Here is a 576,716-nt window from a genome sequence, read left to right as displayed (position 1 = left end):
AGGAAAAAAAGGAAATTTTGACATTTTCCCAAAGGTTGAAGGAATGGTTATGTGCATAGAAATAAAGGAAAGAGGCAGTAACTTAGATTGCAGATCTAATGTCTTCAAAACAAAGGGAACAGCTGACAAGGTACCTGGTTGATGTAATGGAAAAACCAATAATTCAGGTTTCAAAGGAGATTTTTGTTTTTATGCTTGAACTGTCTAGTTTGTCTTATTTAACTACATAATCACCAGCTTTTACCTTTTATGTTAAAAAGTAACCAGGTAAATGTGTCTTCTCAGGTAAGGGGAAAAAAAAGCAAAAAGTTTAAAATTGGATTGATTACATCAAACTTTTGCACAGCGAAGGAAACGATCAAGAAAATTTTTAAAAATCAGTCTGTGGGCAGAGAGAAGATATTTGCAAATGATAAGGAATTAATAATCAAAATATATAGAACTCACAATTTAATAGCAAAAAAACCCAAACAATCTGACTAAAAAAAGAGCAGAGGATCCAAATTGACATTTTTCCAAAGAAGACATACAGATGGCTAACAGGTACATGGAAAAAGTATACATCACTAATTATCAGGGAAATGCAAATCAAAACAGCCATGGGATATCACCTCACACCTGTCAGAATGGCTATTATCAAAAAGGCAAGGAATAATAAATGTTGGTGAGGATATGGAAAAGAGGGAACCCTTATGCACTGTTGGTAGGAATATAAATTGGTGCAGCCACAATGAAAACAGCATAAAGTTTCCTCAAAAAAATCAAAATAGAACTGCCATGAAGTGGCAGTTACTTGCTCAGTCGTGTCTAACTATGTGACCCCAGTAGACTGGAGCCCTCCAGGCTCCTCTGTCCCTGGGGTTTTCCAGGCAAGAATACTGGAGTATTTAGCCATTTCCTTCTCCAGGGGATCTTCCTGACTCAGAGATGGAACCCAGCTCTTCCACACTGCAGGCAGATTCTTTACTGCCTAAGCCAGCAGGAAAGCCCAGAACTACCATCAGTCCAGTTCAGTCGTTCAGTTGCGACCCCGTGGACTGCAGCATGCCAGGCTTCTCTATCCATCACCAACTCCCAGAGCTTGCTCAAATTCATATCCGTTGTGTAGGTGATGTCATATGATCCAGCAATCCCACTTATCAGTATTCTTCTGAAGAAAACAAAAGCAATGTTTTTTTCAAAATATTAATTTGAAAAAATATATGCACTCCTATGTTCATAGCAGCATTAATCATAATAGCCAAAATATGGATGCAAAGTCAATGTCCATCAAAAGATTAATAGACAAAGAAATTGTGGTGTATACACAATGGAATATTTGGGTTTAGTCACTAAGTCATGTCTGACTCTTATGACCCTGGACTGTAGCCTGCAAGACTCCTCTGTCTATGGGATTCTCCAGGCAAGAATACTGGAGTGGGTTGCCATTTCCTTCTCCAGGGGATCTTCCCCACCCAGGGATCGAACCTGGGTCTCCTGCATTGAAAGTGAAAGTGAAGTCGCTCAGTCGTGTCCAACTCTTTGTGACCCCATGGACTGTAACCTACCAGGCTCCTCCGTCCATGGGTTTTTCAACGCAAGAGTACTGGAGTGGGTTGTCATCTCTTCTCCTGCATTGCAGGCATATTATTCCATTACATATGGACTATTGCTCAACCATAAAATATGAATAAAATCTTGCCACTTGCCACAACATGGATGGACCTAAGGGGTATTATGCTAAGTTAAATAATTCAGACAAAGACAAATATCATATAATTTCATTCATATATGGAATTGTTTTTAATTAGCAAACATAATAAACAGAAACAGATTTGTAGATATAGGGAACAAACAGATGGTTGCCAGAAGTGAGGAGGGTTGAGGTGGGCAAATAAGTGAAAGAGATTAAGAGATATAGACTTCCAATTACAAAATAAATAAGCCTCAGAGATATAATGTATAGCACAGTGAATATAGTCAATAATGTAATAACTTTGTGTGGTGATACATGGTAGCTAGACATGTCGTGGTGATCATTTTGTGACATATTAAATTCACTAGGTTGTACACCTGAAACTAATATAACATTGTAAGTTATTTCATTTATACTTCAACTTTTAAAATGATCAGGTATGATAGTATGGTAGGGAAGGCACCACGTACCCCAGAATATGTCCAGTTGGGCTACACTATTGTGACCCTCTGCAAAAAAAACTGTCATGTGCTTCACCTTACCTTCAAACCATGGTAGTACATGGAGGGGGAAAATGGCCATGAATTCATGATGGCAGCAATGTCCATCAGGATATAGAGTCTATTTCCCCACATCCTGAACCTGGCATGGGACATAAACAAATGAGGTGCAAGCAGAAGTTTGAAAAGCAATTATGCACTGAGGCTGATCCACTATTGTAGCTTTTGGAAGTAAGCTGCTAAATAGAGCTAAGATTTCCCCTCCATTTTAATAACCACTGAGTTCAACCTTTCTGATAAAACTATTGATTTAATCAAAATGCTATTTTTTTTTGATAGGAAGTATTTATATATATAACCTGACAAGCAATTATGCAAGGAGATTTATGAAACCCATGAAAATGAATATATTCTTGTCTATGTCCTTAGGAAAATTAATAAGACAATAGCCTTAAAAATACACAGTAGGGTCCTAGCTTAACAAAAATTAGGTTGTATTGTAACAGTTATTTATAACTGTTGTCAGTTGTCTGGATCTTAGAAAATGTATCCATGTATCTATCACAGTGTTTGGAACATAGCTGGTGCTCAAGAAATAGTTCTTCAAATATACAATGGAGAAAAGACAATCTCTTTAACAAGTGGTGCTGGGAAAACTGGTCAACCACTTGTAAAAGAATGAAACTAGAACAATTTCTAACACCATACACAAAAATAAACTCAAAATGGATTAAAGATCTAAACATAAGACCAGAAACTATAAAACTCCTAGAGGAGAACATAGGCAAAACAGTCTCCAACATAAATCACAGCAGGATCCTCTATGACCCACCTCCCAGAATATTGGAAATAAAAGCAAAAATAAAAATATGGAACCTAATTAAAATTAAAAGCTTCTGCACAACAAAGGAAACTATAAGCAAGGTGAAAAGACAGCCTTCAGAATGTGAGAAAATAATAGCAAATGAAGTAACTGACAAAGAACTAATCTCAAAAATATACAAGCAACTCCTGCAGCTCAATTCCAGGAAAATAAATGACCCAATCAAAAAATGGGGCAAAGAACTAAACAGACATTTCTCCAAAGAAGACATACATATGACTAACAAACACATGAAAAGATGCGCAACATCACTCATTATCAGAGAAATGCAAATCAAATGAGGTACCACAATGGTACCACATATAAAATGGTACCAAAATGAGGTACCATTTCATGCCAGTCAGAATGGCTGCGATCCAAAAGTCTACAAGCAATAAATGCTGGAGAGGGTGTGGAGTAAAGGGAACCCTCTTACACTGTTTGTAGGAATGCAAACTAGTACAGCCACTATGGAGAACAGTATGGAGATTCCTTAAAAAACTGGAAATAGAACTGCCATACGACCCAGCAATCCCACTGCTGGGCATACACACTGAGGAAACCAGAATTGAAAGAGACACGTGCACCCCAATGTTCATTGCAGCACTGTTTATAATAGCCAGGACATGGAAGCAACCTAGATGTCCATCAGCAGATGAATGGATAAGAAAGCTGTGGTACATATACACAATGGAGTATTACTCAGCCATTAAAAAGAATACATCTGAATCAGTTCTAATGAGGTGGATGAAACTGGAGCCGATTATACAGCGTGAGGTAAGCCAGAAAGTAAAATACCAATACAGTATACTAATGCATGTATATGGAATTTAGAAAGATGGTAACAATAACCCTGTATGAAAGACAGCAAAAGAGACACAGATGTATAGAACTGTCTTTTGGACTCTGTGGGAGAGGGCGAGGATGGGATGATTTGGGAGAATGTCATTGAAACGTATATTATCATATGTGAAATGAACCGCCAGTCCAGGTTTGATGCATGATACTGGATGCTTGGGGCTGGTGCACTGGGATGACCCAGAGGGATGGTATGGGGAGGGAGGTGGGAGGGGGGTTCAGGATGGGGAACACATGTATCCCTGTGGTGGATTCATGTCAATGTATGGCAAAACCAATACCATATTGTAAAGTAATTAGCCTCCAACTAAAATAAATAAATTTATATTAAAAAAATAGTTCTTAAATAAATGAATGAATGAAGAGACGAATGTACAAATGGTGAGTGTAAATGGCTATTATATCCTCTGACTTGGAACAAGAAAAAAACTTGATGTGCTTTCTGATGATCCATTTTATGTGCAAATCGGTTAAGCCATTGTACCCATTTATTCAATTAAACACTGATCTAAGTGAAAGTATTTTTTAGATAAGTAACATTTAGAATTAGCTGACTTTAAGAGATTATCCTTGATAATCTGGGTGGGCCTCATCCAATCAATAGAAAGGCCTTATGAGCAACACTGAGAGGGGAAGAGACAGACATCCACAACTGGTGAACCTATAAGAATATATGTGTTTGTGTACATAGAAGTTTATTATATTATTACTGCAACTTTTTGAAGGTGTAAAAATTTTTTCAAAAAAAGATTGTTTAAAGGCTGAAGGAAGGTAAATGGAGTACAAATGGTCAAAGTTCTTATATTGTCTGGGAAGTAGCAAAAGTATTTATTTATATTAAGAGTTTGATTGATCAAGGATTCATGTTTAATCTCTTGCTGCTAGTGCTGCTGCTGCCAAGTTGCTTCAGTCGTGTCCGACTCTGTGCAACCCCAGAGACGGCAGCCTACCAGGCTCCCCCGTCCCTGGGATTCTCCAGGCAAGAACACTGCAGTGCGTTGTCATTTCCTTCTCCACTGCATGAAAGTGAAAAGTGAAAGTGAAGTCACTCAGTCGTGTCCGACTCCTAATGACCCCATGGACTGTGGCCCACCAGGCTCCTCCATCCATGGGATTTTCCAGGCAAGCGTACTGGAGTGGGGTGCCATTGCCTTCTCCAGTTCAGTTCAGTTCGGTTCATTTCGGTCGCTCAGTCGTGTCCAGCATGAATTGCAGCACGCCAGGCCTCCCTGTCCATCACCAACTCCCGGAGTTCACTCAGACTCACGTCCATCGAGTCAGTGATGCCATCCAGCCATCTCATCCTCTGTCGTCCCCTTCTCCTCCTGCCCCCAATCCCTCCCAGCATCAGAGTCTTTTCCAATGAGTCAACTCTTCGCATAAGGTGACCAAAGTACTGGAGTTTCAGCTTTAGCATCATTCCTTCCAAAGAAATCCCAGGGCTGATCTTCAGAATGGACTGGCTGGATCTCCTTGCAGTCCAAGGGACTCTCAAGAGTCTTCTCCAACACCACAGTTCAAAAGCATCAATTCTTCGGCGCTCAGCCTTCTTCATAGTCCAACTCTCACATCCATACATGACCACTGGAAAAACCATAGGCTTTGGCATAATCAATAAAGCAGAAATAGATGTTTTTCAGGAACTCTCTTGCTTTTTCCATGATCCAGTGCATGTTGGCAATTTGATCTCTGGTTCCTCTGCCTTTTCTAAAACCAGTTGAACATCAGGAAGTTCACGGTTCACTTATTGCTGAAGCCTGGCTTGGAGAATTTTGAGCATTACTTTACTAGCGTGTGAGATGAGTGCAATTGTGTGGTAGTTTGAGCATTCTTTGGCATTGCCTTTCTTTGGGATTGGAAGAAAACTGACCTTTTCCAGTTCTGTGGCCACTGCTGAGTTTTCCAAATTTGCTGGCATATTGAATGTAGCACTTTCACAGCATCATCTTTCAGGATTTGAAATAGCTCCACTGGAATTCCATCACCTCCACTAGCTTTGTTTGTAGTGATGCTTTCTAAGGCCTACTTGACTTCACATTCCAGGATGTCTGGCTCTAGATGAGTGATCACACCATCGTGATTATCCGGGTCGTGAAGATCTTTTTGGTACAGTTCTTCTGTGTATTCTTGCCACCTCTTCTTAATATCTTCTGCTTCTGTTAGGTCCATACCATTTCTGTCCTTTATAAAGCCTATCTTTGCATGAGATGTTCCCTTGGTATCTCCAGGAACCACTAAAAGAGTTGTTGTTGTTCAGTCACTTAGTCATGTCTCATTCTTTTGTGACCACACAGACTGTAGCCTGCCATGTTCCTCTGTCCATGTGATTTTTCCAGGCAAGAATACTGGAGTGGGTTGCTATTTGCATCTCCAAGGAGCCTTTCCAATCCAGGGATCTTGGCAGGTGGATTCTTTAACAAAAAGAATAGTAAAAGAATAACTAACAAGCTAATGCAATCAAGTAACAACCTAATAGGGCAAGTAGGGACAGTAATGGAATAGTAAAAAAATAATTACTCCAAAAGAAAGCATAGAAAGTGAAGGAATAAGGAGGATAGCATACATGGAATAAAATAAGAAAGTAAAGGGTAAAATGATAGATCTAAATCCAAATATATAGTACTTATAATAAATGTGCTGGCTTCCCTGTGGCTCAGAGGTTAAAGCGTCTGCCTCCAATGCGGGAGACCTGGGTTCAATCCCTGGGTTGGGAAATTTCCCTGGAGAAGGAAATGGTAACCCACTCCAGTATTCTTGCCTGGAGAATCCCATGGACAGAGGAGCCTGGTAGGCTACAGTATGGGGTCTCAAAGAGTCGGACACAATTGAGCGACTTCACTTCATCATAAATGTAAAGAGACTAAAAGAGAAGGGGTGTCAGACTGGATTTTAAAATGATTCTGTGTTCATAATGAAAGTATGACATTTACCAGAAAATGTGTCTGTTGACATTTGCACTATGATGGAAAAAGCAGTGGTGGGGAACTCAGCTGGAACTGTAGCCCAAGTCAAGGCAGTGACACTAAACTGTACTAATAACTATTGTTCTCTTCACTGACAGGTACTCACACACGCAAAAAAAGTTCCAATTAAGAATGTCCTTGATGAAGCATTAAACATTGCTAATTTTGTAAATCTAATTCTCCAGTATTTGGCCACCTCATGCGAAGAGTTGACTCATTGGAAAAGACTCTGATGCTGGGAGGGATTGAAGGCAGGAGGAGATGGGGACGACAGAGAATGAGATGGCTGGATGGCATCACCAACTCGATGGATGTGAGTTTGAGTGAATTCCGGGAGTTGGTGATGGACAGGGAGGCCTGGCGTGCTGCGATTCATGGGGTCGCAAAGAGTCGGACACGACTGAGCGATGGAACTGAACTGAACTGAAATGAATTCTCAAAGACGGGTTTTTTTTATTTTCATGCAGAAAAAATCTTAGCAGTCTTCTCTTCCTGTCCAACTCTCATATACAAATCACCTCTTCAGGATTCTAAGAAGAGGTCAATTAATTTTGGCTTGAATGTTGCAAGGGATGGGGAATGCATTCCTTATAACAGAGTTTATTGAGAGGCCATCAGTTCCTATTGTCCTGTCCTTGACCAGCCTCTCTAGTTCCCCCAGAGAATAGAGGCTCATCTCTCTGCAAACTGTGCATCTTTGATTGTGCTAGTGGCAACATCTCGGCAACATTCTAAATGACTTTGATTAACACAGCTGAAGATTTCCTGAGAGTTATAAACCAGATAATATTGAAAGAGCCAGGAGTGTAGTGTGTTTAAAATAATCAAATTCATGTTCTGTGCATGTGTATATTTCAGTTACCCTTATAATGACCACATAAAAATCTGTAAACTACTATGGCTCACTCCACAATTTACACATGCACATATATTTTAACACACTCCCTAAATTTATTTTCATAAACTATAACATGCATATCAATAAGGGTAAGAATTGTAGACAATACAATTAGATATACCACAATAACTGTCCTTAAGAAGCTTAGAGTGCTATGCCTTTTCTGTAGACTCATGATAACTTTTACTCTCCCATTGCCCTTTGACTAAGAAATAAACTGACTTTACTTTTCTGATCAGTAACAAGCATGGCAAGGAAGAACTGACATCTTACAGAAAAGCATTCAAACAAAAAAGGGGCAAGAAGAAAACAGATGACACTGTTTAAACTGACATGATGGGAAAATGCCAGCAATGTTTGATATTAGTCACAAGACTCAAGAAGCCAAAACTGTACCTGATAGTCTCTAAGGTTATATTTTTGGAAAGATTTTTTTGACAAAATTTCATCCAACTAAGTACCAAAGATGTTCAGGGCAAAAACCTGCCTAACCATGTTCTCTGATTGATCTTACTCATAAAGTGTGATCCACCATAAAAAGGAACAGACTTTAATGCCTACATTCATGGCGATCAAACAGTGGACTTTGCCTTGCTCATTTTCTGTTAGATTTACCTAAAAGCACAAAAGGTTTCTAAAATATCTGATAGCCAACTGCATACATCAGTATTCAGCAGGTGCTTCCAATCTGGATAATGTTGGGAATCATGACACAGAAAATAGTTTTTAAATGACTACAAATATATTGCCCTGTAATTTTCTTTCTTTTCTTTTTTTTCTTTTTGGTTACTGTCTTTTTCTGGCTTTGGTATCATGGTGATGGTGGCTTCATAGAATGAATTTGTAAGTGTTCTCTCCTCTTCAATATTTTGGTATGGTTTGAGAAGGATAAGTTTTTTGTATGTTTGGTAGAATTCCCCAGTGAAGCCGTCTGGTCCTAGACTTTAGTTTGCAGAGATTTTTTTAAATTATGGATTCTATTTCACTTCTACTGATTGGTTTGTTCAAATTATCTCTTTCTTCTTGATTGAATTTTGGCAGGATGTATATATCTAGAAATATCCATTTCTTATAGTTTGTCCAATTTGTTGGCATATAACTGATTAAGAAGAGGTAGCGAGAATACACAGAAGAACTGTACAAAAAAGGTCTTGATGACCCAGATAACCACGATGGTGTGGTCACTCACCTAAAGCCAGACATCCTGGAGTGTGAAGTCAAGTGAGCCTTAGGAAGCATTATCACATTAGTAGAAGTGATGGAATTCCAGCTGAGCTGTTTCAAATCCTAAAATATGATGCTATTAAAGTGCTGCACTCAATATGGCAGCAAATCTGGAAAATTCAGCAGTGGCCACAGGACTGGAAAAGATCAGTTTTCACCCCAATTCCAAAGAAGGGCAGTGCTAAACAATGTTCAGATTATCAGACAATTGTGCTCACACCCCATGCTAATAAAGTTATGCTTAATATCCTTTAAGCTAGGCTTCAGGAGTACTTGAATTGAGATCTCCCAGATGTACAAGCATGATTTAGAAAAGGCAGAGGAAGCAGAGATCAACAACATTCATTGGATCATAGAGAAAGCAAGGGAATTTGAGAAAAACATCTACTTCTGTTTCATTGACTATGCGAAAGCCTTTGACTGTGTGAATCACGACAAACTGTGGAAAATTCTTCAAGAGATGGGAATACCAGACCATCTTACCTGTCTCCTAAGAAACCTGTATGCGGGTCAAGAAGCAACAGTTAGAACTGGACATGGAACAATGGACTGGTTCCAAATTGGAAATGGAGTATGGCAAGGCTGTATACTGTCACCTTGTTTATTGAGCTTACATGCAGAGTACTGCGCTATGCTTAGTCGCTCAGTCATGTCCAACTCTTTGTAACCCCACGGACTGTAGCACACCAGGATCCTCTGTCCACAGGAATTCTCCAGGCAGAGTACATCATGAAAAATGCTGGATGAGTTATAAGCTGGAATCAAGACTGCTGGGAGAAATACCACCAACCTCAGATATGCAGATGATACCACTCTAATAGCAGGAAGTGAAGAGGAACTAAAGAGCCTCTTGCTGAGGGTGAAGGAGGAGAGTGAAAAAGCTGGCTTAAAACTCAATATTAAGAAAACTAAGATCAGGACATCTGATCCCATCACTTCATGGCAAATAGAAGCAGGAAAAGTGGCAGCAGTGACAGATTTTATTTTCTTGGGCTCCAAAATCACTGTGGATGATGACTGCTGCCATGAAATTAGAATGCTCTTGCTTCTTGGAAGGAAGACTATGACAAACCTAGACAGTGTATTGAAAAGCAAAGACATCACTTTGCCAACAAAGTTCCATAAAGTCAGAGCTATGGTTTTTCCTGTAGTCAGGTACAGACATGAGAGCTGGACCATAAAGAAGGCTGAGCGCTGAAGAATTGATGTTTTTGAATTGTGGTGCTGGAGAAGACTGTTGAGAATCCCCTAGACTGCAAGGAGATCAAACCGGTCAATCCTAAGAGAAATCAACCCTGAATACACATTGGAAGGACTGATGCCGAAGCTGAAGCACCAACACTTTGGCCACCTGATGCAAAGAGCAGACTCACTGGAAAAGACCCTGATGCTGGGAAAGACTGAAGACAAAAGGAGAAGAGGGCAGCAGAGGATGAGATGGTTAATTGGCATCACTGATTCAATGGACATGAACTTGGGCAAACTCTGGGAGGTGGTGAAGGACAGGGAGACCTGAGGTGCTGCAGTCCATGGGGGTCACAAAGAGTCAGACACAACTGAGCAACTGAACAACAATAACAACTGTTCGTAGTATTCTCCTTTTTTTTTTGTATTTATGTTGTATAAGTTGTAATTCTCCTCTTTCATTTCTTATTTTGTTCATTTGAGTTCTCTCTCTCTTCTTGGTGAGTCTAGCTAGAGGTTTCTCAATTTTGTTTTTCCTTTCAAAAACCAGCTGTTGGTTTTCTTGATCTTTTCTATTGTTTTTTCATCTCTATCTTATTTATTTCCTCTCTGATCTTTATGATATCCTCCCTTCTGCTGACTTTGGGCTTGTTTTTTCTTCTTTTTTTTAATCATTTCAGGTGGTAGATTAGATTATTTTCTGAGTTTTTCTTTTTTTCTTGAGGAAGACCTGTATCACTGTTAACTTCTTTCTTAGAACTGCTTTTGCTACATCCCAAGATTTTGTAAGGCTGTGTTTTCATTGTGTGGTTTGTCTTGAGGTATTTTCTTTATGTTTTTTAATCTATTTTTTCAAAGCATTTTCTTATTTCTTCTTTGATTTCGTCATTGACCCACTGTTCTTCTGGTAGCATGTTGTTTAGTCTCCATCTGTTTGTTAGTTTACTATTTTTGTTCCTATGGTTAATTTCTAGTTTTATACCATTGTGGTCAGAAAATATGCTTGAAATAATTCCTATCTTCTTATATTTGTTGAGGCTTATTTGTGACTTAGAATGTGGTTTAACCTAGAGAATGGTCCGCATGCACTTCAAAAGGATGCGTCAGTTCAGTCACTCAGCCGTGTCTGACTCTCTGCGACCCCATGAATCGCAGCACGCCAGCCCTCCCTGTCCATCACCAACTCCCGGAGTTCACACAAACTCATGTCCATGGAGTCGGTGATGCCATCCAGCCATCTCATCCTTTGTCATCCCCTTCTCCTCCTGCCCCCAATCCCTCCCAACATCAGAGTCTTTTCCAATGAGTCAACTCTTCGCATGTGGTGGTCAAAGTACTGGAGTTTCAGCTTTAGCATCATTCCTTCCAAAGAATACCCAGGATTGATCTCCTTCAGAATGGACTGGTTGGATCTCCTTGCAGTCCAAGGGACTCTCAAGAGTCTTCTCCAACACCACAGTTCAAAAGCATCAATTCTTCAGTGCTCAGCTTTCTTCACATTCCAACTTTCACATCCATACATGACCACAGGAAAAACCATAGCCTTGACTAGACGGACCTTAGTCGGCAAAGTAATGTCTCTGCTTTTGAATATGTTATCTAGGTTGGTCATAACTTTTCTTCCAAGGAGCAAGGGTCTTTTAATTTCATGGCTGCACTCACCATCTGCAGTGATTTTGGAGCCCCAAAAAATAAAGTCTGACACTGTTTCCACTGTTTCCCCATCTATTTCCTATGAAGTGATGGGACCAGATGCCATGATCTTTGTTTTCTGAATGTTGAGCTTTAAGCCAACTTTTCCACTCTCCTCTTTCACTTTCATCAAGAGGCTTTTTAGTTCCTCTTCACTTTCTGCCACAAGAGTGGTGTCATCTGCATATCTGAGGTGACTGATATTTCTCCCAGCAATCTTGATTCCAGATTGTGTTTCTTCCAGCCCAGTGTTTCTCATGATGTACTCTGCATACAAGTTAAATAAGCAGGGTGATAATATACAGCCTTGACGTACGCCTTTTCCTATTTGGAACCAGTCTGTTGTTCCATGTCCAGTTCTAACTGTTGCTTCCTGATCTGCATATAGGTTTCTCAAGAGGCAGGTCAGGTGGTCTGGTATGCCCATCTCTTTCAGAATTTTCCACAGTTTATTGTGATCCACACAGTCCAAGGCTTTGGCATAGGCAATAAAGCAGAAATAGATGTTTTTCTGGAACTCTCTTGCTTTTTTGATGATCCAGCAGATGTTGGCAATTTGATCTCTGGTTCTTCTGCCTTTTCTAAAATCTGCTGGAACATCCGGAATTTCGTGGTTCACGTATTGCTGAAGCCTGGCTTGGAGAATTTTGAGCATTACTTTACTAGCATGTGAGATGAGTGCAACTGTGCAGTAGTCTGAGCATTCTTTGGCATTGCCTTTCTTTGGGATTGGAATGAAAACTGACATTTTCCAGTCCTATGACCACTGCTGAGTTTTCCAAATTGGCTGGCATATTGAGTGCAGAACTTTCATAGCATCATCTTTCAGCGTTTGAAATAGCTCAACTGGAAAGCAGAGACATTACTTTGCCAAAAAAGGTCCCTCTAGTCAAGGCTATGGTTTTTCCAGTAGTCATGTATGGATGTCAGAGTTGGAGTGTGAAGAAAGCTGAGTGCCGAAGAACTGATGCTTTTGAACTGTGGTGTTGGAGAAGCCTCATGAGAGTCCCTTGGACTGCAAGGAGATCCAACCAGTCCATTCTAAAGGAGATCAGCCCTGAGATTTCTTTGGAAGGAATGATGCTAAAGCTGAAACTCCAGTACTTTGGCCACCTGGTGTGAAGAGTTGACTCATTGGAAAAGACTCTGAGGCTGGGAGGGATTGGGGGCAGGAGGAAAAGGGGACAACAGAAGATGAGATGGCTGGATGGCATCACCGACTCAATGGATGTGAATTTGAGTGAACTCCGGGAGATGGTGATGGACAGGGAGGCCTGGTGTGCTGCAATTCATGGGGTCGCAAAGAGTTGGACACGACTGAGCTACTGAACTGAACTGAACTGGAATTCCATCACTTCCACTAGCTTTGTTCATAGTGATGCTTCCTAAGGCCCACTTGACTTCACATTCCAGGATGTCTGGCTCTAGGTGAGTGATCACACCATCGTGATTATCTTGGTCATGAAGATCTTTTTGGTACAGTTCTTCTGTGTATTCTTGCCACTTCTTGTTAATATCTTCTGCTTCTGTTAGGTCCATACCATTTCTGTCCTTTATTGAGCTCATCTTTGCATGAAATGTTCCCTTGGTATCTCTAATTTTCTTGAAGAGATCTCTAGTCTTTCCCTTTCTGCTGTTTTCCTCTATTTCTTTGATCGCTGAGGAAGGCTTTCTTATCTCTCCTTGCTATTCTTTGGAACTCTGCATTCAGATGCTTATATCTTTCCTTTTCTCCTTTGCTTTTCACTTCTCTTCTTTTCACAGCTATTTGTAAGGCCTCCTCAGACAGCCATTTTGCTTTTCTGCATTTCTTTTCCATGGGGATGGTCTTGATCCCTGTCTCCTGAACAATGTCACAAACCTCCATCCATAGTTCATCAGGCACTCTATCTATCAGATCTAGTCCCTTAAATCTATTTCTCACTTCCACTGTATAATCATAAGGGATTTGATTTAGGTCATACCTGAATGGTCTAGCGGTTTTCCCTACTTTCTTCAATTTAAGTCTGAATTTGGCAATAAGGAGTTCATGATCTGAGCCACAGTCAGCTCCCGGTCTTGTTTTTGCTGACTGTATAGGGCTTCTCCATCTTTGGCTGCAAAGAATATAATCAATCTAATTTCGGTATTTACCATCTGGTGATGTCCATGTGTAGAGTCTTCTCTTGTGTTGTTGGAAGAGGGTGTTTGCTATAACCAGTGCGTTCTCTTCGCAAAACTCTATTAGCCTTTGCCCTGCTTCATTCTCTACTCCAAGGCCAAATTTGCCTGTTACCCCAGGTGTTTCTTGAATTCCTACTTTAGCATTCCAGTCCCCTATAATGAAAAGAACATCTTTGGGGGGCATTAGTTCTAAAAGGTCTTGTAGGTCTTCATAGAACCATTCCACTTCAGCTTCTTCAGCATTACTGGTTGGGGCATAGACTTGGATTACTGTGATATTGAATGGCTTGCCTTGGAAACGAACAGAGATCATTCTGTCGTGTATTCTGGGTTTATTTAGGTGTAGCATCCTACAGATATCAATTAATCCAACAGGTCTATTGTGTCATTTAGAATCTCTGTTGCCTTATTGATTTTCTGTCTGAAAGATTTGTCCATTGCTGTTAGTGGGGTGTCAGAGTCTTCTACTATTATTATATTCCTGTCAACTTTTCTCTTTATATCTGTTAGTAATTGTGTTATATGCTTAGGTACTCCTATATTGGTGAATATATGTTAATGAATGTAAATGTAATATCCCCTTGTATTGGTCCTCATTATTATATAGTGCCCTTCTCTGTCTTTCTTTATGAACTTTGTTTAGAGTCTCTTTTGTGTGGGTCACAAAGAGGCAGACACACCTAATGAACTAAGTACAGATGCAAAGAAATGGAAAGATATACCATGCTCCTTCAACTGGAAGAATTAGGACCATTAAAATGACCATACTACCAAAAGCAATCTAAACATTTAATCTAAGTTTTAAGATTTAATTTAATAGATCCTTGTCAAAGTACCTGTGACATTTTTCACAAAATTCCCTCGTAGCTCAGTTGGTAAAGAATCTGCCTGCAATGCAGGAGACTCAGGCTCGATCCCTGGGTCAGGAAGATCCCTTGGAGAAGGAAATGGCAACCCACCCCACTATTCTTGCCTGGAGAATCCCATGGACAGAGGAGCCTGGCAGGCTACAGTCCACGGGGTTGCAAGAGTCAGACACAACTGAGCGACTAAACCACCACCAGAACAATTTATCCTCAAATTTATATAAAACGATAAAAAAAAAAACAGAATTTTCCAAACAATCATGAGGTAAAAGAATAAAGCTGGAGGTAGAACCCTTCCTGACTTTTAACTATGCTCCAAAGCTAAAATAATCAAAATAGCATGATATTGGCACAAAAAGAGACATATAGATCAATGGAACAGAATAGAGAGCCCAGAAATAAACCCACACACCTACAGACAATTTACAACAAAGGAGGCAAGAATATACAATGGAGATAACACAGTCTAGCAAGTGGCATTGGAAAAACTGGACAGCTACATGTAAATCAATGATATATGAACACTCTCACACCATATACAGCAATAAACTCATAATGGCTGAAAGATCTAAATATAAGACATGACACCATAAAACTCCTAGAAGATAGATAATATAACCAAAACATTCTCGGACATAAACTGTAGCAATATTTTCTTAGATCAGTCTCCCAAGGCAAAAGAAAATAAATAAAGTAAATAAATGGAACCTAATTAAATTTAAAAGCTTCCACAAGCAAAAGGAACCATCATCAAAACAAAAAGACAACCCAAAGTTTGGGAGAAAATATTTGCAAACAATGTGACCAACATGGGATTAATTTCCAAAATATACAAACAGTTTATACAACTCAGTATCAAAAAACAAAAACAAAAGGCAGACGACTTAGGCAGAAAATCTAAGTAGGCATTTCTCCAAAGAAGACACAGTGATAGCCAGTAGACACAAGCAAAGATGCTCAACATCACTAATTATTAGAGAAATGCAATCAAAGCTACAATGAAGTATCACCTCACACTGGTCAAAATGGCTATCACCAAAAGGTCTATAAACAGTAAATGCTGGAGAGGATGTGGAGAAAAGGGCACCCTCCTATACTGTTCATAGGAATATAAATTGATACACTATGAAAAACCAGTGGCAACAAAAATAAAAAACCAGAACTAGAACAACCGTATGATCTAGCAATCCTAGTCCTGGCATATATCTGAGGAAAAACAGGGTCCAAAAAAATACATGCACCCCAATGTTCATTCAAGTGCTGTTTACAATAGCCAAGACATGGAAGCAGCTTAAATGTCCATCGCCAGATGAATGGATAAAGAAGATATAGTACATACATAGAAAGGAATATTACTCAGCCATTAAAAAGAATGAAACAATGCTTTTTGCAGCATCATGAATGAACCAGGGAGATTATCATTCTAAGTAAGTCAGACAGAGAAAGATAAATATCATATGATATTACTATATGCAGAATCTAAAAAAAAATGATACAAATGAAGTTACAAAACAGAAACAGACTCACAGACTTAGTGAATGAACTTATAGTTACTATGGGAGAAGGGGAGTTGGGAGGGATAGATTGGGAATTTGGGATTGACAGGTACATACTACTATATTTAAAACATGTAAACAACAAAGACCTACTTTATAGCACAGGGAACTTTTCTCAATACTCTGTAATAACCGAAACTGGGAAAGAACTTGAAAAAGAATAGATACATGTATATATGTAACAGAATCACTTTGCTGTACACTTGAAACTAACAAAACATTGTTCATCAACTATGCTGCTGCTGCTGAGTCGCTCCAGTCGTGTCCGACTCTGTGCAACCCCATAGACGGCAGCCCACCAGGCTCCCCCGTCCCTGGGATTCTCCAGGCAAGAACACTGGAGTGGGTTGCCATTTCCTTCTCCAATGCATGAAAGTGAAAAGTGAAAGTGAAGTCGCTCAGTCATGTCCAACCCTTAGAGACCCCATGAACTGCAGCCTACCAGGCTCCTCTGTCCACGGGATTTTCCAGGCAAGAGTACTGGAGTGGGGTGCCATTGCCTTCTCTGTCATCAACTATAATCCAATATAAATTTTTAAAAAACAATTTTCTTAAAAACAGAACTTTTAAATGCTAACAAAGAATTCTTATGAGGCAGGGGTGGTGCAGGTGAGTGGTTAAAGAATATGACATGTAACATTGTTTAAATATTAAATAAAAATATGTCCTCAAAATCTGTTATCTTCACTTCATGCACATCTTATTTTCTTCTCTTTAATTTCTTTAAGTTTTTTGCCCAATACTAGTCAATATTTGTTTCAATTTTTCTCCTCACAGAACATCAAACGATAAAGCTTTTATTTTAAAAAAATCAGTACATAGGCAATCTTGTATCTATATGCCAATAGAGAAGGCTGGTGGAAACTGAATCAAGAATAAATGAGAAAATAGTGGTGATCAAAAATACAAACTAATTTTAAAATCAATTACATAATGCTAGTAATGTCAAACATTTATTGAGGGCTTACTGTGTGCCAGGCATCAATCGACTAGGATTTATCACGTACTATCACACTTAAGTCTTACAACAAATTCAAACGTGTCAGCTGGGTTTTCTAAGAAGCAGACAGAATTAGGAAAGATATTGATAAAAGGAAGGAAAAGCAAGATTGGCAAGGAGTCTTCAGACCACACTGCAGATCTGACGTGTTAAAGTGTAAGCAGCCTGGGCCAGGCCAGCCTCTGACCACACGGCAGTCTGACAAAGTCTTGGTCATCAGGAACTCTGGAGCAATGTTTCCCTTTAGAGAAGTCTCATCTTGGGCTGAAGTGATTTCACTGTATCCCACTGAGCTCAGCCACTGGCTAGGGGCTACTCTAAAACATTGTGATCTCACCCCAGAATCTGAGGTTGGTCCTGAAGGTGCTAACAATCCTTAGAACTCAAGAGCAAGTCCTTTCCTGAAGCGTGATCTGAGTGCTATACATCATGGCTCTCACAAAGAGGTGGATTTTATAGCCATCCCCATTTTTCAGAAAGAAAAACAAAGCTCAGAGGAGGTTATGTAAATTTCCCAAAGTTGCACAGCTAGTAAACAACTGGTAAGTGTTCCTCTATTTTCCTTGTGGTCGATAAGTAAACTTTATTTTGTAATTTATTGGAGTTTTTAGAAATGTTCAACTTTCATCAATGCATCTTAAAATGCTGTTTTAAATATTAAGATGTTCATATTGTTTTTAAACCTCCTAAGTATACAAAAAGACTGTCATAGAAAAGTTTTCATTTTAAAAAATAAAATGATGTGGGAGAATACCTTCCAAGTTCCAGAAATATTTAGCTTATTTTTCTTTTCTCTCCAGTTAAAAGGCATTGTTGATTCTAACAATTAAATCTCTGGGCAGCTAGTAGTCAAATGTGCTAAGTTTCAATGTGGATAAAGAATTTACAACATAGTTTTAAATATCTGAAAGCTGAAATTGCAGGAAAGTGCTCAGAGCCCCATAATTACGGTAGCACTCCTCAGTGCTGCCGTAACGATTTTATTGCCAACACACTGGTCTTTTTACCTCCTTCACTAGGAGAGTGTGAAGGGTAAAAGGAAAGTGTCAAGCAGCAGGCAGTCTAACAGTTACAGGTATCATTTGCCTAATGCCATTTTCTAAAACTCTTTCTTTATTACCTAGGGACCTTATTTCTTCCCCTTCAGTTGTCATGTTTTTCTGACTGTGAGCAAAGCACAGCTTTGGGCAAGTCAGAGAATCAAGGAGGCCCAGGTTTCAGAATTCCTAAACTCCTCCATCTTAGCCAATTATTTCACCATAATCTGTTATGGGAGTGAAGGGATTTGTGGAAAAATCCAAGAACACTAGGAGGCAAAAAGAGGGAAAAAAAACTTTGTGTGTACCCTTCCAGTCTCTCATTCCCTAGTGTATTTTGGCTTTGTTTTCATTATTTTTCCAAAATATAGAATCATTCCTTAAATATTATTCTGTAACTTTTTTCTTTACTCAACATCATGAACACCTTTTCACATTAATAAATTTCTACGAGTTTGTACATATGGCTCTGGTCCAGTTCATTCAAAGAACACCCCATAGTTGAATATTTAATGTCACTCTTTTATTTTTCCCTTCCTTTTATTTTTATGTGAAAGATCACAATTTAGTGAACGCCCCTGTAGTCAAAGCTTTTTGTAATTTTTTGAGATAAAATTCACAAAACTTGTGTACAATTTTAAAGTGTACAGTTCAGAAGTTTTTAGTATAGTCACAAGGTTGTACGAGTATCTAATTCTAAACACTTTTATCACCCCAAAACGAAACCCCATACCATTAGCAATCACTCCTAACTGCCACCCCAAACGCCATGACAATTACCAGTCCATTTTCTGTCTCTATGTATTTACCTATCCTGGCCATTTTATATAAATGGAATTACACTGTATGCAACCTTTTCTGTCTGATTTCTTTCATAGCAAAATGTTTTCAAGATTCATCCATGTTATAGCAGATATCAATACTTCATTCCTTTTTATGACTGAATAATATTCAATCACATGAATACACCACATTTTATTTATCCATTCATCAGATAATGGACATTTAGGTTGTTTCTACATTTTGACATGTTATGAATAGTGATACTATGAATATTACTGTACAAGGTTTGTGTGGGCATATGTTTTCAGTTCTCTTGGGATTATACCTAGAAGTGGAATTGCTGGATTAGCTTTTATTTCACTTTTTTGAGATACCACCACCATCTATTGGATCATAGAAAAAGCAAGAGAATTTTAAAAAAAAAAACATCTATTTTCTGCTTCATTCAGTTCAGTTCAGTTCAGTTCAGTCACACATTCACGTCTGACTCTTTGCAACCACATGGACTGCAGCACACCAGGCCTCCCTGTCCATCACCAGCTCCCGGAATTTACCCAAACTCATGTTCATTGAGTAGGTGATGCCATCCAACCATCTCATCCTCTGTCGTCTCCTATTCCTCCCACCTTCCATCTTTCCCAGAATCAGGGTCTTTTCCAATGAGTCAATGCTTCGCATCAGGTGGCCAAAGTATTGGAGTTTCAGCTTCAACATCAGTCCTTCCAATGAACACTCAGGACTGATCTCCTTTAGGATGGACTGGCTGGATCTCCTTGCAGTCCAAGGGACTCTTACAAGTCTTCCCCAATACCACAGTTCAAAAGCATCAATTCTTTGGCGCTCAGCTTTCTTTATAGTCCAACTCTCACATTCATACATGACTACTGGAAAAAACTATGGCCTTGACTAGATGGTCCTTGGTTGGCAAAGTAATATCTCTGTTTTTTAATATGCTGTCTAGGTTGGTCATAACTTTCCTTCCAAGGAACAAGTGTCCTTTAATTTCATGGCTGCAGTCACCATCTGCAGTGATTTTGGAGGCCCAAAAAATAAAGTTAGCCTTTGTTTCCACGGTTTCTGCATCTATTTCCCATGAAGTGATGGGACCAGATGCCATGATCTATGTTTTCTGAATGTTGAGCTTTAAGCCAACTTTTTTACTCTCTTCTTTCACTTTCATCAAGAGGCTCTTCTGTTCTTCTTCGCTCTCTGCCATAAGGGTGGTGTCATCTGCATATCTGAGGTTATTGATATTTCTCCTGGCAATCTTGATTCCAGCTTGTGCTTCATCCAGCCCAGTGTTTCTCATGATGTATTCTGCATATAAGTTAAATAAGTAGGGTGACAATATACAGCCTTGACATACTCCTTTTCCTATTTGGAACCAGTCTGTTGTTCCATGTCAAGTTGTAACTGTTGCTTCCTGACCTGCATACAGATTTCTCAAGAGGCAGGTCAGGCGGTCTGGTATTTTCCACAGTTTATTGTGATCTACACAGTTAAAGGCTTTGGCATAGTCAATAAAGCAGAAATAGATGTTTTTCTGGAGCTCTCTTGCCTTTTCAATTATCCAGCGGATGTTGGCAATTTCATCTCTGGTTCCTCTGCCTTTTCTAAAACCAGCTTGAACGTCTGGAAGTTCAAGGTTCACATACTGTTGAAGCCTGGCTTGGAGAATTTTGAACATTACTTTACTAGAGTGTGAGATGAGTGCAACTGTGCAGTAGTTTGAGCATTCTTTGGCATTGCCTTTCTTTGGGACTGGAATGAAAACTGACCTTTTCCAGTCCTGTGGCCACTGCTGAGTTTTCCAAATTTGCTGATATATTAAGTGCAGCACTTTCACAGCATCATCTTTTAGGGTTTGAAATAGCTCCACTGGAATTCCATCACCTCCACTAGCTTTGTTCATAGTGATGCTTCCTCATGACCACTTGACTTCACACTCCATGCTGTCTGGCTCTAGGTGAATGATCACACCATCATGATCATCTGGGTTGTGAAGATCTTTTTTGCATAGTTCTGTGTATTCCTGCCACCTCTTAATATCTTCTGCTTCTGTTAGGTCCATACCATTTCTGTCCTTTATTGAGCTCATCTTTGCATGAAATGTTCCCGTGGTATCTCTAATTTTCTTGAAGAGATCTCCAGTCTTTCCCATTCTATTGTTTTCCTCTATTTCTTTGCATTGATCATTGAGGAAGGCTTTCTTATCTCCTTGCTATTCTTTGGAACTCTGCATTCAAATGGGTATATCTTTCCTTTTCTCCTTTGCTTTTCACTTCTCTTCTTTTCACAGTTATTTGTAAGGCCTCCTCAGACAGCCATTTTGCTTTTTTGCATTTGTTTTTCTTGGGGATGGTCTTGATCGCTGTCTCCTGTACAATGCAACAAGCCTCCACCCATAGTTCATCAGGCACTCTATCAGATCTAGTCCCTTAAATCTATTTCCCACTTCCACGGTACAATCGTAAGTGATTTTATTTAGGTCATACCTGAATGGTCTAGTGGTTTTCCCTACTTTCTTCAATTTAAGTCTGAATTTGGCAATTAGGAGTTCATGATCTGAGCCACAGTCAGCTCCTGGTCTTGTTTTTGCTGACTGTATAGAGCTTCTCCTCTGATGCCCTCTCGCAACACTTACCATCTTAGTTGGGTTTCTCTTACATTGGAGGAGGGATATCTCTTCACTGCTGCTCCAGCAAAGCGCAGCCGCTGCCCCTTACCTTGACGCCTACTACTTGGAAGGAAAGTTATGACCAACCTAGATAGCATATTCAAAAGCAGGGACATTACTTTGCCAACAAAGGTCCATCTAGTCAAGGCTATGGTTTTTCCAGTAGTCATGTATGGATGTGAGAGTTAGACTGTGAAGAAAGCTGAGCACCAAAGAATTGATGCTTTTGAACTGTGGTGTTGGAGAAGACTCTTGAGAGTCCTTTGGACTGCAAGGATATCCAGCCAGTCCATTCTAAAGGAGATCAGTCCTGGGTGTTCTTTGGAAGGACTGATGCTAAAGCTGAAACTCCAGTACTTTGGCCACCTCATGCAAAGAGTTGACTCATTGGAAAAGACTCTGATGCTGGGAGGGATTGAGGGCAGGAGGAGAAGGGGATGACAGAGAATGAGCGGATGGATAGCATCACTGACTTGATGGACATGAGTTTGAATGAACTCTGGGAGTTGGTAATGGACAGGGAGGCCTGGTGTGCTGCAATTCATGGGGTCACAAAGGGTCAGACACGACTGAGCGACTAAACTGAACTGATAGAGCTTCTCCATCTTAGGCTGTGAAGAATATAATCAATCTGATTTTGGTGTTGACCATTGGTGATGTCCATGTGTAGAGTCTTCTCTTGTGTTGTTGGAAGTGAAGTGAAGTGAAGTAGCTCAGTCGTGTCCGACTCTTTGTGACGCCATGGACTGTAGCCTACCAGGCTCCTCTGTCCATGGGATTTTCCAGGCAATAGTCCTGGAGTGGATTGCCATTTCCTTCTCCTGGGGATCTTCCCAACCCAGGGATCGAACCCAGGTCTCCTGCATTGTAGACAAACGCTTTACCATCTGAGCCACCAGTGTTTACTATGACCATTGCATTCTCTTGGCAAAACTCTATGAGCCTTTGCCCTGCTTCATTCTGTACTCCAAGGCCAAATTTGCCTGTTACTCCAGGTGTTTCTTGACTTCCTACTTTTGCTTTCCAGTCCCCTATAATGAAAAGGTTATCTTTTTTGGGGTGTTAGTTCTAAAAGGTCTTGTAGGTCTTCACAGAACCGTTCCACTTCAGCTTCTTCATCATTACTGATTGGGGCATACGCTTGAATTACTGTGATACTGAATGGTTTGCCTTGGAAATGAACCGAGATCATTCTGTTGTTTTTGAGATAGCATCCAAGTACTGCATTTCAGACTCTCTCGTTGACTATGATGGCTACTCCATTTCTTTAAGGGATTCTTGCCCACAGTAGTAGATATGATGGTCACCTGAATTAAATTCACCCGTTCCAGTCCATTTTAGCCGCTGATTCCTAGAATGTCGACATTTACTCTTGCCATCTCCTGTTTTACCTCTTCCAATTTGCCTTGATTCATGGACCTAACATTCCAGGTTTCTGTGCAATATTGCTCTTTATAGCATCGGACCTTGCTTCCATCACCAGTCACATCCACAACTGGGTGTTGTTTTTGCTTTGGCTCCATCACTTCATTCTTTCTGGAGTTATTTCTCCACTGATCTCCAGTCTGTTTCATAGACTACACTAAAGCCTTCGACTGTGTGGATCACAACAAACTATGGAAAATTCTTTAAGAGATGGGAATACCAGACCACCTTACCTGTCTCCTGAGTAACTTGTATGCAGGTCAAAAAGCAGTAGAACCAGACATGAAAAAACACACTCCTTCAAAACTGGGCAAGGAGTATGTCAAGACTGTATATTGTCACCCTGCTTATTTGACTTCTATGCAGAGTACATCATGTGAAATGCCAGGCTGGATGAATCACAAGCTGGAATCAAGATTGCCAGGAGAAATATCAACAATCTCAGATATGCCGATGATACCACTCTAATGGCAGAAAGCAAAAAGGAACTAAAGAACCTCTTGATTAGGGTGAAAGACAAGAGTGAAAATCTGGCTTAAAACTCAACATTCAAGTAATGAGGATCGTGGCATCCGGTCCCAACACTTCGTTGCAAATAGATGGGGGAGAGTGGAAACAGTGGTAAATTTTATTTTCTTGGGCTCCAAAATCACTGCAGTCAGTGACTGCAGCCATGAAATTAAAAGACGCTTGCTCCTTTGGAAGGAAAGCTATGACAAACCTAGACAGAATATATAAAAGCAGAGATATCACTTTGCTGACAAAGGTCCATCTAGTCAAAGCTATGGTTTTTCCAGTAGTCATGTATGGATGTGAGAGTTGGACCGTAAAGAAAGCAAAGCACCAAAAAATTGATGTTTTCAAATTGCGGTGCTGGAGAAGACTCTTGAGAGCCCCTTGGACAGCAAGGAGATAAAACCAGTCAATCCTATAGAAAATCAACCCTAAATATTCATTGGAAGGACTGATGCTGAAGGTAAAACTCCAGTACTTTGGCCACCTGATGAGAAGAGCTGGTCATTGGAAAAGACCCTGGGAAAGATTGATGGCAGAGAAGGGGGCAACAGAGGATGAGATGGTTAGATGGCATCACCTACTCAACGGACATGAGTTTGAGCAAACTCCAGAAGATAGTGAAGGACAGTGAATGCTTTCTAACGCTTCAGTTCATGGGGTCACAAAGAGTTGGACACAACTTAGAGACTTAACAATAACAAACTATTTTCCACAGTGGCTATGCCATTTTACACTCCTCCAGCAGTGTGTATAGATTCTAATTCCTCCATATCCTCACCAATTTTTGTTATTTTCCTTTTAAAATATTATTAGTATCATTATCTCAGTATGTATGCATGGTATTTCATTGTGGTTTTGATTTACTTTTCCCTAATGACTATTGAATTGGAACATTTTTCACATGTTTACTGGTTGTTTGTATACCATCTTTTAAGAAGGTCTGTTAAAATCTTTTGCCCACTTTTTAACTGGGTTGTTTGTCTTTTTATTATTGGTTTTAAGGGTTCTTTATATATTCTGGATACTATGCCATTACCTGATGTTACTTGTGAATATTTTTTCCCATTCCATTTTGTCTTTTCACTTTCTTGATAGTGTCTTTAATGCATGAAAGTTTTTAATTTTGATAAAGTCCAATTTATCTATTGGACTTCGAAAGCAATTGGACTATCAAAAGCAATTCTTTTGTTGCTTGTGCTTTTGGTATCATATTTAAGAAACTGTTGCCAAACCCAGGGTCATAGGATTTATACCTTTATTTCCTTCTAAGAGTTTTACAGTCTTAGCTCTTACATTTAGGCCTCTGATCTATTGTGAGTTAATTTTTGTAAGTGTTATGAAGTAAGGGTTGAAATTTATTCATTCGTGTAGCTAAATCTTATACATAATTTTCATTACTTACCTTGGATAGATTCCTAAACACACAATGCTTTTGTTTTAAACACAGAAGTTGGATTTCTAATTCCAGTCACAGTTCCATCACCAGTAACAATGAAAGAGACAAGAACGCAGTCTCTAACACACCTTTCATTTTCTTTATAAGTAAAGGACTAAAATCAACAGCAAGAAATTACTGTATCACTGCCTATCTCATTTGCCATGGCTATTTCTGTCTGCTACCTCTACTATCTTAATTGCTTTTGTTTGATGCTTGTCAGAACCATCACTGTTGAGAATTCATTTGGGAACTTCTGAATCACTGTGGGCGAGTTTCATCTCTTTTTAAAGACTCTACATGAAGAGATGGCATGGAGGCTCTTCACAAACATGAGAACCTGCAGAAACCATTTATGACTAGCAACCCTTGTTCATCTAAGAATATAGACTTTCCTTTATCCTCTAATTGTCTAAACGTGAATTACCTCCTCTTTCCCTATACTTTCTTTCCTTGGAGCTACAAAATTGGAACAGCTGAGGTTTCCATCTCTTCTCCCTGTCAGTATTTCATTAGTGCTGTTAAAGCTGTAGGGAAAAAACCTCCCTGAGTCTTCCGCCATCTGCTGCTGCTGCCGCTGCTAAGTCGCTTCAGTCGTGTCCGTCTCTGTGCAACCCCAGAGACGGCAGCCCACCTGGCTCCCCCGTCCCTGGGATTCTCCAGGCAAGAACACTGGAGTGGGTTGCCATTTCCTTCTCCAATGCTTGAAAGTGAAAAGTGAAAGTGAAGTCGCTCACTCGTGTCCGACTTCTAGCGACCCCGTGGACTGCAGCCTACCAGGCTCCTCCACCCATGGGATTTCCCAGGCAAGAGTACTGGAGTGGGGTGCCATTGCCTTCTCCAATGCTTGAAAGTGAAAAGTGAAAGTGAAGTCACTCAGCCGTGTCCGACTCCTAGCGATCCCTTGGACTGCAGCCCATCAGGCTCCTCTGTCCATGGGATTTGCCAGGCAAGTCTTCCGCCATCTAGTGACTTGGAAAACTGTGTATAGCAGTGGGCTATAAACCACAATTGGGAAAGAGCAAGAGGACCTAGATACTAAGATCTGGAGTGGAAAACAAAAGACAAAGGCTATTATTGTACTAGAGGCTGGGGATGTAGAGATGGATTTATAAGTGATTTTTTAGTTCATTTTTTAAAAAGTCCATTACCTTCACAACAAGAAAAATATACATATGTGTGTATATATGTATTTAATTTGGCTTAGTTGCAGCACATGGAATCTTCATTGCAGCATGCAGGATCTTCAGCTGCGGCCTATAAGCTCTTGGTTGCAGCATGCAGGACCTAGTTCTCTGATCAGGTATCGAACCTAGGCTCCCTGCATTGGAAGCATGGAGTTTTATCCACTGACCATCAGGAAAGTCCCAAGAATACATGTTTTCAGAGCATTAAAGATTAGTGTTCTAGCTATGGTTTTTCGTTCTGGTGTAAAGAGGGTCATGTTTAATGTGCCTATTGCATCCTGCATAACATGAGGATAATAGCCACTGTCAAGGAAAATCATGTGAACTTATTCATCTAGTATGTATATGTTTTTAATCAATAAAAGAAGAAGCCTGTATCTAACCAAGTAGTAACTGAGTTCTCTCACAATGTGAAAATAAATAAAATGTGGTCTTTGAACATATTTGAGGTCTAAAAGCTCTCTCCCTTAGCTGAGTCAAAAATTAAGCAGCTTGGTTCTACAAGCTGCCTGGCATAGTCAACACTGGGAGTCTGCACTACAATAAGAATCAAGTGGTCAGTACCTTCTGTAGAGAGCATACTTTGCAGGTTCACTTTATATTCTATAAATATCAAGTAATGATGATTTTCTGAGCTCCTCTGATTGAATAAAGAGCATTCCACATGATACTATTTTTCTGCTACTTCCTATCAATGATAAGCCTCCTTTTCCATTACATTTAAAATCCATTTAAAAGGATATCTTGTAGCAAAGATTTCTTCAAGAGGACCAAAAAAAACACATTAACCAAAAAAGGAAAAAGGTGATGTTAGTCTGTATTAAAATTAGGAACATCTGTGCTAATTCACTCAACTGGGGAATCCTTTCACAATACATATACATATATATATCAAATCATCATGTTCTACACTTTAAATATTTTACAATTATACCTCAATAAAGCTGGGAAAAACCATTCCCTCCCCAGCCATGTATATGAAAGTGTTCAAAACTACTATGAGATTCAACAATTCTCAGGCCTCAGTGCCTTAAAAGTTGAGTCAGTCAGACACTTTTCCCTATATACCATCCAAAATAAAAATCAAGAACATGTGTTCAAAAGATACTACTAAGAGATCTAAAAAGCAACTTAGAGTGAGAGGAGATAGTCACAGACACACATATCCCTCCAAGGACTCATATCCCAAATATATATAAAACTCTTACAGATCAGTAAGAAAAAAATACAACCCAATAGAAAAAGACAAAAGACGCTGCACACATTTCATAAGAGTATATGAAATTGTACATCTGATAAACATGTGGAAAAATGCACTCAACTGATTGATTCATTATCAGGGATATGTGGATTAAAACTAAAATGTGACCAGATGGCTGAAGTGAAAAGATGCAAAACACCAAGTGTTAGAAAGGCTATGAACAACTGGAGTTCTCACACAAATCTAGTCAAGTACAAACTGGTACGAACACTTGGGAAAATCACTTGCCAACATCTCCTAAAACTGAACATATGCATCTCCTATGAGACAGTAATATCACTCCTAGTATACACCCAACAGAAATACATCCATAGGTTTACCAGAAGACACATACTAAAATGTTCACTGAAGCTACCCAAATATCTGTGAAAATTTATGGTACATTCACATGATGAAATATTATATAGTAAGGAGAATCTGCCTGTGATGAAGGAGACTCGGGTTTGATCCCTGGGTTAGGAAGATGCCCTGGAGAAGGGAATGACTACCCACTCCAGTATTCCACTCTGAATTCCATGGACAGAGGAGCCTCATAGGCTATATAATCCATGGGGGTCGCAAAAAGTCGGACACAACTGAGCAATTAACACACATACACACCATCCACTAATAATTTCTCCTGAAAAGTTTCAACTTGATTATCTTCCAAAAGAAACTCTTTCTTCTATTTCCTCATAATGAATACATTACCTGTCCTGTTGGGTAGCTGTGGAGCTTCATTTTACAACTAAAAATCTAAGTAACTGATTTTCTACCCTCCACTCTCAACCTCCCTTGAAAAGGCTTGCACATAATTTTATCTTTCCTGATCCATTTCAGTGCCTTCAATAATTTGGCAAATGTAGAGACTTATCCTTGACTAATAAGCCAGTTTGGTCATTTTTTACCATTTTCTATGGAGTTTCAATACGATTACAAAAAAATAATTGGGGGTTAGAAATTGTAGGGATCCAGTTGAATGGGAGGTAAAAGTAAAAAACTAGAAAACCCCAGGTAAAGCTAGGTTTTTCTTTTTTCGATTCCCACCAATGACAAGGCACACTTAATAACTTTACTCCCAAGGGAGGATATCCCATTCTGAAAAACACTCCACTCTAGGTGATAAAGGCAGGAAGGAGGAAACATTACACCATGGAAGAGGAAACAACCGTTTAAAAAGCATGTAATATAAACCAGCTCTGGCAACTGCCATTCCTTCTTCCCCATCCAATTTAGGAAAGGTCCATAAACCACTTTCTCTAATATTTCATACTAAAGAATCTCTTAGACTTAAAAATAAACAGCTCCTACTCCTAACCCTCCATCACTGTATGGTATCTAGAGCAATGAACTTCAAATATAGTAAAAGTAAACTTCTTATTGATATGTAATACACGTGCAGAGAAGTACACAATTCTCTCCAAACCTTTCTGATCCCTCTCCAACTAGTAAGAAAAAAACTGAGTATATACTCCATATATGTTTTTTCCATATGTATGTAGCACTGTGCTAATATTATGTACATTAAAAAAAATTTTTTTTAATCAGAAGAAAAATAGATCTTCAAAGTTCTCATCACAAGAAAAAAACTCTAACTCTATGTCAGTGATGGATGTTAACAAGACTTACTGTGATGATCATTTCACAAAACATACCTATATTAAATCATGATGTTGAATACCTGAAACTAATATAATGCTATATGTCAACTATACTTCAACAACAAATAGGAGACAAAAAGAATAAGAAAAAATAAACAAGTTACTTTGCATACCTCAAAAGGACCAGCCTTGCACACTACTTGGAAACTACACCTGTAGAGACAGCGAGAGTATGCTGTCGGTGGGCTTGATAACTTCTAGTCTCTGTCATATGGCACCAGATTAATCTCCAAATGTACACTGGGCAGACACCCCAGCCGTCCTAAACCTTTAGGACTATGGCCACAGTATCTGTGATATTCAAGAACTGACTCCCCCAATAGCATATGTTTATCCACAACAGCAGTCTTCTGGGACTGGAAATTAGAAGAAGGAAAACACAAGCATGTTTTATTTCTCCTTTGTGATAATTTAACTGCAGAAAACACTAAGGCTTGGCTTTCAGTTCTTCAAAAGGATTTAAGTTATCTTGTCAAAGGAAATACAAATAGATTCTCCAGACATTTTAAATATGTTTCTAGACTTATATTTAAACTAAAACAACTGTTTAGCTGACTGTGGATTCAACAATGGATTAGCTCCAGTTTTAGGTCTTCAACTAATGAGCTAGGTGATCGTTTGGTAAATTTCTTCCTCTGTAAATGCAAGCGCTAAACTGAATGGCCCTAAAATTATTGTGTGACTAGCACCACCTTGTGGATATTCATGTAATAACATGATAAGGGAAGCTTGGTGGCCCAATGTCAGCCTCCCCCTCAAAAATGGTTTCAGTAATTCCAAAGAAAATGAAAATTAGAATTTTTAATTATGTCAGATTTCTTTAACAATTGACAGACTTTTACCCCCAGGATGGTCTAGAAACAGCCAAAGATACCCCTCATCACTGGTTTATTTGGGAAAGAAAGAAAACATTACAAAGAGAACCGAACTCTGTCCCACGGAGTTTAGGAAGAATTTCAAGCTGCTAGAGCCACAAGCATTCAGGAACTCATGCACTGCACTGACATTACCTTCAGTGCTAACATAACAGGGGGAGGGGGGCGAGGAGGAGGGACAGCGTTTCTGTAGGATATGAACGGTTCACCCTTGGAGTTGCTCCAGGAGGTTAGGCTGGCCGAAGCAGGCAACTGGTCTGGCTTAAACCAACTGAAGACTCAGGCCTTGAGGCTAAGAGGTATGTTCTACTATTTCATCATGTTTATGAATTGGTTCCACAGTACAGCTACAGCACAGCCAAATTTAACCGTTCAAAAACCATCCTGTAAGCCTATCTTGGCCACTCTCTGGATCTCAGCACACTTTTGGATAGTGTAATTATATTTGGCATCACTTCGTGTCCTCTATACAATTTCCCAATCCTGGAATTCATGTGCTGCCAAAGGGTAATTATCCTGCACTGAATACATTTTCTCCTTGAAGCACTGAAACCTAAGAAAGCTTTAGGGTTGTAGTTTTTTTAGAAGGGGTGGTTTGGAGGAGGTAGGTGTCTTGATGTGAACTCTTGATGACCTTTCCTGTGTTCACCATAACTACAGATAACAAAAAAAAGTTTTCATTTCTCCATATCCAAATAGACCTCGATGCTAAGAAAAAGTGATGGCACAAAGCTTCACCGTGCACTACTCATCCCGTATTACTCACTCCGCATTACTACAACTCGGTTGCTGTTATTTACTTCACTTTACAGAGAAGGAAATGATCTCAGAGAAAATTTACCAGAGATAACGCAAGCACCAAAATCAAGATCTGAATTTGAACCCAGGTCTTCTAACTTTAACTTCATTGTTTATTCATGTATGCCCCAGTGATATTAATAAGGTCACATGCCAAACATAACCCCTACTCCCATCCATCACCCCTTTATTTCTGAATGGGACCCACAGGGAAATCAAGTAAATAGAAGTCAAATGGCAAGAATACATAAAGGAACCTTAGCAAGCAAGGATTCTCAAAGGAATTAACGATTACATGATTTCTCAAGCATCAAAGGACTGTTTAGGACACTTAGTAGGGTCTTGGACATGTGTGCTCAATGAACACTTGAATGAAAAGGTGTTTAAAAAGGTTTACAGTATCATCCCACTGATTATTCATTTACAAAAGGCAAAAATGTACTTTGAAAAGATCTGGCTCTCACTACCTTAAACAAGTGATCATGTTAGCATCACCAGCACCTCTACTGAGGTGCTAAGAGATGAACCACACAGAATGAGCAATCTAAATCTACGAAGAAAACAATTAGAAAAAATTCAAGATTTAGGATATTATACACTGATTTGGATATGTGAAGAAGTTCAGTGTCGTGAAGGAGAAAAAAAAAGCAGAAAGGACTATTCTTGATTAAATGAAAAGAGGAGAGACATAACCAAATAAATAAACTTTGACTAGATTCTGGATGAGGAAAAAAGTTTTAAAAGACACACTGGCATGATTGGGGCAATTATTCCATACAGACCTATCATGTTAGATGTTGCTGAGCTATTTGTCTCAAGTATGGCAATGGCACATCCAAGGATGCAGAGTTCCTAGGAGATGAATGCTTACGTATTCGGGGATGAAGTGTCAGTTGTCATAACTTAATTTCAAATGATTCAGCAAAGCAGATAAAGTACTTGTAAAATTTAAAAGTTGGTGGGTCAACTTTTTGGATATTTAAAAATTTTTCAAAGTCAAAATATTTTTTTAAACGCTTGAAATTCATCATGACCATTAGCATAAATCCAACTCTTTTATGATCATGACTTATGAAAACACGAAGTTGTAACCAATGAGTCAGTTAATAAATATTTATTGTGCTCCTACTCAATAACAACCATACTAGATTCTGGGAACTAGTGTGGTTAAAAAAATAAACTTGGTTTCTGCTTTCATGGAACCCACTTAGCATACAATTCTATGTGTGTGTGTGTGTGTGTGTGTGTGTGTGTGTGTGTGTGTTGTGAAGGGTATTGGTTGTTCTGGAAGCCTTCCTCAGGTGGTGCCTAAGCTGAAACCTGGTGAATAAGTAGGTTTTACATAGCTATGGCGGAGAAGGCAATGGCACCGCACTCCAGTACTCTTGCCTGGAAAATCCCATGGGCAGAGGAACCTGGTGGGCTGCAGTCCATGGGGTCGCAAAGAGTCGGACACGACTGAGCAACTCCACTTTGACTTTTCACTTTCCTGCACTGGAGAAGGAAATGGCAACCCACTCCAGTGTTCTTGCCTGGAGAATGCCAGGGACGGGGGAGCCTGGTGGGCTGATATCTGTGGGGTCGCACAGAGTCGGACACGACTGAAGCGACTTAGCAGCAGCAGCACATAGCTACGGTATGGTGGGGAAGCGGGTCAGAGAGAACTAACAGTATGTGCCAACCAATGATGGTGCAGTTTAATACGGAGTGACAAAAATACTTATTCCTACGGCTTCACCATGCCCCCCACCCTTTTTTACATCGATAATGCCCTACTCCCAACCCTTCAGACCCAGGGGTAGTTAACAGCAACCTTAGGTTACTAGCGACAATGTTACCAGTCCTGAGAACTGCACCCTCCTTTGAGTGTCCCTATACTGTGTGCACAGCTTTGTAAAGTCCCTTTATTAAACTTTCCTCAAATTATCCAATTTTAAAAAACCATGTGTTTCCCACTGGTACCCTGATAAGATAGACTTGGGAGATGCCTGCATGTTGTAGATGTTATTTGGAACCGTGGCAATGAAGACAGTCTGAGAAGGGGGCTGAAGGTGCACCCTGGGCCAGTAAACATCTGCAGTAGGAAATCTGTAAACAGCAGCCTTATCAGCCAAGAATGTTTCCAAAGAGAAACAATTGTATTAAGTGCTGTTGAGAGGCTGGATGAGTAAAATGAGGGCCTTGGAATTCCCCATGAGAAAGCCATCCTTGGGGCGGTGGGGGCAAAATTAACTTCAGTGGACTGTAATGGTGGTTGGAGGCAAAGAACACACTTGTTACCGACAGAAAGAGACACAACTGTTCAGTTTCCTATTTTAACTTTTTAACTCTTCCAGGGACTTTCTAAAGAATCTCGAGATTTTTGTCTTAATTTTTGAGGTGTAAGTATAAACATAAAACAGCCACTCTTCCTTGCAGTTACAAAGGAAAACACAATACCTGGACAATACTAAAGCTAATGTAAGCTACAGAAGTGTAGAGAATCAAAGCTCTAAAACAGAGTAAATTACTTCCCCCTCTCTCAGTCACTGAGACAAAAGGCAAGCTTTGCCAAAGTCTTTTCAACCCACTCCAGCATTCTTGCCTGGGAAATCCCATGGACAGAGGAGCCTGGCGTGCTGCAGTCCATAGGGTTGCAAACAGTCGGACACGACTGAGCGACAAAACAACAACAAACAAACTGAGAGATTAAGCTCTTTTACACTGAAGCCTGTAACTAAGCATGTCCAAGACCCCCCTACTCGACATAAAATAACAAGCAGTTTCTAACCAGGGGCAAGATATTTGAAACCTGAAGCATTCTCATGATCACAATGAGTAACCAAACTCCATAGCTTGAGAAATTGTTAGAACCCTCAGATCTCTTTCTTTGAGAACATGAGCCTGTGAAAATACCTAACTTTGATCCAGTTTGGCTTTCTCCTCCTTCCCAGTTCACTGAACATCACACAACAGCGATTGCCAGGGCAGCACAATGCTAAATCTGGGTGATTGAGAAACTGCTCTAGGGACAGCACATCAAGAGGCTCCCTCGGGATCTTCCATTCTTTAGTACAGAGCAAGCAGTTAGTTCTGGCTCCTTTATTTAGATGATTCCGTGTTTTACTGAACCTCCTGGAGACTATCTTCTCCATGAAAAGATTATACTATGCATTTTCAACATCAAAAGTATCAGAATTCGAGTAACTGATTTAGACAAAAGTCAGCCTCTTTGCAAGGGTGAAACTTGCCCCATCTGCAGCATTCAGAAGAGACTCAAGTTAGAGCAGGGACAGGGGCCAGTCTGAAGAGCAGAGGCTTTGCAATCAGGAATTATATGGCCCCCTTGCACCCTTTCACTGACTACCTGTAAACACGTTTTTTTTTTTCACCTGTGAGGTTGTTTGAACAAAGTTTAAAGGTGCCAGGCCCACCAGTGTTTCCTAATAGGAGGGGCTTCTTTTCCTTTTTTCTTGCTACACCAAATGCTTGTATTATAGGACTTTCAAGTGGTTCATTTATGAAAGAGGTGCTGTGGCAGACCAAACGCTATGGTTCCCACACTCTACCACTTGTGCTGAGAGCTAAACGTGGACCAGACTCTTGCCCCGCCAACTGGCTCTGGAGGCCTACCGGCTGTGTGCAGTGAGTGCCATGTTGGGAGACCTCAACAGATCCTAATTTGGGGCAAGATTGAGGGCAGAAGAGGGGGCAACAGAGGATGAGATGGTTGGATAGCATTACCGACTCAGTGGACATGAGCTTGGGCAAACTCTGGAAGATAGTGAAGGACAGGGAAGCCAGGCATGCTGCAGTCTACGGGGTTGCAAAGTGTTGGGCACAACTGAGCGACTGAACAAACTGGTAAGGATCTAGGGGGCCCACCATCCCACCCACAGCCACAGGGAAAGAATTCTGTCAACAATGCAAGCGAGTTTGGAGTGACTTACTCTCAGGTCATCTGATGAGAATGCAACCAAGTTGACACCTGTTGCAGCCTTATCAGATCCTGAGCTGAAGACCCAGCCACATTGCACCTAGATGGAAACTGAAATCAATTTATTGTAAGCCATTAAATCTGTGGTAATTTCATTAAACAGCAATATATAATAATGAAGGTGCTATCATCTTTCACTACCTACTTTAGTAGCTTCCCAGTAACTAGGTTAATTGCTGGCAAAATCACCCGGACTATCCCAAAGCAAATTTAACTGTAGTATAAAAGGTTTGACCCACAGAATATACCTTGCCCAAGTAACAATTTGTCTTTAAAACTTTGATATATGGGAGTTCCCTGGTGGCCTAGTGGCTAACATTCTGGGCTTTCACTGCTATGGCCCTGGTTCAATCCCTAGGTCGGGGAACTGAAATCCCGCAAGCAGAGTGGTACAAAAGAAAACAAAAACAAAAAAAAACCATTGGTATGAATTATACCTCTTGGTTTCCTCATAAGTATATAAACAATTCTGTGAAATAAAGTAACGTTAAGTTTATGTGTTAGTCACTCACTCATGTCCATCTCTTTGCAACCCCATGGACTGTAGCCTGCCAGGCTCCTCGGTCCATAGTATTCTCCAGGTAAGAATACTGGAGTGGGTTACCATTCCCTTCTCCAAGGGATCTTCCTGACCCAGGGACTGAATCCAGGTCTCCTGCATTGCAGGCAGATTCTTTACCATCTGAACTACCAGGGAAGTCCTTAACAGAAAGTTTGGAGACTCACAGTCAAGTGACTCACATAGCTAACATAGGACCAGAAATTAGAGAACCCAGGTCTGATCCCAATGCCAAAATCTATCTCCGAACAATTTTTAGTTTCTCTAAAGTCTCAGTGGTGCTTCCCATATGTACATAGACAACAGTAATAACAACACTGTAGTCATTGAATCATTGGAGAACTTTTGTCCTTTATTGTTAAAATCACCTCATCGCACGTATCAGTTAAAATGTCTTTTATAGTCAGTCTCTGGATTAATGATGGTTCAACTTAATTTTTTGACTTTATGATCGTGCAAGAGACATGCTTTCAGTAGAAATCAGGCTTGGAATTTTGATCTCTTCCCAGGCTAGCAATACACAGTAGGATACTCTTGTGAGGCACTGGCAGCAGGGAGCCTTAGCAAACCACAGCTCCCAATCAGCCACATGATCCTGAGGCAAACTACCAGTATGTTTCGCCATTCTGGCTTCCACTTTCAGTGCAACATTCAATAAATCACATGAGACATTCAATATGTAATTAAAAATAGGCCTCGTGTTAGATCATTTTGCTAACTGTAAGCTAATATAAATGTTCTGAGTATGTTTAAGGTAGGCTAGGCTAAGCTATAATGTATGAAATGCATTTTAAAAATATTTATCTCACGTAGCATGCAGGATCTTTCCTTGCAGCTGACTCTGGCTGCTTGCTGCACAGGGGCTCAGCGGCTCTGCAGCATGTGGGATCTTAGTTCCCAACCTGTGTGCTCCTCACTCCCTCCCTTTCTCTCCCCCTGCCGCAAGGGGAATTCCTAACCACTGGACCACAGGAAGGAAAGTCACTTAAATGCATTTTTCACTTACAGTGGTTTCAACTTGTGTTTATTGAGGTGTAACCCTAAGGTAAGTAGAGAAGATCTGTATTTTAAAGTCTGTATTTCTTGGTAAAGAGGACTTTTTTCCTTCATGGCTTCTTACAATACTAAAGGCTTATACTGAGTAACACCTGTGCGGGCCAAAAGTATTAGTTATTCTTACTTAAGAACACCTTTCAAACAAAGCCACAAAACAGCCTCTTTTATTTTCTAATAAGACTAAATTTATTCAATACCCTAGTAAAAGTTTTGATTATAAGTATCCAACAGTATAAAAAGTACAAAACAGATTTGTAGATTTCTAATATATTAATACAAAGTGCATGACTACATACAGTACATCCTACAGGCAAAGAGAGGTGGAAGGGGGAAAGAAGACTGTGGTTGAGGTCTAGCAATAAATAAATAAATACAGAAGTAGAGATGATCCATATTATAGTATATTCTACCACCAATACTGCAGCCAAAATGTACAAAAAAAAATTTCAAAATAACTCAGGAGGAAGATGATAATGGCTGGGGTTCTTGTAATACACCTCAAAGTCTGCGGGAGCACTGACCCAACTCACTGTGTAGTCTGTGCATATGGTGGCTTGTAGTTTTTCCCAAAGGAAGAAATATAAAACTTTAAGTTTCAATTAAGAACTATAAAACTATAGGGTGCCCATAAAAAGTGGCTCACTCTCTTGTTATGTATACTATCCAATCTTTAAAATCCAGTTTTAAAAATAAGGACTGAGTCATGTTTTACCAGAGAGGCAAACGATGCTTCCTCATTATGAAAACAGGTGATATATTTTTCCTGTACTTTTAGAAAAGAGGCAATAGATAGTACTTTGGTTTGGGTTCAAGTAAAAGGCTTTTAATGAAGGTTTTAGAATGGAAGAGCTCCACATTTAGGATGTATCATCTAACACCTCAATGTTCAGAAAGCCTGACTAAAAGAAGCCAAACCAAAACCAACCCACTCAGCATTAACACACACCTCTTTTCTTTTAGTAGAATTTTACTTTAATATAGAATGAAAAAAAAAAAATCCCAAAACCCTAACAGGTTAAAACAAGTCAAACAACCATTCTACACAGATAAAACCTTCACAAAGGTCAACTGAAGAAATCCAGAGCTAAAACTGAATTGTGCAGATTTTCAGTGAAGTCACCAGTCACGTAACACAAACAAATTATTTACACACTTGCAAGCCCTCTAAGAAACGTGCCCCAAGAAGCATTAACCTTTGTTTTTCTCGTGTGCCATCCTCAAGACTTGCATTGTTATTTTTCAGATAATCTAACATTTTTAATAGAGAATGTTCTCTACCAAGTGGTAATGCTTTGGTACTATTCATATAGGATTGCTGATCCCAAAGACTTGACATTTCCCCAAGAGGAACTTTAATTCTGCTTTAAGTTTTGATTCTGCTTTTTAAGTTTCATATAAATTAAAATCTGTATCAAATATCAATATGGAGGGAGGTGACACAGGATGCAACATATACAGTCAAGTTACCTCTGCATATTTAGAAATTACTCCTTCAAGATATTCGCACCAGAGAGCTGCCTGTCCTGCTTAATATTCAGTAGTACAGGTTTGAATCACCAGAACCTCGGCAAGACCTTAATATTTCAGTTATTAACAACTACCTCTAGGGGCAAGTCCATGTTTACTGAGTTATGACAAATTTATTATAATGAAGGAAAACAAGTGTAGCCAGCCATCTTAAAAAATGCCCCAACCACTGCTTCTCAAAATAGAAAGACTAAAACTACATAAGTTTATCATACAACAAATCCCATCTCTGTCCCCTGAAAATTCCCCTAATTTCATTCATTAGAAGGGGATTTTTAAAAAAGACTTAAAGAGCACTTTACAGCAGCATTCAGCTTTCCTATGAAATACTCAGCATCTTAAATATTATGTACACTTCTTTTTTATCTCTTAGTAAGCTTCACTGGCTTCAGAGTTTGTGGAACTGGAGGAAAAATAACCCATTCAAAACTATTCTACAAATCCATCTTTTGGCAGAATAGCAGGTATCCAAATTAAAAACAGGAGGGTCATTTTGTTGCTTTGTTTTCCAAAATTTAAATCGTTTTTGCTCCCCTTCTACATAAAGCTTAGTCACCACTCCTGAGTGGAGATAGGCAGAGGCTCTGGCCCCTGCTCCTCCGGCTTCTCAGCAGCTGCTTTCTTATTGCTGCAGCAAGGCTTGAATAGATGTGTGTCGATGAGGACTTCCCCAAAACGGCCCTTATAGATAATGCCACAGCATATTTTCTGTCTAAAAGAAAAAACGGAGAGAGAACAAAATATATCAATAAGGCAGAATAAGAATACAAAAAAAAAAAGAACAACCCACCAATCATTATACTGGTTTAATGGTGGCTCAGATGGTTAAGAACCTGCCTGCACTGTGGGAGACTTGGGTTCAATCCATGAGTTGGGAAGATCCTCTGGAGAAGGAACTGGCAACCCACTCCAGTATTCTTGCCCGGAGAATCCCATGGACAGAGGAGCCTGGCGGGCTACAGTCCATGGAGTAGCCAAGAGGTGGACAGGAATGAGCAACTAACGTACACGCATACACACCAATCATTATAACTAGTAGAACATTATAACTAGTTAGAACATTATAACTAGTTATTCTACTATAACTAGTAGAATGAGCCACTAACATACACACATACACACCAAACATTATAACTAGGAGAATATGATCAAAGAAAGGTTCTACAGCCACAATCTTATCAAATTTCTAACGAATGGTCTCCTACAGTGACCTCAATTTGCCAGGTAACGGGAATTACCCAAGCCCCCTTAAATCCCACACTGAGTGAGTGAGTGAAGGTCACTCAGTCATATGTGACTCTTGTGATCCCATGGACTGTGTAGTCCATGGAATTCTCCAGGCCAGAATACTGGAGTGGGTAGCCTTTCCCTTCTCTAGCGGATCTTCCCAACTCAGGGATCAAACCCAGGTCTCCCACATTGCAGGCGGATTCTTTACCAGCTGAGCCACGAGGAAAGCCCAAATCCCACACTGAATCTTAATAAATATTAAGGGGGAGAAGGTATTCCTCAGTTTCAGAGGCTGTTCCTAAAGTTATTAACTGTTTCCTCCAAAAGTCACCACATCTTAAAGAAAAATAGCCACCATGAACAGGCTGATACAGCTGGCGGTTTTAATATTGATCAGACAAAAAATATATACACATAGTATCAAATACACATAAAGGCATACAAAAATGACAACACAGCAAATCACTCATGGATCATACACTCTTAAGGAAAAAAATGATTACTTCCTATGAAATCCCCCTGTATGCTCTTCTCAATCCCACTCCACTCAATCTCATCCTCTCTTTAAAATTTTAGGTTTATCACTCCCCTTTTTCTTTGTATACATGTTTGCATCTCTAAACATATTGCTTGTTATCTCATATATGTAACATATAAAATAAAAATAGATACAGAAATGCACATATATGGAATCATACTGTATGCTGCAATTTTTTTCCTCAACAATAACTGAGGTTCAAATATACTGTACTATTAGAGCTTTTTTTCATTTTAACATATGTACGGTATTCCACCATGTGAATATACCACAGTTTGCAGACTCCTTTTTAAAACTTTTTATTCCACATTAAGGTACAACCGATTAACACTGTTGTGATAGTTTAGGTGAACACTGTTCTTCTGATGGGACCATTTTTGCTATTGCAAACACGCTGCACATATCAGTGCACATGTCTGAAGGTAATGTTGCTGAAATATAGGAACGGGACCATGTTCGATTTTACCTGAAAATACAAAGTATTTATCAGTGTGGTTGACTTCTATTCCTATTTTGCTAAAGGTTTTATTTTAAACCTTGAAGTTCAAATTTATCAAATATCTTCAATACACCACTAATACGACAGGCATTTTCCCCTCTCCTTTAGGAACTGTCAAATTATGTTAGTTGGCTTTCTAATGCTTAAAACAATCTCACATCCCTAGAATAAATCTAATATGCTTATGATAAACTGTTTATAACATATCAAAGGTATATTAGCCTCACAGAATGCTTGGCGCCTAGGCCTTATTTGATCCATAATCTGGAAAGCCAGTGCAAGATCAGATTCGTTTCTGGAACATTCAGTAGGACTTGTCTATCTCAGCCTGGGGTTTTTTGTGGGAAGGCTTCTGACCTCTGAATCCATTTTCTTTATTATGTGACTCTTCAAGTCTTGGCACAGTTTCGGTAAACTGTCTTTTTCTACTAATGTATCCACTTCACCTGTATGTTCAAATTTACTGGCATAAAGTTGTTTATAATATCCTTTGTCTCCTAAACCTGTTTGTCTAGAGTTGAATATCACTTTCTTATCCAAGAAATAACAAGGGACTATCTCTTTTTCTTGATCTGTAGAGACTTCTTTGGTCATCTTTTTCAAGAACCAACTCTTGGCTTTACTGATACTACTCCTTCATATTGGTTTTCTATTCCATTTATTCCTACTTCTATCTTTAGGATTTCCTTGCTTTTATTTTTCTTTATTAATCTGTAAACTGGATATATATCACTTCGTTTATTTTAAATCTTTGTGTTAAAAGAAAGTACTAAAAGCAACTTTTCTTCTATTTACCTCTTTAACTTCATATCACACATTTTGATTTGTGGTATTTTTCAGTTATTTTTTAGTTATAAGGATGTTCTATGTACCCCAATGTTCATCGCAGCACTGTTTATAATAGCCAGGACATGGAAACAACCTAGATGTCCATCAGCAGATGAATGGATAAGAAAGCTGTGGTACATATACACAATGGAGTATTACTCAGCCGTTAAAAAGAATTCATTTGAATCAGTTCTGTTGAGATGGATGAAACTGGAGCCGATTATACAGAGTGAAGTAAGCCAGAAAGAAAAACACCAATACAGTATACTAACACATATATATGGAATTTAGGAAGATGGCAATGACGACCCTGTATGCAAGACAGGGAAAGAGACACAGATGTGTATAACGGACTTTTGGACTCAGAGGGAGAGGGAGAGGGTGGGATGATTTGGGAGAATGACATTCTAACATGTATACTATCATGTGAATTGAATCGCCAGTCTATGTCTGACGCAGGATGCAGCATGCTTGGGGCTGGTGCATGGGGATGACCCAGAAAGAGGTGATGGGGAGGGAGGTGGGAGGGGGGTTCATGTTTGAGAATGCATGTAAGAATTAAAGATTTTAAAATTTAAAAAAAAATAAAAATAAATAAAATTGACTAAAAAAAAAAAAAAAAAGGATGTTCTAACTTACACTTTCTTCTTGACCCAAGGTTTCTCAATTTACAAATATATAGAAGTTTTCTTCATTTTATCTTGCTAGGTATATGTGTAAATTCTTGGTCTTTCTCTTCTTCTCTGGAGGTTTTACATTCTTATTTTTATTCCTCTAGTGGTTATACAGTTCATTCATCAAACTTTAAAGTTATTCAATATTTTTTCTCAACAATACAAAGATATTATGACATTTTAACTCCCATTACTCCTACTACTTTGATCTGCATGCTATTGTTGTCATGTACGGGCTTCCCAGGTGTGCTAGTGGTGAAGAACCCGGCTGCCAACACAGGATACCTAAGTGACATAAGTTCAACCCCTGGAGAAGGGCACGGCAACCCACTCCAGTATTCTTGCCTGGGAGAATTATCCCCCAGCTATTATCTCTGGGGCCACTGAAGGTGTTAAATCTATGGTTTTATGGCATCCTTTGTTCATGCTGAGAACTCAGCTTGTGTGTCTGGTGTTCCTCTGAAAATAAAGTCTTTATTTTCTTCACTAACTGTTTTGCCTCCCATGTTCCATAGTTTGCTTATAATGTGTCATATGGGTGAATTTTCCTCACCCATATGATAACTGCTTATTACCTTGCTTTTAACTTGTTAGTCTTCCCAAATCTGTGAACTAGAAAATCCTTAACCACTTTCTCTTTCAATATTCTCTCTTTCCTAGTCTATTATCTCTTTTTTGACTTTGGGGTTTCTCATTCACATGACATCTGGCCTCTGGTTATTCCTTATTAGGGGCTTCCCAGGCCGCTACGGGGTAAAGAATCCACCTGCCAATGCAGGGGCCGCAGGAGTCACAAGTTTGATACCTGTGGTCGAGAAGATCCCCTAGAGGAGGAAATGACAACCCACTCCAGTATTTTTGCCAAGGTAATCCCATGGACAGAGAAGCCTGGCAGGCTACAGTCCATGGCGGTCACAAAGAGTCAGACATGACTGAGTGACTGAGCATGCATATATATTCCTCATCAACTTGTCTACTTGTTAACGCCATTTTTAAAGACATAAAAATATATATATACTTCTAGTCTTTTTACTTTTTTTCAGTGGGAGAGTTGGTCACATTGAATACCTAAGTATACTCCATTATAGCAAGTTTAGATTCCTTAACATGGTTTTTATTTTAAACCAATTTTAATAGGAAAAACACACAAAATCCAAACTCTCAGCTCCATTCTTGCCTAATCCACCTCCAACCACACATGCTGCCAGCGGTTTGCCAAATGCCATATAATTGCTAAGGAAGTGGGAAACGGTGGCCTGTAATTAAGAAGGTTTGCTGGTTAGAGAGATATTTTCTGTTGCTTTTACCTTTTCCAGTATGTGAGATCTAAAAAGGAAAACACTGGCGTTCTGTTGGAGCCAGAAGCCATCTCTGTATCTGAGCCATCATCTGACTGGTTACTGTAACAGGGAGACTGAGCTGGAGAGGCACTTGAAGTTGTACTGTGAGCATCAGAATCTGAAGTAAAGAGAAAACAAAAATGATAATTTCGTTATATGCCCTCGCAACTAAGCCTCAGCATAAAACACAGTGAATGAGATAGTCAAAAATGGAAAAAAATTATTTTCTATTCTACTGTATTTGTACTGAAGTGTATCTAAAAGAAAATGAGCTTCTGGTAAGACTAAGAGTAGACATGCTTTCCTCTCTTCCATATAAAACAAAACTAACGACTCCAAAAGTTGGCAACAGCTAGAGGCCTTAACACTTAAGGAAGGATGTGGAGGTTAGCACCCTAGCTTTTATGGGTTTTATTTTTGCCTTATAAACCCCAGTCTTGAAGCTGAAGAAGCCAGTAATTCAGAAAAGCCAGTGGGTACACACAGAGACACACACGCACACATACCCCCAACAAAAGTCGGCCCTCTCTAGCCAGAGAGGGGCAGTCTAGCAAGACAGGAAATCTTTACAACACAATAATCACTTTACTGCAGCCAAACAGAAAAAACAGGTCCCTACTCCCACCGACCCTAGCAAAGGCCACCTGGAAAGCCTAGATTTCCATCCTATCAAGAATGTTATGAGGCCTCCCCAACACCTTCACCAGGGTGATGGCAGTGACAGCCTACTAAAGAGTCTGGGCTTTCACCATGGCCCACCAAGAACAGGAGGACCCCAGCCACGTGGAGCCTTAATTCCCATCCCAGCCCCACCCAGCTGCAGTCAGGAGCCACTCCCACTTCAGATATCTATAGAGGTTGGGTGGGGAATCTGACTTTAACGCCACCTGGCAGTAACAAGGCTGTGCCCCTCTCCCATTTCCCCCTCTGACCAAAAAAAAAAAAAAAGCCAGTTAAAACAGAAGGTTTAAATAAAACTCAGAGTCTCATCACACAATTTTTGAATGTCTAGGTTTCAATTTTTAAAAAAAATCACATCATATCCAGAACCAGGGAGATCTCAAATTGAATGAAAAGTCAAGTATATATTAATGCCAAGATGACAGAGATGTTATAATTATCTGACAGATTTTAAAGCAGCCATGACAAAAATGCTTCAGTGAGCCTTTACAAACAAGCTTAAAATAAATGGAAACATAAACTCAATAAGCAGGTCTCAGTTTAAAAAAAAAAAAAAAAGCTATAAAGAATCAAGGAACTAAAATCCAAACTGAAAAAAACACAATAAATGACAGGAGAGTGGACAGGCTCTACAGCAGAATGGAGGGGACAGAGTTAACAATCAGTGAATTGGAAGAAAGAACAGAAATCAGCCAACCCGTACAACACTAAGAAAACAAATGAAGAGCCTTAAGAGACCTGCGTAACTACGATAAAAAATCTTCATCCATGTGACTGCAGTCCTGAAGGAAGAGGACAAAGAAGGTGCAGGTAAAAAAGTACTCAAATACAGTGGCAGAAAATGTGCTAAACTTGGCAAGAGACAAACCTACAGATTTAAGATGAGCAAACGTCACACAGGATATACCCAAAGAAACCAATGCCAAAGTGCAAGTGTTAGTCACCCAGTCGTGTCTGACTGTTTGTGACCCCGTGGACTGCAGCCCACAGGCTCCTCTGTCCATGGGATTCTCCAGGCAAGAATACTGGAATGGGTAACCATTCCCTTCTCCAGGGATCTTCCCAAACCAGGGATCAAACCTGGGTCTCCTGCACTGCAGGGCAGGTTCTTTACCGTCTTTGCCATAAAACACACTATAATTATTAAACTCCCGAAAACTGAAGAAAGAGAGAAAAATCTTGAAAGCATCCAAAGAAAAATGAAACCCTACCTATAAAGCAAAAACAATAGATTCTAACTTAGTAAGGAATAAAGGCAGTTAATCAGATACAAGCTACACATGATTTAGTATTTTTGCCCTCAGAAGCTATCACATACATTTACAAACCAGAATATAAATATTTTGATTAATAGTCACTGAGCTATAAAGCCATCCTACTGCTATTCCCAGAACAGAAATATCAGACAGGGGCTGAGTCTACTACACACCTCACCTTTATCTGCAGACTCCCCCCCTCCCAGGACAGGTGGATAGAACAATCCTCCAATTTAGAGGACCAATCAAATATTCATGAAGTATCCACTAGACAACAAACCCTGTGTCACATCCTGCATGGGGAGAAACAAGACTGAAGAAAGCTGTTTTGGACAGTGCTCACAAGTGTTTTCTATTAACAAAATTTTACATAAAATTACATTTAATATTAAGTATCTAAAACAAAGAAAGCACCATTGGTGTTTTTAATATGTTCATTTACTTCCAATCTATGAATAGCTTAAACTCCATGGAAAAAAACAACCAAGCAAAATTCTTAAGAACAGCAAGCTTCACATAAAAAAGAACAAAATAATACCATTTGCAACAACATGGATACAACTAGAGACTATCATACTAAGTGAAATAAGTCAGATAGAGAAAGACAAATACCACATGATAACACTTATACACGGAATCTAAAACATGACACAAATGAGCCTATGAAACAGAAGGAGAATCACGGACATAGAGAAGAGACTTGTGGTTGCCAAGGCGGGGAGGCTGGGGTGGGATGAAGTGGAGGGTGAGCTTAGCAGATGGAAGCTTTTACACATAGAATGGATAAACAACAAGGTCCTGCTGTATAGCACAGAGAAATATATTCAATATCTTATGATAAACCATAATGGTAAAATATATTTTTTTAATGTAAAAAAAAAAAATAGCAGGCTTTAAAGGAGTAAGGCTATGGGAATACTTAAAAGACTTCCCTAACAATTAACAGCAATAGCAGTGCTATGCTTCTGAAGAAAATGTACTATCCTAGTAAGTGCTTAATATCTATGAACCATTTGAAATTGCAGTTATATTTGTCCATTTCTAACTATAAAAGTGGCAAATTTTTTATATGGCTTAATCTAATAATACCTGGGACAACAGGATACAATTAACTACACACAGAAATGCAGTTGTCTTCTAGAATGTAAATCTGGAAATTCTTCAAAGAACTGAAACTTTTAAAATCTTAAACATTAGGTAGGATTTGGAAATGCCATCCCCCACATGGGATAGACGGGGATGACGAGCAAAGTGATGGACACAGAATACACCATGCACAGTAAGGGAACTGGCCTTACCCTAAAGGAGACACCCCAAGACCTGCTAGGCAGTTTCAATTTTATTCTACAGCAACCAGAATCATGGCAGATTTTAGGAAAAATGACACACACACAAAAAAAGGCTAACATTTCTAGAGGAATTTATTTTTGTTTTGTTTTACAAAAGCCCTTTTTACTTGCTTATCCTCACTTCTCTTGATTAGGAAACTGTGGTTTAATGTTAAGCAACACCAGGGTCATATATTTGTTCAAGAACTCAAATCCCAATCTTCAAGCCTTAGATCCAATGCCTTTCCAATATATCACAAAGGAAAGAACATCCTAAGAAGAGGAATACATGTCAGGTACACACAAGATGCACAGAAGTAAATATGTAACAAGGGGCAGAGAAACCATTTAGTGGGTGATGTATAAAAATTCAAATATCTCAAAACTCTTACACTGCACACAGCTGCTAGCAATTCACAATGCACCTAGAAAATCTTGTTTCACTGAGTCTCCAAACCCATTAATTTTCAATCTCCAACCCCTCCACAACATAGCTTTATCACAAAAATCTAAAATTACACTGGACATATTCCCTTAGGTAAGGCAAAAGTTAGGTGTCACCTTCCCTATAATTAAAGATGCTAAGAATATACATACAAACTTTCCATTTCTCTACTCCTCAAATGATAAGAAAATTACTGTTTTCCAAACGTTCACTAAAACATTTTCTGAGAATAAAGGGTAGAGTCAGTTTTTATTTGCCCCTTGGTGATAGCTGGTTAAGAAAGAAACATCTATGATTAAAATACACATGTATTTGATGTTGCCTAAATATTTTACTACCAATGTATTATAAAAGTTTACCCAAAGATTAAATATATATTAATTAAATATATAATTAATTAAATTAAATATATTTTCAAAATAACTATGGACTAGTAGCACCAACAACTTACTAGTAACACCAGCTTAGAGCATGGAGTTAGTAGCAGATCTGGAAAGACTTTGGGGTCCTGGGGCATAAGCTATGCTATCCAAAAGAGCACGATGATTGCGTAGAAAGGGCACAGGGTTTTGAGATTAGATAAACCCCAGGTCAAGTTCATCTCTACTACTTATTAAGTGACCCCAGATCAAGGTGAAACCACTACCTTGTACTTCCTATCCTAATCTCTAAAACTGATATCACTGGGATAATTGTAAAGTGCTTGGTATATATAGCAAAATGCTCAAGAGATGATAGTTTTCCTTCCTTCCTTTCCTTCTGTCTGATCAGTAAATTTAACTGTCTTTCTCCATTACTCTAAAACAAACATTGATTGATAATATTTTGTCTAACAATGCCCTACGGATCTTTTTTTTAGCGACACCTCATGCCCCATATAACGGTGTTCTAACCATTAGACCTCCAGGGAAGTCCCCATATCTTTTTTAATCCTGAAAACTCCAATATAGGTCCACCCACAATTCTGAAAAGGTTCTCAAAACAAACGTTTATCTCTAACCCATTTGGCCACAAAATCTGGCCTGATCTGGGCCATAATCAGGTGGGCAAACATGACTAGTTTATTTACAGTTAGTTTATTCCACCGATATAAATATGTCTACATTTCTCCTGCAGAAACACTATTGTGCTTGACTCAATAGTACTGCCTCAAATCCCCTGGGGGTAATAACATTATATTCAGTGGATTTCCTTTTCAAAATTTAAATTACTAAATACAGAAGTACTACAACAGGTCCCGTGCCCCCAGTGACTTCCCATAAAAGTAGATGAACTTATTATTAATTTATCATTTCTTTCCCATCCTCTGACCCAACACACCAAGCCCCTTTAAACCTAAAAATCTTGAGGCTGCAATATGTGAGTTATGATTTCCAAAATTACTCTCCAGAAAACCTGGGTTTTAGTCTTAAGTTGCCCACTAATTATTTACATACCTTTCTGCATGTCTTCAGGCCTCAATCTCCTTAAGGGTAAAAATCAAGTAAACAAACTTGAAACATTAATGTTCTAGAAAAGATGTCAATACAGAGATGAGAATGGTCCAAGTGTTCTGAGTACAGTTTGAAGAAGTGGCTAATGAAAGTACTTTTAAGACATCAAAATCAAAGATAAAGTTCCAAGATTTCCTAGAAATAAAATATCTCTACCAGTCAACATTGCCTCCCACTCTTTTTTAAAAAAGCAACAAAAGAAAAAATGGTCTACATATGCCATGTGCCACCCGCAGACAAAAACAAAACATCCATTCTTAAATCCTCATGTCTCAATATCCAACTTACTGTGGCGTTTAAATTCCTTCTGCAGTTTACTGATCTGGTTACTTTTTATCCTGTTTCCAGATAGAGTTTTCACTTTCTTTGGTTTCAGTGTAGTCTTTAGACTGGGTCCTGCCCTTGCATCTACCACCTGGAAGAAAATACTGAATATTTAATACCATTTTAAAAATGACACCTCTGTACTCTCTTAGTTCAGATGAGTGCTTATTTGAAGGAGCCCAATTTGAGAACCATAGTTTTCTACTCAGTGTTTAAGAGCTCATGTGCACTTTGAATCATCACATGGTGTTAAAAACAGTTTATCTAGGGGTTTTTTTTTACTTTGAAGTAGTAACAGCAAGAGTAGCTGGACAAAAAATTTATATAGGTTTTATATACGGTGAAAATGAGCCAAGTAGGTTAAGAAAAACCAGACCTTACAACAATTAACATTCCCACTGGATGATGTCTGCAGTTTACAAAACGTTTTCATATACTTTTGATTCTAACTTCACCACAAGGCAGTAAGCAGTAATTTGTTATTCCAATTTTAGGGTACAGAAAACCAAGAGACATTAAACTATGTATTTTGCCTTATTTCACTAAACTAGTAAATAGGCAAAGGTAGGTAGGGAAGGCGCCCAGATTCATGCTTTATGCTCTTTTTACTACACACCCTTAAGCCTGAGGTCAGCCACATGCAGGCAATGGCATGTTCTCCCACAGCCCGGTAAGCCACTGGTCTAGCCCCATATGGTCTCATTTCTCATGTCTTCATTCACATTTACTATTTGCAGATTTCTGTCCTTATGTAATGGACAGAGGAGCCTGGTGGGTTATAGTCCGTGGGGTTGCAAAGAGTCAGACACAACTGAAGCGACTTAGCATGCATGTATCCTGATGTTGACATCACCTTCAAAATCACAATTTGGATCTTCCCCACATAAGCTATTCATTAAAGAAAAACTCACAATTTTAGAAGTTAACAGACACACAGAAACCTATTATAATAATGTAACATTGTCACCAAAGAATAGCTTACAAGGCTAGCATAAGAAAAAATGTAAAGAATAAATGCCTGCCTGCTTAAAAACAAGTATCTCTTATATAAATGTCATAAATCTTCTGAAAGCTAGCATATAGAAAAACAAATAACACTTATCAGTGTTGTTCTGGTCACTGAAAATATTTTCTGAAGAATTCTAGTGACATTATTAAGTGAAATGCAAATCTCAATTTAACATAGAGAATAAAAACAGCTTCTATTTTACTGAGTGATTACTAATTATTCTTAATATATATCATCTCATTCAGTTCTTACAACAGTTTTGTCACATGGCTATTAGCCTCTTTTGCACTTAATAAATAAATGTCACTGTCCAAAGTTCACAAGTAGTAAGTGGTAAAAAAGGAGGGTTTAAATCCAGTTCTGAATGTAAACTCATGTGCTCATTAGTACCAACATGAGTTAGGAAATCGGTGGTCCTAAGAGATGAAAAAAGGATTCATGTCTAATTAACTGGAGGAATTTCTGGGTTGAACCTAAAAATATGTTAAATGTACACTGTGAATCTCCAAAATGGGTAAATTCAATACAATACATGCCAAAATGTTAAATGATTATATCTAAGCAGCAACTAGTATTTTTCTTTATTTTTTTTTCAGACTTTTCTACCCCAGGAACATATTATTTCCTAAATTAAGGGAAAAACTAGTGTTACTTTAAATATAACAGAGGTACAACTGAAAAAGGGGAAAAGATAAACTCACATGATTCCAGTTTTTTTTTGATCCTGCTGGCAATTTCTTCCATCTTTTCACAAGCAGGACACAGGCATTACAGATATCTCCTGAACGAGTCTCATGTAACCTGATAAGAAAATGATCAAACCTTTACTCATCTCCTTTACATAAAAGAATTCATAGTACATTTCTTTTAGAAAAAACACTATTTATAGTTTACAGATGTTATTTCCAATTGTCTGGGGTGATCCAGTTCTACTGTTTCTGTAGAATATTTCAGAAGTCTAATTAACTTATATTTGCTGCAATTTGGTCATTTTAAAATAAAGAATGTTTTTTTAATTAAACAATGGTAACATTTAAGACCTAGAGAAGATCCTGGCCACCATGGTTTTAAACAATGATGTCCAATTAATCTTTCTTGAAATGTATAGATATGTAAGCAATAAAACGCTACCCTTTAAGTAAAATAATGTGCCATGATATTCTAGTTTCACAACAAACAAAACCAGAGAGGCACTGTAGTATTATTTTAATGAATGTATCTGCATAAGGGGAAATAAATGTATAGTTTCCAAGTTATTTTTTAATTGTTTCTCTGAGGAATTTTTCATTTACTATACATATTTCTATATTAAAAACATATACAGAAAAATACTAATAGCATTTATTATATATACAATCGGAAATAAAGCATTAAGAGAAAAATGTGACTTCAAATGGCAAGGTTGGTTGGTGGAGACTCTTTGACAACCTTCAAAATAAATACAGTCTAGGATTAATAATAACTAATCAACAGAATGTTTTGATAAGAAATACAGGGGTAAAATTAATTTCTAACATCAAAAATGGCTCAACATTAAGTATCTTGTTTCATCAAAGTATTTTTTGAAACGTAAATTCCATTTTATTAAGCAGAGGTTTACTGTCAAAAGAAAAAATAAAGAACAAAATTATAAAATAAAATTAATGTACCCTAACAGGTTTCAGGGCAGAACATTAAACCCTGTTAGGATCCTCAGTTAGAAAAACAATACAAAGTACTAGTGGAGGACAATTACTCTGAGAATAGGGGTTATTTTTTTAATCTCTTTATACATCTTGAAGTTAACAATGAAAGGTTCTATTATAACTTTTTTAAAATACATTTTTAATCGGTAGATAATTGCTTTACAATGTTGTTTTGGTTTCTACTGTACAACATGAATCAGCTATCAGTACACATGTATCTCCTCCCTTTTGAGCTTCCCTCTCAACTCCCCCATGATTTAGGGTTTCACAATAAACTTAGTAGTTCCTCATAATCTAGAAAAAAAAAAAGAAGGGTATGCTTTCAGTATTGTTTGGATTTAAGAGCAAGTGCCTTGAAACAACCTAGATTAGAATGAGTGATTTTAATTTTTATTGCACTGTTCCAATCCCTTTGCTTAGAAGTATTTCCTTATACTGTGATCTTTTTCACTCTAAAAATGGTACAAACATCACATGATCTTACCCAAAACAGCTCTGGAAATCCTTTTCATAGCGTTTACTGTCAGTGAATCGAGAACTGGAGGATTTAGCTCTGCAAATACAGCAGCCCTCTATACTTCGGTACATCTTTGGCTTGTGAAAACCAAACATCTTTTCTTCTGGGCAATAGCCTGTAAAGCCAAGGGAATTGACACAGCTTTGTTGAGGGCTATAACAAGAAACCATTAAAAGCAAGCTCTCTGCTCCACCCCTCCCCCTGCAACATGGTATTACATGACCAAGCCAGACAGGAGGGCTCTGGTGAAGACCTCTTGGATCTACCTCAATTCTTGGCACACGAGCATGCCAAGTGTCTAAAACAAACAGGACAGTTCAGATATATAACAAGGCTTCTCCCACCTCCTTCTACTATCCTGGCAAAAACTCACTCTAATACTACAGGAAGCAGGCATTTTCTAAAATTCAAGATGCTAAGAAGAGGACAGAGAAGCCTAGTGTGCTACAGTCCATGGGGTTGCAAAGAGTCAAATACAACTGAGTGACTGCCCAACAACAAAGTAGACAATACAACAAATTCTTTCTCTCCACTGTCCTGTGAAACACCAGGATCATACACAGTGGAGGACACATCCTAAAATTAAAGGTACCCCTTTTTACTCTGCATGTTTGCATTACTGTGATTCCCCTCTTGGAAAGTTCTGAGCATTTACCACAGGACTACAATTTGATACTAAGCACAGAAGTAACTCAATATGCATCAACCCACACTACTTTGCCCTATGGGAAATCAGAGGGGCTTTCTTCTGTGATAAACGGGAAGTTCTAAGCAGGCAAGTTATCCTTGAATTGAAACTACGGAAAGGAGGATGTAAAACATACAAAAAACTAGGGTTATAGTTTAAGAATGCTAATTTCATAAATCATTAAGGCAGATTAAGAGTGAGCTCATGTTGCCTGACCAGCGGTCTGCCCCTCAGCCGTTACAGAGGTTTTTGAAGTTCTTCAATGAGGTGCTGTGCCTGAGCTCTAATAGTGGGAGGCAGATGTTCAAAAATGTAGAGTGAGATAAACTGTGATTTCCATGATCAAAAAAACCCTCAACATCCATCAAGGAAGGAGGAAAGAACTCCAGGGCTGGTTGCAACAAAAGGCAGCTGATAGTAAACATACACCTTATAAATAATTTAGAATATCCAAACCAAGGACCAACTTCACAAAACATCTGGACTAAGAGGTGATGAAAATGTAATGAACAGAAACTAAACCCCAAAGGACAAATCCAGAGCAGGGCCTCTGTTGTGTGTGCCTGTGTGTGCGGGCATAAAGCATAAGAGAAAATTATTAAAATTAACTAGATTTGTACCCACAGTTTTAGGAGTTATAACCACATTTTAAACGGAATGCCATCCTTTTAAAAGTTCTTTTAGAAATACACTCAAATATATGAGTAAAACAAAAGCCTTGTGTTTGTCTTTGAATGACCTCTTCCCTAACCTCATTCCTCTCCAATTCTGGTTAGCCATACCAGAGTAAGTATTTATGAAAGTGATTTATAAAAATAACCAAATAATCAGACTCTGTGTGTGCCTGTGTGTGTTTGAGATGAAGCAATTCTGAAATACAAAGGATTTAAAATTTGCTTTTAAGAAAATAATTTATCAGCAAATAATTAGCCAAACACTTGTTTTCCTTTTAAACAGGGACTAGTGTTCTTTGATGTTTTTGAGAGGCAAGTAAAAGAAAGATGTGATGGATCAGAAGGCCACTGATGTATTTCAATAATTCTAAACTAAAAGTTAGTTTAAGAATTGTTAAAACAAACAAGAACATAATGTTTCTAGTTGATTAAGGTAATTGTTTTCATTAAGTGAGACTTTTTTGAAAGGAAAAAAAATGAGAAAGGTGCTCAATATAGTAGGAAAAGGTATAGACCTGTGAAATGAAGTAGATTTTCAGTCTAACAAAAATTCACATGATAAATGAAAAGAAAATTGCCTCCTGAAGAAAATGGCCATGCACTGCTTTGGAAAAAACAATGTCAAACGACACAGGTTTATACAAACTTTAAAAGAAGTACTAAGAAAGTAGAAGCTACTGCTTTAATTTCTATATTCCTGTTTTGAGGCAAAAATGTAACACAACTCTTTCTAGTCCTTACACTAACCTGCGGCCTCTCCAAATTCCCCTAATACCTTCCGTTATCATCAAGGTCAAAAGTCCACAGATCCTCCTGCAGTCGCCAGCTTCATCAATAGCTCTAGGAAACTTCAACCTCCCTTCTCCGTTCTCAGCAAGGACAGAGGAAGTACAGCAAGAAAGGCCAGTTCATTCCATTAATACACAGGCCAAATCCCATTAAAGGACAGACTATTCTACCCTCACAATCGCCTTCCTTCCACAAATAATAAACATACTATCAAAACTATAAAAAATTCAGGTCATCTCCAGCATATGAACTACTACCTTCACTGAGGCTGGATTTGATTGACCAAGAAGTCATAGTTGTGTCAGTTATCATGCCGGCAAGCTGCTAGGGAACATTAAGACTATAGCTAAATATTACTTTCCTTTTCATTAGCAGCGATTGTGAATCAATTTTTGTTGGTGGTAGGAATCGCCACAAAACTTACCCAATAGTAAGCAAAACAATCCACTCTTCAGCCTGAGAAATGTTCTTAGACATCAGAGAAAATCTAATAGCCTGATGTCTTCTGACTGATATCTTTTATGTAGCTCTGCAACCTTGTTTTTCCTGACAAAATTCTTCTGCCTAAACAGCTGAGTGAGGAGTCTAAATTCTAGGGTTCACCCTCTTTCAGTGCCAAGTGCAGTAAAGAAGGGAGGCACCTGTCCTGATACAACACACAAGTAGCACATGAGCCTTTTAATGGATGACGACTTAGTAAACCTAGTAAACCTTTCCTTGAGCTTATTCCTGCACTTGAGAGGCACCTGGGAATCTGCAGTAAATACACAGGGGTTTCATTCTGGGCTTTGCTTACGAGCAACCCACTCAAGCAGTGATTGGTGTTTAACCATTTTGAGCTCTGGGGAGGCCAGAGAGTAACTGAAAGTATTTTCACAAAACCTACAGACCCACTAATGTTTTAAAAAAGTAAAAAACCTTTTCTAATCTCTGGGAAAAAACTAAGACACAACATGGCTCTGAAACCAAGTTACTTTATATATTTGAGAAAGTGGTGAGTGAGCACGGCACAATTTGATTTTAAACTTGGGATTTCTATTATCTCAACAAACTAAGTGGTCTTTAGAATACATCTTCCCTATAAGACAGTGAATCACTATGTTGTTTTGTACACCTGAAATTAACATAATAAAAATAAGTAACACAATAAAACTGAATCAACTTCAGTTTTTAAAAAAGAGTATTTCTTTCCTAAGCTCACATTTGTGCAGTATTGATTCCCCCAGAACAACCTATTTGTTCAAACTGTTAGTGATTTTTGCATGTATCCTTACAGATGCCACATCGCTCAGCAGTGTTTTAATAGAAGAAGCCAATGCCATCTGCTTCCTAATTGATGAACAGTTACAGATGAGAGTAGACTCCATATAGCATCACCCTTAAGCGTGTATCTGCAGAACCAGAAGAAAATTTACCTTTGAAATAAAGGCAAAAATAAGACTTAAAATGCTGATTTTAAAACTGTCATATGCCTTCTAAAAATAGACGGTAGCGGTGGTTGCAAAACCCTAAATATACTAAGAGCTACCGAATTGTATACTTTGAGAGTGAATTTTCTGATATATAAATTGTTACAATACGCTTGTTTCTAAAAATAAAAAGATTGGGTTTGGAATTCTCTTGACTTTATTCATCTTTGTAACCTCAGCACCTAGAATATTGTCAATCACGTAATATGTACTCAATAAATCTGTGGATTAAACTTTTTTTAAAAAACTGTCATTTGTACAGTACTTTATGTTTGCTAAAGCACTTTCACTGGCATTTCTTTACCTACTGTCAGCCAAAAAGCCATAATTTTTAAAAAATATTGTAACAGTTAAAGACAAACCAACCATGCTGAAATTACTGTTCTGTCCAATTTAATTCAATCTCAAAGATTAAAGTTAATAGCTAAGTCAGCAAAAGCCATAAGAGAAATAACTGTAATTACATGAACAAATAGCATACAAAGACAGCAATGTGAGTTTTTAAAATACAACAATTCTGAACATTTGTTTTGATTGATTTATTGGGGTTTCATCTAGTTTAAAACTGTAAATTTCATAAAAATTCAATGATCAACTTAATGAAAGGATGGGGAAATGCATCCTTAGTGTTGAAGCAAGGAAAGTGTGAAGTAACCACTATTTATCAAGATGCAAAAGAGCCAAGTCTAATCTCATTTAATGAGACTATGAAGGCAAAGAGCAGGATGGTGTCCTAGTACACTTAATATAGCACACATAATGTAAGTTTACTGAGCACAGTATAACATGATGGTGAAGTAATCTTCACAACCAATAGTAAAGGCTGTATAAGAAGTTTTCTGATAGTTCCAAGCTTAAAGATGATCTCTTTTAATTTTTAGTGATACCAAAAAGAACAGTCTGATTTGGTATAAACTAAGAAACAGTATGAAGAATCGTGGAAAATGCAAATTTTAGAGCTTTTAGTACCCTTTCTAACATGGAATTAGGAGGCAGTGGGGTGAAGATCTTAATTCTGCAGAGTATTTTCTTATCTTTCAAATCTTGTAAGGGTGTGATTTCCATTAACACTTAGGAAAATGGAGAAGGTTCTTATTATGATGTATGTAACGTCTATTAGGACTTCCCTGGTGGCTCAGGGAAGCCAACAGTAACCTTAGTTGGCATGCTTTGAAGGACACCAATAGTTCCTCCAGTGTCATAACTTCCCCAATTCCATTTTCTAGATTCCTTCTGGGCAGTTGTTTTTCTTATATTCAAAAATACCTTTCAGGGGCTTCCCTGGTGGTCCAGTGGTTAAAATTGCACCTGCCAATGCAGAGGACATGGGTTCCATCCCTTGTCCAGGAAGATTCCACATGCCCTACCTAGAGTCCGTGCTCCACAGCAAGAGAGGCCACTGCAATGAGAAGCCCGCGCACAGCTAGAGAGCAGCCCCAGCTTGCTGCAACTAGGGAAAGTTCCAGTGCAGCAAAGACGACTCAACACATCCAAGAAACAAAATAAACAAATGTTCAGAAAAACTTTTTTCAAAACTCAAAACGCACTGGATGGACTAGGTAGAAGAAAACAGAAGTAAATATGCCAAAGATGATGATAAATCAGCTTTTACACTTAACGTTGTCATTTGTCCTTACCATCTTGAGAAGTGAAATTCTGATGCAAATCAGGGGTGCGACCTCCCAAATTAAAACATTTCTAAATTGTTCTTCATTTTCAAGAGACCAAATCCTATAGCTTCTAATCATTTTTTCTAAAAAATCAAATGACCTAGACTTCTTTTCTAAAAAAGCACACGTAAGATAGTGTGTGTGCATACACGCTCAGGCATTGTGTCTGACCCTTTGTGACTCCTTGGACTATAGCCCACCAGTCTTCTCTGTCCGTGGAATTTTCTGGGAAAAAATACTAGAGTGAGTTGCCATTTCCTCCTCCAGGGAATATTCCTGACCCAGGGATCAACCCTACCCCTCCTAGTATCTCCTGCACTGTCAGGCAGATTCTTTACCACTGTGCCACAGTGTAAATGTCCATGGATTCTCAGACTGGTTAAAGTATGGTGTCTTCACACTACAGGATACCCTTTCAGCCCTTGAAAGAAGGCAGTAGATCTACAACATGTGCAGAGAGGGAACTTTTTAAAGATATCTTGTTATATAGTATGTTTTTAATGAGATCTTGAATACACAACCTGGCTTTTTAAATTAGACTTTTAAGAACCAATAACTAGCAATTGTCTCTGAGGGGTGCAAGAATGAAGGAGGTTTACTTTCACTTTACTCCTTTCTATACTTTTTTTTTTTCAGTCAAGAGCACCACACCCCAAAACTTTAGTCATCATCACATATCTTGACTTAACTAAAGAGGAATCTGAAAAAGCCCAAAGAACTTAAATAAACCTCCTCAAAGACATACAGATGAAGAGATACACATTAGGAAATATATTCCACAAGACAGCATACAGAATAGACTAGTAAAATCAGAACAGACAGAACAGAATGGGAAGGAAACTGCAGAGACGAGACAAGCAAAAGATTTGTAAAGTGGGAAAGGAAGCAGCAGTGAACAAAGAGGAAAGGAACCAAGCAACCAAAGACAACTCTGAAGGGAAGGAGATGCATTTTTTAGAGCTGAACTTTAAAAGGCATGATTATGGGAAAGGAAGAGAAATAAATACGAAAAAGCACTTATGATCCAAAGTTAAGTGCCATCTCGAGTGCCTGAAACTGGTAATGCCACCTTCGACACCATTTTAGTCAACAGTATGCTATCTTTAATCACATGTAAGTACAGGAACTAGTAAACACTAACAGTGTAACTGTTGCAACACTCTTCACAAAGAGTCAAATAGGATTGTTTTGTGTTCTCCCACTGCTAGGCCACTTGGTTGCAGTATTCCCCTACAAAAAGATGCGTTTCAGTAGTACTTAAGGAAAAGCATGGGGCAATCAAACACTACTATTTCCTTTTACCTGCTTCTAGTAGATACCTACCCACATCCCAATACCAAAGTTTCTGAATTAATTAATTCACTTTTTCAAGTGAAATTTAAAAATTTAAACTTGCCTGGAGAAAAACAGAAAGAGGTGGTAGATGCCCACTTGTCTGCCAAAAACAGACATGTTCTCCAAACATGTATCCAGACTGAGAAATTATATAATAAAATCAGTGCTGCCTATGGAATCCATGCTCAGTAGAAGACCCTAGAACTCCTCCTACAGGAAAGGGGTCAAACTCAGAAATTAAGTCTTCAGCTGACATAGCACAAGTTAAAAATAAAAATCACAAATCCAGGTCTCTGCGTTTTAGACAGTGTAAGAAGAAATACTAGGTCTTCCCATTTTGATACTGTAAAAACAAAACTAGGTATTCCAATACCAGATTAAGAGCAATTCCAGTGAATGAGAAAGTTAAAGGTTGGGCGGGTAGTATTCATTTGCTTTTAAAGGATGATTATTCGTTAAGAAATGTGACTACTGTGAGTGTGATGAAGAAGTCAAGCTGGAATCTGTATTTCTGCTTGTGTCTTTACAAGTGAATAGACAGTCACCTCAAATTTTATTTGTCCTCTGTAATATTAGGGCAAAAGCTTACCTCTACCTTCCAGGAATGCTGTGGAGCAAGAATATGAAAATATCAGTGTATGTATACGATTTATTTCCTTAAATTTATGACTTGCACATTATAGAAATATAAACTCTTATCTGTCCCAAGACACACCCAACTAAAATGAGGGTAGAATCCTGATTTTCTGAAGGTTTTAAGAACAAGTTTGTGGGGAAGGAGGAACTTAAAATTTCCAGAGATTTTAAGTTTATGAAACAACCCTATTCCTTTCCACGAAGGTTGTTCTCCATTTTCAAACTTGACAAAAATGTTAAGGAAGCACATACCTGGTCTAACCCGAATCTCAGGAAAGTTCCTAAAGCTCTCTGAAGCACAAGGACTGGCAGTCCTAACCTTTAATGTCCTCCTGATTATATAGTCTTCTCTTCCAAACACATTCTTTTTATGTTCACCTAACCTGGCTTTAATCCATACAATCACATAAAGAAATCTGAAGGTCAACCAGGTGCTCCCTTTTCATCTTCTGCAAGATCTCTACCATCTCCATGATGAAGCCCTTAGAGAATCTGCTTCTTTCACTTCTCTGGTTCATGTTCCTTCCATTCCCATTGTCTGTCTGTCCCTCATTATGGTGTTTGAACTTCTGTCAGAGCCTCATAACTGACTTATAAGGCTGCACCCCTCAAATAGGTGGTATCGTCCTAAAAGGTTTAAATATTAATATTCCTTCCAAGGTACCAACACTTGGCTATCAGGATAATATCCAAACTCCTTGGCAAGAAATTCAAAGCTTCTCAGGATCTAGTCCTGTCTACCAGCTACTCCCAACATAGAATTCTGATATTCCAGGAGTGTCAAATCAACCTTAATAACTAGCCACATCAATGCTTAAGGCTGCTATTTCTGTCCAAATGGTTTCTCCTTCATCCTCTTAACCTAAGAAATTACTTGAGAATTTCATCTTTTTATAAAACCTTTCCATTCCTAACAAACACACTGGATTTCACATACTTGTTTAAGCTATTGTTCCCTCTGTGCTTGTCACTCAGTGGTGTCTGACTCTGCAACCCCATGGACTATTATAGCCCACCAGGCTCCTCTGTCCATGGAGATTCTCCAGGCAAGAATACTGGAGTGGACTGCCATGCCTTCCTCCAGGGGATTGCTCCCTCTACTCAATGATAAACTGTTACAGGACAGAAACTATTAATAAGTCTTATATTACAACAAGGTGCTAACTGTACATCGTATACAGAACTGGGTGGAACTTGCTAAGAAGTGTGGGGTAGACAGAATGGAGTTGAACAGTGTTTTTAAGGGCATGAAGTAGGAATGGTATCCACAATAAAGACGTGCATTTAAAAAAAAAACTGATGTTTTGAACAATGTCATTTTTCTTTAACATTTAGCTTCTAGACTTTTGCACCCCCCCACACAAAAAAAGTGGGCTTTAAAGATTTCCAAGAAATGTAAACCAAATGAATGACTTTAATTAGAAAAGACTAATAGCAAACAAGTCAACATTTTCGTAACAATTGGTAGAAAAAATATTTCCCGATTTCAAGCAGGCATGTGTAGAGGAAAGGAGGATTAAGAGAACAATGTGTGTAGAAATGGATCTCAAAAAGAGAGCTATTTAAACTCAGCATACATTAACATCAACCAAATTAAAATAACATTAAGCCAAATCAAACTTATAGTAGGTGGTAACAACTAAATATGAAGCTAAAAAAATTATTTTAGTTAAACTGCAACTTTTGTACTTGAATATGTAATAGCAAATGTGTCTGTGACTTCTATATTTCTAGTACAAAAAGAAAACTCTCCCTTGAAAATAAACTCCCTTCTTTCGGATTAGCTGCATTTCCATAATACAGAAAACCACTCAGTTGCAAATTCAATTAAAAGGGAAACTGAAAAAGAGAAACTGGAGAACCAAAAGATAACAAAATATTTTCAGTTTATAACAGGACACTCTTGTAGACAAATCAGAAAGAAGATGGTATTTTCTAGATTTCCACTGGACTTTCTGATGTTACCTGGTTGAATCAGAATTAGATCGGCAACCAGGAGTTTAAGGCAGTGTCTTCCCAGAAACAGTTTCTGAAGGTGGGGAATGGGGCCAAAAACAATTATTCTTTCCACTTCTCATTTACTAAATTATGTATTCCAGCAAGGAAACTGATCCAAATCTGCTTTGTCTTCTGCAAAATATCTACTTTACAAAGTTGTGAGGACAACAGGTATTACCAAGCACATGATTTACTTATTTACACCCCCGAGAACCAGGTATGATTATTGCTATTTTGCAAATGACAAAATTTGACTACAAAGTGATTTGCTTAAGATGATCACGTCTTTGGAAACCAAGCGTCTTTGGATCACATCTTTTCAACCCCATAGACTTTTGAACACTAACCTAGTGTCTCAACAAATATTCTTCCCTCCTTCCTAGCCAATTATATGCCTAGCACTGCTTAGGGAAAAAAAAAGAAAATGTAATACTTTTAAAGCAACCAGTAAGTGCCTAGCACGGTAAATTAATTTGTCCTTGCAACAGCTTATGACGTTGGTCTACATTTCAAATTAGCTTTAAGTTTTTCCCAGTGAGAAACTTATTTTACATGGAAAATCATTCTCAAAGTGCTTTTGTGACATAAATCTGCCTGACTGTGAGCTTATGAGCCAGGTTTTCCCAAGGTCTGCCTGCCAACTCTGGAGAAAAAACTGATCATTCAGGTTCCAGATATACAGAATAGTACTGTGCAATAGCAGTCTTGAGGCCCACCCAAGATTCTAGAATATACTATGTATTGAACTTTTTATCTCCAATCTCTTGCAAAAGTAATGCAAAACGAGAAGGCAGCAGAGACCTTGTCTGTGTCTTTCCCACTCTCAACTCATTTACCTTGATAAACCAAATCTCTGCTGCACATATCATCTGATATTTAAAACAAAAGCCTTAAACTCTAGATACATTTGAAATTTCTCAGAACATTGAAATCTAGCTGTAACTCGGCTATGAAATACTAATTAAGAAAACAAAGAATCTCAGTGTATTGGCAAAGCTCCTCATATGCGTTTTATTAATAAATACCTGACCCAGAGAAATAACTCCCCAAAGGAAAGCCATAAGGTTATCAAATCTGAAGTTTCTCATTCTCTTGACAAGATCTTTCTATCCATTTCAGAAATGTACTAATATTGGCAGCATGTAGGTATTTGTCATTCGGTCAACCAAAACTTGGGGGAAGAGTGTATTGAATAGCAAAACAATGAAAGCACAAAACTGGTTTCAATTTGTATGGATATTCTGGTATGTGTGGGCGTGGCCCTCAAAGGATATTTTTATTTTTCAGTAAAGGCCACTTTTGGATTCTAACCCTTAAACATGATCAAAATACAGGAGAAATAAGGAAAGAAACAACAGACACGGTGCTGCTTATCGGATGTCTAGACTGCAAGCAAACCCCAAATACCAAAGAAGCATCCATGTGTCAAACCAGCATAATTTCTGAGCTATGCCTGGGGCCACATACCAAAAAAAAAAAAAAAAAGTTAGCTTGAAAAGAAAATCTAAGAGGGGTAACCAGCAGGTCAATCCCAGTCAGAGGAACTAGGAAGAGCTAGCAGAGACAGCTAGCCGTTACCTTGTATCATCCCCCTGGGCAGCTTCCTCCCCAGCCCCCACAGAAAATCTAGAAAGGCCTAACTCCTACGTGCTAGCTTCTTCAAGGTCGTACAAAGATAACGCAGAAACACTGAGCTGAACACACCTTTAGGCCAAAAGATTCCCCCTTGCCCAAACCATTACGTAAATACTTTAAATGCCATAGCCCACCAGAAACAGTCCCAGAAGTTTATTTAAATTGAGCAACTAATAAACGTGTTCGGCTTTGTAACATAAATTATGAAAACGCTCAAGAGTGACAAACTCCAGTTTAAAAACAGGTGCTTTGAGTACTTTTAATGACAAGGTCAAATTCATTTTTTAAAAAAATTATTAGGAGAAAAGCGGGGGGGGAGGGGGACCTTTTCTTAACCTTCCTTAGGATAATATGAGTGAGGAGTGTGGGGAAGGACGGATGGGGAGAACTGTCTAGCATTTCATGTCTGGCTGTGACACAGTAATTCCTGGTCTTCCGGGTGCCTGGAGTAATCGAAGATTAGGGCGAGAAAATAAAAACAAAGAAATCTAGTAGGGGTCAGAGTTACCAGAACAAACTCTGCACCGCGCGACCACCTCAAATAGCACCACCCCAACCAAAACAGCCCTGGCCACAGCCGGCCCCCCTCCCGCACGTAAACACACAAAGACCGGAGCTGCACGCACGGTTCGCCCACAGTCCTCGCTTCCCTTTGTAGGACAACGGGAGCCCCGAAGTTCCCTGCGGTTGCTTTTTGGGTGTCGTCGGGGCTGGGTCCCCTGAACGTGGGGGCCGCGGCTCGGCTGGGGGGAAGGGGTGCTCGCCAGTTTCCCCGAAAGCAGCAAAATGCCTCCCCGTCCCACCCCAGTCCTCCGCGGTGGCCCCAGGCTGCGCTTCCCCCCGGGCACGCGGCGACGGCCGAGAGAGAAACACCCAGGCAGCAAACAGAACAGCTCCCCGGCGGACCCGTGGGTAAACACAGCAGCTGGGGTCGGGAGGAAAGTTCCAGTGGAGAGCTGCCCGCAGGGGAGGGGGTGGCGGCGGGAGGGAAGCGCCTCCCTCTCCGCCGCCTCCCTCACCTGCGCCGGAACAACGGGCCCCGCGCCCGCCCACCCGGCCGGCCCGGCGCCTCCCGCAGGCCGCGCCTCCCGCACGCCGTGCTGCCGGGGCTTGTTCCTCCTCATGGCTTTGCCCTGACGTAATTCAAACATGGCAACAGTTCGACTTCAAAGGCGGATCCACAGACCTCCCAGACGCAGGCTCCGGCCCCGGCGAGCGGGCCGAGCCCTCGCGGCCGCTCTCTCCCGGGCCCTCGGCCGTCGCGGCACCCAGCGCCCCGGCTCCAGCGCCAAGCCCCGACTGCTGCCCCTCGGCCGCCCGCCGCGAGGAAGCACGCCGCCTCCCCGCCGCGCTCCGGCACCGCACCACGCACAAGTAGCGTCGCCAAAGTTTCCCCGCGAGGGGCCGAGGGACAAAAGCCCCTCCCGAAACTCGCCCGAACTTAGGAGGGCCCGGCCTGCAAGGCGGCCGCCTCCAGGGTCGGCCGGGCCCGCACCGGCACATGCAGCTCTTTGTTTTCTGTCCAGCCGGGCGCTGCCTACGTGCAGCATCAGGGGCGTGGGATTGTTTCCCAGGGGGAGACACTTGACGATCGCCCAGGGGAAGGGTCCGGACCCTGCGCCCCGGGAGTCCGGGGACGGTCCCGCCGTCCTCCCCAAGAAGTAGGCCCATTTAATCAAAGTTTTGCAATGTCCTTGATGAGAAACGCCCGGATCCCCCGCCCCGCACCGGCCGAGAGTTGGCGACTTTCACTCTGCTTTTTAAACTGGCAAGACGCCATCATCAAGCAAGTCACATTGTCCGGCCGGCCGGCCAGCCCCGACAGCGCTCGCATCTCCCCGCTAACCGCGAGCCAGACACTCAGTCGGACCCCGGACCAAACCCGGGTCGCAGCCCCAGCACGTGGTCTGTCACGCTCCCCACAAAAAGCAGTGCCCTCCGGAGTTCCCGCACTCCTCAGGCGCAGACAACGCCGCTGCCTCCATCCCGGAGTCAACTCGGCTCCGACTGGCCATCTTAAGCCGCGCGCACCGTCGCCCTAGAGAGCTCCGCGGCGCCCACTTTATACGCTACAGGTGAATAAATTTGCGAACCAAACTTGAGGCTCCACCGACACCCCGGACGCCCGCGCTGTCTGGGCGCGGCCCGGGGAGAGGCGTTTGAGAGCCGGGGCCGCTTCCGAGCGGCCGCGTGTTGCTCATTGTCGCATCCGCATCCCTCCGGAGTTGGGCGGACAACGCCACCCGCGTGCACTATGGCCACGCCGGCACCGACCCGAAAGGCCGATTTAAACCCCCTCCGCCCTCCAGCTCGCAAGTAGGCGGCAACTTAGTTTCCGAGCGACGGGCGTTCATTGTCCACCCTCATGACAACACGCGCGAGGGGCCGCAAGAAACTAAACCACGAGGGCCAACAACGGCGCCCGGCCACTCCCGGGCGCGCGCCCACGCGGCTGCACAGACCCGGGGCCCCTCTGCAATCACCAGCAAGTCCTTTTCTCTGGGGCCTTTAAGCCACCGGGCTCCCTTTCGCCAGCGAACACTGCGGCTGCGAAAAGTCATTGTCACCTTCAACGTGGATCCCTCAACTCCGGCGACTCCTCACCCCTTTCCTGACTCTGTTCACTTCCCCCACCCCAAGACTTTCGCTTTTCCTCAAATAACCTCCCTAATTAAAAAGGGCACACTAAACATGCAGATACAAAAGAATCTGGGGTCTGAAGATCACGAAAACAGCGCTCCCCGAAATGCCATCTCCAAGACAAAACTTCCTGTGTGTATAAATGTGTGCGTGTGTCTGTAGAAGGACTGGGGGAGGTAGTGAGGTGAGGTGAAAAGAGAAAAGAAACCACTCTGAAATCAAAGCCTCGTGAGACAGTTTTGCACCACAGTACTGGTTCGAGTTACTCACCTTCCAAAAGCAGCCGTTCCACGCGCAATAACGTTCCCGAGGGGCGAAGTGCACGCCAAGTCAACCCCCCCTCCAAATCGCTCCCTCCTCCTCAACTGCCTTGTCTAGAAAGATTGTCTCCTGCAGTTCTGCAGTTGCTACCGCTGGCGGGGAAGGTGTAGATTCCGCTTTCTCTCTGCGCACGCGCGACTCCCGGTACAAAATTCTCCTGAATCGAACTTATTTGCATACGGGCGCGCGCGCGTCGAGGGCTGGGAGGGGAAAAGGCCCGGCGGCCGAGCGCGCTCCCGAGGCCTCTATTGTCCTTTTAAGGGGAGAAGTGCCGTGGCGCGGGAAACGCGGCGGCCAGAGGGAAACGGGGGCGGGGGCTGCTTACTATGGCTGACGTCACGTAAACAAACGCCCTCTGCCTTGAGGCAGCGGCCAAGTGGGAGTGGCGGGATGGGAAAGGCGGAGAGGTTAGCAACCCAGGGAGAATACTGGACTGCGTGAAGTGGTTTCCACTCCGAAGCTCTTCAGGCACACCGTTTCGCTTTGGAAAATAGTTTTGAAAGCTGTTTTTGCAAAATTCTCATACCTGTGCCCGGTTTCTGGCCTGAGCGATAGGGGAGGTGGTCTTGCAAGCATCCAGACTGAATTTATATGTTTCCCACATTTGCTAAATTTTGTTTGAAAACAGGTTTTTGAATCTTTTTCCTGTTTTAATCTTCTGGAGCCAGTAGAGGTTCGTCTTTCTTGCAGTTTTAATGAGTCATTTAGTAAAGTCCGATTTTGACACTATCCATTCACTAACTCCTGTCTGCCCTCCTCAAACAGTAACACAACCCATGACAATCCAATTTTTTCTCCACTTCAGCCTTAAGATTTCAAGCCTGAATTGAATGGTTGTTAATTTCCGTGGGAACAGTGTCGCTTTCCTAATAGACTAGTTAATGGGAAGTCAGTAATCTAGCTAGAAATGTACATACCACCTCCAGCTGCTAGTAAAGGTTGTTCCACTCACCCAGAAATAATATTGATTCTACTAACTGATGGTCTTGGGAATTGAAAAAGTAGCCAGTTAAATGCAGACTTTCCCTTGTGGAATATATAATAAACAATCTAAATGCTTCTTGCCTCAAGAGAGGAAAAAACCTGGAAAAGCTGAAGTAAATCTTCTCAGATTGATAAGTGAAAAATGCAGAAAGAATGATTGAGATACATCTCTATTCCCAGAACACATTTAACACCAACAACAAGCTGAGACCCTGACTTAATAATAATAGAGGGACATGGGGAGAGAGCAAGGATGTTTTTCCCAGAAACTTGATATTGGTCCCAGGATACAAAAGTGTGGACATCAACCATAAAACTTAATCATCTGCTGACTAGTTTCACTGCTTTCACTGTAGTGTCAACAATATGGATTTAAATAGCTACTTCTGAAATGCTAATTTAATATGACAGTCAATTCCTAGTACAAACAAGACAAACCCACTTCTGAAGTCTTCAACTAATGTTTCTTCATTTTCTTTAGGTTCTGCAGCATACTATTTCTGTAACTGTTTGTAAAAACTATATGCTAAATACCTACAAAGGAGAAAAAAGCTGACACCTGTCACTAAAATGTCAGCTCCCTAAGGGCAAGAATTTTATGTTACATTCTTTTTTGTACCCTAGTGCCTGAAACAGTGCACGGTATGACAGACTGCTTGTAAATAATAAATCAAAGGATGTTTTCAAATTTATTACAGATTTATTTCATATAAAAACAGTTTTAGTTTAAAATTTTTTTATTTTATCTAAAATGATCTTGGAAGTTATGGTGATCACCTCGATTGATATGATGGCTATCCTTAAATCATAATAAGTAAAGCAGAATAAGATTCATAACCATTTCTGGACTTTAATGGAAAATTGGACTCTTAAGCATACACTTCTATTTTCTTCTTTTTAAAGATTTTTAAAATGTGGCCCAGGTTGTCTCGAGTACTTATTTGGTTTATGACAGATAGTCCAAAAGTTATTTTACATTAGTGTATGCTTCTGAAAGTATGGAACTTACAAGTATAGTAATATTTTTCAAACTTCAATTATTGTTTGTAGGATATATCTATATATTTTAATATATATGTTTAATATATATAATGTATATTCATGTAAAAAATATGTACTTCCAATGCCTTTTCTCTTAAAAATTTATGTAAAGAATATATATTGTAAGCCACTGGTTCGTAATAACTTGAAGCAGAGTATGATCTACAAAAATATTGAATTGCTATGTTGTACGCCTGACATTAATATATTGTAAATCAACTATAGCTCAATACAAAAAAAAAGGATATACATTTTAATATAGGGATGAAATAGGTCCAAATGTGCAAGGAATGCAGGAACTACAGTATTTTGGATATTTCGTGCTATGGAACTAATACTATACAGCCAGACTTCCTCTACTCTCAAAGTAGAGGTCAAGAAGCAATCTAGGTAATTTCTGTAGGAAAGGTAGCAACAAAATTGTTAAAGAGAAATTTCAGTTCCTTAGGGTCTTGAAAAAAAACAACTACTATTTTTGAATAAGCTGGTGCATTCCAAAGGTTCTTTTGTTCCTTTCATTAGCTTGAACACGTTGTTATAGCTGGCTCTATCCAGGGCCAACTAATAGCTTCATTTATGAGCTACTTTTAAAATAACTATTTCTTAAATAGCCTAAATAAATTTTTCATAAGGAAAGAAGGTAGGACGGAAGAAACTTATATAAGTTTAGATTATATTTGGATTATAGGAGATTGACTTATACCATGTTCGGGAAATATTTGAGTATTTTTAATGACTATAGTGCTATTTTGAACTCATTCTGAGTTATCAAAAATATGGAAATTGAAAATGTAGTAAAAATTGAAATTGAAAATAAGTTACCAGATAAGCCAAATACCTTACTTATGTGTTGTCCCCGTTGTAGGATTATGCCTATTGCCTAAATGTTTTCAATCATTTAGCAAACACTGAATGATCATAACTATGTGCCAGACAGTAAAACCATTTAAGTAGAGAGATTTCTTGCCTCTTCTAATTTATTCCATTTTACTTGCTACTTTCTCTTCTGTAGCATTTGTTGTCTTGTTTTGAGGATTAAAAACAGTTATTATTATTATCAGCAACTTTGCAATTTATTATGATCTTGGAATGGAGGATAAATTCTATACAAATGACTGAAAAAGACAATTCATGCTTGGCAATGAAGGATATCATCAGCAATTTAGTAAGGTTTGTAATGACCACTGAAACTAATGATGATTTTTTAAATGAAAGCTGATACCCTCATCAGAGGCTGGTATGAACCACATCAAAACATTTTTGTTGAGCCCAGGAAAGAGATGATTATTATTAACCGTTGGGTTTGGATCCTTAACAGGTAATAGCTATAAAACTAAACCTTTTCCTCACACCTAAACAAGCACAGTATTTTGTTACTCATTTGTTTAAGTCCATTTGAAGTTCAACTAGCCAGTGGACAGAGCAAGTCAGATAATTTTAAACAGTAAGTATAGAATTGGTTGTGTAATCTAACCAGTCCACCAGCAACTAACTGTTCACAGCTGCCAGAAAATGTATCTATTACTTAATCAAAATTAACTTTTCAAATTTCTGAACTTAGACTTAAAGAACTGTCATAAATTTATTCTTAGAAAGAGCAACCTCTGAATTTATAGAAATTTTAAATATTATGATATTAGCATACTTAAAATTTTTTTTAATAATAATAATAATAATAATTAGGCTTCCCTGAGAGCTCAGTTGGTAAAGAATCTGCCTGCAATGCAGGAGACCCTCCTTCAATTCCTGGGTTGGGAAGATCTGCTGGAAAAGGGATAGGCTACCCACTCCAATATTCATGGGTTTCCCTTGTGGCTCAGCTGGTAAAGAATCTGCCTGCAATGCGGAAGACCTGGGTTCAATCCCTGGGTTAGGAAGATCCCCTGGATAAGGGAACGGGTAACCACTCCAGTGTTCTGGCCTGGAGAATCCCATTAGTTGGACAGGACTGAGTGACTTTAACTTTCAAAAAATAAGAATTTTTAAATTTAAAATAAAATTACTGGTAACAAAAGTAATTTTATTTCAAGAAGGACATTGACAAACTGGAATGAGTTCACGGAGAGGAAATCAGGATGATGAAAGAGTCCAAAAACCACAGCATAAAAGCAATAATTGAAGGAGGGGCTATGTTTTGATTGAGCAAGAGAGCAATCTTTGACTACCTGAAAGGACCATCATTAGAAGAGCAAATGGGCTTAGTCTTTTATGCTTAGGAGCCAAATTCATCTTGAAAAGCCCAAGAATGTCTTGCTAAATATAAGAAATATTTCTAAACATTTGAATAGTCCAAGGATGGTTCATGATACTTCAGAAGTCAAGTCCCCATCATTAATGATGGTGTTCACAAAAACTAAACCAAGACTTTTATTTCAGGGACTTGCAATATTTATAGTAGAAAGCTTTCTATCTACTTCTACTGAATCTGTGAATCTGTGCTTCCTTAGGATAAATGAATGGCATCAACAAGATGAGTCTTAAGTTCAAGAAAGGGACTTGTCCATCACTGTGGCTGGAAAGGTGAGGAATGCCATTTTGGAGAATATGAGATTTGAGTTTGGACATGAATTCATTGATTCATTCAACAATGTAGTGGGTATCTACTAATTGCCAGGCTCTGACAGTAAAATGGTGAGCAATGCAGAAACAGTCTCTCATGGAATGTGGCAGGCATTCCAAATAACAGCACAAATATGATGACAGAGCATGAGAAATAAAAGGAAAAAAGTACTATGAACCTAATCATGTATAGCAAGGAGATCTGATATAATCTGGAGGTAAAAGCATCTTTGAAGAGGGAAAGTTGAATTATCAGCAGGATTAGATGGTGGATTGGAGGGTGGAAAGAGTTGTTGAACCAATGGCAATTTTAGGAACAAGTTCTTAAAGATAGTCAGGCACTTGGGGTGGTGAGAAAAGACATGACCAGAAGAATCATAAGTTTGATTGAATAATGCCGGGGGCCAGCGTGAGGAATTCCGCCCATGGCAAAGGTCATGAGGAAGGAGGCTTGGCATACGCAAAGGCGTGATCAAGCCTCAGGAAACCCCCTGTTCCCGAGCATCTAACCCCAAAACCAGAGTCTGTTTTATGCTCTCACCTACACCTCTGACTTTACGGGGGGCTCTCCCCCATAACCGTTTCTCTCTGAGAAGGAGTAAACGTGCAGCTCCAAGGCAATAAAAATTCTTGGGCGTGACAAGAGTGTTTCAGCTTACGGACTCCTCTGAAGGTTATCTAGCCCACCTGTATAGGTTTGTCCGGCCACATGTGATTGTTTACAGCCTCCCAATCTGAGAGGCACGAGATGTTTTAGACTTACTAAAGGCAAATTATTTTGGGGAGTTAAAATTATTAGTATAGTGTGTTGGTTAGGAATTATTTGGTGAAGGGTTCTTCATTTGTTGTGTCAATAATTGCTGCTAATTCCCTGCTCTGGGTGGGACAAGGATGTCTCAGGTCAAACCTCTCTGCTGACAGACTAGCTTGTGTGACAGGATTATCCTTACTGCCGCCACTAGGCACATGATTGTTTACTACCTCTCAACCATAAACAGCACAGAGAGTTTTGGAGTATTTTGAGAGTCTTAATTAGCCTAGGACTTTTTCTTCTTGTTGAGTCAATGATTGCCGCCAGGCCTCTATATCCTTAGGCACCTGGGAATGTATTAATCAATGTATCTGGAATATAGCAAAGGAAATATGGTAGTTTTTGATGTTAGCAATACTAGACTTTTTGAGTTAATGGATTTTCTCTTTTGTAATAGATCACTGTACTTTGTTATATATCACTGTGTCCTTGCTGTGTAAGAATGTAACTTTATCATATCTTAAGACTAAATAGATCTTAAGGGGAGCATTGGTGAAAGGATTTTCATTTGTTGGGTTGATGTTTGCTGCTAAATCTCCATGTTCCCTACCCTTATAATGAATATAACTAGCATATAGGAAGAAATAAGTATTAACCTTTAAGCATTAGGAGAAATAAGTATTAACCTTTAAGACTAATCATGTTAACCTTGGGTTGAATAAATTCCTTTCTTGATTGTAACTCACTACACCCTCACCCTATAGGAATGTAACTTTATTTGGAGGGTGGTGCCTGGTTTAAGAAAAAACACCCTTGGAAGAAATAAGTTTTTTTGGTTATCAGAAAGAAAGGATCATAAAATGTAAGCAGGTCTCACTCATGGCCAGAAGATGATGTAATATCCCTAAGACCTTTTTTTTTATACATTTATGTGAAGCACCTGATTTTGACAAAGGTCAGGACTGCTGACCCCCACGTGACTCTGTATTCATCCCTATGTGTAACAAAAGGTATATAAGCAAACCCCAAAATAAAGAAATCGGATCAGTTTCCGGAAAGACTGATTCCCCCATGTCGCTTCTTTCTTGCTCCCGTTTTTCTGGCTGAATTCCCATCTGGAGCATGGATGCTATTCCACGTAATCCAAGTTATTCAGCCTCCTTTTCTCCACTGATCTTCCTACTACACTATCCATTTCTAATCTCTCTATATCTGTGATTAAATATGTATTTTTCCAAAGACGCCGACTCCGTCCCCACCTTCAAATCACCCTGGATCCACCGGGGCTGGACCCCGGCAGAATAAAAATCACTCATGAATCTTGTCTGAGGGAAAAGATCATGTCAAGTGTTGGAGTCTGGTAGAAATCAGAATGTAAGCCCTATGGATTTGGAAGTACCTACACTGAGTTGGGGTCGCAAAGAGTCGGACACGACTGAGCAACTGAACTGAACTGACACTGAGCTGGAAGTAGTTGCACTATGCAAGTGCAGAGACTCCAGAAACAAACCCCTGTGATTAGATTACAATTGGTATAATCGATATATATTTCTTCTGCAAATATTTTTTCTCTAAACGTCAATAGGAAATTGATCCCCCAAGCATAGAATCCACTTCCTGAAAGAATCCTTGTTCTAATTATTCAGATCACTGCTAAAGGCAAATATGCTACGTCAGATGAACAACAGATGCTACAACAGATGAGTAGGTGAACAAGCAGTTACATAATACAAAAAAGTAAAAGATACATGCTGGGATGCCATTTCTAAAAACTTTGAATGTAGAAATTAGGAAACTAGAAAATTTTAATATTTTGCTGACAGTTAATTTTTAAAAACATTTAAATATGTATTTTAAAAATTTGAATTTTTGTGCATGAATAATAAAAAAAAAGAATGCATCTTCCTAGTTTAGCTCAGCAAATAAGAGATACTGGTTTCAAGGTTTCAGATGATGCAAGCATTAGTAGTTTATCCAGATATATTGCTAATTTGGCAGTGCTTTAGTGTTCCAGAAATGGAAATACAAAGCAGTGCAGATGAAACAGAGGTAATCAATGTACCATATTGCATCTGTGGCAATGGTTAGAGATGATGGTATCGGCAGAGAATAAAACATTACATACTGTTTTGCTAGCAGGCAAGGTTTAGACTTATGAACATAATTTAAATTTCTTTACAGTAATAAAATTAAAACATACCCTCAAGCTTGTTGAAAATAGGGGGTATGTTAGTACTCAACTGTTGACAACTAAAACAATACTATAATGCCAGCAATGTGATCTATACTTAGACTAATAATTTACAAAATAATACTTTGTGGAGGAGAGTACAGGACTCCCATATCTTTAAAACTATTTCTGAAAAAATGCATTCTTTAAAATTTTACCTGTCATTTCTTCAAATCAGAACAGTTGCCAGTGGGGCTAAAATAAATTTCATGTTTTGAATAATTAACTAATTTTGTCCAAAATCTTGATTTGAAAAACTGAACATAAATAAATCACATTCATTAACTTTTACCATAACTGATATAGTATAATCAGAAGATAAAATTTATAAACTTTTCCCTCTTTTTGTCATATTATGAATATTATTTTAATAGAATGTTGCAATTTAAGACTGGAATTTAAAGTGAAAGTGTTAGTTATTCAGTCATGTCCTACTCTTTGTGACCCCATACGGTGTAGCCTGCCAGGCTTCTCTGTCCATGGAATTCTCCAGGCAAGAATACTGGAGTGCGTTGTCATTTCCTTCTCCAGGGGATCTTCCCAACGCAGGGATCAAACCTGGGTCTTCCACATTGCAGGCAGATTCTTTACCAACTAGCCACCAGGGAAGCCCTAGAATTTAAAATGTATATCATTTTTTTAAATCCTGGAATGAAGGAATTCAAAATACTTGAAAGATTAATAAATTTAACTACATAAAATTTAAAAATTTGTACATGGGGAAAGATATGACAGTGCCAATGAAAAAAAGTCAAACTGAAAAAATCTTGCAAAATTAAAATAATTTCTTAATATGAGTAAGAATATAAAAAGATAATTCACCCAAAAATATATAAATAGAAATAAATACATGGAAAGATGTTGAACTTTAGTCATACTTTATAATAAGATTATTTAAAAATTTTATAGTACCTTTATTAATAATTTTACTATAAGGAAATCAACCACTTTTTATCTAAATTTGATTATAAATAAATTTGTTCGATAATATCCAGGGTTGATGAACATGTAGGGAAACAGCAACTGTCATATTCTTTTATTGGGAGTATACATTAGTCATTCCATTAAGATACTAATTTAATATTATCTATTGAAATGTGGAAATTTTGTTTGGTTCCATTTCTGGGGATTTGCCCTTAAGATGTATTTATACAAAGAACATAGATATGTCTAAGGGTATTTATTCCAGCATTATTCATAATGGAAATAGCCAAAATGCTTATCAAAAGGTAACTAATTGAAGAAATGATGAAATGTACATAAAATGGAATTCTATACTGTTATTTCAAAGAATGAGGTTGCTTTATATATATTGACTTAGTAAGATACTGGCACTCTATTTAAAGTGGATAAAAAGCAGTTTCCAGAACAGCAGGTAAGGTATGATTTCAAGAGGCAAAAAGAAATATATGCATACTGTATTTGTATGTGCACAAAAAGTGATTTTAAGTAGACATACCACATGTTACGTCTGATGAAGACAGAATTGAGAAAGTGGGGGTAGTAAATTTTATATGATTTTTCCTCTTTGAACCTTTATGAACATCTATTATAGATACTTGTAAAATATTTTAAGGTAGAAAACACCTATTAAAACATATGTAGCACATTAGAAATACAAGCAACATTACAAAAGAAAAAGTGTCTATCAGTTTAATGAATGAATTACTAAGGTGACTGTTAGCTTTTTGAACTAAAGATCTGTATCTGATTTGGCTCCAAAGCTTCCAAGTGTTTTGTATGGTGCATACACATAAATAGCCATAAAATCATGCAGTACATAAAAACTCTTCTTTTTTTTACTGGAAACATTTTCCCTCTCAGATCTGAATGTTTAAATCTTATCCATCCTTCAAGGCCTGACTCAAATACCAGCTCCGGTTCAGACATAATTATCATTTATTGATTGCCAGCTCTAGATCTGGCATTACTCTATGTGCTTCCACATGTTTTATCTCTCTTCATTGTTTAAAATCTTCATAAAAATTCTGTGACAGATGTGAGTCTTTGACACATTTTTATTTGCATATAAAAACTAGGCTTAGCAGTTATGAGGCTTACTAAGTGTCTCACATGTCATAGTAAGAAGCAGCGGCAAAAGAGGAAACCAGGTCTCTGAGATCGAAATTCTGGATTCATTCTACTGTACTTCGCGGGCTTCACCCTGATTCCTCAAACAGCAAGTGATATTTTCCAATATTTCAACCCTTGCAGTGTGTAAAAATCACCAAAGAATATTTTTTCAGTTTTTTTATTGTGCTAAAATATATATAACATAAAAATTATCTTAACCATTTTAAATATACAGTTCAATGGTACTAAATGCATTCATAATGTGCAACCATCGCTAGCATCCATCTCCATAACTATTTTCATCTGAAACTGAAACTCTATACTCAAATAGTAACTGTCCATTCTTCCTTCCCTATAGCTCCTGGCAACCACCATTCTACTTCCTGTCTATGATTTTGACTAGTGTAAGTATTTCATATAAGTGGAGTCATTCCATATTTATCTTTTCATGACTGGTTTGTTTCCCTTAGGATAATGTCCCCAGGTTCACTCACATTGCAGCATATGTCAGAATATTCTTCCTTTTTAAGAATAAGTAATATTCCATTATATGTATATTACCACATTTTGCTTACCCATTCATCTATCAAGGGACACTTGGGTTGCTTCCCTGTTTTAGCAGCTGTGAATGATGCTGCCGTGAACATGGACATACAAATATCTCTTCAAGTACCTCTTTTCAGTTATTTTGGATATATATCCAGAAGTTGAATTGTTGAATCATCAGTTCAGTTCAGTTCAGTTCAGTCACTCAGTCACGTCTAACTCTTTGCAACCCCATGGACTGCAGCACGCCAGGCTTCCCTGTCCTTCACCAACTCCCAGAGCTTGCTCAAAATAATATCCCTCAAGTCGGGATGCCATCTAACCATCTCATCCTCTGTTGCCCCCTTCTCCTCCTGCTTTCAGTCTTTCCCAGCATCAGGGTCTTTTCCAATAAGTCAGTTCTTCATCAGGTGGCCAAAGTATTGGAGCTTCAATTTCAACATCAGTCCTTCGATGAATATTCAGGATTGATTTCTTTTACAATTGACTGGTTTGATCTCCTTGCAGTACAGGGAACTCTCAAGAGTCTTCTCCAACACCACTGTTTAAAAGGATCAATTCTTAAGTGCTCAGATTTCTTTGTACTCTAACTCTCACAACCATACATGACTACTGGAAAAACCATAGCTTTGACTAGACGGACCTTTGTCGGCAAAGTAATGTCTCTGCTGTTGAATATGCTGTCTAGGTTGGTCATAGCTTTTCTTCCAAGGAGCAAGTGTCTTTTAATTTCACGGGTGAAGTCACCATCTGCAGTCATTTTGGAGTCCAAGAAAATAAAGTCTGTCACTCTTTCCATTGTTTCCCCATCTATTTGCCATGAAGTGATGGGACTGGATGCCATGATCTTAGGTTTTGAATGTTGAGTTTTAAGCCAGCTTTTTCACTCTCCTCTTTCACTTTCATCAAGAAGCTCTTCAGGTCTTCTTAACATTCTGCCATAAGGGTGGTGTCATCTGCATATCTGAGGTTATTGATATTCCTCCCAGCAATCTTGATAACAACTTGTACTTCATCCAGCCAGGCATTTTGCATGATATACACTGAGTAGAAGTTAAATAAACAGGGTGACAATATACAGCCTTGACATATTCCTTACCCAACTTTGAACCAGTCCATTGTTCTATGTCTGGGTTCTAAATGTTGCTTCCAGCCTACATACAGGTTTCTCAGGAGGCAAGTAAGATGGTCTGATACTCCCATCTCATGAAGAATTTTCCACAGTTTGTTGTGATCCACACAGTCAAAGGCTTTGGCACAGTCAATAAAGCAGAAGTAGCTGTTTTTCTGAAACTCTCTTGCTTTTTCAATGATCCAGTGAATGATGGCAATTTGATCTCTGATTCCTCTTCCTTTTTAAAATCCAGCTTGAACATCTGGATTCTCGGTTCACATACTATTGAAGACTCACCTGGAGAATTTTGAGCATTACTTTGCTAGTGTGTGAGACGAGTGCAATTGTGTGGTAGTTCGAACATTCTTTGGCATGACCTTTCTTTGGGACTGGAATGAAAACTGACCTTTTCCAGTCCTCTGGCCACTGTTTTCCAAATAGGCTGGCATATTGAGTGCAGCACTTTCACAGGATCATCTTTTAGGATTTCAAATAGCTCTGCTGGAATTTTATCACCTTCACTAGCTTTGTTCATAGTGATGCTTCCTAAGGCCCACTTGACTTTGCATTCCAGGATGTCTGGCTCTAGGTGACTGATCACACCATCATAGTTATCTGGGTCATTAAGATTTTTTTGTATAGTTCTTCTGTGTATTCTTGCCACCTCTTCTTAATATTTTCTCCTTCTGTTAGATCCATACCATTTCTGTCCTTTATTGTGCCTATCGTTGCATGAAATGTTCCCTTGGTATCTCTAGTTTTCTTGAAGAAATCTCTAGTCTTTCCCATTCTATTTTTTCCCTATTTCTTTGCATTGATCACTGAGGAAAGAAAAAAGTGAAAGTGAAAGTCTCTCTGCAGCATCTGCTGCTAAGTCGCTTCAGTTGTGTCCGACTCTCTGAGACCCCATAGATGGCAGCCCACCAGACTCCCCCATCCCTGGGATTCTCCAGACAAGAACACTGGAGTCGGTTGCCATTTCTTTCTCCAATGCATGAAAGTGAAAAGTGAAAGTGAAGTCACTCAGTTGTGTCCAACTCTTTGTGACCCTGTGGACTATACAGTCCATGGAATTCTCCAGGCCAGAATACTGGAATGGGTAGCTATTCCCTTCTCCAGAGAATCTTCCCAACCCAGGGATCAAACCCAGGTCTCCCACATTGCAGGCGGATTCTTTACCAGCTGAGCCACAAGGGAAGCCCAAGAATACTGGAGTGGGTAGCCTATCCCTTCTCCAGCGTCTCTTCCTGACCCAGGAATTGAACCGTGTCTCCTGCATTGCAGGTGGATTCTTTACCAGCTGAGCCACAAGGGAAGCCCAGAACACTGAGGAAGGCTTTTTTATCTCTCCTTGCTATTCTTTGGAACTCTGCATTCAGATGGGTATATCTTTCCTTTTCTCCTTTGCCTTTAGAGTCTCTGCTCAGCTATTTGTAAGGCCTCCTCAGACAACCATTTTACACTTTTGCATTTCTTTTTCTTGGGGATGATCTTGATCACTCTCTCCTGTACAATGTCATGAACCTCCATCCATATTTTCAGGTACTCTATCAGATCTAATCCCTTGAATCTGCCTGTCACGTCCACTGTATAATCATAAGGGATTTGATTTAGGTCATAACTGAATGGTCTAGTGGTTTTTCCCACTTTCTTATATTTAAGTCTGAATTTGGCAATAAGGATTTCATGATCTGAGTCAGAGTTAGCTCCTGGTCTTATTTTTGTATACAGTATAGAGCTTCTCCATCTTTGGCTGTAAAGAATATAATCAATCTGATTTCAGTGTTGACCATCTGGTGCTGTCCATGTGTAAAGTCCTCTCTTGTGTTGTTAGAAGAATCATACGGTAATTCTATTTTTAATTTTTTGGGGAAAACACTGTACTGTTTCCCACAGTATACACCGTTTTGCATCCCCACCAGTAGCACGCAAGGGTTTCAATTTCTTCACATCCTCACCAACAATTGTTATATTCTGCCTTTTAGACAATAACTATTCCAACATATATAAGGTGATATCTCATCTCACTGTAGTTTTGATTTGCATTTCCTTAAAGATTGGTGCTATTGAGCATATTTTCAAGTGCTTATTGGCCATTTATACATTTTCTTTGGGGAAATATCTATTTAAAGTTTTTGCCCATTTGGGGGGGACTTCCCTGGTGGTCCAGTGGTTAGGACTCTGCTTCTATTGCAGGGGGCATGGGTTCATCCCCTGGTTGGGGATTTAAGGTCCCACATGCCACTTGATATGGCCAAAAAGTAAAAAAAAAATTAAAACATAAAGTTTTTGCCCATTTTTGAATCAGATTGCTTTGTTGTTTAGTTTTAGTAGTTCTCTTTATGTACTGGATAGTAATCCCCCATATATGATATGCAAATATTTTCCCCCATTCTTTGAGTTGACCTTTTACTTTGTTGATAACTGTCTTTTGACGCAGAAAATGTTTTCATTTTTGTGAAGTGCAATTTGGCTATTTTTTCTTTTGTTTCCTGTGGTTTGATGTCCTATCCAAGAATTCACCTCTAAATCCAGTGTTATGAAGCTTTTGCCCTATATTTCATCTAAGAGTTTTTTAATGGCCATTTTTTATTGGGGGGGAGGCTCCACATGGCTTGTGGGTTCTTAGTTCCCTGTCCAGGGATTGAACATGGGCCACAGCAGTGAAAGTGCTGAGTCCTAACCACTGGACTGCCAGGGAATTCCTTTGTCTAAGAGTTTTTATAGTTTCAGGAATTATTTTAAGTATTATAGTCTTTAATGCCTTTTGAGTTAGTTTTTATGTATAGTATTGTATAAGTTCCAACTTCATTCTTTTGAATATGGATATCCAGTTTTCCCAGCACCATTTATTGCAAAGATTATCCTTTCCCCATTGAATGGTCTTGGCATTCTTGTCAAAAATAATTTAGCCATGGGTTAAATGCATCGGTTTGTTTCTGGGCTGTCAATGCTATTTCACTGGTCTATATGTGTCTGTCTTTATGCCTACAGCAAACTGTTTTGACTGCTATAGTTTTCTGATGAGTTCTGAAGTCAGGAAGTATGATTTCATACTCCAGCTTTGTTCTTTTTAAATATTATTTGGCTATTCAGAGTCCTTTATGTTTTCACATAAATTTGGGTATGGATTTTTCTACTTCTGAAAAAAAACTCATTGGGATTTTTATAGGGATTGCATTGAATTTGTAGATCACTTTGAGTAGAATTGACATCTCTTAACAATATTAAGTCTTCCAGTCTATAAACATGGGTTCATTCAGTTCAGTCGCTCAGCCGTGTCCAACTCTTTGCAACCCCAATGAAGTGCAGCACGCCAGGCCTCCCTGTCTATCACCAACTCTCAGAGTCCACCCAAACCCATGTCCATTGAGTCAGTGATGCCATCCAACCATCTCATCCTCTGTCATCTGCTTCTTCTCCTGCCCTCAATCTTTCCCAGCATCAGGGTCTTTTCAAATGAGTCAGTGTTTCGCATCAGGTGGCCAAAGTATTGGAGTTTTAGCTTCAACATCAGTCCTTCCAATGAACACCCAGGACTTATCTCCTTTAGGATGGACTGGCTGGATCTTCTTGCAGTCCAAGGGACTCTCAAGAGTCTTCTCCAACACCACAGTTCAAAAGCATTAATTCTTCAGCGCTCAGCTTTCTTCACAGTCCAACTCTTACATGCATACATGACCGCTGGAAAAACCATAGCCTTGACTAGATGGACCTTTGCTGACAAAGTGATGTCTCTTCTTTTTAATATGCTGTCTAGGTTGGTCATAACTTTCCTTCCAAGGAGTGCATTTCCATTTATTTATATCTTCTTTAATTTGTTTCAACAATGTCTTGCAGTTTTCACTGTACAGGTTTTCTGTCACTGGTTAATTCCTAAGAATTTTTTTCTTTCTGATGCTATTGTAAATGGAATTATTTTCATAAGTTTCTTTTCAGATTGTTTATTGTTTGTGTACAGAAATACAATGGATTTTTGCAGGTTAATTTTGTATCCTGCTACTTTGCTGATAACCTCAGATAAGCAGATGACACCACCCTTATGGCAGAAAGTGAAGAGGAACTAAAAAGCCTCTTGATGAAAGTGAAAGAGGAGAGTGGAAAAGTTGGCTTAAAGCTCAACATTCAGAAAACTAAGATCATGGCATCTGGTCCCATCACTTAATGGCAAGTAGATGGGGAAACAGTGGACACAGTGGTTGACTTTATTTTCTTGGGCTCCAAAATCACAGCAGATGGTGATTGTAGCCATGAAATTAAAAGACACTTACTCCTTGGAAAGAACATTGTGACCAACCTAGACAGCATATTCTAAAGCAGAGACATTACTTTGCCAACAAAGGTCCGTCTAGTCAAGGCTGTGGTTTTTCCAGTAGTCATGTATGGATGTGAGAGTTGGACTATAAAGAAAGCTGAGCGCCGAAGAATTGATCCTTTTGAACTGTGGTGTTGGAGAAGACTCTTGAGAGTCCCTTGGACTGCAAGGAGATCCAGCCAGTCCATCCTAAAGGAGATCAGTTCTGAGTGTTCATTGGAAGGACTGATGTTGAGGCTGAAACTCCAATACTTTGGCCACCTGATGCGAAGAGCTGACTCATTTGAAAAGATCCTGATGCTGGGAAAGATTAAGGGCAGGAGGAGAAGCAGATGACAGAGGATGAGATGGTTGGATGCCATCACCAACTCAATGAACATGAGTTTGGGTAAACTCCAGGAGTTGGTGATGGACAGGGAAGTCTGGTGTGCTGCGGTCCCTGGGGTTGCAAAGAGTTGGACACTACCGGGCGACTGAACTGAACTTTGCTGAATTCATTAGTATTAACAGTTCTTTTTGTGGACTTTTTAGGGTTTTCTACATATAAGATATAAATCTATGATGAGATTTAAGACATACTACCCCATAATAAATGACTTCCCTGGTAGCTCAGTCGGTAAAGAATCTGTTTGCAGTGCAAGAGACCTGGGTTTGATCCCTGGGTGGGGAAGATCCCCTGGAGAGGGAAATGGCAAACCACTCCAGAATCCTTGCCTGGAAAATTCCATAGGCAAAGGAGCCTGATGGGCTGCAGTCCATGGGGTCGCAAAGAGTTGGGCATGACTGAGTGACTAACACTTTCACCCCATAATATGGCACCTTGGTATGTTGGATATTTTTGGCTAAGGGAGTTTGAGAAAATGGTATGAACAGGAAAGTCATTTTCACCTTCCCCCACAAACTTTCTCCCCTGAAGCAAGTCACCTTGTTTCATGAGCAAGTTTCATATCATGTGAGAAGATGCCCTCTGTTTACCAAGAGGAAATGAGCATGCTTATCTCCAAATAAAGGGTCACAAAGGGCTTCCCTGGTGGCTCAGCTGGTAAAGAATCCACTTGCAATGAGGTAGACTTCAGTTCTCTTCCTAGGTTGGGGTAACGGCTACCGGCTCAGGTATTCTGGCCTGGAGAATTCCATGGACTGTATAGTCCATGAGGTCACAAAGAGTTGGACATGACTGAATGAGTTTCACTAAGGAAAATCTAATCAAACTGGCCTTGCTAAGTTTCATTCAGTTTACTATACTTCATACTCTTTGAACTATGATTTTTCTTAATAACTCTCTATACTTTATCACAGAGAAGGCGATGACACCCCACTCCAAAACTCTTGCCTGGAAATCCCATAGATGGAGGAGCCTGGTGGGCTGCAGTTCATGGGGTCGCAAAGAGTCTGGACACGACTAAGTGACTTCACTATCACTTTTCACTTTCATGCATTGGAGAAGGAAATGGCAACCCACTCCAGTGTTCTTGCCTGGAGAATCCCAGGGACGGGGGAGCCTGGTGGGCTGCCGTCTATGGGGTCGCACAGAGTCGGACACGACTGAAGTGACTTAGCAGCAGCAGCAGCATACTTTATCAAACTTGGCATAAAAATATTTACGTTTAACTGTTTCTTTGGGTCTCTGTTTCTTTATGAAAGTTCTCATACCACATAAAACAACTAAGTTTTTATGGTTTTCTCCTGTTACTCTGTCTTTGCCCCTTTAATTTTCAGGTGCAACCAGGGATAAGAAGATTGAGGGAAATCTTTCAGTTCTTTGCATCAGCAAGCAGAGATAATTTTATTTCTTCCTTTCCAATTTGGATATTTTGTATTCATTTTTCTTGCCTAATTGCTCTGGGTAGAACTTCTAGTGCTATGTTGAATGGAAGTGGCAAAAGTGAGCATCTTTGCCTTGTTCCTCATCTTAGAAAGAATACTTTCAATTTTTCATCACTGAGTATGATTTTCACTCTGTGATTTTCACAACATGGATTTTATTATATTGAGGGAATTTATTTATATTCCTTGGTTGTTGAAGGTTTTTATCATACTAGAGTGTTCAATTTACCAAATGCTTTTTCTGCCTCAATTGAGATAATCATATAAGTGAGGTTTTGGGGTTTTTTTTGTATGTTGAACCATCCTTTTACTCCAGAAATGAGTCTCACTTGGTCATGGTGTATAATACTTTTAATATACTGATATATTTGTTTTGCTAGTATTTTATTAAGAATTTTTGTATCAACATTCATAAGGGATGTTGATCTGTAGTCTCTTCTTGTAGTGTCTTTGTCTGGCTTTGATATTAATAGATGTGTTAATTTTTAAAAGATGTTTAGATCACAGACCAACGGAATTAGAATTTCTGCAGTTGATACTTGCATATTAAAAAAAACCAAAACACCAACTACATAAGCCATTCTGATGCATACCAAGGGTTGAGGACTGCTCGGCTTATCCACACCTCATTCATCTTTGAATTTCCCTAGTACTTTGTGAAAAGCAGTTGCCTAGTAATATTCGTTGTTATTCATAATCATTAATGATTTTGTAAATTCAAATGTAAAATTAGAGATACATCTCTAGAAAGAAAAGTCCAAGTAATTTGGTGATATGAACACCGTGAAGATAAAATAGTATATGCTCTAGGGAGGTAGTGGACAATGAAGTTGAGAGTGAAACAATTGGGGCACAAAGGTGTGCTCAAACACATCTTAGATGTTAACAGCCATAAAGAATAAGGAAAACAGGCTTATTAGGTCACTCCCTCAGACTACATTGGAGAAGGAAATGGCAACCCACTCCAGTATTCTTGCTTGGAAAATCCCATGGACAGAGGAGCCTGACGGGCTTGGAGGGCTACAGTCTATGGGGTCACAGAGTCAAACGTGACTGAACGACTAACACTTTCACTCAGGCTACATACTGCCCTTTTATGATGGCTTTGCTCTTCGTTTTCCTTTGAAAGGCACCCTTATATTATCCAGATCACACGTGCATAAAAATGTTTTGCTATCTTGGGAGAATGAGTTTGCCTTCATTCCTCTCCTGGTCCACAGTTGTGTCTCTTGTTTCAACAGTATTTGGTCAGAACAGACCCAGGGACACCCTTTCTTCCAGCCTCCTGTCATCCTCCAACCTTTTTTCCAGTCACAGTCTTCAGAATCAACCATTCAGCCATCCTCAACCTCCAGGACCAGCCAACGGTATGGAGCTCAGCTCCTTATTGCTGATCAACCATAAACTTCCAGATTCATAAGAATTATTCTGCCAAGGTGCAGGCCATTGCCATCCTACCTTTCTCTGGGCTTCTATTTCGAAGGCAGTGATGTGGCTCTGGAGGGTATGAGCTGCTTTTTTCGTGAATGGGCCAAGGAGAAATGTATCTCTTGAAAATGCAAAACCAATGCAGTAGCTGACCTCCCTTCTAAGACAAGGAGAAGTGTTCTCAAGATGAATGGGGTATACCTAGGATGCTAGGTTTACATCTCATGAACCAAGCTTTTTGGATTTGCATGCCCTGGGTTCTACCCTTATAAACCCCCATCTCTGTGACTTCCTGGAGAGCCACTTTCTAGATGAAAAGGTGAAACTCATCAAGAAGTCGGCCACTATCTAACTAAATTCAACAGGCTGGAGGCCCCCAGACTGCACTAAGCGGGTATCTCTTCAAAAGAACTCACCCTCAGGCATGCCAAGGAGCCTCTAGAATGGAGCCCAGTGTCATTTAAGGAGCCCTGGCATCCCCCTGTTTTTAGGGCATTGGCCTGAAGACTCCCTGCAGCCACTAAACAGCTTTTAAAAAAATTTATTTTGTTGAAGGATAATTGATTTACAATGTTGTGTTAATTTCTGCTGTTCGGAAAAGTGATTCAGTTATACATATATATATACATTCTTTTTCATATTCTTTTCCATTATGTTTATCACAGGATATTGAATATTGTTCCATGTGCTACGCAGCAGGTCCTTGTTGTTCATCCATTCTACATATAATAGTTTGCATCTGCTGATCCCAAATTTCCAGTCCACTCCTCTGCCACCTTCCCTCCCCATGGGCAATGGTAAGTCTGTTTTCCATGTCTATGAGTCTGTTTCTGTTTTATGGGTAAGCTCACCTGTGTCAGATTTTAGATTCCATATGTAAGTGACATCATATGGTATCTATCTTTCTCTTTCTGGCTCACTTCACTTAGTATGATAATCTCTAAGTCCATCCATGGTGCTGCAAATGGCATTATTTTATTCTTTTTACGGCTGAATAATATTCTGCTGTACATATTCCACATCTTCTTTACACCAGTCACCTGTTGATGGACATTTAGGTTGTTTCCATGTCTTGACTATTATAAATAGTGCTGCTATGAATATGGGGGTGCATTATCTTTCAAATTATAGTTTTGTCTGGCTATATGCCCAGAAGTGGGATTGCTGAATCTTACTGCAACTCTATTTTTACTATTTTTGAGCAACTTCCATACCATTTTCCATAGTGTCTGCAGCAATTTACATTCCCACCAACAGTGTAGGAAGGTTCCCTTTTCTCCATACCCTTCTAGCATTTGTTATTTGTAGAAATTTTTTTTTCTCAAAATTGTCCTGAACCAGGATGGAATCCATGTCTTCTTCATTAGCAGGCAGATTCTTTACCTTTGAACTACTAAGGAAGCCCCCATTTTGTAGGATTTTTAATGATGGCTATTCTGACCCATTGTAGTTTTAATTTTCATTTCTCTAATAATTAGCAATGTTTAGTATCTTTTTATGTGTACTAGATAGCTTTCTAACCAGCATGGAGCCACTCACAAGCAGTGGACCAAGTGGTCCACTTATTGGACCATAATATTTCTACGGAAAAAAAAAAAGCTTGCCTTGACTCTCCAAATTCCCTTAAACTTGTAAGAAAGCAAAATAAGACTAGAACATGCTGGCAGTGCTTTGAAAATGGATGAATTTGTCTAGGAGGAGAAGGGGACTTAAGGGGACCACAGCAAGAATGTGGTTGAACAGGACTGACTGCAAATGCCGCATAAAATATGGTGTTCCTTACCTGAGGAGTTATCTATTAAAGCAGCCCAATTTTGTTGATATCTCTGCCTGTCAGTTGGATACTTTTATAATAACACAAAAGTTTTTGTGTGTATGTATAATACATACTAACTGATGCTTCACTTTTCTCAGTCAACCTTTCATATTAACAATCAGTATAAGTTTAGAGGTCTTGTTAGAATCTGCTGTAATTAGATTTTCCCTGAAACGGGTTACTTTCTTTACATGATAGAGTTAAGATTGCCAGGCGAAATATCAACAGCCTCAGATAGTCAGATGATACCACTCTAATGGCAGAAAGTGAAGAGGAACTAAAGAACTTCTTGATGAGGGTGAAAGAGGAGTGAAAAAACTGGCTTAAAATTCAACGTAAAACAAACCTAAGATCATGGCATTTGGTCCCATTATTTCATTTTAAACAGAAGGGGGAAAAGTGGAAACAATGACAGATTTGGGCTCCAAAACACTGTGAGTGGTGACTGCAGCCATGAAATGAAAAGACGCTTGCTCCTTGGAAGGAAAGCTATAACCAACCTAGACAGTGTATTTAAAAGCAAAGGCATCACTTTGCCAACAAAGGTCCAGGTAGTCAAAGCTAAGGTGTTCCCAGTAGTCATGTATGGATGTGAGAGTTGGATCATAAGAAAACTGGATGCCAAAGAACGATGCTTTTGAACTGTGGTGCTGGAGAAGACTCTTGAGAGCTCCTGTGACAGTAATGAGATCAAACCAGTCAATCCTAAAGGAAATCAACCCTGAATATTCATTGGAAGGACTGATGCTGAAACTAAAGCTCTAATACTTTGGCCACCTAATGCGAAGAGCAGACTCACTGGAAAAGACCCTCATGCTAGGAAAGATGGAAGGCAAAAGGAAAGCAGGTGACAGAGGATGATATGGTTAGATTGTATCACCAACTCAGTGGACTTGAAATTGAGCAAACTCCAGGAGATAGTGAAGGACAGGGAAGCCTGGCATGCCACAGTCCATGGGATCGCAAAGAGCTGGACACAACTTGGCAACTGAACAAATAGTAGAGTATATCCTTGAGGTGTTTTTCATAATCTTCACAATAATAATCATTAATGAATATCTTTAGAACATTAGCTATTTGATAAAGATACACAATATTATAAAATATAATTCCTACCCTTAATGGGCTTCCAGCCTCACAAGGGAGACATAACAGTTATATAAAAAGTAATTACCCAAATACACAAAGTAATATAAGTTCTGTATTAAATGAAATATACTCACCATATTACATTATGAGTTCACATGGTCTGTGTCCTTAAGGAGCTTGTAAAGATCCTGGATAGGTAACATAATTTCAACATAACATGATAAAGTATGAACAAGGTACTAGGGAAACACAAGGCTGGAATGTTTAGCACAGCTTGTTGTTCAAAGATTTGGAGAAAATGCTGCTTGAGCAGATCTGGAAGGATGAATGTGAGACTCACAGATGAGCAAACATGGGCAGGCCTTTCAAAGTTACAGTAACTGCATAAACAAAAGCTCTTAAGTGGGAAAAAGCACGCCATGTTGAAGGAACATGCAGAATTATTACAGTGTCAAGTGCATGATTAGGATTTATGGGGGATAAGTTTGGTCAGGTCATGAAGGGCCTGTGAGCCATGCTAATGAAGAGCTCGAACTTAGGCTGTAAGCAGTGGGAGCCATTAAAAGCATTTAAGCAGGGGGATGACATAATTAGATTCATGTTTTTAAATATCTAAGTGCAGCATGGAGGACAGATTAAAGGAAATAAGGCCGCAGGCAGGCTGATTACTTAAGATTATAGTGCTGTAGTTTAGGCGAAATATCATTAAGGGCCATAATTGGATATAAATGAACTATCCAAAGAGGACAGATTGGGAGATTTCAAGGAGGAAAAATAAGAAGTACTTGGTTATTTATTGGATGTATATGAAGGAGAGCATAGAGTCTGGAATAAGTGGGTTGCTGTTTTTTTTAATTTAGATAATAGTCACATGAACTGAGATTGAGAAAAGTGGGAAATCAACAGGTTTAGAAGAACAGATGAACAGATCTAATTTGAGGAAGGGAAGGAGAAAGTAGAAGCTAGAAAGGAATAAAAGCTCAAAGACAGTTTTTTGTTTATACATTTTGTTGTGTTTTAGTGTGAATAACTTGATCATGCTCGTAGGCTATGAGTCCCAGCATTGCATTTTATGCTGCATAGCACTCAATAAATTATTTGTTGAAAGAATGAAAAGAATGAGTTAGGCGGAAGATGTTGAAGATAGCGAGCATGACTGATAAAGCAAGGTCCTGGGAAAACAAGACATAGAAAACCCAAGGGCAGAGGTAGATGAGTTGGCCTGGAGCAACAGAAGGATGTCTCATCTTTTGAGATCCATGGGAAGGATGTGGCCGTGGTGGGAAATGAAGCCACATTTCTAGAGTGGGAGAAGTTTAGATATCTGTTGCTTGATGACCTTGATTTTGTTAATGAAATGGAAGCAAGTTAGCCAGCTTAAGAGAAAAAGTCAAGTGCTTGAGTGGACTGAGAAGAATTGTGAGGGGACCATTGCTGACTTGAGTGGGAGAGAGTGCTTTCATCACAAGTAACCTTAGAAGTTGGCAAAGGGAGATTTTACTATGAGAGAGAAAGCCATTTGACAATGGCAGATGCAGGGACTAAGGTGATGTGCTTTAAAGATGGATGAAGGGGCCACAAGCCAAAGAATATAGGTGACTGCTAGAAACTGAAAAAAGCAAGTTAATATATTCCCACCTTCAGAAGAAACCAAATTTCCTGACATCTTGACCTTAGCCTAATGAAACTGATTTTTGACCCCTGACTTCCAGAACTGTAACAGAATAAATTTGTGTTGTTGTTTTAAGCTACGAAATTTGTAATAATTTGTCACAGTAGAAATAGAAATAGAGAAGGAAATGGCAATCCACTCCAGTACTCTTGCCTGGAAAATCCCATGGACGGAGGAGCCTGGTGGGCTACTGTCTATGGGTTCGCAAAGAGTCGGACACAACTGAGTGAGAAACTAATATAAGTGGTAAAAGAAGGCTTGTCAGAAAAGGTAGACATTGGAGGGATGGTAGGACATCTATAAACAAAGACAAGGGAATGGGGAAATGGGTGATAAGAAATGTAGATAGTAACAAGCTGACAGTGCCCACAGCGTACTCAGGAACTAGGAGACAAGAAGAGAAAGTGTGCTGGAAAAGGAGGCTGAATTGGTGGGGTCCATCAAATGCTGAGGACCTAGATTGCCTCCTTAATGAGTTGTGCTGTGCTCTGCAGGCTTAGGAGAGCAACCGAAGAAAGAAAAGTTGATGTATAAGACTTTAGAGCAGAGAAATACTTCGAATAGGAAGACTACATAAGTTTCCATTAATATAAATATTAGATGATAAGATCCTTCATTAGTGGTAGTGGCACTATGTACCTCTCAGAGTTCTCCAGGGAAACAGAACCGATGTATGTATGTATATACAAAGAGACTGATTTTAAGGAATTGGCTTAATCATTTGTGGAGGCTGATAAGTCTGAAATGCTTAGGGCAGGCCCGCAGGCTGAAGACTTAGAATTTAGGCAGAAGTTGAGGAGACAAAATCACTTCCTCTCTGGGAAACCTCAGTTTTTGTCCGCTCAGAACCAAACATTGGTATAAAGATTATCTTAAGCTGAAGATATTTGAAATTCAACAGATGAAGAAAAATCATTCTGAGAGCTCATCTTATCTGACTAAAAGCAGCAACTTCTGGGAAATTAGGCTATCATAAATTCTTCTTCAAGGTAGATCTATTCCCAGAAGGGAGACTATGAAAAAGAGCTACCCCTTCTACAAAGGAGGTTTCCTTATGGTCCTGAAGGAGCAGGAAAGACTACTCATACCTGTATGGACAAACATCATCACAACCTTTCTTATCTCCTGTTTGTTCTCTTAAAAATCCATTATCTTCCTTTTCCATAAATGCCTTCCTCCATCTTCCCTTCACCTAATATTAAGATGGTATGTAAATCCCAAATTCTAACCACTCCTGTGAGTTCTTACAGAGTTCTCCCGCTATATGCACATTGCATAAATAAACTCCATTTTCTCTTCCTGTTAATTGGTCTTGATCAGTTCAATTTGCAGCTCCCATTCACTTAACCTAAGAGGGCAGATAAAAAGTTTTCCTTCCCCTACAATTTCAGTTGATTGTATGAGGCCCACCCACATTAACAAGATAATCTCCCTTACTTAAAGTTAATTGATCGAAGATGTTAACACATCTATAAAATACCTTCAGTGTAACCCAAACTTAGGTTAGCGTATGATTAAATAATTGGGTAGTATAGCTCAGCCAAGTTGACATATAAAACAAACCATCACACAAGGGAAAGAAAGGATGGATAATGTTAAAAAAAAAAATTTGAGAAAACATTAGGAGGATTTGGTGATTGGCTAGAATGTGGGGGTTGGGGGCTAAAGACATAGGAGGTCCAAGGTTTTAGGCTTGGATGCAATGGTTTGCAACTATCCTCACTTTTGGCCTACCCTTAAGAACAAGTACTCTCTTTCTACCCTTAACTTCCATCTCTTTTCCTACCCTGAACAATGGCACACACATTTCTCACAAGGATCGGGGTTAAGGACAGAGTGTGTGGCAGTGTAACAGAGTTCTGCACAGGGAAGGTCAGTGACTGCGGCCCTATAGGAGTAATGCTTCAGGTAAAAGCAATCATGATGGGGACTTCCCTGGTGGTCTGGTAGCTAAGACTCCACACTCCCAATGCAGGGGGCCTGGGGTTCAATCCCTGGTGAACTAGATCCCATATGTTGCAACTAAAGATCCTACATGCTGCAACTAAGGTCTGGTGCAGCCAAATGAATATTATAAATAAAAAGTAATCACAATGGAAGTATTATCATGGCTGTTACAGAAAGAGCAGTCTGTTACCTAAGAACTGAATAATTGGACAGGAAGAAAAAAGAGCAAATGATTGTGAGAAAATTTTCTGAGGTAATTCTCTTGAATTGTCACTTTCCTCTGGGCAGTGACATACTGACTTGTTAATGCACTTGCTTTAATCAATTGAAATTTAACAATTAGTATAACCTTGAGCACAGTTTAGAAGCTTTCTGCACTTAATATGAGATTCATTTATCTGGGTTGGTGTTTTCCTGAGTTTCATTTCTATTTTTAGGTTTGGGTTTCTTTCTAAGTGACACACGGGTAATACTTGTAAATTATAAGCTTGGCGTTTTGGCAACGGTAATAACGAAAACCTGAAGCATGGAGATTAAAAGCCCTGCCTGGCCAGGTTTTAAATTGAGTCTGGATGCACTTCACTTACTCTGTTAGACTGGTAACTTGTTGCCAACAGAAACCTAAAGAAGCGCTTTCTGCAATTAATATGTTAACTGACATTAATGGCTTTCTTTTCTCCAGACAAGCCTACAGCATAGGCATTAGTCTTTAGTCTTGACAAACTGGTTCTCAGAAATGAAAGCACCTGTGTTGGAAAACAAGCACACAAGCAACAGTGAAGCTAGCAGCAAAATGCTTTTTACCCTCCAAGGTGAGCTGTAAAACCTTGAACTTAGAAGCCAGTATGAAGGACTTGATTTAATGTGTCAGGAACGACACAAGCTTCATAGCCTCCAGTCCAAATCTGACTAAGCCAGCAGACCACTTGCTACAGCCCTCAGAGCACCAAGCCTCTGGCACACCACCACCCACTTCTCCAGACCAGCACTTCTTCACTCTGTAGCAGCTGTTCTCAGAACCTCACTTGAGTCCTTATACTTTCCTCAAGATGTCTACAAACCCACTTTCTTACATTTCAGCTACAGTGTGAAAGTCGCTCAATCATGTCCGACTCTGTGACCCCATAGACTGTAGCCTGTCAGCTATGGACCAATGGCTGTAACACAAAACACCAAGCACTTTGCCTGCTTTATCTGGTCTGTCACTTTATCTCTTCACTTTACACTGTTGCTGTGAACTAAGCATTATTATTGTTATCATATTCCTTGTATCACTGAGCAAAGTGAGTTTGAGAGAAATAAAGTAAGACCTCACATCTTATAAGTGATAGAAATGAGACTGTACCCCAGTCCTTTTTTTTTCTAATTTATTTTTAATTGGAGGATAATTGCTTTACAATCTGTGCTGGTTTCTGCCATACATGAATCAGCCATAGGTATATGTATGTCTCCTCTGTCTTGAACCTCCCTCCCACCTCCCATCCCATCCCACCCCTGGTCCTTTTGAATCCAAATATTGCACCTATCATTTTACCTTCTTAGTTTATATAGGATCATTTTCTGAAAAAGGGATGGCTTTTCTCAGTTTGCCTATCACTAAGTGTGTGTGGAGGGGTCCTACAGCTTAACTACATGGTGGACATTTTCCAAAATCCTTCTTAACTTTGCATAAACAAAGAGTTGATTTAGGCTTCTGAACTGTCCTCAAAGCTTTTAAAGGACACTGTCCATCTTCCATTTTGAATCTCTTGTGATGGAGGGGATTCCCTCGTAGCTCGGTTGGTAAAGAATCCGCCGGCAATGCGGGAGACCGTGGTTCAATTCCTGGGGGAAGATCTGCTGGAGAAGGGATAGACTTCCCACTGCAGTGTTCGTGGGCTTCCCATGTGCTGGAAGAGCTAAGGGCCCATCAGTAAATGGAGCACCACAGTTGGGGGATTCAGGGAGGCTCCGTAGGCTCCGCACTCCCTGGGAGGAGGAAAGGTCATTGGCTCACAGACCCTGAACTCTAGGGTAATGCCATGAGCTGCCAGTTACTTTCCCCCACCACTATCACACAGCAATGTGAATGCACTGTTTTCAAGAGGATTTCATTTCCATTGTCTCATCCCAACTGCAAACACTATTCTCAGAAAATTAAGCTGTGAGAAACCTCTATCCTGCCCTCCACTTTGTGTGCTGCTACAAGAAAGGTAACAATATAAGCCTCCTCCTGGTTAATTGCAGTTAATTCATGCCTGGTTCCAGGCTGATTGTCCACAGGAACCAGATCATTTCTCCATCTCACTTTTGCATGTGAGGACATGAGCTGAATTCTGTGGAATGATGATTATCTGTGAAAGATTCCCAGGTGATGGGGTTCAGGGCACTCTCAAGGGGCTTTCAGAGCTGAACTTCAAATGTGGGCTTTTTGTTTCTACCCCCGCTCCCTGTCCCTGTTCTTAGAGGCTGACAATTGAGGGCTGTTGTCAGAATATCTGTGATTGTTTCATCATCTACATCTATCTCAAGGACAATGAAACTACATCTATAAAGATACAGTTAGAGCTTTTCTTGGAATTTTGGGTTTAAACTACCAAGGATCTGCCATTTATTGGCTTTAAAAAGTTATGAATTACTTAACTTCTCCTGGTCTCAGTTTCTTATTTTCCTAGTGGAGATAATAATAATAAAAACTACATCAGAGTTTCTTATAAAATAGGTAAGTAATAAAGACCTGCTATCTTATTAGAGCACAGGGAACTCTACTCAATACTCTGTAATGACTTATATGGGAAAAGAATCTTAAAAAAAGCATGAATATATGTATCTGTATAACTGATTTACTTTGGTGTCCACCTGAAACTAACACAACATTGTAAATCAACTATATGCCAATAAAAAATTTTTTTTAAGTGTAAAAAAAAAAAAAGATGAAAGCAGGGACCACTGGTGGTCCAGTGGTTAGGGCTCTGCACTTTCACTGCCAAGGGCCAGAACTCCATCCCCTGGTTGGGAAACTAAGATCCCACAAGCTGTGATGCATGGCTGGGGGAAAAAAAAAAAAGATGAAAGGAGGTAATATCTGTGAAATTAAGATGCTCATTAAAGGTAACTCCAGTACTTGAGTTAATTATTATTAGTTCTTACTAAATGATACTTTGGGGCAAGGATAAATTTTACTAGGTATTTCAATCACACCACCCAGGCTACTTTGGGACAGAATATTTCTCATTAGTACAGTATCTAAGGAAAATGTAAATTCTTCCCAAAGAACAAAACTATAAAACCAAATCACAACACAAAGACAGACGTAGACTCTGACTCATAGTTAAATGATTCACGAAAATGAAGCATTCTTCTGTCAACCAGGAGTAGGATAAGGAGGAAAAGGTCATCAACAAAAGCAGCACACAGCTGGAGTCAGGTGTTACCCTGCCCAGAGGAGAGTGCCTTCTCTCAGGCTACTTCCTGGATCCTGCCTCGTACCTCCCCTGTGCTTTATCTCCTGCTCAGTGGGAATAATTCTCATTTGCCTTCAAATATGCTTTATTATGGAGGAAGAAATGGCAACTCACTCCAGTATTCTTGCCTGGAAAATCCCATGGACAGAGGAGCCTGGTGGGCTACAGTCCATGGGGTCCCATAGGGTTGGACATGACTAAGCGACTAACACACATGCTCTATTATCTTTCATATTTAAATCCTGCCCCTGTTGACCCTGTATTCTCTCTTTGGTCACAGTACCATTTCTCTGCCTCCCATGGTGAAAGTGAAGTGAAAGTGTCAGTCGTTAGCCATTCCCTTCTCCAGGGGATCTTCCTGACCCAGGGATTAAACCTGGGTCTCCGTCATTGCGGGCAGATTCTTTACCATCCTACCATCCGAGCCACCAGGGAAGCCCTAGAGGGTTTTGTTGTTACTGTTGTTTGGCTATGCCATGCAGTTTGCGGGATCTTAGTTCCCTGATGAGAGATTGAACCCAGGCCTCCTGGCAGTAGAAACACAAGAGTCCTAACCACTGGACTGTCAGGGAAATCCCTGAAAGCACTGTCTACACTTCTTCCTAACTCCATTGCCCACCTCCCATTGACCCTTCTACCCTTTCCAGTCTAGCTTACCCTCCCACTGCTCATTGAGGAGGCTCTTGATGAGGCCACGAAATTCAATAAATACCTTTCCCTCCTCATCCTACTGGACTTCATGAGGAATGTCTCCGCGTAACACTCTCCTTGTGGAATCTGACACTAACTGCTCTTGGTTCTTCTGCCGCCTGTCTGGTTGTGCCTTTTCAGTTCCCTTTGTTAACATGGTGGCTTATACCCAACAACTCATTGCAAAGAGTTCCTTCAGTCCTTAGGTTCTCCTCTTGCTCTATACTCTGTTCTTAGGCAGTCTCAACTATCCTATCCCAAGTGCTTTTTTCCAGTAATTCACAGATTTCTGCCAGCAGTCCAGATCTTCCCTATATCACGAGACTGACTATCCAACTAGTATTTCCTATCTCCACCTGAAAGTCCTTCAAGAATCTTTGACTGAACATGTTAAACCTGAAATCACTCTTTGATTCTGCTTGCCTATCTCTTTGCAACATCCTTCTTTATTATTTCTCACTTCAGTTAGGCACTACCAACCATCAAAAGTTCAAGCCAGTAACCTGAAAGTCATTCTCAATGCCTCCCTCATGTCACCTATACCAGGCCCAGAGCCGTAAGTTCTGCCTTCAACAAGTGTCTCAAATGCAGACGTCTCTGCCGTCACCCATAGTCTTCTTTCATCTGAACTACAGCAAACAACCTCCTAATTGGTCTCTCTTTGCTCTATGTCCTTCAATCACTTCTCTTTCTTAAGAGGTGCCTTGGAACATTAATTACTTGGGAGAGACTCTAGGATCTTTATATCAGGCCTTTGCCCATCTCTCTAGGCTCTTCTTAGGCCACGCTATGCCCACCCTAGTTATTCTTCAGCCATGCGTCTCTCTCATTTCTTGTCAAGCTCCTTCTGGACCTGTTTCCTGCATGTGGATTCTCCTGTTGTCTCCTGCCTTACCACCCTTCCCCATACCTGGCTAACTTCTATTCAAGTCTCAGTAGTCCCAGAGAGGACTTTCTTGACCTTCTGATCTAAAATTCTCAATTCCCATAACTTTTCCATCACATTTACTACAATTTGTACATTTAGTAGTATATTTATTTGTTAAATATCTTTTTACCTCCATAGACTAAAAACTCCATGGGAGGGGAGTTCACATCTTTTGCATATCAGTATATAGTTATTCTTACAGCACTGCTTGGGACATCAAAGGCTCTTAATAAATATTTGTTGAATAATGAATAGATTAATATTCTTCTGACAGGTATGTTCTGTTATGGAAACAGATATCAGAGCCTGGTGCCAGTAAACAGTTAAGTCATTCAACTCATGTCAATATCCCTTGCTAGGATTCTAGGCTTATCAACCAGCCTTTTGATAACTTGGATTCTCATTTCTAATTCAAGTATCTTCAGGTCACACAGGGTCATAACTGAGTCCACCTGAGTTTTAACACCAAGTTTTCTGATTCAGTGGCTCTCCTGTAGCAAGCCACCTGCCTCAGCCCACAAAGTGTCCCCAAGTATGTCTCAGGGTTCCCTTCTCTTCTGAAGAGAAGGGTTCCAGCCCCTCTGCTTCTCGGGGGTGTTATCCTTCCCAAGAGGCTCTCTCCAGGGTTTTCCCCAATGACACAGCCCTCAAGGATCCACTTAATGCTCTTTATCTTTTGTCTTCTCCTGGGACTCTTTTCCTTCCAAATCATAGGTCCCAACTCAAACTTGTTTGAACACAAAGAAGGCCTGATTTGTTCTCATGACCCTGGAAGAGCTGAGGCTGAGCCTGGGGAAACTCCAAGCTCTGGCTCTCTGCCCCTCATCTCAGCTTCTTCCCTCTGGTGGCTTCATTGGCTCGTCCTGTAAACAAGTTCTTTCCACTTATTTGGGGACATAGCACAGCAGGTCTAAAGGTTTCATACCCAAGTACCACATACCAGTGGGGGAGGGCTTCTCCCACGCCAACTCTACTTAGAGAAATCTGAGGGAAGGGTGTTAGCTGACCAGCCAGTGGAAGGCCTTGCTTGAGTCCTGTGTGGCCAGAGGTGTGGAATCTCAGGTTTGGAATGAGGGGACTGAAGGAGGATGGTGCACTACCGGAAGAAAGAATAAGAGTGTGGGAGGCAACATCAGAATGCCCACCATGCATTCTGGAGAAGTTGCCTGTTATGGGCTGAATTGTGTCCCAAAAGACACGCTGAAGTCCTAAACCCCAGGACCTCAGCTGTGACCTTATTTGGAAATAAGGTCATTGCTATTGTGTTACAGTTGATCTTTGAACAAAGGAGTTGGGATGGGGGTGGAGGGGTAGGGACAATGACTCAGTTGAAAATCTGCGTGTAACTTTACAGTTTGCCCTCCATATCCTTGGTTCCACATCTGTGGACTCAGTCGACTGTAGATCATGTAGTACTGTGGACCCATGCAGTTTGAACCCGTGTTGTTTAAAAGTTCAGTTGTAGTTAAGATGGTGTCACACTGTGAGTCATTACCTCATATAACTTGTGTCCTTATAAGAATTATTCTCAACCTCATTAAAAAATGATGAGGGAGATTTTATTCAGGTACCATCACAGTAGGGGGTTTTTGCAAGTATGGAAGAGAGCTTGGGCTCGATTTTGAACACATCAAGGAAAAGTAGAAATTTATAGCAAGAAATCAGGGTGGGAGATGGTCAGTGGATGGAAAATTAATAAGAGGAAAAGGCAACCTCTCTTACTGGCCAGAAGAGAGATTTTTGATTAGGTTGACTCAGTAACTGTTAAGTTGGGCCATTCTATTTCTCATTGGAAATGAATAATTTGGCATTCTCTTTTATACATTTCTGTTTTTGAGCTTTGTTAGTGAGTTAGTATCTGAGTTCTTTTAACTTGGGGCTACTGATTAAAGATTCCTGATCAGCAAAAGTGGAAGCCGAACTTCTTGGGCCTATATGGAGGGGAAATCAGAAAACCAGGTGATATCTGTCTCCATGACATTACCTTATTCCTTTCCATTTGAATGTCTTTATGGATAAAATGGACTCTGCTCATAACACTCTTACTGCCCATGGACCCTGCCTCTCAGTCCTAATTGAGGATTAGAATTAAATGTGACAGTTTTTCCACTTATCCCTAAAAGCTGCTCTGATTTCATCTCTATTTTTATCCTATAAAAAGTAAAATGCTCCCAATAGATTAACTCTACTGTAATTTGGTGGTTGCATCAAATTCCCAAGGATATTTGTCCTTGGGCATAATTTTTTATACAACTAAGTAGTTATGAGCGTCTATAAGCGGGCATGGATACTTGACTTCCAATGAGATGCTTTACAACATGATAACCTTATGCCATATGTTAGGCAAATATCTTGGCTGTAATTCACAGGCAACTGACACATTAATAGATCCTCTGCCGTTCTCATTGTGGAGACTCTGTGCTAGTGGCCTTTGTCTACTGTGAATCTGACAGAGGGGCAGGATTAGCTCACTGATGCTTGGAACACAGTTGACAAGGGATTTCATGAAAACAAAGCCAAACAAACGAGGCAGCTTCCGCAGGCACCTGGCTGAATAAATTAAAGTTGATTGAATCCTCTGTTACAACGATGACAGAAAAGGAGGTAAAATATGCCTCTCTTAATGAGTTTCTTTACAATCATTAACTATTTAAGACTTGCTCTTCCAGGAAAGCAGCAACTTTGCACGACACTTTCTACTGATTCTGGGCCCCAGAGATATTGAGCACGCTTTCGGCAAGCAGAGTCACTAGAAAACATTGCTTCTAAGCTAGGGCTGGCAAAGAACCCAACACTCTCTTCCCCTTGGCCTGCCCTGCCCTACTGAGTGGCCACAAGGGTAGGGGCTCAATGAGGGAGAAACTAAATATGCCAGAAGGAAAAAGACTGAATCAAAGTAACAGTCTATAAAGAACCATGAAAATAATGAAAAAATAAGTACATCTTCTACATGAAGAAGAAAAAATAATAGAATCAAAGTTTACTAATACACTTCGCATCAATAAACACTCTGCCACTGGATTTAACAGTATTTATGGATCTTTCATTTGCTATGAGTTGGCATTACCAGCAAGCATGAGGTACTCAACTGCAAAAGTACAAAGGAAAAGCCATTTTCACTTTGTAAAAATGAGCGCATGCAAGATTACACAAGTGCCCTGTGGAATGGTGAAAGTCTGCATAGTGTGGTTTTTAATGGAGTCACACCTATCCAGACAGAAATCCCCATCAACCTGCCATTGTGCTTGCCTCCACTGAGAATATCCACCAACAGTGTCCCTCAATAAGACAGCAAGGTCAGTTTCGGAAGAACTGGGTTCAAATACACTGAGATTTAAATGTTACCTGGGGCTGAAAGGAGGTTAGTTTTTGCCCATTAGTAAACTGTGGTTGGCCAGAGGATTAGCTACTACTCTTAGTGGACTCGTTTGATTTTTATGTGGGATTGGGGTGCCAACCCCAAATATGAAGTGATCAACGGTTGTAGAGAATAAACAAAGCATGTGAAACAGCAAGAGAGGTGCAGAGAGACAGCATGTGTAGTAGGAATACTCACTAAACCAGCTCCAGAAAACTGGTATTACTGCCATTGGCTAAACTATATACTTTTTCAGCAAACTACCTTCATTTTGTGAGCCTCAGTTTCCTCATCTGTAAAACTGGTGTCATTGGACTATTGTCAAAATTAAATAGGATATATATGTAAACACAAACATATCAGACACAGTTTGCACATGAAAATACAAACTTCCCAACTACCTTGCTACAGGATAAGCAGTAATTGTGCAGGGGAGCAGGGTAGGGCGACCAGTGGAGCATGCAAGGAGCTTCTGAAGTGCGGCCAAAGTCAGAGACCACTGCTTTAACTGATTAATACTAGGCTTCATGTAACTATTATAATCCGTGCTAGACCTCACCTGGGGCTTTTGGCAAACTTTCTCTGTAAAGGGTCAGATAGTAAATATCTTAAGCTTTGCGGTTCAGGCTCTGTCTCAACTACTCATCCCAGCAGAGCAGAAAAGCATCCACAGACAAATAAGAATAAACTTGATAGTGTTCCCGTAGAAGTTTATTTTTGGACACTTAAATTTGAACTTCATGTAATTTTCACATGTCATGAAATACTATTCTCTTTCTGATTTGACTTTTCCCAACTATTTAAAACTGTGAAAACAATTCTTAGCTCATGGCTCATACAAAATACAAAACCAGGTGACAGGGCTGGATTTGGACAGTGGCTGAAGTTTGCTGATGCCCGTTATGGACGCTGGATTCTCTTCTTTATATTTGTTATCTTCTTGAATTCAAATATCAATCTGATGAGTTAATGTCAGGAAGGGAACTCATTTTATGGAAGAGAAGATTGACCTTGGGATCAGCTGGGTGACGCTGGCAAGATTCTTCATGTTTCTCGGCCTCAGCTTTCTCACCTACCTTGCAAGCTTGGTACAGAATTAAGTGAGCTCAGACACATAAAGCACATGTACCTAACACATGGTAAGTGCCTCACAAATATTAACTGCTATTAATACTTCCTCAAGCATTAAAAACTCTTCTCCAACATGATATTTAATGACAGCATAGCTTTCCATGTAGATTTTCATGATTTACTTAACAAAGACTTTAAAGTTGAACTTTTAACTTATCCTTTATTTTCTCTCTTCAAAAGGAACTCATAATTACTTTGTGGAAAAAATTTAAAGTGGAGATAAGAAAAATTAAAATTGCTCATAATGCCATTACAGAGAGATTATAACTGCTATTAAGACATCATGATGTATGTTTTTCCAGGTTTGTTTGTATTTTTAAACAAAGGTGGGGGAATTCCCTGGTGGTCCGGTGGTAAGTATGCCATGCTTTCACTCTCGAAGGCCTGGGTTCGATTTCTGATTGGGGAACTATGATCCCACAAGCCACACAGCACACCCAAAAAAGAAAAATAAACAAATAATCAAAGTGGGGGCTACACTGGACATACTGTTTTATAACACGGGCATTCATTTATCACGATAGTGAAGGGCTTCTTGACCTCTCAGATCCTGATTGTGAGCTCCTGGTCTCTGTCTTCTATTATCCTAGACTAACACGTGGCTGCCCACTGCTTATGTCTATTCCCATAAGGGAGACTGGGCTGACCATTTGGATCTCTTGGTATTACAGTTTCTTACTATGAACCTATAAATTGGCAGCTGGTTTTGCACGTAAGTTTCTTAGGAGTTTAGTTACTGTTAGCTCCCACTGTGAGCCCTAGTGATTTACCTCCAATACAGCAAAATAGGGAGTTTGGGGATCTTCAAAGCTGAGGATCTGGGCATTATGACTTAAATAAAGTCAGGCAGTCCTGTCTGAGCAACCAGTCAAATCCTGTCAGCCTCCTTCCCTGACATCTTTATTTTGCTTTCTTTAAGTGTCTTACCAATGATTATACGTGATGACTGGTATTTATCATTTTAAACGGCAAACGACTCTAAGTGGCTGTGGTGAAGAGCAAGTTCAGACACAGTTGCTAGGGACTAGGTGAGAGTAGATGCCCCTTTAGAGTATTATTTGAAGTGTGGACTTTATACAAAAATGTCAGATTCCCTCTCCACTGTTAAAATATCTTGTTATACTTCCCCTTCCTCTTTATGGTATCAAGGAAGTAAGTATGTTGACTTCAGGACTCAAATTTTGATCTGGTTTTGATTAAACCTAGGTTTACCACACTATGGTAACTTTTCACATTGTTGAGAAAAAGATGAACAATTACAATGAATTTTCTGTGGGTGTAGATGCTTCTATAGTCGATGTAAATATCTAAAAATCTCACCACAGTGTGTCTGACACTTCTTCTCATCACGCAGGCACTGGCATGCTCTAGACTTAAACTGGACTGATTTGAAAAGACTACTGACTTGTTATTCGACCCCGTGTATACTCTGGGCAGTGAAAAGAAAGTCGAATGCACTTAATTTTTGAAGTCAAGCTGTTTATTGATCTGGAAATTGAGTCTGTATACCTGCCTCTAATGGCTGAGTGTGTTTGCATGCTCTTAGTGATATGAGCAATTCCCTTTCATCTGTGACAGGGCCAAAGCAGAGGCACAGGGGCCTGAATACAAACACGAAAAACACCTTACCACCTGGGAGTCAGAGGCAGGTTCAGGCACATCCATTCCTTGTGCATTTGAGCAGCTGTTTCTACTGTATTGCCCAGAACAGCAGATGGGAGAGTCAGATTAGAAACCAGTAAAACAGTGGTCCCCTAACCCTTCAATCTTTTCCTACTCCACCTCCTGCCAAAAAAACAAACAAAAAACCTAAAGTGACACTTTGTCAACTAGACATCAACAATCTTCTTTAGCTTAATTTCCAAGGAAAAATTACAAGGATGGTTAAAGTCCTTTTAAAACACACAAGAAGCAATTATTGAACACTTACTACTACAGATGCCTTGCATAGTCATATTCATGGTTTATTTCATCTAATCACAGTACTGGGGCAAACAGCTTTTTAGCTGACCTCATCCAGAGTATGAGGCCTAGCTGGATAGTAACACAATCAGGGTCAGATATCCTAAAGGACAGAATCCAGCTTTGAAAGCAGACCTGCGCCCTCAAACTTGTGTGCTTCCCATGACCACACTACCACATTCTAGAGCAGAACCTTTTTAGCCACAGACAGCAGCTAGCAGAAAGCCACTGCAGGAGGAAGGGCCCAGAGGAAAACTGCTGGGAGTGGGGCAGGGCAGAAGCCCACACCATGCGTGCGTGCAGTGTTATTTAGAATCTTTTCTTTTGAAATACAGAAGTGTTCATACCCAGGCATGTCTCTCAAACATTGATTCATCCAGCTTGGGCACAATAGAGATGTCGGCTGGTTGGCAGCAGGGGTGGGGGGCGGGGCCTCGGGAGATGCCACCTTCCTCGTACAGCAGGCATAGGGCCGGAAGTGCTGATACCTGCCCTGAGGAGGGTGCTGGGAACCAGGAACTGTATTCAGAGCTCAGGGATAGGTCTGAGATAGCGAGTGACCTGTGCTTTGAGTCACAGGAAAGTGAAAGCAGCAGGAAGCACCCTGGGCTAGTGGGGTTTTTGTTTTGTTTCGCTTTTGGCAGGGCCTCCCCGCCACACCTGGAACAGTGTGACAGTTAAGTTGGCTGGAGGAACTGGGCGGCCCTCCTTCCCCACCTGCCATTTAGCTCCCCCTACTCAGATCCCTGGCAAAAGCATGGCCTGAGGCTGTGTGCGAAAGAGCAAAGAGAGACTCCATTCTCTACCCTCCTCCTCAGAGAGGGCAGTGTGCCCACAAAGGCCTGTGGGCCCAGTGTGTACTGGCCGGGAGGTGGGGACTGCAGGCGTGGCTCTGCTACCTGAGCCTCTTCCTTGGGGCATGTGCTCTTTGTGATGCTGTGGTGTGCCAGGGTGTGGTAGGAGCAGGGTGGGATTCAGGGTCTCTGGAAGGAAATGGGACCTTCTTCCCTCCTATCCTACTTTTCCCCATAGTCTGCAGTTTGGAGGCAGAGATCAGGACAAATCTTAATTCTATTACTAAGGCTAAGTTCTGATCATGATAGGTGGAAACTGGAACTCAGAAGGACCCTGAAGTTGGTGTGAAGGAAGGGCAGGGGTCCAGAGGAGGTACTGGTTATCTATTTCTCTGTAATAAATTAACAAAAGCAGAGTTGCTTCACCAACAAACGTTTATTATGTTTATTATCTCAGTTTCTTGGGGTCAGGAATCCAGGTGTGGCTTAGCCAGGTGCCCCCAGGCCTAAGGCCTATCATTTATTATCTCAGTTTCTTGGGGTCAGGAATCCAGGTGTGGCTTAGCCAGGTGCCCCCAGGCTGAAGGCCTTTTATGGGGAGGTGGGGCACTACTGCCATTGGCCAAGGCCGTCCTCTCAGCTGAAGGCTCAACTGGTGGAGAATCCAGTTCTGAGCTCACTCTTGCAGTTACTGACAGGAGTCAGTTCCAGTCCAGTTGGCTGGAGCCCTCCCCTGCGTCACAGGGCATTTCAACAGGGCAACTAGCTTCCTACAGAGCAGGTAAGGTGGGGGAGGGTGCCTGAAAGGAGCAGCCTGTTACTTTGGCCATCTTCTCTTCTCCAGAATCACATCAGGAAGTCCAGCTCACACTCAAAGGCGTGAATAGCAGGAGGCCATCTCAAAGGCTGTCAGTGTCTAGGCTGGGACCTGAACAGTGAAGAGAAATTGACTAGAAGGGGGGGTGGGGGGTGGGGGGAAGTGGCCAGGAGGGGTGCTGCAGCTGTAACTCAGTGTGGCTGTGGGGAAAGTGCCTTCCATGGGAGGAGAGGTGTGGTGGAGAGACCAGCAGGGCCCAGAGGGTGTGTAACCTTTTAACCCAGGTTTGTGAAGGTGAACTTTATCCTGGGAGGATGGAAAACTTAAAGCTGGGGACTAAAACTGATTACACTGTGGGGAGAATGAGGCAGGCCATTGGGGAATTTTGATCTAAGGAGTGACTGAAGGGACAAAATGGAGTCTAGAGATTCGAAGGAGCTGGAATTTGTGAGGCTGAGAGACTGACTGTCGCCACCTGGTAGGATGCAAGTTCAGCAGAGTCTCTGGTATCCCCAGGTTTCTCCTTGAAAAACTTGGGAGAGCCTTTCTCTGAGATATGAAACCATGGGACAAACATGGTGAGGAGCTCAATATTTGAAAAACAGGGAGTGTGAGGTGCTTTGTGAGAGTAGGTGCTCTCTAGGCAGCTGACGTGGGCATCTGGAGGGCTTCCCACAGAAAGAGTGAGAGATGCAGATTAGAGAACAGTAAGCACCCAAATGCTGATCAATGATCCATCGTGGGAGTGGATCCAGGATACCTTAAGCAGCAACAGTGCTTTAAAAGACAGTACAAGAAGAGAGGCCAGTGAACAACAGAAAGTCCCAAATATGCTGCCAGGAAGGAAAACCAGGAGTCATAGGAACCAGAGAGAACACAGGGCAGTTTAAGTGTCAAGCAAGGACTGCAGAGCCTGGAGAGCTGAAGCCTGGGCCAAGTGGGGAGAGAGGTGAAAAGGAATGTTCTCCAAAAATGCAAATTGATTTAATATTTTAGAAGTTAAAGCTGCCATTTCAAAATCCTATTTTAAAAGACAAACAGAATAGATAAACATTTAGGCATCAGTTCCCTAAAAGATCACCAAGGAGGCTTAAAAAAAAAAAAAAAACCAGTTCCAGGGGATGTCCCAACCCTATAAAATTAGTCTCTCAAAAACGAGGCAGGGGCAACTGTAATTTTTTTTCTAAAAGTAGCGAAGTGATTTTGAAGTGTGACAAGATTTTGAAATCACTCATTTAAACCTCTGAGAACTGCTGGTTCATATTTGGCCTAAGCTCTTTCAGAATTAAAGTGACAGAAAAATTCGTAGATTGCTGAACTGTGAGAAGCTGATTGTTAAATTTAAGACTTTAATAGGAAATTTAAAGCAATCAAGAAAATAAACTCCCCCACAAAGCTAATTAAAAAAAAAACAACCCCATCAACTATAAAACACATCTTGTATGTTTATTATCAAGAAAAATGCTAATGATGGCAATTAAGACTACAAATTTAGTTGCGAGTAAATGAGAGCTAGTTTAGTAAATAAAACTGCCTGTAAACATTTGTAAAATAGTTCTCCTCCTCCGTATGGTTTGAAAAAGAACCTGATGGACCTCTAAAGAGCTGGGGCTGGTTCCTGGCTCTAGCAGGGTGGGAAGTCCTCACTGTTTAATAAACCAAGAAAAGCTCCCCGGCTCCTGGTTGCCTCTTCTCTGGGAAAACCACAAGCTCCCTTCTCAGCACTCTGAGAGCAGCCTGGGCTGCATGGCTCCCTCCACTTCCTTACCGCTTTCCTTTGTCCCTGGAGATTTAACTGTGAGCCTCCAAAGTGCTTTAAAAGCCCCTTCCAGGTCCTTCGGGGACCACTGTCCTCATAAGTTCCACAACCAAAGAGCAGCCTTTCACATACAAAGTCTCTAGACCCCACCTTGGGCCCCTCCAGACTGGCAACAGACCCCCAAGGACTTACCTCTCATCTTCTGGAAACGTTTCACAGTTCACCACTCACCCCTCCCCTTTCTCCAGGACTTTAACTTAAAATAGTTTCCCCACTTCTACCTTCTCTTGCTGTCCTTAAAGACACATATATTGGTTTTTCATTAGTTTTAAAATATTAACTCATCAGGAAATGAAAGTAGCAGAGGGAAAGGCATAAATCAGAGCTCCCCTCCCTGGCCCAGGGGGAGCCTCTCTAGGAAGGCTCAGATGTTTACATCTTCAGGTCAAATTGCTCCAAACAATGGTTGCCCTTAGGTTTCCCCTCTCGGGGCAGAAGGTGCCTAATTTCACTGGTCGTCTACCGCACACCAGCTCGCTGGGAAGCTGACTCATTCTTGCACGGCTGGAGGGATTCTGAATCTAGAGCCTTAAATGTGTGCATACCCTTCACAGTAATCCCACATCGAGGAAAATATCCTAAGGAAATAATCAAGAGATGCAGCCAAGGATTTATGAACAAAGAATATTCAGGGCAAAGCCATAACTGAGAAAAATTGGAAAAGACAGACGTACGTGCCTCCCAGGTGGGGCTTGGCTCCACAAACCCTCCAGCACCTCGATGGTGGATGGGGCGCGCCCAGCCACGTGGTCATTCAGATGGCAAACGTTTACTAGGTACTCTGCATTAGGCACTTGGCTGGGTAAATAAAACAGGTTAGGTTCCCCCCCTCCCCGCCCGAAGATGCACTCGACTAAAATTCATGAGCTAAAACAATTCTAAAATTATTTACACTGTGTTTTTTGGGGGGAAGCCGATTACATACTGTATCACCCCCGACTCTTTCAACCCCTGCCATAAGCAGTTACCAAATCCGAGTATTTTTTCCTTCAGTGGCTTTCCCTAACCGACCTCTTCATTCCTTTTCAAAAGCAGATCCTAAGGCTCTGAGGTAACCTGATAACAGCGGAAAGAACACCCACATGGAAGTCTTCCGATTGGTTTCTAATTTCAGGAAGTTGCCGACTTTGGGCAAATCACGTCACCTCTGGGACTGTTTCTTTCTTTTTAAACTTGTATTTTGTATTGGGGTATAACCTAGTTAACAAAGTGTTGTGATAGTTTCAGGTGAACAGCGAAGGAATTCAGCCTGACATATACATGTATCCATTCTCCCCTCCGGGATTGTTTCTAATCAAAATAAAAGGCTGGCCTTCATCTTTCTCGGAGTCCAGTAATTTTTTACTCTGACAGAACCATCCGTAGATGAGGAAGTCTCAGCCCTTGGCTAAAAGGAGGGGGAGGCAGGGAACCCCTCGAAGATCTGCGCACTTCTGTCTAGGGAGTTCCAGAACACCGACGAGGTAAGGGGCCGCCTCCGTGGAAGGGGGGCGAAAGTCTAGAAGTGGGCGGGCCTGTGTCGGGGGAGGCCGGGAGGTTGCGCAGGCCCCGCCCAGGCCCCGCCCAGGCCAGCGCTGTGCGCGCCGCTCTCCTGCCTCAGAGCCGACTCCAGGCCCACGAGGTGGGTAAGCAGGCAACGTCCTTCCTTCCAGTTGTTATTTAATATTAATAAAGAACAGCTCATAACTATTGGGTGCTTCCAGGTGCAAAACAGTGTGTCGGTGGTTTAGTTACCTCACAACCAAAGTACGAGGTTCATTCTGCTAATTCCCATTCTTAGGGCAAAACGGAGGCTTAGGAAGTTTACAAGATTGATAGAAGTTACGCGGGTAGTCATAGGGTCCAGGGCTCTTCACTTGCATACTGCCCAGTCTGCCTCTTTTCCCGAGAGGGCAGTAAGACAGTCTTCGTTTTACCCCTCTTTACTGCTTGAGAAGACTGGAACTCGGGTCATTACGTTGGTGAGAATTTGTTGACTACCAACCGGGAGACTGGGTGGCCGAAGTTTAGGAAGTTTACGGCTCATCTTGGAATCTGTTGAAGCCCCCTGCTTTCACTAAGAACCCCCTTCCTCCCGGCCCTCGTCCCCCACAGCCTTTCCCTGTCCGGTTAGGGTGAAGGGTCAGCTCTGAAAGGACAGTCAGGAAGGAATAATCCTCATCTCTTCCAAAGGAGAAAGAAATTTGCAACCCAGAGGAGCTCTGCTCTCGCTCAGTTTGTGCTCTGACCCTTAAGATCTGCTCTGAGAAATTTCCTGTGACGTGTTACGGTTTGTTGCTACTAAGCAGTATGGAGTTTTGACATTAAGGTCTACATAATTCAGGAATCTAGATTCTATGAGCTCCTTGAAATTGTACTGAAAAGTAGCTTATGCATAGGTGTTTTTTTTCTAGGGGGAGTATTTATAGCTCTCCTTGGATTCTCAGAGGGGCTTACAGCTGCCCAAAGGTTAAGAACTCCAAGTGACATGTGGGTGCTGCTAAAGGGGAACAGTGATGCAAATCCTGCAGGAGTGGACAGAGAGAAGGGAGGATGGAGGAGAGGGGTATTCAGGTAAGACTTCCCAGAGGCAGGATTCTGGTATTGGGGATGGGGGAGCTGACATTTCTTGCACTCTTACTGTGTGCCAGGCATTGTTCTAGACCAAAATTTACAAGGATTAGTTCATTCATATAACAACCTTATGAGGTAAATAAGATTATTGTTCTGGCTTTGTAGATTCATTCATTTAATAAATATTTATTGAGCGCTGTGTGTCAGGCACTGTTCCCAGAGCTACGGCAATTAACAAAACAGTCAAAAATGCTTCCTTTGTGGAGCTTGCATTCCTGTGGGGAGACAGATGAGGAAACCAGTTTCCCAGAGAGTTAAGTGATAAACAAGGGTCTTCAGCTAGTAAGCAGCAGAGATTTGAACTGAGGCAGTATGGCACCAGAAGCTGTACCACTTTATTTATTTTAAAGGAATGGTTAATAATTTCAAACAATTGAAAGCTTAAAATTTCTGTGCAACAGAAAATCCCCAAACCTAAAAGGAAAGTGAGAAAATTCTGACATCATATAGAGCAAAGAATAGCTCCAAAATGTTTTTAAACTATAAGTCAAAGCCGCACATTAAAAATGAACGGGAAAAGGTTACTAAAATAACTCAGAAGAGGAAATACACAATCAATAATGTTGAACACTGGCTTCCTGAATTATCATCAAAACTTTCTGTTTATTGCTTGCACAGTAAGGAAGAGCTTTACCTTGGCAGAGTCTTAGTAACCTGTCAGAGGGCAAAGGGTTGAGACTGGATATTTACTGAAGTTTTGGAGATTGGTCTAAGGCAGAACTTTCCATGGGGAAAGGGGCTTGGTTAAGTTTGGGTAGGATCATGATACAGTAATTTGGGATTAATGGACAGTCCTGCAAGGGTTTTAAGGAAAGAAGATTAAAGAGTCACTACAGCATGCAAAGAGTCGGACACGACTGAGCGACTGAACTGACTGACACATGCCAGAGACATTGCTTTGTCAACAAAGATCTCTCTAGTCAAGGCTATGGTTTTTCCAGTAGTCATGTATGGATGTGAGAGTTGGACTACAAAGAAAGCTGAGCGCCGAAGAATTGATGCTTTTGAACTGTGGTGTTGGAGAAGACTCTTGAGAGTCCCTTGGATTGCAAGGAGACCAACCAGTCCATCCTAAAGGAGATCAGTCCTGGATGTTGATTGGAAGAACTAATGTTGAAGCTGAAACTCCAAAAGTTTGGGCACATGATGTGAAGAGCTGACTCATTTGAAAAGACCCTGATGCTGGGAAAGATTGAGGGCACGAGGAGAAGCAGACGACAGAGGATGAGATGATTGGATGGCATCACTGACTCAATGGACATGGGTTTGGGTGGACTCTGGGAGCTGGTAACGGACAGGGAGGCCTGGCGTGCTGTGGTTCATGGGTTTGCAAAGAGTCAGACACGACTGAGCAACTGAACTGAAATGACAACATGCCAAGTAGAAACTTAGAAGCAAAAATGCAGGTTGTCTTTTTTGAAAGAATGTATAACTGTGACTGCAATTGTATGCCTGCAATTCTTTATGCTAGTGCTTGTTGGGTTTGTCTAGATTTACCTGACCTCTTCTAGCCTTTGGCATCAATGCCTTCAGTGCTTGTGGATAAACAAGTGATGAAACTAAGAAGCTTATAGAATGAGGTAGAAGGGAATGATTGATAAATCAAGTTATTGGGTTTTTCCTTTGCTTAAAATCACATTTTAATTATATGTGTATTCTCAACTTTTCAGTTATATATTTTTAAGAAAACCTTGAGGTGTCATTGACATTCAACAAGTTTCATATACTTAAAGTATGCAATTTTGACATGAGGATGTATTCATGAAACTTATCACTGCAATTAAGATTATGAATATATCTGTTACCTCCAAAGTCTCCTTGGGCTTCTGTCAACCCCTCCCTCCAGGCCCCTCTCCAAGCAGCAACTGATTGTCTTTTGTCCTACAGGTTATTTGCATGGCTCTTTTTTTTAAAATTGTTTGCATGTGTGTTGTTGCATGTATTAATAGTTTACTGCTTTTTATTTCTGAGTAGTATTTCATTGTATGGATATACCACAAATTATTTATCCACTCATTTGTTGATTATATGGTTGATTCCAGTTTAGGGCTATTACAAATGAAACTGTGATTAACATTCATGTGCAAGTGTTTTTGTAGACATATGATTTTATTTCTTCAGTAATTAATTACTTCTTAATAGAATGGCTGGATCATACTATTGGTATATGTCAAAGTTTTTAAGAAACTGTCAAACTGTTTTCCAATGTAGTTGCACTATTTTACATTGCTGTCAGCAGTCTATGAAAATTCCAGTTATTTTACTTCCTTTTCCATTATTTGGTCTGGCCAGTCCTTTTGATTTTAGCCATCCTCAGAGGCATGCAATGGTATCTTATTTTAATTTGCATTTCTGAGATAATTAATGATGCTGAGCATCTTTTTGTGTGCTTTTTGCCATCAATATGTCAGGAGGGCTTCCTGGTGGGTCAGATGGTAAAGAATCTGTCTGCAATTCTGGAGACTGGGGTTCAATCCCTGGGTTGGGAAGATCCCCTGGAGAAGGGAGTGGCAACCCACTCCAGTATTCTTGCCTGGAGAATTCTATGGACAGAGGAGCCTGGTGGGCTGTAGTCCATGGGGTTGCAAAGAGTTGGACACGACTGAACAATTAACACAAACAAAAAATATCTTCTTTGGTGAAGTATTCTTTCAAATCAGTTGTCACTTTTTGTTGTTGTTGGACTCTATTGCATTTTGGGAGTTCTTATGTATGTTGGATACAAGTCCTTTATCATATATGTGATTTGCTAATGTTCTCCTAACCTGTGGGTTATTTTTGCATTCTTCTAAAAGTATCTTCCAAAAAGTGTACATTTGGGCAGAGACTACTTAGTCTGGGGCCTGGCAGATTTGTTCTCTTCTCCTTTCAGATCAAAGGCCTTTGCCACAAATATGCTCCTTGGTTAGCCCAAGAAACATACAGGGTTTCTTTCCTTGTATTTATTGGAGCTGGAGGTACTGTAGCAGCACTGTATGCCTTGTATCTGGCATTGTTCAATCAGTTGGAACAGAAAGAAAAAGCCAGAAGAAACTGAATCCTAGTGATCAATGTAAGTTCTATTCGGTGAATGTGGATTACAGTAAGCTGAAGAAAGAAGGTCCAGACTTCTAAATGAAATGTTTGACTATAAAGCTGCTTAGAATGAAGGTCTCCCAGAAGCCATTTGTAAAATTTTCTATTTAACCAGGAAATATTTCCCCTTTAAATGTATGAAATCATGATTGTGTATTGTGTTGAGGGTTTACCTTGATTAATACATGTCTGAAACTTGAACAAAAAGCATACAGACATTCTTAATTTTTGTTTAGTCAAATTTATCAGTTTTAAGGACTGTATTTATTTGTCATATCAGAAATCTTTGCCTAACCCAAGGTCATTTACTCTATATTCTATCAATTTTTTAATTTTAAAATTTACATTTATATATGTGATCCATTTTGAGTTGATTTAAAATATATGCTATGAGGTGTGGATCAAACTTCCATTTCTTTTGCATGTAGTTATTCAATTGTTCCAGGACCATTCACTGAAAAGACTACCCTTTCGACATTTAACAACCCTTATAACTTTGTTGAGCAATTGAGCATGTATGTGTGACTGTGTTACCAGACTTTTTGTTCAGTTGACCTGAATTTGTCTAGCTTTACCTTAATTTCCCCCACACTGTATTAATCACTGTAGCTTTAAGTATAAGCACTAAAGGGGTTCCCAGGTGGTGCTAGTGGTAAAGAATCCACCCACCAATGCAGGAGATGAATCCCTGGGTCTGGAAGATCCCCCAGAGTAGGAAATGGCACCCCACTCCAGTATTCTTGCCTGGAAAATTCCGTGGGCAGAGGAGCCTGGCAGCTTACAGTCCACTGGGCCGCAAAGAGTTGGACATGACTGAGTGACAGGGCACACACACAAGCCCCTACATATGAACCTTCAAGTTACAGACTTTCAAAGAAAGAGCGTTCTGTCAGCATTAGGCATGAGTGAAATTGCCCTTTCTCTCCTATTGCTGATGATCCTTCAGCTTTACCATCTCCCACCTTCTCTCCCTCCTATAATCACTAACTCTTCTTGCTTATTCACTTAAAGCCAGCCTCTGTATGCCAGCTATTGTACTATACTACTGCACTTTTCAAAGTACTGTACTGTAAGATTGTTTTATTTTTGTTTTTATGTATTATTTATGTTAAAAGTATTATAAACCTATTACAGTATAATACTATATAGCCAATTGTGTTAGCTGGGCACCTAGGCTAACTTTGTTGAACTTACAAACAAATTGGACTTACGAATGTGCTTTTAATATGGAACTCGTTCATATGTAGGGGATTCACTGTATTGAAATCAGGTAGTGTAAGTCTTCCAAGTTTTTTTTTTTTAATCAATTTCCATATTATTTAGGCTCTTCTAGGGCTTTCAAATTCCATACATTTTAGGATCAGTTTAAGTTCTGTGAAAACGATTGCTGGGAGTTTGAATAGGTTGTGTTGACTCTATAGATCAATTTAGGGAGAATTGACATCTTAATGTATATTGAATCTTCTGATCTAGGACCACACTATAGTTTTACATGTATTTAGGACTTAAGCTTTCCTCAGTAGTTTTCAGTAAGTGAGTCTTGCCCATTTTTTGTAAAATTTACCCCCAAGTATCTCAATTTGTAATGCTGTTGCATATAGAAATGCAATTGATTTTTGTACCTTGACTATATATCTTCTGACCTTGCTAATCTCACTCACTAGCATCAGTAAGTTTTTAGTAAATCCCATAGGATTGTCTGTTGATAAATGGACAGTCATTAATCATCTGTGAATAAAGACAGTTTTACTTCTTTCTTTCCAATCTTTATGCCTTTTCTTTTTATTTTATTGCACTGATTAGAAACTACAGTACAATGTTGAATAGAAGTGTTAAGAGTGGATGTCTTTGCCTGTTCTTGATCTTACGGGGGAAGCACTCAGTATTTACATAAAGGATGATGTTAGCTGTAGATTTTTGCAGATGACTTTCAGCATTTTCTAACCTATGAACCCAGTATGTCTGATGTGAGGAAGTCTGCTGAGTTTTTTTCCCTAAACCTTGAATTAACAGTAGAATTTGTCGATTTTTTTGCCTCTATTGGGATGAGCCTATAACTTGCTTTTATTTTTTTAGTCTGTAAGTATGGTGAATTATATTGTTGATTGAATGTTAACCCAACCTTGCTTTCCCTAATAGACCCCAATTAGTCATGACATATTATTTGTATCATAGAATTTGAATTAATATTTTGTTAAGAATTTAAACATCTACCTTCATAAGAGTTCTTGGTCTGTATTTTTCTTTTCTTGTAATTTGTTTGGTATTGGTATCAGGGCAGTGCTGACTCATGGGATGTGTTGGGAAGTATTACCTTGTCGTGGGCTGAATTGTATCCTCTCAGAATTCATGTGTTGAAATCCTAACCCCCAGTACCTCAGATTCTGACAGTATTTGGAGATAAGGTCTTTAAAGAGGTAGGTTGAAATGAAGTCATTAGGGTTGGCCCTAATCCAATATGACTGGTGACCTTAGAGGAAGAGGAAATTAGGACCCAGACATCTACTGAGAGAAGACCATATGAGGAGAGAGAGGACAGCCATCTGTAAATCAAAGAGAAAGGCCGCAGAAGAAACCAGTCCTGTTGACACCATGCTCTCAGAATTCTAGCCTTCAGAATATTGACAAAATAAATTTCTGTTGCTTAAGCCAACTAGTCTTTGTTATGGCAGCCCTAACAAACTAACACATACTTCTGTATCCATTTTCTGGAAGACTTTGTGTGGCATTTTCATTATTTATTTCTTAAATTTTGGATAGAATTCACTAGTAAAGTTATCTGGACATGGAGTTTTTCTTTGGGAGAAGGTTAATTTGTTGTTGTTCACGTGCTAAGTTGTATCTGACTATTTGTGACCCCATGAACTGCAGCACACCAGGCTTCCCCGTCCTTCACTATCTCCTGGAACTTGCTCAAACTCATGTTAGTGATGCCATCCAACCATCTCATCCTGTGTCACCCTCTTCTCTTGCTCACGATCTTTCCTAGAATCAAGGCTTTTTCTAATGAGTCAACTCTTTGCATCAGGTGGCCAAAGTACTGGAGTTTTAGCTTCAGCATCAGTCCTTTCAGTGAATATTCAGGGTTGATTTCTTTTAGGACTGGTTTGATCTCATTGTCCAAGGGACTCTCAAGAGTCTTCTCCAGGACCACAGTTTGAAAGCATCAATTCTTTTTTTTTTTTTTTAAGTATTTATCTTAATTGGAGGCTAATCACTTTACAATATTGTAGTGGTTTTTGCCATACATTAACATGAATCAGCCATAGGTGTACATGTGTTCCCCATCCTGAACCCCCCTCCCACCTCCCTCCCCATCACATCCCTCAGGGTCATCCCAGTGCAGCAGCCCTGAGCACCCTGTCCCATGCATCGAACCTGGACTGGTGATCTATTTCACATATGATAATATACATGTTATTATATTCTCTTAAATCATCCCACCCTTGCTTTCTCCCACAGAGTCCAAAAGTCTGTTCTTTATATCTGTGTCTCCTTTGCTGTCTCACATAGAGGGTCCTTGTTATTATTTTTCTAAATTCCATATATATATATATATATATATATATGTGTTAATATACTGTATTGGTATTTTTCTTTCTGGCTTACTTCACTCTGTATAATAGGCTCCAGTTTCATCCACCTCATCAGAACTGATTAAAATGCACTCTTTAATAGCCAAGTAATATTCCATTGTGTATATGTACCACAGCTTTCTTATCCATTCATCTGCCGATGGACATCTAGATTGCTTCCGTGTCCTGGCTATTGTAAACAGTGCTGCAATGAACACTGGGGTACACGTGTCTGTTGAAAGCATCAATTCTTCCGCACTTAACCTTCTTCATAGTCCAACTCTCACATCCATATACAACTACCAGAAAAGCTACCAAACTTAGCTTTGACTATATGTACCTTTGTCAGTAAAGTGATGTCTCCTTTTTAATACACTGTCTAGGTTTGTCATAGCTGTTCTTCCAAGAAGCAAGTGTCTTTTAATTTCAAGGCTGTAGTCACCGTCTGCAGTGATTTTAGAGCCCAAGGAAATGAAATCCGACACTCTTTCCACATTTTCCCCATCTATTTGCCTTTAAGTGATAGGACCAGATGGCATGATCTTAATTTTTTGAATATTGAGTTTTAAGCCAGCTTTTTCACTCTCCCATTTCACCTTCAAGAGGCTCTTTAGATCGTCTTCACTTTCTGCCATTAAAATGGTATCACCTACATATCTGAGGTTGTTGATATTTCTCCCAACAATCTTGATTCCAGCCTGTACTTCATCCAGCCTAGCATTTCGCATGATATACTCTGCATAGCAGTTAAATAAGCAGGGTGACAATATACAGCCTTGATGTACTTCTTTCCCAGTTTTGAACCAGCCCATTGTTTCATGTCCAGTTCTAACTGTTCTCGTCTGCATGCACATTTCTCAGGAGGCAGGTAATGTGTTGTGGTATTCCCATCTCATTAAGAATCTTCCACAGTTTGTTGTGATCCACACAATCAAAGACTTTAGCATAGTCAGTGAAGCAGAAGTGGATTTTTTTTTTTTTTAAATTCCCTTGCTTTTTCGATGATCTGGCATATGTTGGCAATTTGATCTCTGGTTCTTCTCCCTTTTCTAAATCTAACGTGTACATCTGGAAGTTCTCGATTCACATATTGCTGAAGCCTAGCTTGAAGGATTTTGAGCATAATCTTGCTGGCATGTGAAAAGAATGCAATTATATAGTAATTTGAACATTCTTTGGCATTGCCCTTCTTTGGGATTGGAATGAAAATGACTTTTCCAGTCCTGTGGCTGCTGCTGAGTTTTCCAATTTTGCTGGCATACTGAGTGCAGCGCTTTCACAGCATCATCTCATTGTTTTCCTCTATCTCTTTGCCGTGATCACTGAGGAAGGCTTTCTTATCTCTCCGTGCTATTCTTTGGAAATCTGCATTCATTTGGGCATATCTTTCCCTTTCTCCTTTCCTTTCATTTCTCTTCTTTTCTCAACTATTTATAAGGCCTCCTCAGACAACCACCTTGCCTTCTTGCATTTCTTTTTCTTGGGGATGGTTTTGGTCACCACCCTCTGTACAATGTTACGAACCTTTGTCCCTATTTCTTCAGGCACTCTGTCTAACAGATCTAGTCCCTTAAATCTATTTGTCACCTCTACTGTATAATCATAAGGGATTTGATTTAGGTCATACTTTAATGGCCTAGTGGTTTTCCCTACTTTCTTCAATGTAAGTCTGAGTTTTGCAATAAGGAGCTCATGATCTGAGCCACTGTCAGCTACTGGTCTTCTTTTGTCGACTGGATAGAGCTTCTCCATCTTTGGCTGCAAAGCATATAGTAAATCTGATTCGGTATTGACCATCTGGTGATGTCCAGGCATACAGTCGTCTCTTGTGCTGTTGGAAGAGGGTATTTGCTAAGACTAGTGTGTTCTCTTGGCAAAACTCTGTTAGCCTTTGCCTTCATTTTGTACTCCAAGGCCAAACTTGCCTCTTATTCCAGCTTTCTTTTATCTTCTTACTTTTGCATTCCAGTCGCCTATAATGAAAAGGACATCTTTTTTTTGGTGTTAGTTCTAGGAGGTCTTATAGGTCTTCATAGAATTGTTCAACTTCAGCTTTTTTGGCATTAGTGGTTGGGGCATCAACTTGGATTACTGTGAGGTTGAATGTTTTGCCTTGGAAACAAACTCAGATGACAAAGATAAAAAAAGTTGAATAACAAATTCAATTTCTTTAATACATATAGGCTACTCATTTTATCTGTTTCTCAAGTGATCTTTGGTAGTTAATGTCTTTAAGAAATTTATCTACCATCTAAGATATAGAATTTCTTGCCAAAAAGATATTCATATTCTCTTATTATCCTTTTAATGTATGTAATGTCTGTATTTGCATCACCTCTCATTCTTATATGGCAATTTGTGTCTTTTTTTTTCTGTAATCAGTCTGGCTAAAGGTTTATCAATTTTATTGGTTTCTCAAAGAACCACCTTCTGTTTTCACTGATTTTCTTTATCTGTTTTCTGTTTAATTGATTTCTGCTCTGATATTTATTTTTATTACTATTATTGTTTTTAGGTTTTTAAAGGTTGAAGTATATGTCATTGATTTGAGATCTTTTTTTTTTCCTCACAGAGGTGTTCAATGCAATTAATTTCTTTTTAAGAGCTGCTTTCGATGTATCCCACAAATATTGATATGCTTTATTTTCATTCAGTTCAAAATACTTTCTGCTTTCAGTTTTGATTCATTTTTTGATCCTTGGGGCCAAAGAACATACTTTGCATTACTTAAATCTTTTTAAATTTGACATGTTTTATTGACCTGAAAATGGGCAATCTTGCTAAGTGTTCTTTGTGTACTTGAAAAGAATTTGTATTCTGGTGGTGTTGGACATTCTAATAATATCAACTAGGGCAGGTTGGTTGGTACTGTTGTGCAAGTCCTCTGTGTTTCTACTCATTTCCCATTTCTTTATCAATTATTGAGAAAGGAGAGCTTTATCTTACTGTAACTGAGACTTTGTCTATTTCTTATTGAGTCCATTGTTTTTGTGTCCAGGCATTTTGAAGTTCTGCTGGTTTTGAACAGGATGTAAGTGGGAAATCAAGGAAGAGTTTTGAGGCACTTAACACAAGTAGATAGGTGGTATGAGTAGTAGGTAGGTAGTATGGGTAGGTAAAAGGCCTCCAGGTTATGTTGAGTATAAGGAACATCTGGCCCACATGTTGGCTCTGACTAGACTGATTTATTTTTAGATTACTCTGCTCAGAGAGTAATTGCTCCATCTAGGTAACACTATCTATTTTAATCAAAGTAAAGCACATATCAGGATAAAAGAACCACAGGAATCATCAAAAATATTAGGTTGAATCATATGGAGTTGACATTTGTCTTTGACCTACAAAAATGGTAATTTCTCACAAAGCAAGGATGTTTGTTCATTATAGTATTGTTCAGAATAGTGAAACACTGAGAGTAATGTAAATGTCAAGCAGTAAATCATGTCACAATACTGGAAAATTAAAGTTTTGAGAGATTATTTAATAATTTACTCCTTTTGTGTCCTCATCCAATTTTATAATATTAAATTCTGTCTATACATGCCAGCAACTCCAAAATGCATATCATAAGTCCAACAGCTCAGAAGATCCAGACTCAGACATTCAGTTTCCTGTTCACCATTTTCACTCCGATGTCTAGTCAATATCTGAAATTTAACATGTCAAAACTGAACTCCTGATCTGTCTTTAAATCCTGTTCTCCCCACATCCTTACTCATCTCAGTTAGTAGAAATTCTAGCCTCCTTTCCTATTTGTTCAGGTCAAAATCCTTGAAGTCATTTTTGTTTTTGGTTTTCATGTTTTTATTGGGGGCCACCAGGGAGGGGCCCTGTCCCTGTCAACAGAGGAGCTCACAGTCCTTCAGCCATTTCAAGGCTCTGAAGGTCTGGGGGTGGCAAGGCATGTTGGGCATGTTCCCATCGTCTTGAAAGATCACTGGGTAAATAGGTGTAGGTTGTGGCCTAGTTGATCATGTTGGTGTACTTAGTGCATGAGCTGAGTGTGGTCAGAATTAGAGTGAGGCCTCTGGTGGTGAAAGATGCCACCAGCCTGACATTCTTGAGGAAGGTGATGATTCTAGTGGCTCTCCTGGTTTCCCCTGGAGTCATTTTTGACTCTTCCTCATCCCCGATATTCAATCCATCAGGAAACTTTCTGACTTTAGCTTCAAAATATACCCATACCCAATGCTTTTCACCATTGCGACCACTGAGGTCTTCTTTCCCTTACACTGCAAAAGCCTCCTGACCTTATTATAATAACTGCAGTTAGTCAATATTTTAAAGAGCACTGATGAAAACTGTATACATCTGGACTAAGTTCAAATGAACATGGCAGACAGTGTCCGCTCCAAATCATTACGTCATTAAGTTTGGAGACATTTGCTTACTATCTTCTTATCTTCTCCTGCGTTTTCCTACTCCCCTCCTTCGTTTACTCCTTAACTGAATATAAGGAACTAAACTGTTTGGAGCAGTTATCAATTTATTGCCCCATAGCAATAAAAATGTTGCTCTGCAACAATGGAGCTAGACCTTTTTGTAAACATTTCTCCTTTGACAAGGTGGCACAGTATTAATCTTCTTTAATAGAATGCACTGGAGAGGCACTGGAGGAGGGAGCTTCTCTTCCAGGTTCTGCTGTGCTCTCCTCTGTGAGCTCCTCCAGTGTGCAGCTCTTGGCTCTTGTGGAAAGTGAAAGTGAAAATCGCTCAGTCGTCTCTGACTCTGTAACCCCATGGACTATATGGTCCACGGAATTCTCCAGGCCAGAATACTGGAGTGGGAAGCCTTTCCCTTCTCCAGGGGATCTTCCCAACCCAGGGATCGAACCCAGGTCTCCTGCACTGCAGGCAGATTCTTTACCAGCTGAGCCACAAGGGAAGCCCTTGTGGTCTCAGAGGCTAACCTCTTGTGGTAGGGAGGCTTGGGGGGCCCCATAGTGAGCTTTACTGGTATCACACCTCTCCATGCAGGGCCTCCCTGGAACCTCCTTCTACCATGGCTTCCCAGCAAGTTCTGGGCTATGCCAACTCTCCAAGGATGCTTCCCTGGCATCTGACAGCAGATTCCAAACAAGTGGCACTGGTGCAGCATCTCAATAAACTTCTCTGCCATCCAGTGGGCCATGGGTGTGGCCTCTCTAATATCAAAGTCTGAGCTCAGCCAAAGTGGGAGGGGGCTCTTTGAGGTTTACCTTACCTCAGCCCTAGAGTTAGTAGCTGCTCCCTATATGTGCTATTTTTGTATTCTTTAGAGTTCTTTTTATTGCTTAGTAGCAAATCCTTCATTATTTCAGTTTATTATAGTAGTCTGTGATGGTTAATTTTATGCATCACCTTAGCTGGGCCATGTTGCCCAGAAATTTAATCAGACATTATTCTGGAAGTTTCTGTGACGGTGTTCTTCAGATGAGACAAACATTTACATTGGTGGAGTTTGAGTAAAGCAGATTATCCTCCATAATGTATCCAATCTGTTGAAGGCCTTAATTCAGCATAGACTGACCTCGTTTGAGCAAGAAGAAATTCTGCCAGTCAGTGATCTTTGAACTTTAACTACAATTCTTCCCTTGGGTCTCCAGTCCACCAGCCTAATCTGCAGATTTTGGATTTACCATGGCTCCACAACTGTGTCAGTTGATTCCTTAAAATAAATCTCTCTCTATACATATACATACACACACACAGACATCTGTATACACCCTTAGCTCTGTTTCTCTGGATAATTCTAACTGTTCTTAACATTAAACTACCTCTCTTCAGATTGCTATGTAGTTTCTGTCTCTTGATTTGGATCCTGAAAAATACACCATTATTTTCTCCTGAACTCCAAATCCATAGTGCCAACTATCCAACATCTTTACTTAGATGTCTAACAGGCATGCCAAACTTACAGCCAAAAGTAAGCTCTTGATGTTCCTCCTGCAAACTTGTTTCTCTTATGCTTTTTCCAATCTCAGCTGAAGACAACTCCATTTTCAGTGAGGCTTTCCCTGGCTAACCCAATTTAGTTACAGTCCATCTTTAAGCAGCCCCAACCATACTTCCCATCCTTCTTCTTTGCTTGTTATTACTGTTATCTAATTACTGTATGTATTGGGCTTCCCAGGTGGCTCAGTTGGTAAAGAATCTGCCTGCCAATGCAGGAGATGTGGGTTTGGTCCCCGGGTCAGGAAGATTCCCCTGGAGAAAGAAATGGGAACCCACTCCAGTATTCTTGCCTGGGAAATTCCATGGACAGAGGAGCCTGGTGGGCCACAGACCATGGGGTCACAAAAGTGTTGGATATGACTCAGCAACTAAACATCAACTATATGTATTGTTATGTTTATTAGGTAATTTGCTCCATTAGAATATAAATTCCATAAAAGCAGGAATTTGATGTGTGTGTTTAAACTGCTGCATGGTCATAACCTAAAGTAATGCTTAACATGTGGTGAATAATCAATGCATCTCTGCCTTTCATTTTTAGTAAAGACTACAGTGCTAGTTATTTTTGAATGTCGTTTATCCCAAATTCATAAATACATTCTACATTTTCTTTCAAAAACTGTTTTTGCTGTTTATGTTTAGATTGTTAAGCGAAGAATTGATTTTTTTGTATGGTGTGAGATAGGGTTCACATTTTTTTCTTTTCTTTTTACTGCTTCTGGAATAACCAATTGCCCAGCAGATTATATTTCGCGCGTGTGTGTGTGTGTGTGTGTGTGTGTGTGTCTGTGTCTGTGTCTGCATGCATGTGTGTACATTCTCTGTGGAATTCTTCAGGCAAGAATCCTCGAGCAGGTTGCCATTTCCTACTTCAGGAGATCTTCCCGACCCAGGGATTGAACTCGAATCTACACTTGTGCCTCTTGCACTGGCAGATGGATTCTTTACCACTGTGCCATCTGGGAAGCTTATATTTCTACTACATAATGGTTTCATGTAGCTTTCTCTCATGATGGTTTTATTGCTCTATTTTCTGGAGTCACTGGCCCTGTGCACTACTCAGTATTAAGGTTCTACAATAATGAAGCAAAACAAAGTATCAACCCCACAGTTTTATTTGTAAAGAATAAAGCATGAAAAGTCATATTTAAATGTACTCCAAAACCTGAAAAACCCACATCAGTTTCTCTGATACATATGTTAAAGTGCTTGATATCACAATACTTTTTAAATTTTAATTATGTTCAGATGAGAAAAAAAATCCAGTTCTGATGCATTTTGTTAACAATACAAAGAAAAAATATATAATTTAAATGCAGAAATGCTTATTTTAAAAAAAAGATACACAGGATACATTTATACATGGTTCAAGTGTAACACAGAGAATTCTTTCTATATGTTTAACACCCTCATTTGATTGACAACAGGAACTCTCACCATACCTCTCTACTGTTAACAAGATCTGTCTGGTGTTTGGAATAGAGACTGGGCCACACACAAATATATTTAGGTAAATGTGTCAAGCATAATTCCCTCCCACATAACCCAACGATACCCTGGATTCATTCCAATGAGGAGAATGTTTTTGATGATTTTTTTTCACTCTGATATTAACTGCTCAGTGTGATACCTTTCTGGATCCAATCTTTATTTTGTCCGTGAGAGGACAATCAGGTCTGCTAAGATCTGAAAGGATGAGGTTCTCCTTGGATTATTCTGATCACACTCCATTGATACCCTCTTCAAAAAGCTTGGGAATCAGTTTGATTCAAGAGTTTTATAAATGGATTTTAATAGGAATAAGAGACCTAGTAGTTTATTATGTTTCTCCTTTTACACTAAAAGGTAATATAACAAATACTTATATAGAAACACTGACTTCAAATGACATGGATGATGTGGAAATAGAATTCACTTTATAAAAGTAGAGAAGATCTCAAGACTCCATTCTCAATCAATGAAGGTGTATTAATACTGAAATATAAATAGCTACGGTTCAGATTGTCCTTCCAAATGGTGAAAAAGATAGACTAGTTTCTATAAACCTCACAGAGAAAATACTCAACAGTTCTCAAAATGAAAATCTACTGAAAAATCATAATTCTTACCAGAAAGAAGCTATTTTATAATTAACAGCTACACTCCCAATGCTGTCAAATAAATATTTCCCTGGGCAATCCGAGGTCCTTGTCTGTTGCCTCATATTTCAAAGTATCTCAGAGGGGTCAGCATTTACTATACACAAACTGTAATGTATAGTCTCCATCCCTCTTTTACTTCCATTTACATATAACAGTGCTTTATTGCCAAAAAAGGAAATATGAGCAATTCAGTATTTCCCCTGTATATTCATACAGTGTGACAGAAGTTCATTAAAATGATTTCTTAAAAAGCCATGTTAAAGTAAATACCACAGGGTTACAAAAGGTACAAAATGTATGAAATATTTAAAATAAAATTTAGAGGGAAATCATAAATTTTGCAAGCTTTCAGTTTCTTCCCACAGTGGGAAAGAGGAAGGGAAGGTTGGGAAGCCTTCCTTCTGTTCTCAGTAGCCCCATTTTCTCCACTGACAACCCTACCTTATACTGCTCCACACTAAGCCTCGGTCATTTTAAGGTGCAGATGAGCCCCCAAACAGAACACAGCTTCAGGGTCTCACACATAATACCAACACTGGTGTAATGCCACTATATCAAAAAGGTTATTATTAGGAGTTTCAGAACGTTTGAAAAACACTTGGAAGATAAGTATTTCAGGAGGTAACATTTTTGGCAATTTAATTTTAAAATAATTTCTTCTTAAGCTATTTTGTGAAAATACTAATCATGACTCCAGATACAACTTTTATTTTGAAGAAAAAGTCAATTTTGATTTTGTATACTTTAACTTTGAAGTATGATGATATAGCAATATACTAATTTATTAACAGCAAAAAGTACACCTCTGAGTGACTTTCCAAAGTCAGGTCGGAAGGCTATGAACACTTATGTACATTTATTCTAAGAATTTTGCTGCTTTCCTGCACAAAATACTTTGATACTCAATGACAGTTATACGCCATATAAAAACTGTCTTACTTCTTTAGAACTCTATTTCTTACACGACCCCAAACTCTGCTTAAGTATCCTTTCCATTCAGCAACTTGGGTTCTAAGAACTTTTTGTTGTTTCTGAAAAGCCAGCATTACCCATCACTAGAAATATTCAAAAGAATGGGCCATAGGGCATTCGGGCAGTTCATAAGGAGGTCCCCATGGATCTGGAGCACAGGCTGTATTACTGGACTATGTATGGACTCCCAAGGTGATAACTCTATAAAGGGCACAGCATTCTAGAGGATGTGTTTTCTGGTGTGATTTCTTCTGAAATTCGTCATTTCACTACTGTAGTCAGATAATAGAAAATGGGATGAAACTTAAGGTCAAACTCTTGGGGGTGGGTATTACTTTCTAAAGTAATGGTTTTACTCATAGGTCTGAAAGCCAACTTTGCTCCTAGTTTTGTTTTTGGCTGTGCCATACGGCTTGTGAGATTTTAGTTCCCTGACCAGGGATCAAACCTAGGTCCTTAGCAGTAAAAGTGTGGAAACCTAACCACTGGACTGCCAGGGAATTTCTGCTCCTACTTTTTGTAACAGGTGTAATTTTCTATTACTTAAGGACAATTTGTTAAAATGAATATTAATCCCTATAAATTATTACTATAAATGAATATTAATCATTATCTGCTACTTGTAAAGGTGGATGAATTAAGATCCAAGGGTAGAAAAACTTATTATTAATATGAATGCCCTGAAGGGCAGTCTCATGTAGCCTGGTATAATTAAAAAATCATGAATTCTACACCCTGTGCTGCCACTGACCAGGTGTGCAGGTAAGTATTTAATCTCTCTGATCCTTAAGTCTTCCCGTCTGTAAAATGAGAAGGCTAGATGAGATGAGTCAGTTCTAGCATGCTAACCTAAGTCACCTCTCTGTTTGCCCAGAATGTGTCAGCAGCTAGGCCTTTGGAAAAGGTAACGAGACCGCCACCCTAGATTGGATCATTCTATGGGTTCTCATCACTGAAACAGTAAGCACCTGTGTGAAACAGGTTCTGGATATATCCCATAATAGACTCTCCATGTCCCAGGGGTAGCCACACCACTGTGGACAAACATTAGCTGCAGGCAAACAAATTTCTGGTCTACCCAGGTCACCCAGAACCATCTTAAACCCTTTCCGTGGGTTTCTAAATGCTGCCTTCAGTTCTCTCTTACCTCCTCAAGGACTCAGTCATGTATTAAAAGGGAGTGTGCCTTGGCTGAGTACAGTGTTTGATAATGGGAGTGGGACACTTATTTCATTAGTTTCTTCCTCAAGAGAAAAAGGGAAGCAATACTACTGGCTAAAGCCCAGGACCCTCAGATGACACAAGGGTCCTGAGAGGCCATGACTTTGCTTCTCAGTCACAACTGGGAATAAAACCTGGAGCTCTGCTAAGGCAATTTCACTGCTAACAACGTGCAAATGTCTAAATTACTTACAAGACCAACCGTAACATGAAGACTTAAGGTAACGTGCTAACACTGTATTTAACTTCCTTAAAAAACACCAAATTGGAAAGTTACTCACAACGTTTGGTCTTCCAAATTGTTGCCTCTTGTTTTGCTTCCATTTTGCCAGTCTGCGCAGTACTGGCTTTTACCTTCCTGGGCCAGCAGTATTACATTTTCACCACTGCTTACAAAGGAACAGACAGCTGGCCCTGAAACACCCAGAAAGGGTTCATTCTTTCTCTTTTCTTCTGGTATTTGCATTATCATGGTCAACAAATACTTTCACAAAAACATTCCAAGCCACACAGAGTCCTCCTCCTTCTTAGACATTCTTTCCATTTCCTGAGGGGGGATGGGCACTGGAAGAGGGGAGGCGGGTGATTGGAACCAAACAAAGACAGTGTTTGTGGTTATTCTTGAGAGGTAAGGGACCACTGCAGGGTTGAGATGGCCAAATTAAAAGTATAGAATCAAACTGCTGTTTGCAGTTTTTAAGACTATGAGGCCAACACTCTGAAATTCACATCTCCCCAAAGTACCTCAAATAACAAGAATAAAAATGTCAAGGATGAAGTTAGTCTAGGCTAATCTTTCTAAAGTGTAAAGAAGTTAATATAATCCCACAATTTCACACACTTCTCAGGGCTTTGTGTGTTCTCTTTTCAGTTCAGCCAAGCTCCTGGGGTCCAGTATTTAAAATATTTGAATTATATCTTTATCTTGTGCTGATGAAAAAAACTTTCCAAAAGACTGGAAGAGTGGCTCAATTCAAATTATGAAACCATCTGAAACTTAAAAGATGTAAATGAGGGCTATTCCCCTACAGTAGGTAAACTGTTTACATTCACAATATAAAGGGTAAGACACCAGGATGGCTGGCTAGTACATAACAATGCTTTCTGGATTCCTTTGTGGTACCTGGAGGAAAATAAAAAGCCCCAATGGGTTGTACTATATTTACATGTTTACTGGCTTCTTCCTGACTAGCACCACTCTCCCCACTACCCAACTCCCAATACTTTTAAGCTACTGATTTTAAGTTACAGGAGTATTCAATCTAAGAAAAGTATCTTATTAGAGTAATAGAATTTCTTGAAGAAGAGAGAATATTTACACACATCTAACACATGAAAATACTCTATTTTATACTAAATTCCAGGTTCAAATGAACTACAATACAGCATTTTGCCTTGTCTGCAGTGTGAGGACTGTTCACATTGGGGGACACACCGTGCCGCCCCTGCAGTGACTCACTGCCTTGTCAGACAAGTCCAAATCCGTCCCCATTGTCGGGGAAGGTTCAGGAACAGGGTTCTGGACTGAGTTTCTAGCTAATTGGGTTACACATCCACTCCTTTGATGAGTGAGCCTTCTAAGACTATGGTGAAGTCCTGGATGGTCTGCAGAATGCGGATGAGGGAGTTGACAGTCATGTGATCTCGCAGGAGGGCGTTCTCCTCATACATTCGGGTGATGGCAGGACACTCGGCTAACAGAGGAATCCACTGTGGGAGCAGGCGATCTCTGCAGACCCAAACAGAAACAAGTCCTGAGCACTGCTGCCCTGCTGCAGAACTACACACACACTGGAGCTTTGGACAGGAAGGTGCGAGGCTGAATGAGGCAAAATCTAGCCAAGCTCTGAGGTCACCAGAGAGAAAATCAAAGTAGTTGGATAATTACTGGTTAAAAAGATATGCTAAGGGGGAAAGGAAACCTATCAGATTCTAAGAGTGAGTCTGCACAAGTTGGCCATAAAGACTTAGATGTGGTAAAGATATTCTCTATTCTGATTCTACCTCTTTTAAAAAGAAGAATGTCATTTTCTTTGTTTAACAGAGATGTTATCCAGACATCTGTGACAAGCCATGCCACAGTAGACCTTTTGGGAAGAAAGACTCCATTAAATTGTAGGGACTAGCACTTAAAAAATTTACACAATATAAAAAGGTAAGGAACAAAATCAAAGCAGAAAAACATTAGATCTTATAAAAAAGTGTTGCATTGATCTAATATATCACAACAGTAAAGAGAAAAGGAGATAAGGATCATGCTCAAAAGGAACTTAAAAAGCACAGCTGAAGTTGGACAGCTTTTATTAAGAAAAAAATATACAATTTAGCTTAATAAACCAGCTGTTTCAGGAGGACAGGATCTCAATCTTTAATGTTTCCTGATTAAACTGACATTAGTATCTGCCACTAAGTTGCTTAGAGACCCTTGCTGAGCGGCTGTCAGTACACCTTCATGACAAGGCAGCTGGGCTATCCTACAAGAGGTGTTGGGGCACAGAAGAACAAACACTGCAAAGATAAAAAATCTTCTAAGGGTCTGTATGGTTCATTTCTTACAATTCTGAGAGCTGTTTTAAAATTAATGGATTGTATAGCTCCTGTGTGTCATTTTACAAAAATAAAGGGGTAGGAAACTGTCTTAAAGAGATTTTCCATAGTAAGAATTCTACAATGTCATCAAATTTAAGGCAGTATGGTACTGTATACATACCATACAAGCTCTGTACAGAAAATATGTATGTGTGAATGTGCTGGTGTGTCTATTACCTCCACCTGTCTATGGCGCAGTACTGTGTCACGGTTCAGAGCTTGGGGCGCTGGGGTGACGCTGGGTATAAATCTTGGCTCTGCCTCTTTCTAGCTGTGTGACCTTGGGAAAGTCTGTTAATTTATCTGTGCCTCTTCTGCTTTCTATTTCCCCACCTATACAGTGGGGATATTGCTTGCTCCTTCATGCAGGGGTGGTAGTGAAGTGACAGGAGGGTTAAATGAGATAATACATGTGAAGTACTAAGCATAGTGCCCAACACACAGCAAACACCCAATAAACAGGAGTCTCATAAAACCTGGAATGGAAGAAACCAACTGGAGAGCTTTGGAAGGGGCATGGTCTGGTATAAACCTTTCTAAATTCTTGTTCAACACATGACAAAGACAGGGAAAATCAAGAACTAGCTTAATACCGTGTTCCAAGGCAAACTAAGATCTGGAATTTGCCATCCTTCCCAATATTCCGGGGTGCAGTATTAATAGCATTTACATAGTGGCAGAAGGTTTTGCAGGATGATTTCTGAATGAGGACATCATCTTCATTATCTAGAATCTGGTCAGTGGTTTCAAAATAAGCAACTGCTCTTTCTGGGGAAGGAAATCAGAATCATATCACAATGCACATTAATACTTCATCTACAAAAAGATGAAACAATTTATTCTGGAAATACTATCAATGCTTTGCATTATAGCCAATCCTAAAACCCAAACCATTATTTTAACATTGGTTTCACAATAAATCCTAAAGGCCCATGCTTCCTGTAGAACAATATGCTCCCAGGAATTTATTATCTGATCTAGACTACATTGTAGATGGTTGGAAAGCTTACTCTCTTTAGAATACCTTCAAAAATGGCAATTGATAGCAAAGAAAAAATAAACATGGTCTTGTCTGTTAAGACTGGATCCTTCTAGGAGTAAGCAGCAAAGACATGGTAGCCATTGAGATGGTGCCCTTTGATCTAGTTATAGAATGGCTGGCTAACACTCTGCAGCAAAATCTTGAAACAGAACTGTTTCAGTAAATCTGAGGAAGAGTTATTAATACATTTATCAGAAGCAGGACTAGTAAGATTCAGTGCATTCCAAAAGGAAAAAAATACCCCACTCTAGGGGCCTAGCTCTGTCCACTTTCCTTTCTTTGTCTAAAAGTTCAAATCTGGATAAAACCAACTATTTCATCCAGGTCTTATTTACAAAACATGAAACAATCACCCTGTTAAAGAGACTGTGAACTGTAGAAGAGGTGCATAGCAAAATAAAGAATACAAAGTTTAGGGAGCTAGAGAACCACAATCTAATCAAACTTTCCTAAAGATGGAAACATTCTATATCTGCAAGGTCCAATTCTATAGCCCCTTGTAGGGCCAGTATGACTAATGGAGTCAATTTAAAATTTGACTTAAATTAAGTCAATTTTAAATAGCCACATTTGACTAGTGGTTACCATACTGGATAGCACAGAACTAGAGTAATCTTTTTAAAACATAAATTATATATTCCTCAGCTCCCTGGTAGCTCAGACGGTAAAGAGTCCGCCTGTAATGCGGGAGACCTGGGTTTGATCCCTGGGTTGGGAAGATCCCCTAGAGAAGGGCATGGCAACCAACTCGAGTATTCTTGCCCGGAGAATCCAATCCCCATGGACAGAGAAGCCTGGCGGGCAACAGTCCATGGGGTTGCAAAGGAGTTGAACACGACTGAGGAACTAAGCACACCTTAGCTCCAAGTCTTCCAATGACTTCCCATTCCATTCAGGATAAAGACCAACTGCTTCCAAAGACATAGAAAGCCCTCCACAACCCGGCTCTAGCAATAAAAATCTTCTCTCCAAATACCCACCCTCTCTCCCTCTGTTCCAGTCACACTCACCTCCTTGCTGCTCTACAGAAAGCCAAGCACAGCCCCAACCTGCTCTGCCAGGGCACTTGTCTCAGCCTGGGGTACTCACCTCCTGGTATTCACAAGGCTCACTCCCTCACGTCCTTAAAGTCTTTGCTCAGCAGTACCTTATCAACAAGGTCTACAACCTTCCTAATTAAAAGAGTACTCCCACTCCGTTTCCTTTTGCCTTGCTCCATTTTTGTCTGCATCAATGATGACCTTCCAACATATCATATAAATTACATATCTGTTATGATTTTGTATATTGTTTGCCCTCCTGACCCCACAAGATTGTAAGTTTGTCAACCATAGGAATTACTGTGTCTTGTTTACTTTTAACTTGAAGTGTATATCTTGAGCATCTAAAATAGTTTAGAATATTGTGAACACACACACACACACACACAGATATATTTGCTGACTGAATGAAAAGCACAGACACTGCTTATTTGATATTTTGAAAAACATATACCCTTATCACTAACCCTTATTTGCTCAAATTCTTGGGTTTTTGAGTTTTCTAAGACACATTTCAATGACCTCACAACAATGTACACCAGCTTTAATTTACCTATGAAGTCCCAGATGAAGACATTCTTGTGAAAGATGCGAGCTGATTTGAAGCCATGGTGGAAAACTTGCTCAAGTGCTGCAACTAAGCCACTCTCTCCACACAGCAACACAGTGAGGCTTCCTCTCTGTGGAGAGCAACACACAGTGCCAGAGAATAAGCTCCTGCATTGATGTTTAAGAAAAACAGTAGAGGAACAAGTGCTGAGGGTAGCTATGAAACATGTTTTTGCAGCTATTAGAAAGCTTACAAATGAAAATTAATGCACCTTTTTATTGCCTTATGTGTCATGTATAAAGGCCACTTTAAAATCCTACCATAGGAAGTTTTATAGCCCATCATACCTCTTTTTCAGGTTTGTGAAAATGTTTCACAATGTTGTTCACAGCTTCTCCAATTCCTTCTTGGATCTGTCCTGCATTGGGTTCTAAAAAATAATGAATAATGGTGGAAATTTCAGGCAAGGAAAATATACCAAGTACTACAGGGCATCAGCTGTGCCTGCCTGTGCAGGAAACACTTCACCAGGGCAGGCTGCCTTGTCAGGGATCCATGAAGCCTGCCTTGCCAGTTTGGTCAAGTGAGGCATATTGGCACAACGGAAAAGAACCTAAGAGACCCCCAAGACTCAAATCCCAGCCTTATCACTCAAAATCTGTAACTATAGTCACCAGTTTTAAGTATGTAGTTTGATGAATTTTGACGGATGTTTAGACATTAACTACCACTATAATCAAAATACAGAAAATTTCCATCAACCGCAAAAGTTCCGCTGTTCCCCTTTTCAGTCAATTCCTTTCCCCAGCTTGTAACTTTGTAACCCCTGTCAACTACTGATCTGCTTTCCATCATTATTATATTGCCTTTTCTAGAATTTAATAAATAGAATTGTATAATGTCTGCTTTTTCTTACCTGGCACAATACTTTTGATTCATCTATGTATGATGTTAGCTATATGAACAGTATTGCTGAATACTATCCCACTGACTAGATATATCACTATCTGCTTATCCACTTCCCAGCTGGTGGATATTGCGGGTGTTTCCATTCTGGCTATTATGAATAAAGCTGCTTGCAAAATTTGAGTACGAGTCTTGGTATAGATATATGCATTCATTTCTCTAGGATATATACATCTAGATTGAGAGTTCTGGGTGAAGTGTATGGTTAGTACATGTATACATCTTTATAAGAAATTGCCAAATGGTTTTTCCTTTTGCATTCCCATTGTAATATATGCGTATTCACTGTTGTCTATCCTCTTTTTAGCTATTCTAGTGTATGTGTGGTATTAAGTTTACTTCTGGAGGCAGAAAAGAATTATGGATAAAGGGAATCATTTATTAAAGAATAAGGGAGATTGTTAAAGACCATATCATTCTAATAGTTAATATATCACTATATGCTAACAAATGGATATAGAATAATAATGTCTAAGGAAATTGCTTTGTTAACTAAGGACCTCTTAGGTACCTCTTATTAATAAGGTACCTCCAATAACTCACGGTTATTGTCTATGAATTGGAATAAAACCACTTCTTCACTGTCTCTTTAGTTTTCTGTGGCTCCTGTAATAGATGACCACAATTTAGTAACTTAAAAAAAGGAGAAATTTCTTCTCTCACAATTCCAGAAGAAGAAGTCAGAAATTAGTATCAATGGGTAGAAATCAAGTTGTGGACAGGGCTGTGCTTCCTCAGGAGGCTCAATGGAAGAAGCTGCTCCTTGCCTCTTCCAGCCCAGGCGGCATTCCTTGGCTTGCGTCCACATCACTCCAGTCTCTGCCTCCATCTATTTACTGTCTTCTCCTCTGTGTGTCTAATTTCCTTTTGCCTCTTATAACAATACATGTAATTGCATTTAGGGTCCACCTGGATAACCCAGATAATTTCCCTATCTCAAGATCCTTAACTTACTCATATTTGCATGCAAATAAAGTAACATTTACATATCCCAGGGATTAAAATTTGATATCCTTGGGAGACTAAAGACCACATTAGTATAAACTAGAAGTTTATTGTGCTATTAAAAATGGCATGTGAACACAGTACCCTATCTGTAGAAGTCACTTTTTTATATATTTTGTCACTTCTACAGGAAGTTTGGGGGTGGGGTGGGGAGTGGAAGTTTTAGAATTCCTCTTAGAAAAAGGGGCTTTGGATAACTAGATATGAGAGTACTATAACTGTCCTTATTCTTCCTTGAAGTTTCAGGCAAAATATTACTTATTCATACTTTCAGAGCATAACTAAAACAGAGCAGGTGGTTTTTTATTGGATTTTAACATCTAAATTCTTCAGGCTTTTAATTATTTGTAATTATCCTGCCTTATTTCCCCCCTTTTCTCTCTCCACTCTAAAGTCTTTCTCACAAATTAATTTTCCTCAGCTTTCTTTTTAATCTCCTTACCATAATTCATTTAATACAACAGTTTTTTATGAAATGGCCACATGATGCCGACACATTGGAAAATAAACAAACAACTAATTACTGGTAGTTTTTCCTGTCAGTGATGTGATGCTCAGCCTCCTGGCCACAGTGGGTGATTTCTGCTGGGGTGGAGTCCGACACTGCTTTACTAGATCCTCCTCTGCTGCTGATGTCATCAATTCTCCAATGAGAATTCTCTCCAGACTTCCATCATCAATGCCTTTCCCCAGCCACCGCCCGCATGGGAACCTAGCAGGCCAGAAATAAACTTCAGAATCTCCAATGTTTTACTAGCTTGAATCAGAATTTTAAAATGGTACCAAGGGTGAAACCCATCATTTTAGTGGGTGATCAGCCTGTGGCTGATTTTTTTCATTATGAAAAATTGCAAACACTTAGAAGACAAAAAAATAGACACCCATGTTCTTATGACTTAGTTATAACATTCTCCCATATACTTCATTTTTGTTTTTTGTTAAAAGTATTTTAAAGTAAATTACACACATCAGGACATTTTACTAATTACTTCAGTGAATCTCTAAAAAATAAAGAAATTCTCTCTGTATAGCCAAAAATTATTTTCAAATTAAAGTAACTTTTAAATATTTTCTCATACCTCATCTATATCAAAATTCTGTAGTTTCAACAAGAGTATCTTCAAACTAGATGTTAATGTGGGAATTAAGTTCCAGGAAAAAAGAGAATGTTCTCAAAGAGGAGTGCTGGCTGCAATCAGGAATGTCCAAAAGAGTCTTTTGTCTTACTGACATTATTTTAAACTTCTTTTTTTCCTTTTCTTATCAGAGTCCCAATCTTTTTCAATATTTGTGGACTAAGTGTTAGCAGTAAACACAATCAGTCTTTTCGAGAACTATTTTGGGGGCAATTTTGTATTTGGAACAAAATAACAGAACTTTGTTATTACATAAACAAGACAACGCAAAAAACTAAAGTAAAATTCAAAAGGTAGTGGGAAAGCTTTAGAATGAAAATAATTCTCAAACTTTTTCTTGTCTAAAAGGTATTAAAAGAAATTTGAACTCCCAAGGACATTTACTTACCTATATGTATGTCCTGTGATTTCATTTCTGACCATGACACAATCCACTAGCCATTTGGCTAACAGTCCTGAGTTATCGTGACCAATCTGGACAGTTGTCAGCTTCCCCAGGTTCTGGCACTGTAGGGACAGGACCATAGGGTACTCAGTTCCTGATCTTTTCCTGCCACCTCTCAGCTTTAGCAGTGGTTCCAAACAATTTACAAGTGCAGAGGACTCTGCATAATGTGTTCTGTTGTGCACTAGAGAAAAATATCCAAATAGATCCCTTCTAATGAGACAGGAGACATAGGAACATTATTAAATGAGAGGGACTACACAATGTCTGAGAGTAGCTATGTAAACAGGTGCTTGAAGAACACTTGGGAAAGAACAATGATTTCCAACTGGAGAATCCAGAAACATCACCGAGTCAGTAGATCTTTTTCCTTTGAAGGATGAGAAGAATTCCAAAAAATGGGAAAGGATGCTATTTAGATTTAGTTATAGGGAGGTCAGAAAAATAATTATAGACATAAAAAAAATCACCAACTTTTTCTGCTTTAATAAATACTAAGGCAGAACTGACCTCAAACATCATCTAGAAGTCTCTGAAGCTACTGTTAAAAAAAAAAAAAAAGGCATAGTTATCAGCATCCTTCCTGACCCTTTGTGCGTAAGTACAAGAGAAAGTGATGATAACAGAAATGGTAAAAATAAATGTCAACAAAATTCTGACTTAGAAATTCTGATCAAAGATCACAGACCCCAACTGACTATGTATAGCTGGGAACCTCAAAGGTATGAGTTCTCAAAGCACTTGACATCTTTGAATCACAACGATCTAGGTGATGGAGGAAACGATCTAGGTGATGGAGGAGGGCATCTTGAATTAGCTGTGGCAGCAGAGACAGAAAGAAGCAGGCAAATGTGAGAGTCTAGAAACAGTAATTATGGGACTTATAATGCAGTTTATGCTTGGTAGTCAAAGAAAAGCCAAGGATTTTCATCTTTTATATACAGAGAAGTGTGAGCCCACTGGTTAGATGGTGTCAAAATAAGCTCTTGGGCAGTGTCATGATTCTGAGTGGAAACTGCCATTCTTAGACCCCAGGAACAGAATGTTCAGTTAGTACCACTTCCCTTCTGGAAGAACAGGTGTTTGCCTCCTTTCTGCATGCCAGCATCAACCAGCATGTGGGCTCAAAAGTATGGGGCCACTTCAGCAGGTAAGACTGGAAAACTGACTATCATAGTGAGGTATTTTCACAAGATCACTTTATAAATATCACCATGTGGTCTAAAGGCCAAAGCATGAACAGCAGCTCCCACTCCCTTTGTCCAGGTTCAGGCAGGGTGAATTTACAGTTTGGAAGAGAACCACTGTGGGGAAAGCATTCACCTGAATGTTCTCTACGTGCCAGGTTCTACAACACGGGTTGGGAATTATGGAAAAGGACCTGGCAAAGCCCCAGAGTGCACCACTACAAGTAGAAATACACAGCTTAACAATTAAAACAATAAAAATGCAAAACAAATCCATGTGTTCAAGACAACTTTGGGTGTATATTCCCCTAAATGATCCTGCATGCTTAGTTACCCTTTATATTATCTGACTCAGGGAAAAATGAAAAACTGAAGCTGGCATTGTTGTGTAGAACTATGTATGACACTTTGTGCTAAGAAAGCAATTAGCTGAACCTACTTCAAAAGTCATTTCAAGGAGGTTTTTGGGAATTTGCATTACTCCCGTGTCTCCTAGTTCTCCTGATACACAGATCCAAGGGTTCGACGTGATGATTGCGTTGCTCAGCTTTTTGATGGGAATGATCACTGACCTATATGGAATCACTGAAAGAAAAATGCTGAAATTAATACAAAATTACAGTGAAGTTCTCTTGAAGAAAACAAATACATATTCAGAATTCTGTTGGCTTTCACAGATAATTTGCTTTTCAACGATCTATCAAGATATACTTAAGCAACAGGATGAGATCATAACCTCCTCTAGTCTAGAAAGATGAGGTGTGGTTTATAAGCCACAAGTCCCAATACTTGTACTAGTTTCCATACTTATACATCATTATGTATACACGGCATTGTTGTTCAGTTGCTAAATTCTGTCCGACTCTTTGCAACCCCATGGACTGCAGCACACCAGGCTCCTCTGTCCTTCACTATTACCTGGAGTTTGCTCAAATTCTTATACATCGAGTCGGTGATAACTATCTAACCATCTCAACCTCTGTCACCCTCTTATCCTTTTGCCCTCAATCTTTCTCAGTACCAGGGTTGTTTTCAATGAGTTGGCTATTCGCATCAGGTGGCCAAAGTATTGGAGCTTCAGCTGCAGCAACAGTCCTTTCAAGAAATATTCAGGGTTGATTCCCTTCAGGATTGACCGATTTGATCTCCATGCAGCCCAAGGGACTCTCAAGAGTCCTTCCCAGCACCACAATTAGAAAGCACCAATTCTTCGGCACTCAGCCTTCTCATGGTCCAACTCTCACACCCATAACATGGCATGCTTATCATCAGCACCACATTTTATAAACAATGTCAGGCATAAGCACCAGAATACCTGAGGACATAAACAGTGACTGTGTAGTATTTTCATTGCTGTGATGTTTTTATTCATTTTGTTCCAAGATGGAGTACAAATGAGCATGGTTACTGGCATGGTTTCATATAAAGAAGGTGGTTGGTGACTACTTGCATAGTATCTGTTTGTTGCTGATTTTCTTGGGCAATGCTTCACAACACTGCACTTCAGAACTTTCTCATCCCAGTGTTACAGTCCTATATGCAAAGCCAGTAATAAACAACAGCACCTCCATTCCAGTTGTAATATGAAGTCTATTAGCTACAACTTGGAAAGGGGGCTCTAGGGCAAGAGGTGCCTCAGGGAGAGACTCAGGATGCGGAAAGGAAATCTGTAAAATCGTTCCCTTTGAAGGCTCTTCAAAGGCAAGCCACTAGATGTCACTGGCCAAACACCATCGTTTGCTCAAATGTGGAGCCCACAGTTAGGCATTCCACATACCTCCCTTTCCTTTAAAAAATGAGGATGGCTCAAACACATTAGCATATTTTTATCCCTCAGAGCCATACTTTTTTTTTTAAAAAAAGGCAGGGTAGAATCAATATTTTGGTTGGTATTCTCTTCATCCAGTCACAAGAGAACTATTAAAAAGTCCTCTTTGAAAGAACTACACGTAGGATTAAAACCAGTCACTGGACAAGGGGCTCAGATACTGCCTCACAGTAGGGGTTCATGTTTCAGTGTGCTCTTAGATGAGCAAAATGAATGGGATAAATGGCTCATTTCTCTAATTTTACATAGAGGACTTTCTTTCTGTTGGCTGAATAACCCCCCTTTCTGTCCTTTTATTTTGGCTGAAGGAAAGGAAAATGTCAGAGAAAAAGGCCATATTTTCACGGTTTAGTAATCATGAGAATCAAACGATTTTTGAAACTGAAAGCAGAAGAGGTTAGTGCAAGACGTTATTTTAGGTGCCAGAGGCTACTCATTTCTTTCACTGACAGGATTAGAAAAGATGTAGAAAAAGGCTTGTTTAGGGTCGGCAGTTCTGTTGGCTGCAAAGGGCTCACAGATACACAACAATGATTTCATAAAGCAGAAAAAGAGTAGTAGTATTAAACTCAGAATATTTATTTCATGAAGCATTTCAATTCCCTAGTTGTAAGAGTTACACGAATAAAGAGAAATCTGCAGATATGGGGCGGAGCTTAGGAGTCCTAACTCCCTCTGCAATTTCTTCTCTTTCAAAATTGTATATAACACCTTAACTTCTAATTAACTAACAGTATCTTGACAGATATTACAGGTTAGCCTAACTCCATTTTCTTTGTCTGCCTCTACCAGAGACTTCGAAGACCAAAACCTATACAACTCTGCCCAGTGAAATACTGGTTGTATTTATTGAAATTTCTTAGAAAACTGTGTTCTTCTGGCACAGATTCTGACCCCTCTTCCTTGGCACTGCTTCCTTCTTCACGCTGGAGGGTAAACTGAGAATAGCCATCTGACCATGAGGTGACGAGCACACACTGACAGCTGTCACAGAGCTTGGGTCTGGGATAGCACTGCAGACTGCCTACCTCAAGACTTCTCACTGTGTAAGAGAAACAAAAGTACCCATTTGTTTAAACCATTGTTTTCTGATATTTGCAACTGAAAATAACTCCTAACTGATACAAGTAAAAATTCTCCAAAGTAGGAAAGGGGACCAATGCAACAGAATAAATGCTATAATTATCAAAAACACATCTTTAATCAGTATTTCCTCCCTCTTACTGTTGCTCAGTGGCTAAGCTGTGTCTGACTTTTTTTGATCCCCATGGACTGTAGCATGTCAGGTTTCCCTGTCCTTCACTATCTCCCAGAGTTTGCTCAAATTCATGTCCATTAGCATTCAGAATCAGTGAAGCTATTTAACCACCACATCCTCATTTTGCTCGATTGCAATCTTTCCCAGCATCAGGGTCTTTTTCAATGAGTTGACTCTCCATCAAGTGGCCAAAGTATTGGAGCTTCAACTTCAGCATTAGTCCTTGCAGTGAATATTCAAGGCTGATTTCCTTTATATTGACTGGTATGATCTCCCTGCAGCCCAAGGAACTCTCAAGAGTCTTCTTAACACCACAGTTTGAAAGCACCAGTTCCTTGGTGCTCAGCCTTCTTTATGGTCCAACTCTCACATCTATACATGACTACTGGAAAAACCATAGCTTTGAGTATATGGACCTTTGTCAGCAAAGTGATGTCTCTGCTTTTGAATACGCTGTCTAGGTTTGTCCCAGCTCTCCTTCCATGGAGCAAGCACTTTAATTTCATGGCTGTATTCACTGTCCTCAGTGAGGTGACTTTGGAACTCAAGAAAATAAAATCTGTCACTGCTTCCACTTTTCCCCCTTCTATTTGCCATGAAGTGATGGGACTAGATGCCATAATTTTAGTTTTTTGAATGTTGAGTTTTACGCCAGCTTCTTCACTCTCCTCTTTCATCTTCACCAAGAGGCTCTTTAGATTAACTTTACTTTCTGCCATTAGAGTGGTAGCATCTGCATATCTGAGTTTGTTGATATTTCTCCTGGCAATCTTGATTCCAACTTATAATTCATCCAGTCAGGCATTAACTTCTATATAAGAAGTTATAGAAGTTAAATAAACAGGGTGACAATTTACAACCTTGTCTTACTTCTTTCCCAATTTTAAACCAGTCAGTTGTTCCATGTAAGTTTCTAATTGCTTCTTAAGCCACATACAAGTTTCTCAGGAGACAAGTAAGGTGGTATGGTATTCCCATCTCTTGAAGAATTTTCCACAGTTTGCTGTGATCCACACAAAGGCTTTAGTATAGTCAATGAAGAAGATTTTTTTTTTTTTTAAATTCCCTTGCTTTCTCTATGATCCAGCGGATATTGGTAATTTGATCTCTGGTTCCTCTGCCTTTTCTAAACCCAGCTTGCACATCTAGAAATTCACAGTTCATGTACTGCTGAAGTCTGTCTAGCTTGAAGGATTTTGAGCATAGTCTTACTAGTATTCAAAATGAGTGCAATTGTATGGTAGTTTGAACATTCTTTGGCACTGCTATTCTTCGGGGTTGGAATGAAAATGGACCTTTTCCAGTCCTGTGGCTGCTACAGAATTTTTCGAATTTGCTGGCATACTGAATGCAGCACTTTCAAAGCATCATCCTTTAGGATCTGAAATAGCTCAGCTGGAATTCCGTCACCTCCACTACCTTTGTTTGTAGTCACATTTCTTAAGGCCCACTTTATACTCCAGGATATTGGGCTCTAGGTAAGCGACCACACCATCATGGTTATCTGGGTCATTGAGATCTACAACATTCAGCAAGATTCTTAAGTCTTTCTGAATCATCAAAGTTTAATGATGTTCAGTTCAGTCACTCAGTTGTGTCCAACTCTGCAACCCCATGGACTGCAGCACACCAGGCTTCCCTGGCCATCACCAACTCCGGGAGCTTGCTCAAACTCATGTCCAACGGGTTGGTGATGCCATCCAACCACTTCATCCTCTGTCGTCCCCTTCTCCTCCTGCCTTCAATCTTTCCCAGCTCCAGGGACTTTTTCAGTGAGTTAGTTCTTCACAACAGGTGGCCAAAGTATTGAGTTTCAGCTTTAGCATCAGTCCTTTCAATGAGTATTCAGGACTGATTTCCTTTAGGGTTGACTGGTTTGATCCCCTTGCAGTCCCAGGAACTCTCAAGAGTCTTCACCACAGTTCTAAAGCATCAGTTCTTCGACACTCAGTTTTCTTTATAGTCCAACTTTCACATCCACACATGACTACTGGAAAAACCATAGCTTTGACTAGACAGATCTTTGTTGGCAAAGTAATATCTCTGCTTTTTAATATGCTGTCTAGGTTGGTCACAGCTTTTCTTCCAAGGAGCAAGCATCTTTTAATTTCATGGCTGTTAAGTTACATGTTTATTATTATCATATACTGATTCTTTGAATTTATGTGTTTCAGATAAGACACTGCAATGTTTGTTTAATAAAACATTCCTCTTCACATCCACCCCATTTCCTACTGCAGGATGGGTTTTTTGGTAAGCAGACTCTGAGTCAGAAATTAGCATGAAGAATGCTGCTTCTGGGTTCAACATGTGAGGAAGAAAGGGTGGGCTGAGGCAGAAACTGAGCTCTGATGCTGTGAGTCCTCAGCTGATACTACAGTGAGTTCTGGGGCAGCCCAGGGATCAGGCAAGGATCCTGGCTGGCTTTAGTAGGACGGACAGCCTCAGGGAAGGTAGTTTTTTTCTTTGGTGAGACATTCCCCAAATAGTCAGGGCTGTCTTCAGGAGGTGGGGCTGCTGGGGCATAACCTTTATTGCTAAATGGAGATGGGGTAGGGCAGGGAAGGTGGGGGGAGGGGTGGATGTTACAGTGTCTGTCTCACTGAACTGTGGTATGTCTCACTTTCAAAAATATAAACTCTTATTCCATTAGTCATCTGAGCAGCACTTCACTTAACATTCACTTCTTCAGACTTACTGATAGTGGTGAAGACACTGGTGAAGCAGAAATAGTCCACAGCATTGAGGGAAAGAAGATGGTAAAGAAACTGCTCTCTTTCTTCTTCACAACGGAGAAAAGCATAACGTTTATAAAGCTTCCTAGGAAAGGATAAGACAAACACAAAGTAATAGTACAGTGTATTTTTCCTTATGTCTTCCGCTAAAAAATACTTCCTCTTAGACAAACTATGAGTAGAAACGTCAATCTAGAAAGAGCAGACAATTCATAAAAATGAATGTATATATGTTAATATTTTAACCTACTTAGTAATTAAAGAAACAACCTCCTGTGATTTCATTTTGTCTATCAAAGTAATAAAGATTTAAAATTATGATCAGTGCTGTTGGGGGTATATGTGGGGGGTGGCAGTGAATAACAGAAAGTGTAATCTTCCGAAAATTTCAGAAAAGCAATTTGTTGGTAATATTTAAGTAATTAAAAAATAATTATTCTTTGACTTATTAATTTTATTTTAAGGACTCAGTCCTAAGGATATAATATGAAATGGCAAAGATTTACTCACAAATGTCCACTTGAATATTATTTGTAAAAAATAAAAATACTGAGTTGGCCAAACTTGAATATTATTTGTAAAAAATAAAAATACTGAGTTGGCCAAAAAAGTTCATTCAGGTTTTTCCAGAGGATGGTACAGAAAAACCAAACAAAGTTTTTGGCTAACCCAATATATCATAATTTAAAATAAAGTTTAGGACTTTCCTAGTGATACAATGGATAAGAATCCACCTGCCAATGCAGGGAACACAGCTTCAATCCCTGGGTCTCAGAAGATTTCACGTGTCACGGCGCAACTAAGCCCAGGCACCACAAGTACTGAGCCTGAGCTCTAGAGCTTGCAAGCTCCAACGAGAGAAGCAACAGCAGTGAGAAGCCCAGGCACCACAACTAGAGAGTAGCCCCCTGCTCATGGCAACTAGAGAAAGCCAGCATGCAGAATGAAGGCTCAGTGCAGCTAAAAACACATTTTAAAAAATTTGTTGAAAAAATAAAGTTTAAGAAGAGTTTTAACAATAACAAAACTACTACTCCCCACATCTGCTATTAATAGCCTATGGTGGATTTTTTTTCTCATCCTATGGCTGAAGGACATTACATTCACAAAAGATAAATTTTTAAAAATATTGACTAGTTGTAATATAATCATCTATATTATAGTGTTTGGGAGATATCTTTCTGGAAAATTTAAACCACTCTGTGTTTCAGATGTTTCATTTCAAATAAGGATTTAATTTTAACTGAGTAAGAAAAAAACTACTGCTCCCTAAAACAGTAACTTTTTATTAAGCACTTACATTTAAGCATTTCTCAAGTATTTCATAGTTATTAATATATCTAATCCTCGTGATCACATGAGAGGTAAGTCTATTAGCATTCTCCTTTTACAGATGAGGAAAAGTGATAAAATGAAGTTAAGGATCTTGCCTAAGGCCATTCAAATAGTGAATAGTAAAGGCAGTATTTGAACTCAGGCATTCAGATTTCAGAGACTTTTTGACATATAAAATGTTATGGTATAATATTAACCTGAAAAAAGGATGAACTGAATTGCAAATACAGTATAATCTTAACTAAGAGAACATGCATAGAAGAAAGTACAGTAGAAAACATGTAAGATACTTAGTAGTTACCTTTATGTAGTAAGATTTTTAAACAATTATCATTTTCTCCTTTGTACTTTGGCCACAAAGGGCAGAAGACTTATCAGCAGGGATAAGGGGTGGGGAGTGTAGTCAGTTTTAAGAGGAGAAGGTCAGGTTCACAGGCTGTACTTCACATCATATACTCTTTATCTAATCCATTCTTTGGATATTAAGACTCATCCTAAAATGCTCCAAAGGATAATGAACTCGACAGTGATACATACAAATTTAAAAATCACAAAAAGGATTGGGTTATGGTAGGATTCCAACACTCTCGTGTTTGAGGTCTCTGCTGAATCCTTTGCATGCCTTTGCTCTACAGAACCCCAAAGCCCTTAATTTTCAAATTAATTCTACTATACGTATTATCTGGATGATGCATTTCATCCAGGTTTCTGATGGAATAAAGGGAATCAATCAAAACAGTTAATAATTAACTAATATGCACTTGACTGGTTTACTGGCTCTACACTACTAAATGTAAGTATTGGTAAGACTCTCAGAGAAGCTGTTTACTATGGACCTTTTTTTTTTGCTACTTCTGGTTTTGTTGTGATGTTCACAATAGGATACAAGGTTTACATAAATTCAACCCATCTTTTGGATATTTCCCTTGTGGCTCAGCTGATAAAGCTTCCCTTGTGACTCAGCTGGTAAAGAATCTGCCTGCAATATGGGAAACCTGGGTTCAGTCCTTGCATTGGGAAGATCCCCTGGAGAAGGGAAAGGTTACCCATTCCAGTATTCTGGCCTGGAGAGTTCCATGGACTATACAGTCCATGGGGTCGCAAAGAATTGGACACAACTGAGCCATTTTCACTTTTTGGATGTTACCATCAACCTGTGGGACTACTTCGCTTTTTTTCTGAAAAAGGTAGCACCATCTGCCTCTGGCTATGAAATCTGTACCCTCTCATATACAATCAAATAGGAAGTCATGACATCTGAAACATGTGCCTGTTAGAAAGGAAGACTACATGTGCACAGGAGTGAACAACTCATGCTGAAGAAGGCAGCCTGTCAGTCTATGCAATTTATTTTGTAAGCACACATAGAAACAGAAATGCCTCGAGGCCACCTCTTACTTTGTGAGCAGCTGGTTAGAGAGCAACTGCTTGAGATGCTGGGACAAGAGCTTCTTTTCTAGAGACAATCTTATCCATGCTCGAGCTCGTCCGACATCAGTCTTGATCTCACTCATGTTTTGAATATGCCTAATGAACAGTAAAACAGCAAAGATGTAAATCCTAAGGCTAACGTTGAACTGGGAAAGAACTGAAGAATTACAGCACTTCGCACAGAAAAGTTATTTTCTACTTAGAGGAAACAATAGGCCACGCACCATTTATGCTGATTAAACTTTAAGTGTCCCATCTGAATCATGAAATTACTCCCACATCAGAATTACCATTACAACATGACCATACAGACAATATCCTGAGATAAAGCATTTAACACTCATTTACTCTTTCAGGTTTTATTTTGTTCTTGTTTCATGCTTGCAGATACATATAAACTGGCAATTGGTTATCCCTGACCCTCAGAAAAATAAAAGTAATAAAACAGGCTGAATATTCATGCTCTTACTCAAAATAATTGTTCTACAGTTTAGTTAAGTCTCTGCTACAACTTTAATTCACTGAATCATTTTTCAAATTGCCCTGACAACATCTGGAAAATATGAAATTCCATTTTCTATGGCATTAAAAGAAAAGCTGTATTATACTAATAAATTCAAAATTCTTAAAAATTTTAAAGACTTAGCATACTGTGTGCCCACAAATTGTGTGATCAACCTCCAAATGAATGTTACATATATGTATAAATTGGTATTCTGTGTTGAAGTTGATGCTATGCCCAGCAGGACTGAATTAATCTTCCTAAATGATTCCCCTCCTAGGGGGAAAGAAGGATTGAGCAGGAAGGACAAACCTAAGGGACAAGGTAATTATAGAAACAGTACAATGAGTCACTGGAAAGTCTTTGTGATTGTGACCCACCATCCTTTCGATTTTTTTTTTTTAAGTATAGAATGACTTATCTCAGCTGTAATAAATATTGCAGACTCTTTGATGATTCCAGCATTCGGAATAAGGAATAGCCTCCTTGCAAAACACATCTCTCCCCCTGCCCAGTTTTACTGAGATATAACTGACACACAACATATAAGGTACACAACATAATGATTTGACTTATATAGATTATGAAATAATGATCAAAATAGGTTTAGTGAACATCTACCATTTCTTATAGATACATTAAAGACAGTTTTTTTCCTTGTAATTAGAATTTTTATGATTTACTCTTAACAACTTTCATTTACATTGTACAGCAGTGTTGTCTTGTCATGTTGCACGACAGATTACATCCCTCAGTTCAGTTGCTCAGTCGTGTCCGACTCTTTGCGACCCCATGAATCGCAGAATGCCAGGCCTCCCGGTCCATCACCAACTCCCGGAGTTCACTCAGACTCACGTCCATCGAGTCAGTGATGCCATCCAGCCATCTCATCCTCTGTCGTCCCCTTCTCCTCCTGCCCCCAATCCCTCCCAGCATCAGAGTCTTTTCCAATGAGTCAACTCTTCGCATGAGGTGGCCAAAGTACTGGAGTTTCAGCTTTAGCATCACTCCTTCCAAAGAAATCCCAGGGCTGATCTCCTTCAGAATAGACTGGCTGGATCTCCTTGCAGTCCAAGGGACTCTCAAGAGTCTTCTCCAACACATTACATCCCTACTAAGTACTTAAAACTCAGAGTTTACACTTTTTGACTGCCTTCAGACAATCTCCCTCCACCCCACGTTGGCCTCTGGTGATCACAAACCTGATCTCTTTTTCTATGAACTTGTTTGTTTTTGCAGTATAACTGACCCACAACACTATGTTAGCTTCTGCTACACAACAGTGATTTGATTTCTATACATTTCAAAAAAGATCACTATAAGTCTAGCTGTCATCTGTCACCATACAACAGTATTACATAGTTATTGTTTATATTCCCCACACTACATTTCATACCTGTGACTATTTTGTTAACTGAAAGTTAGTACCTCAATCTTCCTCATTTATTTCTTTCCTCTCCCCAGACCCCTTTCCTCTTAGCAGCCACCTGTTTTCTGTATCTATGACTATGTTTATTCATTCATTTTCTTTTTTAGATTCCACATATAAGTGACATCATGCAGGATTTCTCTTCACTTAGCGTAATGTGCTCTAGGTCCACCCATGTTATAATACACACATTCTTACTTCTCTCCTTCCCTCCTTCTCTCTCAATCCTTGGGTGTAAAGATTTAGCCTCTCAATCCAGGGCACTGACATATGGTCAAACACTCTTTTTTTATTCCTATTTGCTGGTTTAATGACAGAGGACTGAGGTGGGGCATCCTATCTGCTGCTTGGTTTCCAGTGGGGAGGACATTCAAGGGGGACATTTGAGGAAGCCAAGACATGGGGGGCAGGTGCTGGGCAGCCTGGAAGTTCCTTCCAGGGGTGACCAGGAATATCAAATGGCACTGAGGCTGGTGCAGAAGCACTGGGCCTTCCTCCTGAGTTCTGAGGAGCCTGCTGACAGCCATGGCCCACTGAGGCCTACCACTGCCCCTCCCTATGGTCCTCTAACTCCAGTCATCTGGAAAGAGCCAGGACAGATGAAGAGCCACTCTTCTTTCTTCCACTGGGGCTCAGTTTTGAGGACAGAAGCTGGCTCACTGGTTGCTGGGGATGGTCACAGTGTGATTCTCCAGCGCTCGTGGCTGAAGAAGTAACTGGGCCCAAGGCAGCCATGGCACAGCGTGGCCAGAGCCTGGAGCCGGTATTGTGATGCTGATGGTTATGGTCCCAAGGTCCTCCTGAAATGGGGTCAGACAGTGGGAAGGTCACAGAGACAGGCCAAGGTGGGTTGGGGTGGGGACCAGGTGCTCAGGGCTCAGAGCGTGTGGCGTTCACCCACTTGTCGGTCCCTTTGTACTGGAAGCCTACTCTTCATCAGCTCATCAACCTCTGCGGGGCCTGGGCTACCATAGATGTAGGGGATGGGCTGGGGATTCTCGTAATCGATCTGGTGCAGCAGTGGGGTAAAGATGCGCCCGGCCTGCTGGAGCTCGCCACTGCGTACAAAGTGCATCTGGCTTCCACTGAAGATGTCCAGGATGAGGTGTGCTCATATGCATCAGGGAGCTTCATGTTCTTGTATCTGTTACTGTAAGTCAGGTCCTGCCGGGGGCCAGCGTGAGGAATTCCGCCCATGGCAAAGGTCATGAGGAAGGAGGCTTGGCATACGCAAAGGCGTGACCAAGCCTCAGGAAACCCCCTGTTCCCGAGCATCTAACCCCAAAGCCAGAGTCTGTTTTATGCTCTCACCTACACCTCTGACTTTACGGGGGGCTCTCCCCCATAACCGTTTCTCTCAGAGAAGGAGTAAACGCGCAGCTCCAAGGCAATAAAAATTCCTGGGTGTGACAAGAGTGTTTCAGCTTACGGACTCCTCTGAAGGTTATCTAGCCCGCCTGTATAGGTTTGTCCGGCCACAGGTGATTGTTTACAGCCTCCCAATCTGAGAGGCACGAGATGTTTTAGACTTATTAAAGGCGAATTCTTTTGGGGAGTTAGAAATTATTAGTATAGTGGGTTGGTTAGGAATTATATTGGTGAAGGGTTTTTCATTTGTTGTGTCAATAATTGCTACTAATTCCCTGCTCTGGGTGGGACAAGGATGTCTCAGGTCAAACCTCTCTGCTGACAGACTAGCTTGTGTGACAGGATTATCCATACTCCTGCCACATGATTGTTTACTACCTCTCAACCATAAACAGCACAGAGTTTTGGAGTATTTTGAGAGTCTTAATTAGCATAGGACTTTTTCTTCTTGTTGAGTCAATGATTGCCGCCAGGCCTCCATATCCTTAGGCACCTGGGAATATATTAATCAATGTATTTGGAATATAGCAAAGGAAATATAGTAGTTTTTGATGTTAGCAATACTAGACTTTTTGAGTTAATGGATTTTCTCTTTTGTAATAGATCACTGTACTTTGTTATAAATCACTGTGTCCTTGCTATGTAAGAATGTAACTTTATCATATCTTAAGACTAAATAGATCTTAAGGGGAGCATTGGTGAAAGGATTTTCATTTGTTGGGCTGATGTTTGCTGCTAAATCTCCATGTTCCCTACTCTTATAATGAATATAACTAGCATATAGGAAGAAATAAGTATTAACCTTTAAGCATATAGGAGAAATAAGTGTTAACCTTTAAGACTAATCATGTTAACCTTGGGTTAAATAAATTCCTCTCTTGATTGTAACTCACTACACCCTCACCCTATAGGAATGCAACTTTATTTGGAGGGTGGTGCCTGGTTTAAGAAAAAACACCCTTGGAAGAAATAAGTTTTTTTGGTTATCAGAAAGAAAGGATCATAAAATGTAAGCAGGTCTCACTCATGGCCAGAAGATGATGTAATATCCCTAAGACCTTTTTTTTTATACATTTATGTGAAGCACCTGATTTTGATAAAGGTCAGGACTGCTGACCCCCACGTGACTCTGTATTCAACCCTATGTGTAACAAAAGGTATATAAGCAAACCCCAAAATAAAGAAATCGGATCAGTTTCCGGAAAGACTGATTCCCCCATGTCGCTTCTTTCTTGCTCCCGTTTTTCTGGCTGAATTCCCATCTGGAGCATGGATGCTATTCCACGTAATCCAAATTATTCAGCCTCCTTTTCTCCACTAATCTTCCTACAACACTATCCATTTCTAATCTCTCTATATCTGTGATTAAATATGTATTTTTCCAAAGACGCCGACTCCGTCCCCCCACCTTCGAATCACCCTGGATCCACCGGGGCTGGACCCCGGCAAGGTCCAGCTCTGACTCCTCAGGGCTGAAGAACATGCCAGGCTTCTTGGTCATCACCTTGGCATACATGGCATCCTTGGGCTGCACACGGATTACCAGTTCATTGCGTTTGCATTGCTGCTAGAAGACATCACCAGCCATGTTTAGGAACTGCAGACACACCTTGGTTTTATGCTAATTCAGGGCTCTGCCGCAGCACAGTATGAAGGGCAGCCCGTCCCACCTCTCATTTCCCACAGAGAACATAAAAGCCACAAAGGTGTCAGTGGTGGATCCACGGGGCACACTGGGGTCCTCTGGGTACTCTCTGATGGCCTCACCTTCTTCAGTGGAGTTCTCCATATACTGGCTCAGGACCACATTGCTCACCTGCACCTTTGATATACATTTCAACATCTTGACCTTATCATCATGGATGTCATCTGAGTTGGTGTAGGCGGGCTTCTCCATGGCCACCAGATACAGGATCTGGAGGAGGGGATTTTGCATCACCTCCCAGATGATCCTAAATTCACTGAAGAAGCTCCACCGGCCCTCAGTGCCAAATGGCTCCTTGAAGGCTCTGTGCAGGCAATGTTGTCATGTTGTCATGGTTCCAGATGGGGCCTGAAGATCCTGTTGACAAAACCTCAGCACCATGAGGTTCTGGACCACCTCCTTGCCCAGGTAGTGGTCGATGCAGTAGATCTGGTTTTCACAAAACAGGGAGGCTGTGTAGTCGGACAGCTGGTTGGAAATATGCAGGTCCCTCCCAAAGATCTTCTCCATGATGATACGGTTCTGTCTGGCTCACACAGGTGTCATGGATCTTCTTGGTGACGGTCCTGTAGCCGCTGGGGGGCAAGGCCAGGTAGAAGAGGCATTGGCTTGTGGACCCTGGTAGAGAGCGTTCATGCCACTGTTGAGGTGCTCCTAGGAAGCCAAGTCATCATACTGGCTGGCCATGTAGGAGTTTGGGCAAAGAACTCCTCCAGCTTGGGCTCCTTCTCTGGAGTGGGCTCACTCTGCTTGCAGATGTTGGCCACTGTGAAGTGGGAGTGGGTGTAGCCCACAATGAAGGTATCTTTTGGCAGAAGCCATCCTGGAACAGCCACCAGATGGTGGGATAGATCTTCCTCTTGAAGAGGATATGTACATATTAAGATATATTATCCCTGATTGATGGAAAGAATCGCTTTGGTACAGCTCTTCCCACAGTATCCCACACGCCTGAGTCCGGCTCAGAGCCACCTGCTCTGCCATGATGCTCTCTGTGCTGGGTGCCCGGCTATGGGTCACCTGTGGTCCCCAGTATTGCCCTTCCATGTCGGGGATGCCTTGTGAGTCCTCATGTGTTTGCACGTGTCCCTCCCCCCGCCACTTCCTCCTGAGGTTTGGTTTTCTCATGTGTCCTGGGCAGAGGGTTCCATTTCTGCAGTGTGGTCATGCCCCTCGATCCCAGTTGTGGGCCAGCCTTCTTCAGTGTACCCCCTACCCCTTGCTAAGGTCACCTGCTCAGGTCAAACCAGCCCTATTAGGCAGTCTCATGGTGGCTATTCCCCCAGCAGGGGCAGGGCAAGGGAGGCTCGCAGCTGCAGCTTCCTGTATGGGGCAGACTCCCTGGCGTCTGATCAAACACTTTTGATAAACAAAATGTAAAATAAAGCATTATCACATCACACGAGAGGCTTATAGAAGTGGCTGAAAAACACATCAGAATGAGGAGATAAAAGAAAATTCTGTTGACATTTTCGTGTTAACCAACTTCACCTCATCTCTAAGAATTTTTTTCAGAAATTATGACAGACTTAATTTATCTTTAAAGGGCTAAGACCATTACATGTGGTCACAAATGAGGAAAACTGGGGTCAGGCAAGCTCCATTTACACCCTGATTATGGTGGTGGCAGCAGGGGTGGGCACTGGACAACCCACGTGGGCACAGCCAATATGAGCCTAGGAAACAGCATTGGTTGTTCCTCAACCCTGACATTGCCCAGATGAAACAGCTGACTAAAAGCAACACTGGGAAATGCTCAGGTATGTACTACTTAAAGTTCCACAGTACTTATAAGGTCCCTCTATGAGCTCAGTGCCGGATAAGAGTTCACAGGATCCAGGAATACCACGCTGTCAAAGTGTATCCACCCAAAATGAATCTACATGAAGTTTGGTAAGTACTTATGTTGTATAATCTTTCCCTAAGTATTCTTACTGCTCTAACATGGTAAAATCTACTGAAATTAGTTTTATGATGGTCTTAAACTGCAGACATAATAGCTCAAGAATGTCAAAATGGGATATAATAATTTGAAAAACAATGTATGGTTAAGGAAAATGGGCAGGACTGGAATACATAAAGTAAAACGTATTTTCTTTACGTGGCTATTAGCATTCCCCTCATAAAAATGTTTGCACTATTTTTTTTGGCAGGAGGCACGGGCATCAAGAGATGAGGCCACCAGACTCTTCTCAAACCCTTTGTTTACTGGCACTAGGGAAATTTCTTTGCCTAAAAGACTGCTTCCTAATGTAATTAATTGCTTTGTTGCAGAATCTTCAAAAGCTCACAGGATATCACCTGAATTGCTCAAGCCTGCATTCAAGGCCCATGAAGCCTTGGCCTCAACATATTTTCCTATTAAAAAATTCTACTCCAAGCAGTTAACTCATAGACTCTGTGTTTTATTACCTGAAGTACTTACTTTTTTTGAGCTTCCTTATTTGATTCTATTCATGTTTGAAATCCCAGCTTCTTCTAGAAAGCTTTCCTTGACCTTGACAGCCTTCAATGATCTAATTTATGAAGTTCTATAGTCTAATTTGCATTTATCATGCACTGTCTGCTATTTTCTCATTTTCTCCTGGTATACATATTTCTCATTTTGACAAAAGCTTCCTGAGAATGACGAGCCCAATACTTACTAGCCTTGCATCCCTGTTTGTTCCCTATAAGGCCTAATGTATATTAGAAGCTCAGAAAACTGTTGCTTTGTAAAAGTCTGTCTAATTTTATGCTTTAAAACAATTTATGCTGTTATTAAACTTTAAATCTTTTAAAATTTTTCTGTATAGTTATACCATTCGAATCTGTTTTTAGTTGGAATAATTTTTATTATAGGTAACTACAATGACATTCATCATAATATTCTAGAAGTTATTACTTCTAAAATAGATCCTGTTAATTCACAGTAAAGTATACATAGTGTGTGGTTTAAATACCTTATTTACTTTGTGTGTTTCCAGCCCTGGTACAAAGCTTTCTAATTTTCATGTATTCTGTCTTACTTGATTGTCACAATATCTAGTGAGAGGGAGACCATCATTATTTCACTTCAAAGATGAGGAAACTGAGATTCGTCGAGACTAAGTGACCCACCCAAGATCTCAGAGGTAATACATATTATTCTATAGATGCCACTCATTTTCTACCAAGCATTTCTTCATGGTACTCACATTCTTGGAGAAGTTCTCCCTCTTCAGACCCAGAAGAAACAACTCCAGGTACCACCATGACTGGTGCTCCTTATCTGTCAGCTAGAACTGAATGGATAAGCAGCATCTACCTGATCTAAGCTGAGTCAATCAGATTTTCTCGCATAAACTGGAAAAACCAAGTCAGTCTTTGCTGAATGCTTCAAATAAGACAGGTGTCAAGGCCAGGGCTTGGGAGAGCATGCTCACAGTAAAGCAGAAAAGGAGGGAAAGGAGCAGAGGAGAGGAGAAGCACACACAAGTGGAGGTAATAGCAGGGACAATTTACTTCCAGTGAGATGGACAAAGCTGTTTCCAATCCAGCAATAGTTCTTGGGCTTGGATTCTGGGAAATCCCTTGCATATCTCCCATAAAGTGAAATGAAGTTGCTCAGTCGTGTCCGACTCTTTGTGACCCCGTGGACTGTAGCCTACCAGGCTTCTCCGTCCATGGGATTCTCCAGGCAAGAATACTGGAGTGGGTTGCCATTTCCTTCTCCAGGGGATCTTCCCGACCCAGGGATCGAACCTGGGTCTCCCGCACTGGAGGCATACGCTTTAACCTCTGAGCCACCAAATCCTCCCATAAATCCTCCTTTTTCCTGAAGCTAGTTTGAACAGGCTTCTGTTGCCTAAAACTGAATGATTCTTGAGAGTAGAAGCAACTAAGTTTGAATCCACATTTCCTGAATCCAAAACTGGTCTTTATTTCACTGTTATCACCAGTGAAAGCCAGTAATATTTATTAGAGAAATTAAGGAATTAGCCAATTTTAGTTTAAGCCCACACTCTGTAGTCATAAAAATTCCTCAAATATTCTTTCCTAGGGTAACAAAATTAATCATGCTTATTTTAACCTTAGTGGAGAATACAGCTGATGTTCATAAGCACATATGCAAACATTATTTATAATAAGATAAAAGTGACCAGTTTACTGTCAAGTAATTTATTCCCATCTTTATAGGAAAATCAAATACTTCTAAGATATACTTAAGACATCCTGCTCATTTGTTGACATATTCAGAGTATCTATACTTAGATAACAGTACTAACAATCTCCTCAATCATGTAATATTCTACTATACCCCTCATTATTAATTACATTTTGTCATTAACAATAAAAATTGGTTTGAATGTCTAGATGATATATGCATAGCTACTCTGGAAAGAAATTAGTAATAATGATAATGGCATAGTAATACTCCTCTTTTATATGTAGATAATCTGTATAATTATTTATTATCCCAAGCCTTTCTCTTTGGAAGAAAAGAAATCATTCTATTATTGACAGTACAGTGATACCTAGGATCTATGAAAGTCCTGGGGAATTGTCAGAGATACTAAGATAAAGGGGATAGCCTGTAGACACATCTGTCCTGGACTCATGCCAGCTGCTGAGCAATCTGGTACCAAGACTCTTGACAACCACAGAGACTCAAAAGTCTCTAAACTGCCCATGTCTTTGCCTCAAGACAGAAATTTGGGAGACAGGAGGTACTGGCAGGGCATGAGGCCAACAACGTGTGAACTCTGATATCTATGTAATCTAATCTTTAGAACACAATTTTTTTTTTTTTGTTTATCTGTCAAAGTTTAGCATATTACTTAGGTACTTCTCTTTAAGGAAGAAGGTCCACATGAACTATCTAGATTGCAACTAGGGATTACAATGAAGATCTTGCCTAAGAACTTAGAAACAGAAATAAGCACATCCACTGAGATGTAAGTAAATATATTATGAATAAGGGGCTTCCCTGGTGGCTCAGTGGTGAAGAATCTGCCTGCTAATGCAGGAGACTAGGGTTTGATTCTTGGGTCTGGAAGATCCCCTGGAGAAGAAAATGGCAAACCACTCCAGTATTCTTGCCTGAGAAATCCACTGTAGACTTAATACTTTTTCCTCTGTAATTAATAAATTCTTGGGGAAAATACTTTTGAGACTATGCAAATATTCTTGTTTCAGCTTAGATGCTTCAAGCACTGATTTTTCTAATTCATTCTTCTACATTTATTAATTGGAGTGCTTCTGTAAAAAAGCTGTTCCACTTATTCACTTATTTAACTATTTATACAGGAAAAGGCTCTTGGATATTCATTTTATTACTACTGTAAATTACTTTTTTTGCTCAAACTGTTTCAGCTTTGGCCATTTGGAGCTCTTTCAGGCTGGCTCCTCTATGTCTTTATTATGTGATCCCATACTTTCTGATGGAGAAGGCAATGACAATCCACTCCAGTACTCTTGCCTGGAAAATCCCATGGACGGAGGAGCCTGGTAGGCTGCAGTCCATGGGGCCGCTAAAGAGTCGGACGCGACTGAGTGACTTCACTTTCACGAATTGGAGAAGGAAATGGCAACCCGCTCCAGTGTTCTTGCCTAGAGAATCCCAGGAATGGGGGAGCCTGGTGGGCTTCCGTCTATGGGGTCGCACAGAGTCGGACCCGACTGAAGTGACTTAACAGCATACTTTCTGAGCACTTCCTTACTTTTTGGCCTTACCAAAGATGCACTTGGTTCATTCTATATTTTCCCTTCCTCAGTTCCTGGAATCAATCACTTCTCTAGATAGCCATGGTTCCTTTCATTGGAAAATGGTATCCAGAATCCAATCTGTGGGCACTAGCTGTGCTCACTATTGCTGGGGTATTACTACTTCTAGGCTCTCTCAGTGGAAAGAGCCTGGAAATGTATCAGTGATTGCCCAGAGTAGGAAGCTAGGAGAGGGGCTGATGCAAAAGCAGTAGCACAAGGGGGTGATGGAACTGTTCTGCATCACAATTGTGTTTTTATGAAAACATATAGGACTACACACCAAGAATGAATTTCACTGTATATACATTTAAGCAAAACCCCAAACAAAAATCACTAGGATGTGAAGGAAACCCCAAATGGAATACAAGGTAACAAATAAACCTAACACTGTTACAAATGAATAATAAGGCCACACTGAAGGGAGTGGAGAAAAAAAGAAGAAACCTAAGTTTTGGAAAACAGTATTTTGACTGGATACTGAAAGGTTAATGACAAAACTGAGCTGTGCAAACACTGTGCTTAGTTAGTACCTCTGCTTCTTACAGGGGTGTGAGGCAGCAATTTCAAAACTACCTTACAGGTTGCACAAATAAGTGAATATATTGCGGATAATGAGACCCAGGTTTCTCACAGTTTGAGAAGAAAATTACAAATAAGGGAGAAGGCTAGAATGATCCCTGTGGTACAGAACTGGAATCAGGGATATCATTATGAATTTATGGTCATAAAAATACACACACACACACAAGTAAATATAGAAACAGAAATAAATATAGATGTATATGTATGCATGAGTGCACAAACATACATTTATTTCCAGGACAATTTTGAGTGCTTTACATTTATTAACTCATTGAATATTTATACCAAAAATTTTAAGAGAAACACTATTATTTAATAGGTGAGGAAACTGGGAATATGAGCAATTGCCTTTGGCCACAGAGCCTAGTATGTGGCAGAGTTAAAACAACAACCCCTGTGGGCTGGTTCCACAGTCTGAGCTCTCAATCAGCACGCTAGACCGCCTTTTATCAAATGAAGGGAGTTTATCAAGGCTGGACACCCCTCCCCAAACAAAACCAACAACATAAAGGAGATAAAAGTAAATATGCAGGAAACTGGAAGGAGTAGGGTAGCCTTATGTAATGTGATCATCTCCTAATTAGGTTTTAGAAGTTTGGTCCTTGAGGTCACTGCTGCAAAGCTCTCAACAATCATCACCTTAAACTGATGGCTACTGTGAAATCAAGGCATAACACATGTGGTTTTATGTTTCCATTAAGAGAGGGGGAGTGCATTCCCCTCATAGTTAGAACTATTCATCTCTTGCTGACCTCAAAAGGAATCATAAGCCACATGAGGACAACTACATTTCATCTATCAAGCAATAAGAGCACTTAAGATATAAATATGAAAATGGATTCAGAAAACAAAATCCAACATTTACTGAACTCTTAGGATAAGCCAAGAACTTCTTGAAACTTTTATAATGGACTAACTTGTTTAAGTCTCATGAGCTAGACAACTGTTTTTATCTTTATTTGAGAGAAAGAATATGGGCAAACTCTGGGAGATGGTGAGGGACAGGGGGAAGCCTGACGTGCTGCAATCTATGGGGTCACAAAGAGTTGGACACAACTTGGCAACTGAACAGCAACAAGAGAAAGAAAAACTGAGATAAAGGGAAGTTACAAAAAGTGCCTGGGATCACACAGCTTGTGTGAAGTCAGGATGTGCCACTACAGGATTATGATGCTACTCATAAAAGTTATGCTTTTCAGTTGTAAGCTTTTGACAAATCAAATAAACATCAATAATTAAATGTTGTAACATTAAACCCATATATTTTAAAAGTTAACTAAAAAGGACCCAAAATATTCAAAAGAAAAAACTTCTGTCTTCCTCATTCAATAAATCTATTTTAGGTATGTTGATACCTCTTAAAACTAGTAATTGCATGTGATAATTTTCAGATTTGCATTTGCTTCAAAGGAAATCTACGTGACAGATATTTTTCTGCTGAGTAACTTGCTATTATTTGCAGATTTTTTGGTTTATATCTGGGGATAATAAGAATTTAAGGATACTAAAAAAGAAAAAAATAGAACAAAAGAAACTGTAAAATAATTTAGGGATATTTAAAAAACTCTTCTCCATTGCATTTTGCCTTTGGATTTAATGTCAGGAAAATCATAACAGTACAAAATTAAAATAAATGAGATTATAAAAAATGTTTTCTTCAGAATACATAGGCAAAACCATAGTCACAGTTATTTGAGCAATTTATATGAAAACCATGAATATATCAAGTTATCACCATATGCTAGCACATATAACAAATACCTCATGTCTTGGATAAGAGAGACCCTGAGGGTTGGCAACATAACTCCTGAGTCAGATTTTCTTCTTTCTGGTCCAAGGGCAACTATGTAGAAAAATAACAGCAAAGTATTAGAAAAACAACAGTAAAGACTTAAAACAAAATCTACATGGTTCACATTCCACAAATAAGTACTTTGAAGCTATTTTGATATGAACAAATGTTAAAGATAATAGAAAAGCTCAAATTTGTTTACCCAAATATTCCTACTTTATGATTACAGTAAACTAGCTATTTTCTTCCTAGTTAATATGGGGCTTTATCTGAAAATTTTAAATGAATCATAAGAACCCACATAGCAAATAAGACAATGTGTGTACATTTTGGCCAGAGGGCCAGTCATTTTCTAAAGTTATCATTCTAATAGTTCTGAATAACTACAGGAAAGCAGTGTCTGTAAATTAACCTAAGTACGTGAATCATCTCTGGTCTCGTTAGCTACAATCATAGAATTTTCCTTTCGAAAAAATGTTTACAAAGAAAAACCTGAGTTTGGATTCTTTAGTCTGAGAAGTTTCTACTTCAAGTTCAGAATCCAAGTAACAATATGTTTATCATACAAAGTGAGTAACCTAAATGGACAGTTAGAAGTATAATGTCTATGAGTCATTCTCTTATGAAGCCTGAAGAGCTAACATTTATGTAAGAAGGAAAGATTATTCTTTTATGTAACAATGGCTAAACAATCAATTAGTGGCTAATATATTGTAGTTGGGCTTCCCTGGTAGCTCAGTGGTCCCAATGTGGGAGACTCAGAATCTTCCCTGGGTCAGGAAGATCCCCTGGAAAAGGAAATGGCAGCCCACTCCAGTATTCTTGCCTGGGGAATCCCATGGACAGAGGAGCCTGGTGGGCTGCAGTCCATGGGGTTGCAAAGAGTCAGATACGACTTAGGGACTAAACAGTAACAACAATATTGTTGGAGTGCTCAATCTCACTGTAAGTGAGGTTCTGTGGAGTTCAGTGCCCTTTATTTCTATTTCCTTATCTGTAAAAGAAAACTAAATTGCAACATAACACTTGGCAAATACATCATAAAATGAGAATTAAGGATGAGGGTTTTCACTGTACATTAAACTTACATTTTCTCAGTTTTTAGACACATTCTACTTTCGGGGGCTAGGGTACAATATCGGAACACGTAAGTTTATATGAAGCTGGCACTGAAGGAAGACAGGGAACATTTTGGTGGATAAGGATCTGCAAGATTTTGGCACTTGATGCAAGAAGCTCAACTGATACTTGGCAGGTATAACATAAGTGAACATTGATGGAGTTGCCACGACAAAAAGAATGTAGCCGACCAACCTAAAGGCAGTTCTTTTGAGGGCCTGCCGTATCAAATAGGTAATAAATAGGGCATCTGTCTTGGCAGTCTGTGGAGGGAGTTTTCGATGGGTCACTGAAAACACTGGTTGATCTCAATACCCAACAGGTGACAGACACAAAAGACACTATTTCAGAGATTTGCAGGCAATATGCTGTTTGTCTTCCTGTTTGAGACTATTACCACTTAAGTGTGTTAATTAATGAAAGAACATCCCTCTTATTGGAGAGAAAGTGAAATGCCTCAGAGAATGCCTCTACATCCTAGATGATTAGACAGCATGTAAGATGGCCGCACATGTGGTAAGAAATGGGTTGAGAAGAGAAAAAGAAAAAGACTATGAGGCAGGAAAAAGGGGCTGAGTTACCATTATCTGGCAACTTGACCAGAGGAAGACAGGACTATAGAAGGAATCATGCCTCAGGGGGGCAGAGAACAAGTGAGGTACTAAATAACAGAGGAGCTTGACATTTAAAAAAGCAGCAGCATCCACAAAAAGAACATTCACAGGTCTAAGCATGTTCTAGGAATCCTATTTTGGAATCCTCTTTCCAAGCCACCCTTCACTGATCAGTATTCCTTTTAAAAAAAAATATATATATATTTTTAATTAGAAGGTAACTGCTTTACAATGTTGTGTTGGTTTCTGCTGTACAAGGATGTGAATCAGCCATAAGTACACATATACCCTCTCCCTCTTCAGCCTGCCTCCCATTCCCGCCATCCCACCCCTCTAGGTCACCACAGAGCACCAGGCTGAGCTCCTAGTGCTATACAGCAACTTCCCACTAGCTATCTGCTTTACACATGGTAGTGTAGATATGTCAGTACCACTTTCCCCTTCCCCCACTGTGTCCACGAGTCCATTTTCTATGTCTGCATCTCTGTTCCTGCTTTGCAAAAATGTTCCTCAGTTCCATATTCCTTAAACACACAATATACTTTTTCATGTCTTCATGCAATTTGTTAAAGGCTTTTGCTTTTACAGTGTTTCTGCATTTTTCTCCTTGTTTATGGCCTGCTTATCACCTCAGATTGAGAGCAGTAGAGCATAATGGTTAAGAAGATGGTCTTCTCAAACCCTACAGAGGAATTAATAGCTCACTGACCTTGGGTAGGTCATTTAACCCCTCTATGGTCTGTTTCATCACCTGCAAATTGGGGACAGTCACAATACCTACCTTATTCAAACAGATGTAAAACACTTATAACGGTGCCTGGCACAAAGTAAACTCTCAAAAGAAAAAAAAAAAAGAAATTTAGCTTTAATTTTGCCTCTGTGTGAAATCTTTCCTGAATATACTTTCTCCCCTAGGCACACTGTTAGGTAAGTTATTCCCTTTCTCCTGTGGGACTTTTAATACTGAACCTCTATCACAAACCAATCACAATTTAACACTTCTGTTACTCTTATTATTAAATTACATGCCTCTTGAGGCTTGGTCATATCCTATTCTTAGAATATCCAGCTGCTACTGCTGCTAAGATGCTTCAGTTGTGTCCGACTCTTTGCGACCCCATAGGCATCAGCCCACTAGGCTCCTCTGTCCCTAGGATTCTCCAGGCAAGAATACTGGAGTGGGTTGCCATTTCCTTCTCCAATGCATGAAAAGTTAAAAGTGAAAGGAAAGTTGCTCAGTCGTGTCCGACTCTTAGTGACCCCATGGACTGCAGCGTACCAGGCTCCTCTGGAGGCCCCCTCAAAATGCTGAGCAAATACTCATTGAGGAAGATAAGATTATTTAGGGCCAGATGGCAGAAGCTTAAATAATGAGTTAGAAACATCTAGAAATCCTAGGGAGGGGAAAGAGATTTTGAAAAGAAATGATATGCTTCTCAGTGCTTTTTTTTTGGCCACATGCTACGGCATGTGGGATCTTATTTCCTGACCAAGGACTGAACCCGCATCCCTGCAGTAGAAGTGCAGAGTCTCAATTACTGAACCTCCAGGGAAGTTCCCTACTGCTTTTTAGTCAGTTAAGCAGAGTGACAGCGTGACGGGGTATGTGTGCACTTAGTCCCTCAGTCACCTCTGACTCTTTGCGACCCCATAGACTGGAGCCCGCCAGGCTCCTCTCTGCCCATGAGATTCTCCAGGCAAGAATACTAGAGTGGGTAGCCATTTCCTTCTGCAGGGGATCTTCCCAACTGAGGAATCAAACCTGGGTCTCCTGTACTGCAGGCAGATTCTTTACCATCTGAGCCAGGGAAGCCCAGTGTAATGGTACAAATGCTACAAGGCAGATGAGCTAGAAGTTGTTTCAGAGGCCAGCTTGTAGATGAACTAAGACAGTGGCAGCCAGTGAAAACAAAGAGGAGAAATATGCAGTGGAATTAAATAACTAGATTAAGGGTAAGCAAGACTCAAGAGTCAAAACAATATTAAGTATGAATATAAACTGTTTTACTATATAGTATTCCATAATCATAACTTTCCTTTATTTAATCTTGATTTTGCAAATAAAAAAAAATGAGGCTCAAAGAGGTTAAGATATCTGCCCCCCAAATTCCATTAATTAAAAGGGGTAGAGTATTCTGATGTCATGTCCAGTGGACTGTTACATTAAGGATGACTTTCTGGCTTGCCTGACTGAGAAGAGGGTTATGATGTCATTAAGTGGAACTGAGAAGAAGGAAGAAAGTACGATTGGGACAGGAGGGAGAGGTGCTAAGATAATGAGTTTGTTTCAGGATGAGTTGAGTTTGAGGTCCCACTGGGCTATGGATGTCTAGGAACTAGGGCTGGAGATAGAGATTTATGAAAAATCTGCTAATGGGATAGACTGATGATAACAGTACATTAGCTGTCAACAAAAAGATGCTGATGTCCTAACCCCCAGTACTTCTACAATGAATGTCTGTTGTTCAAGCCATCCCGTTTGTGGTCCTATATAATGGCAACTGAGGGAAATTAATTAATACAGTATTTTATTACTAAACTTTGGAGGAAAGTTTAGAAGCCTGTGAACAAAAATGCAGATTAGGAATTAAGGAATGAGGCCATAGTTTTAATCTAGAGATCTAAAATCTAAGAAAGTTTCCATGAAGTCTCTTCTAGACAGAATAAAAATTTATAAACTATTCAAATGTATATTTCTATTAGTATTTCTTTTTTTTTTTTCTGGCTACACCACACAGCTTGCAGGATCTCAGTTCCCACCAGGGATTGAACCTGGGTCACATCAGTGAAACTCTGGAATCCTAAACACTAGTTCAACAGGGAACTTCTTAGTATTTCTTAATTCACTATACTCAAATGCAAAAGGCTACTTTCTCCTTCAATACAAATACTGGTTTAATACTCAGCCACAGAAATGTCCTTTGTATTCTGCCTGCAAGAATGCTACCGCATAGACAGCAAGTACACAGAGCATAGAGACTGCATGTATTGTTTTATAGAGTCATAATATACCCATGGGCAGGTAAGTAATTAAAGAAACTTTTGATGTAAGACCTTTAAAGAGTGACTCCAAATTCTTGGCTAGATCTAGAATAAACCATTTAAACCATAAAAACCATTTAAATAGAAACAGTCATTTCTATTCCCTTCTGCATTCTACCTCCCTCCTTGCCAACTGTTTTAAAAGTGCATTTAAAGTTTAGTTGAAACTTATCTGAGGATGCAAGGTTTGGAGACAACACCCATGTCTAAGCTGGTCCACATTTTAAAGGTAGAAACTTTGGGGTGATATATCAAGAATGGTCCTCTTTCTAGAATCAACTACATTCTGAGATCCTCTCTCTAAAACAGGATTTCTAACTACTAGGTACAGTGACTTGGTCAAAATTTGATGAAGTCAAAATTAAGACAGTTTTAAAAGATATGGAGGGAACTTAAGTGCACATTACTAAGTGAAAGAAGCCAATCTGTAAAGGCCTCATACCACATGATGTCAACTATATGACACTCTAGGTAAGGCAAGACTATGGAGACAACTAATTAAAAAGATCAGTGGTTGCCAGGGGTTAGAGGAGAGGGATGGATGAATAGGTGGAACACACGATTATTAGGACAGTGAAGTTACTCTATATTACACTATAATGGTGGATCCATGTCATTAACACGTATCTGTCTAAACCCATAGTACGTATGACACATCAAGAGTGAATCCTAATGTAGATAAACTATGGGCTTAGGGTGCTGATGTGTCGACGAAGGTTCAACAACTGTAAGAAAGGTACTACTCTGATGGAGAAGCAGGATAATGAGGGAGGTTATGCATGTGTTGGGGCGGAGAGTTCAGGGGAAATCTCTGAACCATCTGTTCAATATTGCCATGAACCTAAAACCGCTCGAAAAATAAAATCTATCAAAAAATTTAAGGCAGTCTACCCTGCTATGGTCCTCTTGCTAACACAGACTTTTTCCATTCTTCTACAATCCTTAAAATGTCTGATTCTTGTTTAGGGCTGCTTCCTGGCTCAATGCTAGTAAGAGCTGTGTTTAAATCCACTGTGAATCTCCAAGGACCTGGAGGATCTTTGCATAATATGAAGACACATACTGTTTACTGCCATTAGTTAGGAAGCTAAGTAGTTGGCAAACAAACTATTTTTTTTGGAAAAAAACAAAACACCAGATTTAAAATCATTAAAGTCAGGGAACTGCTAATTTTTGTATAATTAGAACATAGTTTCTCAATAATGACTTTTATTTTTAAACTGATGTTTTTATATACATTTCACACTGTCATATTTTTAAGTCCTACACTGTCATATTTTTAAGTCCTAACTTCATGGGCTGAATCATCACAAGTGTTAGAGCAATATTTATCAAATCCACCCCTCCAAACAAACAGTAAATTTGATTTCAAAAGCTACACAGCTTACATTAATCCTACTTAGGATCAGTATAATATTTAGCTTATGTTTATTCTTAGATCACCGGCCCTTCACTGACACTTGGCAGTGCAGCACAATGACCGCATGAGGCTTTGACACATTCTGTATTTCTGAGCCCTGACTTGAGTTTTACTAGTGTCATTACTGACTGCCTGAAGCGCCCTGCAAATGGCTGAGTCTCTGGTCTCTAGCTCAACCACCCATGATTTGGTTATTCAAAGCCATGAACTTCCTGGTGTTGCCTGGTAGCTGCTCACTCTAACAGATGGACATTCTCACACGCCTGTTTAGTAGAAGTCAAATGCCTCCCTGCCTAACAAAGCTTGGTTTTTGCAACATTTCACACTACAAATGGTCCTAAGAATTTATTCTAATTAGGGTAAACTACCTTAAATATGGTCTTATGTCTGAATTGCTAAATTTTCCATGAACTTGGGTAAATATTAGAGATAATTTCAGATACACTAATGCATTTTTACTTTTTCAATAGGAAAAGGGACAAACGGACACTAGAGAATGCTTTTAAGCTTGATCTCAATCATTATAAACACAGTTACATTATGGGACATTAGAACTTTGACATTCTATTTAGAGGAGGTCCAGGGCAATGGCACCCCACTCCAGTACTCTTGCCTGGAAAATCCCATGGATGGAGGAGCCTGGTGGGCTACAGTCCATGGTGTCGCTAAGAGCCGGACACAACTGAGCAACTTCACTTTCACTTTTCACTTTCATGCACTGGAGAAGGAAATGGCAACCCAATCCCATGTTCTTGCCTGGAGAATCCCAGGGACGGGGGAGCCTCGTGGGCTGCCATCTATGGGGTCGCACAGAGTCGGACACGACTGAAGCGACTTAGCAGCAGCAGCAGCAGCAGCAGCAGCAGGGCAATGTAGTATCCAGTTCCTATTCCTAGCTGTCTCATTGGATACATTGAAAAAGCAGGTTTCCAATAATAAGTACCACTTTTAGAGTAGTATTGCCCTCTAGAGGCAGTGAGGGGAATGGAAATAGTGTGCTTCAATCATACTTGCAATGCTTTCTTTTCCTTCTTTTTCAAAAAATATGTATTTTTTTGGCTGTGCTGGGCCTTTGGCGTGGCACATGAGATCGTCAATCCTTGTTGCTGCACGTGGGATCTGTAGTTGTGGCATGTGGGATATAGTTCCCTGAGCAGGGACTGAACCCAGGCCCTTGCATTACGGGCATGGAGTCCCAGCCACTGGACCACAGCGAAGTCTCTGCAGTGCTGTATTTCTAAAGTTAGTGGTTGGCTTATGAATTTTTTTTTTTAAATAAGCCTTTAAAAATATTTTTTCAATGCCTAATTCATAATTTTAGAAAATGTTCCCAAATAGCTGATTCAATATAAAATATTTTATCTCTAACTCTACTATCTACTAACTCTCTACTATTACTTCTTTTTATGAAATAGATGGTTATTTTGCTTAAAGAAAAACAAGCTCATTTTTATGAAAAATATACAACAGGTAGAGCATCTATGAATCCTATATAATTAAAGAGCTAATGAATCATGACAGTGTAACATAAGATGTCTCATAAATTGAAGAATATGATTTCTGAAGATTTTTGAAATATATATACACACACACACACACACACACACACACACACGTTTTCTCCCCTGAAAGATTATTAACAATGTGATAAAACTTTTATTCAAGAAAAAATCAGTATACACCATACCCTAATACTGCTTAGAGTAGGGATACTACTTATATGATTCTTTACACTTTATTAACTCCGGAGGTTGGTGATGGACAGGGAGGCCTGGCATGCTGCAATTCATGGGGTCGCAAAGAGTCGGACACGACTGAGCAACTGAACTGAACACCTTATTAGAGGTTTTCAAATGTTATCTGATTTGATCAACATTATAGCCTTGACATGGCTAATATTATTTTCCCAATCTGTGGATGAGGAAGCTGAAGATCAAAAGGTCAAGGGACTTTCCCCAGGTCTCAGAGTTAGTAATATTCCTCCTCCTACTCCACCCACTAGTGGCAAGATGGGGTGAGTGGCAGTTTGAGAGAGAAAGAGGTGAAGACAAAGCCATAGGGACTGATTTTTTCACATGGTCCACTGCTGCCAGTGCTGTAGAAACAATCAAGCCAATGAATTCTCACCTGGCGACTCTGCAAGGTGCTCTTGTTTCTCTTCTCTGTCCTGAAACTGAATTAAATGTGACCACAAAGCTGACTTCCCCTGAAAGTACAAAGTATATATAATTTTTCATTTTATAACAAAGAATTCATTAAAAAATAACTTCTCATCAAAACCATTCACATTGAAATGCCAATTATGAAGCTGGGAAACTGAAGTTCATCCATTCCTAGCTATGTGACATCCTGAGCATCCCGCTCCACGTGTGGTGAGGGCCATCCTTTGCCTCACTGACAAGGCTGACAGCAGCCTGGGGAAGGTCAGCAAAGCAAAGGCCAGAAGTGCAGGCATGGAAATTCCCAACTTCAGCTGGGCTATTACTTCACTGTATATAACTAGGGCTGTCTACACTGGCCACATTAGTAACCGTGGAATTAAAGGCTCTAGCAACCCAGAATGTATTTGTGTCTGCAAAACATGTTTGAATGTATGCAGGAGCAATGAGGGAAGAAAAGTGGGGCAGGAGGAGAAACAGAAAAGATGAGGAAGAAAGAAAGATGCACACAGCAGGGGGAAAAAAAAAAGCAGAAAGGGAGATAAGAGGGACAAAAGCAAAGTAAGCATCTAGTTTTTCCACCCTGAATTACCAGACAACTTAAAATGGCAAAGAACTAATATTTCGATTTTTTTCTTAAATAGTGATGAAAGTAGATACTTAATGGAACTTCAGTGAATACAGTCCCTGCAGTGAATGTGTTTTGTGTTATCTTTTCCTGTACTAGGAAAGGAGCCCCAAACTACTTGCTAATCATGGGTTGTATTTTCTTTTTCTGGAATTAAAATGTCTGTGGTATATTTCTCATTATCCTGTGACAAAGGGACTTATCCTTTCATTTTCATGTTTTTTTCCCTTTTTGTTACTTTTCTTAACGGGACTTCTAACTGGTCCTGTCAGCAGGGCCTCTTGAACCTGTTACCTGCTTGACTTGCAAGCCATGGCTCCATATCCTTTCCAACAGGTCACAGAGGCTGGCAATCAGGGTGTTCTCCTCCAAGCCAGTTATGTTTGCTTCCCCATGGCCCAGTTCCACTGCTTCATGTCCCATCTTCTCCACCAACATGCGTTTCGTCTGAAAATATAACATGTGGTCTCAAGTGTTATACCAGCAATGAGGCCAAAAGCCATCAAGTCAATTCCTGAATGAGGAGACCTGGGATCCCTTCACTATATTTCTAACTGCAGATTTTGAATCACCTTGAGGAAAGTGTCTTAATCTCTGTGGTCAACAATAAATAATATCATGTATAACTTTCAGAGAAATAGAGAGCAACTAAAGAGAGATTCTGATGCTATTTTAAAGTATCCTCATGAAAATGCTTATGTACAACAATTTTCAGATTACTAATTTGAATAACATTGGGCAATTACACCAGATCTACTATATATCATAGAATCTGAAACTCCATCCTGCCACCACCACTCATGCTCCATCTTAGCACACTAAAGATATTCACACTTAAGTTTTGATTGCACTTAGGCAAAAACCACAATACAAACAGGCAGTTCTAAATTTTTTCAGAATTCTCTAATTTGTAAGTGAAGCAGACCTCTTTTTTTCCTTCTTCATTTTCCCTTTCATCTCTTCTCTGGAATAAGTATGTACCAGAAAATGGAAAGGAAATGGAAATCAGTTTCAAGTACGGTAACTTACAGTAGACTTAACTGTCCTCATAAAATGTAAGTGAGTGAGAATCTAGTTACTTTAGGCAAGGACCATGTCTGTGTGATTCAGCATTGCAAGCTGATGCGGACACAGTGCATTTACTCAACACAGAGAAGGTACTCAAGAAATGACTGTCAAATGAATGAATGAAATTATTGGCTAAAATGATGTGCTGAGTTTTGTCAACTTGTAGTGCTACCTCTGATAAACACAGATATCTGAGAGGAGACTCATGTACAGAACACACAAATCTACAACACAGCTAAGATCTTCCTTATGGGTATATGCACACACATATGGCACAGATGAGGTTCTACACAGGTTCACACAGAGATACATACAAACACATATAAAACATGTGCTGCCTTTCACGTAAGTTGACAACATCCCTGACAGAGAACTTCTGATTGGCTTAATATCTGTCCATGTTGGAGAGGAAGACAGCAACAGCTGAAAGGTGAGAAAAACTGTGCAGGGCTCCCATGTCATTGATTCTGTGGTGACAGACAGAACCCACAGAGGTTCATGACTTTAGTAAAGAGCTCACGAGGTTTATGCCACAGTATTAAGTGTCTTTCTAATGAAGCTAAAGACTCAAGTGGGGGTTGGCTCAGTTCATTTTAGCTTCGCACATGGAGTGAACATGAATGCGCACTGTCCTGCACCAGTGAGTAATACGTACCTTCATTCTACATTCTTTTAATAAGCCTTCTACAAATTTCCAGTTGGTTTGTGCAATCACCGCAGGAGAGAGGTCTGACAATTTGGGTTGCCTCAGGTTTTTTCCTAAACTTCGTGCCTCTTGCATGTATTTCTAAAAATTAAAGAGTATTTTTAATGCATAAACATCAGATATTCTTCTAACCTACTTAACCTTAAAAATAAGTGCAGGAACAAAATGCAAAAAAAGGCCGTACATCTATATATGTGCAACAGCAGTTCAAGGTTTAGTACACTGAAAGGCAGAGGGTAGTCACACTCCCTCTACTGTTAGTCCCGTGAAAATGAGTGACAGAAGCCACAGCAAATAAAAACTCATTCAGTCTTTTACTGGGAATACCCAGTGTATGATTAGTTGGGATCATGGCTGGCATGGAAAAACTGGGGTGTCTGAATGAATATTAAACCTATGGTTTTCCAGGAACCCAGTGATTCTCAAATTACTGGTTTCCTCCACCCATTTCCCCACAGATCAAGAGCCCCGAGGCGCTTCCAGCCTCTTGGGGAGTGCTGTCCTTTGTTCTAATCAAGTCACAACAGTAAATTAAGCCAGCTCTGGAAAATGGCTGCAATGAATTTTATGACCTCAGGCATACGTGCTTATTCATAAAATGGGCATAAAACAAGCCCACCTGCCTCATAACAAAGGCTAGGCGACCGCTCTGAAAAGTATCATGTACTCCCAATGTAGGAGGTGACCTCTTATTTCCAAGATACTTCGCGACATCCGTACTTTGCCTTGTTCCATGGTCAAAATAAATCAGAAATATCATATCATTTTAGAAGACATCAACGACTCAGAGAGGACCACAGAAACTCAGACCACTGCTCTTGAACTTTGGTTAGTGAATTTCCAGTAAGAGAAGCACTACATGTAATTAGTTCAGCACAGCTGTTAACTTTCTTCTTTCTGTGGCACCTGCGAAAGCTCATCCGGATACCTTATGTTGGTGTCAGGACTGCAGGGCAGAATCTCCAAGAAGTCTAAGTGTCTTAGGTCTGTATTTAGAGAATAATTGCTCTAATTATATAGTAAAACCAGCAGTTTATTGGAGTGAGAGAGACTGCAAGTCAGCACATCCTCCCACAGACACATATGTGAAATCTATCTTTACTATCTTAAGGGAAGATTTGATAGTATAAGAAAAATATGTGTAAAATCTTTTGCATTCTTTAAATAAAAGAGAGTTTTTGCATATTTAACACATTTCCCCTTTAGAAGAAAAATAACCCGCTAAATTTAGTACAATTGTTAAAAATCTCACCAATTAGGGATTCAACAAAGCCATTTACCTTCTACTTCCCAACCCTCCTGACAAAAGGCAGCATTTACAAAATAATCTCTTTTCTAGTGTAGTTATTTTAAGGATGGACTTAAAAATTAAATGGACTCTGCACACGGTTAGTTGTGTATATTTCTTCCTGCTTCAAATCCTTTTTAGAGGGTAAAAGGAAGAGGGAAAATTGACAATGAGAGGCAACAATCTCCACCAGGGAAATTAAGTGTAACAGAGTTGTGTGAAACATCCTGAAGGTTAGTATACATAAAAGCAGGAAATGAAGAATTTCAGAAAAATAAACCTGAGATATAAGACAGGGATCATATATGAGACTATAATTACCTCCATTTCCTATCATTTCAGGTTGTACTAATGTTATTTGGAACATTACAACTTAGAGATAAATGGTTGGTAAAAGCAAACGTTAACTGCTAATGTTAAAAGGGTTCTGTTTCTCCCCAGGCCTCAATTCCTCCATCTTTAGGACAAATACAGAGAGAACCACTACAAGACCCAATTCTCAAGAAGAGTGAAGTATCACACGTGGCTTAGGAAGAAATACACTAGCTACAATGAAAGAAGTGAGGTACATGACAAAGCAAGAGGATAGGAAGAAGCCTCAGGCATTTTCCTTTTCTCTGAAATACATGACCAGATTTTAAAAAGTCAATAATTGGATTAAAAATTAACCACTGTTTAAAGTTTAGGTTCTATTTTATAATATAAATGACAGCAAGCTAGAATGGGACTGTCCTTTGAGTGGCCATATTCACTGATCAGCCAGCACATACGAGGCAGATAAAGTATTAGCCAACAGTGAATTCCATGGAGCCACATGCAAACTCTCCTTCTGAGCACTTTGTTGAAGCTACAAAACAAGTCACATTCCATGGACATGTGCAGAATGAATACAGGGGTGGCTAAAGACCCCTTCTCATAGCAAGAAGTGAGGCTGCTTCTGCATACTGAAAAAACAAAGCAGTGCCCTTACAATAAACAAGTGACAATACAGATTGTGCTTTCTTTGGGGTAACTGGAGGAAAAGGTGTATTTTAAGATAAAAAACTGAGAAGGAAGAAATCTTTCATAGGGAGTGGTTTCATAATAAAGTCCATTTTCCTACAGAGGGAAGTCACCCCAGGTTTCTTCTAAGACTTCTACTATGCTCTTCTTCATTTCTAAACCAAAAATAGTAGAAAAGTGAGTGAATAAAGTGAAAGTTGCTCAGTCGTGTCCAACTCTTTGTGACCCTTGACTCTTACATGACTTAATAGTCCATGGAATTCTCCAGGCCAGAATACTGGAGTGGGTAGCCTATCCCTTCTCCAGCGGATCTTCCCGACCCAGGAATCAAACTGGGGTCTCTTCCATTATAGGCAGATTCCTTACCAACTGAGCTATCAGGGAAGCCCAAAATAGTAGGACCTATCTATAAAAACATATCCTGTTATTCAATAAACACTGAAATAACTGCTCTTCAGCACAGGATTTCATCTAATAAATACCCTGTCCCTCTAACCAACGTGGAGCATGTGAAGAGCAGACCAATGTAAAGTTAAGTAAATTTATCTTACTATGTCATAATGGGATAAAATACAACCAAAAGTCCTAAGTAACTCTGGCCCTCAGGTGAGTAATGTTCAGTGCAACCTAGCTGTGCAGGGTTCCTGGCAAGAGTATTGGCTTGGAGTCAGGAGGCCTGGCATGTGGGCCTAGCCCTGCCTCTGTGTGTCCATTTGACTTTAGACAAAGCCTTTTGGACTTTCTTCCCTGCTGGCTCAGACGGTAAAGACTGCCTGCAATGCAGGAGACCCAGATTCGAACCCTGAGTCAGGAAGATCCCCTGGAGAAAGGAATGGCTACCCAATCCAGTATTCTTGCCTGAAAAGTTCCACAAACAGAGGAGCCTGGCAGGCTACAGTACATGGAGCCACAAAGAGTCAGACATGACTGATCGACTAACACTTGGATTCGGTTAAATCATGTCTAGCTGGACAAAGATACCTCAACTGTTTCTTTTAGCACTAAGATTCTATATTGGTGATCTGATTTTCTGACCATATAAAATACAGACCAGGAACAGATAAACTCAGCAAAAGAAAAGTTGTTTGAAAATGAATCACTTATGCACTTTTGCAAAGTGCTTAAGTAAAAGAAAATTTGAATACTTAAATATTTCCCCTTTTTGGAAGAAAAACAATGTGCTAAATCTAGTCCCCTTCTTTTCCCTCAAAAATACCACTGATTTGGGATTCAAATAATCAGTTTTCTCTGCCAAATGTAGAGAATACTCTCGTTAGCGCACACACCATCACGAAGAGGTACAAGTCACAAAAGGAAGTGGAGAGCTAAGATTTCACGTCACAAGGTGATGTGAGGCATCTAGAGCTACGTGCACTCACACACGTGGATGATTCAAGGAACATCACAGACAAGATTCAGGAACATCTGCAAAGGACTTTCAGGCAAAGAACATACCAGGCAGCACTCAGAGAAGGATTTTTTAGGAAGTCGTGCAGGAGGAGGTGGACCCTGATCCCACTCCCAGAATGCCATGGAGTTCTGACAGACCACAAGTTCCCCGGAAGGCTATGAGGATGGAGAAGTGCAAATGACAGAAAAGCAAAAGAGAAAAGGATGGGAGAAAGAGACAAGCAAAACAAGCATGCATATGATAAAGTCACAGCAGAAGGGAAGGGAGAGAAATACAGTAGCACAAAGAAAAGCAGTAGACAGGCTATGCTTGGTTCTTAAGAAGATGTTTAAAACCATGTACGTATGAACAAATCAACAAAAAGCAATATATATATATTCAGAATGATGTTTTCTGTTTTTTTAAACTCATTTGAGTTTAGAAAAGAGTTAACAGATAATTGACTGCATTTTTTTGATCACAAAAAATTAAAAATTACTTATCATTATTCAAATGTATAATTACTGTTTTATTTTCAAATAGTACAAATAAAGCATAAGGATATTAATTTAAAGTAATTTTAAAACACTCCTAAAAATGGTGTCAACAAGCCAAGGACAAATCACAGGCAAATATATATTTACTAAGTTTAAATTATGTTTGAAACTTAGAAAGTCTATGCTTCTTATACCTTTTTCCCCCTGCAGGAGATATACTGACCAAAACTTTATCCTAAGCTCAGCCTTTACTTGATGTGGTCCACAGGGAGACTTGTTTTACAGCCTTATTTTAGATGTATTAAAATCACAAAATGGAAAAAAAAAGGTGTTTCAGCTATGTCAGTCAGCATAAGAGAATTACTATTTTAAAACATAAATTGAACAATTATTTTTTTTAGAAGAATGCAAGAGAAGCTACACAATGATACCTGCTGGACTAAGTAAGCCTAGCTTACAGTTCCGCATCAAGGCATCCCAGGAAGGCAACACACATACCTCCCGCAAATCGTTGTCCAGCCCAACGTGCTCAGAATGCTGGCGAAGGCGGTCTTTCCTGCGCTGTGCAGTGGCACTCCGACTCACCCAGCGACTGAAAGAATAGAAGGGGGTAGGTTAAAACAAACAATCAAATGAAAAAATAAAATGTGATCTCACCTGTCTTTAAAATAGAAAGGATATACAGTTGAAAACTAAAGACCAGCAATACTTATTTTTCAATAGATTCTTTTTAAACAAGTATATATCAGCTTTATTGAGATGTAATTTAGATACCAGATACTGGCTCAGTTACTCAGTCATGGCCAGCTCTTTGCAACCCCTTGGACTATAGCCTGCCAGGCTCCCCTGACAATGGAAATTTTTGAAAGCAAGAATACAGAAGTATTGCCATTTCCTTCTCTAGGAGATACCATATAATTCATCCATTTAAAGTATCCAATTCAGTGGTTTTTAGCATATTCATAGAGATGTGCAACCTTCACCACAATCAATGCTTCTTTCAAACTGAGGTTAACAAGTGTACAGTGTCTGTAATGATTTTCTCCTTTCCACCTACCTGCCCAACAGAGCCCCAAGCCTGGATAGAGACCACTGCAGCACTTTCCTTTATCATATCCATGTATTAATAGATTAGTTCTTGATTTCCCTCATGACTACCAAGAATCACTGAACCTGCTGCCCTTTTTCAAGTTCCCCCATTTCTCTTCAAGACTGTTACCAAACCTTTCCCTTTATCCTCAAGTGCCTCTACTCAACTTGATGACCCAGCCTTGCCTCCCTCCTGCTGCTCTCTACTTCACTGATACACACATACAGACCCAACCCCTACTCATCTTTCTTCTAATCCCAAAATGTAATATATATTGGCCACAGCTCGAAACTTTCTTCCACCAGGATCCTTGACTAATCCTCTCTTGCCTATTCGAATCTTCTCCATTAGAAATCTCGTGTGCCATATCTCCAATTTTTTTTTTTCTCTCAAATGAGTATTGCCCTTCAGCTTACAAGTATGCTGGTCTCTCTGACACTACATTTCAATCTGTTTCTTTGCTCTTTCATGTAAACATTCTTCAGAAAAGTTTACATGTAAGGCCTCTGCTTAATTATCTCTGGATCTTTTGTTCATCTCAAATCAGCTTCTTTCCCTGAAAATGATCTTGATGAAGCCATTTATAGCCCTAACTGCCAATCCAATGGCTGTAATTCAATTTTTAGCTTACTTACACTTTCTGCTGATCCTTCTCTCTACCTTAAACCTCCAGCTGTCTTCAAATACCTGAGTGATCCCAGTGGGGTAAGATCTCTCCACATTTGAGTCTTGGAAGATGAAGTTTTCTTCCAACTTCTATTCATCTCTCAGACAGCCTTAGGTGCTACATAGAAAGTGTTCTATAATTCCTCCAAATTTAAATTAGCTATCCCTCTCATACTCTCCAATTATAGTATTTACCACAGTGTTTTTTTGATAACTTGTCTATTTTCTATATAATCATCTCTGCTATAAATGCTTGAAGGGTTGATGTCATGTCTGTAAGCCATTTATCTGCAGAGTCAACTACATCACCTACTCCTTCTAAAAATACACCCTAAATAAATGTAATCAGAGACACAGTCTAATATTTAGGGTTACAGATGTTCATCACAGCATACATGCAATAATGAATTCTAAGTTTCCTTTATTCGAAGATTCACATTTTGAATGAGTTAGCCACTCACACTTGGGGATTCCCCAGTGGCTCAATGGATAAAGAATCTGCCTGTAATGCAGGAAACACAGGAGATGAGGGTTTAATTCTGGGTTGGGAAGATACCCTGCAGAAAGGAATGGCAACCGACTCCAATATTCTTGCCTGGAGAATCCCATGGACAAAGGAGCCTGGCAGGCTATGGTCCAAAAGGCAGCAAAGAGTTGGACATGACTGAGTGACTACACACACAAGACTCACATTTTGGTTTTTACATGTTTCTGAAACTAGGATGAATCTTCTGTGTCATATACAAGTTTAAAGTATAATTTTTCCAAAAAGCTTTTGAATTAATAGCAGATCTTACAATCAACAGTTACTCAGAATCAAGTAAACATGCTCAGTTCAGTTCAGTTGTTCAGTTGTGTACGACACTTTGTGACCCCATGAACTGCAGCACGCCAGGATTCCCTGTCCATCAACTCCTGGAGCTTGCTCAAACTCATGTCCATCGAGTCAGTGATGCTATCCAACTATCTCATCCTCTGTCGTCCCCTTCTCCTCCCGCCTTCAATCTTTCCCAGGTTCAGGGTCTTTTCCAATGAGTCAGTTATTTGTTTGCATCAGGTGGCCAAAGTATTGGAGTTTCAGCTTCAGTATCAGCCCTTCCAATGAATATTCAGGCCTGATTTCCTTTAGGATTGACTGGTTGGATCTCCTTGCAACCCAAAACACTCTCAAGAGTCTTCTCTAACACCACAGTTCAAAAGCATCAATTCTTTGGTGCTCAGCTTTCTTTATAGTCCAACTCTCACATCTATACATGACTACTGAAAAAACGACAGCATTGACTAGACTGGGTCTTTGTTGGCAAAGTCTCTGCTTTTTAATATACTGTCTAGCTTGGTCAAAGCTTTTCTTCCAAGGAGCAAGCGTCTTTTAATTTCATGGTTCAATGCAACCTAAATGTTCAACAGTAGGGGGTGATATAATGAAAGACCACATAGTCATTTAAAAAATTAAGTTACCAGGAATATCAATGGGGCTTCCAGGGTGGCTCAGATAGTGAAGAATCTGCCTCCAATGCAGGAGACCTGGGTTTGATTCCTGGGTAGGGAAGATCCCCTGGAGAAGGGAATGGCTACCCACTCCAGTATTCTTGCCCAGAAAATGCCACTGACAGAGGAGCCTGGTGGGCTACTGTCCATGGGGTTGCAAAGAGTTGGACACGACTGAGTGACTAAGACTTTCACTTTCAGGAATATCAATAATATGGGACAGTGGTCATGATACAATAATGAATGAAAAAGCTGGATACAATGCTGTGTAAGAAATTTTCTAATTAACAAAATAAGTATGGACATGCACACATATCAGGATCCATGCAATGGAAAGACATAATACCAAAAGTTAACATTTCATGGTGATGGCATTATAGGTGGTTTTTTTTTTTATTTTCAATTAATTTTTAATTGAAGTACAGCTGATATACAATGTAAGTTTCAGTATACAACAAAGTATTCAGTTTTTTAAAGTTATATCTCATTTATAGTTATTATAAAGTAATGGCTGCATTTCTTGTGCTGTACAATATATCCTTGTTGTTTTTGTTGTTCAGTTGCTCAGTAGTGTTAGACTCTTTGCAACTCCATGGACTGTAGCCCGCCAGGCTTCCCTGTCCTTCTCTATCTTCTGGAGTTTGCTCAAACTCATGTCATTGAGTCGGTGGTGCCATCTAACCATCTTATCCTCTGTTGTCCCCTTCTCCTCCTACCTTCAATCTTTCCCAGCATCAGGGTCTTCTTCAATGAGTCAGCTCTTTGCATGAGGTAGCCAGAGTACTGGACCTTCAGCTTCGGCATCAGTCCTTCCAATGAATATTCAGTGTTGATTTCCTTTAGGGTTGATTTCCTTTAGGATTGACTGGTTTGATCTCCCTGCTGTTCAAGGGTTTTTTCCACAATTTGAAGGCATCAATTCTTCAGTACTCAACCTTTTATATTGTCCAACTCTTACATCCATACATGACTATTGGAAAAACCATAGCATTGACTATACAGACCTTTGTAGGCAAAGTAATGTCTCTGCTTTTTAAAATACTGTTTAGGTTTGTCACTGCTTTTCTTCCAAGGAGCAAGTGTCCTTTAATTTCATGGCTGCAGTTACTATCTGCAGTGATTTTGGAGTCCAAGAAAATAAAATCTGTCACTGTTTCCATTGTTTCCCCATCTATTTGCCATGAAGTGATGGACCTGGATGCCATGATCTTTTTGTTTTTTTGAATGCTGAGTTTTAAGCCAGCTTTTAAACTCTCTTTCACCTTCATTAAGAGGCTCTTTAGTTCCTCTTTGCTTTCTGCCATAAGAGTGGTGTCATCTGCATGTATGAGGTTATTGATATTTCTCCTGGAAGTCTTGATTCCAGCTTGTGCTTCATCCAGTCCGGCATTTCACATGATGTACTCTGCACAGAAGTTAAATAAGCAGAGTGACAATATATAGCCTTGATGTACTCCTTTCCCAATTTGGACCAGTCCATTGAAGGTAGTCTGGTATTCTCATTTCTTGAAGAATTTTCCACACTTTGTTCTGATCTACATAGTCAAAGGCTTTAGTATAGACAATGAAGCAAATATTTTTCTGAAATTCTCTAGCTTTTTCTATGATCCAATGGATGTTGGCAATATGATCTCCGGTTCCTCTGCCTTTTGTAAACCCAGCTTGTACATCTGGAAGTTCAGATACTATTGAAGCCTATCTTGAAGGACGTTTAGCATTATTTTGCTAGCATGTAAAACTGTGCGGTACAATTTTGAATTCAATTGTGTGGTACAATTTTGAGTACAATTGTGCAGTAATTTGAATGTTCTTTGGCATTGCCCCTCTTTGGGACTGAAATGAAATCTGACCTTTTCCAGTCCTGTGGCCACTGCTGTTTTCCAATTTGCAGGCATATTGAGTGTAGCACTTTCACGGGATCATCTTTTAGGATTTGAAATAGTTCAGCTGAAATTCCATTACCTTCACTAGCTTTGTTCATAGTGATACTTCCTAAGGCCCACTTGACTTGACATTCCAGGATGTCTGACTCTGTATCACTGATCACACCATCGTGGTTATCTGGGTCAAGATCTTTTTTGTACAGTTCTGTGTATTCTTGACATCTCTTCTTAATATCTTCTCCTTCTGTTAGGTCCATACCATTTCTGTCCTTTATTGTGCCTATCTTTGCATGAAACGTTCTCTTGGTATCTCTAATTTTCTTGAAGAGATCTCTAGTCTTTCCTACTATTATTTCCCTCTATTTCTTTGCATTGTTCACTTACAAAGGCTTTCCTACCTCTCCTTGCTATTCTCTGGAACTCTGCATTCAGATGGGTATATCTTTCCTTTTCTCATTTGCCTTTTGCTTCTCTTTTCTCAGCTATTCGTAAAGCCTCCTCAGACAACCACTTTGCCTTTTTACATTTTTTTTTTCTTGGGGGTATTTTTGATCACTGCCTCCTATACAATGTTACAAATTTCTATCCATAGGTCTTCAGGCACTCTATCAGATCTATCCCTTCAATCTATTTGTCATTTCTACTGTATAATTATACAGGATTTGACTTAGGTCATACCTGAATGGCTGAGTGGTTTTCCCTACATTCTTCTATATCCTTGTAGTATATTTATTTCATATAGTTTGTACTTCTTAATCTCCTACCCCTTTCTTATCTCTTCTTCTCCTTCCCTCTCCCCACTGATAATCACTAGTTCGTTCTCTGTATCTGTGAATCTGTTTCTGTTTTATGTTCACTAATTTGTCTTACTTTTTAGATTCTACATATAAGTGATATCATACAGTATTTGTCTTTCTCTGACTTATTTCTTGTGCTGATTTCAAGCCCATCCGTGTTGTTGCAGATGGCAAAATTTCATTCTTTTTTTATGGCTGAGTATTACTCCATTGTGTATATGTACAAATATTGCATCTTCTCTATCCATTCATCTATTGAAGGACACTGAGGGTGCTTCCATATCTTGGCAATTATAAATAATGCTTCTATGAACATTAGGGTGTATGTATCTTTTTGAATTAGCCTTTTTTTCAGATAAATACCCAGAAATAGAACTACAATAAAATATGTCAATAGAATGATACAATAGCTTTTAGTTTTTAGAGAAACACCCGTACTGTTTTCCATAGTGACCTCCCTGATTTACATCCCCATCAACAGTGTACAAGGGTTCTATTTTCTCCATTTACTCACCAACATTTGTTATTTGTGGTCTTTTTGATGACAGCCATTTTGACAAGTGTGAGGTGATATTTGGGGCTTCCCTGGTAGCTCAGCTCATGAAGACCACCTGCAATGCAGGAGACCCCGGCAGGAGACCCTGGTTTGATTCCTGCATCAGGAAGATACCTTGGAGAAGGGATAGGCTACCTACTCCAGTTTTCTTGGGCTTCCCTGCTGGCTCAGATGGTAAAGAATCCACCTGCAGTTCAGGAGACCTGGGTTGGGAGGAATCCCTGGAGGGAGGCATGGCAACCCACTCCAGTATTCTTGCCTGGAGAATCCCCATGGACAGAGGGGCCTGGTGGGCTGCAGTCCATAGGGTCACAAGAGTTGGACATGACCGAGTGACATACGCATGAGGTGTTATTTCACTGTGGTTTTAACTTAGACTTCTCTGATGATTAACGATGTTGAGCATCTTTTCCTGTGCCTGTTGGCCATTTGTGTATGTCTTCTTTGCAAAAATTTCTATCCCGACTTTCTGCTCATTTTTAATTGTTTTTTTTTTTTTTGATGTTGAGTTGGATGAGCCATTTATTTATGCTGGATATTAATCCCTTATCAGTCATATCATTTGCAAATATTTTCTCCCATTCAGTAGGCTGTCTTCTGGTTTTCCTGATGGCTCCCTTTGCTATGCAAAAATTTTAAGTCTAATTAGGTCTCATTTATTTATTTTTGGTTTTATTTTCTTTAGGAGACAGATCCAAAAAAATTCTGTTACAATTTATGTCAAATAGTGTTCTATGTTTTCTTCATATATCAAATTATTTTAAAAGATTTATCAGCTCTTAATTTATCATGCCCATGACTGCATTCATTGCACTATTCTAGAACTATTTACTCTTGATATATCCCTGAGAGCACAGAGCTATACACAAGAAGTGAATTTATACTTTTGCCATCTAGCAAGTCACACTGAATGACTGACAATCGATGATTTAAAATGTATTATTAATATAGCATCCAATTTACAAAAAAGCTTAAAATCAGAGTGCTGCTTCTTTTGTTGCTCTTTAAATAATTTACGCATGCCTTTGGTTTCAAACTGATGAATCATCTAATTTCAGTCTGCTATTTAGAGGAACACTGAATAATTATGATAAAAATGGTAGCAAAGTAAAGTAGCCCCTCTTAAAATAGTTTTTTTTAAAAAAAATAATAGGTTTATATTGAGAAAAAAATGCAAAGAGCTAGTGACAGATCTTTGAAGTAGAATCCGTGGAAATGTCCCTAAAGCAAAAGATCAATGTAAGACTGTATAAGACTGTAAAAAAGGATATTGAAAAGGAAGATTCAGGAAAAAAGCACATCAAGACACTGAAAAAGATTCTCTGCTTCATCAAAATTTAGTTAGACCCCTGGAACTTCTCCTAAGCCTATCTATGGATTTCTTTGTAAAATTCAGTTTTAGTAAGAAACTTATTAAGTCAGCTTAGCAGAAACCATTTCCCCTCTCATTATATGATCATTCTGGACATCCGATCAAGTTCTGAATTCTCCACCATCCCCCAGGTGATGTCAAATCACTCAGGTCTGTCTTCAGCAAGAATCCTATTAGGTCAGCTCACTCAGAATCCCCCTTTACCCCTGATGTTCCCTCTTGGTAATTTCCTACTCACTGATCTCCACTCTGCTCCTTGGTGATAAATTCCATGTCCATGCAATATTCAGAGAAGCCTCTAATCTCCCTCTCCACTGCAAGACTCCACTGCAGTGGTCTCTATACCTTAAATAAAGGAACTCTCTTCAACAAGTGTCATGAAATTTGTTTTTTTTAAGAACTCGGAAGCAAAATATAAATACTAGCTGATTAATCTATGTAGTAAATAAAGAGGAAGAGTAAAATATAAGTAACATAATCTATAAAGACCTGGAGGCCTTGGAAACAGCCCCGTAGCCAGAGGGGGGGAAAAAAAAACAACCCCAAACCAAACCCTGTCATGTATGATAGTAGAATTTGCTCAGATTAAAAAATTAGGGTTACTAAACAAATAGTGAAAATATGAGGTGGATTATAAACACCAGCTAATGAACTTATATAATGAATAAAGGAAGGAGCAAAATACACATGGCTGAACATTTCTCCTGGTAGGCAAACTGGAAAAGCACAAAAGATAAGGATAAATATTCACTTTCAGGATATAACTAGCATTTCATTCTTTGAGACAAAAAGCCCAGTTTAATTTTATTTTCAAAACAGGGAAATGGGCATCTGCTTAAAAAATTACTATGAAGTCTATACATTCCTCAACTTGTTAAATCATTTATTCTTTATATTATTAAACCTCACTTATTAAGTATAGTTTTACCAAAGAAGAATATATTTGCTCAAATGCTAAAGACTGCTTATTTGTTTTAGTTTTGTAAGTAGTATACGAGATTCTAACAGTTGATCAATCATTTGCATAGTCATGGTTATAAATCCCTTTACCCTGTAACTAATTCTGAGACCTATTCTCTTTCAGTCAGACTACAATCTAGGTGAAAATGTAATGTTTTCAGACTACAACTCAGCTAAAAATGTAATTCTTGATGCTCTGTGTGGAAATGGGAAAATTTGAGATTATATATAAGATTAAATGCAATAAAATATCGCAGGAAGATTTTAAACCTGAAATCTTTCCTCCTAAGCACTCCTTGCTTCCTTTCCCTACTTTATTTTTCTTCACAAACTTTATCACTTTCTGACAGATTATTTATTTTATATATTAATAAGTTCCTTGTTTGCTTTCTCATGCTGAAAGAAGGGATTTTTGTTATTTTGTTCATTGTTAAACTCCCAATGAACAGGACAGTGTCATATATAGTATGGGTTCCATAAATATTTTTCAAATGAATGAATGAGCACTTTAATGCTATCAAAAGGAAATAAAAACCATTTAAATTAAGTGTCTGCCCATGTCACACTGATTCAAAAAATTAGGATAATTTATAAACATGAAAGAAAATGAATGAACTGATGACTTAGTCATCCATTTGTGAAAAATAAAACACTGTATCTAGTACAATCATCTGGAAAGTCTGAATCCCCATAACGGTCAACATCTCTTAGTGCATTTCAAGTTCACTGTTTATAAAAGCAAGGATAGCTCTTCACTGGAGGCTGAAACTCTACAAATTAACTAAGGTAAGTAAGTGAGTAAAAATTACAGTCATTAGCTATTTACTTCCATCTCATAAGCAGCATATTAATTCTCTCTGCAACCTTCCTCCCCAAGACTTTAGTATAAACACTTGCATTTCTATAGGAAAGGAAGATTTCATCCTGAACATATAACTTTTCCACCTTTCTAGTGAATCATCCTCTTTCACGGTCTTCATTAGAGTTGAAGCAACCTACTTAAATAAGAGAGTTCAATCAAATAAAGCTTTTTAAAAATCCACAGTTCACTTTACTGCATAGTATTCTTTTTCCAAATATGTAAAAGAATGCTGGTACTGAAGATTTTCCACATCTTTTCACAGTCCTTATGAATTAGACATCATGAACATGGTGCCAGAAATAAGGAAACCCAGGTTCTAATCCTAACTCTGCTACTAATCCAAGCTTGTACACTTACCAACAGGTAATGATGACACTCTTTCAGGGTTAGGCTCTTTGATCTCAATCTTTGCTTCATGCAACTCTTTATGAGGCAAAATGGCACCTGAGAATGTACCCTGCTTCCCAGGGTATTATCCTATCTTCTTTTGGGTCCACCCCTCTTCACAGAGTCCAGAGTAAGGCAGGGACGAGGCATCTGAGAGTTCTTTCATTCTGAAAGACCTCATCAGATTGGTATGACAGGCTGTTGCTGAACTCTCTTATATTCAGTATTTTAGGTTATTCAAAATTTCTTAGGGGGCTACCAAAGTAAAACATCCAGCTCAATAGCAACAAAAGGCATACATCACCTTTGTATTAGAGTGACAGAGCCAGGTATATATAGTACAATGGTTAAGTGCTTGGGCTCTGAATTAGTAGACCTAAGTTTGAATCCTAGTTTCACCACTTCCTAGCTGTGTGATCCTGAAGCAAGCTCTTGATCATCTCTGAGCCTCCATCATAAAATGCGTAAAACAATATAGGTTTATATGTAGGGATATGCTTATAATAAGGATCAAAGGACTAATATACTTAATGCAGTCAGCAAAGAAGCTAGTGCACACCAGCTTAATAATACTAGCTATTATCAGCAGTATCTCCACAACTAACACTCTCTTGGCATGGAGAAGGCTCCACTGGCAGGAAAGGCACTGCTTTTGAAAGCAGGGGAAAAAAAGGGGGCTACAAGGAAGGATAATTAAGTAAAGCAATGATGAAAATTAACAATTTTTTTGACTGAGATCTGAAAGGAGATGGATATTTATAATAATAAATACAAGCATACATTTCATTGCACTTCAAAGATACTGCATTTTATACAAATTGAAAGTTAGTAGCAACCTGTGCTGTCAGAGGGTCGTTAGCATTTTTTAGCAATAAAGTATCTGAAATTAAGGTAACTGTATTGTTTTTTTAGATATGCTTTTGCACACTTAATAGATAACAGCACAGTGTAAACATATGCACTGGCAAACCAAACTTGCTTTATTGTGATATTCTCTTTACTGTGGTGATCTGGAACCAAAATCGGAGATCTCTGAGGTATGCCTGTACTACACTCTGAAAGCAAAGGAAATGGCGATATATACAGTATTGTGACTGTTTTCCTTAATTCATTGTTATTGTTGCTTAGTCGCTAAGTTGTGTCTGATTCTTTGCATTGGAAGACAAAGAGTCTTAACTACTGGACCACTGGTGAAGTTCCTGTGTCTGACTCTGCAATCCCATGGATTTAGCCTGCCAGGCTCCTCTGTCCATGGGATTTCCTAGGCAAGAATACTGGAGAGGGTTGCCATTTCCTACTCCCGAGGATATTCCCGACCCAGGGATGGAACTTTTGTCTCCTATATCAGCAGGTGGATTCTTTACTGACGGGGCTTCCCTGGTAGCTCAGTTGGTAAAGAATCCACCTGCAATGCAGGAGACTCTGGTTTGATTCCTGGGTTGGGAAGATCCGCTGGAGAAGGGATAGGCTACCCACTCCAGAATTCTTGGGCTTCCCTGTGGCTCAGCTGGTAAAGAATCTGCCTACAATGTGGGAGAACTGGGTTCGATCTATGGGTTGGGAAGATCCCCTGGAGAGGAGAAAGGCTACCCACTCCAGTATTCTGGCCTGGAGAATTGCATGGACTGAATAGTCCATGGGGTCGCAAAGACTTGGACATGACTGAGCAACTTTCTCTTTCACCAGAGAAGCCTTTCTTAATTCATACACACCCTCTTTTGTCCTATCACCATAGTTTTCCCACATGTAAACCTAAATGAATCAATAATTTGACACATTTCAGAAACATATTTAATGGGACACTTTTAGGTAAGAAAACGGTAAGGATTTTATTCCCTTCAGGTTATTAAAAATAGGACAGTAACTACACAAATACAAGGATCTACAAATATTATCACATATATGCACCCCAAGAAACTCCAACAGCACAATACTTAGCTTAAATAGTATTCAGTAAATTAAACCAAGCATTATTGTCACATATGGTAATTTACCAAGTTTTTTTTTTTTTTTTCCTGACAATAAAATCATGACAAGCATCGTGAGAAATAAAAAGGTAAGTACCAAAACTTCTCCAACAAATAGCTCAGCAGCTCATCTGGAAGATAGAAACATCACATTTTTTAGCCATTTTTCAAGAACCTGCATAATATTATCAATATTTAGTTTAGGTCACTAAGGTTAAAAGGCGTAATTCCGTATGTTTTACTCTCCTCAGTTTACCCAAACACAACTGATTCTCCACCTGCCTTCTGACAATTCTGGTGGCTCAATGGCACTCCATTTTGTACACCCAACCTCCATCACAGTCTTTTACCATTTCTTTGCCACTGCTTGGCTTTTCCTTTTTCTTCTCTGAGCATCTTTAAGAAAATCACAGATGTTATAGAATGTTAGCGTGTTTACAGATCACAAAAGAGGCAAATGATTCCAAATGTTCAAGCATTCTAAGTGGCCAGGAATGAACTAAATTTCAAAATTGCCAATTTCCAATTCAAAATCTTCTTTCCAACTTAACATATTCCCCATTACCAGTCTTTGAGTTCTCTTCTTACAAAATATTCCTTTATTACACACCTGTATTCACCTCCTGCCAAAGCAGAAGACTCAGATTTGCTCCCTGGTCCAGGAAGATCCCTTGGAAAAGGAAATGGCAACCCACCAGCATTCTTGCCTAGGAAATCCCATGGACAGAGGAGCCTGGTGGGCTACAGTTCAGTTCAGTTTGATCACTCAATCGTGTCTGACTCTTTGAGACCCCATGAACTGCAGCACACCAGGCCTCCCTGTCCATCACCAACTCCCAAAGTTTACTCAAACTCATGTCCACTGAGTCAGTGACATCATCCAAACATCTCATCCTCGTCGTCCCCTTCTCTTTCTTCCCGCCTTTAATCTTTCCCAGCATCGGAGTCTTTTCAAATGAGTGAGTTCGTCCCATCAGATGGCCAAAGAATTGGAGTTTCAGCATCAGTCCTTCCAAGGAATATTCAGGACTGATTTCCTTTAGGATGGACTGGTTGGACCTCCTTGCAGTTCAAGGGACTCTCAAAAGTCTTCTTCAATACCACAGTTCAAAGCATCAATTCTTTGAAGCTCAGCTTTCTTTATAATCCAACTCTCATGTCCATACATGACTACTAGAAAAACCATAGCATTGACTAGATGGACCTTTGATGGCAAAGTAATGTCTCTGCTTTTCAATATGCTGTCTAGGTTGGCCATAACTTTATTTCCAAGGAACAAGCATCTTTTAATTTCATGGCTGCAGTCACCATCTGCAGTGATTTTGGAGCCCCCCAAAATAAAGTCTCTCACTCTTTCCATTGTTTCCCCATCTTTTTGCCATGAAGTGATAGGCCAAGATGCCATGATCTTAGCTTTCTGTATGTTGAGTTTTAAGCCAACCTTTTCACTTTCATCAAAGAGGCTCTTTAGTTCTTCACTTCCTGCCATATGGCTGGTGTCATCTGCATATCTGAGGTTATTGATATTTCTCCCGGCAATCTTCGGCAATCTTAATTCCAGTTTGTGCTTCATCCAGCCCAGTGTTTCTCATGATGTATTCTGTATATAAGTTAAATAAGCAGGGTGACAATATACAGCCTTGATGTACTCCTTTTCCTATTTGGAACCAGTCTGCTCTTCCACGTGCAGTTCTAACTGTTGCTTCCTGACCTGCATACAGATCTCTCAAGAGGCAGGTCAGGTGGTCTGGTATTCCCATCTCTTTCAGAATTTTCCACAGTTTGTTTTGATCCACACAGTCAAAAGCTTGGCAAAACTCTATTAGCCTTTGCCCTACTTCATTCTGTACTCCAAGGTCAAATCTGCCCGCTACTCCAGGTGTTTCTTGACTTCCTACTTTTGCATTCCAGTCCCCTATAATGAAAAGGACATCTTTTTTGGGTGTTAGTTCTAAAAGGTCTTGTAGGTCTTCACAGAACCGTTTAACTTCAGCTTCTTCAGCATTATTGGTTGGGGGAAAGACTTGGATTACTGTGATATTGAATGGTTTGCCTGGGAAACTAACAGAGATCATTCTGTCGTTTTTGAGATTACATCCAAGTACTGCATTTTGGACTCTTTTGTTGACTATGATGGCTACTCCATTTCTTATAAGGGATTATTGTCCATAGTAGTAGATATAATGGTCATCTGAGTTAAATTCACTCATTCCAGTCCATTTTAGTTTGTTGTTTCCTAAAATGTCGACGTTTACTCTTGCCATCTCCTGTTTGACCACTTCCAATTTGCCTTGATTTGTGGACCTAACATTCCAGGTTCCTAGGCAATACTGCTCTTTACAGCATCGGACTTTCCTTCTAACACCAATCACATCTGCAGCTGGCTGTTGTTTTTGCTTTGGTGTGGCGCTGGAATGGCTGTGAGGAGGTACCCCACGTCCAAGGTCAGAGAAGCCCCAGCCAAGATAGTAGGTGCTGGAGTGGTGGTTGTGCGGCGCTAGAGTGGCTGAGAGGAGATACCCCACGTCCAAGGGCAAAGGTGAAGCCCTAGCAAGATGGCAGGAGGGGCGAATTTGCGTTTAGAATCAAACCCCATTCCCGCCAGACATGCTCAGAGGGCTCAAACAAACTGTGTGCACACCAGGACCTAGAGACCCCACAGAGACCGAGACACAACTGTTTGAGTGTTCCTGTGGAGGTATGGGTCTGCAGTGGACTGCCGCAGGGGCAGGGCCTCTGGGTGCAGCATACTTGGGTATGGCATAAGCCCTCTTGGAGGAAGTCGCCTAACCCTAACAGAGCTGCCAGAACTTACACAAGACTGGGAAACAGACTCTTGGATGGCACAAACAGACCTTGTGTGCACCAGGACCCAGGAGAAAGGAGCAGTGACCCCACAAGAGACTGACTCAGACTTGCCTGGGAGTGTCCAGGAGTCTCCGGCAGAAGGGTGGGTCAGTGGTAGCCTGCTGCAGGGTTGGGGGTATTGAGTGTAGCAGTACATGCATGGGATATTTTGACGGAGGCCACCATTATCTTCATTATCTCCACCACAGTTTGGCCCCAGATAAATAGCAGGGAGGGAACACAGCTCCACCCATCAACAGAAAATTGGATTAAAGATTGAGAGGAACAACCCCACGTCCAAGGAGCAGCGGCTGCACGGGGGAGGGCCAGGAAGAGCTACTCCACGTTCAAGGTCAGGAGGGGCAGCTGTGAGGAGATACCCTTTGTCCAAGGTAAGAGAAACCCAAGTAAGATGGCAGGTGTTGCGAGAGGGCACAAGAGGGTAGACCCACTAAAACCATAATCACAGAAAACTAGCCAATCTGATCACATGTACCACGGCCTTGTCTAATTCAATGAAATTAAGCCATGCTGTGTGGGGCCACCCAAGACGTACAGGTCATGGTGGAGAGGTCTGACAGAATGTGGTCCACTGGAGAAGGGAATGGCAAACCACCTCATTATTCCTGCCATGAGAACCCCATGAACAGTATGAAAAGGCAAAATGATAGGATACTGAAAGAGGAACTCCCCAGGTCAGTAGGTGCCCAGTATACTACTGGAGATCAGTGGAGAAATAACTCCAGAAAGAATGAAGGGATGAAGCCAAAGCAAAAGCGATACCCAGTTGTGGATGTGACTGATGATAGAAGCAAGGTCTGATGCTGTAAAGAGCAATATTGCAGAGGAACCTGGAATGTTAGGTCCATGAATCAAGGCAAATTGGAAGTGGTCAAACAGGAGATGGCAAGAGTGAACGTCGACATTCTAGGAATCAGCAAACTAAAATGGACTGGAATGGCTGAATTTAACTCAGATGACCACTATATCTACTACTGTGGGCAGGAATCCCTCAGAAGAAATGGAGTAGCCATCATGGTCAACAAAAGAGTCCAAAATGCAGTACTTGGATGCAATCTCAAAAACAACAGAATGATCTCTGTTCGTTTCCATGGCAAAGCATCCAATATCACCATAATCCAAGCCTATGCCCCAACCAGTAACGGTGAAGAAGGTGAAGTTGAACAATTCTATGAAGATCTAAAAGACCTTTTAGAACTAACACACAAAAAAGATGTTTTTTTTTTTATTATAGGGGACTGGAATGCACAAGTAGGAAGTCAAGAAATACCTGGAGTAAAGGGAAATTTGGCCTTGGAGTACAGAATGCAGCAGGACAAAGGCTTATACAGTTTTGCCAAGAGAACGCATTGGTCATAGCAAACACCCTCTTCCAACAACACAAGAGACGACTCTACACATGGACATCACCAGATGGTCAACACTGAAATCAGACTGATTATATTCTTTGCAGCCAAAGATGGAGAAGCTCTATACAGTCAGCAAAAACAAGACTGGGAGCTGACTGTGGCTCAGATCATGAACTCCTTATTGTCAAATTCAGACTTAAATTGAAGAAAGTAGGGAAAACCACTAGACCATTCAGGTATGACCTAAATCGAATCCCTTATGATTATACAGTGGAAGTGAGAAATAGATTAAAAGGACTAGATCTGATAGACAAGAGTGCCTGAAGAACTATGGACTGAGGTTCGTGACATTTTACAGGAGACAGAAATCAGGACCATCCCCATGGAAAAGAAATGCAAAAAAGCAAAATGGCTGTCTGGGGAGGCCTTACAAATAGCTGTGAAAAGAAGAGAAGTGAAAAGCAAAGGAGAAAAGGAAAGATATTCCCATTTGAATGCAGAGTTCCAAAGAATAGCAAGAAGAGATAAGAAAGCCTTCCTCAGTGATCAATGCAAAGAAATAGAGGAAAACAATAGAATGGGAAAGACTAGAGATCTCTCCAAGAAAATTAGAGATACCAAGGGAACATTTCATGCAAAGATGGGCTTGATAAAGGACAGAAATTGTATGGACCTAACAGAAGCAGAAGATATTAAGAAGAGGTGGCAAGAATACACAGAACTGTACAAAAAAAGCTTCATGACCCAAATAATCACGATGGTGCGATCACTCACCTAGATCCAGACATCCTGGAATGTGAAATCAAGTGGGCCTTAGAAAGTAAACTAGTGGAGGTGGTGGAATTTCAGTTGAGCTATTTCAGATCCTGAAACATGATGCTGTGAAAGTGCTGCACTCAATATGCCATCAAATTTGGAAAACTCAGCAGTGGCCACAAGACTGGAAAAGGTCAGTTTTCATTCCAATCCCAAAGAAAGGCAATGCCAAAGAATCCTCAAACTACTGCACAATTGCACTCATCTCACATGCTAGTAAAGTAATGCTCAAAATTCTCCAAGCCAGACTTCAGCAATACGTGAACTGTGAACTTCTTGATGTTCAAGCTGGTTTTAGAAAAGGCAGAGGAACCAGAGATCAAATTGCCAACATCCGCTGCATCATCAAAAAAGCAAGAGAGTTCCAGAAAAACATCTATTTCTGCTTGGTTGACTATGCCAAAGCCTTTGACTGTGTGGATCACAATAAACTGTGGAAAATTCTGAAAGAGATGGGAGTACCAGACCACCCGACCTGCCTCTTGAGAAACCTATATGCAGGTCAGGAAGCAACAGTTAGAACTGGACATGGAACAACACACTGGTTCCAAATAGGAAAAGGAGTATGTCAAGGCTGTATATTGTCACCCTGCTTATTTAACTTACATGCAGAGTACATCATGAGAAATGCTGAGCTGGAAGAAGCACAAGCTGGAATCAAGACTGCCGGGAGAAATATCAATAACCTCAGATATGCAGATGACACCACCTTTATGGCAGAAAGTGAATTAAAAAGCCTCTTGATGAAAGTGAAAGTGGAGAGTGAAAAAGTTGGCTTAAAGCTCAACATTCAGGAAACTAAGATCATGGCATCTGGTCCCATCACTTCATGGGAAACAGTTGGGGCAACAGTGGTTAACTTTATATTCTTGGGCTCCAAAATCACTGCAGTTGGTGACTGCAGCCATGAAATTAAGACACTTACTCCTTGGAAGGAAAGTTATGACCAACCTAGATAGTATATTGAAAAGCAGAGACATTACTTTGCCAACAAAGGTCCGTCTAGTCAAGGCTATGGTTTTTCCAGTAGTCATGTATGGATGTGAGAGTTGGACTGTGAAGAAAACTGAGTGCTGAAGAACTGATGCTTCTGAACTGTGGTGTTGGAGAAGACTCTTGAGAGTCCCTGGACTGCAAGGAGGTCCAACCCATCCATCCTATAGGAGATCAGTCCTGGGTGTTCACTGGAAGGAATGATGTTAAAGCTGAAACTCCAATACTTTGGCCACCTCATACGAAGAGTTGACTCACTGGAAAAGAACCTGATGCTAGGAGGGATTGGGGGCAGGAGAAGAAGGGGATGGCAGAGGATGAGATGGCTGGATGGCATCACTGACTTGATGGGTATGAGTTTGAATGAACTCCAGGAGTTGGTGATGGACAGGGAGGCCTGGCGTGCTGCAATTCATGGGTTCCCAAAGAGCTGGACACTACTGAGTGACTGAACTGAACTGAACATGGCTCCGCCCATCAGAACAAGACCCAGTTTCCCTCTCAGTCAGTCTCTCCCATCAGGAAGCTTCCATAAGCCTCTTATTCTTCTACATCAGAGGGCAGACAGGGTGAATATCACAATCACAGAAAACTAACTAATCTGATCACACAGACCACAGCCTTGTCTAACTCAATGAAACTATGAGCCATGCTGTATAGGGCCACCTAAGATGGATGGCTCATGGTGGAGAGTTCTGAGAAAATGCAGTCCACTGGAGAAGGGAATGGCAAACCACTTCAGTATTCTTGCCTTGAGAACCCCATGAACTGTATGAAAATGGGCTATAGTCTGTGCGGTTGCAAAGAGTCGGACAGGACTGAGTATACATACAGGTATTCATCTAAAATCAAGAATTCCTTTAAACCCAAGTAAGTGTTTTCAATTCTAACCATATTCAAATATTTTCTGAATGGGATCATCTACCATAAAGAATGATAGGGTTTATCTTTATTTTTGGTTGTTTTGTAATTTCTGCACCTGATATTTAAAAGTACTAAATGGTGGCATGGGTCGAATTGTGTCTCCCTAAAATAAATGCTGAAATCTTAATCCCAACACCTGTGAATTTGATCTTATTTGGAAATAGGTCTTTGCAGATGTTAAGATAAGGCCATTAGGATGGGCCCTGATCCAACATGACTGGTGTCCTCATAAGAAGAGAAATACTTGAACATAGACAAGCGATAGTAGCCATGTGAAGTAGAGGCAGAGACCGAGTTATGTTACTATAAGCCAAATATTGCCTGGGGCCACCAGAAGTTGGAAAACACAAGAAAGGATCCTCTCCTACAGGCTTTGGAAGGAGCATAGCACTACCAACATTTTGATTTTGGACTTACAGCTTCCAGAACTATGAAAGAATAAATTTGTCATTTTAAGCCACCAAGTTTGCAGTACTTTGTTACAGCAGTCCTAGGAAACTAATATGGACAGTGAAGGCATAACTTTTCTAATTCCATTAGACAGTATTAGCATTATATTTAAACAGTCATTTAAAACTATTCCTAAGCGCACATTACTTCAACAAGAAAAAAATCTCTACTTTTGCATTTTCTTACATGATGAAATTAAAAGTCAAATACTCGTTATCAATTCATATTTCAAGCAGATTAATTTGGTTTTCAAAAAAGTAATGACTGATAAAATCTTTAATAGTTAAGCAGTCCCCATAAGAGGTGCAGAGCACTGTGCCCTTCATTCACTCTTTCAACCAACGACTCAAAAGAAGAACATGCTTACTTGTTATTAGTCGGTCCTGTTGCCAAGACATCAGACTGTAACTTTGGAAAAAATCCTTGCTCATATTTGCCTTGACCAATTTTCATATCAAGCAGATGTGGGTGGATAGCAGTGTGATCCATTTTCATCAGTCGCTGTTCAATTGACTGGGCTATAAATTAAATTTATAACATGTTAGAAACATTTCATTGGCTAAACCTTAAAAGATAATGCTTCCTCTACTCATGCAGTGACAAGAAACTCAATCTTTGTGATAGTCTGAAATAGATTTTTACAAAAGCTCTTCAGAAATCAGTATAATGTAAGTATAAAAAGGTTAGTTTTAAGTAAATACTAGATAATGAATTTTCATACTATTTTCTGCATGTGGCAAAAGCAGGGCAGTGGGGTTAAAAAATAATCTATAATTTAGTACTGAAACAGTTTCCCGTGAGTGGGAAATTCATATTCTTAATGAAAATATGGTTCTAAGTACAACATTAAAGAAAATGATGGCAAATAAAATATCTTCCTTGAGCTGAAAGACAAATTAGAGAAGGTAAAAGCAAGCACTATAGCCCTATGTTACTTTATTTCTTTGTGCAAAGATCCATTAAATATTCATGCTTTTCCACTTGTAAAAAACAAGGAACTGTGTAAAGTCTATTACCTTTACTTTTAGCAACAGTCTCATTCTCATTAGGAGTTATTTAAAAGTGTTCATTAGATCAAAATGGGTAATGCAGAGAAAAATAAAATAAGCAGGCATTTAGAAAATGTCCAGAGAATAAAAAACTGTCATTTCAAGAATAATATAGGCCAGAGTTAAAAAATAGAAATTACTCAATATTTCTATTTTAAAACCACTGAAAGTTGAGAGATGTTTCAAAGGCTCAGGAAAGAAACTGTGAACTATTTCTCTGGTTAAAAAAAATCTGATCTTAAATGTCTTTATCAATTGAATTTATAAGAGAAAACATTAATACTCGTAACCTTGCCTAGAGATTACTGCTGGGAAGGACAAACAGTAACTGTGTGTGTGATGAACAGAACACACTGTGGGCACTGCCAATCTTGGGATCTGAGAGAAGTAAAAAGGTATTTTCTTATAAATATTTCACAGAATCAGTTTACTTTGCCCTATTCAATACCAGCAGATTGAGTATTGCTGGTTCTTCTCCATATATATTCTAAAGAAAATCTTTGGGGTGGGAAGAGGTCTGTGAATCATACATTTCACTCTAGTCAAAAGAATCTACTTAAGATCATCTTATGTGAGATCAATGCTTCCCAGCCAGTGTTTGTGTCTGCAGAATTAAGAGATGTGTACAGAAGGCGTTATTACACTAAACTTCAAAGTGTGAGACATCTACTTTAAGCTTTCCTAATTTTTCTTTATAACTCATATGAATTTATCCAAAACTTTTTAAAATTTCATTTTAATGTGTAACTTGTAACTTCTCTCAAAATACAGTCCATATATTCTGGACTGGGCAAAAGGGTGTCATGCTTTAATGCAGTGATATTTAATTTTCAATGATGCCCTCTGACTTTCCACAACAGTATATATATATTCTTAATGCTTCCTAATTTTATAAAACACAATTAGATTTAGGCAAATAATGCTTAGATTCATGGTGTGGAATTCTCTGAAGTCCCCGCCAATTTTATGTTCCATGAACTACTACAAAATTTCACCTCTGCCAAAAAGTGCTTCTACCCTCACAAAAGGAAAAAAAGAAAAGTAGCATCAGTTTTTCTGTTGGATTTAAAGTGATAGAAAAACCCATCTGATATTGAGTTATTTTCCTTTAGTTAGGAAGCTCTGTAGAAACAAAAATAGTGATTCACAATTAATTATCTGGGTTTATAAGATTGCCACAGGGAGCACAATGCAATGTTACATTTCAGTGATTATACCATCAGTGAATACTGAACATTCAGAAATTATTAAATGCCTGCTTCAAGAGGTCATAGGCCTGTTGTTAGACTTTCAAGGGTTTGTGCCAAAACTAATTTTCTGTGATCGGTAAGGAATAAGAAAACTCTGCGTTACTAGCAATTTGTTGTCTTTCTGCAAAGAAATCATGAGGTTCTGGTGCCACAATATCAGCAGCAGATAGCCTCTGCCTAAAGCGTTCACCTGCAAATCAAAATTCTTTTTAGTTGAGGCAAAATAGAAACAAAAGCAAAACAACAAAGGACCAAAAAAAACAAAAGATACACAATAAAATTCAATGTCAACAACAAAATCCCAATCTCTATAGCTTCTGTTGGGGCTGGGATGGGGGTGAGGGTGAGGTAAGTCTTTTAAAAGATAAAAGTCTATTACCTTTTACCTGATAAAAGAAATAACTGCACCATTCATGAGAGACAGATATAGTCACAGTCAACTGTCTCCCTTTAAAGAAAGTCTTTGATAAATTAAGTTCCTGGGAGACTATTCCTAAACTTAGTTTAATCTCTTTCAAATATGGTAAATCTATAATGGTACAGTTTTAAGAGTATTATATAATTTTTGTGATGACAGTACGAGTACCAAACTCTTGAGAGGCCAAGAATCTATTTTAATTGAAGAAACTTTCTAGAAGCATACAAATAAAGCAATCAGTACTTAGCTTCATTTAAAAAATTCTGTCAGGAAGGGAAGAATAAAATTTGCTCAAGAAGGCATTATACTATTTACATGGCTACTAAAGCACTGAAAGCCACACTACTCTCTGAACAGGCATAGACAATTTTGATCACTCTACTCCCCCAACTTTCAGAAACAGAGAGGCAACTGTCACTTTCTAAAGGGTTCCAAGGATCTACCCTCATAAGTGGGATATAACAGAATGATATTTCCTCAAGTTATCAGAAACCTCTGAAGGCTACACAAGAGACATCATTTATATACTTCTTTCCTTAAAACATGCTAGTTACAGCATCACCACACTCTTGTAACTCTGCTCTACCTCAAATGAAGCAAGAAAGGCAAGCAACAGAGGCAGAGCAAAGAAAATCTATATTTGCTGCTTTTTGCTCAAAAAAAAAAAAAAAAAGAAGGCTGCTCTCAAACAGCTTTTACACTTGAAGGGGAAGAAATAAAAGGAAGGGGCACTCAAGTGATAAAAGTCAGTTTATTGGCAGAGAAATAAACTAAGAAAGAGTTAGGAATCGGGTACAAAACTATAAAACTATGTGGACTGGTACATTTTACATGTTTATTTATTGTTTATTTATTGAAAGAACAGCTTAATGTGTTAAGACTCCAGGTGCTAGAATCAGTCAAATTCTGGTTCAAATCAGGGCTTCATCAACAACTAGCTATGCAATCACAAGCAAGTGACTTCACCTCTCAGTTTTCTCAACTGTAAGATGAAGGCAGCAATAAAACAGGCAATAAAATGTGTCTATACCTCCTCATTATGATGATCAAATGCAAAACTGTACATGAAATAGTATGTACTCAGTAAACACTTTTAATATGATTATTTATTTAACTGACTATAGTATTACACTGCCAGACAAGATCAGCCAAGACTATTAATTCTCTGAGAGAAAAACTAACATCAGGGTTGGGAAGCTCTCATTTGAATACGAGAATCTAGAGGTTTAATTTCAATAGATGAAGCTATTTTAATTAATGGTGCCACTAAAATAAATAGTTTTAATCATGTAAATTAGGTAGCAACTCAAATTTACTATGGTAAATTAATACTTATTTTCCTTAGATGAAGAGAAGAAAAGGTAAAAAGCAAAAAAAAGCAAAATAAGCAGCAAAACAAAAATTAATATTTTTTTCATTAAGGTAATAAAGAGAATAAGACAGAAATTACAGGAACCTAATAGTTCTAATCCACTCAGCTTGTTCCTGTTTTTCGTCTTCTCAGGGAAGAGGAATGTCAAGTGGGAATAGGACAGACATTAGCTCACAAAACAGAACGAAACAAAACTGCAGAAAGCATCTCTTGATATAGCACAAGGATTAACCAGGAAGTCTAAAACTGAAAATTAATTTTGTGGTTTATAAGGTCAACAATGTGTAAAAAGAAATGATCGTGGATTTTAAGCTCGTTTTTAAAGGCATGACAAATGTACCTGCTTCTTTTAAAGTGCTGCATTTCTGATAAATAGATGTCCTCAAGGTAGGTGCCCTTACATTATACAGTCTTATCTTTTCAATCCGAGAGTCAAAGACTCGAAGCAAAGGGTCTTTCTCTTCCCATTGAGACATAATTTTGTTATCAATAAAGGTGGCAAACATCTGTGTTTCAATGAAGCGTGAAAGAAATGGCAGGTATGGCTCTGGCTGGTCAGACAGGAAGGAAGCCTGTAGTGAGACAATCAGGCAATTATTAGTGCAAAGAGATCATCTTAATACTACATGATAAACCCCAAAATTATCTGTCGCTAAGGTCATTCCTTTTCAATCTTATAACATGCAAAACTAATGTATGAAATTCAAAAATCCTTAAAACTTCACTCCCCGCATCCCCCATCTTTTAAATTCATAGAATTCAGGTCACTTAAGTCATTAGTGCTGCTCCTACCTTTCAAAACTGATTTACATTCTGGTCCTCATGACCATCATGCAGGAAAAAGAGAGCACTGTTAATGAAACATGGTGGATCAGTCGCTACACGAACATCAATTATTCTCTTCACCTGCCATTAAATTTGACACCTTTTCCCCAGTGAGCTGTAATTTTTTCCACTCTCTATTCCTAGACTATGCCAAATACCTCCAAGTCATAAGGCAGCCAGGTGATTAATGGATACAATAATAGCATTAATATATGCATAAGCAATACTCTTCAAAAAAAAACCCCAACAATATGGAATTTGTGTTTATAAGTAAAATCATCTGTTCTTCAAGTAGAAGTTTTCCTAGGTGCCCAAAGTGAGAAACTGATGGATGAGTACTAATTCAAGATCAAACTCCATCCAGACCTGTGCTAACAGAATAGTCTGGGCCTTAACCACTAAAAAAATCACTGCCTGGAAAACCATCCAAAGCAAGCCAAGCCTGTTGAAAACATGTACAGCCAGCCACATGTCCCTGTTACCAGCTTGTCTGCTTGCATGGAATGGCTCGGGAAATTGTGATCAGCTTCTAATTCAAAGGGTTCATTTCTTTCCTTTGGCTCTTCAGGTCCATGCATGTAGAGGAATTCTAGTCACAACTTGGCACTAGCTAAAATTTGGAACTGGACTAATATTTCACCTACTGAGATGCCTCTGCTTTTCATTCTTTTGACTGAATGCAATGTGGCAAAAGCCAGAAGGGGAAAGGTGGAAGTATATGTTCTGACCTATTGTTGCTCTCCTTAATACTTATAGCTTTCTCCCAGCATATTTATTTAGGAAACAAGTTCTGATATTTAGGATGTCTTTGAAAAACTTCCTTACAGAAATCCACTTATTCAATTTAAGTGCCTTCATAGCTTAGATGTAGTCACACAAATCCAAATGGCCCAAGAATGGTTCATAGCAGTCTCCAGAAGTCAGCTCACCTCTTAAAAAGGTATTTTAGAGATAAATATCAACCCTACTTTTCATAGAGCAAACAGCCTTTTTTCCTAAATGGACCAAATGTCTGGCTTTTTGATATTCAGATGCTTGTGGGCTGTATCACTTTAAGTCAGCAAAGACTTGGCTTACAGGACTAGTATGTGATAGTTCTGTAAATTTTCCTAGTGAAAAATGAGATGATTACAAGCCTTCTGGAATCCAACATGAAACTTTCATTTCTCTAGGGGTTATATAAAAAGAATTCCATTTATAGTTTAAAGCTACATAAAGATTAAGAGGAAGAATGTACCAGGGCTTGATTTAGATAATAATTTGAATTGCTTCAAGGATAAATCATGAGTATACAAAGATTAGTTCCAAGCTGGCTAGGAAAAAATGTGCAGAAATGGTTAAGCTTAATGAGAAAGGAACCTAACAGCAGGAATACATTTGGATAGGTGAAGGCCTCTTAATTTATTAAAGAAGTTTTCTCTAACATAAAGTGCATCAGAATTTAACTGTTAAATGTGGTTTATATAACTATCTGAAAAATACCTGATGAAATCAGAAAAAAATCTTTTCTACTACCCACCTTTACAGAAATTTTTTGTTAACACTTATTTGGCAGATGCTCCAAGACTGTAGATTAGCTTCTTGGAACATATTAGCTTCTTTGAGAGGTCTTCCATGACACAAAGATACCATTTAGCAAAAGGCCATAATTTATTCTAATTGCAACATCATGCCTTGGCAACCATAAAGGCAAGGGACTGAACTACATCCTAGTGACCCGAAAGAGTTAATGTACACCCCTAAGTGCTCTCGTCTTGGGCAGGGGTGGTGGTGGTGGTGGTGGTGGTGGGGAAAGGAATCTGGTGAATGTGTCCAGAAAAACTGGCAGAAGAACATAGTAGACCTTAGAAAGAAGCCTCAACTTCAGCAGGACAATTAAAAGCTAGTATCATTTTCTGTCTTCCTTTTCTGATACTTCAGAACACAGTCTAACAGTCGTAAAACCTCATTTTTCTCATAAAACCTCATTTTTTTCTCTTTTGATGCTGAGATAAAAATTTACCTTCTGAAAGTAAACTGTTTGTTACCTTTATATGGGCAAGTTGTGACTTCACCGTGGGATGAAGACAAAAATCTAAGGCTTTATTAGAAAGGAATAGGCTTCATTTAACTAGATTTGATCCTAAAATATGAGTAAATAAAACTCTTACAAGGTGAGGTAGTGTTAACAGATTTGAAAAATGAATGAAATTTAAGAGTTTCTATTTCAAGTATCTTCAAAGTATAGAAAATTCAAAAATGAGGTTAAAGGCAATTTAATACATGATTCAGTGAGCAGCTTAATGAGCTAGTTCATTTACTTTCCTGTGAAATTATTTTATCTATTATAAAATAGTGGTTAAGAAAAGTTCTTAAGGGGGTGGGGGGGAATATCTGTTTTAAAAAAGTTAGCAAAATCATTAACATATAGACTATTAAGAACCATAAAAAGGGAAACTCTGGTCTTTTTACTTTATCAAAGTTTTGCATCTGTTCCCGGTTGGTCAGCCATGATTCCAGGTCCTGGGCAGTCTGAATCACAAATGCTTCATAATCTGCAAACATCTGTGTAAAGCGGTTGGCAAAGATCTCTCGGAGTTGAACATTGAGCTGGTAGTCCCTTAGTTCTGCCTCTTCACACTGCAGTTTTAAGTCTTTTTCTTTTTCACTCAGAGAGGCAGAGAGGTCCATTTTTTCCACAGTCACACCAGTCCGCTTGGCCAGAGCCTGGAGACGAGCTATGGTTTCATTGCCCTTCAGTAACTCATACATGCTGATGCTATTTGCAGAGACGTTGCCATTCTTCTTGTCATTGACCAAGTCTTTCAGAACCAGATTCTTGAGCTTGGTGGCACTCTCACTGCAATGTAGACTGCCCTCAGGAGGGATCCCAAACTGAAGAAGAACTTCAGAGAGTTCCTGGATAAAATCCACTTTATTGGGGAACTGTGGAAATTCTTCAGGCAACTCAATAAAATGGTTGTCAATATCTACAAAACACAAGTTAGCCTGAAAGAGAAAAAAGAAATACAAAGGTTTTAAAGTAAAGGAATATTATGTTCTAAAATATTCTTGCCAGCTATTATTAACAAAACTACAGGTTTCCACAGCCTTTTATGTTAACCTCCTCAGAGTTAAGAATTTTTTGTTCTTTAAAAATAAATCTCTGTTGTCAGCATTTTCCCCTATGTAAAAGAATATATATCTTTAACATATATATAAATCATTTCCTCCAGGTCTCATCAGTCTATTATAACTGATGAGGATGTGACTCTGCAATATATGGCATCCAGTAAGTATTCCTTAAACAGGTAAAAGTGCAGAGATTCATAGCACCTTACAAACAGGAGGCACAGGGTAAAATGCTCACTGAGCTTGAACTTTCTATGCCATTCCACTGCTCTAACACCATTTATAATTTAGAATTAATAATTGCTAAAACTTAGCAGCTATAGTATTCCAAAATTGAAAGAAATTGTCAAAGAGCATTACAGTTCACAGAAAATCCACAAATTTTCACTTTATCCAAAATTAGCTTCAACCTCATATATGGCAAGACCATTTCAGAAGCCAGGACAAAGAGCAGGAGACAGAGAGGGGTGGGGTTAGTGCCTCGAGAAAAGGTAAGTGACCCTTGAGTAATTCAGACTTGACTTGAATATTCTGAGTCAAGCAAAAGAAGAGGCTGAAGTAAGAGAAAATGGCTTTTTTTTTTTGAGTTTGCTTACACTCAAGATTTTGAATTAAAAGACTTTTAAATATCTTTCAAGTAGATAAAGAAAATTCAAGGGGCTAAGTACTTGCATAAAATTTGGATTATCCCTCAGGTACCTGATGACAATATATGCAAAAACAGCATTTTACCTTTATTGTTCACACCCTCTTAGTCAGAACAAGGTTGTCAGAGTAAAGGAAAACTGGGCTCCTAAATTGGGGTGGAGGAGGAGGGCAAGGTAGCCCATCACATAAAATTGATCCTGACTGTATTAGTATGCATAAGGTGAAGTCAGTAAACAGAACAGGAAGTCTCAGCTCATACTTCCCTCTACCTGGCCCCCAACAATGCCCCCAAGGTCAACAAAGACAGAATTCACACTGTCCTCTGATCTTGAATGCTAACATCCTTCGTAGCTAAGTCTGTAAAGAATCTGCCTGCAATGCAGGAGACCCAGGTTCAATCCCTGAGTTAGGAAGATCCTCTGGAGAAGGAAATGGCAATCCACTCCAGTATTCTTGCCTGGAGAATTCCATGGACAGAGAAGCCTGGCAGGCTACAGTCCATGGGGTCACAAGAGTCGGACACAACTTAGCTACTAAACCACCACCACCAAGATGAAAAAAGGAGAGCAAACACCTGGGTCTCTGTTATTCTCTTTTGATCTCTGTTCTTCTTGTTAGATATTGATAACCAAGAGTATAGCAGAGTTCCACATTAAGATCAATAAAAGCTCAAGATTTTCTGCTATCCAAAACCAGAGAATCAACAGTGACTATTTAAGCCTAAGACAACCTTTGAATCCAACCTTTTAATTCTGTAGATGAAGAAACTGAGGCCCAAGAACGGACATGATTTCCTGACACCTGTTCCAGATATGCATCTTCAAACAGCATGGTGGCTTAAGGGATTCTTTTCTTTTCCATTATGCTTCATTTCCAATGTTAATAGTTTTCTCAAAATAAAGTAAGAGCTGAAGTCATATCTTACCGAAGACAGTAGTGCTACTTACAGCTTTATTTAAATCCACATCTTTATATATGTTTCTACAGTCTCTAGAAAGTCGGATGTATTGTAAGGCTTAAAGGGAGAAACTAGGTCACCATAATTCAAATGGATGATTCAATATCTTTAAAAATGGAAGAAAAAAAATTCACTAACTTGCTAATCTAAATGTTAACCTGCAACCTCTCACCACTTAGATTTTGTACTGTCTCCATCATTAATGCCTTCCTGTTATCCTTTTCTATCCCTCTCCTTCCCCCATTAAAAGAGAAAAATGATACGTTTGGGGAAATTTTAAAGCTTGTCATGCTCATGTAATCACTGCTGTTGGCTGCTGCTAAGTTGCTTCAGTCGTGCCTGACTCTGTGCGACCCCATAGACAGCAGCCGACCAGGCTCCCCCATCCCTGGGATTCTCCAGGCAAGAACACTGGAGTGGGTTGCCATTTCCTTCTCCACACGTAATCACTACTGAGCCAAAATGTACGGCAAGGTGGGTGTTCCTGCACTGCAGTTATTGGCTTCTCTCTCCATATTCCTTCGATTCTCTCTCACTTTCCTATGCAGGCTTGCAAGGGTCCAAATTGGGGTTTTATTGCAAAGAAGAGATAGGGAGTGTAAACTTGTGTTGTATAAATTTATTGAAGACAAATCAAAGAGCCCTTTTTCTACAACAGAAAAGAACTGCATACAATAGGGTATTCTTGTAAGTCAGTTTCTCATTTTTAATACCATTAAATCTAAAAAAAATTTTTTAAACTCAAGAATGAAAAATATACTCAACATCTCAATCCAATGTTGTTTTAGGACTAAATACTTCTATAACTTTGCTAATCAACCTGCCAGAAGCCTTCATGATATGTAATTACTACCAATTAAAAACAACCCACATTCCCTCAAAAGTAATGGGACAAAGGATTGAAGCTTAATGATCTCTTTTCCCAGGAAGCCTGTTCCAATCCTAAAGGCATTCTGATTTCCTTTGTATACATTCTTCGATCTTTCATTCCTCTTATTTTTTTTAGCCTCTGCTATTGATATTTGTAAATGTCTTATTCTGGAAAACAGAACACCTCTTAAAAGGTGACTTTTTTCCTCTAGATGTCTCCCAGGATATCACACACTAGTAGTGTATGAGACAACTGTTTGCTGCATGAATGAATAAGGCTCAAGGAGATGGTCATTTTATGGAACCTTAAAAATGAAGGCGACAGAATAAAGTATCCAAAAACGTGAGGCCAGGGCAGCTCTCTCCACGTTTGGTAAGAGTTCGGCTTTCTCAATGGCTGAAGCTGGCATAAGTGTATGTCAGAGAAGAAAATTTAACAGTTTCATAGAATTTTAAGGCAAGATATGACAATAAGAAAGTAGCAAAAGCAAGATATTAACAAAAAGAAAATAGCAAAAGCAATGCTATTTCAGCTTTTCTCTTGCTTTTTGTCCACCATTCATTATAAAGATGTTAGAAAGTGAGGTACCAGTCTATAAAACTAATTCTCAGTGTTACATCCTTGCACCATCACGTTCCCATACCCCACCAAAAACAATGTAAGAAACAGCTACCTGTGCCTATCATTTTGGAATCATGGGGCTAGTGAGTGCGTAGTTAATTATAAGCCTATGTAGTTACATTAGTTAGTTAACAACTAAAGTCATATCTTCTTAAAATAATCATTTTGTAAACTTATTTTCACAACTATTCTAAGAGACTCTCTCACTATTTTTAGCTATTATTTTATTTTGCAGTTTTTAGGGAAAGGGGAATATTACTAGCCACTCTTAAAAATGATTATTTTTATAACCATTTCCTCTTCCAAATTATGTGTGTGGATTATTTCATCTCATTGTAAAACAACAGCAGAGCAAAGTGATATGCCATTAGCCTTTTCTTCTAAGTCAGTAATGCACACATGTATACTTTCTACACAGAAGCACTACTATTTTCACAGCTGATTCAGGTTATTTCATATTATTCTACTCTATGAATAGATACATATGTATACTTATTAAAGTACTGATTTAGTAAATGATTTAGAAAATCACAGGTATTACTATAAGAGCTTTCAGAGTATTTAATGTTCAGTTTTAGAGTCAGAGGATACATATAGACACATACACACAGAGGATACACATAGACACATAGAACAGAAAGATTTCCTAATAACAAATACTTCAAGCTGGCATTAAAATTCTCTAAAAGTAAATAAACAAAAATTTCTCAACAATTATTACTCATGCAAAAATGGAAACGTAACATTTGTGTCTAAACAAATATAATTTAATTAACATGTAAATAGACCAGATACTCAACAAGAAACTAAAACACATCACAGTTTAAATCTTTAAATCAAACTGTTTTTGGCTAGTCTACTTCTTTTTCCTTGAAAATTTAAAGGGCTTACTTCTTTGGACCAACAAAACACTTACATTAATTTAATAAAAGAGAAAATGAGAGTTCAGTTATAAGAAAAAAGAGGCATCCGAGAAAGATGCAGAGAGCATGCACAAGCTCAAAAGGAACAAGAAGAGTTTGCATGTGTATTCTACATGACCTGAACTGGCTACTTTCCCCTGAACAAAAATGTTCATTTTGGTAAGAAAACATTCATTAGAATAAAGCAAGAAATGGATGATTACAGGAATCATTTCTGGGTATAACATCTGTGGCTTAGTGTGTTATTTTAAATTCACTTATTAAAATGAGAATCTCTATGGGAAATAATAGCAAATAAAGTGAAGCACAGCATGAAAAACTTTACTGAGAAAGGTGCTAATTAAATGGCTAATAATATAATGTAATTAACCATTTTATGTTTTTTAATACGCCATGGCTCTCTCATCAATATTTCAATTCAAAGTCTTTACATTTCAATTCTGAGTACTACTAAAACAGCTAAAAATTAGATTCAAAATGCTTTCAATAATTCCTGTTTATTTTCTTTTGAAACAACATTGGGAAATATAACACACAGAAAGTACAGTAATCTTAAGGTGGCCTAAAAGCTAAGGGTTAGAATTTTTATCTCACGCAGCTAGCTAAGCTGACATTCAGAAAAAGTTGATAACTGGTCTTATGTCTGAAAACAAAGACTAAGTATTTAATATTTCCATGATCCTTAGTTTGCAGAAAGATTTTACTTTTCATTTGACAGAGGTTAAAAATCAAATTCACTTCAATTAATACAATAATTTTGAAGGATTTTAAAACTGCGCTGTACCACTTAAAAACAAAATTTAAAATATGAGTAAAAAAATAAAATACTATTAGAATAATAAAGCAACTAGATAATACTACTATCACTCCATCTTCACAAATTTTCAGCTGTGAAAATCTGCCAGTGTTCTGTTTTGAACCATGTTTCATTATTGACTATGTCACATAATAACCATTAGAAGTCAGGATCTGAATGCCAAGTGTCTGCCCTAGACCTACTTGGAAGATTCAGAATAGCCAGAGACGCAGTTTGGACAAAGACAATGTTATCTAACAAAAGTGGCCCTGACCTAAATAACAAAGAGCAAATGCTGCATCATTCATTTAAAGTTTTACCTCTTGAGGAAGTTCTAGCTTAGAACGGTCAGTTCCTTCTTTTGACTGAAGGCCCATCAGATAAGGGACAGGAGCATCAAGAAAATGTAGCAGAGAAGCAGGGAGGATGGGCACATAAACATGCTGCCACTGAAATGGGAACAGAAGTGTGGTGATGCCTTCAGCCACGGTCATCAGGCGTTGATAATCTGCATAGAACAACAATAACAGAAACGGAGGGGAAGATTCCAAGTCAAAACATAATCACTGCATTAAGCTTAAAAACATCAATTTCCAGAAAAATTCTTGTGCTAAAATCCTAAAGTGCTAAAATTCTTGTGCTACATTCTTGAGCTAAAATGCTTCTTCATGACCACACAGAACAGAAGTCAGTTCTACCCCATCATAATTTAAAGAGCTGAAAGGTTTCACTTGAATGATTTTCAGGGGGGTATGAGCAGGTGGGAAACATCATCAAACTTTTTGTTTATGAAAACACTGGTATGTGAACTGACATTCCTTTAAAATGCAAAGCAAACAAGAACTAATAAAATTGTTCTTGGCATTTCCCCCATTGAAAATGTGTAAGAATACTGCTATTGATCCCTTTTCATATACATGTATTATCTATGTAATCCTCAATTCAGAGGCTCTTTTTTTTTTGTATAAATGATCATGGCTATAACCTATAGTTGTCCTGATTATATTTATTTTAGCCTTCATTTCAAGGATACAAGATATTTACAGTCACACTTCCTATGTTAACCTCCAACTGAAATTCAGAGACAAAATGGAAAGTTACTGGAAAATTAAAGGTTGCTTTTCTTATTGTTTTGTTTACATGAGCTAATTTATCAAAACTAAAAACTGTCCACAATATTAAAGTGCCTCTTTCCTCCTCACAGTTTTACTGAAATATAATTAACATAAATATTATATTAGTATTAGGTATATAACATTATAATTTGATATACCCATAAACAGGAAAATATATTACCACAATAAGTTCAGCTAATATTCATTAACTCACATAGTTACAAATGAAGTGCCCTCTAAAACCACTCTGCCATGGATGCTATACATACATATGTCTACTGTTTGTTGTTTAGGTGCTAAGTCTTGTTGGATACTTCTGCAACCCCATGGACTGTAGCCCATCAGGCTGATCTATCCATGGGATTTCCCAGGCAAGAATACTGGAGTGGGTTGCCATTTCCTTCTCCAGGGGATCTTCACAACCCAGGGATAGAACCCGCATTTCCAGCAATTGGCAGGAGCCACCAGTGGTACAGACATATGTCTATAATCCCTATTTAAACCTTTGGAGGCAGACATGTCATAACTTAATTTACAAAGGTAATATTGTGCATACAACACATACATGAACTACCTAGGGCAGCACCCTATAATCAGTTAATGTTTCTGCATCAAACTATATGAGTGTCCGAGTACACCCAAAGAATGTAAATAGGGTCATGCTGGTTCGGATCTAATTTTACTAATAAACATGTTACCAAAAAATGTTTGGTCTTCAGAATGGATATTGTAGAATTGTAATAATTCTCTCACAGAATTCACTGTGCACAAATACAGTAAAATCTGAGGGAGTAGGCTTTGGGGGAGACTTTTTTAAAAAGTTAAGGGAAATGAGCCGATGTTACTTGGTTCATATCAAACTCAAAGAACACCCAACCACACACAAGCAAGATGTTTTCCATTAAAATTTTTCTTGTGTTGTTTTATAATCTGTAAATGACTACTTTTAATAGTCTATAACAGGATTTTGGTCATGAATTATCATCTACCCACAGCCTATATGTATTTAAAAATTTCCTTATCTGATTCATTATTAAGTGTTAGGTGAAAACCTGCTTAGAGGAGCACTTCTAAAAAATATATACCAGGCAGCTTGAAGGAAGAGGGTGCTTCGTATTTTGTGGGTTGCACAGTGACCTTGCTTGTAGCAGATGGTCCCATAGGGCTGCTTATGCTCAACAGAACTGCATGGTTCAGCTGTGAGCATCCCATCACTCTGTGGTAACAGGGAGGCTGAGCTCTGAGAGCTACATCAGTTCCTGGGTTTCAGGGTTTTTAAAATTTTTTTCACAATTATAAGCCAGACACAGGTGAAATGTTCGGGGTTTTAAGCAGTCAGATTGTGTGCCAGTTATCTACTGATCTATTTACTGAGCTCCAAATTCACTCCGCAGGTGGTCTATGAAAATGGACTGGCCAGTTAGCATGTCCTCTTTTACAGTGAGCACACCGTGAAGCTTTGCCAGTAGAGATAACTAGAGAGACACTGCGGAGGAAGGGCTTCTCTCAGTGGCTTTGGAGGACAGTGGATAAGGTGCAGTGTTTTGTGTGCTTTTGTTCCTACTGCACGGCTGATCAGTGGTGTGGATCTGTGAGGACTTTGACGGTCCACTTTCCTGGCCACACACCTAGAGTGGGCAGTCTCAGTGACTAGGCCCTCCTAATAAGGATAGGGCATACTCATAGCTCACAGCGACTGCTCACTTGGACCTGGGAGGTTTGTTTTCTGCTTGTCTGACTGAGGATCAGTTCCAGGCAACCCATTGGCCTCCACCATCCAATAAGCTGTAACCACACCTTCTTCAATGAAGTATGAACCTTAGCCTTGGGAAGTAGGCCTCCTTCCAAGTTGGACCTTCCGAGGATACCCTTTAGAGTGTTCTTCATGTCTTTATGGTTACTTTCCTATTATAGCTTAATAATTCTTCATATCACATTCCTCTATTTAAATTACTGTGTGGTTTAACCTGTTTCCTGATTGGACCAATGCTGAAAGGCAGAGGGTTTTAAGCACTCAAATCAAATCCCTAGCAGCTTGGCTACTTTATTTACTGTTAATGGGAAAATGTTTAATCTCAAAGGAAAAATAACTTCTTTAAGGAATGGCAACTGGCCATCTTAGGCTATTTTCTTGCTTTAATTATGGGAAACTTTCACATGGGGAAGTGAAAACAAATTATATATTTCCCACCTTTCTAGCAGACATGAAAGACTGATATACGTAGTTTATTTTTCCTTCGCCACAATTCTACCCACTTGTTACGTGTGTTTCATGTCTATTCTTCTTTCTAGTTCTGCTTTCTCAAGGACAGTATAAATGCCACATGCTTTTTAATAATGCAGTTACTTAGCAGAAACAAGGCAATTCTTTTTAACTGAATCAAGAAATAAAAGTTAGTTTTCTCTAAACATTTTTTTAAAAAATTAAATAACTTAGGAAAATTATTTTTTCTTTGATACTCAACATGATGAATGTGTAGTAAGTTTCCATATTTAAGATATGTCTCAGCTTCATAATTTGGTCCTTTCTTGCCTCATTTCTTACCACCACATATGTAGCCAAATCATATGTTAGCAATTCAGTTCTGAACATGACAGGTCCCTGCGCCTCTGTAATCCTTTCCCTCTGCCCAGGATGTCTCTTTCCCTTGCAGTACCTGGCGAAGTTCCACTTTTTCTTTAGGCAGTGGTTCCTTTGTAAAGCATTCCCTAAATACTTTTTATTGGCACTACAGTCCCTTTCACATGCTTCCACAGTATCCCACCTCTATTTTCATCACAGTAATTATTCCTCCCAGTAAAACTATCAAAATTCTATTATAATTATCTATTTATGTGTCTCTCCTCTCTTCCCGGCTAAACATTGTTAGAGCACCAATGACTATATTTTTAATCTCAGAGTTTCCAGCACTTGGTACATGGCCTACTACATAGTGAATGGTCAACAAATGTACACTGAGAAATTATTATGTGAACATCTAAGGCATGTAAAATGAAATAAAACTACCGGACATTATGCTTGACCATCAGTTCAGTTTAGTTCAGTCGCTCAGTTGTGTCTGACTCTTTGCAACCCCGTGAATCGCAGCACGCCAGGCCTCCCTGTCCATCACCAACTCCCGGAGTTCACTCAGACTCACGTCCATCGAGTCAGTGATGCCATCCAGCCATCTCATCCTCTGTCGTCCCCTTCTCCTCCTGCCCCCAATCCCTCCCAGCATCAGACTCTTTTCCAATGAGTCAACTCTGCATGAGGTGGCCAAAGTACTGGAGTTTCAGCTTTAGCATCATTCCTTCCAAAGAAATCCCAGGGCTGATCTCCTTCAGAATGGACTGGTTGGATCTCCTTGAGTCCAAGGGACTCCCAAGAGTCTTTTCCAGCACCACAGCTCAAAAGCATCAATTCTTCTGTGCTCAGCTTTCTTCACAGTCCAACTCTCACATCCATGCAAGACCACAGGAAAAACCATAGCCTTGACTAGACAGACCTTAGTCGGCAAAGTAATGCCTCTGCTTTTGAATATGCTATCTAGGTTGGTCATAACTTTTCTTCCAAGGAGTGTCCTTTAATTTCATGGCTCCAATCACCATCTGCAGTGATTTTCTGACACTATTTCCACTGTTTCCCCATCTATTTCCCATGAAGTGATGGGACTGGATGCCATGATCTTCGTTTTCTGAATGTTGAGCTTTAAGCCAACTTTTTCACTCTCCACTTTCACTTTCATCAAGAGGCTTTTTAGTTCCTCTTCACTTTCTGCCATAAAGGTGGTGTCATCTGCATATCTGAGGTTACTGATATTTCTCCTGGCAATCTTGATTCCATGTTTTACAACAAAACACACTGTCAAAAATTTGCCTAGCAGTGGCAAAAGCACAGACCCTGAGATGGCCTGGCCTCTGGTATCTCATCCCTGGGACTTGGCCCCTGTCTACCAGCATCACTGTGAAGAATAAGGTCAGCCCTATGGGGACAGTCAAGCAGCCTGAGGCTGGAACTGAGATTGGGAGCACAGGACCCAGGCTACAGCCTCAGGAGATGGCTGAGTGACACAGGACAGGTCTAGTGCTGGCTGATGGTGCAACAGCCCATGGAAAGGCCGCACTTACTGGGGTTTACATATTACGAAGCACTGACAATGGAGGTGTGAAGATAGTCGTGTCCAGCATACCTTTGGTGAACATCCTGATGAAAGCTGGAAGATTACACATGTACTAACCCAGGGCAGTGACTGGCTACTGATTGAGCCAGACTGGCTTTGAGGCCTTGGACCTGACTAGTTCACAAAGGTATCTCAAAAGGCAGATTACAAATTCAAAGAGCATTTAAAAAATTAGCCTCAATGATGGCTGAAGAGTGAGCTATATTTTGCTTATCAGATTGACAAAGATTAAAAAAGAAAATCCCAGCAAAAATGTGGAGGAAAGAGTATTCTCATATATTGTCTTATAAAGGCAGCATAAATTGCTAGACCTTTGTACTCAGCAATATTTTTCAAAAGCTTAAAAATAAAACAGATCATCTGACCCAGAAATTCTAGTTAATTTATCATATAAACAAACGTATATGTACATGGATGCTTAAAGTGTATAAAATGTTATTTATACAGTAAACTATTTGCAATATTCTAAGTAATTAACAAAAGGGTTAGATTTATGGCCACTTATATAATGAAATATACTAAAGCTATTAAGAGCATATCTATATTATTACCATGGAAAACCAAAATGTGTTTGGCAGCAGTAGGAAGCAGGTAGGTACTAAAAATTTGCTAAAACTCCCCTTTGGGAATTTGGGTACTTTGGGTACATATTCCCAAAGAACCAGTTAGAACTGGAAATAGAACAACAGATTGGTTCCAAATAGGAAAAGGAGTACATCAAGGCTGTGTATTGTCACCTTGCTTAATTAACTTATATGCAGAGTACATCATGAGAAACGCTGGACTGGAAGAAACACAAGCTGGAATCAAGACTGCCAGAAGAAATATCAATAACCTCAGATATGCAGATGACACCACCCTTATGGCAGAAAGTGAAGAGGAACTAAAAAGTCTCTTGATGAAAGTAAAAGAGGAGAGTGAAAAAGTTGGCTTAAAGCCCAACATTCAGAAAACGAAGATCATGGCATCCAGTCCCATCACTTCATGGGAAATAGATGGGGAAACAGTGGAACCAGTGTCAGACTTTTTTTTTTGGTCTCCAAAATCACTGCAGATGGTGATTGGAGCCATGAAATTAAAAGATGTTTACTCCTTGGAAGGAAAGTTATGACCAACCTAGATAGCATATTCAAAAGCAGAGATATTACTTTGCTAACAAAGGTCCGTCTAGTCAAGGCTATGGTTTTTCCAGTGGTCATGTATGGATGTGAGAATTGAACTGTGAAGAAAGCTGAGTGCCAAAGAATTGATGCTTTTGAGCTGTGGTGTTGGAGAAGATTCTTGAGAGTCCCTTGGACTACAAGGAGATCCAACCAGTCCATCCTAAAGGAGATCATTCCTGGGTGTTCATTGGAAGGACTGGTGCTGAGGCTGAAACTCCAATACTCTGGCCACCTCATGTGAAGAGTTGACTGGAAAAGACCCTGATGCTGGGAGGGATTGGGGGCAGGAGGAGAAGGGGAGGACAGAGGATGAGATGACTAGATGGCATCACTGACTCGATGCACTTGAGTTTGGGTGAACTCCAGGAGTTGGTGATGGACAGGGATGCCTGGCGTGCTGCGATTCATGGGGTCGCCAAGAGTCAGAGTCAGACATGACTGAGTGACTGAACTGAACTGAACCCAAAGAACTGAAGGCAGAGTGCTGAAGAAGATATAGTCAAATGTCTATGTTTATAGTACCATTATTCACAGTAGCCAAGGTGGAAACAAAATGGGTAAATGGATAAACAAAATGTGGTATATACATATAATGGAATGCTTTTTTGCTTTTCTTTTTAAAAAATTTTATACAATGGAATGTTATTCAGCCTTAAGAAGGAAGGAAATCCTGGCATATGCTACAATGTGGATGAACGTTAACGACATTATGCTAAGTGAAATAAGCGAGTCATAGAAAGACAAATACTGTATAATTCCACTTAGATGAGGTACTTAAAGTAGTCAGTTCATAGAAACAAATGAAGAATGGCGGTTGTCAGGAAGGGACTAAGAGGACTAGGAAACAGGGAGTTACTGTTGAATGGGTATAGAGCTTCAGTTTTGCAAGAGGAAAAACCTCTGGAGATTGGTTGCAAAACAATCTGAATATACTTAGTGCAATGTGAATATACTGAATTTTTCACTAAGCAGTAGTTACGATGGTAAATTCATACATCTTTTTTTTTACTACAATTTTAAAAACTTACTGAATCTAATCTATATGGAAATAATCTGTGGGAAGTGGAATCCCCTCCAAAATGGATCTATAAGAATAAATAATTTGAATCTGACTTGAAAATGATTTTTTATTTGATATGAGATGACTTTTTAAGAAAGTATATATAGGTTTCAAAGACAAATAGGCTTGCAAAATAGGTAATGAAATATATATTCATTGAAAATTGTTTTCTATATTAAAGATCTTGTTTAATTCATAATTTTAAATATAACTTCCTATAAATATCTATATTCATAAAAATATAATTTTCTAACACTCATGAGGATCTGTGCAAAGTAGTATCTCTTATTGCTTCAACAATGGTTACAACAAAAACAAAATATTTACATACATACTGGGTACTTAAATTATTTAATGTAGGTTAAACATAATTGGTAATTGCTGGTAAAAGAGAAAAAAGATCTGCATTATTTCCCTTTTTATATTACTAACAGTTATATTATACCTAACATTTGTTATAGTCTATAATAACTGTCACAATCTGTTCATTTTTAGTTCAATGATCTGTTTTAAACATTTCTATTTATGACAATGTTATAGACTAGGGCTCCAAAACTAACCTAAAAATGGTAAATAAAATAACTATTTAACACCCAGTATGTGACCATATGAATTTGCAAAAAAATATAAAGGAAGTCATTGGAGGCCGGGAACAAAATGGGAGTGAGATTTCAGTGTGGTAAAGATGAAATGTCTGGCTGTCTTTGGAGTGTTTACTGAACTAAGGTGGCCAAAGCTTCAGTATTATTTTTGTGCATGCTGAGGGACAAAGTTCAAGAAGGGCTAGAATTAAAATGGTAGATCCTCTTGCAAAAAAGTCAGATCTAAAAAGGGCAAAAAACTCAGGGAAAGGAGACCAAGAAAGGAAAAAATAAAACCAAAATGATTACAACAAAAAGTCTGTGTTGCCAACGAAAATTGTCTGCTCTGGCCCTGGCCCTGGCCCAGGGAGGAAGGTGGAAAAAAGCCTTCCTGAAAATTCCTATCTACTGGCTAGTTTTCAAAGGTGTTTAGGGCTCTCATGCTATTTGTAAGGCCCAAAGAAAGACTCACAGTGAAAACTAGAGCTTAAAGTAAACTAATCTGTGCTGCCAGTGAATTCAGGTACTTGGTGAAAGAAAATACAAACCCTCCCTGGAGGAATAAATCCTCAATCCTCAATTCATGAAATACTGAATTTATGTGAAAAAGAATGTAAGATGTGTATGTTTAATGTATTTAAGGAAATTAAGAGAAAAATTAGGAGTAAGACTATTTATAGGACCACTGAAATTAAAATGTCAAAGGAAGGGTTAACTAAGGATTGATTAAACATGGGCAAAAGGAGAATAAGGTGAGAGATAAATCAATCAGAATACAGCAAAGAGACAGACAGACAGAAAAAGAGGTCGAAAGATATGGAAGACTGAGCAAGACAGAGTAACACATTTAATTAAAGTTTCAAGAGGATAAAAAAAGAAAAAAGACAGATGGAAGTAAAATTCAGAAAGAAAACTGAGAATTTTCCAAAACTGGTGAGAAATATTAATCCTAGATTTCAGGAAACACAATGAATCACACTAGGACAAATAAAGAAATCCTCATCTAGATAAATCACAGTAAAAATATGGGACACCAAGGACAAACAAAATCATATATAGAGCCAGAATGAAAAAAGATTTCTGGCCAAGGAATGACAATGAGAGTGACTATAATAAATGACTTCTCATTTAAATGAGAATGGAATGGTTTCAAGAAGATACTGGAATATAATGTGCTAAGAGGGAGAGGAAAACAAACCTTTCAGTACAGAATTTAATATCTAATGAAACCATCTTTCAAAAACAAGGACAAATTTAAAACACTGTTAGATGAACAAAATCTAATAGAGAATGCCACCTCACTTAAGGAACTTGTAAGGATAAACTTTAGGAATAAGGAGACTAATCCCAGAAGAAATATTTAAGATATAAGATGGAATGTGAATTTTCAACAAATGGCAATTATGAGTAAGTTCAAGCAAAATCAAGTAAATAAATATATCTAACTTGAGGGATTATTAAAATTTTGAACAACTATAAAAAGTAAGCCATGATGGGGGTGACTGAAGTCAAAGCATTTTTAGAGTATCTGTATTTTAAAGATTCTTATTAACATAATACTGAGTGTTCATGTTAAAACCTCAAAGCTTACCATTAATAAAGGGAAACAGAGCATATCACATCTACAATAATTAAATTAAAAAAACAAATGAGAAAAATCTTTCAATTATTTCAAAAGAAGGCAAAAAAGAAAAAAAAGGAGAAAGGCAAATGGTTAAAATAAATGAAAAATTTAAAATCATTAGAATATTGAATAATGAAAATACCAGATACTAAGACTTCATGGCAAATAGATGGGGAAACATGGAAACAGTGACAGACTTTATTTCTTTGGGCTCCAAAATAACTGCAGATAGTGACTGCAGCCATGATATTAAAAGACGCTTGCTCCTTGGAAGAAAAGCTATGACCAAGCTAGACAGCATATTATAAAGCAGAGATATTACTTTGCCAACAAAGGTCTGTCTAGTCAAAGTTACGGTTTTTCCAATAGTCATGTATGGATGTGAGAGTTGGACTATAAAGAAAGCTGAGCACCGAAGAATTGATGTTTTTGAACTGTGGTGCTAGAGAAGACTCTTGAGAGTCCCTTGGACTGCAAAGAAGATCCAACCAGTCCATCCTAAAGGAAATCAGTCCTGAATATTCAATGCAAGGACTGATGCTGAAGCTGAAACTCCAATACTTTGACCACCTGATGCGAAGAACTGACTCATTTGAAAAGACCCTGATGCTAGGAGAGATTGAAGGCGGGAGGAGAAGGGGATGACAAGAGGATGAGATGGTTGGATGGCATCACTGACTCAATGAACATGAGTCTGAGTAAACTTTGGGAGCTGGTGATGGACAGGGAGGCCTGGGGTGCTGCAGTCCATGGGGCTGCAAGGAGTCAGACATGATTGAATGACTGAACTGAAGACTTGTAGGGTACAACGATCACAGCACTCAAACACTCTAGATGCTAATATTTGGTGGTGGGGTGAGCCCAATGCAAATAAAAAACAAAACCATAAATTAATAAAGTAGAAAATAAAGATACAACAGAAAATACAGACAAAGGTAAAAGTTCTTTATAAAGAGCAGTAAAACTGACACACTTTACGGGAAAATAATCAAGAGAAAAAAGAGAGCAGGCACAAATAAACAGCATGAGGGATGAAAAGGGGAACAAAACTACAGACAGCAGAGATTAAGATGATAAGGAAATATAATTAAGACTTTATGTCAAGCTGAACGGCAAGAGAATTTTTCCTAGATAAATAAGAAATGAACAAAAATTGATTCAAGAAGGAATAGAGGAGCTTCTAGGTTGGTGAACACACTGAGGTGGGGTGGGGGGAGGCCCGCCCTCCAGGCACGGAAGCTATGCGTTCCTCCTCGCATACGTTCTCCTATACATCTCCATTTGGCTGTTTCTGAGTTGTAGCCTTTGTGATAAATGGTGACAGTAAGTAAAGTGCTTCCTTGAGTTTTATGAGCTGCTCTAGTGAATCCTGAATTCACAGTTGGCTGGACAGAAATGTGGGTAACCTGATCACCCTATTTGTGGCTGGTGTCTGAAGTGAGGGCAGTTCTGCAGGACCAAAACTTTAAACCTGATGTTAAATTCACGTGACTAGTGTCAAAGTGAACTGAATTGCCAGTATCATGTCTGACAGATGTCAGGAAAGAAAAAAAACTCTCATTCATTGTCAGAAAATGTGGGAGCTAACAGAATGATTTAGGTTTGTAGAAACATGTGGTCTGGGGAGAGAAAGGATGAGGAGCAGGGCAGGGTATGAGGAACTGGAGAAACAATGAGGAGCAGGGCAGGGTATGAGGAACTGTTGACCCATGGGAGGCCACATGGTTAATCACGGTATAGAGCAAAAGTTGTGCTGAGATAAATCACTGAAGGTAAAAGTTATTAATGGAATTTATTGATGGATCTAACTCCTGGGGAGTTGTTTCAATGGATGTATAAAGAAACCAGTAAGAAAAAAAGTGACAGGTGCAATTCTTTGACTGATTGAGCTATAACAGCTAAAACAAAATTAAAAGAGACGGCAAGGTCAGATTTTGTTGCTGGGCAATCTAGCTTCAAAGCTTCCCTCAAAGGGAACAATTATCTGGGGACAAAGGTCACCAAGGTTCACTGTGGGGGTTGGGAAGGGCAAAACCAAGAAACTAGTGAGAACAGGGGCTTACTGTGAAGGAACTATCATTTCCTTTGTAGACTGGCACCACCAGCTTCCTGAAGAAGCTTTACTAAAGGACTAAGAAAGAAATTTAGGAGGAGTATATTCATTTTTAAATGCTGTAGAGTGGAAGGGTTGATGCAGGACCACAGCTAACTATGGGACAATCACAGATGGCTATCCATGACACAGACATCACAGTGGGTTATTCCTGAGAGAACAGCCAGCCTAGTGAACTGGATAAAAGCTACTATGTTTACACAAAGAACAGGGACTGCCTGACTCCCTCTAAAAATGTACAGTAGAATAACCCAGATGAATTCACCCCATGAGCGGCTAAGCTTTCACTTTTCACTATCTTGCACTGGAGAAGGAAATGGCAATCCACTCCAGTGTTCTTGCCTGGAGAATCCCAGGGGCAGGGGAGCCTGGTGGGCTGCTGTCTATGGGGTCGCACAGAGTCAGACCTGACTGAAGCGACTTAGCAGCAGCAGCAGAGGAGTGGAAAAGAGGAAAAAGAAAGAAAGGCGTCACAGGACTCATTCCCGAAGGATGGAAATCTGTGGATGGTTATTAAGAAATGGGATGAATAAAATGGGCATTGATGGGGTTGAAACAAAGGTCTTTTAAAAAATGTATATTTTTATTTATTTATTTATTTGGCTGCCTTAGGTCTTTGTTGCAGCACTCAGGCTTACTAAACCCATGGGGGATCTGAGCTCTTCCATCAGGGATCAAAATCATGTCCCCTGCATTGCAAAGTAGATCCCTAACCACTGGACCACCAGAGAAGTCCCTGAAACAAAGGATTTAACACAGTACTATTTGAGACTGGCTGGATCAAAGGGATCCTCCTGCTGCTGCTAAGTCGCTTCAGTCGTGTCCGACTCTGTGCGACCCCACAGACGGCAGCCCATCAGGCTCCCCCGTCCCTGGGATTTTCCAGGCAAGAACATTGGAGTGGGTTGCCATTTCCTTCTCCAGTGCAGGAAAGTGAAAAGTCAAAGTGAAGTCGCTCAGTTGTGTCCGACTCCTAGCGAGCCGAAGGACTGCAGCCCACCAGGCTCCTCCGTCCATGGGATTTTCCAGGCAAGAGTACTAGAGTGGGGAGCCATTGCCTTCTCCAGGGACCCTGCTAGTATCCCTGTATAAAATGGCGTTAAACTAGTTGAGTCTATCTACCCCAGTTTGGACAAATTTAAGACACAGGGAAAGCAAAGATTATAATGAGAAACCGTACAGGGTAACAGGCAGATTATCTGAGATGAAGACTGACAAGAAGGACCAAAGTCTCTTGGCTCAAACCCCCTGCTGGCTAAAATGATCAGGGAAGAGAAGTTTCTGGGACTCCTTTACTTGGATGGGACCGCATGCGCTATGATACCAAAACCCTCTGGTGAAGTCTTAACACAGGCTACAAATAGATTGAGAGAATATGAAAAAAGTTAAGGTTGACTGGATTAAGGTTAAAGTCTGGGTGAAAACTGGAATCTTTCAACAGGCTTTGTTGTTGTTGTTCAGTCTCTAAGCTGTGTTCAACTCTCTGACACCCCATGGAATGCAACACGCCAGGCTTCCCTGTCCTTCACTGTCTCCCAGAGTTAGTTCAAACTCATGTCCATTGAGTCAGTGATGCCATTCAACCATCTCATTCTCTGTTGCCATCTTCTCCGCTTGCCCTCAATCTTTTCCAGAATCAGGGCCTTTTCCAATGAGTCAGCTCTTCATATCAGGTGGCCAAAGTATTGGAGCTTCAGCTTTAGCACTGGTCCTTCCAAGGAATTTTCAGGGTTGATTTCCTTAAGATTAACTGGTTTGATCTGCCTGCAGTCCAAGGGACTCTCAAGAGTCTTCAGCAGCAGAATCCAAAAGCATCAATTCTTCTGTGCTCAGCTTTCTTTATGGTCCACCTCTCTCATCTATACATGACTACTGGAAAAACTATATGGACCTTTGTTGGCAAAGTGATGTTTCTCCATTTTATATGCTGTCTAGGTTGGTCATAGCTTTTCTTCCAAGGAGCAAGAGTCTTTGAATTTCATGGCTGTAGTCACCACCCACAGTGATTTTGGAGCCCAAGGAAATAAAGTCTGTTACTGTTTCCACTTTTCATCCATCTTATTTGTCATAAAGTGATGGGACTAGATACTATGATCTTTGCTTTCTGAATGTTGAGTTTGAAGCCAGCTTTTTCACTCTCCTTTTTCACCTTCATCAAGAGGCTCGTTAGTTCCTCTTCACTTTCTGCCATTAGAGTGGTATCATCTGCGTATCTAAGGTTGTTGATATTTTCCCCATCAATCTTGATTCCAGCTTGTGAGTCATCCAGCCCAGAATTTAGCATGATTTACTCTGCATGGAAATTAAATAAGCAGGGTGGCCTTGATGTACTCCTTTCCCAATTTTGAACCAGTCTGTTGTTCCATGTCTGGTTCTAACTACTGCTTCTTAATCAGCATACACATTTCTCAGGAGGCAGTAAGGCGGTATTTCCATCTCTAGAAGAATTTTCCATAGTTTATTGTGATCCACACAGTGAAAGGCTTTAGCATAGTTAATGAAGCAGAAGTAGATGTTTTTCATGAATTCTCTTGCCTTTTCTATGATCCAGCAGTTGTCAGCAATTTGATCTCTGGTTCCTCTGCCTTTTCTAAATCTAGCTTGTACATCTGGAAGTTTTCCATTCATGGACTGCTGAAAGAAAGCTTGAAGGATTTTGAGCATAATCTTGGTAGTATACGAAATGAGTACAGCTATACAGTAATTTGAACATTCTTTGGCATTGCTTTTCTTTGGTATTGGAATGAAAACTGACCTTTTCCAGTGCTGTGGCCACTGCTGAGTTTTCCAAATTTGCTGGCATATTGAGTGCAACACTTTAAAGGCATCATCCTTTAGGATTTGAAATAGCTCAACTGGAATTCCATCCCCTTCACTAGCTTTGCTCATAGTGATACTTTCCAAGGCCCACTTGACTTCACACTCCAGGATGTCTGGCTCTATGTGAGTGACTGTACCATTTTGGTTATCTGGGTCATTAAGACATTTTTTGTACAGTTCTTCTGTGTATTCTTGCTACCTCTTCTTAATATCTTCTTCTTCTGTTAGGTCCTTGCCATTTCTACCCTTTTTTTGGTGCCCATCTTTCCATGAAATGTTCCCTTGGTATCTCTAATTTTCTTGAAAATATCTCTATTTTTTGCCATTGTATTGTTTTCCTTTATTTCTCTGCATTGTTCACTTAAGAAGGCTTTCTTATCTTTCTTTGCTAGTCTCTGGAATTCTGCATTCAGTTGGGTATATATTTCCCTTTCTATTTGCCTTCTGTTTCTCTTCTTTTCTCAGCTATTTGTAAGGCCTCCTCAACAACCACTTTGACTTTTTGCATTTCTTTTTCTTGGGGATGGTTTCGGTCACTACCTCTTGCACAATGTTATGAAGCTCTGTCCACAGTTCTTCAGGCACTCTGTTTACCAGGTCTAATTCCTTGAATCTACTCAAACTCCACTGTATAATGATAAGGGATTTGACTTAGGTCGTATCTGAATGGCCTAGGCTTTCCTGGTGGATCAGACAGTAAAGAATCTGCCTACAATGCAGGAGATCCAGGTTTGATCCCTGGGTTGGGAAGACCCCTGGAGAAAGGAATGGCAACCCACTCCAGTATTCTTTTTTTTTAAATCCCATATGTTTTGGGGGTTTCCCTGCTATCTCAGATGGTAAAGAATCTGCCTGCAATGCAGCAGATCTAGGTTTGATTCCCAGATCGGGAAGATCCCCTAAAAAAGCCAACGGCAACCCACTCCAGTATTCTTGCTTGGAGAATCCCATGAACAGGAGAGCCTGGCAGGCTACAGTCCATGGGGTCTTCTGCTCATGAGGTCACAAAGAGTTGGACATGACTAAACAACTCACACTTTCACATTCACTGAATGGTCTACTGGTTTTCACTACTTTCTTCAATTTGAGCCTGAAGTTTGCAATAAGGAGCTGGTGATGTGAGCCACAGTCAGCTCCAGATCTTGTTTTTGTTCACTGTGTAGAGCATCTCCATCTTCAGCTACAAAGAATATAATCAATCTGATTTCAGTACTGACCATCTGGCAAAGCCCATGTGTAGAGTTGTCCACAGGCTTACTTCAATGGTTTATAGGAATAGATACTATGTCTAAACAGGACAGATACTATCTATAGATACTATACTAAAGATAGATACTATACTAAACATACTATGTCTTCCCCCAACATGAAACAGATGGCATGTCGACTGCCCTCCAAACAATATTAACTGGACATCATGCTAAATGAGAACAAGACTGCCTAAGCCCGTACAGTGTTGCAGACAAGAAGCTGGAGTCTGGAGACAAACTCTGTACAGCAGCTCTACAGAGAACACAGACTGGCACTTAGGGCAAAAGCCTGTGACTGACTCCCAGTGACAAAAAACAACTGGGATTCTGGACTGGAGAACTTCCATTTGAGAGGCAATCACTAGCCTGCTACTGCACGTTAGTCTAAATTGCCCCTATAAACTTAAAACAAAATGATACTGAAACCCTATATAATCACGGTGTCTTGGGTGATCAGAAAAACACTCTAATGAGGAAGACAATGCACATAAGAGTTTATACAGAATCTTGTTAGGAGGAAAATACAAGGAGATACAACCAAGAGCTTTTTTTCCCAGAGAACTGAGTGAGGAGGTACCAGATTATATTGTCACTTGGACAGCATAAATATTTCTCAACTGACCAACACAGAGCTTCTTGGTTATGGGTGACAGATTCAAGGTGAATGGCCATTACTTTGATTGAAGCAGGTAAACACAAATGGGCTCAGTGGACTGACTTGCATGCTGTTTTCTTAGCAGTGATGGACAAACTAAACAATGGTAAAAGTCCATGCGTGCGTGTGTGCTAAGTCGCTTCAGTTGTGTTCAACTCTCTGTGGCCCCATGGACTATAGCCCGCCAGGCTTCTCTGTCCATGGATTCTCCAGGCAAGAATACTGGAGTGGGTTGCTATGCCCTCCTCCAGGGGATCTCCTGACCCAAGGATCAAACCTGCAGCTCCTGTGCCTCCTGCATTGCAGGCAGATTCTTTACTGCTGAGCCACCTGGGAAATCCAAAAGTATATATGCTTAGGTTTTTACTGACTCATGCACAGTGGAAAACTGGACTACTAAAAGGATGTCTGTGTAAGCTGCAGCCATATGGAAATCCCTCTGGGAATCCATGGACCACATTAAATAGGACATGCTAACGCTCATCAGAAGAACCCGCTTTCAGGTTTGGGAGGTAACTGTGACCCCGAAGTGGACCTTTTGGTATACTCCCTTGAAATGCCCACCTAGAGACTTCAGCAATGCAGAGATGGGCTGAATCTATATATAATCTTCTTATAACCTCTGAGGCACAAATTGCCAACAACAACTATTTTTGTCTGCTAACAAGAGAGACAGAGGCTGCAGATGGCTGTGGGGAAGATTCCCCAGAGGGGAAGGCCCTGCTACACATAGCCAGCAAGTAGATTACACTGGATTAATGCCAGCGGCCCTGGTAGGAGGGCTGTAAATGGGTCCTACCAGGAATAGATGCTTCAGACTGGGCTTTGCAGTCTGAACTAGATGCAAATGCTTAAAATACTAGGAGAGGAGTGGAACAGAAGATACTCTACCAATGTGGGCTGACAAGTTACACATTTTCAGAGTATGGGACACAACATGCTTCACAGCACACAGAGTCCAACAGTGGGTAAAGAGATACCACATCAAACAGACATACGATGCTGTTTATCACCCTCACAGTAATGGCTTAACTGAGAGTTAGAACAGGCAGGTGAAACATCTGCTGTCTAAAAGGGCAAGACAGACAAAAGCATAAAGGGCTGACTTACATGCCTTTGCAAGTGTGTGATCACACTCAACTACTATACAGATACCTCTGTGTTTCCCAGGGCAATGCCCTGGGAGACATTTTCATACAACAGGATGACAGACTGAACTAAACAGTAATAACAATGGGACCAGTAATATGCCAACATTGTCTTAACTGTTAGGATCCTTGTGCTATAAGGGATCACAGTCAAAGGCCAGGGAATGGTCTGTGGTATAACAAAAATATTTTACTTTTGTCCGCAGTTGATGATAGTGACGATGATGATGATAATGATGACAGAGGAGGAGTGGGAGGGGGATGGGAGAGGAGAAATCACTTCAATTCAGTTCAGTCAGTCGTGTCCAACTCTTTGCAACTTCATGAACTGCAGCACGCCAGGCCTCCCTGTCCATTACCAACTCCCGGAGTTTACTCAAACTCATGTCCACTGAGTCAGTGATGCCACCAACCATCTGAGTCAGTTCTTTGCATCAGGTGGCCAAAGTATTGGAGTTTCAGCTTCAGTATCAGTCCTTCCAGTGAATAGTCAGGGAATACTGATTCCCTGAATTCAAAGGAAATATTCAAAGGGAATACTGATTTCCTTTAGGATTGACTGGTTGGATCTCCTGGCTGTCCAAGGGACTCTTAAGAGTCTTCTCCAACACCACAGTTCTAAAGCATCCATTCTTCGGTGCTCAGCTTTCTTTATAGTCCAACTCTCACATCCTACATGACTACTGGAAAAACCATAGCTTTGACTAGATGGATCTTTGTTGGTAATGTCTCTGCTTTTTAATATGCTGTCTAGGTTGGTCATACCTTTTCTTCCAAGGAGCAAGCGTCTTTTAATTTCATGGCTACAGTCACCATCCGCAGTAATTTTGGAGCCCAAGAAAATAAAGTCTCTCACTGTTTCCATTGTTTCCTCATCTATTTGCCATGAAGTGATGGGACCAGATGCCAAGATCTTAGTTTTCTGAATGTTGAGTTTTAAGCCAGCTTTTTCACTCTCTTCTTTCATTTTCATCAAGAAGCTCTTTAGTTCTTTGCTTTCTGCCAAGAGGTGGTGTCATCTGCATATCTGAGGTTACTGATATAGAAAACCCTAAATAAACCATTAAAGATACTGCTCTGGTACTTAACATCTTTCCAACAAGACCAAACAGACTGACAGGTTCCCTCAAATAGTCATGGATCAAACAATGACAATCTTAAATGAATTCTTCTCCATTTTATCTTCCAGAGCAAAATGGAATACTTTTCAACTCATTCTATGAAGCTGCTGCTGCTGCTAAGTCACTTCAGTCGTGTCCGACTCTGTGTGACTCCATAGATGGCAGCCCACCAGGCTCCCCCATCCCTGGGATTTTCCAGGCAAGAACACTGGAGTGGGTTACCATTTCTTCCTCCAATGCATGAAAGTGAAAAGTGAAAGGGAAGTCGCTCACTCGTGTCCAACTCTTCACAACCCCATGAACCACAGCCTACCAGGCTCCTCTGTCCATGGGATTTTCCAGGCAAGCGTTCTGGAGCTAGAATAATCTTAATACCAAAAACCAGGTAAGATAGTACAAGAAATAAAAATAAGCCAAATCAATCAAATACATAGATGCAAAACTTCTAATCAAAATATCAGCAAGCCATAAGTGAAAACCATGACCAAGGCAGGTTTGTCACAGGAATATAAGGGCGGAATGTACATTTTTCATCTTACTAAATGATTAAAGTGAGAAAAACAAGATCACCTTACTTGATGCAGAAAGAATATTCAATAATATACAACATGCATTCATGATTTTTAAAAACTTTGAACATTCTAGGGATAAATGAAAAGTCTTTAGTCTGGTACAAGATATTTACCAGAAACACCATAGCAAATGTTAAGAGTGAAGCATTAAAAGGATTCTTTTTAACATCAGGAAAAAGACAGGGATGTCTGTTACTATCAATTCCATTCTGCACAGTACTGAAAAGCCTAGTTAGGACTATAAGACAAGAAAAAAAAGGTGACAAAGATAGAAAATTAAGAAATAAAACCATCATTATTTGTACCTTGTCATTTACTTTGTTGTTATAAATCTTTACCTAGAGACACTAGAGAAAGCCCTTATAAATGGAGAGACATACCATTTTCATGAAGGGGAGGATAATACTCTAAATATGTTAATTGTCTCAAAACTAGATTCAATGAAACTTCAATAAAAAAGAGGTGGTGAAGAGAACTATCCTACAAGATTCTGAGACTTACTGTAAGGCCGTAGTAATTACAACAGTGTGATTTAGTACAGGGATCGAAAAACTGGCAGAATAAACTGACTGTCCAGAAATACATACAGGAACTTCATATACAGAAACTTATACAAGACAGAAGTGGCACTGCAGATCAGAGTGAAGAAGAATGGTTTATCTAATAACTAGCAGAGAATATCTAGTTACAGATATTTCTAAAATATTAAGTTTGATCTCTTATTCACAACATAAACAAAAATCGATTTCTTACAGACTAAGGCCTTACATGCTAAACGTAACTTTAAAACATTTAGAAAAAATGTAGACCATTTTTATGAACTCAGAATAGAGAAGGATTTCTTAAATAGAACACAAAGTTAATTCACAAGGAAGATCAATAAATTGGAATTTATGATTAAGAACACCTTAATCACTTACAATTAAGAGTATCTTAATTCATCAAAAGATCCCTAAAAGAAAATTAAGAACACAAACTGGAAGGAGATACATACTAGTCATATAACTGACCAAGTTTCTTGAATATGTAATAAAAATTTATTTAGAAAAATTTCTTAATATTAAGTTTTCATTTACTACAAGGTAAAACTAATAGTATAAAGATATTGGCCTAAGCTGTTAAAATTCTAATGCTTTTTGGATACTGGGCAGGGGAATCCATTTTTTGCCATCAAAATATCAGGTCTGCTTTATATTTATCAGCTCCATAATAAATAAGCTATAAAGTTTAGTTGAGCATAACTAGCAATCTGTGTTTAGAAGGCTCCCAACTTTTTCAAGAAAATTTCAAGCAGCTTCTACTTTCTGATAACGTTAATTCATGCACAGTTTGCAAAGGGAGGAGAGGGAGAGGAGCACTGTGAAGGCTCACAGGCAGCCAGTGCAGCGTGGGCTGTGAGTAACTGCTTATTTCCATTGTGAAGAATCAAAGGATGTAAGCAAGGTCCAAAAATGTCCTGAGACTTTAATTACTGGTATCAAAAGTTAGACCCTGCTGTTTAAATTCTTTTCATTCTTCCACTGTTTCTTTGAAAAGATGATCAGACTCCAATCTTCCCACTGTCTTGCTCCAAGTATTTGTAGGCCTCAAAGAAAAGTACTCTTTTCTGATTCGGGGTTCTAAAAAAGAGTCTTTACCTCTTGGATTCCTTCTCCTCTTAAAATGTCTAGCCAGTTACCACTGCAAAGTGACTGTGATTAACACACTTTCGAAACAACAGACTGGATAGATTTATATGGGCTGTGGACAAGAATTTCAAATCAGTCTAGAAAGACATCTTCATCACTGAAATCCATCTATACTTTTATTCACTTTGGGTTTTCATAGTAATTGTTCAACATTTGCAATGTTTTAAAATTGTATGACATCAGTGAACAAGAAATGATCAGATATCATTAAAAACCCTAAAATACAGTCAGGAGAAATGAAAAATGGCACCAGAGTACAGATCAACCCAACAACTCTTAGTTCATTCCTTTCTTTCTCTAATGGGAGAAGTGAACTAAAGTGAAGTAAACGTTGCTCAGTTATGTCAGACTCTTTGCAACCCCATGAACTATACAGTCCATAAAATTCTCCAGGCCAGAATACTGGGGTGGGTAGCCTTTCCCTTATCCAGGGGATCTTCCCAACCCAACAATCAAACCCAGGTCTCCCACATTACAGGCAGATTCTTTACAGCTGAGCCACCAGGGAAGCCCAAGAATACTGGAAAGGGTAGCCTGTTCCTTCCCCAGTGGATCTTTCCAACCCATGAATCGAACTGGGGTCTCCTACTGTTAAAATCTGCATTTACACAGATAATCTACAATTATCTAATATGGAACCTTTACAAAAGACCCTCAGAGGTGAGTTTATGATTTAAAAATAAATACTGAGACACAGGGACTTCTCCGGTGGTCCGTAGTTAAGACTCCCAAGTTTCCACTGTAGGAGGCATGGGTTCAAACCTTGGTCAGGGAACTAAGGGCCCATATGCTGGGCAGTGTGGCCAAAAAAATTTAAAAAAATAAATAAAATAAAATAAAAACAAATAATGAGATAGATAAGGAGAGGTTAAGTGCAATGTCCAATATAGCTAACATATGGGTAAGAATTCTGGAGAAAGACAGATCCAAGCCCATTCTCAGCTCTACCACATTACCCAACAGCTATGTGATCTTGGGTAGGTTACTAAGCTTCCCTGAGCATTAATTTCCCCCTTCATTAAAAGCATGGGCAGTAATATCTCATTGTTGAGAGGATTAAGTGTTGGGGGAAAAATAAAAATGTACAAGGCATTTTAACATTTAATTCCTAATACAAAGTGATTTCTGTGAATGATTAGAAAATTATAAGGTATGACACTTTAAAAATATATATATATTTGTAGAATTGATGCTTTTGAACTGTGGTGTTGGAGAAGACTCTTCAGAGTCCCTTGGACTGCAAGGAGATCCAACTAGTCCATCCTAAAGGAAATCAGTCCTGAATATTCGAAGGACTGATGCTCAAGCTGAAACTCCAATACTTTGGCCACCTGTTGTGAAGAACTGACTCATTGGAAAAGACCCTGATGCTGGGAAAGATTGAAGGCAGGAGGAGAAGGGGACGACAGAGGATGAGATAGCTGGATGGTATCACTGACTCAATGGACATGAGTTTGAGAAAGCTCTGGGAGTTGGTGATGGACAGGGAGGCCTGACATGCTGCAATCCATGGGGTTGCAAAGAGTCGGACATGACTGAGCACCTGAAATGAACTGAACTGAACATATCAGAATTTCACAACTTAAGATGTGCATAATTTATAAAGGATTATGTAGGACTGATAAAACTGATAATAATTACAACAACACTGGTTATTGTTTAGTCAGCACAGATTTCTCACTTTGTCAGAATGAATCAGTGAGAGAGGAAGGAAAAAACCTGTTATCTCCATAAAGATGAACTGACTGACACATAGGAAGATTATGTATCTTGTCCAAGGTTCAGTTAGCAAGTTACAGAACAGAGATTTGAACTCATGATTGTTTTCACTTCAAAAATCAATATTCTTCCAATACCAAATTGCTTCCCTAGGTAGAACAGGACATGGAATTACATGATTGGGAAGATCTCTTGAAAATCTAGGATCTAAAGTTCTTTTTACTAATAAGCTAATAAACCTGAAAGTATTAAGCTCCAAGCCCTTGCCTCTCCAAGCAACTCTCTAATCCCAATCCTTTCAGGGAAAAAAGGAAGACATTGAAAAGAAGAGAGAATTACTTAAAATTAAATATTTTGGATACCAAAGGGTGATCTGCAGGTAATGACCAGCACTAAGAAAGTGAGGGCACGAGGACAGGAAAGAATTTAAATTAGTCATTAGAGAAGAACTTCCCGACAACAAAAACTGAGACACTGCAACACATTATCAGAGAACATGATGAGAATAAACTGAAGAAAATGCAACCTTGTGAAGGGCTGTCAACACACAAACAGTGTCAACATACACACAAGATGGGGAAGTACAAATACAGCCTACTTGGCTCAGCCTCATTTATAATTTAAAATAGAAAAGAAAAAAAAGGAAACTGGTAAAATAAGTTTGACAGCCACAGTCAGAAGACTGCACTACAGTTCTGCCAGCCTAAATACAAGTTAGCAAAATGCTAAACTAAATATTTGTGCCACATTTTTCGAAAAACTCATCAATGCCCAGGTACTATTTTACATTTTCTGTCAATTCACTATCCAAAAAACACAGCATCTCTATCTCCTCTGCAAATTCAGGTTCAGACTGGAACCAGTGCTTTAGTGTAGGCTCAACATTAGTCATCGCAAATGCACTGGTAAAATAAAACCCAAATTGTTTGTTTCTAAAGTATGTTTTGGGAGAATTTTGAATGAAAAGCATCACGACGATAGCTTCCTTTGGGATTAAAAACAAAACACAAAACCTCCATATACCTTTGGTGGAACTTTTACACCTAGGAGAACTGTGTCTGTTTCACATGCCTGTACCCCTTCTCTCACTCCATGAAATCACCCATAGGCAAAGATCCAAAGGTAATCACCTTAGAAAGCTTCAGAGTTAACAATTCTGTCTGTCCCTTTCCAGTGTCAGCTGAGTTTTGATGTGAACCTTTACTAATCCGTAAAAAAAAAAAAAAAAGAGCAAGCGAGCAAAGTCTGCACGGTAGTAAGAGGTATAATAAAAGTAAGAGGATTCTCTCACTTTTATTATAAAGAGAAATATGCTTCTTTTACAAAGAATATGTATAATCAGGAAAAAAAGGTTACTTCCATTAAAAAAATAAACATATGCAAATCAGCCAAGCTAATGCTTTTATATCTCCCCCCCCTTTTTTTTTCTCTACAGCCACTGTCACCTAAAAGAGAAGTAACCTCTTGGCATCTGGTCCTACCTAAAACCCTCTCCTTTTACACAAGACAGAAAAGACTTCTGACCATCAATTATTTGGCTCTATTAATATACCCCAGTAGCTAAGAGCATAAGCAGTTGGTTTTGGGAGACCTAAACTTTAGGGCAGACCTACCTTGTGAATAGAGAAGGATCTGCATCTCTAGAAGAACACAGGTAAACACCTGCACCAGGTTCTCCAGGCCTAGGAGCTCAAAGACCTCTCGGAGAGGGTAATCGGAGAGAGGGAGTTCACTGAGCCCCGGCCTCTGGCAGATGACAGGTTCATAAACACCGTAAAACTTCAGTGATCTCCCTGGAGGTGGAAGGGGCACCTCATAGAGAATATTATGGATGTAGCTCTCAAGAGGCAAAGGTGGTGGCTGCTGTGAGGTAACTGCCTTGTAAAGTTGGATGAGGAATTTCTTGCAGGCTTGCATGAAAGGCAGTGGTGTGATCAAACATATACTTTTTGAAACATACAGAGTGTCTCTGCTGATGTCATAGGAGTTGTATCGCTGGAGTTTCAAAAGGGAAGTTGTATCTCCTTCGTCAATACTGCTCGCCAGTGAATCCATGCTGCAGGAGGATGAAGCGTACACACTGCTGTAATGCTCTGCATTGTGCATCTGGTAGAGTGTCTGCATTGCTGTGCAGATTTGCTTACTTGTAACTTCTTCATAAAAAGTGAGAACAAAACCGTAGGTACGAGAACCATCTTCCCGGGTAATTATAAATGAGTGGAACTGAGGGTCTTTGTTGTCAGTTTGTGTTCTGAAAGACAGCCCTTTAGGCATGCACAACTGTGGAAGAAGGAGAAGAAGAGCATCAGAAGGCAATATATGAAAAAATTCAAACCAGAGGAAAACGGTTGTGAAGTTCTCTCTGAGCTTATGACCTTCATTAAGTCACGTAACTTCTCTGAGCCTTAGTTTCTTTATCTATGACATCTGTGGCATCAGTGACTTTAAGACAAAATACGCAAGGACACTTTACAAATATTTAATATTTAAGGACTATTTTTAGAGTAAAGTTGATAATGTTTCAGAGGAATACAGAAACAGGTGAAGGTTCATTTGATAAATGGAAAAAAGTTAAAACACAGAATAATAAAAACAAAAGTATAATTTTTGCTCTTTTGAACAATATGATACTTTATCCTTAGAAAAAATAAATGTTGAAAACGAATTGATTTTTCTTTACTGAAGCAAAAGGGTAGAACCAAGACACTTCAGATTATTTACAGCAGAGATTATGCCCCAGGTCTTGGGAACCACCCAGGATTGAGTCAAATTTGAGAATAAAATTACCTGAAGACTTAAAGATGCTATATTTAAGATACTTTATAAAGCATAAAAAATTAGAATTGAGTCTAAAGCACTTTAAACAGGAAAAATTATAGAAAATTTGAAATATACTAAGAAAACAGAATTGTAATTCAACTATCCTAAAATCATGATCATTATTAATTTTTCTATTATTCCTTTCTACTTTTGTATTACAATATGCTTTCTGCATAGAAATAATTTTACCATACATTATGACTTTTCTTTTATTTCAGATTTAATAATCGATCTTCTAAAATTTAGAAGTTCTCCCAAATCCCCACATTACCAAAAAATTTAATTCCCTTAAGAGTTATGACTTTAATTCAAACTGTGAACAAACACTTATTAACCACCTTTCTGAGCTAGGCCCTATGATAGTGATACAATGGTGAGAAATACAGTTTCTGCTCCCCTGAGTTTCCAGTGCAATAAGGACAATAGACTATTAAATATATATATATATAAACTATAAACTATGGGAAGTGCTGTGATAGGGTAAACATAGGCTGCTAGGAAAAACACAATAGGAGGACATAATTGAGAAAAGAGGGAGCTGCTGTTGCTGCTGCTGCTAAGTCGCTTCTGTCACGGTTGACTCTGTGCGACCCCACAGACAGCAGCCCACCAGGCTCCCCCATCCCTGGGATTCTCCAGGCAAAACACTGGAGTGGGTTGCCATTTCCTTCTCCAATACATGAAAGTGAAAGTGAAAGTGAAGTCGCTCAGTCGTGTCCGACTCTTAGCGACCCCATGGACTGCAGACTACCAGGCTCCTCCGTCCATGGATTTTCCAGGCAAGAGTACTGGAGTGGGGTGTCATTGTCTTCTCCAAAAGAGACAGCTACCATGGTTTAAAAGGCACTTCCCTGGCAGATCAGTGATAAAAAAATCTGCCTGTCAGAGCAGGAGACACAGGTCTTATCCCTGGATTAGGAAGATCCCCTGGAGAAGGAAATGGTAACCCACTCCAGTATTCTTGCCTGGGAAATGTCATGGACAGAGGAGCATTGGTGGGCTACCATGGGGTTGTAGAAGAGTCGGACATGATTTCAGTTTAGTTCAGTTCAGTCACTTATCGTGTCTAACTCCCCATGGACAGAGCACACCAGGCCTCTCTGTCTATCACCAACTCCCGGAGCTTGCACAAACTCATGTTCATCAAAACAGTAATGCCATCCAATCATCTCATCCTCTGTCATCCCCTTCTCCTCCCACCTTCAATCCTTGCCAGCATCAGGGTCTTTTGCAATGAGTCAGTTCTTCGCATCAGGTGGCCAAAGCTTGAGCATCAGTCCTTCCAATGAACATTCAGGACTGATTTCCTTTAGGATGGACTGGTTGGATCTCCTTGCAGTCCAAGGGACTCTTAAGAGTCTTCTCCAACACCACAGTTCTAAAGCATCAATTCTTTGGCACTCAGCTTTCTTTACAGTCCAACTCTTACATCCATACATGACTACTAGAAAAACCATAGCTTTGACTAGATGGACCTTTGTTGGTAATGTCTCTGCTTTTTAATATGCTGTCTAGGTTGGTCATAGCTTTTCTTCCAAGGAACAAGTATCTTTTAATTTCATGGCTGCAGTCACCATCCACAGTGATTTTGGAGCCCAAAAAGATAAAGTCTCTCTCTGTTTCCATTGTTTCCCCATCTATTTGCCATGAAGTGATGGGACCAGATGCCATGATCTTAGTTTTCTGAATGTTGAGTTTTAAGCCAGCTTTTTCACTCTCCTCTTTCACTTTCATCAAGAGGCTCTTTAGTTCCTCTTTGCTTTCTGTCATAAGGGTGGTGTCATCTGCATATCTGAGATTATTGATATTTCTCCCGGCAATCTTGACTCCAGCTTGTGCTCCATCCAGCCCAGCATTTTGCATGATGTACTGTGCATATGAGTTAAATAAGTAGGGTGACAATATACAGCCTTGACGTATTCCTTTCCCGATTTGGAACCAGTCTGTTGTTCCATGTCCAGTTCTAACTATTGCTTCTTGACCTGCATGCAAATTTCTCAGGAGGTAGGTAGGGTGGTCTCAGGAGGCAGGTAAGGTGGACATGACTTAGCGACTAAAAATAACAAATGACCAGGCCAAAAAAATGAAGGAAGCCTAAGTGGAGACCTGAGGATAAGTACAGGTGTTAATGAGATGAAATGAAGACAGAGAGGGCATGGGCAAAAGCCCAGAAGACAGAAGGTGAGGTTCACTGTGGGTGGGGAGCAGAATGAAAGGTGTGGGGAGGGGAGAGTGACTGCAGGAGATACTGAACCCCAAAGGGCCTTGGAGAGTCACAGCAGAAGTCTGAGGAGGGGGATGAGAAACCTCTGGAGGGTTTTCAGCAGGACAGGGACAGAAACAGAGTGCTGCTTAGCACATCAACCTTCCGGCATGTGAGGGCGGTGGCTTCCCCAGAGGTTCTAGGGAGGCAGCAGGAATGCTCAGAGCCTCAGAGTCACGCTTGACTCCTTTCTTTCTCGCTCACTCCATTACCCAATCTACCAAAAAAGACCAGTTCTACCTTCAAAGATATATTCAGGAACAAATTACTTCCATCATTACTCTTACTACTCTAAGCCATACTCTTCTCTCATCTGGATGACTATTTAATATAATAGCCTGTTAACCCATCTCCTTGCTTTTGTCCTTGTCCTCAATAACCTGCTCCCCATAGAGCAGCCAAAGTGATTCTTAAAAAAAATATGTTCGATCTTGCCACTATTCAAAACCCTCCAATGGTCTCTCATATTGTTAGAAGGTGAAATCTTCACACTACAAGGCCCCTGTGAGGCCCTACATCACTCGGCCCCAGCAGCTCTTTCTCCACCCTCCACTGCTCTTCAGCTCACCTACTCTGCTGTGGGCCTTCAGACAATCCTAGTCCTCAGCCTTCAATCCACCCTAACTGACACCTGCTAGAACAGAGGAGGGCTACTCTGCCAAACCCTAACCAAACTGCAGATCTGTAAGCAGAATGATGGCTTTGTTGTTTTAAATGAAGAGACTACAGCCTTCAGGTGAAATCTAATCTGCCACATGCCTTGAAAATAAAATCTTATTGGTACACAATCGCACTCCCTTTAAGCACTGTCTAGCTGCTTCTGCACTACAAGAAGAGCTGAATCACTGTGACAGAGACTGCGCAGCCCACAACACTCAGCTATTTACTATCTAGCCCTTTGTGTGGGGGAAAAAAACCAGCAAGTCTATGTTTTAAGTCACTTAAGTAACACTGAGAAGGTTTGTTATGCAGCTTACCCAAAACACTTCCTTACTTCCTGTAAGTCTCCATATAACTACCTTAAAGAGGCCTTAATTTATCTTTCCGTAAAAAAAGTGTTTTCATCCCATAAATGCCATTAAAATGTCACTTCTCCTCTAAAAAGCTTTTACTGAATGAAGCAGTTAAAGCCTTGCACCACAGTATATGTACACTGCATATGTATGACACACATGAGTAGTTTCTCTAATTTTGTTTCATCTCTAGACTGAAAAACTACTCATGGACTGGTAATAGCTTTAACCATTCAAGAGTACCACACATGGAACAATATAGTATTTGGGCCATAATAAATGGTGACTGATAAAGGTAAAAAGCAAAAACTGTGACCCTCAGCATAAATATCTCAGTGAAAATGTCTTTACATTTCATATCACTGAACATGAGAATTGGAAACAGCTATAGTAGCTTTAATCACTATTATTATATGTATGTTGACATAAATTAAATTACTGTGTATATTTGGGCAGAATAAGATACAGATTTAGATTAAACACATGAATATCTGGATTTGTTGGGGGGAAATTTTGCTTATTCCTACTCTTGGAAAAAAAGGCCATGGCAAGATATTTTCATAATTTGGCCTTTAGATTAAGGTTGCTTTCATTATAACAAGTCAATGAGATCCTCTACTGATTATGAATGAAAATTCATCTGACACATTTACCAGAGTCAATATAGGTTATAGGAAGGATGATCTGAATCAGTCTTGCCTCAGGCTAAGCTCAAACCTGCACAGCACAGTGCATGGCATATATAAGTGTCTTTTAAATGAATGAATAAATTAACGAACAAGAAAACAATCAGAAACAACAGCTCAGGGTACAGGATCAGATTTAGTTCATCTCTTCATTCAGTCCATAGTTCTCTTTATACATCAAGTAGGCAATACAGAAACATAGTGACCTCCAAAGTCAACAGAAAGGCTTAATTTAATTGACAGGCTTTCCCAACATCATAAACCATTAAATTCAAGTTCAAACTGTTTTTGAAGAGCTGCCAAATATTCCCTTAATGGTCTGTAGCTTTCTTTAGCATGCATTCAAACATTTACAGGAAAAGCTTGCCAAAAGTTGTGCCCAAAGTGAAGAATGACTTTCTATGCTACAGATAACAGATGTAAGAATTTTTAAACTCTCTTACAAATAAAAAAAAAGTAAGAATTATATTTCTAATCTGGGAACCATAGTTTGAAAATGCTATTGTTTTTTCATTTTTAAAAGTGAGAATCATATGACTTGTTTATTTTTCATAATTCTAAGCTATAAATCAAGATTTGCTCACCATGACAATCAATACTTTTTGTCCTCTAATACTGATGTTTACTAACAATATTGTCTCCCCACCCCACTCTCACAGCAACTAAAAAACTTAAGAGCTGTCACTGCTAACCAGATTGTCACTGGCTAGATTACTCAAGCCACAGTAGGCTCACAATGCTGTCTGTGTACCTTTCTTGGTTTGAGTGACCAAATATCCTTATTATCTCTCTGGACTCTTTTAGTCAGTGTGGCTAGAACTGTAACAATTTTTCCCCCATTTTCGATGGCTCTATTGATCCCATTCCTTTTCTCTTATGCTACAAATATAAGCTATTTAGAAAACTCTTAATGAGTCAATTAGTTTTCTGTTCCTTTCTTCTTTCCTTCTCTTTCCGTTCTTCATTTAATAAACATTTACTTTATGTCATATATTGCATTAAATCTTGATAACTCAGAAGACAAATAAGATAATTTTTTTACTTCTGGGAGCTTACAGTCTAATAGCAGAGAGAGACATATAAACCAACATTTACAAAATAATGTGATCCCTATTGCTACAGAGTGTGTTCAACATGTTTCAGGAACAGAGAAGACAGAGCACCTAACTATTCCTGCTTAAGAGATAGTTTTGCAGTGGAGGTGATACCTGATCAAAGATGGGGAAGCGAAGTTCTGTAAGCAAGCATATTCTCCTTCATTTATTTAATGGTCTGAACCTAAACTATGTGCAAAGCTAAGCATATGGTGGTTTAGTCGCTAAGTGGTGTCTAACTCTGCAACCTCATGGAATGTAGACCGCCAGGCTCCTCTGCCCGTTGGATTTTCCAGGCAAGAATGCTGGCTGCTGCTGCTATTGCTGCTAAGTCACTTCAGTCATGTCCGACTCTGTGTGACCCCATAGACGGCAGCCCACCAGGCTCCGCCATCCCTGGGATTCGCCAGGCAAGAACACTGGAGTGGGTTGCCATTTCCTTCTCCAATGCATGAAAGTGAAGAGTGAAAGGGAAGTCGTTCAGTCGTGTCCGACTCTTTGCGACCCCATGGACCTCAGCCTACCAGGATCCTCTGTCTACGGGATTTTCCAGGCAATAGCACTGGAGTGGGGTGCCATCGCCTTCTCCTAAGAATGCTAGAGGGGAGGGGACTGCATTTCCTTCTCCAAGGGATCTTCCCAATCCAGGGATCAAACCTGCATTTCCTGCTTAAGCAAGCGAATTCTTTAACTCTGAGCCACCTATCGCAATGAATAACAGTGTGTTCCTGTCCTAATGGTTCTTACTTTACAGCAGGAGATAAGGATTAGGACAACCAGCTATATAATTAATTAATTATAATTGTAATGGTGCTACAAAAAGGTATAAGGGGCCAAGGATGTTTTATTTAGGACATAAACACAAAATGGAGTCTTTATATTTCACAGAACATGCTTAAAAAGGTATTAACCACATTTTTTTCCTAAGCATTCCTAGGTTCACTACATTTTAAGTATAAGCTCTATCTACTAGAACATTACATAGACAGTCAGTCACAGACACTAATACACAGATTTCACAGGAGATCTGAAATGGGGGGGGGGGTGGTGGGGAACTTCAGCTCCATTTGCATTGCTTTATTTCATTTAAGAGGAAAGGTATTGATCTGAAGCAAATTTGTCAAATGTTGAATTCTGTTATTTCTCGGTGGTGGGTTTATGATTGTTTTGTTCTCTCTGTTTTATGATACTTCTATTTTTTTCCCACAAAAATCTGTGAATCCACAACCAAAAGAGATATAAAAGCAATTAATTCAGAAAATTTCAAATGTCACATACCTATTTGCTGTTACATATGCATTGCACTCATATACATGGATTTTGTTTTTTGTTTAACAAGTTTCATTGCTTTGGGGGACTTAATTTGTATGAAATTAATGTCACACACTAGTAAAGTGATGTTTAAAATTCTCCAAGCCAGGCTTCAGCAATACATGAACCGTGAACTTCCTGATGTTCAAGCTGGTTTTAGAAAAGGCAGAGGAACCAGAGATCAAATTGCCAACATCCATTTAGATCATGGAAAAAGCAAGAGAGGTCCAGAGAAACATCTATTTCTGCTTGATTGACTATGCCAAAGCCTTTGACTGTGTGGATCACAATAAACTGTGGAAAATTCTGAAAGAGATGGGAATACCAGACCACCTGACCTGTCTCCTGAGAAACCTATATGCAGGTCAGGAAGCAACAGTTAGAACTGAACATGGAACAACAGGCTGGTTCCAAATAGGAAAAGGAGTACGTCAAGGCTGTATATTGTCACCCTGCTTATTTAACTTCTATGCAGAGTACATCATGAGAAACGCTGGGTTGGAGGAAACACAAGCTGGAATCAAGATTGCCGGGAGAAATATCAATAACCTCAGATATGCAGATGACACCACCCTTATGGCAGAAAGTGAAGAAGAACTGAAGAGCCTCTTGATGAAAATGAAAGAGGAGAGTGAAAAAGTTGGCTTAAAGCTCAACATTCAGAAAATAAGGATCATGGCATCCGGTCCCATCACTTCATGGGAAATAGATGGGGAAACAGTGAAAATGGTGGCTGACTTTATTTTTTGGGCTCCAAAATCACTGCAGATGGTGACTATAGCCATGAAATTAAAAGACACTTACTCCTTGGAAGGCAAGTTATGACCAACTTAGACAGCACATTAAAAAGCAGAGACATTACTTTGTCAACAAAGGTCCGTCTAGTCAAGGCTATGGTTTTTTCCAGTGGTCATGTATGGATGTGAGAGTTGGACTATAAGGAAAGCTGAGTGCAGTAAGAACTGATGCTTTTGAACTGTAGTGTTAGAGAAGACTCTTGAGAGTCCCTTGGACTGCAAGGAGATCCAACCAGTCCATCCTAAAGGAGATCAGTCCTGGGTGTTCACTGGAAGGACTGATGTTGAAGCTGAAACTCCAATACTTTGGCGACCTGATGCGAAGAGCTGACCATTTGAAAAGACCCCCCTGATGCTGGGAAAGATTGAGGGCAGAAGGAGAAGGGGACGACAGAGGAATTAGATGGCTGGACGGCATCACCGACTCAATGAACATGCGTTTGGGTGAAGTGAAGTCACTCAGTCGTGTCCGACTCTTTGCGACCCCATAGACTGCAATCTGCCAGGCTCCTCTGTCCATGGGATTTTCTAGGCAATAGTACTGGAGTGGATTGCCATTTCCTTCTCCAGGGGATCTTCCCAACCCAGGGCTCGAACCCGGGCCTCCCGCATTGTAGACAGAGGCTTTACCATCTGAGCCACCAGGGAAGTCCAGACTCTGGGAATTAGTGATGGACATGGAGGCCTGGCATGCTGCGGTTCATGGGGTCGCAAAGAATCGGACACGACTGAGCGACTGAACTGAACTGAATGATCCTTTTCAAAGCTCCACTTTGCTAGCAGAATGAGTGATATTATAGACGGCAGTAACTTATTGGAGTGGAGTTTTGCTAAAGCTAAGAACAAAGCTTTCTAACTTTAGGTGGGAATAAATTACAGCTTCATACAAATGCACTTACTAATAAATCAAAGAGGAAATTAAGGGCAGTAAATCTATGACCCAAATGCAGACTAGTTTAATGGAATGCTTTACAGAGATTTTCAAGGAGTACTAGCAAATCCTTTTAGATCTGCAGCAAAAGCAAAATGCTGTATTGTGTTTAAGCATCAAAACACAAGCCTACAAGTCTATTCTTCAGAGGGAAATGTTTCCTGTTTACATAAAATAACTCAGAGACAACAGGTAAAGGAAATATTAAAGACCGTCAAGGAAGCAGACAATTGCTTTAAAGATAAATGCTGCTGCTGCTGCTAAGTCGCTTCAGTCTTTTTTTTTTTTTTAGTTTTTTATTTTTTTAATTTTAAAATCTTTAATTCTTACATGTGTTCCCAAATATGAACCCCCCTCCCACTTCCCTCCCCATAACATCTCTGTGGGTCAGCCCCATGCACCAGCCCCAAGCATGCTGTATCCTGCGTCAGACAGAGACTGGCGATTCAATTCTTACATGATAGTATACATGTTAGAATGCCATTCTCCCAAATCATCCCACCCTCTCCCTCTCCCTCTGAGTCAGCTGTGTATAAGGGACTTTTGGACTCGCTTCAGTCTTATCTGACTCTGTGCAACCCCACAGTCGGCAGCCCACCAGGCTCCCCTGTCCCTGGGATTCTCCAGGCAAGGACACTGGAGTGGGCTGCCATTTCCTTCTCCAACACATGAAAGTAAAAAGTGAAAGTGAAGTCGCTCAGTTGTGTCCGACTCTTTGTGACCCCATGGACTGTAACCTACCAGGCTCCTCTGACCATGGGATTTTCCAGGCAAGAATACAGGAGTGGGTTGCCATTTCCTTCTCCAAAAGATAAGCGCTAGTCAGAGGCAAAGGTTAACACAGATATCTTTACTATTAAGACATCCAAATGATTAAAAGTAATAAAACACATCAAGTGTGGCATTTTGTTCAAATGACTGTGGATTCATATGAAAATAAGAATCTAGTTTTGGACACCGTTTTGACTTCTCACAGAATAATTTATAAATACTTTTAAACATATTACTAATTTAAGAAAATTAGTGTTATAATCTATTTACATTCTTACCCATTCTTCCAAATGTTTCATTTAGGTACTCTTTTATATCATTGATATCTTTCCATTAATTTTCTGACATAAGCAGCTGATAATTTATTTTTTGTCACTGCTTTTTGCTGACTACTTTAGTACGAAGCTTGTCTGCACTTCCCCAAGTCTCATAAATATGACTAACAGTTGTATTCTGCTTAATATCTACAGCACTGTCTTCGCCAAAGATGAGGCTAGGCCCCACAGTATTAACTTCTAGCAAAGTGACATTTCCTGTTACTCTAGTATAGGGCAACAGTTTAGAGAATAACTATACCATGCTCTGTAAAGAATCAAAGTCGAAGTACCATGTGCCTTAGTCATCTGTCCTTAGAAAACGTACCATGATATTCCCTTCTTGGAGTAACATCAGACTGGAATGGGTTTACTGTCATATAGAAATACCATATCACTGAGAGCAGGTGAAAACCAAGTCATTAAAAATATACAGTTTTTCTTTGGGGGAAGTAGCATGTAGGTGGGAAAAAAGTGAACTAGAGAGTAAAAATAATCTGGATTTAATCTCTGAGACTCCCTGTACAACTTTGGGCAACTAATTTAATCTCTGTAAAATATGAATAATAATCCTCACTGGGTACATGTAAGCAAGTATGTGAAAGTAACATATATAAGGGATCTAACAGATATCTACTAAATTTTTCTTCCCTTACAGTATCACATCATAATGGGATTTTTTGGTTCCATCTTTAAAATACTCAAAAAGAACCACATCTATGTGTCTTAGTCCACCTTTAATCATTTTTGTGCCTATGGTGCCTGATCTCCAATTTGCTCACTTTGGGGCCCCTGATCTTTATAACTGCAGAGTTCACGGAGGTACAAAATATTTTCCAGACTTCTAAGAACTGTTCCTAACTGACCTGAAAATTATGACCGACTATTTTTAAGAACCTCTAATGGGACAATTATGACTGACTGTATTTTTAAGAACCTCTAATGGGACTTACAATCACCACTGGTAACTCATTACATCATTTTAAATTCCTTATAAACAAATTCCTGCTGCTGCTGCTGCTAAGTCGCTTCAGCCATGCCCGACTCTGTGCGACCCCATCAACTGCAGCCTACCAGGCTCCTCTGCCCATGGGAAATTCCTACTAATGTCTAAATGAGGCACTTAAGTTCCTTTCCTACCTTACTTTGTGAACATGATAAATTAAAGACCCATCATATAACATTCCTTGAAATATGAAAACTGTAATCATGCACCTTCCATCAGGCTCCTCTCCAGGAAACAAACTATTATCACTGTTATCAAAGCATCTATGTCTTAATTAATGCAAATTCACCACACAGCTTAATGGCAGGAAAAGAAAAGGGGCTGCTGAGGGTGTGTTGTATGTACTAATTAGCTATGGGGATCTTAGGCAAGTTACTTAACTTCTCTGAGCTTCATTTTCCACATCTGTAAAGTGAGGATGCTGCTGCTGCGGCTGCTAAGTCGCTTCAGTCATGTCCGACTCTGTGAGACCCCATAGACGGCAGCCCACCAGGCTCCCCCATCTCTGGGATTCTCCAGGCAAGAACACTGGAGTGGGTTGCCATTTCCTTCTCCAATGCATGAAAGTGAAAAGTGAAAGTGAAGTCGCTCAGTCGTGTCCGACTCTTAGCGACCCCATGGACTGCAGCCCACCAGGCTCCTCCATCCATGGGATTTTCCAGGCAAGAGTACTGGAGTGGGGTGCCATTGCCTTCTCCAAAGTGAGGATAATACTTTTTAAAAAACTTTTTATTTAAAGGGTTAAATGAAATAATGTATAAATTCAAAACATAGTCACAACTGTCATATTAATAAAATAAAAAGAAGCCTTGAAGAGGAGAAAAAACCACATACCATGTTTACTGCATCTTGATCGAAAGGGTTCCATTCTATATTCTGAGGATAGTGGGCCAGAACTTTGGATTTGAATGTTCTTCTCAAAGGACTCTGGTCAAAATTTTCACCTACAACAGATAATTAATAATTAGTTAATATCTAGAATTTTTTCAAAAGCATGTCATAATTTTGTTTTTATTTTGTAGATACACTGAATGAAAATGTTGAAATCTGATAACCAAAGATATGCTAAAATAATCCTTACTGTGACCTAATTACTGTCCTCATTTCAACACATGATGACAAAAAAAAAAAAAAATCCTATTTGGAAACATTTAACTCACTAAAGAAACATCCCCAAATAAACTAACTGTAACTAAGATTCTGAAATTTTTTAGAGATAAACATAATGGTGCAGTGCCCAAAGGAGGCAAGTTTGCTTGAGTTTTCACAAAATCCTCTGATAAATGTGACTGCATCTCCATGCTTTTACAAGAATTAATAGAATCAGAAATATCATTACTGAGTTGTCTGGTTTAGTAAACAGGGCACATTAAAGAACACTAACCTCTAAAAAGAAGCTATCCTAAGCCAAATTAATCACCTGTTAAAATCCTGAAAAGGTAAAAGGATACGCTTTGATCATTACATATAACAAAATTCAATAAAGCTGTCAGCTCAGTTCTTTAAAGTCCTTAACCAAATTAACTTCCGTGAGACCTGCTACCTCCAAATACCTTAGTTTCATAAAATATTTTAATATGGACGGAGCTTAAATCATCAGTGTCAAAAAGTTGAGATTAAGGAATTAGAAAGACCTTGGGAGCAATACCATCTGTCTCTTGTGTTTTTTTCTACTTTTTAAGTTCTAATTACAAAACACAAGCTGATATATTCAAAGATAAATGCTATTTACCAGTATTTGTACAAGCAAAAATATCATAAAGCAATTCATGAGTCACATGTGGACACCTAGTTAGATTCAGTTTCCATCTCTGGTAAAAATCTAAAATATGTATACTAAAACACCTTTCAGTGAGAAACTTAACAGATCTCAGATGGAGGGAAAAGTCACACTCTGAAATTTTGTTGGAGAATGCAATATAAAACACACAGGAGTGTTTTTTAATAAAGGCACATAATTTAAACAGATCTGTTGCAACAATTAACCTATTACTTCTAATTTAGGCCCTTGGCTAACAATCTTTTTCCTTTGGATTCCTCTTCATTCATTCCTCCTCTGCATCTCTCTATCTTTCTACTTCATATTTTCATCTTCTAAGTGACAGAGTAAAGAGCTTTCACTTCTAGAAGAGAAACTGTCAAAGGTGTCTCCAGTGAAAGTTTATCAATTTCTGCACCATGCTTCTAGGGTATGTGAACATGGGAAAAGTCAGTGGAAAATACGAAACCGTTCAAGAGTCACTATGTCCGAAGAAATGAGTCAGGGTTCACGGTTGATTTCACAAAAGTAAATGGTATCTTTAAGCTGGTACTAGATTCTTATGCAAACACTAAGAATTTTTAGATTATTTACTTCTTCATTAACAACAACAACAACAAAAAAGGGTCATATTTCACTTCAGTTTAAGTCAGAGAAAAAGCAAAACTAGAATTCCCTCCTGGTTCTAAGGTTTATGCTGCTGACTGTGCCAGTGACACAGCAAAAGGACACTCTCACCTTAGATAATACCCAGCCATCAAGAAACCCTCTCCTTACCTGCCCTCAAATACCAAAAAGGCTTATTTTAGCATTCACAAATGGAAATGAAATAGGAAATACTGCAGGGGCAGAAGAAACAGCATACAATGAGGATATAAATCCTTGCAACACTTACCTTTTAATGAATTCCTGCCTGAGTTTGGTTAAAATAGAACTTTATCTTCATTCATATATCAAGTTATTAATGTGACAGGAAATAAATCAGAAAAAGTCATGACACTGCTATTTTCAATATAATTGTCCTGTTAACTAAGGAATACCACACCCTTGAGGAACAATGAATCAACCAGAAGAGACAGAAAGAAAACCACCTTGAGAGGAAAAGAATTTCACAAAAACAAAACCCCATGAAACAGAAATAGAAATCTAACGAAAGAAAAACAGAACCATCACCAGCACCGCCGCCACCACCAGCACCACTTCTCATTAGCCTGCTCTAAAAAGGGGAAGATCACTGCTATATATACAGCTGTCTTGGCAAATATTATTTTGAAGAAAATTTGGAGATAAGCTGACTGGAAATTCTGATAACACTGTTAAGGATTTAGAAGTGAGTAAGTGCAGCTATTCCTACTAGTATCAGTCAAAGAAAAGAATTGTGGAGATGACTTTTGGAGATGTCAGACAGGGGAACAACCTAACCTTTGCATTTTGAACCCATAAACCTCTAACTGAGAATTTACTGTTAGGACTTAGCAGGAAAAATGAACCAGTCTAAGAATCTGGATTCCAAGGAAATGGAAATTACATAAGGATGCTTTAATTAACCTAAAATCCACCTTTCAAACATTATCCTGAAATAAACAAGGATTATAAATTTGTGCAATTATTAATATCCCCCACAACAACTACAAGTAGACTTAATTTCAAGTAATATTGCCAAATAACCTCCTACTAAACTTAAACTACAATTAAGCCTTTCCTCCTTAGAAAATAGAACATATCTGCCAAGAGAGCTTAAAGACTAATGAATTAATTTCTTCAAGGCTTGAAGCAAATGAGATCTTTACAAAAATTAAGATGCAAATAAGAGAACAGAAATACAAAATAACACATTTTTTTGCCTAAGCAAAACTGAATAATGAAACAATTATGATGGACTTGGGGTGAGTTAAAATAATAACTTCCAACACCTCAACTTTTTATTTTTACCTGAAGTCGTATTTGCAGCATCTTGGCTCTTGCCATGACGATCTGCTTCTAGCCATTGGTATAAAACTACATAATGTAATAGAAACAAAAAAGCTTTTATGAACAAAGAAACACAAACAAAAAGCAATAATGACTTTGAAGAATGGAAAATAAGAATTTAAAAAATTAAACAAAAGCAATTAAACATGAGACATTAACATCAACAGAACACAACACCAATAGTATGTAGCTTATAGGCTATTAGTGATAAGAAAGCAAAGAGAATAAGTAATTGCATTTTAATGTAATAAGTGAAATACCATTTAAACATCTGTAGCAATTATTCATATGGGAAAAGGTGCATGTTCTTTTCTTAATGCTAATTTAAAAAGAAGTATCAGGAGAAAGCTAATGTTTCTATAGCCAGATATAATAAAATATGATAGTAAGACTAAATGACGAACTATGGAAACTGCATCCCAACTTCTGTAAACCTATCAGATTGGCTGAAGTTTAAGAAACTGACTATACAATCTGACAAGTATGCAGAGAGACAGAACTCTCATAAATTGCTGGAGGTAATGCAAAAAGGTATAACCCCTTAGGAAAGACAGTTTGGCAGTTTTTATAAGGCTAAACATAGTCCATATGATCCTACAACCCTTGTCTAACCAGTAGAAAAAAGTCAGACAAATTCCAAGAGGAGCAACCTACAATACACCTGGATGAATACTTGTCAAAACTGTCAAGATCATCAAAAACAAGTAAGGTCTCAGAAACTATCATAGCTGAGAGGAGCCTAAGGAGAGAAGAAAGGTGTAATGTGGTATATTGGATGGGCTCCTCCAACAGAAAAAGGACATTAAGTAAACACCAGGAAATTTGAATAAAGTATAGATTTTAGTTAACAATAATATTGATTCATTAATTGCAACACATGTATGGCACCGCCCTAGGTTGTAAATGATAGGGAAAACTATGTGCATGGATGGAGGGGTGTGTGTGAGAACTCTGTATTATCTTCTCAATTTTTCTGTAAATCTAAAACTGTTTCTAAAAATCAAGTCTGTTTAAAAAATTTTTTAAACAAGTCTTTAGAACTTTAAAAAACTGCAAAGTTTAAATTTTAAAAAATGATTTAATGTAAGGACAAAAACATATATTACATCTGATCTTTTAATTATTCTCTCTTTTGTAAATTACTAAGCAAACACAAGCTGAAGTTTGCTCAGTAGAGATTCCATTAGTCAACTATCCTCTTAGGTACTTTAACGAAGAAATATCAACTCTTGGGGAAAAGTTTTACTACAATGAGGACACAGGCTATTAAAATATTCACACTTGGGGGTGAAGGGGGAAATTTACGGTAGAGCTCTGTGACTAAATATATACTATGGCGTTTCCTCTTTCTGGGTCAAAAGAATAACAACTACAAACTAGAGAGGGTAGTAGCAGAGTAGAATAGTACTGGACTACTCCAAGCAGCACAAAAATCTCCCTGTTTGGAAAAGCGAGCACGAACTTTACTACTGATACTGAATATCCTTCTTATAAAAACGAGACACAAAGCAGGGAAACTAATCTATTCAATGGTCTGACAATTCTGCCCAGCTCTCATCTAAAGCCTAAATCTGCCCTGATACTCTTGGTTGTGTTCAGAGTATCACTGCCATTATATTTACAAACAGTCCCAATTATTTCATATAGCCATTGTTTCTGGTTTCATTGGCCAAAAATAAAAAAATACGAAAGTTATTTCAGATCATTTTATTCTGACCAGTTATACAGAAAATGGTACATAAGCAAAAATAATGTTAATAGATGTGAGGTTCAATTATTTTATCACTACCTCCAGATCACCAAAATCCAATTAACAGTAGTCTAAATAATTGAGAGAACTTCCAGTGAAATAAGTGCATCTGCTTCCTGCAAAGCATAATGAGAGTCACCATTAGACCAAATCTGGACTTCAGTCTACTTTATAGCATAGATATTTAAAAAGATAATGTATAACTACAAAAGAAATGTTACTAATATTTCACTTAACATACAAAAATGTATACAGGCAGGTCCAGAAGGACTGAGCTCTAACATTTCTTAAACTCTCACAGTTTCTGAAATATGGCATATTATAAAGTGTCTGAGCCTCCTTTCACTTTGTAGATGACGTCAGAATATCAATAATATACCTCTTTCCCCTGTGGTTAGGAGCACAAGATCTGACCTTCTGGAAGCTCCATGTTTCCTTTCAACTGGCAATGGGAGCAGGGACACTGCCCCCATTCCAGCCACTGGTAAGGATTTCTCTAGTCTGTGCATGACATTGTAAGCAGAGAGAGATCTGTGAATCTCAGAGCTATTTCTCAGGCTGAATGTCCCTGTTATATATTTCTTCACTCATTTCCTCTCTGAACCTTCTCACTCCGAGGGCCCCAGTGAATTCCCTCGCTCATTATCCATTTCCATCACAGCCTATTTCTGAGCAGGGTATTTCTCCACAAAACAAGGCCAAGGCTCCCAATACTTCCCTATGCGCCTATCCCTGAAGGATGTCACTGAAGTCTAGATGCTTTAAAGAAAGTTTGTTGATGGGAACAATGAAAACAGAAGGGAAGCTGAAACAGGTAATCTCTTCCACCCTGTCTTTTTTTTTCATTTTATTCTTTTTCTCTCTAAAGGAAAGTTAAAACATAGACACACACACACACGTGGACACAATATTCACCATCAGTAAATCTTCCTCAGCATGATAACAAAGGTGACAGAAGTAAGTGGAGACACTATGGATGCTACCTGTGATGAAGCCCATGCCGAGGCAAAGAAGGAGGGATGATGTGGTGGTCACTCCTCCTTCTCATGTCTGCCCCCAAAGGTCTCCAGATGTGTCTCCAAAGAGCCAACCTGAGCTGGCGTAAGCGGAAGCTGGGGAGGGGAACACCAGGGCAGCAGTGGGACTTCCCTGGTGGCTCAGACAGTAAAGCGTCTGCCTACAATGCAGGAGACCCGGGTTCCATCCCTGGGTCGGGAAGATCGCCTGGAGAAGGAAATGGCAACCCACTCCAGTACTCTTGCCCAGAAAAGCCCATGGATGGAGGAGCCTGGTAGGCTACAGCCCATGGGGTCGTAAAACGTCAGACACAACTGACTTCACTTTCACTTTCACAGGGAAAGAGAAGCAGGCGTGGGTGAGGAGGAGAGGGCACCATCAGGGTGATAAATAAAATAAGGGGGCACTTCTGTGACATTCATAGAAAGACATTTGCTACACATGTGCTGTCTCTACACCACAGTAAGCTGTCCTCTTCAAAGCAGGTCCCCCAGGAGGCTGCATATTCAATATTCATTCTGATGATCCTACAACTAAACACCTCTGAACAGGCAATGTATAAGTAGAGACCTTATGAAGTAGTGACCATCACACAGCTAACACTCAGAGCTTACTACAGGCAGGTGTTATTCTAAGTGCTCTACATATATTAACCCATTTTACCATCATAATTACTATATGAAGTGGATCCTATTATCATTCTCATTTTACTCATGTAGAAACTGGGGCACAAAAAGGTTAAATAACTTGCTCAGGTCAGATAATAAGGAAATTCAAACCTAAGCAGTCTGACTCCAGAGTCTGTGCTCTTAATTCTATGTACGAGGTCATCTCAGGAAAGAGTATTTCTGGCAAGGGAAATAGCAAGTGGACAATCCTGGTGGTACAAGTGAGCTTGTCCCAGGTGAGCTGCAGTAAGACCAGGACATAGATGCATCTACTGAGGTGGTAGAAGATGAAGTCAGAGGCACCCAGGAGCCAGATAAAACAGGTGAGAATTGTAAGCAATGGTGAAGATTTCTGATTTTATATTACGTATCACAGGAAGCCCCTGGAGAAGGAAATGGCAACCCACTCCAGTATTTTTGCCTGAAGAATGCTACAGACAGAGAATTTGGTAGGCTATATAGCCACAGGGTCACAGAGTTGGACACGACTGAAGCAACTTAGCATGCATCCTGGGAAATAACTGGAGTGTCTTCCACAGAGAAGTGACTTTGTTTTAAAAAGATCACCCTGGCAGCTGAGAGAACATATTACAGTGGGCAAGAGTAGAAGGAAAATGATCAGTTAGGATCTTCTGCAACAGTCCAGGTAAGAGATGATGGCAGTACAGACTAGAGAGACGGTAAGTGCTAGGGTGGTGAGCAGTGATAAGATTTTAAATATATCCTGAAGGCATAAAATAGATGATCTTCTGATGAATGAGACGTGAGAGAAAGAAGTAGTCAAGAAGGATATTGTGATACCATGAATTTTGGTCTAAGCACCTGGATTAACAGTGTACCTATTTACTCAAAGAAGGAAGACGGAGCTTTTGCTGGGGGGAGGATAGAGGTCAGGGAGCTGGAATGAAGAATTCAGTTTTGGATATGGTAAGTCTGAGAACCTACTAGATATCCTAGAGAGACATTTTTGAGTAAGCATTTAGATATATGAATTTAAATTCAAGGGAAAAGTTTAGAAACTCAGGGGTCTACATAAAAAAGACAGTATTTAACATCACAGGGCTGGATAAGGTCACCTAGGAAATGACTGCAGATGGAGACAGAGGCTGAGGTCAGAGCCCCAGGGGACTCAAGCAACATTAAGAGCCTGGGAAGAGGAAAAAGAACTGACTGGCAGAAAGGTAAAAGAGAAAAAGCAGTCAGTAAATAAGAGAAAACCAGAAGCATCATGGAAGCCAAGTTAAAGAAGGCTGTCAACAACAAGGATGTCACTGTGACCAGGACAAAGAGATTTCTGCAGGGTGTGGGGGTGAAAACCTACCTGGTACGGTTCCAAGAAAGACTGCAAAAGAGAGGAAGTCAAGGCAGAGAGTATAATTAACCCTTGAGGAGTTTTGTTGGAAAGATGATAAGTGATAATACTGGAGGAGAATGTGGGGTTCAGGGAAGGGTTTCAGATTTTGTTTTCTTAAAGACAGGAGAATGTTAACACATTCAGCAACATTTCCACTGTGCCTACACTGTGGTTCCTCCACACGGAACATACATAACGAAACACCTTTGAGTTCCTCTGCATGCACTGGAGAAGGAAATGCAACCCACTCCAGTGTTCTTGCCTGGAGAATTCCAAGGGCAGGGGATGCTGGTGGGCTGATGTCTATGGGGTCATGCAGAGTCGAACATGACTGCAGCAGCAGCAGCAGCAGGAACTAAAGCCCCCACTTAGATGCAGAATGGTAACTTCAGGCTGAGCTCCAGAGTCCTGGAACACTGTCCTGTTACCTCACCGCCAATCAATCAGAAGAAAGTCCGCATACAGTGGAAGACAACAAAGACACTGAACCCCTTCCCGACTAATTCTCCCTTTAAAAAATTTCATGGTAGAGTAAAATCCCTGGAGCTGGCTTGCTTGTGCCCAAAGTTGCTGGCCTCCTGAATGCAGCAACACTTCCATTCCTACCAGCACCTGTACTGGCTTTCAAGCATTGAGCAGCCAAACCTGAGTTTGATAACATTTATACAGGATACTGAATCCATAAGGGATTGCATCTTTTCTCCCTCTAGCACTCCTTGAAACAATCCCAAATCATTCTCACTGGATAAGCCATGCCAATTATCTTAGCACCAGGGAATAGCTATCACTGATCCTGAGTTTATGACAGACAGCAGGTGCTCACCAACATCCCTATTCTCCTCTCCTTCCCAACATCCTTGCATCTGGGTGGGGGCCAAAAGACTAGCTCTTGCCAATGAAATGTGAGCAGAAGTGATGTGTATCACTTCCAGCCTGAGGCACACAATCTGTCTTTCTTCTGTGACTCACCAGCTAAATGCAAATGGAAATGAGGCTGTGAAGATGGAAGGTCACACATGGAAGAAACCTGGGTCATTGAACGTCTCTGCAAAATAGAGCCCCTCTCCACCTTGGCCTAATAGACTAAACAACGAATGAGAAGTAAGTTTCTATTGTTTTGAGCCACTGATAGTCTATGGTTGTTATTACAGTAGTTAGCTATTTTTATGTTTCTGGATTAGCCTGAGTTTTAACTTGCATTAGTCTTGACCTTCTGACTCTAATGTCAATCCCTGACTATATACCACCTTTGCTTCCTTGGTAATGTTCTACACTGCCTGCTGCTGCTGCTGCTAAGTCGCTTCAGTCCTGTCCGACTCTGTGCAACCCCATAGACGGCAGCCCACCAGGCTCCCCCGTCCCTGGGATTCGCCAGACAAGAACAATGGAGTGGGTTGCCATTTCTTTCTCCAATGCATCAAAGTGAAAAGCTGCTGTGTTCAAATACCTGATGAGTATAGTTCTTCAAATACGGGATAGAATTAGCCCATTTTCTGTGAATGCTCTTTATCTTTCATATACCAATCACTAAGCTACTAATCAAGACCAGAGGTATTAATTCACGATGGGCCTATTAGCCATTTTAAATCTATAAACTCTAAATCCAATCTGCAATCTTGCAGGTACAGGCTGCTGGCCACAAAGAAAATCAAGCAAAACAAGGTAGAGGAGTCTGAAAATTCATAGGCCCTACTGAAGAATGTTCATTGATAAAGAAATCTGAATTCTGGTAATCCTAAAAGTTTATCTTGATTAAGAGCTTAATAAAGTACATTAACAGCAATCCAGTAAGTTGTTAATTTCTAATAACAGACTCATAATACTGAAGTTTATTCACTGGGAATCAAAAGAGTACACAATACAGCAATTTTGCGTCAAACTCAACCAGAGGTATCCTAATTTAATCCTGGAGTTACTGCAGGTATTAACTCTCCAAGGGCACAGTTCCCAATAAGACTGCCCTGATTTCAGAAGTTCCCCAGGCCACCCGCACTGCTCACAGACTGGATATACATCTTGAAGTTCCCACAAATCCCTCAGATTTGGCAATTAATAACCAAAATCACTGCAGATGGTAACTCCAACCACAAAATTAAAAGATGTTTGCTCTTTGGAAGGAAAGCTATGACAAATCTAGGCAGCATATTAAAAAGTGGAGACATCATTTTGCCAACAAAGGTCTGTATAGTCAAAGCTATGGTTTATCCAGCAGTCATGCACAAATGTGAGAGCTGGACTATAAAGAAGGCTGAGCATCAAAGAACTGATGCTTTCAAAGTGTGATACTAGAGAAGACTCTTAAAGAGTCCCTTGGACAGCAAGGAGATCAAACCAGTCAATCCTAAAGGAAATCCACCCTGAATATTCATGGAAGGACTTATGCTGAAGCTGAAGCTCCAATACTTTGGCCACCTGATGCAAAGAGCCAACTCATTGGAAAAGCCTGATGTTGGGAAAGATTAAAGGCAAAAGGAGAAGAGGGTGGCAGAGGATCAGATAGTTAAGACAGTATCATTGACTCAATGGACATGAATTTGAGCAAACTCCAGAAGACAGTGAAGGACAGAGGAGCCTGGCATGCTGCCATCCACGGGGTCACAAAGGGTCAGATACAACTTAGCGACTGAACAGCAACAACTCACAGAAATCATGAAAGCACTACACTTATGACTACAGTTTTATTTTAAGGCATAGAAATCAGAGGGACTAGACAAATGAACATATACACAGGTTGAGATCAGAGAAGAACTTTCATGCTCTCTCCTTGTGGAATCAGAGTGTGTCACACTCCTACTCCCAACAATGTGTTCATCAACCAGGAAGCCCCACTAAGCTTTGGTGTCTAAAGTTTTTATTAGGGCACCATTACATAGGCATGACTTGTTAAATCACAGCCATGTTACTGACACTCAATCTCCAACCTCCTCCCCTCTGCTAGGTTGGTTCTGTGACCAAGCCCTACCTGAAGTTATCTAGGAGCCCATTAGTAGTTGCTTCATTAGGATAACACTCCTGTTACCAGGAAATCCTCAGGGTTCTGGAAGTTTTGCTCCAGGAACTCGGGACAAAGACCAGATAAATTCTTATTAGGCACTGTGCCTCCTACCACCAAGCATAGAATATAACAGTATATTATTTACCTGTAAAAAATATTAACAATGAAACCAGGTTCTATGGTCCTCTGCTAAAGATGAAATAACAAACCGTTCTGATCCTAACCCATGCTTGTCATAATATCCCTTTTGCAATAAAATTGTGAAACAAGAAAAAAAACTTTAAAAAGCCATTGAAATAGTACAACTGATATCATGAAACTCTCTAAGAGGAAAAGGTCCGTAATTATTAGGTTAATAATCAAATAAGTGTCATGTGTTCACTGCTGCTGCTGCTGCTAAGCCACTTCAGTCGTGTCCGATTCTGTGCAACCCCATAGACGGCAGCCCACCAGGCTCCCCTGTCCCTGGGATTCTCCAGGCAAGATACTGGAGTGGGTCGCCATTTCCTTCTCCAATGCATGAAAATGCAAAGGGAAAGTGAAGTCACTCAGTCGTGTCTGACTCTTCGCGACCCCATGGACTGCAGCCCACCAGGCTCCTCCGTCCAGCGGATTTTCCAGGCAAGAGTACTGGAGTGGGTTGCCACTGCCTTCTCCTATGTGTTCACTTGTGTTTAGTACATGATTTTTATTATTTTTATATACAAGTGATTTTCAAATAATAATTATACCCAAGAAAACAAGGTTTTAGTTCTAGTAGTCTAGGGCAAATCACAATTTCTTTGAGCAAAAAATATCCTCATACATAAAATACAGATTATTTTATTACTGTCAACACATTACTAGCATGTAGTGTTATTAGATATCTATCTGCTGTAAGAATCATTTATCCAAAAAAAGCATTTTAATGTTACTATTCATACTGCTTTTTATTATACAAAATAAAATGAATCTTCCCCTACTGCTAAAGAACTTGTTCTTTGCTAAAGAGGCTACAAGAGCCACCCTTTGCCTTTAAGAACAAAAGAAAGTCACCCAACGTTAAAATATTTATAGCTGACAAGTAATACTGCAGAGCTAGAGGTCTTAGACATTCAAACTGAACGTTTCCACTGCATGACTCAAAGAAGCACTATCTGCACAGAGCTAAAGCAGACCTTTCCCTCCGTTTTCATTCATTACTATACTCACCTACACACACACATTTAGTTTACACAGGAGTAGCAATTAACTGTCACAGGAATACCACTTTATTCCCCCTACACTTTTTAAAAATAAAAAAAATTCCTGCATAAGAAATCAACAATGTTCTCTGAAGGAGGTATATAAATTATAAGACAGGGAAGGATACATTTGTTTTACTAACGCTACTGCCCCATGGTATATGCAATTGTTCTAAAATCAGGCAAAATAAGTATCAGTAACAGGATTCACTAGGAAAGAGAATATTCCTACAAGAATCAGAGAAGAAGTATTATTCCAACAGTTACCTGAAGCTGCTGGTAGCTAGAATGTTCCGCTGATGTGACCACCTCTGAGTCTCTCTGCATCGGCGTACACACTCACCGAAGGCCTTCCAGGCCTCCACTAATATGCTGAGTGTGAGCTAGAACACTTAGGCTTTAAAATGAACTAACTAAACTCCATGTTTTAAAATGGTACTAAGGTTGAGCACAGACCCAGGGTTCACATACACTAGGGGTGGGGTGGGGCTGGGGGTCAGAGGGAATGTGACCTATATGATGACTAAGACTTTCCCATTTCTACAAGGGACTGTGATTCCTAAAGCTACTATCTAGTATATTACAAAAGAAGAAAATCAACTTTGGTGGGGAAAAATGTCCTTTCAATCACTTTCTGAAGTTTTTAAAATTAACATGAAACAAAACCCACCAAGAAGGATAAAAATGGGAGAGAGGAGTAGAATTTTCCTCTTCTCTTTAGGAAAAACGGTCTCTTCCTTCCTCTCTCCACCAGAAAAACACAGGAAGAAAACCCTCAAGATGATCTCTAGCCCTGCATTTCAATTCACAAGTCTTACTTCTCATCAAGACTTTCCACTCATCTGTCTCAGTATCGGCAGCCTGAACTTCATTTTCAAAGCTAAACTCTTCTCCCCTAAAGGTTTTCTGCTGTTAACAGTGCCATAATCCATGTAGTTTTCCAATATTACTATCTACTATTCATCTCTGAAGAGGGATGAATTTAACACTAAAAATAATTCTATCAAAAAGGTATCACATTCACTACTTTTACTCTAGTACCTGGCACATAGCTTGGATAGCTGACTGACTAGGAGTCATTCTTAATTTAGATTCTAGATTTCTCCCCCCTCCCTCATCTGGACCCCACCCCTTTCCTTCCAGATTCAAACAGTCATTAAAATTTATAATCTATGCTTCCTTACTATCCCTCCCAATCAGCCTTTCCTTTCTATTTTCACTGCCACTTTGTTAATTCTGAATCTCAAGCCAGGCTCAGAATACTTACAGTTTCCAAAATTCTAGTCTCCCTGGCACACACTGTACACAATTCCCTTGTAATTCCTCCTCCTCCTCCTCCTCCTCTCTCTCTTTCTCTCACTTACTCATTTACTCAACAAACATTTATAGAGCTCTACCAGCCAAGGCACTGTTCTAGCTTTGGCGATACAACAGCACACAGACTGTATTTTCCAAAGATGGCCACAACAATATCTCCTATCCACATGCTCTTCTGAAACTCCATCAGGAGGTGGAGTCCACGTTCCCTGCTCTTAAAGCTGGAAGGACCTTAAGACTGCCTCAAACATAAGCATACCAGAGAAATGAGGTTATGGCTTCTAAGGCTAAGCCATAAAAAATGCCAGGCATTTCTACCGTATTCTCTTGGGACACATGCCCTTACAGCACAGTCACATGCTGTGGGAAGGAGAGAAACTGAGGGCCCAGCTGACAGTGAGCAACAGCCTGCCAGTCCTGGAAGTGAGCCACCTGCAAGTGTGTCCTCTGGCCCTGTCAGGCCACTCAGCTGATGCAGCATGGAGCACAGACAAGGTGGCATCACCATGGGCTGCCCAAATTGCAGATCTGTGAGTAAAGTAAATGACTGTCATTTAAGCAGAGAGTTTTCTATCTGGTTTGTTATGCAACAATAAATAACTGGAACAAACAATGAACAAAAAGGCAAAAAAAAATCCTTTTCCTCACAGAGTTTATATTCTAGGAGGAGATAAACAAAAATAATAAATTTAAATTATACAGTATGTTGAAAGACAAAAAGTGCAACGGAAAGTTAAAGAAAAGAATAGAGTAAGAAGGGCAGTACAGAGCACCAATTGCAATATTAAATAGGGAGGTCAGGCGGTCTCATTAAGATGATGATGTCTGGGCAGAGACTCAAGTGGAGATAAGTGAATTAATTTTCTCTCTCAGGAAAATCAAAGCGAACTAAGACAACAGTCTCCTGAGTTCAGACCCCTGTCACCCAGAGCCCAGATTCCTGAGATGGCACTTGAGGACCATTGTGATCTAGCCCTAGCCTACATGTTCAGCTCCAGGTTCTGAATCTCCCCACTACACACCTGCACTTAAGTTCAATGACTGGCAGTTCCCTTTAAGTACTGTAGTCTTGTGTCTGGAATGTCTTCTTCCATCTTTTCTATTACGCCCTTAATCAATTATGACAAATTTGGCAACTTAAAACAATATCCACACTTCTTATCAGTTTCTGTGGGTCAGAAGTCTGGGTACAGTGTGGCCCAACAGTTCCTTTGCTCCAGGTCTCACATGGTCTTTAAGCAAAGAAAAAGTTTTTTCAATATAAACCTTAATTAGAACAGATAAGTTTTATGGTCCAACATCTTTTAAATTCCATGAGCTTAATTTTTGAGTAAATCACTATTGTACAAACATTGTACTAAATATGTATTAGTTGATGTGTTAAAATAAAAACTTTCCTTGATATTAAGGTTCAGGACACTGCATTTTTCTTCTTGGTTGACACATAATATGTAAATATAATTTTTTTTTAAAGAAATAGAACTGTTTAGGTTTTGGAACTCTGTTCTCATAATTGCTCTGCATATTGCTATTCACTTAACATACTGCGTTAAAACTGTTCAATCCTATCTCCTCCTTTAGACTTTAATCTATACAACATATTATTCATTCTTACATCCTCAGCACCTACTTAATACTGTGCCTGGTACATTTGTTCATTAATGTTTGCTGCATAAATGGATAAATGAAAATGAAAATTGTACTTGGATCTGAATCATATACTCCAGAATTTGGAAAACTTAAATAACTGATAGCTGTGAAAATGATTCACTTCCAAACTTTGACTACATAAACTGAAAAGTAATATAAGTAAAGGAATAAAATTAGTCCATTTTCTTTAGGACATTTTATTTCTTTTCTAATTTGTACCAGCTTATACATTAAAATTCGATACCTACCTTATGTCAAACATAAGACATAGGATATTATTATCATATCATATCATATCATATTATTTGCCCATGGTGGTATCACACCACCAGAACTTTATTATTCTTTGTTTTGAACCCAGTACTTCACGGCTAACTTTTTTTTTCAAAGTAAACTTTAGTTTTTGGAATAGTTTTAGATGTACAGAACTGGGAAGACAAGTACAGAGTTCCAATATACCCTCCAACCAGTTTTCCCTATCAGTAAGCATTATGTTATAATTAGTGAAGCAATACTGGCACATTATTATTAACTAAATTATTCATTTTTCCGTCTAGTCAAGGCTATGGTTTTTCCAGTGGTTATGTATGGATGTGAGAGTTGGTCTGTGAAGAAAGCCGAGTGCTGAAGAATTGATGCTTTTCAACTGTGGTGTTGCAGAAGACTCTTGGGAGTCCCCTGGACTCCCAAGGAGATCCAACCAGTCCATTCTGAAGGAGATCAGCCCTTGGATTTCTTTAGAGGGAATGACGCTGAAGCTGAAACTCCAGTACTTTGGCCACCTCATGTGAATACTTGACTCACTGGAAAAGACTCTGATGCTGGGAGGGACTGGGGGCAAGGGGAGAAGGGGACGACAGAGGATGAGATGGCTGAATGGCATCATCGACTCAATGGACATGAGTCTGAGTGAACTCGGAGTTGGTGATGGACAGGGAGGCCTGGTGTGCTGCGATTCACGGGGTCGCAAAGAATTGGACAAGACTGAGCGAACTGAACTGAACTGATTCATTTTTCAGGGATTCCCTGAAAAATGAAAACAGACAGTAAAGAATCCACCTGCAATGCAGGAGGCCTCAGTTCAATCCCTAGGTCAGGAAGATTCTCTGGAGAAGGGAATGGCTACCCACTCCAGTATTCCTGCCTGGAAAATTCCATGGACAGAGGAGCCCGGTGGGTTACAGTCCATGAGATTGCAAACAGTCAGACATGACTGAGTTACTAAACACTTTCACACATTATTCAGGTTTTCAGATTTTTTATCTAAGGTCCTTTCTTTGTTCCAGAATCCCATACAGGATACCACATTGCATCATGTCTCTCTAAGCTCTTCTTGGCTGTGACAGCTTCTCATTCTTTCCTTGTTTTAGGTATCAACTGACAGTTTTGAAGAGCAGTTGTCAGGTATTTTGCAGAAAGTCTCTCAAACGGGATTTGCCTGATGTTTCTCTAATGATGAAACTGAGGTTATGGGTTTGGGGAAGAAGACCATGGAGGTAAAGTGCCATTTTCACCACATCATATTAGGAATACACATCACCATGACTCATCACTGATGATGATCACTTTGATTATCTGAAACAACATTTCTCCATTGTAAAGGTCCTCTATTTTCTTCCTTTCCAACTATAATCTTCAGAAGGAAATCACTGTAAATAGCGCACACTGGAGAAGAGAGTTGTGCTCCATGTCCTTCAAGGAAGAGTATCTACATAAATTATTTGGAATTCTTTTGCAAGGGAGATGTGTCTCTCCTCTTCTATTTATTAACTTATTGGATCGTTTATTTATATCAGTAAAAACTTGTGGACCTTTTATATTTGGGGTCATAACCAACGGGACTTCTATTTTGTTGCTCACATGGCCAATGGGAACTCTTTCATTTGGCTCTTGTGGCCTTTTGACATACTCCTATTTATGTGTTTCATTTATTTTGGTTTTAGCCATTTCCTTAATTTTCAACTCTATGAGATGCTCTAAGCTCATTTTTGTTTCTTGCTCCACTTCAAGAGTTAGCCCTTTCTTCAAGGGTCTCTCTTAATCCATTATCTGGGGAATCATATTAGAAATCAAGACTGGGCACTCATTTTTCTACTGGGGTACCACTGCATCTAAGCCCTTTAGAAGTTAACTTGTTTTTATCTACCACTTAAATATTCAGAAATAGGAGATGGTTGGCAATGCATTTTAAATAGGTAAAATTTAAACTTCTTCACAACAATATCTTATGCAGGATTTGTTCTTTGTAATATTTTCAGCAGTTGCCTCATGTTATGATTGCACCGTTCCCCTCTTCTCTAATAACCTATCTCTACATATTCCTCAATTCTTAACCTAGAGGATCAATGGGACTTACAGTTTTTAACATCTCTGTTGAGATCCTCAGAGAAAAGATACCAAGAATATTTTTATAGACTTAATAACTGATTTTACACAAATTTACAAGTAGTTTTATACAAATGTAGTTGCAAAACAGGTGAAACTCTTAATGCAAATAATACCCTATGCTGCCCACATATGAAAAGATTTTATGAATCTCATCCATCCCAGATGGAGACAAAAATTGAGCATATTCAAGACAAGAAATGAGTATATCCGTATTTCTGTGGAATTCTTGTATTTCTCAGAATTTTTTATTTTGGATGGTCTTAAACCTTTCAAATAACAAAAAATGTATTTATTATTATATAGTAGGGCATTTTTTTGAATTTTTTTTAATGTTTTTACTTTACAATACTGTATTGGTTTTGCCATACATCAACATGAATCTGCCACGGGTGTACATAAGTTCCCACTCCTGAAACCCCTCTCACCTCCCTTCCCATACCATCCCTCTGGGTTATCCCAGTGCACCAGCTCCAAGCATTGTGTATCCTGCATTGAACCTAGACTGGTGATTCGTTTCTTATATGATATTATACATGTTTCAATGCCATTCTCCCAAATCATCCCGCCTTCTCCCTCTCCCACAGAGTCAAAAAGTCTGCTCTGTACATCTGCATCTCTTTTGCTGTCTCGCGTATAGGGTTATCGTTACCATCTTTCTAAATTCCAAATATATGTGTTTGTATACTGTATTGGTGTTTTTCTTTCTGGCTTACTTCACTCTGTATAATCGGCTCCAGTTTTATCCACCTCATTAGAACTGATTCAAATGTATTCTTTTTGATGGCTGAGTAATACTCCATTGTGTATATGTACCACAGCTTTCTTATCCATTCATCTGCTGATGGACATCTGGGTTGCTTCCATGTCCTGGCTATTATAAACAGTGCTGCGATGAACATTGGGGTACACGTGTCTCTTTCAATTCTGGTTTCCTTGGTGTTTATGCCCAGCAGTGGGATTGCTGGGTCATAAGGCAGGTCTATTTGCAGTTTTTTAAGGAATCTCCACACTGTTCTCCATAGTGGCTGTACTAGTTTGCATTCCCACCAACAGTGTAATAGGGTTCCCTTTTCTCCACAACCTCTCCAGCATTTATTGCTTGTAGACTTTTGGATCACAGCCATTCTGACTGGTGTGAAATGGTACTTCATTGTGGTTTTGATTTGCATTTCTCTGATAATGAGTGATGCTGAGCATCTTTTCATGTGTTTGTTAGCCATCTTTATGTCTTCTTTGGAGAAATGTCTATTTAGTTCTTTGGCCCATTTTTTGATTGGGTCGTTTATTTTTCTGGAATTGAGCTTCTTGAGTTGCTTGTATATTTTTGAGATTAGTTGTTTGTCAGTTGCTTCATTTGCTATTATTTTCTATAGGAGGGCATTTTAAAGAAAAAAAAATTTCTATTTCCTAGCAATCTCTTCACTACGCTCTTTCAGCAACACTCAAGGTAAATTACTATTAAAACATATTCATCTTATCCCATTACCTTGTCTATACTGTACAATCATTATTTAACTTCTCATGAACTCTATGATTCAAGTTGTCCAAACCAAAGAGTTTTATAGAGGCCTTCGAGTAGTTTCCACTCTAATATCTTATTTATTTTCTAAAAAGCTTTCCCAGACTTTCCTGGTGATCCAGTGGATAGGAATCCACCTGCCAGTGCAGTGGACATGGGTTCAATCCCCGCTTTGAGAAGACTCCACATGCTCTGAGGCAACCAAACCCATGTACTACAAGTACTGAAGCCCGCATGCCCTATAGCCCATGCTCGACAACAACAGAAGCCACTGCAATGAGAAGCCGATGTGTCACAGCTAGAGAGTATCTCCCGCTTGTTGCAACTAGAGAAAGCCTGCGCAGAGCAACAAAGACCCAGCACTAAATAATAAATTTAAAAGAAAAATTTCTAAAAAAGCTTTCCCATTACATTTCAAGTATCTTTACAATGAGACTTATCAACTTGACAAATGCAATGCTACCTTACGTTATTTTTGGCTTATTTCATTAACTGTCACAAAGGTCTACACAATCCTTTTCATAATTAGTACTTCATGCAACATTTGTTTTACATTGCCACTTCGTTAACATAAAATGGATCATGTAACTTGGTTTATTTACGGAATTGTCATGTTTGGTCATTTAAATATAAACTATAAATTTTTGAAGCAAGTGGGAATTTGAATATAAAATAATGATATTTTTAAAATAATATTATTTAAAAATTCTAGGTTTGGTAATTGTATTGAAGAAATGGAAAACCAAAGAGGCCTTGTTATCTGAAAACTGGGTTTGCCTCTCAGTGGGTGTCAAGCCAAGATTGAGAAAAGGACCCACTATTTACAGCAAGTGGCGCTAATGGTAAAGAACCTGTCTGCCAATGCAACAGGCTAAGAGACAGTTCAATCCATGGGTGGGGAAGATCCCCTGAGGAAGCTCACAGCGAACCACTCCAGTAGTCTTGCCTGGAGAATAACATGGATAGAGGAGCCTTGCAGGCTACAGTCCATGGGGTTGCAAAGAGTTGGACATGGCTGACGGGACTTAGCACACATACACACAAGGAGAACACTAAGGAGCTTTCCCAACACAGTGTCTCCTGAACTTCCTGTCTCCGGAAGTTTTAAGCTAAAGATACATGCAAATTGATGAAAAGGCTTGGACACTTGATAGGTCTACAGAATCCAAGCTTCCTGTTTGAAGTCAGGAAGGTCAGAAAAGCTCAACATATTTATCCTTTGAGTTAGAGTTGATCTAGTGGTTGAGCACTTCAGACTAATTTATACCACTTTAACGGAATTAGCAATGTTTACAACTGATATCTTTCCAACAACAGCATTTTTTTCGCCTGATAAATAAAATCATAAAACGTCTAGGATTTGCTTATAAAACATAATATGGGGATATGAAGAGGAAACAATGTTGGTCATGAATTGATAATTCTTAAATATGGATAATCACTGTAGTAATCTATCCACCTGCATGTGTTCAAAATTCTCCATGTAAGAAGTTGTTTTTTTTTAAATCAATGCTAAAAGAAAATAGGTCATTGATGAAAAATGCAGTAAATATAAACCTAATTTCATATGGCAGGAAGTAAATCTTTCAACATCTTTCTAAAAGATAATGACTCACTCTCCTCCTTTTGTTAGACAACTACAATATATCATGATGCTTAAAAAAATACAATAATTCCCTAATACCAAAAATCTAACTGTTATTCAATTATTTCATAAATGTAATAAATATTTTTAACAGTTTCACAAAAGGCAGAGGACAACATCCGCTGGATCATTGAAAAAGCAAGAGAGTTCCAGAAAAACGTCTATTTCTGCTTTATTGACTATGCCAAAGCCTTTGACTGTGTGGATCACAATAAACTGTGGAAAATTCTAAAAGAGATGGGAATACCAGACCACCTGACCTGCCTCTTGAGAAATCTGCATGCAGGTCAGGAAGCAACAGTTAGAACTGGACATGGAACAACAGACTGGTTCCAAATAGGAAAAGGAATACATCAAGGCTGTATATTGTCACCTTGCTTAATTAACTTCTATGCAGAGTACATCATGAGAAACGCTGGACTGGAAGAAACACCAGCTGGATATCAATCACCTCAGACATGCAGATGACACCACCCTTATGGCAGAAAGTGAAGAAGAACTAAAATGCCTCTTGATGAAAGTGAAAGAGGAGAGTGAAAAAGTTGGCTTAAAGCTCAACATTCAGAAAACAAAGATCATGGCATCCAGTCCCATCATCTTGGGAAATAGATGGGAAACAGTGGAAACAGGGTCAGACTTTATTTTTTGGGCTCCAGAATCACTGCAGATGGTGACTGCAGCCATGAAATTAAAAGACACTTACTCCTTGGAAGGAAAGTTATGACCAACCTAGATAGAATATTGTAAAGCAGAGACATTACTTTGCCAACAAAGGTCCATCTAGTCAAGGTTATGGTTTTTCCAGTGGTCACGTATGGATGTGAGAGTTGGACTGTGAAGAAAGCTGAGTGCCGAAGAATTGATGCTTTTGAACTGTGGTGTTGGAGAAGACTCTTGAGAGTCCCTTGGACTACAAGGAGATCCAACCAGTCCATTCTGAAGGAGATCAACCCTGGGATTTCTTTGGAGGGAATGACGCTGAACCTGAAACTCCAGTACTTTGGCCACCTCATGCAAAGAGTTGACTCATTGGAAAAGACTGTGATGCTGGGAGGGATTGGGGGCAGGAGGAGAAGGGGACGACCGAGGGTGAGATGGCTGGATGGCATCACTGACTCGATGGACGTGAGTCTGAGTGAAATCAGGGAGTTGGTGATGGACAGGGAGGCCTGGCGTGCTGCAATTCATGGGGTTGCAAAGAGTTGGGCACGACTGAGCGACTGAACTGACCAGGACTCAAATAAAGTCCATACATTGTGATTTGCTGATATGCCCTTTAAGTCTCTTTTAATCTTAGGATTTCCCCTCCACATCTTTTTCCCCGCTTGGAGTTTCTCTGTTGAAGAACCTGACAGAGTTTCCCACAGTCTGAATTGTGCTGACTGCCTCCCCCTACTAGAGTTTAACATGGTCCTGTCTTCTAACTGGTAATCTAGAGCTGCACTGTTCAATAAAGTAGCCACTATTAACACATGGATATCTACATTTTAATTAAATAAAATTTAAAATTCCATTCCTTAGCTGCATAAGATACATTTCTAATAGCTATCATATTGGATATACCAAGAATCATCCAAGTCAAGACCTGAGATTGACTCTATTCTCTTGAAAAAGGTTGAAAAAAATAGAATGACTATAAATAGAATTCATCTAGCATACAAAGTATTTTCTGAAATGGAGAGAGTTCAACATTCCCACAATGCGGGGAATGAATCTTAGCTTTCTGTTTCTGGAACATAAACATATATACAACGAACAAGCCACATGTGACCTTGGGTACACTACTTAAGTTTTTCTGTATTTTCCAGAAAGGACAATGCAATGATGAGTGAAGTTATATCATTAAAATTATAAATATTATAAAGGTTATTTTCAAAATCCTCCTCCAAACGCCAGGAAAAGAGAACACAATAGCAAGCATGTCTAAAAAGCATTCTTGACGTACAAAGCTAGCTCTCCCAGGGTCTTTTCTGAAGACTCAGTTTTTTGAAGCAGGTGCCAAAGTATTGGAGTTTCAGCTTTAGCACCAGTCCTTTCAATGAATATTCAGGACTGATTTCCTTTAGGATGGACTGGTTGGATCTCCTTGCAGTCCAAGGGACTCTCAACAGTCTTCTCTAACACCACAGTTTAAAAGCGTCAATTCTACTGCGCTCAGCTTTCCTTATAGTCCAACTCTCACATCCATACATGACTACTGGAAAAACCATAGCTTTGACTAGATGGATCTTTGTTGGCAAAGCTGTCTCTGCTTTTTAATGTGCTGTCTAGGTTGGTCATAGCTTTTCTCCCAAGAAGCAAGCATCTTTCAATTTCATGGCTGCAGTCACCATCTGCACTGATTTTGGAGCCCCAAAAGATAAGGTCTCTCACTATTTCCACTGTTTCCCCATCTATTTGCCATGAAGTGATGGCACCATACACCACGATCTTAGTTTTCTGAATGTTGAGTTTTAAGCCAACTTCTTCACTCTCCTCTTTCACTTTCATCAAGAGGTTCTTTAGTTCTTCGTTTTCTACCATAAGGGTGGTGTCATCTGTATATCTGAGGTGATTGATATTTCTCCCAGCAATCCTGATTCCAGCTGTGCTTCATCCAGTCCAGCATTCCTTATGAAGCGATCTCCAGTCTTTCCCATTCTATTGTTTTCCTCTATTTCTTTGCACTGATCACTGAAGAAGGCTTTATCTATCCTTGCTATTCTTTGGAACGCTGCATTCAGATGGGTATATCTTTCCTTTTATCCTTTGCCTTTTGCTTCTCTTCTTTTCTCAGATATTTTTAAGGCCTCCTCAGACAACCATTTGCCTAATTTGTGTGTGTGTGTGTGTGTGTGTGTGTGTGTGTATGTGTTTGAATAAAAGGTAACCCTGAATAAGAGAGGATTCACACATCAGTATCATCCAAAGTCCATAGTTTACAACTGAGTTCACTCTTGGTTATGTACATTCTAGGGGTCTTTATAAATTTGTAATGCCATGTATCCACTGTTGTAGTATGGTATAGAACAATCCACTGCACTAAAAGTCCTCTGTGCTCTGCCTATTCATTCCCATCTCCTCTTTAATCTCTGATAACCAACTTTTTACCATCTTTATTGTTTAGTCTTTTCAAGAAAAGTCACACAATTGAAATGTTCTGAGGCTGGCTTCTTTCACTTAGTAATATGCATTTAGGTTTCCTCCATGTCTCTGCAAGGCTTGTTAGCCTTTCAATTTTGCACTGAATAATATCCCATTGTATGAACATACCACAACTTATTTATCCATTTACCTACTTAAGGATATCGTGAACGCTTCCAAATTTGAGCAATTAAGAATAAAACTGCTAGAAACATTCATGTGTAAGGGTTTTTGTGTAGATGTAAGCCTTCAATTCCTTTGGATAGATGACAGGGAGTGTGACTGATGAAACATGGTAAAGTATGTTAAGTTTTATAAGAAACTGTCACAGTGATGTCTAAAATGGCTATACCATTTTGCATTTCCACTGGCAATGAATGAGAATTGTCAAATGTTTACTTTTAACATTAACTTATTCAGATATATTTATGTTGTCATCCTTGTCAACAGTGGCTTTGTTATCATTACAGTTAGTTTTGGAGTCATTTGATACATGGCTATGTTGCCTACAAAGGGTTATACCTAACAGTTATGTATGCAACTTGACAAAATTATACACTGTCTGCTGCTGCAGCTAAATCGCTTCAGTCGCTTCAGTCGCTTCAGTTGTGTCCGACTCTGTGCGACCCCAGAGACGGCAGCCCACCAGGCTCCCCCGTTCCTGGGATCCTCCAGGCAAGAACACTGGAGTATACACTGCCTACAGAAAACAATATTCTCTTTAACAAAAAAGCCAATGAGCTCTAACAATGAATTCCAAGAGTAATTAAGGATATGGACATCTCAGGAATGATGTTTGTGTACATGGCAATAAAAATGATCTAAAAAAAATAAATAAATAAAAAATAAAAAGATCTAATCTGTAGGATATATAATGAGCTTCCTTAGAAGAGTTAAGAATCACAAATTCTTAGATTTGTGAGAACTGTTCCTCACAATAGGACAATTCTTAGAGATCAAACAGGGAATCACTTCCAAAGCCCTGAGCTGTAACTTCTCCATCCCAATTAGTACAACCGTTTTAACCAGAGGCTCAAGATGGATAGCTGCAGTCATCTTTGACTCCTTTTCCCCTCTGATTGCCCACATCTAATCAGTTGCTTCATCCTATTGATTTTACTTCCTATTTTCTTAACTTTGTCTAGCTCTCTCCATCCCCTCTGCCACTGCTCTAATCCAATCCAATGCCATCTCTCACCTGAATTATTAAAAATGTGTTCTGCCTCCAGGCTTACTCCCTACCAACCCTACTCTGCAATGCAGCCAAGAAATCTTTCTAAATGCAAATCCAATACTTTCCTTCAATACTGCTTCATTACCCTGATGTTAAATCTCAAATTGCCTAGTATCACTTCAAAATTTTTCACAACCTGACTGCTTATGTCTTAACCCTTTCTGCAGAATTTTTCATATGCTTTGCATTCTGTACTCCAGTCATGCTGTTCACCATATTTACTACGCACTCTCACATTAGCTGACTTTTACACATGCTGCCTGTCTGCTGCAAACACTGCTTTTAGTATTGCCCCCACTCCATAGCCCACCGTGAATTCTTGACCACACTTCAGATCAAAGCTTATAGTCATTTCTTCTGGAAAAGGCTGCAGCTCTGTGAAAGTAAAAGTTGCTCACTACTCAATCCCCAGGGCCTACACAGGGCCAAGGATACGTGAACTCAAGGATCACTCATTAAGTAAGCAAACAAGTATGAACACAGGCTAGCAGAAAGAGCAGGAGTCACTACCAACAATGTGTAAAGATTTTTATCATGTTTGTACCAATTTTAGGTAAACAGTTTTGTAGTAGTATTAAAAATTATCACTACTATTATTGTAAAAGTATTTGTTTCTTTCACAATATTATGTAGAAATCTTTTTTGGGTGTTAGTTCTAGAAGGTCTTGTAGGTTTTCAACTTTAGCTTCTTCAGCATTACTGGTCAGGGCATAGACTTGGATTACTGTGATACTGAATGGTTAGCCTTGCATCCAAGTACTGCATTTCAGACTCTTTTGATGACTACGATGGCTACTCCGTTTCTTCTAAGGGATTCCGGCCCACAGTGGTAGATATAATGGTCATCTGAGTTAAATTCACACATTCCAGTCCATTTTGGTTCGCTGTTCCTAAAATGTTGATGTTCACTCTTGCCATCTGCTGTTTGGCTACTTCCAATTTACCTTGATTCATGGACCTAACTTTCCAGGTTCCTATGCAATATTGCTCTTTACAGCATCAGCCTTAACTTGCATCACCAGTCAAATCGACAACTGGGCACAGTTTTAGCTTTGGCTCAGCCTCTTGATTCTTTCTGGAGTTATTTCTCCACTCTTCTCCAGTAGTATATTGGGCACCTACCAACCTGGGGAGTTCATCTATCATGTGTCCTATCTTTTTGCTTTTTCATACTGTTCATGGGGTTCTGAAGGCAAGAATACTGAAGTGGTTTGCCATTCCCATCTCCAGTGGATCACGTTTTGTCAGAACTTTCCACCATGACCCATCCATCTTGGGTGGCCCTACCTGGCATGGCTCATAGCTTCACTGAGCCAGACAAGGCTGTGGTCCATGTGATCAGATTGGTTAGTTTTCTGTAATTGTGGTTTTCAATCTGTCAAAATGACCAGATGGTCAATAATGAAATCAGACTGATTATATGTTTTGCAGCCAAAGATGGAGAAGCTCTATACAGCCAGCAAAAACAAGACTGGGAGCTGTGGCTCAGATAATGAACTCCTTACTGCAAAATTAAGACTTAAATTGAAGAAAGTAGGGAAAACCACTAGACCATTGGGTATGACCTAAATCAAATCCCTTACAATTATACAGTAGAAGTGACAAATAGATACAAAGGTACAGATCTGAGAGACAGAGTGCCTGAAGAACTATGGATGAAGTTTGCGATATTGTATAAGAGGCAGTGATCAAGACCATCCCCAGGAAAAAAAAATGCCAAGAGGCAAAATGGTTGTCTCAAGAGGCCTTACAAATAGCTATGAAAAGAAGAGAAGTGAAAGGCAAAGGAGAAAAGGAAAGATAAATCATTTTGAATGCAGAGTTTCAAAGAATACTAAGGAGAGATAAGAATGCCTTTCTCAGTGATCAACAAAAAGAAATAGAGGAAAACAACAGAATGGGAAAGACTGGAGATCGCTTCAAGAAAATCAGAGATACCAAGGGAATGTTTCATACAAAGATGAGCACAATAAAGGACAGAAATGGTAAGGATCTAATAGAAGTATAAGATATTAAGAAGAGGTGGCAAGAATACAAAGAAGGACCATACAAAAGAGATCTTCATGACCCAGATAATCACGATGGTGTGATCACTCACCTAGAGTCGACATCCTGGAATGTGAAGTCAAGTGGGCCTTAGGAAGCATTACTACGAACAAAGCTAGTGGAGGTGATGGAATTCCAGTTGAGCTATTTCAAATCCTAAAAGATGATGCTGTGAAAGTGCTGCACTCAATATGCCAGCAAATTTGGAAAACTCAGCAGTGGCCACAGGACTGGAAAAGGTCAGTTTTCATTAAAATCCCAAAGAAAGGCAATGACAAAGAACGTTCAAACTACCACATGACTGCACTCGTCTCACACACTAGCAAAATAATGCTCAAAATTCTCCAAGCCAGGCTTCAACAGTACCTAAACTGTGAACTTCCATATGTTCAAGCTGAATTTAGAAAAAGTAGAGGAACCAGAGATCAAATTGCCAACATCTGCTGGATCATCAAAAAAGCAGGAAGAGTTCATGAAAAACATCGATTTCTGCTTTATTGAACATGCCAAAGACTTTCACTGCGTGGATCAAAACAAACTGTGGAAAATTCCTCAAGAGATGGCAATACCAGACCACCTTACCTGCCTCCTGAGAAATCTGTATGCAGGTCAAGGAGCAACAGTTAGAACTGAACATGGAACAACAGACTGGTTCCAAATCAGGAAAGGAGTATGTCAAGGTTGTACACTGTCACCCTGCTTATTTAACTTATATGCAGAGTACATCATGAGGAATGCTGGACTGGATGAAGCATAAGCTGGAATCAAGATTGCTGGGAAAAATGTCTATAACCTCAGATATGCAGATGACACCATTCTTATGGCAGAAAGCAAAGAACTAAACAGCCTCTTGATGAAAGTGAAAGAGGAGAGTGAAAAAGTTGGCTTCAAGCTCAACATTCAGAAAACGAAGATCATGGCATCTGGTCCCATCACTTCATGGCAAATAGATGGGGAAGCAGTAGAAACAGTGAGAGACTTTATCTTCTTGGGCTCCAAAATCACTGCAGATGGTGACTGCAGCCATGAAATTAAAAGATGCTTACTTCTTGGAAGAAAAGTTCTGATCAACCTAGACAGCATATTAAAAATCAGAGACATTACTTTGCCAACAAAGATCCATCTAGTCAAAGCTATGGGTTTTCCAGTAGTCATGTATGGATGTGAGAGTTGGACTATAAAGAAAGCCAAGGGCCAAAGAACTGATGTTTTTGAAGTGTGGTGTTGGAGAAGACTCTTGAGAGTCCCTTGGACTGCAAGGAGATCCAGCCAGTCCATCCTAAAGGAGATCACTCCTGAATATTCATTGAAAGGACTGATGCTGAAGCTGAATCTCCAATACTTTGGCCACTTGATGCGAAGAACTGACTCATTTGAAAAGACTCTGATGCTGGGAAGGATAGAAGCCGGGAGGAGAAGGGGACGACTGAGGATGAGATGGTTGGATGGCATCACAGCCTCAATGGACATGAGTTTGAGTAAACTCTGGGAGTTGGTGATGGACAAGGAGGCCTGGCATGCTGCCGTCCTTGGGGTCGCAAAGAGTCAGACATGACTGAGCAACTGAACTGAACTAATTATGCAGAAATAGGTGAGAAATAACCAGGGAAGCACATTATGGATTTTGTGCTCCTGCCATGACCATTACAGATACATACAGTTTTGCAGATATACTTGTATTGTGGTTAAATTTTACTGCCATAAATGTTTGTATTTCTGTGATAGAATACAAGTCAAATTCATTTTAGGGTTAATTTTTTCCTTCAATTTTTTTATTATAGCAAAATACACATAATGTAAAAAATACCATTTAAACTATTCTTAAGTATACAATTCAGTGGCATTACACATTTATAATGTGCAACCATCACTCCAATCCATCTATATGATTCCTAGAGGAGCTATCCCACGTTGAAGGTCAGGAACGGCGGCGGTAAGGAGATACGCCTCATCCAAAGTAAGGAGCAGCGGCTGTGCTTTGCTTGAGCAGCCGTGAAGAGATACCCCATGCCCAAGGTAAGAGAAACCCAAGTAAGATGGTAGGTGTTGCAAGAGGGCATCAGAGGGCAGACACACTGAAACCATACTCACAGAAAACTAGTCAATCTAATCCCACTAGGACCACAGCCTTGTCTAACTTAATGAAACCAAGCCATGCCTGTGGGGTAACCCAAGATGGGCGGGTCATGGTGGAGAGATCTGACAGAATGTGGTCCACTGGAGAAGAGAATGGCAAACCACTTCAGTATTCTTGCCTTGAGAACCCCATGAACAGTATGAAAAGGCAAAATGATACGATACTGACAGAGGAACTCCCCAGGTCAGTAGGTGCCCAATATGCTACTGGAGATCAGTGGAGAAATAACTCCAGAAAGAATGAAGGGATGGAGCCAAAGCAAAAACAATACCCAGTTGTGGATGTGACTGGTGATAGAAGAAAGATACGATGCTGTAAAGAGCAATATTGCATAGGAACCTGGAATGTCAGGTCCATGAATCAAGGCAAATTGGAAGTGGTCAAACAAGAGATGGCAAGGATGAACGTTGACATCCTAGGAATCAGTGAACTAAAATGGACTGGAATGGGTGAATTTAACTCAGATGACCATTATATCTACTACTGTGGGCAGGAATCCCTCAGAAGAAATGGAGTAGCCATCATGGTCAAAAAAAGAGTCTGAAATGCAGTACTTGGATGCATCCTCAAAAATGACAGAATGATCTCTGTTCATCTCCAAGGCAAACCATTCAATATCACAGTTATCCAAGTCTATGCCCCAACCAGGAATGCTGAAGAAGCTGAAGTTGAACGGTTTTATGAAGACCTACAAGACCTTTTAGAACTAACACACAAAAAAGATGTCCTTTTCATTATAGGGGACTGGAATGCAAAAGTAAGAAGTCAAAAAACATCTGGAGTAACAGGCAAATTGGTCTTGGAATGCGGAATGAAGCAGGGCAAAGACTAATAGAGTTTTGCCAAGAAAATGCACTGGTCATAGCAAACACCCTCTTCCAGTAACACAATGGAAGATATCACCAGATGGTCAACACCGAAATCAGACTGATTATATTCTTTGCAGTCAAAGATGGAGAAGCTCTATACAGTCAACAAAAACAAGACCAGCAGCTGACTGTGGCTCAGATCATGAACTCCTTATTACCAAATTCAGACTCAAATTGAAGAAAGTAGGGAAAACTGCTAGACCATTCAGGTATGACCTAAATTGAATCCCTTATGATTATACAGTGGAAGTGAGAAATAGATTTAAGGGCCTAGATCTGATAGATAGAGTGCCTGATGAACTATGGAATGAGGTTCGTGACATTGTACAGGAGACAGGGATCAAGACCATCCCCATGGAAAAGAAATGCAAGAAAGCAAAATGGCTGTCTGGGGAGGTCTTATAAATAGCTGTGACAAGAAGAGAAGCGAAAAGCAAAGGAGAAAAGGAAAGATATAAGCATCTGAATGCAGAGTTCCAAAGAATAGCAAGAAGAGATAAGAAAGCCTTCTTCAGGAATCAATGCAAAGAAATAGAGGAAAACAACAGAATGGGAAAGACTAGAGATCTCTTCAAGAAAATTAGAGATACCAAGGGAACATATCATGCAAAGATGGGCTTGATAAAGGACAGAAATGTTCTGGACCTAACAGAAGCAGAAGATACTAAAAAGAGGTGGCAAGAATACACAGAAGAACTGTACAAAAAAGATATTCACGACCCGGATAATCATGATGATGTGATCACTAATCTAGAGCCAGACATCCTGGAATGTGAAGTCAAGTGGGCCTTAGAAAGCATCACTACAAACAAAGCTAGTGGAGGTGATAGAATTCCAGTTAAGCTGTTTCAAATCCTGAAAGATGATGCTGTGAAAGTGCTGCACTCAATATGCCAGCAAATTTGGAAAACTCAGCAGTGGCCATGGAACTGGAAAAGGTCAGTTTTCATTCCAATCCCAAAGAAAGGCAATGCCAAAGAATGCTCAAACTACCTCACAATTGCACTCATCTCACATGCTAGTAAAGTAATGCTCAAAATTCTCCAAGCCAGGCTTCAGCAATATGTGAACCGTGAACTTCCTGATGTTCAAGCTGGTTTTAGAAAAGGCAGAGGAACCAGAGATCAAATTGCCAATATCCGCTGCATCATGAAAAAAGCAAGAGAGTTCCAGAAAAACATCTATTTCTGCTTTATTGACTATGCTAAAGCCTTGGATTGTGTGGATCACAATAAACTGTGGAAAATTCTGAAAGAGTTGGGAATACCAGACCACCTGACCTGCCTCTTGAGAAATCTGTATGCAGGTCAGGAAGCAACAGTTAGAACTGGACATGGAACAACAGACTGGGAAAAGGAGTATGTCAAGGCTGTATATTGTCACCCTGCTTATTTAACTTTTATGCAGAGTACATCATGAGAAACGCTGAGCTGGAAGAAGCACAAGCTGGAATCAACATTCCTGGGAGAAATATCAATAACCTCAGATATGCAGATGACACCACCCTTATGGCAGAAAGTGAAGAGGAACTCAAAAGCCTCTTGATGAAAGTGAAAGTGGAGAGTGAAAAAGTTGGCTTAAAGCTCAACATTCAGAAAATGAAGATCATGGCATCTGGTCCCATCACATCATGGGCAATAGATGGGGAAACAGTGGAAACAGTGTCAGACTTTATTTTTTTGGGCTCCAAAATCACTGCAGATGGTGACTGCAGCCATGAAATTAAAAGACGCTTACTACTTGGAAGAAAAGTTATGACCAACCTAGAAAGTATATTCAAAAGCAGAGATATTACTTGCCGACTAAGGTCTGTCTAGTCAAGGCTATGGTTTTTCCTGTGGTCATGTATGGATGTGAGAGGTGGACTATGAAGAAGGCTGAACGCCGAAGAATTGATGCTTTTGAAGTGTGGTGTTGGAGAAGACTCCTGAGAGTCCCCTGGACTGCAAGGAGATCCAACCAGTCTATTCTGAAGGAGATCAACCCTGGGATTTCTTTGGAAGGAATGATGCTAAAGCTGAAACTCCAGTACTTTGGCCACCTCATGCGAAGCGAGTCTGATTGGAAAAGAGACTCATTGGAAAAGAGTCTGATGCTGGGAGGGATTGGGGGCAGGAGGAGAAGGGGACAACTGAGGATGAGATGGCATCACAGGCTCGATGGACATGAGTCTGAGTGAACTCTGGGAGATGGTGATGGACAGGGAGGCCTGGCATGCTGCGATTCATGGGGTCGCAAAGAGTCGGACACGACTGAGTGACTGAACTGAACTGAACTGAGTAAACTGAAACCCTATCCCCTTTTAAAAAAAAATTACGCATTTGCTCCTATCCCTCAGTCCCTGGCAATCATCATTCTACTATCTCTATGGTTTTGATTACTATTGCTGTTGCTGTTCAGTCACTAATTAGCTTTTGAGTACTTTCGACCCCATGGACTGTAGCACGCCAGGCTTCCCTGTCCTTAACTATCTCCCAGAGTTTGCTCAAACTCACCACTCTTTCAGTGATGCCATCCAACCATCTCATCCTCTGTCACCCTCTTCTTCTGCCTTCAGTCTTCCTCATCAGACAACCACTTTGCCTTCTTGTATTTCTTTTTTTCTAGGATGGTTTTGGTCACCACCTCTTGTACAATGTTATGAACCTCTACCCATAGTTCTTCAGGCACTCTATCAGATCTAATCCCTTGAATCTATTCATTACCTTCACTGTGTAATCATATGGATTTTATTTAGGTCGTATCTGAAAGGCCTAGTAGTTTTCCCTACTTTCTTCAATTTAGGCCTGAATTTTGCAATAAGGAGTTCATGATCTGAGCCACAGTCAGCTCCCAGTCTTGTTTTGGCTGACTGTATAGGGCTTCTCCATCTTCGGTTACAAAGAATATAATCAATCTGATTTTGGTATTGACCATCTGGTGATGTCCACAGTCATCTCTTGGGTTGTTGGAAGAGGGTGTTTGTTATGACCAATGTGTTCTCTTGACAAAATTCTGTTAGCCTTTGCCCTGCTTCATTTTGTACTTAAGGCCAAACTTGCCTGTTACTCTTGGTATCTCTTGACTTCCTGCTTTTGCATTCCAGTCCCCTATGACAAAAAGGACATTTTTTTTTTTTTTGGTGTTAGTTCCAGAAGGTCTTGTATGTCTTCATGAAATGAAGTGAGGTGAACTGAAAGTCTGTCAGTCATGTCTGACTCTCTGTGACCCCATGGACTGTAGCCCACCAGGCTCCTCTGTCCATGGGCTTTTCCAGGCAAGAATATCGGAGTGGGCTGCCATTTCCTTTTCCAGGGGATCTTCTCAACACAGGAATCGAACCCACTTCTACTGCATTGCAGGCAGACTCTTTACCATTTGAACCACCAGGGAAGACTGTAGGTCTCCATAGAAATGTTCAACTTCAGCTTCTTCGGCATTAGTGGTTTGGGCACAGGCTTGGATTATTATGACGTTGAATGGTCTATCTTAGAAACAAACCAAGATCATCCTGTCATTTTTGAGGCTGCACACAATTACTGCATTTCAGATTCTTTCACTGACTATGAGGGCTACTCCTAAGTACCTCATATGAATGGAATCACAGAGTATTTTCATGCCTGGCTTACTTCACTTAAACATAATGTTCTCAAAGGTTATTTAGGTTGCAGTGTACTGAAGAATCTTCTTCCTTTTGAAAGCTGAATAATTCCCGTGTATAGCATAAACCACAATGTGTTTACCCTTTCATCCACTGATGGACACCTGGGCTGCCTCCTTGTCAGAGCCATTGTGAATAATGCTGTTATGAACCTGACACAAATATCTCTTTGAGACTCTGGCTTTCGATCCATTCAGGTAGGTATATGCCCTCTGTGAAATCCTATGGTGATTCTATTTTTAATATTTTGAAGAACTGTCACATTGTTTTCCACAGCAAGTATACCAGTCTACATTCTAATAAACTCAATTATTCAGTTTCTCCATATCCTCACCAACATTCCTTGTTTCTGGTTTTTTGAAAGAAGACATCCTAATAGGAGGGAGGTACTTTTAGGATGGGTTTTAAAGGCCTTTCCATTTTGCATGAATGAATGAACAAAAATCCATTAAATTCAAACTTCATTCAGTTACATATAATCAGTAGTGTGTCAATTTGGAAAACTACATTACATGGACATAGTTTTCACACTAAGATTAAACTGTTTTATTCACTAGGAACACAGCATGAAAGTGAAAAGTGAAAGTGAAGTAACTCAGTCGCATCCAACTCTTTGAGACCTCATGGACTGTAACCTACCAGGCTCCTCCGTCCATGGAATTTTCCAGGCAAGAATAACTGGAGTGGGTTGCCATTTCCTTCTCTGGGGATGTTCCTGACCTGGGGATTGAACCTGGGTCTCCCACACTGCAGGCAGAAGCTTTACCATCTGAGCTACCGGGAAGCCCAGAACACAGCATAACTGGTAGTTAATATACTGCTCACAATTCTATATTGCCAACCAACAAATATATCCAGCTCTTTCTATAAAATTAATCAAGCATATTAGGAATACAGAAAGATTATTAGTAATGGTTTTCCCCTCAATGCTTATAGAAGAAATTCCTGGGAAGGCAATAGTTCAAGCTGGTAAACAGAAACAATTATATCAGAAAAAGAGAGGCAATACAGTATATTTTTACAGGATTTAAATATATGGTCTTTGAGGTGGGGCTGTATCATATCAGATCTTAGTTCCCCAACCAGGGATCGAACCCTTGCCTTCTACAATGAGAGAGTAGAGTCCTAACCAATGGACTACCAGGGAATCCCTATATATATATATATATATATATATATGTATCAAAGTCAACCTCTCAAAAAAATAATTCTTATGCTTATGGTTACTCTTCATGATAAACATTCATGTGAAAACCAAATGGTTATGCTTTCTTCCTTTGCTCCTGAACTTGCTCCTTTTGATTACAGTGACTAAAATATATAATTTAATGGAGAAAGGGACGACAGAGGACAAGATGGTTGGATGGCATCACCAATTCAAAGGACATGAGTTTGAACAAGCGCTGGAAGATGGTGAAGGTCAGGGAGACTGGCATGCTGTAGTTAATGAGGTCACAAATAGTCAGACACAACTGAGCGACTGAACAGTTCACTTCCTCCAATGATACACAATGTATTTCTGTGTTAGCATACCTCCAGACCTAAAGGTGGTTAAGCCCAAGCCATGAAGATGCTTTGATTTGTTATTTACTTTTTCATTAATTTGATCTTTTATTATGGATGATTTTGATCATTTATCAGTTCTTTGCTTGGAGAAAAATATACTATTTGTATGTTTCTTCAAGACCCTTGATAAAATGACTACCATTACCACCTCCCTACTCAAGAGTTGGTTACTGACTTGTATGTTATTTAAGTTCTTCCATTTGTCTCTTGTTGCTGTTGTTTAGTCACTAAGTCATATCCGACTCTGCAACCACACGACTGTAGCCCTCCAGGCTCCTCCGGCCATGGGATTTCCCAGACAAGAATACTGTAGTAGGCTGCCATTTCCTCCTCTAGGGCATTTTCCTGACCCAGGGATTGAACCTGCATCCTGCACTGGCAGGCAGATTCTTTACCACTGAGTCATCTGGGAAGCCCATTTTTCTCTTGTACTGCCCAGCTCTAAGGCTATTTATTTTCCTTTTTGTAATTAAAAAACATTTCAAACACAGAGAAAAGTAAAAGAAAAATAATCAACATTTGTGTGGGTATCTTCCACCTAAATTTAACAAATGTTAACATGTTGCTATAGCATCTTCACAATGTTTTAAAAACAGAAACAAAATCTTAGAGATAAAAGTCCCCTTTATGTCCCTCCCTGACCCCTATAGGTCTGGAACTTAGAACACTAGTCCGCCCTCGCTCAGTCATTCCTCTCTCAGGACACAGTCTAAATTACAAACTACCCTACTACAATCCACAATGCTTCCTCTTTTCTCTAAATCCAACCCACTTTATTTCCAATACAGGCAGATCTTATTTTTTCTGTGAGTTCCCTCCAGCCTGAACTGATAATGGCCTGTGAGTAGGTAACATGCTGATTATGCTGCTGTGTCTTAATACTCCTGTTGCTTCCTTGTCTTGAGACATTAGGCACATTATCTCAGTGGAGGTGACGGATAGCGAAATGTACAGTACGGTGCTAGTGAGAAGTGCACAGTTGGTAAAAAGATCTCTCTCTACCACACAACCTGCAGTTTAATAGCCTTAATTTAATTAATGGTTATACGCAGGGACTGGTCTATAAGAGAATTCATTTCCCTTAGAAACAATGTTATAGGCGGTTAAGTGTCTCTCTCTCTCCAGCCCTAAACTAGCAGGAGTAAAACACCTAACAACCTAAGACAAGAACCTGGGAAGGTCAGAGTGAAGAGAAGATCTGGAGCTCTCAAACCCACAGATAATGAAGGACGAGGGAGTGAAGCTTAGTGGCTCGGGAGTCAGATGAGACACTGTACCTTTTGTCTCACTCTTCTCTGCATGTGCCTTTTCTTCCTTGTCCACTCCTATACTTCTTCCAATCCTCAGCTAATTACTCCACCTCTTCCCCTCAACTTGCCCTGAATGTAAGGGATGGAAGTTTTGGGTTCCCAAGAGATGATCTGTGCGCAGGTTTCACACAAAAGAGGAAGGGAGTCTCAAATACTTAAGCTCTGGAAGTCAGAGACCTCTTGGGTTTGGGGTTCTCTTATTACATAGTTCACCTTGCTTTCTCATCTAGTCTGGAAGTCTGTCTGCCAGAGATCGCTCTATAAACACATAAAACCTGATTCAAATATTTCAGAAAATAACTTCATAAATGAGCAATTCATACCTCGCTAGACCTGAAAGTGACTTTTAATCAGCTTTTAGTGCTGTATACTACCTTACCTTTTCAAACTAACTTAAAATCACCTGAATTCCACACTCACTGCATCCTACTCAACTAGCATAGTTAGTTTTAATTTTTTTTAATCTGTTTTGCTTCATGCCGTGCTAAGTTAACCTCATCTTGGTAAACAAGAAAGTGGTCCGTATTTGACAGGCTCAAGTTGCAGCAACTGCAGCTGGCCTGTGTGCAAACCAATTTTGTTCATTCTTTATCCTGGCAGGGAGCGCCGCCCTAGAATCATTTGAGAACTAATCAGCATTAAACCTGTGTCAGAGAGGTTGCTGAAAGCAGCTCTAGAGCAAGGCCGCAGTAACAAGGCTGCAAGGAAAAGGATTACAACAAATGCAGCAGCTGTGTAAAGATCTATTTGAAGAGCTCTGCTTTTGACAGAAAAACTGGCACCCAGCTTCTCTTCTGTACCATGGCAGTTCTGTGGAAACAACTCGGAAAGAGGTTGTAGAGAGAAAAAAAGATGCACCAAATCCACCCTGCTTCTTCCTTTCTGAGATGATAGGTGTGTGGTGATGAGCCAGAAAATCCTCCTTCAGATGGTAGCAAATGGAAAAGAAATAGTAAGGCATCCTCTGCCAGTTTCTGAGTTGAAAACACTCCACGGCTGTTCTCTGGATATCTAGTGAGTCAGATGGCATGGTATTCTACAGGATGAACCAAGATATAAGAAACAGGAGACGGGCCTAACAAAATCCAGAGTACATATAAACCAACTCTTAGAACTCTGTCTAAAAACTAAGAAATTCCTCAACATCAAATGATCAAATATCAGAGTATTATTTTTTCTACTCACATCCACTGTGTACTAGAACATGAATAAGAACCAAGTGTACTTAATCTTTCACTCTCTTAAGCTAAACAATGCTTAATAGCTTCACAAGTACTCACCAAAGGAGGCTACTAGGCTTCCCCATATACCACCAGATCTGTGAGGCTAGTAGAGAAGCCAAAACAGGATAGACCGTTTTTGTCTGATCACAGTAATTTGTGAACATATGGTTGCTTTTTGTGTGTCTGCTCACATAATTCTCATTAAATGACTAGGAAATCAGTAACCGTAATAGATGTGCATGTAAAGATTGAGCTTTTTAAATAACAACTTTATTGAGATACGTTTCATACACACTAACATTCATCCTTTTTAAGTAAAAAACTCAGAGGTTTGGGGGATAATCACAGAGTTGTATAACCACTATCTAATTTTAGAACGTTTCATCATTTCAAAAAAAAAAAAACCAAAAAAACAAAAAAACACATCTGTACCTATGAGTAGACAGAGTTTTTGACATAATAGCCATCCCTGTTAGCTATGAAAGTTTGTTACCTGTGAGGGCATTTCTTGGCCTTATCAACTGGAACATGGGAGGAAAAATTATAAAGTGTTTAGACAACACCTAAGAAGTCTCAAAAAATGTTTTTCAGATAAACTTTTTCTCTAGTCTAGTCTTATCCATGCATGAGCTTTGGAACATTTGTTGTAAAAATTATTTGTAGAAGAGTGAATAAACATTATCTAACAATGGATTTGAAAATACACTGTGACCTCATCTGCAAAAGCCAGGTTCCTGCAGATACTCAAGTGCTGAGGTTCATATTAATAAAATAAATAAATTAATAAAAATATAGTCTTACAGAGCTTTTCAACCTTGTTTCCCAAATATATGAAACTCATTTTGCATTACTGCAGTTTTCAGACCTATTACAAATTAAAATGAAACACCTTCTAGTCAAACAGCTAGCATAAATTAGGCAAGCAACTAAACTGAAATAAATTCAGTCAGCAATGAAAAAGGTAAAAATACAATGTGAGCCATATATGTAGCTTAAAATTTTCTAGTAGCCACATTCTTGAAATAGTAAAAAGTAACAAGAAAAATTAATTGTACTGATATATTTTACTTAACACAATGTATTCAACATATTGCTTTAACTTGTCATCAATACACAAGAACATTCTGCTGAGACACCAAGAGTCTGAAATCTGGTGAGTGAGTGCATCTATAGCATATCTCACTTTGCAATAGTCAAGTTTCAAGTGCTCAATAGCCATGTTTGGCTAAGTGCCCCATACTCAGCAGCACAGCATTAGATACCTGAAGTTAGCTTCTCTTTTAATTCAGCCTAAGTAGTGCTGGACAGGGAGGCCTGGCGTGCTGCAGTTCATGGGGTTGCAAAGAGTCGGACACAACTGAGTGACTGAACTGAACTGAAGGAGTGCCTTAGTTAAGGTATTTGTCATCTCTTGCCCAGAGTATTCCAGTAGACTCCGAACTGGCCTCCTTGTTAATCTGGCCTCTATACTGCTGTTATTATTCTAGTCTGATTGTTACAATCCTGGGCATGAAATCCTTCAGTGGCCCTTTAATGCTGAATAAAAACCCAAATGCCTTGTGTGTGTGCTAAGCTGCTTCAGTCATGTTGGACTCTTTGCAATGCTATGGACTGTAGCCTGCCAGGCTCCTCTGTCCATGGGATTCTCCAGACAAGAATCCTGGAATGGGGTGCCATGTCCTCCTCCAAGGGATCTTCTGGACCCAGGGATTGAACCTGAGTCTCTTGTGTCTCCTACAGGTGGGTTCTTTACCACTAGCGCCACCTGGGAAGCCCCAGATTCCTTAACTTGTACAACTCATCTTCTTCCCTCCCACATTAGCTAGAGTGAATTGCTTCTGTCACATTCTTACCTCTTTCTGCCTTTACAAATATTTTCACTCAGTTTAAGACATTCTCCCCTCAATCCCTGCCAAGTTAGCAAACATCTGCTCCTAGTTCAGTGATACAATCTCAGGGAAATGCTGCCAGGGAATGTTAGATGCACTTCGCTCAACCTCCTTTTTCCACACCTATCACGGTGTGCAATGGAGTCAAATTTTACAAGGCTTTGTCTATAATGTGATCACGGAAGGCTAAAATCAAGGTTAAAATACCTCTGGAAATTTCTCAGAATACCACGGCCTTATTGAGAACTAAAACTTGCTGTACTCTGCAGTTCTAAATGCAACTTTCTCTAGGAGTAAGGTAGATCTCCATTTCATAGATGAGGGAAATATCAAATAAGTTATGACTGGTATTACATTTTAATTAGTAAGGTTGCTAATATTATTCTTGGTGTGCCCCATAATCATCAGCACTGCTTTTCCAACATCTCATTGAAAAAAAAATTACTGGATTACTACTATCCAAGGTGGCACTAGTGGTAAAAAAAAAACCCACTTGCCAATGTAGGAGACTTAAGAAGCACGGTTCAATTCCTAAATTGGGAAGATCCCCTGGAGGAGGGCAGGGCAACCCACTCTGGTATTTCTCCCTGGAGGATCCCATGGACAGAAGAGCCTGGAGGGCTACAGTCCATGGGGTCACAAAGAGTCAGACATGACTGCATGACTGAAGTGACTTAGCAGCAGCAGCAAGGAGGTTATATTCTCTTTAATCTTCTTGCTTCCAGTTCATCTTATTCTAAGTATTAAGATGGATATTGGAATGACTGATTCTTCTCGGCAAAGTATCTCTTTTTCCTCACAGATGTCTCCTCGCTCTCCCCATTTCTCCACCCCTTTTTAGGTCAAGGGAGGTGGTAGCTAAGTCCTGAGACTATTTTAAGTGTGTAAGGGCAAGTATAGCTAAATTTTTAAGACATCTTTATATCTCGAATGACTTACTGTATCTGTTCAGGTCTTACCAGATCCCAGTAAAGCACCAATGACAAAAACCATCTAAATATCTTTACATTTTTAGGGGAAAAGGTAGGAGGGCCTTTTCAAGTAAACTTTAAGTTTACTGCAGTTGGCCTTGGCCCTCAGAACAACTGTGTGTCAGTCATTCTGTGGCAGAGAAAAGGATCAGGAGAGGCTAACGATGCCCACAATCCCTGCTCCCAAGAAAACCACTTCTCTCAGATCTGGAATAAAGATCTGTGAAATTCCCAAGCCTTGTGATACAGAGGACCAATGTGGTGAATTCCCTGAGACTGCGTACCGTCCCTAGAATAAGGAAGGTAAAATAAAGTTGAACTAATCTTGCAATTTTGGAGGATTTAGGAGGCTGGCAGGAGATGAGGAGGAGATTGCTTAGGCCATGCTGTTGCTGACCAGACACTGGCACTTCAGTGGGAAGGCAGTGGTCCCAGCATATCTCTTAAAGCATTCCACCAAAGAAGAGTTCTTTTTGAGTTAATGTTTAGACATCTTATCAGTCTGTTTTGCCCTAGTTTTCATGAGAGTGTGCTCAATTGTGTCTGACTCTTTGGGACCCCATGTGCTGTAGCCTGTCAGGCTCCTCTGTCCTTGGGATTTCCCAGGCAAGAATACTGGAGTGTGTTGCCATTTTCTACTCCAGGGGATCCTCCCAATCCAGGGATCAAACCCAAATCTGCATTGGTAGGTGGATTAGCATCACCTGGGAGGCCTGAATTCTATTGTTCATTTCCCTGAAATAAAGGCTTCCTTTATAAAGTAAGAGGAGAGGAGACATACAATACTGTGAATATATTAAATGCAGCTAAACTGTGTACTTTTAAATGGTAAATGGTTACCTTTATGTTAGGGGAATTTTATCCCAATTTTTGAAAGTGAAAACAAGTACATGAGGAGACAAACCCTGCAGGACTCCCAAGGACATCCCCTTTTCCTTCATTGTTTGTACATGACACACTTGGCCCTATAATGTCACCCAGCATCTTATCCTGAATCCTAAGACTGCTCTGATGGGCCCTGAGAGAAAAGATTATAATGTCAGAATATTTAGCACCCAGGATGTGATTAAGCTCATTTTGTTCATCAGTAAAGTGGCGTCATAACTTCTCTCTAGCATATTAAAGGAAATGAACCCTAATTAACATCTGGAATAGCTCAGTAAGCCTCCTTGTTGTTTTTTAAGTGAAAGCTACTGAGTTTTTTAAAATCATCTCCAATTTTGAATCATGTCTGAGAAACACTGGTAGCAGAGTATATGCAGTAGGAATAAATAAATGCATGAAATAAAAACCAATTAGAAAGATACTTAGAAATAAATACGGGGATAATTTACAGATTATATTTTTAATGAAATCATCTTTTACTAGGGAATTATAAACATCTCCTCCACTGTAATAAAATATCACAAAAAATGACCACCAAAAATTCTCCCCTTTCCTGAATGTGTACATGCTGCCTCTTCCATCAAAACAAGGGCTGTATTTTCCTCCCCTTGAATCTGGGCTGGCCCTGTGGTTTGCTTTAACCAGCAAAATGCGACAGAAGTGTCACTATGTCAGTTCTACACCTAGCCCTTAACAGTCCTGACAGCTCCTATTTGTTCTCTCTTAGAATCAAGCTACCACATACAGAGACTTGGGCTAACCTACTAAATAATAATGAGAGATGACATGGAGAAGCAGAAACAGACCTAGTCTATAGCCATTACAGCCACCCAAATCAAGTGAGAGAAGCCACCCTGGGACATCAAGCCAAACAAGCAACCCCTGTAGGCACTGTGTAAAACAGAGAACCTGCCTAACTGACCCAGAAAATTGTGAGAAACAGCAAATCACTGGTGATTTAAGCCACTATGGGATAGCTTGTTACACAGCAATAGATAATCAGAAAATCCACATATCCCAACCAATTTTTTTCTGGAACCCTAGATTTAGAACTGGAATGGAATTTCTGCCAATATTAAATTGACTTTTACTCTGATGCCCAAAGAATCTTGAAACATCTAATTGAATATTTTATTAATTTTTAAAACCAAAGTCCTTATATTTAACAAAGGACTTGTTTAGCAGAATATTAAAAGAATTCCTATAATAATAATTTTAAAAAGACAACCCATTTTAAAAAATGGACAAAAGAGCTGAACAAGAGAATAAATTTTATATATACAAAAAGCCAATAGGCAAATTAAAAGGAGCTCAGCATCATTAGTCATTAGGGCTTCCCAGCTGGCTCAATGGTAAAGAACTAGCCTGCCAAGCAGGAGACAGGGGTTCAATCCCTGGGTTGAAAAGATTCCCAGGAGAAGGAAATGGCAATCCACTCCAGTATTCTTGCCTGGAAAATCCCATGGACAGAGGAGCCTGGTGGGCTACAGTCCATGGTGTAGCAAAGAGTCAGACAAGACTGAGCATGCAGACACACACAACGCACACAAGATACAAATTAAAACCACAATGAATCTCTATACTGTTCTCCATAGTGGTTATACCAGTCTGCATTCTCACCAACAGTATAAGAGGGTTCTCTTTTCTCCACACCCTCTCCAGCACTTATTATTTGTAGACTTTCTGATGATGGCTATTCTGATGGGTGTGAGATGATACTTCACTGTGGTTTTGATTTGCATTTCTCTAGTAATTACCACCACTACCCCTACCCATCAACAGAAAACAGGGAACACAGCCCCATCCATTAACAGAAAATTGGTTTCAATACTTACTGAGCCCGGCCCCGCCCATCAGAGGCAAGATCCAGATTCCCCCACAGCTAGTCCCTCCCATCAGGAAGCTTCCATAAGCCTTTTATCCTTATCCATCAGAGGGCATACAGAATGAAAACCACAAAAACAGGAAACTAAACAAACTGATCACATGGATCACAGCTTTCTCACGCAATGAAACTATGAGAGATACCGTGTAGGGTCCAAGATGGAGGGGTCATGGTGGAGAGTTCTGACAAAATGTGGTCCACTGGAGAAGGGAATGGCAAACCACTTCAGCATTCTCGCCTTGAGAACCCCATGAACAGTATGAAAAGGCAAAAAGATATGACACTGAAAGATGAACTTTCCAGGTCAGTAGGTGCCCAATATGCTACTAGAGAAGAGTGGAGAATAACTCCAGAAAGAATGAAGAAGCTGAGCCAAAGCAAAAACAGCACCCAGCTGTGGATGTGACTGGTGATGGAAGTAAAGTCCCATGCTGTAAAGAACAATATTGCATAGGAACCTGGAATGTTAGGTCCACTCAGCAAGATAAATTGAAAGTGGTCCAAAAAGAGTTGGCAAGAGTGAACATCATTTTATGAATCAGCAACTAAAATGGACTAGAATGGGCAAACTTAATTCAGATGACCATTGTATCTACTCCTGTGGGCAAGAATCCCTTAGAAGAGATGGAGTACCCTCACAGTCAACAAGAGTCTGAAATGCAGTTCTTGGGTGCAATCTCAAAATGACAGAATGATCTCTGTTTGTTTCCAGGGCAAACCATTCAATATCACAATAATCCAAGTCTATGCCCCAACCACTGGTGTCAAAGTTTACTTGACCAGTTCTCTGAAGACCTAAAAGACCTTCTAGAACTAACATCCAAAAAAAAGATGTCCTTTTCATCATAGGGGACTGGAATGCAAAAGTAGTAAGTCAAGAAAGTCAAGATATATCTGGAGTATCACGCAAGTTCGGCCTTGGAATACAAAAGAAGCACAGCAAAGGCTAACAGAGTTTTGCCAAGATAATACGCTGGTCATAGCAAACACCCTCTTGAAACAACACAAGAGAAGACTCTACACATGGACATCACCAGATGGTCAACACCAGAATCACACTGATTATATTCTTTGCAGCTGAAGATGGAGAAGCTCTATACAGTCAGCAAGAACAGACAGGGAGTTGACTGTGGCTCAGCTCATGAACCCCTTATTGCCAAATTCAGACTTAAACTGAAGAAAGTACGGAAAACCACTAGCCCATTCAGGTATGACCTAAATCAAATCCCTTACAATTATACAGTGGAAATGACAAATAGAATCAAGGGATCAGATCTGATAGACAGAGTGCATGAAGAGCTATGGATAGAAGTTTGTAACATACTATATGGGAATCTGTGATCAAAACCATCCATAAGAAAAAGAAATGCAAAAAGGCAAAATGGTTATCTGAGGAGGCTTTAAAAATAGCTGAGAAAAGTGAAGTAAAACGCAAAGGAGAAAAGGAAAGGTATATCCATCTGAAAGCAGAGTTCCAAAGAATACAAGGAAAGATAAGAAAGCCTTTCTAAGATGGTAACGATGACCTTATATGCGAGACAGCAAGAGACATAGATGTGAAGTAGTCTTTTGGACTCTGTGGGAGAAGGCGAGGGTGGGATGATTTGAGAGAACAGCATTGAAACATGTATATTATCATATGTGAAACAGATCGCCAGTCCAGGTTCGATGCATGAGACAGGGTGCTCAGGGCTGGTGCACTGGGATGACCCTGAGGGATGAGATGAGGAGGGTAGTGGGAGGGGGGTTCAGGATGGGGAACACATGTACAGCCACGGCTAATTCATGTCAATGTATGGCAAAAACCACTACAATATTATAAAGTAATTAGCCTCCAATTAAAATAAATAAATAAATTTTTTTTTAAAAAAGAAAGCCTTTCTAAGTGATCAATGCAAAGAAATTGAAGAAAACCATATGATGCGAAAGGCTAGAGATCTCTTCAAGAAAATCAGAGATACCAAGGGAACATTTCATAGAAAGATGGGCACGAAAAAGGACAGAAACAGTATGGACCTAACAGAAACAGAAGATATTAAGAAAAGGTGGCAAGAATACACAGAACTATACAAAAAAGTTCTTAATGGCCCAGATAATCATGATGCTGTGATCACTCACCTAGAGCCAGACATCCTGGAGTGTGAAGTCAAGTGGGCCTTAGGAAGCATCACCACAAACAAAGCTAGAAGAGATGATGGAATTCCAGTTGAGCTATTTCAAATCCTAAAAGATGATGCGTGAAAGTGCTGCACTCAATATGCCAGCACATTTGGAAAACTCAGCAGTGACGGCATGACTGGGAAAGGTCAGTTTTCATTCCAATAAAGGCAATGCCAAAGAATGCTCAAATTACCACACAACTGCACTCATCTCACATGCTAGCAAAGTAATGCTCAAAATTCTCCAAGCTAGGCTTCAACAGTACCTGAACCGAGAACTTTCAGATGTTCAAGCTGGGTTTAGAAAAGGCAGAGGATCTAATTGCCAATATCTGCTGGATCACAGAAAAAGCGAGAGTTCCAGAAAAACATCTACTTCTGCTTTATTGACTATGCCAAAGCCTTTGACTGTGTGGATCACAACAAACTGTGGGAAATTCCTCAACAGGTGGGAATACCAGACCACCTTACTTGCCTCCTGAGATATCTGTATGCAGGCCAAGAAGCAACCGTTAGAATTCTACATGGAATAAAGCACTGGTTCAAAATTGGGAAAGGAGTATGTCAAGGCTGTATATTGTCACCCTGCTTATTTAACTTATATGCAGAGTACATCATGAGAAACACTGGGCTGGAAGAAGCACAAGCTGGAATCAAGATTGCTGGGAGAAATATCAATAACCTCAGATACGCAGATGACATCACCCTAACCACAGAAAGCAGAGGAACTAAAAAGCCTCTTGATGAAAGTGAAAGTGGAGAGTGAAAAAGTTGGCTTAAAACTCAACATTCAAGAAACTAAGATCATGGCATCCGGTCCCATCACTTCATGGCAAACAGATTGGGGAAACAATGGAAACAGTGAGAGACTTATTTTGGGGGGCTCCAAAATCACTGTGGATGGTGACTACAGCCATGAAATTAAAAGTTGCTTGCTCCTTGGAAGAAAAGCTATGACCAACTTAGACAGCATATTCAAAAGCAGAGACATTATTTTGCTGACAAAGGTCTGCCTAGTCAGAGCTATGGTTTTTCCAAGAGTCATGTATGGATGTGAGAGTTGGACCATAAAGAAAGTTGAGAACTGAAAAATTGATGCTTTTGAAATGTGGTGTGGGAGAAGACTCTTGAGAGTCCCTTGGGTTGCAAGGAGATCAAACCAGTCAATCCTAAAGGAAATCAACCCTGAATATTCATTGGAAGGACTGATGTTGAAGCTATAGCTTCAACACTTTGGCCATTTGATGCAAAGTGCTTACTCATTGCAAAAGACACTGATTATGGGAAAGACTGAAGGCAGGAGGGGACCGGCACAAGAGAGGATGAGATGGTTGGATGGCATCATGGACATGATAGACGTGAGTCTGAGCAAGCCCCAGGAGTTGGTGATTGACAGGGAATCCTGGTGTGTTGCAGTCCATGGGGTGGCAAAGACTTGGACATGACTGGGCGACTGAACTGAACTGAATTGACGATATAGTATCTGCTTGCCATCAAAGTTAAAAATTAAATGGGGAGATAAAAAGTCACTTTTTCTCCTTAATGTCCAAAGACCTATAACAGCTTATAAGATAAATGACTGATGAAGAATATTAATTCAATGGAAGACTGAAACAGGAGATTACAGGGCCTAGATTAGGATGAATTTGGCTTGTCTAGATAAACCAGTCTCACACTTCATACAAAAATTTATTTTTTTTACATCCTTGAAATAAGTTATTAAACTTCTGTTCCAGTGACCTCATGAAACAATTGATTCTATTTTTCTATTTTTAAAGTCCTAATAATTAGAAAAAACTTAAGATACAATCTGCTTTTCTTCCATTTATATTCTCTAGTTTCAGTTCAGTCCTAGAGCTAATGAGATCCACATTCTCTTCTGTATCACTAGGCCTCAAATTTGGTTGATATATTCACTGATTTCCTCCTGTAAGGAAGCACACCCTATTCATTTTACCATTCCTCAAGAAATACTAAAGAAATGTCACTATCCTATTTTCCATTGTTTGGATTCAGTAATTTAAAATTTAAAAAACTGTGCACCTTTGGTCTACCAGGCATTAATACTCTATCTTATAATGTACTGGAGATACAGCAGTACATAAAACACAGTCTCACTGAATTAACTTTTTAAGGGATGTGCTTACGTTAGTCAATATGTATCTTAAAATCTATCACCCTAGTTCAACACAACATGAATACAGTGGAACTATTCTGAATACTATAAACAACTAAGTGCAACTGGTCATATAATTGAATTATATTGCGCTTACAGTCAATTATTTTTAAAAGTGAATGAATAATTATATGCCAAGAATATACTAGAAACTATGAATATAACAACAAGAGAGAATACCGTTCCCTCAAAGACTATGAAATCCCGTAAGGAAGACAAACAAGTAGACAACTAGAGAGCAGCATACGTGTTATAAAAGAGGTCTCCACAGAGTACTAGGAGAAACAGTGGAAGAGGACTGAGCTTGGAATACATGAAAGCAACAATCCTAACCAATTTCTCCTTAGCCAATAGCCTGGATTGAACTAATACTGCTTCTCCTATAAAACGTTATGGCTGATGGTCACAGTGGGCCAAAATGATCATAGTCAGTAGCACTTCTGCTTCCTGTCCTTAAATTCGCTTGCCACAGCCTTTCCCAACATGTTTATGCAGTCTTATATGATGCTTAATTCATAATTTAATCAGCAAATAAATGATCAAATATGACTGTGAAAGGATCCAGAATTTCTATAAAAATGAAGCTAAATCATAGGCAAGTTGCTACAAAAATAATAAGCTATCTAATTAGATAAGGGTGGAAAAATCATAAAAATCTAAATAGATTTTGCACTCAGATTTCTTTGAAATGGCTTTAAATTCTCACTCTACTGTAAGAAATGGAAATCAAAAACCACAGTTGATTCATTTTTTATGTGAGGTTTACATAAGAAACATTATACAACTCGCTTGCAACAATTAGAAAAGCCTGTGCGCGGCAATGAAGAGCCTGTGTTCCACAACTAAGACTTGATGTTGCCAAATAAACGATTAAATATTGTAAAAAGTACATATCACAGAAAATTACTCTCAGCAGATCCTTATTCAAATAAAAAGCCTCGGTCCTAAAACAAAACACCTATGAAATACACATAGTATGTTCTAAGAGAAAATGTTAAAAATATTTATGTAACTTTTCTTTATACTTCATCAGACTTTTTGAGTAATTCCTACAAACAGTGGGAAAAAATTTCAAGTATAACACTACCAAAAAGAGGAACAAGGATGCCAGGAAGGATTTCAGGCTGCTGCTGTATAAGAGATTATTAAAAATTAAAACGTAGGTCTGAAAAAAGTGAAAGCTGAAAGGTGCTATGATCCAAGCCAACAAAATCAGCAACAGCATGAGCAAAATAGACCTGGATTCGCTTATCAAGCCTAGAAATGCTGGATAAAGGCAGCCTCTAAAGGGCAGGTTTTCACTGGTACAAAAATCGCCCCACTAGAAAATAAGGTACATGAAAAGCAAGGACCTTCCCTGCTTTTGCTCTGACGTATCTCCTCACTAACTGAGGCCTGGAACTCCTGGAATGAAGTAAGCCCTCAATGATTTTTTACTTAAGGTTGGATGAATCAATCAAGTGAGCTAGCCACAACACTCTGACATTTACAAAAGAAGGAATAACCTTGAAATTCAACCAATATAAGTTTAAGATAAGCAGAGGACAGAGTGACTTGACTCATCAAAAAATAAAAAGACTCAGGGAGTGAAAGTCACTCAGTCACGTTCGACTCTTTACAATCCCATGGACTGTAGCCCATCAGGCTCCTCTGTCCATGAAAGTCTCCAGGCCAGAATACTGGAATGGGTAGTCATTCCCTTCTCCAGGGGATCTTTCCAACCCAGGGATAAAACCCAGGTCTCCCACAATTCAGGCAGATTCTTTACCATCTGAGAAGCCCAAGAAAACAGACTCAATCGTATCTAAATTTTCCAGTATTCTCTCTCACTCCCTTCATCTGGAGACCCTACTATTTACTTTTACTGACTTCTCACCATTTCTCCGGAAAAGGCAATGGCACCCCACTCCAGTACTCCTGCTTGGAAAATCTCATGGACAGAGGAGCCTGGTAGGCTGCAGTCCTTAAGGTCGTTAAGAGTGGGACACGACTGAGCGACTTCACTTTCACTTTTCACTTTCATGCATTGGAGAAGGAAATGGCAACCCACTCCAGTGTACCTGCCTGGAGAATCCCAGGGATTGGGGAGCCTGGTGGGCTGCAGAGTCGGACACGACTGAAGCGACTTAGCAGCAGCAGCAGCACCATTTCTCAGGTCTTTGACCCTGTTATCTTAGGCTTAAGTGTTCCCTTCCTTTCTCCTTTCTTCATCTATTAAAATTCTATGCTTCAAAAGAAGACCTACAAATGACCAACAAGCACATGAAAAGATGCTCAGCATCATTAGTCATTAAGGAAATGCAAATCAAAACCACTTCACATTCACTGTTACTATTCAGTTGCTGAGTACTGTCTGACTCTTCATTCGAAACCCTATGAACTTTAGGTCTTCATGTCCTTCACCATCTCAAGGAGTTTGTTCAAACTCACATCCATTGAGTCAGTGATACCATCCGACCATCTCATCCTCTGTCACCCCCTTCTCCTCTTGCTCTCAATCCCTGCCAGTATCAGGGTCTTTTCCAATCAGTCAGCTCTTTGCATCAAGTGGGGCCAAAGTATTGGAGTTTCAGCTTCAGCATCAGTCCTTCCAAGGAATATTCAGGGTTGACTTCCTTTAGGATTGACTGGTTAGAACTTGCCATCCAAGGGACTCTCCAGAGCATTCTCCAGCACCACAGCTCGAAAGCATCACTTCTTTGGCTCTCAGCCTTCTTTATGGTCCAACTGTCACATCCCTACATGACTACTGGAAAAACCATCACTTTGACTATACACACCTTTGTCAACAAAGTGATGTCTCTGCTTTCTTAATATGCTGTCTCAGATGGTAAAGAATATGTCTTAAATGCAGGAGATCAGGTTCGATTCCTGGGGAAGACCTCCTGTAGAAGGGAATGGCAACCCACACCAGTATTCTTGCCTGGAGAACTGTCTGGACAGAGGAGCCTGATGGGCTACATTTCAAGAGGTCACAAAGAGTTGGACACAACTGAGCGACTAAGACACACACATTAGGTTTATCATAGCTTTTCTTCCAAGGAGCAAGCATCTTTTAATTTCATGGCTGCAGTTACCATGAAGATCTTCCCTGGAGAAGGGAAAGGCTACCCACTCCAGTATTCTGGCCTAGAGAATTCCATGGACTGCATAGTCCATGGGGTTGCAAAGAGTTGGACACGACTGAGCAACTTTCACTTTCACTGCAGTTACTATCATAGTGATTTTGGAGCCCAAGAAAATAAATTTTGTCACTATTTTCATTGTTTCCCCATCTATTTGCCATGAAGTGATGGGACTGGAAACCATGATCTTAGTTTTTGAATGTTAAGTTTTAAGCCAGTTTTTTCACTCTCTTCTTTCACCTTCATCAAGAGGCTCTTTAGTTCTTCTTCACTTTCTGCCATTAGAGTGGTGTCATCTGCGTATCTGTGGTTGTTGATATTTCTCCCAGCAATCTTGATTCCAGCTTGTGCTTCATTCAGGCTGCCATTTCAAATGATGTATTCCGCATATATGTTAAATAAGCAGGATGACAATATACAGCCTTGATGTACTCCTTTCCCAATTTTGAACCAGTCTGATGTTCCATGTCCAGTTCTAACTGTTGCTTCTTGACCATGTATACACGCTTCTCAGGAGGTGGTCTGGTATTCTTATTTTTAAGGTGGTCTGATATTCTCATCTCTTTAAGAATTTCCCAGTTTGTTGTGATCTACACAGTCAAAAGCTTTCATGTAGTCAATGAAGCAGATGTTTTTCTGGAATTGTCTTGTTTTTTCTATGATCTCATTTACTAGGATTAGTAAATTTAAAACAAAACAAAAACAAAAAGGGAATTAATTCCTGGAGATACTAGGACCCTGCACTCTCACTGTCAAGGCCTGGGTTCAATCCCTGGTCAGGGCACTAAAATCCTACAAGCTGCATGGATCAGCTAAAATAAAAAGCAACACATGTTGGCTAGGATGTGGAGAAACTGGAATCCTCGTGCACTGCTGGCAGGAATGTAAACGGTACCTTAGAAGACAATCTGACAGTTCCTCAACCCAGCAATTCCACTCCCAGTTTCAATACCCCAAATTACTGAAAATATATGTCCCCCCAAATTCTTGTACATGAATATTCATAGCAGTATTATTCATAATAGTCAAAAAGTAGAAACACTCAAATATCCATCAACTAATTAATGGAAAAATAAAATACAGTATTTCTAATACAATGGAATAATGTTTGGCAATTCAAAGGAAAGAAATGTTAAATTATACCATAAAACAGATGATCTTTGAAAATGTTATGCTAAGTGAGAGAAGTGACATTGCTCAGTCATGTACAGCTATTAGGCTACATTGACTGTAGCCTAATAGTCATGCTTCTGTCCATGGCATTTTCCAGGCAAGAGTACTGGAAAGGGTGGCCATTTCCTTCTCCAGGGGATATTCCCAATCTGGGGATCGAACCAAGGTCTCCTGCATTGCAGCCAGACACTTTACCCTCTGAGCTATCAGGGAAGCCCAAGTGAGAGAAGTGAGACACATATTGTATGATTTCACCTACATGGATTGTCCAGAGTAGGCAAATCATAGCTTTGTAGTCACCAGGAGTTGAGAGGAGGGGAGAACAGGGAGCCAACACAGCTATGGGGTTTCTCTTCAGCATAATGAAAATGTTATAAAATTGATTTGTGCTTATGGTTTCATAACCCTGTGAATATACTAAATGCCACTGAATTATTTGCTTTAAATGGTATGTGTGGTGTGCATAGGGTATATCAATTACATCTCAAACTGTGTTAAAAGCTCTATGCAGGAACTTCCCTGGCAGTCCAGTGGTTAAGACTCTGCTTACATTGCAGGGGGAATAGGTTTCATCCCTGGTCAGGGAACTAAGATCCTGAATGCCCTGCTGTGTGTGAAAAAGATAAATTTTAAAAAACATGTGATATTAAAAAATAAAAAAATTTAAAAAGCTCTATGTGTACTTTGAAGAAAGCTGAGTGCCGAAGAATTGATGCATCTGAACTGTGGTGTTGGAGAAGACTCTTGAGAGTCCCTTGGACTGCAAGGAGATCCAACCAGTCCATCCTAAAGGAGATCAGCCCTGGGATTTCTTTGGAAGGAATGATGCTAAAGCTGAAACACCAGTACTCTGGCCACCTCATGTGAAGAGTTGACTCACTGGAAAAGACTCTGATGCTGGGAGGGATTGGGGGCAGGAGGAGAAGGGGACGACAGAGGATGAGATGGCTGGATGGCATCACTGACTCGATGGATGTGAGTCTGAGTGAACTCCGGGAGATGGTGACAGACAGGGAGGCCTGGCGTGCTGCGATTCACGGGGTCGCAGAGTCGGACACGACTGAGCGACTGAACTGAACTGATGTGTACTTTAAGGGCAAGTTCAAATATAATCCTCCCCCATTTCTTACCTTACCTAGGAAAAATTAATAATTTCCTCTACACTGTCAAACCAGTTGTTATTACACTCCATTAGTTCTTTATTACTCATATTAGAATGAAAGCTTCTGAACAGTAAAAACCTTGTTACTCTTCTTTGAATCTTCTGCACCCACTCTCCCAAGGCCTAACACAATGCATTACAGAGTAGGTACTCAACGCATCTCTACTTTAGTGCACTACAGAATTAATTACCCTCAAAGAGAGACACAGGCAAATAATATGAAGCAAGTTAAACATATTGAGTCAAATTTACCTGTTAAAAAGTCACAAATGGTTTGGATTCATCTAGGATTCATCTCTTCATAGTGATAATATGGATGGGGTGGGAAGTTCTGATGGCAGAAGAAAATGGACCAGACAGGTATATTCTGCATCAAAAGCAGAAAGTACTGTCAAATCCTGTGATCTGAAGTTTAACAATGCCCGTGGCTACACAGTCTGGTGCTCCTGGGTTTTACCATCTTTCTTTCTCTTGACATAGCCATTTGCTCAAACAATGAACAAGCTGCAGTGTTTTACAATAATTTACACAAGGTAATATTCTTAGGAAAGATTTATCTTTTTGAATCAGCCTCTCCACAGAGTAGAGCACACCAAAGAGACACAACCAAATGCAATGTGTGGTATCCTAGATTGGCCTGAGGAACAGAAAGAGGAGGGTGGCAGAAAAATTAGTGAAATTCAAATAGAGTCTGTAGTTTAGTAAGCAGTATTATACCAATTTTAATTTCTTAGTTTTGATAAATGTACCATGGTCATGTGGAGTGTTAACATCTGGAGAGATGGGTGAAGCGTACAAGAACTCTGTATTGTCTTAGAAACTCTTCTGCAAATCTACAGTTATTTCAAAATAAAGGGTTTTGGTTACTTTTTTAAAAAAGCAGGCTCCATACCTATGGAGTAAGGTAAAGTTAGATACATTCATCTAAAGTTCTTTTATGTTACTGTGTACTTGCTACGAACATTAAGATCATGGGATGACTCTGTGAATGAAAAATAAAGATTTCCGCCTTATGGCTCTTGCTTTCCAAGTAGGAGAAGTAAACAATAAATAATAAATTTCAAAAGTAAGTTATATGATGTGTGAGAAGGTAATAGTGCTATGACAAAACACAACAGTAAAGCAGTTTCAGGAGACCGGAAGTAGAGAAGGGGAGGAAAAGTTGGCATTTTCAAAACAGTCGTGTGGAAAGGCCCCTCTGAGAAGATGACATAAGAACAAGGTTGGCGAGGGTGAGGGAGGGGCGGGCAGGGCAAGGCTATTCTCTGGAAGAGCTTTCCGGGCCAAGGAGCAGATCAAACAAAGGTTCCAAGACTGGAGCAGCCCATCTTGTTCAGAGAGCAGCACAACAGTCAGTGAGAAGGAAGAACAGGGAGGGAGGCGGGGGTGGGAGGGGAGAGGGTCCCAGGAGCCAGACCACAGGAGGGCTTTGGCTTCTCCTCTGAACAAGATGGGGGCCGCTGGAGACCGCACTGAGTACAATGCTCAAACTCACTGTTTTAAAACAAGGATGGCTCTGGCAGTTGTACTAAGAATAGTTTTTACACATGACCTAGGTGACAGTCTTGTCAAAAAATGTTTAGCCTGAACCTGGCCATGAGAAAACAATCAGGTAATTCTAGGGTATGGGAAATTCTACAAAACAACAGGCCCAGACTTTTTAAAACAGTCATCGTCATGAAAAACAAACAAACAAAAAAAGGTGAGGGACTATTTTAGATTAAAGGAGCCAGAACAAAGAAGCAAAACGAACAACCTTGACTCAAATCCTCAAGGGGGCATGTATTTGTTTCCTATGGCTGCTGTAACAAATCACGACAAACTGTGTGGCATAACACAGCAGAAATTGAATACCTCACAGTTCTAAAGGCAGAAATCAGCATCACTGGGTGGAAAGCAAGGTCCTGACAGGACCGTCATCCCTCCACAGGCAAATCTGTTCCTTACTACTGGTGGCTCTCACATACCTTAGCTTGTTGGCTGTATTACTGCAATATTTACCTCTGTCTTTACATCACTTCCTCATATGTGTGTGTGTGAAGTAGCTCTCTGCCTCCCTCTTATTTTGTGTGTGTGTGTGTGTGTGTGTGTGTGTATGTGTGAAGTTGCTCTCTGCCTCCCTCTTATTGTGTGTGTGTGTGTGTGTGAAGTTGCTCTCTGTCTCCCTCTTATTGTGTGTGTGTGTGTGAAGTTGCTCTCTGCGTCCCTCTTATTTAGAGTCCACTGGGATAATCCAGGATAATATCTCTATCCCAAAATCCTAAATATAATCACAACTGCAAAAATGCTTTTTCTAAATAATGAAACATTTAGGTTCCAGGATCTGATGTTTTAAAAGACTATCATTCAGCCTACTACTGAAGGGAAAGGCATAGAAAGACATTTCTTAGACATTAGATGATACTGAAAATGAAGGTGAAAGTCATTCAGTCGTGTCCAACTCTTCGCGATCCCATGGACAATATAGTCCATGGAATTCTCCACGCCAGAATACTGGAGTGGGTAGCCGTTCCCTTCTCCAGAGGATATATCTTCCCAACCCAGGGATCGAACCCAGGTCTCCCGCAGTGCAGGTGATTCTTTACCAGTTGAGCCACTAGGGAAGACCAGATGATACTGAATTAACATTAATTTTCTTAGGTGTGATAATAGGACTGCAGTTACAGGGCAATACCCTGTTGTTAGGGGTTAAATGCTGAAAGAATAAAGCGTGTAACTTGCTTTTAAACTGTACAGCAAAAACAAACACAGAGAGAGAGAAAAAGAGAGCACATACTAGATAACATGAAAATATAGCAAATTGTTATCAATGGGTGAATCTAGCAAGAAGGGTTTATGGGTTTTTATTAAACTATTCTTTAACACTTCTATAGATGTGATATTTTTCGGAATAAGAATCTGCAGCAAAAAAAAATTTAAGTATAGAGAGGGCAAACGAAGAAGTAGAAGCTGTAGACACTACAGAAGCTGTAATCTAGGCAAAAGATGGTAGTAACTCTAACCAGGGTGATAGCAGCGGAGTTAGTGAGAGGCAGTTGGATTCTGGGTATATTCTGAAGGTTGAGGTAATAAGTACTGATAGGCAAAACAGAGGGAAGTGTGAGAGAAAGAGAGGAATCAGGAATGACTCCAATGCTTTGAGACTGATATCATCAACTAAGAAGGGGAAGACAAATTTTAGAGAAAAATAACAGAATTTCAGTTTTGGAAATACTGATTTTGAGATAGTAATTCAAAATGGAGATGTTAGGAAGGCAATTAGATACAAGTTCAGATTTCAGGAGAAAACTCTTGAGTTAGAGATATAAATTTAACATTTAATCAGTAGAGTGCTAATATTAGATCATATTAAAGTCATGATATTGGACTAAATCACCAAGAGAGAAGACAGTTACAGCATGCCTGTAAAATCACAAAGTGGTACATATGTATCAGGGCAGAAAAGAACTAAAGAAAATTTGATAACCTCAGTCATCCTAAGATTAAATGGAGCTATTAGCATTTCTTTAAGGAAATTGGATCTAATGAAGAAAAGCCTAGCTTACTTAATATCTTGGAAGATCTTCTGGTTTATCCCCAAATTTTACAATACATACTGCTACATAGCCTTCTAATTGCTACAGAAATATCCATCATTCAAGAGAATACCTTTAAAAATATCCTACATAAAATTATGTCAATAATTTTTTTTTAGAATCTCTAATACTACATTTTAAAAAGTAAGCCAAAGTATATACAAATATATAAAGTATACAAAACAAGTGAAAGTCACTCAGTCGTGTCCGACTCTTTGTGACCCCATGGACTATACAGTTCATGGAATTCTCCAGGCCAGAAAATTGGAGTGGGTAGCCTTTTCCTTCTCCAGGGGATCTTCCCAACCCACGGATCAAACCCAGGTCTCCTGCATTGCAGGCAGATTCTTTACCAGCTGAACTACCAGGGAAATCATATAAAATAAGGATAGCTTTATTTGCCTTAGTAGTCACTGCTTTGAATTCTGCCCCCTCCAAAAACAATCCACTGAGCACAACTAGCCTTCCTCTATTTTATTACTACTTACAAAGAGACAATCTAGAACTTGTGTGTTATCCAAATTAAATACTATAGCATTGTAGTTCAATTTTTTGTAGTTCAATTTTAAAATTTAATAAGACATTAATGAAATGGAAATAGACTAGTAATGTATCTAAGGAAGAGCAACAGTTTTTTCATTTTTTTTTTTAATCCTGGTAGAAGGAATCTTTATTTTCTTTTTTTTTTTTAACTTAGGAGGAGCAACAGTTTTTAAAAACAATATATGGATAAGTTTCAGGATATTTGTGAAAAGTCTTACACTATATACAACATTTTGAATGTACATACATCTTTCCAGAAAGAAGGTTCACATATTTTATTATATTTTCAATGGGATCCATGATCTTAACATAGTTTAAACTTTCAGGTTTGAAAGTTAACATCACTAAAGATCTGAAAATCAAAATAAACCACAAGCTGAATGTGTCAGGACTGAAGAAATTATTGAATTTTAGAAAAAGAATATACTTTCACACCTTTAAAAGCAATTACATTGATAATAAAGGAAATTTGTCAAGTTCAAGTCAGGTTTAGATGCCAGGAAAATGTTCTAATGAAAACATGCTCCAAAGAATTTCCTTAACAGAGCAAGTACATTAACTTCTGGAAACTTTAAACCTTAAAGGAACAGAAGCCTAGGACCTTAAATTTAACTTACTGCTCTCAGCTACCAGTGAGGTTATTAGCTAATTCCCCCTGCTTCTAATAATAAGATTCACCTCCTACTCTACTCTAGGAATCTAAAAAAAGACTTAAAATAGAGAAATAGGTAACACCGAGAAAGGTCCTCAGTAACAGGGATAAAGCATGAAAGAAAAGGAGAGGCAAACGGGCTTAATCATTGCTTTCAACTTGGTTCAACATATTCAGTGTTCAAAGAAATTGAACTTTTACTTACACTACTTTTAACATTAAACATAAAGCTGCCTTAAACTCTCTTCAGTTCTTTACACAGTACCTAACATTTATATTACTACTATGTGGTAAGAATTATTCTAAGCACTTTACTGATATCAGTTCACTTAATCCATGTTTGTAAATACAGACTTTTTGTTTTGTCCTCTGCTGAGACTTGAACTCCCTGGACTGACAAGAATCACCAGTATCGTATCTTATTTATCCCCAAAGGTTCACTTTGGGGTTTGATTCAGAAGTGTGACTTCCCTATGAAGAGCCTTCCAAGTGCTGAATCCTGGCATCAGAGCTGTCACTTGTCTGGACTTCATAAAAGTTCAGTGTGGCTCCGTTCAACCCGGGATTACATTCTTTCTCGGATGAAGATAAAAATTTTTTTCAGTTCAAAACTCAAAATATTGAATAGACCTTGCAACTGCCTTGATTTTTCCAACAGAAAATTACTTTCTATCTCCATTTCACTCATCATAATAGATAACCTAGACCTAATCAAAGTGGATCCTTCTCAACTATCCATTTGAGAGCCATGAAGGTCTTTATCCTGACCTGACAGAGAATTACTTTACTCAGGTTATATTTACAAAAGACTGTATAATAACAAAAGTGCATACTTTACAATGTTGAATGGAAAAAAAAAACCAGGATAAAAGGATTTATCAAAGAGAAAAACTATATAAAATCACATTAAAAACAAAAAATCACATTAAACACAGACATACAAAGAAATATTAACAATGGTTGTACCTGGGGTTTACACTTCTAAATTTTTTTTCTAGTTTTTGTTTGTGTTTTTAAAATTTGTGTTTTAAAAGTATTTATTTTCAAAGTATAAACTATATTATGACCTATATAATAACTAATCTACATAGTTTTTTTATCTCATATGAACATGTTATTTCCTAAATAGGGTACCATTCTCTAACTATTTTCTGATCATTTCCTTGAAATCCTACCAAAACAAAGCTCTCATGTTCTTTCTCCATTTTGTTTTCAACTCCTCCCTGAAAAATACATGTTTAGTGGGAATCAAGTTTTTTAAAAATCACTCTAGCTTTAAAAGCAACATTATAACCCCATATCTAAAAGCCCCTGGATTTGTGGGAAACATTTGTTGAATGTGTACTTCCTGTACACTAATTTAAGTATCTTTGTTCTATTAAAAAAATACAATATTTGACTGATGTATCCAACTACAGCGACCAAAATTTATTCTGAGTTTACAGTTTGCAAAATCAATTTCCAAAAATATCATTTTAACACACTGAAGTTTAGTTGGCAGAAGCATATTTGCAATGTTTAAAAGAAACAAACAGCCTAAGACTTGCACATGGAGAATGGCAGCTCTGAGTCCTTTCTTTCCGGCAAATGTGCTTCATTAGCTACTGTGCTTTTTTTCCTTCAAAGAGCTTCTCTCAGGTCACTGCCACTGTTGTTTCATATTAGACAAGTTAGTACTGAGAAATGGTGCCTAAAGCTATACATATATGTATGTATTTATATCATCAGCCTGCGACCCTGGCAAATTCAAATTTATTATTGCTTGTGTTTTCTTTCTTTTTTAAAAATAAATTTTCATACATTCACATAAGGACAGAGAGTAAGGGAAAAGTATAATTAACCCCTATGTACCGGTCATCCAGCTTCAACAATTACCAACATCTGTTATTCTGGTTTTATCTATTACCCATGCCCTACCCTTGCAACTTTTTAAGGGAGGGAGTGAATACTGGACTGCTTGAAAACAAATCTTGGACATGATCAGAAGAAAGTCTCTCATTAGCAAACTTAAAATTTGTAAAGACACATGTCTTCTTTCACTTAAAGCTAACAATATTAAAAACACTTACATTGGGGACTTCCTGGTGGTCTTGTGGTTAAGATCCCTGCTTTCATTTTCACTGCAGGGGGCTTGGGTTTGATCCCTGGTAAGGGAACTAAAATTCTGCATGCTGTGTGGCATGGCCAAAAAAAATATTAAAATGTTAAGATATTAAACCATCTCTATTATAGCTTCCCAGGTGGTGCTGGTGGTAAAGAATCTACCTACTAATGCAGGCAATGAAACAGATGTGTGTTTCACCCCTGGATTGGGAAAATCCCCAGGAATAGGAAATGGCAACCCACTCCAGTATTCTTGCCTGGAAAATTCCATGGTCTGAGGAGCCTGGCGGGCTATGGTCCAGGGGGTCACAAGAGAGTCGGACACGACTGAGTATGCACACTACTACAGCCTCAGTTTGACTTTTGGAGCTAGAAGAAACACATATTTATTATATATTCCTTGCTACTGAAATAGACTTGGGCCAGAAGCAGTGGCGTTACCTAGGAGCTTGTTCAAAAGGCAGAACTTCAGACCCAGCCCAGAACTACTGAACTGACTCTGTCCCCAAGACAGGCATGCTCACTGAAGTCCCAGAAACTGAACCAACACTGCTCAGTTGAGAAAACTGGGGCCGAGAGAGACCAAGTAAGTCTCCCCACAGGAGTAATACCCAGAATATCTGATTCTGAGATCAGGTTTCTTTTTTCTTACATGGCATACTGCCTCTCAACAAACCTGATTCCCATCACAAGACCTTCTGAGGCTTTCACATTCTTCTGGAAATTAATTCAATTAACACGTAAGTGAATTTCCCATAGTATAGGTTTTTTAAATTCATGAAAGCCTGACATTTCCCCAAATACTATATAATATGCTATAGTAAAATCTGTAAATTAATCAAACTTCCTCCTTCTTTGTGTAAAAGAATGGACCTTTTCAGCAAGAGTGCCCTCAAGGGAACCAATTTAATTAATTTACAGTTATGTATTTTTGAAAGGTCAGTACTACAGTTTCCTTATGCAGAGAATATATTATTGGGTCCAACTGAAAACTTAAGCCTTTCATCATAGGATCAATAAGCACAGTACTGAAAGCTAAACTCATTTTCTAATGTGGCTTCAGTAAGAAAATTCAGAAATGAGTTAAAATGTATCATCGTTTCGCATCAGCAATGATAACCAAGTCTCCTCATTACACTAAAAAGGCACCAACTTCTTTTTCTTCATTATAAGAAAAGGAATTATAATTTTGACAGTTGTGCACAAAACCTAAGATTATTAAAATTATTCTAGAAGACAAATACTAATTAATGTTATCTACGTATTTCTTTAAAAAATTTTTTTTGGCCAAATGAGTTTCTTTAAGAGGCTGCTCTTAATTTTCAGAGAGAGCTTGACAGCACCTGGAAATTCCAGAGGTTTTGCAGGACACTATTAAGAAATCCATCTTCTACAGAATAAAGAGATTCTGAAATCTTCAGTGGAATGTGTTTTCTTAACAAAATAAATAGTGGAGGATTAAAAAAGTGTCAAAACCATTAATATTCCTTCAAGAATACAGGTAAAAAATAATACTGGCAAACAAGTATAGCCTTTATAAAGGGCAGTTTGGCAAAATACATTAAAAAATAAAATATATATACCACTGGACCCAGTAACTTCCCCCTTTGGAAAATGACCTAAAGAAATAATTTAAAACTGTGCAAAGATTTTCCTACTAGGCAGTTTCATGCAATACTGTTTTTCTTTTACCTGGAGGATAATTGCTTTACAATGCTGTAAGCAATTGTGCTGGCTTCTCCCTTACAACAACATGAATTAGCCATAAGTATACATGTATCACCTCCCTCTTGAGTTTCTCCCCCACTCCACCCCACAATACTGTTTATAAATAAAAAATTCAAAACAACCTAAGAAGCTATTGGAAGATAATATGTAAATAAATAAGTGCATCATAAAATATATTTTGTTTTTCAGTCACTCAGTCATGTCCAACTCTGTGACCCCATGGACTGCAGCACGCCAGGCTTCCCTGTCCTTCACCATCTCCTGGAGTTTGCTCAATACTCACTTCCATTGAGCTGGTGATGCCATCCAACCATCTCAGTGGATAGATAAAACACATGGTATTCTACTGTTAGAAGAACAGTGTTAGTTGCTCACTTGTGTCTGACTCGTGCCAACCCCATGACTGTAGCCTATCAGGTTCCTCTGTCCATGAAATTTCCCAGGCAAGAATACTGGAGTGGGTTGTTATTTCTCGATCTTTCTGACCCAGGGATTGAACTTGCATCTTTTGCATCTCCTGCACTGACAGGCATATTCTTTACCACTAGTGCCACCTGGGAAGCCCTCCCATTGTTTTTATATAATGAAAAAAACATTATGGAAATATATTAAATGACACATTTAAATCATATATATTAAAGTTACTATTAATATTAAATAAATAATTTATTATATGTTGTATCTTCATGTATAGAGAGTAGAGATATGATGTCCAATAAAATGTATCAGTGGTTATCTCCTCAACTGTTGGGCTGCTTTTCACTTTTATCTCCTTTATATGTCCCTGTACTGCTTGAATTTCCTACAAATCATATGTAATATATTTATAATCAGTTTAAAAATACTATTCTCTTTTTTTGGCCACACCACGAGGCATGTAGAACTTTCCAGACCAAGACTGAAACCAGACCCCCTGCAGTGGAAGCACAGAGCCTTAAACACTGGACCACCAGTAAAGTCCAATATATTCATTTTTAAAGGCAAAAAGTAGAAGTGCAAATTCAAGGCTTAGAATGAATAAGGAAGCTTAACAATGGAAAAAAATAATAAAAGCACAAAGCCCTCCCCACCTCTCTACTACATTTCAGGTCTCTTGGGGGGTAGGGAAAAGGAGAAATGAGAAAAACAACTGAAAGAGTGGGAACAATGAGCAACCTGTTTCACCAGAGAGATGCTCACCACTTTCACCACAGCAGAAGCAGCACAAGGGAAGTTGCTTTTAAGCCCACCACCCCATCCAAAACAAAACCAACCACAGAGGCCAGTCTCAGGAGCTCACCATCACGATAATCTAGCTTTGGTTATCCTCAGACACTGAACCTGTTCTAAAGTTATATGGAAACATATCACAAAGCTTTACTGTGATATTTACAGCAAAATTACTGAAAATGTATTTTTCAGTAATTCCTCATAAAGGACAGTTCTAAATTTCCTCACATACAACATATCAATGGGGCTGCCCTAGTGGCTCAGCGGCAAAGAATTTGCCTGCAGTGCAGGAGATGCAGGTTCAATCCCTGGGTTGGAAAGATCCCCTGTAAGAGAACATGGCAACCCACCCCAGTATTTTTGCTGAGAAAATCCCATGGACAGAGGAGTCAGGCAGGCTATGGTCCATGGGGTTACAGAGAGTTGGACACACATAAGCGAGCTTCTCTCTCCCTCTTCTTTTTCTTTTTCTTGGGCTTGGAACAAAAAACAATTGCAATGATACCATTTCACAAAGATTACTGCAGTGAAAGTGAAGGAATAGCAAAAGAAGAAAACTGAACCCCAGCTCTTTGATCTATGGAGACTTACAGATGTCCAAAATCAGACAGAAAGTTTTCCTTAGAACTTCTAAATTTTAGATGCCAGATCCAAATTACTCCCTTCCCTGGACTTTCAGTTTGTACCCAAGTGTTACAAACTTATTTTCAAAGTTTATTCTGACTTTGGAAATAAAACTGGGCATTTTACTAAAACTTCTTTGAACTCATGACTTCATGAATAAAAGCAGAAAAATACTTCCAATGATTTTGTACAGTACTCTAAATCACTGCCCCTCTGCTTCCCTCCTCCTAAAGGACTGGCTTAATTATAGAAGTAAAGCCCCAAAACCAATCAGCCTAATGACTAAGAATTGACTACACATTCATTTAGTAATTGAAAGTTTTAGTATTCGAAAATCTGTGATTCTTCAAACTAGAAACCTCATGAATATGGTCTGTTACTGATTTTTATTAACAAATGCAACTAATACAATTTCATTCCTCATTAGGAGTGATTAAAGACTCTTAACTGCCAACTTAATCAGCATTGTTGAAGCATTATCTGTGAGGAGAGGAAAAACAGTCTTCCCAAATATCACATGTTCAATCACTAAATATACCTTCATTCAATGGTAAGTATGTCATTTAGAACAGAAGTTTTAACAACAGGTGAAAAACGAAAAGCAAACTTTATATTATTTTAGTACTGATAATCCTTATTACTGAGTGAAGGAAAAATAATCAGTCTCCAGCCTATTTTAGCTGAACAATTAGTAGAGGAAATGAACTGATGGCAAGTCAAGCTACTTTCTGTACTCAACAAATTCAAAGACAAGCTCAAGAACTGGACACAGAATGGAAGAAGAGAGAAGAAAGAAGGACATGGTCTTCTAAGCCACATTATAGTTCAGAATCAGCTCCACCCAACTCACTAAAATTATTAGTAAGAATTTTCCAGCTGCTAGGTCAGCTACTTTCTATCATTCATTATGAATACCACTTAAGTGCATAAAATTATTGAAACACAAATATTTTAGCACTCATTTCACATGCCATCAAGGTAATGCTCAAAATCCTCCAAGCTAAGCTTCAACAGTACATGAATCGAGAACTTACAGATGTTCAAGCTGGATTTAGAAAAGGCAGAGGAACCAGAGATCAAATTGCCAACATCAACTGGATCATCAAAAAAGCAAGGGAGTTACAGAAAAACATCTACTTCTGCTGTATTGACTATGCCAAAGCCTTTGACTGTGGATCGCAACAAACTGTGGAAAATTCTTCGAGATGAGAATACCAGACCACCTTACCTGCCTCCAGAGATATCTGCATGCAGGCCAAGAAGCAACTGTTAGATAACTGGACATGGAACAAAGGACTGGTTCAAAATTAGGAAAGGAGTATGTCAAGGCTGTATATTGTCACCCTGCTTAATTAACTTATATGGAAAGTACATCAAGCGAAATGCTGGGCTGGAAGCACAAGCTGAAATCAAGACTGCCAACAACCTTAGATATGCAGATGACACCATCCTTATGGCAGAAAGAGAAGAGGAACTAAAGAGTCTCTTGATGAAAGTGAAAGAAGAGAGTGAAAAAGTTGGCTTAAAACTCAACATTCAAAAAACGAAGATCGTGGCATCCAGTCCCATCACTTTATGGCAAATAGATGGGGAAACAATGGAAACAGTGACAGACTTTATTTTCTTGGGCTCCAAAATCACTGTAAATGGTGGCTGCAGCCATGAAATTAAAAGACGCTTGCTCTTTGGAAGAAAAGCTATGACAAACCTAGACAGCATATTCAAAAGCAGAGATACTACTTTGCCCACAAAGGTCCATCTAGTAAAAGCTATGGTTTTTTCAGTAGTCATGTATGGATGTGAGAGTTGGACCATAAAGAAAGCTGAGCGCCAAAGAATTGATGTTTTTGAAATGTGGTGTTCAAGAAGACTCTTGAGAATCCCTTGGTCTGCAAGGAGATCAAACCAGTCAATCCTAAAGGAAATCAGGCTGGAATATTCATTGGAAGTACTGATGCTGAAGCTGAAGTTCCAATACTTCGGCCACCTGACGCAAAGAACTGAATCACTGGAAAAGACCCTGATGCTGGGAAAGATTGAAGGCAGGAGAAGGGGAAGACAAAGGGTGAAGTGGTTGGATGGCATCACTGACTCGATGCACATGAGTTTGAGCAAGCTCCAGGAGTTGGTGATGGACAGGGAAGCCTGGCATACTGCAGTCCATGGGGCTGCAGAGTCAGACATGACTGAGCGACTGAACTGAACTGAGTAGGTTCACTCTGACCTTCAGCTTACTACCAAAGGAAAATTTTTTAAGAATTTTGTAAATGAAGGAAGAGTAGGAAGAAAAAAGAACTCCTACAGTTCAGTCTCTGAGTACAGCCACACTCCTTTATTATCCTATTATTTAAAAAATATTCATAATTTTTCCCTAAAATGTTTTACATGTGCTTATTGATACAGTATTAATGTTAGAGTGTCCATGAGCTATCTTTGGCTCTTTTCCTCTTCTCTATCTATAATTCTCTCTAGGATTTAAATACATGCATAATTACATTTTAATTTCAGCTCAGTCTTTTCTAACTTCAAACTCATACCCTTAACATACTTGACCAAGATATCTAATAAGCATTTCAAACTCAGCATGTCCATGTCCTGATCTGCACTGCCACTCCTCCAACCTTTGTAACCCACAGTCTTCCCCCATTTAAGCTGACAGCAATTCCATTTTTCAAGTTGCTGAAGTTCAAACCTTTGAAGTTGTTCTTGATTCCTATCCTTCTATCACATCCCACAATTTGGTAATGAAATCCTATTGCTTCAATCTTCCAAATATATCTCAAAATTAATCGTATCTCACCATGTATTCTGAGCTACCACCATCTCTTACCTAGATTACTACAGGCTTCCTAACAGATCTTCTTGCTTCTACTCTTATACCCTTGCAGTTCAGTCTTGAAACAGCTGCCAGAATGATCTTTTTAAAACTAAGTCAGAGGTCTCCCCTCTGTTCAAACCCTGCCATGGCTCTTCATCTCTGAGAGTTAAAAGCCAAAGCCCTTTCAATCATACAAGGCCTTTCAGGATCTGACCTCATCCGCGACCCTTCTGGGGCTTCCCCTGTGGCTCAGCTGGTGAAGAGTCCACCTGCAATGGGAGAGACCTGGGTTCGATGCCTGGGCTGGGAAGATTCCCTGGAGAAGGGAAAGGTTACCCATTCCAGTATTCTGGCCTGGAGAATTCCATGGGCTGTACAGTGACCCTTCTGCCCTCCTCTCCGTTATCCTTCTTCCTGTTCATTCCTCCAGGCTCGTTAAGGTTCCTTGGAGTCACAGACCACCACCAGAATCACACCGAGAATCTGTGCTTTTCTTGTTCTCTCTCTCTTTTCATCTTGAAACCAATTTATTTGTTTTTCTTACTCCCAATTTCCAGTTTTGTTACTCCCAATCTCCAGTTTTGTTAAGAATTATCCTCCTCCTTTGGAAAGGCCCTCAAACATCATCAGATTTTCTATCCATCCTTAAAAACTCTTTTGATTCCTACTATGAAACACTCTGTGAAGAGACGCTCTGTGGAATGTTCATCTCAGACTTCAATGTTTGTTTTTTTTCCTTCTTTTTCTTTTCTTTCTATTTTCTGTAAATACAGAAATTACCTGTCAAAATTTTGGTTGACAAAGCTTATGTTTTGTTGTATAAGAATGTTCATAGTAGTTTTTTGGTAACTGCCAAAATCCAGAAATAAGCAAAATGTTCTTAAATGGGTGAATGGATAAACAACCTATGTTGCATTCACACAATGGAATACTACTCTGCAATAAAAGGGAATAAACTGATGCATGCAGCCATACATTACATGATATTCTAGAAGAGTCAAAACTATAGTGACAGAAAACAGATCAGTGATTGCCAAGTGCTAAGGGGTTGGGGGCAGTGTTGGAACTGTTCTGTGTCTTGATTACAGCGGTGTTTATGCAACTGTATGAGCTTGTTAAAATGCACAACACTATGAGCTAAAATGGTTTAATTTTACCTTGTGGAAATATACCTCAATAAATCTAACTTTAACATAAGTAAAATGGAATAAAAATTCTTACCTGGAAGGCACTTATCCCAAACGTTCACTTGGTTAACTTCCTTACTTCCTTAAGGTCTCTGCTCAAAGATCACTTCTCAGTGAGGCCTACCCTGGCCAGTATGCTTAATATAGTGGGAAGGAAGGAAAGAAAGGAGAAAGGGAGGAAGAAATTCACCCTCAGTGAACTCACTTCACCTTGCAAAGACTGTGGAAGACAGTCCTAGAACTAGGAGTATATTCCCATGAGAAAATGGAATAAGACATTATCTGAAACCTTTTGTCAAGACTCCAGTCATGTTTAGAGACTTGAAGAACTCTGTGCAAAGGACAAAGAAAGGAGGAGTTCTGTTACCAAGAAAGATCTACACTCAGATGCCCTGAGTCACATATATATACCTGGTACACACTAATGTAAGAGTTTCATGGGGGGAAAAAAAGCAAATCAAATATAACTTAAAGCTTAGAAAGCATTTCCTTATCCAAACATGGCAAAAGAGAAACAGCAAGGAAATAAATCTCAATGCCAGGTAAATGCAAATAAATTAAACAATAATTTCTGCTAGAGGTATATATCTAAAACAGTTTGTTTTACCTGAAAACCTAAAGCTGAGATGATCAGCTTTAGAAACAAAAACCAAAACAAAACCAGAACTCATCACCATTCTGAATCTTAGACAGCATCTAACATTCTGAATTTATAGTTTCAGTCTTCAAAAAGGACACCAAAAGCTCTAATCTGTTTATCATAACATAAAGTGACAAACAAAAACTTGCCATTTCAAGGACAGGTGAAAAATCAACAATTTATTCAAACACATCTTGGGTACCTAATATTTGTTAGGTCTGTGATAGGAGCTGATATGACCTTGAGTGTAGTGACTACAGTCAAAATAAGATATAAATATCAAATCATAAGCATTTGCTTTTCTTTTAAGCATCAGTTCAGTTCAGTCGCTCAGTCGTGTCCGACTCTGCGACCCCATGAATCGAAGCATCCCAGGCCTCCCTGTCCATCACCAACTCCTGGAGTTCACTCAGACTCACGTCCATCGAGTCAGTGATGCCATCCTCCTCCTGCCCACAATCCCTCCCATCATCAGAGTCTTTTCCAATGAGTCAACTCTTTGCATGAGGTGGCCAAAGTATTGGAGTTTCAGCTTTAGCATCAGTCCTTCCAATGAACACCCAGGACTGATCTTTCAAGTACACTTATCAATTATATTGACAATGATTATGCATTCTGGCACTGTACTAGATGCTGAGGGGTTACAAAAGTAAATAATAGATTATATTTACTGTTTCCTATGTATCCCAGACAGTGCATATTATCTCATTTATTAATGTAACAACCTTATGAGTTAAACTTCTTTGTTTTAGAGATGATAGCTTAGAAAATTTAAGAAGCAAAACTAGCAAGTGTCAGAGTTAGGGTTTAATCCCAGGCACTTCAAACTCCAGAATGCATATACTCAACTGCTATGGTAAACTGTTTCCCTCAACTAGATTCAAATCTGGAGGACAGAAAAATGAGCTTAGAAATGATGTTAATACATGTGGCCAGCTCCACCTCATTAGCGCCCAAAAGTCTATCTGGAAAATAAAAATGGCAAATTAAGTACACACAGGTAAAGAATGCACACATCTTACAGTACAGAATTACTCCCTAAAGGACAAACTTAAATAAATAAATGGCTTGCATATAATGATTTCACATGAGTAACAAAATGAACAAAAATAACACATAAAAGCAACTAAGTCCTTTCTACTCTAAAAAGACTGCTCTGCAATAATTTAATTCCTTCAGTGACAAGACCTTCACTTCTTCTGTTCAACTTATCTATTCATACCACATGAAAACAAAATCAGGTGACTTAGAATATAGAACAAAGCTGAAAGTCACTTTATGTATTTACCTTTCATAAATTCTAAATACTTATGTAGAAAAGACTTCCTTCTGCCTCTAAGTAAAACTTCTTTCTAGACGTTAGCTATACAAAGCTTCCTAGGACAGATGGGCAGCCTGCAAGGCCTTCAAATCCTTTGTTTAAAAGGTGGCAAATGGGTCCTATTGACCAATAAAGCCAGCCAGGTTTCTGGGAAGCACTGACCCCAAAAAAGTCATTATGTTTCTTCATCTTGCAAGACCAGAGCAGACAAAGGAGCCAAAGCTAAAAGAGAAACCAAAGGAAGATCATACACACGTTAAAATCCATCTCACACAAATTTGTGACACAAACAGCCCCTGTTTTTTAATTAACACCACTGTCATAATGCTAACCTACAAAAATGAAAAGACTGACCTCACTGTTTTAAACATTTTAATCTATTGTGCAGGTAGGTAAAATCTTAGCAGTTGGTATGCATAAAAACTGCCAATCTCCTTTAAAATATATATAAGAGTTTTCTTCCCATGTAAAACTGGGAGCTAATAGAAGAATGTCATGTATGACCACTGACAATATCCCTAAATAGTGGCAAGGTTTCTTCTTGAAAAAGAAGTAGGTATGTATAGAACACCCTGATGAAGCCATCAAAATTCTATTAGAACTAATAAATAAATCCAGTAAGGTTGTAGGACATGAAATCAATATGCAAAAAACTGTTGCAATTCAATCCCCTTTACAATTGCATCAAAAACAATAAATACCTAGAATAAATTTAACCAAGGAAGAAAAAGACCTATATCTCAAAATTTTCTGTATATATCAAAGACAGTAATAAAAAAAATGATGACACAAATAAATGGATCTGTATATTGAAAACATCTGTATATCAAAGATCTGTGTATTGAAGTTTTTTTTAAAAAATTGAAAATGACACAAATAAATGGAAGGATATTCCATGCTCATGGATTGGAAGAATCAAGACTGTTAAAATATGATAACCATCTAACACAATCTACAAATTCACTGCAATCTCTATCAAAACTCAAATGACATTTTCCAAAGAAACAGAATAAATAATCCCAAAATTTATAAGGAACCACACACATAAAAGATCTGAATAGCAAAAGCAATCCTGAGAAAGAACAACAAAGCTGGAGGCATCATACTCTCTGATTTCAAACTATATTACAAAGCTATAGCAATTAAAAGAGCATGTGACTGGCATAAAAACAGACACACAGATCAATGGAATAGAAGAGAACATGGAGAAACAAACTCATATATAAATGGTCAATTAATTTACAACAAAGGACCCAAGAATATACAATAGGGAAAGGACAGTCTCTTCAGCTAACCATGTTGGGAAAACTGAACAGCCACATGCAAACAAGTGAAATTCAACCACTATCTTATGCCATGCATGGATTAAATATACCAATCATGGATTTAATCAAGTGGATTAAAGATCTGAGCATTAGATCTAAAACCACTAAAATCCCAAAGGAAAACATAGCCAGTAAGCTCCTTGACATAGGTCTTGGCAATGATTTTTAAAAATCTAACACCAAAAGCAATAGCAACAAAAAATAAATTAGTGGGACTATATCATACAAAAAGCTTCTGCACAAGAAAGAAAACCATCAACAAAATGAAAAGCCAAGTTACTGAATGGAAAGAAAATATCTGCAAATCATGTATCTGATAACGGGTAAATATCTAAAATATACAAAGAACTCTTACAATAGCAAAAAAAAAAAATCCAATTTAAAAATGGGGGGAAGATCTGAACTGACATTTTTCCAAAGACATACAGATAGCTAACATGTGCATGAGAAGATGCTCAACATCACTAATCATCAGGGAAATACAAATCAAAACCAAAATAAGACATTACTTCACACCTGTCAGAATGGCTAACATCAAAAAGAACAACAACAACAAGCATCGGCAAGAATGTAAAGAAAAGAGACCCCTCAGCTTCTCTTTTGCTAAAGGCAAAGGTTAAAAGGAAAGATATACCATTTTGAATGTAGAGTTCCAAAGAATAGCAAGGAGAGAAGAGAAAGTCTTCCTCAGTGATCAATGCAAAGAAATAGAGGAAAACAATAGAATGGGAAAGACTAGAGATCTCTCCAAGAAAATTAGAGATACCAAGGGAACATTTCATGCAAAGATGGGCTCAATAAAGTACAGAAATGGTATGGACCTAACAGAAGCAGAAGATATTAAGAAGAGGTGGCAAGAATACACAGAAGAACTATACAAAAGAGATCTTCACAACCCAGATAATCACAATGGTGTGATCACTCACCTTGAGTCAGACATCCTGGAATGCAAAGTCAAGTGGGCCTTAGGAAGCAATTCTACGAACAAAGCTAGTGGACGTGATGGAATTCCAGTTGAGCCATTTCAAATCCTGGAAGATGATGCTGTGAACCTGCTGCACTCAATATGCCAGCAAATTTAGAAAACTCACCAGTCGCCACAGGACTGGAAAAGGTCAGTTTTCATTAAAATCCCAAAGAAAGGCAATGCCAAAGAATGCTCAAACTACCGCACAATTGCACTCATCTCACATGCTGACAAAGTAATGCTCAAAATTCTCCAAGCCAGACTTCAATAGTATGTGAACTGAGAACTTCCACTAAGCCAGACTTCAAAAGTACGCAAACCGAGAACTTCCAGATGTTCAAGCTGGATTTAAAAAAGGCAGAGGAACCAGAGATCAAATTGCCAACATCTGCTGGATCATAGAAAAAGCAAGAGAATTCCAGAAAAACATCTACTTCTGCTTTATTGACTATATCAAAGCCTTTGACTGTGTAGATCACAACAAACTATGGAAAATTCTTCAAGAGATGGGAATACCAGACCACCTTACCTGCCTCCTGAGATATCTGTATGCAGGTCAAGTAGCAACAGTTAGAACTAGACATCGAACAACAGACTGGTACCAAATTGGGAAAGGAGTATGTCAAGGCTGTATATTATTACCCTGCTTATTTTACTTATATCATGAGCAATGACAGGCTGGATGAAGCACAAACTGGAATCAAGACTGTTGGGAGAAATATCAATAACCTCATATACGCAGATGATACCACCCTTATGGCAGAAAGTCAGGAGGAGCTGAAGAGCTTCTTGGTGGAAGTGAAAGAGGAGAGTGAAAAAGTTGGCTTAAAACTCAACATTCAAATAACTAAGATCATGGCATCCAGTCCCATCACTTCATGGCAAATAAATGGGGAAACAGTGACAGACTTTATTTTCTTGGGTTCCAAAATCACTGCAGATGGTGACTGCAACTATGAAATTAAAAGACGCCTGATCCTTGGAAGAAAAGCTATGACCAACCTAGACAGCATTTTAAAAAGCAGAGATATTACTTTGCCAACATAGGTCCATCTAGTCAAGGCTACATAGTCATGTATGGATGTGAGAGTTGGAGAAGACTTGACAATCCCTTGGACTGCAAGGAGATCAAATGAGTTAATCCTAAAGGAAATCAGTCCTGAATATTCATTGGAAGGACTGATGCTGAGGCTGAAACTCCAATACTTTGGCCACTTGATGCAAAGAACTGACTCATTGGAAAAGACCCTGATACTGGTAAAGGTCGAAGGCAGGAGGAGAAGGGGACGACAGAGGATGAGATGGTTGGATGGCATCACTGACTTGATGGACATGAGTTTGAGCAAGCTCCGGGAGTTGGTGATGGACAGGGAAGCCTGGTGTACTGCAGCCCAGGGGGTTGCAAAGAGTCGGACACTACTGAGGGACGGAACTGAACTGACAGGAATTCCCTGGGTGGTCCTCTAAGCCATGCAGCAGAGCCAAAAGAAAGGAAGTTAAACTGGTGTAGGTACTATGGAAAAGAGTATAGAGGTTCCTCAAAAAAGTAAAAACAAAACTACAATATGACCTAGTAATTCCACTTCTGGGTATTTATCTGAAGAAAATGAAAACACTAACTTGAAAAGATATTTGCACCCCAATATTAATTGCAGCATTGTTTGCAAGAGCCAACATTTGAAAACAAGTGTCCACCATCGGATAAATGAATAAAGAAACTGTGAGACAGACATACACACAAAGACACATATACATATAATGGAATATTATTCAGGCATAAAAAGAATAGAATCTTGCCATTGTGACAACATGGATGGATCTCAAGGGCACTATAGTAAGAGAAGAAAGTCAGACAGAGAAAGACAAATACTGTACGATGTCTTTTACACACAGAATCTAAAAACTACTCAAACACATATATGTGTATATACATGTATGTGTGCTCAGTCCTGTTTGACTCTCTGCAATTCCACAGACTGTACAGCCTGCCAGGCTCCTTTGTCCATGGGATTTCCCAGGCAAGAAAACTTACACAGTGAAAATCACTCAGTTGTGTCCGGCTCTTTGTGACCCCATGGACTACACAGTCCATGGCATTCTCCAGGCCAGAATACTGGCCTTCTCCAGGGATCTTCCCAACCTAGGGATTGAACCCAGGTCTTCCACATTGCAGGCAGATTCTTTACCAACTGAGCTATCAGGGAAGCCCATATAGTATATATAAAAATTATATATAATATATATTATATACATATGTGTATACATACACATGCACACACACGTATATATAAACCCAAGTTCACAGAACAAACTGGTGGTGCCAAAGGTGGCAAGGGTGGGGGGAAGTTAGAGAAATTGCTGAAAGGAGTCAAAAGGTAAAAGAAAAAATAAGATTAAAACCAAAAAATTCTTTTAAAAAAAGCAGCACGGAATAAGGGGGCTCTTTAAGCTTCTCATAAGACAGCCCTTTTAAGACACCAACATCCCCGCCAAAGTTCCAGATATCCCTCTACTAAAGCCCACATTAAGGAATTTGAGATAAAGCAGTAACAGCAAGCCCAAAAAAAGAGGGAGAGAGAGAGAGAAGTAGGAATAACTATAATAGATGTGTAGGAAGAGCACTTTTGTGAACCTGGAGAGAAATTTATAAGACCAGTTTCAGAACCTTTTTTTGAATATTAAAAACAATTCCAACATCAATGATCTGGGGTAAAAGAATTAAACAACCTACTGAAAGGGACAAGATATCTGCAAATGATATGACTGATAAGGGGTTAATATCCAATATATATAAACAGCTCATATAACCCAATATAGAAAACAACCACCACCCTGAACTAATCCGATTTTGAAAATGGGCAGAAACTGTAAATTGACATTTTTTCCAAAAACATATTGATGGCTAATAAGCACATGAAAAGATGCTTAACATCAGAAATGAAAATCAAAACCACAGTGAAATATCACCTCACACCCGTCAGAAAGGCCATCATTAGAAAGACAAGAAGTAAGGATGTAGAGAAAAAGGAACACTTGTGCACTGATGGTAAGGATGTAAACTAGCACAGACACTGTGGAAAACAGTATGGAGATCTCTCAAAAATTAAAAATAGGACTACCACATAATCAAGCAATTCTACTCCTGAGTATATATCCAAAAAATGAAAACACTAGTTCAAAAAGATACATGCGCTCTAATGTTCAAGTTAGACAGGGAAAGACAAATGCTCTTATCTCTTATACCTGGAATCTAAAAATAAAGCAAACAAATATATATAACAAAAAAGAAACAAGACTTACAGACACAGAGGACTAACTAGTGGTTACCAGTGAGGAGAGGAAAGAGGAGGGGGACAAGTTAGGAGTCTGGGACTAAGAGATACCAACTACTTGTATAAAATAGATAAGCAACAGAATACAGTGTACAGCACAAGGAAATACAGCCATTATTTAAATGGGAGTATAATCTGTAAAAATACTGAATCACTATATTATACCTGAAATTAATATTATAAACCAACTATACTTCAATAAAGAAGCTAATTTTAAAACATAAAAGGATTGCTTATGCTCCCATGATCTACATTCTAAATGACTTCAAGAGATCTCTGAGAAATAAGAAACATGCAAATACCTTGTACAAACATTTTTGTTTTTAAGTTGGGGCTTCCCTGGTGGCTCAGATGGTAAAGCATCTGCCTGCAATGCGGGAGACCTGGGTTCGATTCCTGGGTCGGGAAGATCCCCTGGAGAAGGAAATGGCAATCCACTCTAGCACTCTTGCCTGGCAAATCCATGGACAGAGGAGCCTGATAGGCTACAGTGAGGCGACTTCACTCACTTTTTTAAGTTTACTAATCCTATGCTCTCTAAATAAAAAATAAAATTTCTTTAATGAAAATGAATGGTACTGCTGATGATCAAGTGAGAGGCATAATTCAGAAATGCCTAAAGTATCATAGATACTTCTAAGCATAATGAACTGTAGTGATTACTTTGTTCATATCCTACATTATTTAATTTGGCTCACAGTTTATTTTTGAAGAGAATTTGAGTATACACAAAGTTTTCCTTGAGTGTCTATTCTTTATTGATTACATCCACAGCAAGAAGGAAACAAAAAAGGGCAACTCACTGCAACTCCAGACTGGCTCCCAAGCATGAGACTGCTTGAGGAACTGACGGAAACAAGGCAGGGCTGGTGGAGCCCATGAATATTTCAGAAGAATAATGAAAAAGTGCCAGATGGGTTTGCTTGCAGCTGGCTAACAACTAAATTTCCGACCAAAGCTAAATGCTTCCTTACATAATTTATCAAGCACTTTTCAGTTCCCTTCTACTACCACCCTTTTTGTTCTTTCTTTTTTCATTTTCCTTTTTTAAAGAGCAATACCACCACTGCTTCTCTTTCAAATGGGACTGTTTTTTGGTTTGGTTTTTTGTTTTTAAAGAAAAGAATATCTGTATCCTCCGTACTGCTGAGGCCAAAGTATGAGTCTAGGTGTTATTACTGAGGCAAAACAAAGGAAGTGCTACAAAAGCCTAACCACTCTTTTCTAAACAAAGTAGTTTTAAATAAACACTAATTGCCAAGTGTTATCAGGCATAAACACAAATCAGCTCTGCTTAGCTAGCAGAGGTGAAGCTTCATCCTTCCCAGAGCACACAGGTCCCTGCCTACCTCTCCAGACTCATCTTCCAACACTCTAACATATGTTCCAGAGACAAAAGCAACCAAGTTCACTCAAGCTTTTAACAATAGAAATTAAAATTGCAAATAAGATTTAAGCGCCTACTGTGTGCCCGGCATAGCTCACTTGGTAAAGAATCCACCTGCAATGCGGGAGACCTGGGTTTGATCCCTGGGTTGGGAAGATCCCCTGGAGAAGGGAAAGGCTACCCATTCCAGTATTCTGGTCAGGAGAGCTCCAAGGACTGTACAGTCCAAGCAGTCGCAAAGAGTTGGACACAAATGAGTGACTTTCACTTTCATTTTCATGTGCCACGCTGTTCTAAGCATTTGACCAGCAAATCCCAAGAGGAGTTAGAGTTCTATTATTATTAGGTAAAGGAAATTTAAGTACCTTGCCCAAAGCAGTCTGCTTCAGAGCCTGCACTCAAATTCTGCTTGCTCTGCCTCTCTGAAACAGCATATCAGTATTATCTCTTTCAAATATAGATTGCTCAAAATCCTGCACACTACTACCACAGCTTTGATACATTCTATTTAAAATCACTGCTGAAAGTTTCAAGTCCTAAATCAGAAATTTAAAGGCTTTAATATTGCCAAAATCATTGTGGTAGCCAACCTTCAAGATAGCTCAATCCCCATCATCTGACATTCATAGCCCTGAGGATACCCTCTCACAGTGAACTAGGGCAGGACTGTGGGTCCTACACATAACACAGGAACCATGGTATGCCACTTCTGAGATAAGGTATAAAAAACCCCATGGATTCCATCATGAGCCCTCTCTCCATCTGTCTATCTGTGACTGTCTGTCTGTCTCTCTCATAACCTGCTCTGAGGGAAGTCTGCAGTCATGTAATTAGGATGAACAGGCAGCCTACAAAGAGGCCCAAGTGGTAAGAAACAGGCTGCTAACACTTACACAACTGCGTTTAGAAGCAGACTCTTCAGCCACAGTTGGGCAGGGCCCTGGGGTGACTGCACTCCCTGCCAGCAGCTTGACTGCAATCTTGTAATAGACAGATTCTGAGCCAGAACCATCCAGTTAAGCTGCCCCTGGATTTCTGACCCTCAGAAAGTATGCAAGATAATAAACACTTCTGTTCAGTGCTAAATTTTAGGATAATTTGTTCCATGGCGATAGTTAAATAATACAAGCAAGTAGCCCTACTGACAGCTTACTTATAACAAGATGTTAATAGAAAGAGCCTTTTATTTTACAATACAGAGAATACAGTCAATATTTCATAATAACTATAAGTGAAGCATACTCTTTCAGGTCAGTTCAGTCGTTCAGTCATGTCTGGCTCTTTGTGACCCTGTGGACTGCAGCACACTGCCGCTTCCCTGTCCATCACCAATTCCCGGAGCTTGCTCAAACTCATGTCCATTGAGTCGGTGATGCCATCCAACCATCTCATCCTCTGTTGCCCCCTTCTCCTGCCTTCAATCTTTCCCAGAATCAGGGTCTTTTCCTATGAGTCAGTTCTTCGCATCAGGTGGCCAAAGTATTGGAATTTCAGCTTCAGCATCAATCTCAATGAATATTTAGGACTGATTTCCTTTAGGATTGACTGGTTTGATCTCCTTGCAGTCCAAGGGAATCTCAAGAGTCTTCTCCAACACCACAGTTCTAAAGCATCAATTCTTCGGTGCTCAGCTTTCTTTATGCTCCAACTCTCACATCCATACATGACTACTGGAAAAACCACAGCTTTTACTAGACAGACCTATGTTGGCAAAGTATTACCTCTGTTTTTTAAAATGCCATCCAGGTTGGTCATAACTTTTCTTCCAAGGAGCAAGCGTCTTTTAATTTCATGGCTACAGCCACCATCTGCAGTGATTTTGGAGCCCAAGAAAATAAAGTCTGTCACTGTTTCCACTGTTTCCCCATCTACCTGCCATGAAATGATGACAGTGGATGCCATGATCTTAGTTTTTTGAATGCTGAGTTTTAAGCCAGCTTTTCAGCCTTCTCTCTCACTTTCAAAAAGAGGCTCTTTAGTTCCTCTTCTCTTTCTTCCATAAAGGTGGTGTCATCTGCATAGCGGAGGTTATTGATATTTCTCCCGGCAATCTTGATTCCAGCTTGTGCTTCATCCAGCCCAGCATTGCGCATGATGTACTCTGTATATAAGTTAAAAAAGCAGGGTGACAATATATAGCCTTGACATACTCCTTTCCTGATTTGGAACCAGTCTGTTGTTCCAAGTCTGATTCTAACTGTTGCTACTTGACCTGCATACAGATATCTCAGGAGGCAGGTAAGGCGGTCTGGTATTCCCATCTCTTGAAGAATTTTCCATAGTTTGTTGTGATCTACAGAGTAAAAGGCTTTGGTGTAGTCAATAAAGAAGAAGTAGATGTTTTTCTGGAACTCTTCTTGCATTTTTGATGATCCAATGGATGCTGGCAATTTGATCTCTGGTTCCTCTGCTTTTTCTAAAACCAGCTTGAACATGTGGAAGTTCTCGGTTCATGTACTGTCGAAGCCTGGCTTGGAGAATTTTGAGCATTACTTTGCTAGTGTGTGAGATGTGTACAATTGTGCGGTAGTTTGAACATTCTCTGGCACTGCCTTTCTTTGGGATTTTAATGAAAACTGACCTTTTCCAGTCCTGTGGCCACTAATGAATTTTCCAAATTTGCTGGCATGTTGAGTGCAGCACTTTCACAGCATCACCTTTTAGGACTTGAAATAGCTCAACTGGAATTCCATCACCTCCCTTAGCTTTGTTCATAGTTCCTAAGGCCCACTTGACTTCACAATGCAGGATGTCTGACTCTAGGTGACTGATCACAGCATTGTGATTATCTGGGTCATGGAGATCTTTTTTGTATAGTTCTTCTGTGTATTCTGGCAACCTTTTCTTAATATCTTCTGCTTCCATTAGGTCCATACCATTTCTGTCCTTTACTGTACCCATCTTTGCATGAAATGTTCCCTTGGTGTCTCTAATTTTCTTGAAAATTACCTGAAATTCATGATACTGTAAATCAACTAAATCTCAATTTTAAAAAGAGAAGTAGAAAGAGACCAGCAAAAAAAATGTCTAAATTTCTAAGCCAGAATAACACTGGTGCTTTTAATAATCAGTTACATCTTGGGAATTCCCTGGCAGTTCAGTGGTTAGGACCCCACACTTTCACCACAGGGGGAAAAGGTTTGCGTCCTAGTCTGGGCACTAAGATCCCACACGCCACATGGTGTGGCCCCCCAAAATTTGTCACATCTTTAGAATCTATGTCAATTTAACTTTCAAAATGTTAAAAGATTTACTTCTAGATTTAGTTACTGCATTTGGTTAACGAGACATTTCATATTGCCTACCCGTCACATAAACTGTTTGCAACTGGCATTTGAAGATTAAACACAAAACCAAAATTCATTTTATTAAAAGTGTACATAAAGAGTACTAATCTTTAGAGTAACATTCTAAAACATTGTGGTTGAAATGACAATATATGGCATTTATTTCAAGTAATTCTATACTGATAGGTAGGAGGAAGGAGAGGGAAGCTAAAATAATATACTAGTAAGCTGATCGGCACATATGTTTGTGCATTTTTAATCACTCAGTCATGTCCAACTCTTTGCGACCCCATGGACTACAGCCCACCAGGCTCCTCTGTCCATGGAGGCACATGAGGGTTCATTAAACTCCTCTTTCTTAAGTATGTTTCAAACTCTCCATACTAATGAGGGATTTATTTTTTGTTTGTTTGTTTTTGGTGTGGTTTTTTTTTCCCCTAAGGAGACAAAACAAAATATACTCTACACTGCCTAATTTCCTATTTAACTACCAAAATCCACCAAAACCTCCACTCAGGATACCAACACTCCACGAAATCAAGGTCAGTTCAGTTCAGTTCAGTTGCTCAGTCGTGTCTGACTCTTTGCGACCCCATGAATCACAGCACGCCAGGCCTCCCTGTCCATCACCATCTCCCGGAGTTCACTCAGACTCACGTCCATTGAGTCAGTGATGCCATCCAGCCATCTCATCCTCTGTCGTCCCCTTCTCCTCCTGCCCTCAATCCCTCCCAGCATCAGACTCTTTTCCAATGAGTCAACTCTTCGCATGAGGTGGCCAAAGTACTGGAGTTTCAGCTTCAGCATCATTCCTTCCAAAGAAATCCCAGGGTTGATCTCCTTCAGAATGGATTGGTTGGATCTCCTTGCAGTCCAAGGGACTCTCAAGAGTCTTCTCCAACACCACAGTTCAAAAGCATCAATTCTTCAGCACTCAGCCTTCTTCACAGTCCAACCCTCACATCCATACATGACCACAGGAAAAACCATAGCCTTGACTAGTGTCACATAATCTATAGAAATGCATCTTACCAAAGAAAAAGGTTAATCAAATGTGTGTGTTGTACTTCTTTAGATAATAAAGATTGTCTGTTTGCTTTGGCTGCAAGGTGTGGCTCCTAGGATCTTGGTCCCAACCAGGGATTGAACCCAGGCCCTCAGCAATGAAACCACTGGACAGCCACAAAATTCCTGATAATAAAGATTTTTTAAAGTAAAATTTTCATTAATGCAGCATGTGCAGTTCTACTTCTGAATTATTTTCAAGTATCTATTAAAAGAAGGAATTATCTTATTTTCCAGTCCTTTGTTTTTTGCCATACTTGGCCAGCCAGTCTCATAGACTCTGAGGCCCACTCAGGGGATTGGTGTCAGCAAGGAAGGATGCAACTGCAGTTAGCCTAAGCATGAAAATTTGTGTTAAATGTGTTAAAGCACAGTTAATGAGATTCCAGGCATTTCTCTGTAATTTGAAATGGAATCTGACACAATATACTTGTTTAAAACTATGCTACTGCAACTACTGAGCTTTCACTATAAACAATAAATAAATAAATATGAAGACGCTTAAAACAAAGGAAAAAAAGAAAGATTATCTATTGAGTCCTTTTACATTTATGTCATTAATCCCTTTTGACCGACATATAGCCCTTTTGACTGAGCCTGTAGCCTGCTAGGTTCCTCTGTCCATGGAATTCTCCAGGCAAGAATACTGGAGTGGGTAGCTGTTCTCTTCTCCTGGGGATCTTCCTGACCAGGAATTGAACTGGGGTTTCCTGCACCCCTGGCGGATTCTTTATCAGCTGAGCTACTGGGGAAGCCGTGAAGATACTTAATATGAAGGGAAAAAAAAAGAAAGGATTATATCTATTGAGTCCTTTTACATTTATGTTTTGAGCCCTTTTGACCTACATACATATGTCTTATGTATGTGGGTGTCTTTGATCAGTCAGAGGCATACCTCAGAGATACTGTAGGTTTGGTTCCAGACAATCAGCATTGAAGCTAATATTGCAATAAAGTGAGTCACACGAATTTTTTGGTTCTCCAGCATATATAAAAGTTACAGCTACACTATCCTGTAGTCTAAGTGTGCAACAGCACTATGCCTAAAAGAAAAAAATGTACATACCATAATTTTAAAATTCTTTATTGCTGAAAGTGCTATCCATCATCTGAGTCTTCAGTGAGTTGCAATGTTTTTTTCTGTGGAGGTTCTCGTCCCAAGGTTGATAGCTGCTGACTGATCAGGTGGTGGATGGTTAAAGGCTGGGGTGGCTGTGGCAATTTGTTTTAGTTTTTGGCTGCACTGCGTGACTTGTGGGATCTTAGTTCCCCTACCAGGGATCAAACCCACACCTTCAGCGGTGAAAGCTTGGAATCTTAACTACTGGACCACCATAGATTTTCTGTGGCAACTCCTTAAAATAATACAACAGCAAAGTTTGCCCCATCCTTTCATGAATGATTTCTCTGTAGTATGCAATGCTGTTTGATAGCATTTAACCCACAGTGAGAATACTTTAAAATTGGAGTTAATTCTCATGAAAAGACAGCCTTCTGAATGGGAGAAAATAATAGCAAATGAAGCAACTGACAAACAACTAATCTCAAAAATATACAAGCAACTTCTGCAGCTCAATTCCAGAAAAATAAACGACCCAATCAAAAAATGGGCCAAAGAACTAAATAGACATTTCTCCAAAGAAGACATATGGATGGCTAACAAACACATGAAAAGATGCTCAACATCACTCATTATTAGAGAAATGCAAATCAAAACCACAATGAGGTACCACTTCACACCAGTCAGAATGGCTGCGATCCAAAAATCTGCAAGCAATAAATGCTGGAGAGGGTGTGGAGAAAAGGGAACCCTCCTACATTGTTGGTGGGAATGCAAACTAGTACAGCCACTATGGAGAACAGTGTGGAGATTCCTTAAAAAATTGCAAATAGAACTACCTTATGACCCAGCAATCCCACTGCTGGGCATACACACCGAGGAAACCAGAATTGAAAGAGACACATGTACCCCAATGTTCATCGCAGCACTGTTTATAATAGCCAGGACATGGAAACAACCTAGATGTCCATCAGCAGATGAATGGATAAGAAAGCTGTGGTACATATACACAATGGAGTATTACTCAGCCGTAAAAAAGAATTCATTTGAATCAGTTCTGATGAGATGGATGAAACTGGAGCCGATTATACAGAGTGAAGTAAGCCAGAAAGAAAAACACCAATACAGCATACTAACACATATATATGGAATTTAGGAAGATGGCAATGACGACCCTGTATGCAAGACAGGGAAAGAGACACAGATGTGTATAACGGACTTTTGGACTCAGAGGGAGAGGGAGAGGGTGGGATGATTTGGGAGAATGACATTCTAACATGTATACTATCATGTAAGAATTGAATCGCCAGTCTATGTCTGACGCAGGATGCAGCATGCTTGGGGCTGGGGCATGGGGTTGACCCAGAGAGATGTTATGGGGAGGGAGGTGGGAGGGGGGTTCATGTTTGGGAACGCATGTAAGAATTAAACATATTAAAATTTAAAAAATAAAAAACTAAAAAAAAATAAAATTTAAAAAAAAACAATAAAATTGGAGTTAATTCTCTCAAACCCTAATGCTGCTTTATCAACTCAGTTTATGTAATATGTCATTTCAACAATCTTCACAGCATCTTCACCAAGAGTAGATTCCATTTCCAGAAACCACTTTGTTTATTCATAAGAAACAATTGCTCATCCGTCCAAGTTTTATCATGAAATGGCAGAAACCCTATTATATCTTCAGGCTCCACTTCTAATTCTAGTTCTCTTGCTATTTCCACATCAAATCATCCATGAGAGCTAGAATTTACTTCTTTCAAACTCCTATAAATGTTGGTATTTTTTACTTCTTTCCATAAATCAAAAACGTCCTTAATGGCATCTAGAATTGTGAATCCCTTCCAGAAGGTTTTTAATTGACTTTACCCAGTTCCATCAGAAGAAACACTGTTTTTGGCAGCTATAGTCTTATGAAATGTACGATCCATAAGTTGTAGAATGAATGTTGTGTTAGCAGATATGGAAACAACATGAGTCTCATTGTCCATCTTCATCACAGTTCTTGGGTGACCAGGTGCATTGTCAAGTGAGGAGCAATATTTTGAAAGGAGTCTTTTTTTCTCATCAGGTCTCAACAGTGGACTAAAGATAATCAGTAAACCATGTTGTAAACAGATGTTGTCTTTGTTGTTCCATTTACAGAGCACAGGCAGAGTAGATTTAGCAGAATTCTTAAGGGTCCTAGGATTTTCAGAATGGTAAATGAATAGCGCCTTCAACTTCAAGTCAACAGCTACATCAGCCCCTAACGAAAGAGTCAGCCCATTCTTTGAAGCTTTGAAGCCAGGCACTGACTTCTCTCTAGCTATGAAAGTCCTACATGGTATCTTCTTCAAATAGAAAGCTGCTTTATTTACACTGAAAATCTGTTGTTTAGTGTAACCACTTTCATTAATTATCTGAGCAATATCTTCTGGATAAATAGCTTCAGTTTCTACATTACCCTTGCTTCCTCGCCTCGCACTTTTATGTTAGGGAGATGGCTTCTTTCCTTAAACCTTATGAACCAACCTTTGCTAGTTTCTAACTTTTCTTCAGCAGCTTCCTCACCTCTCTCAGCCTTCAGAGAATTTAAGAGAGTTAAGTCCTTGCTCCAAATTAGGCTTTGGCTTAAGGGAATGTTGCAGCCTGTTTTCCTATCCAGATCACTACTTCTTTCTACACATCAGCAATAAAGGTGATTCACTCTCATGCATTCACTAGAGGAGAACTTTAATTTCCTTCAGGAAGTTTTCCTTTGCATTCACAACTTGGCTAACTGTTAGGCACAAGGACCTGGCTTTCTGTTTGCTCGGCTCTTGCCTTTCTCACGAAGCTTAATCATTTCTAGGTTTGATTTAAAGCAAGAGACATGCAACTCATCACTTGAACATTAACGTTCAAGTGGCCTCACTTGAACATTAGAGGCCACTGTAGGGTTATTAACTGGCCTAATTTCCATATTGCTGTGTCTCAGGAAACAGGGAGGCCTGAGGAGAGGGAGAGACACAGGGGAAGAGTGGATTTATACAGCAGTCAGAATACACACACATACTGATTAAGTTCTATCTTATATGGGCTTGGTTAGTGGTGCAATTACAATAGTAATATCAAAGACACTTATCACAGATTACCATAACAAATGTTACAGTAATAATGAAAAAGTCTGAAATATTTCAATTACCAAATGTGACAAAGGGACAGAAAGTGAGCAGCTGCTATTGGAAAGATGACATCAACAGATTTGCTGGACACAGGATTAAAAAAAAAGTCCATAAGGTGAAAAGTAATAAAGCAAAGCACACACACACACAAAATGTATGTCTGTATGTGTAGATAATCTATCCCTAAAACAGACAGTCAACCAATAAAATCTGTAATTCCATGTGTACAACAGCCCAAGGTTGGTCCTGTGTTCATTTAAAATGTGATTTAAGTTTAATAAGTTTATTATGATTCTCTTTAAGTATAATGTAAGTGCCCTGCTTTCCATCAGATTAAAGGGGTGGGCTCTTTTACTCATGAAAACTGTTAAGTTCTTCTGTAGGAAAAGGGGCCTGAATTTGGACCCAGAAGACCCTTTCTGGTTCTTTTTCTACCAGAAGCAATGCAAATTTAGGCACATTACTTAAAATCTCTGAACATGACTACAAACAGCAAGCCAGGGTTAGTACCTGACCTGCTATAAGCAATAAAAAATATAACTTGGGCAATATCTTTATCATTAATGTTAATAATTAAAGTGGGATAAAAGAGCAATTAACATGGGTAAGAGAAATATATCAAAGTTCAGAGGTTAAGAGTACACTCTGAAATTGATAAGAAACATGTCATGGAACATAGCATGTCTCTAGAAGGATACACAAGAAAGTGATAACTAAGGTTGCATCTGAGGAAAGGAACTAGACAGCTGGGAAAAGGGGACACATTGTTTAACGTAATCTTTTTGTATCTTCTAAAAATGATACCAAATGAGTATATTATCTATTTCAAAAATAATGAATATGGACTTCCCTGGCGGTCCAGTGGTGAAGAATCCACCTTTCAATGCAGAGGATAAGGGTTTGATCCCTTATCAGGGGACTAAGATCCCACAGGCCATCGAGCAACCAAGCCCTGTGTGCCACAACTAGGGAGCCCACACGCCACTACTACTGAACACACACACAGCAACTAGAGAGTCTGCAGAGCACACTGAAAGATCCTACATACACGACAGGGACCCGAGGCAGCCAAATCAATCAATGAATAAACATTTTAAAACAAAAATAATGGATAAAATTAGCTGTCATTTAAAAAAAAAAAAAAAAAGGACACAGCTCTAGGGACTATCTTTTAATGTCTAAAGGAGAGTTCCAGAAACACCTTAAACCTCACCAGTGTCTGGGGTTTAATCCAATCTATATGTTAACAAGGGTAGCAGTTAATGTTTATTGAGCAATTGTATCTTACCAGCGTCTACAGTATGCACTATATATGCAGTTTCAGCCAACTGGTAGGCAGAGTTCTACACCAGTAACAGAGGGCCTGAATGTTCTAGGTGGGAATGCCTAGAACCCTGTACAAGTACTTACAAACTGGTGAGGGAGTTGTTTGCTGTACAAACTCCAGAGAGTTTATGCAGCATATGGCTCACTGCCTCACAGCTGAAGAATACAGATGCATTCTAAATGCTCTACTAAAGCCTGCCACAAACACTATGCATTTAACTACAAACTGAAGCACTGGGGAGAAAGGTAAATTATTTACTAATTAATGCCCAATGAATTACCCTAACTCAAAAAATACGTCTCTCTACTTGTGTCCTGGGCAGTTTCCATATTGTCCTTAATAATAGTTTCACTTTGTTTTGGCTGCACCGCACAGCATGTGGGATCTTAGTTTCCTGACCAAGGATCCAGTCCCCACCCCCTGCAATGAAAGCTCGGAGTCTTAACCACTGGAGCACCTGGGAAGTCCCTATGGTATTTTTATACTTCATGTTTAAAAACAGAGATTTAAATGAACACACATATATTCTTGGCTCCAAGGAAGAAAAGAAAGGAGGGAGGAGGGAGAGAAAAGGAGGAGAAAGAATGCATGAGTTATGTCTATAAACAGTGTAAGTGTGACATAATATAAAGACTATGGAATTCTGGGTCTGAAGCCCTGAATTCAAGTTCTAGTTCCAATACTTGCACACACACACACACACACACACACACACACCCTTTAACAGTTAATCACTACTATTTTTTTTTTTAATTTTTAGTTTTTTATTTTTTAAATTTTAAAATCTTTAATTCTTACATGCATTCCCAAACATGAACCCCCCTCCCACCTCCCTCCCCAGAACATCTTTCTGGGTCATCCCCATGCACCAGCCCCAAGCATGCTGCATCCTGCGTCAGACATAGACTGGCGATTCAATTCACATGATAGTATACATGTTAGAATGTCATTCTCCCAAATCATCCCACCCTCTCCCTCTCCCTCTGAGTCCAAAAGTCCATTATACACATCTGTGTCTCTTTCCCTGTCTTGCATACAGGGTCATCATTGCCATCTTCCTAAATTCCATATATATGTGTTAGTATACTGTATTGGTGTTTTTCTTTCTGGCTTACTTCACTCTGTATAATCGGCTCCAGTTTCATCCATCTCATCAGAACTGATTCAAATGAATTCTTTTTAACGGCTGAGTAATACTCCATTGTGTATATGTACCACAGCTTTCAACCCACAGCAAACATTATCCTCAATGGTGAAAAATTGAAAGCATTTCCCCTAAAGTCAGGAACAAGACAAGGGTGTCCACTTTCACCGCTACTATTCAACATAGTTCTGGAAGTTTTGGCCACAGCAATCAGAGCAGAAAAAGAAATAAAAGGAATCCAAATTGGAAAAGAAGAAGTAAAACTCTCACTGTTTGCAGATGACATGATCCTCTACATGGAAAACCCTAAAGACTCCACCAGAAAATTACTAGAGCTCATCAATGAATATAGTAAAGTTGCAGGATATAAAATCAACACACAGAAATCCCTTGCATTCCTATACACGAATAATGAGAAAGTAGAAAAAGAAATTAAGGAAACAATTCCATTCACCATTGCAACGAAAAGAATAAAATACTTAGGAATATATCTACCTAAAGAAACTAAAGACCTATATATAGAAAACTATAAAACACTGATGAAAGAAATCAAAGAGGACACTAATAGATGGAGAAATATACCATGTTCATGGATTGGAAGAATCAATATAGTGAAAATGAGTATACTACCCAAAGCAATTTACAAATTCAATGCAATCCCTATCAAGCTACCAGCCACATTTTTCACAGAACTAGAACAAATAATTTCAAGCTTTGTATGGAAATACAAAAAACCTCGAATAGCCAAAGCAATCTTGAGAAAGAAGAATGGAGCTGGAGGAATCAACTTGCCTGACTTCAGGCTCTACTACAAAGCCACAGTCATCAAGACAGTATGGTACTGGCACAAAGACAGACATATAGATCAATGGAACAAAATAGAAAGCCCAGAGATAAATCCACACACATATGGACACCTTATCTTTGACAAAGGAGGCAAGAATATACAATGGAGTAAAGACAATCTCTTTAACAAGTGGTGCTGGGAAAACTGGTCAACCACTTGTAAAAGAATGAAACTAGATCACTTTCTAACACCGCACACAAAAATAAACTCAAAATGGATTAAAGATCTAAATGTAAGATCAGAAACTATAAAACTCCTAGAGGAGAACATAGGCAAAACACTCTCAGACATAAATCACAGCAGGATCCTCTATGATCCACCTCCCAGAATTCTGGAAATAAAAGCAAAAATAAACAAATGGGATCTAATTAAAATTAAAAGCTTCTGCACAACAAAGGAAAATATAAGCAAGGTGAAAAGACAGCCATCTGAATGGGAGAAAATAATAGCAAATGAAGCAACTGACAAACAACTAATCTCAAAAATATACAAGCAACTTCTGCAGCTCAACTCCAGAAAAATAAACGACCCAATCAAAAAATGGGCCAAAGAACTAAATAGACATTTCTCCAAAGAAGACATACGGATGGCTAACAAATACTACCTAATCACTACTATTATAATAAGATGTGGAGAATGTGGTTTTGGTCCACCCCAATGTAAAGAAAAATAACATCATACCAGCACCATCACTACCACAAATTCAAAACTAAACTCACCTCCGTCCTCTCAAACTTATTTCCTCCTGTGTTCCTGCTATGAATGACACTCTTATAGCCCTGTTGCCTGGGTGCAAAGTCTAGTCATGTGCATCTCACCTCCCCTTTAACCTTACATACACTAAAGCTCAATTCTTTAAGTGTATATAAGTCAAGTTCAATTCTTCCTATATCTATTCTATTTCCTACATCCATCCTTGCTTCTTTATTCCCATCGCCACTACCCTAATTCAGGCCCTTCCTCTCTAGTTTGTTTTGTAAAACAATCGAATTGGTTCCCCTTTTCTAGTTTCTCCCCAGTTTAATTCTATTCTAACCCCTCATCCAGAGTGATATTCCTAGAACTCAGCCCAGAAGCACGTTCTGCCTTCAAAGTCTAGCATTCAAAGAGGCTGCACTCCAGCAGCCAATCTTCCGCTCTTCCATTGTGAAGAAGTCCTGTACTTTGATCCCAAACTGGTCTCTAAACAGTCAGCTTAACCCCATTTTCCTTGGCCACACTAATGGTTCAAGGATGCCCTCTGGGCAGTGTGACCTAAAGTGGACCAGTCATAGCAAAGACCCAGATTCTTATTTCAGACATGAGTGGGGAATGGAGGAGGAAAAGTTAAATCTCCTCTAGGGAAGACGTAAAGTGCAAATGTAAAGCCATTTTAATACCATGAAGGAAGCCAAATTGAAGAGGAAGTCAACACTGGGGACAGAAGGGGCATACAGAACTGCAGTGAACTGGGGCAAGCGCTTTGTTTGAACTATACCTGATCACCTCCACCCGAAGAAAACTGCTGTGTGAACCAGCCAAATCCCTTCATTCCTTAGGTCCTCTTTGACCTATAGTCACAAGTATTCTAACTGACAGAAAAAAACTTCTAAAAGCTAGACTCATCTCCATCGCATGTAATGCTTAAAGGCAGCTAGTCTATATTATCTCTAAGTGTGTAAGGTACATATCCAGTTATAGAAACAAGAAGTGGGGGCAGAGATCTGGGCATAAATAAACCCTCTCTTCCCAATGGTTTGCCTCTCTACTTTCTTTTGTGAATGTGTTAATATTCTCAGAAAAAATTTTCAAGAATCACTGCTAGACATAGATCTTAGAACAACTAAAATTCACCTCAATTCAGCCCATCCTAAAAAAATTAAAATAACTAAACCAAAACAAAAATGCAAATAATACCTCTCCAGGTAAGAACTAAAGTCCTCTCTCCCTCTCCCCATACCGCCCTCCTTATCTGTCTCTCTCTCCCCTGAAAAAAATTTCTTTTGGAGGAAGAGTTTTACCTCATTTACTCATACAATTTTTAGAATGCATAGTCATTATTGACAAAACTCACCTTCATGGCAGGAAACAGACAGGTTTAAAGAAAATGAGAGAAGCACATCTGTTCTTGTAAAGTTTTTTTCAGTTAGGATGACAAACATCCCCTCTTTGGTATGTTACGGTCTCTAGTTGGTTAGTTAAACATATGACTTTAAACATTTGACTAAGTATCTTTTAGGAGGAAAGTAATTAACAGAAAGGATCTAAAAGAACTAACAGCCAAAACATTGCAAGACAATCAAAAGACTGTCCCTGCTCTCCTTGTTCTGCTACATGAAAAAGGAAACAGCAAGCCCTCTCTGCATCCTCTGCAGCCACTGCCAGCGCTGCTCCTGAAATGTTTACAAAGTCCCTACGTGGGAGGCAGGCCGGGAGCTGTGAGGGGCAAGTGTTGGCTCAGCAACCTGAGGGGAGACAAGCAGCTTTTCCACCAGAGGTTTCTTATGCCATCTAAACATATTTCCATTCCGCTATGTGACTATAAACAAACTGGATTCCCAGTAAGATGGAGATCAAGAGTTTATCTCATCTGTCACTGAGCCGCCTCTTTTGCTTACCAGTTTCTCCTTCCTCTTCCTATTTTGTCACCAACGCTTTTCTCTTTTTCCATAATGAAAACATATATATTAATGTCAAACTCTTAACATTCAAAGCCACTATTTCTTTTCCTATTTCATTGTAATTACTGACCTTATAGAGGATTTTGGTTTTTTAAAAATTCTGTTGTAAGTACTAAGCATTTAATTTTTATCCTTCAAAGTAAACACCTGAGGTAGACAACTCCATATTATTTATTCATTCACTCCTTCAACTAACGGTTCACCAAGGTCATCACAACTGTCTTACTAAATCAATGGCAATGACTTGGACAAAAGAAAATCCTACTGTGTTTCTCAGTTCATTTAACCACAACACCTTAGTAAAACGATCACTGTGGCTTCTACCTAGTGATCCGAAATCAGAACTTCTATTCTTATTTTAAATTCCACCCCTCTGGGATAATAAATGCTTGTTCTCTTTAATACAATTCTCTACCTACTTCAGTTTTTAAATTGAACACACATTATTTTTATAATTTAAAAGCCACATTTTTTTTTTTAAAAAAGCACTTTTCTCTTTCATTATCTCAAGTCAATTGTTTTGCTTATCCTCACTTCTGGTAGGATATTCAGTAGCAGGAAAGTGCCATGTAAACAAAAATTCAAAAGCTTCAGTATTATAAATCTTTCGAACAGCGTGTAAACAGACATTCTTCAGAAAGCCTTACAACAATGTTTGAAACAGAGCAAATGCACTGGATAATCTTGAAGACAGTATATAAAATAATAATAAAATATACAATCAACAAACCTTTATTTTTGATACTAAATTTACCCTCTTTCCAAAAACAAAAGGAAAACTATCACATTAACTACAAACAAGTAGCAAAACTAAATGAGTTCATCTCTTTTTGTCTGTTCCTGATTTTCTTCCTTCTCTATTTTGGGCATCTGGCAAGGTGTCTAAAAAGTATTTACTGTAAGATAAGCAGGTGAAAAAGCATTGATTCTCTCTGGAAATATTTGATTTGTTGCTCTTGTATAACACTCTCTGAATACAGATTTTTAACTTCTCGTGCCTAAAAAGACAACAATGGAGAGCAAACAGTTGGGTCTCCCTTGGTTCCCTTAAGCTAGAAAACTTGAATTTTAAGTCTCTCCCTAAATACACACTGTTACTTTGTGACACTTTACTCCTAAGGGGAAAAGAAAACCATATTTAGTCATATACATATCCACAAAACTTTAAAGTTCCTATTAGAAAACATGTAATACTTTGGACAGAAAAAAACAAACATTTCAAGGAAAAAATATTTACAAAAGCTCATGCCCACAATTAAATCTGAATGTTCGCCTCAATTCTAAAAACACCTTTTAAGGAAGCTTTAAAGTTTTATGTTTCTGTATAACGAAACATAAGTCTGGGTGGACTGGTGAAAAGCTCAAAGGCCCATAATCTCGTCACAAAGCAGCAGGGTCAAAGGGCAGATGTCAGCAAACGGGAACAGGGTGCAAAACAGTTCCCACACTTGAGAGGAGCCTATATCTCATTATTCCAGAAGACATTAAAAAACTATTCAGTCACACACACTAAAATAATACAACCATTTCCTGTAAGTCCCGGAGCAAATCTGAATTTTATGAAAGTATTCCTTATTTCTAAGAGCAAGGAATTTAAGAAGTTACATCTTTCCCCGACATTGAAAAAAACACCAATCCCTCACACTCACACACCCACGCACGCTTCGGCTGCCCCTCAAAGACTGACTTTCAGATAAAAGCTGTCACCTGATCTATTCAACAAGGTTGGTTCACAAGGACACAGAAATAAATACTAAATATGCATACATGTCAACAGACATTTCACAGCAAGGCTTCTACTCCCTAATGGTTCAACAAAATATGTCTACTTCTTGACCTTATGGCCACATTTTTATTTCTGTTACAGGAGATTTCATTCCAGGAAGAGTGAATACGATTCTGTTAGACTTTCAGCAGGTGTGACATTTGTACAGGAGACTCTGTAATGACTTCTCTCACACAATCACTGTGGGGACTCCAGGATCTAGGGCATCTCTGGATATCTCTGTATCGTTCATCACACTCTAACCACAAAACTGTGTTCCACACAGAAGACAGGGTAACAGTACCAGGTCAGCAAGATCAGGAAAAGAAGATTTTGGAATAATAAGTACGGTTTTAACTTTTTGTTTTCCATCACCTTCCACCCTCTATACACACATACTTTACCTCTCTCCCCAGTGGCTCCTTCCACCAGGGACAAGACGGCTTACTAGTGCTTCACAGTAAATGAGGCCTCTCAACCCTTCACTGTGAGGAATATGCAAGATTTCATATTCGAGCCCACACAGCTTTCAGGTGTTTATTTAAAATAGAACTACAACAGGGCTGCCAATGGAAAAATAAGCGCTGCCAGACAGGAGTGAGAACAACTAAACAAAATAACCAATTTTGGCATAATCAAATCACCTCAGTGGTACCAATGCTTTTGTTTTAATAAACTGTGAAATCACAGTCATTGTTCTAATGAACAATGGCACAAAGCGAACAGTCAAGTACCAAAGCTCATTTCCGTGGAGCTGAGCCAGAATATTTTAAAATCTGGACAAAAGTTTATTTCTTAAGAAAAAGAACATACTTGACATAGATGGGGAAATATTTTTCAACAATTTATTATCTTGTTACCCCAGCCATTTAAATTTCCTTAAAAGTTAGGGTTAAACTTAAAGTGAAGAAAATTAACCAAGAAAGTAAAACAAAACGTGGTGCTAGAAGTGCATCACCCAGAAACTTCAAACACGTGTTGTTGTTTTCAGTCACTCAGTCGACACGACTCTTTTGCAACCTCATGGACTATCACCCGCTGCCCTGTCCACGGGGTTTCCCAGGCAAGACTCCTGGAGTGAGTTGCCGTTTCCTTCTCCAGGGGATCCTTCCGACCCAGGGATCAAACTCAACTACAGTCCTAAATTCCTACTGCCCAAACTACTCTTTATTAAAGTCAATACCTTATTCTCATGGAATTCCAGTTGATATGTTGGTGTTGAGTCTTATGACAGGGAGGACTTCCATGTCTGGAAATTATATGAGATTATGGGATGATTATGAAACAATCATGTTTCATCTGCCTATAGGGAAACAATCTCTGTTATTTTAGTCCTGGGAGAAAAAATATATAAAATTTTAATATATAGAAAAAATATTGTTGGTCTAGCAGACTGTCCCTGTTTTCCCAAAGGACTATGAGGGAAGAAAAAGGAGGGAAATGGAAAGGATACTAGAAACAGAAAGTATGAAACTGAATAGCTGTGGGAAATAAGAATTCCTCCTGGGAATTCCCTGGCAGTCTAGTGGTTAGGACCTGGTGCTCTCACTGCTGGGCTGGAGTTCCATCCCTGGTCAGGGAATAAAGATCCCACAAGCCACAAAGTGCAGCCAAAAAGAAAATAATAATAATAAAAACTCCTCCTTGTTCTGCTAAGGATGAAGGTAACTGGAGGATTCAATAAGACCTTAGAATTTCTTCACTATGAGATTTTAATGACAATAAAAAATTTTGCCAAAAAAAAAAATCTTCTCCCCATTATTACAGAAAAAACAACCAAAAGAGCAGGTTCATGAGAACTAAAGTGAAAATAAGGGTGATCTCTGAAGAAGGGACTGGGGGAAAAAAATACAAAAACCTAGCCTGTGAGCAAACTTGTGCCATGATGACTATCTGAAACTTAATTTAGACACCAGTTCTACACGATATTGCTTCAAACTATAGAACACTTTCCTATGCTAAATAAATGACAGAAGGAGTACCTTGTACTAGAAAAGAGGGAGACAAAGAGGACAAGAAAACAAGAGCTTCATAGCAGAAACCTGGATTCTTTCGGCCAGAGCACCAGAAAATTACGCAAGACAGATGGATTTACATCACAAGGCCTCCGGGATATAGGAAAAAAAAAACCCAAAAACTTAAAATATCTCTAAACTGGGTTTCATACTTAAAACCTAGAGGTCTACAAGCTGTATCTAAGGGTTCAGCCTACTAGTCCACGGCAGGGTTGAACTTAAAAAATTCTACAACTCTAAAATTATAATTATACCTCATATTTTTATCCTATAGTTTAGAAAGCTCTTTGGCAAAACACTGTCACATTTCATAATTGAGAAAAGTATCAAGAAACAACCTAGATCAGCATGAAGAATTCAAAAACATACTCCCTTACGTGTCCTTGAACTATGAATAATTTTTAAAAAAATCTACGGGGAAGGGAAGCAAGCAGACTACTTTTGCAACGGTATTCCTAATAGAATAGAAATATGTGGAAACTATTCACAGCTCATGAATAACCTGGTGGTAGCATTAACAAGATAGATTTCCCATCCTGTGTAGGGCTATTCACAATTGCTGGTATAGTGCACATAACGCCAACTTTCTCTTCCACCACTTAATAAAAGCACATAGGAATGGAAGTGAGAATGACATCATTAAAGGGCAGATATTGAATTAATTCCACTTATTTAAAAATACCACTTAAAACCTCAGTATTTCACCTACTTTTTATTAATTAATTTTTGGCTACGCTGGGTCTTCATTGCTGTCCGTAGGCTTTCTCTAGTTGCAGCAAGCAGGGGTTACTCTGTTGCATGCGAGAGCATCTCCCTACAGTGGCTTCTCTTGTTGCGAAGCTCTAGCTCTAGACTACGTGCTCAGTAGTTGCGGCCCACGGGCTTAGTTGATCCATGGCACATGAAATCTTCCTGGACTAGGGATCGAATCTGTATTCCCTGCATTGGCAGGCAGATTCTTAATCAATGGACCACCAGAAAGTCCTCAACTATTATTAATAACTAATTGTGACCCAATCCACAGCCACCAGGCCTGGAAATATGTCACCACCCAGCAGCTGAGGACAGCTGGTCTGGAGGACTTTGAGGGGCAGCAGGGCACAGCGGAAAAGGGCCACCAGGATGCAACTCCAGCTTTGGGCTTTATTGTCTCTGTGACTCTGGGCAGCAACTCACCAAACCTCAGCCTTCTCGCCTATAAAGTGATGACAGTAATACATTCAAGTTATTGTGGGGATTCAAGATAATATTTATAAATCATCAAAGTTCATTGCCCAATAAACATTAACTATTTTCACAGCTTCATTATATAAAGGGGATTTCCTGGAGATACTTCTGACTTAATAGTGCTAGCATGTATCTTTGAAAGTTATTTTAAAAAAGCATTATTTCAAACTTAACTTTCTACACCAGTGATGTATAAAAATTTATGAAAGGAAAATAAAAGGCACTAACTTAAGAAATCCATTAATTAAAATAGTTACAATATTTTATTCAGAATAAAGTTGGTAAAAATCATGGATTCTTGGTGCAGGAATGAAGGGGAAAGCAACTGTTTCGTATTTTTCTAGCTTCATGATGTGCTATCTCAGCAGTACATAAAACATTTCATTTTTATTCCTAGAACTCTCAGTTCTTATCTCCTCACAATAAAACAGCTATTGTTGCATTCTGTTTGAAAAGTAGTGTAGAAAAGTAGCTATTTGAAAAGTAGCCTCATACTGAAAATTTCTGGAATCTTTGGCTAAGAGGTTATTAAATCTTAAAAAGTCAAGTCTCAGGCAGAAGAGAACATTATACAAGGTACAATAAAAACAAAATATAAATGGGGAAAAATTACAAAGGATTAAACTTTATAGAAAAAGAGAACTGTCCTGGCTGACCAGGCCCAAAACCGATGTGGATGTCCACAAAGAAGGAAATGGAACGCAATTTCCTGAAGTATCCCTCTAAAGACACAACTGAAGTTATCAGTGTTCTTTCATACAGCCACTTTCTGAAACTTCAGGAACACTACTCACCATTTATGTGCTCATTACTTGGCACTAGTTTAGAAATAAATAAGACATGTTGTCTGCTTAGAGGAAAAAATCAAAGATTTGTTGGTATCTGCATGCTTGCTTAAAATTGGTGTTTTAAAAAAAGTTTATTAATTTTATTTACCTATCATAGCTTATTTCAAGAGGAAAGGAATAGACTAAAGATATTATTAACATAAGAAATTTTAATAGCCTTCCACAAAACTGACATAGACCTTTTAAAAAATTAACCATTCTTCTACTCTCTTGCTTTTTTTATCAATTTCAAGTTTCCTATTTAAAAAAAAAACAACAACAAAAAACGCTAGTTCACTTTAGAGGTTAAAAAACCCACAAATAAACCAAATATACTAACTTTTATTGTTGGTAACAAAAAGAAAAGTTCTATATTTATCCATCTCAAGTGATTTCATTTATTTATTCAAACAATCTACCCACTGGGTGAAAGTTAAAGCAAAAGTTGCTCAGTCATGTCTGACTCTTTGCGACCCCATGGACTAAACCGTCAATGGAATTCTCTAGGCCACAACACTGGAGTGGGTAGCCTTTCCCTTCTCCAGGGGATCTTCTCAACCCAGGGACTGAACCCAGGTCTCCTGTATTACAGGTGGATTCTTTACCAGCTGAGCCACAAGGGAAGCCCAAGAACACCGGAGTGGGTAGCCTATCCCTTCTCCAGGGGATCTTCCTGACCCAGGAATCAAACCAGGGTCTCCTGCATTGCAGGTGGATTCTTTATCAACTAAGCTATCAGGAAAGCCCATCTCAAGGGATTTCATTCATTTATTCAAACAATCTAGTCACTGGGTATACAAAACTAAACAAGAGAGACACGGTCCTGCCCTCCAGGAGCCGACAATTGAATGGGAAATATTGACATGTCAAGTACAATATACCTGGAAATAAATAATGTGGAAATAAAGCAGGGAGACTTCAAGGGTTGGGCAGGGAGAGAGAGGAAGGACACAACTTTCTATAGGATGGTCTGGGAAGGCTACTCTGAGAAGGCAACACTTGTGCAAAAATCTGAACAGGAAGAAGCCAATCTTGCAAAGATGCAGGGCTACACTGTGCAAAGGTGGCTACCTGACCCACGTGGTTACTGAACACTTGAAACATGGCTACCAAACACTTGAAATGTGGCTAGTCCAAATGAGATATGCTGTAAGCATAAAATACACACCGGATTTTGAAGATTTTGTAAGAATAAAAGAATGTGAAATATCCCACGAATAATTTTTATGTTGATTATATGCTGAAATAAACTCCTAGATATATAAATAAAATATATTGCTAAAATTAATATCACCTGTTTCTTTTTACTTTTCTAAATGTGGCTTGAGATTTTAAAACTATAAACATGTCTTACATTATATTAATAATTATAACGGACCATGGTGGTCTAGGGGAAGAGGTTCTAGGGAGAGAACAAAAGATAAACAGGTCATGAGATGAGAAGCTTGCCATGTTTAAGGACCTTTAAGAAAACCAATGCAACAGGAAAGACTGTTCCAATCAGAAAAGGTTGGAAAGACAGGCAGAGAGCAGATTAGGAAGAGCTCTGCCAATCAGGTGAACAGACTGAATATCTGTGTCCCACACAGAAGAACTGTACAAAAGAGATCTTCACGACCTGGATAATCATGATGATGTGATCACTAATCTAGAGCCAGATATCTTGGAATGTGAAGTCAAGTGGGCCTTAGAAAGCATCGCTACGAACAAAGCTAGTGGAGGTAATGGAATTCCAGTTGAGCTGTTTCAAATTCTGAAAGATGATGCTGTGAAAGTGCTGCACTCAATATGCCAGCAAATTTGGAAAACTCAGCAGTGGCCATAGGACTGGAAAAGGTCAGTTCTCATTCCAATTCCAAAGAAGGGCAATGCCAAAGAATGCTGAAACTACCACAAAATTGCACTCATCTCACATGCTAGTAAAGTAATGCTCAAAATTCTCCAAGCTAGGCTTCAGCAATACATGAACCATGAACTTCCTGATGTTCAAGCTGGTTTTAGAAAAGGCAGAAGAACCAGAGATCAAATTGCTAACATCCGCTGGATCGTGGAAAAAGCAAGAGAATTCCAGAAAAACATCTATTTCTGCTTTATTGACTATGCCAAAGCCTTTGACTGTATGGATCACATTAAACTGTGGAAAATCCTGAAAGAGATGGGAATACCAGACCACCTGACCTGCCTCTTGAGAAATCTGTATGCAGGTCAGGAAGCAACAGTTAGAACTGGACATGGAACAACAGACTGGTTCCAGATGGGAAAAGGAGTATGTCAAGGCTGTATATTGTCACCCTGCTTATTTAACTTCTATGCAGAGTACATCATGAGAAACGCTGGACTGGAATTCCAGAAACACAAGCTGGAATCAAGATTGCCGAGAGAAATATCAATAGCCCCAGATATGCAGATGACACCACCCTTATGGCAGAAGTGAAGAGGAACTCAAAAGCCTCTTGATGAAAGTGAAAGAGGAGAGTAAAAAAGTTGGCCTAAAGCTCAACATTCAGAAAACAAAGATCATGGCATCTGGTCCCATCACTTCATGGGAAATAGATAGGGAAACAGTGGAAACAGTGTCAGACTTTATTTTGGGGGGCTCCAAAATCACAGCAGATGGTGATTGCAGCCATGAAATTAAAAGACGCTTACTCCTTGGAAGAAAAGTTATGACCAACCTAGACAGCATATTCAAAAGCACAGACATTACTTTGCCAACTAAGGTCTGTCTAGTCAAGGCTATGGTTTTTCCAGTGGTCATGTATGGATGTGAGAGTTGGACTGTGAAGAAGGCAGAGTGCTGAAGAATTGATGCTTTTGAACTGTGGTGTTGGAGAAGACTCTTGAGAGTTCCTTGGAATGCAAGGAGATCCAACTAGTCCATTCTGAAGGAGATCAGCCCTGGGATTTCTTTGGAAGGAATGATGCTAAAGCTGAAACTCCAGTACTTTGGCCACCTCATGCGAAGAGTTGACTCATTGGAAAAGACTCTGATGCTGGGAGGGACTGGGGGCAGGAGGAGAAGAGGACGACAGAGGATGAGATGGTTGGATAGCATCACTGACTCGATGGACGTGAGTCTGAGTGAACTCCGGGAGTTGGTGATGGACAGGGAGGCCTGGCGTGCTGCGATTCATGGGGTTGCAAAGAGTCGGACATGACTGAGCAACTGAACTGAACTGAACTGAACCCCCCTAATTCCTATGTTGAAATTTAATCCCTCATGTGATGGTATTTGGAGCTTGGGCCTTTACAAAGACAGTTACTGAAGAATTTTAAAAGGAAAAAATTATTCTAAGATACCACTGGCTATTTTGTGGAGAACTGGCAGTATCATTCACACTGCTAGAGTACAGACTTCTAGAGATTCCTTAACATGGTCATTTCAAACAGAGATCTCTGGATTTCTAAGAGTCCATGCAGATAACAACTGAGTGCGCATGAGCTAACATTTCAAAATGCTTACTAAAAAACTGCACAGCACAGACTAACTTATTTTTTTCCATTCCTTGTGGCTGAGATTATAATTACTCAATCCTCATGTGAAATATGGGGTATATTTAGTCTTCACGTTCTATGTCATTTAGGATTACTCTTTTAAAAAACTGATACAGTTAGTTTTTCATTCAAAAACAATTTCCAACCCATAAAGAGAGGAGTGGTAAATTCATAAACCAAGTACCTCATTCAACCCTTCAACACATATAAAAACACTTGAGACCCAGAGCTGTCCTAAATAACAGACCCAGGACCGGATTCTGAGCTTCTGACTGTGCATACAGCTTTAACAATTGTACTGACAGCCACACCAGCCAAGGTTTCACAAGCAAGCAACATTCCTTTTAAAAAGTATAAACTTATCTAAGGACAGGTAATTTATGCCAAGAAAAGATAGGTATAAAACCCAATAAGAACAAAAGGCTTAACATTTTTTGGAAGTAGTGTTTTTATTTGTGCAGTAAATACCTTATACGTCCATTGTATCTTATATTCATTAATAAGAACAGGTGTAGTATCAAATATATACTCTTCTTTTTTTGTTTTGATAAATGAATAAAAGAATGCATGCAGTGCTGCCTGCAAGGAGACAAGCCAGGTCGGGTCTTTTTTTTTTTTTTTTCAGGTCGGGTCTTAAAGGTAATAAAGACTAGTTTTCTCCCTCTTAACACCTTTTTTCTACAGAGGTGTTAAACAACAATCATACTTGATTATAAGGTTATCCATGTAGGGTACTGGCAGAATTTATAACCTGTGTGATACAGTGTGTATTATGAAGGAGGCATTGAATGTAGAGGTTCCAAGCATGGATGGATCATGTCAGACTTTTAATTCAGGCTTCTCACTTCTTATATGAACCTAGGCAAAGTACTTAAATTCTCTAGCCTCAGCTTCCTCATCTGTAAAATAGAGAAAATAGTGCCATTTCCTAAGGCTGTTGTCAGGATGAAATGAGGTAATAGTTATGAAGCATTTAGCCAGTGCTTGGCATGCAGAAAGTTATTTTATTATTGCTATTTTATTGTAGATCTTTCAAAACAGTGACTGTCACCTATATACTCCTCAACCTGGCACACTGTAAGCATTTAACACTGAATAATTAATCCAAAGCCTAATCAAAACTGTTAAGGATTTGGACACACGGCACTTGTTTCCTAAAGTACCTATTTTTTAAAAGTGAAGTACAGTTGACTGAAGTACCTTATGTAGGAATTGCCTCTACCCTCTAACAAATTATAGAAGAAAATGTTCTCTTCCATATGGAGTTCAACAAAAATTATGACTAACAATGCATTGTATTGTAGACATTTACTTCTATTACTCCCAGAGTGTCTGTGACCAGAAGTGGAAATGCAAATCAAAGAATATACTCAGGAATGTCAGGACAGTCTGTCTCAACTCCTCAGCACTGGATACTATGTACCTGCCCTCCTCCAGCCTCCTTTTTATCTTCTCATCCCCTTTCTTTCCCTTTCTGTTACTATTTCTCCTCCAAAAACACTTACGTTCCTCGCTCCTGCCCTCTTTCCTAACCATCTCATCTTCTCTGCTCTTCTGAGCTCCCTATGCTGGTATGCCCTGCATGAACCAGTGCAGTAGATGCCTGAGCCCTAGGACTCAGTTCCCCTCACTGTTGGGACAATTTCACTACAAAGAATTTTATCCCAAGTGGATTTTAAAATCAAGTATCACTATACCACAGCAATTAGACCTTCAATCTTCTTTGGCCCCATTCGAACGTAAGTTGATCCTTGTATTATTCCTTCCCCAGCCCCCCAGTTACCAGGGCAGACCTTGCAAACTCCCAAACATAATCAACTGTGGACCAAGGATGTCAGTAAAGTTAACAATTGAGGCACTACCAATTGTGGTCAGATCAGGGAAGTTCCTATCCCATCCATCCCTGTACACCTGGCCATGGTTTTTAAAAGACTTTAGCACAGCCTTGACTATGACATTCAGTCTGGATTGAGAGTAATCCTGAAATGCTTGCAGAACTCATGTTAAGCTCATCTTTTTTTGAGTTTAAATAACTATGCAGCTCTGTGCATTACAACAACCAAACTTGGAATTCCCTGGTTAAGGACTTGCTGCTCTCACTGCTGGAGCCCTGGTTTCAGTTCCTGGTTGAGGAAGTAAGATCCCACAAGCTGAATGGCACGGGTGAAAAAAAAAGAACCACCAGGCTTTAGTCTGGTGCCTGCTCTGATCAAATGGGATCTCTGAGATCTTAAACTCTTCAGTCTTCGTTTCTCCACTCTAAATGATGTCTACGGTCCCTTCCAGTACTACTGCAGCATGATACTGTCAGTTTTAACAAAATTTTATATCTGAATTCAGAACATGGTCTGCACTGCCTCTAAGCTCTAAACCACAGCCAAGATACCAAGGCTAAAAATAAACAGCTGGAGGCACCAAGGAAGATCTCGAAACAAGGCAAGGATCTCACCCATCAGACTTCCATATCTATCAGCATTCCTGAATCCAAGCTACCACGGAAAAGCTTTAAGAATATTCTGGTCCCACACAATCTGCAGACTCATTTGTAAACTTTATATTCACTTATTAAACACTCTGTACAAGGTACTATGAAAGAGAGCAGCAAAGACGCTTATTTCCCTCTTGGGGGAAAGAATATTTGGGGCCTTGCATATTTACGTTACTTGAATAAAGGTCTAATTATATCCTTCATTTTCCCACTGCCTAAAAGATCTGTTGCTGTATATCAAGCCACATAAATTCCTACAGCTTGGTCTTAGAGGAAATGAGAGACATAAAGGAAAATTTCAAAATGATACCTACTTCCCTTCACATCAACTAATTCCAGTGACTTCTATTTACACCTTTCTTCTTTATGCAATAGTCAGTCTGAAACATCTTATCTTTAACATTAAAGGAAATTTAAATATTTCTGCTTTAACATTTTAGGGACATTTTTGTTTATGGATCAAATAGATCTTGAAAATACACCGTGAGTAGGAGAAAAACAATAGCTAAGACATGGCAGAGAAGAACAACAGGCAATACTGCTGTGCGTGCATGCAGCATGCTAAGTCACTTAGTTGTGTTCGATTTTTTGCGACCCTATGGACTGTAGCCCGCCAGGGTCCTCTGTCCATGGGATTCTCCGGGAAAGGATACTAGAGTCTGTTGCCATGCCCTCCTCCAGAGGATCTTCCTGACCCAGGGATCGAACCCACATCTCTTATGTCTCCTGCATTGGCATGTGGGTTCTTTACCACTAGCAACACCTGGGAAGCCCAATACTGCTGTATCAGTATACATATAGAGAGAGACACTTCCATAAAATCTCTAGGACTTCCATATTTTAAATTTATATATATTTAAATTACTTTCAGTTGTTAAAAGACCTATATGAGATGAAAGAAGTCTTTTCCATTGTTGGTAAAGCAAAGCTTTACTGGAGGAGTGTCTAAAAAGCAAGGTAAAGCCCAGATCACTTTATTACAAGATCTCATTTCTCATTAGATCTCAGTCTATGTAACTGTTACTTCATCATATGGTTCGTGTCCTTCATTTGATAATAATGACCCACCACCTGCAAAGTATAAGTTCTAGGAATATGTATATGTTAAGAAAAAGTCTATAAAGCAACTGGTTTATGTTTAATAGAAGTCAATTAAGATCTTCTACAGGTGGGGTGACAACTTGCCAAGAAACAGTAGGATAAAAATAGATTAGTTCCAGAAAAGTAAAACAGAAACCTAACTATCATTAACTCTGAAATTAATGCAGCAAAACAGAAACCACCTTGTGACTAATTTGCTTAACTCACCAGCCTTGTTTCCTGATCCCTAAATGTAGCTCTGTGGAAAAAGTTAAGAAGTTGGTAGTTGGGTTCATGATACTACATTCTCTTGTTTTCCTCTTGTCACACTAGCCATATTTCTTTAACTCCTTGGTCGTTTCCACCTCATCTTTCTTCCCTCAGAATGTTGCAATATCCCCAGGACTCAATCCTCAAGCCTCTTCTCTTTTCTATCTACATCCACTCCCTGGGTGACAACACTCAACTTCAAGGCTTTCAACTTACACCCAAAAATAAAGTTAGGGGCCCTGACAGACGTCTTGCCTACTTGGTATTTCTACCTGAATATCTAATATGAACCTCAAACTTAGTATGCCCAAAGCTAAACTAACCTTCTCCAGCCAGCTTCTCCATCAGACTTCCAATTTCAGTAAACAGGTGCCTGTAATTGTTTAGAGAAAAAATCTTGGAGTCTTTTTTTTTTAATCATTTTCTTTTATTATGAATACCATACTCAATTCATCACCAAGTCCTGCTGGCTCTACCTTAAAAATATACTCAGCTTCTAACCACATAACTTGATTCAACCCCCAACAACTTTTGCCTCAAAGAGTGAAAAAGAGCCTCCTAACTGGTCTGCCTCTATCTTGCCCTTGATATAGTCCAGTCAACATGGCAGCCATAGCCATCTGTTTAGAAAGTAGATCATATCTCATTACACTGCTCAAAGCCTAGTGATATGGTTTCCCATCTATAAGTCTAACAGTCTATGAAGCCCTAACTTCTTCTCAGTGATGACAGCTACTACTCTCCTTCTTACTCAGTATTGGCCTCCTTGCTGTTACCACAAAACTAGGAAGTCTTCCACCTCAGGTCTTTGCACATGCTGTTTCCTCTGCCTACAATGCTGTTCCCTGAGACAATCCCCATGGCCAGCTTCTTCACCTCCTTTAGGGTTCTTTTCAAACATTATCTTATCAGCGAGGCCTTCCCTAACCATCTTATTTAAAATCATTACAACCCTACAAATTCCATCATTCTGTTGGCACTGCTCTACTCTCATCTCCCAGATGTATTTTTCCTCACAGCACTTAATAACCTCTGACAAAACTACATATGTTTATTATTTCTTTACACTACAATGTAAGCTCTATGATGGCAGTGATTTTTTTGACTGCTTTGATTACAGCTGAGCCCAGTGCCTAGAACACAATCTATACCTAAAGGCTTTCAAAACTACTTACTGAATGAATGCATTAAAATTTTTTTTTTACTGTTTTGTTAAAGCCATTCTCACTATGCCCAAAGAGACTCAGGTCACACTTACAGGTGCTGTTTTAGCTTTACTAGGCATACAGACTTGATGAAGAAAAAAATACAGGCTTTTTCCAGTCATCAGTAACCACTGACAGAAGGTCTCCAAGTGACTCAGTGTCATAAATGTTTAGGGAAATGTTTAGGGGGAAAGGGATTCTAGAAATCTAAAATAACCCCTTCACCAATCCTGAAAGAGGAATCTCTCCAAACATTTCTTTTTTCTAACTCCATAACCCTTAACAAAGCCATTCTTAATACGTACATGAAGAAACGACAGGAATATATAATTTTACATAGCCTGGTACTCATCTCTCTTTTCAAATAAAATTTTTAAGTAAAATTAGACATAGCTTTTGTTGAAAATGTTTTGCTGTGAAACTGACTTAAGATATTCATTTAGCCAAGAGGTGAGCTGGTGGGTATTGTTCTAAAGGCTGAATAGTTCTGTTTACTACTGTTTATTATTTAATACATTCTTCACAGTCACCCCCTCCCCGCCAAAAAGGAAAACACACACACACACACACATACACTGGTGCAATCAAGAATGCTATGTCCAAAAAAGCTGTTCTGAAAGGCTATGACCTAAGTGTTTAACACTGACACAGATAAAGTTCAAGCGGTAGATGTCACTTGTCTCACACGTCAAAAAAAAAAAAAAAAAAAATCGAGATTCAGAACCCAAGAAGGCAAGCAGAAAGAAACAGGCGTGAAAAATGAAATCAGTCGTTTCTCCCCAGGCTCCTCCTGACACTGCGCACACACCCCTGCCCCCTCCACCACCAGCCTTTAACAGCCCCCTTTCCAGCGGCTGCTCCCCAGCTCAGCCCCGCACTGCGCCATCAAATAATGAGTCAAGAGGACGCACGATGCCCCTCCGGGAAAACCCAGGCAACAACACTCGGTGCACCCAACTGAGTGGAAATGTCTAACTCCTTAAACTCGGAACCCTATAGGCGGTATCAACAATGCATCGTCCTAAGTCCCGAGGTTCAAAGATCTTCTCCAGCCCCCGCGATACTGCCAAATCGACAGGATTCCAAAAGGTGACTCCACCGTCAGCGCAGAACCCGAGGCCGGAGGCGGCGCAGACCGCGAACACTCAAGGATGAAGTCCAATCAGCCGCCCGCCCCGCGCCCGCCCCGCGGGCCGCCGCCGCCTGGGTGGACTCTCGCCCCGCGGCCCCCGACGCCCCCTCCCCGAAGGGTCGGGGCGCCGCGTCACGTGCAGAGGCTGAAACTTCGAGGTCCGGGCTGAGGGTTGGGGGCGGGAGCACAGCGAGGCCGGGAGTTAACGCGCCCGGTGACTCACCGGCCGCCTCCGCCGGCAGCTGCGGGCGAGGGGGCCGGCTTGCGGGCGCCCGCGGGCTCAGCAGAGCACCCTGCACGCGGAATAAATAACAATGTCATTAAACCGCTGCCCGAGAGCCTGGCCAGCCAGCCAGAGAGCGCCGCCGGGAGCTGACTTTGTCTGGAGCCGGCACCCCGCCTCCCGCGCGTCCCCGCAGCGTCCCCCGCGTCCCTGAGGGGACCCCGCGCTGCCGCAGCCCGGCCTTACCCGCCAGCTCGTCCGGCTCCAGCCCGCTGTCCGCGTCGATCCCGCACAGCACGAAGTAGTGCGCGAAGCGGCAGGCGGCCGGGGAGGAACCCGAGGCCGGGCCGGGCGCCGCGCCGCTCCCGCTCATCCCGGCCGCGCTGCTCCAGTCGCCGCCGTCGCCTGAGAGGACTCGCTGCTGAGGCTGCCGCTCGGGCTTCGGTCTCCGCGCGCCCGCCCTAGGGCGATCCGGGCGAGCCCATGGCCGCACAGCCGCCGCTCGTTAGCGCAGCCTCGCTCCTCGCTCGGCGCCGGGGAAGCGGCCTCGAGCTCGTGCCCGGTCGGTCCCGCTCCCGGTGCCCGGCGGGGGAGGGGCGAGCGGGGGGAGTGTCGCCGTGAGAGGCCCGCGTCGCCGCAGCTGCGCTCGCGAGCTGGGAGCCTCGCCGTCTGGCGCCCGCCGGTCAGCTGAGCGGCGCTCTGGCGGTGGGAGCGCGGGGAGGGCGGGGGCGCGGAGGGGAGGGCGCGCTCGCGAGGGGCGGGAGCGCGCGTTTCGGCGGTGCGTGCGCGCGCGTCCAGCGGGCTCGGAAGGGAGCACCGGATGCTGGCGGGATTCGTGCCAGCCCGGCGGCCGGGGCTGCGGCACAAGGGCGACCCCACACACGCGCCTCCGGCTGCCAACAAGAGGCAAAGCCGCAGAGGAAATGCTTCCTATCCTGAATTTTTTAAAAAGACATGCAGCTTGGGGAAAGGTTAACGGCTGCTCCGAAATCATTTCCCACAACGATCTGGACCATCAACATATTTTAAACTGACAAGTGCGGATGTCCATCTTATTTTAAGATCGTAGTCCTTGAATTCTTCCACCAGCGCCCAACCCTGCTCATAAGCCATCCTTCCTCACCGAATTGGTGCCTACTCAATGGCACAAAGAAAACAAAAAACCCACTCAATATCCACAAAGCTTTAAGACTTCTACTGCTACTGCTAAGTCGCTTCAGTCGTGTCCGACTCTGTGCGACCCCATAGACGGCAGCCCACCAAGAACACTGGAGTGGGTTGCCATTTCCTTTTCCAAGACTTCTAAAATGACCACAATTACCAACTTCCCCTAGCCGACCCATTCCGTAATTTATCCTGACATTTTCCAGGTCAGTGTAATGTAGTCAAGGCGCTCCAGTTCCCCAGCTCTGTACTCATTTGAACTTATCTGCTCTTCCAGCAGGTACAATCGGCGGCTAATAAGGCAAAAGAAATTAAACCTTGAACTCTTCTCTTCACAAGGCTAAGGCTTTCTTACCCTGCTCTTTCCTCTGACTCTCCACTCTTCACAACGACATCACAGATTTACTCTTACTCCCTTGAAAAGTGAAAAACTAAATCCATACTATCTCCACATGGTCATTCCTTCCATACCACTTTGGTACTCTTTTTTAGGGATTTGGGTATAATGTATGGGGTGGGGTGGGGGGAGCGTGTGGGTATGCATCGTGACATTTCTGGTAGACATTCTAGCAAATATTCCAGGGAGATGGACTGAGAGACCAAACCTCAATTATTTGACTGGAAAATGTCCTCCCTGGAAGATATGTATGGAAGTTCAGTGGGCTTCCCAGGTGCCGCTAGTCGTAAAGAGCCCACCAGCCAGTGTAGGAGACTAAGGGACAGGGGTTTGATCCTTGAGTCTGAAGATCCCTTGGGGAGGGGCACAGCAACCCACTCTGCAGTCTTGCCTGGAGAATCCCATGAACAGAGGAGCCTGGCAGGCTACAGTTCATCAAGTTGCAAAGAGTTGGAGTCGACTGAGCGACTGAACACTCACTCACTCAGGTGGCTCAGTGATAGAGAACCTGCCTGCCACTGCAGGAGACCCCAGAGACAAAAGCTCCATCCCTGGGTTGGGAAGATCCCTTAGAGAACGAAATAGCAACCGATTCCAGTATTCTTGCCTGGAAAATCTCATGGAAGAGCCTGATGTGCTGCAGTCCATGGAGCACATACACGCATACCATCAGGTACTGTAGCTTGTACCCTCACTTTCTCCTCAGGTTTGAAGTGTAAGAAGAATAAAAAAATCAGAATGAGCCACAGCCTGGGTAATGCACCTTTAGCTCCTACTCCACCCTGCACTTTTCCTTCAAAACACTTACAATGACCTTTCCTATGTCTGTCTGCTCAACTGGATTGTAAGCTCCACAGAGCAGGAGTCAGGATCCTGCTAGGTTCAGCCTGTTTCTATTTTAGTGTCTAGCAGAACCCTGGTCCACCTAGCCCCTCAATTCATGTTTATTAAATGAATGAAAGAAGGGTGGTTATATCGGTAGTAACAAGTTGTTAATGCTACTAGGAAAATACAGAAATTCTATCTGTGACATATTTATGAACATATGCTAATTTGCTATTATGAAATGATTGCTTTTTCTCATATAGACAGAACTGAAATATGTAAAACAATTTCACTAATGAGGGGAGAGAATGACAGGATGTGTATGTGTTTCTCCTATCTTTGCTGGTAGATCCTTACAGAATGTTTGTTTGATTCTAGATTAACAAAGGACAATAGAAAACTAATTCACTGTTTGAACTAGCCAAGGGATATGGTACTTTTGTTGATTTGAAAAGTAACTGACTTAAAAAAATGTTTTATTTGGTTGTGCTGGATCTTAGCTGTGTTATGTGGGATCTTTTAGTTGTGGCTAAAATCTTGCCTAAAGCTTTCAATAGAATTATCACACGTTACAAGGTTAAAACTCTAATTTGAAAATACCTGGGTATGTTCCTAATCATCACTTTAGAACAACACTGTGGTATATTCTGCATTAAGCTGCAATAAAACAAAGTTGAAAGAATAACCAAGAGAGACTTCCCTAGTGGTACAGTATTTAAGAGTTCACTGTGCAATGCGGAGGAAGCGGGTTCAAGTCCTGGTCAGGGAAGTAAGATCCCACATGCCTTGGAGCACCTAAGCCTGTGTGCCACAGCTAGAGAGTCTAAGACAACAGAAGATCCTGCATGATGAAGATCTCAGCAAAAAAAAAGAAAAAGAATTAACTATACATCAATGCACATATGTTTTCCTCTAAAATGATGACACAGAAATAAATTAGCTAAGTGAATAAAATGACTTAAATCTTTTTTTAAAGGACATTTTTATTTATTTATTTAAATTTATTATTATTTTTTTTTTACTTTACAATATGGTATTGGTTTTGCCATACATTGACATGAATCCTCCATGGGGGTACATGTGTTCCCCATCCTGAACCCCGCTCCCTCTTCCCTCCCCATCCCATCCCTCTGGGTCATCCCAGTACACCAGCCCCGAGCACCCTGTATCATGCATCAAACCTGGACTGGCGATTCATTTCACATGTGATAATATACATGTTTCAATACCATTCTCCCATATCATCCTGCCCTCACCCTCTCCCACAGAGTCCAAAAGACTGTTCTATACATCTGTGTCTCTTTCGCTGTCTCGAATACAGGGTTATCATTACCATCTTTCTAAATTCCATATATATGCGTTAGTATACATTAGTATACTAGCGTTAGTATTAGTGTTTTTCTTTCTGGCTTACTTCACTCTGTATAATAGGCTCCAGTTTCATCCACCTCATTAGAACTGATTCAAATGTATTCTTTTTAATGGCTGAGTAATACTCCATTGTGTATATGTACCACAGCTTTCTTATCCATTTATCTGCTGATGGACATCTAGGTTGCTTCCATGTCCTGGCTATTATAAACAGTGCTGTGATGAACATTGGAGTACACGTGTCTCTTTCAATTCTGGTTTCCTCAGTGTGTATGCCCAGCAGTGGGATTGCTGGGTTGTACGGCAGTTCTATCTTCAGTTTTTAAAGGAATCTCCACACTGTTCTCCATAGTGGCTGTACTACTTTGCCTTCCCACCAACAGTGTAAAAGCGTTCCCTTTTTTCCACACCCTCGCCAGCATTTATTGCTTGTAGACTTTTGGATCGCAGCCATTCTGACTGGTGTGAAATGATACCTCATTGTGGTTTTGATTTGCATTTCTCTGATAATGAGTGATGTTGAACATCTTTTCATGTGTTTGTTAGCCATCTGTATGTCTTCTTTGGAGAAATGTCTGTTTAGTTCACTGGCCCATTTTTTGATTGGGTCATTTATTTTTCTGGAATTGAGCTGCAGAAGTTGCTTGTAAAATGACTTAAATCTTACAAGGTATTTCAACTGTGTTGAGAAGGGGAGAGATCATATCTCTATTCCCATGCTAAGATAACTGTTGTTGGCACCATTCTTCCTTTCCACCATGTCATCTACACATATTCATAACCAAGAGAGACAGGATTGCTAAAGAAACTACTCAGAGCCCTACACATTCCTTAGACCACGTTTTACTAGTAGTCAGAGTCACCATATGTTATGCCAGGTTAGCAGTAATCAGTTAATTCCTCATTCCTGTGCCTCCTGCAGGGAGCAAACCCTGGCATGGCTGAACCTCTCCACACATAAGTCATCCCCTCCATTAGAGGTTTTACCAGAGAGTCCTTTAGAGATCATTGCTCAAATACTTAACAGCATTGCCTTCCATTCTGCTGCTGTTCCTGGTACATATGCTGCCCACCTGGAAACCTACAGTGGAGGCAACAATCCCATAGCACAAAACATGCCAAATAATCGCAATTCCAACAAAAGATTCTCTTTTGTGGCAGAATTTTTTTGAGCAATGTTTTCTTCTGCCAACTAAAAAGGTTTCTGGGAAAATCTTACCACTATTAAAAATTATTTAGAAAATCAATAATCATATTCCCTCATCATTAGTTTCAGAAAAAGCATTAGTTTATGCCAATAAGAGTTTGGTGGCAGAACTTCCCTGGTGATCCAAAGGTTGAGAATCCACATTCCAGTGAAGGGACACGGGTTCGATCCCTGGTTGGGGAACTAAGATACCCCATGCCTCAGGGCAAATTAGCCTGTATTCTGCAATTATTGAGCCCATGCAAGCTGGAGCCTGTGTTCCACAACACGAGAAGTCCAACCACTGTAACCAGAAGTCCCAAGCGAGGTACAACTAGAGAATGCCCCCGTACTGCAACAAAGATCCAATGCAACCAAAAAAAAAAAAAAAATAGAGTTTGGAAGCTAAACAGCCAACTCACAGTTTTACATAAATCTGTTTCCACCTTAAACAATGGGTCTAAAATTATTTTTAAAAAAAACTTTTGTCTAAGTCATTATGCTAATGATCTGAGAATATGAAACTAAATAAGACACAATCCCTTTTCCTCATGAGTTTATAGTCTAGCAGGAAAGAAAATAGATGGGTAAACTTCATGGCAAATAGATAGGGAAACAATGGAAACAGTGACAGACTTTATTTTCTTGGGCTCCAAAATCACTGCAGATGGTGACTGCAGCCATGAAATTAAAAGATGCTTGCTCCTTGGAAGAAAAGCTATGACCAACCTAGACAGCGTATTGAAAAGCGGAGACATTACTTTGCTGCCAAAGGTCCGTCTAGTCAAAGCTATGGTTTTTCCAGTAGTCATGTATGCATCTGAGAGTTGGACCATAAAGAGGGCTGAGTGCTGAAGAATTGATGCTTTTGAACTGTGGTGTTGGAGAAGATTCTTGAGAGTCCCTTGGACTGCAAGGAGATCAAACCAGTCAATCCTAAAGGAAATCAATCCTGAATATTCATTGGAAGGACTGATGCTAAAGTTGAAACTCCAATATTTGGCCACCTCATGCGAAGAGCTGACTCATTAGAAAAGACCTTGATGCTGAGAGAGGTTGAAGGCAGGAGGAGAAGGGAATGACAGAGGATGAGATGGTTGGATGGCATCACGGACTCGAGGGACATAAGTTTTGAGCAAGCTCCAGGAGATGTTGCAGGACAGAGAAGCCTGGCATGCTGCAGTCCATGGGGTTGCAAAGAGACACGACTGAGCAATGGAACAACAAGGAAGGAAAATATTTTTCAAAACTAATTAAAATACCATTAGAAATAGTAAAAAGTAAAATATTGTGTATTCCACATGACACGTTCTATAAATATGTGGGATATAGTGAACAGAAGTCAGATCTTATTAAGGAATCCAATATGACACCATGAACGTGGTCATATTTGAGATGATCTCATAAAAGAAATAGGAGGTAGAACTGGGAGGGAACATCCGGGCACAGAAGAAATGACTGGGGTATAAAAGTGTATAGAGGACAGAAATTCAGTTGGAGCCAGAGCATGAAGGGCCTTGAATGCCAGGCAGTAGGGGTAACTCACTTTCTTGGTTTTGCTGATACCTGAGAGCTCGGCTTAGCTAGCTTTGAATGAGTTTAACACAGAATATTTGAAATCAGCAAAGCTAGCTCCCTCATTTTACAAATAAAAATGTCTTAAGTTCCACTGGATTTTCGTGACTTACCCAAACACACACTGTCAGTGGTGGAACTGGGAACAAAACCAAAGACTGGATTGTAGACTATCTAAGGCCTTCTCAGCTCTGATGTCTGTGTGTATGTGTGCACATACACTCAGTCATGTCTGACTCTTTGCAACCCCATGGACTGTAGACCCCCAGGCTCCTCTGTCCATGGAACTGTCCAAGCAAGAAAACTGGAGTGGGTTGCCATTCCCTTCTCCAGGGGATCTTCCAGACCCAGGGGTTGAACCTGTGTCTCCTGAGTCTCTTGCATTGGTAGGCCAATTCTTTACCACTGAGCCACCTGGAAAGCCCTCTGATGTCTGTAAGTCTATGAAATCTCTCTACCTGAGTTGACTAATCTTTTCCCTCTGTGCTGCTTATGACTTCTCATCTTAGGTTCACTTCAGAATTTGATTATTTTTTTCTTTTGTGATGAACATTTTTCAAGCATACAGAAAGACTAGAATAATGGACACCTGTCGGACACGACTGGAGCGACTTAGCAGCAGCAGCAGCAGCAGCAGTATACCCATCACTTAGTCTTTAAAAATTTTTTGTTATGGTAAAGTCACATTATATAAAATATACTGTTTTAACCATATTTAACAGTATAGTTCAGGGGCACTAAATACATTCACATTGTTGTACCATCATCCTCCTGAATTTTTCATCTTCCTAAATTGAAACTCTGTCCCCATTGAACACCAACTACCCATTCTCCCTCGCCTATCCCAACCTCCTCCCCTACCATCTACCAGGGTACTTTACGATTCCATGAATTTGACTATTCTCCCATCACCTGGTTTGAATATTAACATTTTGCCATTTAATTGTTTTTTTTACTGAAGTGCGTGGGTGCTTAGTCGATCAGTTGTATCCAACTCTTTGTGACCCTGTGGACTATAGCCCACCAAGCTTCCCTGTCCATGGGATTCTCCAGGCAAGAAAATTGGAGAGGGTTGCCATTTCCTCCTCCATTTTACTGAAGTATTTGAAAGTAAATAAAGCACAAGATTAGTCAGCATTTTGAGTATGTCTGTCCTATCTAAAGTTTCGCATAAACGTTTCCTTACTTTCTCAATGAAATATCTAGACCTTCTTTTCTCCCTTTACCTCACATAAAATACCCAACATTAGTTCCTTTTCATCATCTAGTCCTGTTCTTTCTCTTTTTTCCAATAATACTTTAGTAGATTTACGTGTAATTGTTTTCTCAGGACTGCCTCCTTCTGAGAACCTCCTTCCTTTCATTCCAACCAAATTGCTCTCTCAGAAGCTACAATGATATTATACAACATCACACACGTGCACACGTGTGTGTGTGTACACACACACACGCACACACACACTCCTCTCAGACGAATTGATTGGTCTAGAAGACGGCTTATGGCTCAAGCTGGGCCAATAAGCGATTCCCATTGGTCGTGGACTTCGGGCCCAGAGAGTTGAGGTGGTCTCTCCGCAGATGGCCAGTGTTGTAAGCGGAAATCCTCAGGAGATACCAGTGGGCATGTTTCTGTTGTGTGAAGAAAAATAGTCTGCAGCGAGAGAGAAGAATGAGACTGACGTTCAGGACAGAGAAGACAAATGGAGCAAACACCCTTTATCGTTATTGTGAATTTGACTTTTTTTTTTTGCCTAAGGTAATTTAAGTTGGGCTTCTGCCACTTGCAGCCGAAAGAGCACATATTTAAGTGCAATTTGGCCTGGAGAATGTTGACAGGAAGAATTGGGCAAACCTTCAGGCTACCCTGGGCTAAAAAGTATAAAGACTTGTCTATACATCCACTCAGCCCCTGATTCAAAGGATATGAAGAGAACCTGTATTTCTGTATGTTTTAAAGATCTCTGCGTGCATGCATGCTAAGTCACTTCAGTCGTGTCCAACTGTGTACAGTCCTGTGGACTGCAGGCTGCAAGGCTCCTCTATCCATGGGATTCTCTAGGCAAGAATACTGCAATGGGTTGCCATGCCGTCCTCCAGGGGATCTTCCCAACCCAGGGATCAAACCCGAGTCTCTTAACATCTCCCCACATTGGGAAGCAGATTCTTTACTGCTAGCACCACCTAGGAAGCCCTCAAGATCTCTATACAATTATAAAGACACAAACCTGTAGAAACTAAGTGTACCTTATCTGTCTACTTCTCGAAACAATAGCAAACTATATTTGAAGTATCATACATTTATTTCCTCAATTGTTGATAGGTTGCATTTTGTGTTCAGAAATCTTCCCCCAGGCCATACCCTGACACAGCACACAGAAGGGAACATTTGAGATTGCAGAGCAACTGCATTTAACCTAGTATTGCCATCCCATGTAAGTTCCAGGAGGAAAGAAAACAGCCGAATCTTCAGTGCTTGCAACATTTAATTAGATTAGCTTCTTCCATCAGAGAAATGAGGACCATGAACAGCCTTTGCTATCCATCACCCACGAGAACAGTAAGCATCGGGTAAAGGAGGGGCCACGAGTGTTACAGTAGTAGAAGTCCCTCCTTATGGAAACAGGAGGCAAGAGGAAAGGAAGTTCCTCCCTAAGGAGTGTTTGTTTAATCAGAAGCCATTCCCCTCCCTTCATTGTGTAGCCTGGATGTTGTTTGGGTGGGACTGGCCTTACCACTAACTCTAGGGGGAGGCTTTGTGAACCTATGACCTTTTCAAGGGTTAATAATTTGGAGATGTACAATTGTCTATTGTGTAAGCTGGTCTATTTAGTGTGAGGTTCGGAACCTTTGTTTGACAGAGGAAGGAGCACCATCTTCCCATCTTGGATGTCAGTAAGGAAGAATACAGAATTGCTGGTAGCCCTATGGGGGAAAGCCAGACCAAGGATGAAGCCATCATACAGGTCAGTGCAGAGAGTAGAGAAACTCTGAAAAGCAGATTGTATCGTGAACTCTGGGTCAAATCACACAAGAAGCCAGCTCAGTATCTGAAGTTTGTCAGTTAATGTAAGCCAATACATTCCTTTTAGTGTTTCAGCCAGCTTGAATTATTTTTCTTTTACTTGCAACTAAAAGTATGCCCCCCAAATAAGGGGATTGGTCTGTAAGATCCTTCCCAGTTTAAAAAAAAAATACATATTTTAAACCTAAAAGGAAAGAATATGTAAGTCCATATTCTGGAGGAAAAAACAACCCAGGCTTATCTCTTTTCAAGGAGGTAACAGTAAGCCACTAGAATCTCAGGCAGCTAGGGCAGGCTCCCCACTGAGAATCAGGGTCCATAGCGTGAGGAAGAAATTGATAGTTTCTTTGGTTGGATGGATTCCTTGTCACAAAGCCAAGATTGAGAATATGAGTAGTGATTAAAATACAGATCTTCCATCAAAGTTTAGAACACTCCTACCTTTTGGTTCAACAGTTCTGCTTCTCAGAACCTCTCCTACAAAAACACACAAGTAAAGCATACTGTGTGCAATGATATTACCTGAAACATTGTTTATGATATAAAAAAATGGAGACAATCTTATTTCTACCAAGAGGAAATGCTTATATAAATTATAGTATATTTATGTGGTGTAATGCAAAGAAAGAAGTTGCATTGGTGGAAAAAAAAATTCACTATATGGTTGAATGGAAAATCAAGAAAGAAAATATGTAGTATGATTCTGTGTTAAAAATAAACTATACATATGTTTGTGCTTAAAAAATATGAAAAGCATCCACTTTTTATTTTTCATATCTCTGAATATTAAATTTATTAATTATTAAAAATTGTACAACAGGCATCTATTGCTTTTTGTAATTCAAAATCTTTCTTTGAAAGTGTGTATGTGTATTTTTCTGTGAGATTATCAACATTGTGAATCATAGTCATTCTCATAAACATAACTCACACTTGTAGCTATTTTACTGACTTATCCTTAAGGGTAATTCGAATGACTATAGATAAAGTAATATTGAATATATGCATATATACACATGCATGCATAATGGAGAATGAATTGACAATTTTAAAAATAGTTTTATTTATTTTTGGTTGCTCTGGGTCTTCATTGCTGCATTGCTGCATGGGGGTTTTCTCTAGTTGAATGCACAGGCTTCTCACTGCGATAGCTTCTCTTGTTTCAGAGCCCGGGCTCCAGGGCATGTGGGTTCAGTAGCTGTGGCACACAGGCTCAGTTATCCCAAGGCATGTGAAATCTTCCCGGAGCAGGGAGCAAACCCATGTCCCTTGCATTAGCAGGCAGATTCCCAATCCCTAGACTACCAGGGAAGTCCTCAAGAATTCTTGCCGTGTGCCTACTGTATGCCAGGCAGTGTTCTAGTGATATGTCAAAGAGTCCTACAGATTTACAGTGTTGCACATAAGGAGATCCAAAATAGTCTTAAGAATACAAGTAACTATAAATGTTGAAATCTAGCAGGGTATAATGTTTATGTATGCATAATTTTCAATCAAAACTATTTAATTTGGCTATTCATTAATGAACTTGATTTCATGTTATAAATGTGCAGTCTTCCTCAGTTTCAACTACAAATTTCATGGTTGAAACCACCAAATTGAAAAGCCAACTAAATAAAACTACCAATCTTGATTTGGGTGTATTTTGGATCCACCATTTTTAGACTCTAACCACATGCTGGAATTTAAACCTGAGTTCTTAGTTTCAGACTTCGTATACAATTTTGAATACCTTCTCTAAATCACAAAACTCTCACTCATCTACTTTCTCCCACTCTGAATTCAGAGGCATTTGTAATTAGTCCTACATAATTTATTCTTGCACTATGAATTAATTCATATATAAAAATATTTTTCTTCCAACTTGTGTAGCTGAAAGCTTATGGAGGTTAGGAACTGTTTTCTCTCTCCTCACATCCACACATCACAGTTTACTCTTTCAGAAAGTTGACTAAATGCATCCCTCGGCTTCTTCAACAAAGAGCATATGTTTAAACTAAAAATAGAACACAGATCCTCTGTGTTTTTCAGTCATAATCAATAAGACTATTCATGAGGCAATTATTTTAAGCTTAGCAATTTAGACATAACCACATCATTGAATTAGCCTTGAAATCTTAGAAAGAAATTGTAGGATGTTTATTAACCTTAGTTGCTTCTAAGCAACTGTTATCCTCCAAGCTTAGAACTCTCTCCGTCATTTCCAGGGAGCAATTTTAATTACATAACAGTTTTTAGAATACATTGTGAAAAGTACCGCTTCTGTTTTAGGAAAACTATGGACTCTTCCTCTCACAATCTCTCTCCCTTTCCCCCTCTTTTTGTAAAAGAATTCTTCTCCTATGACTATTTCCTTGAACTTCAGACTCCAACGATAATTAAAGGTAACAAGAAAGATGCTGGGAGAAAAGCCAATTTAATTGTACTATCCTGAATAATTGTCTCTGACTTCCAGCTTGCTCATTGTGATTTTTTGGCAGGAAAGAAATTAATATCAGACTCCAACAATCTTCAAACAAGTAAAAATTATAATCTGGTGGGTGCCTATTTAAAGTAACAGAATCCAAGGCAACACAAGAGGCTTAATTTTAGATATGCATGTTATTAACTAAGAGTAGGAAAGAACACTGTCTAGTACTAAAGAACCAAGAGCAGGAAATAATCATTTTAAAATTTACACTCCATTTCTTCAAGGTTTGAGCTAGATAATATAGTTTCAACTCTCTGTATTTAGCTGTTCTGTCCTTAAATTTAATCATTTGCCTAACTTTTATTACTTTACAAAATTGCTATCTAGGCTTATAAAACACCAAACTCCATGTCTTAGTTAAGGCTGCAAGTAACAGATTATCATAGACTGGGAGGTTTAAGCATAGAAATTTATTTCTCACACTTTTGAAGGCTGAGAAATCCAAGAGCAAAGGGTCAGCTTAGTTGTTTGGGAAGAATGCTCTTTCCGGTGTGCAGATAGCCATCTTCAAGTTATCTCTTCACATGGTGGTAAGGGGTGTTGGTGGTAAGGGTGGCAAGAGTGCCTTATTTAGGGATATAAAAAATAATTGATAGCTAGAAATGTTAAAGTATTGTGGAACCATCTTTCGAACATTGTTGGGTAAAAGTTCTGGAGATTCCTCTAAGATGAAATGTGCCCAGATTATAATAAAGAACTAAGCCAATAACAGAATTAACATTTTTTCACCTTAAAAAGTAAATTAATGAGAAATGAAAAACTTGCTAAGTTAATATCCAAATTTAGATTCTAAAATATCTGTCTTGTCTAGTAATGTATTGCTAGGCAGCAGCTACACAAAAGTAGCAATTAATGTGACAGCAGTTGAGCGTTAAGACCAAATTAGGGGGAATTATTTACTCTCATTGCTATAGTTGGAAGTATATAGGAGACGCCCAGAAACTACTAAAAGGAAATTATGGGTAAATACATACTACTTTTTATATTCATCTTGAAATGTACAGTTTCACAGAACCCTTTCAAGGAAGAAAAAAAAGAGAACCTAAAGCAAGTGAAATACAGAAAATAATTTACTGTCTGGTATCCTGTGTCCTTTTTTTTTGAACAGCAGCACTCTCCAAAAATTGCATAAATATTGAACTTTTTTCTTAAATTTTTTGTTTTGGAAATTTCCAAACATAGACAAAGTAGAAAGAATGGAATAATGAGTCCCTGTGTACTGATTCCCTCAGAGCTATGTACTGGCCTTCCATCGTAGCTCAGTTGGAAAAGAATCGGCCTGCAGTGCAGGAGACCCGGGTTCAGTTCGTGGGTTGGGAAGATTCCCTGCAGAAGGAAATGGCAATCCACTCCAGTATTCTTGCCTGGAGAATCCCATGGACAGAGGAGCCTGGCAAGCTATATAGTCCATGGGGTCACAAGAGTTGGACACGACTTAGTGACTAAACTGCTACTATGTACTGATTACCTGGATTCAACATTTATCGCTATATGGGCAGTCTTGTTCATTTATAACCCCACACTCCACTACACTAGATTATTGGAAATTAACTGTCAGATATAAAATATCTCATCAGAAATACTGTAGTATGTACATCTAAGATATTGAATCTTTTTTAAAAAGCACAATCATAATGCCATTTACAAATGTGAAAGAATGAAAACTTTAATACCAAATAATATACAGTAAGCAATATTAAGGTCTTACTGATAGTACCTAGCTTAGATAACAATAGTAATACAAACATTTTTTCAGATTGAACTTGCAGGAATTTGAACTTTGAGTTTGTCTCCATGTATTGTTTTGTTATGCTGAAATTATGTTAAAATGAATATATCTTATAAATCACATTCCCATATTTGATAGATTGGTTGCGTAGGTGGTTAATTTTATCCAAGAATTAGAAATAGAGTAAGTTGATTATTTGCAAGACAACAAAAAGGGCAAAACTAAAACCCAATCTCTGATTTTGAAAACAATTTCTCTGAATCCAGAATGAAAGGGGAAATATTTTAACACCAACCTTACTAACATCACAGCTAACTTTCAGCTGGCTTTACACTGCAGTTGTTGCATTCTGTTGAAATATTAAAATTCTTCCTAAAAGGTGAAAACTCACCCTATCACTTCCTCCTCCTCCTCCCCCTGACCCAGCCCCTGGCTTTTCTGGCCCTCTGTGGGGCAGGATTGGTCTCTGATGGGCCCACACCTAGTGGACATGCTTGATGCCCACTTGGTCCCTCATCTTGTACCATCTCACAGGAAACCTGCCGTGGCTGCTTGTGGGAACTGAAGCCTTCATAGGGTACCAAAATGGTGGCTACACACTTTAAATATCATTTTTACCTAAATCCCTTTATTGTTTCCTCCTATTTGGGAGTTTGTGTGTGTGTGTGTGTGCTCTCAGTCATGTCTGACTCTGCGACGCCATGGACTGTAGCCCTCCAACCTTCTCTGTCCATGGAATTTTCCAGGGAAGAATACTGGAATGAGTTGCCATTTCCTACTCCAGGGGATCCTCCGACCCAGGAATCAAACGCATTTCTCTTGCACCTCCTGCATTAGCGGGCAGATTCTTACCACTGTGCCACCGGGGAAGCTCATTTGGGAGTTTAGGTGAATTTAGTTAAGGGAAACTGAGATAAGCATGGATTTCAGTCAGACCTGGTGCAGAGCAGGATTCATCTCCTGCTTTCTAGGCAAATTCTGAGTTATAACATCTTCATATGTAAAATGAAGATAAAATATCTAATTCATCAGATTGGAGAAAGCAGTAAATAAGGTCGTCCTTCAATGTCTAAGTATCTAAATTTCTGATGTAGAAGTTAATTTTTCTCTGCCCAACTTCTTCCTCACACGTTGCTGTTGTTCAGTTGCTAAGTCATGTCCAATACTTTGTGATCTCATGGATTACAGCACACCAGGCTTCACTGTCCCTTACAATTTCCTGGAATTTCCTCAAACTCATGTCCACTGATGAGATGCTAACCAAACATCTGATCCTCTGTCAAGTTCTTCTCCTGCCCTCAATGTTTCCCAGCCTCAAGGTCTTTTCCAATGAGGTGGCACTTCCCATCAGGTGGCCAAAGTATTGAAGTTTCAGCTTCAGCATTGACCCTTCCAATGGGTATTTAGTTGATTTCCTTTAGAATTGACTGTTTGATCTCCTTGCAGTCCAAAGAACTAAGAGTCTTCTTCAGCACCACAGTTTGAAAGCATCAGTTCTTTGGGCTCAGCCTTCTTTATAGTCCAACTCTCGCATCCATACATGACTACAGGAAAAACCACACATTTGACTATACAGACCTTTGTTGGCAAAGTAATGTCTCTGCTTTTTAATATACTGTTTAGGTTCATCATAGCTTTGTTTCCAAGGAACAAAGGTCTTTTAACTTCATGGATGCAGCTACTGTTCACAGTGACTTCGGAGCCCAAGAAAATAAAATGTCACTACTTCCACTTTCCCCTCTTCTATTTGCCATGAAGTGAGGTACCAGTGACCCCCAAAGTCAGTCTGTCCCATCAGGAAGCTTCCATAAACCTCTTATCCTTATCCATCAGAGGGCAGACAGAATGAAAGCCATGATCACAGAAAACTAACCAAACTGATCAAATGGACCACAGCATTGTGTAACTCAATGAAACAATGAGCCATGCCATGTAGGGCCACCCAAGATAGACAGGTCATAGTGGAGAGTTCTGACAAAACGGGGTCCCCTGGAGAAGGGAATGGCAAACCACTTCAGTATTCTTGCCTTCAGAACCCCATGAACAGTGTGAAAACACAAAGATATGATACTGAAAGATGAACTCCCCAAGTCAGTAGGTACCCAATATGCTGCTGGAGAAGAGTGGAGAAGTAACTCTAGAAAGAATGAAGAGACAGAGCCAAAGAAAAAACCATGCCCAGGTGTGGATGTGACTGGTAATGGAAGTAAAGTCCGATTCTGTAAGCACAATATTGCATAGGAAAGGTTAGGTCCATGAATCAAAGTAAATTGGAAGTGGCCAAACAGGAGATGGCAAGAGTCAAGAGTGAACATCGGCATTTTAGGAATCAGTGAACTTGAATGGACTGGAATGGGTGAATTTAATTCAGATGACCATTGTATCTACTTCTGTGAGCAAGAATCCCTTAGAAGAAATGGAGGAGCCATCATAGTCAACTAGAGTCTGAAATGCAGTACTCGGGTGCAATTTCAAAAATAACAGAATGATCTCTCTTGGTTTTCAAGGCAAACCATTCAATATCACAGTAATCCAAGTCTATGCACCAACCACTAGTGCTGAAGAAGCTGAAGCTGAATGATTCTATGAAAACCTGCAAGACCATCTAGAACTAACACCAGAAAGAGATGTCCTTTTCATCATAGGGAACTGGAGTGCAAAAGTAGGAAGTCAAGAGATAACTGGAGTAACAGGCGAGTTTGGCTTTGGAGTACAAAATGAAACAGGATAAAGGCTAACAGAATTTTGTCAAGAGACTACACTGGTCATAGTAAACACCCTCTTCCAACAATACAAGAAAAGACTCTACACATGGACATCACCAGATGGTCAATACTGGAATCAGATAGATTATATTCTTTGCAGCTAAAGATTGAAAAGCTCTATACAGTCAGCAAAAACAAGATCAGGAGGTGACTGTGGCTCAGATAACGAGCTGCTGCTAAGTCACTTTAGTTGTGTCCGACTCTGTGCAACCCCATAGATGGCAGCCCACCAGGCTCCCCCGTCCCTAGGATTCTCAAGGCAAGAACACTGGATTGGGTTGCTATTTCCTTCTCCAAAGCATGAAAGTGAAAAGTGAAAGTGAAATCGCTCAGTCGTGTCTGACTCCTAGCAACCCACCAGGCTCCTCCATCCATGGGATTTTCCATGCAAGAGTACTGGAGTGGGGTGCCATTGCCTTCTTTGCAGATAATGAGCACCTTATTGCAAAATTCAGGCTTAAATTGAAGGAAGTAGAGAAAACCACTAGACCATTCAGATATGACCTAAATCAAATCCCTTATTTTTCAGTGGAAGTGACAAATAGAATCAAGGGATTAGATTTGATAGACTGCCCGAAGAACTATGGACCGAAGTTTATGACATTATACAGGAGGCAGTGATCAAGACTATCCCCAAGAAAAAGAAATGCAAAAAGCCTGTCTGAGGTTGTCTGAGGAGGCCTTACAAATAGCTGAGAGAAAAAAAGAACCGAAAGGCAAAGGAGAAAAGGAAAGAGATATCCATCTGAATGCAGAGTTCCAAAGAACAGCAAGGAGAGATAAGAAAGCCTTCCTAAGTGATCAATGCAAAGAAATAGAGGAAAACAATAGAATGGGAAAGACTAGAGATCTCTTCAAGAAAATTAGAGATACCAAGGGAACATTTCATCCAAAGATGGGCAAACATCTTGCGAAATGCCAGGCTGGATGAGCACAAGCTGGAATCAAGATGGTCAGGAGAAAATCAATAACCTCAAGTATGCAGAAGACACCATCCTTAACACAGAAAGCGAAGAGGAACTAAAGAACTTCTTGATGAAAGTGAAACAAAGTGAAAAAAGCTGGGTTAAAACTCAACATTCAAAAAATGAGGATCATGGCATCTGGTTCTATCATTTCATGGGAAATAAATGGGGGAAAAGGGGAAACAGTGTCAGATTTAATTTTCTTGGGCTCCAAAATCACTGTGGTGGACACTTGCTCCTTGGAAGAAAAGCTATGACCACCCTAGACAGCATATTGAAAAGCAGAGACATTACTTTGCCAACAAATGCTCCATCTAGTCAAAGCTATGGTTTTTCCAGTAGTCATGTATATGTGTGAGAGTTGAACTATAAACGAAGCTGAGGGCTGAAGAAATGATGCTTTTGAACTATGGTGTTGTGGAAGACTCTTGAGAGTCCCTTGGACTGCAAGGAGATCAACCAGTCAATCCTAAAGGAAATCAGACCTGAATATTCACTGGAAAAGCTGATGTTAAAGCTGACATGCCAATACTTTGGCCACCTGATGTAAGGAACTGTCTAATTGGAAAAGACCCTGATTCTGGGCAAGATTGAAGGCAGGAGGAGAAGGGGGCGACAGAAGATGAGATGGTTGGATGACATCAGCGACTCGATGGATATAAGTTTGAGCAAGCTCCAGGAGTTGGTGATAGCCTGGCATGTGGCAGTCCATGGAGTCGGACATGACTGAGTAATTGAACTAAACTGAACTGATGGCACCAGAGGGTTTCCCAGGTGGCACTAGAGGCAAAGAACTCGCCTGCCAATATAGGAAACATAAGAGATGAAGGTTCAGCCCCTGGGTTGGGAAGATCCCCTGCAGGAGGGCATGGCAACCCACTACAGTATTGTTGGCTGGAGAATCCCATGGACAAAGGAGCCTGGTGGGCTACAGTCCATGGGGCCGCACAGAGTCGAACACAACTGAAGCAACTTAGCACACACACATGATGACACTGGATGCCATGATCTTGGTTTTCTTTAAATGTTGAGTTTCAAGCCACCTTTTTACTCTCCTCTTTCACCCTCACCAGGAGACTCTTTAGTTCCTCTTCACTTTCTGCCTTTAGAGTGGTATCGATTATCTGAGTTTGTGGGTATTTTCCCCAGGAATCTTGACTTCAGCTTGTGATTCATCCAGCCCGGCATTTCGCATGATATACTCTGCACATAAGTTATAAAGAAGCAGGGTGACAATATACAGCCTTGACGTATTCCTTTCCCCATTTTTTTTTGTTTGTTTTGCCTTTCCCAATTTTGAACCAGTCTGTTATTCCATGTCCAGTTCTAACGGTTGCTTCTTGACCAGCATACAGGTTTTTCAAGAGACAGGTAAGTGGTCTGGTATTCCTCTCTAAGAATTTTCCAGAGTTTCTTGTGATCCACACAGTCAAAGGCTTTAGCGTAGTCAATGAAGCAGAAGTAGGCATTTTTTCTGGAATTCCCTTGCTTTCTCGATGATCCCACGAATGTTGGCAATTTAATCTCTGGTTCCTCTGCCTTCTCTAAACCCAACTTGTACATCTAGAAGTTTTCATGCACTGCTGAAGCCTAACTTGAAGAATTTTGAGCATACCCTTGCTAGCATGTGAGATGAGTACAACTGTATGGTAGTTTGAACTTTCTTTGGCATTGTCCTTCTTTGTGACTGGAGTGAAAAATGACCTTTTCCAATCCTGTGCCCACTGCTGAGTTTTCCAGATTTGCTGACATATTGAAGTTCTCCTGATTTCAGCTCATGGCCCCACCATGCATACTTGCTTAGGCCCCCAACAAGAACCCATCCTTGATTCTTTCTTCCTCTTACTACTAACATCTAAATCCCCAGCAATAGAGCTTATTTCAAACCACTTTTTAATATTTCCATTGCTATCATTCTATTTCAGCAATCCTCAGATGTTTTGGTCTCAGGGTTCCTTCACACTCTTGGAAATTCCTGTTATGGACTCTAAAGACCTGTTATGTTTATATGAGTTGTATTAATATATATCATTAGCATCAGAAATCAGAGCTGAAACAATTTAAAATATTTATTTACCCTTTAAAAAATAAGTCTGTATCATGTTAATATAAATAGTACACTTTAAATAGACATATCCCCCCAAATTTAGTGATAATGGTAGCATTGCTTTACTTTTTTGCCAATCTCTTTAATGTCTGACTTTTTTTAAAAAGGCTGGATTTTCTTTCATAGCTACTTCTGCATTCAATTTGCTGCAATATCACATGTCACATAGCCTCTGGAAAATTCTGCTGTATACTCATGAAAGAATGAGAGTAAGAAAGGCAAGTAACGTCTTACTGCTATTATGAAAGTACTTTTGACCTTACAAACCCACAAGAATGTCTCAGAGGGATCTTCAGGGCTCCCCAGAAAGCACTTTTTAACATTAAAAAAAATGGAGCTATACTTTGTATACCATAAACTTCACCCTTTTAAGATCAACAGGGGATTCCCTGGTGGTCCAGTGGTTAGGACTCAAGGTTCCAATGCTGGGCGTCTGGGTTCAATCCCTGGTGGAAGGACTAAGAGCACATGAGATGTATGATGAAGCTAAAAAAAAAAAAAAGGAAAGAAAAGACCGATGGTTCAATAGTTTTCAGCATGTTTACAAAGTTGTGCAATTATCTCTGCATTAGCAATCTTTACCCATTGCCTCTCATACCAACCCCTGATAACCACTGATCTACTTTCTTTTTCTAAGGATTTGCCAATTCTGGGTGCTTTGTAAAAACTGAATTGAACTTTCAATTCAGTGGTCTTCTTTTACTTAGCATAGTATTTTCAGAGTTCATGTGTAGCATCTATCAGTACTTCATTTACTCATATAGCTTAATAATATTCCATTACATGGATATATACTGCTAAGTCACTGCAGTCATGTCCAACTCTGTGTGACTCCATAGTCAGCAGCCCACCAGGCTCCCCCGTCCCTGGGATTCTCCAGGCAAGAACACTGGAGTGGGTTACCATTTCCTTCTCCAATGCAGGAAAGTGAAAAGTGAAAGTGAAGTTGCTCAGTCGTGCCCGACTCGGCGACCCCATGGACTGCAGCCTACCAGGCTCCTCCATCCATGGGATTTTCCAGGCAAGAGTACTGGAGTGGGGTGCCATTGCCTTCTCCGGGATATATACTACATTTTATTTATTCATTAGTTGATAGACATTTGAGTTCTTTCCACTTTTTAGCTATTATCAATAATGTTGCTATGAACATCAGTGTGCAAGCTTTTCCGTTTTCTTGGATATACACCAAGAAGTAGAACTGCTAGGTCATATAGCAAATCAATGTTTAGTTTTTTAAGGAAACACTAAGCTACCAAGACCATACTTTGAGATCTACTTCTCTAGTCTGAACCATCCTTATGTACTACCTGGACTATGGCAAGAGTTGGCTAATTTCTCTGGTGACCCTACAGTTTTTATTCTACATGGCTGCCAGAATCATCTTTTTAAGAGACCACATTAGACAATATTATTCTATTTTGTTAAACTCTCCAGTAAACTCCCCATTACATATAGAATAAAATCCATACTCCTTCAGGGCCAAAACATGATCTAGTCCCTACCTACCTGTTTGACTGCATCTCTTCACCATCTCTGCAACATGCTTCCTTCTAATCTTTGTATAGTTGGCTCCATCTAATCATTTAGATCTCTACTCAAGACCAACTTCCTTAGGAAGTGTTTATCTATTTGTTTAATTGTTAATTTTCACCACTGTATCCAGTTCCTAGAACTGGCACTGGTAGAGATTCAAGCCTTTGACTGTGTGGATCACAAAAAACTGTGGAAGATTCTTAAAGAGATGGGAATACCAGACCACTAAGCTGCCTCCTGAGAAACCTGTATGCAGATCAAGAAGAAACAGTTAGAACTGGACATGGAACAATGGACTAGTTCAAAATTGGGAAAGGAGTATGTCAAGGCTATATATTGTCGCCCTGCTTATTTAACTTATATGCAGAGTACCTCATACAAAATGCTGGGCTGGATGAATCACAAGCTGGAAGCAAGATTGCTGGGAGAAATATCAACAGCCTCAGATATGTAGATGATACCATTTTAATGGCAAAAAGTGAAGAGGAACTAAAGAGTTTCTTGATGAAGGTGAAAGAAAAGAGTGAAAAAGCTGGCTTAAAACTCAACATTCAAAAAATGAAGATCATGGCATGTGGTCCTATTATTTCATGGCAAATAAATGAGGAAAAAGTGGAAACAGTGTCAGATTTCATTTTCTTGGGCTCCAAAATCACTGCAGATGGTGACTGCAGGTATGAAATTAAAAGACACTTGCTCCTTGGAAGAAAAGCTATGACAAAGCTATGACAGTGTATTAAAAAGCAGAGATACCGCTTTGCTGACAAAGGTCCATATAATCAAACTACGGGTTTTCCAGCGGTTATGTACCAATGTGAGAGATGGACCATGAAGAAGGCTGAGTGCTGAAGAACTGATGCTTTTGAACTGTGGTGCTGGAAAAGACTCTTGAAAGTCCTTGGACAGCAAGGAGATCAAACCAGTCAATCCTAAAGGAAATCAACCCTGAATATTCATTGGAAGGACTGATGCTGAAGCTAAAGCTCCAATACTTTGGCCACCTGATGTGAAGAGCTGACTCATTTGTAAAGACCCAAATACTAGGAAAGATAGAGGGCAAGAGGAGAAGGGAGTGACAGAAGATGAAATGGTTGGATGGCATCTCTGACTCAAGGGACATGAGTTTGAGCAAACTCAGGGAGATAATGAAGGACAGGGAAGCCTGGAGTGCTATAGTTCATGGTGTTGCAAAGAGTCAGACATGACTTAGCTACTGAACAACAACAACAAGAGATTCAATAAATATTTTGGAATGAGTACATCAATAAAAGGCACAGGTATCTGGTGTTTCTGTTGCTGCATAACAAACTATCCCCAAACTTAGTGTTGTAAAACAACTGTTCACTTGGGCTAGGCTCAGCTGAGTGATTTTTCTATTGATCTTGCCAGTGGTCACTTGTGCATCTGCAATCAGCTGGCATATTGAGGGAGGCCTCCCAACTCCCTGGTCAACTGACCTCCCAGCTTTATGTGGTCCCTACAACAAGGTAATTGGATTTCGTACATGGCAGCTCAGGGCTCCCAAGAGCAAAAAGTGGAAGCTACTATCGTTTCAAGACTGAAGCCTGGACCTAGCACAGCATCACTTCTGGCATATTTTATTGGTTAATAGGGTCAACAATGTCAGCCAAGATTCAAGAGACTGCATAGAGGCTTCACTACTGGGAGTGTTTCATGGGAGACAGGGTTAGAAGGAGGGGTAGGGGTAGATGGAGTTATTATGAAAAAGATTAAAATATCACCTTATGTTTTATGTTATAGTAGCTTTTTAAAGTATTTACAATCTCATATCATGACCAGCCTTAAGAACATAGCAAGGCTAATATGACAATTATTGCTCCTATGACAATCAGCATTCTGAAAATGAGAGGTCAAAGCAGAAAGTTAATTATAAACAAGAATATCTGTGGATCCTCTGACCTGGCAGTTTATCTGAATGAGTGAATTACAGGGAGAGCTGTAATTCCCTGTATTCAGTGTATCTTCCCTGCACTTCTACATGTACCTGCCAAGCACTGAGCACTGACAATTAAAGCTTTACTTCTTTTCTTCTCAGTTTCATTTTTCGTGAAGCTGTAACAATAAAGAGGAAAATGGAAGATATGTAGAATCTTACCACCTCAAGGCAATAATTTTCATTTCTGCATATTTCCTTCCAGACTTTACCCAGATGTGTGTAGGGTTTTACATAATTATCATCGTAGTACATATGCTTCTCAATTGTACATTTTCTCCTTTTATAGTAGTAGTAGTAGTAGTTTAGTCGCTAAGTCATGTCCGACTCTTGCGACCCCATGGGCTGGCCTGCCAGGCTCCTCTGTCCATGGGATTCTCCAGGCAAGAATACTGGAGTGGAAAGCCATTTCCTTCTCCAGGGAATCTTCCCGACCCAGGAATTGAACCTAGGTCTCCTGCGCTGCAGGCAGATTCTTTACCAACTGAGCTATGAGTAACACTTATTCACGTTATTTCATAGTCTTTTCAATTATTATGGCTTTTTATTCCTGTGAGTTGGTATGTGACAATTGATTTAGTCATTTACCTATTGGTAGACTTATAGATTGTTTCCACTGTTTGGAGGTTTTTTCCTACAAAAGCTGTGATGAGCTTCTCTGATTTGTACTTCTCTGGCATAATTTCCATGTGATATATTCCTAAAAAGATTATGAGTTGTGATAGGTTGTATGTTCTAAAGATGGCCACATAATATCTCCCAACCCCACTGCTCTTCTGCAACAAGGACTTGACACTCCCCTTGAACCTCGATGGGCTCTGTGACTACTTTGACTGTTAGAATACAGCAGTGGTGACACTGTTCCTGTTTCAGGTATAGCCCTTAACTGGCCTTAGTAACATCTATTTCCTACTTCTAGAAAGTGCAGCTTTCTCAAAACTACCATGCTATGAGAAGCTCAAGCCACATGAAGAAGCCCTGGGGTCTGAAGCCCCAGGTGGGCATCAAGAAAAGCCCAAGGATCACTGAGATGTCAGACGCAGGAGCAAAGACGCCACCTAGAAGGCTATCACTAGACCTTGTTGCCCCCACATGAAGCCAGGCAGACAGACTGCCCTGTGGAGTCCTCAAATTGCTCACCTGTAAAACCACTTGCAAAATAAATGATTGACAAGGGCTTCCCTGGTGGTCCAGTGGTTTAGAATCCACCTGCTGATGCAAGGGACACTGGTTTGATCCCTGGTCCAGGGAGATCCCCTATACTGTGGAGCAACTAAGTCTATGTACCACAACTACTAAGCCAGCTCTCTAGAGTTCGAGAGCCACAACTACGGAGCCCATGAGCTGCTATTATTGAAGCCCCTGTGCCTCGAGCCTCCACAACAAAAGCCACCACAATGAGAAGCCTGCATACTGCAACAGAATAGCCCCTACTCACCCACCACAGCCAAATAAATCAATAAATCTTTTAAAAAAATGGCTATATTAAGCTCTACAACTTGTGATAGTTAGCTATTAACAGGTATTTAAAATGTGGGTCCAAAGGTAAAATTTTCTTTTCTCTAAATGCTAACAAATGCATTCCTAAGAGGACTGAAACAGTTTATACAGTTTGCAGTGCCTCAGAAAGTCTATATGCTTGTCAAGGTGCAAGCCTTAGAAGGATTCTGTTCTCCAACTGTTCCTGTGTCTCTCTGGGAGGAATTTTACTTTGCCTTTCATCTGAATAGTGGCCACTCATTGAGGAAGTCCTCCTCTGCTTTCTTAGCTTATGTCTCTAGTTTGCTTCCTGGCAATCCCCCACTGTAAACTCTGTTCATCTTCAAGCAAAATTAATACGTAACCATTCATCTATTTTGAATTTAAACACACAACGCTCTCTGAGCTTACTTGAAGAAAGGAACCAGAGAGGACTGAGTGTGTGTGGGCACCTGCAGTTGTGCTTAAGTAGCTCAGTTGTGTCTGACTCTTCGCGACCCTATGGACTGTGAGCCCAGTCTCCTCTGTCCATGGGGATTCTCCAGGTAAGAATACTGGAGTGGGTTGCCTTGCCCTCCTCCAGGGGATCTTCCCAACCCAGGAATGGAAACTAGGTCTCCCGTATTGCAGGTGGATTCTTTATCATCTGAACTGCCAGGGAAGCCCCTAGAAAGATTCATAATTAGAAGCTTCTTAGATGTAAAGAAAAAGGGCGGTGCTAACCTTCCAAATGTGGAGCCACAAGTAGTTTCTCAAAGGAGGGAAGGGGACCAGACAAGTCTGTCAAGCTCCTTCCAATTACAGGAGCCTCTGATTCACATCCTCTTTCTCAGAACAGGCAGGGGTTGGTTTTGTTTTTAAGACGGGGAGAGCATTGTCCCCTGATGTGGTGGGGAGGAGCGGGAGAGGAATCTCTTCAGGAAAGAGGAAGGGGCGGTCGAGTGGGGAGGGTGGTGAGACCCACTGCACGCACTTCCTGACTGAGGACGTCAGGCTGTTTGTCCTCAAGCCCTGCATGGATTTTGAGCATTTTCATAAATCCTCAGAACGAGTTCAGATCATCAGCTTGTACTTGACAGTTTTATTCCCTTGGCTCTCAGAAGGAAAAGTAAATCAAAGCTTGACTGCTCAGAACCTGACGAGACCATGTAATAAAGACGTTCCCCAAGGTGGAGGGCAGGTGTGGGGAGCCTCTCAGGTCTAGCGCAGATCCAGGCTGCCTCCAGGACACATCGCAAAATGCAGGAGTTACAAGATTGCCCAGCTCCACAGTGGAATATGTGAGCACCCTCAAGCTGTGTCACTCCAGATGGAAAGGCTCTGAAAGGAGAGGACAGAATGAGAGGGAGATGGTCTACATGCAGGCTGGACTCCTTTCAGGCAAAGGGAAGTAAGCAGCACAGCAATCGCCCTGCAGTGGGTGTGGGCTGAGCAGCATTTTAACACTGAGACTCCCCAAAGCCCTGGAGGAGAGCTGGGCCCTCAACAGGGTTTGAACTAAAATGTGGTTTCAACGTATGTGCTGATGTTGCCTCATTTCAAGGTTTAGTTTTTATTGATCCACTTGTGGGTGCATGCATGCTTAGTCACTCAGTTGTGTGACCCGATGTATTGTAGCCTGTCAGGCTCCTCTGTCCATGGGATTATCTCAGCAGAATACTGGAGTGGTTTGCCATTTCCTTCTCCAGGGGATCTTCCCGATCCAGGGATCAAACCAGTGTCTCCTGTGTCTCCTTGCATTAGCAGGTGGATTTTTCAACACTGAGTCACCAGGATTCACTTGTAGGCTGGAAGAAATGCAAGAGCCACACAAGTTATATGTTCTAAACAGTTCAGTTTGCCAAGGGCTTTGCAAATAAACCAGCCCTTCACTGGCCGTTCTGCCTTACAGACCCGTGCCTCTATGTAAGGATCCATGATCTCTCAGGATATTTCATCCTTTATGTGAAACACAGCAATTTAAGAAATAGGAAACTTGTATTATAATTTGCAACCTGAATAAATGCTGACTCTTACCTGAGTCCTGTTATCCTAGAAAACATTGGTGAGGATTAAGAAATCCCCCAGCAGCCTTTGCTTAATACTAAGACCCGTCCTTTCCTGGCCAATGTAGACAAGATGTCCCTTGTTCACTGTGACAAGGCCAGACATAGACCCTCATGATTTCCTTTCTTTGCCTCATAAATGATTAGCTGAACTGCTTGTCTCTACCAGTAAACGCACCACAATAATGTTAACCTTTGGTTAAGCTCTCTTCTTCCTCTAGGTCCTTGAACTTTGGCCCATCCTCAGTGACTTCCCCGGTGGCTCAGACAGTAAAGCATCTGCCTACAATGTGGGAGACCTGGTTTCAATCCTCAGGTTGGGAAGATCTCCTGGAGAAGGAAATGGCAACCCACTCCAGTATTCTTGCCTGGAAAAATCCCATGGACAGAGGAGCCTGGTAGGCTACAGTCCATGGGGTCGCAAAGAGTCGGACACGACTGAGCGACTTCACTTCACTTCAGCTTCTGAGAAAGGGCTTCCCCAGTAGCTGAGTGGTAAAGAATCTGCTTGCAGTGCAGGAGACACAGGAGACGCAGATTGGATCCCTGGGTCAGAGAGATCCTTTGGGAGAAGGAAATGGCAACCCAGTCCCGTATTCTTGCCTGAAAAATTCCATGGGCAGAGGAGCCTGATGAGCTACAGTCTATGAAGTCACAAAGAGTCAGACATGTTTGAACACACAGCTTCTGAGAATACGGTCAAACATTCTCTAATCTACCATCCATTCATGCCACTCTTTTTTAAGTTCTTTTTTATTTTCCAGTTTATTTTTGATTGCACTGGGTCTGCATTGCTGCTCATTGGCTTTCTCTTGTGATGGCAAGCAGAGGCTACTCTCTAGTTGTGGTGCACAGGCTTCTCATTGCAGTGGCTTCTCTTGTTGTGACTCTTGGGCTCCAGAGTTGTGTCACACAGGCTTAGTTGCTCTGTGGCACGTGGGACTTTGCTGGACCAGGGATTGAACCTGTGTACCCTGTATTGACAGGTACATTTTAAACCACTGGACCACCAGGGAAGTTCTCACACCACTGTTTCATCCCACTTCCCTGAGTCTGGCTCTTCCTAGCCTTGTTTACTCCTCTCTATAACAGAGGGAAAATCTGTTTGCCCAACTTTGAGATGCTTGCAGCAAACCTATGTCACAGCCTTTGCTCACTGCAGTATTTTCCTTCCCTCCTTGCAACAATCTTTTTGAATACAAGTCTCTTCTTAGTAAGTCTGGAATAGATACGCTTTGGACAAACCAGAAATAAAAGAGAACACTTCAACTTCATTTATGAGTAATCTTTTTTGTTTTCTTTTAAATATTCTGATTTTATTTTCAAGTTGTCATAAAAAAGAAAAACATTATTTAATGAACACATTTTAAAAAATTTACTGGCATTGATTGTTGATTTACAATGTTGTGTTAGTTTCAGGTGAACAGCAAAGTGAATACATATATCCCTTCTTTTTCCCCTTATAGATTATTATAGAGTATTGATGGAGTTCTCTGTGCTATACAGTAGGTTCTTATTATCAGTAGTTATCTACTTTATATATAGTAGTGGTATATGCATGAGCACCTTCTGATAGTAGAAGTGTTTTCATAAACTGAATATTAGTTGATTCTTCAGTCCCCTGATGGGTTTCCAGAGTGCATTGAGCATTGTGACCTCTGACAAATAATGAACTGAGTTGTTGTTTAGTCGCTAACTCATGTCGGAATCTTTTGTGACCCCATGGACTGTATCCCGCCAGGATCCTCTTATTCCCCAGAATCCTATTATTCCCACACAATAATACTGGAGTGGGTTGCCATTTCCTTCTCCAGAACAGGGTAGATTAGTCTAAGTTAAATGCCTAGCATGTTTTAGGCACTGTTGTAAGTACTTTACATATGCTATCTCATTTCATTTTCCCAGTTTCCATGTACTATTTTTATTTTCTTTTACAAAAGAGGAAACAGGCACAGAGAAGTTAAATAATTTATCCAAGGTCCCACAGCCGGTGTGAATGGTAGACTTGGGAAGCACAGTCAGGTCAGTCTGAAGCCATGGTTCAGCTGGTTAGCTACCATGCCACAGGCTTCCCTGGGGATGACTTCCTAGGATGCTCCTTCTGATAGCAGGGAACCAGAGGATAAGAAGCATGTGAAAAAAAAAAAAAAAGAAGTTTCCATAGCTGTCAGCTGGTAACTGGCCTGGCCTCTACAGCTGGGAACTGGTTTAGTACCTGCCAATCATAAACCTTTTCTCAGAAAGGCACTGTCTCCTGAGAACCCTCTGTGGAGTGAAACAGAGACCATTCTGCAATCATGCCTTCAGCACAAACCAAAGCAGCTCTTGCTGCTGCTGCTGCTGCTGCTGCTAAGTCGCTTCAGTCGTGTCCGACTCTATGCGACCCCACAGATGGCAGCCCATCAGGCTCCCCTGTCCCTGGGATTCTCCAGGCAAGAACACTGGAATGGGTTGCCATTTCCTTCAATGCATGAAAGTGAAAAGTGAAAGTGAAGTCGCTCAGTCGTGTCCGACTCTTAGCTACCCCATGCACTGCAGCCCACCAGGCTCCTCCGTCCGCGGGATTTTCCAGGCAAGAGCACTGGAGTGGGGTGCCATCGCCTTCTCCGAAAGCAGCTCTTAGAACCAGGGAAACAACCAAACTCCTGCCTCCTGCCCTGCGCTCCCCGCCACCATTTCCTAGCTGACACGAGTAACTGCCCCTTCTTTATGGTTCTTTCTGAATGACGGCGTTAGCTTGATCCCGTTCCTGTCATATATTTGATGAAAATCATTAAGATACTCAGTCACTAAATTACCCCTTCTTTCTGACTGCACCTGGTCCAGAGCAAGCCTCACCTGATGAACTCTTCCCTAAATCATCTAACAGAAACCCAAACCCTTTTATGAGCCCCTCCCAATTCCCTCCTATCTATGCGGCACAATTCCATGGTGTTTACAATCACCCTTGCCTTATTTTTTATAGTGAAAAACCACAAGTTCAGAATTAACTGCTAGGCGTTGTGGTTTTGACAAAAAGCGTTTCCTTGGGGGCTAAGACGCAAACGGTGTCTGGACGGTGGGGAAGGGCGCAAAATACGGAACGCTTCAGGAATTTGCGTGTCATCCTTGCGCAGGGGCCGTACTCATCTCTGTACCGTTCCAATTTTAGTCTATGTGCTGCCAAAGCGAGACCACCCTTGCTTTGTTTGACTACTGGTGGGAACTTAAGGGGCTGGTGGCTTTAACGCAAGACCGTAGTCCTACTCGATGGACATGCGTAAGCTCCGGGATTTGGTAACCGAAAGGAAGCCTGGCGCGCTGCAGTCCATGGGGTCACCAAGAGGCGGACAGGACTGAATGACTGAACTGTAGTCCTCCGAAGGCCCGAGTTTGATGCTTTTCCGTGCGCCACCTGGTGGTTATGTTATGCAATCGCAGGAGCTTTCATCTGGGCTGGTTCCTCAAAGGCCACTCCTTTGCCCCTTTCAGCTTACCATTCCTCTTCCTTTCCTTTTTTCCCTCTCTCTCTCTCTTTTTTAAGGCAGACGTGTTTAATTGTTCTCTTTTTTTTGCGTGTATTGAGTCTTCATTGCTGCTTGGGCTTTTCTCTAGTTGTGGTGAGTAGGGCTACTCTCGAGTTGCCGTGGGAGGGCTTCTCATTGTGGTGGCTGCGAATTGCGGCAGCTTCTCTTGTTCTGGAGCCTGGGCTCTAGGGCTTGCTGGCCTTAATAGTTGCAACACATGGGCTCAGTCATTGCAGGTCCCAGGTTCTAGAGCACAGGCTCGGTAGTTGTGGCCCTTGGGCTTAGTTGCTCCTCGGCATGTGGGACTTTTTTTTTTTCTGATCAGGGATTGAACTCCGTCTCCTGCATTGGCAAGGGAATTCTTTACCGCCCCCCCAACACACATCTGTCCCCAACCCCCGCCCCCGCTAATATCCCTCTAGAAAAGCCTTTATTTCCTTTAGGATAGTGTGAATGGTTGACCACACTGAACAAGTTTCTCTAACTTAGTTATCTTTGATTCAATTTCACCAGCTGGAGAATCTCAAGCTTCAGCCTTTACAGTCCCTGCACTTTCTCTATATACCTGTAAAAGGAGGAAGGGTCAGCAGAGGCCTCCGTGGGTACAGTTAGGCTCCGTATGAGGGAATAGGAGCCCCAGAAGCATCTCTACCACAGCTCCTCTTCCCAGAGTTTATACCCTTGAAATAAGGGATAAACCGCTCAGGTAAATTATTGTTTTAATATTTCCAAACATGAGGCACAAAAGTCACCAGAAATATTCTGGACTAGTGCAGAATACTGGCTTTAAATTTAAAAGTGTATTTTTGCTGTGACTTTTATTACCTATAATAAAACGTGTCCTATATAATAATGCACGGCTGTGGCCTAGGTGAAGTAATGTTGGTGTGGAAATGCAAATAGTCATGATGATATGACTGCAGAAGACTAAAAGCAATGACCGCTCTAGACAGTGACACAGTAATGAAAAAGGTTGGCATTGTCATGTAAGAACTTCCATTATAATTACACCACAAGAGGTTTCTAAGATGTTGTGATTGGAGCACATTAACACACTTTCCTATGACACTGCTTTAGCTACTTCCTAAGGCAATCCTCTCCTATGGTAAAACTGATATGATTTTTTTAAAAATCAGATTTGTAATTTTTAAAAGATATTTTCAGGTTATTTTAAAAAATACAAAACCTGTTTTACTTGATTAAATGATAGGTACTTTTAGTACATGATGTGATTTTTCTAACACTATTGCAAAGGGTGACTTTTATATGTCAGTTCTTTTAATTAAAAATTTTTTTTGGTTTGGCCATGTCACATGGCTTTTGAGTCATGAGGCTTGTGGGATCTTAGTTTCCCTACCAGGGATCAAATATGCCCCTTGCAGTGGAAGCTTGCGGTCCTAAGCACTGGACTGCTGGGAAATTCCCTATATATCACTTTTAAAGTTCCACAAATAATTCATTGATGAAGAAATTCTCATTGAAAAAAATTAAAATTCAGAAAAATACAGAGTAAATAGTAAAAGTCACCCATCATTCTCAACCCTTCCCCTGAATCTCACTCCCCTTCCCTAGAATGACAACTACTACCATTTTTTTGTGCTTCCTTCCAGAGCACTTTTTTTTGTTTGGCATTTACATTCACATTCACATATATGCACATATTTAGTAGATAATAATAGTGTTTCTTCTATATTAAGGTGTTTCAGATACATAGTTATCCTATTTAATCCCTGTAGAGGAGGCAAAATTTTACTTAACCTTTGGCTGAAGAATTGATGCTTTTGAATTGTGGTGCTAGTGAAGACTCTTTGGAGAAGGCAATGGCACCCTACTCTAGTGTTCTTGCCTGGAGAATCCCAGGGACGGGGGAGCCTGGTGGGCTGCCATCTATGGGGTCGCACAGAGTCAGACACGACTGAAGCGACTTAGCAGCAGTGAAGACTCTTGAGAGTTCCTTGGACTGCAAGGAGCTCAAACCAGTCAATCTTAGAGGAAATCAACCCTGAATATTCGTTGGAAGGGCTGTTGTTGAAGCTGAAGCTCCCGTACTTTGGCCACTTGAGGTGAAGAACCTTGTTGGAAAAGACCCTGAAGCTGGGAAAGATTGAAGGCAAAAGGAGGAGCGGGGTGGTAGAGGATAAGATGGTTAGATAGCCTCACCAACTTAATGGACATGAATTTGAGCAAACTCTGGGAGACAGCGGAGGACAGAAGAGCCTGGTGTGCTACAGTCCATGGGATCGCAAAGAGTACGGCACGACTTAGTGACTGAACAACTTAGAGTTTTCATCTGGGCATTAGATTTAAATTTACATGAGGCAGATTAACCAGAGAAAAGCATACATATTTATTTAGTATAATTTTAATGTGACAGGAAAGCCCTCATAAGGAAATAAAGGCCTAATGAGCAAAGACAGGTAACTGTGGAAAACTAACTAAAATAAACAAGGAGGCTAAAGAAAGATAAGAGTTACTTTAACAAGGTCTTTTTGCACAGAAGTCTCTTGCCTCCACCTTCCCACCCTTGATGATAAGGTTGTTTCCTTTCTGTAGGTGGACACCTCTCATAGGCTGGTTTCCAATTCCAACAGTGTGTGTGTGCTCAGTCGTGTCCAACTCCTGGACTGTAGCCTGCCAGGCTCCTCTGTCCATGGGATTTTCCAGGCAAGAATACTGGAGTGGGTTGCTGTTTTCTTCTCCAGGGGATCTTCCCTGCTCAGGGATCGAACCCAAGTCCCCTGTGTCTTCTGCATTCAGGGCGGATTGTTTACCGCTTGAGCCATCAGGAAAGCCATAGGGCAGTTTGTCTCCTGCTTTTAGGAAGAAAAGAGAGCTGGTCAGCTCACTTGCTGTGTACCTTTAGCTCAAAATAATCCTCAGGCCAAAGTGGCCTGTTTTGAGTTGCCATTCTCTGCCACCCTTCATCTTCACAACTGCCTTTGAGGCTGTGCCATTAGTTACCCATGTACAGAGAATATACAGTCCGTGGAATTTTCCAGGCCAAAATACTGGAGGGGGTAAGGTTTCCCTTCTTCAGGGGAATCTTCCCAACCCAGGGATCAAACCCACATCTCCTGTATAACAAGTGGATTCTTTACCAACTGAGCTATCAGGGAAGCCCCCAGCTCAAAATAATCCTCAGGCCAAAGTGGCCTGTTTTGAGCAGGCATACTCTGCCGCCCTTCATCTTCACCGCCACCTCTGAGGCTGTGCTATTAGTTACCCATGTACAGATAAGGAGCCAGAATCACAGAGGAGGTCGCAGTTCAAGTTGCACCACTGGTGAATAATGAAGCCAGATTTTGAGCTGTCTGGGCTCACTGTCCCGAACTATCAATCTCAACTCTGTATCACCTCCCAGTGGCAAGTTCAATATTACCCCAGCTGCTTTTTGGTTTTAACCACAGGAGTTGAGTGGGCTACATGTTTATTGCTATGTGGCTTTTCAGTGATAACTGATGAGACTGCAATGGTGGTCACCCGGGAAATTTGTGCAGCTGAATCCAGGCTGTTGCAAAGCTTCACTGTGGTATAAACACAGTAGGAATGCAGTAGAAAGTGCTGCTAACTTGAAGCAAGAAATGCAGTGGGTAAAACTACTGAGCCATGATGCTAAAACAAGAGAAGCCCAAGGGCAGCAATAAAAACCCAGTCAGTTCAGTTCCATTGCTCAGTCGTGTCCAGCTCTTTGCAACCCCATTGACTGCAGGACGGCAGGCTTCCCTGTCGATCACCAACTCCTGGAGCTTGCTCAAACTCATGTCCATCAAGTCGGTGATGCCATCCAACCATCTCATCCTCTGTCGTCCCCTTCTCCTGCCTTTAATCTTTCCCAGAATCAGGGTATTTTCCCATGAGTCAGTTCTTTGCATCAGGTGGCCAAAGTATTGGAACATCAGCTTCAACGTCAGTCCTTCCAATGAATATTCAGAGTTGATTTCCTTTAGGATGGACTGGTTTGATCTCCTTGCAGTCCAAAGCAATCTCAAGAGTCTTCTCCAATACCACATTTCAAAAGCATCATTTCTTCGGTGCTCAGCTTTCTTTATAGTCCAACTCTCACATCCATACATGACCACTGGAAAAACCATAGTTTTGACTAGACGAACCTTTGTCAGCAAAGTAATATCTCTGCTTTTTAATATGCTGTCTAGGTTGGTCATGGCTTTTCTTCCAAGGAGTAAGCATCTTTTAATTTCATGGCTGCAGTCACCATCTGCAGTGATTTTGGAGCCCAAAATAATAGTCTGTCAGTGTTTCCACTGTTTTCCCATCTATTTGCAATGAAGTGATGGGACCAAATGCCATGATCTTAATTTTCTGAATGTTGAGTTTTTCACTCTCCTCTTTTATTTTCATCAAGAGGCTCTTTAGTTCTTTGCTTTCTGCCAGAAGGGTGGTGTCATCTGCATATCTGAGGTTATTGATGTTTCCCCTGGAAATCTTGATTCCAGCTTGTGCTTCATCCAGCCTGGCATTTTGCATGATGTACTCTGCATTTAAGTTAAATAAGCAGGGTGATGATATACAGTCTTGACATACTCTTCACCCAATTTGGAACCAGTCTGTTGTTCCATATCCAGTTCTAATGGTTGCTTCTTGACCTGCATACAGATTTCTCAGGAGGCAGGTCAGGTGGTCTGGTATTCCCATCTCTTTAAGAATTTTCCACAGTTTGTTTTGATCCACACAGTCACAGGCTTTGGTGTAGTCAATAAAGAAGAAGTAGATGTTTTTCTGGAATTCTCTTGCTTTTCTGATGGTCCAATGGATGTTGGCAGTTTGATCTCTGGTTCCTCTGCCTTTACTAAATCCAGCTTGACCATCTGGAAGTTCATGGTTCATGTACTGTTGAAGCCTGAGTTGGAGAATTTTGAGCATTACTTTGCTAGCTTGTGAGATGAGTGCAACTGTGCGGTAGTTTGAACATTCTTTGGCATTGCCTTTCTTTGGGATTGGAATGAAAACTGACATTTTTCAGTCCTATGAACACTGCTGAGTTTTCCAAATTTGCTGGCATGTTGAATGCAGCCAAAACCCAGCAACAAAAACCCAGCACAGCCAAAAACAAACAAATGCGGTCAGTACAGTTGGTCTAAGCCTTTATGTATTGTCAAAAACTGGGATGGGTTTCTCCAAACTGAAAGATTTACTTACCTGTTTTTGTCAGTTGGGTAAAACTAAATTTGGGAATATTTCATCACCATCACTTTCTTGCTACATTCTTGACCTGCAGGGGGGTTTCCACAAAGACTGTTCCAAAATTTATCAAGAGTGAAAAAGTAGGTTTGTCCTTGGATTTCATTTTATGTCCCTGTCTTTGTTTCATTTATGTAGTAAAGATAATCCTGGCCATATCCCTTCAGAAAATTGAGGATTATATTAAAGGATATGTTAGTGACACTTTATAGTTTGTAAAGTGCTCAAAGTTCCTTTCTCTGACAGTTCCTCAAGCCTTCCTCTCTGGGCTGCAAAGATGGATGAATTAGTTCTTAGCATCAATCATTAAGAAACAGTTAATGAAAGTGCTCAGATATGATTAATGGTTTCTAAATAACATTCAACCAACACAGACTCTACCTCTGTAACCTCTTGCTATGACTATCTGGTTAATAGTGATAGAGCACTATTCACCATTGATATAAGCACATTCCCTTCTAGAGAATATAAATAAATAAAATGAAAACTGCATTAAGCGCCTGGCACTAGTAAGCATTCACTTATCTATTCAAATAATAAAAAGGAAACACTGATTCTGGTTCAGCTATATTAAAAGTTGACCTGTTTAAATTTATCACAACTTTCATATTCATCATTTTTTCTCATCTTAAGATTAAGGAAATAATGCTGCCATTGTTTTCATCTCTCAGATGTGTTATGAGATTGAGATCATATATGAAGCATTTTATTTCAATCTGTACATTTAATATATTGGCATTTTCTTTTCCATTATTACAAGTTTATTACAAGATACTGAACATAGTTTCCTGTGCTATGTACAGTGGGATCTTGTTATTTATCTGTTTTATATATAGTAGTTTGTATCTGCTAATCCCAAACTTCTGATTATCCCTTCCCCCCTTTCTGTAAGTTTGTTTTGTGTGAGTCTGTTTCTGTTTTGTAAATAATTTCATTTGTATCATATTTTACATTCTATGTATAAGTGATATCATATGATATTTGTCTTCTCTGTCTGACTTCCTTCACTTAGTATAATAATCTTTAAGTCCATCCATATTGCTCCAAATGGCATTCATTCTTTTTTTATGGTTGAGTGGGACTTCCCTGGTGGCTCAGATGGTAAAAGCATCTGCCTATAATGCGGGAGACCCGGGTTTGATCCTGGGGTCGGGAAGATCCCCTGGAGAGGAAATAGCAACCCATTCCAGTAGTCATGCCTGGAAAATCCCATGGATGGAGGAGCCTGGTGGGCTACAGTCAATGGGGTTGCAAAGAGTCAGACACAACGGAGTGATTCACTTCAATTCACTTCAGTATTTCACTGAATATATTTGGACATTTAGTTTGCTTCCATGTTTTGGCTATTGTAAGTAATGATATGAACATTGGGGTGCACGTATCTTTTCAAATTAGTTTTCTCTGGATATATGTCCAGGAGTGGGATTTCTGGATCATATAGCAACTCTATTTTTAGTTTTCTGAGGAAGCTCCATATTATTTTCTATAGTGGTTGTACCAATTACATTCCCACAGCAGTGTAGGAGGGTTCCCTTTTCTAATATATTATTTATACTTGTATCTTCCATTAAGGGCCACATAGGAAGGTTAGTTATCAGGATCAATGGGAAGCATCAGTGGTAATGGAAGCTGGCAGTGCTCAGGTCTGGGATTAAGCCAGGGGACCAAGGCTGGTTAAGCAGTAGATAGAGCAGGGACTTGGGGAGGGTGGGGAGCCTGAGAAGGGACACCTAGGGGAAAGAAGCATTTAGAGCTCAGGGGGGATCTCACCAAGTGGATGGAAATTAGTCAGCATTGGGAAGAGCATAGAAGGCAAAGGACTCACCAAATGTCAGATACAAGGCAAGAGACTGGCAATCAGTGGGAGCAGACAGTTCTAGTGCAGGAGTTAGCTGAACTTGCCCTGATTCACTGTGTCTGTGCCAGAATTCTTTTGAGCTTTGCTCGGTAAGGTTTTGCTGACACATGGAGCTGAGGCTGGAGTCAACACTTAGAGAGAAGTGGTCACCATCTAATCAGGCCATGTTGCTTGCAGCTGTTGCCATGTTACACGTGTATATTCATGGTCCCATCTGCTGCTAACTGAGTCATTCTTGCAAAGAAAGTATCAATTCAATTATGTGCATCATATACCTTACACAAATCCTGTGAGTGCTATTACAAAAATAACACGTTTGGGAAGCACAACAAATGCTTAAGTTGGCAATTTTCACATGTGATTCTGATAGTGCTGTTAACCTTGGTGGAAGATGTGAATGTTACAAATACTATCTACTAACATTCACCCACTTTTCTTCAGTGTTTTAATATTTGCCATAGGCTGTAGTTCTCTGCAATGCCACTAAACTTAATATTTATTAATTGTTATATTTATTTCCAATATTTATAATCATGAATAAAGAGTAGGAAGAATGTTGGCAGTATTTTAAGGAAAATGGTTTTGGGGCTTCTTGGGAATTCTGGTATCTCGTTCCTAAATCCCGAAGATTAATATGTGTCAGGAATTTGAAAACTTTACTCTAGTTTAATGTTCTCTGTTGTATTTGGGAGTGTTAAGGCTTTGCAAATGTGGAGAAGCAAGGTCTTGCAAATGGTTGTGGGCTCCAGTTGTAACATGGTGTGAAGTCTCAAGGTGGAATGTCAGGGTGAGCGACAGTGTGGTCAGTGCTTTTCCATCTATGAAGGGTGGCTTGTAATTAAAATATTCTTCCAGGTTAAGCAAAATATTATGTAGATTAAGATACTTATGTAGGTTATACAGGCAATAAAATCACAAGGATGAAAAATTTTGACTTAATTTTCTCCCTGTTATTAGAAACGTTATAGAATCCAAGAATGTGAGATTAAAATGGAAGATGAACTTGATGTTTACAGAAAGTTCCTTTTTAGAAATAATGATTCATGATCATGGCAGAGCTGATTCTGTGTGTTGACCAGATCATTTCATTTCCTTTTGAGCTTGCAGGAAGTCTACATTTCCCAGGACCCCGTATATAAACTTCCTCACGCTCTTTTAGTCGGCTGTCTCTCCATCTGGGAGGCTGACAGTGAAGACTCTGAGTTGGCAGAGGTGTGTGATGGAAGCAGCGCTAATCCTGGAAGTTGCTGTTTAGAGAATAGTTGTCCTGGAAAACCCTCTGACCAGGAACATCAGCACGATCGAGAAACAAATTTCTATACTATTCAGCCATTGAGAGTTCAGGGTTTATTTGTTACCTGGCAGAGCCTAACTATCTTAACACCAGGCTATGATCATCCTTACTCTTTACTGGAAAGAGAGGCCACCTCAACATGAGGAGGAACAGCGTGTGGGATGTATAGTGTGGGGAGTGACTGCACAATAAGGCATATTCATACTGTTTTAAGGGCTTCCCTGGGCTTCCTAAGTGGCTCAGTGGTAAAGAACCTGCCTGCTAACGCAGGATCTCCTGCAGGAGACATAGGTTTGATCCCTGGGTTAGGAAGATCCACTGAAGAAATGACAATCCACTCCAGTATTCTTTCCTGGAGAATTCTATGGACAGAGGAGCCTGGTGGGCTACAGTCCATGGTGTCACAGAGTGGACTCAACTGAGCGACTAAGTGTGCGTATGCACACACACACACACACACACCCTAGTATGTGAGCGACATTACAGGAAAATGCATTCCCCACATGTGGAAATGATGTGCCCTTGAGAAATGAACAAACAAAACTTGCTTCTATTGAATCAGGCTACCATCAGTTGAAACAACTCAAGAAAAGCTCTTTTCATCAAACCATGGAGGAGCCTCCATCAGTGTTCCTCTACCCAGTTTGTTCATTATGTTGTAATAAATCACAGTGTATTGTTCTTTGTACAGTAGACTCTTGGGAATGTGGTGGTGTAAGTCTCTATCTCTGTGTCTTGTCAAAGCTGACTTTGGGGCCAGATCCTGAATGTGAGGTTCCCACCAGCTCTCTGCTTCCCAGGAAGACCCTCTTTAGCAGGCAGCAAGGCTTGCCAGCCAAAGCTTCTCACACCAAGTTGTCTTTTAAATGGTTTATAGTAACTTAGGCCTTAAAATAAGCAGATTGTCAGCAACAGGAAATACCTGAAAAGGGAAAGCATGCTGGACAGCGATTAGTGCAAGATCACTCAGCAACACTGGGTGTCTTCCTGGGAGCAGAGCCGCGGGAACCGAGAGGGCTGCATGGCTGCCATTTTCTTGACTGAGAGTTTAGTTTGGTCTAGAATCTGCCTCCTGTCTTGACAGAAACAGCACTTATGCAGATAAATGTAAGTGCAACAGTTTATCTAATTTAAATAAAAAATCTAAGTTCAGATTCTTACTTAGATTCGGTGTTTCAGAGTTCAAAGAGATAAGAGAATCCACTCTAGCAGATGAGGCTACTGGGGACTTGTCAGAAATGGAATAATTCTATAAGCCATTAAGAGAATGGAGAAGTGAGAATCAAGACTACATTTGTACAGGAGATGTGTTCAGTGACATAGCAAAACTCAAATTACATTCTGAATCTCTGGCAGAATCAAATTACGTTCTGAATCTCTGGCAGTCTCTCAGCTACAAATACTAAATTGTACAAGTCCCAGCTGAATCAATGCATGAAACAGCTCCTTATTAAACCACACTGGAAACAGCCCTCCCTCACTTACAGCTCCCTGAGCAAGTTATTTATGAATGACCTGATGGTGCCCCTTGGTGGCCACCCTGGGAAATCACCTGGCACAGGTGCTTCCTTGTTTTGTACTGGCCATCTCTTTACTCTTGTGCTTATAGTGCAGCATTTCTGAGAATCAAAAGTTTGAAAGTTGGATTTAGGTGCTCTATATGAACTTATGTGTCATGGGAGTTTTAGTTGTTAAAACTAAAGAGAACTAAAATGAGTAATCAAATCGTTAATTTTATTTCACACTCTTCAAATATTTGTTTCTAATACCTGGCTCATATTCTTTAATTCTTTTCTTTTCCTTCATAGTTCGACTAGTGAGCATTCAGCAGAAACTCAGGAGGTGCTCTTTTGAGAACCCTTTCTGTCTCAATTGTATTCTATTAATGTGGTCTACCACCCTTATGGCAGAAAGTGAAGAGGCTCAAAAGCCTCCTGATGAAAGTGAAAGAGGAGAGTGAAAAAGTTGGCTTAAAGCTCAACATTCAGAAAATGAAGATGATGGCATCTAGTCCCATCACTTCATGGGAAATAGATGGGGAAACAGTGGAAACAATGTCACACTTTATTTTTTGGGGCTCCAAAATCACTGCAGATGGTGACTGCAGCCATGAAATTAAAAGACGCTTACTCCTTGGAAGAAAAGTTATGACCAACCTAGACAGCATACTCAAACGCAGAGACATTACTTTGCCAACAAAGGTCTGTCTAGTCAAGGCTATGGTTTTTCCAGTGGTCATGTATGGATGTGAGAGTTGGACTGTGAAGAAAGCTGAGGGCCGAAGAATTGATGCTTTTGAACTGTGGTGTTGGAGAAGACTCTTGAGAGTCCCTTGGACTGCAAGGAGATCCAACCAGTCCATTCTGAAGGAGATCAGTCCTGGGTGTTCTTGGAAGGTCTGATGCTAAAGCTGAAACTCCAATACTTTGGCCACCTCATGCGAAGAGTTGACTCACTGGAAAAGACTGTGATGCTGGGAGGGATTGGGGGCAGGAGGAGAAGGGGATGACAGAGGATGAGATGGCTGGATGGCATCACTGACTCGATGGACGTGAGTCTGAGTGAACTCCGGGAGTTGGTGATGGACAGGGAGGCCTGGCGTGTCAGTTCATGGGGTTGCAAGGATTCGGACACAACTGAGCGACTGAACTAAACTGAACTGAATGTGGTCTATTTGTTGTTTTCATTTTTAAACAGTTTCTTTGATTTTTTTTTTTCATTGAAATAAGGGAAAACTATGGCTCAGGGTGCTCAAAACCAGTGCTCTGTGACAACCTAGAGGGGTGGGATGGGTGGGAGGTGGCGGAGAGTTTTAAGAAGGAGGGGACATATGTATACCTATGACTGATTCATGTTGATGTATGGCAGAAACCAACACGACATTGTAAAGCAATTATCCTCCAGTTAAAAATAAATTTTAAAAGGCAAAAAATAAAAAACGAAATAAGAGGAAACAGTAAAGTATTAAATCACATGGGCAAACAGTGCCACAGATGGCAGCCTGTACTTTTGGCTGGCAGGAAACTCCGGACAAGAGCCCAACTCCATTATTTGCTGAGCACCATTGTTTACCATGTAAAAGTGTAGGTTTGAATGTACAGTGCTTGAAAATCAATAACTGTTATAATATTTTCTTTTTCTTTTTGGAGATTCTATCTTTTTTTTTTTTTTCCTTAAAACGGATTTACTTGCCTTCCAGGTTTTTCTTCCACATGTATACATATTGTTTTAAGGAAAATGTCTTCTGTTACTTCTAATTCCATGTACAGGTGCAAAACCACTGCTGATAGTGACTGGGGGCAAAAGCCATATAAGTCCTGAATGAAATAAGACTTTCTAAAAACATAGTGTCAACTTCTAAAGCCTTTCAGTTACCCAGATGTTTCTTTTCATCTTGTCAGGAATTTCCCTACTCCTTTTCATTCATTTAGAAGTCGACTTTCTTTTTCTTAAAGTGTCAACCTTCAAGATAAATAAAAAGCTGCTGATTATATTTAGAATATTTTTTGTTATTTTCTGCTATTACAACAGATTGGTTTGTTTCTTTGGTTGAAGGATAATTGCTTTACAGAATTTTGTTGTTTTCTGTCAAACCTAAACATGAATCAGCCATAGGTATACATATATCCCCTCCCTTCTGAACCTCTTTCCCCTTTCCCTCCCCAAAGAATGGTTTTAAATTTGTTTTTAAACTGCAAACATGGAAGTCTTAAGTGACAGCATGGCTTAAACAATCTTTTGTTTGAGGGCCTAGGAACTAAATATTATCAATTACAATGTTTCTGTGTAAAGATATACATATTCTAATTTCTGAAGTAACAACACTTACTATCCTTGAGCTATTTGTGATATTTTCATTTGATTTTTAAAAAATGTACTTATTTATTTATTTGGCTGTGCTGTCTCTTAGTTGTGACACTTGGGATCTTTAGTTACAGCGTGTGGGATCTAGTTCCCTAACCAGGGATCGGTCCAGGGCCCCTTGCTCATGTTGGGATCTCTAAGTCTTAGCCACTGAGCTGCCAGGGAAGTCTCTTCTTCAGTGTTCTTTAAGCTTCTAAGGATTACTTTGGGCTGAGAATGAGAGACTGACTTTGTGAAATACTGCCCGTCCCTCTTCTCAGTAGCAGCTAGAACTGGACAGCCCAGACTCTGGTGAGTTTCAGATGTTGTGAAGTGAAGTGAAGTGAAGTGAAGTGAAGTCGCTCAGTCATGTCTGACTCTTTGCGACCCCATGGACTGTAGCTTATCAGGCTCCTCTGTCCATGAGATTTTCCAGGCAAGAGTGCTGGAGTGGATTGCCATTTCCTTCTCCAGGGGATCTTCCCAACCCAGGAATCGAACCTGGGTCTCCTGCATTGCAGGCAGATGCTTTACCGTTTGAGCCACCAGGGAAGCCTGCCAGGTAAGTATGGATGATAGTAAAGCCTGCCAGGTAAGTATGGATGATAGTAAAGCCTGCCAGGTAAGTATGGATGATAGCATGGATGATAGTAAAGTTCCTTTACATTCTAACAGTCTATGATTCTAGAACTGAGCATCAGTTTCCTCTCATGAACAGCTGTGCAGATTAAATGAAATACTTTATGTAAATGATGTGAAATGCAGTACTTGGGTGCTACCGGTCATGACTGCATCATCCCTGTTCACAGTGGCAACCCCATGGACTGCAGCCTGCCAGACCCTCTGTCCGTGGGATTTTCCAGGTGAGAATACTGGCGTGGGTTGCCATGCCCTCCTCCAGGGGATCTTTCTCACCCAGGGACTGAACCTGCATCGCCTGTGTCCTGCATTGGAGGGCAGATTCTTTACCACAGCACCACCTGGGAATCCCAATTATGGACTAGAAGGTCTAAATCTGTCTGCTGGAGACAGGAAAGTTGGCGAGGACTGTCAGTCTACCATTTCATCTGTTTAAAACACTTAATTAAAATACAGAGTAGTTTGAGCTTGGTGATGAGAAAGCTTTTCTTTCACCCTCCCAATCCTCCTAGCTGTGTCTGCTTTATTTTCAGAGGCTGTTAACATGCCTACAGCTACTGCACTGCTGCTGACAGATTGTTACTCCCCTGATCACATGTCTACCATGACTCCCAGCTGAAATTCCTAATGGAATCTAAGCTTCTAAGTCTGGCAATTGAGCTGTCCACCAGCTGGCCCCACCCTGTCTTTCTAATTTTGTCTTATATTTCCTGGAGCCCATGAATACCCCTCTCCAGTTAGACTGGCCTCTTAATTCTTTCCACAATGAACTTGTAAATTCTGGCCTTTCACTCTGTGCCCGAAATATCTTTCTCTTCTCTCACCCCCAAGTCTAAATCCTTAAAGGATAAAGGAATAGAACCTGGTCTTTATGTGCGCAGTTCTGGAACCAGACTGCCTATGTCTGTCATCTCAGCTCTGTTGTGAATTGTGTATGAGATTTCAAGTACACGACTTACCCTCTCTGTGCCTCCAGAGGTCACAAGAACACCTACATTCTAGACCCATTTTGAAACTTAAAAGACAATTTATGTAAAGTACTTAGAACAAAGTCTAGCAGGCAGGATGTGAGCTCCTATTGCTCATGCTGCCTTCTTGGACCTGAGCCTTTTCTGACCACCGTGTCACAGCAGTTCATATGTTCTAAGTTCTAAGTTCCTATGTTGTCTCCGCTGCTTGTTTGCCACGTATTCATTCATTCCACACATGTTGGTTGGATGCCTGTTACGTGCCACACAGTGTACTCAGTGCTTAAAACAAAGCAAAGGCCTTGTTTTCGTGGAGCTTGTAGTCTAGTTGTTGGGAGACAGGCAGTGGACGATTAAGAAAGTGAGACGAATGATAGGTCAGATGGTAATAAGTGCAACGAAAATAAGTTAGGCAAGGGATTGGGAGTGTGGAGTGCCCATGGCGGTGTTATTTTATATCAGTTGGTCAAGGAGACTCCTTGAAGAGGTGATCTGTAAGCAGAGCACAGAAGGAAGGAAGGGAGAACTTAAATATCTGGGGGGAAGAACAATGAGCAGCTGGAGGGAGGAGCAGTAAGAAGGCCGGGACAGAAGCCTCAGAGTGGTGCGGGGAGGGGGCTGCGGACAGGAGCAGAGCTGTAGTGGGGGCCTTGGAAGCCCAAAAGGACTTGGCTTTCTATGAGAAGAAAAGCAGTTTGTACATTTGTGGTTTCCCTGCCCATGAATACTGTCTCTATCAATTAACTCCCATGTCTTTAGCTTTCCCCCTGTCCATTGTTTTTCACTTTTCCTCAATGTAAAACAAGCGTAGATGTAGTTATGGATTTATGAGTTTCATCCTCTGGTTTATATCCCTCATCTGGCAGTTGCGTCCTTTCCTCACCTTCCATGTCCACACCAGAGTCCCGAAAAATGTGTGATCATGTGATCATAGCTCTGCTGAAATGGCCCTGATCAAGGTCACCATTAGATACTTTTCAAACATTTATCTTCCTTAGCCTCCCTGTAGCATTTGAAACTGTTAACTTTCCTTCTCCTTAGTTTCTAGGACACAAAGCTTTATGACTTTCTTCCCTCCTTTCCTTCTTTCCTTTCCCACCCCTGTTTGGCTACTCAGTGATGTCACTAAGAACCCAGGCTCTTTCCCCTAGACTTGATTCAGTGGTATCTCCCTCTGTGGTCACCAGGTGGTGCTGAAATCTCTGGTGGGTATCTGCCACCGGGACAGTGTCCCATGTATTTCATATCATTTTACCACTGAGGCTTTCCATTCCTCCAAATAAAATTTTTGTTTACTTCAACCCGCTTTAACCTATTCCCCTTATTCTGCTTTTTCTTCTTAGCGATTATCAATAGCCGACATACGCCTTTCTTTCTTATCCATGAAAAAGTAGACTCTGTGAAGTTAAGGAGTTTCATCTCAACTATATCCCCACAGCTTTGGTGCCTGGTAGGCAATCAGTCCTTGCTTGCTGAAGGGACCAATGACTCTCATTTATCAGAACTGGGTCACATGCCCACCCTTAAACCCATCCCTGGAAAGGGGGAGACGATTGCTGTTAACTGGCTTGGATGGTCCACCGCTCACCCTCAGCTGAGTACATTGTGGCCCAAAATTAAAGAAAGGAGAATGGCTATTGGGTAAACAACCAACAGAGAGCCAGTTTTTAACTTCTCTACCTTTTCATTTAGTGTTAGCAATCCTCAAGATTCGTTCCTCGGCAGTTGTTTCTTTATATCACAAACATCTTTCTTGGGTGATTCCATTCCTTCCTGGCTGCCACTTATAGACTGGTGCTGCCTACATATGTGTTTCTAACTCAGTTTTCTCTCTGGGGTCCCAGACTTTTCCTAGGGTGACTAGCTGTCCTGCTCTGCCTGCAACTGTCCTGGTTTTAGCACTGAAAATCTCATGTTCCAGGATACCTCTTGGGTCTGGGCACCTGGTCACCTTGCAGACTGTCTACACCACATCCAAACCAGAACTCTCTTGAACTCCAGAAATATATTCAGCTGCCTCTAGAATATCCCTTAATCTCAGATTCCCTCAGTTACCTCAAACTCAAGATGAACTCAAACTGAATTTATATATTCCATACAAAATTTTTTCTTGGACTTCTCTACTTAGGGAAGTATTGCCACTTTCCATTGTTGATGGTAAAGAATCTGCCTATAATGTAGGAGACCTGGGTATGTGCAGGAGACCTCATTTCAATCCCTGGGTTGTGAAGATCCGCTGGAGGAGGGCATGGCAACCTACTCCAATATTCTTGTCTGGAGAATCCCCATGGACAGAGGAGCCTGGTAGGCAACAGTCCATGGGGTCACAAAGAGTCGGACATGACTGAGCGAGTAAGCACAACTAGGCGCACATACAATTCTTCAAGTCAGAATGATGGGTGTTATCATCAAAGGAAAAAAACCTACAGTGCATTTGCCTTAGTTCTCCACAAAATTTCCAGATTCTACCAAGACTCTGAAAAGGTCTCTTAGAGTGTATTGCTCAGGTAGAAAAACAGCTGACTGCCACATTTCTGAGTATAATGTTTCTGTGTCTCTTGAATCTGTTCTTTCTCTCCATTCCTGCTGCAGTCTTCATAAGGTCATCATTTTTGCTGGAATTAAGCAATCATCTCTTATCTGATTTCCTTGACTCTAGTCATACACTTTCCGTGATCCATTCTGCATACTTTCAACATCTTATCTTAGTTCTTGATGCTTAAAATCATCAGCGGTTCAATTTTATGAGTCCCTCCTCCAACCTACTGTTCCTGCTCTTTCCCCCTTTACTCTCTCAATCTAGCCACTCTGAACTGCTTCAGTTGCAGAACACATTCTGCACTCTCACCCATCCACCTTTCTCCTCCCCACCCCCTTGACTTGAAGTTCCCCTTTCCCAATCCAGCCCCATGAACTGCTAGAGAGCTGTAGCAGCACAGTGGTTATGAGTATGGGTGGTTAAACTCATCATGCCTGGTTAGAGCTGCTCAGCATTACCGCTGCAGAGCTGTGTGACCTTTAACAGGTCCCTGAGCTTCACTGAAGCTCAGCTTCCTCATCTATAAGTTGGACAGAATATTTGTCCTTACCACGTAGTGTTGTCATGTGTTCAGTCGCTAAGTCGTGTCCGACTCTTTTCTACCCCATCGACAGTAGCCTGTCAGGCTCCTCTGTCCATGGGATTTCCCAGGCATGAATAATGGAGTGGGTTGCCATTTCCTCCTCCTGGGGATCTTCCCATCCCAAGGACTGAAACTGTGTCTCCTGCGTCTCCTGCATTGGCAGGAAGATTCTTTACCCCTTGGTCACCTGGAAAGCCACATAATGTTATAGAGAAGATTAAATGAGACAATGATCTGTTAATAATGCTAACTACTCTTATACCAAGAATTAGCTTAGGCTTTTCTTAAAGAAGCTTCTTCCCTGGCTCCGAATTTGGATTAGGAAGATCGCTTCTGAGTGCTTTCAGCACCCTATACTTAGTGCTAGAATTGATCAAACTGTGATTGTCCTTCCAGTAATTTTCTCCATAAAATGATAAGGTTCCTGAGGACTTTGATTAATTTTATCATTGACTTTTAGGAACTACCTTATGACCTGGGCACAATATGAACTCCCTCTTGCTCAATTTATCTTTCCTGTCCCTTGCTTGAAGATAAGAACAGTGTTTAATAGTTCTTTGTATCTTCCATAGGCCCTGGTTACACTATACCTCTCCATGCATGACTTTATCTATTCAGTATATCTAGTGTTCATTTTGCTTGGTGGGAAATATATTCTGACAGCTCCTAGGAGTCAGGTGGTTCGAAGGAGTCTTCTTAGTTCCAAGTCCAAATTCAGTCATTTCCTCCCTTAGGCCATGCCATCTGAATCAGGAGGCAGGGTCACAGTGCAGACAAGCTGGAGGAGACAGCCCTCTAGAACAGAGCATGGGCCCTTCTATGGCCTGAAGGAAAGGTGGTTACCAAGAAGGTGGGTTGTGAGCTGAGGGAACTTATCTATTTTATTGTATTTATTTATTTTAGAAAAGATTTTATTTATTTATTTATTTATTAATGACTGTGCTAGGTCTTTGTTGCTGCTCATGGCTTTCTCTAGTGGCAGCGAGTGGGGGCAATTCTCTAGTTGCAGTGTGTGAGCATTGTTGGGTGTCTTCTCTTGTTGGGGAGCATGGGCTCTAGGGCCCAAGGGCTTCAGTAGTTGCAACATGCGGGTTCAGTAGCTGTGGCTCATGGAGTCTAGAACTGAGGCTCAGTACTTGTGGCACATGGACTTAGTTGCCCTGGAGCATGTGGAATCTTCCCAGACCAGGGACAGAACCCATGTACTCCACATTGTCAGGTGGACTCTTAACCACTGCATCACCCAGGAAAGTTCAAATTTGTCAATGTCAGAGAAATAAAGATATTTCCAGATAAACAAAAACCAAGAGAATTTGTTTACAGTAAATGAATAGTAAAATAAATCTTTCGAGGTTGAATTAAAAGGACACTAGAAATATGTTTTTTGTTGTGACACTTTTTTCTTGTTCTATATGATTTAAAAGGCAACTACAGAAAGCAATAAATATAAATTTATGCTAATGGGCATAGAAAGGCTTCTTGGCGGCTCAGACAGTAAAGAATCCACCTGTAATGCAGAAGACCTGGGTTTGATTCCTGGGTTGGGAAGATTCCCTGGAATAGGGAATGGCAACCCACTCCAGTATTCTTGCCTGGAGAACTTCATGGACAGAGTGGGCATAGACTGTATGAAGATGTAATCTGTATGGCATTAATGGCACAAAAGAGATGGGGAGGAATGAAGAGCAAAAATTTTGGATACTATTGGAATTAAGTTGGTATTAATCTGAACTGGTTTTATAAGTTAATATAATAATTGTAATCCAAGAGCAACCACTAAGAAAATAACTCAAAAATGAATACCAGAACAAACAACAATGGAATTAAAACAGTACACCAGAAAAGATCTGCTTAACGGAAAGGAAGGCAGTAATGGAAGAACAAAGACAGAAAAAAAAAAAAAAACAACCCCAAAAACCATGAGACAGGGAAAACAAGTAGCAAAATGGCAGAAGTAAGTCTGGCTTTAGCAGTATACACTTAAATGGATTAAAATGCCAATTAAAAGGCAGAAATTGGCATAATGAATTTTTTAAAGATCATGATTTAACTATATGCTGTCCAGAAGAGGTTTGCTTTACATTTAAAGATATAAAAGAAAGTAAAAGAATGGAAAAAGATATTCCATGAAAAGAATAAGCAAAGAGTGGCTATAATAGTATTAGACAGACAATTAAGACAAAAAATAGTTACAAAAAACAAAGAAGGACAGTATATGATGACAAATAGCCAGTCCATCAAAAATATGTTAATATTACAAACATATACACATCTAATAATTGAGCCCTAAAATAGATGAAGCAAAAACTGACAGAACTGAAAGAAATAGAAAATTTAGTAATAAGAGGGGATAACTCAGTTTCAACAATAACCAGAACAAATAGACAGAAGATCAATGAAGAAATAGAAGACAAACTACGTTACAAGCCAACTAGACCTAATAAGTGTAAGAAACGCCGCAGGAAGAAGGAGCCACCACTATAGACCGTTGATCAGGGCCTTTTATTGGGCGGTCGCTCTCGGGCAGAACTCCCGGGGGTGGGTGAGCAAGGGAGTGAGGGGGGTCTGCGAAGCAAAGGGAGTCTTCGGGGTAAAGGGAGTCTGCGGGGTAAAGGGAGTCTGCGGAGTCTGCGAGGGTGGGGAAGGGTTTTATAGCCCTGGCCGGGGCTCCCATATAAGGAAGAAAACGCGGGCTCAGCGGTGATTGGTGTCCAAGGGCTCCGTGTTGGCTCCTGATTGGTCGGCTTGGTTGCTGGCCTGTCTCCGGGGCTTGTCTGCAGCGCTCTCTGCCGGGACATGTCCCGACATGCCTCAACACGCCTGACCTTGCCCTGACCTCTCATCCTGACTTCGCCCTGACCCTTCATCCTGACCTCGCCCTGACCCTTCATCCTGACCTCGCCCTGACCTTTCATCCCGGCCTTTTTGATATAGGACAAGGGGCGCCGATTCTCTCTGGCTACTTCCTCCTCAACGGGGGCGACGAGGGGTAGGGTATGGCCGGGATGACAGGGGGCGTCTGCCGTTAATCTTGCCACGGAGTGCTCGTTGGAAGCCCTTGGTACTGCCGTCGGTGTACCATCAGCTGGACCGTGTCAAGCCGTTGTTTGATGAAGGCCAAAAGCCCATCCAGGATCCAGGGCCCGAAAGTCAGGAGCAGCAGGAGAATGATGATCGGTCCCATCAGGGAGGATAGCAAAGCTGTCAGTCAAGGGGAGCTCTGGAAGCTCTGGAACCAGGATTCAAACCAGCCCTGCTGGGCCTCTCTCTCTCTCGCCTTTTGCCTTCCTTCCTGGCAGTTTCTGCCTTTGTCTCTCTTTCCTTCGATTCTGTCTCTCTTTTCTGCTTCTCTGCACACTCTCTAACTCCTCTCTGTCTCTCTTTCCTCTCACTCTTTCAGTTTCAGTCTTTCTCTTCCTTCCTTCCCTATGTGCCTTGTCTCTCTCTCTGTTTCTCTCTCTCTCCTACTTTCTTTTACTTTCTCTCCTTTTCGCTCTTCAACTCTTCTCTTTCCTTTCTCTGACTTTCTTTTGCTTTCTCTGACTTTCTCCTCTTTCCTTCTCTGGTTCCATTTCCCCTAGTTCTTTCCTTCCCTCGTCTTCCTTCCTTTTTCTGCGTCTCCTCCTCTCTGTCTTACTCCTTCTGTCCTGTCCCTCTGTTGCTCTCCCTAAGGTCTTCCTCCCTCTCCTCTTAATAAAAGATTTGGACAGTGGTTTCTCCGTCACTCAGGAATTGGTGACAGAGGGGTTCGGGTAATGGTCAGTTTGGTCGGCCCCGTGAGGGTGGAGCGGTAGGAGTGATCGGGAGAAGGGGTAGGGGCCAGGGCCACCCCTGTCTCCGGGAGACCCGGGGGAGCTCGTTTGAGTCGGGTCAGGTGGTACCAGGGCTCGTGTCCCAGGAGTTTGGCTGCTGAAGGAGTGGTGAGGATTACAGTATAGGGTCCTGTCCAGCGAGGCTGTAGTGGGCAGGGACTCAGGGTTTTTAGCAGTACCTGATCTCCTGGTGCTAGAGGCCGGGTGGGCCCTGCGTCGTCTGTTGGTTGCGGCAGGACCCGGTCTGCGTGTTCCCTCAGCAAGGATCGTAGGAGGGAGAAGAGGGGGAGGTACCCCATGAGTGGGGGAGCCTCTCCCTTAGGGAGGTGAGTCAGGATATAGGGCCTGCCGTAGAGCAGTTCAAAATGGGTCAAACCTGTTTTGGAGTGTAGTGTGGTGCGAATCCGAGTGAGCGCCAGAGGAAGGAGGTCGACCCAAGATAGCCGCAGTTCTGAGGCTAGTTTGGTCAGATGTGTCTTGATGATGCCATTCATCCGCTCTACCTTGCCTGACGATTGGGGTCGGTAGGGGATGTGAAGATGCCAGCCGATACCTAGGGCCGTAGCTAGCTGCTGAGAGATCTGCGAGATGAATGCAGGCCCATTGTCAGACTGGAGAGAGTTTGGCAACCCAAATCTGGGAATGAGATGGGCCGTCAAGACCTCCGCCACTGCCGCTGCTGTCTCCCAGGCTGTGGGGAAGGCCTCGACCCATCCTGAAAAGGTGTCCACCAAGACCAGCAGATAGCGGTAGGTTCAATGTCTGGGCATGTGGGTGAAGTCTATCTGCCAATCCTGCCCGGGCATATGTCCCCTCAACTGGTGAGTCTCCTGTGGGGGTCGGAGTCCTCCCTGAGGAAAGGTGGAGGCGCATGTTAGGCAGGATAGGTGGACGGCATATATGGTCTGTCTGAGATGTGGGGGAGAAAAGACAGGGCTGAGGAAGGAAAAGAGAGCTCTTGGTCCAATGAGGAGGGTATTGTGGATTTGGGTTATTATGGACTTAGCCTGGCGCTCAGGAAGCACCGGTTTACCATAGAGCAGTATCCATCCCGACGGGTGCCTCTGAGCCCCTTCTTGCGCCAGCAAGGCTCTGGCTTCCTTGCTTGAATAATCTGGGTTGAGGGTGGATCTCAAAGGCAGCAGGGGCTCGGGGGCTTGTTGTAAGGTAATTTGTCGAGCCACTTGATCTGCCATGTTGTTACCCAGAGCGACAGTGTCATGAGTATTTTGGTGTCCCTTGCAGTGTATGATAGCGACCTCTTTGGGCAGGGACAAGGCATCTAACAGTCGAGTAATGTGGGGGGCATTACAGATGGGGGATCCTTTAGTGGTCAGGAAGCCCCGTTCTTTCCAGATTGCCGAGTGAGACTGGGCAATCAGGAAGGCATACTTGGAGTCTGTGTAAATATTGGCCCTTTTTCCTTCTGCTAGGTGTAAGGCTCTAGTTAGGGCTGTTAGTTCAGCCTTCTGAGAAGTCGTCCCGGGTGGCAAGGGCTGAGCCTCCAGGACTTCCCGGGTGGTTACCACAGCATAGGCCGCCCTTCGGTTTCCACTGGGGTCTCGCTTTGAGCTCCCATCGACAAACAAAGTTAGCTCTGGACTTGGTAGAGGTTTGGAAAACAGGTTGTGGGGTGGTTGCATAAGGGACTCAAGGATCTCCGAGCATGAGTGGGTTGGGGGTTCTGAGGAGAGAGGGAGTGAGGGTAGTGAGGAAAGCGGGTTTAATTGTGGGGAGCGGCCCACGGAAACCTGAGGACTGTCCAGAAATACCAGGTGAAATTGTTGGAGCCTGGACTCGCTGAGTTCAGACAGAAATCTAGAGGCTAAAAGGTCACCAAGACGGTGAGGTGAGAAGATGGTCAGGGGTTGGTCATGAATCAGCTTTTTTGCATCGGCGTACAACGTTGTCGCCGCCGCTAGTGCCTGCAGGCAGGGGAACCATCCCCTGGCTGTGGGGTCAAGTTGTTTGGATATGTAAGCAATAGGCAGCAATTCGGGGCCAATCGGTTGCACCAAGGCTCCAAAGGCTATCCCTCCCTTTTCATCAGAGTATAGATGGTGCGGATAGTTGGGATTTGGGAGAAAGAGAGGGGGTGCAGCCAATAGAGTTGAGCGTAAAGCGTGGAAGGCCCGAATCACTTCGGTGGGAGAAGACAGCGGCCCTGTGGGAGTCTCTTTGGCTGCCGCATATAGAGGTTTGGCCAGGGTAGCATAATTTGGGACCCAGTGTCGGAAGAATCCCGTCAGGCCTAAGAAGGACAATATCTGGTCTCCGTCGGTTGGGGGGCAAATGGACCGGAGGAGGCTACACCGGTCGGCTGTCAGGGCTTTAGTGGTCGGAGTGATTTGGAGACCCAGATAGACGACAGAAGTCTGAGTCAGTTGGGCTTTGGATTGTGAGGCTCTGTAACCCTGGGAACCAAGGAAATTGAGGAGAGTTGTAGTATGTTGTCGGGAGGTCTCTTCTGAGGGGCTGCAAAGGAGCAAGTTGTCTACGTATTGGAGGAGGGTGCTAGGGCGAAGTGAGCACCTAGCCAGGTCCTGGGACAGAGCTTACCCGAAGTAGTGGGGACTGTCTCTGAACCCCTGAGGGAGTACGGTCCATGTGAGTTGTGTCGTCAGCTGGGTGTTGGGGTCAGTCCAGGTGAACGCAAAGAGGAATTGCCAGTCGGGGTGGAGTGGGATGGTAAAAAAGGCATCCTTGAGGTCAATAATGGTGAAATGAGAAGTCTGAGGAGGTATGGAAGAAAGGAGGGTGTAGGGGTTAGGGACAAGTGGATGGGCAGGGATTACCGCCACGTTGATCAGGCGGAGATCCTGCACTAGCCGGTAGTCTCCTGAAGCCTTCCGAACAGGGAGGATAGGCGTGTTACAGGGGGAGGTCGTGGGGATCAGGAGACCCTGTCTCATGAGACGGTCGATGATGGGCTTTAGCCCTCTGAGGTTGCAAGTAGATAAAGGAAACTGGGACCAGGCTGGGAAACAGGTGGGGTCCCTTAGCCGGATGAGGACTGGAGGGTGGTGCCGAGCCACCACTGGGACTCGGGTGTCCCAGACCTCAGGATTAACAGAAGGGGTTGGAGGGTCAACCAGTAGCATTAGGAAGGCCCCTGATGTGGGAGCTGACCCTGGAGCTAACTGAAGAGTGGCCTTCAGCTTAGCCAGTATATCTCTTCCCAAGAGAGGAGTAGGGCAGGAGGGGATGACCAGAAAGGAGTGGGTAAATAGACAGAAATCTAATTGACAGGATAGTGGTTGGGTTTGGAGCGGACACGAGGGTTGGCTGTCAATGCCCATAACCAAAACCTGGGAAGGACGTAAAGTGCCTCCGAAAGAGGGAAGGACCGAATAGGCAGCCCCCGTATCAACCAAAAAATTGATGGACTTACCCGCTACCTGGAGCGTTACCCTGGGCTCGGCTTGGGTTATTGGGGTGTCCGAGTCTGGGCGTCGTCAGTCACCGTTGAAGTTCAGCAGCTCCAAAGCCGAAGGAGGGCAGGAGGTCTCCCTGGGGCGCTCTGGTCCCCGGCCCCTAGAGGTGGGGGCCCGAGAGGCCTGGGGACAGTCACTAGCCCAGTGTCCTCGTCGTTTGCACAACGGGCATGGCTTGGAAGGAGGTCGCGGATTGGGGCACATCCTGGCCCAGTGCCCTTCTTGGCCACACTTGAAGCAGGTGGGAGCTAACCAGGGAAGGTGAGGGAGTGACGAGGGGAAGAGGAGGATACAAGATAGGGTTAAGGGCCGGAGGATCCGGGACCAGTAGTGGAATCTCGGGGGCAGGAGCGGAGGTAGGAGAGTCCGGAGTGGAAGGGGAGGTAGCAGAAACCGGAGTGGAAGGGGTAAGGGCCGTAGGAGAGGTATAGGGAGGAGGGGCCACCAAATCTTCCGGGGGAACAGAGAAAGCAGAGGACTCAGAGACGGGAGGAGCTGGTTTGGCCCGGGAGGGTGGAATAGGGGGAGCCAGGATAAGCAGGATTTGGCGGGGAGTGCATGTGGTGCAAAGGGTGGGGCGAGAGCGCAACGCCCAAAAGGCCTGAACATAGGGGGCCTCAGACCATTTTCCTGTTCTCCAGCAGTAGTTAGTTATCTAAATCACGGAGGACGTCAAAGTCAAATGTCCCTGTGGCTGGCCATTGTGAGCCATTATCTAGGGGATACTGAGGCCAGGCTTGTGAACACAGAAAAATGAGCTGCTTGGAGCGGATATATCCCTTTAGTCTTAGGGTCCGCAGGTTAGCCAGCAGGCACTCTAAGGGGGTGGAATATTGGGGATCAGGTTTGGAGGCCGTCGATCCCATGGCGATCACCAAACGGAGACAAACCCTCGCTGCCCGAACGTCTTCGGGTGCCAAGGGAAGTCGGAGATCCGCACAGCCGTTCGGAACGTCTTCCTCCCATGCTGGGGGACCAGAAAGGCCGAAGCCGGGGGTCCGTACAGCCGTTCGGGACATCTCCCTCCCGAGCTGGGGACCGAGGAGGCCGAAGCCGGAGGCCGAAGCTGGAGGTCTACACAGCCCGGGCTGGGGCTCCCATATAAGGAAGAAAACGCAGGCTCAGCGGTGATTGGTGTCCAAGGGCTCCGTGTCGGTTCCTGATTGGACGGTGAGGGCTTCGTGTCGGCTCCTGATTGGTCGGCTTGGTTGCCGGCCTGTCTCCGGGGCTTGTCTGCACCACTCTCTGCTGGGACATGTCCCGCCTCAACACGCCTGACCTTGCCCTGACCTCTCATCCTGACCTCGCCCTGACCCTTCATCCTGACCTCGCCCTGAACTTTCATCCTGACCTTGCCCTGACCCTTCATCCTGACCTCGCCCTGACCTTTCAATAAGCATCTATAAATTCAGGCTCAAATTGAAGAAAGGAGGGAAAACCACTAGGCCATTCAGACATGACCTACATCATATCCCTTATTATAGTGGAAGTGATGAATATGTTCACGGGATTAGATCTGGTAGATGGAAGTCTGTAACACTGTATAGGAGGTGGTTACCAAAACCATCCCCAAGAGAAAGAATGCAAGAAGGCAAATTGGTTGTTTGAGGAGGGCTTACAAATAGCTGAGAAAAGAAGAGAAATGAAAGGCAAAGGAAAAATGGGAAGATATACCCAACTGAATGCAGAATTCCAGAGAAAAGCAAGGAGAGCTAAGAAAGTCATTAGTGAACAATACAAATAAACTGAGGAAAACAATAGAGTGGGAAAGACTAGAGATTTCTTCAAGAAAATTAGAGATACCAAGGGAATATTTCATCTGAAGATGGGCAAAATAAAGAACAGAAATGGTTTGGATCTAACAGAAGCAGAAGAGATTAAGACGAGGTGGCAAGAATACACAGTAGAAGTATACAAAGAAGATCTTAATGACCTGGATAACCACAATGGAGTGGTCCCTCACCTAGAGCCAGACATCTGGAGTGTGAAGTCAAGTGGGCCTTAGGAAGCATTACTATGAACAACGCTAGTGGAGGTGATGGAATTCCAACTGAGCTATTTCAAATCCTAAAAGATGATGTTGTTAAAGTGCTGCACTCAATGAGTCAGCAAATTTGGAAAACTCAGCAGTGGCCACAAGACTGGAAAAGGTCAGTTTTCTTTCCAATCCCGAAGAAAGGCAATGCCAAAAGATGTTCAAATTACCATAAAATTGCACTCATTTCACATGCTCAAAATCCTTCAAGCTAGACTTCAGGAGTATCTGAACCAAGAACTTCCAAATGTACAAGTTAGACTTACAAAAGGCAGAGGAACCAGAGATCAAATTGTCAATATGCATTGGATCATAGAAAAAGCAAAGGAATTTGAGAAAAACATCTGCTTCATTGACTAAGCTAGAGCCTTTGACTGTGTGCATCACAACAAAATATGGAAAATTCTTAAAGAGATAGGAATACCAGACCACCTTACTTATCTCCTGAGAAATCTGTATGCAGGACAAGAAGCAACAGTTCGAATCAGACAAGGAACAACAGCCTGGTTCCAAATTGGCAAAGGAGTACATCAAGGCTGTATATTGTCACCCTGTTTATTTAACTTATATGCAAAATGCCAGGCTAGATGAGTCACAAGTGGGAATCAAGATTGCTAGGAGGAATATCAACGACCTCAGATATGCAGATAATACCACTTAAATGGCAGAAAGTGGAGAGGAGCTAAAGAGCCTCTTGATAAAAGGTGAAAGAGAGAATGAAAAGGCTGGCTTAAAACTAAACATTCAAAAAATGAAGATCAAGGGATCCTGTCCCATCACTTTATGGCAAATAGATGGGAAAAAATGGAAACAGTAATCAATTTTATTTTCTTGGGCTCCAAAATCATGGAGGACAGCCACTGCAGCCATGAAATTAAGACGGTTGCTCTTTGAGGGGGTGGTCCCAAGATGGCAGAGGAATAGGACAGGGAGACTACTTTCTCCCCTACAAATTCATCAAAGGATCATTTCAATGTTGAGCAATTCCCACAAAACAACTTCTAAACACAGGTGAAGGACATCAGGCGTCCTGATGAGGACATCAGGAAATCCCTGAAAGGCAGCCCAATCTCTTCAAAAGGAGGTAAGACAAAATATAAAAGACAAAAATAGACAAAAGATTTAGGGACAGAGACCCCTCTCGGGGAGGGAATCATGAAAGAGGAGAAGTTTCCACACAGTAGGAAACCCTCTCACAGGCGTGTCTGTGGGGAATTTTGGAATCTCAGAGGGCAACATAACCAGGAGGGGAATTAAAAACAAAACAAAACACAGAATATGTGTCTAACTGCAACTACAAGTGAAGACCAAGAAGTGGCACAGATATTCGCATCTGCCACCGGCGAGTGGGGGCTGGGCAGGGATGTGCGGGCTGCATCGTAGGATAAGTCATTAGGATAAGGACTGGGTCTAAATACCCTGAGGACAATCTGAGGGAGCTTATGTGAGATTTCAACCCAAACTGTGGCATTACCAGAGAGAGAAGAAAAAAAAGACCTTTCCCATGATGGCTCTAATGCTGCACAGTGACCCCTGGCACACTCACAGAACAAAGAATTGAGTGAATACCAAGGGAGAGCAAACTGGCTGCCTTATAGGGCCCTCCTTCCCAAGAGGCAGAGAGGCAGACATGTGGCAGCCAGAGCTAGAAGGCAAGGGGCTGCTTCAGCTTCGGCCCCAGAGACCACATCTTCCATCAGACTGTGAGCAGGTTCCCAGTTGCTAACCGTGTCTTCCTGGGATCCTGGATGGTTGACATCTGCCAGGAGTGTCACAGCCTAAGATCAGCTCCCCAGAAGAGACACATGGCACACCTGGGACTGTGCTCTCGTGGCACACCTGGGAAACCAAGCAGCCGGGACCAGGGAGGTGAATAAGATGCACAGCCCACCTGGGACAGCATGCTCACCAAGCACCCAGTTGATTGAGCTGCTTGGATCTGGGATGGGCACAAAACACACAGCCCATCTGGGTCTGTGCCCCTGCTGAGCACCCAAGAACCTAAGCAGCTTAGACCTGGAAAGTGCACAAAATGCAGGGCTCATTTGGGACAGTGCCCTTACAGAGCACCCTGGAGCCTGAGCAGTGGAGACCTGGGAAGTACATGCTGGCTTGGGTTGTGGCAAACACAGTGTGGTCCATCCACTGAGAGCACTCCCCACACATGACAGCAGGATTTGTTTGCAGTGTCTCTCTCTCCCCACAACACAACTGAACAAGTGGGCCTAAATAAGTGGCCACCTTCATCCTTGTGTCAGGGCGGAAATTAGATACTGAAAAGACTTGCAAACAGAGGAAGCCAAAATAAACAAAGAAAGGGGAACCACTCTGGAAGTGACAGGTGCAACAGATTAAAATCCATCAATTAATAATGAGACTGTGCATTTGAGGGACACCTATAAAACTTAAGAACAAGTACAAGCCAGAACAAGGGACTATTGGACACTGAACTGACCCCACATTGCCTGCAACAGCTCCAGAGAAATTCCTAGATACATTTTTACTATTATCACTTTTAATTAAAAAAATTTAGTTCTGTATTTCCCCTTTAACTTTCATTTTTTATACCCTACTATTACCTTTCCAAAAAAACCCTATTTTTTAAAAAACAAATTCCTTATATATATTTTTTAATTTTTGTGATTGATTTTCTTTTGTATTTTTTATAATGTATTTTTGAGAGTCTAACCTCTATTCTATGCTGGGAAAGATTGAGGGCAGGAGGAGAAGTGGACGACAGAGGATGAGATGGTTGGATGGCATCACCGACTCAATGGACATGGGTTTGGGTATACTCCAGGAGTTGATGATGGACAGGGAGGCCTGGCATTCTGCACTTCATGGGGTCACAAAGAGTTGGACACGACTGAGTGACTAAACTGAACTGAACCTGTATTCTAGCTTTTTAATCTTTGCTTTATGATATTTGTTATCAATTTTTTACCTTTAAGAAACTAATCAGTATCCATTTTCACTTAGCGTTTGATTACTGGCTTGATTGCTCTCTCCCCTTTTAACTCTTCTTTTTCTCTACCAGGTCACCTCTATCTCCTTCCTCCCTCTTCTCTTCTCTGCATAACTTTGCGAATCTCTCTGGGTGTTCTGGGCTGTGGAGAGCACTTAGGGATTTGATTACTGGCTAGATTTCTCTCTCCCCTTTTGACTTTCCCTTTTCTCCTCCTGGTCACCTCTCCCTCCCTCCTTGCTCTTCTCTTCTCTATATAAACCTGTGAATCTCTCTGGGTGTTCCTGGCTATGGAGAATTGTTTCACCATTAACCTAGGGGTTTTATCTTCTGTGCTATGTGGACAGAGAAATCTAGAGGCTACTGTAAGAGAAGGACCAAAAGCCAGAGGCAGAAGGCTTAACTCCAAAACTTTAGAACATCAGAGAACTCCCGACTCCAGGGAACTTTAATAGACAAGTTCAGTTCAGTTCAGTCACTCAGTCGTGTCCGACTCCCCATGACCCCATGAACTGCAGCACGCCAGGTCTCCCTGTCCATCACCAACTCCCAGAGTTCACCCAAACCCATGTCCATTCAGTCGGTGATTGCCGGGAGCCAGCACGGGAGATCCCACTCATGACAAGGAGACCTGACAAGCAAGGCTTCAGGATTTGAGGGACTCTCTGGGCCGATCCCACCCATGACAAGGTCATGTGGAGAGATCTGATGAGCAAGGTGGATCAGGACTTAAGGGACCCCCAGGACCTGCTCTAGCATCTACCCCCAAACCAGAATCTGTCTGTCTTACTATTTTATGCCTTTCACCAACTCTTCTGACATTAACAGGGGGCTATCCCCGACCACCTTTTTCTGGAAAAAATTAACTTAGGAGTCTAGTTGATAAATCTCCTGGGCATGAAAGGAGTATTTCAAACCCCCTGTTAGCATTCTAGCTTACTTGGCAGGTTTATCCAGACTCTTGCAACACTGTTGAGCCAATGCTTGCTGCCAAGTTCCCACATCCCTTATCCATTGTGTTCCTGGAAGTGCATATAGTCAGGATGTAGAAAAAACAAGCAGTAGCCTTAGCATTAGTAACATTAGACTTTGAGTTAATAAGTTCTTTCCTTGCTGTAACCCACTAAATCTTTGCTCCATAAAAATGTGACTCTACTTTAAGGGTGACACAGGCTTGGCATTTAAGAAGAAACACTTTAAGGGAAAATTATTGTTCTGGGTGACCAACTTTTGCATATCTGAGGTTATTGATATTTCTCCTGGCAATCTTGATTTCAGCCTGTGCTTCCTCCAGCCCAGCATTTCTCATGATGTACTCTGCATATAAGTTAAATAAGCAGGGTGACAATATACAGCCTTGACACACTCCTTTTCCTATTTGGAACTAGTCTGTTGTTCCATGTCCAGTTCTAACTGTTGCTTCCTGACCTGCATACAGGTTTCTTAAGAGGCAGGTCAGGTGGTCTGGTATTCCCATCTCTTACAGAATTTTCCACAGTTTATTGTGATCTCACGCAAAAGTCTCCATACCTACACTGAAATCAAGCTCCACCCAAGAGCCAACAAGTTCCAGTGAAAGACATGCCATGCTAATTCTCCAGTAAAACAGGAACACAATCCTGAACATTAAAAGACGGGCTGCCCAAAGTTATGCCAAACCCATAAATGCTCCAAAACTCACTACTGGACACTTCATTGCACTCCAGAGAGAACAGATCCAGCTAAACTCAGCAGAACACAGATGCAAGCTCCCCCAGCCAGGAAATCTTGACAAGCCACTAGTCCAACTCCACCCACAGGGAAAACTCCACAATTAAGAGGAGCCATGAACTTCGAGCCTACAGAAAAGGCACCCCAAACACAGAAGTATAGATAAAATGAAAAGGCAGAGAAATATTCAGCTGGTAAAGGAACATGATAAAAACCCACCAAAACCAAACAAAAAAGGAGTAGTTAGGGAGTCTACCTGAAAATGAATTCAGAATACTGATAGTATAGATCATCCAAAATCTTGAAAACAAAACGGAGTTACAGACTAGAGACAAGGATTAAGATGATTCAAGAAATGTTTAACAAGGACCTAGAAGAAATAAAGAAGAGTTAATCCATGTTGAACAATGCAATAACTGAGATCAAAAGCACTCTGGAAGGAACCAACAGTAGAATAACTGAGGCAGAAGAAAGGATAAATGAGGTGGAAGATAGAATGGTGGAAATAAATGAAGCAGACAAGAAAAAAGAAAAAGAATTAAAAGACAACCTTAGAGACCTCTGGGACAATGTTACATGCCCCAACATACAAATCATAGGTGTTCCAGAAGAAGAAGACAAAAAGAAAGGGTATGAGAAAATAATTAAGGAGATAATTGTCAAAAACTTCCCTAAAATGGGAAGAAAATAGCCACCCAATTCCAAGAAACCCAGAGAGTCCCAAACAGGGTAAGCCCAAGGCAAAACACCCCAAGACACATATTAATCAAACCAACAAAGATCAACACAAAGAACAAATATTAAAAGCAGGAAGGGAAAGGCAACAAATAAGACATAAGAAGATCCCCATAAGGATAACAGCTGATCTTTCAATAGCAAGTCTTCAGGCCAGAAGGGAATGGCAGGACATATTTAAAGTGATGAAAGAGAAAAACCTATAACCAAGATTACTCTAACCAGCAAGGATCTCATTCAGATATGAAGGAGAAATCAAAAGCTCTACAGACAAGCAAAAGCTGAGAGAATTCATCACCACCAAACCAGCTCTTCAACAAATGCTAAAGGATCTACTCTAGAAAGGAAACACAGACAAGGTTTATAAAAATGAACCCAAAACAACAAAATAAATGGTAATGGGATCATACTTATCAATGATTACCTTAAATGTAAGTGGACTAAGTGCTCCAACCAAAAGACAAAGACTGGCTGAATGGATACAAAAACAAGAGCCCTATTTATACTGTCTACAAGAAACACACCTCAAACCTAGGAATACATACAGACTGAAAGTGAAGGGCTGGAAAAAGATATTTCATGCAAATGGAGACCAAAAGAAAGCAGGAGTAGCAATGCTCATATCAGATAAAATAGACTTTGAAATAAAGACCACGCTAAGAGACAAAGAAGGACATTACATAATGATCAAAGGACCAATCAGAGAAGATATAACAATTGTAAATATACATGCAGCACTTCAATACATAAGGCAAATGCTAGCAAGTATGAAAGGGGAAATTAACAGTAACACAATAGTAGTGGGGGACTTTAATACCCCATTCACACCTATGGTTAGAGCAACCAAACAGAAAATTAGCAAGGAAACACAAGCTTTAAATGATGCAATGGACCAGTTAGACCTAATTGATATCTATAGGCATTTCACTCCAAAACAATGGATTTCACCTTTTTCTCAAGTGTACATGGAACACTCTCCAGGATAGATTACATCCTGGGCCATAAATCTAGCCTTGGGAAATTGGAAAAAATTGAATCCTTTCCAGCATCTTTTCTGATCACAGTGAAGTAAGATTAGATGTCAACTACAGGAAAAAAAAAACTATTAAAAATTAAAACATATGGAGGCTAAGCCACACGCTTCTGAATAACCAACAGATCACAGAAGAAATAAAAAAGGAAACCAAAGGAAACCATAGAAGCAAATGAAAATGCAAACATGAAAACCCAAAAACTATGGGACTCAGTAAAAGCAGTGCTAAGAGGGAAGTTCATAGCAAAACAAGCCTACTTCAAGAATCAAGAGAAACAACAAATAAACAACCTAACTTTACACCTAAAACAACTAGAAACAGAAAAAAACAAAACCGCCAAAGTTAGTAGAAGGAAATAAATCATAAAAATCAGAGCAGAAATAAATAAAAAAGAAATGAAGGAGACTATAGCAAAAATCAACACAACTAAAAGCTGGTTCTTTGAGAAGATAAATAAAATAGGCCAACCATTAGCCAGACTTATCAAGAAAAAAAAGAGAGAAGAATCAATAAAATTGGAAATGATAATGGAGAAATCACAACAGACAACACAGAAATAAAAAAGATCACAAGAGATTGCTATGAGCAATTATATGCCAATAAAGTGGACAACTTGGAAGAAATGGACAAATTCTTAGAAAAGTATAGCCTTCCAAAACTGAACCAGGAAGAAATATAAAATCTTAACAGAGACATCACAAGCACAGAAATTGAAACCGTAATTTAAAAAAAAAAAATCTTCCAACAAACAAATGCTCAGCACCAGATGGCTTCACAGGTGAATTCTACCAAAAATTCAGAGAAGAGCTAACACCTTTCCTACTCAGACTCTTTCAGAAAATTGCAGAAGAAGGTAAACTCCTTCCTCTTATACACCCAACTCATTCTGTGAGGCCACCAGCACCCTAATACCAAAACCAGAAAAAGATGCCACAAAAAATGAAAACTACAGGACAACATCACTGATGAACATAAATGCAAAAATCCTCAACAAAATTCTAGCAAACAGACTCCAACAACATATTAAAAAGATCATACATCATGACCAAGTGTGCTTTATCCCAGGGATGCAAGGATCCTTCAATATTTGCAAATCAATCAATGTGATGCACAATGTTAACAAACTGAAAGATAAAAACCATATGATTATCTCAATAGATGCAGAGAAAGCGTTTGAGAAAATTCAACACCCAGTTATAATCAAAACTCTCCAGAAAGCAGGCATAGAAGGAACATACCTCAACATAATTAAAGTCATATATGACAAACCCACAGCAAACAATCCTTAATGGTGAAAAATTGAAAACATTTCCTCTAAAATCAGGAACAAGACAAGGGTGCCCACTCTCACCACCACTATCCAACATAGTTTTCGAATTCCTAGCCAAAGCAATCAGAGAAGAAAAAGATATAAAAGGAATCCAGACTGGAAAAGAAGTAAAACCCTCACTGTTTGCAGATGACATGATCCTCTACATAGAAAACCCTAAAAACACCACCAGAAAATTACTAGAGCTAATCAATGAATATAGTAAAGTTGTGGGATATAAAATTAATGCACAGAAATCTCTTGCATTCCTATTCACTAACAATGAGAAAACAGAAAGAGAAATTAAGGAAACAATCACATTCACCTTTGCAACAAAAAGAATAAAATGCCTAGGAATAAATTTACCTAAAGAAACAAAAGAGCTCTATATAGAAAAGAATAAATCACTGATGAAAGAAATCAAAGATGACACATTAGATGAAGAAATATACCATGTTCATGGATTGGAAGAATCAATATAGTGAAAATGAGTAGCAATCTATAGATTCAATGAAATCCCTATCAAGCTACCAACAGTATTTTTCACAGAAATAGAGCAAATAATTTCACAATTTGTTTGGAAATACAAAAAACCTCGAATAGCCAAAGCAATTTTGAGAAAGAAGAATGGAACTGGAGGAATCAACCTGCCTGACTTCAGACTATACTACAAAGGTACAGGCATCAAGACAGCATGGCCCTGGCACAAAGACAGACATATAGATCAATGGAACAAAATACAAAGCCCAGAGATAAATTCATGCACCTATGGGCACCTTATCTTTGACAAAGAAGGAAAAAAATATACAATGGAGAAAAGACAATCTCTTTATCAAGTGATGCTGGGAAAACTGGTCAACCACTTGTAAAAGAATGAAACTAGAACACTTTCTAACACCATATGCAAAAATAAACTCAAAATGGACTAAAGATCTAAATGTAAGAGCAGAAACTATAAAACTCTTAGAGGAAAACATAGGCAGAACACACTCTGACATAAATCACAGCAAGATCCTCTATGATCCACCTCCCAGAGTAATGGAAATAAAAACAAAAATAAACAAATGGGACCTAATTAAACTTAAAAGCTTTTACACAGTAAAGGAAACTATAAGTAAGGTGAAAAGAATAGCAGCCTACAGAACGGGAGAAAATAATAACAGATGAAATAACTGACAAAGAATTAATCTCCAAAATATACAAGGAGCTCATGCAGCTCCATACCAGAAAAATAAATGACCCAATCAAAAAGTGGGTTAAAGAACTAAACAGGCATTTCTCCAAAGAAGACAAACAGATGGCTAACAAACACATGAAAAGATGCTCAACATCACTCATTATCAGAGAAATGCAAATCAAAACCACAATGAGGTACTATCTCGTGTAGTTCAGAATGGCTGCCATCAAAATGTCTATAAACAATATATGCTGGAAAGGGTGTGGAGAAAAGGGAACACTCTTACGCTGTTGGTGGGAATGCAAACTAGTACAGACACTTTTGAGAACAGTGTGGAGATTCCTTAAAAACCTGGAAATAGAACTGCCATATGACCCAGCAACCCCATTGCTGAGCATACATGCTGAGAAAACCAGAATTGAAAGAGACACATGTATCCCAGTGTTTATTGCAGCTCTGTTTACAACAGCTAGGACATGGAAGCGACCTAGATGTCCATTGGCAGATGAATGGATAAGAAAGTTTGGTACATAAACCCAATGGAATATTACTCAGCTATAAAAAAGAACACTTTTGAGTAAGTTTTAATGAGGTGGATGAAACTGGAGCCTATTACACAGAATGAAGTAAGTCAGAAATAGAAACACCAATACAGTAGGTTAATGCATATATTGACTTCCCTGGTGGCTCAGAGGTTAAACGTCTGTCTCCAGTGTGGGAGACCCGGGTTCGATCCCTGGGTTGGGAAGATCCCCTGGAGAAGGAAATGGTAACCCACTCCAGTATTCTTGCCTGGAGAATCCCATGGACGGAGAAGCCTGGTAGGCTACAGTCTATGGGGTTGCAAAGAGCCGGACATGACTGAGAGACTTCACACACTCATACTCACACAATGCATATATATGGAATTTAGAAAGACAGTAATAATGACCCTATATGCATGACAGCAAAAGAGTCTCTGACATAAAGAACAGACTTTTGGACTCTGTGGGAGAAGGCAAGGATGAGATGATTTGAGAGAATAGCATTGAAACATGTATTTTGCCATATGTAAAACAGATGACCAGTGCAAATCTGATGCATGAAGCATGGCACTCAAAGCCAGTGCTCTGGGACAACCAGAAGGATGGGGTGGGGAGGGAGGATGGAGGGGGGTTCACGATGAGGGTACACATGTACACCCATGGCTGATTCATGTTGATGTATGGTGAAAACCACTACAATATTGTAAAGTAATTAGCCTCCAATTAAAAAAAAGAAAAAGTTGCTCTTTGGAAGAAAAGCTATGACAGATTAGACAATGTATCCAAAAGCAGAGATGTCACTTTGCCAATAAAGGTCCGTATAGTTAAGGCTATGGTTTTTCCAGTAGTCATATATAGATGTGAGAGTTGGAGCATAAAGAAGGCTGAGCACCAAGGAATTGATGCTTTCAAACTGTGGTGGTGGAGAAGACTCTTGAAAGTTCCTTGGACAGCAAGGAGATCAAACAAGTCAATCCTAAAGGAAATCAAACCCTGAATATTCATTGGAAGGACTGGTGCTGAAGCTGAAGCACCAATATTTTGGCCACCTGATGCAAAGAAATGACTCTCTGGAAAACACCCTGATGTTGGGAAAGACTGAGGGCAAAAGGAGAAGAGGCTGGCAGAGGATGAGATGGTGGGATGGCATCACAAACTCAATGGACATGAGCTTGAGCAAACTATGGGAGACAGTGAAGGACAGGGAGGCCCAGTGTGCTGCAGTTCATGGGGTCACAAAGAGTTGGATAGACTTAGCTACTTAACAGCAATAGACACTACAGACAATAACAGTAGAATATATATCCTTCTCAAGTACACATGGAAAGTTCTCCAGGATGGACGATATGCTGGGTGAAAAATGATATCAGTGAGTCTCAATGATATCAAAAGTATTGAAATCGTACAAAGTGTGCTCTCTAATTCCAATGGAATGAAATAAGAATCAATGACAGATGAATCTTGGGATATTCTGACACCATCCATTTGTAGTTAGCATCAAATTCCACAGGTCCAAGGGCTCATTCCCACAAGACTGCCCTCACTGCAAACACCAGTCACCAGGATCAAGTCCTCAGGTTACCAACACTTCTGTCCAACTTGACTACAAAGTCAGAGCTTCCCACAACCCCTTTTTCAGTTTCAGTAAATCACTACAACCCACAGAACTCAAGAAAGTGATTTACCTTATCGGGATTCCCAGGTGGCTCAGTGGTAAAGAATTTGCCTGCCAGTGCAGGAGATGTGCAATCTATCCCTGGATTGGAAAGCTTCCCTGGAGGAGGAAATGGCACCCCACTTCAGTATTCTTGACTGAAAAATCCCATGGACAGAGAAGCCTGATGGGCTACAGTCCATGGGGTCGCAAAGGGTCATACACAACTGAGCACAGCACAGCAATAGTTACAACTGAGGAACAGTCAAATGGAAAAATATATGGTAGAAGGTACTGAAGAGGGAAGGAGGGCAGAGCTTTCATGCCCTCTCCAGGAGTACAATCCTTCCACAATCTAGATGTGTCTCCCAACCCAGAAGTTCTCTGAAACCCCTTCATTTAGGGGCTTTTATGGAGGTTCCATTAGGTAGACAAGATCAATTAAATTATTGGCTATTGGTAATTAGCTCCATCTCCAGTCTGTCTCTGCTCCCCTGAGTTCTGGGAGTGGGGTTGAATGTTCCAGCCCTCCAGTCATAAGACTTGTTCCTCTGATGAGCAGCCCTCATCCTGAAGCTGTCTAAAGGTTTACCAAGAGTCAGTTCATCAACTTAAACTCAGGGTTGGTTGAAAAGGGCTTGTTATGAGTAATAAAAGATGTTCCTATAACAGGAAATTCCAAAGGTTTTAGAAGCTTTGTGCCAGGAACTGGGGACAAAGATCAAATACATATTTTTAAATATGCCACAGGTCTGAGGATCCTAACATTTAAGAGATGTGGCACACGACTAGAACCGACTCAGTCGTTAATAATTATTCTGGACTGGAATCCTTACTGTACAAAAATGTCTCCAAGGAAAAATTTCTCCAGGGAAAGTAACTCAGGTTTGCAAACTTCCATTTCATCTTGTCAGGTTCTAAAAGCAGGAGCACTGCCAGCAGTACCTGGCTTCATCCTTTCAGGCATCTGATAAATTGAGCTAAGAGACAATGTCATCTCTTGCTCTGAATCTCTTTTGAGTATTAATGTAATATTGGGATTCCCTTATTTAACAACTCATTTATTCATTCCTATACTGCTATTCCTCCTCTCTACTTATACCCAAACTTTTCCACTTTTGGAAGGACATTGGGTTTGGCTACACTGGTGGTTAGTCTGCAGGCAGAGCAAAACCAGTCTAGCAAGAATCTCCCTTCAGTTCACTCTGATTCATATAGGAAAGGGTTATAAGATTAGTGAGCTGTTTCTATCACTAGGTAATATAGTTGTCTCACTGTTAACCCAAATTTTGTCAGATAGGGTGAAGTTACAACCTGTACCAGGAACAACGACCAAATATATATATCTTATGATATCACAGTCTTTTATAAGCTTTTAGGAAATCTTCCATAAGATTTCAGAGGATATCTCTGGAATACAATCCATCCATCCAAACCATATTCCTAGGAAACCTTTTAAAGAAGGAACATTTAAGTGAGCCAAAACCCTTTATGTCCTTTAAACTTCTACAGATGTATTTAACTCAGCTTCATTCTCATGGAATTCTATATGTGTTCTTACTACTCTGTCTCTGTTTTCTGGTTGGGTAGAAGCCTTCTCGTGTAAAGCAACTGCTCTGATGTTAGCAAAATTTTTTAGTTCTTATGTTCCCACTTGGAGAAAATCCACCTAATTTGTCTAGTGATGGAGGAACACAATTCACTGAAATAGTTAAGGAACTCTCTAGGGCTCCGTCACACATAAGCTTTGCTGCCTTATCACCATTAGTTCTCAGAAAAAATTGAATAAATGGTAATTTATTAAACTACCAAAGGAACTCCAGTTACTGCAGTCAAAGGCTCTCCTGGCCTTTAGGGTCACTCCAAAAAGAATTCATAGACAATCCCCATCTAAGCTACTCACTGAACTCTTCAGTATCTGTGGATCTCACCCTTACCCTTGAGGCTGCTCTTATACAGTCCAATATTGCAAAAGGTGAGGGTGAATGCAGAATTTCCCAGTTTATAAAATGGGTTCAGCAACTTTTCTAAAAGGTAAACCTCTGCATGACCTTCATCCAAGAGAGTTTGGCTTATTGAAAATCATAACAGTGTAAGACTGTCTTGAGCATCACTGGGAGGAAATTTATCAGAAACAGAAGCATCATGAAGGAAACCATTTTCCCAAGAGCCTCAGACTATACAGCAGGTGGATAGCTGTGGATATCTTCTACCCAAGACCTGGGAATCAGGATCCTGGTGTACCTGAAGTCAGTGACTGCCACACTCTTCTTTGTCTCTTTCTTTTCTTTTGCTTGGCTATCTCTTCTCTCTGTGTTAATTTAATTAACAATTAAATTTAGCAATTTCTCTTATTGCTAAAATGAAATTCTTAAAGTTTCTTCCCTTGATGTTTGTTACTTTGGGAAAATGAGAAGGATGAGCAAAGAGAGTGTTACAGAAACACATTAATATAGAGTCTTATTTCTCTATAGATTCTCTATGGGCCCTTGATGAGGACCCTTTTCCCATTTCCACACAGCCATCTTCTAGCTACATCTTCACATAGTGCTGAGCAGAAAGAACAAGCTCTCTCCTGTCTCTTCTTATAAGGGCACTAATTCCATCATGATTGCCCTACCCATATGACATAATCACTTCCCAAAGGTCCCATCTCTAAATTCCATCACACTGGGGATTATGGTTTCAAATCTGAATTTGGGTGGTGGTGGTGGGGAGATGTAAATGGGCAGTTCATGACAGTTGACAGTCATTTACTATTTTCTCCTCTAGGCAACCACTCATTCATCAGGTGACTGGAGTTACAAAGGCAAAAGTCATGGGAATCCTGAATGTCTGTGTTTCACCAAGTCTTCAGGGGCAACATAGATCTAGTGAATTGAACAAGCAAGATGTAGTAAGACCTAGATATGAGACTCAGTATCCCCATCAACCAAAACGAGGGACTGCAAGACTAGAAAAGAAAGACTAGAAACTTTCCACTGAGAACCTGGTAGGTGTTTGTCCCAACAGTTCTTCTGCCCAACCTTTGGGCCCAGGACTTATATCTGTTCTTTCCCAGCACTGCATGCAAACTGCAGATTACTAAAGATATGGCTGCTAATCCTCAAGAATGATTTTTCTCTATTTTCAGAACAATCTGAACTTTGATACACTCTGCTTGCTAAAGTCCCATAAAACATTCTACTCTTTCCCCTAAATTGACTGCTCCTCTTGAGATTTCTCATGCCAGATATTCTAAAAAAAAAAAAATGTTTAGATTCTGCAGTTCACTTTTTCCTCCATAGATAATAATTAAAAATTTTCAAATGCCTGGGAGATGCCTACAGTCCTTTCAAAATCATTATCCGAAAGTCTGATTATGGTGAAGATGAAGAAATAGAGTTTATCCAACCCTGGAAAAGCTAATTCAGAAGTTAACATGAAACTACCACCAGGAAGAGACCCACACCTATACAAAACTAACCTACTTTTTCTTTTCCCACCACAATCCATTGATCTATGCCCACATCTGTGCTCACTTAACAGAAACTGAGGCAGATGCTGCTGCTGCTAAATTGCTTCAGTCGTGTCCGACTCTGTGCGACCCCATAGACAGCAGCCCACCAGGCTCCTCGGTCCCTGGGATTCTCCAGGCAAGAACACCGGAGTGAGTTGCCATTTCCTTCTCCAATGCATGAAAGTGAAAAATGAAAGTGAAGTCGCTCAGTCATGTCCGACTCCTAGCGACCCCATGGACTGCAGCCTACCAGGCTCCTCTATCCATGGGATTTTCCAGGCAAGAGTACTAGAGTGGGGTGCCATTGCCTTCTCCAAAAGCAAATGCTAATACCTATTAAAGGGGAAATTGACAATAACACAACAATAGTGGGAGACTTTAATACCCCACTCACAGCAATGGACAGATCATCCACACTGAAAATTAACAGGAAAACATAGGCTTTGAATGATACATTGGACCAGTTGGACCTGATTGAGATCTACATGGTATTTCATCCAAAAACAATAGATGTCACGTTTTTCTCTCAAGTGCACATGGAACCAGAATAGATCACATCTTGGGCCACAAATTAAGCCTTGGCAAGTTTTTAAAAACTGAAATCATTTCAAGCATCTTCTCTGACCACAATGCTGCAAGATTAGACATCAACTACAGAAAAAAAAAAAAAAACTATAAAAAACACAAAAACATGGAAGCTATGGTTCTTACTAACCAACAGATCACTGAATAAATCAAACAGGAAATCAAATTATGCCTAGAAACAAATGATGATAAAAACACGACAATTCAAAACCTATAGGTTGCAGTAAAAGCAATGCTAAGAGGGAATTTTATAGCAATGCAAACCTACCTTGAAACAACAGACATCAAATAAACAACCTAAGCTTACGACTAAAGCAACTAGAAAAAAAGAACAAAAAACCCCACCAAAATAGGTAGAATGGATGAAATTGTAAGGATCAGGTTAGAAATAAATGAAAAAAAAAAAAAGGAAGGAGGCAATAACAAAGATGAACAAAACTAAAAGTTGATTCTTTGAGAAAATAAACAAAGTTGACAAATTCATCAAAAATAAAAGACTCAGATCAATAAAAATAGAAATGAAAAAGGAGACACAGCAAACAACACAGAAATACGAAGGATCATAAGAGAGTACTATGAGCAACTCTATGCCAATAAAATGGGCAATCTGGAAGAAATGGACAGATCCTTAGAAAAGTAAAACCTTCCAAAACTGAACCAGGAAGAAATAGAAAACATGAACAGAACAACCACAAACATGGAAATCAAAACTGTAATAAAATATCTTCCAACAAACAAAAGCCCAAGGCCAGGTGGCTTCACAGGCTATTTTTACCAAAAGTTTAGACACTAGCTAACACATTTTGTGCTTAAACTCTTTCAGAAAATTGCAGAGGAAGGAAAACTCCCAAACTCATTCTACAAGATCACCATTACCCTGATACCAAACCAGACAAAGATACCACCCACACACAAAATTATAGGCCAATATCACTGATGAACACAGATGCAGAAATCCTCAACAAAATTCTAGCAAACAGAATCCAACAACACATTAAAAAGGTCACACATCATGATCAAATGGGCTTTATCCTAGGGATGCAAGGATTCTTCAATATACACAAGTCAATCAATGTGACACACCATATCAACAAATTGAAAGATAAATACCATATGATCATCTCAATAGATTCAGAAAAGCTTTTGATAAAATTCAATACCCATTTATTATAAAAACTCTCCAGAGAGTAGGTATAGAAAGAACATACCTCAACATAATAAAGGCCATATACAACAAACCCACGCTTCCCAGGTGGCACTAGTGGTAAAGAACCCACGTACCAATACAGGAGATATAAGAGATGTGGTTTCGATCCCTGGGTCGGGAAGATGCCCTGGAGGAGGAAATGGCAACCCAGTCCAATATTCTTGCCTGGAGAATCCCATGAACAGAGGAGCCTGGCAGGCTACAGTCCTTAGGATCAGAGTCAGCAAAGAGTCAAACACAACTGAAGCAACTTAGCATGCACAGCACAACAAACCCACAGCTAACATTATTCTCAATGGTAAGGAAATTGAAAGCATTTCACTTAAGAGTAGGAACAAGGCAAGGGTGCCCACTCTTGCCACTATCATTCAACATAATTTTGGAAGTCTTAGCCACAGTAATCAGGGAAGAAAAAGAAATAAAAGTAATCCAGATTGGAAAAGAAGTAAAACTCATACTGTTTGCACATGATATGCTTCTCTATATAGAAACCCTAAAGATTCCACCAGAAAATTACTAGTGCTAACCAATGAAAATAGTAAAGTCACAGGATCTAAAATCAATACACAGAACTCCTTTGTATTCCTATACACTAACAATGAAAAATTAGAAAGAGAAATTAAGGAAACAATCCCATTCACCATTGCAGCAAAATGAATAAAATACTTAGGAGTAACTTATCTAAAGAGACAAAAGACCTGTTTGCAGAAAACTGTAAGATGCTTATGAAAGAAATTAATTAACAGATGGAGAGATATAAATTGTTCTTGGATTGGAAGAATCAATATTGTGAAAATGACTATACTGCTCAAAGCAGTCTATAGATTCAGTGCAATCCCTATCAAACTACCAATGGTATTTTTCAAAGAAGTAGAACAAATAATTCCACAATTTGTATGGAAACACAAAAGACCCTGAATAGCCAAAGCAATCTTGAGAAGGAAGAATGGAGCTGGAAGAATCAACCTCCCTGACTTCAGGCTTTACTGTAAAGCAACAGTCATCAAGACAGTATGGTACTGGCACAAAAATGCTGTTGCTGCTGCTAAGTTGCTTCAGTCGTGTCCAACTCTGTGCGACCCCATAGACGGCAGCCCACCAGGCTCCCCCATCCCTGGGATTCTCCAGGCAAGAACACTGGAGTGAGTTGCCATTTCCTTCTCCAATGTGTGAAAGTGAAAAGTGAAAGTGAAGTCACTCAGTCGTGTCCGACTCTTCCTGACCCCATGGACTGCAGCCTACCAGGCTCCTCAGTCCATGGGATTTTCCAGGCAAGAGTACTGGAGTGGGGTGCCATTGCCTTCTCCAGGCACAAAAATAGAAACATAGAAAAAGGGAACAAAATAGAAAGCCTGGAGACAAATCCACCCACATTTGGGCAATTTATCTTTGACAAAGTAGGCAAAAATGTACAATGGAAAAAAGACAGTCTTTTCAAGAAGTGGTGCTGGGGGCCCCTCAGCTGCACCTCAACCCTGCTGCGCCTAGGCCCATGGCTGCCTACCCGTACCGCCCGGGCCTGGCAACCGCCCTGCCGCGGGCACCATGCTGCCGGACCAGAGCTTCCTGTGGAATGTCTACCAGAGGGTTGATAAGGACAGGAGCGGTGTGATATCTGACAACAAGCTTCAGCAAGCACTGTCCAATGGCACCTGGACTCCGTTTAACCCAGTGACTGTCCGATCGATCATATTCATGTTTGACAGAGAGAACAAGGCCGGTGTGAACTTCAGTGAGTTCACTGGCGTCTGGAAATACATCACGGACTGGCAGAACGTCTTCCGCACATACGACAAGGACAACTCAGGCATGATCGACAAGAACGAGCTCAAGCAAGCCCTCTCAGGTTTCGGGTACCGGCTCTCTGATCAGTTTCACGACATCCTCATTCGGAAGTTCAACCGACAAGGCCAGGGGCAGATCACCTTCGACGACTTCATCCAGGGCTGCATCGTGCTGCAGAGGTTGACAGATATATTCAGGCGCTACGATACAGACCAGGATGGCTGGATCCAAGTTTCATATGAACAGTATCTGTCCATGGTCATCAGCATCGTATGACCCTGCCTTTCTGCAAATACCAGCATGACTTACGGAAAAAAAAGACTGAAAATGCCAAATCTCTTACCTTTAATGAAACAAGCACCAGTGCACTTAGACACTGCTCTTTCTTTAGATTTTGTATAACTACTATTTGGGGACCCAACTGTACATATGTGGATAAGCTGGTTAACGTTTCCCAGTTGTAACGATAGTTATATCTTTCCTTAGATAAAGACATTTGATACGAGGCTGTTTAATTGTGCCATGAGGTAACATATAATAATGTTTCAGGTATTCTGCTTGCAAAAAACTTATGTGCTTTTTCAGGTTCTGGAGTGGAAATACTTCATTAGCCAATAGGAACTTTAAATAATATGGAACTTGCACAGAAGGCCACTCACATGCCTTACTTTTTAAAGGGGGTTTACTGTATTCACTTGAACATGCAGCGTAAGCAATAAAGCACATGTATCCTTGTGCCAACAAGAAAAAAAAGAAGTGGTGCTGGGAAAACTGGGCAGGTCCAGTTCTAGTTCAGTCACTCAGTTGTGTCCGACTCTTTGCGACCCCATGAATTGCAGCACGCCAGGCCACCCTGTCCATCACCAACTCTCGGAGTTTACGCAAACTCATCTACATCGAGTTGGTGATGCCATCCAGCCATTTCATCCTCTGTCGTCCCCTTCTCCTCCTGCCCCCAATCCCCCCCAGCATCACAGTCTTTTCCAATGAGCCAACTCTTTGCATGAGGTGGCCAAAGTATTGGAGTTTCAGCTTTAGCATCAGTCCTTCCAAAGAACACCCAGGGCTGATCTCCTTTAGAATGGACTGGTTGGATCTCCTTGCAGTCCAAGGGACTCTCAAGAGTCTTCTCCAACACCACAGTTCAAAAGCATCAATTCTTCAGCGCTCAGCCTTCTTCACAGTCCAACTCTCAAATCCATACATGACCACTGGAAAAACCATAGCCTTGACTAGACTGACCTTAGTTGGCAAAGTAATGTCTCTGCTTTTGAATATGCTATCTAGGTTGGTCATAACTTTCCTTTCAAGGAGTAAGCATCTTTTGATTTCATGGCAGCAAACACCATCTGAAGTGATTTGGAAGCCCAGAAATAAAGTCTGACCCTGTTTCCACTGTTTCCCCATCTATTTGCCATGAAGTGATGGGATCAGATGCCATGATCTTCGTTTTCTGAATGGTGAGCTTTAAGCCAACTTTTTCACTTTCTTCTTTCACTTTCATCAAGAGGCTTTTTAGTTCCTCTTCACTTTCTGCCATAAGGTGGTGTCATCTGCATATCTGAGGTTATTGATATTTCTCCCGGCAGTCTTGATTCCAGCTTGTGATTCATCCAGCCCAGCATTTCAAATGATGTCCTCTGCATATAAGTAAGCAAGGTGACGATATACAGCCTTGATGTACTCCTTTCCCAATTTGGAACCAGTCTGTTGTTCCATGTCCAGTTCTAACGGTTGCTTCTTGACCTGCATACAGGTTTCTCAGGAGGCAGGTCAGGTGGTCTGGTATTCCCATCTCTTTAAGAATTTTCCACAGTTTGTTTTGATCCACACAGTCACAGGCTTTGGTGTAGTCAATAAAGAAGAAGTAGATGTTTTTCTGGAATTCTCTTGCTTTTTTGATGGTCCAGTGGATGTTGGCAGTTTGATCTCTGGTTCCTCTGACTTTTCTAAATCCAGCTTGAACATCTGGAAGTTCATGGTTCAAGTACTGTTGAAGCCTGGCTTGGAAAATTTTGAGCATTGCTTTGCTAGTGTGTGAGATGAGTATAATTGTGCAGTAGTTTGAACATTCTTTGGTATTACCTTTCTTTGGGATTACAACGAAAACTGATTTATTCCAGTCCTTTGGCCACTGCTAAGTTTTCCAAATTTGCTGGCATATTGAGTGCAGCACTTTCACAGCATCATCTTTAAGGATTTGAAATAGCTCAACTGGAATTTCATCACCTCCACTAGCTTTGTTCCTAGAATTGCTTCCTAAGGCCCACTTGACTTCATACTCCAGGATGTCTGGCTCTAGGTGAGTGATCACACCATTGTGGTTTCTTGGGTCATTAAGATTTTTTCATATAGTTCTTCTGTGTATTCTTGCCGCCTCTTCTTAATACCTTCTTTTCTGTTAGCACTCTGTCCTTTATTGAGCCCATCTTTGCATGAAATATTCCCTTGGTATCTCTAATTTTCTTGAAGAGATCTCTAGCCTTTCCCATTCTATTGTTTTCCTCTATTTCTTTGCACTGATCACTGAGAATGGCTTTCTCATCTCTCCTTGCTATTCTTTGGAACTCTGCATTCAAATGAATATATCTTTTATTTTCTCCTTTGCCTTTTCCTTCTCTTGTTTTCTCAGTTATCCTGTAAGTCCTCCTCAAACAACCATTTTCCTTTTTGCATTTATTTTTCTTGGGAATGGTTTTGATCACGGCCTTTAGACCAGTGTTACAAACCTCTGCCCATAGTTCTTCAGGCACTCTATCAGATCGAATCCCTTTAATCTATTTTCCACTTCCACTGTATAATAATAAGGGATTTGATTTAGGTCATACCTGAATGATCTAGTGGTTTTCCCTACTTCAATTTAAGTCTGAATTTTGCAATAAGGAATTAATGATCAGAGCCACAGTCGGCTCCCAGCCTTGTTTTTGCTGACTGTATAGAGCTTCTCCATCTTCAGCTTCAAAGAATATGATCAATCTGATTTTGGTATTTACTATCACTAGGACCACAGCCTTGTCTAACTCAATGAAACCAAGTCATGCCCACATGGCAACCCAAGACGGGCGGGTCATGGTGGAGAGGTCTGACAGAATGTGGTCCACTGGAGAAGGGAATGGCAAACCACTTCAGTATTCTTGCCTTGAGAACCCCATGAACAGTATGAAACGGCAAAATGATAGGATACTGAAAGAGGAACTCCTCAGGTCAGTAGGTGCCCAATATGCTACTGGAGGTCAGTGGAGAAATAACTCCAGAAAGAATGAAGGGATGAAGCTGCAGCAAAAACAGTACCCAGCTGTGGATGTGACTGGTGATAGAAGCAAGGTCTGATGCTGTAAAGAGCAATATTGCATAGGAACCTGGAATGTCAGGTCCATGAATCAAGGCAAATTGGAAGTGGTCAAACAAGAGATGGCAAGGATGAACGTTGACATCCTAGGAATCAGTCAACTAAAATGGACTGGAATGGGTGAATTTAACTCAGATGACCATTATATCTACTACTGTGGGCAGGAATCCCTCAGAAGAAATGGAGTAGCCATCATGGTCAACAAAAGAGTCTGAAATGCAGTACTTGGATGCAATCTCAAAAATGACAGAATGATCTCTGTTCATCTCCAAGGCAAACCATTCAATATCACAGTTATCCAAGTCTATGCCCCAATCAGTAATGCTGAAGAAGTTGAAGTTGAACAGTTCTATGCAGACCTACAAGACCTTTTAGAACTAACACTCAAAAAAGATGTCCTTTTCATCTGGACTGGAATGCAAAAGTAGGAAGTCAAGAAACACCTGGAGTAACAGGCAAATTTGGCCTTGGAATGTGGAATGAAGCAGGGCAAAGAAAATAGAGTTTTGCAAGAAAATGCACTGGTTATAGCAAACACCCTCTTCCAACAACACAAGAGAAGACTCTATACATGGACATCACCAGATGGTCGACACCAAAATCATATTGATTATATTCTTTGCAGCCAAAGATGGAGAAGCTCTATACAGTCAACAAAAACAAGACCAGGAGCTGACTGTGGCTCAGTTCATTAACTTCTTATTACCAAATTCAGACTCAAATTGAAGAAAGTAGGGAAAAACGCTAGACCAATCAGGTATGACCTAAATCAAATCCCTTATGATTATACAGTGGAAGAGAGAAATAGATTTAAGGGCCTATATCTGATAGATAGAGTGCCTGATGAACTATGGAATGAGATTCGTGACATTGTACAGGAGACAGGGATCAAGACCATCCCCATGGAAAAGAAATGCAAAAAAGCAAAAAGGCTATCTGGGGAGGCCTTACAAATAGCTGTGAAAAGAAGAGAAGTGAAAAGCAAAGGAGAAAAGGAAAGATATAAGCTTCTGAATGCAGAGTTCCAGAGAATAGCAAGAAGAGAAAGAAAGCCTTCTTCAGCAATCAATTAAAGAAACAGAGGAAAAGAACAGAATGGGAAAGACTAGAGATCTCTAAGAGAAAATTAGAGATACCAAGGGAACATTTCATGCAAAGATGGGCTCGATAAAGGACAGAAATGGTCTGGACCTAACAGAAGCAGAAGATACTAAGAAGAGGTGGCAAGAATACACAGAAGAACTGTACAAAAAAAAAAAATCTTCATGGCCCAGATAATCATGATGGTGTGATCACTCACCTAGAGCCAGACATCCTGGAATGTGAAGTCAAGTGGGCCTTGGAAAGCTTTGCTACCAACAAAGCTAGTGGAGGTGATGGAATTCCAGTTGAGCTGTTTCAAATCCTGAAAGATGATGCTGTGAAAGTGCTGCACTCAAGATGCCAGCAAATTTGGAAAACTCACCAGTGGCCACAAGACTGGAAAAGGTCAGTTTTCACTGCAATCCCAAAGAAAGGCAATGCCAAAAAATGCTTAAACTACTGCACAATTGCACTCATCTCACATGCTAGTAAAGTAATGCTCAAAATTTTCCAAGCCAGGCTTCAGCAATACATGAACCGTGAACTTCCTGATGTTCAAGCTGGTTTTAGAAAAGGCAGAGGAACCAGAGATCAAATTGCCAACATCCGCTGGATCATGGAAAAAGAGTTCTAGAAAAACATCTATTTCTGCTTTATTGACTATGCCAAACCCTTTGACTGTGTAGATCACAATAAACTGTGGAAAATTCTGAAAGCAATGGGAATATCAGACCACCTGACCTGTCTCTCGAGAAATCTGTATGCAGGTCAGGAAGCAACTGTTAGAACTGGACATAGAACAACAGACTGGTTCCAAATAGGAAAAGGAGTACATCAAGGCTGTATATTGTCACCCTGCTTATTTAACTTATATGCATAGTGCATCATGAGAATCGCTGGATTGGAAGAAGCACAATCTGGAATCAAGATTGCCGGCAGAAATATCAATAACCTCAGATATGCAGATGACACTACCCTCATGGCAGAAAGTGAAGAGGAACTAAAAAGCCTCTTGATGAAAGTGAAAGAGGAGAGTGAAAAGTTGGCTTAAAGCTCAACATTCAGAAAACGAAGATCATGGCATCTGTTCCCATCACTTCATGGGAGATAGATGGGGAAACAGTAGAAACAGGGTCAGACTTTATTTTTGGGGCTCCAAAATCACTGCACATGGTGAGTGCAGCCATGAAATTAAAAGACGCTTACTTCTTGGAAGAAAAGTTATGACCAACCTAGAAAGTATATTCAAAAGCAGAGACATTTCTTTGCCAGCTAAGGTCCGTCTAGTCAAGGCTGTGGTTTTTCCTGTGGTCATATATGGATGTGAAAGTTGGACTGTGAAGAAGGCTGAGCACCGAAGAATTGATGCTTTTGAGCTGTGGTGTTGGAGAAGACTCTTGAGAGTCCCTTGGACTGCAAGGAGATCCAACCTGTCCATTCTGAAGGAGATCAGCCCTGGGATTTCTTTGGAAGGAATGATGCTAAAGCTGAAACACCAGTACTTAGGCCACCTCATGCAAAGAGTTGACTCATTGGGAAAGACTGTGATGCTGGGAGGGATTCGGGGCAGGAGGAGAAGGGGACGACAGAGGATGAGATGGCTGGATGGCATCACTGACTCGATGGACGTGAGTCTGAGTGAACTCCGGGAGTTGGTGATGGACAGGGAGGCCTGATGTGCTGCGATTCATAGTGTCGCAAAGAGTCGGACACAACTGAGTGACTGAACTGAACTCTTGTCCCTGTGTAGAGTTGTCTCTTGGTTTGTTGGAAGAGGATGTTTGCTATGACCAGCATGTTCTCTTGGCAAAACTCTGTTAGCCTTTGCCCTGCTTCATTTTTCACTCCAATGCCAAACTTGCCTGTTACTCTACATATCCCTTGACTCCTACTTTTGCATTTCAGTTCCCTAGGATGAAAAGGACATACTAATACCATACACAGAAATATTTCAAAATGAACTAAAGATGTAAATGTAAGACCAAGAACTATAAAACTCTTAGAGGGAAACATAGAACACTCTTTGGCATAAACTATTGCTTGATCCTCTCTGACCCACCTCCTCAAGTAATGGAAATAAAAACAAAAATAAACAAATGGATCTAATTAAACTTAAAAGTTTATGCACAGCAAAGGAAACAATAAATAAGAATAAAAGACAACCTTCAGGGAGAGGACATATGTATACCTATTGCTGATTCATGTTGATGTTTGGCAGAAAGCCGCAAATACTGTAAAGCAATTATTCTTCAATTAAAAATAAATAAAAAAGAGACAGCCCTCAGAATTGGAGGAAATAATAGCAAAAGAAACATCCCTATAATATACAACCAGTTTGTTCAGGTCAATACCAGAAAAACAAACAACCCTATCAAAAAGTGGGCAGAAGATTTAAGCAAACATTTCTCCAAGGATGAGACATTTCTCCATACAGATGGTTAATAAACATACGAAAAGATACTCAACATCAATCATTATTAGAGAAATGGAAGTCAAAATTACAATGAGGTATCATCTCACACTGGTCAGAATTGCCATCGTCAAAAAGTCTACAAATAATAAATGCTGACGAGGATGTGGAGAAAAGGGAAACCTCTTCCACTGTTGTTGGGAATGCAAATTGATACACCCACTACAGAGAACAGTATGGATAGTCCTTATAAAAAAACTAGGAATAAAGCTACTATATGAGCCAGAAATCCCACTACTGGGCAAACACTCTGAGGAAATCATAACTGAAAAAGACACATGTACCCAAGTGTTCATTGCAGAACTATTTACAATAGCCGGGACATGGAAGAAACTTAGATGTCCATCGACAGATGAATGGATAAAGAAGTAGTGGTACATACACACAATGGAATATTACTCAGCTATTAAAAGGAATTCAAAAAGGTTCTAATGAAGTGGACAAATATAAAGTCTATTATACAAAATGAAGTAAGCCAGAAACAGAAAGACAAATATCATATATTAATGCATATACATGGAATCTAGAAAGATGGTACTAATGAACCTATCTATAGGGCAGCGATAGAGATGCAGACATAGAGAACAGATTTTTGGACACAGTGGGGGAGAGAGAAGGTAGGACTATTTGAAAGAGTAGCAATGAAACAAATATATTATCATATGTAAATTAGATAGCCAATAGGAATTTGCTGAATGACACAGGGAACCCAAAACCGGTGCTCCATGACAACCTAGAGGGGTGGGCTGGGGAGGGAGTTGTGAGGGAGGTTTAAGAGGGAGGGGACATATGTATACCTGAGGCTCATTCAGGTTGATGTCTGGCAGAAACCATCATATATTGTAAAGTAATTATTCTCCAATTAAAGATAAAATTTAAAAAAATTTTAAAAAGGATTACTTTCTTCAAAAGCTCTAAGTATAGCAAAGCATATTTTAATCATTTCAAGGTTACATTATTGATTACAACATTATGAATTAATGATTTAGTGATACTATTTTTTTGGCTATAATCCAGTTGGATTTTGAGAAGTTTAAAATGTAATCAATGAAAACATAGTAAAAACAAGCTATAGATGGAATACTATTGGTTAAAGGACTTTCCTCAAATCTTAAAAAAAAAATCTGGCTTACAATTCTATATTAACGCCGATTGAGGCATCTGGTCCCATCACTTCATGGCAAGTAGAAGGGGAAGCAGTGGAAGCAGAGACAGATTTTACTTTCTTGAGCTCCAAAATACTGCCGATGATGACTGCAGCTATGAAATTAAAAGACACTTGCTCCTTGGAAGGAAAGCTATGACAAACCTAGACAGCATATTAAAAAACAAAGACATCACTTTACCAACAAAGGTCAGGATAATCAAAGCTACGGTTTTTCCAGTAATCATGTACAGATACGAGAGTTGGACCAAAAAGAAGACTGAGCGCTGAAGAATTGATGCTTTCTAACTGTGATGCTGGAGAAGACTCTGGAGAGTCCCTTGGACAGCAAGATCAAACCAGCCAATCCTAAAGGAAATCATCCCTGAATATGCATTGGAAGGGCTGATACTAAAGCTGAAGCTCCAATACTTTGGTCACCTGATGTCAAGAGCTGACTCATTGGAAAAGACCCTGATGCTGAGAAGATTGAAAGTAAAAGGAGAAGGGATGGCAGAGGATGAGATGGTTTGATGGCATCATCTATTCAATGGACATGAATCTGAGCAAACTCTGGGAGACAGTGAAGGACAGGTAATCCTGGCATGCTGTAGTCCATGGGGTTGCAGAGTGTAGGGCATGACTTAGCAACTGAAGAACAACACTTTAAGAATTCTGAGCATATCAGTTAAAAATCCAAGGATAATTTTCAATCAGTTGTGTGTGTGTGCTCAGCTGCTTCAGTCATGTCCAACGCTTTGTGACTCATTGGGCTATATAGCCCACTAGGCTCTTCTGTTCATGAGATTCTCCAGGACAGAATACTAGAGTGGGTTGCCATGCCCTCCTCCAGGGGATCTTTCTCAACCCAGGGATCAAGCCCAGGTCTCCTACATCTCCTACATTGCAGGTGAATTCTTCACCACTGAGCCATGGGGGAAGCCCTTTCAGTTACCTAAATTTTATTAATAGTTCTCACATTTCCCACCACCATAGGCATAAAATAATTTTTTTAAATTTAAACAACCTTTTAGGGAACTAAAGCACTGTGGTAGATATTTATTTATCTCCTAATGTGAGTTCCACCTTGCACTAATGCTGCTACTGTTGTTGCTGCTAAGTTGCTTCAGTCATGTCCGATTCTGTGTGACCCCAGAGACGGCAGCCCACCAGGCTTCCCCGTCCCTGGGATTCTCCAGGCAAGAACATTGGAGTGGGTGCCATTTCCTTCTCCAATGCATGAAAGTGAAAATTGAAACTGAAGTCACTCAGTCGTGTCCGACTCTTGGTGACCCCATGGACTGTAGCCCACTAGGCTTCTCCATCCATGGGATTTTCCAGGCAAGAGTACTGGAGTGGGGTGCCATTGCCTTCTCTGCTTGCACTAATGGTCAGATAATAAAGCAATAAATAAAATGGACAAAATCCCAGCCTTCAATAAGCATGTGGAAATTCAGTTACAGCAAAACACAAGTTAAAAACCACAATGAAATACTACCGTACTGCCAGTAGAATGGCTAAAATTGAAATGGGCCACAGTCCATGATGTAGACCTCTTACAGCTGGTGAGAATCTTAAAATGTCATAACCATTTTGGAAAACTGTTTGGTAGTTTCTTATAAAGTTAAACATATACCTATCCTATAGTCCAGTAATTCCCCTTCTAGATATTTACCCAAGAGAAATGAAAACATATGCCCACAAGAAGAATTCTAGAAAAATATTCATAGATACTTTATTAATAATGGCCTCAAACTGGAAATGATACAATTGTCAATAATCGGAAAAAGAAACAAACTGAAGTATGTTCACATAGTGGAATGCTACTGAACAAGAAAGAGGAGTGAAGGATCAACAATACAAACAACAGTGTAGCTGAATCTCAAAAACATTATGCTGAGCAAAAGAAGCCCAGATACAAAAAACTGTGTAATTTCATTTATGTAAAACTCTAGAACAGGTAAAGTTAATCTAGACTTCCCTGGTGGTCCAGTGGTTAAGAATTCGCTTGCCAGTGCAGGGAACACAGGTTCGATCCCTGGTCTGGGAAGATTCCACATGCTTTGGGGCAACAAAGCCCATGTGCCGCAACTATTGACCCCTTGCTCTAGAGCCTGCATGACACAACTACTGAAGCCTGAGAGCTCTAGAGCGCATGCTGTGCTACAAGAGAAGCCATAGGAAAGAGAAGTCCGCACACCACAACCAGGAAAAAGCCCGCCTGCAGCAATGAACACCCAGCATAGCCAAAACCAAAACAAAACACTTAAGCAATTGTTGAAGGAACTCCCTGACCATCCAGTGGTTAGGATTACACGCTTTCACTGCCAAGGGACGGGGTTCAATCCCTGGTTGGGGAACTAAGATCTTACAAGCCGGGCTTCCTTGGTGGCTCAGTAGTAAGGACTCTGCCTGCCAATGCAGGAGACATGGGTTCAATCTGGGAAGATCCCACATGCCGTGGAGGAGCTAAGCCCCTGTGCCACATCAGTGGAGCCTGTGCTTTAGAGTAGGGGAGCCACAACTACTGAAGCCCACGTGCCCTGGAGCCCATGCTCCGCAACAAGAGAAGTTACTGTAATGAGAGGCCAGCGCACCGCAACTCAAGAGGAGCTTATACAGCAACGAAGACTCAGGATAGCCAAAAACACATTTAAAAAGTAATTTAAAAAAAAGATTTCACAAGCCACACACCACGGCCAAACAAAAAACAAAACAGTAGAAGTTGGTCGAGTGTGTATGAAAGGTCATCAAAACGGGGGAAAGCAGTCGGAGTGGAAGTCAGAGAAGGAGCTGGGCTGGATATACCAGGAAGGAACAATAGGGCATTGTCAGAGGGCTCCAGTGAAGTGCTGATAACTTCACTTCCTTCTCAAAGGATCACTTTAGCTTTTTTGTTGTTAATAGACCACCGGGAGAAGAAGGGCAGAAATCTAGGCGTTGGTTCAGAGACCATCACAATAATCACCTGCCAGTGGCTGTACTGGAGGGAAGCACTGCAGGTGGTGAAGAGAGCTCAGATTCTAGTAAATTTTGAAGGTAAAACCTACGGATTTCCTGATGGATTAGTTGTGGAGTGTGTGTGCGTGTGTTTGTGTGAGACAGAGATAGAATCATGAGTGATACCAATTCTTTCATAAATTTTAGGCCTTCACTTTAATCAGTGATAAGTATTTCTGCTGCATCTTACAACTAAACACATATACCAGGGTGTGGTCAAATTGTGGGTGAGAATCTTGTGTATCATTTTTAAGTTTTTACCATTTTTGCTCAGAGACACCTAAATTACCACCAGATGGCACTATGGATTTAGTTGGTTGAGGATTTCACATCTCTGTGGGCCCACAATCTTTTTTTTTTATAACAGACTGGTCTTAAAGGGCCAGATGTCAGGATTTTTAGGCAAGATTTAGTGACAGGTGTTCAAAGTTTGTCTAGAGATTTCCCTGGTGGTCCAGTGGTTAAGACTCTGTGCCTCTACTGCAAGGGGTGTGGGTTTGATCCCTGATCAAGGAAATAAGATCTCATGCACTGTGAGGTGCAGCCAAAAATAAATAAATAAATAAAATAAAAGCTTGCCAAGTGACCAACTGAAGACTGCAAATGCAGATAAGGAACTGAGAAAAGGAAGCCTAAAAATGACATGGTGCTCTGGACTTTTTGCAAGGGCAGTTTGAGGGAGAAAAGAGGAAGCCAAAGCTCTAGAAAATCCAAAACCTCAAACTTCATTTAAAAGTATGCCAAGAAACACATTCTGGGATGGCAGAGGCAAATCACACTTTCCTGAGTACAATTTATCTGTTGTTCACATCTCAAGGCTGATTGAAGTAAATATTTTATTAGAAATATATTTACAAGCATTTACCTGATGGTCCAGTGGTTAAGAATCTACCTGCCAATACAGGAGACACAGCTTTGATCCCTGGTCAGGGAAGATCCCACACACTGGGGAATAACTAAATAATGAGCCTGCACTCAAGAGCCTGTGCTACACAACAAGAGAAGCCACAGCAATGAGAAGCCTGTACACTGCAAACCCCACCTCACAACAACTAGAGAAAGCCTACGCACAGCAACAAAGATTAAATGCAGCCAAAAATAAATAAATAAAAAAAATAATTTTAAAATAGCTATATTTACAAATTTATTTAGAATTAGTATTTATAAACATCTGCCAATTGTGTTATATTTATAAATAAATTCTCTAAAAAAGGTTATTTTTCTCTCATAATTCCAGATAATTCCACCAGCTTTATTGAACTATTCTTCCAGCACTGAGGAAAAACATAGATAAAAAATGCCTATTTTTAATGTGCCCAAATTGTGAAAGATCAGAAAAATAAAGCAACAATTTGGATGCTGAGACATTGTTAGTCTTTGAGGAAATGCAAATTAAAACCATGATGAACTAGCACTTCATGCCTCCTAGGACGTCTATAATCAGAAAGAAAGAAGTGTGGATGAGGATGTGGAATGTGTTGAGAAGCCAGAGCTTGTGTACTGAGTTAAGTATATGTAGAGGGCTTCCCTGTTGGCCCAGTAGTAAAGAATCTGGTGCCAATATAGGAGACACAGGTTCTGTCCCTGGTCCAGGAAGATTTCACACGCTACAGAGCAACTGTGTCTGTGCACCACAATTATTAAGCATGTACACTATTGCCTGGGAGCCACAACTACTGAGCCTGTTTGCCCTAGAGCCCGTACTCGGCAAGAAGAGAAGCCACCACTATGAGAAGCCTGTGCACCGAAACTGGAGAATAGTGCCCACTTGCAGCAAATAGAGAAAAGTCCATGCAGCAACAAAGGCCAAGTGCAGCTAAAAATAAATTATATGTATGTATAAGAATGGGCTTCTGTGATGGCTCAGTCAGTAAAGAATCCACCTGCAATGAGTGATACCTAGGCTTGATCCCTGGGTTGGGAAGATTCCCTGGAGGAGGGCATGGCAACCCACTGCAGTATTCTTGCCTGGAGAATCCCCATGGACAGAGGAGCCTCGTGGGCTGCAGTCCATTGGGTCACAAAGAGTTGGACATGAGTGAGTGACTAAGCACACATGCACATATATAAGAATATGCAGATTATGACCTGAATAATGAAGGGGCAAAAGTCACTCAGGGTCAGCATGTAACTCCCTCAGCAAATAAGCTCCCACTTTGGGGAAGTGAAGCCCATGGGTCATGTTAAGTGAAGATGTAGTTTCAATACACACACACAAAGGAAGCAGAATCACAAGATTTATTATTACAGATCCCAAAAGCAAGGGGGGTACACTGAGCTATAGGAAAGGAGAGCTAGGTAAACAGGAAGTGGAGAGCAGGGTAGCAAGCACCTGTTATTCAAGGTGGTTGGGCAGAGGTTGCTAACTTTCATCAGGCTTTCCCCTAAGTTGTTATTTTAAAAGGTGCCCTGCAGAAAGCAAAGCAGGAACTTACTGTGGGTATTATCAACTCAAGTTTTTTCTAAATGTTCAGACTCTTGGTGTGAGTCGTGTTTTCATATTGTAAAACGAATAGGTAGCAACACTTTGGCTACCTGATGTGAAGAGCTGACTCATTTGAAAAGACCCTGATGCTGGGAAAGATTGAAGGCAAGAGGAGAAGGGGACGACAGAGGATGAGATGATTGGATGGTATCACTGACTCAATGGACATGAGTTTGAGTAAACTCCGGGAATTGGTGATGGACAGGGAGGCCTGGAGTGCTGCAGTCCATGCGGTCACGAAGAGTCAGATATGACTGAGTGACTGAACTGAAGCAACCCAGAAAAACGAAATTATTTTTCTCATCTCTTTGAAAGACTGGGGTTTTCATTCACTGAATGATTGAAATGTAAAATGACAACCCTTTTGGAAAAGGTTTGCAGTTAATCACACCACCATGTGATTTAGCCATTTCACTCCTAAGTATTTGCCCAGTGAAAAAAAGAGCATATGTCTATAAAAGACTTGGGGCTCTGAAGGTGATGCTAGTGGTAAAGAACCTGGCTGCCAGTGCAGAAGATGTAAGAGACGCAAGTTCAATCCCTGGGTCAGGAAGATCCCCTGGAGAAGGAAATGGCAACCCACTCCAGTATTCTTGCCTGGAGAATCCCATGGATTCTATGGGGTTGCATGAAGTCAGACATGACTGAAGTGATTGAGCACATACAAAGACTAGTGCACAAGAGTTAGCAGCAGTTTTGTTTGTAATAGTAAACAAACAAACCCCCCCAGATATTCATCAACAGATAAAGGAATAAACACATATAATACATACATACTGGCTTTTCCAGTAGTCATGTAAGATATGAGAGTTGGACCATAAAGAATGCTGAGCACTGAAGTATTGATGCTTTGAATTGTGCTGGAGAAGACTCTTGAGAATTCCTTGAATTTAGTCAATCCTAAAGGAAGTCAACCCTGAATCTTCATTAGAAGGATGGATGCTGAAGCTGAAGCTCCAATACTTTGGCCACCTGATGGGAATAACTGACTCATTGGAAAAGACCCTGATGTTGGGAAAGATTGAAGGCAGGAGGATAAGGGGGAGACAGAGGATGAGATGGTTGAATGGCATCACCGACTCAATGGACATGAGTCTGAGCAAACTCTGGGAAATAGTCAAGGACAGGGAAGCTCGGTGTGCTGTAGTCCATGGGGTTGAAAAGAGTTGAATACAACTTAGCAACTGAACAACACAGCAACAACAATACATACATGCAATGGAAAATTACTTTGCAGTGAAAAGGAATGAATAACTGATGCATGAAATAGCATAGATGAATCTCAAAATAATTATGATGAGTGGAAAAAAAAGACCAAAAAAAAGAGTACATACTGTAAAACTGCATTTATATAAATATCTAGAAAATGCAAACTAATCTATACTGACAGAAAGCAGATCAGAGTCTACCTGGGGATAGAGAGGATATAGGGAAGGGCAAGAGGGAGGGATAACAGAGGGCACTGAAGATGTTCAGTCTCTTAATTTTGGGGAAAATTTCATAGCAACACATCAAAATGTACACTTGAAATTTGTGAAATTTATTGTATGTCAGTTCTACCTCAAAAAAGCTGTTAAAAATAAAATTTGGAAATGAGATACTGACATGTAATATTTGTTAATTTCCTCCTTTATTTGGTTTTTCTTTCACTTAACTGCATTTATTGAGTGTCTTAACTGTGGCAGAAGATAAAAGAGGAATGAAATGGTCTACCTCTAAGTCCAGTAGAGGAGCCAGACAATGATAGTTTGCATGGTATTCTTGCTGGACATGCCCATAGGAAGCTAATGAAATGTCAAGATCAGTGTGTGTGTTGTAGATGGTTTCTGAGGGCTTTAACTCTGAGCTGCATTCTGAAAAATGAGGAGGTGGTTAGGGACAGTGAGGAGGGGATGTATGTGTGGTGGGCCCGGTAACTTTGTTGGAAGCAAGGCATGAAGTGAGAGGACAAGGGCTTGCTACAAGAAAACAAACTGTAGGAGAGAAAGGGTTTTCTAAAGAAAAGATGGGTAAGCAGGGACTGATTACTAAGAGCTTAGGAAGCTGTGACCAGCAATTTGGCTCTGATATTTACTGCTTGGAAAGTCAGACAGGATTTCAAGCAGGGAAGAATGAGGTCAGATAGCATGGTGATTAAGAGCCCAGGTCAAGCTGATAAAGAAAAAAATGACATCTTGTCCTTGGATTGTCTATCATTATGGTTAAGCATAGCTAGCTTAACCATAGTGGCTCAGATGGTAAAGAATCTGCCTGCAATGAGGGAGGCCTGGGTCTGATCCGAGGGTTGGGAAGATCCCCTGGAGAAGGGAATGGCAACCCACTTAAGTATCTTTTCTGGAGAATCCCACTGACAGAGAAGTCTGGCGGAGTGCAGTCCATGGGGTCACAAAGTTGTACACCACTAAGTGACTACGCACACACACGCACATGGTTAAGCAAGCATATTTAATTGGTCTCCAAGTCCTGCCAATGGCTTTTGCTGAGTCACGCTCAGATGTGTCCATTTCTTCCCATGCCTTCATTAATTCTTGCTTGGGTTACCACCAGGTTCTTCTACTGATGTCTCCTCAGTTCAACCTCTTTGTTTGATACCCACAGTTTAAAACTGTTTTCTAAAACTCAAATCTGATCCCGTCATTCTTCACTGAAAACTTGATCTTCATCTTCCAGTTTTGTGTCTTATTAATACCAACACTAACTCCATAGTTTCAGTAACGATAATCACACTGTTCAGATATGTCAGGAACTATGCCAAGCACTTTACTTTCTATCTCATTAAATCTTCTCAATACATTGTTATTATCATCATCATTATTTTACAGATGAGAACACTGATACTTAGTGTAGGGAAGGTAAAGCATTTCTTTACCTTCTTATGTTCACTGTCTGGGATCTGTAAATTATTAAACTCACAAAAGACAGCTTAACAGGTAAAAAAAACCCAAGTTTACATATGCAACACATACCATACACACAGGAGAATTCAGTGATGAGCAGCTCATAGGGAGTGGCTAAATTTTTGTGTTTATATATCTAACTCAGTTGGTGTTGATGAAAAATTAATCAATAGTAGATCTAAAGAAGAAATAGAGGTGTTCTTTTTTTTTTCTAGCCAACCTGAAGGCTATAACAGTAGAGACAGTCAGATAACTCTGCAGATTGTTCCCCTTGGTTAGAAGTCAAAAGCACATTTATATATTTTTGAGACAAAGGATCATTCATCAAACCGGTACACTGACATTTTACAGTTTAGTAGAGACATGAAGTCCAGACCTACATGTAGGAAGGGAGCAGCAGGTCACCATGACCCCTTACAGGATTAGGAAAGGAATGTTATCTTCTAAGGAGTCACATTGCTGGCGTCAGAAGAAGGGAAAAACTAACTTTATGGTTGAGCAGACATTTCTGTGTTTGAAGAGGTCTGGTTAATGTATAATTAAGAAGCACATTGCACATTGGGGAGAGCCCTGTCTGGGAGGGCATGTGTTATGCTTAAATTTTCTTGTCCTGCCTTAAAAAACATACATTTTATTCCATCATAGGTGATTGGGAAAGAGCTTATAGGAATGACATTTCGGAAAGATCAGTGTTTTTCTAGGAGAATAGATAAGAGATATGATAATCTTGAGACAATGTCTGTTTGGGTGTGGTGTCCACTTTTCAAGTCCAAGAAGATTAAGAGTGTTCTCAAGGAGGGGTTTTACGACAATTGAGTTCTTTGGGGAGAGTCTGCTTTAGGCAGATAAGAGATTTCAGAAACTCAAATCTCTTTCACTCAAAACAATTCCTGTGCTACAGTGGCATATCCTGATCCCTATTCATTAGGAAAGTTTAATAATGTGCCCAAGGTCACACAGCTAATAAGTATACTTAAATAACTTGTTCAAAATAACCTTGAAAGACAAATTTGAGTATGAAATATATATTTTTTAACTTGCAAGAGTGTCCAGTTATTAGGGAATTGGAACGTGTACAAAGATGCAGGCAGATATTTAAAGGCAAAAATCACAAGGTCAGATGATAGCTCAGTTGTTACCAAACAATTGACAGGTCTGCTCGGTTGCATTTGGGTCAATGTTGATAAAAGAGAGACAATTCTTTCTCTCAGTTAAAAAGAACAAAAGAGACTTCCCTGGCTGTCCTGCGGTAAAGACTCCAGGCTTCCACTGCAGGGAGCACAGGTTCAATCCCTGATCTAGGAACTAAGATTTTGCCCCTCGACAAAAATAAATACATAAATAAAAATAAAAAAATCAACAGCAAACAATAGAGAAGAAAGTCCAGGTTTGCTTCTCACGGCTTACAGTCTGTTTCTCTTGGCTTATCTGCTTAGCTTATCTTGTAGGAATCCTTTTATTTTGGACTATGGAATGAAAGTTTCAGGAAAAAAAAAAACATTTAAATTGCACAATAGTGAATGGGATAGAAAAGGCAGGATTGCAGAGAGACCAGTTGCTGGAATTCAGGCGAGCAATCACAAGGCAGAACTAAGGGCAAGGCAAGAGGAATGGAAAGAAGATCAATTTGAAAACTGTCTCTGTGATAGAATACATTAGCTGGTTAAAAACTAAAATCCTGAGACAAACCGATCTGGATTTTTTTTTTTTTTTGCCACACAGTGTGGCATGTGGGATCTTAGTTTTCAGACAAGGGATCATGCCCCCTGCATTGGGATAACCACTGGACTGCCAGGGAAGTCTCTAGATCTTGAACATCTATTAGGAATTATGACTAACAATAGAATCAGTGAGCATTAATTGAAATGACAAGTTACAATTAAAGAAACAAAAAAGATTGTACGTGCATGAAAATTATTATAATAGGGAGGACATATTATGATTTAATCTCAGTTGAGTGTGTCATTAAGGGTTTCTACTGTGTCTATTTGCCTCACCACCCTATGCCCAGTACCTAGAAGTGTGATTAGCACCAAGCAGATGCTCCATGGCTTTAGAGCATATTTTTTAGAAATCAGTATTTGACATTCCCTTATTTTCCAAGCGAGGTCAGGGCACCCTCTGGTTTCACATTCTGTCCCTTTAAGAAGCCCGGGTGAAGGGAGAGAGCGCTGCCGGGAAGGAAGGCGGAGCAGGAGGTCAGGGCAGGGGCGGGGACAGGGGTGCTGGTAGCAGGCTACACCGGGAACTCTGGATCCCGAGTGCAGTTGTAAAGAAAGCGCCAAAAGAGGCGCAAAGGCAAAGTGACTGACTTGCCCTGTGCTTTGCTCCCCAGGGTGATGTTAGCGCAGACAGGTAAGGAGAAAAGGAAGACTGTGCCTGCCCCTTTAAGGCTGACTCCCGTCCTCCTAGGAGGAAAATAACGTGCTAACGCTTTTGGAGCTTGCACTTTTAAACCTGTCTTCTTACTAATTAATCCAAATACCCAGTGTCCCCCGCTTAATCACATATTCATAACAGATGCTTCATTGGTTCTTGGCGTGGGAGGGAGCGGCATCGGTTTGGATGACACTATGTCCAAAATCGTCTCGTATTTGCTCTGCTTTCTTTTTAAACCTTAGACTCAAGGGCTGACCCAGTCCTTCCTACACAATTAGTCCAGTGAGGTCAGGCTGTTAAGAGAGCATGTGATTACAAGGGCATAAATGTGGGCTGACACCCACTTAAAATCTATCCCGAGTTCACAGACTAGTGGCCTGACAGGCATTTTGACCCTCCTTCTGTCTTGACATTTTAATTAATTTCCCGCGTTTAAAAGTGGGAATTTTATTGTTATTTTTCGGGTGGGGACTTGCAGCAGATGGGATCTTAGTTCCAGGAGCGGGGATTGTGCCCTCTTCATTGGGAGTCTTAGCCACTGGACTGCCGGGGAAGTCTGTGGATTATCTCGAAAAATGGAAAGATCTGGCCATATGTCCCAGGACAGGCTACAGCTTGCTGGCTCCGTTGGACTGTTTTGAAACACTTTCTAGTTTGCCACAGCCTCTCTGTTATCAGCAACCAGCCTGCATCCCTCATTTATCACCAGTCTGGCCCCAGATAGGCATTTGAGTTTGGGGCCCCTACCCTTGGGCAGCAAGGAGATCAAACCAGTCAATCCTGAAGGAAATCAAACCTGAATATTCATTGGAAGGACTCATGCTGATGCTGAAGCTAAAGTTTCAGTACTTTGGCCACCTGATGGGGAGAGCTGACTTATTGGAAAAAACCCTGATGCTGGGAAAGATTGAGGGCAGGAGGAGAAGGGGGTGACAGAGGATGAGATTGTTGGATGGCATCACTGACTCAAGGGTCATGAGTTTGAGCAAACTCTGGAGGACAGGGAAGCCTGGAAGCGCTGCAGTTCATGGTGTTGCAAGAGTCGGACTTGACTTAGCAACTGAACAACTCTAAATATTTGGGTGAATTTAAGACTATTTAAAATATTTATGCAGAACAGACAAAAGGTTCCAAACAACTTGGTGTATAATTTGTGTTTAAACTTCTCTTCCTCATTCCTACTTATTCTTAATCAAAATGTCTATTAAGTCTAGGTTTCATGAAGATGACTCATCAGAGGTATTTACAGAAAGTGATTTGATATTCTTTTATTACAATTAAATCCATAGTATTTTTTGTTTGTTTTAGGAAAAAAACAATTACATTGCTGTTTTATGCTAGGGCTTTTTTTTTTTTTCGGTTGGGCTGGGTCTTTGTTGCAGTGGACAGGCTTCTCTAGCTGTGGTGCGCTGACTGTAGAACATGAGGACTCAGTAGTTGTGACAAGCAGTCTTAGTTCCAGACCAGGGATTGAATCTGTTGCATTGAAAGGTGGATTCTTAACCACTGGACCACCAGGAAAGTCCCCATATGCTAGGGTTATCTTAATTGACCGGTCCGTATAATTTATATATCTCTAACCACAGCTACAGTTTGATAATCTGCACGACTCTTGGCTAGACTCCATAAAGGCAAGAACTGTGTTTGCCCTGATTACCTGCTCTATTCTATCACTAGAATCTAAGTTTCCTCAAGATGGGGACTTTTGTTTATTTTGTTCACGGTTATCAAGCACAGTGTCTGCTTAAAGGAGAATGATTTATTAAATGAATGAAATAATGTTAAGTGTATACCTTATTTTATATAACAGGGATGTTCCTGAGGATTCTATCAAAATCAAATGCTTGTATATTTGGTTTTCTAAATTATTAAACAGATTCTGTTGTTCACAAAGAATGAAAAGGCATGTTTTAGAAGATTGGATTTTCCTAAATTAACACACAAAAACTTTTCATCTAAAGTAAACTTGCACTTGTGCATCATCTGCTATAGAGGTAACACTAATATTTTCTTGCTATGTGATAGGATTTGGAAATGTTAGAGTTTTCATTATTATGTTTTTAGAGGTCCAGTGACTCCAGCTGAGATCAGTTTGGCAACCAGACTCTTTCCCCAGGAGAAGCAGCTCTTAGCAAGAGCAACACCAGCACACCTGTGCTTTGGGACCAGACTGATGGCTTTGAGCCCAGGCTGGAGAGTGTTTGCATCATTTCCCATGAACCACTATGTTGTCCTCTGGAAGGCTGTGAGAAGCAGTGGCTTCCTCTTGTTTCCTTGGGGTCACTGCCCCTGGAGAGGAACTGGAAGCCTTTTGGACCCTAAGATGAAAGCTTTCCTGGAAGAGAACACTGAAGTCACCAGCAGTGGCAGCCTCACCCCTGAAATCCAGTTGCGGCTTTTGACCCCTAGATGCAAGTTCTGGTGGGAGAGAGCTGACCTGTGGCCCCTCAGGGATCCTTACTGGGCAATCTACTGGCCAGGGGGCCAAGCCCTATCTAGGTACGTATGGCCTTACGTGAAGCAGGAACCTTTATGGCTCCTCACCACCTCTCTCTTTTCTGTCCCTTCCAACTCCACATTCTCCCTGCTCCTCAGAAAAACCCCAAACCCTTTTATTAGAGTTTAGGAACAGAGAAATCCTAGGTCAGCTGTCAAGACCCTAGGGAACTGGTAATGATCCAGAAATCTCACACTATTATCAGGTTCATGGTTTGTGATGCCCATGCAGATCCTTGGTGGAACTTAAAGCCCCCCACTCCTTCTCCTGGTTTAATTCTGTAAATGTTGCTCCCTCTACCACTGCCTTTTCCCAAGCGCCCAAAGAATGAGGGATACGAGTGATTGGGACATCACTCAGGTGGACTTGAATCTGCATTTTTAAGGTCCCCCCTTTCAACTCCCCATACTGCAAAGGTCTTCTTTAGGACATTTTCTCACATATACACACAAAGCTTTTTATTAAAACAGTCACTGAAACAAATGCAAGAACTTTCAGCATTTTAATCTAATCTTTGCTCTTAGATTGGTAAATAATTTAATTTTTTAATGCCTTGATGTTACAAAACTGTGAAAGGAAATGTATAAGAACTTCTCTTTCACAGGAATGGTATGGTCTAGTAGAACTCAGATTGTATTCAGTTTTTTAAATTTATTTCTTTGGCCACGCTGTGTGGTGTGTGGGGTCTTAGTTCCCCGACCAGGGATCGAACCTGCATCCCCTGTATTGGAAGCATGGAGTTTTAACCACTGGACTGCCAGTGAAGTCCAGTTTGTACATAGTTTTAAATGCAAAATAAATAAATGCAAACATAGAGCTTTTTGGAAAACCCTGAGTTCTGGAAAACTTTCCAGGTGGTATCAATTCCAATTTTCTGGCTGTTGTGTTGCCAAATTTTCCTATATTTACTTGTATCATTAAAAAAAAATAAGTGATATCTTTGCAAGTGATACCTATGCGAATTGTTATGTATCAACTCCAAATATAAGGGCAATCAGATTCCTTAGGAGACTGAATCAGAGGTCACAAATTGGTGATCCACAGATGTGTTTTCTGTTTTAAAAAAATGGATATGTTTTTGTAAACTTTTAAACTTGTTTTACTTATAAACTTTACAACAATCGGTTGCTATCATTTAAAACTTGAAGCATGTAAAAATTTACTTCAATTGAAAAATAAGAATCTCTGGGGAGTTACTTGGCACTTTCACTGCCTGGTCCAATTTCAGTCCCTATTCAGGGAACTAAGATCCTGCAAGCCAAAACATATGGCAAAAAAAAAAAAAAAAAAAATCTCTGCTAACATCAGATTTAAATCTCTGCTTACACCTAATTTCTGTTGTGGCAACTGTTACCTCAAGATGGATAACAGCTGTCCCTTTAGATGGGGCACTACACCCCTGCCTTGCCATTGTTCCTTAGTCTGTCTTTGGATTTCAGGATCTCAGGGATAGGCCCTTGGCAGTGAAAATGTGGAGTCCTAACCACTGGACCACCAGGGAATTTCCTCTGCTCTTTATTTTTCCAGTACTGAGGTCAAGTGTCAGTTGACATTTATTATTTCAGTGTTTGCCCATTCATCTTCACTTGTTTGGTAAATGCTTAACCCAGGTCCACATTCTTTGGTTGAACTGGACTTTGATGGTACTTTTCTAGAGAGGTCATTTTTATACCATTCAAGCTGTAGGTAAAACCACTTTCTGATGAACAATGAAAAGGAGAGAGTGAATTCTGGATCTAACTTACTGAGTCCTGATTATAACAGTATTTTGTCAGTCTGTATTTTTGGTGGTTGGTACTTTCTGATTCGTAGTAAATGGTCAATACTTTAAAAAGTTGACTTTAAAAGCGTGATTAGTCGGTTGTATGGAACTGCTCTTCACACTTGGTAAAGTAACAGACTAAAACGACTAGGTCCTCTCTCTGCCATCTCTGCCCAGCTCTTAAAACTGACATTTTTTTCTCACTCTATTCAGGCCAAACTTGCCAATGTCAGACTGAATTCTTCTGCTAAGTTTCACTATTTCCTTGTCCAATCAATCCAAAGAAAAAATATTGGACACCTCTTACTGACCTCCCATCTGTCTTAGATTATATTTTCCCTTTTCTAATTTAGGTATCTTTTGGATAATCCTGATGTTGTCAGAGGAAAATCTGTGTTAGATATTGGGAGTGGATGTGGAGCTACAGCCATCGCTGCTAAGATGAGTGGAGCCTTCAGGATCTTGGCCAATGACATAGACCCTAGTAAGACTGTCATATTTTTGAATATTTTGAACTCATCTATTTTTTTCCTCCAGGATAAATATCTACAGTTGCTCCAACACCATAAGCCATTTCCATGTTGTACTTCATAATCTAATATGGTGAACTCAGTGTGACATTGTCTGTGGGAACCCTGTAAGGCCTGAGTTGATGGTGCATTTTTGACAGGAGGACTTTTATTTGTATCTGGCAGATATCCCAAAGTGATACCAACCTGGGAAAAGTTATTGTTGGTCATCTCTGGGCTAGGGATTTCCTGAAATATGTAGGTAGTGTTTATTTGACCAAAACCCAAGTGAAGATAGACCTGGGCGTTTGAGGGAGGTTTTATTCCATTCGAACCCAAGCTGAGGCAGGTAAATGTTAATTTTACCTGATTTTCTCTAGTTTTCCCTTTCGTTGAGGATCTAGCCCTTGAGCCTTATTATAAATAGGACTCTCAGTTCCAAGTTGTTATCCTGCTCAAACATAAGCCTTGTTTCCCTGTCTCTTGTACAGCCGTGACAAACAAAAGTCTTCATTGTTATCCAACTCTTTGTGACCCAATGGACTGCAGCCCACCAGGCTCCCCTGTCCTTCACTATCTCCCAGAGTTTGCTCAGATTTATGGCTGTTGAGTCAGTGATGCTGTCTAACCATCTCATCCTTTGCTGCCCCTTCTCCTTTTGCCTTCAATCTTTCCCAGCACCAGGGTCTTTTCCAATGAGTTGGCTCTTCCAATCAGGTGGCTAAAATATTGGGGCTTCAGCATCAGTCCTTCCAATGAATATTCAGGGTTGATTTCCTTTTGGATTGACTGGTTTGATCTTCTCGCAGTCCAAGGGACTCTAAAGAGTCTTTTCTAACACCACAGTTCAAAATCATCAATTCTTCAGTGCTCAGCCTTCTTTAAAGTCCAACTCTCACATTCATACATGACTACTGGAAAAACCATAGCTTTGACTATATGGACCTTTGTTGGCTTTGTGATATCTCTGCTTTTTAATACACTGTTTATGTTTGTTATAGCTTTCCTTCCAAGGAGTAAGCATTTTTAAAAATTTCATGGCTGCAGTCTCCATCAGCAGTGACCTTGGAGCCCAGGAAAATAAAACCTGTCACCGCTTCCACTTTCACCCTCTGTTTGACATGAAGTGATGGGACCAGATGCTATGATCTTAGTTTTTTGAATGTTGAGTTTTAAGCCAGTATTTTTTAACTGTCTTCTTTCAACCTTATCAGGAGGCTCTTCAGTTCTTTACTTTCTGCCATTGGAGTGGTCAGTCAGTCAGTTCAGTTGCGCAGTCATGTCTGACTCTTTGCGATCTCATGAATTGCAGCATGCCAGGCATCCCTGTCCATCACCGACTCCCAGAGTTTACTCAAACTCATGTCCATCGAGTCGGTGATGCCATCCAACCATCTCATGTACTGTCGTCCCCTTCTCCTCCTGCCCTCAATCCCTCTCAGCATCAGAGTCTTTTCGAATGAGTCAACTCTTTGCATCAGGTGGCCAAAGTATCAGAGTTTCAGCTTTAGCACCAGTCCTTCCAGTGAACACCCAGGACTGATCTCCTTCAGAATGGACTGGCTGGATCTCCTTGCAGTTCAAGAGACTCTCAAGAGTCTTCTCCAACACCACTGCTCAAAAGCATCAACTCTTCGGTGCTCAGCTTTCTTCACAGTCCAACTCTCACATCCATACATGACCACAGGAAAAACCATAGCCTTGACTAGACGGATCTTTGTTGGCAAAGTAATGTCTCTGCTTTTTAATATGTTATCTAGGTTGGTCATAACTTTCCTTCCAAGGAGTAAGCGTCTTTTAATTTCATGGCTGCAATCACCATCTGCAGTGATTTTGGAGCCCCCCAAAATAAAGTGTGACATTGTTTCCACTGTTTGCCCATCTATTTCCCATGAAGTGATGGGACCAGATGCCATGATCTTCGTTTTCTGAATGTTGAGCTTTAAGCCAACTTTTTCACTTTCCACTTTCACTTTCATCAAGAGGCTTTTTAGTTAAGCTTTAAGCCAACTTTTTCACTCTCCTCTTTCACTTTCATCAAGAGGCTTTTTAGTTCCTCTTCACTTTCTGCCACAAGGGTGGTGTCATCTGCATATCTGAGGTTATTGATACTTCTCCCGGCAGTCTTGATTCCAGCTTGTATTTCTTCCAGCCCAGCGTTTCTCATGATGTACTCTGCATATAAGTTAAATAAGCAGGGTGACAGTATACAGCCTCGACTACTCCTTTTCCTATTTGAAACCAGTCTGTTGTCCCATGTCCAGTTCTAACTGTTGCTTCCTGACCTGCATATAGGTTTCTCAAGAGGCAGGTCAGGTGGTCTGCTATTCCCATCTCTTTCAGAATTTTCCACAGTTTATTGTGATCCACACAGTGAAAGCCTTTGGCATAGTCAATAAAGCAGAAATAGATGTTTTCCTGGGACTCTCTTGCTTTTTCCATGATCCAGTGGATGTTGGCAATTTGATCTCTGGTTCCTCTGCCTTTTCTAAATCCAGCTTGTTCATCTATAATTTTTCCATTCAGTGACTCCTGAAGCCTAACTTGAAGGATTTTGAGCATAATCTTACTAGCGTGTGAAATGAGTTCAATTGTACAGTAGTTTGAACGTTCTTTGACATTGCCCTTCTTTGGGATTGGAATGAAAACTCACCCTTTCCAGTCCTGTGACTACTGCTGAGTTTTTGAAATTTGCTGACACACTGAATGCAGCACTTTAACCACATCATCTTTTAGGATTTGAAATAGCTCAGCTGGAATTCTATCACCTCTACTAGCTTTGTTCATAGTGATGTTTCCTAAGGCCCACTTGACTTCACACTCTAAGATGTCTGGCTCTAGGTGAGTGACCACACCATTGTCATTGTCTGAGTCATTCGGGCCTTTTTTGTATAGTTCTTTGGTGTATTCTTGCCACCTCTTCTTAATCTCTTCTGCTTTTGTTAGGTCCTTACCATTTCTGTCCTTCATCACGCCCATCCTTGCATGAAATGTTCCCTTAATGTCTCAAATTTTTCTCGAGATCTCCAGTCTTTCTATTCTGTTGTTTCCCTCTATTTACATTGTTCATTTAAGAAGACCTTCCTATCTCTCTTGGCTATTCTCTGGAACTCTGTATTCAGTTGGGTTTATCATTCCCTTCCTCCCTTGCCTTTTGCTTTTCTTCTTTCCTCAATCTTTTGTAAGACCTTCTCAGACAACCACTTTGCTTTCTTGCATTTCTTTTGCTTTTCATCACTACCTCCTGTACAATGTTTCAAACTTGTGTCTGTAGTTCTTCAGGCACTCTGTCTACCAGATCTAATCTCTTGAATCTATTCATCAACCCCACTATATATTGATAAGGGATTTGACTTAGGTCATACCTGAATGACCCAGTGGTTTTCTCTACTTTCTTCAATTTAAGCCTGAATTTTGCAATAAGGAGCTCATGATCTGAGCCACAGTCAGATCCAGGTCTTGATTTTACTGACTGTATAGAGCTTCTCAGTCTTCAGCTGCAAAGAATATAATCAATCTGATTTTGATGTTGGTGATGATGATGATGATCTGGTGATATCCTTGTGTAGAATTGTCTCTTGTGTTGTTGGAAAAGGGTGTTTGTTATGACCAGTGTGTTCTCTTGACAAAACTCTGTCAGCCATTGCCTTGCTTCATTTTGTACTCCAAGGCCATACTTGCCTGTTACTCCAGGTATCTCTTCACTTCTAGTTTTACATTCCACCCCACTAGGTTGACAAGGACATCTTTTTTTGGTGTTAGTTCTAAATGGTCTTGTTGAGATAAGCAAATATTCCTTAAAACTTCTGCTTTTCCAGGTGTGTGGTATTATTTGCTTTGTTTTCAGAATAGTCATATACTTGAGCATTGGAGGAAATAGCTTATATTGGCATATAGTTTAGGCTTCTTTACCTAAAAAAACAGCTTTCAACAGAAAGGGGAAAAAAACCTTTTGGAGATTCTCTAAATTATTTAAATTAATCAGTAGGAAATTAAAATAACCTAGCATATACCAATTCACCATGTCCTCTTTTTAAAGTTGCAGGAATGGCTATTACACTAAATTGTGAGTTGAACCAACTGAATCCTTTTCCCATTTTAATCAAAAACATTTTGGATTTGGAACAAGATAAGTGGGACCTTGTTGTGCTTGGAGATATGTTTTATGATGAAGACCTTGCAGACAGTCTGCTTCAATGGCTGAAGAACTGCTTTGAGACCCACAGAACTCAAGTACTGATTGGTGATCCTGGGCGACCCCAATTCAGTGGACACAGCATTCAGCATCAACTGCACAAAGTAGCAGAATATTCACTTCCAGAGCCTACAAGGCAGGATAACAATGGACTGACAACAAGCACAGTGTGGCAGTTTCAGCCTTGAGCTGTTGAAGTTCCTCCAATAGGGGATATCGCTATGTTTGGGTTTAACCTGAAAAGACTGTCTGGTTCAAAGAAGGTGATTTGTGTTAAATGGTAAATCTTGCTTCGAAAATATGAAGGTTAAAATTTTGTCAGCCTTTGTCATATAACTTGTTCTACAGTAAGCCAAATGCAGAAATCTCTATCTGTAATTTATTTTTTTCTAGTTTTACTGCTATGCTTAGTTGTTCTGTTATGTCAAACTCTTTGCAGTCCATGGACTGTAGCCCAACAGGCTCTTCTGTCCATAGGGATTCTCCAGGCAAGAATATTGGAGCAGGTTGCCATACCTTCATCCTGCTATAGAAATATAATTATACAAGGCAGTATCCAATAGTAACTACATGTAATTTAAGTAGCAGAGAGGAATTCGATTTTTTAAAGTTTTTTGGAATTAGATGTTTTCACAGAGTCTGTTTCTATAGTTGAGAACTACAGTGTATCTTTGAATTAAAATAAAAAATACAGAAGAATACTATATTAAAATTACCTGTAAATATCAGAGATGCAGTTAGTAGGGGATTAAGTACATGGGCTCATGTTAATAGTAATAAATTGGTACTGTACTTCAAAAGGTTATTGTATTAAATGAAAGTATAAAGTGCCTAGTATAGGTTAGTACACAATAGGGCATCAATTAAGAAACATAGATAAAAATAAAGAGTTTAGAAGGTTTGTAACATTGTACAAGAGACAGTGATCAAAACCATCCCCAAGAAAAAGAAATGCAAAAAGGCAAAATGGTTGTCTGAGGAGGCCTGACAAATAGCCGAGAAAAGAAGAGAATCAGAAGGCAAAGGAGAAAAGGAAATATATACCCATTTGAAAGCAGAGTTCTCAAGAATAGCAAAGAGAGATGAGAAAACCTTCCTAAGTGAAGGAAGTGTAAAGTAAAAGAGGAAAACAATAGAATGGGAAAGACTAGAGATCTCTTCAAGAAAATTAGAGATACCAAGGGAACATTTAATGCAAAGATGGGCACAATAAAGGACAGAAACAGTATGGACCTAACAGAAGCAGAAAATATTAAGAAGAGGTGGCAAGAATACACAGAAGAACTATACAAAAAAGATCTTCATGACCCAGATAACTGCTATGGTGTAGTTATAGGCATCAACAGTATGTGAACCAAGAACTTCCAGATGTACAAGATGGATTTAGAAAAGACAGAGGATCCAGAGATCAAATTGCCAACATTCACCGACAGCCAGACATCCTGGAGTGTGAAGTCAAGTGGGCCTTAGGAAGCATTACTATGAACAAAGCTAGTGGAGATGATGAAATTCCAGCTGAGCTATTTGAAATCCTAAAAGATGATGCATGCTGTTAAAGTGCTGCACTCAAATTTAGAAAATTTGCTGCCAGCAAATTTAGAAAACTCTGCAGTGGCCAGAGGACTGGAAAAGGTCAGTTTTCATTCCAATCCCAAAGAAGGGCAAGCCAAAGAATGTTCAGACTACCGCAAAACTGTACACATTTCACATGCTAGGCAGCTAATGCTCAAATTCCTCCAAGCTGGGCATCAACAGTACGTGAACCAAGAACTTCCAGATATACAAGCTGGATTTAGAAAAGGCAGCGGAACCAGAGATCAAATTGCCAACATCCACTGAATAATAGAAAAAGCAAGAGAATTCCAGAAAACCATCTGCTTCTGCTTTATTGACTATGCTAAAGCCTTTGACTGTGTGTATCACAACAAACTGGAAAATTCTTCAAAAGATGGGAATACCAGACCACCTGACCTGCCTCCTGAGAAACCTGTATGCAGGTCAAAAAGCAAGTTACAACCAGACATGAAACAATGGACTGGTTAAAAATTGGGAAAGGAGTACACCAAAGCTGTATATTATCACCATGCTTATTTTAACTTCTATGCAGGGTACATCATGGGAAATGCTGGGCTGGAAGAATCAAAAGCTGGAATCAAGATTTCTGGGAGAAATATCAATAACCTCAGATATGCAGATGACACCACCCTAATGGCAGAAAGCAAAGAGGAACTAAAGAGCCTCTTGATGAAAGTGAAAGAGGAGAGTGAAAAAGTTGGCTTAAAGCTTAACTAAAAAGCCTCTTGATGAAAGTGAAAGAGGAGAGTGAAAAAACTGGCTTAAAACTCAACATTCAAAAATGAATATCATGGCATCTGGTCCCATCACTTCATGGCAAATAGATGGAGAAACAATGGATACAGTGTCAGACTATTTTCTTGGGCTCCAAAATCACTGCAGATGATGACTGCAGCCATGAAGTTAAAAGACAGTTGCTCCTGGAAGAAAAGTTATGACCAACCTAGACAGCATATTCAAAAGCAGAGACATTACTCTGCCAGCAAAGGTCCATGTAGTCAAAGCTATGGTTTTTCCAGTAGTAATTTACAGATGTTTTGAGAGCTGAGCGCTGAAGAACTGATGCTTTTGAGTTGTGTTGGAGAAGACACTTGAGAGCCCCTTTGACTGCAAGGAGATCAAACCAGTCAATCCTAAAGAAATCAACCCTTAATATTCATTGAAAGGGCCGATATGTCACCTGGTGGGAAGAAGTGAGTCATTAGAAAAGACCGAGATGCTGGGAAAGATTTACGGCAGGAGGCAAAGGGAACAACAGAGGATAAGATGGTTGGATAGCATCACCGATTCGGTGGACATGAGCTTGAGCAAGCTCTGGGAATTGGTGAAGGACAGGGCAGCCTGATGTGCTGCAGTCCATGGGGTCTCAAAAAGAGTTGGACAGGACTGAGTGACTCAACAACAACAACAACATACTCAGTACTGTGATACCTTATGATGCATTTTTATGGTTTATTAAGGTCAGTGACAGTTTGTTATACCACCAGTGCCCCAGGTTGTCAGGATCTTATATATCAATAAGAATGTTACGACATAAATGAGAAACAATGTGAAGGATTATATGTATAGTATACTACTATTTATGAAAAAAAAATACGTGTATATACCTACATATGAATGTATGTGTAAAGGATATATATTTACTTGCAGTAGACATGTCTTCGGAAAGGTAAGTAAGAAACTGGTCAGAGTGGTTGTGTTCAGAAAGGGTACCAGATGGCTGATGGATGAGGGTGGGAGGGAGATCTAGTTTTTACTTTTGGGTCTTATAATTTTGTACTGATTTTATGTACTATATTTCCTATTCTTCAATTTAAAACAACACATGACGACAATACATATTACATGTGAAGTATAAAATGCAACTTTGTACACACGTGGGGGTTAGGATGCTGACAATCGCCAACCACCCCCTTAGAATTGAAAATCTACGTATAACTTTACATTACAAATCCAAGTTTCTGCATCCAAGGATGGATTGCATAATACTGTAGTATTTATTGAAAACCAACCAAACAAAAACACATAAAGTGCAGTTCACACCCATGTTGTTCAAGGGTCAACTGTACTCTCTTGTTCTTACATACTACTTAGGAATTGGTTACGACACTTGCATTATGTGCTTTCTAATAATACACACATGCCAATGGGATTAGGATACCAGGGAGATGTGATCATAGTTACACTCATTCAACAGAAATGTAGAGAAAGCAGTTAGGAGCAAGTTGTTGCTTAGATAGGAAAACAGGATCATTACATGGGAGTTTTGGAGCTGGGGTCAACAGAGGACCTTCTGATTCCTGAATTTAGCAGAGATTATTATAACCCAATAAATCAATTCTTATACCCAATTTCCATTGATCTACTGGGGATAAATTATAAACTCAAAAGTTTGATTCTGCATTGGTAAACATTAATGGAAATTTTAGGCTACAGTGGTATTGGATGGTATTTGGGGAGAAAGAGTTTTGACGACACATTCTTTGGAAATTCAGGATATTCTGCTGGGTAGTGTCTTTCTCAGCAGGATAAGAAGGAGAAAATTAAAGGGAATTATACTCTGGAGCACTGTTGGACATTGACTTGAAGAGGCCAAGAGTAGATATTAATTTTAAATATCTACAACCCTGTTTCTGTTATCTTAATTATTTATGAGGTGGGTACAAGAAGGTGTTTGAGATATTCAAATATTACTTAAAATATTTTAAATCTCCCATATATATATAACAGTGATCCTTGAAATGACTTAATAGCTAACAAACAGGTTGTATTAAGACGGTTCACATATGAACTTCCCTGGTGGTGCAGTGGTTGAGAATCTGAGTCAATTCCTAGGAAGGCTGATGAGAAGTCCAGGGTCCCCGAGAAGAAGATAGGAGTCTGGAGTTCTCAAGGAGGATAAAAGGACAAATGTTTTTTTCTTTAAATCAAGAGCTGATGATTGCACAACAAAACAACTCATCTTGCTAAAGGGTATGTTTTTCCTTAAACTCTGTACCAATGACTATATAAACAATGTATCCTGCTCAAGGACATATTCCTCCTCCCTAAGAACCTTCTGAATAATCCTTAGAAGAAATGGAGTAGCTCATAGCCAACAAAAGAGTCTGAAATGCAGTACTTAGTTGCAATCTCAAAAACGACAGAATTATCTCTGTTTGTTTCCAAGGCAAACCATTCAGTATCACGGTAATAGAAGTCTGTGCCCTGACCAGTAATACTGAAGAAGCTGAAGTTGAACGGTTCTATGAAGACCTACAAGACCTTCTAGAACTAACACCCCAAAAGATGTCCTTTTCATTATAGGGGACTGGAATGCAAAAGCAGGAAGTCAAGAAACACCTGGAGTAACAGGCAAATTTGGTCTTGGAGTACAGAGTGAAGCAGGGCAAAGACTAATAGAATTTTGCCAAAAGAACGCACTGGTCATAGCAAACACCCTCTTCCAACAACATAAGAGAAGACTCTACACGTGGACATCACCAGATGGTCAATACTGAAATCAGACTGATTATATTCTTTGCAGCCAAAGATGGAGAAGTTCCATATAGTCAGCAAAAAAAGACCGGGAGCTGACTGTGGCTCAGATCATGAACTCCTTATTGCCAAATTCAAACTTAAATTGAAGAAAGTGGGGAAAACCACTAGACCATTCAGGTATGACCTAAATCAAGTCCCTTATGGTTATACAGTGGAAGTGAGAAATAGATTTAAGGGATTAGATCTGACAGAGTGCCTGATGAACTATGGATGGAGGTTCATGACACTGTACAGGAAACAGAGATCAAGACCATCCCCAAGAAAAAAAAATGCAAAAAAGCAAAATGGCTGTCTGAGTAGGCTTTACAAATAGCTGTGAAACAAAGAGAAGTGAAAAACAAAGGAGAAAAGGAAAGATATACCCATTTGAATGCAGAGTTCCAAAGAATAGCAAGGAGAGATAAGAAAGCCTTCCTCAGATATCAGTGCAAAGAAATAGAGGAAAACAATAGAATGGGAAAGACTAGAGATCTCTTCAAGAAAATCAGAGATACCAAGGGAACATTCCATGCAAAGATGGGCTCAATAAAGGACAGAAATGGTATGAACCTAACAGAAGCAGAAGGTATTAAGAGGTGGCAAGAATACACAGAAGAACTATACAAAAAAGATCTTCACGACCCAGATAATCACAATGGTATGATCACTCACCTAGAGCTAGATATCCTGGAATGCGAAGTCAAGTGGGCCTTAGGAAGCATCACTATGAACAAAGCTAGTGGAGGTGATGGAATTCCAGTTGAGCTTTTTCAAATCCTGAAAGATGATGCTGTGAAAATGCTGCACTCAAGATGCCAGCAAATTTGGGAAACTCAGCAGTGGCCACAAGACTGGAAAAGGTCAGTTTTCATTCCAATCCCAAAGAAAGGCAATGCCAAAGAATGCTCAAACTACCGCATAATTGTATTCATCTCACATGCTAGTACAATAATGCTCAAAATTCTCCAAGCCAGGCTTCAACAGTATGTGAACCATGAACTTCCAGATGTTCCAGCTGGTTTTAGAAAAGGCAGAGGAACCAGAGATCAAATTGCCAACATCTGCTGGATCATGGAAAAAGCAAGAGAGTTCCAGGAAAAACATCTATTTCTGCTTTATTGACTATGCCAAAGCCTTTGACTGTGTGGATCACAATAAATTGTGGAAAATTCTGAAAGAGATGGGAATACCAGACCACCTGACCTGCCTTTTCCTGTGTGCAAGTCAGGAAGCAACAGTTAGAACTGGACATGGAACAACAGACTGGTTCCAAATAGGAAAAGGAGTACGTCAAGGCTGTATATTGTCACCCTGCTTATTTAACTTATATGCATCATGAGAAACACTGGGCTAGAAGAAGCACAAGCTGGAGTCAAGACTGCCAGGAGAAATATCAATAACCTCAGATATGCAGATGACACCACCCTTGTGGCAGAAAGTGAAGAAGAACAAAAGAGCCTCTTGATGAAAGTGAAAGAGGAGAGTGAAGAAGTTGGCTTAAAGCTCAACATTCAGAAAACGAAGATAATGGCATCCGGTCCCATCACCTCATGGCAAATAGATGGGGAAACAGTGGAAACAGTGTCAGACTTTATTTTTTTGGGCTCCAAAATCACTGCAGATGGTGACTGCAGCCATGAAATTAAAAGATGCTTATTCCTTGGAAGGAAAGTTATGACCAACCTAGACAGCATATTAAAAAACAGAGACATTACTTTGCCAACAAAGGTCCGTCTAGTCAAAGCTATGGTAGTCATACATTCAGTTGTCATGTATGACTGTGAGAGTTGGGACTATAAAGAAAGCTGAGCACCAAAGAATTGATGCTTTTGAACCGTGTTAGGGAAGACTCTTGAGAGTCTCCTGGACTGCAAGGAGATCCAACCAGTCTATCCTAAAGGAGATCAGTCTGGGTGTTCATTGGAAGGACTGATGTTAAAGCTGAAACTCCAGTACTTGTGTCACCTGATGCGAGAGCAGACTCATTTGAAAAGACCCTGATGCTGGGAAAGATTGAGGGCAGGAGAAGGGGACGACAGAGGATGAGATGGTTGGATGGCATCACCGACTCAATGGACATGAGTTTGGGTGAACTCTGGGAGTTGGTGATGGACAGGGAGGCCTGGTGTGCTGCAGTGCATGGGGTTGCAAAGAGTTGGACACGACTGAGCAACTGAACTGAAATGTCATCTGAAAATGTGAATTGTGGGAGTGGATCTAGTAAGATCTTTGTAACCGTGAGACATTCTTTTGATTTGTTGTTATACCCAATTAAAAAGTATATAGCTCCCTTGCTAAGAGTAGCAAGTGGGGTGCTGTCCATTCCCCTTGTGATGTCTATGTTAGAAGTTTTCTTTGTCCCCTCTTATACTTTAACAAAACTGCTACACAAAAGCTCTTGAGTGATCAAGCCTGGTTCCTGGCCCTGAAGCTAAATCTTCTTCAGAGATCCTGCCAGTGCAGGAGAAAACTGGCTCGATCCGTGCTCTGGGAATAACGCACATGCCGCAGAGCAACTAAATTTGTGTGATGCAACAACACTAAGCCTGAGCTCTAGAGTGCACTTGCTGAAACTACTGAAGCTCAAGTGAGTAGAGCCTGTGCTCTGCAACAAGAGTAGCCTGAACGCTGTATCAGAGTAGCCTGCACTCATCACAGCTAGAGAAAAGCCTGCATGCAGCAACAAAGACCCACCACAGCCAAAACCTTAAATAAATAAAAAACCTTTTAACAAATAAATTGTTCACATACAAACATTTAAAGACGTTATTGATATAGTTGGATTAATTTCTACCATCCTTATAGCTGTCTCCTATTCCTTGCCTTTGTTCTTTCTTTTTTGTGTTCTACTTTTTCTTCCTTTTCTGATTTTATCTTTTTTTGCAGGGTGGGGGTGTGGGGTGGGGCTGCAATGCAAGTCTTGTGGGATCTTAGTTCCTGGACCAGGAATAGAACCCAGGCTCTTGTCAGTGAAAGTGCAGAGTCCTTAGCCACTGGACCACTGGGGAATTCTCCTTTATCTTTTTTTGTTTTTTGGCTGTGCTGGGTCTTTGTTGCTGCTTAGGCTTTCTGAAGTTGTGGTGTGTGGGCTCCTCATTGCCATGACTTCTCTTCTTGTGGAGCATGGGCTCAAGGGTGCATCAGCTTCCATAGTTGCAGCTCTTGGACTCCTGAGCATAGACTCAATAGTTGACGCGCACTGGCTTGTGAGATCTTCCCAGACCAGAGATCAAGCTCGTGTCTCCTGCATTGGCAGGCGGATTCTTTACCACTGAGCCACCAGGGAAGCCTCCTTTTCTGGTGTAACTGAGCATTTTATATGGTTTCATCTCCCCTCCCTTAGGACATCAATCATATTTATTAAAATTTATTTTATGGTTGCCCTAGAGTTTGCAGTTTGCAGTGTACATCTACAACTAATACAACTCTACTTTCAAACAGTGCTGTACTGCTTCATGATTTTCAGTTTGTTCAGCTTTTATCTTGTGGGGACAGGAGTGATAACTTCCAATCTCTGTACATGTCACAGACCAGAAACTTGAAGTATGGGTATTACTTTTATTTATTTTCTTATCTATTTATTCAACAAATATTTGGGTACTTATTATATACCAGACACTGTTCTAGGTACTGGAGATACAGCAGTGAAAAAAGAGAAATAATGTCTGTCTTCATGAAGCTTATATACTAGGGTGGACAGACAGATAATAAATAAAAAATAAGATGTCAGATGGTAAAAGATGGATAGGGGAAAAATAGAGTTCAGAATGACAGCTAAGGGTGACAGTTATAGGTAGGATAGGGATGGGAGACCAGACCTTTAAGCAGGGTGCTGAAAAATAGCTGATACAACCAGGGATATAAAAAAGATCAAGCCACAAGCTGCTTTAGGATGATAAATCCCTTATAGACCCCCAAAATCTGACACTTTAGATCTTGAAACTAGTTTCTTTAAAAGGGGAAAAGGGTAGTGACTTGGTTAGGTGTTCAATGTTAAATCTTACTGAATTTGTCTTTAGAGAAATTTCATAGATGGAAGAGGCCTTACCCATTTTATACATAAATACATGTGTACCACCTTTGCAGTGGCAATACACTATAATGTACACTGTACACTACAAACATAGCACATTTATAAAGTAGTTAATAGTAAGGAGAAGCAGTAGAGTTGAATATGTAAACCTGTCCCTCTATGTATGTCCAAGTAATCTACCATACCATACTTTCCCTGTTATTCACTGTATCACAGTTAAAATAGGAAGTCTTTAAGAAGGTCCCACTGACAAAGGCTTTTGGCACAGGGAATATGGTGAATTTGGGGGTAGTTTAAGCATGGTATATTTCAGAGAATTTTGTGATTATAGATAGTAATACATTTCATTTGAAAGCTAAGACCTCTGCTGTTTATTTTACAATGTGAAACCAGTAGAGCTTCAGGATACAGCCTCTGTGATGCTATTTCATATTTACTCATTCTTACACATTCTTGAATGCAGTTTTTAAGGAAGAAAGTTTGTGGATGAATAGCATGTATTGGGGGAAAGTAGCCATAAAAATCAACGTAGTAAGTGGCTGGGCAAAGGCCTCAGTATCACTCATATGCTAAATGTCTAAGGTATGATATCTGAGATTATGACATTAAACTATTACATTTCTTTGTTTCACTGAAATAATAATTTTTTGTGAAGAATATACAGGCCTGATATTCAGGCTTTGCTTTTTGGCCAGTGGACATTTAAATACTTTGGAAGGCAGTAGCCAGAAAACAGCTGGGAAGGTAACTATGCTTTTACAAATAACTTAGAATTCTCCTATTTATCCACAGTGATAAATATCTCTTATAGCAGCTCAAATATCTAGTTAGGAGAAGGAAATTTCCAGGGTAAACAGGTAACTTAAAACATTCTTATTTAAGAAAAAAAACAATACCCTCCCCCAATATATCAGAGGGCATGCTATAACTGCCATTTCAAGAACACTCACTCATCAATGAACTTACATATAGAAATAAAAGCACTGTCAAAATGTATAAAAGCCAGGTTAACTTCAAAGCATAAATCATACTATTGGAAAGCCAATCTCTGAGACCATTGTTTCCAGGGAAAGTAGTATGAAGACCATAGATTTGATAAGCTTCAGTGAGCTTCAATACACAGTCCACGTCACTTGCTTTAGTTTGTTCGGGCCTACTAATTGCTCCAAGACTTCTCGTGAATGATCTACAAAAGAAAACAATGACAATATATTAATACACAGTAGTCAACGATATTGAATGTATCCTCATGTATAAACTGGGGATGATGATTATTATACCTCATAGGGTTAAAAGACTTAGATGATATACAAAGCATAGTATAAACTAAAAATACATTTAATTAATGGTAGCCATCACTGTTATTGGACTTCCCTGCTGGTAGTTCAGATGGTAAAGAATATGGCTGCAATGTAGGAGACCCGGGTTTGATCCCTGGGCTCAGAAGATCTCCTAGAGGAGGGCATGGCAATCCACTCCAGTATTGCTTGAAAAATTCCATGGACAGAGAAGCCTGGTGGGTTACAGTCCATGGGGTTGCAAAGAGTCAGACGTGACTGAGAGACTAACACAGCTGCAGTAAACATAGTGATACTTTGAAAAAACAGGCATTTCTTATTTTCTCGGTAATCTCATCTTTTTTTTTTTTTTTTTGCTGTGCTGGGTCTTCATTGTTGCTCAGAGGCTTTCTCTCATTGTGGTGAGTGGGGGCTACTCTTCTTTGCAGTGAGTGAGCTTCTCTTGTGGTAGCTTCTCACAGGCTCTAGGCACACGGGCTCAGTAGTTGTGGCTCACAGGGCCTAGAGCATGGGCTCAGTAGTTGTAGTACATGGGCTTAGTTGCTCTGCAGCATCTGGGATCTTCCCTGACCAGGGTTTGAACCATGTCCCCTGCTTTGGCAGCTGGATTCTTATCCACTAGACTGCCAAGGAAGTCCTTTAATTTTATCTTAATTACACCAAACAGAGAGTAACAGGGTTAAACTTTCTCAGGGTCCTGCCAGGAATTAGATGACATGCTAAAGTAGCATGTTTGAACAGTGGTTAATGAAGTGACTATTTAAAAAGGAGTGATTAAAGAAAGTATGATAAAGGAAGCCAGCAGGTATGGCAAAACACCTTGGTTACCTGCAAAATGCTGAAAAAAGTTAGGGGAGAGAGTAGTTACTGCTAAGTCACTTCAGTCGTGTCCGACTCTGTGATCCCATAGATGGCAGCTCACCAGGCTCCGCCGTCCCTAGGATTCTCCAGGCAAGAACACTGGAGTGGGTTGCCATTTCCTTCTCCAATGCATGAAAGTGAAAAGTGAAAGTGAAGTCACTGAGTCGTGTCCAACTCTCAGCGACCCCATGGACTGCAGCCCACCAGGCTCCTCCATCCATGGGATTTTCCAAGCAAGAGTATTAGAGTGGGGTGCCATTACCTTCTCCAGAGTAGTTACCAGAACAGGACAACTTAACCAACTGTTGAACATGTTCCATGTCATATACTTACAAAACATGGTTTTAAATAGATAACTATTATATGAATTCCTTGTAATTTAACCAATGTATATGATAGACATTTAGATAGTTTTCAGTTATCACAATATATAGGAGTGATTTTACAAAGTCAGTTTTATAATATCTTCTAATGTAAAAATACTGCTACAATTTTATTACTTTAAAACTTATTCAGGATAAATGCTGGAGAGGATGTGGAGAAAAGGGAACCTTCTTACACTGTTGGTGGGAATGCAAACTAGTACAGCTACTATGGAGAACAGTGTGGAGATTCCTTAAAAAACTGGAAATAGAACTGACATACGACCCAGCAATCACACAGCTGGGCATACACAATGAGGAAATCAGAATTGAAAGCGACACATTGGGGTCTCCCTAAGAGAACACTGGGGTCAATGTTCATTGCACTACTGTTTAAGAAGTACATCAAGGCTGTATATTGTCACCCTGCTTATTTAACTTATATGCAAAGTACATCATGAGCAACACTGGGCTGGAAGAAGCACAGACTGGAATCAAGATTGCCGGGAGAAATATCAATAACCTCAGATATGCAGATGACACCACCCTTGTGGCAGAAAGTGAAGAGGAGCTAAAAAGCCTCTTGATGAAAGTGAAAGAGGAGAGTGAAGAAGTTGGCTTAAAGCTCAACTAAAAAGCCTCTTGATGAAAGTGAAACAGGAGAGTAAAAAAGTTGGCTTAAAGCTCAACATTCAGAAAACGAAGATCATGGCATCCGGTCCCATCACTTCATGGGAAATAGATGGGGAAACAGTGGAAACAGTATTAGACTTTATTTTTCTGGGCTCCAAAATCACTGCAGATGGTGACTGCAGCCATGAAATTAAAAGACCCTTACTCCTTGGAAGAAAAGTTATGACCAACCTAGATAGCATATTCAAAAGCACAGACATTACTTTGCCAACTAAGATCCATCTAGTCAAGGCTATGGTTTTTCCTGTGGTCATGTATGGATGTGAGAGTTGTACTGTGAAGAGGGCTGAATGCTGAAGAATTGATGCTTTTGAACTGTGGTGTTGGAGAAGACTCTTGAGAGTCCCTTGGACTGCAAGGAGATCCAACCAGTCCATTCTGAAGGAGATCAACCCTGGGATTTCTTTGGAAGGAATGATGCTAAAGCTGAAACTCCAGTACTTTGGCCACCCCATGTGAAGTGGTGACTCATTGGAAAAGACTCCGATGCTGGGAGGGATCAGGGACAGGAGGAGAAGGGGACGACAGAGGATGAGATGGCTGGATGGCATCACCGACTCAATGGATGTGAGTCTGAGTGAACTCTGGGAGTTGGTGATGGACAGGGAGGCCTGGGGTGCTGCAATTCATGGGGTCGCAGAGTCGGACATGACTGAGCAACTGAACTGAACTGAACTGAACTACTGTTTACAGTATCTAGGACATGGAAGCAACCTAGATGTCTATTGGCAGACGAATGGATAAGAAAGCTGTGGTATATATACACAATGGAGTATTACTCAGCTATTAAAAAGAATGCATTTGAGTCAGTTCTAATGAGATGGATGAAACTGGAGCCTATTATACAATGAAGTAAGTCAGAAAGGAAGAGACCAATACAGTATATTAACGCATATATATGGATTTTAGAAAGATGGTAATGATGACCCCATAAGCAAGATAGCAAAAGATACACTGATGTAAAGAACACTTTTGGACTCTGTGGGAGAAGGCAAGGGTGTGATAATTTGAGATAATAGCATTGAAACATGTATATTACCATATGTGAAAGAGATGACCAGTAAGTTTGATGCATGGAACGGCACTCAAAGCCAGCGCACTGGGACAACCCTGAGGGATGGGATTGGGAGGAAGGTGGGAGAGGGGTTCAGGATGGGGGACACATATACACCCATGGCTGATTCATGTCAATGTATGGCAAAAAGCACTATCACATTATAGTTAGCCTCCAATTAAAATAAATTAGTTAAAAAATTATTCAGGAGTTTCGGCCATAAAAAGGAATGAATTTGGTTGGTTCTAGTGAGGTCGATGAACCTAGAGTCTGTAAGTAAGTCAGAAAAACAAATATCGTATATTATCACATATATATGGAATCTAGAAAAATGATACTGATGAACCTATTTGCAGGGCAGCAATAGAGACACAGACATAGAGAACAGACTTGTGGACACAGCAGGGGAAGGAGAAGGTGGGACAAATTGAGAGAGTAGCATTGAAACATACATTGCCATAGCCAGTGGGAATTTGCTGTATGACATAGGTAGTTCAAGCAGTGCTCTGTGACAACCCAGAGGAGTGGGATAGGGTGGGAGGTGTGAGGGAGGCTTAAGATGGAGGGGACATATGTAAACCTATGGCTGGTTGATTGGATGTTTGGCAGAAACCAACAAAACATTGTAAAGCAATGAACAATCTATGTTGTATGTATAACATATCTCTAACCTAGTCTTCTGGAGAAGGAAATGGCAGCCCACTCCAGGACTATTGCCTGGAAAATCTCATGGACGGCGGAGCCTGGTAGGCTACAGTCCATGGGGTCGCAGAGAGTCGGACACGACTGAGCGACTTCACTTTCACTTTCAACCTAGTCTTAGTGGTTCTCAGACTTAAAGAAACTATGCTAAATCCTTTGACTGTGTGGATCACAGCAAGCTGTGGAAAATTCTTAAAGAGATGGGAATACCAGACCACCTTACCTGCCTCCTGGGAAACCTGTATGTGGGTCAAGAAGCAGCAGTTAGAACCAGATATGGACCTGTTCAAAATTAGTAAAGGAGTACATCAAGGCTGTATACTGTCACCATGGTTATTTAACTGGGCTGGATGAAGCACAAGCTGGAATCAAGATTGCTGGGAGAAATATCAATAACCTCAGATATGCAGATGACACCTCCCTAATGGCAGAAAGCTAAGAGGAACTAAAGAGCCTCTTGATGAAGGTGAAAGAGGAGAGTGAAAGCGCTGGTTTGAAACTTAACACTGGAAAAACTAAGACTATAGTATCTGGTCCCATCACTTCATGGCAAACAGAAGGGGGAAAAATGGAAACAGTGGCTGACTTTATTTTGGGGGGGCTCCAAAATCACTGTAGAAGATGACTACAGCCATGAAATGAAAAGACACTTGCTCCTTGGAAGAAAAGCTGACAAACCTAGACAGCATATTAAAAAGCAGAGACATCACTTTGCTGACAAAGGTCCGTATAGTCAAAGCTATGGTTTTTCCAGTAGTCACGTATGGATGTGAGAGTTGGATCATAAAGAAGGCTGAGTGCTGAAGAATTGATGCTTTTGAACTGTGGTGTTGGAGAAGACTCTTGTGAGTCCCTTGGACTGCAAGGAGATCAAACCAGTCAATCCTAAAGGAAAGTCACCCTGAATACTCATTGGAAGGACACATACTGAAGCTGAAGCTCCAATACTTTGGTCATTTGATGCAAAGAGCCGACTCACTGGAAAAGACTTTGATGCTGGGAAAGATTGAGGGCAGGAGGAAAAGTGGGTAACAGAGGATGAGATGGTTGGATGGCATCACCGACTCAGTGGACATGAGTTTGAGCAAATTCTGGGAGATAGTGAAGGACAGGAAAGACTGGCATGGTGCAGTCCATGGGGTCGCTGAGTCAGACATGACTAAACAACAGCAACAACAAGGAAAAAAAGAGGGCCCAATATATGGTTACTAGATTTTATTTTAAGTAAAACAAAAATAAGTCAAACATTAAGATTTAGTACAAGAAAGAGAACCACAGAGTGTCTGGAAACAAGAAATTATAGTTGTGAAATCAAGGTTTACATTGGCAGCTAATTTTGTTAAGTGCCTAAAAATACAACAAATGGAATTTTCATTGTTTTAAAAGTATCATTAGTTATTACAGAGGAGGTCTATTATTACAGGAAATTTAGATTAATGGCAGATTTCAAATAGGTTGAAAGTAAAAGGATGGATAAAGACAGCAACTATAACAAAACTATGTATAGAAGTTTATACCTTATCTATAATATGAGAGGGAGGAACACCTTCTAGTTTATTCTATGCAGACAGTATTACCTTTACACAAAAGCCAGACAAAGACATTACACACACAGAGAAAAAGAACAACAGGTCAATATTTTTTATGAACATATATTCAAAGATCCTCAATAAGACAAGAGCAAACCAAATCTAGCAACACAGAAAAAGGATTATATGACATGATCAGCTGGGATTTACCTTAGGAATGTAAGGTTAGCGTAACATTTGGGAATTAATTAATGTACACTATTTTCCCCTTCATGGACAGTCTTGTTGTGGTGACAGGACACATTAATTGTCACATTAAAAAATCTGATTATAATGGCAAATTCATAAAGACAGAAGATAGAACAGAGGTTGCCAGAGGCTGGGGGAAAGGATAATGCGGAGTTATTATTTAAAGGGTAAAGAGTTTCTGTTTGGGATGAGGAAGAAGTTCTGCGGATAGTTAATGGTGATGGCTGCACAATGATATGAATGTACTTAAATCCATTGAATTCTATCCTAAAAATGGTTAAAATAGTAAATTTTATGTATATTTGCCAATATCATTTTTTTAAACAATTCTGAAAGTAAGATTCAACTAATAATTGATATGTATACCTATGGCAGTAGTTTTCTATCGAAAAGTTGATATTATGTTGGTGTACATATTATTATAATTTATCAAATCTTAAAGGAAACTTGAATGTATTGAAAATTCATGAAAACTGAGGTGAAAACACATCATATATTTTACATTGGACAAAGCATCCTATGATATGAATTGGCAAGGTGACAGACAATAAACCCCTTCATGGATCACAGCCTTGTTGTAGGGCAGGGGCTTGCATAACTCACTGAATCTATGAGCCATGCCATGCAGGGCCACCCAAGACAGATGGGTCATACTGAAGAGTTCTGACAAAACGTGGTCCACAGGCGGAGGGGATGGCAACTCACTCCAATATTCTTGCCTGGAGAACCCAATGGACAGTATGAAAAGGCAAAAAGATATGACACCAGAAGATGAGCCCCCCCAGGTAGGAAAGTGTCCAATATGCTACTGGGGAAGAGTGGAGGGCAATTACAAATAGCTCTGGAAAGAATGAAGTGGCTAGGTCAAAACAGGAGCAGCACTCACCTGTGGATGTATCTGGTGGTGAAAGTAAAGTCTGACGATGTAAGAAACAATATTGCATAAGAAACTGGAATGTAAGGTCTATGAATCAAGGTAAATTAGATGTGGACACGAAGGAGATGGCAAGAGTGAACACTGACATCTTAGGAATCAGTGAACTAAAATGGATGGGAATGGGCAAATTTAATTCAGATAACTATAATATGTCTACTACTGTGGGCAAGACTCCCTTAGAAGAAGTGGAGTAGCTCTCACAGTCAATAAAAGAATCCACAATGCAGTACTTGGGTACATCCTCAAAAATGACAGAAAGATCTTGGTTCATTTCCAAGGCAAACCATTCAACATCAGAGTAATCCAAGTCTACGCCCAAACACTGATGCTGAAGAAACTGAAGTTGACTGGTTCTATGAAGACCTACAACACCTTCTAGAACACCAAAAAAGATGTCCTTTTTATCCTTGGGGACTGAAATACAAAAGTAGGAAGTCAAGAGATACTTGGAGTAACAGGCAAGTTTGGCTTTGGAGTACAAAATGAAGCAGGACAGAAGCTAACAGAGTTTTGTCAAGAAAACACACTGACCATAGCAACAACTTTTCATAGCACTTTTCCAACAACACAAAAGATGACTCTATACATGGACATCACCAGGTGGTCAATACTGAAATCAAATTGATTATGTTCTTTGCAGCCACAGATGGAGAAGCTCTATATAGTCAGTAAAAAGAAGACCTGGAGCTGATTGTGGCTCATATCATGAGCTCCTTATTGAAAAATTCAGGCTTAAATTGAAGAAAGTAGGGAAAACCAGTAGGCCATTCAGGTATGACCCAAATCGAATCCCTTATACAGTGAGGTGACAGATAGATTCAACAGGTTAGATCTGATAGACAGATTGCCTCAAGAACTATGGACAGAAGTTTGTAACACTGAACAGGAGGCAGTGACCAAAACCATCCCAAAGGAAAAGAAATCCAAGAAAGCAAAGTGGTTGGTTGAGGAGGCTTTACAAATAGCTGAGGAAAGAAGAGAAGTGAAAGGTAAGGAAGAAAGGGGAAAATATACCCAACTGAATGCAGAATTCCAGAGAATAGCAAGGAAGAAGAAGGCCTTCTTAAATGAATAATGCAAAGAAACAGAGGAAAACAACAGAATGAGAAAGACTAGAGATCTCTTCAAGAAAATTGGAGATATTAAGGGAATATTTCATGCAAGGATGGACACGATAAAGGACAGAAATGGTAAGGACCTAAGAGAAGAAGAAGAGATTAAGAAGAGGTGGCAAGAATACACAGAACTGTACAAGAAAGGTCTTAAAGACCCAGATAACCACAATGGTGGGGGCACTCAGCTAGAGCCAGACATTCTGGAGCGTGAAGTCAAGTGGGCATTAGGAAGCATTGGAAGTCTCACCCATGGAGCAGATGTGCTGCCTGGGACCCTTTCCCAACTGGGACTCCAGATGTGCTGTGACACGGGACTTTCCAGCACTGTTTAAGTCCGGATGTTGGTCAAAACCCAATTTGGCGATGTACTCGCTGCTCTTTCTATTTCTCTTTTCTTTTAATGTTATTATATTGAAAGTAAGGTAGATAGTTCTCTAATAAATATCTATTATTTATTTGTATATAGTGAGTGGCTTATTTTGTTAACAAATCCTTTGAACCTGAGATGAAAGTGAAAACTTTAGGCAAAACACTAATTGGTGCTGTGAGCAGGATTTGTGAGACAAAATGCCACTCTTTAAGAAAAAAAGAGATTAAGGTTGATGAGGTTTTTTTTCCTAGGTGGGAAGGTTCATCCTATTGCTCATTAGCTAGTGAATAGGATGTATTCACTGGATTATGTGAGAATTGGAACCTTAAATTAAAGCAAGCCAAACCTTTAGAGGGCTTCCCTGGTAGCTCAGCTGGTAAAGAATCCACCTGCAATGCAGGAAACCCCGGTTCAATTCCTGGGTTGGGACAATTGGCTGGAGAAGGGATAGGCTACCCATTCCAGTATTCTTGGGCTTCCCTGTAGCTCAGCTGGTAAAGAATCCACCTGCAATGCGGGAAACCTGCCTTCAATCCCTGGGTTGGGAAGACTCCCCAGAGAAGGGAAAGGCTGCCCACTCCAGTATTCTGGCCTGGAGAATTCCATGGGGTCACAAAGAGTTAGACACGACTGAGCAACTTTCACTAGAGAGCATTACTGTTAATATGAACAAAGATAGTGGAAGTGATGGAATTCCAGCTGAACTATTTAAAATCCTAAAAGATGATGCTGTTAAAGCACTGCACTCAGTATGTCAGCAAGTTTGGAAAAATCAGCAGGGGCCACAGAAACTGGAACAGGTCAGTTTTCATTCCAATATCAAAGAAGGGCAATGCCAAAGAATGTTCAAACTACCATACAATTGAAATCATTTTACATCCTAGCAAGGTTATGCTCTAAATCTGTCAAGCTAGGCTTCAGCACTACATGAACTGAGAACTGTTAGATATACAAGCTGGGTTTAGAAAAGGCAGAGGAACCAGAGATCAAATTGGCAACATTTGTTGGATCATGGAGAAAACAAGGGAATTCCAGAAAAGACATCTACTTCTGCTTCACTGACTATGTTAAAGTCTTTGGTTGTGCGGATCACAACAAACTGTGGAAAATTCTTAAAGACACTGGAATACCAACTCACCTTACCTGCCTCCTGTGAAACCTGTATAAGTCAAGAAGCCACAGTTAGAACTGACATCGAATAATTGGTTAAAAATTGGGAAAGTGGTATGCCAAAGTTGTATATTGTCTCCTTGCTTATTTAACTTCTATGCAAAGTATCTCATGTAAAATGCTGGAATCAAGCTTGCTGGGGGAAATATCAATAACCTCAGACATGCAGATGATACCACTTTAATGTCAGAAAATAAAGAGGAACTATGGTGCCTCTTGATGAACATGAAAGAGGAGAGTGAAAAAGTTGGCTTGAAACTCAACATTGAAAAAAACTAAGATCATGGCATCTGATCCTATCACTTCATAGCAAATAGAAGGGGAAAAGTGGAAGCAGTGGCAGATTTTACTTTCTCGGGCTCCAAAATCATTGTGGACTGTGACTGCAGCCATGACATTAAAAGACACTTGCTCTGTGGAAGGAAAGCGATGACAAACCTAGACAGCATATTAAAAACTAGAGACTTCACTTTGCCAACAAAGGTCCATATAGTCAAAGCTATGGTTTTTCCAGGAGTCATGTACAGATGTGAGAGGTGGACCATAAAGAAGGCTGATCTCCAAAGAATTGATGCTTTCGAACTGTGGTGCTGGAGAAGACTCTTGAGAGTCTCTTGGACTGCAAGGAGATCAAACCAGTCATTCCTGAACAAAATCAACCTTGAATGGGAAGGACTGATGCTAAAGCTGAAGCTCCAATACTTTGGCCACCTGATGGGAAAAGCCAACTCACTAGAAAAGACCCTGATGCTGGGAAAGATTGAAGGCAGGAGTAGAAGAGGGTAAGAGAGGATGAGATGGTTGGATGGCATCACCAACTCAATGGACATGAATCTGAGCAAACTCTGGGAGACAATGAAAGGCAGGGAAGCCTGGCATGCTACAGTCCATGGGGTTGCAAAGAGTTGGACATGACTGAGTGACTGAAAAACAACAACATGTATGGTTGTGAGAGTTGGACCATAAAGAGAGCTGATTGCCAAAGATTTGTTGCTTTCAGATTGTGGTGCTAGAGAAGACTCCTGAGAGTCCCTTGGACAGCAAGAGAGATCAAACCAGTCAATCCTATAGGAAATCAATCCTGAATATTCATTGGAAGGATTGAGGCTGAAGCCAAAGCTCCAATACTCTGGCCACGTGATAGGAGGAGCTGACCCACTGGAAAAGATCCTGATGTTGGGACAGATTGAGGGCGAGAGGAGAAGGGGATGACAGAGGACCAGATGGTTTGATGTCATCACCAACTCAATGGACATGAATTTGAGTAAACTCTGGGAGAGAGTGAAGGACAGGGAATTTGGTGTGCTGCAGTCCATGGCATGGCAAAGAGTTGGACATGACTTAGCAACTGAACAACAATGATTGCATTGGGCTGACCTGGGTAACTCAGGATCATCTTCCTATTGTAAGGTCAGTATATTTGTAGGTTCTAACCATCAGAACATGGACGTTTTTGGGTGGGGACATTATTTTGCTTATGGCTATACCATCTTAATAGAATAAAGGATAAAAACGACATTATCATTATAAAAGACACAGAAAGACATTTGATAAAATCCAACATTCATGATAAAAAACATTTAGCATATTAGAAACAGAAAGGAACTTCTTCAACCTGATAAAGGGCATCTATGAAAAAGCTGCCACTAATGTCATCCTTCCTGGTGAGAGACTAACTACTTTCCTCCTAAGATCAGGAACAAATACAAGGATTTCTGCTTTTGTCATTTCTATACTACCGTGCACTGGAGGTTCTAACCATGGAAATTATGGAAGAAAAAGAAAAACCATTCATGTTGGAAAGGAAAAAGTAAAACTTTTTTTTTTTTAAATTGTAGTTACATAATACAGTTTATAGAATTTTCTAAGGAATCTACTAAAAATTAGAATTAATAAATCAGTTCAGAAATGTTGCAGTACATAAGATCAATATATAAAAATAAATTTATTTCTATGCAATGAACAATCCAAAAATTGAAAGTAGCTCTTTGCTCCTTTCGTGTTTGCCCATTTCTGTTCCCCTCTAATCGTAAAAGAACTAATTATAGAAATGAAATCAGTAAGCAATTGAAATGAACACCTGACTTATGTTCTCCTGAGTGCACATTGTGGTTTGTCTAACCTGTTGATTCTTTTGCTGGATAAAAAAGAATAACAGGCAAATTTGGTCTTGGAGTACAGAATGAAGCAGGGCAAAGGCTACTAGAGTTATGCCAAGAGAACGCACTGGTTGTAGCAAATATCCTCTTCCAACAACACAAGAGAAAACTCTTCTTCATTATTATTATATTATTTTGGCCATACCAGGTGGCTTGCAGGATCTTAGTTCTCTCAGCAGGGATCAAACCCAGGCCCTCAGCAGTGAAAGCATGGAGTCCTAACCTCTGGAATGCCAGGGAATTTCTCCAAGCTTTCTGATTAAAGCACTTTCTTTTCTAATGACACTTGTCTCTTGAATTACTGGCATGTGAGATGCAAGCAGCCAAATCTGGGTTTGGTTAAAAAACGAAATTAAGAAAATATTTCATTTATATTACCATCAAAAAGAATACTTAGGAATAAGTTTAACAAAATAAGTGAAAACTTATACTCTGAAAACTACAAAAGACTGTTGAAAGAAATGAAAGTAGGTCTAATAAATGGGAAGATGTCCATTTATTCAAAGGTATAAATGATTCATGGATCATTATCCATTTTTTCATAGATCAGAAGTTTTCATTAACATGGCAGTACTCCCCAAACTGATCTACAGATTCAATACCATCCTTAGCAAAATGCCACCTAATTTTTAAAAAAGAAATTGATAAAACAATCCTAGTATTTACACAGGAATTTAAGGGAATCAGAACAGTCAATACGGTTTTGAAAAAGAACAAAATGGGAAACATATACTTACTGATATACTTTAGTTAGTATTTCTAAGACTATTTTGGCATTTTTACTAATTATGAATTTATTATCAAATATATGTAAATATTTAACTTCTGATTATATATGTGTGTCATTCTTCTGTAGGAATCTATTATTACACACACATATATATATAGAAAAACACTTTTCCCTCTAGCTCTGAGTATACAGTGTATATTAATGTAATTACAAATTCTGATGCTAGAGGGCAGGTGCCTCGTTGTATCTGACTCTTTGCAACCCTATGGACTATAGCATGCCAGGCTTCCCTGTCCCTCACCATCTCCTGGAGTCTGCCCAAGTTCATGTCCATTGCATTGTGATGACATCCAGCCATCTCATCCTCTGATGCCCTCATCTCTTTCTGCCCTCTGTCTTTTCCAGATTTACATTACTCAGTCTAATCAGGCAGCTTTTCCTCATAAATATATAGAGTACTTAGGGCAGTGAGTCAATAGTAGGAATATTTAATGCCTGTAAGTTTCTTATGCTATAGGGAGAAACTGTGGCGTCTCTAAGTATTTCATGATCTCTTGCCAGAATATTTTGTAGAAACTGTGGAAGAGGAAAAAAATTCTTTACCCTTCTGAGCTCTTGGCTGAGATCCCCTTGTAACCAAAGACGAATTAACAAAAGAAAAACAAACAGAAGTTTATCAACAAGAATACTTCATGTATATATGGGAGATAATCAGGAAAAATGAGTAAATTCCTTGAGATGGCCCAAGTTACCACCATTTTTAGCTAAAGACAATTGAGAGATGTTGGGATTATTGGGAAACTGGTTATGGAAAGTTACCAGTAAAAGTATAATTAACAAGGGTAATGAAACCAAACTCTGCCAGGCCCTCCTACGTATAAGCCCCTCCATGTCTCCCACTTCTCATTTATAGAAAAGCCTTGTGTCTACTAGGCCTTCACTGAGTTCCAAAGAACAGACTTAAACAGTTAATGATTAGAGAAATAGAAAATGCAGAAACAAAGAAAGCAATCAAGCAAGAAAAGTAATAATAGCTTGAACAATAGAGTCACAGGACTCCTAGTTCCTCCTGAAGGGATACAGATAACAATCTGATGCATATCTTTGAGTTTTTCTGCAGAAACTAACACCCCTTTCACCAAGTGGAAGATGTTGACTACATGATGACCACCAGCATTCTGGCTGACCGCAGACTGGCTGAAACCAGATTGATGATTGAGATTCCCAAAACATCAACTATTTCACCACCAACCAATCAGAAAAACATGCATGAGTTGATCATGCACCCTGTGACCCTCATCACTTATGTTGCCTTTAAAAACCCCTTGGCTGAAAGCCATCAGGGAGTTCCCGCCTTTTGAGAATCAGCTGCCCATGCTGCTTGCTTGGCACCCTGCACTTTCCCTCACCACAGCTTGGTGTCAGAAGATTGGCTTTGCTGCACATGAGGTGAAGAGACCCGATTTCAGTTTGGTAACAGTAAGATTCACTATGAAGATTTAAAGTGCCTTATCCACTGAATATGATTCTGATTTAGAGTCACCCTCTCTTCTCACTTTCACTCTCCTCTTGGCACAGAGAGGGAGACACAGAGGGAGACATTTTACAAATGAAGATTTTCTTTAAAAATGTGAACTCTCTTCACAAAAGGGTAACTTCTACTCTTTTCAGAGCTCCTCCAGTGTCTGCTGATTCTCAGGAAAAATAGCTTAAAATAATCCTTATGCCAAAGAGGCATATTTGGGGTGGCTTATTCTGCTACTTGGGCTTCTCTGGTGGCTCAAGAACCCACCTGCCAATTCAGAAGACCTGGGTTCGATCCCTGGGTCTGAAAGATCCTCCAGAGAAGAAAATGGCAACCCACTGCAGCATTCTTGCCAGGAAATCCCACAGATAGAGGAGCCTGGCAGTCAGACATGACTAACCAACTAAATAAAAATTCTGCTACTCATCAAAAGCAGACTCAGGACTGAAAAAGACTCTAAAGGTCATTTATACCAATCACATTACTGATGCTGGATGTCACTCTCCTACTTCCTTCCCTTCTCTACTAGTAGTTAAGCCACTTGACACCAAAGGCTTAGGAAATTCCTCTACTGGAAAAAGAAGTGGAGATTGTAGATTAGGTGATTTAGGTTTTTTACTTCCAGTTCTATTAGTACCTATTTTTAATATCTGGGATAAGCCACCTAAATTCACTGAATTTCTGTTCCCTTATCTTTCAAACAAAGAAACTGTGTAGATGACTTCTGAGGAATCTTTTACTTTACCATCTTTTTAAAAATCTATGACTAATGTAGATGGAGACCACTTTTTGAAAGAGATTCACTATGGGAGCTGTTGAAGCCCCAAGAAGAAGAAGAAACTAAGGGAATATAAATTAACAAACTAAGTTTTTCAAATGATCAAGGGGAATGTAATTAACACATTAAAAAAAAATACACAGGTAAATAAGTGAGGCTGTGCACATTTTGTCTATTACGCCATTACGGTGTATGGCATAAAGAAGTTCTGTCATGCTGGATTAGCAACAGATAACTAAAGAACGATGAAGAAACAGAATAATATAGGATACAGAAAATGAAATATACGAAATTTAAAAAGTAGTTGTCCTTGAAGCAAGGAATCAGCTTTAATTACAGAAAACTCTGAAACAAACCACTTGGCTCAATGTGGTAAATCTTGACATATTTATTATCCAGGAATCTAAAGAACTTGCTTGTTAAGTAATGAAGCTGAAACAAATCCTCAGATATCACTAAAATTTGAGTCAAGTCAACCCAAAGTGCCAGATTTCCTGCTGGGTTTTCCTGCCTTTCAATATAAACATTAGGATGTTTGTGCTAATTGCTTTATTGCCCTTCTAAAATCTAAACCTAGATGGCTGTGAATACTGTGAAACATGTTTAGATAATGGTTAGAAATAGAAATGCATGTCCAATTAAGGAGATTAACAAAACTATGTGAGTTGATATTACTGAAAATCATAGCAGACATAACTGAATTTAAAATAATACATTTTAAAATTATTTTCCTGTTTTCTGTAATGTCTATGATTTACAATATTTTAAACAGCAGTGTAATTTTTTGTCTCTTCTGCAGATATAAAATCAGAGTGCTTCTAATAGTTTCAATACCTAATTTATAATGTGTAGTTTTCCTTACAGTCTGATTGTAATGTTAAGAAATTTTATAAAAACTTAGAAACACAGAGAAGAAGATAAATTAATTCAGGGAATCGGATGAGTAACTGCCAATCTGGGGGTCAGGTTGCTTTGAGAATAACATAATACTAGAATTGCACAAACATATGTATATACATAAATTCTTTTTTTAAAGTGGACCATTTTTAAAGTCTTTATTGAATTTGTTACAATATTGCTTCTGTTTCATGTTTTGGTTTTTTGTCCTAGAGGCATGTGGGATCTTAGCTCTCTGAGGAGGAGGAGGTTTAGTCACTAAGTCGTGTCTGACTCTTGTGACCTCATGGACTGTAGCCTGCCAGGCTTCTCTGTCTATGGGATTTTCCAGGCAAGAGTACTGGAGTGGGTTGCCATTTCCTTCTCCAGGGGATCTTACTGACCCAGGAATTGAACCCAGGTCTCCTGCATTGCAGGCAGATTCTTTACCAACTGAGCTACAAGGAAACCCCCACCAAGGATCAAACCCACACCCCTCCATTGGAAGGTGAAGTCTTAACCACTGGACTGCCAGGGAAGTCCTATACATACCTTCTTTTTACAGAATATAAATCATATTGTTTTATCTAGTCAGATGTGACAAATCACATGAATATAAAAGAGGAAGCATATAAAGTGTTAGGATAGGAACGAAGAAAGAACTTTCATTTATCAGGTTTAAAAAAAAAGCATTCAAAAAAAAAGCATTCGTCTTCTTTGGAGAAAAAAGAAATTAATAAACATAAGGTGAATATATTAACTCATTTTATTTTTATTGAACTGCGGTGTTGGAGAAGACTCTTGAGAGTCCCTTGGACTGCAAGGAGATCAAGCAGTCCATCCTAAAGGAAATCAGTCCTGAATATTCATTGGAGGGACTGATGCTGAAGCTGAAACTCCAATACTTTGGCCACCTGATGCGAAGAACTGACTCACTAGAAAAGACCCTGATGCTGGGAAAGGTTGAAGGCAAGAGAAGGGGACAAAAGAGGAGGAGATGGTTGGATGGCATCACCAACTCAATGGACATGAGTTTGAGTAAACTCTAGGAGTTGGTGATGGACAGGGAGGCCTGGCGTGCTTCAGTCCATGGGGTCGCAAAGAGCTGGACATGATGAGCAACTGAACTGATTTATTTTTATTCAATGATGGTAGCAAAAATATACAATGGTGCAGTGCTGACAGGAAAGAGTGAAGAGTAGAGATGATCTGGGTAGTTGAAAAACTTCAGCTTTTTTCTCTTTAAGAAACTTTAATGATAAAAACCATTGTATAGGAACCCCTGTATTATTATCAGATCACCCAATTTTATGACTGACAGTTATACATAAGGGAAAGTTGAGGTCCATAAAGTTAAGTTATTCAGTGTTTTGGAGAGAAGAGAGTTCTAGAAAAACATCTACTTCTGCTTTATTGACTATGCCAAAGCCTTTGACTGTGTGGATCACCACAAACTGGAAAATTCTTAAAGAGACAGGAATACCAGACCACCTGACCTGACTCTTGAGAAATTTGTATGCAGGTCAGGAAGCAACAGTTAGAACTGGACATGGAACAACAAGACTGGTTCCAAATCGAGAAAGGAGTATGTCAAAACTGTATATTGTCATCCTGTTTATTTAACTTACATGCAGAGTACATCATGAGAAACTCTGGGCTGGAAGAAGCACAAGCTGGAATCAAGATTGCTGGGAGAAATGTCAGTAACCTCAGATATGCAGATGATACCACTCTTATGGCTGAAAATGAACTAAAGAGCTTCTTGATGAAAGTGAAAGAGAAGAGTGAAAAAGTTGGCTTAAAGCTCAACATTCAGAAAACTAAGATCATGGCATCTGGTCCCATCACTTCATGGGAAATAGATGGGCAAACAGTGGAAACAGTGAGAGACTTTATATTTTGGGGCTCCAAAATCACTGCAAATGGTGATTGCAGCCATTAAATTAAAAGATGCTTACTCCTTGGAAGAAAAGTTATGACCAACTTAGATGGCATATTAAAAAGCAGAGACCTTTGTCAACAAAGGTCCCTCTGGTCAAGGCTATGGTTTTTCCAGTGGTCATGTATGGATGTGAGAGTTGGACTGTGAAGTAAGCTGAGCACTGAAGAATTGAAGGTTTTGAACTGTGGTGCTGGAGAAGACTCTTGAGAGTCCCTTGAACTGCAAGGAGATCCAACCAATCCATCCCAAAGTAAATCAGTCCTGAGTATTCATTGGAAGGACTAATGGTGAAGTTGAAATTCCAATACTTTGGCCACCTGATGCAAAGAACTGATTCACTGGAAAAGACCCTGATGCTGGGAAAGATTGAAGGCAGAAGGAGAAGGGGACAACAGAGCATGAGATGGTTGGATGGCATTGCCGACTCAATGGACACAGGTGTGGGTGGACTCTGGGAGTTGGTGATGGACAGGGAGGCCTGGCGAGCTGCAGTCCATGGGGTCGCAAAGAGTCAGACATGACTGAGCGACTGAACTCAACTGAACTAAGAAGACCAATGTTGACTTAAAAAAGATGCATAATGTGAGAGTTACGAGATAAATTTTATTTGGGGGCAAAATGAGGACTGCAGCCCAGGAGAAAGCACCTCAGAGAAACTGCTCCAAAGATGTAGGGGGAAAGGTCAGGATACATGTGATTTTGAGGAAGGGAGAGTATATGCAATCAAGCACACATTTTCCCAGAAAGTTGCCTCAAGCCTCGTGAAGCTTTCTGCTGGTCACGAGAAACACTCATCTCCATGAAGGATTTTAGCACTTTTCTACAGATGAGGAGATACAAGAATTGGGGATATAAAATTTTATATCCAACTATCTGAAGACCTGACCTGCCAGTTTCCCCCTCCCCACCAGCACAGAGTGCCTCATTTCTCCACCCTGAACTCCTTTCAGGGGGTGTTGAAGGTCAGCAACTACAGCAGCACAAGATTAAATCCTTGTAGAGGCAGACGGCAGGCTCCCATGGCAAGTGCCTATGTGTGGCTGACACTGAGGATTGGTGCTCATTTCACTTCATCTTGAGATTTTTGTTTAATCTTAGCACTATTATTAAAAACTCTGCCACAATGGGCAAGTACCATTTCAGTTTCTCACTTTCCTATTCTGGGAAAGCAGGGATTGAAAAAAAAAAACACATAAATTATCCTGTGTTAAAAAAAATTTGAGAAATGCTTGTTTAGGGGAGCAAAACTTTGTAGCCATCCCAAAGTGTCTGGCATCAGGATTATTTCAAGCCAAAAACAATCAAGGCCCAAAAGACTCCAGAAGAAACTTTGCCGTTTCCCCTTACTGCCTAAAGGAAGTACAGATAAGTCCTCCTATCCCCATCAGAGATTATCTGCCAAGAATCTGGGCTAGGTATGGTGGGGGAAACTCAGTGAGGGGGCTAGAGTTCAGAGAACCTTTATGTTCCACAGTCTCTGCATGGCCCAACAAATATTTGTTTACCAAGCATTTGCTTTTTTATCTCCATGTGAATTGCCTTCATCTCCTTCGAAGTTCCAAATGTCTACCCCTGCATGTCCTCTTTAGCTGCTGAAGATGTTTCAGACACTTTGGCTAGTTACTCAGTTCTCTTGGGTCTCTCCCATGTATGTAAATTCTGATTTTCTCCTCTTTACCTGCCTTCTGTCAATTTAATTCTTAGATAAGCCAGAAGAATCTAAAAGGGTAGAGGAAAATTTCTAACTCCTTGACATTCGGATTAAAAAAGTTTCTTAGCTATAGTATTTCTTAGAGCCTTTGAAAAATGAATATTCATTACAGTGATATATTTCCTAAACTTTTTGGACATAATAAACATATTTTGTTTTATGCTGCATACCTTGAGCAAGGGATTGTGTGATAGAACAAGAAAAAAGATATGACCACAAGGTAGCAGTAGCATACAAAGAGATTTACTTGCCAGCCCTTTTCTAGGTTTGCAGGGAAGGGGAGTCCCACACAACAGAAAAACTTCCAAAGGGGTGTGTGTATGAGTCTCGGAAAGGAAGTAAGGTAAGGGAACTCCCAGGAGACTGAGGAGGGAGGTTATTTGTCATTCTATTCTAGGTCCCATGAGAGCTGGTAAATTCAGTATTTTGAGTCATGATATGGATGGGAAAAGAGTCTACAGTCAGGGGCTTCCCCAGTGGTGCAGCAGTAAAGAATCTCCCTACAATGCAGGAGACCTGGGTTTGATCCCTGGGTCAAGGAGATCTCCTGGAGAAGGAAACAGCAACACACTCCAGTAGTCTACATCCAGTGTTATATAATCATACCAGATAGGCATTTCTCTTTAATTTACCAGCTGATAATATATCTTTGGTTTCCAGTGATCTCAGTAATTATAGAATTTATCTCAAAACTGTCTTTTTGCTTTAAAAATCAGACTAATCACACAACATATTTTCAATTCATATTCATTAGCCATGTCTAAATTAATACAGGCACATTTAAGCATTTTAATATTGGTCTTGTACTCAAATTTTCAGTTCTTTGGTTGTATCTTCTAAATATTTCATTACCTATAAGGTCTTTAATAACTGTTTTAAGCAGTTTGCCTAAGGAGAAGCTTTTCTGGTTGACTGTGTATACTCTGTTTTCATTTCTATTAAAAGTGAGACGAAATGCCAGATTAACTATTTCCAAATTGTAACCAGAAAGATGATCAAGGTAAAATTACCAAATGTTGAGTTTATAACATGTTAGGTAGTCAAGCTGATCTGAGACAAATAGAACATTAAACCAGAATTATTCCAGCTAAGGTTCTAGGACTAGAGGTATCAGCTACTCTCTCATTCCGAAATGAGATACCAGACCACTTGTACATGACTTGCAAATGCTTGGCTGAAAACTGATTTTGGAATCTTTGGTGCCTTATCCATTCAAAGATATAAAAGTGTAAAAATGGGAAGTGATGGAAAATTGGAAATTAAAGAAAGGATTTCTTTGAAGACAGTTGTGATTTGAGTTCTAGAAAGAGGGCTGCAGGTGCTTGCTCTTCCCTTGAAGCCTAGTGAGAGAGGGCTCCAAGGGGATCAGTTGGAGAATCTGATACGTCCCTTGGAGCTTGGGGAACACAATACACATCACACACAATACACATCACAAACAGTACACATCAGACCTAAGAAAACTAAAAAGCAGGCTATGTTAAGAGTCCATGGGGCCAAAGAGAGTACTGAAGCGGGGAAATATCTGCACTCTCACCATCTAAAGTATTGTGTTCCCTGTGGACAGATGTGGGCTGGCATGGGTTGCCTTGTATTTTGCTCATGAAAGCAACCTAGATGGTTGAGGCAACCTCAACAGAAAGAAACTGAAGGTATGCTGCTAAAGGCATGAGGGCAGAGGAAGAAAAAGCTTGCTACTAGCCACGAGACACATTTGCTTGAATCAAGAGAACTGTAGATAGGAGATACACGCAGTGAGGAGGGGAATGGAAGAAAGTGGACTCTGAAGAAGGTAAACAGTGCCCCACTTTTGTGAGAGTATGGATCAGGATCAGCTCACCCACTGAGCCCATGGTGCTGCAACTAGATCACAGCAGTAGTGCTCAAGTAAGACCTTTCTTTCCCTTACCTGCCCTCCTGCTCATCGCAGTCCTACCCTGCACTAACACTGCTGAGGTCAGAAACCATGGTGGGTGATTTAGGAAAGGAGGAGGAGAATCAGGAGGGAAAACAGGGAAACTAACAATATTCCCTTAACACAGCAGCCTTTCCACCTACAGCAAACCTGAGCTAACTGGAGGAGTGAACATCTTTAATTTGAACTCATTTGGAGTATTACATGGGAATAATAAGAAAAGTCAGTGGCACATGTTTGAGATTTTCATTTGGGTTTGGGAAAAATTAACTCCTGTAGAGCAAATTTGTAATTAATACAGTGAGAGGAAAATGGAGTCACTTTATGAATACCACTTTCTTGTTCAGTGTATTGATTAAATATACATATACCTCACTGAGTAGATTTACACACTTTTAGTTGGTATTCTGAAAAGACCTATTATCAAAAATGGCTGCAATTACATTTCACATATTGTGGACTCTTCCACCTTATAATAATAGCCTTCTTGTTAAAATGTAATTTTCTGCCTTGTTTGATGACTAGAAAGCCTCTGCCTGCCTCTCACAACCCTCAGAATAGCGTTCACATTAACTGATTCCCTGTACTCAGTCACAGAAATTTTTCTGGTTCTAAATTATTTTCTTAAAATTATGATTATTAATTTTTAACAGGTAAAATCATTCACATGGTACAAAATTCAAAAGGACAAAAGAGTATATGATGAAAGCTTTTTCCTACTCTTGTCTCTCCATAACCTTCCCCAGAGGTACCCACTGGTAATAGTTTCCAACTAAAGTTTTGGCTTTAGTGTTCTGAAAAATGTCTACCTAAAATAAGATTTTAATCTTCATTACAGATGTCTTCAATAACCAAATATAACCCATTACAGGCTTAGTTTAGATTGGCAGTTCAAACAGAAAAAGTGGAAGTTGTCAAAAGGACAGTAACTATTAAACTATAATTAGGAAAATAAGCTGGAAGGGCAGGGCATTAAGTACTGACTTACAAGTGAGAACCAGGTTATATTGTGGTAGGGGACCCATGTGTAGGAATAATGTGAAAGAGGTGTCATGGCTCTTATACAAGCCAAAGGCTGTGACTAATTAAGTGAAGTGCCATGTTAGCCGAATGATTCTGAATCTCAATAGCTACAGCTTGGTGTGATTACAGTTAACAGGTCATTTAGCATATTTGATAGATGTAATAATATGAACGACTACATAAGGCATCATGTTTAATATCATGACCACTACTACTGCCACCATCATCCTTATCAGCACAGTTAGCATTTATTGAGCCTTGGCCATCACCACCATCACCATCACCATCATCATCACGATTAACATTTACTGAGCCTTCAGTATGTGCTAGGCACCAAAAAATGTTTGTCATGATCAAGTTTATAAGGTAGGTACTGTGATTATACTCACCTTCAGATGAGGAAACTGAATAATGGAATGGGTTAAGTAATTTACTCAAGTTACACAGTTATTAAAAGATGAAACCAAGATTTGAACCCAAGCAGCCTCATACTTACCCTGGTGGATCAGATGGTATAAAGAATCTGCCTGCAATGCAGGAGATCTGGGTTCAATCCCTACGTTGGGAAGATCCCCTGAAGAAGGAGGGGCTTCCCTGGTGGCTCAGTAGTTAAGAATCCACCTGCAATGCAGGAACTTCACGAGACATGGGTTCGATCCCTGGGTTGGGAAGATCCCCTGGAGGAGGGCATGGCAACCCACTCCAGTATTCTGGCCTGGAGAATCCAAATGGACAGAGGACCCTGACAAGCTACAGTCCATACGGTTGCAAAGAGTCAGACACAACTGAAGCAACTTAGCCCACACACACACCTGGAGAAGGGAATGGCAACCCACTCCAGTATTCTTGCCTGGAGAATTCCACAGCCAGCCCATGGGGTCACAAAGAGTCAGACATGATTGCTTAACTGACATACACACACACACAGCCTTATACTAACCTGTTATTAGAGGGCATCCATGGAAGAGTAATATACATATCTGAGGACAGCAAGTAAGGACAGCTTCTACAGCCTCATCAGTCAGATTCACACAATGCCCCATATGAATCTCCTGTTTAAAAATAAAGAAAGTATAATCAAAAGAAAAAACAGGACAATAAGAACAGTGTGAAATGCTTGGGAAATGCTGTACTCTGATAACAAAACCCCCAATACCTACGAAAAACTATAGGAAGGACCGATGAAAGTCTACAGTAATTTGGAAGGTATAGCAGCTTTAAAAGTTAAATGCCCAACCACTTTATTTATTTATTTATTTATTTATTTATTTATTTATTTATTTTTTGCCCAACCACTTTATAAGGCAATTTGGCAGTATCTATTTAAACTGACAATAAGTATCCTCCAGAACCTAGCAATTAATTCAAACAGCAGATGTCCACTATATATATAGAAATGCTTGTACATGTGTGTAAGGAAACAACTTATAAATATGTCAACTGAAATATTACTTGTAATAGTAGATAAATGGAGATTGGGTAAGTAAATGGTGGTTCATTAATATATTGTAATAAGATAAAACAGTTACAAAGAAAAATATTTACTTGTATTAATAGACATAAATCCTAAACATGTTAGTTCAGACACTTTGCAAAACAGTGTTGTAGCATTTTATAAAGCTAAACATGTACTTACTGTATGACACAGCAGTTCCATTCTAGTCATTACCCCCAAAAATGAAATAATATGTCTACACAAAGACTTGTATGCAAATGTCCACAGCAGTATTTATAATAGTCTAAAATTGGAACAGCCTGAAAGGTGAATATATGAGCATGCTGTGTTATACCCAGACTATGGAATACTACTCGGCCAAAAAAAGGGATGAAATATTAACATGTTTAACAACATGGATGAATCTCAAAAATATTATGCCAAATGAAAGAAGTAAAGAAAATAGTAAAAAGCCAAAGGATGATATACTGTATGATTTCATTCATATAAAATATTATAGAAAAAGCAAAACTATATTGACAAATGAGTGGTTGCTTGGGGGAAGGCTACAGCAGAGCACTGACTGAAAAGAGATGGGAGAAAACCTCCTGGGGTGATGGAAATATTCTGTACCTAATTGTGGTAGTGGTTATAAGATTGTAAACAATTACTGACATTCATCAAACTGTACACTTAAAATAGGTGAATTTTATTGTATGTAAATAAAACTCCAATAAAGCTTAAAAAAAATTTTAAAACATGATTTTGAATAAAAACTCAAATTGTAAAACAACACATATGATATGAAACTATTATGCACTATTTAAAAACACACGACTCATTTGAAAAGACCCTGACGCTGGAAAAGATTGAAGGCAGGAGAAGGGGACGACAGAGGATGAGATGGTTGGATGGCATCACCGACTCAATGTACATGAGTTTGAGTAAACTCCAGGAGTTGGTGATGGTCAGGGAGGCCTGGTGTGCTGCAGTCCATGGGGTTGCAAAAAGTCAGACATGACTGAGTGACTGAACTGAACTGAAAAACACATAATATAATGTCTTGTTTATGAATATATCACAATGAAGGCAGTGGAGAAGGGGATGACAGAGATGAGATGGTTGGATGGTATCACCATCTCAATGGACATGAGTCTGAGTAAACTCTGGGAGTTGGTGATGGACAGGGAGGCCTGGCGTGCTACAGTCCATGGGGTCGCAGAGTTGGACACGACTGAGCGACTGAACTGATCACAAATGATGAAGCACAAGCTGAAATCAAGATTGCTGGGAGAAATATTAATAACCTCAGATATGCAGATGACACTACCTTTAGGGCAGAAAGCAGAGAGGAACTAAAAAGCCTCGTGATGCAGGTGAAAGAGGAGAGTTAAAAAGCTGGCTTAAACCTCAACATTCAAAAAAGAAGATCATGGCATCCGGTCCCATCACTTTATGGCAAGTAGATGGGGAAACAACAGAAAAAGTGAGAGACTTTATTTTCTTGGGCTCCAAAGTCACTGCAGATGGTGACTGCAGCCACAAAATTAAAGGACATTTGCTCCTTGGAAGAAAAACTATGACAAACCAAAACAGCATATTAAAGACCAGATACATTACTTTGCCAACAAAGGTCTGTATAGTCAAAGCTATGGTTTTTTCCAGTAGTCACGTATGGATGTGAGAATGGAGCATAAAGAAGGCTGAACACCAAAGAATTGATGCTTTTGAACTATGGTGTTGGAGAAGACTCTTGAGAATCCCTTGGACTGCAAGGAGATCAAACCAGTTGATTCTAAAGGGAATCAGTCCTGAATATTCATTAGAAGGACTTATGTTGAAGCTGAAGCTCCAATACTTTGGCCACCAGATGTGAAGGGCTGACTCGTTAGATAAGACCCTGATGCTGGGAAAGACTGAGGGCAGGAGGAGAAGGGGACAACAAAGGATGAGATGGTTGGATGGCATCACTGACTCAATGGACATGAGTTTGATCAAGCTCTGGGAGATGGTGAAGGACAGAGAAGCCTGGCGTGTCACAGTCCCATGGGACTGCAGGGTCAGATATAACTTAGTAACTGAACAACAACAGTCACAGATATACACACACATATGTAAAAAGATGAAATAGTCAAACATGGAAGGAAAGATACACAGGCATCTTCAGAAGAGTGGTTACCTCTGACGGAAGAAGGGGAATAAATGAGGGGAGGGAGCTTTAGATATCACATTTAATAATTTTTTAAAAATATAATTGGCTGGAATAAATGCAGACAATTCAAGTGGTTGGCTCACAGGTCTCTGTTATAAAAATTTCCATACATTTTCATATATTTGAAATATTATCAATCTTTTGTTTAATGTTCTAATTTGAAATACTTTCTCATTGCTAGTGAAAATGTAAAAGGATATGGTTGCTATGGAAACAGTATGGCAGTTCCTCAAAAAATTATATATAGATTAGAATATTATCTAGCTATTTCACTTCTAGGGATATACTCCAAAGAACTGCATGCAGGGGTATAAATAGATGTCTATACAGCTATGTTCATAGTAGAGATATTCACAGAAGGCAAAAGGCGGAACCATATCAGTGGATGAATGGTTTTTAAAAATGTCACTATAATGGTGAATTCATAAAGACAGAAGATAGAACAGAGGTTGTCAGAGCCTGGGGGAAAGGATAATGGGGAGTTATTGTTTAAAGGGCAAAGAATTTCTATTTGCTGCACAATGATGTGAATGTACTTAAATCCACTGAATTGTACCCTAAAAATGGTTAAAATAGTAAATTTTATGTATATTTGCCAACATCAAGAACTTTTAAACAATTCTGAAAGTAAGATTCAACTAATAATTGATATGTATACTTATGGTAGTAGTTTTTCTTTTCTATTGAAAAGCTGATATTATGTTGGTATACATATTATTATAATTAATCATGTCTTAAAATAAAGGAAACTTGAATATATTGAAAATTCTTGAAAACTGAAGAGAAAGCATCATATTCTACATGGAAAAGGCATCCTATGATATGAATTGGCAAGGTGACAGACAATAAACCCCTTCATGGATCACAGCCTTGTTGTGGGGCAGGGGCTTGCATAACTCACTGAATCTATGAGCCATGCCATGCAGGGCCACCCAAGACAGATGGGTCATACTAAAGAGTTCTGACAAAACGTGGTCCACAGGAGGAGGGGTTGGCAACTCACTCCAATATTCTTGCCTGGAGAACCCAATGGACAGTATGAAAAGGCAAAAAGATATGACACCAGAAGATGAGCGGCCCCTAGGTAGGAAGGTGTCCAGTATGCTACTGGGGAAGAGTGGAGGGCAATTACGAATAGCTCCAGAAAGAATGAAGTGGCTGGGTCAAAACAGGAGCAGCACTCCCTGTGGATGAAGTATCTGGTGGTGAAAGTAAAGTCTGACGATGTAAAAAACAATGTTGCATAAGAACCTGGAATGTAAAGTCCATGAATCAAGGTAAATTAGATGTGGACAAGAAGGAGATGGCAAGAGTGAACAATGACAGGAATCAGTGAACTAAAATGGATGGGAATGGGCAAATTTAATTCAGATAACTGTAATGTCTACTACTGTGGGCAAGACTCCCTTAGAAGAAGTAGAGTAGCTCTCACAGTCAATGAAAGAGTCCACAATGCGGTACTTGGGTGTGTCCTCAAAAATGACAGAAAGATCTTGGTTCATTTCCAAGGCAAACCATTCAACATCACAGTAATCCAAGTCTATGCCCAAACGCTGATGGTGAAGAAACTGAAGCTGACCGATTTTATGAAGACCTACAACACCTTCTGGAGCTAACACAAAAAAAGATGTCCTTTTCATCCTTGGGGATTGGAATACAAAAGTAGATAAGTCAAGAGATTCCAGGAATAACAGGCAAGTTTGGCCTTGGTGTACCAAATAAAGTAGGGCAAAGGCTAGCAGAGTTTTGTCAAGAGAACACACTGGTCATAGCAAACACCCTTTTCCAAAAACACAAGAGATGACTCTATACATGGACATAACCAGATGGTCAATACCAAAGTCAGACTGATTATATTCTTTAAGCTGAGGATGGAGAAGCTCTATACCTAGAGCCAGAGCTGAGTGTGGCTCAGATCATGAGCTCCTTATTGCAAAATTCAGGCTTAAACTGAAAGAAACAGAGAAATCAACTAGGCCATTCAGGTATGACCTAAATAAAATACCTTATGGTTGTACTGTAGAGGTGATGAACAGATTCAAGAGATTAGATCTGATAGAGTGCCTCAAGAACTATGGACATTTATATGAGATTATTATTAAATGAAGTTTATAACATTATACAGAAGGCAGTGACCAAAATCCATCCCAAAGAAAAAGAAATGCAAGAAGGCAAAGTGGTTATTTGAAGAGGCTTTACAAATAGCTGAGGACAGAAGGGGAACAAAAGGCAAGGGAGAAGATACATGCACTGGATGCAGAGTTCCAGAGAATAGCAAAGAGAGATAAGAAAGCTTTCTTAAATGAACAATACAGAGAAACAGAGGAAAACAATGGAATGAGAAAGGCTAGAGATCGCTTCAAGAAAATGGGAGATATCAAGGGAACGTTTCAGTCAAGGATGGGCATGATAAAGGACAGAAATGGTAAGGACCTAACAGAAGCAGAAGATATTAAGAAGAGGTGCAAAAATACACAGAACTATACAAGAAAGGCCTTAATGACCCAGATAACAATGATGGTGTGGTCACTCACCTAGTGTTGGACATCCTGGAGTGAGAAGTCAAGTGGGCCTTAGGAAGCATATTATGAACAAAACAAGTTGAAGTGATGGAATTCTAGCTGAGCTATTTCAAAGTCTAAAAGATGATGCTGTGAAAGTGCTGCACTCAATATGCCAGCAAATTTGGAAAACTCAGTAGTGGCCACAGGCCTGGAAAAGTTCAGTTTTCATTTCAATCCCACAGAAGGGCAATGCTAAAGAATATTCCAACTACCATACAATTGCACTCATTTCACATACTATCAAGGCAGTGTTCAAAATTCTTCAAGCTAGGTTTCAGCAGTATGAGAACAAAGAAACTTCAGATGTACAGGCTGGGTTTAGAAAAGGCAGAGGAACCAGAGATCAAATTGGCAACATTCTTTGGATCATGGGGAAGGCAAGGAGGTCCAAAAAAAATCTACTTCTGCCTCATCAACTGTGCTAAAGCCTTTGACTGTGTGGATCACAACAAACTGTGGAAAAATATTAAAGAGATGAGAGTAGCAGACCACCTTACCTGTCTCCTGAGAAACCTGTGTGCAGGCCAGAAACAACAGTTAGAAACGGACATGGAATAATGGGTTCGTCCAAATTAGGAAAGGAGTACAACAAGGCTGTATATTGTCACCTTGCTTATTTCACTTATATGCAGGGTACATTATGCAAAGTGCCAGGCTAGATGAAGCACAAGCTGGAACACAAGACTGCTGGGAGAAATATCAACAACCTCAGATATGCAGATGATAACACTCTAATGGCAGAAAGTGAAGAGGAACTGAAGAGCCTCTTGATGAAGGTCAAAGAGGAGAGTGAAAAAGCTGCCTTGAAACTCAACATTCAAAAAACACAAGATCATGGCATCTGGTGCCATCACTTAATGGCAAAAAGTGGAAGCAGTGACAGGAGGCAAAAAGTGGGAGAAGTGACAGGTTATATTTTCTTGGGCTCCAAAATCACTGTGAATGGTGACTGCAGCCACGTAATGAAAAGATGCTTGCTGCTTGAAGGAAAGGGATGATAAACCTAGACAGTGTATTAAAAAGCAGAGACTTTGATTTGCATTTCTCTAATAATGAGTGATGTTGAGCATCTTTTCATGTGTTTGTTAGCCATCCGTATGTCTTCTTTGGAGAAATGTCTATTTAGTTCTTTGGCCCATTTTTTGATTGGGTCGTTTATTTTTCTGGAATTGAGCTGCATAAGTTGCTTGTATATTTTTGAGATTAGTTGTTTGTCAGTTGCTTCATTTGCTATTATTTTCTCCCATTCAGAAGGCTGTCTTTTCACCTTGCTTATATTTTCCTTTGTTGTGCAGAAGCTTTTAATTTTAATTAGATCCCATTTGTTTATTTTTGCTTTTATTTCCAGAATTCTGGGAGGTGGATCATAGAGGATCCTGCTGTGATTTATTTCTGAGAGTGTTTTGCCTATATTCTCCTCTAGGAGTTTTATAGTTTCTGATCTTACATTTAGATCTTTAATCCATTTTGAGTTTATTTTTGTGTACGGTGTTAGAAAGTGATCTAGTTTCATTCTTTTACAAGTGGTTGACCAGTTTTCCCAGCACAACTTGTTAAAGAGATGGTCTTTACTCCATTGTATATTCTTGCCTCCTTTGTCAAAGATAAGGTGTCCATATGTGTGTGGATTTATCTCTGGGCTTTCTATTTTGTTCCATTGATCTATATGTCTGTCTTTGTGCCAGTACCATACTGTCTTGATGACTGTGGCTTTGTAGTAGAGCCTGAAGTCAGGCAAGTTGATTCCTCCAGTTCCATTCTTCTTTCTCAAGATTGCTTTGGCTATTCGAGGTTTTTTGTATTTCCATACAAATCTTGAAATTATTTGTTCTAGTTCTGTGAAAAATGTGGCTGGTAGCTTGACAGGGATTGCAATGAATTTGTAAATTGCTTTGGGTAGTATACTCATTTTCACTATATTGATTCTTCCGATCCATGAACATGGTATATTTCTCCATCTATTAGTGTCCTCTTTGATTTCTTTCATCAGTGTTTTATAGTTTTCTCTATATAGGTCTTTAGTTTCTTTAGGTAGATATATTCCTAAGTATTTTATTCTTTTCGTTGCAATGGTGAATGGAATTGTTTCCTTAATTTCTTTTTGTACTTTCTCATTATTCGTGTATAGGAATGCAAGGGATTTCTGTGTGTTGATTTTATATCCTGCAACTTTACTATATTCATTGATGAGCTCTAGTAATTTTCTGGTGGAGTCTTTAGGGTTTTCCATGTAGAGGAGAAAAGGTCCTAAATTCACATTGCTATATTGTTTCCCATGAAGTTAATATTGTGAATTTGAAATTTTTGCTAGAACCCGTATTTGCCAGAATTGAATACTTTCTTTTTTAAAATGCCTTTCAAGTGAAAGTGAAAATGAAGTTGCTCAGTTGTGTCCGACTCTTTGCGACCCTGTGGACTGTAGCCTACCAGGCTTCTCTGTCCATGGGATTCTCCAGGCAAGAATACTGGAGTGGGTTGCCATTCCCTTCTCCAAGGGATCCTCCTGACCCAGGGATCGAACCCAGGTCTCCCGCATTGGAGGCAGATGCTTTAACCTCTGAACCACCAGGGAAGCCCTTAATATACTTTAAATGAAACCTGAGCTGAACACTGTTCCTTCCATCTGTTGTTCTCATTGTATGTTATTGTTGTTCAGTTGCTAAGTCGTGTCCAACACTTTGCGACCCCATTCTGTAGTACACCAGGCTTTTCTGTCCTCACAAGAAAGGCTGAGTGCTGAAGAATCGATGCTTTCAAATTGTGGTGTTGGAGAAGACTCGTGACAGTCCCTTGAAATGCAAGATCAAACCAGTCGTTCCTAAAGGAAATCAACCCTGAATATTCTTTGGAAGGACAAATGCTGAAGCTGAAGCCCCAGTACTTTGGCCACCTGATATGAAGAGTTGACTCACTGGAAAAGACTTTGGTGCTGGGAAAGATTGAAGGCAAAAGGAGAAGGGGATAGCAGAGGACAACATGGTTAGATAGCATCACCAACCCAGTTCCGTTCAGTTCAGTTGCTCAGTCGTGTCCGACTCTTTGTGACCCCATGAATTGCAGCACGCCAGGCCTTCCTGTTCATCACCATCTCCTGGAGTTCACTCAGACTCACATCCATCGAGTCTGTGATGCCATCCAGCCATCTCATCCTCTGTCGTCCCTTCTCCTCCTGCCCCCAATCCCTCCCAGCATTAGAGTTTTTTACAATGAGTCAACTCTTTGCATGAGGTGGCCAAAGTACTGGAGCTTCAGCTTTAGCATCATTCCTTCCAAAAAAATCCCAGGGTTGATCTCCTTCAGAATGGACTGGTTGGATCTCCTTGCAGTCCAAAGGACTCTCAAGAGTCTTCTCCAACACCACAGTTCAACAGCATCAATTCTTTGGCGCTCAGCCTTCTTCACAGTCCAACTCTCACATCCATACATGACCACAGGAAAAACCATAGCCTTGACTAGACGGACCTTAGTCGGCAAAGTAATGTCTCTGCTTTTGAATATACTATCTAGGTTGGTCATAACTTTTCTTCCAAGGAGTAAGCGTCTTTTAATTTCATGGCTGCAGTCACCATCTGCAGTGATTCTGGAACCCTAAAAAATAAAGTCTGACACTGTTTCCACTGTTTCCCCATCTATTTCCTATGAAGTGATGGGACCAGATGCCATGATCTTCGTTTTCTGAATGTTGAGCTTTAGGCCAACTTTTTCACTCTCCTCTTTCACTTTCATCAAGAGGCTTTTTAGTTCCTCTTCACTTTCTGCCATAAGAGTGGTGTCATCTGCATATCTGAGGTTATTGATATTTCTCCCGGCAATCGATTCCAGCTTGTGTTTCTTCCAGGCCAGCGTTTCTCATGATGTACTCTGCATAGAAGTTAAATAAGCAGGGTGACAATATACAGCCTTGACGTACTCCTTTTCCTATTTGGAACCAGTCTGTTGTTCCATGTCCAGTTCTAACTGCTGCTTCCTGACCTGCATACAGATTTCTCAAGAGGCAGGTCAGGTGGTCTGGTATTTCCATCTCTTTCAGAATTTTCCATAGCTTATTGTGATCCACACAGTCAAAGGCTTTGGCATAGTCAATACGGCAGAATGGACATGAATCTGAACAAACTGTAGGGGGTGGTGGAGGACAGAGGAGCCTGCTGTGCTATGGTATGGGGGTCACAAGGAATGGGACATGACTTAAGAGACTGAAGAACAACAGACAATGACGTAGAATTGATCCACTTGTGTTGTTTTAGGGACTTAATTATAGTAAAGGAAGAAAAAGTGATATGTCCCAACACATGATTATTTCCAATAGATAAAAGCTGTAAATAAGCTGAAGTACCAACATCAGAAAAACCATTAAGGAAAAGTGATACATAACAAGGACAGATTTTGTTCTCTAATATGACAGTGCCTAGAACTTAACAGATACTCAATAAATATTTAATAAATGAATAATTCTTTCACAGCAAATTAAAGTTTAACCATTAAGATTGTAGAAAGCTATAAAATGACTGTGATATAAAGTTTAAAATATGACAGCATTTATTGAGGTACTACTGTGTGACTGGAACTGTAGTAAAACCTAGGTATAGAATGATGACCGAGTGATGAACAAAATGATCTGCTCTCACTGAGAACTCAGACCAATAAAGATTTCAGAGTCAATACTGACATTCAATTAATGCTGTGTGTGTGTGAAAGGTGCTTAGTTGTGTCCAACTGTTTGCGACACCATGGGCTGTAGACTGCCAGGCTCCTCTGTTCATGGAATTCTCCAGGAAAGAATACTGGAGTGGGTAGCCGTTTCCTTTGCCAGGGGATCCTCCCAACCCAGGGATCAAACCCAGGTCTCCCACATTGCAGGCAGATTCTTTGTCATCTGAGCTACCAGGGAAGCCCATAAATGCTGTAACATATGTTTTTACTAAATGGCAATCTTTAGGAGAGGTTCTTAGACTTTTAATCAAATATATTTTCAAATTATAAACTATTTAGCAACCTTGATATTTAACTTCCCAGAAAATGAAAGTGAAAGTCACTCAGTCGTGTTCAACTCTTTGAGACCCCATGGACTATGCAGTCCGTGGAATTCTCCAGGCCAGAATACTGGAGTGGGTAACCTTTTCCTTCTCCAGGGGATCTTCCTAACCCAGGGACCAAACCCAGGTCTCCGGCATTGCAGGTGTATTCCTAACCAGCTGAGCCACAAGAGAAGCCCAAGAATATTGGAGTGGGTAGCCTATTGCTTCTCCAGGGGATCTTCTTGACCCAAGAATTGAACCTAGGTCTCCTGCATTGCAGGTGGATTCTTTACCACTTGAGCTATGAGGGAAGCCCCTAACTCTCAGGAACTGAACAAATTAAAAGCAACAGGTTAAAAATGGGGTATCTGAAAATGTAGGTATATATATTACCCAAAAGAGAAGAATCAGTTAAAATAAATGAAGGTGTTTGCATTTCTATTTGTCAGAAATTGTGGTCACAAAGATGCAATGAGTCAAATGTTAAAATATGTTCCTTTGTTTAAGGAAGGAATTAAGTTCTAACAAATTTTAGAAAGATTTTCATTAAAATATTTTGACACTTACAGAAATAAGCTTTGGAAAACTGAAAAAACGACAAATTCAAAAACATTACAATGACCAATGCACTGGTGGTTGGATTTTTTCCTCAGTCTGCCTAGGTACCCTTTATTTTATAAAGCTAAAGTAGATATGTAGGTATATTCCCTACCACTGCACAACAACTAATTTCCTGGTGGTTTTATTAGGAAGTGATAAACTAGGTTAAATGTTGGATAGCTTTGATAAAATTGATGGTGATTATAGCATAATGCTGTAAAAATAAAATAACCTAATGAATATAAGGAAGTAGCATGGAGGACAGCATATTAAGTGCTCAATAAATGTTTGTATTTAAAACAGTAAAAGTTTTGGCAGTTTATTGCACCTACAGTTAGAATGCAATTTGGAATTTGAAACTTCTTTAAAAACAAAATTTCTTAATGAAAAAATTCATAAAAATATATATGCTATTTTATATATGCAAACACATATATATACATATAAGCAGGATGCAGATATATAGACATCACAAAAAAAATTCTTTGGGCAATAAATCAAGCAGAAATATTTTGGCAAAAACATGGCATCACCATTCTAATAGTGGTTACTAACATGTTTAATTCATTTACAGGCTGCTTACTTCCAAAAAGGATTTGATGTGACTTTTTGTTGAAAAGCACAGCTTTTAATTAAGAGTAAAAACAAACTAAAACACTGTAAACTGGGAAAGGAAAAAAATAAAAATCTTGGGACAAAAGACTTCTTAATATTTAGAAACAGGTTATAGGTGCCACATCTGTCATTGAATACAAAGAAGGAACACTAAGATCTTTTTAAACAGCTGCACAATGTGGCTTCTGGGGGAGGAAAAACCTTTTCTCTATCTGCTTATATTTGCCTTTGGAAGCCTTTAAATTAAACTGACAGTAAGATTAACAAGAGGAAAGGCAAAATTTATTCACAAGCTCACAAAGGTCGTGGTTCAAAGAAATGGCTAGAATTTAGTTTATATACCATCTTAATAGGGGAAGAGGAGGAGGAGAAAGGATACTTAACAGTCATACAAATGACTTTTAGGGAAGACAAAATGGACCTTTAGGAAAATAGATGGGAGTTATGATAATCTTTTGACAATGCCTGTTTAATGCAATTTCTCATCTGAAAATCTCCCTTAAAAAGGATTTGAGGCGTTTGAATTCTTTTGGAAGTGTCTGCTTTTAGGCAGAGAGGGGGGATGGGAGGCGGTTCAGACAAAGTCTTTTTTTTAACCTCTGTGGTTTCTTAGACATCTTCAGCTCAAAATAATCTTTATGCCACAGTGGTATACTCTGGATGCCTTCATAGATTCAGAAAAAGATGATCAAGAGAGAATAAATATGATGTCAAGAAAAATACACTGGCAAGAGCATAAGTAGTCCTGGTAAAAATATCAGTCAGACATGAAAATTCTAAAGGATGTCATTTTACATTGATAAATTTTCATTATCTTTATCCATAATAAGGCTATCCTTAAATATATTAGAAGTTAAAACCTCTGGAAAATAAGAACATTTATTGGAAGTAAAATGGGTTTTTATAAAGCATACTTTATCTCCTAACTTTACCAGTCTTTTTTTTCACTCTGGAATAAAGAGGTGGAGGGGGAAAAAAGTCCTTGGAAATACCTAATTGAGAATAAGGCACTGGTTGTCTTCTAGGTTTAATAAAGAATTTCTGAGGATAATATAAATTCAGTTATCATCATCTTTATAGATATTTTTAAATTACCTCTAATTTCTTGGCACAAGGTCCACTAACAAGCGCAACCACACCGTGGTCAGATACCTAAGCAAAGGGAAAAAGAACACAGCACATAAATGGAGATGATGGAAGCATATTTTTCTAAAAATTATTATTTAGATATTGTTTTATTTCCTCCCATTTAGCAAACATGTGTTTTAGCCACCACATACCTTCTACCCTTACTTAAAACAATTGAGGAGAGGGTGCCAAATTATATTGTAATTATTTAACTATCAAAATATGAAGTCAATACTTTCAGCAACAACAAAAATTGTGTTCTGATGAGTTATGGAAATATACTGGGCAAATAAATACATACAGTCTCTACATTTCAAGTTTTATTTCATTTACCTGAGTAGCTGAAAAATCAACACACTGCAAAAATGCGCAGTTTTCTCCTAATGCCTGCAAGGACACATCAGTAATACCTAAGCAGCCTCCTAAATCAATGATCTTTAACAGCCGGCAATTGAGTGCAAGAGCAAGGACTCCTTCATCAGTGAGATTGCAGCATCTTTTCAAAGAAGCTTCATGCAGGTAAGAACAAGATGAAGCCACAGCTTTTATTCCTGAGGGAAAATATAATTCCATATCAATGAGCTATAGATGTTTATATATGAGAAATGTGACTGATTTTTATTTTAGTAATCACCAGTACTGATACATCCAGTTAGCCTTTTCCAAAGTAGTTCATATGGGGAACATACTATTTTTCCAGTGATGCTGTCATTATTTAAAACTCTTTTAGAATGTTTCAAGAATTCTCTATATTCTCTGTAGTACAGTCTTCAGAATATCTGCAATTAATGACATGCGTTTTTATGATTAGATTTGCTTTTAAGAAATGACCAAATATCATTCAGAACCAAATTAGGTAATTAAATAGTAATGAATCTCCTTTTTGTTAAAAGTTTTAAAGTAATAAAGTTAATTTTCTTGTAGACTCTGAAAAGAAGTCAAAAGTTAAATGCCGCAAATGTCTTAATAGCTTTCATGCTTATCCTTAGAAATCATACCCATGTTTCTGTGTTTTCCCCTACCTCTTTGATTCTACCCTTTCCTACCACCATGCTCCTTCTGTTAGCCTGGATGAATCTTAAATTTTACCGAGGGTCAAGAAAAGACAGGCCCTAAATCCAATTAAATTGATGTAAAAGCACTTTGGTAACAGGTATGTGATGATGTGCCCTATAAATAAAAAGAGTACTGAAGGAATCCTGGGCCCTTCAGTCATGGACAAACATTATAGCACTGTTAAAAGACACCTTTATGGGCAAAATACACAAAATGGAAGATGGTAAATTCGTGTGTAGGTCATTTTTATTGTTTACTATGTCTTGCTGCGATTCATGGGGTCGCAAAGATTCGGACACAACTGAGCGACTGAACTGAACTGAACTGAACTGAAAGAACTCTTACTTTATTCATTAGTGTTCAGCATGAAAGTTCTTTTTAGAGAGTCAGTATTTGTGTAAACATTTTAAAACTTATGCTTCCTTGCAATATTATGAATATTCTAACTTGCTAACCAAGCTAATTGTAAAATAAAGCCAACTACCTACAAAATTTTCCAGAAACCTAGGTAGCCAAATAACTCCCTCTTTCTTATATTGAAAAGAGTAAAAATTTTATATTTTTTAAAAATGGTAAAAATCCATTAATTCATGTAACAGTCACACTGATACATGCAGTCTGCCTGGTTATAAAACACTGTAACTGGACAAGGTCGGTACCAAACCCAATTTCAGCTTCCTGCCACTCGGAAGGTCAATACTCAAGAGACAAGACTTGGTGGAAATCTTAAAGTGGCTTTAGTCAGGAAGCCGGCAAACTGGGAAGATGGTAGACTGACGTCCTTAAGAGCATCTCCAAGTTGCCAGTTGGGAGATAAAGGTTCTAAAGCATATGTGAGGGGGTGGGCTGCAAGGCACACAAGCAGTTCATACACAGTTCTCAGACTGGTTGGCATCAAGGTGAAGTTTCAAACATCACCAGTCTTCTGGTTTCAACTGGTCTGGGGTCTACATGCTTGCAGTCAGCAGTTTTCATCTGGTCTGCTTCCTGTGAAAACAACTTAGGAGTGTGTGTTAGATCCTTATAGCTTTCAGAGAACTGGGCGTTTGGTGATTTTGCTATGTGACTGGCTTATAGTCTAAATTGTTTCAGCTTCCCTGCCAATGTCCTTGAAGTTGGTATCTGGAATTAAGCAAGCAAAATTAGTTCTTTCTTAGTCAATTAGTCATTGTCTAAAACTGTTTTGAGGCTTGCTTAGGTTAGCAGGAGTGGAAAATACATGTTTCAAGTTTTGTGCAGCTCAAAATGGGGCAACTTGAAAATACACATTTCAAGTTTTGTGCAGTTCAAAATGAGGCAGTTCTGGCTACAAAACTATGTGTTATACAGGCTGATAGAAGAGAACCTAGTAAATATTTGTTAATGATTTAACTTTCTGTTGTAATATTACAACAAAAAAGTCTTAACAAAGTTATGAACTGGTCATTTCTTATTTCACTATACTAGGCAAATATTTAAAATATTTATCTAGCCATGTTTATTTTAAATATATTTAAAATTTAAATAGTGACAACGTATTTCCTAACTTTCAGCACCGATTATAAGCAAGAATTCTAATTAGGATTCTCTAGCTTATTTTGAATATTTTAATTGATAAATATAGTTTCTATTTCTTTGACACCTTCATACTGTTCATGGGGTTCTCAGAACTGACTCATTGGAAAAGACCCTGATGCTGGGAAAGATTGAAGGTGGGAAGAGAAGGGGATGACCAAGGATGAGATGGTTGGATGGCATCACCGACTCAATGGACATGAGTTTGAGCAAGCTCTGGGAGTTGGTGATGGACAGGGAAGCCTGGAGTGCTGTAGTCCATGGGGTAGCAAAGAGTTGGACATGACTGAGCGACTGAACTGACTGACTGACATCTTCATACTATCTTTTAATATATCTTCCCCTTCTCTGCTCCAAAACTATGGTGAATAGTTCTGTACCAATTCATTCGTAATTGATAGTGTTAATAAACATACCTTTTGAAGTTATGGAAATTCTGTTTTCTTTTGAGGAATTTAAATTTAATTTCTTCAGTTTTCTGCAGTTACATAGGTGCAGGAGAGCAGTATCTGAAATATCACAGCTTCGTAGATCTAGAGTTTGGACTTCAGGATGTAAAATCTATAATACATACATTATTTTGAAAAATTAAAATTTCCTACAGACATAAATATTTATTCCATATTCAGTGTTTTGATGGTCATAACAGAGAAATGGCAGGTGAAAACTACAGCAAAGAATACAGAAATGCATTTGCGTGAAGACAGACACAAAAAGCAGAAAAAACCAAGTCTACTTCCAACTGAGGGTGCAGCTTATAGTGTCCCCAAAGTCTTGTTGGGACAGAGAGCTCTACTGAGACAGTTGGTACAGAATAAGAACCCATTAGATATGGAAGCAGAACCAAGGTAGTGGGGTGCTTATCCTCTTCCAGTAGTTTCTGACTATCATGAGAGAGTCTAGCTATGTGCCTCTTTGCTCAGCAGGTACAAGTCTTTAATCTCTGTAGGCAGTGAGTGATGATAGTTGCAAACCCATTTTACAATTAAGAGAACTGAGGTTCAGTGTCAGAAAGAGTGGCAAGGCTGGTATTTTTATTCAGGCCAGAAGCTTTACTATACATTCTCCCTTACAGAATTGTTAATTTTAGCTTAATTAGGGAAAAGGGCTTCCTAGGAAGCTCAGTTGGTAAAGATCTGCCTATAATGTGGGAGACCTGGGTTCAGTCCCTGGATACGGAAGATCCCCTGGAGAAGGGCATGGCAAACCACTCAGTATTCTTGCCTGGAGAATTCCCATGGACAGAGGAGTCTAGTGGGCTACAGTCCATGGGGGTCACAAAGAGTCAGACACGACTGAGCAACTAACATATATAAAGGGAAAGGGAGTAAGTATAAGTTAGATGGAGTGAGGTGGCCAGAAGAAGAATGAAAAGAGTTTAGAAGAATGATTTTTAACTGATTGTTATCCTTGAATGGATACAATCAATCTAGTAGGCTATGATCAACACTTTTTAATTGAAATAAGACATACTAGAATAAAATAGAAAAATATCCAAGTGTACTGCACACTGTACTGTTACACGTAGGTGTGGTTTGTGTCCTAGAGTGACAATGTAACATTCATATTTCTTCTTGTGGGTCTTTTTTTCCCATTCATTTTTTTGCTCTGCATTTTAATTTTTTCCAGATTTATTAAGGTATACTTAACCAAAACGTTTAACATTTCTTGAAAATAGGTAGTTCATGGATGTTGGTACCATGAAGACAGGGGAATAACTGGAACAGTGGGAGAAGATTTTTAATTTTTATTTTGTTTTTTGGCTGCTCAGCATGTGGGATCTTAGTTCCCCAACCAGGAATGAAATCTGCACCCCCTGCATCGGAAGCGTTGAGTCTTAACCTCTGGACCCCCAGGGAAGTCAATGGGAGATTATTTTAGAAGCTATTACACAAGGACATTATGGTTATCTGGAGAAAAAAAGAACTTTAGTATATTCCAAAATTACTCATCCTAATATAAAACATTGTTCCAAAAATCTGAAACGATAACTCAACAGTAAAATATAATAAGCTTGCTTTACAGTTGTATATTTTCTTACCTCACTTATGTTTGAATCTGTTATCTGCCCCTGCACGCTCATAATTTTGATGAGTCTATCTTTTATGTTGGGTGGCAAAGGCTTAATGTCTGTGATATATCTAGAAATATTCTTCATGAAGCACCAAAGGCATCTGAAATACAAACACAATATGGTAAATTACACTATACAGGTATTGACTCCTAATATTTGTTTAATGCATTTGTTAGTACTTAGTTCTTTCATAAACAAGAAAGAAAAAATGGGTGCACATTTTATATGAATATTTACAACCTAAGCTTGGTAAGATTCAAAAGCCTCAGTTATGAACAAGTTGCCCTTTTCCTCTACAACTTTTTCTCAGCATCCATCACTTACTAAAATGCATTCTGAATGACAAAAAATTTTTCTTAAGTCAGTCTCTCCAATTCCTAAGATACACAGTTACTACCAAGCTTTTAGTCACATACATTCCTAAGTAAACATTAAACTAGGGCCTATTAATTGACAAATTTTATGTGTTAATCCAACAAACTTGCTTTCACTATTTTTCCTAAAAATTGTACAGGTATAAGGACCAAGAAAGAACTGTAACCACAAAGATTCCACAAATAGTACAAATCAGAGAGATAATAAACTTACTGCCAGTATTACATATCACAGAGTCATTAAGGCAGGCAACAACCAAGACCCATACAACCAACATGCTTCATATTGATATGTGGCCTGAAAGTCCAACTATCTGAGATACTTGTATGTTAAATAAATACAAATCTTTCTTAGTTTCTGCCTACAAATACTTTCACATATACACACTTGAATTTTTTTAGTGCGGTCTTTTTTTCTTTTCTTCTTTTGGTTGCCTCTGCCTTTCTTTCTCCTATCTTTCCCCCTTCCATTAGTTTAGTTCCTCATGCTATTCCTTGTATATTCTTATTTTTCCTCTGTGCTTGTACACACACACACACACACACACACAAACACACACACACACATACACACACACATTCACTCACACATGTATCTATGTTCTCACACATACTTTTAAAAGTTAGGGTGGGGGTGGGGAGAGATTACTGTTTCTTAGAATGGCATCAGTGTATACTCACTTTTCTACAAACTCATTTAATAATAATTCTTTAAAGCATCAAGTATAGTTTTAATTCTCCTTTAGTGGCTAAATATTGTATTTCATAGTGTAGATGACTTAGTCATCCCCTATTGAGGAGCATTCCACTGTTTCTAGGATATAACATATGTTGTCAGATTATTTTCTTCATATTCCCATCAGCACTGTTGGAGAGTTCCTTTTCCTCTACATCGCTAAGCAATATATGTTATTGTTCATTTTATTTATTTATTTTTCCATTTATTTTCATTACGTCCATTTCCCAATCTCATCCCCTGGCTCTAGGAAATCATTCTAATGTCTAATGTGTATCCTTTTGTTATATGTATCCTTTTAACATGATTGTTCTATGGATGTATTTCTAATTTATGTGTGTGGTATTTGTCATAGATTTGTTTAGTTTTTCACTGAGCACTATTTTTATGATCTGCTTACTCTTAAATGTTTACAGATATCATGGGTGAAAACTAGTATCTCATTACTAATTTAATTATTTCTCTAATTGCTAGTAAGTTTAACATCTTTTTATAAACTTGCTGGCTATCTAGATATTCTTTCCTCAAAACAGTCTATTCATATCTTTTATCTATTTTGCTATGTTTTTTACTTAAATTTATGAGCTATTTTTGTGGTCAAATACATGACTGATTTTGTATGTGCTCTATAAATATTTGGAAAATGTGTACTTTCTATCTGAGAGTTCCAATGTTCTCTTTCTGTGTTTTATATATGTGTGCCTAAATATCTCTCTCCATGTATGTACATGTATGTGCACATAAATATATTATGTGTGTTAGTGTTAATCTCTCAGTCGTGTCCAACACTTTGCAACCCCATGGACTGTAGCCTACCAGACTCTTCTGTCCATGGGATTTTTCAGGGAAGAATACATTTCCTTCTCCAAGGGATCTTCCCAACCCATGGATTGAACCCAGGCCTCCAGTATTGCAGACAGGTTCTTTACCATCTGAGCCACTGTGTATGTGATTATTCATTGATTAGTATCATTTAATTCTTCTATGTTCTTATTCTTTCTACTAAATCTGTAGAATTCTTAGTTTACAATACTTGTACTTTTTAAAAAACAGTTATTTATTTGGCTGTGCTGGGTCTTAGTTGCATCATGTGGGATCTTAGTTCCCTGACCAGGGATGGAAGCCATGCCACTTGCAGTAAGAACATGGAGTCTTAACCACTGGACCACAGGGAAGTCCCTTACCTTTCATTTTTTGCTTAAAAATTCTCTTGTAATTGATTTTTATAACTGTCATGAGTTGCGCAGAATTTGAGAGTTGATCCTACTTACCAGTTTATGAGTTAGCTTTATTATCATTTTATGAATGCTGGCAGAAGAATGCTGGGTCAGTGAAAAACGACTTTATTACTCAGGATAAGAGCAGTAGCCAAGGAACTTCCCAGGATTCTTCCGTGGTTAAGAATCTGCCTGCCAATGCAGGGGACTGGGGTTCAAACCCTGGTCCAGGAATTAAGAACCCACATGCTGCTAAGCAACTTAACCCCATACTTCACAAGCACGAGCCTGTGCACCCTAGAGCTTGTGCTCCATAACAAGAGAAGCCACAGCAATGAGCAGAGTAACCCCTGGTCGCTGCAACTAGAGAAAGCCCATGGGCAGCAACAAAGACCCAGTTCAGTCAAAAATAAATAAATTTAAAAAAAGAAAAAGAGTAGTAGCTGGAGCTTCATGTTTGTGTTGGTTATCCATGCCCCAGGTCCTACAGTATAATGTAGGAAAGTTGGTCCAGATAGATGTTTACTCATGTAGTGTGTTGTATTACAAGACAGAAACACTGAGCTTGAGGGGGTTCACCATTTTTATAGCAACCGGAAGCAACACTGCTCTTTTTGGAAGGAGAAAATACTTCATCTCTCAAGGCTGTTTACTACAAATGCAACCTTGAGAAATGGCCTAGGTAATCAAGGCCCTGCATTCTTGGTATACCCAGCAAGAATGTGCAGGTCCATGGTGTCGCCTCTTCCAACAATCCACCCCAGTAAGTTCTTGGCTTAATTCAAATATTCATGGAAGTATGCCACTCTATCAGCTACTTTAATTTGACCAACAGAGGCTAAAACCTAATCTGTTCAATTTGTCTCTTAAAGCACTTAATTAAAGCTATTATCAATAGCCAACTCATTGGAAAAGACCCTGATCCAAGGAAATACTGAAAGCAAAGGAGAAAGGAGTGGCAGAGGATGAGGTAGTTAGATAGCATCACTGACTCGATGGACATGAAACTGAGCAAACTGTCAGAGATAGTGGAGGACAGAGGAGCCTGGTGTGCTACAGTCCACAGGGTCACAAAGAGTTGGATATATGACTTAGTGAGTGAACAGCTATCAACGTCATGGTCTTTATAGACTGGGACCTGGGGACTGGAGACCACGAAAAGAGGGACGCAGGGGACCCAAGTCTCGAGTGAAACAAGGGTGCTTTATTTGTGGCAGAGTGTGCTTATATATCCCCATACAAGGAAGCTTGAGGCAGCAAAAATAAAGTTGAGCAAAAATAGAACCAGGTGAATAATAATCGTCACAGGGCCAAAAGACAATCCATATCTGAGTAATAGGGATGTGACTGAATAGTTTAAAGTAAAAGGTCACTGAAGGGAATCCATGTATGTGCTGTCTCATGACCTCAGTCCTAAGAACTGCGTGCAGCTCTGTTCATTTGTTTTCCAGGAACTGATAAGGAACAGAGGGCCCTTGAGAAACAGCACACAAAGGAAGAAAACAATTTCTTTAAGTTGATTCCTTAAAGTTGAATGTCCCCTGACATATCAGTAGCACTCCAAGTAGCAGGATAAGGCCAACCTGCAGTGATGACCTCAAAAGTAACCGCTGGGCCCCAGATTCAGCTAACTGTGAAAAAGTGTGGCGTGGGGGAAGGTAACCAGTAGGTGTTATTTTCAACACACAGGATGTGGTCAAAGTCCAGTCTATCACCTCTTATGAAAGATACAAGGAAATTTAGGTGGTTATTTCAATGACTACATTTTTCTTTCCTAGGGCTTTTAATTTTTTTAAATTTATCTGTTATTTTATCTATATTCATCTCTTAAGAATAACTGTTGCTTTGTTTTTGAACATTTCCAATATATTTGTTTTAAAATATCTTTCAAGTTATTTTACTGTCCGAAGTTAATAAAGTGTCAATTGTCCTATTTTCTGTTGAGTCTCTTTCATGCTATTTTGTTCTTTAGGTACTTTGTAAATTTTGACTGTTAACACTTCTTCGGCAGAAGTAGTTTTGCGTGAGAATCCTGTGTTCTTGGTGTTGTGAAAGCAAACGTCATGGTGAAAGTCTGAGTTTTCCTCCACTTAAGGACACTGTCTTTGTCTGGTTGAATTGCAATAACAAAATGCCATGGATTGGATAGATCTGTTAAACAAAAGAACTTTAATTTTCACAGTTCTGGATGCTAGAAGGCTAAGATCAAAGTGCCAGCATGGTTGAGTTAGGGCTCTCTTCCTGACTCACATCTGGCACCTTCTCTATGTGTCCTCTTATGGTAGAAGGGGCTAGGGATTTCTCTGGAGCTTCTTTGTAAAGACACTAATCCAATTTGTAAGATTTTGAAATGGAGCAGGACTCTATCATCCTTACCCCTACCCCATGTCCTCTGTCTGCCTTTGGTCTGTGGAAAACCTTTAGTCAAAGAGAAAGTTTAATCAGAGAAGTGAGAAATGTGGAAAACAAAGAAAAACAGTCAAAAGAGACCAAATAATAATGTAGGCATTAAGCATAGTCAAGGACCTTTAGTTCTTTCTCAAGGCTACAGATAATATTCTGAGCCATATCCTGTGAACTGTTTTATAGATATTAAAACATAGGGGTGAAGAAGTTAACTACATAATGACCAGACTGTACCCATGAAATGAGCTGTCACAGTTCCTAGAACTGGCCTCAAAGAAACGGTAACAAATGGATTTTGGAACTGAAGATTAACCGTACATAAAACAACCAATAAAAACCAATTAAAAGACACTTGCTCCTTGGAAGAAAAGCTATGACAAACCTGCTGCTGCTGTTGCTAAGTCGCTTCAGTCGTGTCTGATTCTGCGACCCCATAGACGGCAGCCCACCAGGCTCTCCCGTCCCTGGGATTCTCCAGGCAAGAACACTGGAGTGGGTTGCCATTTCCTTCTCCAATGCATGAAAGTGAAAAGTGAAACTGAAGTCACTCAGTCGTGTCCGACTCTTAGCAGCCCCATGGACTGCAACCTACCAGGCTCCTCTGTCCATGGGATTTTCCAGGCAAGAGTACCGGAGTGGGATGCCATTGCCTTCTCCAATGACAAACCTAGACAGCATATTAAAAAGCAGAGATATTACTTTGCCAACTAAGGTCCATATATTCAAAGCTATGTTTTTTCAGGAGTCACGTATGGATGTGAGAACTGGACCATAAAGAAAGTTGAGTGCCAAAGAATTGATGCTTTTGAACTGTGGTGCTGGAGAAGACTCTTGAGCGTCCCTTGGGCTACAAGGAGATCCAACCAGTCTATCCAAAAGGAAATCAGTCCTGAATATTCATTGGAAGGACTGATGCTGAAGCTGAAACTCTGATACTTTGACCACCTGATGTAAAGAATTGACTTATTAGAGAAGACCCTGATGCTGGGAAAGATTGAAGGCAGGAGGAGAAGGGGACAACAGAGAATGAGATGATTAGATGGCATCACTGACTCGATGGACACGAATTTGAGCAAGCTTCAGGAGTTGGTGATGGACAGGGAAGCCTGGCATGCTGCAGTCCATGGGGTCACAAAGAGTCAGACATGACTGAGCGACTGGACTGAACTGAACTGAAAACAACCAAGATGACACTGGTCAGACCACTAATGACCAATTTGAGGATGACTGTCAGAGATGACTTCTGTTTCTCCGTGTAGCATCCCCCACTCCTGACTCTGTGTATAAAAGCTCTTACTCTCTGCTTCTTGGGGTGGGGAGTTGGCCTTTGGACATATGTTCAACCTCCCCACCAGTTGCCAGCATCTGAAATAAAGCAAACGTTTCTTTCCACCAACCCGGCCTGCTTACTGGATTTTGGGTGGTGAGCAGCCAGACCCTACACTTTTTGGTAACAGCTCCACCCTCATGATTTAAACACCTCCCAAAGGCTCCAGTTACTAAAGGCATCACCTTTATGGGTAGGATTGCAACATATGATACAAAAACATTTAGACCATAATAGGGCCTAATGAATATTCACAAATTCCAAAGCATAGTTAAATGGTATTTTTCCATCTGACGATATTAATAGTGAAAATTCAGACCATATACCTGTGCATAATAAAGGCATGAGACACTAGGTTTTAAACAGGAATTCTAGTTTTGACTGGGATTTTATATCCTTGCCATCAATGTGGGCTGCTCTTGGAAGAATGTGACTTGAAGTGAGGTGAGTGCAGAGTCAGCAGAGGTAGATTCTGAAGGTGGGCAGAAAGTCCTTCCTTGAAGGGTGATCTGGGTAACACATCTCCATGGATATCACTCTCACTTACCAAAACTATGTATCATTATGTTTCTACATTTTAAGTAATTCATATTTAATAGACTGCAAGGAGTAAGACTCATTGGAAAAGACTCTGATGCTGGGAGGGAATGGGGGCAGGAGAAGAAGGGGATGACAGAGGATGAGATGGCTTGGATGGCATCACCGACTTGATGGACGTGAGTTTGAGTGAACTCCAGGAGTTGGTGATGGACAGGGAGGCCTGGCGTGCTGTGATTCATGGGGTCGCAAAGAGTCGGACACGACTGAGCGACTGAACTGAACTGAAGGAATAAGAAGGGTGACAAGTTCAGACATTCTCAGCTCTCATTCTCTTCAACTCTGTTATGATGTTGAAATCAGATGCTCTACCATTAACAGAAATTTACGTCATTTATTCTAAAAGTTAAAAGCTTAGCAAAAAAGGATCATTTGTGGAGTAACTGCTTTATTAAGATATAACTGACATAACAGTGGGTTTTAGTGATTCTACAGAGTTGTGTATCCATCTACTGCTGCTACTGAGTCGCTTCAGTCGTGTCCGACTCTGTAAGACCCCATACGGCAGCCCATCAGGCTGGAAAAGACCCTGATGCTGGGAAAGACTGAAATCAGGAGGAGAAGGGGATGACAGAGGATGAGATGGTTGGATGGCATCACTGTCTCGATGGATATGAGTTTGAGCAAGCTCTGGGAGTTGGTGATGGACAGGGAAGCCTGGTGTGCTGCAGTCCATGGGGTCGCAGAGTCAAACACGACTGTCTGAACTGAACTGACACAAAGAAAATGAAAATAATAATTTGAAAAGGTATTTCCACTACCATGTTCATTGCAACTTTATTTACAATATTAAGATATGGAAATAACCTAAGTGTCCATCAATGAATAAATGTATAAAGAAATATGTGGCATATATACAATAGACTATCACTCAGCCATAAAAAAGAATTATATCCTGTCATTTGCAGCAACATGGACAGACCTAGAGAGCATTATGGTAAGTGAGATGACAGAGAAAGTCAGATACCATATGACTTCTCTTATTTGTGGAGTATGAAAACAAAACAAAACAGAAAACCTAAACAAAAGTTCATAGATGCAGAAAACAGACTGGTGGTTCTTGGAGGTGGAGGCTGGGGGTAGGGGTTAGGGAGAAATAGCTGAACTGTTTGGCTTTTTTTGGTTTAAAATTTTTAAAAATTATATTTCTAACTGCTATTTGTTTTTCAACTGGATGTTCTGATTAATTTTCCTGATAAGACACTCCTCCATAATTATCTAACGATATCACAATATTTCTGGTCAACAAAGTTAAAAACTTCAGAGTAATTTTTAACTCCTGTCTTTCTTTGTTCCCTTTATTCAAAACTGTTCACCATATCTCAGAGCCAGAGGCGGTGCTATTAAAATGCTGGCCCAGTGAAGAGATTATGAACTTAGGCAAGGATGTAAACCAAGCAGTTTACATCATGGAGAAGTCCCATTCCTCTGGACTAAACAGCGCACTTAGTAACAGCTGACTGCTGTTCTGGATCAAGTTCCTTACCTTGTTAGAAGGTAACAAAAACCAAGGTAACTCCAGAAATAGCTTGCTGAACAACTAGTCTGAACATATTTTGACTCCAAAAGGTTAGGAAGTATTATCTGAAAATATGGGCCTTAACATGGGAAACAATACTCCAATATGACAATGAAGGTCATGTAGTCAGTCTTTTTGTTTTAATTCAAAGTTTTGGATAATTTTTCTTCATATGTTCTCTTTTCATCTTTTTTCACTAAGCTCTATGTTTTCAAGTTCCATCCAAGTGAACACATACACATCTATTCTTTACTCTCCTAGCAACTGCATACTGGCACCTCTACCAGTGATGGACATTCCAGCTCTCTTTTACCAGAATGAATTTTGCAATGACCATCATCACATGTCTCTCGGTTTGGGCTCTTTCTACCTCTTCCCAAAATTTTAAAACAGTTTCCTGTCCCCTTATTCTTAGCTGCTCCCTAATTCGACTCTCTCTCTGCTCCCAGCATAGTTCCAAAACCTTCAATAACTTCCCACTGCTACATAAATTAAACACTCATTTCATTCTCGTGGCCAACATTCTGCTCCTAATTACCTGGCTTTATGTCTTACTATTCCACTATTGTATTTTCCAGCCAGACAGAAATACTACGTACTGTCTTCTCACATATTTCTAACTTTCCTGTTTGTCAGACTTTGTTCTTTTTACTTCCTCTTGAATGTACTTCCATTTGTTAATCCCTCTTTTTGTCATTACTCCACCTATATTATAGTTATCTATATACTTGTGCTAGTCCCATAAGACTATACCTCTTTCATGCTAGTTATTTCCAACTATCATTGGCATAGTGGTTCATATGCCACGTGTGTTTTTTAAATGCATACTTAACTGAATCTGTTGCTGTTCAGTCATTCAGTTGTGTCTGATTCTTTGCAATCCCATGAACTGCAGCATGCCAGGCTTCCCTGTCCTTCACTATCTCCACTGAATACTTAGGGTTGATTTCCTTTAGGAGTGACTGGTTTGATGACCTTTTTGTCAAAGGCACTCTCAAGGGTCTTCCCCAGCACCATAGTTCTAAAGCATCAATTCTCTGGTGCTCAGCCTTCTTTATGGTCCAACTCTCACATCCATATATGAACATGGGAAAACCATAGCTTTGACTATACGGACATTTGTCAGCAAAGTGGTGTCTCTGCTTTTTAATATGCTGTCTATATTTGTCATAGCTTTTCTTCCAAGGAGCAAGCATCTTTTAATTTCATGGCTGCAGTCACTGTCCACAGTGATTTTGGAACCCAAGAAAGTATAGTCTGTCACTGCTTCCACTGTTTTCCCATCTACCTGCCATGAAGTGATGTGACTGGGGGCTTCCCTGGTGGCTCAGCAGTAAAGAATCCATTTGCAATGCAGGAGCTGCAAGAGATATGGGTTCGATCCTTGGCTGGGTTTGATCCCCTGGAGGAGGGTACAGCAACCTACTCCAGTATTCTTGCCTGGAGAATCCGGTGGACAAAAAACCCTGATAGGCTACAGTCCATAGGGTCACAAAGAGTCAGACATGACTGAAGCAACTTAGCTGTATGCACAATGGGACTGGATGCATGATCTTAGTTTTTTGAATGTTGAGTTTTAAGCCAGCTTTTTCACTCTCCTCTTTCACCTTCAAGAGATTCTTTAGTTCTTCACTTTCTGCCATTAGGATGGTGTCATCTGCATATCTGAGGTTATTGATATTTCTTCCCATAATCGTGATTCCAGCTTGTGTTTCATCCAGCTTGGCATTTCAATGATGTACTCTCCACATCAGTTAAATGAGCACAGTGACTACAGCCTTGACATACTCATTTGGCAATTTTGAAACAGTCTATTGTTCCATGTCCAGTTCTAGCTGTTGCTTCTTGTCCTGCATACAAGTTTCTTGGAGGCAGGTAAGGTGATTTGGTATTTCTCTCTCTTTAAGAATTTTCCACAGTTTGTTGTGATCCACAGAGTCAAAGGTTTTGGTGTAGTCAGTGAAGCAGAAGTAAATGTTTTTCTGGAACCCTCTTGCTTTTTCTATGATCCAAAAGATGTTTGGCAATTTGATCTCTGGTTCCTCTGCCTTTTCTAAATATAACTTGTACATCTGGAAGTTCTCAGTGCACATGCTGTTGAAGCCTAGTTTGAAGGATTTTGAGCATTACCTTGCTAGCATGTGAAATGAGCCTAACTGTGGCGTAGTTTGAACATTCTTTGGCATTGCCTTTCTTTGAGATTGGAATGAAAACTGACCTATTCCAGTCCTGTGGTGACTTCTGAGTTTTTCGCAAATTTGCTGGCATATTGAGTGCAGCACTTTCACAGCATCATCTTTTAGGAATTGAAATATCTCAGCTGGAATTCCATCATCCCCACTAGCTTTGTTTGCAGTAACGCTTCCTAAAGCCCACTTGACTTCTTACTCCAGGATGTCTGACTGTAGGTAGTGACCACACCATTGTGGTTATCCATGTCATTAAGACCTTCTTTGTATAGTTCTTCTGCGTATTCTTGCACCTCTTTTTAATCTTTTCTGCTTCTGTGAGGTCATTGCTGTTTCTCTCCTTTATTGTGCCCATCTTTGCATGAAAGGTTCCCTTGGTATCTCTGGTTTTCTTGAAGAGATCTCTATTCTTTCCCATTCTAGTGTTTTCCTCTACTTCTTTGCATTCACTGTTCACTTAAGAAGGCTGTCTTATCTATCCTTGCTATTCTCTGAAACTCTGCATTCAGTTGGGTTTATCTTTCCCTTTTTCCTTTGCCTTTCACTTCTCTTCTTTTCTCAGCTATTTCTAAGGCCTCCTCAGACAACCACTTTGCCTTCTTGCATTTCTGTTTTTTTTTTTGGGGGGGGGGTGGTTCTGGTAGCCACCTCCTGTACAATGTTAGGAACCTCCATCCATTGTTCTTCAGGCACTCTGTCTATCAAATTTAATCCCTTGAATCTGTTAGTCACTTCCACTGTATAATCTTAAGGGATTTATTTAGGTCATACCTGAATGGTCTAGTGGTTTTCCCTACTTTCTTCAATTTAAGTCTGAATTTTGTAATAAGGAGTTCATGATCTGATCCATAGTCAGCTCCTGGTCTTGTTTTTGCTAACTGTATATAGCTTCTCCATCTTTGACTACAAAGAATATAATCCATCTGATTTTGGTATTGATCGTCTGGTGACCATCTACACATTGGTCATGTGTAGAGTCATCTCTTGTGTTGTTGGAAGAGGGTGCTTACCTGAATAGTAACTCCTAAAAATAAAAAACGATGCATACAAAGAGATGGAAGACTTGAATCTGCCCACAGAGGTTCAGAGGATCATTTGCATGGAACCCTCAAGGGACCTTAGAATAGAGTTCAGAACTAAGAGATAGGAACTAAGTCACATCTTAGGAAAAAAAGGTCAGGCCTTAGGTAACAAAGCCCTTGTTACACTGCTTTCCATGGTAGGTATGAAATAAGATTAATAACTAATATAAATGAATACTTACTATGTGCCAACCACTATTTCATGGAATTTACATGTACTGGCTTTTAATCTTCATAGCAGTTCAATAAGGCACGTAATATTACCATGATCTTTCATTTACAGATGAGAAAACTGAAATTCAGACAAGTTATATCATTTGCATAAGACTGTATAACTAGTAAATATTAAGTGTATGTATAGAACCCAGGTAGTCTGTTTTCCTAACTTCTACTCTTAACCTACTGTGTCTTTCAGTTCAGTTCAGTTCAGTCACTAAGTTGTATCCAACTATTAATGACCCTGTAGACTGCAGCATGCCAGGCTTCCCTGTCCTTCACCAACTCCCGGAGCTTGCTCAAACTCACATCCATCAAGTCAGTGATGCCATCCAATCATCACATCCTCTCTCGTCCTGCCTTTAATCTTTCTGAGCATCAGGGTCTTTTCCAATGAAGGCTCACTGTTCTTTGAATCAGGTGGCCAAAGTATTGGAGTTTCAGCTCCAGCACAAATCCTTCCCATGAATATTCAGGCCTGATTTCCTTTAGGATTGACTGGTTTGATCTCTTTGTTGTCCAAGGGACTCTCAAGAGTCTTCTCCAACACCACAGTTCAAAAGCATCAATTCTTCAGCACTCAGCTTTCTTTATAGTCCAACTTTCACATCCATACATGACTACTGGAAAAATCATAGTTTAGAGTACACTGACCTTTGTCAGTAAAGGAATATCTCCACTTTTTAATATGCTGTCTAGGTTGGCCACAGCTTTTCTTCCAAGGAGCAAGCATCTTTTCATTTCATGGCTGCAGTCACCATCTGCAGTGATTTTGGAGCCCCCAAAAATAAAGTTTGTCATTGTTTCCATTGTTTCTCTGTCTATTAGCCATCAAGTGATAGGACCAGATGCCATGATCTTAGTTCTATGAATGTTGAGTTTTAAGCCATCTTTTTCACTCTCCTCTTTCACTTTCATCAAAAGGCTTTTAAGTTCCTCTTCACTTTCTGCCATAAGGGTGATATCATCTGCATATATGAGGTTACTGATATTTCTCCCAACAATCCTGATTTTAGCTTGTGTTTCATCCAGCCCAGCATTTCACATGATACACTCTGCACAGAAGTTAAATAAGCAAAGTGAAAATATACAGCCTTGATGTACTCCTTTCCCAACTGGAAACAGTCCATTGGTCCATGTCTAGTTCTAATTGTTGCTTCTTGACCTGCATACAGATTTCTCAGGAGGCAGATAAAGTGGTCTGATATTCCTATCACTTGAAGAATTTTCCAGTTTGCTGTGATCCAAACAGTCAAAGGCTTTAGTGTAGTCAATGAAGCAGAAGTAGATGTTCTAGAATTCTCTTGCTTTTTCTATGATGCAATGGATGTTGGCAGTTTGATCTCTGGTTCCTCTGACTTTCCCAAATCCAGCTTGAACATCTGGAAGTTCTCAGTTCACATACTGCTGAAGCCTAGCATGGAGAATTTTGAGCATTACTTAGCTAGTGTGTGAGATGAATACAATTGTGCAGTAGTTTGAACATTCTTTGGCATTGCCTTCCTTTGGGATTAGAATGAAAACTGACCTTTTCCAGTCCTATGGCCATTGCTGAGTTATCCATATTTGCTTGCATATTAAGTGTAGCACTTTCACAGTATCATCTTTTAGGATTTGAAATAGTTCAGCTGGAATTTCACCACCTCCACTAGCTTTGTTCATAGTAATGCTTCCTAAGGCCCTTTTGACTTTGCACTCCAGGATGTCTGGCTCTAGGTTAGCGACCACACCACCGTGGTTATCTGAGTCATGAAGATCTTTTTTTGTATAGTTCTTCTGTGTATTTTTGCCACCTCTTTTTAATATGTTCTGCTTCTGTTAAGTCCTTGCTCTTTCTCTCCTTCATTGAGCCCATCTTTGCATGCAATGTTCCCTTGGTATCTCTAATTTTCTTGAAGAGATTTCTAGTCTTTCCCAATCTATCGTTTTCCTCTATTTCTTCGTATTGATCACTTAAGAAGGCTTTCTTAATCTCCTTGCTATTCTTTGAAATTCTGCATTCAGATGGATATATCTTTCCTCTTCTCCTTTGCCTTTCGATTCTCTTCTTTTCCCAGCTATTTGTAAGGCCTTCTCAGACTACCATTTTGCCTTTTTGCATTTCTTTTTCTTGGGGATGATTTTGATCATAGCCTCTGGTACAAGGATACAAACCTTCATCCATAGTCCTTTAGGCACTCTATCTACCGGATCTAATCTCTTGAATCTATTTGCCACTTCCACATATAATTATAATTGTATAAACTGGGCATTGTTTTCACTTTGCCTCAGCCTCTTCATTCTTTCTGGAGGTATTTCTCCACTCTTCTCCAGTAGAATATTGGGCACCTACTGACCTGGGGAGCTCATCTTTCCATGTCATATCTTATTGCCTTTTCATACTGTTCATGGGGTTCTCAAGGCAAGAATACTGAAGTAGTTTGCCATTCCCTTCTCCAGTGGACCACGTCTTGTCAGAATTCTCCCCCATGACCCATCCGTCTTGGGTGGCCCTACACATCATGGCTCACTTTCACTGAGTTAGACAGGACTATGATCCAAGTTTGGTTAGTTTTCTGTAATTGTGGTTTCCATTTTGTCTGCCCTCTGAAGGATAAAGATAAGAGGCTTGTGAAGCTTCCTGATGGGAAGGCCTGGCTGTGGGGGAATGTGGGTCTTGCTCTGATGGGCTATGCTCAATAAATCTTTAATCCAATTTTCTGTTGATGGGTGGGGCTGTGTTTCCTCCCTGTAGTTTGGTCTTAGGCCAAACTATGGTATGGGGATGGTGACCTTCTTCAAAAGGGCTTATGCCAGGACTGTTTTATTTAGTGCTCCTTACCCCATGGCCGGCCACTGTTGATCCACGTCTCCCCCAGAGACTCCTGGACACTCACAGGCAAGTTTGGCTCAGTCTCTATTTGGGTCACTGCTCCTTTCTTCTGGGTCCTGGTGCACACTAGGTTTTGTTTGTGCCCTCCAAGAGTGTTGCCCCAGTCCTGTGGAAGTTCTGTAATCAAATCCCACTGGCCTTCAAAGTCAAATTCCCTGGGGGTTCTCAGTCCCTTTACTGGATCCCCAGTTGGGAAATATGTTGTGGCCCTAGAACTTTTGCAACAGTGTGAGAAATTCTTTGGTGTAACTGTTCTCCTGTTTGTGGGTTATCAACTCAGTGGTTCTATGGTGGGGCTCACACGCCATCCCTCCCAGGTCTGCTGCAGCCAGAGTCCCTGTCCTCACAGGAGGCCACTGCTGACCCATGCCCCCACAGGAGACAAACACTCAAAGGCAGGTCTGGCTCAGTCTCTTGTGGGGTCCCTGAGTCCTGGTGCGAATGTCTTGTTTGAGCCCTCTGAGCTCTCTGGTGGGTATGGGGTGTGATTCAAAACATGATTTCGCCCCTCCTACTGTCTTGTTGGGGCTTATCCTTTGCCCCTGGACATGCGGTATCTTTTTTTGGTGGGATCCAACATTCTTCTGTCAATGGTTGTTCAGCTATTAGTTGCAACTTTGGAGTTCTCATAGAAGAAGATGAGTGCATGTCCTTTTACTCTGCCATCTTTCTGGTAGCTTTTGCTTATCAAGTTCTTTGCTTTCCTTGAACTTGACTGTAACTGTTTTGACTTGTGGATTTCTTTGTACTGGTTTTGTCTTACTCCTGGCTTGTTTTTACTTTTGTGAAGCCTGAAGCTGATGCCATGGATGAAGGCTGAGGCATTGGTGGGTGGAGGAGACCTCTGCCACCTCCATGGGCCTTGGGAAACCTCTGAAGTGCCCCAAGAACCCTTTGATGGGCCATGGCTGCTCGGCTTTCTCAGATGCCGAACCACTCTGTCTTTACTGACAGTAAAGATATTCTGTTTGGATGAAGTATAAAAACTATACCAAGAACTAAACCAAGATACTTTATTCAGGACTCTATGCAAGTCTGAGTCTACATAAAGGAGAATCAATAGATTTTTCTTTTATGAAAAGTGACTGTGGACTGAGGGCCAGAAGTTTATGAGATATAACATAAATGTCAAATCCTACTCTTTTAGAAGGCATTTGGTAGATTAAAGCAATTGTTCTTCTCAATCTTAACTTTTTTTGTGGCAATATTAATAGACTGAAAGCTCCTGGAGATAAACAATTTCCTTTATAACTGCAATTTCCAGCACAATTTCTGGTGTAAAATAATTAATAGTAACAATAACTAGCATTTAGTATATATTTCTTGCTGCTGCTACTGCTGTTTAAGTCGCTTCAGTCGTGTCCGACTCTGTGCGACCCCATAGACGGCAGCCCACCAGGCACCCCTGTCCCTGGGATTCTCCAGGCAAGAACACTGGATTGTCATTTCCTTCTCCAATGCATGAAAGTGAAAAGTGAAAGTGAAGTCGCTCAGTCCTGTTTGATTCTTAGTGACCCCATGGACTGCAGCCTACCAGGCTCCTCCGCCCATGGGATTTTCCAGGCAAGAGTACTGGAGTGGGGTGCCATCACCTTCTCTGATATATTACTTGCTAGTGTTAAAATAAAATGGAAACTAAGCTTGCAAATCCTCCAAGAAAACAAAACCAGCTAGGCTACATAAGTGAAACTCTAGATTATTTCATGAACTTAAGCAAAAGTTAACTTAGACTATTTCTTATATATGCTTCTGATAACAATAGGTAAAACTTAAATCATCTTCCAAAATAGTATAAGATAAACATTTTTAACCAAATTCCTGTCATCTGTAAACTTCCACTGTAATAGCCAATCATTGTAAATGTTAAATGACTTCCTCATTCTCACTTTATAAATCATCCTGTAACTACATAACTCTGAACTTCTAACCACTTTCAGTTGAAGTCTCTGTTCATGAATAGCTTCTTCCCCATTCAAAAAAATATTCATAACAAATAAATCTCTCTTTATTTTCTTCTGACAGTTTTTGGTGTCAGAAGTGGGACCTATAGACAACCCCTAATTAGTCAAGGGCGTAGTGAGTAAACAAGTACCAGTACTAATAGAGTTCATTATGCTCACTATTTTCTCACTGACCATGGAGTTTCATGGTAAATCTCTCTTGGATCCAAGCATCACTACCTTTTGTGTTGAGCTCTCCAATTTTACTAAGAACTGTTACTGAAACTTTTTGGTAAGTACCCAACCCTGTTCAAAAAGTGGGGGGTTGGGAGGAGTAATCCCCTGGTTTCAGAATAGCTGTTCAAAAACCGTACCCTTCAGAGTTAAGATGTCCTAGAGAATCTAAGGTGAAGATGGGTTCTACCTGGTCCAAATCACAGACCAATATCTTGAGACTTTTTGAAAAAATAGGTGAACTTTATGAAGGATAACTGGATTCACAGTAGCCACTTTGGGGAATCTTTAATTTAGATATGATAGTCCATCTTAGTGACACCCTTAAAAAAAGAATATCCCAAACTTCTCAGAGACAATGGTAGGCAAAAACTTCTAAAAGACAAAATGACCCCAAAAATAGCTTCCTTAAAAGAATCATTACAGCACACAGACAGAAAAATTTTGGTAAAACTCTGGCCATAAGCAGGTAACCTTAATTTATTCCATCTGTCAGAAACAATTTGGATTCAGCTATTTTTTTTAAAAAAGCTTTATACTATTGTACCTGATGCATGGCTAAATTTTTAAAATGAAAGTTATATGATCTGTGTCTATTTATGCATATAGATGCATGCATACACAAATTCATGTATGTTATGTGAAAATTTTTAAAAAGCTCTATTTAATCTACTTAAAGGAAAATAAGCACTTATGTAAATTATAGAGACTAACCCACATGTTTTTCAAGTTTGTATTATCTGGAATAAACTTTGCTAAATAAAAGCCAACTTAAATGTGTCAGTTTAATAAAACAGGCTTGTCCTCAGGGTTGTCAATATTAAATATAATGTGAACACACAACCATTTCTACCAAGGTAATAGTCAAAGAAGTTTGTGCTATTTCTATGCTATAAAATTTGTCAGCAAGAAAAACAATATAAGATGATTATTAGCTGTTTAATGTTTAAGGCCAAGCATACTTATTAAAAACAAGTAGATTAAATAGATGTAAGATAAAAGTTTATACTAAGTTAAATTAAATGATGGATATTCATTACCTATCATAGCTTTTCTAGACCAATTCTAAATATGATAATATACTGAAACATTAATTTTTACCTACTCTTGGCTTTTTAATTTTTACAATTGCTTTATTTTTTAATTTTTAAAAAATATTTATTATTATTATTTTATTTTTAGTTATGTTGGATCTTAGTTGCAATACTTGGGATCTTGCTGGTGGCACAAAGGCTCTTCATTGCAGTGTGAGGGCTTCTCTCTAGTTGTGGTCTGCAAGATTAATTTCCCTGCAGCACATGGAATCTTAGTTTCCCAACGAGGGATTGAACTCAACTCCCCTGAATTGGGAGGCAGATTCTTAACCACTCGACAACTGGAGAAGTCTCTACTGAGGTTGAGTAATAAACATGCCTCTTGCAGATTGAAAAAATTACACAATAGAAAATGTGAACAGGCCAGTTATGAATCTGAATTAAATTGAATCAGTAATTTAAAAATCTCCCAACAAACAAAACTTCAGGACCAGATGGCTTTATAAGTGAATTCTACCATAAATTTAGGAAAAAAGTTAACAAGTTTATTTGTTTCTCCCAAATAAATCCAAAAAATTGCAGACCAAGGAACACTTCCAAACTCATTCTGTGAGTGAATATCATCAATCTGATACCCAAACCAGACAAAAATATCACAAAAAAGAAAATTACAGGCCAACATCACTGATGAACATAAATGTGAAAATCCTCATCAAAATATTAGCAAGCTGAATTCAATAGTACATTAAAAGAGTCATCAGGGATGGGATGAATCAATCTCATCCTTGAATAGTTCAATATCCACAAAGAAATCAATGAGTTATACCACATTAACATACTGAAGAAAAATATCATCATCTCAATAAATGTATAAAAACTTTTGACAAAATTCAACATCTATTTATGATAAAAACTCTCAACAAAGTTGGTATAGAAGTAATGTACCATGACATAATAAAGGCCATATATGACAAGCCCACATCTAACAATCATATTCAACAGTGAAAAGTTGAAGGCAATTCCTCTAAGACAAGGAACGAGACAAGGATACCACTCTCACCAATTCTATTCAATGTAGTATTGTAAGTCCGAGCCACAGCAATCAGAAAAGAAAAAGAAATAAAAGGAATCAACATAAGAAGGGAAGAATTAAAACCATCACTGTTTGCAGATGACATGGTACTACACATAGAAAATCCCAACACCACCATCTAAAACACCATATTTGATCAGTGAATTCAGTAAACTTGTAGGATACGATATACAGAAATCTGCTGCATTTCTGTATATTAACAATGAACTATCAGACAGAGGAATTAAAAAAAACAATCCCATGTTCAACTACATCAAAAAGAATAAAATACCTAGGAATAAATATAACTAAGGAGGTAAAAGATCTGTACTTAGAAAACTATAAAGCACTGATGAAAGAAATTGAAGATGATACAAATAGATGAAAAGATATACTGTTTTCATGAACTGAAAGAATTAATATTGTTGCAATGATCATACTACTCAAGGCCATCTACAGATTCTATGCAATTCCTATCAAAACACCACTGGCATTTTACAGAGAACTAGAAAAAATAATCTGACAATCTGTATGGAAACACAAAAGACCCCTCAACAGCCAAAACAACCTTGAGTAAGAAGGACACAGATGGAAGCATCATGCTTCCTGATTTCATACTATACTACAAAGCTACAGAAATCAAAACAGTATTGTACTGGCACAAAAGCAGACACATTAGGTTAAATGGAGCAGAATACAAAGTCCAGAAATAAACATTTTTGGTCAGTTAAACTATGACATAGGGGCAAGAACATACAATGAGGAAAAGACTCTCTTCAATAAGCATTCCTGGGAAAATTGAACAGTTACATTTAAAGAAATAAAATTAGAACATTTCTCATATCATATGTAAAAATAAACTCAAACTGGGTTAAAGACTTCAATGAAAGGCCTGAAACCATAAAAATCCTAGAATAAAAACATAGGTAGTTAAGCTCTCTGACACTGGTCCTAGCAATACTTGTAGGGTTATTTCTCCTCAGGCAAGGGAAACAAAAGCAAACATAAACAAATGAGACTAAATTAAACTAAAAAGGTTTTGCAGAGTGAAGGAAACTATCAACAAAACAAAAGGCCACCTAGTGAATATAAAGATATTTGCAAACAATATAACTGATAAGGGGTTAATATCCAAAATATACAAAGAATTCACACATCTCAACATTAAAAAACAAACAACTTACAAAATGAGCAGAGGACCGGAATAGATACATTTCTAAAGAAGACACACAGATGGCCAAGAGGCACCTGAAGAGATGATCATTTCACTAATCATCAAGGAAATACAAATCAAAACCATGAGATATCAACTCACACCTGTTAGAATGGACATTATCAAAAAGAGAAGTAACAAGTGTTGACAAGGATGTGAAGAAAAGGGAAGCCCTGTGCACTGCTGGTGAGAATGTAAATTGGTGCAGCCACTATAGAAAACAGTATGGAGATTCCTCAAAATGTTAAAAATAGAACCACCATGTGGTTCCCACTCTTAAGTATTTATCTTTAGAAAACAAAAACTAAAAAGATATATACTACACTACGTTCAATGCAGCATTACTTATAATAAAGATATGGATGCAACCTAAGCACTCATCAAGAGATGAATGGATAAAAATGTGATATATATTACAAAATGGACTATTACTCAGCCATTAAAAAGAATGAAATATAGCCATTTGCGACAATATGAATGGGCCTAGAAGGCATGATGCTTAAGTGAGACAAGTCAGACAAAGATAAATACTATGCAATTTCACTTATATATGAAATCTAAAAGACAAAACTGAACATAACAAAACAGATATAGCTACAGATATAGAGAACAAACAGATGGCTGCCAGAGGGGAGGGGATGGGGTGAGGAAGAAATAGATGAGGGGGATTAAGAGGTATAAACCTCTAGTTTAAAAATAAATGAGTCATGGGTATGAAATACATAGTATATAAAATATAATCAATAACTATAAAATATCTTTATATGGTGAGATATTATAACTAGATTTATTGTGGTTATTACTTTGAAATGTGTAGAAATACTGAATCACTATTTTGTGTAACAGGAACTAATACAGTGTTGTAGGACAAGTATACTTTAAAAACAAAAAACAAATTTATAGAAAGATATCAGATTTGTGATTACCAGAAGCAGGGAGAATTGAATGAAGGCATTAATCTTTAAGGTACAAACTTGCAGTTATAGGACAAATAGGTGCTAGGGATGGAATGTACAACATGGCAAATACAATTAACACTGTATGTCACACATAAAAGTTGTTATGAGAATAATTCCTAAGAGTTCTCATCATGAGAAAAATCTTTTTTTTTCTATTTTATTTTGTATCTATATAAGATGACAGATAATTCACTGAACTTACTGTATATGTCAGTCAAGTCATTATGCAGTATATTTCAAACTTACACAGTGCTGCATGGCAATTATTTCTTAATGAAACTGTGAGAAAAAGTTGTACTGTAAAAAAAAAAGTCTCTAAAAATATGTTTTGTAATTATGTATTCATGAAGTTCCTAATCTACTACAGGATGCTGCTATATGATAGACAGTTCAACAACTGCATACTTCTGAGTTTCCACTGGAAAATAAATGTTAATAAAAGTTAAATTTAATAATCATATATAAAAATAAATACTAGAAACAAAAATGAAAGAAAACAACTTTGTATACAAGATATGAGAGAGAAATGGGATGTATTTCTATATGAAAGTGAAAGTCGATCAGTTGTGTCCAACTCTTTGAGACCCCACCGATGGTGGCCTGCCAGGCTCCTCCGTCCATGGAATTCTCCAGGCCAGACTGGAGTGGGTAGCTGCTTCCTTCTCCAGGGGATCTTCCTGACCAAGAAATCAAACCCAGGTCTCCTGTACTGCAGGCAGATTCTTTACCAATGGAGCCACCAGGGAAGCCCCAAAAGACTGGAGTAGGTAGCCTATCCCTTCTCCAGGGCATCTTCCTGACCCAGGAATTGAACTGGGGTCTCCCCATCACAGGTGGATTCTTTACAAACTGAGCTATCAGGAAAGAATATGTAAAGAATACAGGTTGTGTTTTTGTTATGGAAAGAAAGGGAGTAATTTTATATAGTAACTTTGTAAAGTAAAATTACTGATTACTCCAAAATGAGCAAAAGGACTAATACAAAGTCTAAATGAATATAGAAAGTTGCTTGTTTATAAATTTTATGTTGAAAGGTGGAATTTAGCTAAACTTAAATAGATTTACTTATAAGAGTTTTTAAAATGAGCTCAGTAATAAACTGATACAAATTGGAGGTACCCTGCCCCCTGTGTTAAAAAGTAGATTACTGATCTACTCTTAATATTATAAAAGGTTTTTCTTTACCTTTTGTGTAATCTATCTAGAAACTAAAGATTCTGGGGGGCAGTCCTAAGATGGTGGAGGAACAGGATGGGGAGACCACTTTCTCCCCAACAAATTTATCAAAAGAATATTTAAACGCTGAGTGAACTCCACAAAACAACTTCTGAATGCCGGCAGAGGATATCAGGCACCTACTGTCTTTGAAAGGAGGTAGGAAAAAATATAAAAGACAAAAAGAGAGACAAAAGAGGTAGGGATGGGAGCTCCGTCCCGGGAAGGGAGTCTTAAAAAGAGAGAAGTTTCCAAACACCAGGAAACACTCTCACTGCCGAGTCTGTGGCGAACCTTGGAACCACAGAGGGCAACATAACTGGGAGGAAAAATAAATAAATAATTAAAACCCACAGATCACGTGCCCAATGGTAACTCCCCCAGTAGAGAAGCAGCGCAGATGCCTGCACCCACCACTAGCAAGCAGAGGCTGGGCAGGGAGGTGCGGGCTGCATTGCTTAGAGTAAGGACCGGGCCTGAATGCCCTGAGGGCAATCTGAGGGAACTAACTTGGGCGAGCAAACCAGACTGTGGGATACCTACCATGCGAAAGCCCTAATGTAACACACTGTCAGGCCCACTCACAGAACAAAGGACTGAACAGAGACAGCTGGCTGCAGACCACCCCCCTTTGGTGACCAGCAGCCAGAGCTGGAAGGGGGCAATCACAGCCCCAGAGAGACATTATCTACAAAACTGCAAGCAGGCTTCTTTGCTAACTAAGACTTTTTGGGGTTCTGGATTTCAACATCCACCTGAGAAGGTGTGCCGGTTGTACCTCTGGAAAACCCAGCGGCAGGGATGGGGGAGGTGATAAGTCACAGCGACTGTGCTCGCTAAACACCTCATCACCTGAGCTGCTCGGACCTGGGAAGGGCACAAAACGCAAGCCCAACCAAGTCTGTGCCTCTAAGGACTACCCCAGCGCGTGAACCTGAGCAGCTTAGACCTGGGAGGTGCATGCAGCCCAGGGCTGGCCTTGGATGTTTCCCAGTGGAGCAACCTAGAGCCTGAACAGTGTGGGCAGGGAGGGCACACGCGCCATGAGCGGGGGCAGGCCCAGTGTGGCTGAGACATTGTGAGCACACGCCAGTGTTATTTGTTTGCAGCGTCCCTCCCTCCCCACAGTGTGACCGAACAAGTGAGCCTAAAAAAGTGTCCACCACGGCCCCCTGTGTCAGGGAGGAAATCAGACACTGAAGAGACCTGCAAACAGAAGAAGCTAAAACAGAGGGAACTGTCTTGGAAGTGACAGGTGCAATAGATTACAACCCTGTAGTTAGTACCGACTACATAGGAAGGGGCCTATAGATCTTGAGAAATATAAGCTGGATCAAGGAACTAGCCAAAAATGAACTGACCCCACACTGCCCACAACACCACCAGAGAAAGTCCTAGATATATTTTTACTATCATTATTTAAAAAATTTTTAAGTCCTCTATTACTCCTTTAATTTTCATTTTTATACCCTACTATTACTTCGCCAAAAAAAAAAGAGAGAGACCCTATTTTTTAAAGCAAACTTCATATATATATATATATATTTATAATTTTTGTGACTTTTTTTTCCTTTTTTTCTTTCCTTTAATATTGTATTTTTGAAAATCCAACCTCTACTCTAGATTTTTAATCTTTGCTTTTTGGTATTTGTTATCAATTTTGTACCTTTAAGAACCCAATCTTCAGTACCCATTTTTACTTGGGAGCGAGATTACTGGTTTGACTGCTCTCTCCCCCTTTGGACTCTCCTTTTTCTCCACCAGGTCGCCTCTATCTCCTCCCTCCCCCTTCTCTTCTCTACCCAACTCTGTGAATCTCTGTGTGTGTTCCAGACAGTGGAGAACACTTAGGGAACTGATTACTGGCTGGATCTGTCTCTCTTCTTTTGATTCCCTCCTTTATCCTCCTGGCCACCTGTCTCCTTCCTCCCTCTTCTCTTCTCTGTATAACTCCATGAACATCTCTGAGTGGTCCAGACTGTGGAGCACACATAAGGAAGTGATTACTGGCTAGCTTGCTCTCTCATCTTTGGATTCCACCTCATCTCATCCTGGTCACCTCTATCTCCCTCCTCCTTCTTCTCTTCTCCATGTAACTCTGGGAAGCTCTCTGGGTGTCCCTCACTGTGGAGAAACTTTTCATCTTTAACGTAGATGTCTTATCAAGGGTGCTGTATAGATGGAGAAGTCTAGAGGTTACTGTAAAAATAAGACTGAAAACCAGAAGCAGGAGGCTTAAGTCCAAATCCTGAGAACATCAGAGAACTCCTGATTCCAGGGAATATAAATTGACAGGAGCTCATCAAATGCCTCCACACCTACACTGAAACCAAGTACCACCCAAGGGCCAACAAGTTCCAGAGCAAGACATACCATGCAAATTCTCCAGCAACACAGGAACACAGCCCTGAGCTTCAATATACAGGCTGCCCAAAGTCACTCCAAACACACTGACATCTCATAAGTCATTACTGGACACTTCATTGCACTCCAGAGAGAAGAAATCCAGCTCCACCCACCAGAACACCAACACAAGCTTCCCTAATCAGGAAACCTTGATAAGCCACATGCAGTGAGGAAACTCCACAATAAAGAGAACTCCACACACCGCCAGAATACAGAAAGGCCATCCCACAAACAGCAATATAAACAGGATGAACAGACAAAGGAATACCAAGCAGGTAAAGAAACAGGATAAATGCCCACCAAACCAAACAGAAGAGGAAAAGATAGGGAATCTACCTGATAAATAATTCCGAATAATGATAGTGAAAATGATCCAAAATCTTGAAACCAAAATAGAATCACAGATAAATAGTCTGGAGACAAGGATTGAGAAGATGCAAGAAAGGTTTAACAAGGACCTAGAAGAAATAAAAAAGAGTCAGTATATAATGAATAATGCAATAAATGAGATAAAAAACACTCTGGAGGGAACAAACAGTAGAATAACGGAGGCAGAAGATAGGATTAGTGAAGTAGAAGATAGAATAGTAGAAATAAATGAATCAGAAAGGAAAAAAGAAAACCAAATTAAAAGAAATGAGGACAATCTCAGAGACCTCCAGGACAGTGTTAAATGCCCCAACATTCAAATCATAGGAGTCCCAGAAGAAGACAAAAAGAAAGACCATGAGAAAATACTTGAGGAGATAATAGTTGAAAACTTCCCTAAAATGGGGAAGGAAATAATCACCCAAGTCCAAGAAACCCAGAGAGTCCCAAACAGGATAAACCCAAGGTGAAACACCCCAAGACACATATTAATCAAATTAACAAAGATCAAACACAAAGAACAAATATTAAAAGCAGCAAGGGAAAAACAACAAAAAACACACAGGGGATTCCCATAAGGATAAGAGCTGATCTTTCAATAGAAACTCTTCAGGCCAGGAGGCAATGGCAGGACATACTTACAGTGATGAAAGAAAATAAACTACAGCCCAGATTACTGTACCCAGCAAGGATCTCATTCAAATATGAAGGAGAAATCAAAAGCTTTACAGACAAGCAAAAACTGAGAGAATTCATCAGCACCACCAAACCAGCTCTCCAACAAATGCTAAAGGATCTTCTCTAGACAGGAAACACAAAAAGCATGTATAAACTCAAACCCAAAACAATAAAGTAAATGGCAACGGGATCATACTTATCAATAATTACCTTAAACTTAAATGGGTTGAGCCCCAACCAAAAGACAAAGACTGGCTGAATGGACACAAAAACAAGACCCCTATATATGTTGTCTATAAGAGACCCACCTCAAAACAGGGGACACATACAGACTGCAAGTGAAGGGCTGGAAAAATATATTCCATGCAAATAGAGACGAAAAGAAAACAGGAGTAGCAATACTCATATCAGAGAAAATAGACTTTAAAACAAAGGCTGTGAAAAGAGACAAAGGACACCACATAATGATCAAAGGATCAATCCAAAAATAAGATATAACAATTATAAATATATATGCACTCAACATAGGAGCACCACAATATGTAAGATAAATGCTAACAAGTATGAAAGGGGAAATTAACAATAACACAATAATAGTGGGAGACTTTAATAACCCCACTCACACCTATGGATAGATCAATTAAACAGAAAATTAACAAGGAAACACAAACTTTAAATGATACAATTGATATCTATAGGCCATTTCACCCCAAAACAATGAATTTCACCTTTTTCTCAAGTGCACACAGAACCTTCTCCAGGATAGATCACATCCTGGGCCATAATCTAGCCTTGGTAAATTCAAAAAAACTGAAATCATTCCAAGCATCTTTTCTGACCATGATGCAGTAAGATTAGATCTCAATTACAGGAGAAAAACTATTAAAAATTCCAATATATGGAGGCTGAACAACATGCTACTGAATAACCAACAAATCACAGAAGAAATAAAAAAAGAAATCAAAATATGCATAGAAATGAATGAAAATGAAAACACAACAACCCAAAACCTGTGGGACACTGTAAAACCAGTGCTAAGGGGAAGGTTCATAGCAATACAGGCATACCTCAAGAAACAAGAAAAAAGTCAAATAAATAACCTAATTCTACACCTAAAGCAACTAGAAAAAAAAAAGAAATGGAGAACCCCAGAGTTAGCAGAAGGAAAGAAATCTTAAAAATTAGTGCAGAAATAAATGCAAAAGAAACAAAAAAGACCACAGCAAAAATCAACAAAGCCAAAAGCTGGTTCTTTGAAAGGATAAATAAAATTGACAAACCATTAGCCAGACCCATCAAGAAACAAAGGGAGAAAAATCAAATCAATAAAATTAGAAATGAAAATGGAGAGATCACAACAGACAACACAGAAATACAAAGGATTGTAAGAGACTACTATCAGCAATTATATGCCAATAAAATGGACAACTTGGAAGAAATGGACAAATTCTTAGAAAAGTACAACTTTCCAAAACTGAACCAGGAAGAAATAGAAAATCTTAACAGACCCATCACAAGCACGGAAATTGAGACTGTAATCAGAAATCTTCCAGCAAACAAAAGCCCAGGTCCAGATGGCTTCACAGCTGAATTCTACCAAAAATTTCGAGAAGAGCTAACACCTATCCTCCTCAAACTCTTCCAGAAAATTGCAGAGGAAGGTAAACTTCCAAACTCATTCTATGAGGCCACCATCACCCTAATACCAAAATCTGACAAAGATGCCACAAAAAAAGAAAACTACAGGCCAATATCACTGATGAACATAGATGCAAAAATCCTTAACAAAATTCTAGCAATCAGAATCCAACAACACATTAAAAAGATCATACACCATGACCAAGTGGGCTTTATCCCAAGGATGCAAGGATTCTTCAATATCCGCAAATCAATCAGTGTAATACACCACATTAACAAACTGAAAAATGAAAGCCATATGATTATCTCAATAGATGCAGAGAAAGCCTTTGACAAAATTCAACATCATTTATGATAAAAACTCTCCAGAAAGCAGGAATAGAAGGAACATACCTCAACATAATAAAAGCTATATATGACAAACCCACAACAAACATTATCCTCAATGGTGAAAAATTGAAAGCATTTCCCCTAAAGTCAGGAACAAGACAAGAGTGCCCACTTTCACCACTACTATTCAACATAGTTTTGGAAGTTTTGGCCATAGCAATCAGGGCAGAGAAAGAAATAAAAGGAATCCAAATTGGAAAAGAAGAAGTAAAACTCTCACCGTTTGCAGATGACATGATCCTCTACATAGAAAACCCTAAAGACTCCACCAGAAAATTACTAGAACTAATCAATGAATATAGTAAAGTTTCAGGATATAAAATCAACACACAGAAATCCCTTGCATTCCTAAACAATAATAATGAGAAAATAGAAAGAGAAATTAAGGAAACAATTCCATTCACCATTGCAACGAAAAGAATACTTAGGAATATATCGACCTAAAGAAACTAAAGACCTATATATAGAAAACTATAAAACACTGGTGAAAGAAATCAAAGAGGACACTAATAGATGAAGAAATATGCCATGTTCATGGATCGGAAGAATCAATATAGTGAAAATGAGTATACTACCCAAAGCAATCTATAGATTCAATGCAATCCCTATCAAGCTACCAATGGTATTTTTCACAGAGCTAACAAATAACTCCACAATTTGTATGGAAATAAAAAAGAACCTCGAATAGCCAAAGCAATCTTGAGAAAGAAGAATGGAACTGGAAGAATCAACCTGCCTGACTTCAGGCTCTACTACAAAGCCACAGTCATCAAGACAGTATGGTACTGGCACAAAGACAGACATATAGATCAATGGAACAAAATAGAAAGCCCAGAGATAAATCCATGCACCTATGGACATCTTATCTTTGACAAAGGAGGCAAGAATATACAATGGAGAAAAGACAATCTCTTTAACAAGTGGTGCTGGGAAAGCTGGTCAACCACTTGTAAAAGAATGAAACTAGAACACTACCTAACACCATACACAAAAACTCAAAATGGATTAAAGATCTAAACATAAGACCAGAAACTATAAAACTCCTAGAGGAGAACATAGGCAAAACACTCTCTGACATAAACCACAGCAGGATCCTCTATGACCCACCTCCCAGAATATTGGAAATAAAAGCAAAAATAAACAAATGGAACCTCATTAAAATTAAAAGCTTCTGCACAACAAAGAAAACTATAAGCAAGGTGAAAAGACAGCCTTCAGAATGGGAGAAAATAATAGCAAATGAAGCAACTGATAAACAACTAATCTCAAAAATATACAAGCAACTCCTTCAGCTCAATTCCAGAAAAATAAATGACATAGTCAAAAAATGGGCCAACGAACTAAACAGACATTTCTCCAAAGAAGACATACAGATGGCTAACAAACACATGAAAAGATGTTCAACATCACTCATTATCAGAGAAATGCAAATCAAAACCACAATGAGGTACCATTTCACGCCAGTCAGAATGGCTGTGATCCAAAAGTCTACTAGCAATAAATGCTGGAGAGGGTGTGGAGAAAAGGGAACCCTATTACACTGTTGGTGGGAATGCAAACTAGTACAGCCTCTATGGAGAACAGTGTGGAGATTCCTTAAAAAACTGCAAATAGAACTGCATTATGACCCAGCAATCCCACTGCTGGGCATACACACTGAGGAAACCAGAACTGAAAGAGACACGTGTACCCCAATGTTCACCACAGCACTGTTTATAATAGCCAAGACATGGAAGCAACCTAGATGTCTATCAGCAGATGAATGGATAAGAAAGCTGTGGTACATATACACAATGGAGTATTACTCAGCCGTTAAAAAGAATACATTTGAATCAGTTCTAAGGAGGTGGATGAAACTGGAGCCTATTATACAGAGTGAAGTAAGCCAGAAAGAAAAACACCAATACAGTATACTAACGTATATATGGAATTTAGAAAGATGGTAACGATAACCCTGTATGCAAGACAGCAACAGAGACACAGATGTATAGAACAGTCTTTTGAATTCTGTGGGACAGGGCAAGGGTGGGATGATTTGGGAGAATGGCATTGAAACATGTATAATATCATATGTGAAACGAATCACCAGTCCAGGTTCAATGCATGATACAGGATGCTTGGGGCTGGTGCATTGGGATGACCCAGAGGGATGGTATGGGGAGGGAGGTGGGAAGGGGGTTCAGGATGGGGAACACATGTATACCTATGGTGGATTCATGTCGATGTATGGCAAAACCAATACAATATTGTAAAGTAATTAGCCTCCAATTAAAATAAATAAATTTATAGTAAAAAAAATAAAGATTCTGTGTCTTAGCAAAATAATTTCCTATGCTTCATGTTATCTTTATCAGGTCTGTAATTAGTTAGGAAAACTGAACCTTTGCAACATTACAAAAGGTAAGGTTTTTTGGTTTTACAAAGAAAAAAATTATTTATTTTACACTAATTTTTGTCTGAATTTTCATACTGTTCATGGGGTCCATGGGGTTCTCTAAAGAGCCTCTTGATGAAAATAAAAGAGGAGAGTGAAAAACTTGGTTTAAAACTCAACATTCAAAAAACTAAGACCATGGTATCTGATCCCATCACTTCATGGCAAGTAGATGGGGAAACAATGGAAACAGTGAGACTTTATTTTTTGGGGATCCACAATCACTGCACATGATGACTCCCACCATAAAATTAAAAGACACTTGCTCCTTGGAAGAAAAGGTATGACCAACCTAAACAGCATACTCAAAAGCAGAGACATTACTTTGCTGACAAAGGTCCGTCTAATCAAAGCTATGGTTTTTCCAGTAGTCATGTATGGGATGTGAGAGTTGGACCATAAAGAAGGCTGAGCACAGAAGAATTGATGCTTTTGAACTGTGGGGTTGGAGAAGACTCTTGAGAATCCCTTGGACTGCAAGGAGATCAAACCAGTCAATCCTAAAGGAAACCAATCCTGATTATTCATTGTAAGGACTGATGCTGAAGCTGTAGCTCCAATAGTTTGGCCACCTGATGCAGAGTCAACTCATTGGAAAAGACCCTGATGCTGGGAAAGATTGAAGGTGGGAGGAGAAGGGGACAACAGAGGATTAGATGGTTGGATGCCATCACCGGCTCGATGGACAAGAGTTTGAGCAAGCTCCAGGAATGGCTGATGGACAGGGAAGCCTGGTGTGCTACAGACCATGGGTTGCAGAGTCAGACACAACTGAGTGACTGAACAACAGCAAAATGTTATTAATATGTGTTCCAGAAATTACACGAAATTCTTAGAAATCTGACCCATCCTAGTATAATGTTCTCAGTCATCTTAAAATATTGTATGTCATAGAAATAACTGAATTTATCTGACAATTTTATCACTTTTTTAAATAGGGAACTCTCATCAGGTCTTTAACCATGGCTACTTAAAATGACTTAAAATGACTCTCTTTGTCATTCACAGAGAGTTATTGTTCTACTCTTAATTCTTCTTGGAAAGCATTTGCAATCAACTATAGGCCAGAACAACAGACTGGTTCCAAATAGGAAAAGGAGTACGTCAAGGCTGTATATTGTCACCCTGCTTATTTAACTTATATGCAGAATACATCATGAGAAACACTGGGCTGGATGAAGCACAAGCTGGAATCAAGATTTCCAGGAGAAATATCAATAACCTGTTATGCAGATGACACCACCCTTATGGCAGAAAGTAAAGAGGAACTAAAAAGCCTCTTGATGAAAGTGAAAGAGGAGAGTGAAAAAGTTGGCTTAAAGCTCAACATTCAGAAAACGAAGATCATGGCATCTGGTCCTATCGCTTCATGAGAAATAGATGGGGAAACAGTGGAAAGAGTGTCACACTTTATTTTGGGGGGTCCAAAATCACTGCAGATGGTGACTGCAGCCATGAAATTAAAAGACACTCCTTGGAAGGAAAGTTATGACCAACCTAGATGGCATATTCAAAAGCAGAGATATTACTTTGCCAACAAAGGTCCGTCTAGTCAAGGCTATGGTTTTTCCAGTGGTCATGTATGGATGCGAGAGTTGGATCGTCATGTATGGATGTGAAGAAAGCTGAGCACCAAAGAATTGATGCTTTTGAACTGTGTTGGAGAAGATTCTTGAGAGTCCCTTGGACTGCAAGGAAGTCCAACCAGTCCATTCTAAAGGAGATCAGCCGTGGGTGTTCACTGGAAGGACTGATGCTGAGGCTGAAACTCCAGTACTTTGGCCACCTCATGCAAAGAGCTGACTCACTGGAAAAGACCCTGATGCTGGGAGGGATTGGGGGCACGAGGAGAAGGGGACGACAGAGGATGAGATGGCTGGATGCCATCACCGACTCGATGCACATGAGTCTGGGTGAACTCCGGGAGTTGGTGATGGACAGGGAGGCCTGGCGTGCTGCGAATCATGGGGTCGCAAAGAGTCGGACACGACTGAGCGACTGAACTGAACTGATAGGCCAGAATGCTTTGTCTTTGTGGAGAGTCACAGAAAGGACCCTGACAAGTACTCTAGAATATAGCTTTCTGATAACTTTATGATCATACCAGTAAACTGAGTAAGAATTTCTAGAACTCTAATGGAGAAACTGCTTAATTCATAAAACTGCTAACCCAAGATTAGGGAAAATAAAGATTAATGCCAAGGGCCCAAATGAACTGATGAAAATAATTAACTTTTATGACATTTCTTGAAACATTGTTGTTATTTAATGCTTGTTTTCCAGATTTAAAAATCTTTTTTTCCCTCTCCTTCTAAATTATCTAAACCTACAATTTGGTATACTTCTATAAATAAAAATGAAACATTTTTCTTTCTCTCCTTATCTGATTCCTTCAGAATTAAAACAAATTTTAAAAACCCTGTTATTGACTATTCCTATTTTCATGGCAATAGATATTTGCATAAATTCAATAAGAATTTGTTTTCCCTGTAATAGGACATAACTGCTAAGTCCTTCACTTGGCTTCTTAGCAAAAAGAGGCTTTTAAAGATGTAACCTGAGTTTCCTTGTTAAGTCAGTTTTAAGTATCTAAAGTTGACTTTAAAATATATATATATATATATATATATATATGTTTGTTTGTTTTTGGCTGTGACAGGTCTTAGTTGTTGCACGAGGGATCTTTTGTTGGCATGAGGGATCTTTTGTTGCCACACAGGCTCCAGAGATAGCAGGCTCCACAGTGGTGGTACATGGGGGCTTATTTGCCCTAGGGCCCGTGGGATCTTACTTCCTTACCAGGGATTGGATCTGGGTCCACTGTATTGGAAGGTGGATTCTTAACCACTGGACCACCAGAGAAGTTCCTAAAGTTAACTCTATAGAGTCAATAAAAGCCCTTGGATATTACCAAAGCTTTGATTGGAATATCATAGTTGAGAATGCACATAAAATCTATTCTTGCTGTACTTATGTAAATAACAAGTCAGGTTTAAAGAGACTAGACTTATTTTACAAACAAATTACTTTGGTAAAAGTGACTATAGAAAGAAAAATTATGTTTAAACAGAAAACTTTGGCATACCCATAATCAAATTCTAGTCCTGCTTATTTTCTTTGGGTTTTTTTTTTCTAACTGTAAACTGGACTGGATCCTGAACTCTTGCGGTTTTCTCTAAAATCTGATTACAACTCTCCAAACTAATATTTTCAACTTTCTCCCACCCTTCTGACTTGAAATTAAAACTAAAACTGTTCTTTTCCTCAAACCCTACAAGATAAAGCTATAGGTCTTAATATAGACTTCAGAGAATTCACCACAATGGATCATGCATAGACAAAAAAACAACCTTCATACTTACTTCAGAACACCTGATGACATCATCACTGACATTCAAACCGCAAACCAGGAAAATCTATCAGTTTAAAACTGCCATCTTCATTCCACCATCTAAAAATCTAAGCTCAGCTCCAAAAATTTTCTTGACTGGCTGCTCTCTAGACTCAACAACTACACTTATACTTTGCTCCAACTAATCTTTAATCTTTGCCTTTCGTTTGTTTCCACAGTAATACTTATTAACTAACTGATTGCTTATACCATATAGAAGCTTACTTACATGGGAGCTTACCTATCATACCACTTCCTAAAATAAGGCATCTTCATGTTAATCCCATCCTAAGTAACCATGACATAGTTCAGTACTATAAGACATTAATGTAATACTAAAAGGCTTATTTCCACCAGCTCCATAAAGCTTTCTGTGGTCTGCTTCTTAAACAAGACAATGCCTCATATATTAAAATCTAGAGACTCAGTTTATTGGAAAAGACACCAACAAAAAATTGCACTTAAATCTCACTAAGAGAGACCTTATCCTCTGAAAAACTCTATAATCACAGCAAGAATCTAGAAATTCTTTAGCCGGAGTTGTTTTAGACAACTGCATAGCCTTAGACACCCTAACTACCCAAGATGGAGGTACATGTACTATTGTAAGACAGCAAGATGAGCACAGCCCTTAGCAGGCAGCCATTGCTGTGCCTCACTACTCTGCACTCTGTTACTAGGCAACAGGTCTTGCTCAGTCATTGCTCAGTGCCCCAGTGGGCCCTGTCCACAAGTAACTGTCAGTGAGGGACCATTAGGGAAGTGATTTACCCAAAGGTCATTGGTGTGGTGGTCATTAGGTGAATAGTGAGGTAAGAGGCAGATTCAGGCCTTCTCCTGAAAGGAGGCCCTCCAGCTCACTTAGTCGTAGGCCAGCAGGTGAGCTGGAGTGCCCAGGGAACACACTAAGAACTGTGTTATTCTATAGGGCTCCAGAGCCCTTAGTAAGGCCCTCCACTAGCCTTGGCCCAGGCCTTGAACCTGGTCTCCCCATCTAGGTGGCTTGAGGAGACTGAGGGTCAGTGGGGTTGAGTGCCTGGCTCCCTCAGAGATGACATCTGGGCAGGATGTGGGAACCTGGCCCTGAGAAAACTGCCAACTGAGATCTGCCTCCTGGGCTCTTGGAGGGTGAAAGCTGTGCTTTGGGATCCTGCCCTTTCTTGTCAAGACACAGAATAACATTCATTTGGTGGAGATTTACAGGAATGTTACCTGACCATCACCTGACCTCAAGAGCAAAGGATCTTACACAAAATGTTTGTAACAACTAACCACACCCCCGTCCCCCCTCACCTTTTACTTTTAAAGGGGCTTGCTGAGAGCTTTCAGTAACTTTGGGGTTCTTAGGGCATGAACCACCCATCTCCTTGTATGAGTCTGTAATAAATCTCTGTTTCAAACTCTAATGTTTTAGTATTGATGGCCCTCACTGGGCACATGGACTTGTGATTCGTTAACAGCATAACTAGTTTAAAAAAAAAAAGTTTCTATGTTAATATACCAAATAGATCTGAAAGACTAGATGCCAATCTTTCAACAAATTGGCAACACTTCTGAAATACGGGTTCAATCCCTGGATCAGGAAGATCTCCTGAAAAAGGAAACGCCAACCCACTCCAGTATTCTTGCCTGGAGAATTCCATGTACAGTGGACCCTGGCAGGCTACAGTCCATAGGGTCGCAAAGAGTCAGACATGACTTAGGTGACTTAACACACACACACTTCTCTTGATTATTTAGTTGGAAATCTCTGCTCTGGAGAATCCTTTTCAATACCTGGCTATTATTCTCCTGATAGTCATCATCTTAGCCTCCTTAACGCATTGTATCCTCTCTAGAGTTCTAAATGTCTTCAGTGGCTACTCACACATCAAATGTTATCCATTAGTGTTAGACAACTGGAAGAACACAGAGATCCTACTGCCAGTGTCCAGGGTGACTGTGCAACTGCCGGTAAGGGCAGTTACAAAACCATCCATCCCAATGCCTACACTGAAGGAGTAGTGAGAGTAACACTAGATTGGTTCACTCTTAGCTTGCTGAGAGAATGACTGAAAGTTGGGGATTTTTTTAAATAAAATAAATCGAGATGAGGCTTGAAAAATCCCTCAAGGTGACCAAACCAGTTAAGTCACATAAGCAAAACCAAATCTAGTTTATATCATGAACATAAGTGAAACTTATTTCTTGTAAATGCCTCTGACAATCAACTTAAATCGTCTTCTTAAAATAGCCTAAAGTAATCACTTTAAACCAATCTCCTACCATCTGTAAACTCCTAATGTCCTAAACCATTGCAAAGGTTAAAGAACTTCCTTATGCTCACTTTATAAGCCATCCTATAATGACATGCCTATAAAATATTCATATCAAGTTAAGCTCTCTGAAATTTCTTTTAATACTAGGCAGTTACATGCCATAGCGTTACAGGGAGGAGTAAATTTAAACCTAAATCCTTAGAAGACTGCCTAGTAGTAAAAGAAATTTCAGAGACCTTAACTTGATACGAATATTTTACAGGCATAGAAAATCCCCATGGACAGAGGAGCCTGGCTGGCTATAGTCCATGTGGTCGTAGAGTCAGACACGACTGAGCGACTAAGCACAGCACATAACGCCATGAGACAGGTAGCTGTTATTATACCAACTTTGTAAGGTTAAGCTACTCTCCCATAGTCATACAGCTGGAGAATGGTAGACCCGGGTGCTGAACCCAGCAAGCGCAATCAGGGATTTAAGCGCTGCGTCAAAGAATCAATAATTATCCCCATTACAGCAACTGGGTGTAACTCTGCTGAAGGCTTTTGAGAGCCCCATCCAGTGTTTTGTTTTGTTTTACTAAGGCTTTTAGCTCCCGCCAGAGACAGGCCACTGCCAGGAATCGCCTGGGCGAGGAGCTGTCAAGGCTGAGTTCGGACACCTATCGGGGGACAGAGGGGCAAGCCTGCCGGGCGACCCACTTGGCACGATTTTTCTCAGCCAGGATAGGACAAATCACGGACCCAGGAGCAGAAACAGCCTGTGGACCTCCTCGATGGGAGGCAGGAAGGGGGCGGGGATGGGGTGCAGGAAGGGGGCGGGGATGGGGTGCCGTGACGGGTGGCGGGCGCGGGCTGTGCCGGGGCGGGGCGAGACGAAGGCAGGCCGGGGCGGACTCACAGATCCAGGAGCTGACTGACCCGCTGGGGGCTGGGCATCTCGGCCGCCCTTCGGAGCCTCTTCCACGGTCCCGGAGCCGCGGAGATTCAGCCAGAGACCGCCTGTCAACTCCCGCCTCCAGCGCAACGCGTAGTCCCTCGTGACGTCACCCGCCTCTTCCGGTGACAGGCGCCGGCGCGCTCGCGACTACAGAGGGATCGCGTAGCCCCTTCTGGGCGGAACCCTGGACGCTGCGCCGGAGAGACAGTGTGATAAACCAGAGGGAAGTCTTGGGCTCTGAGAAGGACTGCGTGAGCTGTCATTCTGCAGTCCCTCTGGCGCGGCTCGGGCGGTACCCCCTGGTGGGCTAGCCCGGCGCCGGACCTCTCCCAGTACCTCCTGGAACCTCGCGGCTCTAGGCGTGGCCGATGTTACTACAGGGGTGCATTCCATGCTGGGCCCAGCGTTAGTGGATGCACACCGGAGACCCTCTTAGATACAGAAACCATGACCGTCAAAGGGCGTGTTTTAGAGGACTGGAGAGTGACGTTTATCGAGCACCTCCTATAAGAAAGTGAGCACTGAACTGCTTGTTTTCAATAGTTAACCATATTCTGGTCTTCCCTGATGGTACCGTGGATAAGAATCAGCCTGTCAATGCAGGGGGCATGGGTTTAATCTTTGGTTGAGGAGGATTCCACAGGCGTTAGAGTAACTAAACCCGTGAGCCACAACTACTGAAGCCTATTTTACTAGAGCCTGTGCTCCAGAAGAAGAGAAGCCACTACAAGGAAGAGTAGCCTCCTACCCACTACTGCAACTAGTGAAAGCCTGCATGCAGCAACAAAGACCCAGCATAACCAAAAATAATAAAAAATTAACCATATTCTTTTAATCCTGTGAAATCGGAATTTGTTGTTGTTAGTCAAGTTGTGTCCAACTCTTTGTGACCCCATGGACTACAGCTCGCCAGGCTTCCCTGTCCTTCACGATCTCTCGGAGCTTGCTCAAACTCATGTCCTTTGAATCGGTGATGCTGTCCAATCATCTCATCCTCTCTCGCCCCTTCTTCTCCTGCCTTTTATCTTTCCAGCATCAAGGTCTTTTCCAATGAGTTGGCTCTTTGCATCAGGCGGCCAAAGTATTGGAGCTTCAGCTTCAGCTTCAGCTTCAGCATCAGTCCTTCCAATGAATAATCAGGATTGATTTCCTTTAGGATTGACTGGTTTGATCTACTGCTGTTCAGAGGACTCTCAAGAGTCTTTCCCAACACCACAGGTCGAAAGCATCAACTCCTTGGTGCTCAGCCTTCTTCATGGTCCAACTCTCACATCCATACATGACTACGGGAAAAACCATAGCTTTGACTGTATGGACGTTTGTGGGCAAAGTGATGTCTCTGATTATTAATACACTCTCTAGGTATGTCATAGCTTTTCTTCCAAGGAGCAAGTGTCTCTTCATTTCATGGCTGCCAGCACCGTCCACAGTGATTTTGGAGCCCAAGAGAAATCAAACCAGTCAATCCAGTCAGCCAGGGAAGCCTGGCGTACTGCAGTCCATGGGGTCACAAAGAGTCAGATGTGACTCAGCCGCTGAACTGAACTGAACTGTTTCCCTTTTTTCCGCATCTATTTGCCATGAAGTGATGGGGCTGGATGCCATGATCTTAGTTTTTTGAACGCTGAGTTTAAGTTAGCTTTTTCACTCTCCACTTTCACCTTCATCAAGAGTCTCTTTAGCTCCTCTTCCTTTTCTTCCATAAGGGAGGTGTCATTTCCATATCTGAGATTATTGATATTTCTCCATGCAATTTTGATTCCAGCTTGTGGTTCATCCAGCCGGGCATTTTGTATGGTGTACTCTGCATAGAAGTTAAATAAGCAGGATGACAATATACAGCCTTGACGTACTTCTTTCCCGATTTTGAACCAGTTGTTGTTCCATGTCCAGTTCTAACTGTTGCTTCTTGACCTGCGTACAGATTTCTCAGGAGACAGGTAAGGTGGTCTGGTATTCCCATCTCTTTAAGAGTTTTCCACAGTTTGTTGTGATCCACAGAGTTAAAGGCTTTAGCATAGTCAGTGAAGCAGAAGGGGATGTTTTCCTGGAATTCTCTTGCTTTTTCTATGATCCAGCAAATGTTGGCAATTTGATCTCTGATTCCTCTGCCTTTTCTAAATCTAACGTACATCTGGAAGTTCTTGGTTCACATACTGTTGAAGCCTGGCTTGAAGGATTTTGAGCATGATCTTGCTAGCATTTGAAATGAGTGCAACTGTATAGTAGTTTGCACATTTTTGCCATTGCCCTTCTTTGGGATTGAAATGAAAACTGACCTTTTCCAGTCCTGTGGCCATTGCTGAGTTTTCCAAATTTGCTGGCATATTGAATGCAGCACTCTCACAGCATCATATTTTAGGATTTGAAATAGCTCAGTTGGAATTCCATCACCTCCACTAGCTTTGTTCGTAGTGATGCTTCTTAAGGCCCACTTGACTTTGCACCCCAGGATGTCTGGCTCTAGCTGAGTGATCACACCATCGTGGTTATCTGCATCATGAAGATCTTTTTTGTATAGTTCTGTGTATTCTAGCCACCTCTTCCTAATATGTTCTGCTTCTGTTAGGTTCACACCATTTCTGTCCTTTATTGTGCCCATCTATGCAGAAATGTTCCCTTGGTAATTGGAATTATTTAGCTTTATTTTACAGATGAGAACACTACATGACTGCAAAAAGCTCAGTAAGAATTTCATCATAGAGGGGGCTTGTGTTCAAATCAGAAAGAATTCTAAAGGGGAAACTTTCACTTGGTGGAATTCTCTCTACTTGGTTATACTGCAGAGTACTTGCTACTTTTCAATTCTTCTTTGTAAATTAATTTGTCATTTATATGTCTTCCTTTTGACTTTTGAAAGTTGGAAGACAGTATTGTTCATTTCTTCAAGATGCTGCTTATTCAATCACCACACTTTTACCAGTGCTGAAGGAGGGCAAGAATTGTGCTGGGTGTTAAGAATTCAGTGGTGAACACTTGAACCAGACAAATAAAAGGGAAATCAAAATAACTGTTAAATGCTAAAATGGAGTTAGTTTTATTGAAACACCCTGGAGGGGTGGGAGAGGAGAGCAGATCAGAGAGAAAAACATAATCTGTTAGGGACTGCAAACAGTTTGGGGTTGCTACAGTGGAGAGTGGTGAGAGGCAAGTATAAAGGAAGAAATAGGCAAACTTTTTCTATGAAGGGTGAGATATTAATAGTATACACATTTTTGTTTTTGTGGGACATACTTTCTCACTGAATCGAACTGGGCTCTTGCTCATCTTACCTGAAGCCAAGCCAATCTACCCACAGTGGACTGTGGTAAGAGAAAGTACAAGGCTCCAAGCAAGAAAAACAGGCAGCTGGTTTGCCAAACATCAGAATTTCCCTCATGGCTTTCAGGCAAGAGTTCTTAAAGACAACCCTGAGGGTGAGGGTGGGCTTCCCAGGTGGCTCAGTGATGAAGAATCTGCCGCCAATGCCAAAGACATGAATTTGATCCCTGGGTTGACGAGATCCCCTAGAGAAGGAAATGGCAACCCATTCCAGTATTCTTGCCTGGGAAATCTCATGGACAGAGTAGCCTAGTGGGCTACAGCCCATGGGGTCGCACACAACTTGGCAACTAAACAACAGTAGAGGATTGCGGGGGGCGCTCCACAGAAAGAGAGAGGCAGTGGAACTTCCCTCACCAAAGCCAAGGGGTCCCGAGGAGAGGTGAGCCTGCTGTCCGCCAACCCAGCCCCTCTGCGAGTGAGAGACAATCACACGCGACAGGCGTTCAGTCTAAGCAGTTCCACTTTATTGCCACAAACTCTTGGTTTATATAGACAAGCAAGGGGGTTTTTCCGAGGGACTTTCCATAGTTGCACCAATCACATTAAAGGTCAAATCATAATATGCCATAGTTGCACCAATCACGTTAAAGTTCAAATCGTCTTGTGCCTTCATTATAACAGGAGTCTATGGTGCTCACACGCTGTCCACATGCACGGAAATCAAGAGAGCCAATCAAAAATTGTAACATAGACCACGCCCCTATCTCTTCTGCCAGGCGCCATCTTAGTTTCCAACGGCAAAGCTCACCCATCTTTTTTAAGGTTTCCCATTTAGGGCCCCACAGAGGATGAGGGCAGCAGGTGTGTGATCAGCTTGAGGAAATTTTTTCTGATTGGTCAGTGGTGAGGTAACAGGATGACTGATGTTTGCTGCTGCTAAGTCGCTTCAGTCATGTCCTACTCTGTACGACCCCAGAGACAGCATCCTGCCAGGCTCCCCCATCCCTGGGATTCTCCAGGCAAGAATACTGGAGTGGGTTGCCATTTCCTTCTCCAATGCATGAAAGTGAAAAGTGAAAGTGAAGTCGTTCAGTCGTGTCTGACTCTTCGCGACCCCCTGGACTGTGGCCCACCAGGCTCCTCCACCCATGGGATTTTCCAGGCAAGAGTACTGGAGTGGGTTGCCATTGCCTTCTCTGGACTGATGTTTGGGGAATCTTAATTATCAGCCTTCTGGCTTCTGCCCATTGTAGGGGAGGGATTGATTTTACTTTCTTTAAACAACATTATAATGTTATTTGTTTGAACTTGTGAGTTATAAAACTTAGACCCTGTGGTGTTGTCCAGACCTCCAGGGACTCAAGAGTTCCCAGACCTACTCCCTTTCTTATCTAAAATGCCTTCTGACTTGCTGAGCTTGCAAGCAGGCACAGAATCCCAGCAGTGTCCAGACAGGTCAGAGGCCTGCTCTCCTACTTCTGAAGCCTGAACACAACTTCCTCCATGTTAATTTCCTAACAGTCAGCCTCAAGATTGTTTAGGCTGTAGAGCACAGGAATGAAGCAAAATAAAATGAGCAGTCTTCTTAATTCTATAAATCAAATATTAATAGCAGTTCTAGATAGTCAATAGAAACAGTGATCAAAGAAACATGTATGGGTTAAACAATGCAGAAAACAATTTTTGAGCAATAGGGGATTTAGTAAAGAAAAAATCCCATGAAAGAGAAATTTGTTTTTGTATATCAGCTCCTACATCTATTAACGTATTTGCAGCAATAGTAGTAATAACAGAATGTTCTATCAAGGTACAATTATGTTTATCAATAAAGTTTGCGACTCTTTGATTCCCTGCAAAATCTTACTTAAGGAGAAGCTAATATTGGGAACAGAAAGAGTAGGGAATAACATTTGAGTTCACAATACCAGAGTTCTCATGGGGGAATAAGAAAAAATAAATAGGTGATACCCTTCCAATATCAGGGCTTCCCTGGTAGCTCAGATGGTAAAGAATCCGCTGCAATGCAGGAGACCTGGGTTTGATCCCTAACTCAGGAAGATTCCTTGGAGAAGGGAATGGCTACCCACTCCAGCATTCTTACATGAGAAATTTCAGACAGAGGAGTGTGGAGAGCTATGGTCCATGAGGGGTCATGAAGAGTTGGACATGACTGAGCGACTAACACTTTCACACTACTATCACTTTCAATATAAATGATCAACGTGTGCTAGGCATCTGAGAAAAGGGGTTCCTAAAATAACAGAATGATCTCTGTTTATTTGCAAGGCAAACCATTCAATATCACAGTAATCCAAGTCTATGCCCCAACCAGTAACGCTGAAGAAGCTGATGTTGAAGGGTTCTATGAAGACCTACAAGGCCTTTTAGAACTAACACCCCAAAAGATGTCCTTTTCATTATAGAGGACTGGAATGCAAAAGTAGGAAGTCAAGAAACATCTGGAGTAACTGGCAAATTTGGTCTTGGAATGTGGAATGAAGCAGGGCAAAGACTAATAGAGTTTTGCCAAGAAAATGCACTGGTCATAGCAAACACCCTCTTCCAATAACACAAGAGAAGACATCACCAGATGGTCAACACCGAAATCAGATTGATTCTATTCTTTGCAGCCAAAGATGGAGAAGCTCTATACAGTCAATGAAAACAAGACCGGGAGCTGACTGTGACTCAGATCATGAACTCCTTAATGCCAAATTCAGACTTAAATTGAAGAAAGTAGGGAAAACCGCTAGACCATTCAGGTAGGACCTAAATCAAATCCCTTATGATTATACAGTGGAAGTGAGAAATAAATTTAAGGGCCTAGATCTGATAGAGTACCTGACGAACTATGGACAGAGGTTCATGACATTGTACAGGAGACAGGGATCAAGACCATCCCCATGGAAAAGAAAGGCAAAAAAGCAAAATTGCTGTCTGAGTAGGTCTTACAAATAGTTGTGAAAAGAAGAGAAGCAAAAAGCAAAGGAGAAAAGGAAAGATATAAGCATCTGAATGCAGAGTTCCAAAAAATAGCAAGGAGAGATAAGAAAGCCTTCCTCAGTGATCAATGCAAAGAAATAGATGAAAACAACAGAATGGAAAAGACTAGAGATCACTTCAAGAAAATTAGAGATTCCAAGGGAACATTTCATGCAAAGATGGGCTCGATAAAGGACAGAAATGGTATGGACCTAACAGAAGCAGAAGATATTAAAAAGGGGTGGCAAGAATACAAGAAGAACTGTACAAAACAAATCTTCATGACCGATATAATCATGATGGTGTGATCACTCACCTATAGCCAGACATCCTGGAATGTGAAGTCAAGTGGGCCTTAGAAAGCATCACAACGAACAAAGTGAGTAGCGGTGATGGAATTCGAGTAGAGCTATTTAAAATCCTGAAAGCGGACGCTATGAAAGTGCTGCACTCAACATGCCAGCAAGTTTGGAAAACTCAGCAGTGGCCACAGGACTGGAAAAGGTCAGTTTTCATTTCAGTTCCAAAGAAAGGCAATGCCAAAGAATGCTCAAACTACCATACAGTTGCACTCATCTCACATGCTAGTAAAGTAATGCTCAAAATTCTCCAAGCCAGCCTTCAGCAATACATGACCGTGAACTTCCTGATGTTCCAGCTGGTTTTAGAAAAGGCAGAGGAACCAGAGACAAATTGCCAACATCTGCTGGATCATGGAAATAGGAAGAGAATTCCAGAAAAACATCTATTTCTGATTTATTGACTATGCCAAAGCCTTTGACTGTGTGGATCACAATAAACTGTGGAAAATTCTGAGAGAGATGGAAATACCAGATCACCCGACCTGCCTCTTGAGAAACCTATATGCAGATCAGGAAGCAACAGTTAGAACTGGACATGGTACAACAGACTGGTTCCAAATAGGAAAAGGAGTACGTCAAGGCTGTATATTGTCACCCTGCTTATTTAACTCCTATGCAGAGTACATCATGAGAAACGCTGGGCTGGAAGAAGCACAGCTGGGATCAAGACTGCCGGGAGAAATATCAATAACCTCAGATATGCAGATAACACCACCCTTATGACAGAAAGTGAAGAGGAACTAAAAAGCCTCTTGATGAAAGTGAAAGAGGAGAGTAAAAGTTGGCCTAAAGCTCAACATTCAGAAAACGAAGATCATGGCATCTGGTCCCATCACTTCATGGGAAATAGATGGGGAAACAGTGGAAACAGTGTCAGACTTTATTTTGGGGGGCTCCAAAATCACTGCAGATGGTGACTGCAGCCATGAAATTAAAAGACGCTTACTCCTTGGAAGAAAAGTTATGACCAACCTAGATAGCATATTCAAAACCAGAGACATTACTTTGGCAACTAAGGTCCATCTAGTCAAGGCTATGGTTTTTCCAGTAGTCATGTATGGATATGAAATTGGACTGTGAAGAAGGCTGAGCACTGAAGAATTGATGCTTTTGAACTGTGGTGTTGGAGAAGACTCTTGAGAGTCTCTTGGACTGCAAGGAGATCCAACCAGTCCATTCTGAAGGAGATCAGTCCTGGGTGTTCTTTGGAAGGGCTGATGCTGAGGCTGAAACTCCAGTACTCTGGCCACCTCATGCGAAGAGTTGACTCATTGGAAAAGACTGATGCTGGGAGGGATTGGGGGCAGGAGGAGAAGGGAATGACAGAGGATGAGATGACTGGATGGCATCACCGACTCGACAGAGATGAGTTTGGGTGAACTCCGGGAGTTTGTGATGGACAGGGAGGCCTGGTGTGCTGCAGTTCATGGGGTCACAAAGAGTCAGACATGACTGAGTGACTGAATTGAACTAATATGTAAAAGTAATTTCTACGTCATTGGCTACAATACACACAAATTGAGGGGTTATTTCAAAAACAGGATTTAGGGAAGATAGCCCATTCACAGTAGGTGATCGAGTTCTCCAATAAGCAGGAATCCCAAACGTGAAAAGTTGGTCCACATAAGAGTCCCTCAGTAGCCTTGTTACAGTCTATCAGTAAGTGAGTGCAATTGCTACTGCTACTGCTAAATTGCTTCAGTCGTGGGCGACTCTGTGCGACCCCAGAGACGGCAGCCCACCAGGCTCCCTCGTCCCTGGAATTCTCCAGGGAAGAACACTGGAGTAGGTTGCCATTTCCTTCTCCAATGCGTGAAAGTGAAATCGTTCAGTCGTGTCTGACTCTTCACGACCCCGTGGACTGTGGCCCACCAGGCTCCCCCATCCATGGGATTTTCCAGGCAAGAGTGCTGGAGTGGGGTGCCACTGCCTTCTCCGAATTATTAACATCCAAATAATTTCCAGTGAATGAGGTGGCCAGTATTCTCAAAAACAATAGGTAAAACAGGCACATTAAACTCATACCAACTATACCATAATGGTATAGAGTTCCTTGGCACCAGGTGTCAGTGCACTTGGTAATGCTTCAGAAATAAATACCTAGTGTTTTTTAGGAAACATTCTCTAAATAATTTTTCCACTCATATGCATTCAGTTCAGTTCAGTTCAGTTGCTCAGTCATGTCCGACTCTTTGTGACCCCATGAATCGCAGCACGCCAGGCCACCCTGTCCACCACCAACTCCTGGAGTTCACTCAGACTCACGTCCATCGAGTCCGTGGTGCCATCCAGCCATCTCATCCTCTGTCGTCCCCTTCTCTTCCTGCCCCCAATCCCTCCCAGCATCAAAGTCTTTTCCAATGAGTTAACTCTTTGCATGAGGTGGCCAAAGTACTGGAGCTTCAACTTTAGCATCATTCTTTCCAAAGAAATCCCAGGGCTGATCTCCTTCAGAATGGACTGGTTGGATTTCCTTCCAGTCCAAGGGACTCTCAAGAGTCTTCTCCAACACCACAGTTCAAAAGCATCAATTCTTCAGCACTCAGCCTTCTTCACAGTCCAACTCTCACATCCTTACATGACTACTGGAAAAACCATAGCCTTGACTAGATGGACCTTAGTTGCCAAAGTAATGTCTCTGCTTTTGAATATGCTATCTAGGTTGGTCATAACTTTTCTTCCAAGGAGTAAGCGTCTTTTAATTTCATGGTTGCAGTCACCATCTGCAGTGATTTTGGAGCCCCCCAAAATTAAGTCTGACACTGTTTCCACTGTTTCCCCATCTATTTGCCATGAAGTGATGGGACCGGATGCCATGATCTTCGTTTTCTGAATGTTGAGCTTTAAGCCAACTTTTCACTCTCCTCTTTCACTTTCATCAAGAGGCTTTCTAGTTCCTCTTCACTTTCTGCCAGAAGCGTGGTGTCATCTGCATATCTGAGGTTATTGATATTTCTCCTGACAATCTTGATCCCAGCTGTGCTTCTTCCAGCCCAGCGTTTCTCATGATGTACTCTGCATAGGAGTTAAATAAGCAGGGTGACAATATACAGCCTTGACGTACTCCTTTTCCTATTTGGAACCAGTCTGTTGTTCCATGTCCAGTTCTAACTGTTGCTTCCTGACCTGCATACAGATTTCTCAAGAGGCAGGTCAGGTGGTCTGGTAGTTCCATCTCTCTCAGAATTTCCACAGTTTATTGTGATCCACACAGTCAAAGGCTTTGGCATAGTCAATAAATCAGAAATAGATGTTTTTCTGGAACTCTGTTGCTTTTTCGATGATCCAGCGAATGTGCATTAGTAGACATTAAAATTCCTGGGGCCTTATCCTTTTGAGCAAGGTAATATAACAGCTGCATAGAACAATGCAATCAAACATGTCAGTTAAGGATTTAGTTTGGTATAGCTGAAATATTACTGAGTCATTAAAACACCTGTAAAAAGTCTTTGAAGTGAAGTCGCTCAGTCGTCTCCGAATCTTTGTGACCCCATGGACTGTAGCCTACCAGGCTCCTCCCTCCATGGGATTCTCCAGGCAAGAATACTGGAGTGAGTTGCCATTTCCTTCTTCAGGGGATCTTCCTGACCCAGGGATCGAACCCAGGTCTCCCACATTCCAGGCAGACGCTTTAACCTCTGAGCCACCAGGGAAGGCCATAAAAAGTCTTTATGGTACGTTAAAACTAAGTTCTTGGGGTTTTAATATTGTAGGCATCCACTTAGCATTAATGGTCAAGGCTTGAGCTATGTCTTTACCAATGCTGTGTAATCTAACAAACAGATAAATTTTGTCCTTAGAAAGTCAAAGTTAAGAAAAGACAATCTTATTTGCTGGGCAGGAAAAATTATCTTGAGTTCAGGTCCAGCTCATGTTTCTCCAGCTAAAGATCCTTGAAGGTTGAGGCTTGAATGACAATCTGCATTACAGTCAGGCTTCTAAGAATAATCTATTTGTGAGAATTAACAGTGGGTTAATGTACCATATTTCCATTTTTCCTGTCCAGGGATCATCACTAATACAGTGTTATCCTTTCCCTGTGTAATCACATCAGCAGGTATGGGAGGACTGTTAGGCTGCTTCACCCAGACTTTAGCTCCAATTGCATATATTTCTTTTGTGGACCCAAACCCTCTATCATCTCTGTTAGTACGATGGGAGAGTCTCCTTTTTGTACTTTTCCAATTACATTAGAAAAATCAGCAATTGGGCAATTTGATTATGTTTATTAACAGACAGATCATCTTTTCCTTCATTTTGTAAAATTACTAAGATTTCTCCTTGGTAGTCTGGATCTGTAACTCCCCCATAGACACAGATCCCTCTTAACGCTACACTGGAACATTCTTTGATTAATCCAAAGTGTCTGAGAGGCATTTTAATTACAAGACCAGTTGAAATAGCACATGCCAATCTTTCAGTAAGTATGTGTTCAGATATGGAGTACAAATCCTGTCCAGTGGCCTCAGGAGTAGCTCGGAAAGGAGCTAATGCTCTTGGGCTAATTTTCCAATTTGTTATCGTTGTTTAGTCTCTCAGTTTTAGTGTTTGGCTCCTCTGCAACCCTGGGGACTGTAGCCTGCCAGGTTCCTCTGTTCATAGGATTTCTCAGACAAGAATACTGAAGTGGGTTGCCATTTCCTTTTCCAGATTTCCCAATATTTAGTTGTTCCAGGAAAGAAGTGTATTTTATGAATTTGTAAATTTGGAATAATCGTCCTCATCAAAGGAGTTTCTGATTCTCCTCATGCTCATGCTCAAATGCTGTCATGTCTGACTCTTTTGCAACCTCATGGACTGTAGCCTTCCAGGCTCCCCCTGTCCATGGGATTTCTGGAGTGGGCAAGAATACTGGAGTGGGCTGCCATTTCCTTCTCCAGGGGATCTTCTCGACCCAGGGACTGAACTCGTGTCTTCTGCATTAGTAGGGAGGTTCTTTACCAATGAGCCATCTGTCCTCCAGTTTTTATAAAAGCCCTCTCCAAGTTTAATTAAAAGACGTTCAAGCAGACCATTCCTTCTTTAAATCAAACCAGGAAATAGTAAGGAATATAAAAAATCCATTGTATGTTATGTTCCTGGGCAAACTCTTGCATTAACTTACCTTTTAAATGTTACCCATTGTCACTCTCAGTTTGAAATGGAACACCGTGATATAAACTATCTCCAATGTTTTAATAGTTTTAGCCTAATTGGCTTTCCTGAAGAGAATGACCACTAAATATCCAGTATAGGTGTCCACAGCAGTACACATGTGTTGACATCCTTTATCTCAAATTAATGGATCCAATATAATCAATTTGCCATATTTTCCCACAAGCCAATTGTCCTTTGACTAGGTGTGGCAAGCTTCTATGCTTAATACGTTGACAAGTTGGACATTGTAAATCGGACAATTGGACATTTAAATCTGCATTGTAAAATGCAGATTTAAAGAGATTGATAGTTAAAGAAATACCTTGATCCTGGGCCCACCTGTATCTTGCTTTTTTCCCCCCAGATGGCCACATTTTTTGGCGTGCCCATAAAGTCAAACCTTTTAAGTCGCCAGAGTTTGAGTCAACTTCTACTGTTTGGATTTGGGTTTATTAATTTATAATACAGTTATACCATTGTTCCATAGATTTGGAATACTGTGAGCTTCTACATTGAAGACTGAAACATTAGCGATTTGAACAGGTTCCCAAATGTCAGACCTTAATTCCTTTCCCCATAATTCCTTGGAATGAATTTACATTATTCTTTACCCACATGGAAAGCTAAGTGGCCAATCCATCGGCTACTGAATAAGAATCTGTATAAATTTGACATTCTGTTAAATTTTCTTGTTTTAGAACCTGATATATTACATATAATTCAGCAAATTGACTCCTCTTAGTATAACTCTTTTCAGCTCTGGAAATTTCCCTGTCCCAGAGATGCAAGGGCTCTCTTTTGCCTTGTTTTTGCCATAAGTTCCAATTAACATTTAATTTATTGATAGATACATATAATTTTATGTCCCTTGGTTGTAGTTCATGGGGTATCTGATTTCCATCCAAAGATAGGTTACTGAGTTAAGCTTTAGAGTAGTTCAATTAAACTTTTTAGCAATAAAACATAACAGCAAGTAACTATCAGTTAGTGAGTCTTGGTCAACATAGATCTCAATGAACAAAACTAGAATTTACTATTCAATGAAACAAAATTTTTTGTGAGGGCATTAACCTCACAGCCAGGGAAGGTTTTATCCCATCAAATTAAAAAAAAAAAAATGAGGTTTGTCAGAGAGCCAGAAAAAGCCAAGCGGCCATCTTAGATTTCCCACAGCCCTGACTGTTGATCTATAGCTATTGCTTATCCATTTTAAATTCCTTGTTTTAGGAGTAGACTGTTGCCATGTCCTAAGGGCATGAAACTGAAAGTGAAAATGTTAGTTGCTCAGTCATGTCCGACTCTTTGCAACCCCATGGACTGTAGCCTGCCAGGCTCCGCTGTCCATAGAATTCTCTAGGCAAGAATTCTGGAGTGGGTAGGCATTCCCTTCTCCAGGGGATCTTTCTGACCCAGGGATCAAACTCAGGTCTTCTGCATTGCAGGGGGATTCTTTACCATCTGAGCCACCAGGGAAAGTCTGACAATGAGGTGTTAATTTTTTGTAGAAACACAATGAGCTTTATTTATGTGTGCTACAAACTTCATAGATAATTGTGAAATAATATTTAAGAAAATAACAAAAGCTTTTAAAAATACATAAAAATTATTTAAAGACAAAGAGATTCATCTAATGTGTTATCAAATGCCGCATGCCAAGAAAACTTTGTTGCCTTAACAGAGAAAACCAAATTCCAGTCTGATAGCAGCTTACTGATAATAACAAAATTTGTTTATCTGGTTAATTTTAATTTAATCTTACAAAGTCCTTTCTATAAATCTTGAAGAGGCAGTATTTTTGCAAGGCATCAGGGTGAAATCATAACTCTCTATAATAACAAAAAACTTAAAAAGGCACATTTAAAATCTGATTAGAATGCAGTTGACAAAGTAACTTGGTTACTACTATGACATGTAACACTTTAATACAGTAACTAGAATTATGACAGATAAAATTTTACCAGGTTATATAAAAACTTTATGATTTCTATATACTTTCTAGAATATCTATATTAGTAACATTTACCATATAATACAACCTGAGAAAATTTATTAGTTATTTGATAATACTTCCCATATACTTTAACATACCAAATAAAACTAATTGTTTAGTATCTTTCTTTGGGATGCCTCAGGAACACTCTGAAGCACCCCAAAGTGGTTAGAAGTCAAAATAATTTCATTACAATTTGATTTTAGGAAGGTCTGTCAAAAATATCAAAGGGTTAAGAACACTCAGTCAGATAAGATCACAAGTCACTATGAAACAATAGTTATTCACTCAGCCAAAGTAACAATAAAAGTTTTCAAAGCAAATACAGAACAAACCACTTAAGAGGTAAAGAAACAGAATCTGTTATCAAAGGAAGCTCAACATCCCAAGAAAACTTGCACCATGAATAAAACTCTTTTCCCAGGTCCACTTTCCACAAACCTTTCTTTTACATTCTGTATCTGTAACTTTATCTTCCCACTGAGAAACGGACACCTGTAAGTCAGACCTACTTCGGTTTCCCTTAACATAATGCAGTTCCATTCATCATAACTCCTTTTCTAAAAACACATATCCTATTTTCCTTAAGTAACCATAAACTGTCCTTTATATTAGCACTCAGAAGATTGGTGAACATAAATGTCGGTAATAGTTTCTAAAAATATTTACTTTCTTATAGAGAACAACTCAGGATGATCCCAAACATACTCATTATTAGTTCTAAACTTTTTGTTTCTCCATAAAAGGAAGCCAGTGTTTATTAATTAATATTTTATCATCTTACTTTATTTGCAAGTGGCCTAATTATTTAATAAGCTTGCATCATTTAACTTAATTTACCACAACCCTAGAATTTCAATTTACCAAAATCTGGAAAAACAATTTTAGGTAGATATTCCTAAAGCTTAATTATTCTTAGTAGAGTTTAATCTAAAAGCTCTTATCTCATTTACATTTTCTTTCCTTAAAAGTTTCTTCACGTTGAGTTGCTTTCCTTTCTGACAAATTTGTAATCGATAAAACAATATTTTATTTAAGTTATAGTAAACATAGGCACAATGAAAGTATTATACTTAATATCAGTGACTACGAAGACATGTCAAAAGCAGAGACATTACTTTGCCAACTAAGGTCCATCTAGTCAAGGCTATGGTTTTTCCTGTGGTCATGTGTGGATGTGAGAGTTGGACTGTGAAGAAGGCTGAGTGCCAAAGAATTGAAGCTTTTGAACTGTGGTGTTGGAGAAGATTCTTGAGAGTCCCTTGGACTGCAAGGAGATCCAACCAGTCCATTCTGAAGGAGATCAGCCCTGAGATTTCTTTGGAAGGAATGATGCTAAAGCTGAAGCTCCAGTACTTTGGCCACCTCATGGGAAGAGTTGACTCACTGGAAAAGACTTTGATGCTGGGAGGGATTGGGGGCAGGAGGAGAAGAGGACGGCAGAGGATGAGATGGCTGGATGGCATCACAGACTCGATGGATGTGAGTCTGAGTGAACTCCAGGTATTGGTGATGGACAGGGAGGCCTGGTGTGCTGCGATTCATGGGGTCACAAAGAGTTGGACACAACTGAGCGACTGAGTTGAACTGAACGAAGACATGTCTCAATTCAGTTCAGTCACTCAGTGTCTGACTCTTTGCGACCCCATGAACTGCAGCACACCAGGCTTCCCTGTTCATCACGAACTCTCGGAGCTTGCTCAAACTCATGTCCATTGAGTCGGTGATGCCATCCAACCATCTCATCCTCTCTCGTCCTCTTCTCCTCCTGCCTTCAATCTTTCCCATCATCAGGGTCTTTTTCAATGAATCAGTTCTTCGCGTCAGGTGGGCAAAGTGTTGGAGCTGCAGCTACAGTGTCAGTCCTTCCAATGAATACTCAGGACTGATCTCCTTTAGGATTGACTGGTTTGATCTCCTTGCTGTCCCAAGGATTCTCAAGAGTCTTCTTCCATACCACATTTCAAAAGCATCAACTCTCTGGAACTCAGCTTTCTTTATGGTCCAACTCTCACATCCATACATGACTACTGGAAAAACCATAGCTTTGAATACATGGACTTTTGTCAAAAGTAATGTCTCTGCTTTTTAATTTCCTATCTAGGTTGGTCATAGCTTTTCTTCAAAGGACCAAGCATCTTTGAATTTCATGGCTGCCGTCACCATCCAGTGATTTTGTAGCCCAAGAAAATAAAGTCTGTCACTGTCTCCATAGTTTCTCCATCTATTCACCATGCAGTGATGGGACTGGATGCCTTGATCTTAATTTTTTGAATATTGACTTTTAAGCCAACTTTTTCACTCTCCTGTTCACCTCATCAAGAGGTTCTTTAGCTCCTGTTTACTTTCTGCCATAAGGAGGATGTCATCTACATATCTGAGGTTATTGGTCTTTCTCCCAGCAATCCTGATTCCAGCTTGTGATTCATCTAGCCTGGCATTTCACATGATGTACTCTGCATAGAAGTTAAATGCCGGGAGCCAGTGTGAGGAATCCCGCCCGTGACAAGGTCATGAGGAAGGAAGCTGACATATGCAAGGTGTGCTCAGACTTCAGGGGCCCCTCTGGAAATTCCTAAGCATGTACCCCAAAAAAAATCTGTCGGTTTTTGTGCTCTGCTTTTCTACTCTTCTGACATTTTCTGGAAAAAGTCAATTCAGGGCTTTAGTCTTCTGCATTTGAAAGAGTGTTTCAATCCAAATACCCCTCTGATGGCTTTCTAGCCTGCCTGCAGGACTCGTACAGCTGCGCGTGTGATTGTTTGAGGCCTCCTGACCGCAGGAGGCACAGGAAGCTTAAAACATCCTAGGAATGTAGGGGCTTCCGAGGAGTCAAAATCTTTAGAATAGGACTGATTAAAGGTTTCATTTGTTGAGTCAATGCTTGCTGCCAAATTTTCATATCCTTTATTTTTAGATATAGTTGGTATATAGAAATGCAAGTAGTAGATCTTATATTAGCAACATTAGATCTTTGAGTTAAGTACCTTCTTTGTTATATCCCACTGCACCTTTGTTCTATAGAGATGTAACTTTAATGCTTTAAGGAGATGCAGATTAAAGAAAAACACTTCAGGGGAAACAAAATTAACATTCATTAAGGAAGAGAGCCAAAAAGTGTTAACAAGCCTCTTGGCCAGAAGATAATGTAAATCACCTGAGACCTTTTGTATACAAAATGATATACTGAAAGAATCTGGGTTGCGAACGCTACATAATTTTGTGTTACCCATTGATCTCCATGTTTTATCAAAAGTATAAAAGGCCTTCTGAACAATAAAGGAGGGGGCCAGTTTCTTGGACCAGTTTCTCGAACTAGTCTCTCGGCCTGGTTTCTTGGGACTCTGGCTCCCCCCGTGTCTTTCTCTCTCTTTCTTCTTCTCTCCCTTTCCCTCTCTCTGCTCTTTACTTTAACTTCAGGCTGAATCTCCACCTGGGGCGCGGAGGCTCGCCAGGTCTACTTACTTGCCCTGGCTGTTAAGACCCGTGAGAAAGGGAGCTTAAGGCGAGGCACCCTTAGATATGCAAGCGGGCGCCGGTGGCCCAACGTAGATGGTGCAAATTCCTTGTCTGGAATTTTATTGGCCTTCCGTGTAAACCAAGCTATTCAGCCCTCTTCCTCCACTTAATCTTCTTACTACACTATAGTTTCTTAATCTAATCTTATATTAATAAATAAACAAGTCTTTCCACGCCAACGCCGTCTACCCTTCGAATTCCCTGGATCCACCGGGGCAGGACCCCGGCAGTTAAATAAGCAGGGTGACAATGTACAGCCTTGATGTACTCCTTTCCCAGTTTGGAACCAGTCCATTGTTCCATCTGTGGTCCTAACTATTGCTTCTTGACCTGCATACAAATATCTCAGGAGGCAAGTAAGGCGGTCTGGTCTTCCCATCTCTTGAAGAATTTTCCAGTTTGTTGTGATCCACAAAGTCAAAGGTTTTAGCATAGTCAATAAAACAGAAATAGGTGTTTTTCAGAAACTCTCTTGCTTTTTCTATGACCCAACAGATGTTGGCAATTTGATCCCTGATTCCTTTGCCTTTTCTAAATCTAGCTTGAACATCTGGAAGTTCTCAGTTCATGTACTGTTGAAGCCTAGCATAGAGAATTTTGAGCATTATTTTTCTGGTGTATGAGATGAATGCAATTGTGTGGTAGTTTGAACATTCTTTGGCATTGCCTTTCTTTGGGATTGTGATGAAAACTGATCTTTTCCAGTCCTGTGGCCACTGCTGAGTTTTCCAAATTTGATGGCATGATGAGTACAACACATTCACAGCATGTCTATGTTAATTAGATTAACAATCACAATGTCAGCTGTAAATTTAAGACTAAATACTTCCCAGTGAAATTGACATTCATTTAGCTTAGTTCTTTTGTATTTATAATTGTTTGATTTGTAAACACTTACTTTTATTTAAGGAATTAGTTTATTTACAAATTATCCTTAGCAATATTTCCAAAGACAAAGCTACATATTGAGACATATACATATACATATATCCAGACAAACAGAGATTTCATAGTTTCTGTTTGAGATTTAAAATATCTCTTGGTCTCTTTGCTTTTTCTCCCATCATTTTCCAAGAATGAACTTTCTTTTGTTAACCTTACCACACCACTTTTGACACTTACCTTGTGCAACACTTACAGCAACATTTTTCAGTTACACACTGGAAAGTAGAGACTTGGTCAGCTAAAATGTAATTTTGGCATTCTAAGATAAACAACTATACCTGCAAACCAGATGACTCTTTCTCCAATTTTAATTTTTCCTCAACCAATTTTAATCATGTACCTCATGGCAGGCAGGGAGGAGGATCCAGCCTCTCCAACGCAGAATGCTACATTTTTGTCCTTTCTCAATTGGCACAAGCTGCAAACATTCAACAACTTCCAAAGATTTAGCCTGCTTTAATTTGGGGTCCTAAGCAGTAAGCAAATCATCCCATCTGGGAGTAAAAACTTAACCTCTTATTTATTTTCTCCTTTTTTTAAAGGGTAGCATTTGGTTTCATGAATCCAGCTCACAACAATTTAGTTTTGCCAAAAGTTTTACTTTATTTTAGGTTTAAAAGGTTCCTTAACAAAGGAAACCACTCATTACACAAAAATAAATGATTTCAACTTTTAATAAAAGATTATTTAACTTAATTTCAATACATGGTCCTTAGAAGAAAAAAAGAAATAGAAACAATAGAGAGAAGTAACAGGTCATGGTGGAAAGGTCTGACAGAATGTGGTCCACTGGAGAAGGGAATGGCAAACCACTTTGGTATTCTTGCCTTGAGAACGCCATGAATAGTATCAAAAAGCAAAAAGATAGGACACTGAAAGATGGACTCCCCAGGTCGGTAGGTGCCCAATATGCTACTGGAAATTAGTGGAGAAATAACTCCAGAAAGAATGAAGAGATGGAGTCAAAGCAAAAACAACAACCAGATGTGGATGTGACTGGTGATAGAAGCAAGGTCTGATGCTATAAAGACAAATATTGCATAGGAACTTGGAATGTTAGGTCCATGAATCAAGGCAAATTGGAAGAGGTCAAATAGGAGATGGCAAGAGTAAACGTCAACATTCCAGAAATCAGCGACTAAAATGGACTGGAATGGGTGAATTTAACTCAAATGACCATTACATCTACTAATGTGCACAGGAATCCCTTAGAAGAAATGGAGTGGCCATCATGGTCAACAAAAGAGTCTGAAATGCAGTACTTGGATACAATCTCAAAAATGACAGAATGATCTCTGTTTGTTTCCAAGGCAAACCATTATATCATGGTAACCCAAATATATGCCCCTGCCAGTAATGCTGAAGAAGCTGAAGTTGAACTGTTCTATGAAGAACTACAAGACCTTTTAGAACTAACACCCCAAAAAGATGTCCTTTTCATTATAGGGGGCTGGAATGCATAAGTGGGAAGTCAAGAAACACCTGGAGTAACAGGCAAATTTGGCCTTGGAGTACAGAATGAAGCAGGGCAAAGGCTAACAGAGTTTTGCAGAGAAAATGCACTGGTCATAGCAAACACCCTCTTCCAACAACACAAGAGAAGACTCTACACATGGACATCACCAGATGATCAGTACCTAAATCAGATTGATTCTATTCTTTGCAGCCAAAGATGGAGAAGCTCTATACAGTCAGCAAAAACAAGACTGGGAACTGACTGTGGCTCAGATCATGAACTCCTTATTACCAAATTCAGACTTAAATTGAAGAAAGTAGGGAAAACCACTAGACCATTCAGGTATGACCTAAATCAAACCCCTTATGATTATACAGTGGAAGTGAGAAATAGATTTAATGGACTAGATCTGATAGAGTACCTGATGAACTATGGACAGAGGTTTGTGGCATTGTACAGGAGACAAGGATCAAGACCATCCCCAAGAAAAAGAAATGCAAAAAAGCAAAATGGCTGTCTGAGCAGCCCTTACAAATAGCTGTGAAAAGAAGAGAAGTGAAAAACAAAGGAGAAAAGGAGAGATATACCTATTTGAATGCTGAGTTCCAAAGAATAGTAAGGAGAGATAAGAAAGTCTTCCTTAGTTATCAGTGCAAAGAAATACACAAATGCAAAGAAATACACAAATGCAAAGAAAAACAACAGAATGGGAAAGACTAGAGAACTCTTCAAGAAAATTAGAGATACCAAGGGAACATTTCATGCAAAGATGGGTTTGATAAAGGACAGAAATGGTATGGACCTATCAGAAGCAGAAGATATTAAGAAGAGGTGGCAAGAATACACAGAAGAACTGTACAAAAAAATATCTTCATGACCCAGATAATCATGATGGTGTGATCACTCACCTAGAGCCAGACATCCTGGAATGTGAAGTCAAGTGGGCCTTAGGAAGCATCACTATGCACAAAGCTAATGGAGGTGATGGAATTCCAGTTGAGCTATTTCAAATCCTGAAAGATGATGCTGTGAAAGTGCTGCAATCAATATGCCAGCAGATTTGGAAAACTCAGCAGGGGTCACAGGACTGGAAAAAGTCAGTTGTCATTCCAGTTCCAAAGAAAGGCAATGCCAAAGAATGCTCAAACTACCGCACAATTGCACTCATCTCACATGCTAGTAAAGTAATGCTTAAAATTCTCCAAGCCAGGCTTTAGCAATATGTGAACCGTGAACTTCCAGATGTTCAAGCTGGTTTTAGAAAAGGCAGAGGAACCAGAGATCAAATTGCCAAAATCCACTGGATCATTGAAAAAGCAAGAGAGTTCCAGAAAAACATCTACTTCTGCTTTATTGACTATGCCAAATCCTTTGACTATGTGGATCACAATAAACTGTGGAAAATTCTTCAAGAGATGGGAATACCAGACCACTTGATCTGCCTCTTGAGAATCCTGTATGAGGTCAGGAAGCAACAGTTAGAACTGGATATGGAACAACAGACTGCTTCCAAATAGGAAAAGGAGTACGTTAAGGCAGTATATTCAGAGAAGGCAATGGCACCCCACTCCAGTACTCTTGCCTGGAAAATCCCATGGACAGAGGAGCCTGGCAGGCTGCAGTCCATGGGGTCGCTAAGAGTTGGATACGACTGAGCAACTTCACTTTCACTTTTCACTTTCTTGCATTAAAGAAGGAAATGGCAACCTGCTCCAGTGTTCTTGCCTGGAGAATCCCAGGGATGGGGCAGCCTGGTGGGCTGACGTCTATGGGGTCACAGAGTCGGACATGACTGCAGTGACTTAGCAGATGCAGCAGCAAGGCTGTATATTGTCACCCTGCTTATGTAACTTTTATGCAGAGTATATCATGAGAAACGCTGGGCTGGAAGAAGCACAGGCTGGAATCAGTTTGCCAGGAGAAATATCAATAACCTCTGATATGCAGATGATATCACCTTTATGGCAGAAAGTGAAGAAGAACTAAAAAGCCTCTTGATGAAAGTGAAAGAGGAGAGTGAAAAATTTGGTTTAAAGCTCATAATTCAGAAAACGAAGATCATGGCATCTAGTTCTATCACTTCATGGCAAATAGATGTGGAAACAGTGGAAACAGTGGCTGGCTTTATTTTGGGGGGCTCCAAAATCACTGCAGATGGTGACTGCTGCCATGAAATTAAAAGACGCTTACTCCTTGGAAGGAAAGTTATCACCAGCCTACACAGCATATTAAAAAGCAGAGACATTACTTTGTCAACAAAGGTCCGTCTAGTCAAGGCTATGGTTTTTCCAGTAGTCATGTATAGATGTGAGAGTTGGACTATAAAGAAAGCTGAGCACCAAAGAATTGATACTTTTGAACTGTGGTGTTGGAGAAGACTCTTGAGAGTCCCTTGGACTGCAAGGAGATCCAACCAATCCACCCTAACAGAGATCAGTCTGGATGTTCATTGGATGGACTGATATTGAAGATAAAACTCCAATATTTTGGCCACCTGATGTGAAGAGCTGACTCATTTGAAAAGACTCTGATGCTGGGAAAGATTGAGGGCAGGAGAAGGGGACAACAGAGGATGAGATAGTTAGAAAGCATTACCAACTCAATGGACATGAGTTTGGGTAAACTCCGGGAGTTGGTGATGGACAGAGAGGCCTGGTGTGCTGCAGTTCATGAGGTCACAAAGAGTTGGACACGACTGAGGGACTGAACTGAACTGAACAGCATATTCATCACCAACTTGAGTCAACACCTGCATCCAGATTTGAACAGCACTGGGAAGTTCCACATTAAGAGCAATCTGGAGTCTTAATTGAGAAAGGGTCCAAAGTAGTGTATCTACTCCATGGGTGAGATGTCAAATTGCAGTTTGGGGGCTCCCATTTATAATCCCAGATTACAAACTGATGTTATCATCAGTTTACATAAAAAAATGCAGCTATGGTTTTACTCAAACTTTTACAATGCTGTTTGTTTCACTTGTGAATCATAAGACTTCTTAGATCCCAGGAGGCTGGCTAGGCCTCCAGAGTATGAAGAATTCCAAGACACACTCCCTTTTTTATCTAAAGAACTACCTGACTTGCTGCGATTGTAAACAGGCGTAGTTTGTGGGCAGTGTCCAGACAGATCAGAGGCCTGCCCTTCTGCTTCTGAAAGCTGGACAATACTTCTTCTTTTTGAATTTCACTAGCAATTGGTTGTGGAGAAGGTAATGGCATCCCACTCCAGTATTCTTGCCTGGAAAATCCCATGGACAGAGGAGCCTGGCAGGTTGCGGTCCATGGGGTCGCGAAGAGTCGGACACGACTGAGCGACTTCCCTTTTACTTTTCACTTTCATGCATTGGAGAAGGAAATGGCAACCCATTCCAGTGTTCTTGCCTGGAGAATCCCAGTGACGGAAGAGCCTGGTGGGCTGCCGTCTATGGGGTCACACAGAGTCAGACACGACTGAAGTGACTTAGCAGCAGCAGCAGCAATTGGTTGGAGTGGAGAGGAAAGATTTGAGTCAAGGCTAATTTCTAGAATTTAGGTTTGGAGAATTGAGTGACATATGGTGGTGCATTTAATGAGCTGAGAGGATTAGAGAGGTTTTTTGAAAAGACAGTGATGTTAAATTTTTGACATGTGAATTTCATTGTTGTTCAGTCACTCAGTCATGCCCAGCTCTTTGCAACCCCATGGACTGCAGCACGCCAGGTTTCCATGTCCTTTGCCATCTCTTGGAGTTGGCTGAAACTTATGTCCATCGAGTTGGTGATGCCATCCAAACATCTCATCCTCTGCTGTCCCCTTCTCTTCCTGTCTTCAATCTTTCCCAGCTCAGGGTTTTTCCTAGTGAGTCAGCTCTTCCCATCTGGTGGCCAAAGTATTGGAGCTTCAGCTTCAGCATTAGTTCTTCAAATAAATCTTCAGGGTTGATTTCCTTTAGGATGGACTGGTTTGATCTCCATGCAGTCCAACGGACTCTAAAGAGTCTTCTTGAACACCACAGTTTGAAAGCATCAATTCTTTGGCACTCAGCTTTCTTTATGGTCCAAATCTCACATCTGTACATGAGTGCTGGAAAAACCACAGCTTTGACAAGATGGACCTTTGTCAGAAAAGTAATGTCTCTGCTTTTTAATATGCTGTCTAGGTTGGTCATAGCTTTTCTTCCAAGGAACAACCATCTTTTAATTTCATGGCTGCAGTCACCATCTACAGTGATTTTGGAGCCCAAGAAAATAAAGACTGGCACTGTTTCTATTGCTTCCCTATCTATTTGCCATGAAGTGATGGGACCAGAGCCATGATACTCATTTTTTGCACGTTGAGTTTTAAGCCAGCTTTTTCACTCTTCTCTTTCACATTCATCAAGAGACTCTTTAGTTCCTCTTCACTTTCTGCTGTAAGGGTGGTGTAATCTGCATGTGAAAGGTTATTGATATTTCTCCCGGCAATCTTGATTCCAGCTTTTGCTTCATCCAACCCAGCATTTTGCATGATATACTCTGCATAGAAGTTAAATAAGCAGAGTGACAATATACAGCCTTTATGTACTCCTTTCCCAATTTGGAACCAGTCTGTTGATCTGGTTTTAACTGTTGCTTCTTGACCACATACAGATTTCTCAGGAGACAGCTAAGGTGGTCTGGTATTCCCACCTCTTTAAGAATGTTCCACGGTTTGCTATGATATCCACACAGTCAAAGACTTTGGTGTAGTCAATGAAGCAGATGTAGATGTTTTTCTTAAATTCTCTTGCTTTTTCTATGATCCAGTGGGCGTTGGCAGTTTGATCTCTGGTTCCTCTGCCTTTTCTAAATCCAGCTTAAAGATCTGGAAGTTCTCAGTTCATGTACTGTTGAAGGATTTTTAGCATGACCTTGCTAGCACATGAAATGAGTGCAATGGTGCAGTAGTTTGGACATTCTTTCTTTGGGACTGGAATGAAAACTGACTTTTTCCAGCCTCATGGCCACTGATGAGTTTTCCAAATTTGTTGGCATATTGAGTGTAGCACTTTCACAACATCATCTTTTAGGATTTGAAATAGCTCAGCTGGAATTCCATCACTTCCAATAGCTTTGTTTGTAGTCATGCTTTCTAAGGCCTACTTGACTTTGCACTCCATGGTGTCTGACTCAGGGTGAGTGATCACACTATCATGGTTATCTGGGTCATTAAGATCTTGTTTGTACAGTTCTCTTTATTCTTGCCATCTTTTCTTAATATGTTCTGCTTCTGTTAGGTCCATTCCATTTCTGACTTTTTTAGGGCTATGGAAAATATAGGCTTGCAGCTATAGATCTGGAAACTATGTTGGTTTGCTTTTAGTGGAAATATTGGATACTAGCAATAGTACATGTATTTGCTTAAGAATTCAGTAATATGGGGAAAGAATCCTCTGCTGCTCTGATCATTTAGACCTCAGAAGACCTTGACAGATCAGATAAGAGCAGACTTCATGGTCCTTCCTGTCTGCTTGTTGAGGGATCCCCAGTTTGAGTGCTACACAGCTGTCCATCTAAGTCTTCCCATTGATTACTTCATTCTTCAATACCAGAAAAATGCAGGTCACTGCTCCAGTCTTATGAGGTATTCAACGTTTGGTGCCTGCATTCTTCAAGATTATATGGACTATAGTTAATCTTCAAGATTAACTATATTCTTCTGAATAGTCAAAGAAGATGTCACAACTTTTTTTTTTAAGGAAATGTGAATTATATAAAAAGATGGGATAACAAAGTTCTAGTTATTTCAAGCCAATTATTTTAAATGTCAAAGATGTATAAATCCTCATGATATGACAATTCCTAGAACTAGAATGTATTTTACAATGATTTCCTACAGATTTTAGGGCCTACAATTTACAAACTAGCCTCTCAGATACTTACCACATCTATACCAAGAATATGAATCTCTTGCTCCTGAATAAGATAAGCCTGATGTCTATTATAATTGCCTTAACATACTCATCTCATTCCTTCCTTATTTTATACCAGCAATGTGGTTTGGAGACTGACCCCATATTCAGAGATGGGTCTAGATTAAGGCTAATCAGTGATTACTGTAATTATTGATTTAAGGGTTAACAGGTTTAGACTAATTAAGAAATTACAATATTCCCTTAGCCATTCAAATGACTTCAAGAATGGTTACATGGGCATAAGATTCATTCATGGCCAGTTAGAAGCAGGAAAATTTTCTGGGGATTTCTGGGAAAGAGGGCTTCCCTGGTGGCTCAGCTGGTAAAGAATCTGCCTTCAATGTGGGAGATGGATTCAATCCCTGGGTTGGGAAGATATCCTGGAGAAGGGAAAGTCTACCCACTCCAGTATTCTGGCCTGGAGAATTCCATGGATTCTATAGTCCATGGGGTCCCAAACAGTCGGACACAACTGAGTGACTTTCACTTTATTTCACTAATGTCTTACTCCAAGTTGGAAACAATAGTGCTCATAATCATAAGTTCTGCATTGTTAAAATTTTCCATTAGCTTGATTCTTGATTTAACTTGTTTCTAGACTATAGATCCATGTCTTTCTAATTCTCATGGATTTGAGGCATACAGTATATGATTCTGGATCTAAGTCAGGAAACAGCTGGGCAAACTCAAACAAGAAAAGCAAAACCTTAATAAAGAGACTGTTTACAAGGGTTTGGGTACAGGAGTAATAATGTTTCAATACCTTAGGACTAGCAATAGCAGGAAGTCCTTACCTCTCCTAGCCCTGCAAGGATAGGGAGGGAGCAATTACCAAAATCTGGAGAGAATTAACGTAGGTGTGAGTGACATCGCTCAGTCATGTCTGACTCTTTGCGACCCCATGGACTGTAGCCTACCATGCTCCTCTGTCCATGGGATTTTCCAGGCAAGAGTACTGGAGTGGGTTGTCATTTCATTCTCCAGAGGATCTTCCCAACCCAGGGATGGAACCTGGGTCTTCCGCATTGTTGGCAGACGCTTTACCATCTGAGCTACCAGAGAAGTCACGTCATGTATGTGAGGCCACCAAAAAGGAGCTATGGCCTTTAGGTCAGTAAGGGAACACAGTCAACAAGTGCAACCCAGACAGGAGGGAACTGGAAGAATAAACAGTCTAACTCATTCTCTATCTTCTCTTTTGATCTGCTGGTGCCATCATGCCTTCAACCCAACCAGAGGTTAGAGGTCAAGGGATCCCAGTTTACACAGTCTGTAAAGGTCAGCTTGTTAGAGCCCAGAGTACAGAAGGATTGTTGTCAATCACTCAGTCATGTCCAACTCTGCAACCCCATGGACTGCAGCACGCCAGGCTTCCCTGTCTTTCACCATCTCCTGAGCAAACATGGGTTTGGGTGGACTTCTGGATTTGGTGATGGACAGGGAGGCCTGGTATGATGCAGTTCATGGGGTTGAAAAGAGTCGGACACGACTGAGTGACTGAACTGAACTGAAGTGAGCTTGCTCAAACTCATGTCCATTGAATCGGTGAAACCATCCAAGCATCTCATCCTCTGCCATCCCCCTCTCCTTCTGTCTTCAATCTTTCCCAGTCAGGGTCTTTTCAAACGAGTCAGTTCTTTGAATCAGGTGGCCAAATATTGGAGCTTCAGCATCAGTTCTTCCAATGAATATTCAGGACTGATTTCCTTTAGAATTGATTGGTTGGATCTCCTTGCAGTCCAGGGGATTCTCAAGAGTCTTCTCCAACACCACAGTTCAAAAGCATCAATTCTTCAGTGCTCAGCCTTCTTTATGGTTCAACTCTCACATCCATACATGACTACTAGAAAAACCATAGCTTTGATTATTTGAACATTTGTTGACAAAGCAATGTCTCTGCTTTTTAATAAGGCGTCTAGGTTTCTCATAGCTTTTCTTCCAAGAAGCAAGCATCTTTTAATTTCACAGCTGCAGTCACCATCTTCAGTGATTTTGGAGTCCAAGAAAATAAAGTCTGTCACTGTTTCCATTGTTTCCCCATCTATTTGCCATGAAGTGATGAGACCAGATGCTATGATCTTAGTCTTTTGAATGTTGAGTTTTAAGCCAGCTTTTTCACTCTCCTTTTTCACTTTCATCAAGAGGCTCTTTAGTTCCTCTTGCTTTCTGCCATTAGGGTGAAATCATCTGCATATCTGAGGTTATTGATATTTCTCCTGGCAATCTTGATTCCACCTTGTGCTCCATCTAGCCCAGCATTTTGCATGATGTACTCTGCATATAAGTTAAATAAACAGGGCGACAATATACAGCCTTGATGTACTTCTTTCCCAGTTTTGATCCAGTCGTTTCTCTGTGGTAACCTGTTTCTTCTTGACCTGCATACACATTTCTTAGGAGGTAGGTAATATGGTCTGGTATTCCCATTTCTCAAGAGGCAAGAAAGGTGGTCTGGTATTCCCATCTCTTAAAGAATTTTCCAGTTTGTTGTGATCCACAATCAAAGGCTTTAGTGTAGTCAATGAAGCAGAAGTACATGTTCTTCTATAATTTTCTTGCTTTTTCTATGATCCAACAGATGTTGGCAATTTAATCTCTACTGAAAAGCCTTTTCTAAATCCAGCTTGAACATCTGGAAATTCTCGATTCGCATACTGTTGAAGCCTAGCTTGGAGAATTTTGAGCATTATTTTGCTCTCATGTGAAATGAGTGCAATCTGTAGTAGTTTGAACATTCTTTGGTTATTGCCCCTTTTAGGATTAGAATGAAAACTGACTTTGTGGACCCTGCTGAGTTTTCCAAATTTGCTGGCATATTGAGTACAGCAAGTTTACAGCATCATCTTTTAGGATTTGAAACAGCTCAGCTGGAATTCTATCACCCCTCTAACTTTGTTTGTAGTAATGCTTCCTAAGGCCCACTTGACTTCACACTCCAGGATGTCTGGCTCTTGGGTGAGTGATCACACCATCATGGTTTTCTGGGTCAGGAAGATCTTTTTTGTATAGTTCTTCTGTGTATTCTTGCCACTTCTTCTTAATATCTTCTGCTTCTGTTAGGTCCATACCATTACTGTCCTTTATTGTGCTCATCTTTGCTTGACATTTTCCCTTGGTATCTTTAATTTTCTTGAAGAGATCTCTAGTTCTTCCCATTCTATTGTTTTCCTCTATTTCTTTGCATTGATCACTGAGGAAGGCTTTCTTATCTCTCCTTGATATTCTTTGGGACTCTGCATTCAGATGGGTATATCTTTCCTTTCCTCCTTTCTCTTTAGCTTCTCTTCTTTTCTTAGCTATTTGTAAGGCCTCCTCAGACAACCATTTTGCTTTTTGCATTTCTTTTTCTTGAGGATGGCTTTGACTAGACTACCAAGGAAGTTCCCACAGGACAGAGTGGAAAATATCCAATTCATAAATAAACCACTGATTTTTAGATAAAGTAATTAAATATCACTAACATTTTGAACACTAATAAGAATAATAGTTAAATAAAGCCAAAATGACAATGATCAGTTTTGCAACAGTGAGAAGATGGCAATTGGTTTCCTTCATCAGTATGCTGAGAGCCATTGCAAAGACAACCTTGTCTTTTTCTCATTAGCTTCATCTGTTATTTTTATTTTTATGGTATTACATGACTCCTAATTCATATTTATCAGTCACTTACAATGGAAGCAAATGCTTGATATTTCTCATATAGTCAGACTTTTAAAAATCCATTCATTACATTCATTCAAACAAATATTTAATGCTTTCTAGGTGCCAGGTAGCATATATTAGTAAGCAAACATATCCTCTTGGAGTTTAGATTTTAGTGTGAGAGATAGAAAACAAGGACACAAACAATGTGTGGAGATGAGGATGATAAAGAACAGGGTACGATCAAGGAGAGAGAGGGTGTTGGGGGAAGGGGAGAGATGATAAAGGGATTACTTTTGCTGTGGGTAGTCATGGGAGACATCTCTGAGACTGACATTTTTGCCAAAACCTATTGAAAGATAAAATTAAGCATATTAAAAATCTTGAGAGTTTATTTGAAAAAAATTGATTAGAATTAGGCAGTGCTAAACCAGAAGTGGTCAGGAGTGTTCTGGGGATAGGATTTGGGAGGAGAGACTTACATAGAGAAAGAGCAGAACCAAAGAAGGAAATTACTTGATTGGCTATAGCTAAAAGCCTAGTTGGCTATTTGTGATTGGTTATCCTTAGCATTTTGATATAATCTTGACATTCACATGCTTAGATTTTGGTTTGCTTAAATAGGCTGCCATGGCATTAGCGTGTGTGGGTGCTCAGTTACTAAGTCATGTCTGACTTTTTGTAATACCACGAACTGTAACCCACCAGGCTCCTTTGTCCATGGAATTTTCCATGCAAAAATGTTGGAGTGGGTTCCCATTTCCTACTCCAAGAGATCTTCCTGACCCAAGGATCGAACTTGTGTCCTTTGTGTCTCCTGCACTGGCAGGCAGATTCTATACCACTGAGCCACTTGGGAAGCTCCATGGCATTAGAGTCAATCACAATCTAATTGTTTCCCTATTTATTTGTTTTACACTTCATACTTGAGCTATAAAAAGGAGTTAACAATGCAGAGATCTGGGGACTGAGGGAGGAGACTCTTGTGAAAGGAAAATAAAAATAGATTCAGTATGGCTAAGAGAGCTCTCTAAAATGGAACCAGGAAATCATTAAGAAAGTATGGCTTTTGCATATTTCAGCCTGGATGAAATCTGATCTTTTGACCTAATGAAGTAATCCAGAACACCTGCCAGAAACTGAAGATGTTTGTTGGATTCTCACTCTAAAACAATGCATGACAGTCTATTTACTTATTAGACCACTATCTTAAAACAACTTGTGATTCCTTAGGACAAATATTTTCTGACTCACATCCAAGCCAATCATAATTTTTGTTGGGCAACTTTTAACAGCCTGGAGTTTTGTCTTTATAAGCTTCTGACTCTCTTCCTTAGAACTCTCCTTTGGGTTTACCTAAATCTGTGTCTCATGAATTGCAATTCTTAAGATTCCAAATAAATTCTTTTCTTATTTGCAGCCTCCTGCATTATTTTTTTGGTTGACATTCTGAAGCAAAAAAAATGTGCTTAGTAAAATTTGAAGGACCAAAGGAGGTCAGTATAGAGGAAGGAGTAGTAGGAGATAAGATCGGAAAATCCAGAAGCCAGGTGAGGCAAAATCTTGACGACCAAAGAACTGAATCTGAATCAGTTTCATTTTTTAGGAGAAAGGTAGAAAACTACAGACTACTGAAACCAAAAGCATTAAAATTCAGATGCACTTCTACTTTTCAGCTTAAAGCTAGAGATGATCCATGTTTTATGTTGTGTGTGACTAAAACATATTATTTGAAAGTATTTTTAAAGAGTATTTCAGTTATCACTGTGGCCAAACAAACATCAAAATTCCTTCACTCTATGTGCATGTCAGTTTTGAAAATGCAGGAGGAAAGATACTCTTCACAGTTATTAAAGTCAAAATTTAAACATTTTCAAAGCCCAACTAGAATAAATAACCAGTGCTTCCTACTGGCTGCAATATGTGCTATTTTTGTGAGAGTTACCACAGAAGATTTACAGACACACTTTGGATCATATATGTAGTAGGTTGCCATTTACCCTTGTGGAACTAGATGTCTGTGGAATACCTGTATCTATTAGTAACAGTGACTGTAATGGAGGAAGAAAAAGCAATATTACTGCATATGGGCTGTCAGTCCCAATGAACTACTCTTCCCAGTGCATGCATCTGTCCTCATGGCTAACTTTTAACAAATGTATTTTTACATTATATAAATTTTTAATTGGTCTATCTTGTGCAGATTGTATACATCATTATATCTGACATTCTTGCAACTACCATGTGATCAATGGTATACAAGCAGAGTCCTATACAAATTCTGCTTTTTAAAGACAAAAATACCAAGCTAAGAGGGATGACTTATATCCCACATTAGTGGAAGTCTACATGTGTGCTCAGTCACACAGTTGTGTCTGACTCTTTTGTGATCCCATGGACTGTAGCCTGCCTGTCTCCTCTGCCCATGAAATTTTCCAGGCAAAAATAATGGAGTACGTTGCCATTTCCTACTCCAGAGGATCTTCCCAACCGAGGGATCAAACCTGTGTCTCTTGCATTAGCAGACAGATTCTTTACCACTGAGTCACCTGGGAAGCACATTAGTGGGTACTCACTCTAATTACAGGACCTTTAAAACAAATAAATTTTTCGGACTTCCCTAGTGGTCTGGTGGCTAAGACTCTGAGCTCCCAATGCAGAGGGCCTAGGTTTGATCCCACGTCAGGGAACTAGATCCAACATGTTGCAACTGAGAGTTTGAAAGCCCCAACTAAACATTCTGCATGCTGTAACTAAACATCCAGCATGCCACAACAAAATTCGAAAAGCCCACATGCCACAGCTAAGACCCGGAGCAACCAAATAAATAAATTAAAATATTTTTTAAAGTACATTTTCAGTGAACTAGGGTGAATAAAGGCAGAACTAACAACTCTCCCCCCTTCACACACATACACAAAAGAAATGGAAACCGCTAAAGTTTAAAGACGGGAATTGGTATCACTCGGGCTGCAGTGTGAAGAATGGAGGAAGCTATGGGGAGTGAATCACAGCATGTCTTGAACAGAGCTGAGTCTGGTGGTGGTTTCCCCAAAGGTTATACCTCTCCAGAGGTAGCATTCTCAGCTTCCTTGCAACTAAGTGGAAGGTGCCCTCCAGGGAGAAAGAAGAGTGGGGCTTCTGGTGGCAGTGGTGCTGCTAGAGATGGTGGAGGTGGTGGTGTTACCAAACACAAGTTTTGTGCCTGACACAGGCCAAATAACAATGAAATGTCAAAGTTTGGTGCAGAGAAAGGTTTTTTTGCAGGGCTATGCTAAGAGAAAGATAGCTCATGCATCAGAGAAAGCCTGAACTCCCCAAAGGCTTTCAGCAAAGCCGTTATAAAAGCCAAGTGAGAGACGGGCATGGTTAATTTTGCAAACTTCTTGTTGTTGGATCCTTTGTTATGGCAGTTGTCCAGTAAAGCAGGTCATGATGTTCCTGTAAATCTCCAATGGGATAAACATTATTCTCTGTTCTGCAACTTTTTATCTCTACATGAAGCAATTCTTAAAAGTCAGAGCCTTGAGATAGGGTATATTGTATCTTTCAGGCTATAGGCAACATTCTTTTACCAAAAAGTTGCAAAATTGTGTATAAGCCCCTGTGTCCTTGTCTTTTGAAATAAAATGCTGACTTGAGTAAATGATTGGGAAGTATGAAAGACGTAGAAACAAAGAATAGCTGTTGGGCTAGGGAACTGGTAACAATTTAGACTACAATTCTGCCGCATAGCAGAATCACTGAACTTCCAGTTCCCTGAAAGATATAGATAAAGGCCTGACACACATTCTTAAATTGCTTTTACAGGAAGCAGATCCGTTTCAGATGAAAACTGCTGACCACAAAATGATAGATCTAAATGGAGAAGCTCTATACAGTCAGCAAAAACAAGACTGGGAGCTGACTGTGGCTCAGATCATGAACTCCTTATTGCCAAACTCAGACTTAAATTGAAGAAAGTAGGGAAAACCACTAGGCCATTCAGGTATGACCTAAATCAAATCCCTTATGATTATACAGTGGAAGTGAGAAGTAGATTTAAGGGGCTAGATCTAATAGACAGAGTGCCTGATGAACTATGGATGGAGGTTCGTGACGTTGTACAGGAGACAAGGATCAAGACCATCCCCATGGAAAAAAAATGCAAAAAAGGAAAATGGTTGCCTGAGGAGGTGCTACAAATAGCTATGAAAAGAAGAGAAGTGAAAAGCAAAGGAGAAAAGGAAAGATATACCTCACTCACACACACTAGTAAAATATTATTATAATAATATTATTATAATAATATATTTTATATATATATATATTTGTCCTTTGTCCTGTTTCTGGCAAAGAGCTCCTAAAACCCTCTGAATTCCTAAGCAGTAAGAAGCAATGGAAGCATCTTTTGTTATAGTGATAGTTTACAGTGAACAATGTCGGATTCATGATCTCTGAAGAAGATTTAGCTTCAGGACCAGGGACCAGGTTTGATTGCTCAAGAGCTTTTGTGTAGTAGAGTTTTATTAAAGTGAAAAAGAACAGGTAAAGCTTCTGACATAAACATTCAGAAGAGGGACAGAGACTGTCCCCTCACTAGTCTAAGCAAGGGAGTTATATACTTTTAAAATTAGCTATTACAATAAATCAAAAGAACGTCTCAATGTTGTAAAGATTTTACCAGACCCGCTCCCACAATTTACGCTTTCAGATGACAGAATTAGCCAGAAGGTTTTCAAGGAGAATCTGTCCTCAAGCAGGATACACTGTTGTTATATAATCCTTAGTACAGAGTTGAAGCTGAGTTCTGTTGTTGTGTAATCATCAGTTCTGAGGTTAAAGAAAAAACATTTAATGTGACTAAGACTAAGGAATGTAGAGGAAAGTAAAAAGGTGTTTGTCCTTTTCTCCTCCACGAGAGCCTCAGACCCGTTTCTCATCCTAAGGGACCCCAGACTTCTTATCAGCTAGCCTAGGAATTGACTCAGATCATGAACTCCTTATTGCCAAATTCAGACTTAAACCGAAGAAAGTAGGGAAAACCACTAGACCATTCAGATACGACCTGATCAAATCCCTTATGATTATACAGTGGAAGTAACAAATAGATTCAAGGGATTAGATCTGATAGAGTGCCTCAAGAACTATGGATGGAGGTTTGTGACATTGTACAGGAGGCAGTGATCAAGACCATCCCCAAGAAAAAGAAATGCAAAAAGGCAAAATAGTTGTCTGAGGAGGCCTTACAAATAGCTGTGAAATGAAGAGACATGAAAGGCAAAGGAGAAAAGAAAGGATATACCCATTTGAAGGCAGAGTTCCAAAGAATAGCAAGGAGAGATAAGACAGAGATGTTATGGGGAGGGAGGTGGGAGGGGGGTTCATGTTTGGGAATGCATGTAAGAATTAAAGATTTTAAAATTAAAAAATTAAAAAATTAAAATAAAGTAAAATAAAAGTTGCATAAAAAAAAAAAGACAGCCTTCCTCAGTGATCAACACAAAGAAATAGAGAAAAAAAACAGAATGGGAAGGACTAGAGATCTCTTCAAGAAAATCAGAGATACCAAGGGAACATTCCTTGCAAAGATGGGCTCGATAAAGGATAGATATGGTATGGGCTTAACAGAAGCAGAAGATGTTAAGAAGAGGTAGCAAGAATACACAGAAGAACTATACAAAAAAGATGTTCACAACCCAGATATGAGCTAGAGCCAGATATGGCTCTAGGTATGATCACTCACCTAGAGCCAGACATACTGGAACGCGAAGTCAAGTGGGCCTTAGGAAACATCACTACGAACAAACCTAGTGGAGGTGATGGAATTCCAGTTGAGCTATTTCAGATCCTAAAAGATGATGCTGAGAATGTGCTGCACTCAATATGCCAGCAAATTTAGAAAGCTCAGCAGTGGCCACAGGACTGGAAAATGTCAGTTTTCTTTCCAATTCCAAAGAAAGGCAATGCCAAAGAATGCTCAAACTACCAAATAATTGCACTCATCTCACACACTAGCAAAGTGATGTTCAAAATTCTCCAAGCCAGGCTTCAACAGTTTGTGAACCATGAAATTCCAGATGTTCAAGCTGGATTTAGAAAAGGCAGAGGAATCAGAGATCAAATTGCCAACATCCACTGGATCATCAAAGAAGCAAGAGAGTTCCAGAAAAACTTCTATTTCTTCTTTATTGACTGTGCCAAAACCTTTGACTGTGTGGATCACAACAAACTGGAAAGTTCTTAAAGAGATGGGAATACCAGACCACTTGACCTGCCTCCTGAGAAATCTGTATGCAGGTCAAGAAGCAACAGTTAGAACTAGACGTGGAACAGACTGGTTCCAAATTGGGAAAGGAGTACATCAAGGCTGTATATTGTCACCGTGCTTATTTAACTTCTATGCAGAGTACATCATGTGAAATGCTGGACTCATGAAGTGCTAGCTGGAATCAGGATTGCTGGAAGAAATAACAATAACCTCAGATATGCAAATGACATACTTATGGCAGAAAGCGAAGAACTAAAGAGCCTCTTGATGAAAGTGAAAGAGGAGAGTTAAAAAGTTGACTTAAAACTCAACATTCAGAAAACTAAGATCATGGCATCTTGTCCCATCATTCCATGGCAAATAGATGGGGAAACAGTGGAAACAGTGTCAGACTTTATTTCTAGGGGCTTCCAAAATCACTGCAGATGGTGACTGCTGCCATGAAATTAGAAGACGCTTGCTCCTTGAAAGAAAAGTTATGACCAGCCTAGATAGCATATTAAAAAGCAGAGACATTACTTTGCCCATCTAGTCAAAGCTATGGTTTTTCCAGTTTTCATGTATGAATGTGAGAGTTGGATTATAAAGAAAGCTGAGCACCAAAGAATTGATGCTTTTAAACTGTGGTGTTGGAGAAGTCTCTTGAGAGTCCCTTGGTCTGCAAGGAGATCAAACCAGTCTATCCTAAAGGAAATCAGTCCTGAATATTCATTGGAAGGACTGATGTTGAAGTTGAAACTCCAATACTTTGGCCACCTGATGAGAAGATTTGACTCACTGGAAAAGACCCTGATGCTGGGGAAGATTGAAGGTGGGAGTAGAAGGGGACGACAGTGGATAAGATGGCTGGATAACATCACCAACTCAATGTACATGAGTTAGACTAAACTCCGGGAGTTGGTGATGGACTGGGAGGCCTGGCGTGCTGCAGTCCATGGGGTCGCAAAAAGTCTGACACAACTTAGCAACTAAACTGAACTGAGGGATTGACTCTCTTAATAGTATTTGGTCTTTGTTCCTGAAATACCTCCGGAGGAAAATCTTGTGTAAATACGGAAGAACAAATCTGACACCATATTCACTGTAACCTCACTTTAACCTTTCTGCTCTGTTGTTTGTGCTTAGTCATGCTGGCTCTGCACTTTCTGTAAAACAATTTGCCTATAACCTGAAATATATGTGACAAACTGACCATGATCAGACTGAACAGAGAATAACATTTGTCTTGTTGGAGGTTTACAGGTACATCATGACATGACCTATGTGGACAGTTACAAGAACAAAAAAATCAGCACCAAGAAGTTTGCAATAACTAACCATGCCCCTCCCTCAACTTGCCTTTATAAGGGCTTTGCTGAAAGCCTTCAGGGAATTCCGGCTGTTTAAGGCCAGATCTACCTGTCTCCTTGCTTGGCCTTACAATAAACCTATCTTTGCTCCAAACTTCTATTGTTTTGGCCTCACTGTGAGTTAGGCACAGGGACTTGAGTTTGGTAACACTGCTATTCATAACAAGCCCCTTTGGACTAACACTTGAGCTGATGTTAATGAGCTGACTTTTAGAAAGCTCCTAAGGATGGCAGGTGGCTGCCAGGGGAACCGGCCATGAGATTAGATAGTTGCAACTTTCAGCCCACTGCCCCCCAGCCTATGAGGAGCACAGAGGGGTGGGTGACATCAATCACCAATGGCAATGATTTAATCAATTGTGCCTATATAATGAAGTGTTCATACAAATCCACCACCACACGGAGCACAGAGGAGAGGGGCTCCTTGCTTACCTAGTCTTCTGTGCAACTGGAGTAAGAATCGCAGTTCTCCACCCACCCAGACCACCACACTCACCTCTGCCTCCCTCATTTCTCACACAGAAATGATCTATGTCAGTATTCCTCTCCCACCTCCCCAACTAGACTATGGTTTGTCAGAGTAAGATGGTTCCAGGGCTGGTTACTCAGTGGCTCAATGACATTGTGACTCCATCTCTTTGATTCTCTTGAGCTTTCCTCTCAGGCTTGTAAGATGGCTCTGTGTGTCTAAACAATACATTGTTGCACTAAGGAGTCTGGAGGTAGCGGAAATGGACTTTTTTCCCCCTCTCACATCTTCCTTTCTAAGAGCACAAAATAGATACCTAGAAGAATTCCCAGCAGTACCCTTGCATTATAACAGTACCCTTGTATTATAGCAGTACCATGACTAAACCAATCAAGGGAAATGAGACATCACCTTTGGCTTAGGTTGGTTTTGCTTTATGTCTTGGGATGGGGATGGGCCTGACTGCCCCTGTAGCATACGGCTAACTGATAACCTGAAAAAAATCAAAGTTCTGTTAAACAAGAGAATAGGAAGGGACAGGGAGTTACTGTAAGCAACAAACACTGTCATCCACAGAAAGTCAGGGAATAAAAGGAGAGGTAAGGTAGCTTTCCTGGAAATGGTAATGCTTCACTTGAGACTTGTCAAGAAGTTGTCAGTCTTATGAAACCTGGAGACTAGCATTCAGGCATAAAGAGCAAATGCATTGCTTATGGCTACAGGGTTTCTTTTGAGGGTGATAAAGATGTCCCAAAATTGATTGTATATTAGTTGCACAACTCTGACTATATTAAAATTTATTAAACTATATACTTTAAATGGATTAATTGCATGATATATGAATGATATCTCAAAGCTGGTATTTTTAAAAAGAACAGTAAATACAAATGCCTTGAGACTAGACAAACTTGGTCATAAGAACTTTTTGTTTCACTGAGTCACAATAAGTGGAGAATTCTCATAGAAAGACCTTAATCATATTATATCTATTAATGAGGGGTATGTAAGTCAATGTCAGAAATTCTAATAAAAGACAGAGAAACATTATACCCTATATTTTCAGGTGTGATATTCCTTGTTGGTATTTCTTCTCAGGAATGCAACCTTCAAGTCACTCAGCAAGTGTGGCCTCCAATAAATCTGCAGCCAGTAGTAGGTTGGACTTTGCCTCATCTGAACGGCTTCCACTGTGATTTATATAATTCTCCTCATATGTAACATCTAGTCTACTACATAAGTTGAAAATTTTCCACTGGATACAAACATTAACAGTAGACATTACTTGAGTTAGTCTCTGTCTTCCTCTTTTGTTGTTGAGATTACTTTTGTTGTTTTTATCCTCTGGTTTTACAAAATTGCAAGAAAACATTTTTTATCAGTGCTAGTATTATGCACCTTGCAGCTCAGCCTATCTAACTTTCTGCAGAAGTACAAGTGAGCATTTGCCAAGAATCGGCACTTATTCAAAGCTGAGCAAGAGAAGGAATTCACACACATACCTCACACATGCAATTAAGGAATAAGAAGAAATCCAATGTTGCTGGAGCTTAGGGAGGCAAGAGATTAGTAGGGACTGGATCATATAGGGCCTTGAGAATCATGAAAGTTTAGATTTTATAGCCAAATGCAGTTGGGAGCCACTAGAAGTCTTTAAACAAGCATGTAACCAGATCTGATTGGCATTTTTAACAGATCAGATCAATTTGGAGCCATAAATTTGGAAAAGTATCTGCAAAACAAATAACTGAAAACTTCAGTATCTAGAGTATTAAAAGTACTTGTACAAATCAGTACAGTAAAAGACAAAGAACACAGAAAACTAACAAAAATCTGAGAAAACTGTTCTCCAAAAGAGGAAATTCAGATGGTCAATAAAGACATGAAAAGTGTTCATTATTAATTAACCAGGGAAATACATATTAAAACTTCAATAATAACTATATCAGCCACTAGCTTGGTAAAAAGTAGAAAACAACACATTACCAAAACATTGAAAATATCAATGCACACTCACCCTCTACTAGTTGTCAGAGTATTAAATTGGTATAAATACTTTGGGAAAATGAGGATGCATAACTTCATGGTTATTAGTCCAATATCTACAGCCACGTTGATATAGATCTTAGAGAAACTTGCACAAAAGTACCAGGAGACATGTATCAGAGTGTTTGTTGTAGCACTGTTGATAAC

At 40.0% G+C, this 576,716-nt stretch overlaps 5 protein-coding genes, 2 long non-coding RNA genes, 2 other non-coding genes and 1 pseudogene across 19 annotated transcripts; 3 read left to right on the top strand and 7 right to left on the bottom strand.

Moving 5' to 3' along the window:
• Nucleotides 1–36,829: 36,829 nt before the first annotated feature.
• SINHCAF (SIN3-HDAC complex associated factor) lies at nt 36,830–66,166 on the bottom strand. Of its 5 annotated transcripts, none has more exons than XM_069581201.1 (6): nt 65,846–66,166; nt 52,009–52,156; nt 50,541–50,640; nt 48,795–48,921; nt 43,271–43,421; nt 36,830–38,906 (listed from the first exon to the last, which is right to left on the bottom strand). In XM_069581201.1, the coding sequence occupies exons 2-6, from the start codon at nt 52,134–52,136 to the stop codon at nt 38,747–38,749; spliced, it is 666 nt and encodes a 221-aa protein (XP_069437302.1). In that variant the 5' UTR covers nt 52,137–52,156; nt 65,846–66,166; the 3' UTR covers nt 36,830–38,746. The 5 variants fall into 5 exon arrangements, with proteins under 5 accessions (XP_069437302.1, XP_069437303.1, XP_069437305.1 ...); XM_069581202.1 differs by lacking the exon at nt 65,846–66,166 and adding an exon at nt 65,029–65,276; XM_069581204.1 differs by lacking the exon at nt 65,846–66,166 and adding an exon at nt 64,122–64,602.
• Nucleotides 66,167–100,400: 34,234 nt separating this feature from the next.
• On the bottom strand, nt 100,401–107,013 carry LOC138437691 (uncharacterized). Its single transcript, XR_011256114.1, has 3 exons — nt 106,905–107,013; nt 102,468–102,623; nt 100,401–101,247 (listed from the first exon to the last, which is right to left on the bottom strand). It is a non-coding gene; the product is annotated as an uncharacterized lncRNA (long non-coding RNA).
• Nucleotides 107,014–122,523: 15,510 nt separating this feature from the next.
• On the bottom strand, nt 122,524–351,173 carry DENND5B (DENN domain containing 5B). Of its 4 annotated transcripts, XM_069585398.1 has the most exons (22): nt 348,163–351,173; nt 244,105–244,170; nt 241,248–241,357; nt 229,021–229,687; nt 204,936–205,123; nt 199,139–199,675; nt 196,203–196,434; nt 192,141–192,291; nt 172,844–172,937; nt 168,118–168,249; nt 166,689–166,841; nt 165,735–165,813; nt 157,382–157,463; nt 144,275–144,403; nt 141,505–141,626; nt 136,160–136,305; nt 134,477–134,595; nt 133,477–133,664; nt 131,329–131,411; nt 130,985–131,111; nt 128,943–129,117; nt 122,524–127,489 (listed from the first exon to the last, which is right to left on the bottom strand). In XM_069585398.1, the coding sequence occupies exons 1-22, from the start codon at nt 348,287–348,289 to the stop codon at nt 127,306–127,308; spliced, it is 3,891 nt and encodes a 1,296-aa protein (XP_069441499.1). In that variant the 5' UTR covers nt 348,290–351,173; the 3' UTR covers nt 122,524–127,305. The 4 variants fall into 4 exon arrangements, with proteins under 4 accessions (XP_069441499.1, XP_069441500.1, XP_069441501.1 ...); XM_069585399.1 differs by lacking the exon at nt 244,105–244,170; XM_069585400.1 differs by lacking the exons at nt 122,524–127,489; nt 128,943–129,117; nt 130,985–131,111; ... (9 more) ...; nt 168,118–168,249; nt 172,844–172,937 and adding an exon at nt 184,210–184,769.
• LOC138437689 (glucose-6-phosphate 1-dehydrogenase) lies at nt 146,333–150,304 on the bottom strand. The gene is given in 11 exon segments (XM_069585450.1): nt 146,333–147,172; nt 147,174–147,346; nt 147,349–147,402; nt 149,048–149,629; nt 149,631–149,660; nt 149,663–149,834; nt 149,836–149,914; nt 149,917–150,009; nt 150,012–150,128; nt 150,131–150,175; nt 150,178–150,304. Coding segments are annotated over 11 exon segments (1,527 nt in total). The 5' UTR covers nt 150,296–150,304; the 3' UTR covers nt 146,333–147,108.
• A 21,688-nt stretch (nt 351,174–372,861) lies between the features above and the next one.
• LOC138437692 (uncharacterized) lies at nt 372,862–420,145 on the top strand. Of its 3 annotated transcripts, none has more exons than XR_011256115.1 (5): nt 372,862–373,003; nt 390,631–390,765; nt 391,013–391,066; nt 418,094–418,313; nt 418,850–420,145. It is a non-coding gene; the product is annotated as an uncharacterized lncRNA (long non-coding RNA). The 3 variants fall into 3 exon arrangements; XR_011446590.1 differs by having other exon boundaries at nt 372,867–373,003; nt 390,640–390,765; XR_011256116.1 differs by lacking the exon at nt 418,850–420,145 and having other exon boundaries at nt 372,868–373,003; nt 390,640–390,765; nt 418,094–418,634.
• On the bottom strand, nt 377,575–377,680 carry LOC138438415 (U6 spliceosomal RNA). Its single transcript, XR_011256351.1, has one exon. It is a non-coding gene; the product is annotated as a U6 spliceosomal RNA (small nuclear RNA).
• TRNAC-GCA (transfer RNA cysteine (anticodon GCA)) lies at nt 390,684–390,755 on the bottom strand. Its single transcript has one exon. It is a non-coding gene; the product is annotated as a tRNA-Cys (tRNA).
• A 1,826-nt stretch (nt 420,146–421,971) lies between the features above and the next one.
• LOC138437686 (programmed cell death protein 6 pseudogene) lies at nt 421,972–422,752 on the top strand (annotated as a pseudogene).
• Nucleotides 422,753–441,013: 18,261 nt separating this feature from the next.
• Nucleotides 441,014–450,967, top strand: ETFBKMT (electron transfer flavoprotein subunit beta lysine methyltransferase). Its single transcript, XM_069585446.1, has 4 exons — nt 441,014–441,180; nt 443,269–443,703; nt 445,817–445,947; nt 450,012–450,967. The coding sequence occupies exons 2-4, from the start codon at nt 443,378–443,380 to the stop codon at nt 450,353–450,355; spliced, it is 801 nt and encodes a 266-aa protein (XP_069441547.1). The 5' UTR covers nt 441,014–441,180; nt 443,269–443,377; the 3' UTR covers nt 450,356–450,967.
• A 7,838-nt stretch (nt 450,968–458,805) lies between these two features.
• Nucleotides 458,806–538,097, bottom strand: AMN1 (antagonist of mitotic exit network 1 homolog). 2 transcript variants are annotated; one of them, XM_069585447.1, is made up of 7 exons: nt 537,214–538,097; nt 500,514–500,646; nt 498,889–499,033; nt 496,196–496,413; nt 495,830–495,886; nt 483,234–483,345; nt 458,806–460,480 (listed from the first exon to the last, which is right to left on the bottom strand). In XM_069585447.1, exons 1-7 carry the CDS (start codon nt 537,249–537,251, stop codon nt 460,407–460,409), a joined length of 777 nt encoding a protein of 258 aa, XP_069441548.1. In that variant the 5' UTR covers nt 537,252–538,097; the 3' UTR covers nt 458,806–460,406. The 2 variants fall into 2 exon arrangements, with proteins under 2 accessions (XP_069441548.1, XP_069441549.1); XM_069585448.1 differs by having other exon boundaries at nt 537,234–537,692.
• Between the last annotated feature and the right edge of the window lie 38,619 nt (nt 538,098–576,716).

Source organism: Ovis canadensis, chromosome 3, assembly GCF_042477335.2.
Source record: "Ovis canadensis isolate MfBH-ARS-UI-01 breed Bighorn chromosome 3, ARS-UI_OviCan_v2, whole genome shotgun sequence".
NCBI lineage: Eukaryota > Metazoa > Chordata > Mammalia > Artiodactyla > Bovidae > Ovis > Ovis canadensis.
The sequence above is the reverse complement of the archived record's forward strand: the minus strand, read 5'-3'. Positions and strand labels throughout refer to the sequence as shown.

What these genes read in the sequence shown, in the direction of transcription:
- DENND5B (XM_069585398.1), bottom strand. Translation starts at nt 348,289, where the DNA reads ATGAGCGGGAGCGGCGCGGCGCCCGGCCCGGCCTCGGGTTCCTCCCCG. An exon ending in ACAGGACCGACTAATAACAA is followed by an intron (nt 172,938 to 192,140) that starts GTAAGCATGTTC and finishes CTATTCTTTCAG; the next exon opens with TCGCTGGGTGAGTCGGAGTG. An exon ending in TCCTTGAAATGACTTTTGAA is followed by an intron (nt 134,596 to 136,159) that starts GTAGGTTCAGCT and finishes CTGTCCCTACAG; the next exon opens with TGCCAGAACCTGGGGAAGCT.
- SINHCAF (XM_069581204.1), bottom strand. Translation starts at nt 64,485, where the DNA reads ATGCTGCACGTAGGCAGCGCCCGGCTGGACAGAAAACAAAGAGCTGCA. An exon ending in GATTTCCAGAGCTGTTTTGG is followed by an intron (nt 50,641 to 52,008) that starts GTAAGATCATGT and finishes TTTTCTTATCAG; the next exon opens with GTTACATGAGACTCGTTCAG. An exon ending in GATCTCACATACTGGAAAAG is followed by an intron (nt 38,907 to 43,270) that starts GTAAAAGCAACA and finishes TTTTTCTTTTAG; the next exon opens with ACAGAAAATATGCTGTGGCA.
- AMN1 (XM_069585447.1), bottom strand. Translation starts at nt 537,251, where the DNA reads ATGCCCAGCCCCCAGCGGGTCAGTCAGCTCCTGGATCT. An exon ending in AATTTCCATAACTTCAAAAG is followed by an intron (nt 496,414 to 498,888) that starts GTATGTTTATTA and finishes ATTTTCCCTCAG; the next exon opens with GAATAAAAGCTGTGGCTTCA. An exon ending in CTTGTGCCAAGAAATTAGAG is followed by an intron (nt 483,346 to 495,829) that starts GTAATTTAAAAA and finishes ATTTTTAAACAG; the next exon opens with GAGATTCATATGGGGCATTG.
- ETFBKMT (XM_069585446.1), top strand. Translation starts at nt 443,378, where the DNA reads ATGGCTTTGAGCCCAGGCTGGAGAGTGTTTGCATCATTTCCCATGAAC. An exon ending in GGGGGCCAAGCCCTATCTAG is followed by an intron (nt 443,704 to 445,816) that starts GTACGTATGGCC and finishes TTTCTAATTTAG; the next exon opens with GTATCTTTTGGATAATCCTG. An exon ending in GGCCAATGACATAGACCCTA is followed by an intron (nt 445,948 to 450,011) that starts GTAAGACTGTCA and finishes CTCTTTTTAAAG; the next exon opens with TTGCAGGAATGGCTATTACA.